The sequence below is a fragment of the Pygocentrus nattereri genome, chromosome 5, assembly GCF_015220715.1.
Source record: "Pygocentrus nattereri isolate fPygNat1 chromosome 5, fPygNat1.pri, whole genome shotgun sequence".
Taxonomy (NCBI): Eukaryota; Metazoa; Chordata; class Actinopteri; order Characiformes; family Serrasalmidae; genus Pygocentrus; species Pygocentrus nattereri.
Genome location: NC_051215.1, coordinates 17,769,739 through 18,305,100, shown reverse-complemented (window position 1 = coordinate 18,305,100; position 535,362 = coordinate 17,769,739). Strand labels below are relative to the sequence as shown.

Here is a 535,362-nt window from a genome sequence, read left to right as displayed (position 1 = left end):
AATGTCTCACAAGCTCCCAGCCTAATGCTCAACAGTATCAGCACACATAATGATTCTGTTAAGGTGGTACTGCGTTTAAGTTGGAATTACACTTGAGTAGCACTGAAGGTGGAACTTCAATTAACATAACACTAAATTTAAGATGGCACAGAATTTAAAGTGGAATTTCAATTAACCTAGCATTAAAATGAATGTGGAACTACTATTAACGTAGCTCTTAATTTAAGGTGAAACTTCAATTAACATAACATTAAATTTAAGGTGGAACTGCTATTAACATATTACTAAACTTAAAGTGGAACGGAATTTAAGGTGGACCTTTAATTAACATAGCACTAAATTTAAGATGGCACAGAATTTAAGGTGGAATTTCAGTTAACACTGCATTAAATTTAAGGTGGAACTGCTACTAACATATCACTAAATTTAAGGTAGAACAGAATTTAAGGTGGAACTTCAATTAACATAGCACTAAACTTAAGATGGCGCAAAATGTAAGGTGGAATTTCAATTAACATAGCATTAAATTTAAGGTGGAACTTCCTTTAACATATCACAAAATCTAAGGTGGAACTTCAATTAACATAGCACTAAACTTAAGATGGCACAAAATTTAAGGTGGAATTTCAATTAACATAGCATTAAATTTAAGGTGGAACTTCCTTTAACATTTCACAAAATCTAAGGTAGAACTTCAATGAAAGTAGCACTAAATTTAACATGGCACAGAATTTAAGGTGGAATGTCAGTTAACATAGCATTAAATTTAAGGTGGAACTACTATTTACATAATACAAAATTTAAGGTGGAACTTCAATTAACATAGCACTAAATTTAAGGTGGAACTGCTATTAACATATCACTAAGTTTAAGGTGGAACCTTAATTGACATAGCATTAAATTTAAGGTGGAACTGCTGTCGTGGGCTGGAGGTTAGGGTCCTGTGACCGGAAGGTTGCCAGTTTGATCCCCAGCACCAACAGTCTATTTTTTTTTTTTTTTTGCCTGTCTTGTCTGGCAGATTTGCAATCAGAATTATGGTCAGACTGCGTTACTGTGCCAAACAAATGTACTTTTCCAAAATGAGCACTATAGATTATAGGCTCATCTTGTTAGTGTTTCTTTCTTTATTTATTTATTTTTTAGTTATTTAATTTCATTTTGTTTATACATTTGATATTTTAATGAAATGTGTCAACATCATGCCAGACTTGATAGGCCAGGGGAATCTGTAAAGAAGGGAGAAGAGATAAGGGGGGGGGGGGGGGGGGGGGGGGGGGGGAGTAAAAAAGGGAAATAACAAAAGGGCAGAAAAAAAACACAGAACAAATGCCACGGCGATGGTTCACCAACTGCTGCTCCTGAGAAAAGAGAAGAAAGTGTACCTGAGACGTACAGCACTTGGAAATACTGCACAAATGACTGTGATGTATGTGGGTGAGGGTGTGGGTGTGTGTGTTTGTGAGTGCAGTACAGTATAAATCTGTCACAAGATGCACTCAATAGCGAGGACAGAAAGCTGCGACAACATCTCCCCGGAGGCCAGAGGAAGGCAGAGAAAGACCAGGGAATCCCGCCCGCCGCGGCCCCCCCAGTAGCAGTGGAGACCCTGGGCCATCCTCGACCATATATACACCTACATACTTTCACTCCCATATATTCATCCACCCCTATATATACACCTACGCACACATACCTCCACACCTATACACACTCCTACATACATACATACACACACATATATACATACACATATCACCCCAATATGTACACACACACACCCATATATACACCCCCCCGGTCCCCCTAGATGAGGTGGGGGCGAATGGAAAGCACACCCAGTACCGGTTTGTATATGGATGCATACATGGGACGAACGTGCACATGTGCGGGAGGGCGCACACACGGGAAGAACATGCACGGCTGCACACGAGTCCGAGGGCGCACACCAGGGAAGAATGCGCGCGGGCACACAGACGCCCACACCCACCCAACCATACAATGCCACATGACCGGCACCGCCGTATAGGCCACCCTCCGCGGTGGGGGTGGATGGACGGGGGGGGATATGTAGGTCCAGAGGCAATGGTCCTCTGGAAGAGGAGAGCCAGCTGACTAGCTGGCTCATGAGGCTCCACGTTTCACTGTCCCTCCGCTCGAGGCAGGATGAGGTCGGCCCGGGGCCGCCACCCCGCCCAAGCCCCCACCTCCCCCATCGCAGAAAGCAGCCCACCCAGCAGCACCAACCACACAACACCACATGCCCGTGCGAACGTGGACGTCCACACATCCACACAGCCCCCCCCTCCCGCACACACACACCCCCACACATATACACACCCATCCCACATATACATCCACCCTCATGTGTACCCACACATTCACCTAAAATTATATGTATACCTAGACACATTCACCCTCTATATACACCCACACATATATGCACCACCACATCCACCTGCTCTCATATATACACCTACACATAGACCCACACACCTATATACACCTGCACCGAACCATTCCAGTCAAACAACAACAGACATCAACGAGACAAAAGACAAGCTGGCCTGAGTCAGGAACCCATTGCCCCAGTCCACCCCACACACCCCCCAATGGTCACCGCCCCACCCCCGCACCAACAGTCCATGACTGAGGTGTCCTTGAGCAAGACACCTAACCCCCAATTGCTCCCCGGGTGCCGTGGATAGGGCTCCCCACCGCTCCAGGCAACTGTGCTCACTGCCCCCTAGTGTGTGTGTACTCAGTAGTGTGTATGTGGTGTTTCACTTCACGGATGGATTAAATGCGGAGGTGAAATTTCCCTGTTTGTGGGATTAAAAAGTGTCAATTAACATATCACTAAATTTAAGGTGGAACTTCAATTAAAATAACATTAAATTTAAGGTGGAACTGCTATTAACATAGCACTAACTTTAAGGAGGCACAGAATTTAAGGTGAAACTCTCTTTAAAGTAGCACTAAAATTAACATGGCGCAGAATTTAAGGTGTTACTTCAAATAACATTGCCATAAAATTAAAACTGAAATTAAGGTGGAACTGCATTTATGTTAGCACTGAATTTAAGGTGGAACTTTACCATAGCAATAAACCTAAGGTGGCACAGAATTTAAGGTGGAATTTCTTTTAGGGTGGCAGCGAATTTAAAATGGAACTCTTTTTAAGGTGGCACTAAATTTAAGGTGGAACGGCAATTACCATAGCACTAAATTTAAGGTGGCACAGAATTGAAGGTGGAACCTTTTTAAGGTGGGACTAAACTTAAGGTGGAACTTCAATCGCCATAGCACTGAATTAAAGGTGGCAAAAAATTTAATGTGGAACTTCAATCAACATAGCACTAAAATTAAGGTGGCATGGAATTTCTGATTTCTTCCCAGAAGGAAATATGTCAAGCCTTTAACTCACATTTTGCTGCAGCCGGCCACATCTTTGATAAGAATAGCACAAACCTATTGAAGAAAACTGATCTCAGCTCTACTATTTCTAAAACGCATGGTCTTTTCTCACTCCAGCCATTTTCTCCATATTTAGTTGCTAATGCCCTGGCTAAAATTAATCCACGAAAAGCCACTGGAGAAGATGGGCTGGACCCCTTTTTATTGCGTCTCGCAGCCCCGATTATTTTAGAATACATTTTATACATTTTTAATCTTTCAGTTTTATCTTGCAGAATTCCCAGGGTCTGGAAAACAGCTCATGTAATTCCTCTGCATGAAGGTGGTGAGACAACAGATCTGAATAATTATAGGCCAATCTCAAAACTGTCGTGTTTCGCAAAAATATTAGAATCTCTAGTAAACCAGCAACTGAAATCATTTCTTCATGAAAATTCTGTTTTATCTAAATATCAGTCTGGTTTCAGAGAAGGTCACAGCAGTATCTCTGCTACGACACTGGTTTTAAACAATCTTTATTCAGACATAGACAAGAAGAAATTGCTACCTCTGCTTCAACCTCAGACTGCAAAATTCACCTTTATGCAGATGACACGATTTTATATCGCTCAACTGATTCTATTCATACTGCAACAAGAAAATTACAGAGCTTTAAATGTGTTTTAAATGCCACAAAAACTAAGTTCATGCTGTTTTCCACATCTTTTAATACTGATTTTAGTACTGTAAATATTACTACCCTGGCAGGATCCACTATTGAGACACATGAGTCACAGAATATAAATACCTTGGCATATGGCTGGATGATAAACTCAGTTTTAAACCACACATAAATAAACTAGTCAGTAAATGCAGACAGAAGCTGGGTTATTTTTATAGACATACGTCCTGTTTCCCCATGCACGCCAGAAAAAGACTAGTTGAAGCAACTTTACTATCAGTGCTGGACTATGGTGACGTTATCTATAAATATGCTCCCTCCAGCTCTCTCAAATTACTGGACCCAGTGTATCACTCTGCCCTGAGGTTCATCACTGGAGATCTGTATAGAACTCACCACTGTGAGCTGTATGTGAAAGTTGGGTGGCCCTCTTTAACGGTACGAAGGGAAACACACTGTTCACTGTTCACTGTTATTTTACATTTTCTTTTAATTTAAAATGATTAAATGTAGTTATTATTTTCTTTGTCATGTCAATCCCTGTTTTTGTAAATGCTCGGCTACATTGAAAATGAGGGTTGCCCTCAATGTACTTCCGAGTCAAAATAAAGGTTGATTGATTGATTGATTGATTGATTGATTTCAATTGGAACTCTCTTTAAGGTAGCACCAAAATTAAGGTGGCACAGAATTTAAGGTGGAACTTAGTTTAAGGTTTAAGGATTTTACTGTTACCTTTACACCTGATCAGTTATTAAAGTTACATGCATAAATGCTCTATATCTGCCTCGAAAAGCTGAACAACTGTATTATTATGGAAGAAAATGACAGGGAAACAGTATAAAAAATGTAATGGCTACAATAAGTGAAATTTTATTGCTATAGCATTTCAGAGTCAAGCCCTTTGCCAAACTTGATTAAAGGACTGAAAAAACTTTCACAAATCAGAAAAGTAAATTTGTGGGTGTTCTGTGTGGAGGAGGGGGTGGATTTATGAAGTCCTACTCCCATTGTTATGGGTAGCACATGACAATAGGAGTAGAACTACAATAATCACTTAAATGTACTTCAATCAAGCGATAACCAACATTTCATTATCATCATATATGTATTAAATTGTATTCCAAGGGTAAAAGCACATAATTTAAATAATTCTAGCCTGTTTTCATCTCCTTATATGTATATGACTGTGTCTATGTTCGGGTAAATAATAGAAATGTCCAAATTTCTATGCATGGTAAAGGAAATAGACCTGTATAAAACAATAAAATATAAAATCTGTTTGTGAAAATGTTCACAAATCAGGTAATATGTACAACAGGTGAATTTGCAAAGTTACTGATGTTTGTGTGTGGAATTAAACTCCAAAGTCAGACAGTCTTATTCCTGAGGAGACGCAGCTGTATGGAGAAATCAAACATGTAGACATCAGTGCTATAAGAACTATAAAAATGTTTCACAAATCTGCCTGGTCATTTTGAACCTGTTTCATTCATCTGAGAGCTCAACCTTTGAGGTTATATGCTTTAGAAAATAAAACCCTGACATGTAATATTGGCAGATTTTGGCATGGAAAATTACATCCATCCATCCATCCATCCATCCATCCATTTTCTAAGCCGCTTCTCCGTCAGGGTCGCGGGGGGGAGCTGGAGCCCATCCCAGCAGTCTTCGGGCGGAAGGCAGGATACACCCTGGACAGGTCGCCAGTCCATCGCAGGGCATCGCATGGAAAATTACATCATCTGAATTCAAAAATATGGACTAACAAAACGCACCAGGGTTTGCAGATGCATGTTACTCCATTATGGAGTTATAGCTGATAGAAGTCTGAATCCCTAACCTCACCACATTGTGCCCCACCAAAATGTGGTATATCAAGCTTATAGAATAGGAACAAACTAAGTAAGTGGTTTAAAAATACTTATGGCGAAGAACATAATTATTTCTGTCTATAATAAAGCAACAATGGTCAGATGGAATCCCTACATATCAATGCATGTGATATTCACTGTAGACAAAGTTAATGCAAGCTGGTGAAAACTGCACTGGGGAAGAGGGGGAGGTTGTGACAGAAGTCACAAGATGACTATTCTATTAGTTTATTATTAATTTAGTTTATTAGTTAATTACTCTATTACTGTACTATTGGGCCACACCTCTTAATTGTTGTTGATTGGTGTTTCATTCGGTCCCATTGCCATAGGTTTATAAAATAAAGCTCCTGGCCATGCAGTCTGCCTTTTCGAACATTTGTGAAAGAATGGCTCATTCTGAGCTCACTATATTCAAGCAGGGCACTGTGATAGGATGCCACCATTGCAACAAGTCAGTTTGCGAAACTTCTTCCCTCCTAGACTTTCCACAACCAACTGTGAGTGGTATTATTGAGAGGTGGAAGCGGTTATGAACCACACCATGTCGTCCATGGCACACCATGTAAAGGCACAGGAGTTAACATCAGCACACAGCAACTGTGTGCTGGGAGTTTTTACACAGAGCCATGACCTGAACCTCAATGAAAACCTTTGGGCTGGTCCAGTTCACTACAGACTTGAGAACAGTCATGTAACTCAAGCGCTCCCCGACAATTTGAAAATACAACCATAATGGCATTGAATTTCAACATGAAAAGAGTGACTTTTGAACTATGAATAAAGGAATTGTCACTGAAGCAGTTCTCCAGAACTCGAACATGGCGACGAAGGGTCCATCTCGGCTTTTGGCCTTGAGAAGTACACAAGTTCGCTCGCTCCCTATAAAGTGTCTGTCTGTTCTCTTACGCCCTACTGAGGAAGCTTGTTTTAGGGCACTTGCTCCAATGTTCTAGGCCTTTATTTATGATTTATCCTGCATAATACATGGCATTTTAATTTTGAGAATCTTTAATTTACATCATTCCCCCCTTTGGGAATGGGAATGGGAACCCTACATCTTCTGTGTTTCTATATGCTTATAGTAGCTCTCAAGTGATTATTGGATAAATGTTTCTGTTTGTGTTTATTGGATAAATGTTTCTGTTTCTAAATACTGTTTACTACTGCTTACATGATTCCTCCCAAATACATCTACCTTCCCAAGTCTGCTAAAAAGGAAAAAAGATCAATATATTGTATGATATTACAGGAAGCTAGTAGTAATATGTCAGTACACAATCCAAATAGGATAGCAATAATAAATTTGAATAGCTGGTAATGGACATCCTGTACTGGGTGACTTAAAGAGTCAGTCAGGAGCGTGGCCGGCACAGCATGTGCTTTAGCCAAACACTCGTTCCACCCTAGTCCTCACAAGGATAGCATACACAGAACTCAATCCCCATTCTCAGGGGCAGATGGCATGCTTCAGCTGAATTGTCAGTCACCCGAGCCCACACGCTCATGTCAAACTGCTCAGGCCTGTAGCCTTTTCTTCACACCCGAAACCAGTCTTTTAGCGTTAAACAACAATACGTCAATTAAACCAAAATAGAGCTTCCTATCATCTATCATACAACACAGATCTCTATGAGTACATATGTATAAGGTGTAAATATTGCAGCAAAGCTTAACAACCCTTGTTTCTAAAAAAACAAAAGTGGTACTTGCAATGGCAGCATATACATGGATGAAAATGAGTACATATGGATAACATATTGAAAACATGAAAATGAATACATGTGGATAACATATGAATAACATGAGAGTAAAATAGGGTCAAGATTAAATTATTGTCCATAAATCATTGTCCAGGCGTTGTCCTCTTCTGCCCATTGCGATATTACACCACGTAGATGGGCACGTCGCTGGCACAAGGGAGAGGTTACTAGCACATCATTTTGGTCAGTTAAGGCTGGTCGCCTTAATTGGATGACAGGTCGAACACAACAAGTCAAAAGAACAGTCTCAGGTAGTTCAAGAGGCAGTTCGGCACGGAGCATAGTGTACTGTCCAGTAAGGTTGGAAAAGATTTTTTCCACCATGCTGCGAACGAATGGTACCACATAACAACACAACACACACAAAATCACAAGGAAAATCAACAATACCATCCCTAGCCTAATTAAAATAGCTTTCCATTGACCTGAAAATATCCAATTAAACCATCCCTCCCCAGGGGCCTGTCCTTTTATTTTGGATACATGCTCATCTCTTAAAACTTTTAGTTGTCTCATAATTTTTGTGAAATTACCCTCTTCTGCTGTATGCATTGGAATGTATGTGCAACACTCATTGTGGACGACATTATATTTCTAATGCGTTATTTATTGAACACACACACGACACGCTGACATGACTTGTACAGACTTGTAGACTGACTGACTTACATTTCTCGCGCTGCGTGCACATGGAACTCAGGGCTGCGTCACACATGCGCAGTATGCAATATTATGCACTTGAACATTTACTCTACATGACATCTCCCCCTCTTTTCAAGTATAGTAGGCGTACACTATACTTCTAACTATATGTTTACTCTTGTACACCCACTTATCTCAGTTATCACTTGTAAACAAAATCTTCCATATACCCAACAAAACACATTCTTACAAAGTTTCTCCTTTTTTTTTTTCTTACAACAGTAACTAAGGGTGTGGGTAGACTACCACAGTCCCTTGAGATGAGGAGGGATTTATTCTGCCCTTTTTGTCCATCATCTCAACTAACTTGCATACCTGGGGTTTGGTTTAACAGTCCGACCAAACCTGGTGACAACTGGAGTTGGGTGTTCAGGGGAACCAGGGGTATCAGCAGGAGCACTGGCGGTGGTTAAGCCCTGCTCAGCTGGCTCACGCTGTCCATCTTGATCCGTCGGCTGAGGAACATCCATCTTTCGCGGTGATGACAGGTCTTGGTTGGCCAGCCGGATGTGGCGCCGGTTCCGTCGCGGTATGTCGCCTCGCTCCATCTCCAGTGTAAAGGAATGCGGCGCAGCCTCCTGGCGCTGCACAGTCGCTGGTGTTGTCCAAGCCTTTTCTCCGTCGATCTTCAATCTGACTTTATCGCGGATGGAGAGTGATGGTAGAGGCTTGGCAGAGTACCTGCACTTGTAGTACTTCTCATAGGACTGTTTTGCTTTCGCGTCATTTTTCTTGACGGTCTCTAGATTTGGCCACATAGCCGTAGGCTCTCTTTGAGTACAGGGAGTGTTGTACGGATTTCTCGACTGTGATGGTGCAGTGCATGCCCATCACTGAGATTAATAGGAATGTTGTTGTTCTGTAAAGCGGAATAGTGTAAGGCACAGCAGAGAGTTGTAGCACGGACTATGTTATGTGTAACAGACGGCCTGTTCTGGAGGGAAATAAATCACCCGTGAGTTACTAAACTGCTAACCCGAGTACTGGTCTCCTTCATGCTCACTCACAGTCGGCCATTAACATAACATGGTGTCAGAAGTAAAAAGAAGTAACAAAGAAGAAGTAAAGACGAACTAAAGGCAAATAAATGGCGGAAAATGGATGCAAACAGAGACAGAGGAGTGACGCTACCGCAGTTAGCACCACCGGGCAAGTTCGACTTTACCAATGCTAATGAATGGCTGAGATGGCTAAAACGCTATGAGCGCTATAGAATAGCGACTGAATTGGACAAGAAATCAGACGAATTTCAAGTGAATGCTTTCATGTATGCTGTCGGTGATGAGGCCGAGGACATTTTAAACGTGCTGCCGCTAACAGAGGAACAGAAAAAGTCATATAAGGCAGTCACGGATGCGTTCACAGTGCATTGTGTGAGCAAGAGGAATGTGATTTTCGAAAGAGCACGCTTCAACCGGAGGAGCCAAGAGCCAGGTGAGAGTGTGGAATCTTTTATCACAGCGGTGCACACGCTGGCAGAGCACTGTGAGTTCGGGCCTCTGAGAGACCAGCTTATCAGAGACCGAATAGTAGTCGGCATAAGAGATGCTAAGCTGTCGGAAAGTTTACAGCTGGACAGTGAGTTGACTTTAGAGAAAGCTATGACGAGAGTGAGACAGAGTGCAGCAGTGAAAAGGCAACAGCCGGTGTTACGGGGGACAGAGCAGCAGCCGGGGCGAGTTGAAACAGTGTTTAAGAAGAGCAGTGAACGGCCGAAAGCAGAAAAGGGGAAAAGTGACACACAGCCATTTGGATGCAGCAGGTGTGGACACACGAAAAAGCACCTTTGGAAGGACTGTCCTGCTCGTGAAGCTGAGTGTAGAAAATGCCATAAAAAAGGACACTTCGCCAAGAAATGTAGGTCAAGTGGGCGTGTCCATAATATCACAGGGGCAGCACAAGAGAGCAGTGAGGAGGATTTTTCTTTCCTGGGAGAAATGTGCTCTGACGGGGAGGAGGAGTGGTGCGAAACGGTGCAACTAAACAGTGGAAAAGTTGTGTTCAAGCTGCATACAGGAGCTACTGTCACAGCAATTCCAAGCAGCTCCTACTCTGCCAAAAGTCACGGTACACTGCAGTCGTCCAGAAAAGTGCTGTATGGTCCTGGAAACCACAAGCTAGAAGTTGAAGGACTGTTTAAAGGCAAGTTGAGCTTTGATAATAAAGTGACTGAACAGGACATTTATGTTGTTGGAGGTCTAGCCAAACCATTACTGGTTTACATACTAGGCACCAGCATTAAAAGCTCTAGCCTTGATAAAGCGGGTCCATGCAGTGCAGGGCCAGCAAGAAGATTTTAAGGCACTGTACCCCACAGTGTTTTCTGGCTTGGGGAAATTAAAGGAGCCCTACAAAATAGAGTTGGAGCCAGGGGCGGTTCCATACGCTCTGTCAACACCACGCCGAGTACCACTGCCCTTGCGAGACAAAGTGAGAGCTGAACTGAATCGCATGGAGAGCATGGGGGTGATTTCGAAGGTGACGAAACCTACACCATGGTGCGCAGGACTAGTTGTTGCACCAAAAGCAGAGCCAGGAAAGTTAAGACTCTGTGTTGACCTCACACACCTGAACAAGTGGGTGCGGAGAGAGAGACACATTCTTCCTGCAGCTGACCATACATTTGCCATGTTGGCGGGGGCAAAAGTTTTCACGAAGCTGGATGCCACATCTGGTTTCTGGCAAATCCCATTGTCTGAGGAGAGCTCACTTCTCACAGCGTTTATTACACCCTTCGGAAGATATTCGTTTAATCGTCTTCCTTTTGGGATTTCCTCAGCCCCAGAGCACTTCCAGCGTCGGATGTCACAGATGCTGGAGGGTTGTGAAGGTGCCGTATGTCATGCAGATGACATTGTCGTGTATGGTGAGGACATGCAGCAACACAATGCAAGACTGCACAAGGTCCTACAGCGACTACGAGAAGAGGGACTCACTCTGAACGAAAAATGCGAGTTTGCAAAAAACAGCATTATGTTTGTGGGCCACAGAGTCACAGCAGACGGGGTGACACCAGATCCGGACAAAATCAGAGCCATCATGGAGATGCCAGAACCACAAAACATAGAAGGGGTGAGGAGAGTGATGGGTATGGCCAACTACCTGGGGAAGTTTTTACCTAACTTGGCATCCTACACACGCCCAATTAAAGAGCTACTCAACGAGAAGAATGAGTGGAGCTGGGAAAAGCCACAGATAGAGGCATTCCAGAGGTTGAAAAATGAATTGAGTTCACCACGTGTGCTGGCGCAATACTCACCAACGGCAGAAACGTGTGTATCAGCAGATGCATCTTCCTTTGGCTTAAGTGGCGTCTTGAGTCAGCAGCAGGAAGATGGAACGTGGAGACTGACCGTGTTCATCTCTAGGGGTCTCACCGAGGCTGAGAAACACTACGCCCAAATTGAAAAGGAAGCTTTGGCAGTGACGTGGGCATGTGAACGTCTGTCACCTTACCTGCTGGGTCTACAGTTCAAGATAGAGACTGATCATAAGCCGCTAGTGCCGCTACTGAGCTCCAAGGCACTAGACGAGCTCCCACCCAGAGTGCTGAGATTTCGGCTGAGACTGTTAAAATTCACTTTTGACATTGTCCATGTGCCGGGAAAGTGTTTGATAACAGCAGATGCACTGTCGAGAGCTCCTGTGAAGCACACTCTCACACGAGAGGAGAAAGACAATGAGGCAGATGTTAAAGTGTTCGTGGATGCAGTTGTCCAGAGCCTTCCTGCTACAGAAGCAAGACTGAAGGTGATCCAAGAGAAGCAGAAAACAGACCCCAACTGTGCAAAGCTAATCCAGTACTGTCAAACAGCGTGGCCAGAAAGACATGCACTCCATCCAGATCTGGGTCCATACTGGCCAGAGAGAGAGAACCTGTCTATGGCGGGAGAGCTGCTACTGAGAGGTCAGAGAATTGTGATTCCTCAAAGCATGAGAAAAGACATTCTCCGGAACCTTCATAGCGGCCACCAGGGGATAGTCAAGTGCAGAGCGAGAGCCAGACAGTCGGTCTGGTGGCCAGGTTTGTCTGTCCATATAAGTCAGCTGGTGGACAATTGTAGTATCTGCTCACAACACCGGGCAGAACACAGAGAGCCGCTGATTCCTACACCGGTCCAAGATAGACCTTGGCAAAGAGTGGGTACAGATCTATTCTTCTGGGAGAAGAAGACATACCTCCTGCTAGTGGACTATTTTTCACGCTACATTGAAGTAGCCCACCTCAGTGTTGCCACAGCTGGGACAGTTATAGCAGCGTTGAAGGATGTGTTCAGCCGGCATGGCATACCCGAGACGGTAATATCAGACAACGGGCCACAATACAGTTGCGAACTTTTCAGGGACTTTGCTGAAGAGTATGGGTTCACACACTGCACCAGCAGCCCGAGATATCCGCAGGCGAACGGAGAGGCTGAACGTGCTGTAGCAACTGTGAAAGGCTTGTGGAAAGGAGGAGAGGAGAAACAGAAAGCGTTGATGACTTATCAAGCAACACCTCTGGAGTGTGGTTACTCCCCTGCACAACTCCTCATGGGGAGACAGCTGCGCACCACCATACCACAGCTGCTTGCAAATCTTCATCCACGCTGGCCAAACATCCGAGGACTCCGAAAGGCTGAGACGCGAGCTAAGGAGAAACAGCAGCGCAACTACAACCTGAGACACAGGGCACGAAATCTACCACCACTTCAGGCTGGCCAAAACGTGTGGCTGGCAAAGGAGAGGAAATCAGGGACTGTAGTGCAACAGGCAACAACACCTAGATCTTACATTATTGACACTGATGAAGGTCAGGTTAGAAGAAACCGCACACATGTTCGCATAGTTGATCCGCCACAACAGCCAACACCACCAGTTACACTTAGCACACCTATTAATCCAGGTAACACAGTCACAACACATACAGACAACCGAGAACATACATGTGGGACTGATGTGCCATACGTGACAAGAGTGGGACGCGTGTCACGTCCTCCCGACAGGCTGGACTTGTAACAGAAAACAAAAGAAAAGAAATTGTTATCTGTAAATAAGAGTAATTGAAAGGTTAGAATGCCTTTAAGCTGTTAAAGTTCAGCAGAGTTCTAAGTTGAGTTATTGTGAAGAATGAGAGGGGGGTCTTACTAAAAGGGGGAGGTGTTCTGTAAAGCGGAATAGTGTAAGGCACAGCAGAGAGTTGTAGCACGGACTATGTTATGTGTAACAGACGGCCTGTTCTGGAGGGAAATAAATCACCCGTGAGTTACTAAACTGCTAACCCGAGTACTGGTCTCCTTCATGCTCACTCACAGTCGGCCATTAACATAACAGTTGTATGTACCTACCTTGATGTCCTGTGTAGAAGGGGATGAGGGCAAATGGGAGGTAAAGTGGACCGAGGCTTCTTGTCCCTGTTGGTCAGATCCACCTTCAGGGAGGGAAAGGGGCCTCAGTGTTCTAAAGGGAGGAAAACCTGCAAAGGAATTAATTAGTTAATTAATGAATACTTACCGGTAATATCTATATAGTAGTCACGACTAGTCAGTAGCTGTATAGATGGGTGTGTATATATGTTTGTGTGTGTATGTAAATTAGAGCCCTGGGACATCGTCCCTTCAAGCAAGTTATTAGTTTAGTCGGGGCGGGGCTTCGACGATAAGAACGCTCGGTGTTCTTTCAGCCAGGGCTTCTCAGCTACCTGTGGGAGGAGTGGTTTAATCCTGGTGTGAGGCTGTTAGCTGCTTGTAACAGCTTGGGAATAACCTGTGTGATGAGGATTATCCTTGCAGTGAAGCCTCAAGTTTATCTTTCGTTTTATTTCTGTTTGATTCAGTTTTTCTTTTGTTTTTGTGTGTAATAAAATAAGCACGTGTGCACTTGAACTTGGAGTCTCGCCTCCTCGTATCCACACCCACGCCCATAGCGCCAACTTGGCCGTGCGTAAATCCCGGTGGCTCTTCTTTTGGAGGTTGCACCGTTACATCGACCCATTAGCAACTTGGCGGGACTTTGCCTAGTTGGCTCTTTTGGTGTTGAGCGGTAGCTCAGAAGAGCTAGATGAGGGTTGTCTTGCTTGAGAATCCACTTTGCCGTCTTCACAGCTCGTTCAGCCATGCCGTTGGATTGTGGGAAATGAGGGCTTGAAGTAACGTGCTGGAAGTCGTACTCAGCTGTAAAGTTTCTGAACTGTTTGGCTGAGAACTGAGGGCCGTTATCTGTCATGAGCTCCTCTGGAATCCCGTAGCGTGTGAAGATGCTTTTCAACTTCTGTATGATGGTTTCTGAGTTTGTTTTTGGTAAGTGTAGGATCTTGAGCCATCTGGAGAAGTAGTCGATCACGATTAAGTAGTGACGACCTTTGAACTCACACAGGTCAGCTGCGAGCTTTTGCCATGGTAGAACTGGCAATGGTGTGGAGATCAACGGTTCTCTGCTTTGGCTCGGTCTGTAGATGTTGCAATGTTTACATGACGTCACAAGCTTCTTCACGTCACTGGCGATGCCTGGCCACCACACAGCGCCATTGTACCGTTCTCGGCACTTGGTAAGGCCTTGGTGGCCCTCGTGAATCTTCTGCAACAAGTCTCTCATACTGCTAGGAATCACGATCTGCTTGCCGCGTCGCAGCAATCCATTGGTCTCACTGAGTAAGCCACGCTCTTTGAAGTAGGCGCTTGCTCTGACAGCTACGCTCTTCATGTATTCCGGCCACCCCTTTTGGACATACTTGAGGACACCCTGGAGCTCAGCATCTGTTCTTGTCTGGTCTTTTATCTGCTCAACGATCGGCTTCCTCACTCTCAGGTTGTCCTCCACTGAGTCCTCCACTGAGTCCACTGAGGGTTGTCTTGCTTGAGAATCCACTTTGCCGTCTTCACAGCTCGTTCGGCCATGCCGTTGGATTGTGGGAAATGAGGGCTTGAAGTAACGTGCTGGAAGTCGTACTCAGCTGTAAAGTTTCTGAACTGTTTGGCTGAGAACTGAGGGCCGTTATCTGTCATGAGCTCCTCTGGAATCCCGTAGCGTGTGAAGATGCTTTTCAACTTCTGTATGATGGTTTCTGAGTTTGTTTTTGGTAAGTGTAGGATCTCGAGCCATCTGGAGAAGTAGTCGATCACGATTAAGTAGTGACGACCTTTGAACTCACACAGGTCAGCTGCGAGCTTTTGCCATGGTAGAACTGGCAATGGTGTGGAGATCAACGGTTCTCTGCTTTGGCTCGGTCTGTAGATGTTGCAATGTTTACATGACGTCACAAGCTTCTTCACGTCACTGGCGATGCCCGGCCACCACACAGCGCCATTGTACCGTTCTCGGCACTTGGTAAGGCCTTGGTGGCCCTCGTGAATCTTCTGCAACAAGTCTCTCATACTGCTAGGAATCACGATCTGCTTGCCGCGTCGCAGCAATCCATTGGTCTCACTGAGTAAGCCACGCTCTTTGAAGTAGGCGCTTGCTCTGACAGCTACGCTCTTCATGTATTCCGGCCACCCCTTTTGGACATACTTGAGGACACCCTGGAGCTCAGCATCTGTTCTTGTCTGGTCTTTTATCTGCTCAACGATCGGCTTCCTCACTCTCAGGTTGTCCTCCACTGAGTCCTCCACTGAGTCCACTGAGGGTTGTCTTGCTTGAGAATCCACTTTGCCGTCTTCACAGCTCGTTCGGCCATGCCGTTGGATTGTGGGAAATGAGGGCTTGAAGTAACGTGCTGGAAGTCGTACTCAGCTGTAAAGTTTCTGAACTGTTTGGCTGAGAACTGAGGGCCGTTATCTGTCATGAGCTCCTCTGGAATCCCGTAGCGTGTGAAGATGCTTTTCAACTTCTGTATGATGGTTTCTGAGTTTGTTTTTGGTAAGTGTAGGATCTCGAGCCATCTGGAGAAGTAGTCGATCACGATTAAGTAGTGACGACCTTTGAACTCACACAGGTCAGCTGCGAGCTTTTGCCATGGTAGAACTGGCAATGGTGTGGAGATCAACGGTTCTCTGCTTTGGCTCGGTCTGTAGATGTTGCAATGTTTACATGACGTCACAAGCTTCTTCACGTCACTGGCGATGCCCGGCCACCACACAGCGCCATTGTACCGTTCTCGGCACTTGGTAAGGCCTTGGTGGCCCTCGTGAATCTTCTGCAACAAGTCTCTCATACTGCTAGGAATCACGATCTGCTTGCCGCGTCGCAGCAATCCATTGGTCTCACTGAGTAAGCCACGCTCTTTGAAGTAGGCGCTTGCTCTGACAGCTACGCTCTTCATGTATTCCGGCCACCCCTTTTGGACATACTTGAGGACACCCTGGAGCTCAGCATCTGTTCTTGTCTGGTCTTTTATCTGCTCAACGATCGGCTTCCTCACTCTCAGGTTGTCCTCCACTGAGTCCTCCACTGAGTCCACTGAGGGTTGTCTTGCTTGAGAATCCACTTTGCCGTCTTCACAGCTTGTTCGGCCATGCCGTTGGATTGTGGGAAATGAGGGCTTGAAGTAACGTGCTGGAAGTCGTACTCAGCTGTAAAGTTTCTGAACTGTTTGGCTGAGAACTGAGGGCCGTTATCTGTCATGAGCTCCTCTGGAATCCCGTAGCGTGTGAAGATGCTTGCTGAAAGATCTCGGGCGCCGATGTTAGCCCAAACGGTAGCCGCTTAAAACAGTATTTGCCTAGGGGCGTGATGAAGGTGGTCAGACGTGCACTGTTCTCTTCTAGAGGAATTTGCCAGAATCCGCTCTCGGCGTCTAGGCTGGAGAACACAGTACTCTTCGCTAGCTTGGGCATGATGTCATCCAAGGTAGGTAAGATAAACTTTTCACGTTTTACATTTTCATTAAGTTTTTTCAGATCCACACAAATTCTTATTTTTCCATTCTTTTTCATGACAGGTACCATGGGCGCACACCATTCGGTCGGGTCAGTCACTTTTTCTATTATGCCCATCGACTTCATTCTCTTTAACTCCTCTTCGACCCTGGGGAGTAGTGGAATTGGTACTCGCCGTGGCGTAGCGATGCTGTATGGCTCTGCGCCTTCTTTGAGTGTGATTTTCACTGGTTCTCCTTTCAATGTGCCTGTGCCACTGAATGTGCTGATCTCATCGATGCGCTTAATTAGGCCCAGTCTGGTTGCCACTGTTCTGCTCAGGAGATTTTCCCCATTGGTTTTAACTACAACTACTCTGAAGCAGCAATTTCGTAGTTGCCCACTGATATTAGCTTTTAATTTAGCTAAGAACTGCCCCCTTGTGGCCACAGTGCCACCTGGACTCTGAAGGGTGTTTTTCACTTCACTGAGTTTAGGTTTGCTCCGTAGTGTTTTGTATGTGGCTTCAGACATGATTGAGGTATCTGCACCTGAGTCGATCTTAAATGACACTGGCGTATCTGCTACATCTAGAGTGGTGCGCCATGGTGGCTCATCCTCTGCTAGTCGTACATCTTTTTGTTTTAGCTCTACTGAGCCTGGGAACACTGTGTCATCTTCGCCAGCTTCAGTTACCTCTTGAACAACTTTTGAATAGCACACAGCCGCAAAGTGCCCAATTTTGTTACACTTCATGCATTTTTTTCCTTTCGCATTGCACTGCTCGGCCTCCGTATGATTACGCCCGCATCTTGTGCACACTCCTTTTTTCGTCTTTTTGTTTATCTTTGCCATGTTGCCGTATCTCTTATGTTCACTTGACTTTACATTGTCCACGTGCTCTGCGCCGTGCCCTGTCTCTGTATTCTGTGACTTGATCAACTCACAATGCCTGGCTGTTTCAATGGCAGTCTTCAATGTTAAATCACTTTTCATTTGCAGTCTCTGCGACACTTGTTTATCTCGATTTCCGATCACTATGCGATCCCGCATTTGTTCCTCTTTTAGTGCCCCAAAATCACAGTTTTCAGCTAGTTCATACAGTTGCCTGACGAATGCTTCCACACTCTCGCCTGGTTGTTGAACTCTTGAGTGGAACTTAGCACGCTCATAGATCACGTTTCGTTTCGGAATGAAATGTTCATTGAATTTAGCCATTACAACATTGTACTCATCTGCATCCGTTGCATTAGTAAATGTGAAAGCCTTGAAAATGTGCTCAGCCTCCGCTCCCATGGAATAAATCAATGCATTCACCTGCACTGTTTCCTCTTCCTCCGTAAGCAGTGAAGCTATGCGATACCTGCCGAATCTTAGCTTCCAGTCATGCCATTCTTCGGGCTTTGAGAAATCAAACTGCTCCGGTGGGGTAAACTTTGCCATGCCGATGCACACTCCGGTTCTTCTCACTCACGTCCGACGTTTTTCATCCAGTTTTCTTCTGACACCATGTGCCATTTACATCTTCAAGTAACGCGAGGTGGACAACATTATATTTCTAATGCGTTGTTTATTGAACACACACACGACACGCTGACATGACTTGTACAGACTTGTAGACTGACTGACTTACATATCTCGCGCTGCGTGCACATGGAACTCAGAGCTGCGTCACACATGCGCAGTATGCAATATTATGCACTTGAACATTTACTCTACATGACACTCAACACCAAACAAAACACACACACCATCATCTGGGGCTCTCATGGAATCAATAGCAAACCTGTTTTGCATTGCCATCCTGGATGTAGCATCTAGTTGTTGTCCCAATGCTTCCATGGCAGCAATTGTGTAATTCATAAATCTTTGCTGGTTGTACCAAATGTAGTTGATCCACTGAGCATTCTTATCATTTTGAAACCATGGAAAGAATACAACCCAGTTCTCAATACTACTATGAGACATTGCCAAATGTTCAACTGGAATATCGGTTGGAACACTGGAATATTTTTTGTCTTCTGTACGACAAGGGATCTGGTTCTGTGGCTCTGCCTGTGTCAAGTATTGCTGTCTCCTGTGTTGTGGATGTGTCGGTGCAGTTTATTATCTCTTTTAGATTGTCAGTTTGTGAAAGAGTTGCAGACAAAATTATTGACACAATGATGACAGACAACAACATTAGCACACATGTGGTTCCTCTCATTCCACAGAGGCCTGGATGTCTGAATGGGTGCCAAGCCGCCATTTTGTCAGTTTGTTCGGTGTTAGGTCAAAGTCACTTGTTCAATCTGTAATTGTATCCAATAGTGTCAATACCTGCTCTGTAGAGGTGGCGCTAGGCTCACACCTCAATTGTGAGACAGGAAAATAGTTGGTCTGGAGGGCTGTTTACCAACCGTAGGCCAGACTCTCAACTTACGTTACTCAGAGACATCATCATCTGGTGGTATTGCTCTGGTGATGCTCCTTGTGATCGGCCGTGAAACACCACTCGGTCCTGCTTCGGCCTGGTCCCCTGCTCCCGAGTCTTCAGTGATGTGTGGCTGTTGCTGATCTGGTCCCGCTGATGTCACAGGTCTCAGCAGATCTGGAGCTCTGGAACAGTGGTTAAGATGTATCCAAACCTTACGACCTTTTACCTTGACAGCTGGGGGCGTAGCTAGGATTACCTCAAACGGTCCTTCACGTCTTGGTTCACTCCAGCCTCTCTCAAAGGTCTTCACGTACACATAGTCGCCAGGAAGCACTTCCTTCAGATGTTCGTCGTCGATGGTGGAGGTTCTCCCCTCGATGGCACCTTTCACCTCTGGTGAAGATTTCTTTGTGGATTTTTGTCAGACATTTGACATACTCCTGCAGTACATTTTGCAATTGTTCAAGGTTTGGACCACGGGTAGGTCTACGCAAGTAAGTTACTGGCATGGTACGACCCGTTAACATTTCTTGAGGAGTCAGGTGAGTGGTCCTGTTGGTTGACATTCTCATGCTCATTAGGACTAACGGTAGTGCATCTAGCCAATTTATTTTTTGGCCGCTGTCAGCCATGATTTTTGCACGTATCATCCCATGACAAAATTTGTTTTATTTCCCTCACTATTTTAGTTTATGACTTGGCTGTACCATGACTGCTCTATGGGTGTGAATGTGTTTCTATGATCAGTGTAGCCTGTGTGTGTGAGAGCAGCCAAAGACACTTCCCTCAGTCTGCTTCTTGTGACCCCTCCCCTCTCTCATTCTCCTGTGTCTGTGTGCTGGTGTCGTGCTCCTTGTCTCCCAAGGGAGGCGTCCAGGAGGCATCCTAAACAGATGCCCGAACCACCTCAGCTGGCTCCTCTCGACGTGAAGAAGCAGCGGCTCTACTCCGAGTCCCTCCCGGATGACTGAACTTCTCACCCTATCTCTAAGGGCGAGTCCAGACACCCTGCGGAGGAAACTTATTTTGGCCGCTTGTATTTGCGATCTTATTCTTTCGGTCATTACCCAAAGCTCAAAAGCTGACCATAGGTGAGGGTGAGAACGTAGATCGACCGGTAAATTGAGAGCCTTGCCTTATGGCTCAGCTCTTTCTTTGCCACAACAGACCGGTAAAGAGCCCGCATCACTGTTGACCCAGCACCAATCCACCTGTCAATCTCCGGCTCACTTGCACCATCACTCGTGAACAAGACCCCGAGATACTTGAACTCCTCCACTTGAGGCAAGAGCCTATCCCCGATCCAGAGAGGGCTCTCCGCCCTTTTCCGCCTGAGAACCATGGTCTCGAATTTAGAGGTACTGATTCTCATCCCGGCCGCTTCACACTTGGCTGCAAACCGATCCAGCGAAAGCTGAAGTTCGCGGCCTGATGTCCCCAATAGGACCACATCATCTGCAAACAGCAGCGATGTGACCCTGAGGTCACCAAACCGGACACCCTCCATCCCCTGACTGCGCCTAGAAATTCTATCCATAAAAATTATGAATAGAATCGATGACAAAGGGCAGCCCTGACGGAGTCCAACTCTCACTGGGAATGAGTCTGACTTACTGCCGGCTATGCGAACCAAACTCCAGCTTTGTTTGTACAGGGCCTGAATGGCTCGTAGCAAAGAGCCATGTACCCCGTACTCCCAAAGCACCTCCCACAGAATACCCCGGGGAACACAGTCAAATGCCTTCTCCAATAGAATAGAATAGAATAGAATAGATCCACAAAGCACATGTGGATTGGTTGGGCAAACTCCCATGAACCCTCCAGAATCCTGGAGAGGGTGAAGAGTTGGTCCAGTGTTCCACGACCAGGGCGGAACCCGCACTGCTCCTCCTGGATCCGAGGTTCGACTATAAGCCGGACTCTCTTCTCCAGTACCCCTGCATAGACCTTACCAGGGAGGCTGAGGAATGTGATTCCCCTGTAGTTGGAACACACCCTCCGGTCCCCTTTTTTAAAAACAGGCACCACCAGCCCAGTCTGCCAATCCAGTGGCACTGCCCCCGATGTCCATGCAATGTTGAAAAGGCGTGTCAGCCAAGGCAGCCCCACAACATCGAGATCCTTGAGGAACTCAGGGCGGATCTCATCCACCCCTGGAGCCTTGCCACCAAGGAGCTTCTTAACTACCTTAGTGACTTCGGCCTCAGTAATGGACAAGCCTATTCCCATGTCCCCAGAGTCTGCCTCCTCACTGGAGAATGTGTCGGTGGGATTGAGAAGGTCCTCAAAGTATTCCTTCCACCGCCCAATGACGTCTTCAGTCGAAGTCAGCAGCACACCATCTCCACTATATACAGTGCTAGTGGTACACTGCTTTCCCCTTCTGAGTTGCCTGACGGTTTGCCAGAATCTTTTCGGACCCGACTTCAAGTCACTTTCCAAGGCCTCACCAAACTCCTCCCGCACACAGGTTTTTGCCTTGGCGACGACTGAAGACGCAGATTGCTTGCCTGTCGATACTGGTGTCCCACAGGCCAACCATGCCCGGTAGGACTCCTTCTTCAGCTTGACGGCATCTCTCACCTGGGGTGTCCACCACCGGGTTCAAGGATTGGGTGCCCCGACAGGCACCAACTACCTTACGGTCACAGCTACAGTCAGCCGCTTCAACAATGGAGGAGCGGAACATGGCCCATTCTGAATCAATGTCCCCCACCTCCCCCGATATCTGGTCAAAGTTCTGACAGGACTTCTAAGCAGCAGAGGGCGCCCACGAGTGAGTCCTCAAAAAATGGGAGTAAATGGAGCTCAAAGGCTAAAAACGAAAAGTTAAAATAATTTCTAATCACTTTGCTAGAACGTTTCTTTCATTTTAGAAAGTAGAAGGATGTATTTCACTAAAAAAGCAAAGAAAACTCACCTATACATTTCCCTTTGCTGACAGTAAATGGGTTTTGGGCAGCAGAAGGCGGGCTTTACTGCTAGAGAGTGATGATTGATTGGTGAGTGGAGCAGCTCATTGGCTGTTCACGCTCACTGACGTCATGGACATGCATGAGGTGCAGTTTTAATGTCCTATAGCTCGAGTTTAAAAGCTCTTAAAAATATAACAGCGGTGTTGAAATGATTTGTGATATTCATTGTTCATTAAACGCTTGCATTCTTTTACATTAAAAATGTTTAAACATTTATAAATGATATATATGATTTAGCTCAAATGCTCCATATCAACCCATTCATTTTGGACTCACTCCAGAGCGCCCTCTAGCGTTTGAGAAAACGGGAAGACTTTGCAGAATGGTAATTCTCCTTTCTACAGGTTCTCTGATGTGAGGCTATAAACAGCGGTCTGAGAAGAAAACAAATAAGAGGAAAGCCAAATGGCGTACTCTGAAAAGGGAAAAGGGGACAACGAAAACAGAGCTTTTAACCAACAATCGACAGAATCATACCTGTTTATTCTTCCCACGGGCAGTTCGAAACCAGCATGTCTCTCCAATATGTTCCGAGACCGTGGTGATTATTAAAAGCAGTGATGTGACAAAGCACAAATCGTTTGAGCAAACATACCCACTCAAGTCCGAACTGAGGTCAGGGAAAATAACTAATTTAATACCCCAATTTGATCGGTCCACCAGAATCCTAACAAATGTTCCCTTAAAAGTTGCTTGGGTTTTGGGTCAACATTTAAAACCATTTACTGACAGAGGGATTGTCAAGGAGTGCATGAGTGCGATAGCTGAACCCTTGAAGGAAAACAAAAAGAAGACTCGTGGAAAAAATCAAGCAAATACCACTGTCAGCATCATCAACCACAAAGAAAAGTGAAATATTAATACAAGCTGTGCTAGCACAGCTGGCTGAAGCAATTCATAAGGCACTATGACTCATCTACAGCTAAACTTACACATGGTACACAATGCTCAGCTGTTAGTTTATATAAGGTTCATCAACAAGAAAAGAGTCCTGTGAAGACATTTTAGGTGTTACCACCCTACAAACCAGTATATTCTATTGGAACAAAACTTTGTATCTTCATTTTTGACGTTTTTCATTTTTTGATATAATTTGAAAGTACCTTTTGTACTTTATATTGTCTGTAAATTTCATGATGAATGGACAAACAGCAATGGCTAAAAACGACTTGCATAAGATTCTGGTTCCACCGACTTACTTTAAAAGCAAAGTAGGTTTTTTCCTTCTCCTGTAAAGTTACCATTTTGGAGATACAAGGTTTTGTTCCGACAGCAATGATAAGAGGAGAGGACATCTCCCTGGCCATAAAGGAGATTTAGTTTTTCTAAAATTAAGCACTTTAAGCTGCACTTTTTTTTCATAAGCGTTGTGTTTTATTTTTTAGATGCAGCCCTTGTTTTTACTTGAACTGAGAAAAGAACATTTAGTTGGAGTATTTGTTTTTGTTCCAGTTCAGTGTGAAAATTGACAATAAATATTGTTGAAATATTAGTAAATTGTACTTTATTTGATTTGACATTCAGTTGCTAACTACTGACTTGCTATTGATATAAATACTAGGCTACTTCAATATACATTTTATGCCACTGAATCATAATTATGATATCCTGGACCTTTGCTTGCAGAAATTTTCTATAACTGGACTTAAACTGGAAGTTTAAGTAAGGACCTCTGGTTTAAGTTATAGCTGGGGTACACTCTTATATGTATATGGAGGGTTGTGTGAGATGGCCCTTTGGAGAGTTGCACAAGAGTGCCCTGTAAGGAGAGACCAGCAACTGGGTTTTTTAAAATCATACACATTTGGTTTTAAAGGTTACCAAAAAAGATGTAACGTTTGAATATAATGGTCACTAATGGTATGCAATTGTGTAAATGGGGTGGGGAGATTACCTCATCACCCCAGAGGGAGATAAAAAGGGATATTTTGAGATGTTATGTGCTTTTTGGTTGACTGGGAACCATCTTGCCATTTGATGCTTGATAAAGGGAAGGCCTTTATCAGGAAGAGAGAACTCAGTGGCTGAAGTCTTTTTCATTCCTTTTTATTCTTTTTCATTTTTGTTAATACTCTTTGATTCTTTTAATTCTTTTTGAAGATGTTGGATTATAGACAATTATTAGGACAAATAGTATAGATAGTAATAGAGTTACTTATAAATGTCCAGACCCTGGGCAAAAGCTCTTGCTCTGAGATAGGTGGTGATGACAACCCCTTGTCATCAGAAAACCTCTGCATTGTGGTGCTCCTGTGCTGCTGACTACAATCTCTAATGTACAGTCCTTCAGCATGACATACTGAGGTCTGCCAGGGATGTAGTCAGTAATCCAGGAGACCACTTGCATCCTCACCAGCTTATCTCTCAGTTGGAGGGGCAGAATGGTATAGTTTAGAATAGTATTAGTTTAGAATATCTATTCTCTATCAGAATAGAGTTTCAATTTTGACACACTTTTCCCAGAGGTGCTAAATTTTGATATAACAAGATCAGACAAATATTTATGGGACATTCTATTAATTGCAAGTAAAAAAGCTGTAATAAGGATGTGACTGTCTCCTGACCTCCCAAAGTGGATGACTGGATAAACCTAGTCAATGAAATATATGTAATGGAAAACATTACTTTTTCTATTAGATCATTTATAAAATTATGGTTAAAATTGGTCCACTATATGAAGTCCTTAAGGTCAGAGTTTGTAGAGATACAATGTGAGTGAGTACTTCCCTTTTTTCCAGACAGTTTATGTTATTTTACTTATTTATCTTTTATATATTTTTTACCCCAGGCATCTTCTCAGATTTTAATGTATATAGTTATTTGGTTTCACTTAAAGAATGGCAAAATGGTATAAAAGGAAAACTGGAAATTAACACGTATAGAATTGTGTGTTGTCATTGCATGCTTTTGAATGTGGATGAACTAGAACAGAGGTTGCAGGCTATATATATATATATATATATATATATATATATATATATATATATATACACACACACACACACACACACACACACACACACACACACCGGCCACTTTATTAGGTACAGCTTGCTAGTAAAAGGTTGGACCCCCTTTTGCCTTCAGAACTGCCTTAACTCTTCGTGGCATACCTTCAGCAACGTGTTGGAAACATTCCTCAGAGATTTTGGTCCATATTGACATGATAGCATCATGCAGTTCCTGCAGATTTATCAGCTGCACATCTATGATGCAAATCTCCCGTTCCACCACATCCCAAAGGTGCTCTATTGGATTTAGATCTGGTGACTGTGGAGGCCATTGGAGTACAGTGAAGTCATTGTCATGTTCAAGAAACCAGTTTGAGATGATATCAGCTTTGTGACATGGTGCATTATCCTGCTGGAAGTAGCCATCAGAAGATGGGTACACTGTGGTCATAAAGGGATGGAGGTGGTCAGCATCAATACTCATGTAGGCTGTGACAGTTCACAGTGGCAAGAAAATATCCCCCACACCATACACCACCACCACCAGCCTGAACCATTGATACAACGAAGGACGGATCCATGCTTTCATGTTGTTTACGCCAAATTCTGACTACCATCTGAATGTTGCAGCTAAAATTGAGACTCGTCAGACCAGGCAACATTTTTCCAATTTTCTATTGTCCAATTTCAGTGAGCCCGTGCAAACTGTAGTCTCAATTTCCTGTTCTTAGCTGACAGGAGTGGCGCTCTGCGTGATCTTCTGCTGCTGTAGCCCATCTTTTTCACGGTTTCATCTTTTTCAGTAGGTTTTTTTTGTCTCATTTATTATACTCCACTCAGACTATGACTTGAGCGAGACCCCTCCCCTCCCCAACATCAATCAATAATATGTACAATATTTACAGGCAAAAAGAATATATGCTTGCTGTAAAAAAAAAATGGAATTCTGGACCTGGACAGCGCCAAAGGAAAGAAATGATCAAAACAAACAAGCAAAAACTACCCTAGCTCCTTGATTGGATTCCTCACCTAGCAGCACAACGAAAAGAAGAAGAAAAAAAACTAACTACACTAGTCTTCCCTATCGCATAAGCTCAGTTTGCACTTGTTGACCAAGTTGTCTTGACCACCTCTGCATGACTCTACATGAGTTGCAGCCATGTGACTGGCTGATTAGCTATTTGTGTTAACAATCAATTGAGTAGGTCTACCTAATAATCATAAAGCAAAGTGGTTCATCTTCAGGACTGCAGTGGACACTTCTCTGTCTGAAACAATTCACGATACACAATTTCTTTCAAGATCTAACGCTAATATGTAGTCATCTTAATTCAGTACAGACAGTTTAATATTACTCATTACATCCTGATGGTGATTTAAACAGTTTGTGTTAAAAGCACCCCAAAATGTGTTATCCATAGCTTGGTATATAACATATTTTGTTTTAAAGTGACAAAAAATTGTCATCACTAATTGAACACAAGTTGGAGAAAGTGTTTTTTAAAACACATTTTAAGAGTGTAATTTTGGTACAAAATCAAAACAACATGGCTAACATAGCTAAATGTTTCAGGTGCAGTGTCGGATGCTAAAAACGTTGCTGGTAAATTGGTGGTGGAGTAACACTGAAGTGGCAGTTGCTAATAAACAGCTGCCACTTCTACCAGTCACCCGGGATGCAGAGATCTAACTGGCATTTTTGTTTATAGCAATGGTGGATCATGAACCCCTTTCAATATTTCCCAGAAAAACTAGCAGTGAAGTGGCAGCAGAATAGATCATTTAAAGAATCAGATTATATATCAGCACATGAGTCAAATTAAGGTAATTTGACAGACCCAATCAGGCACTCACAATAAAAAAACACAAAAACAAACAAGAAATGAGGGTTTAATTGAAAAGGGCTTAACCAAAATCATAGTTGGTGACCATGTGTGGATCAAATCCAAATAGGCAAAAAGACAAAAGAACACAAACATAACGAACACCAAAAGAGCAATAACAATAACACTCAAGAAACACTTAGTAGCTCTATAAAGAAAAGCAATACCTCGCAACTAGGCTAAGCTAAGGCCTGTGCACTTTTTTAAACTAAACAGGTCATATGACACAGAAAACGGGTGCAATATATCAGTACTCTGGTGATTGTAAATGGTGATAGGAGGATGAGTCATGTGATCTCTGACAGGTTTTGGGGAAATGGAGTCTGAGCCAGAGAGCTACATGACAATTAACATGCACATTCACATGTTAGTGAATTATTCCCCACTAAATTAGTAGATCCAGGTAATGTTAACAGGTAATAGATTAGGTTAGGATACTGAATAAAGTTAGCAACAGATAACATTAAACAAAATCATCAATTGTAAAAACCCTCCTCCTAATGCCAATTCATCCAACATTGTTGAATTAGAGTAAAAGGCTTTTAAGCATGATTTTTCATACGGTGGGGTGGAAGTTAAATACTAGCAGTATTGAGGTAGCTACTAAAAAAGTAAACCATTGCCAATTACTCATTACTTAACTAAAATTGCAGTGGGATTACTTTACTCATTACCTTCTGGAAAATGTAATCTGAAACCGCATTAATTTACTTTTAAGTTACATTCTAAAACCCATACAAAATATACTGGAATCAATCAATCATCTACAAACATATCTGGAAAGTAAAAACCTGATAGACAATAGTCCTTTTCATAGTTTAATAAGGAACAAAATGTAGCAGTAATAGAATTAACATTAAACATGTACAAAATATATTTCACTACTATTCTCTCTGAACAAGTCCGTATGTATTTAAGCAATACAAAAATATAGTGCAATAAAAGCTTCTTCAGTGGTCCAACAAAACAAAATCCACATTTTAAGTATGTGGACAGGCAAGAATAAAAATTGAATTAACAAACAAAACAAAATAATGGTCATAAATTAAAGTTACAAAATCTTCAAGGGGCCTTTTTTAAATCTCTTTACATGGAACTGCCTAAATCTTTACTCAGAAGCCATTGCTGAGGAATACGTTTTTGTTCACTCATTTCTAAAATAGTGGTTATATCTCAGTAACAAAAGCTTGTCAAATCGTTTGGAGGACTATTTCTTATTGGGGTCAGCACAAGACTGCATAGACTGAAAAGTCTTTCCACATGTGCACTATGGTGTTGTATTTCAATAAGATTTTCTTTACTCTGGATTAGTGGCTTAAGAACATCCATCTCTGCTCCACTTGATTTCAAGTACTCCATTACTTCATTGTCTTCACAGTAAAAAAATAGCTTCCTCTTCATATAAAAAAAGTCATCCTGACTCGAGATGAAAGGAGTTCTGCAGGCCTCACCATGGGCTCATGAGAAGACTTGTCACAACACTCTCCTCTCATCATCTTCTAAGCCAGTGCAGCTTGAACTTGGGCAAAGTAACAGCTGCCAGAAGGGCATCTGTGCCTCCCTCTGATATAATGATGACAGCACAACTGTTCTTAACATCACTGATTAGGATTTATTCCTAAACGTGAGAACTGTAATACAGAATTACACAAGCAAAAACCAATAAGATAAAAACAAATGTACAATTGTGCATAAATGGCTTATTTAAACTCCAATATAATACCCTTTAACTATAAAATAAATGTAAACTTATACAAAGAAATATTTCTTGTGTTGTAGAACTAACAATGGTTATTTATTCATTATGAATTAGCTCTTTGTCCTTGTCAATGTTTGTCCTTGTTCAATATGAACCTTTAACTTCGTTTTAAACCACATTAATATATCCTTAGTTCAACATATATGACGAAATTGCATACAAATATCCATTTGTATTAGAAACGGTTTAACTTAAGGTTTACATGAAGGTTTAGCTATGTGCCTATTAGCAACATTAGCAGCAATGCAATATTTCAACTTCACTTATACCAAATAACATATAGAAACAGAACACAAACCTCATTGGCTGCATTAAATAACACAGGGAGGGAATAGCTTCCTTTGGAGTGTTTCTTGAACAGATTAAACACCTTTTAACACTTGGCCATAACTTCAGAAAGCTGTGACAACCGAACTTTCTACTACTTGTATATATCCGTGCATATAATGGGTCCCCCCGGAAACCTTTGCAGACATATAGTTCCGCCTACATTCTTAATGTCCTTGGCGGTATGAACTAAAATGAAAGGTGTACTACATGAAAATATGCACTGCTATTGTAGGCAGTTACAGCATCTTTACTGTCAAGTACAGAGGAGAAAAACACTTTGATAGACTGTCAAAAGGAAATGCAAAAATATGCTTAACAAAGTTCTTAATAAAAAGGTGGATTTGTCGTACGCCATGTCCTTACCTGTACAATCGCGTCAGGTAGTCCCACTGTCGTCCTGAAAAGTTTATTATTATATTATATTATATTATTATACTATATTATAGTATTCCCTTAGTAACTGATATTCCTTTTCTGTGATGCATTTTACCCCCATTAGAGAGAAAATAAGAGTTCACAATAATGTGGGACAGGGTATTATAGAATGAGTTCCATTTTGTTGCAGTGGGTACAATGAGCTTTCTTTTGGCCACTTCCTCAACTAGATCTGAGGCTACAGATTAGTGGCTGGTTTTTGTCCAAAGAGCTGAGCATTTCCCAATGACACTTCTGAAGACAACAAACAAATCAAGTCTCTCATGCAAAGCCCAAACAACCAAAATTAAGTTCTCTTATTTTATTGCAATAAGATGAACAATAAGATTGCATTCCAATTCATTGCAAAGAGAGCAATAAAATGGATATATATAATCTGAGGAATCATTAACAAATACTCTAGAGAAGGACAATCTCCAGTAGTTGAGACTGACTTGTTGGCACTTAATAAAGGAGGCGTCATTAATAATAATAATAATAATAACAATAATAAAACACTTGTAATGGTGATATGGTTTTCTTATATCTAAAGCATAAGCATACTGTACTTCACAAACAGCTCTGGGCTACTGTTGATGAAGCCTTCATACATGCTACATTCATAGCGTGCAGTCTGTAATAAAGGTATGACAAAGAACATTCAAGGATCTTTGCTATAGCCTTGACCTTGAACACCTGCCCAGCTGACAGCTGAAGTTGCTCTCTTAAGATGTCAATTCAAGGTCTATCTCTTATTCCTAAAATGTCCATCAAAACAAGAAAAATATATAAAAGTATGCATCATTCCAAAAATATCAAAAACCCCATTTATTTATTTGTTTGTGATCTACATGAGCCACACATTCCAATAAGTCTTGTAACATTTAATGTTGGCATGTGTAGCCATAATAATACTGATTTTTATATTAAATTATCATAATTACTGAGTTTTATCAATTTTATTTTATTTGAATATTATTTTGCACAGTTACTGTGAACTTCACTAAAGCTTTACTAAAAGTTTTTGTGGAGTGATAAGTGAATATTACTGTGAATTATCTGAGTTTCCAACTCATGTCAATTTGTATGGTCTTATATGGTTCCCCCCTTGTTGGTTGTAGGTTGAGCATTAACTAGTGCAACACAGTGCTTGTGTACTGTTTTCCCTGAAAATCTCCAAAAGCATTGTGAATGCTGAATGGGCAAGAGAGAGACAGAGAGAGAGTGCGTCTGCACATGTGCACTAATCCTACCCCACGTCTCATGTGTTCAGAAATAACCTACACAGAACTCTGTTGTTTGAACTGTCCTGATTTACCTTTCTGGCCTTGTTGATATCTGCTACACAAAACTGGTGCTGTGACAAACTCAGATCTCTCTGGTCATCTGCCACCAATTGCCGGGGTCAAGCAGTGAGTTTGTGATGCCAGAGGCATTGTTTCCGAGATCAGAAGATCCAAGCAGCAGACATTAGAGTGACAGTTGTTGGACAGTTTCTCATTTAACTTTACATTTTATGGAGAACTTATTGTGTGTGTGTTTTTTCAACAGCTTTATTTTATGTTTGATTTCATTCTGTCACAACTATGGCTGGTAGACGGGAGGATACATTTGATTATCTCCATTAATCGGAAGGGGTAGAGCACTACGTAGAGTAGACAGCGGTTTGGGGGCCAAACCAAAAATGCTTCCCTTATTTCAAGGAAGCTCATTAGGCCAAGAAAACAGCCCTTATAATGTGTCAGTGAAGTCTATGTGTTCAACCCCTGCTGAGGGTAGCGACAACATCACACTGCAGTTATGTGAGTTGATAGGGGAACTTGGAAGCCAGATCAGTGAGACTATTGTGAGCCGAATACTATCCAGTCAAAGCCCAATTACCCCTACATCTATAGAATCATCAAGTAAGGATGGCACTGAAACTCCCAACACAACTCCTTTCTAAAGTCAATTTAATAGGTCAGATATTAAACAGCCACCCATGTTCAGGGGAGATGAGAATGTCAAGTATACTGTCCAGGAGTGTATGGATGCTATGGAGTAAGAGTAGCTGCCCTGACACAGAAAAGGCAAATACAAATCTAAGTCACATGTTGGGTAGAGCTAATGTGACGTTCATTACAAAAGGGATAATGCACACTAAAATAGGGTTATATAAAATTACCCTTTAATCATCGACTACGCCACCCAAGGAATTTCACCTCGGGAAATAATTAGTAATTCTAGCCACAAGAAAAACTCAGGTTCCTTTGTTTAAGACAGAGACATGTTTTCCACAAGTCAGTTTTTCTTTTCAGAAAATACTTTTATTTCATGTCAACATTCATTTCAAAAACTCAAATAACTATCTAAAACTATAAAAATACTTAGCTGCAGCTGTTAAATTAAATCAACGCTTGTCTAAAAGAGCATGGAAAATGATCCCATATTAGGGACTGGAAACTAGAAAGTTAGCTACCACCGCAATTTATTGAAAAAGAAAAAGCATAGAGAGATTCCTAAACAAAAAAAAACAAAACCAATTAGAGTCACAAGAAAACAGAATAACTAAATAAACAAACCCAAAACTGAAAACATACCCAAATAAACCACTCACATAAAAATAAAATTAAATAGTAGGAAAAACGATACAAATAAGAGCTACAAGCCAAACCAAAATAAGGCCTGCGCTTCAAAAAAAATAAAGAATAATTAAACTAATAAAAAAATACACACATAAATAAAGAAATAATTAACTAAACTAAGCCCAAAATATTAACAAAAATATAATCTAACGAATTTCGAAAAATAGAAACAAAAAAAAAACCCAACACAAGAGTCAAAAAAATAAATAAATAACCTTAACACAAAAAAAACCCGGAAATCTCCAAAGGAGATAACCCGCGTCTGGGCAAAAAAAATACAAAAAAAAAATAGTAAACAAACAACTACCCAAAAACAAATAAATAACCAAGGGAATAGCAAATTAACAACTAGTCTTCAAGTAGCAGCTTAAAAAGATATACCGCTTCCCCAAAATATGGAGCAGAGGAGAAAAAAAACGAAACCAAAAACATAAGAAAAACAGCAGCACCACAGAAGAAGGAGCAGCAGAGGGACATTAACCTCCCTTACCCGAGATTTACTCGGCCCACATCAATGATATGAAGCGCGACATCGATCAAAGAATAGGAGCAGCAGCTGCGGGACAATTCTGAGGTAAAGCCGTGAAACAGCAAAATAGTGGAGATGTAAGGCAACAAAGCAATGAAGAGGCAGAGTAAAAACTAAATGGAGGCCTTGGACCACAGCACCACACCAACACTGCAATCACTGACTTGAATAAAACATGCCAATTGTTGCAGTTGTGCCTCACTGCACCACGTCAAACCACGCAGCAACCCACGGGCCAAACCGACCGGAAGGTCAAATTCACCGGCAAAAAGAGGGGGGGAGGGGCAAGCAGGGCAGAGGACTCCCTAAGCCCTCCTTTTTATAGGGTCACAGTGACGTCCCAATATTAACCCATACCAGTAGTATTAAATGAGAATAAGTGAACAAGAAACCATCTGCCACACTAAGGACATTGTCCAGTGTGTTCAAGTGTAAGCCCATGACTTAGTGGTCATTTGAAGATGTTCACAAGGCCATAGATGAACATAAAAGGGAAAGTCAGTCGCACAAAGCTCCTTGCATGTTGAGACCCCACACGATGCCTGTCATGTTTGCAGTGACACATTACATTCCACCTGCCCTCATAGCATGAGAGAGAAACGATATCTGATATGTTTTGATTTGTGACATCAGTGCAGGGACAGCTTCACCTATTCCCCAGCCAAATGCCACTCCACACAATCAGGGAAACTAGATCATTCACATTCAAGAGGGGACAGTGTGAGTAATAAAGTTCAAACCCTCTGTAATGAAGATCACTCTTCAAGTGCATCACTCTATGAAGAGTGCATCTGACAGAAGTGAGGTTTTGTTTCAAAATGTGATGAAGCTAGAAAAAGCTGACAGTTTATTTTACACTGATGTTTGGGGAAAAGGGGTCCTCCTGTGAGCCTTGTTTAATAGTCCATGAACGAAGAAGTAGAACAAAAGCTCAAGAGCTCAGGTGTTGGACTTTCAGTCATGTGTCATTCAGTGACACATGTTCAGACATCATGATTGGAGGCTGTGGTGGAGTTCAGTTTCGAAAATGCATCTACCAAATAGAAATGGAAGTGTATGGCCTGAAGGAATTTATTGTTGTATGTGCTGTATCTGTGTGCATGTGCTGAAGTTGTATTTTAGGCTGCCTATTTCATGTTTACCCATATATGGTTATGTTTGTCACACATGTTACTTGTGTTGTATAAGCTGGGTCTAATATTGGCATCAGTCCAGCTTTATAACTGTGTTAGCCCAATGTCTTATGGGCTAGCTGGATGTCTAAGACCTGCCCGCACAACAAATAAACTTCACTTGTCCAAACAACAGACTGAGTCCCCTGGATCAAGAGGGTTTGATTTCTTCAAGCCATACAGTCAGTATGCCTACGTTTGTTGTTCCTGGTCAGCATGATCAGGTTATTCTGGGCACTAATTGTCACGGAGCAGCCGTGACGCTTACGCCAATCACACACACACTCTCATACACCCAGTCATTCACGCAAGCGCACAGGCGCAGAGGCAGCTATCTGCCGGCATTTTTAAAACTCCAGCTGACTTACTGCGACAGTAGCACTGTATTTTTAATCCCGTTTGCTGTCTTGGTTTACCCGGTTTAAGCATTTCATATTTCACCCTTCGCCATAGCATCTCGTTCGCATTTGTTACAGTGGGCAGGGAGGCCTACCGCCACTTCGTAGCATTTGTTTGTTTTCATTTCACCATTCGCATTTTCAACACGCGCCCAACACTTTCTTTTCCCCGGACGAAACCGAGGGACTGGTCCATTCTATAATTATTGTGGGGGAGTCAGTGCGCTCCGGGTGGCGCAGACTATTTTAGCGGGGGTGTTTTACTGAGTTTGGGGAAAATGTATTTGATAATGTGTAGTGGGGATTTTTGTTTAGTGAAAATTATTTTGGGTGTTTATGTATTTTGTGTTTAGTCTTTTCTGTTGTTATTTTGCATTTAGAATGTTGTTATTTAGTTGATTGATTTACTTGTGCAATTGGGCTCATCTGTGGGGAGGGGCTACGGGTATAAAAGCCCAGTAGAGGCTCCAGAGCAGGGGTTCTTTTTGATGTAGATGCTTTGGGAGAAGGTACTGTGTCTTGGCTGTTTTAAGTAGTTGTGTTCAGGGTCATTTATTTGACTTAGCCTGGCAAACTTGAAGCCTGTTGCACTGTATTTGCTTTGTTTGATGAAAAGTTTTAGAAAAGAGAAAAAAAATAAATAAATAAAACGGGAAAGAAGCTTCACTACATCTCTCTGTCCACTCCACCGCCGTTCATCCTTGCAACATGTGGTGTCAGAAGTGGGATATGGAGTGGCAGAGATGAAGACAAAGATGGCGACCAGGAAGGCAAACAGCAAAACCAATGTAGAGGCAGCGGCGTCAGCAGCAGTCGGGGGTGGTGTAGAGGCGATAGCCGCAGCAGGAGCCACAGCCAATGCAGAGCTGAGAGATGAGTCTTCCCTGGACCGGCTGGCAAGACTGTTTGAGTCCTTCATGACGGTGCAACGAGCCAGAGACGAGAAACTGGAGAAAGAGTCTGCACGGCAAGCCCAGCAGTATTCCGTCCTTACTCACCAGGTGACACAGCTCCAGCTGGATGTGGAGACCGTGAGAGAGAGGGGGAGTTCTCCTGCCCCTTCTCGCAGTGCAACACCTGAACCGGCTGCAGACACCACCAGAGGGGGTAGGACGTCATACCAGCTAAAGATGCTGGAAAGCTGGAAGAGGCCGACAACATCGACCATTACCTGATGACATTCGAGAAGCTGGCAGTAGCCTGTAAGTGGCCCAAGGAGGACTGGGCAATCCACTTGATACCACTTTTAACAGGCAAAGCCAGGAGCGCCTTCATTGCGATGGACCCTGGAAATAACATGGATTTTGAAAAACTGAAGGAAGCCTTTCTGAAAAAATATGAAATAAACGCAGACACTTACCGCTCACAATTCAGAGCAATGGACACCAGCCAAGATGAAACGCCACAAGAATTGTACATCAGCCTAAAAGACCTGTTTTGTAAATGGGTGAAGTATGACACCAGTAGCAAAGACGCCCTCATGGAAACCATGGTGCTGGAACAATACATGCGTGTTCTCTATCCGGAGGTGAGGACCTGGGTCAAAGAACACAATCCGATGACAGCAGCAGAGGCCGCCACCCTAGTGGAGAACTTCGTCGCCGCACACAAAGGCTCCAAGAGGTACCGCTACGCTGGAGTGCTGGACCGTCAACCCTGGGGTAAGTCTGATGGTGTTGGTAGTGGACGTGGTTCTGGTGCGCCCCCTAACTACAGTAGGAACACCCCACCCCCTCCCCAAAGCAAAGTGCCGCTCCAAGGGGTATCATGCTTTAACTGTGGTAGGGAAGGTCACAAGAGCCCCGCTTGCCCCCTCAGAAAGCCCAAGCATTCCCACCTATGCTATGTTTCCAACCCTAGCCCATCTGTTAAGACCCAGCAGAGCAGAGATCCTGTTGTTGTCATAGAGCTTAATGGGAAGTCCACCACGGCCCTAGTTGACACAGGATGTGCGCAGACATTGGTTCAGGCAGATTTAGTGCCCCTTGAGTTCAGAAATGACAATGATAGGTTGACTATCTGTTGTGTTCATGGTGATACAAGTGAGCATAGTACAGCAGATGTGTATGTCAGAGTATGTGGTCAGACGTATTTACTCAAGGTGGGGCTGGTCCCCAAACTGCCATACCCAATGCTGTTAGGTCGAGACCTCCCAGTATTGTCAGATCTGGTAGGGAAAACTGCTTTAAGCTGTGTAGTGACAAGAGCTATGGCTAAGGCTGAAACCATTGACATGGCTGATTTTCCGTTTTATGGTGAGGATGTCCTAGGTGAGACAGCATGCACCCGTGAGCAGAGATGTGCCAAGCGTAGACAGACAGTGCTAGACATTGTAGACCAGTCAAGCCTACAGAATGAGTCTGATGTTGATCCCCCTAGCCTATCTGAGGCTGATGTGCACTTTTCTGGTGATGTTGCTGTATTGCAGCGTACAGACCCAACACTAGCCAGACTGTTTAAGAAGGCAGAAGAAGGTTCTTGTTTTGTCCCATCTCTTGGTAAGGAAGTTTTTATCCTGCAGAATAACATCTTGTGCAGACAGAGTGAAGATGGTTTGCAGCTTGTTGTGCCAGAGCAGTACAGACAGCAAGTTTTGGAGCTAGGCCACACAATCCCATGGGCAGGTCATCTAGCTCACATGAAAACACTGCAACGTATTAGTAGACACTTTTATTGGCCCGGAATGTTTTCACAAGTGAAAGATTACTGCAGATCATGTCCCCAATGTCAACTAGCGGGAGGGAAAGGTTTTGCACGTGCCCCATTAGTGCCACTCCCTGTTGTTGACACTCCATTTGAGAGGATAGGGGTAGATGTCATTGGTCCCCTGGAAAAGAGTAGGTCAGGGAACCGCTTCATTTTAGTAATCTGTGACTACGCTACCAGGTACCCCGAGGCCTTTCCTCTAAAGGTGGTCACTGCCAAACAAGTTGCTTCTTGCCTACTCCAGCTATTTTCTAGAGTAGGGATTCCCCGTGAGGTGTTAACTGACCAGGGCCCCAACTTCATGAGTAGAATACTGAAGCAAGTTTATGACCTGTTAGGGATAAAGCGCATTAGAACCACCCCCTATCACCCACAGACGGATGGACTCGTTGAGCGGTTCAATCAGACCCTACTGAACATGCTCAGACGGTTTGTGGATGACAGTGGAAAAGAGTGGGACCAGTGGCTACCCTACCTGTTGTTCGCGTACAGAGAGGTCCCGCAAGAGTCAACAGGGTTCTCTCCTTTCAAACTGCTGTACGGACACCAGGTGCGGGGCCCACTGGATGTGCTGAAGGAGACCTGGGCAGGTGAGACATCAGAGCAGACGGACATCATCTCCTACGTCTTGAAGATGAGGGAGAAGCTGACTGCTGTGACTGTCATGGCTCAAGAAAATCTCCGCAAGTCCCAAGATCGACAGAAGGCATGGTATGACCGGTCTGCCCGCACGCGCAGCTTCCAGCCTGGTGACTGGGTCCTGCTGTTGTTGCCCAGCTCAGGTAATAAGCTGTTGGCGAAATGGCAGGGGCCCTACACCGTGACGCGCAAGATGGGAAAGGTGACCTATGAGATCAACATGCCCGATCGTCGAAAGAAACATCAAGTCTTCCATGTCAACATGTTGAAGCGGTGGACAGAGTGGGTGGAGCCAGAACTACAGTCAGAGCCACAGCAGGAGGCATCAGCGCTGTTCATTCGAGCAGTCAAAGAGGAGGAAGAGTACAGCGAACAGTATCTGCCTGGCCAAGAGGAGGAGAGCCAGCTGGATGTCAGCCACCTGCCAGGGGAGCGTCAGCGTGACCTCTACAATATCTTGCCAGAGGGCCTCTTCACTCAGCGACCAGGGTGGACTGAGCTGGTGGAGCACCGGGTGGTGCTCAAGAATGATAATCCCGTGCGGCAGCCTTGTTACAGGGTGCCGGAGCAACTGCTGCCGGTCATGAAAGAGGAGCTGGATATGATGCTTCAGCTGGGGGTCATCGAGCCGTCCTTCAGTGAGTGGAGCAGCCCAGTCATCCTGATCCCCAAGAAAGATGGCAGCCTGAGATTCTGCTTGGACTTTCGCAAGGTCAACCTGCAGGCAAAGTTTGACCCGTACCCCATGCCAAGGGTTGACGACCTCATTGAGCGCCTGGGCAAGGCCAGATACCTAAGCACGCTTGACTTGTGCAAGGGTTATTGGCAGGTGCCACTGGCGGAGGGTAGCAAAGAGCTTACTGCATTTAGAACACCATTCGGGCATTTCCAGTTCACTGTTCTTCCCTTTGGCTTGCATGGGGCGCCAGCGAGCTTCCAGCGACTGATGGATAGAATTCTCAGGGGGGCAGAGTGTTTTGCCGCCGCCTACCTTGATGACATCGTGATTTACAGCGCCACCTGGGAGGAGCACCTTCAACATCTGCGGCAGGTCCTCTCCGTGATTAAGGATGCGGGCCTCACCATCCACCCAGATAAGTGTGCTTTGGCCAGGGAGGAGATCTCCTACCTGGGCTACATTTTGGGCAGAGGTGTTATCCGTCCTCAGGTGGGGAAGGTGGAAGCAATCATGTCAGCTGAGCGACCAACTACCAAGAAGCAGGTGCGGTCGTTCTTGGGTCTGGTGGGATGGTACAGGCGCTTCATACCGAACTTTTCAGAGAAGGCGTCTGTGCTGACGGAGCTGACCCGCAAGAACCAACCCAACAAGGTTCAGTGGTCTGAGGAGTGCGAGAGGGCATTCCAGGACTTGAAGGATACTTTATGCCAAGAGCCTGTGCTCCTCAGTCCAGACTTTGAAAGACCATTCACTGTTCAGACAGATGCGTCGGAGCGAGGCTTGGGTGCGGTCCTCCTGCAGGGGGACAACGAACACCTGCGGCCAGTGGCTTACATTAGCCGTAAGCTGCTACCCCGGGAGCAGAATTACTCGACTGTGGAAAAGGAGTGCCTTGCTATTAAATGGGCACTGGACTCTTTCAAGTACTATTTGTTGGGGCGTAAATTTGTGCTTGAAACTGACCACAGAGCTTTGTCTTGGTTGGGGAGTATGCGGGACACTAATGCCAGGATCACCAGGTGGTTCTTGGCGATACAGCCTTTTGACTTTGATGTTTTGTACAGAGCAGGGAAGATGAACTGTACTGCGGACTTTCTGTCTAGGATGCCACGGGGGGGCATTTTCAGAAGGGGGGGTGATGTCACGGAGCAGCCGTGACGCTTACGCCAATCACACACACACTCTCATACACCCAGTCATTCACGCAAGCGCACAGGCGCAGAGGCAGCTATCTGCCGGCATTTTTAAAACTCCAGCTGACTTACTGCGACAGTAGCACTGTATTTTTAATCCCGTTTGCTGTCTTGGTTTACCCGGTTTAAGCATTTCATATTTCACCCTTCGCCATAGCATCTCGTTCGCATTTGTTACAGTGGGCAGGGAGGCCTACCGCCACTTCGTAGCATTTGTTTGTTTTCATTTCACCATTCGCATTTTCAACACGCGCCCAACACTTTCTTTTCCCCGGACGAAACCGAGGGACTGGTCCATTCTATAATTATTGTGGGGGAGTCAGTGCGCTCCGGGTGGCGCAGACTATTTTAGCGGGGGTGTTTTACTGAGTTTGGGGAAAATGTATTTGATAATGTGTAGTGGGGATTTTTGTTTAGTGAAAATTATTTTGGGTGTTTATGTATTTTGTGTTTAGTCTTTTCTGTTGTTATTTTGCATTTAGAATGTTGTTATTTAGTTGATTGATTTACTTGTGCAATTGGGCTCATCTGTGGGGAGGGGCTACGGGTATAAAAGCCCAGTAGAGGCTCCAGAGCAGGGGTTCTTTTTGATGTAGATGCTTTGGGAGAAGGTACTGTGTCTTGGCTGTTTTAAGTAGTTGTGTTCAGGGTCATTTATTTGACTTAGCCTGGCAAACTTGAAGCCTGTTGCACTGTATTTGCTTTGTTTGATGAAAAGTTTTAGAAAAGAGAAAAAAAATAAATAAATAAAACGGGAAAGAAGCTTCACTACATCTCTCTGTCCACTCCACCGCCGTTCATCCTTGCAACACTAATGTTATTAAGTACATCCTCAGCCATCTTAAGAAAATTCCAACTTACTGGCATGTTCTCAACCAGGCTGGAAGTTCAGGAGAGCCAGAAATTGAACAGTGTTTAAACATGCTATCCGGCCTGCATAGGTGGAAGGGCAAATAGATTCCCAGTATGGGTGGAACTGCAAAACTTATTCAGGCCATCACACTTTTACCCCAGCAGGAACACACTGTGTGGGCCAAGCTACCCATAACTACACCAGTTTCTGAGGGAAGTGCCGTCCTCGTCAAGCTTCCCAGAGCACAAACATGCAAAAAAAGCATCATGGCTGGAAGGGTAGTAACCAGTAATCAGTGAATGCTGATAGATGGGTGCCAGTCAAGATCTTAAACCCATGTGATAAGCCAGTCACCCTATGGAGGAATTCAAAAGTGGCTGATGTGTTCCCATGTTTGGCTCTTGAGGATCTTGTTGTTAAGCCTCAGCAGTCTACTTGTAACAAAGTAACAGAAGCCAGAAACTGAATGTTTCCACAGTTGCTAATACACATCCTGCTCCTAGTTTCCATGAGAGATTGACCCAGCTTGGCCTAGGTGACCTCGCTGTTAACTCATGTGAGGTATCAGCATATTGGAAGGAACAGTTAGTGCAACTGATATGCAAGCATGAAAGTGTATTTTCAAAAAACAAATTAGATTGTGGCAAGGCCAAAAACCTTTTCCATAGCATACACTTGTCTGATGATCGGCAATTCAGACTCCCATATCATCGTGTGCCACCTGGGCATTACCAGAAGCTCAGACAGGTTCTGTCAGAAATGCAGGAATGCAAAATAAGCCGAAAAGCTTCTAGTGAATGGGCTTCACCACTAGTGCATGTGGGGAAGAAAAGCGGGGACCTACGCATTTGCGTACATTACCAGTGGCTGAACATTCACACCATGAAAGATGCCCATCCTCTACCGCACTAAGCAGAGTGTTTAGCTGCTCAGGGAGGCAACACAATATTCAGTGCCATGACTGAGGAAAATAAGAAGCTCACTGACTTCACGACTCCCATTGGGCTCTATGAGTTTAACAGGTTGCCACAGGGTTTGTGTAACAGCCCGGCAAGCTTCAAGTCCCTCATGATGGGAGTATTTTCCTCACCCTTCTCTGTTATTTGGACAATGAAGATTAAGCTTTGAATGATCTTGAGCTGGTCTTCACTAGGTTAAGCACCCATGGATTAAAGTTAGCTCCCAAGAAGTGTCATTTGTTGCAGTGGAGTGTAAGGTTCTTAGGGCATATTGTCAATGACAACAGAGTGGCAACTGATTCTGACAAAGTTAGAGCTATTACTGCTACGACAGAGGCCAACTTTATGATGAAAGATGGAGTCAGTCCATCACAGAGAGCATTCCTAGGCATGATAATATATTGTCAGTGGTTCATACCAAATTGCTTTAACATAGCTAAACCCCTATTCAGTCTGACTGCCATGCTGAAGGGGAAGGAAATCAATGGAGAGGGATCTGCAGCCTTCAGGAAGTTGAGTCCTGGTGACTGGAGGACAGAGCATAGCAAGTCTTTTGAACAGCTGAAATCAGCACTCCTGGAATCCATAGTCCTCGCACATCCTGACTTTCATCAGTCATTCGTCCTGTCCACAGATGCTTCATTGTATGGTCTGGGTGTTGTGTTATCTCAGGCCCCAGAGGGTGAGAAAAAGGCCTGGCTCATTGTCTTTGCTAGCAAAGCCCTCACTTGCACCCAAAGCAACTTCCTTGCTCATCATTTAGAGTTTTTGGCTCTTCACTGTTTGGATGAATAACAATCCATTAACCTACATCTTATCAAAGCCAAAACATGATGCATGTGAACAGAGGTGGGTTGCTAGGTTGACTCTATACAACTTCAGCATCCAGTGTATTCCTAGCAGCAAGAACATGGTGGCAGATGCCTTGAGTAGGCCACCCTTCATCCGTGGCCATGTCAGTCAGAGACTGGTGTCTGAGGCACACTTTCTGTGTCAGTGCACAATACAAGTTAGTAGTACCTGTCTTCCTGTCAAGAGCTGACATGTTGCTCATTTTCCTGTGATGAGGTGTCAGCGATCTTGGATGGTCAAACAGAGTGGAACACAGAGCTTAAGGAGAGAGTAGGGTTGTGGCTGTCCCAGGATGTGAGCAACGTCTTACCACCTGGTCAAAGTACATTGCCAGTTTTGTCACTGAAGGAGCTTCAGGATTAACAGCAAAAGGATCCTTTTTGTCTCAAGTTCTTTCCTATGTCATGCATGGCAAGAGGCCATCAAGAGAGAGGGTGAAAAGACCTTCAGGATGCTGAAAACCTTGAAGCAGTGCGACAAATTAAAGATGTTAGTTTGTATACTGTATCGTGTCTGTAAAGACCCTTTTTTGCAGGGTGTCCATGATGATGCTGGTCACCAAGGCAGGCAGAGATTTTTTTGGGTTCACATGGAACAAGACATACAGGGGCATTGTTAACCTCTGCAAGCAATATATAGTAAGTCTCCTGAACCAGAGAGATGAGCTCTACTTGAAATTGTGAAAACCACAAGATCTTCTGTTTGTATGGTTTCCTGGAGCTGATGTATGCGGACCAAGACTCAAACTTCGAAAGTCACTTGATCCAAGAGTTACTACAGATTGCTGGCATAAAAAAAATCAAGGACTATGGTGTATCATCCTATGGGTAACGGCCATGCTGAGCAATTTGATTGTATGCTGGGCACCATGATCAGGGCCTTTTCCCCAAGAGCTAAACAGAAGTGGCCACAAATGCTACAGAGCCTGACCTTTGTGTTTAATTGCACAGCTCATGAATCCACTGGCTATACGCCATTGAGCACTCCTGAGTATGAAGAGCTAGAGCAGCAACACAAGTTCATGGACAAAGATGACACTCAGGATTCAGGCTCTGTTGATGTTGTAACATCCAGCATTAAGGAGGAACCAGAAAGAACCAGCACAGTGTCCATAGGTAATGCAGCTCCACCTGCTACTAAGATAGTGACTCAGGTTTGGACACAGGCTGTGTTCAGAAATAAACTACACAGAGCTCCATATTTCTGTGTGTGGTTGTTTGAAATGTCCTGATCTACTTTTCTGGCCTTGTTGATGTCTGCTACACATGGTTATTTCAGGTTTGGACACAGGCTGGCAGGCTAATAAGACCTGTAATAGGCTGATTCAAAACATGACACAGAAAGCAGCACACAGTTCAGCCAGAAATTTTGCAAAATCTTTATTGTTATAGAGGGCTTAGGAATAGAAGCATGAATACACCTTTTGGTATTGAAGAGAAACAGCCATCCAGGTTATACTAGTGGGTGGTGTATAAGACACCCCCTTAGCAAGAACGCATTAACGAGCCTGATCAACTCTTTTTTTTTGACACCTTCCTGTGTTGGGTAATGTCTATCAGTCTATTGTAGGGCAAGCTTTGTGAAGTTCGGGGGGGGGAGTATGTAGCCATAATAAGAAATTTTATTTTATTTGAATATTATTTTGCACAGTTATTATGAACTTCAGTAAAGCTTTACTAAGAGTTTTTGTGCAGGGATAAGTGAATATTACCATGAAATATCTGAGTTTCCACCTAATTTCAAAGTGTATGGTTCTTATGTGTGACCCCCCTGCTGGTTGTAGATGGGGCATTAATTGGTGCAGCACAGTACATGTGTACTGTGTGTTTTCCTAGAAAATCTCCAAAAGCATTTTGAATGCTGAACACGCGCGTGCGAGAGAGAGAGGGGGAGTGTCTGCACATGTGCGCTAATCCTGCCCCATGTCTCATGTGTTCAGAAATAAACTACACAGAGCTCCATATCCCTGTGTGTGGTTGTTTGAAATGTCATGACCTACTTTTCTGGCCTTGTTGATGTCTGCTACACATGGTTATTTCAGGTTATAAGTTTTTCTAACATTTATCAATGCAGGGAGAGGGGTTGTTTGGTAAAGAGCAGCATTTGGAGCCACCATGTTGTGCATGTGGAACAGACTGGGCTGAGCCAGTTGGAGCATTTGAGAAGTTCAAATGTCACCCAGAACTTCTCCCCACCTCCCTCCCTCGCTGTTTGGTTTTCATTTTCATTTACATTTCAGAAGGTGCTTTTTCACTCTATGCAGAACATAATTGTTCTGAGTGTGTTTCCAGTAGTTTTTAACAAAGAATGAAGATAGTCAGCAATATTAGTGAGTAGATGAGAAATTAAAGTTGTACTGTGTTACCTACACATAACATACTACAGCCAGCATGAGAAAGTTATTGTTAACCAATATATTGATGGTATAGCATTATTTAGCTAACATTACAAAGATATAAAGACATCAGCAGGTATTTAGGCTTTATTTTGTCTCCTTAAATATATGATAGGCTGCCATTTCTATTAGCTGGGGTTTGGTACAGACAGCCTTTTATAACGTATGTTTACTGTGTGCTTTTACTGTAATGCGTGAGCACAGAGATGCCAGAGAGAGAGTTTGGGGTGTAAATGAAATTAATTAAAAATTTTGATCACTTTGTTTAGTGTAGCTTTCAACATGTCATTTCACAGCTAACTTTTCTAAATAAACATAAAAAATCATTTACAGATGGTCACAATTAAATAAATAGGATAACTGGAGTCAAATCAGTTATGAAAAAATAATAGCAATTTAGAATAATTGAGGGATGCGGAAGGAACAAATGAAAGTAAAAGGTGCAAAACAGTCAGGGCTGTAAATATGATCACAATTTTAGTGAGGTGCATTTTGCAGAAACGTGACCCTCATATCATAATGAATAAACTAACTGCCAAATATTATTATTACACCAACCTTAAGTTTTTCCTTTAGAGTTTATTTTTTCTTTTTTTTTTTATAATTTTTTTATTGGAAAAATACAATACTTCCAATCACACAAATACAATTCACCAATTCCCATTTTTCGCTTTTTGAATCAAATCAAACAACAACAACAAAACTAACCCAATCCCCCCCCCCCCCCAAAAAAAAAAACCTTGATAACAATGAAGGATAAAATAATTGAACTAATTATTAACTACCGTGTATTAAACAATAACCACCCCTCCCCCAACACCCCCACCTCAGCTCTACATGACCAACTCACATATTGCCAATTTTTTTCAAACAATATAAAATGCAACACAAAAACAAGCACACACTCAATCGGGTAGTGTCTCCATATTAGTGAAATAAGAAATAAAGGGTTGCCATTTATGGAAAAATTTGACCGTACATCCTCTCAATGTATATTTAATTTTCTCAATTTTTTAAAAAAAAATGACGTCCTTGAGCCAATGGGAGATGTTTAACAGACTTCCAATGCAACAATAAGGTGCGTCTTGCTAGTAAGGATGTGAAAGCTATAATATCCTTCTGTGTAGAGCTAAGTGCTAATGAGGGGTCGGGAATCCCAAATATAGCGATCAGAGGGCAAGGTTGGAGATTCACCCCAAGAACAGTGGACATAGTCGTAAAATAACCCTCCCAGAAGCCTTTCAGATCAGGACAAAGAAAAAACATGTGGCTAAGATGACAAGGAGAGCCATGGCATTTATCACATCTGTCTTCCATTTCCGGATACAGTACAGATAGCCTAGCCTTAGAGAAATGCACCCTGTATAAGACCTTAAATTGAATAAGTCCGAGATGGGCACAAGAGGTGGTAGATCGAATCCTTTCTATGGCCTGTTCCCAGGATTCCCCATGAATTTGTATTCCCAATTCACTCTCCCATATGCCTTTAAATTTACCAGTTGAGTGGCTACTAAAGGCCAAGATAATGTCATATAGCTTCGAAATAATTCCTCTGTGATGGGGAACAAATGAAAGCATGGTTTCCCACCGCTGTTCTAGAGGTAAAGAGGGGAAATTAGGAAAACACTTAGCCACAAAATTGCGAATTTGAAAATAGCGAAACAAATGAGTAACAGGGAGGCATCGAGATGACAAATTGGCAAAACTATCAAAAACACCATCTACATATAAATATTTGAATTGTGTAATACCACACTGAAAATGTTGTGTCCACAAGTGATGGAGGAAATAAATGATTATTATGTAAAGGACCCAAGGAAGAAGCAGCTACAAATTTAAAATGCCGTCTAAACTGATACCAGATCTTGAGCGTATTAAGAACCACTTGATTATCAGTGTACAGAGAGGGTATCGTAGGTAAAGAGGAGTAAAGTAGAGCAGATATTGAAGATCCCTTACAGCATGATAGCTCCAATTTGCACCAAGAGGATCCAGGAGATTTTAACCAGTAACAAAGTTTATGAATGTGAGCAGCCCAATAGTAAGTTAGAAAGTTAGGTAACGCAAGTCCTCCACTAAGTCTGCATCTCTGCAGTAAAGTTTTACGAACCCTAGGTGATTTCCCACCCCAAACAAAAGAACAAATTATCTTATGCAGTGAGTCAAAAAAATGTTTTGGCAGAAAAAGAGGTATTGTCTGAAATAAAAATAAAAATTTAGGTAAAATATTCATTTTAACAACATTGATCTTGCCAATTAATGAAAGGGGGAGATTACCCCATCTTTGAATATCGGAAGTAATCTTTAAGATGAGGGGAGTGAAATTAGCAGATGCAAGGCTAGATAAAGAACGAGTCACATTGATACCCAGGTATTTAAACCCCGATGGAATATACTGAAAAGGTAAATCTGACTGTTGAAGATGACAAGCTGCGATATTCACGGGAAAACACTCACTTTTCCCCAAATTTAATTTGTAACCTGAAAAGGTGCTGAAGTTCTCCAAAATACTTAAAACAGCAGGGATTGAAAGTGTGGGATCTGTTATATATAATAACAAATCGTCCGCAAACAACGATAATTTATATTCAAGTCCGTTACGGGTGATTCCTTTGAATAAGGCGGAGGATCTTAACGTAATAGACAGAGGCTCGATAGCAATGGCAAAAAGCAAAGGTGACAGAGGGCAACCTTGGCGACATCCACAACCAAGGGCAAAATAATCAGAATAAACATCATTAGTGTGGACACTAGCTTTAGGGGATGAATAAAGGAGGCGAATCCAAGAAATAAATTTATCACCAAATCCGAATTTCCTCAAGACCGCAAACAAGTACTCCCACTCTACCCTGTAAGGAAATTACCAGTTCAGGAAGTTCAGCCGAGTTTTTTGAGTAAATTATATTAAAAAGTGTGCGGGTGTTAAAAAACAGTTGACGTCCCTTTATAAATTTTGCTCTTCGGATATAATATGAGGAAGCACATTTTCTAGACGGGATGTGATTACCTTAGCTAACACCTTTACATCAGCATTGAGCAAAGATAATGGTCTGTAGGACCCACAAGAGGTAGGATCTTTGTCCCTCTTGAGAAGGAGAGCAATAGTGGCTTGTGTCAGAGTTGGTGGCAGTGAACCACTTTCTAAGGATTCATTGAATACGGATAAAAGTAGTGGAGCCAATTTACCAATAAATGTTTTGAAAAATTCAATTGGAAACCCATCAGGGCCTGGGGCTTTGTTAGATTGCATAGCTTTAATTGCAGTTGAAACTTCTTCAAGGGAAAGTGGAGAGTCTAGTTGCCTAGCAGTGTCAGTATCAATGACAGGGTTTGAAAGGTTTAGAAGAAATTCGTTCATTTTAGTGTCGTCTGCAGGGAATTCAGATTTATATAATGAAGAGTAAAACGATTTGAAAGTAGCATTAATTTCCAAGGGATCTGTAGTAATAATATCATGAATGTTTTTAATACTAGGTATCAAACGGGAAGTGGCCTGCCGTCGTAACTGATGTGCCAGTAAACGACTTGCCTTGTCACCATGTTCGTAATATGAGCCACGACTGTGTAATAATAAGCGCTCTGCCTCTTTAGTTGAAGTGAGATCAAATTCTGCTTGCAAATCAAAACGCTGCTTAAGCAGTTCCGGAGAAGGGTTCAGTGCATATCTTTGATCAAGGTTGCTAATCGCAGATGAAAGTTCATTAAGCCGAGCATTAATCATTTTATTAGAAAAGGCAGAGTAAGAAATAATTTGACCTCTCAGGTAACATTTAAGTGTCTCCCAAAGCAATGAATATGAAGAAGAGTCATTTTGATTGAAAGACAAGAACTCATCAACGGAGCTTGAAATGAGTTCACAAAATTCCTTGTCTGCCAAAAGAAGAGAGTTAAACTTCCAGAGTGGTGGGCTACGTTGATGGGTAGAAAATAGAATGTCTAGTAATAAAGGTGAGTGGTCAGAAATTACAATACCCGAATAGTCTGAAGAATTAACACAAGAATTAAGCATACTATTGATAAAAAAATAATCAATCCTAGAATATGAGTGGTGCACCTGGGAAAAGAAAGAAAATTTTTTGACAGAGGGGTTACGAAACCTCCATGGATCAACAAGACTGTTCCGTTTAATAAAATCAGAAAATACGTTGGACATGGCAGATTGAGTCAGATTACGAGGATTAGAGCGGTCCAAGAACGGGTCAAATACACAATTAAAATCCCCTCCGAAGATCAGCAGGTGAGTATTCAAGAAGGGGATGCTACTCAACAATCTGTTAGCGTCATCGAAATTCGGGGCATATACAATTACCAACAAAACTTTTTTTTGCATTAAGGTACCAGCAACTATGAGGTATCTGCCATTCCGATCAGCAATAACATCTGTGAATGAGAACTGAACTTTTTTGTTAATTAAAATAGCGACTCCTCTAGCTTTTGGATTAAAGTTTGAGTGGAAGACTTGACTTACCCATGGGCAATGTAACCTATGATGATTTTTAATACGAAGATGAGTCTCCTGTAAGAATACTAAATCAGAGTTTAAACGTTTCAAGTGTGTAAAAACTTTGGATCTCTTAACAGGATTTCCCATACCTCTAATATTCCAACTAATAAATCTAAGAGGTGTGCCTGGCCCAGCAATGCTGGGATCTATATTGGCATTAACCATTTAAAAAAAAAAAAAAAAAAATGCAAATGGCCATAGAGAGCCGAGGTGGGGCACCCTCCCCCCAAAATACCCTTAAACAAAAGTAGACCCAAAGTCCCCTCGCAAACCCAGAACAAAGGGGACAGCAGTGTTTCCCACATTAACCTAAAGTTGTAGTCCACACTAATGTTGAACTACCCGGAGACTACGTGGAGCAAAATAAGCAAGAAGAAGAGACAGAAGGAAAAAAGAAGAAAAAGAAAAAACCTCCCGCCGATTTCAACATCATTTAATGGTATGCGCACAATGCAAAACGGGATATTAAAAAAACTCACATCGCAAAATATTGTTTCATCTAAAGGTGAACATTCCAACAGAACAATAAAAGGATGACTGCCCTAAGAACACATCAAATTTTCACACAGATCGGGATACCATAAAGCACATGAAAACACAGATTAACAGCAGGCCCACACAAACAGATGCAGAAAGCATAAAATGAGGTAGTGCTGATCCAATCAGACGTGCAACAACATAAAACATGGTATATCCTTTTTACATGTCAGTGTCCATTGAAAGACAGACCAAAACAAGATAGTGCCTGCTATCAACAAACAATAGTAACACCGACCTAATTAGTGCAACAAACCAGTAAACCACCTAAGACTGTACCGGTGGGGAATTAAGGCTAGTGAGACCATAAACTCTAAGCAATAACAGAGCACAGAGCTGAAAAGTTGTTAGAGTTCACTCAGACATCAAGGTTTTGACATAGCAGCTGGCTTCCTCCGCTGAAACGAAGTCCTTCTCGACACCGTTGTATGTTATGCGAAGTCGCGCTGGGTGAATCAGACCATACCGAGCACCGTCAATGCCACGAAGTTGGCGCCTGACCTCGTTGAACGCAGCTCGAGCCCGCGCTACCTTGGCAGTGTAGTCAGGGAAGATCGAGATGATCTGGTCTCTGACTTTAATCTGTCGGAGCTCTCTAGCGCGGCGTAGAATGTCAACACAGTCACTGTGATAATGAAATCTGCACACGATAACTCGCGGACGATCACCGGGCTTGGGTTTGGGTTGGAGGGTGTGGAATTATTAGCCTTAGTATTGTTCATATTACTTTTTAAGATGTATTATGTCTTGCATTGAAAGCTTAATGGTCATATTGTACAATTCTAAGAGCTAAGAGTCAGCACATAAGGCTGTGTGCTGACTAATGGTGGAATACACAAGGACGTTAGATAACAGGAAATACCTCGAAGCTAATAGTAGTAGACCCTGGGATTAGCACACCACAGATGTGGTTCATCTGGTCAGATAAGCAGAGCCATTGTCTGGAAAACGGGGGAGTTGGTAAACACAGGGAATACCTTAAGCTGACCTTGCAGACGCACTCACGTCTCGAGCGCATCCTTAAACTTTTATGATGTGGATTAGTGAGATGGCCTAACGCACACATTGGAGGCTGGGGTAAGGAAGGAGCGGTCATGCGACTATAAAAAGGGAGTCAGATGAGAAGAGGTCAGAGCTTACTTGGGAGATACATGATGCATGTTCTCTGTTTGTAACCTCTCCAGAATTCTGTAATAAAACCGTTTGTTTCACTTCAGTCTGATCTACTCGTCTCATTTATTTTGCATCAACGAACACGCAGGACTGGTTTCGTCCACAAGGGTCCGGTGGGACCGGTCCAAAAGCGGCTCCTTTACCAGACCGAACGCTTCCTTCAGTATGGCAGCTACAGCAGCGGTGGTACAGGTGTCAGGACCCTCCGGTACTCCCAGTATCCTAATGTTATTATGCCGAGATCTGGACTCCAAGTCTTCACATTTATTTTCCAGCTTGGCTACGTTAGCTGTGAGGGACTCAATAGTAGCTTTCATCGCGGCGATATCATCAAAGCACTCGGTGAGTGCGTGCTCCATCTCTCCGACCGTACCTTTTAGCTTGGACATGGTAGCATCATTAGCAGCTTTATCCTGTGCCAGCTGGGTCTTTACCGCTTGCAGGTCGAGCTGGATAGTAGACAAAACATCGCTGAGAGTATCTTGGAGTTGCTTTTTGAAGATCTCAGCAATATCGTTCCTCAACGAGGCCAGCAACTCGAGCTTGAGAGCAGCGGTGTCGGGGTTACCGTGCGTCGAGGCAGCCTCAGCAGGAGCCGATGGCGCACACGGGGATGCGGTCGCAGTTTGTGAACCAGGCCGCAGTTGTGTCTGCATAGTATTGCGAGTTTTAGAGTTTTTACCAGACATGTTATGCAGTCCAAAGCTAGACTTCCCAACTGAAAGTAGAGCGGAGTAAGGTATGACTATATATAGGACCAAAAAGCGCAGATAAATTACAATTTTAAATGAAATCGGCAGGAGCTTTCAAACTAACGTCCTACTCCATTGCAGCTCAGCTACTCCCCCTAGAGTTTATTTTTTCAATGAAATCATTGCTTCTTTTTGACCCATCTATAACTGCTATGCATCTTTTCCTTTCATTTGTTCCTTCCACTTTCCTCTATTCTTCGATAAACTGCTATAACTCTTCTATAAACTGATTTGACTCCTGTTGTCTTGTTTGTTTATTTAATCATTTAACTCTTCATTCATGCTTATTTTTAGCTTAAAAAAACTGTTAAAACCTAAAATAAATTAAGTAGTTTCAAATTGATAGTTTCACTTTGATTTGATTTCATCTCTCTCTCTCTCTCTCTCTCTCTCTCTCTCTCTCTCTCTCTCTCGCTCTCTCACTCTCTCTAATTTTGCTTGTTTCCTTTGCATCTCTGTCCTCACTGATTACTGAAAAGGCACATATAAGGTTACAAATAGGTTAGAGAGAAAGCTAGTCCTGAGCTTAGATATTGCTAGAAACAAAAAGCCCATGTTGATACCTAGAGAAAAAGCAACAAATATAGCACAATACAGTACATTAAAATAAATGCAGTACAATACATTTCAATAAGTACTTAAATTGCTGACTTAAGCTAACAGGAAAGATAGTTCCTCACAAAGTTAATGAAACAAAATACAGCCTAACGTACCTGCTGATTACTTAATAAAGTTAGCTACATGATGCGATTCCATCAACATGCCTCTTAACAGTGATCTTTCTCATGCTGGTTGTAGTGTTATGAGTGTAACATTAGTTTTTATCTAATCACTAAGATTGAGCAATTACTGGAGCTATCAGTTCATCTTAAATGAACTTGGGCTCAAAAAAGCGGTGGTATTTCTGGATCCAGTTTATATAAACAGTTTATTCTTTGCATGGTTAAGTTTTAACATTTGCATTTGTGGTGCAGCGATGGTTTGTGGTACTGTTCCTGATCCTATGCAGTGATTTCCTCCGTGTCGTGAAAAACTACAAAAACAATCAGCAAATCCATCAATGTGTGAATCACTTCTAATCTTAATACACAGAAGGAAGAAGCTAAATGCTGGCTTCCTATTAGCTAGCTTCTTGGTCAAATTTTCCCATTCCACCTTAAATGGTGCAGCCGTCACTTTCTGGTGCCTGAAGCTGCACCATTTAAGGTGGAATGGGTAAATTCGAACAAGAAGCTGGCCAATAGAAGGTAACTTCAGGTTTGTGTAAGAAGATGCTAATATTAATCTATTATGAATATCTACATGGATTAAGTAATGCAATAACTACAATGCAGTAACCATCACTGTAAATAAATTACTACTACATGAAGTTAAGATCCCCTGAATAGACTATTAAATGAAATAAGCTTAATATAAAATGAAATAAACTTACTATTACATCAAAAGGTTCTTTGTGCCTTACCAACCACACAGCCATATCTACATTTAAACATCACACAAACAATAAGCATTATACAAACATGAGTGTGGATCACTGCATTTCCTCTGTTATACAGTCCTATCCTGCTTTATGAGGGCAGTATTCTTGAAATAGTCATTTTGGACAGTATCTTTCTTAAACTGCAGCTCTGTAATGGTACTCAATGCAGTCCAGCAGCAATGTTGACCGCCCTAAAATGGCAGCGCCATTGATGATTTGGATCCAATGCGGCGGCACCTAGGTATGTATATCTATTGTTTTTAGGGCAGTGCTGCTTGATTTTAGAAGAGTAGCTGCAGAGCCGCAATTCTGCGCTTTCAGAACTGCACCAGAGAACTTGTAGAGAGGAGAATTACCAATGTCTGCAATGTCTTCCGGTTTTCCCAAACGCTGGAGGGCGCTCCCTAGTGAGTCCAAAATGAATGGGTAGATATGGAGCCTCTGAGAAAAATCATAGTTTATAAGTGCTTAAACATTTTTAGTGTAAAAGAACACAATCCTGAACAAAGAACATCATTAAAAATTTTAACACTGCTGTTATATTTTTAAGAACTTTTAAACTCAAGTTATAAGAGTTTAAAATGGTGCGTCATGTACGTTCATGACATCAGTGAGCACAAACAGCCAATGAGCTGCTCGGCTCGCCAATCGTCACCCTCTAGCAGTAAAGCATCCCTTCTGCTGCCCAAAACTCATTTGCTGTAGTAAAAAGGAAATATATATGTGAGTTTTCTTAGTTTTTTTTAGTGAAATACATCTTTCTACTTTCTAAATTAAAGAAATGTTCTGGGTAAGTGATTAGAAACTTTTCATTTTTAGACATTGAGCTCTATTTACTCCCATTCATTGAGGACTCACTTGTGAGTGCCTTCTGCTGTTTAGTAGTCCTGTTTTTTGATATAATGGTGGGGAATAGAAGAGGCCAGGCTCCTCATATACTGGCTCTGGTCCTTAGTTTTTCTCTCTTTCTTTTCCAGAGTAAGTGCGAGTCCCTCCTGTCTTTTGTTGTCCCTTGAGGTAAGTTGGTGACATTGCCTCCGTTGGGTACTCAGCTTTCCCCTGTAGAGAAGCTCTGCTTCATGCACGCTGGGCTCAGTGAGTGTCTCCGCCTGCTGGACTAAGCCATTAAACATGAAGAAGCTGAATTTCCCCCTGAAGAAGATGAATGATTTTGTAGATCTATTTAGAACAATGTTTACTGTGTTGTGATTCTCCAGAAACAGGACAGGGAAATACTGCTCCAAATTACCTGACTGGATGTATACAGCACTGTGGTGTCATTGTTCCTCTTCCTGAGAGTGGGGGAGAGATAAAGGCCCAATCCCATTTCACCCTTTGCCCCTAACACTTAGCCCTACCCCTCCGTTTTGCGGGTTCACGTCTAGGGGTAGAGTTGTCCCGATTGTTGTTGAGATGGAGGGGTATGGTGAAGTGTTCAGGCTATTTGACCCTTCAAATGGAGATTTTTCAGAGGCACACTTCAAATGGAGTATTATGAGAAAATTCCCAGAATACTATGCAAATCATGGGCAAAATGGCTGCACAAGTGGACAAAGAGTCACATAAATGTAAATATTTCTCTGTTAAGAAGCCATTGTATTGTAAGAGAACCATTGTAATAGCGCTTTATGGTTATTTCCTTCATAACACACATAAAAATCGCTAGTAATACGCTGATGTCTTGGTCACTACCGGGCGAAATTTTCCGTCCTACCTTAAATGGTGCAGCAGTTATGTTCTGGTACGTGAGGCTGCCTCAACATTTTAGATGGAATGGGAAATCGATCATGAAGCTGGCGATTAAAAAGTTAAGTTCAGCTTCATATCACCAAAGAATTATAAATAATTGCCCTCTCTTTGAAGGCACATGATGCCCTAGGTGTATTTAAGTAGTGAGGAGCTGAATGTTCCCCTCCTCTGCTGTCACTGCAGGGTCGCCTAAAGAGCAGCGCTCGTAGCTGTTAATGAGAGTGATGTAGTTTTTGTTTGTGCTCTTTTTTATTCAGTGACTCATTAACTAGATTGATTGATGCATAAAACTGAAGTTGTGAATGAATAGCGAGTGCCCATGCTTTCCAGTGTCCTTCGGATAAAAGGCAAATGTCAGTGTGATATACCATTATTGCTATTTTATGGAGACAAAGCAGGAAAGTCCTGATTATTTTTTCAGGCTATTTTAAATATAATTCATCTGTCCTGTCATGTGACACACAAGTGAGATCACCACAGCTGGAGGCAGCATGACCAGAATACATTGTCTCATCTGTTTACATGAAAGTCGCAGATGACAACTGATGACGTATCCGGTTCTTGTATGGTTGTCCTATTTCATAGGGGGAAGATTTCAAACACTACCCATTATAACTCAGTTTCAAGGGGAAGGGTTACACTCAAAAGCAAGGGTTGGGGCAAAAATAAGAAATGGGATAGGGCCAAAGTGTCCCGTCAGCTGAATGGCAAATCTTGTATTCCATGGTACCATACACATTGTACCCGAGTAGTAGAGGGATAGAAGGGGGAGAGCAGGAACGGGAAAAAAAAAGAGTTCTGGGCAGCTTCTGCCTGTAGTTAGAAGGCTAGACCTCCTCATAGCTGTCGTAGGACTTATGTAAGACTGAGGAACAGGAAGGAGATGGAGTCGCGGTGGGGATTGCAAACCCTTCATTGTGGGAAAAGAAGGTGAGGATGTGAATTTATAGAGTGTTAGATTAGAAGAAGGAGGGGTTTCATCCATGTTTCCTCCCCCTCAAACTTCAGTTATAACACAATTACATTTAGTGTTTTCGTGATGTGTTGATATCACAGTTTTAAGTCAAGTCAAGAGGCTTTTATTGTAATTACATCTATGTAAACAGTGGGGTGAAATTACGTTTCTCCAGGAACAACATGGTGCAACATGGAACAAAAAGTACAAAGTGTGAATGTGCAGACATAGTGTGCAAACAAAAAATTAATCTAGAAACAATATAATACATACAATAAATTAAACAGGCATTAGAGCGCATCAGAGCGAGCGACCGAGAGAGCATGTCAGAGCGAGCGACCGAGAGAGCACGTCAGAGCGAGCGACCAAGAGAGCACGAGTCTGATTAGCCTGTTAAGTTTTAATCACATTTTATTTATTTTAACATTAGTTATTTATCTTTATTTTGTTATTTATTTTTTTTTAACCTACCGGCCTGTCTAAAGACATGGCCCCACTCAGCTCTCCAGCTGGTTGTAGTAGCTGTCTGTGGCTGAGCCAGAAGGTTCGCGGAACTCGAGGGAAGAAGAAAAATCAGAGACAGATCAAGTTCCTGGTTTACGGGTGAAGTTTCCTCATTGTTTAGATTCAGATTCCTTTATTGATCCCAGGGGGAAATTGCAGTAATGCCAGAAATAAAGCTTGGTCAACTGCTAGACGCTCCACTAGAGACCATTGGCTTACCTTTAGACAGCTGAGAAATAAATGTACTTCTGCTGTTAGAAAAGCTAAATCAGAATATTACTTCAGCTTAATCACCAGCACTAGAAACCCTCAAAACTTCTGGAAAATAGTAAATTCTCTAAAAAATAATTCCCCCCTTTTTCCAACAAGCGTTTTAGTTGACGATCATCTGATTTCTGCCCAGAAGGAAATATGTCAAGCCTTTAACTCACATTTTGCTGCAGCCAGCCACATCTTTGATAAGAATAGCACAAACCCATTGAATAAAACTGATCTCAGCTCTACTGTTTCTAAAACGCATGGTCTTTTCTCACTCCAGCCATTTTCTCCATATTTAGTTGCTAATGCTCTGGCTAAAATTAATCCACGAAAAGCCACTGGAGAAGATGGGCTGGACCCCTTTTTATTGCGTCTCGCAGCCCCGATTATTTTAGAATACATTTTATAAATTTTTAATCTTTCAGTTCAACAGCTCATGTAATTCCTCTGCATAAAGGTGGTGAGACAACAGATCTGAATAATTATAGGCCAATCTCAAAACTGTCGTGTTTAGCAAAAATGTTAGAATCTCTAGTAAACCAGCAATTGAAATCATTTCTTCATGAAAATTCTGTTTTATCTAAATATCAGTCTGGTTTCAGAGAAGGTCACAGCACTCTCTCTGCTACGACACTGGTTTTAAACAATCTTTATTCAGACATAGACAAGAAGAAACATTGTGCAGCTGTTTTTATTGACTTAACAAAAGCATACGACACAGTTGATCACACTCTTCTTTTACGGAACTTAGAAAAGATTGGCTTTGATGCAACTGCACTGGACTGGACCCAAAACTACCTCACTGACAGAAATCAATGCATGACATTGAATAATTATAAATCAGAGTTGGTATCTGTATCTAAAGGTGTACCACAAGGTTCAATTTTGGGTCCAGTCTTATTTAATATCTACATAAATGATATTGCTACCTCTGCTTCAACCTCAGACTGCAAAATTCACCTTTATGCAGATGATACGATTTTATATTGCTCAGCTGATTCTATTCATGCTGCAACAAGAAAATTACAGAGCTCATTTAATGCTCTGCAGGTGGCGTTATATAAGCACAAACTAGTTTTAAATGCCAAGAAAACTAAGTTCATGCTCTTTTCCAGATCTTTTAATACTGATTTTAGAACTGTAAATATTACTACCCTGGCAGGATCCACTATTGAGAGCGTCACAGAATATAAATACCTTAGCTTATGGCTGGATGATAAACTCTTTTTTAAACCACACATAAATAAACTAGTCAGTAAATGCAGACAGAAGCTGGGTTATTTTTATAGACATAAGTCCTGTTTCCCCATGCACGCCAGAAAAAGTCTAGTTGAAGCAACTTTACTATCAGTGCTGGAGTACGGTGACGTTATCTATAAATATGCTCCCTCCAGCTCTCTCAAATTACTGGATCCAGTGTATCACTCTGCCCTGAGGTTCATCACTGGAGATCCGTACAGAACTCAGCACTGTGAGCTGTATGCGAAAGTTGGGTGGCCCTCTTTAACGGTACGAAGGGAAACACATTGGTTGATTTTTATTTATAAGACACTCTCCGGTCATTTGCCAGAATATATCACTTCATTGATGAATACAAATAACAGTAATTATCAGACTCGCTCTAGCAATTGGATCAGCTGCCAGGTACCAAGAGTTTTTACTGAACTGGTAAAATCTGCTTTTAGTCACAGTGCACCAGTGAGCTGGAATTCACTACAGGAAACATTAAAACTCAGCTCACTGGTGTCACTCAGTCATTTTAAACTTTTAATATCAAACCACCTACAGACAGCCTGTACCTGTTTTACTTAATCTTATTTATTCGTAACTTTTATTTTTGTGTTAGTTCTCCTTAGTTCTTTATCTCTTTTTTTTTATTTATTTATTTCCTCTCATTTTATTTTAAGTTTTTTTTTATCATTACTTTTTTAATTTGTGCTATTGTACTATTACCTTACTAATTTCTTATCTACTTTTGATCTTAATTTCTTACCATTTAAATCTCAAGTTCTATTTTTTATCTACTTTTATCTTTTATTCACTGTTATTTTAAATTTTCTTTTAATTTAAAATGATTAATTGTAGTTATTATTTTCTTTGTCATGTCAATCCCTGTTTCTGTAAATGCTCGGCTACATTGAAAATGAGGGTTGCCCTCAATGTACTTTCGAGTCAAAATAAAGGTTGATTGATTGATTGATTGATTGATAGATACAGTAAACAGACAGGACAGTGCAGCACCGACAGAGCACACATTTCTGGACATGAGGTAGTGAGAAAAAGATGCAGAGATATTTAACATGCTTTAATCTGTGAGTCATGCAGTCAGATAACATACATCAACACAGAAGTTACTGAGGTAGTAAAACTTGAGTAAACAGTGTAAACACAGTGATAGCAACAATGTTCCAGATAGTGCAAGTAGAGCATCAAAAGAGGTGTGTGTGTGAGTGTAGAGTATGTGTGTGAGGGGGGCTTTCAGATCAGTCCTTGTGAGTTTAAAAACCTGATTGCTTGCAGAACAAAGCTGTTGCAGAGTCTGGCAGTGATGGCACTGATGCTCCGGTACCTTCTGCCACATGGCAGCAGTGAAAAAAGTCTGTGTGAGGGATTGAAGGGGTTGTCCTCAATGCTGGTGGCTTTGTGGATGCAGCATGTGGTGTAGATGTCCATGATGGAGGGAATGATCTTCTCAGCTGTCCTCACTATATACTGTAGGTTCTTGTGGCCAGAGTCAATGCAATTCCCAAATCAGGTGATGATGCAGCTGCTCAGGATGCTCTCCACAGTCCCCCTGTCGAACATGGTGAGGATGGGATGAGGGAGATGAGCCTTCTTCAGTCTCTGCAGGAAGTAGAGGCACTGCTGGGGGCTCTTGGCTATGGAGTTGGTGTTGAGGGACCAGATGAGGTTCTCTGTGATGTGGACACTGAGGAACCTGGTGCTCCTGACAATTTCCACAGCTGGGCCAGTGATGTTAAGTGCAGGATGGTCACCTCACAATCTTCAGAAGTCAACAACCATCTCTTTAGTTTTGTCCACATTCAGAGACAGGTTGTTTGTTATGTACCAGTCTATTAGCTGCTGCACTTCCTCTACTGGACGCTACTGGTTTAACAGGTGTTTAAGGACTGACTCCAGATGTATTTGAAGGCTTACTAATTGGATCTAAAGGTGTCCTACCAGTGGTGGACAGTAACTAAGTAAATGTAATTAGTTACTGTACTTAAGCAGTTTTTTCCTGTATCTATACTTTACTGAAGTTTTTCCATTTTACTTTCTCTCCACTACATTTCAACATGAAATATCTTACTTTTTACTCCACTAAATTATGAGAAATCTGTCGTTCCTTCTGGTTTATGTGTGTATAAAAATGTAATGTCAAAACGAAAGAAGCGCAAAGCAAGGACACCAATCAGGACACAGTGTGCACTCTGTTTTGAGCTTGTTTTGACCTGTTGGACACACAGACCCAGTGCAAGCACACAGTTCAACGTCAGGGCAGCAGCATAAAATTTTGGGAGAGTCTATTCAACATAAATGATGGAACTAACCTAACTTTATGTAAATAGACCACAATATAGAAATACTGTCACAATACAATATTGTTACTGTCACGATTGGCCCCTCCCAATCCTGTCCATGTGTTCGTGTTTTGGTTTAGCCCATGTGTTTGTTTTGGTTTTTCTATTCCTGCCACCTTGTTTCGTGACTCTGCCCCTGATTGTTTTCACCTGTCCCTCGTTTTCCCTTTGTTACTTAAGCCCTGTGTTTGCACTTTGTCTTTGCCCTGTTTGAGTGTATCCATCTTTGTTTGATGTATTGGTCTGTATTTGTTTGCTTTGTTTCTCTGTGTTATTTATTGTATTCTGGTTTTGTCATGTCTACCCCACGTTACAGTTACAAAAATGGCAATAGTACATTAGAGCCATAATTAATCTTTTAGTACTTTTACTTTCGATACTTAAGTACATTTGAAAGCAAATACATTAGTACTTTTACTCGAGGTGTAAAGGTAGGAACTTCTACTTTTAATGGAGTAATATTTTACCTTGGGTATCTCTACTTTAACTCATGTAACATGGTTTGTGTACTTCGACCACCACTGTGTCCTACAGAAAACTTGTGGCCTCTAATGATAACCATTAAGCTAACTCCCATTAGAAAACAAAACCTTCAGGTTTTAATCCTTCATCAGTGAAGAGACAGATGCAGAAAACATAACATCTGGTATCTTAAATTTCAAAAACGTAACTTTGTTTAGAGTCTATTAAAATATTCTGAAAAAGAGAGAAAACTGCCCTTATCTGCCAGGGGCCATCTCAGAAGATGGTGAGTGTGTCATATATTAGGTCTTATATTCTGTATAGGGAGTTGTAATACATTGGCAGTCCATTATGAGGCACCAGCACACTTTGGGAAATAGCGTAGATCATTTTTAGATTTGCAGCCTTAAAACGGTATTGAGACAGGTGAAATCCTGCCACTATTACAAATACATACATTTCTCCTGCACATGATAAAAAAGCTGTACAGGTGTCAAAATGTTTCGTCTGTATATGATCATGTCTGTCCTCTGCACATGGAAATATTTTGCATGTACACATGTCATTTCCGTCTGTACAAGTATTTCTTTTTTGTCTGTATGATGATGATATTGCCATCTGTAGGTGAAAAATTTTGAGGCGTTTTGGCACTATTGGCTTTCCATACCCACAAGCTGTGTGAGCTGAGAGATGGTTTAGTGATTACAGAGCTTAATCCTCATTGGCTAGAAGCTCCACTGACACCCTTGGCATTTGTTTTTCGTAAAATGTAAATCTCTACTGCAGCTCTTAAAGATCTTACATTTATGCTAATACAACCATGCTCTCTAGTAGCATGAAAGTTTATTTTCATGCATCATTTAACATATTTCATTTGAAAATTGGCATTTCATGTTGTGAAAAGACTGGAGTGCCAGACATTTCTTTAATCTAACATATCTATCTTTTTATCTTGACATTTTTTCCAGAAATTGTAATGGTCTTAATCTTCTTATATTTTTATGAAGCATTCTGAATTGCTTTTATGATTTATAACTTAACTGCTTTTTAAAAGCACTACATTACTATTGCCATATATTTTTCTTTCTACTCTATAAAATTTGTAAATGTTTTAAAATATAATAAAAATTTAAAAACATGATAAAAACAAATAAAGTTCTGTGAATAAACATGGTGTTATGTTTCTTTACAAAAACCAACACCAGGAGGTAAGCTGTCCTGGAATATAAGAATGAAACAATGTGGTGTTATGAAGGTGACTATGTTAAGGAATTCAGCTTCAACTGACCACAGTCACTATTCATCTTCAATGCCTGAATAATTGCTCTGTCTGTGCCTGAAGAAGCACAGACCTCTACACAATCATACAATGTACATATTAACGCCATTATTCAATAGTGACTCATATTGGGCACATCCTTTGTTGGTGTGTCTACAGAAGTACTGTTACACAATACATCCATAAAATAACATCCAGTATTGCATGTTAAATGATCAGTTATAATAGGCTTGTTTTATCTCCCAAAATTTAATCACACTGTCATCACTGATGCTGATGAGTCTTGGATATGCACATTACAAACTGCAGTTTTATACACACCACTTAGGAGTAGGATCTAAATGGCATTCACTGCTAATTGAAGTGTGTTAAATTAAAATAGGCTAAAAGACCACTCACGAAAACTAAAAGGCAATCCTTGCTCAATGTGTTTTGAGTGGCAGTTTGGCACACTGTAACAAATTAAGAATAACAAACTAGACATTTGAAACAGATACATTCTGGTATATAACGCTTCGTGCCATAACATCACATGAACACCATCCTTATCAGTTTGAAGGACAGCCAAATATTACCTTATATGTACCAAAAACTGTTGCAGAAAAAGGGAAGAATGGTGAGTTAACAATGAAAGCATGATGCGACTGCAATGGTTTTGGGAATTACTTTATTCATTTTGATGTACTTTTCCATATACTGAATGCATTTTGTAGTAATTTAATAAAGTGCCTCAGTTGACTGCCTCTACAGCCTTTACTACAGGAATCAATCTTCACCCAGAGCTACACTCCTGCAACCAGACCCCCTCCATCCCTTTTTCCTTCAGTTGTGGTCAAATCCCCAGCAACCTTCACCCAGTCCTCCACTCCTGCAACCAGGCCCCTTCCATTCCTTATACCCATAGTAGTGGTCAAATCCCTCAGCAACCTTCACCCAGTCCTCCACCGGGGGACACCTTCCAGCCATCACCTCCAGCCAGACTAGGCTCAGAGCAGCTGTTATCCTCATCTAACCTGTTGGTAAGCCAAGAGTCTCAACAAGGTACAGTATCTGATTATAATCATTATTTAAAAAAAAAACAAAAAACAGAACAAAGTTTCCATGAGGAGTTCCAGGGGATTGTGGCAGTGTGACTTCTGAATACGAATCTGGCATCCATCTACTGCATAGATAGTGTTTGGAAATGCAGCTGCTTGAAAACCTAACACAGAATTATGTAGGGTTTGTCCTACTGCCCAATAAATGTGGAATGACCTCAACATTCTGAGAGACTATAGAGAGGGGTGACAATCACTATAAAATTTTTGGAACAATAGTTAGTCTTGAAAAACAGACTACTTAGTTTAGGTCTATTAATTTAAATTCTTATTGACAAATAATGAGGCTATTTATTAACAGTTTTTAAAAACTTTTTTTCCCCCAGTCTACAAGACAAATGAATGATGAATAAAACCATTTGTATTTACAGATGTTACAGAAACTTAGTTTGACATGTCACATAGCCTGTGGATTTACAAACAGACTTGCAAACACACTGTGTTTAATCTGGAACGATAATTAAGAATATTTTGTTTAGCTTAGCTTAGACGATTAAATGAACGGTTCACTTTCGGTGTTCATCATACTCGATTTCATGCAACAGCAAAGGGATTTCTAATGCATCTACTTCATCAGCTACGAAGAACAAACGCCGCAAAATTTGCCACCAATCACATGGGTCTCATGTGCAGACTTTTCAACTTGACGGCTCTTTTCCACCCTCCTCCCATAACTGCAACCGGCAGCTCTCGCTGACCAATGAGGTGGGCTGCAGGTCATCTCAAATAAACCTTATATCGTAGTGACCTGGCCTGCTAAAGCGAATGTGCCGTCTCCCTCGAGGGACTCGAGTGACTCAGGTGACCCTTGCCTTCAGTGGTTAGCTCCACTGAAATTGTGGCCTTAAGAAGTGACCAACTGTCATCATTGAGTGCTGATTTTGCTACCATTTTCAAGGATGAGGTGCGGGTGGTGCTTGAAAATGAAATGTCTGCAATCAAACTAGAGATATGGGCCACCAGGACAGGACTTTCTAATGGTTTCTAGTGCTGGACAGCAACATGGAGCAGATGGAAAAGGGGCTTTCTAGATGTTCAGATGACGTCACAGTTTTACAGTGTACAGTATACCAACTTTCAAACCAGGTGACTGTCTTAGAGGACAAATGTGAGGACTTGGAAGGGAGATCCAGGTGTAATAATACCTGGAAAAAGAAGGCTTAGGCAGCTGCAGTACAAGCACAGTTTCCTTCCTCCAGCTCGAAAAGGCCCTCTGCTGGATATCTGCTGGATAGAGTGCACCGCACCTTAGAACCACCATGAAAACAAGTGCTCCCTAGAGCTATAGTGGCTTGTCTTCACTATTTTAGGACTGCTCTAACATTTTGCACTTTGGAGAATGGAGCGTGGTGGTGAATGATACACCAACTTGGTGTACCTGGACTACACAGCAAAAGTCGCCTGTGCACGAGCAGTTTACAATGACAGCATCAGACATCAGACAGCAGCTATGTGGGATTAAGGGACTTTGTTTTGGAATATGTCAACCGGCATGACACATGTCTCTCACACACACACACACACACACACACACACACACAAACAACAATCATCTAAACCGCTTATCCTTCTGGGTCGTATTACATACAAAGGAGTGAAAAAGATCTTCACCTCACTCGATGATGCTCAGAAATACATCACACAAGATATTACAAAACAGACCACTGTTGCTCGTTATGTCTATCTCTTATATGAGGAGGAGGTTCATTTTGACTGTTTTTTTCCAAATGACTAAGTCTAAATCAGCCTGGCTGTGTAAGTGCTATGGTGATGTCAAATTACTATAAAGTCAGTATAGTCTTTAGTTACATATGCAATCTCAGATCATGGCACAGAATGTCATTGTAGGAGGGAAGACTGTATACCCTCTCAGTTGTGAGTTGGAAGGAATCACCCTGTGAAACATAAGAGAATCCTAACTGAATACAGCAATTAAAGGTTCACCTTGCTTTCCTTCACGAAAAAACATCTAAATATATCTGATCATGGATGTGTACATACTAGATGGGTTGATGAAATTCATATCAAGGGGTCAGCACTTCTTATTTTTAAATATTTACCTTTTATTACCTTCTCAAATTGATGCAGACCCCATGGGCAGACCTGCAAATTATATGACACCCCAATTATTTTGGCCAGTGTTTATACCTCTAGCTGGGACGATGCTTCATTTTTCACAAATTTAATTTCCCAATTACCATATTTAAATGAACACCATTTAATAAAGGTGGAGTGTTGAACTGTGTGTTGGACTCTAGACTTGTCCATAGCTCTGATAAAACGGTGCCAGTCTCAATTGAGCTGTTTCTCAATACTTATGGTATCATTGATGTTTGGTGTACCCTTAACCCCACTGCTTGTAAGTACTCCTTCTACTTGGCTGTTTACAAAACATTCTCACGTATTGATTATATCTTAATGGATAAATGTCTGCATCCTCTGGTTCAGGAATGTGACTATCATTTGATTGTAATCTCTGATCATGCTCCCCAAAACTGAAGCTTTATCTACAAATCACAAAACCGGATTATAGATCTTGGTGGCTCAATCCATTCTTACTTTCAGATGAAGAAAAAAAAAATTTCTCTCATCACAGATTGCTTTCTTTCTATAAATTAATCAGACACCAAACATGTCACCATCAATAGTATGGAAAGTATTTAAGATTAATTTAAGAGGCCAGATTATTTCTTACATTCCATAGTTTAAAAGAATCACAAATAATTGTTATAATGAATAAAATCTTGATTGACAACTACACAAAAGGCAGAGAATCTTTTAATTAGATCCCATTATGGGTACTATGAGCATGGTGAGAAAATGGGGAAGATTCTTTCACACCAACTTTGTGGAAAAGCAGTAACTCAGACAATTCCTGATATCCAGGAGGAATCAGGTATGATTTGTAAAGATCACTTGGCCATTAACTCACGCTTTATGAGGCTTTACTGTAATTTGTATATATTTGGATCATTGAAAGATGACCACCTAATTAAATCTTCTTCTTTCGGCTGCTCCCTTTAGGGGTCGCCACAGCGGATCATCTGCCTCCATCTTGTCCTATCCACTGCCTCCTCTACTTTTACACCAACCATCTCCATGTCCACCTTCACTACATCCATAAACCTTCTCTGAGGTTTACCTCTTCTCCTTCTACCTGGCAGCTCCATCTCCAATATTTTTTGACCAATATATCCACTATTCCTCCTCAACACATGTCCAAATCATCTCAACCTGGCCTCTCTGGGTTTATTTCCAAACTGCTCTACCTTCACTGTCCCTCTGATATGCTCATTTCTAATCTTGTCCATCCTTGTCACTCCCAACAAAAATCTCAGCATCTTCATCTCTGGAACCTCCAGCTCAGCCTCCTGTCTTTTAGACAGAGCCACAGTCTTCAAACCATACATCATAGCAGGATGCATTACTGTCTTGTAAACCTTCCCTTTCACTCTTGCTGCTATCCTTCTGTCACACATCAGCCCTGACATCCATCTCCACCCACTCCATCCTGCCTGCACCCTCTTCCTCACCTCTTTTTTGCACTGTCCATTGCTCTGGATGGTTGACCCAAGATATTTGAAGTCATCCACCTTTACGACCTCTACTCCTTGCATCTTCACCTTTCCACCTGCCTCCCTCTCATTCACACACATGTATTTGTCTTGTCTCTACTGAACTTCATTCCTCTCCTCTCCAGTGCAAACCTCCACCTCTCCAGATTCTCTTCCACCTGCTCTCTACTCTCACCACAAATTACAATGTCATCTGCAAACATCATGGTCCATGGAGCCTCCTGCCTGACCTCATCTGTCAACCTGTCCATCACCATTGCAAATAAGAAGGGGCTCAAAGCTGATCCCTGATGTAACCTTGAAACCATTTGTCACTCCAACTGCACACCTCACCACTGTCTCACTATCCTCATACATGTCCTGCACCATCCTAACATACTTTTCAGCTACACCTGACTTCCTCATACAGTACCACAGTTCCTCTCTTGGCACCCTATCATATGCCTTCTCTAGATCCACAAAGATACAATGTAGCTCCTTCTGACCTTCTCTGTACTTATCTACCAACACTCTCAATGCAAAAATTGCATCCGTGGTACTCTTTCTGGGCATGAAACCAAACTGCTGCTCACTGATCTGAACCTCTCACCTTAGCCTTGCTTCAACAACTCTTTCCCATACCTTCATGGTGTGGCTCATCAACTTCATACCTCTGTAGTTACTGCAGCTCTGCACATCACCCTTGTTCTTAAAACTGGGGACCAGTACACTACTTCTCCACTGCCTTCTGTCCTAAACATCTCCATACCTCCACAGGTATGTCATCTGGACCAACTGCCTTTCCATTCTTCATCCCTCACTTCCACTTTACTAAATTCTCTGTACTTCCTGATCCACTATCTCTCTCCCTGTTGTCCTCCACTCTCTCTCGTTTTCCTCATTCATTAGTTCCTCAAAGGACTCCTTCCATCTACTCAACACTCTCTGTTCGCTCACTAGTACATTTCCCTCTCTATCCTTTATCAGCCTAACCTGCTGTACATCCTTTCCAGCTCTATCTCTCTGTTTAGCCAAACGATACAAGTCCTTTACTCCTTCTTTACTGTCCAGCCTCTCATACAGCTCATCATAGGCCTGAGCCTTTGCCTTTGCCACCATTCTTTTCGCTATGCGACTAGCCTCACAGTACTCCTGCTTACTTCCTTCATCTCTCTAGTTATTCCACCTTTTCTTAGCTACCTTCTTCTTCTGAATAGTCTCCTGGACTTCCTCATTCCACCACCAACATTCCTTGTCTTCTTTCCTCTGACCAGATGAAACAGCCAACACATTTTTGCCAGTTTCTCTTACCACCTTAGCTGTAGTTTCCCAGTCCTCAGGTAGCTCCTCACTGCCCCCAAGGGCCTGTTGCAATTTTTCCCTGAACTGCCTGCAACCATCCTCCTCCTTCAGCTTCCACCATCTAATCTTTGGTTCTGTCTTCACTCTCTTCCTCTTCTCTGTTTCTAATCTCATTCTACAGACAACCACCCTATGCTGCCTTGATACACTTTCCCCTGGTACCACTTTACAATCTCCAATCTCCTTTACGTGGCATCTCCTGCATCCACCTGTGTGCACCTCCCTCCACTCTTGTATGTCACCCTGTGTTCTTCCCTCTTCTGAAAATACGTGTTCACCACACCCATTTCCATTCTCTTTGCAATGACCACCTAATTAAATAATTTTTCCAAAGTATTGAGATCCCTCTCATACGATAACAGCAGAGCTGGAGTCTCCATGTTCAGTCACAGAAATTGAAGCAGCCATTAGAAGTATGGAGAGCGGTAAATCACCTGGCTCAGATGGGTTTCAAATAGAATTCTTCAAGATGTTCTCAAAACAATTGGCTCCTATTTTAATTGCTGCACATAATAACTCTGTCAGTTGGTTCACTGCCTGAAGCAATGCGACAAGCTACCATATCACTTATTTTGAAAAAAGTAGACAAAAAAAATGATCGCTCATTGTTTTGAAACTATATCTCCAGACCAGGCTGGCTTCATTAAAAATTTCCATTCCAGCTTCATACAGGCACCTGTATAACATCATTTACAATCCCTCTCCACCCAACAAGCAGAGATTTCCCTTGATGCTGAAATGGCCCTTGATTGGGTGGAGTGGGACTTAAATCCCTTAAATTATTTGGATTTGGGAGAATGTTTTTATTCATGGATAAAAATCTTATATAGATCGACAATCGCAGCAGTATGTACTCATAACAACATATCACCCTTTTTTGCACTAACACAAGGGATGAGATAGGGGTCACCTTTGTCTCCCCTCTTTTTTGTGATTTTAATTTAACTGTTAGCTATAGCTTTACGCAGTAATAAAGACATCCTGGAAGGATTGGATGAATGTCACCATGGAGTCCTCACTGCTTGGAGAGATAGCGTAAGCATTCTCCCTCGTGCAGCTGACTCAGCATCAAGCTCTCCTGGATGTCCAGCAGGAAAACCACTTTCCCACTTGCTTCCACATCTGTCTGTGACCGCTCCTGAGTGAGGGGGGATGGGAGATAGTTCCACCAGGGTCGGGGCTGAACAACTTGGCCATGCCTCCGGGGGGTTACCTGAAACTCCTCCAGGTGTGGTTATACACAGTAGGCCTTATCGCTTGCCTGAGCACAAAAAAGGTGGTTCAGGATGAAATTAAGGCTATGCTCGATATAAGGGTAATAAAAGTCCCAAAGTGAAATGGTCAATGCCTTGTCTAAATTTGATGCCTATCCAATGCCAAACATTGATGAACTGCTTGATCGGTTAGGTGCTGCTCGTTTTTATTCTAAACTGAATTTGACCAAGGGCTACTGGCAGATCCTTTTGACACCAGTATCATGAGAAAAACTGGCCGTTTGGGTTACACCAATTCATCACCCACCCTTTCAGGTTATTTGGAGCACCGCCCCCACTGTGTTTATGCCCCTGCCTATTTAGATGACATTATCATACCCAGCCCAAAGAAGTGTGTGGGGTGGAGGAACAATATCTGGACTCCCACTTGGATCACATACAGGTGCATCCCCAAATTGATAAGACGGAGGCAATTGCACCCTGTCCAAGACCCAAGACCAAAATACTTAATTCTTCGGATGTCACCAGCACGCTTGTCTGATCTCACTACAAAGGGAGCGCCGAATCTGGTCCAATAGATTGAGCAGTGTCACCTGACTTTGCCCTCCCTTTTGTCTTGCAGACTGACACATCAGACAGAGGGGGGGTGCCATTTTGTCACAGGTGGTGGAGGGGCAGGATCGCCCTGTGCTGTACATAAGTCCGAAATCATTACCTCGGGATATACCTGTGCAGCAGACGCTGAAGTGTATAGTGCGCAGAGGTCGCCAACTTTCTGCAGTCAATCGCTACAGACCACCAAACTTCATGTGGCCTTCAGAATAGCTCAAGAACAGTGCGTAGAATGAATTTCCATGGACAAGCAGCTGCATCCAAGCCTTACATCACCAAGCCTTACATCACCAAGCGCAAAGCAAAGCGTCAAATGCAGTGGTGTAAATCACTCTCTCTAGAGCAGTGGAAACGTGTTCTCTGAAATGACGAATCATGCTTCTCCATCTGGCAATCCGACGGATGAGTCTGGGTTTGGTGGTTGCCAGGAGAACAGTACTTGTCTCACTGAACTGTGCCAAGTATAAAGTTTGGTGGAGGGGGGATTATGGTGTGGTGGCGTTTTTCTAGGAGTTGGGCTCGGCGCCTTAGTTCCAATGAAAGGAACTCAATACTTCAGCAGACTAAGAAATATTGGACAATTTCATGCTCCCAACTTTGTGGGAACAGCTCAGGGATGGCCCCTTCCTGTTCCAACATGACTGCGCACCAGCACATAAAGCAAGGTTCATAAAGACATGGATAAGTGAGTTTGGTGTGGAACAACTTGACTGGCCTGCACAGAGTCCTGACCTCAACCAGACAGCATACCTTTGGCATGAATTAGAGCGGAGACTGCGAGCAAGGCCTTTTTGTCCAAAATCTCACAAACGCACTTCTGGAAGAACGTTCAAAAATTTCCATAAACACGCTCCTAAAGCCTTGTGGATAGCCTTTCCCAGAAGAGTTGAAGCTGTTATTGTTGCAAAGAGTAGGTTGACATCATATTAAACCCCATGGCAATATAGTGTATATACATACATACATACATACATACATACAGCGACTTGCATTCAATATGTACATTAAAATATACGAAGTTCACTCCATATATATATGAAAGTTCAGTTTTGATGAGACAGAAAAAAGGCAATGAAGCAGCCCATAAGCTGCACGACTAACATTTAGATCATTAGTGTGCAAAAGCCATAATTTCCTAACCTATGCAGACCACGAGATGTAAGGAGATTAGGGAGCCATTTGAGATCCAGCCATTGTAAGGGTTTTGTAAAATGTTGTGCGCCATCTTCCATGCAAAAAACAATAGCTACTTGGCCTCTCAACCACTATATGTTTTTTATATATATATATATATATATATATATATATATATATATATATATATATATATATATATATATATATATATATATATATATGCATTTCATTCCTCTGCTTATTCACAATCACAGCAGTCAAAAAAACACCCACAGAACCAAAGAACATGACAAACCACATATATAGGAAGTGGAGATGGGATGTGGAGACAAAACTTACGTATTACTTATTTGTCAGTTGTTGGGCACATTTATATATATATAACTCTCCCCTCACATTCTTCTAAATAACCCCTTCACTTAGATTTAAAGTCTCTGGTGACATAGTAATAAACACAGCCATTTATAATGAACATTCCATTGACTACAGGTGTTTGTATTTTTCTTGATTTAACTCACCTGCGTTAGCCCATGAATGGCTTGATACAGAGCACTTTACCTTTCGCTGAAATGGACAAACTGCAATTTTGTCCTCTAATGGACAAACTATGTAATAACAACGCTCACAACTTTGTTTAAGGATCTAGTGTTGGTTTCCTTTTAATTGTCCTTTATCGTCAGTTATAAAGGCAGATAACGATTTATCTGCAATTAGCTCAAACGAGCCACTGATTTATCGGTTGGGCTCTGTTACACTTTACATTTCCAACAAGAAATTAACAACCAAAGTAATAAACAGCTCTTCAGTAATATGCATGTAAAACAAAGGTGGCGATTAAATTAATGTTGATAAGCTATAAGAGGAATCAATAATAAATAATTATATTGAATAAAAGTATGCACTTTTTGGTAATAAATTTAGTTTTAATTTAAATGTGTTATTTTCACATGTAAAGACACATTTAAAAGACTTACTTGTACTTTTCATAAATATTCCACTCCTGTTCCAGTTAGTGTATTTGGTGAACTTTTAAAATAATTCTGTATTTGTATCTAAATGCAAGATTTCATGATGTACTTAATCAACTCATGTCAGAGATTTACACCATTACTCAGTAATTAATTAAAACTTTATTCAAAGGATTAGTCAAGCTATGAAGAAATATCTATGTTCTCCAGAGACTTAAATAACTTCAAACATTCAGAATTAAAATGTACAACAAGAATCAAAATGGTTTTGGAGGTCTGTCCAACAGGGTCCTAACATGCGCTTCTGAGGCCTTCTGGAAAATTGAATCTTGCGCCTCCAACTACACCCTCCTCATAACATTTGTGATCATGGAGCTTCAGTGTGGAATAGTGAAGCAGTTAACAGTGGTTTCACCAAGGTACAAGCACTGCTAATTTTTGTTTCAGGGAGAAAGGCCATGTCCCCCTGAAATTAAGTCTGTACAAAGTGTTACACTGAGCAAGTGGAAGAAGCAGCAGAAACAAGGGTTTCTGATTTGGGATTGGTTTTTGTACAGCATATACAGCTTGAACCAGTTTGACTTCTTATAAGAGCTATACATTGTTCAGTCAAGTTATCCTTTATAGTGGCACCTTCATCCAGAAAGACAGAACACAGTGTTGGGAAGTCAGCATGTACTCCAAGGAGTTTGTGAAAGGGGTGGATAGGATTCAAAGTAAAAGAGCGCTCACAGTACAGTAAATGTTAAATTTAACTTTAGTATTCTTTTTTAACTTCTACTGTCTCAATTTCTTTCCTTAAAAAAATTTACATTTTTCATATACATATATATTCTCTCACATATATATTTCGTTAGAGAGTCTGTAAGAGCTTGAAGCTCATCCACCACGGTAGAGCTCGTTTAGTCTGTCCAGTTCTTTGCAGTTCTCCATGGTCATTAGCTCAGCCTTCTTGCGTAGCCTGTCATCCCTGTACACTTTAGCGGCATAGAGCAGGTCTGTTTCTGAGAGAGAAACACACACCAAAATCAGGTATTTTTAAGTCCAGTAAACTCATATCAGGCTGTACAATTAAGTTATAGATCAGCTCAATGAGTGTGTTATGGCAAATACTTTGTGTTCCAAGGATTTTATGAAACAGTTTCATAGTCTAAAGAAAAAGTAAAGCAAAGAAGTCCCAAAAACCAATATATTTCCAATATATTTCTAATATTGTCAATTTCTACAAAAAAAGTAGTTCCAACAAAGAGTAAGCTGACCATTACTGTTGCAAAGCAATTAATGGTCAGCTTAATGTCACAAGTAACACAGTCTTCACACTAGATTGTGTGGTTGGACCTGACTGTTGAAGTAAGGACCCAAGATCACTAAACTTATACGACAATAATACAACATTGTATCATGGTATCAAATGGCAGTTCTCAGTAAAGTTGCACTATGCCAAAATTGAGGATTAGGAAACCTCCCTGGTAGAAAACATAATTGCACCAAATGTGCAAAACATTGCGCTGTAACATCAGTTGTGTCCCTCCAATCAAAACTGGGTGAACAAAATGTCTTCCAAGGATTTAAATGAATAATATACTGTTATCATATACTTATTAGTATAATGTTATTTTTGCAGGAGTCCTTCTACTCATGAGGTGTGTTGTCTTGCGCAGACATCTTTAACAAAAATGTGCTTTCTTTTGCTCTGTTCAAGTCAGAGAAACTTACCTTAAGAAAACAAAAGATGAAAGAGAAAGCAGAAGCATAACCTAGCAAGCATTTTCCCTAATACTATAATAAGACAAAACTGTTCATTTACAATGGCATTTTTCTGGCATGCTTTCACAAACCCATTTTTACTACGAAATATGAGAGAAATATGCTCTACACCAAACCACAGCCTTATTCAAAAGTCTTATGCAGGCATGTGAAGCCATACATAATGGAAGTGAAGAATGAGGTGAGGAAATAAAGCATACTTGTCTGTCTTTCCTTCCAGCAGTTGTTGCGCACATTGGACACGTAATCCTCCTCCACATTCTTCTCAATCTTCTGCAGTGCAGAGCCCTTATACTCAGATTTGAAGTCTCTGGTGACATAGTAATCAACATGCAGGTTCTCTGTCTGTCTCTTCACCGTCTGACCCGTTGACCTGCTCAACAGACATACCACAACCTGCATGAAAACTCAGGCAATCTGGGTAAAGCTGAATTCTTGAAACATTTATGCATACATGGTTGTTATGCCAGTGTAAATTTACAATGTTTTATGTGCAGTATCCAAAGAAAAATGTTATGAGTTCTTAGCCCTCCAGGTTTCACTTGGAAAAAATAACTCTTTTGCTTTAATTGGGAAATATAGGCCTCCCTCTGCGCCACACTCTGCAGTCGAGGAATGGGGGATCTTTTATCCAAATTTAGTGCTTCTGAATTGCTGGTCCTTGGTGATTTTAACCTCAACTGGCTTTCTAATGCATCCGATCACTTAAAGGAAATATGTGGCAATCTTAACCTAACACAGTTAATCAATGAACCGACTCGCCCAAATCTGAAAGAACCCACAAGAAAGTACAACCTGATAGATCTAATACTCTCCAATAAAGCTGACAAAATTACTGCCTCAGGAGTTTTTGAACTTGGCATAAGTGATCATTGTCCCATCGGATGTATTAGAAACAGTTGCACAAACAAAACAGGCTCTCTGTTGGTGGTTAGAAGAAATTTTAATAATTTTAATGAGCAAGCTTTCCTTTCTGACTTAGCAATGAGTGAAATCCACCTTACACTAGAAATCTCAGATGTTGATGGGGCACTAAACCACTTCAGTAAAACTTTCCTAACGGTGGTAAACAAACATGTCCCATTCAAAAAGTCAAAAATCAGAGACAGATCAAGTTCCTGGTTTACGGGTGAAGTTTCCTCATTGTTTAGATTCAGATTCCTTTATTGATCCCAGGGGGAAATTGCAGTAATGCCAGAAATAAAGCTTGGTCAACTGCTAGACGCTCAGGGGAGAGAGACCATTGGCTTACCTTTAGACAGCTGAGAAATAAATGTACCTCTGCTGTTAGAAAAGCTAAATCAGAATATTACTTTAGCTTAATCACCAGCACTAGAAACCCTCAAAACTTCTGGAAAATAGTAAATTCTCTAAAAAATAATTCCCCCCCTTTTCCAACAAGCGATTTAGTTGACGATCAGCTGATTTCTGCCCAGAAGGAAATATGTCAAGCTTTTAACTCACATTTTGCTGCAGCTGGCCACATCTTGGATAAGAATAGCACAAACCTATTAAATAAAACTCAGCTCTACTATTTCTAAAACGCATGGTCTTTTCTCACTCCAGCCATTTTCTCCATATTTAGTTGCTAGTGCCCTGGCTAAAATTAATCCACGAAAAGCCACTGGAGAAGATGGGCTGGACCCCTTTTTATTGCGTCTCGCAGCCCCGATTATTTTAGAATACATTTTATTCATTTTTAATCTTTCAGTTTTATATTGCTGAATTCCCAGGGTCTGGAAAACAGCTCATGTAATTCCTCTGCATAAAGGTGGTGAGACAACAGATCTGAATAATTATAGGCCAATCTCAAAACTGTCGTGTTTAGCAAAAATGTTAGAATCTCTAGTAAACCAGCAATCTCTGCTACGACACTGGTTTTAAACAATCGTTATTCAGACACAGACAAGAAGAAACATTGTGCAGCTGTTTTTAGTGACTTAACAAAAGCATTCGACACAGTTGATCACACACTTCTTTTACGGAACTTAGAAAAGATTGGCTTTGATGCAACTGCGCTGGACTGGACCCAAAACTACCTCACTGACAGAAATCAATGCATGACATTGAATAATTATAAATCAGAGTTGGTATCTGTATCTAAAGGTGTACCACAAGGTTCAATTTTGGGTCCAGTCTTATTTAATATCTACATAAATGATATTGCTACCTCTGCTTCAACCTCAGACTGCAAAATTCACCTTTATGCAGATGATACGATTTTATATTGCTCAGCTGATTCTATTCATGCTGCAACAAGAAAATTACAGAGCTCATTTAATGCTCTGCAGGTGGCGTTATATAAGCACAAACTAGTTTTAAATGCCACGAAAACTAAGTTCATGCTGTTTTCCAGATCTTTTAATACTGATTTTAGTACTGTAAATATTACTACCCTGGCAGGATCCACTATTGAGAGAGTCACAGAATATAAATACCTTAGCATATGGCTGGATGATAAACTCTGTTTTAAACCACACATAAATAAACTAGTCAGTAAATGCAGACAGAAGCTGGGTTATTTTTATAGACATAAGTCCTGTTTCCCCATGCACGGCCAGAAAAAGACTAGTTGAAGCAACTTTACTATCAGTGCTGGACTATGGTGACGTTATCTATAAATATGCTCCCTCCAGCTCTCTCAAATTACTGGACCCAGTGTATCACTCTGCCCTGAGGTTCATCACTGGAGATCCGTACAGAACTCACCACTGTGAGCTGTATGCGAAAGTTGGGTGGCCCTCTTTAACGGTACGAAGGGAAACACACTGGTTGATTTTTATTTATAAGACACTCTTCGGTCATTTGCCAGAATACATCACTTCATTGATGAATACAAATAACAGTAATTATCAGACTCGCTCTAGCAATTGGATCAGCTGCCAGGTACCAAGAGTTTTTACTGAACTGGGAAAATCTGCTTTTAGTCACAGTGCACCAGTGAGCTGGAATTCACTACAGGAAACACTAAAACTCAGCTCACTGGTGTCACTCAGTCATTTTAAACTTTTAATATCAAACCACCTACAGACAGCCTGTACCTGTTTTACTTAATCATATTTATTCGTTTATTTATACTTTTATTTTTGTGTTAGTTCTCCTTAGTTCTTTATCTCTTTTTATTTACTTATTTCCTCTCATTTTATTTTTGTTTTTTAACATTACTTTTTTTAAATTTGTGATATTGTATTATTACCTTATTAATTTCTTATCTACTTTTGATCTTAATTCCTTACCATTTAAATCTAAAGTTCCATTTTTATCTACTTTTATCTTTTATTCACTGTTATTTTAAATTTTCTTTTAAATTAAAATGATTAATTGTAGTTATTATTTTCTTTGTCATGTCAATCCCTGTTTCTGTAAATGCTTGGCTACATTGAAAATGAGGGTTGCCTTCAATGTACTTCCGAGTCAAAATAAAGGTTGATTGATTGATTGATGCCCTTTCATTTCATGACTTGAGTGTTTATGGCCTACGGCAGGATTTTGGTTTACACTAATTTTATGCATTACAAATTGCAGTTTCAAAATCACATGTTGCTGCCATATGGCAAGAAACTGCACAGTATCCCCCAATATATTTCTACAATTTTACAAGATATATCCTTTTCAATATGTAAAATATTAACATTTTCTTTCATGTATTTCATAATGTGGTAAAGTTTCAATCAAATATTACAAAACCTTTGAGATACAAAATAATTAAAATAAAAAAGGACATATGATAATGAGGCTAAGAGGCCACTAAATAAGAATATACTACCATGGTTTACACTCATACATTACAGGTCAGGGCCAGGGAGGACACTGCATGCTAAACATTACTTCAGAGGAATGAATTAATATTTATTTTTCTATTTGAGTGAACATGATGAGAAAATAAATTCATTTCAGAAATTCATCCTCTTGAGCAAAAGCAGTACACAGCCAAAGATTCACAGAAGACCATCTGTACTACAACAGGAGACCTAACAAAATTCTTCTCAGTGAACAATCTTTTGGATTACACTTGATGGCAATAAATATAATAGAAATGGAGAAGTCAACCAATAAGGGAAGACGTTGAGCAAGAGACAGTCAATGGAGCACCACGTTATTGCTCCTCCTGTGCTAAGCTTTCAGAGCTTATTAGCCTGACACAAAGAGGCAACATGAGCTTCTGCTGAGACAAATGGTCATGGTGTGCTCGGATTGATTCCTTGCAATAAATCTAATCCTGTTTAAGATACGCTGGTTTTAAATGGTCATAAACCCACATGTGAAGGAGGAAAAAATTCCAACCACCACACTTCCTTATTACCTTTTTGTGTATGTTCAGTTATTTTCCATGCCTAAAATAAGAACGATTGCATAGAAAATTTAAGGTATTAGAGCTGTTTACCTTTAAGATAAAATATCAGTTATATTAGTCTACTGTTTAGCTAAAAAGACTGCACAATATGGATAAAATATTACACTGTTATTCTGCACTAATAAATGTCTACACTTGAATGAATAGTATTAATAACTGGCTCTAAAATTCAAACACCCACCGAAACACATCTGTAATATCTGAAACTACTAAGATAACTAACTAACTAACTAAGATGCTCGGAGCAAACAAAACATTTATTGACTGGTTAGAAGGCTTATGTGCACACTGCAGCCGTCTATGCTATCAGTATTGCAAAACCCACAAACAAAAAAAAGAAATAAATCCACATACGGTCTGGAGTACAGGCTGTAAGGAGGAGTGGACACCAACAGCTGGCTGAGAACAGACACCAAGATCAACACAACTATTGGCATAAGCTGAATAAACATGGAAAAGCCTCCCTGAGGGACAGAAAGAGACAGAAAAGAAATCAGACAGACCTCAGCTAATGCATCAGCCACCATCAATCAGCAAGGTAAAAACTGTGTCACTGTAGTATTTATAATGCATACCAATATATTAAAAAAGCATCTATAATGTATTACATAGTGTGTGTGTGTGTGTGTGTGTGTGTGTGTGTGTGTTGCAGTGTGTCATTTTATGCTTTGTGACAAGCTTAAATACAGAGCTCAAGATCTTGGCATTAAAAATTTGACTGGATCAAATGTATGGTACTGTAAGTGTGCATTTTGGGTACTTGTTTATGTGGACTTTTTACATTTGTTTCTCATTTTCATTACAAAGCATGTTCTTTTTAGAGACAATAAAATTACTGAACTGAATTGAAACTGCACTGACAGCATATGAAAGAAAGCCTACCCTGACTACAAAATAACACTTTCTCAGGGAAGTACTAAACTAGCAGTTCTATAGTTTCTAAAGCTACTAGTTCATGCTCAGTGTCAGTGCCACCACAATACTAGCAGCTATTGGTGTGTTAATTGCATGGCATTTTAGATAAAGCAATGAGAAACAAATGACAGAAGATCAACATACATCTCCTCTTTCTTCTCTCTCTCTTCTGCCGTGTTCCGTCTGCTGAGCGTATCGAGCACGGCCATTAGTAAATGTTTGTGTAGTTGCTGATGAGACAGGAGGAGAGATATAAGGGGAGATACTGAGAATGATTTAAACTTTAGCCAGAGAAACACAAAGTTTTACCTTCTCAAATACTCCATATTTAACTTGTGAGCTAATTAGTAATCCTTTCTTAGTGTGATGGAGCTGAAAAACCAACAAATGTGCAGTGCTGAAAGAATTCTATTTTGCTGTGAACAGTTTAATAATTAAAAGTACATAGCAACAAAAAAATAATTAGGACAACCCCAAACAAAAAGTTTTATAAGTTGTATTGATTAGATTTTTATTAATCTATCTTCTTCTTTTGGCTGCTCCCTTTAGGGGTCGCCACAGCGGATCATCTGCATTTTTATTAAACTATAATAACACATTATATCACCTATAGGCTTGTTTGAACCAGCAGCAAACATGGCGTTTTCTGACAGAAGTCAACCAAATGCAAGTGGCCTTACAAGCGTGAAATGCAGCAGCACAATGTTAATTAGGCCAGAAAGATCAGAAGACCTCACAAGTTCCCAGCAAGTGATGAAGCAATAAATCAGAGTGCATTCACAGCAGCAAATCCACCACAGCACTGATATGTTGTGAAACATGTACAGATAAATATATTTCGAAAGTAACAACTAGGTTTGCTAAAATGCATCAATAATATAGCCATGCTGCAATATAAAGATGTTTCCTCTGCTCTGATCTTTTTTCTGTTATCAAAAAAATAAGGTGCAACCATGATGCATCAAATAGTTTCCTACAAGTTTCCTAATATAATCAAATCGTTCTTAACGTAACTGAAATTAATGTAACAAACAGATGGAGCAGATTATGTTCTGACATACTGACTTACAAGAGGGGAAACCACCTCCAAAGAACATGTTGAAGAGATCTTCGGGTGTGATATCAGCCTCAAAGCCTCGGTGGAAGTCAAAGCCTCCTTGGCCGCCATGTCCCTGGCTGCTCAGCTCCTCCCCTCCTGTGAGGTCATACTGCCTCCGCTTATCCGCATTACTGAGCACTGCGTATGCATTGCCGATTTCTGCAGACAACATGGAGGATGCAAAAACGAATACACTTAAACATTCAGTTTAAGCTTCAAGTTTATCTTCTACACTCTAAGGCACTACACACATTTAAAAAACAAATATATGCACTCAGCATTATTTTCTATTCTATTCATATAAAAATTGAAAATTCAATTAATCAATACCTCAACACCTAACACAATAGATATTTTAGAGGAAAAGCTTGATAAAAACTAGACATCAAGTATAACGAAGAAGCAAGAGTTACTTTTGAAGGCCTCCGTGGCTCCAGGTGCATGATTTTTGTCTGGATGGAACTTTAGTGCCAACTTCCTATATGCTTTCTTCAGCTCCTCCTCATTCGCTTCCTTACTGATGCCCAGCACCTCATAGTAGTCCTTACACCTCTTTATCCTAATCTCACACACACACACACACACACACACACACACACACACACACACACACACACACCAGTTTGAGCATTGACTTGTAGGAGCAACATGCAGGATGTTCTACTTATTAAGATTCTATAAGAGTCAACAAATTGAGAGTTCAGCCAAAAATTAGATTTACCCGGTCTGCTCAGCCCCACCCCATATGTAGCTGATCAACCAAGATATGTTTAACATAGTTAAACTGCCTCAAACCAACAGATGAGAACATTCACATTCTGTTTTTGTAACAAACATAATTGAGAAAGCTAACAAGTGGGTTTGAGTTGGTAGTGGTGTGAGTTTTTGCATGAATCCCTAAGCTTTACACTGGCTGATAAAGGACACACTGCAGCCTCTCTCCTCCTCTCTCTCTTACAGACACCATGATATCCATGGGAACCCCAGCGAGTTGGCAACAAACCCATTTTGATTATTTCATTAACATTTCATAACAGAAAAATAAAAATAAAAGCTAAATATAACCACAAGCAGCAATGAGCAGATTCAAGCACAACATAAGCCCAAGAAGCTCTCAAGCACTTTGAGCCAATTAGGCCTAATAAGGTCTAATGCAGTTTGGGCCTTCGAGGCAGAGAGGCTGAAAAGAAGTCAGAGTTCATCAACAGGCCTTCATTTTTCATGAATAATAAGCAGGGGGCTTTAAACCTAATGTTTACATTTCAATTTACTGATCTACAAAGGTTTGAAGTAATGGTATGAGTAATGGTAAACTTTTTGTCGTTGTTGCATTTGCAAAGTATTTTGTTTCTCTAAGTTAAAGGCTTTGATAATCATGACATAATGAGACCCAATGCACTCATAAATGCCCTTTCTGCAAAATGGACCTCAGTGAAAGTGGGTCAAAATTGGTCCAAAACGTCTCCACATGTTATGAAATTTGATCAGGGATCTCCATCAAAGATGTTCACAGAGTTTTATTCCTATCGACCTTTTGACCTTGGTATAATAAGCTGTAGTCTTTAAATGAAAAATCCAAAATATCAGAGAGGGAGTGCAATTTATGACATAACATGTAACTACAATGTTATTCAGATCAGTGAACTGAATCAAAGTACACCTCTTATTTTTCTGTAGACTTTGCAGTATCATTGTAATAACATTTTTAAAGATTAAGTGTTTCAGCACTAAAGCGCCCCCTATGGGCCAATCAGGATCAAATTTTGCAAGCCACATCACAAACTCAATTTATAGACATATTTAAAATTTTGAGATGATCGGACCAAAGACCCTTTGAGCAGCTATAGCAATTTAAGCTAGCAATGACATGGCCGCAATGATTAAGTGCTGGAGGAATTAGTAATGAGCAAAAGATTTAAAATGTGCTGGATAATTATTTACCTAGAGAGGCTACAGAGTATTCCTAAACCACTTTTGAGAAGTTAGCTTAAAAGTCCACGGATTAGTTCGAAAAGTGCTAATTTCAAACAATGACTGAAAAAAAACGATGCACTTTTTAAATACACTTATAATGACAAAATGATTGTAACGCTGCACTACATGAGGGCATCTAAGTTATTAGACCAAAAATGAAAATCTGTACAAGATGCTTGATTTTCTGCAATAGCGCCCCCTAGTGGCCAAATGTTTTGACACTTCACAGGTTGTTAGAAGGTGGCGAGATAAAGACAGCTGTCAAGTCTCATAAGGATTGGCCATTGTTAAGCCTGTCAAATGGCTGCTGAATGCTTAATGCATAAATTTCAATATATCAAAGTGTCCTTAAAGATTCACTTAGAGTCTTACTAGTAGATGGTAATTGCAAAGTTTCAACTTGATAGGAGGTACGGATTCTGAAAAACAGCTATTCAGGCATAATAAGCATTTACAACGCCCCCTAATGACTTATGTGCACAAAACTTGTTAGGCTACCTCAGCATCTACTTAGGAATAAGCCTGTCAAGTTTCAAATTTTTTGGTGAGGGATTCATGAGTTCTAGATTTTTCAATTAAATAAGAATTATTTAGATTTTTCCAGAAGGATTAATTTGCATATGGCAGGCATACTGTTTAAAAAATTGAAAATGTGCTGGGTAACAACAACAACAACAACAACAACAACAACAACAACAAGAAAAACGCTTGGATCCTAATTATACTTGCAAGTGGCAACGAGCGGCTCGAACAATGTCTGCACAAAAAGCTCTTATGCAGTTGTCTTTATTCATAGGCAAAGACAAAAACCTGAAAGAAAGCCAGAGATGATCAAAGTCCTTCATTTTATATAAAAAACCAAGAAGAGGTCTTTAAACATGCATATTTAAACAGGCATCCATATGCCCTGACCTACCACAGTTCGCAGAACATGCTAAATTTGTGTTCGTGCCATTTGCAAAGTGGTTTGGTTTTCCACATTTCACCTTCAGCAAAGATTCTCAGTTTTGTTTCCCACTGACCTTTTGACCTTTGTATAATAAGCTGTACTTCTTGAATAAATAATTAAAAAATAATTCAAAATACCAGGCAAAGAGTACAATTTGGGACATAATATGTAACAAAGTTGTAACAAGTTATGACAAATAAGCTATCCAGCACAGTGAACTAAATCACATAGCTCCAACTGTTTATCTGCAGACTTTGTAATAACATTATAAAAGCACATTTAAATGATTTTAGGCATTTAGAGTGCTAAAAAGACCCCTTGAATGCCAACCTGGATCAAATTTTACAAAAAACATCAGTCTCAGTATACACAAATCTTTACCACTTGAGTTGCTTTTGATGAGTTCTAGCAATTTAAGCAAGCAATGCAATGGCTGCAAAATTGATGAAGGAAGATAAAAGTAAAAAAGAATTTTTTTTTTTATAATTTAGGAGATTAACCCCACACAGTATTCCTGAATCAATCTGAAAAAGCTAACAAAAAATCCATGCACTAGTTAAAAAAGTGCTATTGTCCAACATTTAACAACTGAAAACAAAAAAAAATATATAGATAATTATTTAGTTTTAACACCTTCTGAATTTGACACCACTTACGTGAAGTTTCTGTTAAGCGCATAAAAATATACTGCCGTTGTCTGGTAACAGAAAATTTGTACTGGTGACCACTGTTGCCAAAAGGTCTGTGATTCAACTTGAAACTGCAGACCCAGTCATGAACATATGAATTGCTTCATTCCAGTTTCTTTTTTTTTTCTTTACCCAATTCTCTCCCCAATTTAGTCATTTCCAATTCCATCTGCTAGTTAGACAAACTGCCTCTCATGCAAAGTCATTGGACAGCTGAACACGCTCAGAGGAAAGCGGCTACTGACAGATCTGTTACGTCAGCTAACAGACACCTGCGCGGACTAGCATCACATTGAGTGATGGGGGGGGGGGGGGGGGGGGGGGGGTGATGGCTTAAAAAGCTTAAAAGTTCCAGAGTTGCTTACTGAAAAACTTACAAAATGTAAGGATTTAGAGCCACTGCAGCAAACCCTGGCTGAACAGTGCTGCAGTCTGCGACCTTGATGTCAAACTGAATGAAACAGTGTTCAATGAAATTCAGTTTATTTATTTGGAATTCAGTGCATCTAAGGAATCAGGACTTGGGTTATATCATATATGGACCTGCTGAACACACCATTAGATGGTATCCGTCACGGGTTTTAGGGAATATTCTACCGTTTCGTACTGTCTGTCATGTGCTGCTGATCATTTTCTGGCACCATGTTAAATTTTCGCCAGCATGAGTCAATGGCTTATACTGTTAAGGCTCACTGCATGATCAGAAACACCTCCCGATCTTCAAAGATGGGGATGTTAGTAGAGAAAAATCATCAACCTTGTAAAACCTCTCAGTTGCAAAAGTGCCATTTGATTCGATCACTCCGTATTTTCTGGTAGCTAATGTACGCTACCTTTAAAAACACAGCAGCCCAGCTAACCCAGTTTCCCTTGCTACCCCACATCCAAACCTGTAGATCAGTGCTGTGCCCCTCCCATGACCCGCCCATTTTTGAGCATATTTCAAAGTTGAGCCAGAAGTGGAACTGGCAGAAAATAGTAGGTTGTAGTTCACTAGCTGTGCGCTCAGAGCACAGCTGTCCTCTCAAACATTCTGGCACAAAATTAACTCCATACTCAGGTAAACTGCCAGCATGCTTAAAAGCTAGACTGTGATGCTGATAGTGCTAAGATGGTGGTGAAGAAAAATCATCAATCTCATGAGCATCAAACCAGTGAGCATGTTTCCAAGAATGCATTTATAAGGATGTCACTGACCAGGTAAATGTAGTGCAACTGTAACTAGGCTAACTACTCTAGCTGTCTTTGGTTAGAACGAAAAACTGATTTTATCAAATTTGATCAATATTACCTCAAAAAAATAACATGTCTACTCATAATCCACAGGCTCCATTTTTTCAACATCAGACCAAGCCATGTCACTTCAAAGTGTTTGTCACATATCCAAACAATTTGAACCTGCGGTGCAGACAAGATGCTTACAGCAAAAAACAACATAGAAAAAGGGGCCACAAGCAAACACATGAAAAGCCTTCTGTGATGTATTAGCTACTGTAGCACACCTCCACAGGGACACTGAGCAGCACAAATGCCTAGTCACTGTGCTCTGAGACTCCATGTGATGCAACATGGTGAAAGAGTGAAAGTCTATGACCTGCCACCAGAAAGTTAACCATGTCAAACATCTACACCAGGCTTCCCAATTTAAGCACCATCATAGCAACCTTTGGACAACTGTGCCCACATTTAAATGCTAAAGAGCAGAAAACTTTTGAACTGTTGAAAAAGAAAGCGTAGTGCTATGATAACTGGTTAATCTACAGATGCAACTTGCACTACTAAATGCAGTTTTTATTACCCCAAACTCTTAAGGTGATCTAGAGGTTGTGGGGAAATCTATAAATAGTGTAGGCATACTCTTACTACTCGGCTGTCATATTCCAGATTAACATGTGGAGAAAAAGAGCCATCTCCTGATGAAAAAAATAATTAGTTCCATCAGCACTAACTTTCTAGCTACACATTATAAGATGAATAGTGAAATGTGCCAATTCGGTGATTCAGTTAGCCAACATTAGATGGCATTAACCTTAACTAGGGATGCATCAATGCAACTTTTTTTCTCAGATAGAGTACATTTCACATGTAAAACTCGCTCACACCCATTCCAATACCACAACGAGTAGCCACCCAATTAAGGTGGTTGTTAGTGTAAATGAGGGCAACGTACCTTGATAATTTATTAAAACTGCTGCCTGCAAATTATTTGTATTAGCTAGTTATACTATATTAGTTATCGTGACTAAAGTAGCGTTGCAGTGGTGAAGAGTGGGTCTTGCTCCATATCAGAAAAGTACTTTTGTACAGCTATAAGTAAAACACAGTTTTTTTGTTTCACTGGTTTGATCCCTGGACCTTATCTGCCTCTTTCAACACAGTGACAGCTGGAATCACAACAGAGGCTAAAAAGAGTTTACACCCAAAAGAGTTTACTTGTGGAGTCTTGCTGGAGTTTTGTTTGGCTGGTTGAGCTATAGTTAATGTTCTCTAAAGCAAGGCATACACTGTGATTTTAGAAATCTTTAATTTGGTGACTCACACTGTAGATTAAAACAGACTGTCGTGTACAGAAAAAGCCTACGTGCAGGGTTGGGATAGCTACTGAAAAATTTGTATCTAGGTACAATTTAGCTACTTTCCCAGAAAGAATAGTGGCTACTTTTGCTCTACTTTTTAGCTACTTTCAAAGCGTGATTGTCAGAACGTTTGTAAATCTCCACCTGAAACAACAAACAGGCCCAACTGACAGTGTGAACAAGACACTGCATTTAATCCTGTGCCAGACAGAAAAATACAATTGAAAAACTGCAAATATACAAAAAGATCACCAAAAAGTGTAACAATCAAACGTACACACCCAAAGGCGTGATACTCAACAAAAATTAAGAGTAAATGCAAAGTCATATCATTACACATTTTTCCTAATAAAAATCAACAAAAATAACAATACAATATGAATAGAAACCAAAGAATTTTGTGTAAAGCATCGTCAACTGTTGAAATAAAACAGCTCAAATTTAAATATTTCTGTGTGATCAGGTATAACATCATGAACAACTCCTTGTTCTGATGCTCATTGTCCATTTTATCAGCTCCACTTACTATACAGGTGCACTTTGTAGTTCCACAATTACAGACTGTAGTCCATCTGCATACTTTGTTAGCCCCCTTTTACCCTGTTCTTTAGTAGTCAGGACCATCATGGAGAGCAGGTACTATCTGGGTGGTGGATCATTCTCAGCAGTGCAGTAACACTGATGTGGTGTGGTGTGTTGGCGTGTGTTGCGCTGGTCTGAGTGGATCAGACACAGCAGTGCTCATGGAGTTTTTAAACACCTCAGTGTCACTGCTGGCCTGAGAATAGTCCACCAACCAAAAATATCTAGCCAACAGCGTCCTGTGGGCAGCATCCTGTGACCACTGATGAAGGATTGTGACCACTGATGAAGGATGATGAAGATGATGATTAGCTCATACTGTACAGCAATAGATGAGATGTCATTTCTGGCTTTGCATCTACAAGGTGAACCGACAATACAGGTGTGTCTAATGGAGTGGACAGCGAGTTGACAGTGTTTAAAACTCCAGCAGCAGTGCTGTGTCTGATCCACTTGTACAAGCACAGCACACAAGAACACACCACCACCACGTCAGTGTTACTGCAGTGCTGAGAATGATCCCCCACCAAAATAGTACCTGCTCTGTGAGGGTCCATGGGGGTTCCTGACCACTGAAGAACAGAGTAAAAGGGGGCTAACAAAGTATGCATAGAAACAGATGGACTACAGTCTGTAATTGTAGAACTACAATGGGCACCTATATAGTAAGTGGAGCTGATAAAATGGACAATAAGCATAGAAACAAGGAGGTGGTCATGATGTTATGCCTGATAGTTGCATGTACAGACATGACATTAAGAGTCTTCATTAAACTTCAACACTTTAGCCTCAAAATCCTCATCATTGACTGATTCTGTTTAGGGTGATAATCAGGCCTGAATAATCTCTCCACTGCTGCAGAGCTGCTGCAGCTCCACAGCAGAACTAGATTTCTAGGTAAAGTAACAAAATAAACCTCCTTTGCTGTAAATTCGTTATAACACACATTTCTAACACAGTTTTCACAATAAACGCTGGACACACAGCAACATAGAAAGAAACGGGAAAGAGAAAGAAGACGAACAATAATTTGGAGATGAATAGACTTATTTACATTTAGAAATCACTCTGGTTTGCTGATACGTTTAATCTGCAGCAACTTGCGAAACTTAAGTCAGCTTCTCTTTCTCCTGCTTCTTGTTCAAATTCTCCCGTTCCACCTTCAAACGAGAAGCTGGAGGATAAGAAACGACTTCAACCTCAAAAAGTCAAACACTGAGAGACATTTTACTAGAAACTCACAGAGAAGTTTCCCAAGATGTAAGAAAAGAAGCTACAGCTAAATGTTAAAGCACAACAAAGTGAGTTTGCTTTTGTTTTCAGCCTTTACTGTCAGCGCATACTGTGATATACTTACAACTTACAGCCAAGACGTAAAACGGATGTAAAATGTGCCCCCCAATGTGGTTTGATTTTTGCTGAAAGGACAAAATGGCTCTTCTTAACATTTCGATTACGACCCCTGAGTTAAGCCTACTAGTAAAGGGTGATCAGTGCGTGGGGTGAGCGCGTGCATCTGCTTGAGCTGTCCATGGCTCAGTCAGGTTTGCATAGTCGCCACCAGCCTAGTGAACGACCGTGTTCTGTGGTTCATTTTTCCTGGATTGATTGAAGCCTGTAGCGAAAAATTTCGCTATAGCTACAGAAAAATGTACTACTCAAATTTTTTTATGAAAACGTAGCTACTAGCTACGTTCCATAAAACTGTAGCAGCTACAGCTACTAGCTACAGAAATTTGTAGCCAACTACAAAAAAAAAAAAAAAAAAAAGTAGTGCACTACTTTGCTACTCCCCCATCCCTGCCTACTTGTTATATCCACTGTACAAAAACGCTCGGTCTGATTGACAACACATGAGAAACAGCCTCTACAAAAAACATCACTGTATTAATGTTTATACCTCACAATTTTTAACTCCATCCTCTTAGCCTTGGTGTGTGTGTGTGTGTGTGTGTGTGTGTGTGTGTGTGTGTGTGTGTGTGTGTGTGTGTGTGTGTGTTTAAACTGGGCTAAAATCGAACAGTGTATGCCAAGGCAGATTCTTTTATGTGACTAACAACTTGGTGACCAATTGCCACAGTTCAGCAACACTTTACTGTGATAGCAGACCTTCCTTCACTGTCAACTTGAGTCCTTTGTGCAGTAGCATGGTGGTGTTCACTAGGCTTATGCCATATATCAGGTATCAGGTACTATTGGATGTTAGTATGAGTACATTTTTATGAGTATGAGTAAATAAGCACAGAATCGATCCAATAAAATATACCAGTATTTGGGTCTACATCCCTAACCTTAACTTTAGCTGTTGCTATACAGAAGTTCATTTGTTGCCCCAACAGTGAGCTACCTCCTATAACAAAAGTTAGATATTTAGCATCAATGGTAAAAATGTAAACAACAACAACATAATAAAACAGACACATGTCCAATATCTGAAATCAACCTCTCTTGTATTAACTCATTAACATACAGGTACATCAAGAAAGAAAAGGTGTTTGACATTTTGTATAGAGCCACTAAAATGATTTTTAGAGGATTTTCTATACACTGCTTTCAGTCTTGGCTGATTTCAACAGTGAGATGATCAATGAAATCAAAATCCAAGTCATAAAAAGGCTTATATGGTTTAGCATTTATAGGAGGTATAATCACCATTTTGCATTAGCTAAAATTACACAGATTACATACACCACACATCAGAAAAATATCTAACCATTTTGTGTTATTTGTGGTTGTAAGAAAACAACTGACTGGATTGATTTAGCTTGCACTGGAGCTACAAGGCTAGTGTTGCTAACAAATTACTGAGGCCAACACCCCACCATGATAACACTGTGCTAAATGCCTAACTGCATGACTAAAACACCACACACTTGGCTCAAATGGTGTTGAAACCCAGCTTCATAAAAAAAAAATAAATAAAATTAAAAAAAAAAACAGCTTTCTACAAATAAACGTTAAATATCAAGATTGGAATACTGGTGAAACTTTAACATCTTTCCAATGCAGTTAATTTGTTAAATATTAGCAATGCTTTATTAAGCATTTATGCCTGAAAACAAAACAGGTGGCAGACTGCTAACTGCTACATACACACCATATGAACAAAAGAATTAGAACATCTACATATTACACCTATAAGGGCTTTTATGATATTCCATTCTAAATCCATAGGCATTAATATGATGTTGATCCCTGCTTTGCAGCTGTAACAGCTTCCATTCTTCTGGAAAGGATTACTACAAGATTTTGGAGTGTCTCTGTGGGAATTTTTGCCTCTTTCTCTGGAAAAACAATTGTGAGGTCAGACACTGATGTTTGACAAAAACACTTGACAATCTCCATTCTAGTTTATCCCATGATAGATAACTCCCATGTATGGACCTTGCTTTGTACATTGGGGCACAGTCATGCTGGAACAAAAAAGGGACTTTCCCAAACTTTTTCCACAAAACTGGAAGTGCACGATTGTCCAAAATATCTGGGCACGTTAAACCACTAAGATTTTCCTTCAATGGAACTAAGCAACCCCATAGCATTATCCCTCCTCTACCAAACTTTTCACTTAACACATCACAGTGAGGCAAGTAATGTTCTCCTGACATTAGCCAAACCGAGACAAGTCCACTAGACCGCCAAATAGAGAAGCGTGATTTGTCAGTCCACACGTACATTTCCACTGGTCCAGAGTCTAGTGGCAGCGTGCACCACTGCTCTCCGACGCTTAGCATTGTGCATTTCACTATTAGGCTTGTGTGTAGCTGCTCAGCTGTGAAAACCCATTTTGTAATGTGCAGTTCCTCTTTTCATGGTGCTGCTTCCAGAGGGAATATGGAACTCTTTAGTGTGTGATTCAACAGAGGACAGGCGTTGTGAACTTCAGTACTCGCTGGCCCCACTCTGAGTTTGTGTGGTCCACCGCTTTGTGGCTAAGCTGTTGCTGCTCTTACATGCTTCTATTTCTCAATAATAGCTCCTACAGTTAACAGGGGCAGATCTAGCAAGGCAGAAAATGACTCAGACCTGACTTGTAGCAGAGGTGGCATCCTAAAAACCTACTTGTTTAGTGAAGCCTTTGGTAATTAGTTTTTACAATCATTGTGTTAATTGCACTCATAAATCCTAGCTAGCTACATTTTTACCTAGCAATGCAATATGTTAGCCTATACCCTGTGTGTTGTATAACAAAAAATTTTAAGAAGTTTGAATTTTATTCTGGTACTCAGGGGTGAGTAGCATGTCATAAAGAGATGAACAGAGTGGGACGTGAAGTCTAGGGTCGAGCCACAGCTGTTCTGAGGTCAGCTGAGAACCAATCACTGCTCATTGTGTAGTTACATTTCTTTTCCACATTGAATCTTATAAAAACCCTTCAGAAAATTCGGAAATCCTAATGCTAGTCACGAACATGCTGCCAATGTAAGATTGCTAAGCATTTATTGGAAAATTAGGTGGAATTTGGCAGATTTGACTGGCCATAATAATACAGGGACAGCGCTCACAGAAAAACAAAATCAGATTTCATTATCATAAAAAATGTGGCATTATAAATGCACTTGGGTAGGTCTGTATTATGATAATCGCAGTGTTTATGGTTAATCTCAAGAATGGAGAAAACTGGTGAAAAAAAATCCTCATGTAACTACCGAGATCCAAACTACGGTGACCTCATAGTTAGTTACGGCCATGCTCACACGTTCACTCAGGTTTGATGACAGTGAACCAGAGGGGTGCTGACATCTCAGGGAGCCCTCATGTTTCTGTTACCTTTCTGGATCTCTCTCCAAGTTAAGCTGTAATAGGTACACCTGCTGAAGTCTGTGCTGCATTCTGTTAACACTGTAAGCTGTGATCAGTCACTCTTTACAGAACTAACTCGCTGTGCATTTTCTTCTCTTTGTCGAGTTGAACAACTGCCCATGTGTCACCAGTGGCTTGCTCATGGGGGCTTGGATCCAGATTTTTCTGTAAAGCTGCTTTGTGACGACACCTGCTCTAAAAGCTAATAAACTTTGAGTTCACAGCGTTACAAGGTGCTTCCGACTTCAGAAAAGTGAAAGACACAACTCCACTGAATGTCATGTGACATGGCTACTGTTTATTTTGGAAAAGTGAACACAGCATGAGGTGCCAGAACGTAACTGCTGCTCCATTTAAGGTGGACTGGGAAAATCTTAACAAGAAGTTGGTGAATCTAAAGCTGACTTCAGCCTCATCATTTAGGCATAAGAAATTAAATGCTATGGTTTCAACGCTCATTAACATTATCTGTTCTCCACTGATAATTACCTAGCATGAACAGTGTTATAAGCCGTAAGTGATGTCACCACAGAATTTTTAGAAGTGACAAGGAGAAAAGGACTGTCTGATGTTCCAAATATGTATGCTGCCAACAGGGAAGTTGCAGAGTGCTCTCTGATGGACAAACTATGCAACGACAACACTCAGACACTAGATTAACATTTTAAGTATGTGTGGTTCAAGTTCACTATAGCACTTAAAAACACTATATAGCCTTGTTTATATATCTGTTGTTAAATTAGGCTCTGTCGCTATACAGAGAGTTTAAAACCATTTAAATACAACCCCACTTGCAAAAAAAATTGGGATGCTGTGCAAAATGTAAATAAAAACAAAATGCAATGATGTGCATATCAATTAAACCCTCCATTTCATTGAAAGTAGTACGAAGACAGAACATCAAATGCTGAAACTGAGAAATGCATTTTATACACTGCTAAAAAAAAATAAAGGGAACACTTAAACAACACAATATAATTAAAATAAATAAGTAAGTAAGTAAGTAAGTAAGTAAGTGATACTTTTTTGATCCCACAACTGGGGAAATTCCACCTCCGCATTTAAAACATCCGTGAAGTGAAACACCACATACACACTACTGAACACACACACTAGGGGGCAGTGAGCACACTTACCCGGAGCGGTGGGCAGCCCTATCCACAGCGCCCGGGGAGCAGTTAGGGGGTTAGGTGTCTTGCTCAAGGACACCTCAGTCATGGACTGTTGGCCCTGGGGATCGAACCGGCAACCTTCCGGTCACAGGGCCAGATCCCTAACCTCCAGCCCATGACTGCCCCTGTAAATTAAACTTCTGTGAAATCAAACTGTCCACTTAGGAAGCAACACTGAATCAATTTCACATGCTGGTGTGCAAATGGAACAGACAACAGATGGAAATCATTGGCGATTAGCAAGGCACACTCAATAAAGGAGTGGTTCTGCAGGTGGGGACCACAGACCACTTCTCAGTACCTATGCTTTCTGGCTGATGTTTTGGTCACTTTTGAATGATGGTGGTGCTTTCACACTCAGGGTAGCATGAGACGGACTCTACAACCCACATAAGTGGCTCAGGTAGCGCAGCTCATCCAGGATGGCACATCAATGCGAGCTGTGGCAAGAAGGTTTGCCGTATCTGTCAGCGTAGTGTCCAGAGCCTGGAGGTGCTACCAGGAGACAGGCCAGTACACCAGGAGACGTGGAGGAGGCCGTAGGAGAGCAACAACCCAGCAGCAGGACCGCTACCTCCGCCTTTGGGCAAGGAGGAACAGGAGGAGCACTGCCAGAGCCCTGCAAAATGACCTCCAGCTCCAGGCCACAAATGTGCATGTGTCTGCACAAACGGTTAGAAACCGACTCCATGAGGATGTTATGAGGGCCCGACGTCCACAGATGGGGGTTGTGCTCACAGCCCAACACCGTGCAGGACGCTTGGCATTTGCCAGAGAACACCAGGATTGGCAAATTCGCCACTGGCACCCTGTGCTCTTCACAGATGAAGGCAGGTTCGCACTGAGCACATGTGACAGACGTGACAGAGTCTGGAGACGCCGTGGAGAGCGATATGCTGCCTGCAACATCCTTCAGCATGACCGGTTTGGCAGTGGGTCAGTAATGGTGTGAGGTGCCATTTCTTTGGAGGGCCGCACAGCCCTCCATGTGCTCGCCAGAGGTAGCCTGACTGCCATTAGGTACCGAGATGAGCTCCTCAGACCCCTTGTGAGACCATATGCTGGTGCGGTTGGCCCTGGGTTCCTCCTAATGCAAGACAATGCTAGACGTCATGTGGTTGGAGTGTGTCAGCAGTTCCTGCAAGATGAAGGCATTGAAGCTATAGACTGGCCTGCCCGTTCCCCAGACCTGAACCCGATGGAATTGCTCCATCCACCAACGCCACGTTGCACCACAGACTGTCCAGGAGTTGGCGGATGCTTTAGTCCAGGTCTAAGAGGAGATCCCTCAGGAGAACATCTGCCACCTCATCAGGAGCATGCCCAGGCGTTGTAGGGAGGTCATACAGGCATGTGGAGGCCACACACAATACTGAGCCTCATTTTGACTTGTTTTAAGGACATTACATCAAAGTTGGATCAGTCTGTAGTGTGTTTTTCCACTTTAATTTTGTGTGGGACTCCAAATCCAGGCCTCTATTGGTTAATACATTTGATTTCCATTGATGATTTTTGTGTGATTTTGTCAGCACATTCAACTTTGTACAGAACAAAGTATTCAATGAGAATATTTCATTCATTTAGATCTAGGATGTGTTAAGTGTTCCCTTTATTTTTTTGAGCAATGTAATATTTTATATATATATATATATATATATATATATATATATATATATATATATATATATATATATATATATATATATTTATATATATATATATATATATATATATATATATATATATATATATATATATATATATATATATATATCACCAAAAGTTTCCAAGGTACAACATTAAATACATCTGTCCTACGCAAAAATGATATAATTCCTATATTATGGTACATCCCTAATATTTATATAACTTTATATCTAACATATAAATTTAAGCAAATTATGCTACCTCTGCACCCCATCCACTTGCTCTTGGGTGAAGCCCTTGGAGGAGTCTCCAGCCCCTGCTTCCTGATTCTGGGTCTGAAGATGAGGCGAAGGAGCCTTGGTTCCATTAGCTGGCTTTCTGCTGTACGCTCCTCCATAACCAGCTGAACTGCCATTCCTCAACAAGGCCTCCAACAATACTGTACAAAGACAGGAAAAACACACTCGCTTCATCAAATACCATATAATGCAGATGTGTAAAAATGTACTGTCTGGATACCAAGTACAGGAGGGACAAGTAAGTGGCTCTGTTATAAAACATTTTATTCCCTCATTTGAGGTTAATGATTTTATTTAAAAAAAAGACACCTAAAAAAGGGCATAAAGATTTGCAACAAAATTGGTAATTTGGTTTGATATGGTACAATGGTGTCTCAATTCAGTAAACTTTTTGGTACAGTTTAAAAACTGGGGGTTGCCTGAAAATACGTGTTATGTTCATATGTTACTGTTTTCGTTTTCATTTCATTGTACATTCAACATTATAAAAATACAACATCTAAATAATCCATTTGGACCGTTTTTTCAGCAGCATAAAAACACTAATAAGCTGTGCTTTTTGTGCCCCGATCTAGCAAACTAGCTACAAGCTAACACATTAGCTCAGAGCTAAACTACTAGCAACAAGCTTATACACATTGTGGATATCGTCTGCAATTGTATAACACTGATCACCTGCATGTAAGGAAAATTAGTCCAATTTAACTGAATTTAGTGCAACACAGTATGCCAAATATTGAATAAAATCATGGTTTTCGAGAGTATTTTTTAAATGTAGAAAAATTGGTTCATTTTTCTCTGTTACAAAATTTTACTAAACCTGATTCTGAATCAGTAAAAAAAAAAAAAAAAAAAAAAACACAGAACAAAGTATTTTTGGAACAGGTGAAAGATTACACAACAAGCGTACACCTCTGTATTATAGCTTCACAGCTGACTAATCAGTAGAGTCATGTTGTCTCTCAGCTGTGTTCAATTATGAAAATGTCAAACACATTCAACAGCTGTGTTCCAAAGCCTATCTGTCCTTCATGGTGGCATTTCAAAAACCAGGCTATGATGTTTCCCCTGAGTATGCTTTCAATGGTGCAGGAGTAAAAGTTCCATCATACTTTGGAGGGCAGTCTTTACTACCTAAGATACCTAAGAGACTAAAGATCTAAAAGATGCTGGTGGGCCTTCTTCATCAGAGAGTGAAGAATGTGGCCACACCATGACAGGTCCTGCAAGATGTGAACTCCAACGTGAACTGTCTACTCTTTCCACTGCAGCTCCATTTATCCATACAGGATGGTATCTCCTCCCGTGCCTCTTGCTGTAGTCCACCATCAGCTCCTTAGTCTTGCCTGATGTTAAGGAGGAGATTATCATCCTGACACCAGTTTTTCAGGTGCTTCATTTCTTCCAGGTAGGCCTTCTCATCATTGTCAAAGAGCAGACCTACTACAACAGTGTGGTCAGCGAACTAGACAATGGTGGCAGAGCTGGAAATGGCCACGCAGTCATGTGTGTACAGCCCCAGATCTCCCAACTTCGTTTGGAGTTTGGAGGGAATAATACTGTTAAATGCAGCATTTCAACATAATCCCTCCTAGTGCCCAGGTGGGACAGTGTTGTGTGGAGCAGATGCCGTTTGTATAGAAGTTGGGGTGGTATGCAAACCGTAGTGGATCCATGAAGACCAGCAGTGAGGAGGTGATCTGATCAGCTTTTCATCACGACTGATGTGAGGGCTACTGGGCGATAGACATTAAGGCAGGCAGGCTGGCTTGGGTTTCTTTGGGAAAGGGATGATAACTGACTGTTTAAGGCATGATGGGACTCCAAGTGTCAGGGACTCCAAGTGTCAGGGAGATGTAAAATATTTCAGAAAATACCATAGCAAGCTGAAAAGTACAGGCTTTGAGGATTTTACTGCCAATTCTGTCTGGTCCCGCTGCCTTCACTGTATTCACTCTCCTGAAAGCCTCCCGCCATGATGATCAGCCTGTGTCCTCTAACGGGATGCGTGCATGCTCCGCCACCAGCCGGATTGTTAGCCCTGCTAGCACTACTGCCGTTTGCTCCACTAGCGCTGCTGGCTGCAGCCTCGAAACGATTGTAGAAGGCATTCAGTCAGTTTAGTAGAGACATGTCCACACTTTCTGTCCCGGATGGCTGGTTTTTGAAGTCTGTTATCTTCCATAGCCCCTACCACAGCGCTCTAGAGCCACTTTGTTGGAACTGTGACTAGTTTCCTTCCGTAGCGCCTCTTTGCTTCATTCACCGTCTGCCGTACCCTGTAGTATGCTGCCTTGTATTCATCCATGCTGCCATTTCCCCACATTATAGACAGCAAGAGTACAGAATGTAACGAATGGTTTTATCAACCCACGGCTTCTGGTTGGGAAACAACCTTATGGTGATTTTTGGGACCGTATCGTCTACCAGTTTCCCAGCAAAACTCACAACCGCTTCTGTAAACATGTCTTCAGAGACTGCATCATCAAGAGCATCCTGCAGGACAGCCTATGATTGGTCCACTCAGTGCTAGACCTCCCCTTTTCAGCTTCGTTTATACACTATATAGCCAATGATATTCATTCACCCATCCAAATCATTGTATTCAGGTGTTCCAATCACTTCCATGGCCATAGGTGTATAAAACCAAGCACCTAGGCATGCAGACTGCTTCTACAAACATTTGTGAAAGAATGGGTCACTCTCAGGGGCTCATTGAATTCCAGTGTGGTACCGTCCAGTTGTGAAATTTCCTCGCTACTAAATACTCCACAGTCAACCGTCAGTGGGATTATAACAAAGTAGAAGTAATTGGGAACAACACCAACTCAGCCACAAAGATGTGGGTCACATAAAATGACAGACACAAATGCACAAATGCGCTGCTTGAAGAATGGTCAAAAATTCCCATAAACACACTCCTAAACCTTATGGAAAGCCTTCCCAGAAGAGTTAAAGCTGTTATAGCTGCAAAGGGTGGGCTGGCATCATATTAAACCCTATGGATTAAGAATGGGGTGTCATTCAAGTTGATGTGCGAGTGAAGGCAGACGAACAAATACTTGCTGGCAATATAGTGTTTTTTTTTGACATGAGGAAGATGGCAGCATGGTCCAACTTTCCAAATGCAGGGCGTAACTGTGCTTTTATAACTGCCTTTGAACAAAGTGTAGCAAGACACTGCAGAGTTCTGTCACCCCTGGTGAGACAGGTGATGTGCTGGTGAAAGTCTGGTACTGTTGAAATCCCCAACCACAAAGAGCACAGCTTCTCAGAGCTGTGCCTGAAGCTATGCGAGTGCTTCATGAAGTTCACACAGTGCAGTGTCTGTGCTCAATGTAAACGCCCGAGGAAGGTAGAAAGGGCACAGCTTTAGGACGAGCACCTGCAGTTTGGGTGGGCAGGAGTGTGTGAGACTAACAATGCCAGTATTGTCACACCAACTGTTGTTCACCCTAACACACTCCAATTCCGCTGTCCTGTCCATGCGGGAAACGGGAAACTGAGAAGAACTTGGCTGGCTGGACGACATGGTTTAGTAAGGTCATCAAGCTTGTTCTCCAGAGACTGAACAGTGGGAAGGAAGGAAGGAAGGAAGGAAGGAAGGAAGGAAGGAAGTTAGGGCTGTTTGATATTTATAAGAAAGGTATTTATACATTGCATACACGCCAACCTTGAGGCTACGTTAAATGGGTTACGTTAATATTGACAGGCATGGAAAAAAATTAAAACCAGGCCCATATTGTTTAAAAGCAATTTAAGGTTGTGAAGACATACTTAACCATCAGTGTATTAGGTTCACTTCCCCCACCAACTCTGACTGAATTCCTGCAAGTGACATGAATGTCACTTCTTACAACATGATCTTTCAGAACTATGAAGACATTGCCTTGTATAGAAAGGATTGCATGCCAGATGTTAAAGCAATAATAACAATGAAAAAACACAAAAACAAAAACGCAATATACAAACTACTATGGATGCATCTATATATCGATACTGGTATCATGTATCTGTCCAAACCCGTTCTCATTTACTTATAACAATGTGCAGATATCAACATTCCAATACCGGCAGTGACACAAGCACTGTAGCTGTAGTGTAGCTGCCGCACTAATGAACAAACGCAGTGAAGAAAGCTCTGATCACACAGAGAAGGGTTACTTACTGCGTGGCAGTTGGACACAAAGCCATCAGCCATTTTAAAAACAGTCTGCAATTGCAGATTCCCGCAAGACAAACTGTACCATTTTAGTCTGTTTTTAAACACACACACAGACAAAATCACAATCACTTGCCCCCTTATTTGAAACTTTCCGTAGTGTCTGTGATTTCTGCATAAATATTAGGATGTATACATTGGTCTATTCCAACATACAATGCAAGTCACCAAAGAACAAGACTTCTAAAATCACACAGTGCATGTCTTTAAAGGACAGTCAACTACAGCTTAACCAGCCACACAAAAACTCCCTCGAAACAAATGCTCATCAAATGCATTAGCCTCAAATTGTGAGTCCTGCTGTTGCTGTGCTACAGAGGCCATGCTCAGAATAACATCCCAAATTAGAATTTTTGTATATCCAGATTTATTATTCATAGTTTGCACATCAATCTGGTTGCTCTGGATTGGATTTCAAAGTTTTCAAATTGAAATGCAATAAACCACGATAATATAAAATCCAGACCGACATAAGATGCCGAGATTCAAGAAGTGGGCCAATGATTCATGCTTATATGCCGGATAATTTTGAAGAGTTTATAGGACAAGATAATGCAGTGCCATCTTTTCTGTATCTGCATTTGAAATGCACGACACAAGCGCAGCTATGTAGTTTCTGATGCCTTCGTCATCACCACATGAACCCATGCAGATGGGTTGGTGATGTCTGGACACACAAATCTGATCTGATCATTTCCAAAATAATAGCACTGACAGTGAAAGCAAAAACATTCAGTTTGAGAAACAAACCCAATTTGCCTGCAGTCTGAAAGTAGCCAGATACTGCTGTGCACAGAGACAGATGAGGTGCCTAACTACTTACAGCTGTACAGAAGCACATTTTGCCTGTTGCTCTCCACTGCAGCACTACTCAAGGCTACGCAACAAATGCAGCATAGCTAGCTAATGCAGGTCAGGTACACTGAACTCATTTATACCAACAACTATGTAATTCTAAGTGGGTTACTTAGTAGGACGTGGTATTGGTGAGTACTAAAAATATGTATTCATAATCAGTCTGGGAAAGCTAGCATCGATGCATCCCTACAAATTACATTAATTTTCATTAGTGATGCGCTTAAAAGCACATGAAAGCAAAAACATGTATTAATTGTTGTGATGCTGCCTGTCTTTACTACCATAAAACATTTAGCAAGGATTTTCTTTGTTTGAAAAAAAAAATAGTTGAATGTGTGTCAGAAGCAAATGTAATTTCTCTTGAAAACAATCCACATATCTACACTGCATTTCTTTAGGTACTGCTTTCAAAGTGGCAAAACTAAATGTAAATGTAGCCATCGGGTTGAGCATTTACCTTTTTTCAAAGCAAAGTAAGGAGCTCAAGTGTCAACTACATACTGAAAGTTTTGTTTTCAGTTTGGAACATTTTTCATGAACTGTCATGCCAGTTGTGCGTTACATTTTATGTTATTTCACTGTTACAGCCAAATCTACCACAGAATCCTCTACACAGTTTTGCTGTTGCAGCATTCCTGACCTTGGCTCAATCTCCCTGATTTAGGCAGAAGAGCTTGAAGCTGCAGAACTGTGCAGGATTTAAAACAGCACCTGAGGAGGCGGGTACTTGACATTATGGCAATGAAGCAATGACAGCTTGGAAAAATTACACTGGATGTTTTCTACTCTCCACCAAATTCAGTGCTTATTGTTGTGGTTGACAAATCACCTAGACACTGGCAGCCATCAGTAAATGACAATAATAATAATTATGAATGCATCAGAGTGATATTAGCATCTTTAGATAGTTGCTTTAAAATATATATACACAGGTATAGGACAGATGTTTAGATTTGACCAATATTTTACAACGATAATTGATGATGCAATTATTGTATTCTGACAGAGCAGAACAATTCAGCAATGCTGGGCTGCTATGCTAAAATATTTGGATATTAAACATTTTACCGCATTTGCAAACTTATAGAAATAAGTGTTTATTTTGCAACTAAGCTACTTGACATAGATTAATGTATCAGCAGATGTGTACATGAAAATATCAGATCTGCATTGGCCCACCATTACTCCATCCCTAATATTTCAAGTAACACGAATAGTAAACTGTAGATATACAGACGGCCATTTTCACCTTTCTTTATAATTAAGAAAAAAAATCACCTAAATTTAGACCCTGTCTAGATACAATTCAGCCAGCCGTGGACCTAAATGTGACGTTTAGCATTTTGATTTGATACAGTACAATCTGATTCATCGATTTTTGATGTATTGTTATAATAATTTCAACCTCACATACTACTTCTACTGCTAAAGAACAAAACCGCCACTGCAAAGCCAAAAAAGCATTTTTTAAATTTTATATAATAAGTCTGTTGTAGTCGAAATACAGTCCCTACAGTGGGGACCTGTCCTGCTAGCCATGGTGCATCAGAAAGAGCTGCTGGGGCTCCTTTAACTGGAGGACAATGGTTTGGTTTCTATGTTCATCCAGAGAGATGGAGTCGAATCGCACCGTTTAACTGCACACATGTTGCTAGTGATTAATTAATCCCCCGCAGTAGCAATGAGAAAAACATCTGATGCTGACTGATAAACTCGTCTATGCGAATTTAGAAACGTTCTTCGATTCGCTTTTTGGAATCAAATGACGATTAAATGGACATTTTAGCATTAAACACACATCAGCAATCTGTACCTGCGTCTTTGCAAAAGTGCAACGGCTTAGTGATCGACTTTAGCATGCGCCTGAAATGAGAAATAAGCAGAGGCACGTAGTTAGCTATTAGCTAACGCCAACTTGCTAGTAAACACGATGACATCTAGTGCTTGACAAAATTTTCGTCGTACGTTTATGTGCTGAACACTGTACGACCATTACTATCTATGTCGAATCGATTATGTACAAAAAACCCAAAATAACTAAAAAGGAGGACGTACGAAAGCTTCCATTCGATATTGATTCTGTTTGGCTTTGGTTACTAAGCTATCTTGCTCAAGCAGACGGTCCTTGCTGGTAAAAACTCGGGTTTTCTGTTACCTCTTGCTGTCTCAGTGGGATATAATTTTTCCGCTTTGTTAAGGAACTTGATGGCCTTCTCTTTGTCTCCTGCTTCAAGAGCTTTCGTAGCTATATTTATGCATTTTTCGGCTTCATCTCTGTTGCCTTCCATCGTTCTTTCCTCTTTAACCACCGGCTCAGCTGACAAACGCGCAGCATCATTTGTTCGCATTGAGTCTTAGCACTTTCGTTTTTGTAGCAAACATTTCAAAATCTGGAAAGTCATATTAACAATTACGTCAACAATTCATATCTTGTTTTAATGAGTACTCAGGTAAAAATAAACAAAGACGGAACATATCTTTATTTAACATTATTTCATATAATTTTGTGTTGAAAATCATTACACCAATCTAAAGATCAGGAAACGTGTAGGTCAGAGAACTCTGCAATGTCTTCCGGTTTTCTCAAACGCTAGAGGGCGCTCCGGAGTGATTCCAAAATGAATGGGTTGACATGGAGCATCTAAGCTAAATCATAGTTTATAAATGCTTAAACATTTTTATGTTATAGAATGCAATCATTTCCTGAACACTGAATATCATAAAACATTTTAACACCGCTGTTATATTTTAAGAGCTTTTAAACTCGAGTTATAGGAGTTTAAAACTGCATCTCATGTAGGTCCATGACGTCAGTGAGCGCGAACAGCCAACGAGCTGCTGAGCTCGCCAATCAATCATCACACTCTATCAGTAAAGCCCGCCTCCTGCTGCCCAAACCCGTTTACTGTCGGAAAAATGTTCATTTATAGGTTGGATATCTTTGTTTTTGTTTTTAGTGAAATACACACTTGTACTTTCTCAAATTAAAGAAACGTTCTTGGCGAGTGATTAGAAACTATTTTAACTTTTCCTTTTTAGCCATTGAGCTCCTACTTACTCGCTGGCGCCGTCTGCTGTTTAGTAGTCCCGTCTTTGATACAACGGGGATAATAGGAAGTGGCCAGACTCCTCATAAACCGGTTCTGGTCACACAATACAGTATGTTGCACATTGTGAATGCAGCAGCGAGAGAGCGTTTGGGTGAGCTGCAGTAAATAGTGATGTTCTGTTATCATTTTGTTTTATTGCATGGCTAAATACTCAGTATGTTATTCTCGATGAGAATGTGTGAGTAAATGAAGTTAATAAACTGCTTGATGCTGTTTATAAGTTGTGTTAATTGTGTGTGGTGTTAGGAGTCTATGTGTTAGGAGTGTATGTGGTGTGGGATATGTTGAGTGTACGATGCGTATTAATTGTGGTGTTGGGTGTGTTGAGTGTGTGTGCTCTGTTAATTGTGTGGACTGGGTTGAGTGGGTCAACATACACACATAAAGGGAACACTCAAATAACACATCCTAGGTCTGAATGAATGAAATATTCTCATTGAATACTTTGTTCTGTACAAAGTTGAATGTGCTGACAACAAAATCACACAAAAATCATCCATGGAAATCAAATTTATTAACCAATGGAGGCCTGGATTTGGAGTCACACACAAAATTAAAGTGGCAAAAACACACTACAGGCTGATCCAACTTTGATGTAATGTCCTTAAAACAAGTCAAAACTCCACGTGCCTGTATGACCTCCCTACAACGCCCGGGCATGCTCCTGATGAGGTGGCAGATGGTCTCCTGAGGGATCTCCTCCCAGACCTGGACTAAAGCATCCGCCAACTCCTGGACAGTCTGTGGTGGATGGAGCGAGACATTCAAGATTCAAGAGTTTTATTGTCATGTGCACAGCAGAAAAGGCAGTTGCACTGTACAATGAAATTCTTACTTTGCTGTTCCTCCATTCACCATACATACTCTTGAGAAAAGAAAATATAAGAATAACTCTAAAAAAACGTAGTAAAAGGTAAAAGCAAAAAGTGTACAGTATGTGCAAAGTTGAAATAAAATTAAAGTTACACATGCGTATGTGCAAATAAGTGTAGCAGCTGTTCATAAAGTGCATCAAGTGACACATGAAAACATGTAAACAGTAAAAAATATTACTCTGTGCAGCAATAGATGTAAACAGTATTGTTCTAACAGCAGCAGTACAGTGCAGGTAAGGTGCAGTTGTTGAGTGCAAGGTTAAATCAGTTCAGATTGGGAGGGGGAAGAGGTAGTTAGTGAGGTGTTCACCAGCCTGATGGCCTGTGTACAGAAGGGGGCTAAGCACACAGCCCTGTGGGACCCCTGTGCTGACTGTTCTTGTGCTGGATGTGTGGCTGCCGACTCTGACTGATAGAAAGCTCAGCACCGAGTTGCAGAGAGCAAGTGTCAGTCCGAAGGTGAGGAGCTTTTCTGAGAGTTTGTGTGGGATGACTGTTAAATGCTGAGCTGTAGTCAATGAAGAGCATCCTGACATAGGTGTCCTTGCCCTCCAGGTGTGTGAGCGCTGTGTGAAGGGCTGTGTTCACTGCGTCGTCTGTGAACCTGTTCCGTCGGTATGCAAACTGAAGAGGGTCTATAGTGTTTGGAATGGTCTCTTGGATGTGAGTCATGACTATTCTCTCGAAGCACTTCATCACGATTGGGGTGAGTGCAACAGGGCGATAGTCATTTAGGCTGGTCACAATGCTTTGGGAGGGGTACGATGGTGGTTGACTTGAAGCAGGATGGCACAACAGCTTGCGCAAGGGACAGATTGAATATGTCCACAAACACATCGGCCAGTTCTGATGAGCAAACCCTGAGTGCACGCCTGGGGATGTTGTCTGGGCTGGCTGCTCTCCGTGGGTTTATTCTCCTCAAGGTCCTGCACACATCTACTGATGTCACAGTGAGTGATGTGTTTCGTGTGGCCATAGTGTCTCTTGGTCGACCAGGGTTGAGGACCTCGAAGCGAGCATAAAACTCATTTAGCTCATCAGGTAGCGTGGTGTGGCTGTTTGTAACCGTCCTGCTCGTCTCCTGGTAGTGGGTGAGGTGCTGTAGTCCTTGCCACATGCGCCGGGAGTCCGTGGTGGTGTAGTAGCCCTCCAGCTTCAGCCTGTACTGTCTCTTGGCCTCTTTAATAGATCTACGCAGGTCATATCTGGACCTTTTGTAGTCTTCAGCATTGCCTGAGAGAAATGCAGCATGGCGGGCATGGACTAAACTTGGGTTTCTGGTTGGGGTATTTTCTGCAGCGCCTTGTAGGGACAACGCTTTCAACGCAGCTGCTGATGTAGCCCATTACCCCAGAAGCATAGTCCTCTAGATCAACAGTACATCATCAACATGATGTCCCAGATGTGCTCAATCGGATTCAGGTCTGGGGAACGGGCAGGCCAGTCCATAGCTTCAATGCCTTCATCTTGCAGGAACTGCTGACACACTCCAACCACATGAGGTCTAGCATTGTCCTGCATTAGGAGGAACCCAGGGCCAACCGCACCAGCATATGGTCTCACAAGGGGTCTGAGGATCTCATCTCGGTACCTAATGGCAGTCAGGCTATCTCTGGCGAGCACATGGAGGGCTGTGCGGCCCTCCAAAGAAATGCCACCCCACACCATAACTGACCCACTGCCAAACCGGTCATGCTGAAGGATGTTGCAGGCAGCAGATCGCTCTCCACGGCATCTCCAGACTCTGTCACGTGCTCAGTGTGAACCTGCCCTTATCTGTGAAGAGCACAGGGCGCCAGTGGTGAATTTGCCAATCCTGGTGTTCTCTGGCAAATGCCAAGCGTCCTGCATGGTGTTGGGCTTTGAGCACAACCCCCATCTGTACACGTCAGGCCCTCATACCATCCTCATGGAGTTTCTAAGAAGTGGTCTGTGAACCACTCCTTTATTGAGTGTGTCTTGCTGATTGCCAATAATTTCCACCTGTTGTCTATTCCATTTGCACAACAGCATGTGAAATTGATTGTCAATCAGTGTTGGTCCCAAGTGGACAGTTTGATTTCACAGAAGTTTGATTTACTTGGAGTTATATTGTGTTGTTTAAGTGTTCCCTTTATTTTGTATATGTATATGTACAGTGTATATACGTCCCCTCGTTATTCAACAAAGCGCTCAATAAAACCTTCTACCACCCTACAGTTTATAGAAAGTCTCCCAGAACTATCAAATCCAGTCTCCACTCCATCAGACACAATGGAACTAGATTTACTAACCGATTATTTAGAAAATACCTTACGATCCACTTTAGAAAATGTGGCCCGACTTAAAATAAAAAGAATAAGGCAGAAAAAGCTCGCTCTGTGGTACAACGATAAAACCCGGACCTTAAAACAAACAGTTCGGAAATTAGAGCGGAAATGGCGTCAAACCAAGCTGGAAGTGTTCCACTCTGCCTGGAAGGACGGCCTTATAGAGTATAGAAATGCCCTCACTGAAGCTCGCTTAGCATATCTTGGCTTGCTGATCGAGAATAATAAGTATAATCCTGGAATACTGTTTAATGTGATTTCCCAAATCACAAAAAATCAGGCAGGTACTGAACCAGAAATTCCAGCAACTCTCACTAGGGAAGTTTTTATGACTTCTTTAATAATAAAATTGAAAATATTAGACAACAAATTCAACCCACATATGTCATCTGACTTGGCTGATATAGAACAAAACATAGCTGTAGAAAAGAGCCTGGAAACTTTTTACCCACTCCCACAGCTAGAACTAGAGAAGATCATCTCTTCTGCAAATTGCACAACCTGCATACTTGATGCAATTCCATCAAAATTACTCAAAGAAGTACTGCCAGTTATTATAAACCCTATTTCAACTATAGTAAACTCCCTTAGTCTGGTCCATGTACCCAAAGCTATTAAACTAGCAGTTACCAAACCCCTGATCAAGAAACCAAATCTTGATGTCGCTGTTTTGTCTAATTACAGGCCTGTTTCTAACTTACCGTTTATATATAAGATCTTAGAAAAAGCTGTGGCCCAACAAATTAGTTCATATCTACACAAGAACCATATATATGAAAAATTTCAATCTGGATTCAGGCCACACCACAGCACTGAGACAGCTCTAGTTAAGATAACTAATGATCTTCTTGCCTCTGATCAAGGCTACATATCTCTCTTAGTGCTACTTGACCTTAGCGCGGCTTTCGATACAACAGACCACAATATTCTCTTAGAAAGGTTAGAAAACATGGTTGGAGTCACAGGGACAGCCCTATCATGGTTCAGATCTTACCTATCAGAGCGTTATCAGTTCGTTAGGGTAAACAATTTATCTTCCAATTATTCAAAAGTGAGATTTGGAATTCCGCAAGGCTCTATTTTAGGACCATTATTATTTACACTATACATGTTACCGTTAGGCACAGTTATAAGTAACCATGGCGTAAACATTCATTGTTATGCAGACGATACTCAACTGTACATATCAGCCAAGCCTGATGACAAATACAGGTTAAAGAAAATGGAGGACTGTGTAAAAGACGTGAAAGGCTGGATGTCACGTAACTTCTTCCTATTAAACAGTAACAACAGTCTCCTTCTGGGTCCAAAATTAGCAAGAAGTAAATTACCAGATTTAATCTTAAATCTCGCTGACTTTCCAGCCACACCTGGCTCAGCAGCAAAAATTTAAAATTTTTTATAATTGGATCAGATTTATCATTCGATCAACACATAGGCAGCATCACTAGGACAACTTTTCTACATCTTCGCAATATTGCCAAGATAAGAAATGCTCTATCCCTGCGTGATGCAGAAACACTAGTACACGCTTTTATTACTTCTAGGCTAGACTACTGTAACGCATTACTGTCAGGATGCACGAGCAGGAATTTAAACAAACTCCAAATAGTCCAAAACGCCGCAGCCAGGGTCCTCACTAAAACTAGAAAATTTTATCATATTAGTCCAGTGCTATCATCACTTCATTGGCTGCCTATTAAATTCTGTATTGATTATAAAATCCTTTTTATTGACTTATAAAGCCCTACATGGTCTTGCTCCCGAGTACTTACAAGACCTTGTTTCTCATTATGAGCCATCACGACCACTCAGATCACAGAGTACTGGCTTATTAGTAGTCCCCAGAATTCAGAAGGTTTCAGCTGGGGGAAGAGCTTTTTCTTATAAAGCCCCCAAACTCTGGAATGATCTTCCAGAGACTGTTTGGGTCTCAGACACAGTCTCAATCTTTAAGACTAGGCTGAAAACTCACTTGTTCAATTTAGCTTTTGGTAGGTAATGTTCCCCCCTAGATAAAGGCAGCAGATCCAGGGGTCCATGGACACAGGGAATTATAGTAAACTGAGACACTGGTGCTGTCGTCCCGCTGCTCACACGCGGTAACTCAAGTTTGTGGACGGTGGAGCGGAGGGATGCCAAACTGTTTCAGAGTGCTGCCGTGTCTGTGTGTCCTTCTGGTTCTCTCCTTTTAGCTAAGCTGTCATAGATCTGCCGGAGTCATTAGCCACACAATGTTTACATCCCCTGTTTATGTACAAATGGATAGAACAAAACTAATTCCATCTACCTGCTTTCTTTCCAAGTATACAATCACCCACATGTCCGGCCAGACACTGAAGGATGACCGACAACCGAGCCCTCCTGCTACCCACTTCAGACCAGCTTCCCACGCCCCAGCTGCCTTAGACTAGCTGCCCACGCTACACTGATATTCTCATGGACTCCTAGCTATTCCTAATACCAATATTACTGCTATTAATATTAGTAGTACAATCACTTGTAGGTAGTTTGACCAGAGGAGGATGGGTCCCCCCTGGTGAGCCTGATTCCTCACAAGGTTTCTTCCTCAGTTCTGAGGGAGTTTTTCCTTGCCACTGTTGCCCCTGGCTTGCCCACCGGGGGGGGATTTGTACATTTTTACACTCCTGTTAAAACTTTGTCTTTTCTGAAATTCTGTAACGCTGTTTTGTGACAACATCCGTTGTAAAAAAGCGCTGTACAAATAAATTTGATTTGATTTGATGTGTGCTTTGTGTAGTTGTGTCGTGTGTGCTGTGTATTAGTTGTCTTGTGTGTGCTGTGTGTTGATTGTCTCCTGTGTGTTAATTGTGTCGTGTGTGCTGTGTTGTGTGCTGTGTTAATTGTGTGTGCTGTGTGTTAATTGTGTCGTGTGCTGTGTGTTAATTGTGTGTGCTGTGTTAATTGTCTGTGTTGTGTTCATTTTGTCATGTGTGCTGTGTGTTAATTGTGTGCTGTGTGTGCTCTGTTAATTGTATGTCGTGTGTGCTGTGTGTTAAATGTGTCGTGTGTGCTTTGTTTTAATTGTGTCATGTGTGCTGTGTGTTGATTGTGTCGTGTGTGTGCTGTGTGTTAATTGTGTCGTGTGTGTGCTGTGTGTTAATTGTGTGTGCTGTTATTTGTCTGGTGTGGTCTGTTAATTTTGTCGTGTGTGCTGTGTGTTAATTGTGTGTGTTGTGTTAATTGTCTGGTGTGTTCATTTTGTCGTGTTTGCTGTGTTAATTGACTGGTGTGTTGAGTGTGTGCTGTGTTAATTGTCAGTGGTGTGTTAATTGTGTCGTGTGTGCTGTGTGTTAATTGTCTGTGGTGTGTGCTGTGTGGAGTTGGGTCTGTTGAGTGTGTGTGTGTGTGTGTGTGTGTGTGTGGTGTGTTAATTGTATGTGGTGTGTTGAGTCTATTAATTGTGTGTCGTTTTTTCGGGGTGTTGGGTATGTTGAGTGTGCTGTGTGTTAATTGAGTGTGTGGTTTGTTAATTGTGTGTAGTGTGGGGAGTGTTGACAGAACTGCAAAGCTGCTAACAGTTTGATTCAGATGGCTGTGTGAATCGGTTCGACTTATTAATTGAAAAGAATCCGTTTAAAAAAAAGGATTTGTCGCTCACGAGACGCGTCTGCCGCTGCTTTCTGTTGTAGGTTAAGTTACAACTGGCTTCTGTATGGCCTTAACTTCATTTTACGAAATACATGGACATAAACCACATTTCATTTGATGTCTAGGATGTAATTGGCTGTATTTTGATATCATTTGTAGTATTACTAGTGGTAGTTTGTTGTAAAGCTGCTTAACTTTCATTAAAGCTAACCGAGTGGCTGTTAGCGTTAGGTAGTCAACCTAGCTGACTCCTGACTGCACTTCCTGGTGGACAATCTGCAGAAGCTGTATGAAGCAACCACTTGTTTAAAGTTTAAAACAACACGGAGAGTTTTAGTTGTTCTTGTTTTGCTTTGTAACCACATTCATTGTAACCTGTAAACAGTATAACTAGCTAACATTATCATACATTTGCCACTCACTCTAACCTTACACACTAGTTAACCTTAGCCAAGTTTAAGAGCGCAAACAAACTCTTCAGTACTGTTAACTTTGGTGCATAAAATTTACCAGCAGCAGGTTTAATTCCATTAACACAAACTGTGAGATCAGATATTCCATATGTTTTATTTGATGTTCTGTCTGTGCTTCTATGCATTTAACAGGAGATTTTGTCATTGACTACTTAATTGATCTTAGACAAATCACCATGTTAATGTGTCCTTAGCCCATAGGTTTCTCACTTATTCAATTATTAATGTTCAGACTTATGTAGTAAATATTAAAACTTTATTTTTTATTATATAAGTTTATTTTTTAAACTCATATGTACATCACATAGCTAGTTATGACCGTAAGTAACTTAAAGGGGAATTGCACTGTTTTTTCAAAATTTCTGCCTAATTCAGTCACTGTGATGTAAACAAAATCACTTAGAATAGTTAGAGGTAAAACATTTTTGGTAAGTTGTACCAAGGAAAAAAAAAAGAACTCGGATTTGTTTACAGTGGTGGTGACAGTAACCAGAAGTTGGGAGGTGTACAATACAAATATAATAATTTTACAGCTATTTTACATTTTGTAAACAACAGTAAACCTACATGTGCCTTCTGAGAATATATGATGGTAAAGTAGTGGAAAATCTGAAATCATAAGTTTTCTTTTGGGTCTTTTATGCCTCACAGCGCCCTGCATGTATCCCTCCACCATGAACGGACTGTTGAAGCAAATTTAGAGGCATTTAACTCTTCAGAAGTCTGGTTCCTGTCACCATCACTGTTAACAGTTTGGACTCAGTATGTTTCTCTAGGATGGAGCATCTCGCACCAAACCACTCTGAATGACTCTGTCTACATCTCAAAGATGTACCAAAATGCCTGATCCAGCTCATGAAGGGCTCTATAATCTGTTGATGGGCTGGATCAGGTGAAATGAAATATAAAGGTAGTATTTATTGCTGTACACTGCTGTGGGTCTCCATGAGCAGGATTGAAAAAACATGGTCTTAGACAGTTTATTAGGTGTACTGTTTGTTTTTGTTTGCTTATCTTTATAGGAGAGCTACGATACTACTAGTTCTGAAAATTTGTCTTGGACATCTCACTGTGTACTTACATAAAACACACATGCATACTAAATTTACTGTTTTTTGTAGTCAAATCACATTGCTCCTCATTTACAATAACACTGACATGTACATGCATTTGCACAATTTTATTCTGTAATTAATTGTCTTTTGGTTTCTGTGTGTTTTTCTTTACAGGATGTCTTTAAGTCAAACAGTGCTATTCTGCGTAAGTTGTGAATATTGTTTTGCTTATTAGTTTAACAAAGTTGCTCTTTATTCACAAAACACAAGCATCTCTGCATGAATAGACAAAAGCATGTCATCATATGTATGTGTGATGTTTTAATTACCTTAATCAAGAGGGAGTGCTCCAGTGTTTTAAAAAGCAAGCTTAGTTTGTTTTGGACAGTATGTTATATAAGCTTTTATGATTAATTGTCTTCTTTCTATTTCAGTGGCTTTGTTTTCATAGATCTTCACAGACAGTAAATGTATAAAACCTCTATCAGACGATTCTTTGAGATACTAGGTGAGAGAAAATATTCTCAATATATGTTGTTTCCCCTTATGTTATTTTCTTAAGGTCTAAACCATGTTGTAGAGTTTAAGCAAATGGCAGAAAGGTGGTCGCACTCTCACCTTGCCAGATCACTTTTGTTTGTATTGAAATGACCCTTTGTCTCATGACCTTAAGGTGATAACAATCACCCCCCCCTTATCTCTACCCCCTACATCTCTACTCGTATTCTCCTTCTACAACCCCTCCTTACCCCTCCTCAAGCTCCTTGTCCCCAACCTTCCTCACCCTTAGTTTTCAATGTATATAAGGTCCTTACAAAATATTCTTGTCAGACTGGACTGCACACTGGACTGCTGACCAGACTAGAATGGACTGCTGACCAGACTAGACTAGTGACACACTGATGACCAAGCTGTGCCTGTGCATGATCATCTGCATGCATGTGAATAAGACTAGAATCCTGATCCTGCTAATTGACTGTTGATTGACCACGCTGTACCCATACTCTGTATGTGGAAATAAACTCCAGTCAACGCTGAAGCTCCAGTCTCCTGACTCTTCTTGTTGAATTTCTAACATAGCTAAGCCTACCACACATGCCATGCTAAAATGTGCATTTCAACAATTAACACCTCAGAAAGCAAAAGAAAAACACAACTTTTTTCAAGGCACATCATTAAAAACAGCAATGCATACCTAAGTTACTGATTTGTGTAGAACCAAAACTACATTCTTCTGTTTTACTATAATTCTTGCATCATATGACGGATTATGGAGAATGAACTTGATTCTCCCAATTCAGTATTCAGTTTCATCAAATATTGGTGAATGGTCATGTGTAATGGTTTCTGTGTATTTTTCTTTATAGACCTTCATAACAGACAGTGCTGCCCTGTGTAATTGTTATCTTTTTCTCTCAGTTATGATTCTAAGCTCTCACTTAAGTCAGTAATACATTCTAAAAGTTACTGTTGCTCCCCATTCTCAAAACCTCATATATTGGCATTTGAAGCTAATATCATGCTACTGTGTTACATATATGTTAATGCCATCAATCCAGTAGTGATAAAAGTGCTAGAAAGCCAGCTTTCCTTTACTTTAGACCATTTGTGTGTTTCTTCCTTCTCCCTGTTCATGGAACTTCATTTTTTTACAGGAGTCTTCACAAACCTTGCTGCTGTGTATAAGTAGTGAAAAACTTTCTTAAAGGGGAATTGCACAGATTTTTAAAAATTTTCTACATAATGTCAAGAAAAGAGACACTAGCTGACTTAAATTTCTTTAGTCATGGTGATGGGGCCCAGTGTAAATATGCTTAATTTATTTACTATCAAAAACTGAATTTTCATATGTGATGTGAACCTGAAATAAGCCAGTTCCTTTGGGGAAATATTTTATTTGAAATGCCCAGCAAGTACATCTCCATCCTGAATAGATTTTAAAAATACATTTTGATCTCAAGTTTTTTTGCAAAACTATCTTTGTTTTTAGAATAAGTTATTATTAATAGTGCAGTACTAAAACATAAACTCAAATGTCTTATTTTTTAGGTGAGCATTGTTGTAGGCTGATGTGTCTTTTTGTTGTTGTTTTTGTGACTATTACAGGTGCCTTCATTGATCTCTGAGGGGGGGGTACAGGGCATTCATTTAAGCTGACCAGCTTACTTGGTGAGTTTCTAGTTACTGAGATTGTAATAAACTAATATAAGTATAAGGCATACAGTGCAGTACTAACATGACTTGGAGATAGATATGGCACCTACTTGCTTCACTTATTCATAAGACTTTAGTTTGCTTGTACAGTTGTTTGCAAAAATTGAGCACCTCAAGTTTCTAGAGATTCTTAACATGTTAGTGGAAAAAATAAAACAAAATATGAAAAGTACTCAAACTTTTGCTGAGGCTACAAATCAAAAGGGGAAAAAACAGACTTAAAGAGCATGTCTTCATAATCAAACCACTCTTAATGATGTCCCAGTAATATAAAGAAATTTTGAAAAATAAGTGTAATTCCCCTTTAGGTATAGTAGTGCAGTGTTAATGCATAAGCTTCAGTGTTTTTCAGGAACCATTTGACCAGTAATTTTTGCCATTCTTATGGTGACTTGTTTAACACTTTACAGTCTGTACTTGTTCGAAGTATTTTGTTTGTAGACTTTTTCAGGACATTATTTTTCTATGATTGCTATGTATCACAAATGAGGACGACAGAGAGTACAGAGAACTGATTCAGGACTTTGTGGACTGGTGTCTGCGGAATCACCTACAGATCAATGCAGGGAAGACCAAAGAACTGGTGGTGGATTTCCGCAGGCGCACACATCCCCCTCCAGCAGTGAACATCCAGGGAACGGACATTGAAAGAGTAGACTCCTATAAGTACCTGGGTGTGCACCTTAACTGTAAACTGGACTGGTCAGACAACACAGCTGCACTTTACAGGAAGGGACAGAGCAGACTCTACCTGCTCAGGAGACTGAGGTCATTTGGAGTGCAGGGGCCACTCCTGAGGACCTTTTTCGACACAGTGGTGGCATCAGCCATCTTCTATGGAGTGGTCTGCTGGGGCGGCAGCATCTCCACTGCAGACAGGAAGAAACTGGACAAACTGATCCGGAGGGCCGGCTCGGTCCTAGGGACTCCTCTAGACCCAGTGCAGGCGGTGGGAGAAAGGAGGATGCTGAACAAGCTAGCATCCATGCTGGAGAACGACTCCCACCCCATGCGTGAGACTCTGGCAGCACTGGGCAGTTCCTTCAGTGACCGGCTCCTTCACCCCAAGTGTGTGAAGGAGCGCTATCGCAGGTCCTTCCTTCCTGCTGCTGTGAGACTGTACAACCAGCACTGCTCCCAGTAGACCACATACAATACAATATACACTTACATTCAGAATGCGAACATTTTTCATTGTGCAATAGGCTAAGTGCAATACAGATTTATATGCAACTCTTATTTTATTTTATTTTATTTTATTATTCTTATTTTGTTGTAAATAGTCTAGAGATTTAGCTTTAATTTTTATTATTTATAATGTTGATAATGTTTATACTGTTTCCTGTTTCTACTACTGAGTGCCTTACTCCTGTTACTCTGCTGCTGTAATACTGTGAATTTCCCCGCTGTGGGACTAATAAAGGATTATCTTATCTTATCTTATTTGTATTTATTTTTGGCTGTTACAGGGTGCATGTAGGCTATACTGCACATCCTTAAGCTGGTCAGCTTACTTGGTGAGTTAATAACCAGGTACTGTGATGGTCTTGTAGTCTATTAGTCCATCTTATACAGTGCAGTATTAACAAGACTTTAATTTGCTTGTACTGTTGTTTGCAAACATTTTAAAAGCCCATGGGCAAGTGATGTTTTGTTGATTTTCTAAAGTGAAAATAGTTAACACATTCCATACTGGGAACACACTTAAATATGGCATTTTTCTAAACATTTTAGTGCACATTTTATATTTATTTGCTGTGTTTAACATATTATAAAGAAAAAACAACACAAAATATAAAGTGTGCCATTACCTTTGCACAAGCCCCATTTAATGTTTTATTTGTTATTTCAATATGTTAAATTCAGTAAATTTAGTCTGTATGGCTTATGTTAATTATTTTAAGTTAGAAAATCATCAAAAAAATAATATGACCATGAGGGCAAGACTATTGATTTAGTTGATCATCACATTGCTCAGCCCCAAATACCAACAAGTTAATTTATAAAGTCCCACCGATAAATGTTTTTCAGAAACATTTTGTCATTATACGGTCATAAAAACAGTAAAGGTCAGGACAGCCCTTCTGTATGTATTTGTGTCCAGGCCATTTTTGTTGTTGTCGTTTTCATAGGTCCTGAGGAAAACTCCTGTCTTCCTCTGTCCACTTGCACCTGCAAGTACAACAAACCACAATGAACAAAAACACCAAACAAACCACAACTAACCATAGCAAAATATCATTTCTGCCAAAGCGACAAACCCATGGCTGAAGAAGTGGATTGTCAACATCTGCAGCTGAAGACCGTCACCACATGAACCATCTGCAGCTGAAGACCGTCACACACTATTGCTCCACAATTCACTGCATACCTGATTACTATATACCTCACAGCAGTACATTTCAACAGATCATAATATTTTTCTCTGAACTGTAAAGCATAAATCTTCATTTAAGTCACATACTACTCGACTGCAAAGTGTGAACACAGAGTTTTTAAATATTGTGTTATTATTCCATAGATAGAGATTTTTGTATTTACAGTTTAGTAGACTTGTTCGTATTCATAATATTGCAGTACTACAACTTGCCTTTGGGTTTGGTTATTTAGTTTTAACATAAGCATTTAACATTTTATATTTGAGTAATAATTAATAACACGTCATGCAGGCCTATTCCAAAAACAGAGCGGTAAGCAAGCAAGCAAGCAAAATTTATTTATATAGCGCTTTTTACAACAGGTGTTGTCACAAAGCAGCTTTACAAAACAATCAGTATTACAGAGAGAAGAGAAAAGAAAAGAAAGAAAATCCGGGTCCGAGCCCCCATGAGCAAGCCAGCGGCGACGGTGGCAAGGAAAACCTCCCTAAAAGAGGAAGAAACCTTGAGAGATAAGTGCTCTTATCTGCAGTTTGAAACTGAAGTCATCATCTCGTGCTGTGATTTTAATACCCACAGATGACAATGCTGTATGGATTCTGCCTATGAAGTGCTTACAGGACAAAGACCCTGATAATGAGAATGTGTGGATAAGTGGATTAGCAGAAAAGTACATGGCCAGGCTGAGATAAGATAAGATCAGATAAGATAAGATAGGACTTTATTGTCATTCACATCACATGTGGTACATGAGGTGGAACGAAACATTGTACTCACAGTCCAGTTAACTCCCAAAGTGACAAACAATAAACAATAAATAGAAGGTGCATAAAGGGGAGGACAGATAACAGCAGCATGGACCACAGCAGTATGAGTATGAGGTAGGTGTAAATCTTAATACTGGTAATGTATAAAGTGACATGTGTAGGCATGATATAGTGGAGACATTGATTCAGTACAGCAGCAATAAATAAGTGGACATGAAGTGCCATTGCAGTGATTGTTCAGTTGGAATTTGAGAGTCTTACAGCTTCAGGGAAGAAGCTGTTCCTCAGTCTAGTAGTTTTGCTCTTAGTGCTCCGCAACCTCCTCCCTGAGGGGAGCGGAACAAAAAGTGTGTGTGCTGGATGGGTGGGGTCCTTCATGATGCCAGTTGCCCTTTTCCTGTAAATGTCTAAGGTGGTGGGAAGGCTGACTCCAACAGTCCTCTGTGCTGCCTTCATCACCCTCTGCAGAGCTTTCCTCTCTGCCACAGAGCAGCTTCTGTGCCACACAGTGATGCTGGAGCACAGAATGCTCTCCACCACACATCTGTAGAATGAGGTAAGGACTGAGCTCCCGAGTCCAGCATGCCTCAGCCTTCTGAGGAAGTAAAGGCGCTGATGTGCCTTCCTGATCAGGCTGGAAGTGTTATTACTCCAGGTGAATATTGTTACTTAGGTGTACGCACAAGTACCTATAACTGGAGACCACTTCCACTTCAGAACCTCCGATGTGTAGGGGGAGGGGAGGGATGGTATTGCTCCTTCTGAAATCCACAATCATCTCCTTTGTCTTCTTCACGTTGATGCAGAGATTGTTCTCATTACACCAACTCTCCAGGTGTTCCACCTCCTGCCTATAACCAGACTCATCACTATTTGTGATGCATCCAACCACTGCCGTATCGTCCGAAAACTTTACAATATGACAGCCTGGATGGATGGCTGAACAGTCATATGTAAGCAGTGTAAACAGGAGGGGGCTCAGCACACAGCCCTGAGGGGAGTCCGTGCTGAGGATGATGGTGGAGGAGGAGATGTTGTGGATCCTCACAGATTGCGGCCTGTTAGTCAGGAAGTCCAGGACCCAATTACAGAGAGAGGTGCTCAGTCCAAGTGTGTGGAGTTTGTAAGCCAGGGTCTGGGGAATCATCGTGTTAAAGGCAGATGTGAAGTCCACAAAGAGCATACGGACGTAAGAATCCTTATTCTCCAGGTGGGTGAGGGCAGTGTGGACCACAGAGGAGATGGCATTCTCTGAGGATCGGTTTTTCTGGTACGCGTACTGATGTGGATCCCCAGTGACGTCGATGTTGGGTCATAACCAGTCTTTCAAAGCACTTTGACTATCGGGGTGAGGGCTACTGGCCGATAGTCATTCAGTTCTGTCACTGTGGAGTTCTTGGGGACTGGGATGATGGTAGCAGTCTTCAGGCAGGTGGGGACAACTGCCTGGATTAAAGAGGAGTTGAAGATGTCTGTCAGCACCTCAGAGAGTTGGTCTGCACAACACTCCAGCACACACCCCGGGATATTATCCGGGCCAGCAGCTTTACGGGGATTAATCTTTGTAAGGATCCTCTTCACCTCAGTTTGGGTCACGCTGAGGGGCTGTTCTCCGGGTGCTGGAGTGAGTCTTGTGCTGGGGGGTGTGTTTGGGTTCTCAAAGCGGGCATAGAACTTATTGAGAGCATCAGGCAGAGAGGGGTCCCTAGTGCATTGTGCATCTCTGGTGTTGTAGTCCGTGATGCACTTGATGCCCTTCCACATGCTCCGTGGATCCTGGGAGGAAAAATGACCCTGGATCTTCCGAGCATATGCAGCTTTGGCCCTCTTTACGCCTGCTGTCAGCTCTCATCTAGCTCTCCTGAGTCTCTGTGAATCGCCCGACCTCTGCATTCAGCCAGGGTTTCTGGTTCAGGTAGCACGTCACAGTCCTGGTGCTGGTGACATCCTCAGCACACTTGCTGATGTATTCAAGGACAGCAGATGTATAATCCTCTAGATCAAGCTCCCCATCCTGCACAGCAGCATCCCTGAACACCTGCCAGTTTATGCACTCATCACTGTCGCTGGGCCACACAGTAATGGTCTTCTGTGTGGGTCTGGAGCGTCTCAGCGGGGGATGGTAGGCAGGGACCAGCATGATGGAGATGTGGTCGGAGAGGCCAAGGTGGGGGGGGGGCACGGCTCTGTATGTGTCACGTATGTTTGTATACACGCGGTCCAGTGTGTTATTTCCCCGTGTTGGTTTGGTGACGTGCTGATAAAACTTCGGCAGAGTGTTTGTCAGGTCTATGTGGTTAAAATACCCACCCACCACGTAAAATGACTACATGTGATCATGTAGCTCCTTCAGCACGTCATTAGCTTTAGCACCAGGCGGGATGTAGACCGTAATGATGAACAGTGCTGTGAACCAACGAATTAAATAATGAGGCCGACACTTCACAGTCAGGTATTCTATTGCCTCGGAGCAGAGGCTGTTAACCATAACACAGTTTGTGTACCAACCTTTGTTTATATACACTTTTGTTTATATGAGCACACCAGAGTTTGAGAGCATGTGTATGGCTGAATTTGCTAGTGAATATCGAATTCATTAATTTTGCAATATAACATGGGACACATAAAAAAAGCACACCAGAGGGAAACCTGCCATCATTTGTTTTGCATGTTTCTCACAGCAAAAACACCCTGAAAAATTTTTACAGAACCCTGCTGAAACTGTACCTGCCACACCGAAGCAGCCTACAGCTTAAAACAGCTAATTTCAACGAATTCTTACAAATCCTTTTACGCCTTTGTTTCTGTAAAACTGCCAGGAATAGAGACACTTCAGCATGTTTACACTATCCTAAATGAAACCAGATTAAAGTATGAAAAGCATTGAGGGGTGCTGGTGAGCAGGCAATGGAGTAGGTTGGGGTTTCTTGATCTCCGCTGGGAACTTTTAATAAAATATAGCTTCTGGCGTTTTTTTAAAAAAACAAAGCCATAGGTTAGTTGCCCGATTGTATATTTAATTCACCCGTTTGCTATTCATGTGAATTATGCGAATAAATGGCCAAGAATCTACGTCAGTTCACGTACACGGGCAGAAACGTTGCTAACAGGCCAAGCGCCTCAGGTGATACCCAAGCGACACCCCGCGAGAAAACTCTGGTGATGGCGGAGATGATAGCCAAGATTCTTTCTTCTTTGAAGGAGGACATCACCACTTTACTAAGGTCTGAGCTGAAAAGTGTACTTGCTGACGAGTTTGCAGGAATGAAGTCTGAGCTTCGTGCCATTAAGGAAGAAGTGATAGGCAGTGTGGCCATGCTATGCGCAGACGTGGACAGTGTGAAACAAACCGTGGCTGGAATGGAGCACAGCCTCTCCACATGCTCAGATGATATCACCACTCTGCAAACAACCGTGCACAAGCTTAGCAAAGATGTAGCTGATTTGCAGGAGAAATGCGTCGACCTGGAAGGGCGAATGAGGAGATCGAACATCCGAATTGTCAATGTGACTGAGGGTCCTGGCTCGAGCTCGCGTGCCACGGTTTCAAAGTTACTAAAAGAGGCCCTGTGTCTGTAAAAGGAGGTTGTAGTAGACAGGTTGCATCGTGGTCTGCAATCGAGGCAGCAAGGTGGCAAGCCCCGTGCTATTGTGGTCCAACTTCACTACTGTCAGGACTGTGTGGACATTCTTCGTCGAGCCAGGGAGGCTGGTTCTCTGCAGTATAATGGCACTAAGATTTTCATCTTCCCTGATTATCCACTCAGCGTAGCCAACGTCAGATCAGCATTCAACGAAGTTAAGAACGTCCTCCGTGGGCAGAAAGGTACGTGTTTCGGCATGTTTTAAGTAAGTGATACTTTTTTGATTCCTCAACTGGCGAAATTCCACCACCGCATTTAACCCATCCGTGAAGTGAAACACCACATACACACTAGTGAACACACACACTAGGGGGCAGTGAGCACACTTGCCCGGAGCGGTGGGCAGCCCTATCCACGGCACCCGGGGAGCAGTTGGGGATTAGGTGTCTTGCTCAAGGACACCTCAGTCATGGACTGTCGGCCCTGGGGATTGAACCGGCAACCTTCCGGTCACAGGGCCAGGTCCCTAACCTCCAGCCCACGACTTTACCCAGCTAGGCTCCGCGTTACACATAATGGGACTGAGAAAGAGTTCCAAGATCCAGCGAAGGCAATGGCACATGTCAGGGCCAACATGACACAGACTGGGTAGATAGCTAGCCACGGCTGAATCTTGACACTCCATTGGTGAGTAACCAAAGGCAAAGGCACACATTGTGGAACTGACTACTCGGACACTACAAATTTCACTGAAGTAAAAAAACGAGTGGATTAATGTTGGAGTTGCTCATAACTGAGTGCTTTGCATAATAAGTTTATTTGATCTATAGGCCACTTTATTGTTATTGTTATTACTATTATTTTCCTGAAGTACTCAGCGGAGCTGCTTGTATCACTAGTTCTCTCCCGTAAGCACAGTGTGCTTTTCTTGTTGCATAGTGCTTTTAGAGCACCTTGTTATGTTAGGTGACATGGGTTGGGTTTCTACTGCACCATTGATTATTATTTCTGTTTGTTTAAGGTGTGCTGTGTTATTAGAGATATTAGCGGTTTATTTTCTTTGGTATTGCACTGCACTTATAACTAATATATGACTAGCACATGTCTAACGAGTAAAAAGACAGGTTGCCAGGTAAAATTCACAAGCTAGAATGTGAAATATTTGAATCATCCGGTAAAGCGTAGCAAAGTATTGTCACATTTGAAGCAGATTGGGACAGGAATTGCTTTTTTACAAGAAACTCACCTATGGTTGTGTTAACATTCTAGGCTGGGGGGGGGGGGGGGGGGGGGTTTACTCCTCCTTCTCACAGGTTAAAACATATAAATAAATAAAACATACTCCTGAATACATTATTTTTTTCTAGACAAGCATCTTTTACACCTAGTTACTGGTTGTGAATATCAGGCCATAGTGATATCAGACCATGCCCCAATGGTGATTAATCTAAAAATACCCACAACACACAATGAGTACTGTCCCTGGTGGCTAAATACACTACTACTGGCTGACATTTTGACATTGAAATTTATTTCAAATGAAATTATTTTTTTCGTACTACATAATACAACTCCAGGAATGTCTCCTTCATTGATTTGGGGAGCAATGAAGGCATACTTAAGAGGACAAATAATATCGTACACATCTTTTGTAAGGAAGAATCAAATGAGACGTCTGGAGGAATTAACAAAAGAGATTTTGAAAGTAGATGCTATAATGGTCCGGTGTCCATCCCCTGATGTGTATAAAAGGAGATTGTTGACACAAACAGAATATAATCTTCTTTCCACAAAACATGCTGAAAATATGATCAATAAATTACATTGTAGGACATATGAGCATGTTGCGAAGACAGGGAGGAGCCTTGCACAGCAGTTACATCAAAAAATAGCAAATCATAGTAACATACATATAGATCATTCACAGATTAATAATTGCTTTTTCAAGTTTTATTTAAAATGATATGCTTCCGAATCACCTGGAGATGAGCCCTTGTTGAAATTGTTTTTTGATAAAAATTAATACACCTATGATTGATGCGGTAGCTTTAAATCAGCTTGATGAGCCACTGACTAAGGAGGAGTTCTTGGCAGCAGTAAAATCATTGCAGAATGGGAAGAGTCCGGGTCCTGATGGGTTCCCCAGCAAATTTTTTAGGATGTTTGCTGGGGAGCTGGCTCCGCTTTTGCTGTCTGTATATGAAGAATCATATATCTCTGGCTTGTTGCCTCTTACCATGCGTCAGGCAGTTATATCGCTAATTCTTAACAGAGGTAAAAATCCTGTGGAATTTAGTTCTTAACATCCAATTTCGTTTCTTAATGTAGATTGTAAGTTATTAGCCAAGATTCTTGCTCAAAGATTAGAAAAAATCTTGCCTTCTGTAATATCAGATGATCAAACTGGATTTATTACCATGGACAATAATTTTTTAATACATGCAGGTTATTTGATATTCTTTATACTCCCACCCCACCAGGAGATACAGAAATATTATTATCATTAGGGGCAGTCGTGGGCTGGAGGTTAGGGATCTGGCCCTGTGATTGGAAGGTTGCCGGTTCAATCCCCAGGGCCGACAGTCCATGACTGAGGTGTCCTTGAGCAAGACACCTAACCCCCAACTGCTCCCCGGGTGCCATGGATAGGGCTGCCCACCGCTGCAGGCAAGTGTGTGCTCACTGCCCCCTAGTGTGTGTGTTCACTAGTGTGTATGTGGTGTTTCACTTCACAGATGGGTTAAATGCAGAGGTGGAATTTCCCCGGTTGTGGGATGAAAAAAGTATCACTTAACTTATTAGACGCTGAGAAAGCATTTGATGTCCTTTACGCAATGAAAAAATTTGGTTTTAGTCAAAAATTTATCAGATGGATTGTGGTTCTTTATGCCTCACCTCTGGCAGCAATTCGTACAAATAATACTTTATCCTCCTTTTTTAAGTTAGAGCAAGGTACTAGACAGGGATGTCCCCTCTCGCCCATCCTCTTCTCACTGGTCATAGAACCATTATCTATATTACTACGCAGTGAGGATATGATTAAGGGGATACATAGAGGAGGTTTAGAGCATAAGGTTTCTTTATACACGGACGATATGCTTTTATATATATCTGATCCAATGTCTAGCTTACCAGAATTACTTAATGCATTAAATAGTTTCAGTAAAAGATCAGGATATAAAATAAATTTTGAAAAGAGTGAACTCATGCCCATAAATAATGTTTGTATAGCGCTTTTTACAACGGATGTTGTCACAAAGCAGCTTTACAGAATTTCGGAAAAGCCAAAGTTTTAACAGGACTGTAAGAATGTACAAAAACCCCCCCGGTGAGCAAGCCAGGGGCAATAGTGGCAAGGAAAAACTCCCTCAGAACTGAGGAAGAAACCTTGGGAGGAACCAGGCTCACCAGGGGGGACCCATCCTCCTCTGGTCAAACTACCTACAAGTGATTGTACTACTAATATTAGTAGCAGTAATATTGGTATTAGGAATAGCTAGGAGTCCATGAGAATATCAGTGTAGGGTGGGCAGCTAGTGCAAGGCAGGTGGTGGCAGCTGGGGCATGGGCAGCTGGTCTGAAGTGGGAAGCAGGAGGGCTCGGCAGTTGGTCGTCCTTCAGTGTCCAGCCGGACATATGGGTGATTGTATACTGGAATTACTGTAGATGGAATTAGTTTTATTCTATCCGTTTGTACATAAACAGGGGATGTAAACATTTACAGAGTGTGGCTAATGACTCCGGCAGATCTGACTATGACAGCTTAGCTAAAAGAGGAGAAACCAGAAGGACACACAGACACGGCAGCACTTTGAAACAGTTTGGCATCCCTCCGCTCCACCGTCCACAAACCTGAGTGACCACGTGCGAGCAGCGGGACAACAGCGCCAGCGTCTCAGTTTACTATAATTCCCTGTGTCCATGGACCCCTGGATCTGCTGCCTTTGTCTAAGGGGGAACATTAGCTACCAAAAGCTAAACTGAACAAGTGAGTTTTCAGCCTAGTCTTAAAGATTGAGACTGTGTCTGAGTACTGAACAGTTTCTGGAAGATCATTCCAGAGTTTGGGGGCTTTATAACAGAAAGCTCTTCCCCCAGCTGAAACCTTCTGAATTCTGGGCACATATTAATAAGCCAGCACTCTGTGATCTGAGGTCTTGTAAGTCCTCGGGAGCAAGACCATGTAGGGCTTTATAAGTCAATAAAAGGATTTTATAATCAATACAGAATTTAATAGGCAGCCAATCAGTTCCCATTTAAAATAAACACTAATAAGTTTAAATATTTAGGAATATGATTTTATTTCAAAATATTCCAATATTTTTAACAAAATCTTTTTTAGACACATCAATAAGTTGGTTGTCGAGTTTATCTGGCACAATAAACGACCCAGAGCACGCTTGAGTATTCTACAAAAAACATCGTACACAAGGGGGTTTATCTTAAATTTTTTGTATTACTATTGGGCCTGTAATGCACGGATAATATTATATTGAATTAGTACCACAAATGAACAGAGTGATCCTAAGTAGGTGAATTTGGAAAGGAATTCATGTAGTCCTATCTCACTGCAGACATTGATTTGCTCAGTTATCCCGATGCCTGAGCCACTATCCAACTATACATCTAATCCGATTGTGAATGATTCTATAAAAATCTGGATACAGTTTAGAAATACATCCTCACTTAAAAATCCCTCCAGTTCAGCTCCTATAATTGGTAATAATATGTTTACTCCCTCAGTAACTGACACAGCTTTCATTAAATGGAGGGACATGGGCTTTCATAGAATAAAAGATCTTTTTATTGCTAACAGTTTTGAAACATTTGAACAGCTGAGTAGAATTGGGAATATCCCACATTCACATTTTTTAGGTATTTACAACTTCGTAGTTTTATTTCATCACATTACCCTGAATTCCCCACCTTGCCATCAAAAAATCTTCTAGATATCATTTTAGAATCTGCAAACTCATCAAGAATTGGTACAGTATATGCTTTAATTAATTCAGAAGAATCTGAATCTCTACTTTCACTGAAACAACAATGGGAAGAGGAGTTAGATGTACAAATCTGAAAAAATATGGGAGGATGCTTTGAATAGAATTCACTCTTCATCGATATGTTTGAGACACACTGTGATGCAGTTCAAGGTTGTTCATCGTTTACATTGGTCTAAAATAAAACTGAAAAAAATCATACCAGATATTGACCCTATGTGTGAAAAATGTAAGACGGATCTAGCCAACCTTTCACATATGTATTGGTCTTGTTCTGAACTAATGACAATTTGGCATTCAATATTTTCCTTCCTTTCAAATGTTTTAGAAGCTTTTATTCCACCTTCACCATTCGGGGCTATATTTGGGGTGATACTTAAGATATTTGTATAGGCAATCCAACAAAAACCATGATAGCTTTCACAACCTTGTTAGCAAGACGATTGATAATGCTGAAATGGAAAGACACACACCGCCTACTTTTAACCAGTGGATTAGGGATTTAATGTTTTTCTTGAATCTCGAAAAAATCCGTTGCACAACAAGAGGGGATAGTTCAAAATTTTATGCTATCTGGCAACCTGTCATTACATATGTGGAACAAATGGACTCTGTGGATATTGATCCATGAGATTGTACTACCACTGTTTGTTACTACCGCTACTTTATTTCTTTTTTTTCTCTCTTTTTGACTGTTACAGCCTCCTTTTACTATTTTGTATTTATATATGTCGTTTATTTTTAAAGAAGAGAATTTATAGGTGCAGTAGGGAGTGGGAGGGTTTGGGGTTATTTTATTTTATTTCTATAATGTAATTCTTTAATGTAACAGAGGAGTAGAGGTCAGTTAGGATGGGGCCAACAAGCTAAATCTGTTCTTTAACAGATTTGACACGGCAGGCTCTGCCACCCCCAGCCTGACTCCTCTGCTGCCAGTCCTCAGCAGACCATACCACTCATCCCCCCTCCCCCTCCTGATAGCCTGCCCCCCTCTTGTGACAGCCCATCTCACACCTCCATCCCTCCCCCACCCACCACCTCTACAGTGTGTCTCACTGCTGACCAGGTGAGAAGACAACTGAAGAGACTCCACACAAACAAAGCTGCAGGCCCTGATGGGGTTCCACCCAGGGTGCTTAAAGCCTGTGCCACCCAACTTTGTGAAGTACTTCAACATGTCTTCAACTTGAGCCTGAGTCTCCAGAGGGTCCCCATGATGTGGAAGACATCCTGCATTGTTCCTGTCCCAAAGACGCCACGACCCAGTGACGCCAAGGACTACAGGCCAGTGGCACTGACGTCACATGTCATGAAGACCATGGAGAGGCTCGTCTTGGATCAGCTCCGACCCATAGTCCAGCCTTTTATAGATCCCCTCCAGTTTGCCTATCAGCCCCGCCTGGGAGTTGAAGACGCCATCATCTACCTGCTCAACCGAGTTTATGCTCACCTGGATAAGCCAGCCAGCTCTGTGAGGGTCATGTTTTTTGACATCTCCAGCGCATTTAACACCGTCTGGCGCGCTCTTCTGGGTGATAAGCTCACAGTGATGCAGGTAGATGCCCCCCTTGTGGCCTGGATTGTTGACTACCTGACTGGCAGACCACAGTACGTACGCCTGCAGCACTGTGTGTCGGACAGAGTGGTCAGCAACCCTGGAGTCCCACAAGGTACTGTCCTCTCTCCCTTCCTCTTCACCCTCTACACCACAGACTTCAGCTACTGCGCAGAGACTTGCCACCTTCAGAAGTTTTCTGATGACTCTGCAATAGTTGGATGTATCAACAAGGGTGAAGAGGATGAGTACAGGGCGACAGTGAAGGACTTTGTCGCATGGTGCGAGCGGAACCACCTGCAGCTCAATGTGACAAACACAAAGGAATTGGTGGTGGACCTGAGGAGGGACAAGGCATCGGTGACCCCTGCGTCCATCAGTGGGGTCAGTGAGGACACTGTGGATGATTACAAATATCTGGGTGTGTATATTGACAATAAACTGGACTGGGCTAAGAACACTGACGCCCTCTACAGGAAGGGCCAAAGTCGTCTCTATTTTCTGAGGCGCCTGAGGTCCTTTAACATCTGCCAGACTATGCTCAGGATCTTCTTTGAGTCTGTGGTGGCGAGTGCTATCCTGTATGCTGTTGCATGCTGGGGAAGCAGGCTGATGGTGGCACATGCTAAGAGACTCAACAAAGTGATCCGCAAGGCCGGCGATGTTGGTGTGGAGCTGGACTCGCTGAAGGCAGTGTCGGAGAGGAGGACGCTGTCTAAACTGCAGGTCATTATGAACAATGGCTCCCACCCACTCTACGACACAGTGATGAGACACAAGAGCTCATTCAGCTCAAGACTCACTCTACCAAAATGCACCACAGAGCGCCACAAGAAGTCATTCTTACCTGTGGCCATCAAACTCTATAACTCCTCCCTCAGTGTGTGATTCACAAAACTCAATACGAAACGTTTCATATATGCAATAATAACAATTGTGTGTGCAATAACTCAGAGGGACACTAACTTAATTTAAATAATTGTAACTGCTTTATACCTGACGTTTCATATTACTAGCACAATCACCGCCACCTTGCTATATTCTTAAGTACTTAAATCTGGTGTACATACTGTAAATTCTCTATATTGTCTTAAATTATTAGTGAAGTGTTTTTATTTTTACATAAATGGCTGCAACTGTAACAACTGCAATTTCCCCCTGGGATCAATAAAGGAATCTGAATCTGAATCTGAATCTAATAACTCATTCAAAATAATAAAAAGACCTTTGACAAAAAAAAAAGTATGAAAAGCATAGTGAAGCTATTGAACAGGCCATTCAAAAATTTGGACAAAATGGTCTGATTGAAGATGCCTGGACTAATGTAGCACCAACAAACGAACTGATGCATTTGGAATGCATGATAGAGCAGGAACCAACAGACCCCACTGATTTAACTGAACAGGATCTTGTTCCAGATTATGCTACATCCACATCTCAAAACAGAACAGCCATGCCTGTAATGGAAGTTCCACAGATGTGTTCTGCAGAAAAATGTATCAGAGTAAGAAGCACAACACACAGCTAGGAAAGATATAGGAAAGGGAGAGAGAATCAATTTTTTGTCATGTTCGCTTTTTAATAAACCTGTTACTTACTTTGATAAAGACTCAGAGGCTCAAATTCATTTTTTGTCACGATTTCCACCACAATTTGGCGTCACGAACAGGATGAGCAGCGGACTGCGGCGAAGGGAGGAGAAGTGAAACACCCACCGAGGATGCTCTCTGGCTGAAGCCGGACCCAACAGCAAGGGAAAATCCCACAGAATAAGGGAGAAGTACCGTGGGGGCTGGTGTGACAAATCATCCCTCCGCACGCAGTCCAAGCCTCATCAACGAACGAATAGGTGGTGAGTGACAAGTTTAAGATTATTTGAATGTTGTTGAATTTTATACCCCTCCACCTCGCCTAAAGCACTCCGCCCTGGACAAAGTTTAGTTGCATGATGTTGTAACACATTGCGTGGCAGTTGGGGCAGGACGCTCGACGGCGCAATAAGAGAAGACTAGCCTGGTCAGAGCGAGGCCTCTATTGATAGATGTATCTTCAGAGCAATAGGTCCGGACCGTGGGGAGGAGTGCATAAGTAATATCAATAGTACAGGGTGCTGATTGAGTATTAAGTAGGGATAAAGGGAGGTGAGACTTGGTTGTTGGAGCCAAATTTCTCTGAGTCACCAAATCAATTGAGAGAACAAAATGGGATCCCAATTAGCTGTTAGTTTAATTGTTTTAATTTAGTTTCATTAATTCCCAATTAGTTAAGGAGTTAAAGTTAAAGTAACCCTAAAGTCCATACTGCAGCTCTTTTTAGCAAATGAGCCAGGATTATGGTACTGACAGTGTAATGCATGTTCCCCTTTGGATCAAATATTTCGGATTTCCAGCAAATGAACTCTCCCTCAGCAAAAAAAAAAAAAAACAGCAAATGGTTTTTTAGTGTGAAATATTAGAATAAATTTAAAGAAAGAGTAATATCACCGCCCGTGGGATGTCCACGGGCAGTAATCAAACACTGTAAAAAGCATAAAAAGAATATGGTTAGAGCAGCAGGGTTTTGGCTGGAAGAGGCCGAACGGAGGCAGAAAGAGAGGGAGGGGAACTAACCCTGTGTCTCAGTGTGTCTCAGTCACGCTTGATCCTGACCTCGATGCCGCCCCACCGAGACGACCCCGACCAGGAGAACCAGCAGCACCAGAACCAGAAGAAGAGCTCCCACCACCACCACCGGAGATGCTACAAGCACTTCCACCGCCATACAACCCACCACCGCCACCACCTGCAACGCCTAGCCCATACGCACCAGTGAGGGCAGGCCTGGATGAGATCCAACAGAGCGCATCAGCGGCTCCGCAGACCAGTCAATCCCCAACCGCCCCTGGACAGCAGCAGCCTCCTCCCGTGTGGTCACCCGTGGCTGCACACACCAGGAGCCGTAATGAGAACAACATAGAGGGGAGTGAGACATTCACTGGTATGCCCACCTCCCCGGGAGTCCGACATCACCATGGGAATGTTCTTACAGCAGTTCAGGCTCCGAGTGGATGTTTTCCAATGGTGGAAGTTGCAGGACCCGTTGTTAGTCCACCGATACTGGACTGAAAAGGATATAATGGAAGCTGCCTCTGGTTTATCTGACCCTCGACAAGTAGGAGGACAAAAGTTTGGAGAGGAATTTGAGGACTTTGTCATGTCTTGTCACCCAACCGCGAATGAGATAAAACGCATCTTGTTCAAGAAGCTGGGGTCCGGTTACTGCAAGATCGACCGTAACTGGCCAGATGGAGACATTCGCCTGGCAGCCACCAGCTGACCAACCGGACCCCAACTCTCCCTATCGGAATATGATAAGGGGTCTGAGAACTCGCCTAGAGGCAGCATGTAAGCAGGAAGATGGAGAGACTGTCCAAGATTATCTAGTCCGCTTGACAAGAGTGCATACAGATTACAGCGGGCTGGAAGCACCTGCTCAAAGAGCGAATGATGCAGAGCACGTGGGCCCATGGGAAGCACACTTGCGTAACAGTTTCTTATTAGGACTGAAGCCAGAACTGTCTGGCGCCATAAAAAAGCATTGTATGGGATTTGCCAGACAGCCTCTCAGCATCATTGAGGACCATGCCAAACACCATGAAGGTCTCCTCAACTCAGAAACAAAGAAGAGAGAAAAAAAACGAGCAGACAAGATGGATCAAGCCATGTTGACGATGGTGCAGCAAGTTGCAGCCCTCCCCACCAGAGCTCCACGCCAAGGAGGCCGAGGGAGAGGGCAGGGGAAGGGTCGAGGACGAGGCAGAGGAAGAGGATTCGCTGGCAATGGGCCAACCTTCCAACCAAGTGTGGATCAGATGGGTGAATTGGAGAATCGGTGCTATAACTGCAGCCAACTTGGACATTTCGCCAGAGACTGTCCAGGACAGTCCACTCAAGAGAAATGACAGGCGGCGGAGGGGCAGGATGGCGAGGCGGGATCCACTGACACACCAAAAAGGGAAGTGCCATCTTCTTCTCCCTATTTTTCATTAGTGCAGCAGCTGACAACATGCCCTTTAAGCATGCCAAAAATAACGTTAACGGTACAAGGGAAGGATTTGGAATTTTTGGTAGATAGTGGGGCAGGCCATTCGGTGATTAGAACGAATGACCTTCACTGTGACACACAGCAGGGAAAATCTCAAGCATTAATAGGTGTGGGGGGAGAAGTAGTTAGAGAGAAAGTGTCTGTGCCTCTCCAGTGCTCTCTAAATGGCAAAATGTTTTTGCATTGTTTCTTAATATCTTTTGTTTGCCCGGTAAATCTGTTAGCTAGGGATCTAATGTGTAAATTGGGATGCACTTTGATTAGCTCACCAGAGGGACTACCCATAGAATTTCTAGAACAACCATGCATGGTTCAATTAGCATCAGGTGTCCCTGGATACGCTTACATATGGCGCTGTGTTGATGAACAAGGGGAAACTGTTAAACATTTTCTGTCAAAAGCCCAACAAACAGTTTTAGGATCTTTGCAATGAAAACTCAAGATGTGCATTGCACCTCACATATCAGTCAAGGCCCAGATCATGATTATGAGATTTTTAAAGTTTTTTAAACCAATGACAGAATCCCTTGCCACTACAGCACTCATATGGAGCGACAAAATGGCGGCCGCCCTAGTTTCACTGACAAAAGCTCAGAGCGAACTGTTCACAGTAGGTAATTTGTACCCACACATCTCCCTAGCCAGATTTAAACACACCCTCCCATGGCGAGGCTTTGGACCATGGGCTTTGAGGGTGGCCAAGGCTAACGACTGGATTGACACAGAGCGCCCTAATGTACAGTACAGCGCCTCCACGAAAACGTGGAAGTGCCCTTTTCAATGCAGATTGAGAACGGAGCGTACTGTGGAGCTATTTGGCCCCCCTCCATTGGTGCAGGCTGCCACGCTCACAGAGGAACTAGAACTGGCTTCACTTCCTCCTCAACTGTGGGCATCCAGTAAATATGATGTGGGACTAATTAGGGACTGTGAACCAGTTGTGATCACTCACAAATCAGCATACAGACCCAGGCAGGCCCAGTATCCTTTGAAGCCTGAGGCAGTTGAGGGCATTAAGCCTGTATTTCAAGCACTGCTCCAGACAGGGGTAATAGTTCCATGTCCAGACTCACCAGTAAGAACACCAATCTTCCCAGTAAAGAAACCCGGCTGGGATGAGTGGAGGTTTGTTCAAGGTCTGCAAGCAGTAAATGCAGCAGTCCAAGCCAGAGCCCCAGAGGTTCCAAACCCCCACACCATTTTGTCCCAAATACCCACTGACCACACCCACTACACAGTAGTGGACCTGGCCAATGCATTTTTCAGTGTGCCAGTGCACCCTGACAGCAGATTCTGGTTTGCATTCTGTGGACGAAACCAGTCCTGCGTGTTCGTTGATGCAAAATAAATGAGACGAGTAGATCAGACTGAAGTGAAACAAACGGTTTTATTACAGAATTCTGGAGAGGTTACAAACAGAGAACATGCATCATGTATCTCCCAAGTAAGCTCTGACCCCTTCTCATCTGACTCCCTTTTTATAGTCGCATGACCGCTCCTTCCTTACCCCAGATATCAGTAGATTCCATCAAGCCTCCAAATGTGTGTGTTAGGCATCTCACTAATCCACATCATAAAAGTTTAAGGATGCGCTCGAGACATGAGTGCATCTGCAAGGTCAGCTTAAGGTATTCCCGGTGTTTACCAACTCCCCCCGTTTTCCAGACAATGGCTCTGCTTATCTGACCAGATGAACCACATGTGTGGTGTGCTAATCCCAGTGTCTACTACTATTAGCTTCGAGGTATTTCCTGTTATCTGACGTCCTTGTGTATTCCACCGTTAGTCAGCACACAGCCTTATGTGCTGACTCTTAGCTCTTAGAATTGTACAATATAACCATTAAGCTTTCAATGCTAAACATAATACATCTTAAAAAGTAATATGAACAATACTAAGGCTAATAATTCCACAATTCTCATTTGAAGGCAAGGCATACACATTTACACGTCTTTGTCAGGGGTATTGCGAATCACCTACCATCTATAATGCAGCCTTGAGAGATAGCCTGGCTTCACTAACACTACCCGAAGAGGTGGTGCTGGTTCAGTATGTGGATGATTTGCTCCTGAGCGCCCCCTCACGGGAGCTCTACAAACAGGCCACCCAGCAGTTGCTGCAGCATCTAGCCAACAATGGGCACAAAGCCAGCAAAAACAAATTGCAATATTGCAAGCCAGAGGTCACCTTTCTGGGCCACATTATTAGCGCAGGCCAAAAGCAAATGACAGCAGACAGAATACAGGCGATTTGCCAAACTCCCAAACCAATGACTAAGAAACAACTGTTGTCTTTCCTTGGTATGTGCTCATACTGTCGCACTTTCAGTCCATCTTATGCTGAGAAAGAGGGGCCCCTTAGGGAAATCATTCCAACAAAAAGCACGAATACCACACGCCTGCAGTGGACTGAGCAGGCTGAGGAAGCTTTCACACAGCTCAAGATAGCTTTGCAAAACATGCCTGCTTTGGGTATACCTGATCCAACAAAACCCTTTGTACAAATGGTGGATGCGAAAGGCATCTATATGACGTCAGTCCTCACACAAAAACATGGGGTTAAGTTACGCCCAGTGGCGTATTTCTCCTGCAAATTGGACCCTGTAGCTCAGGGCCTACCAGTTTGCCTTAGAGCAGTGGCAGCAGCAGAAAAGGCTCTAGTAGCCTCTAGAGACATAGTTGCGTACGCCCCCCTCACTCTCAAGGTTCCACACTTAGTGCATAACATCTTGCAAGACCAAAGGGTTGCACACTTCTCCGCACAAATATGGTTGTGTTACCATACAGCTTTGCTAGACCTGCCCAATGTTACGGTGCACCATTGCACCACTCTAAACCCAGCCTCACTTCTGCCTACTCCAGAAGATGGAGAGCCACATGATTGCCAGCTACTGCTGCTACATGTATGCACACCCAGAGTAGATCTCAAAGACGAGCCACTGCCAAACGCAGAGTTAGAACTATTTGTTGATGGTTCAGCCATCAAAGATGAAATGGGAATAAATTGGGTTGCATATGCTGTGGTCTCTGCTACGGATATTTTGCACACACAGAGCCTTCCTAGCTCATATTCAGCACAAGCTGCAGAGCTTATTGCGTTAACTAAAGCCTGTGAACTCGCAGAAGGCAAAACGCTCACGGTCTGGACAGACACCATATATGCGTGGGGCGTGGCACATGACTTCGGTTACATGTGGAAACAAAGGAACTTTCTGACAAGCTTTGGCACTAAAATAAAACATCACAAATTCATTAATGAATTACTTTCTGCCTTATTGCTACCATCACAAATTGCAGTAGTCAAATGTGCAGCACACAGTTCAGCAGATGACCCTGTCAGTAAGGGAAATGCTTTTTTAGACCATGTGGCAAAACATACTGCCTGCACAGATCCGATCACCGCCACATAGCTTCCTGTAACAGACCAAGAGAAACCTACACTGCAAGACATCCAGTCCTCTGCTACTCCGGCAGAGCGGGCTCAATGGTCCAAATCAGGGTGTGTTAAACAAAATAAGGTATGGGTACACAATGCTACAGACATACCATGTCTCCCTAGAGCATACATGAAAGGGTTAATTGCTATTGCTCATGAGAGGAGTCACATGAGCTAAGGGGGGATAATGGATATGATAGCAAGACACTGGTATGCACCTGGACTCTCCACACTCACCCAAAATTTTTGTTCAGCATGCTTAGTATGTGCACAAAACACACACAGACACACACAACCTCTGTCACAACAGTCTGTGGGTCACCCCCCAGCGACAGAACTGTTCCAACATTGGCAAATTGATTTTGTTGAATTAACTCCAGCAGAAGGGAAAAGGTTCCTCCTGGTCTGTTTATGCATGTTCAGCAAATGGGTTGAGGCTTTTCCAACAGGTAACCAGGATGGCGAAGCAGTGGCCAAAGCATTCCTCAAGGAAATAATTCCCAGATGGGGCCTGCCACAACATGTTTCAAGTGATAACCCTTTGTATACACAGGCTTGAATAGCCTGACCAAGTATCTAGGAATAGATATGAGAAAACATTGCAACTACCACCCCGCCAGCGCCAGGGCAGTAGAGAGGGCTAATGGGACCATCAAAAATGGTCTTCAAAAAATGACACAACAAACAGGCCATAATTGGGTCAAATGTCTCCCTCTGGTCCTTTGGCAGAGTAGGACCAGACCACAAACGAGAACAGCCTAAGTGCATTTGAGATAGTGTTTAGCAGGCCTCCTAACACGGGAATAGGTCCACCCCCACTTGATAACCAGTTGCTTGACCATTCTCTCACAACCTACTGCGTCTCACTTTATGAGACGCTTCTGTCTGTGTCTAAGCAGGTGAAAGCAGTACTACCTCAAGCAGCTGACCAGCCCTTCCATGACTACAAGCCGGGTGATTGGGTACTGATCCGGGACCTGAGGAGGCGGAGGTGGAACCAGCCCAAGTGGAGGGGACCTCACCAAGTGCTTCTGGTCACCCACACTGCAGTCAAGGTGGAAGGACGAGGAACGTGGGTACATCACACTCACTGTAAGAGGGCTCCAACGACACCTGAGGAAACGACTTCAACATGATGTACATCACACTGTTGCTTTGCCTCGTCTCCCTGGCAGGAGCCTGGGAGACCACTGAGAAACAGTGTGGAGGTAACAGAGCCTGCATGATGTCTGTTGTGGCAGCTAATGCTGTGGACCCCGACAGACATTGTTTAGTATGCCACAAGTTTACTGTCCCATGGGTTCCCACACGGCTGCTCCACTGATCCAGAACATGTCAGACTGTGCACTGAACACAGGGGTGGGCTTCATGTTGAATGTTTCCCAAGAATATTTATTGACTGGGTGGATGCCTGTATGGGCCACGAATGGCACCCAAGCTATCGCAATGATTGTGAAACTAATGGTCCCAGTTATTCACCTCAGTTTCAAAACATATCTTTTTCTGCAATACCCACTTATAATGCTACCATGTGCTTGTGTTCAATAGGTGTCCCAGATGGCCCCATCTTAGGTCACACCTGGTGCCGGGTCAATTTTACTGCCCTAAATCCAGAAAATACTAATTGTTCTGTCTCTACTGGTAACATCACCCATTATTTCCAGTCTACTAACTGCACCCTACTCATGTACACCCAAACCTCAGCCTGGTAAGCTGGGTCTGTGGTCAATTGCATCGCGGTATAAATGGAGAGGGTGCTGTACTCCCACCATAGTAGTTCCCAAATTAGCCATGTTCCATAAGCCCGTTAGGACTAGGCGAGGTGCCCCAACTTACAATGGATACACCCTCGCTGACCCCTGGACCTCTCCAGGGACAGCTGTGTTCTTGGGGGAGGCACAGCAGCAGCCTTGAACAAGATAAATTGCCTGGCATGGCAGATACTAGTCTTGGCCAATGAAACAGAGAAAGCTCTCACCTTAGTGAATACTGAGATGGCTGCAATTAGACAAGCCGTGTTGCAGAACAGAATGGCTCTTGACCTCTTACTGGCTAAGGAAGGATGGGTCTGTAAGGTATTGAACACCTCATGTTGTTTCTCACTCCCAGATTATTATAGAAATATGTCTGATCTCATTGCTCACATGCGAGCTAGCATTCAGCCTCCACCAATTGCAGATGACTCCTGGTTTAGCTGGCAGACATCTCTGATGGGCCCATGGGGACACTGGATTGTTACTATGTTAATACCATTTATATGTGTGTTACGTCTTGTGATATGTATTGCTCCCTGCATCTCTAATTGCACTTCTGCCATGATTGCCCGCTCCTTTACTGCTCAATATCACATGTTACAGATGGACTTTGAGGATGATGAAAATCACCCTTCTTCTGATTCTTTGAACTTGCAACAATTGTTTAATGAGGGAAAGTAAAGTTTAGAGGTTGATTTAGAATCAAAGGGGGGAAATGTCATGGAAATGTATTTAATAGTGTTGAAATATGCCTTTTGAGCTATTATGCTTAAGGATGATTCTAAATGTCACAGTGGCCGAGAGGTAGCGGGATTGTTTTGTGTCTCAGGAGATAAGTGGAAGTGACCTCGCTATGAGAACAGAAGCGTGAAGATAGAGGCGGCAAGGCAGTGGCGCCTAGCCACAAGGCTACGGGTCGGATCTGGATGTTTTGCTTGGCTGCTCGCTGTAAACAGGTCGTAAAAGATAAACATGTAAGAGAATGGTGTACAATTGAGAATTATGCTGACTAATGCTTACTGCCATGAAAGGAACGTAAGGGCGGGGGAATGACAGAAGGGTATAAGAAGCACAACACACAGCTAGGAAAGATATAGGAAAGGGAGAGAGAATCCATTTTTTGTCATGTTCGCTTTTTAATAAACCTGTTACTCACTTTGATAAAGACTCAGAGGCTCAAATTCATTTTTTTTCACGATTTCCACCACACTAGTCTCTCTGACTGAAACTTTTTAATTATGCACTGTCTAATTTGTAAATATTTCCAGAAATCTTTTTTTTTATTTCAAGTTGTACTGTTGGGCAAGTTCAGTAAATGACATGAATGATCATTTACCGTGTGTATACCCTTGTCCAACCATCTTTTGCAAAACACTTTCTGCTTCCCAATCTTCACCTCTGGGTTAAGCCAGAGTGAAGCATAAGATTGTTTGTAATGTGAAATCTTATGCAATTTATGAACCTTTGCCCAGACCTCTTGAGAATGCTTAGTGATTGGGTTTACGTCTTTCCCTTTACTTTTTAAATATTGGGATAGCACATTAATTGGATGGAATGGTGCTGCCAGGTTTTTCTCTATACTAGCCAACACTAAACCAGACACCGTGCCCCTCCAGTGGTTGATCATCTTAGCCATCTCAAATGACAAACTATACAGCCTAACATCTGGAAGACCAAGTCCTCCCTTCTCTTTGGGTGCACACATTTTACTCCATTTAAATCTGGGCTTCCTCTCTGCTCATAGAAATTCTCTGATTATATTTTCATATTGTTTAAAAACGTGATCAGGTTTACTAAGTGGCAACATCATAGATATATAGTTAAATTGTGGTGCTATTACCATTTAAATAACATTTATCTTCCCCCAAAGGTTTAACTTTCCCCATTTACCCAAATTTGTTTTAATATTTTGAAGGAGAGGCTCAAAGTTCAGTGTTGCCATTTCACCTAGCTCTGAGGTTAATTTAATGCCCAGATAAATCATGCCTTTAGGAATCCATCTAAAATTATACTGTTTTGATACTTGTGGGTGACAATGCCTAGATATAGGCATTGCCTCTGATTTGGTCCAATTAATTTGGTAGCCAGACAGCTTAGAATATGTATCAATAGTGTCCATTAGTGCAGGTAAAGAACTTTGGGGATCACTAGTCAGGAAAAGAATATCATCAGCATAAAGCATTAGTTTATGTTCACTCCCACCACCATCCACTCCTCTGATGGCAGGATTTGCTCTTATGGCCACCGCTAGGGGTTCCAGCACAATTGTAAACAAGAGAGGCGACAAGGGGCATCCCTGTCGCGTTCCTCTAGAAAGATCAAAAAGAGGTGAAGTAAGTCCATTTGTCAAAACTGACGCTTTACGGTTTCTGTATATTATTTTTATTCATTTTGCAAAACCAGAACCAAAACCAAACCTCACCAGGGCCGAGTGTAAAAAACCCCACTCAACCCTATCGAAAGCCTTCTCAGCATCAAGCGAGACAGCAGCTACTGGCTCTGCGCTAGAGGCATTTAACCACATTAAGTGCATGAGTCTTCTCAAATTATCAGTAGAAGACCTACCCTTTATAAAGCCTACTTGGTCTATATGTATAATATATGGTAAGATTGTTTCCAATCTTAGGGCCAGAACCTTAGCCAATATCTTACTATCTGCATTGATGAGGCTGATTGGTCTAAAATTAGCCGGATCTGTATGATCTCTTCCTTTCTTAGGTATCAGAGAGATGAGTGCTTCATTAAAAGATGGTGGAAGGGAACCTCTTTGAAAAGCCTCCTGAAACACAATTATCAGTATTGGAGTAATTATATCAATATATTCTTTATAGTACTCCACAGGAAACCCATCCATTCCTGGTGATTCCTGGTATTCATGGCTAAGATGGCAGCTTTAACCTCTTCTTTGGTTATTGGTGCATCAAGAAGAGCCGACTGATCAAAAGATACATTTGGAAGAAAAATCTCGAACTGATAACTCATTTAAAGCACCAGATGATCTATACAGGTTCTCATAGAATTCTTTAAAGACGTAATTTAAAGACATTAATACCTTTAGAGGATGTTATAAGAGAACCTCCTGCCCTTATTGCTGGAATTATGTGGACAGAGCTCTGTTCTTTTAGCAGTCTGGACAAAAGTCTGCCAGTCTTTTCTCCTGACTCATAAAATCATGTTTTAAGTCTAAACATAGCATATTCTGCTTTTTTATAAAACATGTCATGAATTCGAAACTTACATTTACAAATGTTTTTAAATAAGCTGTCAGAGTAATGTCTGGCCAAATCTTTTTCCATGCTATTTATTTCTGCTTCCAATTTTTTAATACTGTCCTTGTGATCTTTTTTCCTTTTTGAAGTCTGTGCAATCATTTTACCCCTAATGTACGCTTTAGATGCCTCCCAAACCATTGCTACGCTGTCTGTGCTACCCAAATTAATTTAAAAAAATGAGGATAAGTCCTCTGCAAGTTCTTTAGAAAACACTGTATCCTGTAGCAGAGATGTGCTCATTCTCCATCTGCCTCGTCTAAGCCTGTCTGAATGTATATTTATACAGAGCTCAACAGGTGCATGGTCTGACAGGGAAATAGCACTGATAGTGCTATCAATGATGGCACTGGTTAGACTCTGGGAGATCAAAATAAAATCAATTCTTGAGTAGGATTTATGGCAATGGGAGTAGAATGTATATTCCCGGTTTCTAGGGTTGACCAATCGAACAAACATCAATCAGGCCATTGTCCTCCATCAGCATGTGAATGGCAGCTCTATTCCTAGGTGTTGCAATACCGGAGTATTTACTTTTATCTAATATCCCATCTAAGACCTGATTAAAATCTCCTGCTAAAATTATTTGTCCTTGGGCATTTCCCAACATACTATTATGTCCATGAAAGAAAGATGGATCCTCCTTGTTTGGAGCATAGACATTACATGACATTATTTCCTCCCCATTTATATTGGCTTCTATACGAATAACTCTGCCATTACTATCCTTATACTCCTTCAACATAGAAAAGTTCAACCTCTTATGGACCAAAATAAGAACTCCATTATGCTTGCTGGAGAAAGAACTATAGTAAATGTCCAACCCAGTCTCTTTTAAGTTTTTTAGCTTCATCATGCTGTAGATGTGTTTCTTGAATGAATGCTATATCAGCTTGTTTATGCTTAAGATATAAAAATATCTTTTTTCTTTTCACAGGATTCCCACAACCATTAATATTCCAGGAAACTACCTTAACATAAACACTATTTGCCATTCACATGATAAGAAAATAAAATTGAAATAAAATATTGGCATAGAGATTGCCCCATATCGTCTGACCTTCCTGATCCAAGAACATAGGTTATGACTTTTGTACCACTGAGCATTATTAGGATACCTGTAATTTAAAGATGAACCAACATGACCAAACAGGTCAACAAAAATTTTTCCTCCACAGCAGAGGAGAAGACACGAACAGAACATGAATCTCTCCTGAAACCAGCTGAAGAGTCTCTTCTAGTTAAATCCGTGTCCGTATAACAGACAAAAAAAAAAAGAAAAAAAGAATTCAACTTAGGTCAGTGGAATGTCAGACACACCAGCTAGGTTATAGCCTAAAAAGCTACACAAAGTTATCCAGCCCCATCATACCTCTCTCACTCTCCTTATGCTAATGGATGTTTCTTAGTTTATTCTCCATCGGTAACTTGCTGCTCAATGAACTTGACAGCCTCTGTTGCGACGTCAAACTTTCTGTTCCTTCCCTTCCACGCAAAACGGAGCGTTGCAGGAAAGGCTAATCGGAACCTCACGTTCTTGTCACGCAATAGCTGTTTCGCCGCCGTAAAGGTTTTTCTCCTCTCAGCCAGCTCCTTCGACATGTCTGGAGACAGGGAAATGTTGCATCCATTCCACACCGCACCTCCATTCTCTCTCGCAGCTTTTAAGACTTTATCTCTCCCGGTTGAATGCAGAAATCTTATCATAATCAGTCGCGGAGGCTGGTTTTCATCCGGACGAAATCCGGGAGAGCGGTGCGCTCTTTCAATTTCGAATTCGTTGTCAATTTGCATGTGCAGGCCCTCTGACAGTATCTTTTCAATGCATACATTCAGGTTATCCCCTTCAATGCCCTCCTTCAAACCCAACAGTCTGACATTATTGCGGCGGCTCCTATTTTACAGATCTTCCACGTGGCTCCACAGAGCATCTATGCGCTTGCTATGCAGCTCGCGGCCATTTACCAGTTGCTGAGTGGAGTCCTCCAGGTCGGAGATTCGTCCTTCCGCCTCTGTTAGCCGTGCTTGCATGGCGTTCACTGCATTTTTCAATTCCTCTGTAGCCTCCTTAATCGTTGACACATCACACACCACTGTTTTGAGTGTCGAGCTCATTTTACTCACTTCAGCAAAGATGTTTCCCAAGTTAGCATTCTGTACAGAGTCCCGTTTCGGGCTGGCATCACCAGGTTCGGTAGCAGCTGCCCCCTTTCCTCGTGAAGGCTTAAAATATTTCGAAGATGTAGACATGTTCTTATGGATGAACGGTTTCGTACAATAGAAAGGCTGATAGAGAAATACTTAACAGACAAATATTTGAAAAGAAGAGAAATGCACGGATTGGTTAGGATTTAAAATAATAGGGCTTAGGACAACTTCTACTAAGCAGCCATCTTGCTCGTCGCTCCCACGTGATTCGCCTGTACAATACTTAATCTAGTGTGTAATTATTAAAATGTCATTAAATTCTTCTATGAATGAAATACAGAAAAGACAATGGTTTCAAATTACATTAATTACTTATTAAGATCTAAAAGTTATATGTATGTTCCAAAATTGTAAGGAAATGTGGAAATTTCACTTAAATCCAGGATGGCCACATAATTAATAAGGGTAATATTTTTTCTGCCCAGCAGAGGGAGCATCAGCATTAAATGCAAATTATGACTTCAAACATACTTATGGTCATAATCTTTGCAACATCTATCTTGCGGCATAGTAACTTTCTGAAATTTATGTATTCCACTGAGCCAAGCAACTTTGCTTATACAAGTCTTTTAAAAACTACTGTTTTTCTGTAAATCATCAGAGTTTGAAAACTGCTGTTTTCACACTGCTTGCTGAAATTTTTTTTGCAATGTCTCAAACTTGGTCTCTAAACAACCGTCAAAGTCTCAAGAAAATTAATTATTTAAAAAAACTTTAAATCTTTAAAAAATCACAGTTTTATTGCAAGTTAAAGATCAAACAGTTTGGTCAAATTTGTCACTTATGCTCTGGTTGTGACCAAAAATTATGCTCAATTAGATTGCCAACAATCTAAAATGTAAATATTCCTGTCTAAGTTTAAAATAAAGACATGACTATTGTTTCAAATTATTCTTAATAAGAATTAACACTTTTGCAAATATGTGTAGGTTGCTTAGCTGTACTGCAAATTATATAATTTGATTTAAAAAATTTTTAATTGGCACAAAAGGTGTTTTATATTTCTGTGGCCACCAGAGGGAGCCAAATTAGTAACGGTTTTACTAATTAATAAAAATAGACAATTAATGGAAAGCTTTACTGTATGTCTTTAGGTCAAGACCATGTTTATATTTTATGTATTCGACCTTTCCTGACAATTTTGCAAATACAAGTCTTTTAAAAAAATCTATATTTTTCAGTTTTTCTTCTGTTTCAAGCTTGGTTTCAAAACAACCGTTGAAGTTTCAAAATCAATAATTGTTTAAAAAATCCTGCCATTTAAGCACAATGTTATTGCAAGTTATGGAATAATGAGTTCGGTCCAGCCTATTCAGAAACAAGGGACCACAAATCTGTCACTTATGCTCTGATTGTGACCAAAATCGATTTGTATATTGATAATAATCAGTTGAGGAAATGTATGACATTTGGCTTGATTCTGCTTATTCTGCTGTTCAATTTACTGCCAAAAATCTAAAATGTAATTATTCCTGTATAAGAATGAAAAAAAAACATGACAATTGTTTCAAATGATGCATCTTAATGAGAATTGTCACTTTGCAAATATGTGTAGGTTGTCTTGTAAAGGAAATCCTATTATTTGATTTCAGCAAATTTTATTCAGAGCAACCGTTTTTCTCTGGCCACCAGAGGGAGCCAAATCAGTAACTGCACATGTCATTGTTGACATATACATGGAAAGCTTTACTGTATGTCTTTAAGGGAAGAGCATTTCTGAATGTTATGTTTTCCACTCCTAACAATTTTGCAAATACAAGTCTTAAAACACTTTCACTAATATCATAGTTGAAAAAAGATGGAGAATAGACATTTCTTACTAATTGAGTTTAAATCAAATTTCATTTTTCTTAAAAGAATCATATTGAAAATATGACTTTAAAGGACAGTGTGGCTGAAGATTGAATAAATTAGTGTGAATTGGCTTATTCTGCCATAAAATGGTAAAAATACACCAATAATTGTCTGAATATAACCAAATTTAATAAGATAAGATGGCTTTATTGTCCGTGCACAGTGTACAACAAAATTGAGCAGCAATCCAACAGCACTTTCTACACACAAAATAATTAAACATAAGGCTAAAATATATAAAGTGCAGATTTAAGAAAAATAGTATAAAAACCTTAAAATATAAAGAAAAAGGACTATAAAACTGTATATTTTAATATAGACAATAGATAAGTGAGGTAGCAGTTAGTTATTGCACATTATAGAGTTATATAATATTGCACATCTTAAGAATTATTACACAGAAAGAATATAGATTGCACAGTCAAGAGCAAAAAAAAAATTAATAGAACAGAGGTGGAGTGGAACACTGGAACAGTGTACAGTGTCCTATGAAGTGAGGGCCAGTAAAGAGTTGTAGTGGTGTTCAGTTCACTTCTACTGAGCACAGTGTTCTATAAAAAGTCCTTGTTAGTGTGTGTGTTTGGAAGTGTTCAGTTCCCGTACAGCTCTGGGGTAAAAACTGTTTTTAAGTCTGTTTGTCTGGGATGGGATAGACCTAAAGCGTTTCCCAGAGGGCAGCAGGTCGAACAGATGAGAAATGTGTTTATGCTGGCAGGAGCTGAATAGGTCCTCTAGGCCGGGCAGTGTGCAGCCGATGATCTTCTGGGCCGTGTTTATGACTCCCTGCAGTGTTTTCCTTTCTGCCACTGAGCACATTTGACACAAATATATATATATAAATATATAAATATAAATATAAAAAATTACAAACTGACAGCGTATTATGATTTCATTTGGAATTATACTCCTTAATAATTGCAAGGTGGAAACTAATTCCCAAAATAGTGCTTGGTTCCTTATTGCTCCTTACCAATAAATTCTCTTAAAAAAAAAAAAAAAACAGGTCTGCTATGAGCCACTTATAGCTCAACATGAAAACCTCTGCCTTTGAGGATTAAGGTTGTGGGTTTGATTCCCTATCACAGATATCAGGTGGTGCTGTAACCGTTGTTGTGAATACACACTTAATTATCTTAATCTTAAGGAAGAATCCAATGATTTGCTGCCTTCTATGTCCAGAGCATAACCTGTCAGATTGATCTTCAACTCACACCTCCGTCAGAACTTTGACCAGATATCGGGGGAGGTGGGGGACATTGACTCAGAATGGGCCATGTTCCGTTCCTCCATTGTTGAAGCGGCTGACTGTAGCTGTGGCCGTAAGGTAGTTGGTGCCTGTCGGGGCGGTAATCCTCGAACCCGGTGGTGGACACCCCAGGTGAGAGATGCCGTCAAGCTGACGAAGGAGTCCTACCGGGCATGGTTGGCCTGTGGGACACCAGAGGCAGGTGGCAGGTATCGACAGGCCAAGAGATCTGCGGCTTCAGTCGTCGCCAAGGCAAAAACCCGTGTATGGGAGGAGTTTGGTGAGGCCTTGGAAAGTGACTTTAAGTCAGCTCCGAAAAGATTCTGGCAAACCGTCAGGCGACTCAGAAGGGGAAAGCAGTGTGCCACTAGCTCTGTATATAGTGGAGATGGTGTGCTGCTGACTTCAACTGAAGACATCATTGGGCGGTGTAAGGAATACTTTGAGGACCTTCTCAATCCCACCAACACGTTCTCCAGTGAGGAGGCAGAGTCTGGGGACATGGGAATAGGCTTGTCCATTACTGAGGACGAAGTCTAAGGTAGTTAAGAAGCTCCTTGGTGGCAAGGCTCCAGGGGTGGATGAGATCCGCCCTGAGTTCCTCAAGGCTCTGGATGTTGTGGGGCTGTCTTGGCTGACACGCCTTTTCAACATTGCGTGGACATCGGGGGCGGTGCCACTGGATTGGCAGACTGGGGTGGTGGTGCCTCTTTTTAAAAAAGGGGACCGGAGGGTGTATTCCAACTACAGGGGAATCACACTCCTCAGCCTCCCTGGTAAGGTCTATGCAGCGGTACTGGAGAAGAGAGTCCGGCTTATAGTCGAACCTCGGATCCAGGAGGAGCAGTGCGGGTTCCGCCCTGGTCGTGAAACACTGGACCAATTCTTCACCCTCTCCAGGATTCTGGAGGGTTCATGGGAGTTTGCCCAACCAGTCCACATGTGCTTTGTGGTTCTACAGAAGGCATTCGACTGTGTTCCGTGGGGTATTCTGTGGGAGGTGCTTCGGGAGTACGGGGTACATGGCTCTTTGCTACGAGGAAACAGAGCAGGAGTTTGGTTCGCATAGCCGGGAGTAAGTCAGACTCGTTCCCAGTGAGAGTTGGACTCCGTCAGGGCTGCCCTTTGTCACCGATTCTATTCATAATTTTTATGGATAGAATTTCTAGGCGCAGTCAGGGGATGGAGGGTGTCTGGTTTGGTGACCTCAGGGTTACATCGCTGCTGTTTGCAGATGATTGGGCACATCAGGTCACGAACTTCAGCTTTTGCTGGATTGGTTTGCAGCCGAGTGTGAAGCAGCCGGGATGAGAATCGGTACCTCTATATCCGAGACCATGGTTCTCAGGCGGAAAAGGGTGGAGAGCCCTCTCTGGGTCGAAGTGGAGGAGTTCAAGTATCTCGAGGTCTTGTTCACGAGTGATGGTACAAGGGAGCGGGAGATTGACAGGTGGATTGGTGCTGGGTCAGCAGTGATGCGGGCTCTTTACCGGTCTGTTGTGGTAAAGAAAGAGCTGAAACATAAGGCAAGGCTCTCGATTTACCGGTCGATCTACGTTTCCACCCTCACCTATGGTCATGAGCTTTGGGTAATGACCGAAAGAATAAGATCGTGAATACAAGCACCCGAAATGAGTTTCCTCCGCAGGGTGTCTGGACTCTCCCTTAGAGATAGGGTGAGAAGTTCGGTCATCCGGGAGGGACTCGGAGTAGAGCCGCTGCTTCTTCACGTCGAGAGGAGCCAGCTGAGGTGGTTCGGGCATCTGGTTAGGATGCCTCCTGGACGCCTCCCTCGGGAGGTGTCACAGGCAAGTCTACCTGGGAGGAGACCCCGGGGAAGACCCAGGACACGCTGGCGTGACTATATCGCCCAGCTGGCCTGGGAGCACCTTGGAATCCCCCTTGGAGAGCTAGTGGAAGTGGCTGGGGAAAGGGAGGTCTGGGCCTCATTGCTTACGATGCTGCCACTGCGACCCGGACCCCGGAGAAGCGGAAGATAATGGATGGATGGATGGATGTCCAGAGCAAAATTTGTTTATGCTACTACTTTGTCCTAAAAATGGTGCATGGTTCCAAAACTGCAGTTGTGCCATAGATGTCTTGTGGTTCACCATGAGAGCATTTGCCTCTGAACTTTAGGGTTGTGGGTTTGAATCCCTGTCATGGATGTTAAACTGAGTTGTTTAGATTGTGGCGGATGTATCACCTAGTGGTCTTAATCATAGGAACAGGAGATCTTGCTTAAAGATCTGCTACATTCTATGACCAGGGGCCACGACTTTACTCTTCTATGTATTCTGGTGCTTGGACAGCCCAAATTGCCACTTGCAGCTATATTTATTATTATTATTATTATTATTTTTAATCCTGCTTCTGGGGTCCCCTGTTCTGTACAGTTTTTGCTGCATCAACAAATCTGATCTAGCTGTTTATGTTTATTTTCATTAGGTTGAATGTTTGCCTTATTAGATACTATGTTTTTATAGTAGTATTTATATCTGGTTAATATTTCAGCTTATTTATTCTGTAAGCATTCAAACTTGGTACATTTAGATCCTAGCAGGCCAAATTTGAATAATTAATTAATTTAAAATGATTAATTGGTGCACTGCATTGAAATTGTCTGTGGTTACATGGGCTAATTTGAAATGAATTTTTTTCATAGAAACGTATGAAGTGAGAGGACATGCTCTAGGTGAGCTGTCATGGAATGACCTCTGTCAAATATCAAGGAAATTAAGAGTCCAGATATTTTTGATTGAGCTTCAGTTATTTACATGTAGATGGAGGATACCTGTGATTGAAAAACAGTTACAGGCCAAGTCATATGATGTCTATCAAGGCAGCATACCTAATTTGAAGCTACTGTGCAGTTTTAGTTTGTCATGAATTTCTTTGTTTTTATCGCAAGCGAATCAGTTTTGCATAAGGACTCCAAACACTCAGGTCTCAGATGACCTTACAGAAGATTTCCAGTAAGCTTCACTCATAGTGGTGCCTCTTTCTGTCGTAGTAATATGCCACCAACATGTCAGATGGACCATTTCAGCTGAGCTGGAGGAAAAAGTGGATGTATAAGTATTACCCCAGAGAAGTGACTGTCACTGAGACAGAGGGCCAAATGTGAATAACTCCTCAAATTAATAAAACAATGAAATGTGCAATTGTCTTTTAAAATTAATAGAATTTCAGAATGAATTGTCCTGTGATTTTGTACAGGTTGGACTAATTTATATACTAAATGTTTAGTTGAATACAATTATTTGATTTCTCTTTCCTGTTTTTTTTTATATAAATGTGTTCTCTGAATGTATTTTGCAATGTGGTATCTTGTGTAAATGTGATTGCAATTATTAATTAATAATTAATAATAATAATAATAATAAGTTGAACTTATATAGCGCCTTTACACAAAACCCAAGGTCGCTTTACAAAATGCATATCACATTACACAAGGGTTAGGGTTAGGGTTAGGGAAGGTGGAAAAATGCTGACCTAGACAGAGACTTGATGTGCGGTTCAAAAGACAAAGAAGGGTCAAAAAGAACACCTAGGTTTCGGACAGTGACAGATGGCATGATTGTAATATCATTTACAGTGAGAACAAGATTTTTGAGAGCGTTAACAGTGGACTTGGAGCCAGTAACTATAAACTCGGTTTTATGTGCATTTAAAGAAAGAAAATTTGCCCTAAGCCAGGAGTTCAGGTCAATAAGACATCTATTTAACTGGGGTGGGGGAAACAGTGCTGCTGGTTTGAAGCTGAGATAGATCTGAGTATCATCAGCATAGCAATGAAAATGTAAATTGTGACTACGAAAAATATGACCGAGGGGGAGAATATAGATTATAAAAGGGAGGGGACCAAGGACGGAACCCTGAGGGACACCATATTCAATGGGCACTGTGTCAGACGTATGGTTCCCAATTGAAATAAACTGAAGCCTGTTAGTCAGATACGAGTGGAACAAGGATAGTACGGTTCCAGAGAGACCAATCTCAGTGAGCCTAGTTTTAGAACATTGTGATTTACTGTGTCGAAAGCAGCAGTGAGATCAAGAAGCAAAAGAATGGAGATGCAACCTGTATCCGCGGAAAGGAGAAGGTCATTTAGGACACAGAGAAGAGCAGTCTCGGTGCTATGATGCAAATGAACACCAGATTGAAATTTTTCAAATAAATCATTAGTGTTCAAAAAATCAAGCAGCTGGGAAGCCACGACCTTTTCTAGAACTTTAGAGATGAATGGGAGATTTGAAATAGGCCTGTAATTGTTCAAAATTGTTATATCTGAGTCAGGTTTCTTAATAATAGGTGTGACAGCTGCTGTTTTTAAAGACACAGGAACATATGCAGAAGTGAGTGAAAGATTAACCAAGTGGCATATTGGTTCGGAAAAGATAGAGACACAGCATTGAAGAAGATGGGTAGGAACAGGGTCCAGTAGAGAGGATGAAGTCTTAGAGTTAGCTATAATATTGACAATAGAAGTTGAGTCAGTCAGAGAGAAATTTGAAAAAGAAAGTGACAGAGTTGGAGAGAAAACGATAGGCCCATGGCAGTCACCGTAGAATTTCAGAAAGGCATTACATAGCTCAGTTGAGGCAGTATTTGGAGCTTATTTACCACTGAAAACAGAAGCTTGGGATTCTGACCAGCAGCACTGAAACATCCGCGTAGTATGATGCACGAGCATTGTTTAGTGCTACTTTGTATGAGGCCATAAATTAAGTTATGTGTAATAATGAGAAAAGTATTAAACACGCTTACTGAAATTTATTTAATACTTTGTACAAAAGCCTTTGCTGGTGATGACACCTTCAAGATGCCTTCTGTATGGATAAACTAGTCGCATGCATTGCTCAGGTGGGAGTTTGGCTCATTCCTTCACACAAACACTCTTCAAATCCTCAAGGTTCCGAAAGGGCTCCTTCTATGAACTCTGAGCTTTAGTTTCTTCCATAGATTTTCAATTGGATTCAGGTCAGGTGCTTGGCTGGGCCATTCTAGCAGCTCTATTTTCTATCTCTGAAACCAATTGAGTGTTTCCTTGGCTCTGTGTTTGGGATCATTGTCTTGCTGAAATGTCCACCCTTGTTTCATCTTCATCAACCTAGTAGATGGCAGCAGATTTTTAACAAGAATGTCACAGTACATTCATCCTTCCTTCAATTATATGAAGCATGCCAGTGCCGTATGCTGAAAAACAGCCCCATGCCATGATGTTCCCACTTCCAAACTTCACTGTTGGCATCATGTTTTGGGGTGATATGCAGTGCCTTTTGACCTCCAAACATGGTGTGTATTATGGCATCTAAAGAGTTGAATTTTGGTCTCATCTGACCTGATTATATTGTCCCAGTATTTCACAGGCTAGTCTAAATGTTGGTGAGCAAACTTTAAACATGCTTCAACATGCTTTTTCTTCAGCAAAGGAGTCTTGCGTGGTGAGTGTTCATAAAGGCCATGGCGGAGTGCATTACTTTTTGTTTTCTTTGAAACAATTGTTTCATTTTGTTATGTTTCATTTTAGCCATACTTTGATGAGAAGACGAGATACGAAACCCCATGGAAAGCTTGTGGAGCAGACTGGCAAGATCCTGTATGGAATGGAAGCAGTTTTGTGACTAGCGACGTCCACAAGATGTCTGATGGACTGGTCGGTTAAGTGGAAACAATTGTACCTGCTGATTCCAGGTCTTTCTGTAGCTCTCCATAAATGGTCCTTGGCTCTTGGACAACTCTTCTGATAATTCTTTTCACTCCTCTGAAATCTTGCGGGGAGCACCTGGTCATGGCCGGTTTATGGTGAAATGATGTTTTTCCACTTCCGGATTATGGCCCAAACAGTGCTCACTGAAACCTTCAGAAGTTTACAAAATCTTCTGTACCCAATGCTATCAGTTAATTTTGCAACAATAAGGTTGCGAAGGTCTCACTTGTTTTATCCATCATGAGATGTTTCTTGTGTGGCATCTTGGTAATGAGACACCTTTTTATAGGCCATCAGTTGAACCAGCTAATATTAATTTGCACTAAGTGGCAGAATTGCTTTCTAATTACTGATAGATTTCAACTAGTGTCATGACTTTCCATGGCTTTTTGCACCTCTTTTTCTTCATGTGTTCAATACTCTTTCCCTGTGTCTTTTCTCATTATTACACATATCTTAATTTATGGACATCTATGGTTTGATTTCTTTGCATGTGTGGATTGGATGGGTTGTTACCAACATCTGGTGAGAATTTCATGTCAATAGCACCTTTAGAAATATATTTACTTAGAAAAGTGGTGATATGTTCAATATGGCTAATGGAAGCTATATATTAGGCTTCAAAAGTTGGATAAGCTTGATTTCCTCAACCACCTCCCTACAGCAAATGTTCATAAAAGTTTAGAGCATTGTACAGTGCCCACAAGAATCTGCAATAGCTTGATATTACAACCCTAATTCCAATGAAGTTGGGACATTGTGTAAAACATAAATAAAAACAGAATACAATGATTTGCAAATCCTTTTCAATTGAATACACTACAAAGACAAGACATTCAATGCTCAAACAGATAAACTTTATTGTTTTTTGCAAATTTTCACTCATTTTGAATTTGATGCCTGCAACACGTTCCAAAGAAGTTGAGACAGGGGCATGTTTACCACTGTGTTACATCACCTCTCCTTTTAACAACACTCAATAAGCGTTTCGGAACTGAGGACACTAGTTGTTGAAACTTTGTAGGTGGAATTCTTTCCCATTCTTGCTTGATGTACAACTTCAGTTGCTCAGCAGTCCGGGGTCTCCATTGTCGTATTTTTCAATGGGAGACAGGTCTGGACTGCAGGCAGGCCAGTCTAGTAATCGCACTCTTTTACTACAAAGCCACGTTGTTGTAACACGTGCAGAATATGGCTTGGCATTGTCTTGCTGAAATAAGCAGGATGTCCCTGAAAAAGATGTTGCTTGGATGGCAGCATATGTTGCTCCAAAACCTGTATGTACCTTTCAGCATTAATGGTGCCTTCACAGATGTGCAAGGTACCCATGCCATGGGCACTAACACACCCCCATACCATCAGAGATGCTGGCTTTTGAACTTTGCGCTGATAACAATCTGGACAGTCCTTTTCCTCTTTGGCCAGGAAGACACGACGTCCATGATTTCCAAAAACAATTTGAAATGTGGACTCATCAGACCACAGGACACTTTTCCACTTTGCGTCAGTCCATCTCAGATCAGCTTGGGCCCAGAGAAGCCAGCGGCGTTTCTGGGTGTTGTTGATATATATGGCTTTCGCTTTGCATGGCAGAGTTTTAACTTGCACTTGTAGATGGAGCGATGAACTGTGTTCACTGACAGTGGTTTTCTGAAATGTTCCTGAGCCCATGTAGTAATATCCGTTATAGAATGATGTCGGTTTTTAATGCAGTGCCGTCTGAGGGATCAAAGGTCACACTCACGGGCATTCAATGATGGTTTTCTGCCTTGCCGCTTACTTGCAGAGATTTCTCCAAATTCTCTGAATCTTTTGATAATATTATGGACTGTAAATGATGAAATCCCTAAATTCCTTGCAATTGCAGGTTGAGAAACATGGTTCTTAAACTGTTGGACTATTTGCTCACGTAGGTGTTCACAAAGTGGTGAACCTCGCCCCATCCTTGCTTGTGAATGACTGAGCCTTTCAGGGATGCTCCTTTTATGACACTCACCTGTTTCCAATTAACCTGTTCACCTATGGAATATTTCAAACATTGATTTGCAAATCATTGTATTCTGTTTTTATTTATGTTTTACACAACGTCCCAACTTCATTGGAATTGGGGTTGTAAAATTACTGAAACTTTACACTTTAATTTAAAAGCCACTTTATATAGAATCCAATACATCTAAGAAATCAGGACAGGTGTTTTATTGAATGTGTATCTTGCTAAATAGATCATTAGAAGATAGGCATCATGGTTTTTATTGAATTTCCTACCATTCTGGCACCTCTCTCACTTGCTGCTAATCATTTTCTGATGCAAACTCTTTGGCGGCTTGAGTCAATGAGTGCATTCACTAATGCTATAAGCATAATTGGATTTCTGCAGTTATACGATTATTCAAATGGTCACTTAAACGCCATTCTCCAATCTAGTAATCCAATTAAATCCAATAAAGAGAGCTGGATTTTAGCTCAGTAATCAGATTTCTCAGTGCGTGTATACTTGAATTCTGATTTCTATTGGATTTTGATGGCTGTCGTAAGATGGCAGCAAAGCACTTTTGGAATGAAGGAGTGAAATATTCTTCTTCTTCTAGATGATTTATGTTAATATTTTCAGGTAAAGTGACGTGATGTTTAAAAAAAAATGCAGCAAGTTTGAGTTTTAAGTTATGTTTATGTCACGTCTTTTTCTGTGAGTTTATTGGCTGGTTGTAAAACAGAAATCTGATTACTGACTGTCTTATGTAGACCTGGAGTTTTCCATATCTGATTACTCAAGAGCATGTAAACGTGTTGATTGGATTACTGACAAAATCTGACTTTCTGCAGTTATCAGGTTATTATGCACATCTAAATGCACTAAGACACCCTGCCTAATGAGAAACACTTTCCATTTTTCAAAGATGAGCTAGGAGTGGAGTTGAAAGTAGTTTAACAGAAAGCATTAATTAAAATGAACATACTGTATTTTTTACTCTCACATCTGATACATCTAATATAATTTAAAAGCAAGTACTCAAACATAAATGTTGACTGAATACCTCTACACAAGTAATATTTAACAAAGACTATTTCTGGTTTAATTCAAGTTTGTAACACACAACAATTAAGAAGCTGTGTACTTTGTTCACCTTGCTCGTCTCTGACCATCTAAGCCTAGAAGAGGTCAGGGCCAATAAAATATTTGTATTTTTCACCTTTCATGGATTTGAGTGGCATGAATGCTTGTACAAGTTTAGTTAGTCAACAGAAATATTACGAAATATGAGATACAGTGAAATATTGCCAATATTATGAATTTTAAGACCTATTTGGATCTATGTCTCACATACTTTACTTTTTTCTTTGTATGGTGTTGTGAAAAACACTACATTGTTATTCACAATAATGTGCTCCTTCTTATATTCTACTGCATATGGCTCTTCTTTTTCTTGTTGTTGATTTGTAAATTTATTGTTCAAACTATTTTTGGATTATTCTTATCCTTATGTTTTGTCTGGTGAGTGTTTATTACTAATTTTACTTAAGTCATGAAGAGTTCACCTTCACAAGCTACGAGTAACAAAGACATTGTACAACCTCTTCTGTTTCTTTATACATTCACAGTTTTACTGTAGAGCTTGACATTATCCGTGTTCTTTAAGTTTAATGACACAAGCATCAGGGGAGGTGCACCCCCCTGGCCCCAGGTGTTTCTAACATATCCTTGAGGCAGGGCTGCTGTTGTGGCGGTCACCTGGCCCACTGTGGTTTCCTGTTCACAGGGTCAGTACGGGGCTAGTCTGACTCTATAAACCACAACAGTCCACCAGCCCACCTGAACCCAATACACCACCTTGCCCAGACGCTATTTTCCTGTCTGTGTGGTTCATGTGCAGGCTGTGTAAGACAGTATTGGGTGTGGTCCATGGGGCGGCTGGTGTTCAAGACATGGTCCAATGGCAGCTCCTCCTGCACTGCTCTTTTGAATGCTGGATAAGCCTGCTGGACCATCATGCTCAGCTGTGCTGCCAGTATGCTTATGTGTATTTAGCTTTTTCCTTCTTTATCCAGAAGCAGCTTCGTGACAGATAGCACCAGCATCTGCCCAAACTAACGATACAGAGCTGTGGTCAGCGTTGTAAAGCCATCTCTTTTGCCATCTCCTTCGCTGCCTCCTTTGTGGAAGAGTCAGGGATGGCCATAATCTCTGCTCAAAAATGTTCTTTTATTTATAACAAGGTTCTATAAATACAGCATCACCAACAAGGGATGTTGCCAAAAGCCATATGCTCCCTCCTTGTGGTAACCTTCCTCCTTGACACCAAACCACTGACTCCCCAAATTCCACATAACACACAGAACACATGCACACACAGCTCACTGAACAGAATCAATAACAACAACACAAAAACTAAAATTTTAAATGGCCATTTAGCTGAGCCTGGGTGTGGGGGGACCATGATTGCATTTAGAATACATTTATGTATAGCAGCAGACAGGCTACAGTCTGTAAATTGTACACCTATGTAATGGGCCTATAAAGTAGGTGGAGGTGGAGTGACTACTGTGTAGAAGATACAAGTTGTTTCTACTGAAGTGAATGTACATAAGCAGTAGCTGAGGAGATGTACTGCTGCATGCAGATGGCAGCAAAGTCTTTTTCTCAGTAGGAACTTTATATCACTTATCAGAGCTCCAAAGATCACACTAAATATCCATCTTTCATCTCACTCAGCATGTCCTCAATGACATGTCTGAAGTTAAAGCAACTACACTAGAAAAGTCACATTTATTACTCTTACCCCAGATGTCACTGATTAGCCAAGACATGTTTAGTGTCTGAAAGTGTGCTTCTTTAATTTTAGCACTAGAGCTACAAGGACAGTGTAGCTAACAAGTAAAGGAAGCGCTAATTCCATTCATTAGTATCAGTCTAACTGCATACATACACAGGGTGTACAGAGCACTGAAAATCCCTACTCATGTAAAAGTACTGTTACTGTAATGATAATTTACTATAGTATAAGTAAAAGTATTAGTAAATAAATTTACTCAAGTAAGAGTAAATAAGTAGTGTGTTGAAAAACTACTTAAGAACTGAGTTACTTAGTTCTTCTTCTTCTTTCGGCTGCTCCATTTAGGGGTCGCCACAGCGGATCATCTGCCTCCATCTTGCCCTATCCACTGCCTCCTCTACTTTTACACCAATCATCTCCATGTCCACCTTCACTACATCCATAAACCTTCTCTGAGGTCTACCTCTTCTCCTTCTACCCGGCAGCTCCATCTCCAACATTCTTTGACCAATATATCCACTATTCCTCCTCAACACATTTCCAAACTGCTCCAACTTCACTGTCCCTCTGATTTGCTCATTTCTAATCTTGTCCATCCTTGTCACTCCCAATGAAAATCTCAGCATCTTCATCTCCGCCACCTCCAGCTCAGTCTTCAAACCATACATCATAGCAGGATGCACTACTGTCTTGTAAACCTTCCCTTTAACTCTTGCTGCTATCCTTCTGTCACACAGAAGATGACACCCGTCTCCACCCACTCCATCCTTTTTTTTTTTTTTTTTTGCCTGTCTTGTCTGGCAGATTTGCAATCAGAATTATGGTCAGACTGCGTTACTGTGCCAAACAGATTTACTTTTCCAAAATGAGCACTATAGATTATAGGCTCATCTTGTCAGTGTTTCTTTTTCTTTATTTATTTTTTAATTATTTGATTTCATTTTGTTTATACATTTGATATTTTAATGAAAATGTGTTAGCATCATGCCAGACTTGACAGGCCAGGGGAATCTGTAAAGAAGGGAGAGGAGAGATAAGCAGGGGGGGGGAGGGAGGGAGGGAAATAAAATAAGGGCAGAAAAAAAGAAAAACACAGCGCAAATGCCACGGCGATGGTTTACCAACTGCTGCTCCTGAGAAAAGAGAAGAAAGTGTACCTGAGACGTACAGCACTTGGAGATACTACACAAATGACTGTGATGTATGTGTATGTGAGTGTGTGTGTTTGTGAGTGCAGTACAGTATAAATTTGTCACAAGATGCACTCAATATCGAGGGCAGAAAGCTGCGACAACATCCCCCCAGAGGCCAGAGGAAGGCAGAGAAAGACCAGGGAATCCCGCCCGCCGCGGCCCCCCCAGGAGCAGTGGAGACCCTTGGCCGTATCTCCCAGTGACCCCTGCATGCCCACCCCAGCGGAAGGGAGAGGGGGACTCCGGACAGCACCCCCACCAGCCATGGAGCGCAGGTCCAGGGGAACCAGAGGAACCAGAGCCGCCCCCAGGATGCCCCTCCCCATCACGAGGCAGCAGCAAAGACCCAGCGCCTCATACGCCCGAGAGCCAACCACCACCCAGCAGGGTCCCATCCCCGCCGAGGGGCCCTGAGCCACCCCGGAGCCCAACCACCCAGGGGAGCGGGCCAACCGTCACGCCGGAGTACCAGGCCAGGCCCTGAAGCCCCAAGGCGCCTCACATACACTCAACCTCATATATACACCTACATACCTTCACTCCCTTATATTCCTCCACCCCTATATATACACCTACGCACACATACCTCCACACCTATATACATTCCTACATACATACATACACCCACATATATACATACACATCACCCCAATATGTACAAACACACACCCATATATACACCCCCCCCGTCCCCCTAGATGAGGTGGGGGCGAATGGAAAGGCCAGCCAGTAACAGTTTGTATATGGATGCATACATGGGACGAACGTGCACACGTGCGGGAGGGCGCACACACGGGAGGAACATACACGACTGCACACGAGTCCGAGGGCGCATGCCAGGGAAGAATGCGCGCGGGCGCACAGACGCCCACACCCACCCAACCATACAATGCCACATGACTGGCACCGCCATACAGGCCACCCTCCGTGACGGGGGCGGCGGGGGCCCGGGCAGCAACCCCAGGACGCCAGGAATGCCCCCGGCCCAGCCCCTGTTCCGGCGTTCACCCACTCCATCCTGCCTGCACCCCCTTCTTCTCCTCTTTTCTAACCTGTCCATTGCTCTGGATGGCTGACCCAAGATATTTGAAGTCATCCACCTTTACGACCTCTACTCCTTGCATCTTCACCTTTCCACCTGCCTCCCTCTCATTCACACACATGTATTCTGTCTTGTCTCTACTGACCTTCATTCCTCTCCTCTCCAGTGCAAACCTCCACCTCTCCAGATTCTCTTCCACCTGCTCTCTATTCTCACCACAAATTACAATGTCATCTGAAAACATCATGGTCCATGGAGCCTCCTGCCTGACCTCATCTGTCAACCTGTCCATCACCATTGCAAACAAGAAGGGGCACAAAGCTGATCCCTGATGTAACCCTACCTTCTACTTGAAACCATTTGTCACTCCAACTGCACACCTCACCACTGTCTCACTATCCTCATACATGACCTGCACCATCCTAACATACTTTTCAGCTACACCTGACTTCCTAATACAGTACCACAGTTCCTCTCTTGGCCTCATATTGCCTCATCATATGCCTTCTCTAGATCCACAAAGACACAATGTAGCTCCTTCTGACCTTCTCTGTACTTCTCTACCAACACTCTCAACGCAAAAATTGCATCTGTGGTACACTTTCTGGGCATGAAACCAAACTGCTGCTCACTGATCTGAACCTCTCGCCCGAGCCTTGCTTCAACAACTCTTTCCCATACCATCATGGTGTGGCTCATCAACTTTATACCTCTGTAGTTACTGCAGCTCTGCACATCAGAGTACACTACTTCTCCAGTCATCAGTCATCCTCTCACTCTCCAGGATTTCGTTAAACAACCTGGTTAAAAAGTCCACTGCCTTTTCTCCTAAACATCTCCATACCTCCACAGGTATGTCATCTGGACCAACTGCCTCTCCATTCTTCATCCTTTTTAAAACTGCCCTCACTTCCACCTTACTAATTCTCTGCATTTCCTGATCCACTATCTTGTCCTCCTCTCTCTCTCATTTTCCTCATTCATTAGTTCTTCAAAGTACTCCTTCCATCTACTCAACACGCTTTGTTCAATCACTAGTACATTTCCCTCTCTATCCTTTATCAGCCTAACCTGCTGTACATCCTTTCCAGCTCTATCTCTCTGTTTAGCCAAATGATACAAGTCCTTTACTCCTTCTTTACTGTCCAGCCTCTCATACAGCTCATCATAGGCCTGAGCCTTTGCCTTTGCCACCATTCTTTTTGCTATGCGACTAGCCTCACAGTACTCCTGCCTACTTCCTTCATCTCTCTGGTTATCCCACTTTTTCTTAGCTGCCTTCTGCTGAATACTCTCCTGGACTTCCTCATTCCACCACCAACTTTCCTTGTCTTCTTTCCTCTGACCAGACGAAACAGCCAACACATTTTTGCCAGTTTCTCTCACCACCTTAGCTGTAGTTTCCTAGTCCTCAGGTAGCTCCTCACTGCCCCCAAGGGCCTGTTGCAATGTTTCCCTGAACTGCCTGCAACCATCCTCCTCCTTCAGCTTCCACCATCTAATCTTTGGCTCTGTCTTCACTCTCTTCCTCTTCTCTGTTTCTAATCTCATTCTACAGACAACCACCCTATGCTGCCTTGCTACACTTTCCCCTGGCACCACTTTACAATCTCCAATCTCCTTTAGGTGGCATCTCCTGCTAAGGATATAATCCACCTGTGTGCACCTCCCTCCACTCTTGTATGTCACCCTGTGTTCTTCCCTCTTCTGAAAATACGTGTTCACCACAGCCATTTCCATTCTCTTTGCAAAATCTACAACCATCTGACCTTCCGCATTTCTGTCTTTCACACCATACATACCCAGCACCTCTTCATCCCCTCTGTTCCCTTCACCAACATGTCCATTGAAGTCTGCACCAATCACCAATCTCTCCTCTCTAGGGACACCATCTACCACTTCATCCATCTTACTCCAAAATTCCTCTTTCTCCTCTAACTGACAACCAACCTGTGGTGCATATAACTGACCACATTCAAAATTACACCATCAACCTCCAACTTCAGGCTCATGATCCTGTATGACACTCTCTTTACATCCAGAACACTTTTCACAAGCTGTTCCTTTAGGATTATCCCTACTCCATTTCTCTTCCTCTCTGCACCATGATAGAACAGTTTGAATCCACCTCCAATGTTCCTGGCCTTGCTTCCTTTCCATCTGGTCACCTGTTAACTAAAGTAGCTGACATACACTTGTAATAAAATATACGCAACAGATTTCCAGTGTAATAGAAGAATCATTATAAAAGAAAAAAGAAAGCCATAAACACGGTACCTGTTTAGCTCAGATCAGCTGCCTCAGGCTGGGGTCTAGTTGTGAAAGCGGATCTCAGCAGGTTCATGTGAAAATAAACACAGATGACTGTTTGGACGCAGTCTGCTCCTCATGCCTGCTGGGTCAGTTCTATTCTCTCCCTCTCCACTAAACTGGACATCTCTGTAATGTTTTTCAGTGGTGAATCTGTTATATTTAACCACGCTATGTTCGTATTGTTGTCTGAAACGCTCATCATTAATTTTACTCTTTAACATTATGAAAATTAAAGTAGCAAAGTAAAAGTATTTCATTAAAAATTAACTCATGTAAGAATGAAAATACTATGAGGAGCTCTGCCTTAACTATGAAAACTATGAAAAGAGGAAGAAACCTTGAGAGGAACCAAGACTTGGAAGGGGAACCCATCCACCTCTGGTTAACACCAGATAGCAAAACAATAACAAAAGACCAATATGAACAGAGAACAAGGTTTTAACATGAATGTAAAATATTAAAATGCAGAAAAGGGGGGAAAGCAGTTGAAGGAATGGGTATGATAAAATCATTTGAGTCTGTACAGCAGCAATACCATTAAGAGGATCAGTGGCATGCAAGTGAGGTTTGCACAGCGTTGTATAGCAGGAAGCTCCATGGTTGTCAAACTGGCCCAGAAGGCAAGCTAGCAGTGGACAACTAATCAAGGCAGATGAAGCATCAGCATTAGACACATTTTACTTCTTTCACTCTGTAAAGGTCTTTTACTGTCGATTATTTCTCCTTCTAATGAGCAACTTAATCTAAACTCACCTTTTCTCGTGCTAATCAGTGTGATTAGAACAAGGCACGTTAGGCTGCTGGCTATAAAAGGGTAGTATGAAAACGTTTCAAATGGTCTTATTAGAAAGAATGAAAGAAAGAAAAAAAAGCCAGTTGGAATTGTGATTGTACTCTGTTTTGGTTTTGTAAATGATTTCAGATTGATGTTTTTATAAGAATTCTTTGGAAAGCAATATGCTAGTGCTCGGTTTTGTTAAGAGCTAAATACATAGTTAAATTTTCCTGTACTGTAATTTGACACCTAATGTATGAATTTACTACAAGAATTTAATATTTTCAGAGGTCTTTAGAATTGATGTTGAAGGCATTCGTTGAAGGAAGATGTACATAGTAGAATGTTCAATAAGTAAAGCATATTTTCATTGTATAGAAGCTTAATGTTTACCATTCCAATCAGATCAAATTTATTTGTATAGCGCTTTTTACAACTGACGTTGTCACAATGCAGCTACACAGAATTCCAGTAAAGATAAAGTTTTAACATGAAATGTAAAACCCACAGGTGAGCAAGCCAGGGGTGACAGTGGCAAGGAAAAACTCCCTCAGAGCTGAGGAAGAAACCTTGGGAGGAACCAAGGCTCACCTATCCTCATCTGGTCAAACTAAGTACACATTATTGACAAAGAAAAAAAAAGAGGACCCTAAACATCACATAGGTTTGCTGTTATGCTCATATGTACTTACACTGTGTGCACAATATTATCATATTTAGGCATATTTTCTAACTCCAAGCTGGATAAGCTTGAATGCTTAATGGATTTAAGCATAGCAGGTGATGTGTAACTGTGTAATGAGGGAGGGTGTGGCCTAAGGAGGTCAGCACCCTATATCAAGGTGTGCATAATTATTAGGCAGCTTTTTTCTTTAGGCAAAATGGGCCAAAAAAGAGATTGAACTGACTCTGAAAAGTTAAAAATTACCAAAAGTCTCTCAGAGGGATGCAGAACTAGGGACTAGGAAATATAACGGAGGTCACACAACACAATATAAATACCAGCAAACTAACAGGGGAAAATACAGGCTTAAATACAGGAACAACGAGGGTAAATAAGACACAGGTGAGAACAATCAAGGGCAGGGTCTGGACATGGACAAGACCAAAAGGTAAACACAAGCACATGGAGGACTGGGGGGGGGATTGTGACATCACCAAATAAATGGCAGTTTTTGATTAAGTCAGTCAAGTACTTGGGACACATTGTCACTGAAGATGGAGTAAAAATTGACCCAGAGAAAATCTCTGCACTGACAACCTGGCCAAAACCAACAAATTTCAATGAGCTGAAGTCCTTTTTGGGATTTACAGGATATTACAGGAGGTTTGTCAGAGATTATTCTAAAATTGCAAAGCGTCTCAATGCCATGACTAAGTCTAGGCTAAAAAACCTACTTGTTTAGTTATATTCCACCTCGGGAAAAAGTCACAAGCCTCCTTCCTCCTTCCACTGCTGATCTCAAGAAGCTTTTTGATGAAAAGTGGACACACCAATGTGATGTTGCTTTTCACATGCTCATTGCGAAATTAACTACTGCCCCTGTGTTAGGGTTTGCCAACCTTCAGCTACCCTACATTCTGCATACTGACACATACATACATACAGTCCTATACCAAGAGCAAGATGGTCACATATGCAAACAGAGGATTGTCTATACAGAATACAGTTCTATATAGAAAGCATATGATTTGAGGCAAACCTTCTTATCAGCTTGTTCTCCCTTGTAAATACAGGGAAAGTCTTCATGATCGCTTTGGAAAGTCTTCATGATCTGGTTAGGTCATATGGGGTTGGAACGGACATTAGATTTAGTCCCCAGTCATGCTTTTATTGACCAAGAATGTCCATGGATATGGATCAGAAAATAAAGACATGTGAGAGATGTGTCAGACGAAAGTCCAGGATTGAGAAAACATCTCCCTTGGTGAACATAAAGACCACCAGACCATTAGAATTAGTCTGTATAGACTGTCTTTAGAGCCTGATGGTAAAGGCACTAAAAACATTTTGGTCATCAATGACCATTTCACGAAATACGCCATTGCAGTTCCATTAGCTGATCAGAAAGTTGCCAAAGTATTGTATAATAATTTCTTTGTGCATTATAGTATACCTGAGTGTCTTCATAGCGACCAAGGTTGTGAATTTGAGTCTCCTGTAATCAAGGACCTTTGTCTCTTGTGTCAGAGTGTCCATTCTGGAAGATGAAGAGGAAAGCACAAAATAGCAGAGTGATGGAATAAGACCATTTATGAAGTTATTAAGAAAATTGATGATTTTCCAAATTATGTGATGAAGGCTTTTTCTTCAGATGGACCAGAAAGAACACTCCATTGTGAACTGCTCCTACCTTGTGGATTCCTGGTCTCAAAAGCCTCCACTGAAGAAAATGACAAAGTCAAAGTTACATCTTGTCCATTCAGAACTCTAGGCTAAAAAACCTACTTGTTTAGTCAAGCTTTCGGTAATTAGTTTTTCCCATCAGATGAAAGGTGCATACCTGGGGGTTCATGGACATGAAGTATTATGGTAAACTGGGAGTGTTGGTGCTGTTGTTACACTGCTGTCATGCACTCACTCAAATTTGTTAATGGAACAGAGCAGTGATCTCAGGGAGCCCTTGTGTCTGTGTTATCTTTTGGCTTTCCCTTTTACTGAGGCAGTAAAAGCTAGACATGCCAGAGTCACTATTGCAGTCTGTTGCACTGTATACTGTAATCAGACACTCTTAACAGAACTGTCTTTGTGTTTCTTTGCCATGCTGAACAGCTGCCCATCCTTTGTGATCTGATGCTGTTGCTTCCTCGGCCTCGATTGGGTGCCCATTTCTTGCCTGTCTTGTGAAACAGTTTGACCACTGTGGAGCTTCCTGTTGTACAGCACTGGTCAAACCTCACCTGCATGCCTGTTTAATCAAAGCCATTGTTTAACCTGTGTTTCCCTTATTCTGTATTTTAATATTTTATGCTAATGTTAAAACCTTATTTTCTGTTCACGTTGCTCTCTTTTCTTATCGTTTGCTATCTGATGTTGACCAGAAAAGGTTGGGTTCCTCTATTGAGTCTTGGTTCCTCTAAAGGTTTATTCCTTTTGCTCTTAGGGAGTTTTTTGCCACAGGGTTTTTGCCTTGCTCGTGGGGACTTGGACCTGGATTTTTCTGTAAAGCTGCTTTGCGACAACACCCGTTGTGCTATATTGACTGATTGACTAACTGAAACTTGTTAAGGCTTTTGCTGCAACATCCAGACAGCGGGGCAATATAGTGGTCCAGCCTTGAGAGAACAAATGTATGAGCTAGCTTTTCTGCATTGTGTAGAAATAACATTTCTTAATTTGCCAATATTGTGAAGAAGTAGGAAAGTTATTCTATTGGTTGTATGTGCATCGAAGAACAGATTGGGATCTATTGTAAAAACTTTTTACAGATATACCTGATGCAACTGGGGAAACTATTAAGCATTAAATTAGACAGTTTCTAATGTTTCTAACTGCTTTTGGACCAAGAAGAAGAACCTTTGAGTTGAGAAGGAGGAAGTTATTCATCATTCAGCGTTTTACACAGTAATCAATCTTATTAAGTTGAAGCTTATGTTCTGGTTTGGTCATTATATACCAATATATATATATATATATATATATCAGCTACCCCAGGAGGAGAAAGGATGCTGGCAGCAGGGTTGAGGGTTGCAGCAAGCATTTAAACTTTAATTTACACTCGCAAATAAATCAAAACCAAACCAAAACTGACCACCTATGTGGCTTCTAAACTAGACTTCCTAGTGCTTTTTCTCTCAGATATGGGCTTCCCAGCTCACATGTCCTTTTCTTCTTCTACTGCTTGTCTCTCTCCTCCCTCTCTGTTGTCTCTCTGCTCCATTTAAGGCGCCCATGCGGTCAACTCTAGATTAGCATCAACTGGCTGTCATTTAGGGCAGCATGAGCACCTGAGCCAAAAGGGAGACTTCACTGGCCTCGCTCCTACTCTGCACCATCCACCAAGCCCTTGTGGTTATCACCCTCCCACTGCTGTCAGCACAGGCTGTTGTATGTGCATGGAGTCCGGACCCTGCCCCACAGCAGACACAGACAGGGTTGCACCAACATCCTCAGTGTATGTGGGGAAAGAAGGAGAGCTCCAGGCCTTCATGTAGCAGGGAGGGGAGGACTGAAAGAGAAAGATCTGGCAGGGCTGAAGGGATTGGGGGGATGGGAGGGGAGCTCCTGCCCCCAGTCACAGAGGAATGTAATTTGTCCAGCAGACTCCTGACTATCAGGTGGTTTGCCACCTGCTGTTTGTCAAGTTGCTTCCAGGGCTTTGCAGCTCACACCTACAGGCCAGGTGCAGGTGGATAAAGACCCTGATGGCTTCTTCCTGCAAAGTCTACTGCTGTGTGTCTATGTCCTTGTCCTGGGTTTCGACAGTAATATAGCACGACCTGTACTACCCCAGGTAGAGAAAGGATGGGAGAGGCAGTTGTAGCAAGCATTTTACCTTTATTTTACACTCACAAACAACACAAAATGAAATCAAAACTGGCCACCTCTCTGTGGCTTCTAAACTAGACTTTTCAGTCCTTTTTTCCCTCATATGCAAGCTAGTACTTCCAGTTACAGAGTGTATGTACTGGGGAGTGAATAGAACTTTTCTTTAAAAAAAAAATTATTAAAAACATTGCTTGAGATGCATCTTTGTGTAATTGCCAGTTAGCAAAAGCCTACAACATTAAATCTTACATATGCCACAAAGCTGAAATCAGCTTTTTATTTAAAATGTCCTGTTCTACCTTAAATTGTGCAGCAGTTATTATTATACTTCTGGTGCCAGAATGTAACTGCTGCACCATTTAAGGTGGACAAGGAAAATTCAAACAAGCAACTGACCTCAGCCTCAGCACAAATCTATATTCTAATAATCAGAATATACACAAGTTGTATTTTTTGTGCTTGGATAGATTCGAAATTGTGTTCACAGCAGTGGATAGTGGTTTCTATCACATTCTTGTCCTTTGCTGCAAATAATTACAAAGTAATACGCATATCTCCACTCTTCAAAAGTTGTAGACCACTCTACTGCATGAACTCCAAAGTCAAAATAGTTGCCAAAGTTATGTTACGAGCCACATAATGAGAGGTCAGCCACATACTATTAGTAACTGTGATGTGATTACTGGATTTTGACACATTACTGTGTTACAGGCAAGTGATGTGATTACAGTAACATAATACTTTGTAATGCATTACCCCAATGTTGATTACCAGCTATTTAATGTTAGTCACTTTTTTTTGCAGGGGTAAATTAAACAATTAAACTTAATAATTTTGCTTTCTAATGGGAATTGGCTTAATGACTTCCAATGGAGACCACTCGTTTCATGTAGAATAACTTTAGATCCCATTAGGACACCATCTATTGCATTTAGAATAAGCCACTGGTCAGCTGTTAAATCATTATGATCCTTTACATTGTGATATAAACCCATTTTTAAAAAAGTCAAAATATATTACAAAACCATTAATAACCATCAGAAACACTTAATGGTTTCTATGGATTTTTTCAGCAGGAAGCTCTTTAAATTGAATGCCAAATTCATGAGAAGAGAGAGAAGAATTTCTGATTCCTGCTCTGACTGCCTTTGAGAGAGAGAGAACAGAGCAGGTTATCATCTGTATACACCAATATTCAGAAGCCTGCTTTTCGTAAGGGGGCGAGAGGTGTTTCCACACACTTAAAACCGGTGTGGCGAGACTGAATCTGATACAAATCTTAGACAATTTCTGTGAGCAGGATAAACTGACAGTAGTGAAGCAATCTCCAAGACAAATAGAACAACACAGAATCTTGGTAGTCAGCATTTGGAATGTGTACTTCCTCAAGAAACACTGTCTTTCTTGGGAATGAAGGAGTGAGAGTAGAAATCCCTCTGGCTTTCTTCCATCATGACTCTCTGCTCCTTTGCTGAGGAGGGAAGATATTTCTGCCTCCAGTACAGGAGTTGATCCCCTCTGCTAGTAAGGCCACTGAAGGGAGGGAGGTCAAACAGCAAACTGAAGCCTGTATGTCCTGTGTACTACACCACTGCATGAGCAGCGAAAGGGGGCCACCTGCCCAGACCCTGCAGTGAGAGACAGCCACCCACTGCAGGTCTGAGTGAGAATTGGCTTGTACTCGTTTTATTTAAAAGGACAGTATGCTCTGCTTCCTTGGGTGACTGCCTGGTTGCACTAGAGATGTTCTACGATCAGAGAATGTCTTAAATTTGACAACCTTTTGGGAAAAGGTGCTCGGCTGCTACTGTGAATCACACCTACTGTTTCTTTTCTCGGCTGAGCACCAAGACAGGGGGCGTGCTGTGTCTGAGGGCAGCCAGACCAGAAATCTGTGCTCCTTTTGCTCTGGGACATTGTGGGAATGCTGGGGTGTAGAGATCGCAAGACTGAACTATTTTACATGTAGTGTAATGGTGTAGAGACCATCGTGAAATGGTCCCCTCAAAAAGATCAGGCTGAACTCCAAAGTTCGACTTGCATGCACATGATATTTTATTTTACATACAAGCATGGGAAAAGTGAAAGAAAACACTGATAAAACATAAAATAAACAAGCTGCAGAGCAACTAAAATGGCTAAGACAAAACTGACCACTTCTAATCCCTTACACAGTCCCATGTGGATAATTCTGGCTAAAGGTCAGCCAGCTTGCGCCAGAGGTTGCAAGACATAGCCTACATTCCCTCTCCTCTTTTCCTGAATGAATTACCCCCTCCTTTTAACACCATAGCCCTACCCCATCTGGTTAAACTGGCTAATAAAACAAACAATAACAAAACAACTTCAGGACAATAAACACAATGCAGATAATACGCTTAATGAGAAGCTGCCTTTTACCGGTAAGTATGTTCATTTATATTGATTTACTTTTAACCCATTTCTGCCTTTTTCCCCACAGGTTCTCCACTCCTTCCCCCTTCTACACACAGCTGTGGGCTCTAATATAGTATAAGGGAAGCCCTGGAAGGCACGCACACTCCCCTGAGGATCCCCTGAGAACAAAGAAAGTATTTCTTCTATGTACATTTTACCATCACCTAGGCTTCAGTCCCCCAGTCATTGTCCCCTTTTTATGTCCCTGTGTTCTTTCCCAGTCCTGGTGGTGGGACAGACTTACTGACCCCATCACAGGCACATCCACTAGGTCCCCCTCCTTTGTTGGAGTTGGGGCGGTTAGTGGGCCTGTGTTTGGCCACAGTATATGACATTTCATTGTCATCATCATCTGTCATCATCAGGGGTCCTCCTTAAAGCAAGCAGCAACGTGCAAATGGAACAGTGAGGCAGTGAGTGCAACTATCCGTGATTCCTAAAGAGGCTGAGCATGCTTGACACCCATACATGCAATGCACATGGGGTGAAAGTCCCTCAATGATACCATGGACTCCCAGGACACTGGACAATAGTCCTTTTGGGTAAGGGAAGTCATTGGACCATTAGGCTGCAGCCTCACTGCGTGTTAGCTGGGCTGTGGATGGTAGTGATGGAGTCAACAGTGAGTAGGTTTGCTCCAAAGGGCTAGCTCACTTTAATGTGTCAGATATTTGCTTTGAAAGGCACTCCCAGCAGCAGGCAAGAAAGCTGATTCCCACGCTGACCATCAAAACATTAAATGGGCTTGTCTAGACCAGGGGATCTCAACACTTTTCACCCCAAGGCCAACCTGTTTATAACTATAAAGCAAAGTGGGCCACAGGAAAACTAAATTCAGCTTTGTTAAAAATAGTTTGCTTTTTTTAACTTAATTTCTCATGTTGAATACCTGTGAATTTGGGCCTGGAAAAGATCAGCTCATTCATTTCACTTCAATCACAGAAACCAAAATTTGTAGTTATGTTAAAAAACATAACGTAAAAAAAAAAAAAAAAAAAAGTGTCAAAAAAAGAGCTGCAGTCCATCATGTTTTCACAGCAAACAGTCTTGTGGCTCCCTCAGTAATCAGTGTTTGGTCTGGATTCTCTTAAGGTTTCAAGGTTTTAGCATCCAATTTAAAGTAAACCTCACCCCACTCAGTGGGCTTTTGTATTAGTGCCACCACAATACAATAATAATAAACCTTACTTGATATCTGCTTCTCTGTCTTTAGTTTATGAAGCTGAGTTTAACTGCTCAGGTCACTGATGCCCGGCCAGAAATCAAACAGATCTTTGTTATTATTTTATGGCTACAAGAACAATATGAAAGCAATAAGTCAGACAAACCAGGCAGATTGTAGTGACAGTAAAGCACTGACATGCTGGTAGAAGAAGAGAAAAGCCAGCTCTACTGATTAATTACCTCGTTTGATAATAAAATGCGTTCCCACCAGCAGTGAACCGAACAGGGTTCGGTTGGAAGCAGATGAGACCCACGGGTTTCTGCTGTTTGTTTCAGACCCGAATACAGCTGGAGTGTTCCCACATGTCAGGCCTGTGGACCACTAGAGTTCACGGCCCACTGGTTCAGAAACCATGGTCTAGACAACAGATAAGTGGTAATCGAGTTGAGGATAGCTAGAGGTCTATTCTAGAGAATGAGAATGGATGGACACAGGTTGAGGGCATTTCAAGTAGAGAGATATCAAATAAAGAGAACAGCTGTTAATATCATCCTTCTAGGCATATAGAGCTACATTTTTAAAATAACATAAAATTGTGTGGAATTTATTCATATAGTCATACTTAGCTCAGCAGTAAATTATTATTATAATTATTATTAATGATGTCACGATTGGCCCCTCCCAGTCCTGTCCATGTGCGTTTTGGTTTTGTAACTCCGCCCCTGATTGTCTTTGTCTTTTCTGTCTGCTTCTTAATAATCCTAGAGGTATATGAATTGATGATCATTAACCAAAGTCATTTTTGACTTCATGGCAATATAAGCAACCCATAGCAGCAGACTCTTTTCGTTTTTTAGTTCCGGTTTTAATGTTTAATATTCCAGCACATCAGACTTTGATTGCTTCTTCTTTCCCAGCTGATTCAGAAAAGTTTCTGTAGTTTATTTTTCATGCTCCCTGATTAAAGTTATAAATTCACAAGAACTCCTGACTGCTCTTAATTTTTACTAGTTACTGAATGGCTTACCCTGAGCACAGTGTGCGAAGAAGACAAGGATATTATGTTTAAAGAATAATATTGCACAAAGGTATTAGGTGAATCCCAAAATTATGCCCCACCTTTCCTGTGTGGAGACCATGATCTTGAGACACGTCTAGTAGAGTGCACTTTTAGACCCTCTGAAGGAACCTTTGCTGCAGAGGCCTTAACTATCCAGCAAGATAGCCAATCTCGGGAAACGGCATTTCCAATACTTTCTTGCCAAAGCACACAGTTGATCACAACTCACGTTTCACCAGGTGTGGGTCCTTTCTACATAAGTATGGAGTATTTGGACCAGGCATAGTTTGTACAAGTGCTCCTCCTCCACTGAATGATGAGGGTGAAGGAAAAGGCAGTCAAATCAATCACTTAAAATTTAAATGTAATAATCTTGGGGAGATAAACTGGATTGGGATGTACTATGACGCATCTCATGTCAGCAGAAATTCTAGGCATAATTCATGGGCAGACAAAGCAGATCTTTTTGTGGAAAGGAGAGCTAATAGCAAAGAAGGATTAAGTAAAAATTGCTTTGTGTCAATTGTATCTATAGGTTTGAAGGGCAGACAGATAGAATGTCCAAAACTAAACCTAGATCCCATCTAAGGATAAAACACTGGTTTAGAGAACGTAAATGGCAGGCAAACTTCAAGAACCGAGCAGACAAGGGGTGACTTCCTGCACATTAGCCCTCAATATTGAAATGGCACACAGAGATTGCAGCCAAGTATACTTTTAAAGTGAATGATGTTAGCCCTTTGTCAAGAATGCTCAGCAAAAAGCACAAAATATGCCAGACTTCACTGGATCCTCATTAGAGTACTTGCACCAGTGCTCAAGGTCTTTTCATCTGTATGCGTAAAGTGCTCTCATTGTAGGAGCTCTGGCACTCTATCAATGATGAAGGAAGCCAATCCTTTAGATAACAATGCCATTCAGGTACTAAGCTACCAGCTCCCATCAGTTTCTATCTCTCATGTGTAATAAGCCCAGAGGCACTACCGCTGATGTTGCTGCCATCATGGAACAAGGCAACTCCTTTCCCAATTTATTAGAAAATCCAACAAGCATAGATGCTTGAATACTATTTGTGTATGCACTGTGGCCAATTGCTGTGACTATACTAATATAAGAAATTTAAGGTATCATAGTGTAAGAGTTGAATTTGGACTGATGGATTGAGTGGTAGTTTTGGATGTTTTCTTTCTATTGGCATGTTTGAACGTTTAAATTCTAGCAGTGTAAGAGTGTAAAACACTTTTTAGAAAAGTATTCTTCGTTTATTGTCACAAATATCTGTTCTGTCTTGTGATTGGTTTGGGGAAATCACGTGATGGGGGGAAAAACAGGAAGTTGTGTAAAAAAAGAAAAAAAGAGAAGAGTGAACAACGACCGTGAGGCTCGAGTAATAATAAACGGACGCTGCTAGAGAGAAATCCGTCTCCATCCTCCTTCCTTTTCAAACTAAGAGCGATCCAACCACCTTATATCGGACCCTCACGCTTACATTTGGTGGCAGCGGTGGGATATTTTGGTGGTTTTTGTGTGTTTTCGTGATTTTTTTCTGGAGAGACTGTGGATGCTCTCCCTACCTAAATTTCGCCTTCCACACGGATTTTCACTCTGCAGGAAGCTGGTGAGCTAATATTTTTGCTTTTTGCTGGAGATACTAAGGATTTTTGCAGTTTTGCCTCAGTTACATTTTGCAGTCCTTGCTGTTTTTGCCAATTTTTTTTTTTGTGATTTTTCCCCACCCACTATTAACTCAACATGTCTGAGGCTGATAATGCATCTGAACAATTACCTGAGTCTGAGCACCGACAGAGAACAGTAGATGTCGCTGTTGGGCAGGAGACAGCCCCAAACTTTTTATCTGGAAAATTAAGAATTGATCTTCCACCTGCTTTTAAGGGGGATGGCACTGAATCCTTCACTAGTTGGTCTCGCCGCTTTGAGGTGGCAGTGCAGTCTATGAATCCTCCACCTACTGACTTATCTAGAGTGTTAGCTTCAGCTCTACCAACCCGCCTGGCCGACGCAGCATTTTTGTATTGGGATAGCTTATCTCCCTCAGTACAGCAGAGCTATAACCTAGTAAAAGAAAAACTCAAGAATGTTTTTGGCTCTAAATCCACTCTACCATTTTTTCAGACTCATGTGAATGCTCGCCCTCGTAAGCCTGGTGAGAGTTTGGATGTGTACAGTGCAGATATCACTCGCCTTGTGCTGGAAGCCTTCCCTAATTATGACCTTAATGCTCAGGAAGGGGAGAAATTTCGCCGCTTTGTGGCTGGTTTAGACCCAACCTTACAGTCAAAAATTCATGAGATGGGTGCATCCAGCATGGAGGAAGCAGTCATTATTGCCAGCCACTGTGAGAGAGCACGTACTGCACTACAATTCGATTCCGCTTGTTCGCCTCTTCCTCTGGCCCCAGATCAGGTAGCTATGGTTCGCTCTAAGTCTTCTGATGACAAGTTTATCCAGGTAATTGTGCAGCTCACTCTCACTGTGAACAGCTTAAAAACTGATGTTCAACAATTACGAGAACAGAATGCTCACCTTACCCAGCGCTTAGATTCTTGGTCTGTTCAAGCGTTTCTCACAGGAGGGTGCATGTTCCCATGCTCGCAGCCCTTCTCCTTCTCACCGCCACTCATACCCTTCACGGCATGTCTGTTCACCTGATCAAGATTATGCTCGTGACCCTGAACCCCACTATGAGCGTCGTCCTGTATCTCCTGCTTACTCCAACCAATGTGGACGGTATAGAGATGAGAGACATAGCCAACACCGTTCTCCAGAGCGCCATCCATACCAGTATGTCAGATACAGTTCATATTCTGAGGATGACTGTGAACGCAGACACAGTTCTAGCCCTACTCCAAGAAGTGAAAACAAACAAATGGTTTGGTTTCAGCTAACATTCTTGCTATTGTGGAAGGCATTGAAATATCTGCTTTGTTTGATACTGGTTGTACTATTTCTATTGTGGGTGAAGATTTCAGAACTTCTCATCCTGCACTGAAAAGACGCCCCATGAAAGCCTCCTTCGTACTCGCTCGCTCAGTGAATGGACAGTGCTTAGACACTTTAGGCACTTTGACTCTAGGCGTTAGGCTGGGGAAAGAGTTGTTGCAGCATGACTTCCAAGTTGTCAGAGGAGCTCATTACACAGTTATACTTGGGTGGGACTTCCTGGAAAAACATCATGCTCTTCTTGATATCAGTAACAAAACACTGCTGTTGTGGAACATGCGTCTCCCTCTGTTGCCAAAAGGGCATGAAGTTGCTGCTTGCTGTAATGTGTCTGTTCTCGGACCTGTTAAACTTCCAGCTATGAGCGAAACAATCATAACAGCTTGTGTCTCAGGAGCCACAGCTGTTTCTCCTGTGCCAACTGACTATGTGGGTATTCTTGTACCTAATCCAACTTGTGATGTTGTTGTAGCCCACTCTCTCAGTGAAGTTCAGAATGGCCTGACTGTTGTTCGTGTGCTAAATACTACTGAAAATGACATTGAACTGCTGCCTGGTCAACATCTTGGTGAGTTCCATTCCACTTCATCCAATGACGCCACAGTAGTTGAAGAGATGTGTTGCACAACCTCCACTGTATATAGTGATGCTGTACCACCTGTGCAGATAGATGAAGAAAATCTATCACATTCTCAAGCACAGTCACTAAAGATGCTACTTAAGAAGTACTCCACGGTGTTCAGTATGCACTCAGAAGACAGAGGTCGTACAGGCATAATCAAACACCGCATACGCACAGGCAGTGCTACTCCAGTTAAGCAGAGAGCCTATAGAGTAACACCAGAGCAGAGAACAGAAATACAGAAGCAGGTAGATGAGCTGTTGAAGGCAGATATCATTGAAGAAAGCTATAGTCCTTGGGCTGCACCAGTCGTTTTAGTTCGCAAAAAAGATGGCACCTGGTGATTCTGCCTAGACTATAGAAAGCTTAATGCTGTGACTGTCAAGGATTCTCATCCATTACCAAGAGTTGATGATACACTTGATGCGTTATCAGGCTCTGCTTGGTTCTCAACCATGGATCTTCAGCATGGTTACTGGCAAGTTGAAGTAGAGGAACAAGATCGGGAAAAAACTGCATTCACTCCTGCTCTGGGCTTTACCATTTCAAAGTTTTACCAATGGGTCTTACTAATGCCCCAGCAACATTCCAGCGTTTAATGGAAATGGTGCTTCGTGGCCTCCCATGGAAGACGTGCCTAGTGTACTTGGATGATGTTCTGATTTTCAGCCGCTCCTTCAGTGAGCATCTTCAATGTTTGGAAGAGGTTTTCTCCAGATTTCGAGCTACAGGCCTCAAGCTAAACCCTGCAAAGTGTTGTCTGGCCAAAGACCATGTCAAGTTCCTAGGTCATATTGTTTCAAAAGATGGCATTCAGCCAGATCCACGAAATGTACAATGTGTTACAGATTGGCCTACTCCACACACTCCAACTGAAGTCAGAGCATTCTTGGGACTTTGTTCCTACTATCGCAAGTTCATCAGAAATTTTGCACACCATGCAGTTCCTCTCCATGCAATTACGGAGAAGAATGTGCCATTTCAATGGACCTCGCAATGTCAAGATGCATTTACCTACCTGAAACATGTCCTGTCAAACCCTCCAGTGGTTGCCTTCCCAGATTTCTCATTGCCGTTCTTCCTTTATACTGATGCTTCTTGCTTTGCTATTGGGGCTGTACTGGCTCAGAAACATAGAAATCATGAGACTGTGGTTGCATATGCTAGTCATGTTCTCACAAAAGCTGAAAGAAAATGGTCAACCTATGATAGGGAACTCTGGGCCATTGTCTGGGCAGTAAGGCATTTCCGTCATTATCTTTACAAGCAACCATTTGTGATAGTCACTGACCACAAACCCCTTGTGGGCCTTCTGTAAATCCCTATTGACAATGACAGAACTGGGCGACGTGCACGCTGGGCTCTGGAACTTGATTCCTTTGAGTGGACTGTTCTTTACAGAGAAGGACCAAGCCACAGTGATGCTGATGCTTTATCACGCCACCCAGATGTGAGCAGACTCACAGATCATATCACCTCCACGCAGGCAGTTGGTTCAAAAATGACTGTAGGAGAGTCTGCCCCTGTTACTCAGTCAAGTCCTGTCCGTACGCCACAACATAATTGTCACAGTACCGAGTCCAAGCCAGTTGACGATGCCATCGCTCTGAACACACCACAACTGCTTAGGCCCGCCTCACAGTGTTCCTCTGAGGTTACCTCATCTACATTTGTACTTCAGCTCACAGAAGATGAGTTAAAAGAAAAACAACAACAGGACCCTTTCCTATCAGAGGTCATGAGCTGGAAAGCTAGAGGTCAAAGGCCACTCTACTGGCGTATGAAAAAGCGCTCACCTGTAGAGAGAGCATTTTGGCAAGAATATCACAGGCTGACTTTTAACAATGGTGTACTCTGCCGCAAAGTCTACAGCCCATCCTCTGGGTCAGTGCAGTTTCAAGTAATTATACCTGATGTCTTGCAGGAAAATGTCCTCAAGCTGCTACATGGAAATCCAGTTGCTGGTCATCTTTCTGCAGAAAAAGTCTTGAAGCGTGCACAACAGATTTGCTACTGGCCATTTATGTCACGTGACATCCGCGAATGGTGTAAGAGGTGTGCTCCGTGTGATGCTAGACGCTGTCCTACACCTCATCATAGGGCACCTATGAGAACGATTGTTGCTACTGCACCATTTCAAAAGGTTGCTGCTGACATACTTGAACTCCCTACCTCGAGCCGTGGTAACAGATACGTACTTGTTGTTCAAGATTATTTTTCCAAGTTTGTAAATCTTTATGCAATTCCAGATCAGCGCTCTACAACAGTAGCCAAGTGTCTTTTTGAAAACTACATCCGGGAACATGGCATTCCAGAGATGTTACACACTGATCAAGGCCGTCAATTCGAGTCTGACCTCATCAGTCATCTGTGTAAGTTGCTTGGTGTTCAGAAAACCCGAACAAGCCCATATCATCCTCAATGTGATGGCATGGTCGAGCGTTTCAATAGAACTCTTATTGATCAGCTGGCCAAGTCACTTCTCCAACAGCCTGGTGAGTGGGAAGTTGCTTTGGCCTATAACACCTGCCCTCATACAACAACAGGCTTCAGCCCCTTCTTCCTCACTCATGGACGAGAAGCGAGAATGCCTGCTAACCTGCTGTTACCTAACAATATACCATCTGCTTCTACACCAGGATCCCCTACAGATTATGCAGCCCAGTTGACCAGCAAACTCCAATTAGCCTTCCAGTCGGCTGCACAAAACAGAGACTATGCGCACAGCCAGCAAAAACAATACTACGACAAGCTTGTTAAACACATTCCTTATAATCCAGGAGACCTTGTATGGTTAAATGACCCCACCACAATTAAACATAAGCTTGCTCCTCACTGGAAAGGTCCCTTTGAAATACTGGAGTGCCTTGGATCTGATGATGACAATCCTGGGGTGACTTACAGGATCCGTTACCTGCTAAACCAGCCTGATAGGTCCCAAATTGTCCATTACAATCGACTGAAGCCTTACCTCTCCCCTGTACCTGCCAAGGGATGTGACATGGCTGCATTTGACTGGAATAAACAACCTCAACTCCCACGCTTGACTGCTCTGTCAGGTGCCCTGCCCTTCACTCATTCAAAGTCTCCGAGCACCAGGAACCTCAATGTACCTGCTGACAGCCAAATTTCTTTGTCTTCGCGCACTTGCCCACCTCAAGTTCAAATGCCTCAGCCCCAAACTTCAGCTGTTGACCCCCAGGAATATCTGTTGACTGATCAGTAGGCACCTACCTCCCCCCCTGCTGCTATGGGCCACAGTTCTGATTTTTCAGTGCGCCCAGGCCGACGTCAAGTTAAGTTGCCCAGTTACTTGATGGACTATGTTCTGACGTGAGACTTTTCCTACTCACACATGCACACACAGACCACAGGACTTTGTTTTTGTTTTGGGTTTTTCTTTCCCTCCTTTGCTGTTTATCTTGTACTGCGATTTTATATGTAGAGAAACGAGGATGTTTCTAATGTGAGACGGGGAAGAAATGTAAGAGTTGAATTTGGACTGATGGATTGAGTGGTAGTTTTGGATGTTTTCTGTTGGCATGTTTGAACGTTTAAATTCTAGCAGTGTAAGAGTGTAAAACACTTTTTAGAAAAGTATTCTTCGTTTATTGTCACAAATATCTGTTCTGTCTTGTGATTGGTTTGGGGAAATCACGTGATGTGGGGAAAAACAGGAAGTTGTGTAAAAAAAAGGAAAAAAAGAGAAGAGTGAACAACGAGACCGTGAGGCTCGAGTAATAATAAACGGACGCTGCTAGAGAGAAATCCGTCTCCATCCTCCTTCCTTTTCAAACTAAGAGCGATCCAACCACCTTATATCAGACCCTCACGCTTACAATAGTATGCGAATTCCACTCTCTCAAAAGGGTGCTAGAGCTGCATTCAAACACTGTAAAAGTGTGAAGGTTTAATTCAAGGCTAAATGGAAAAACATAAAATTCATAAGCTTTTCCCTGAAAAGCAAACTTGAGCTGTGCTGCTTTACTATGGTTATGTCCTGACTGTGGTCTGTGCTTATGCACCAAACAGCAGTTCAGAGTACCCAGCCTTCTTAGAGTCCTTGGGAAGGACGCTTGAAAGTGCTCCTCCTGGAGACTCTATTGTCCTACTGGGGGACTTCAATGCTCACGTGGGCAATGACAGTGTGACCTGGAGGGGTGTGATTGGGAGGAATGGCCTCTCTGATCTGAACCCGAGTGGTGTTCAGTTTTTGGACTTCTGTGCAAACCACAGTTTGTCCATCACAAACACCATGTTTGAACACAAGGATCTCCATAAGTGCACATGGCACCAGGACACCCTAGGCCAGATATCGGGGGAGGTGATATACCCTAGGCTTTGACCAGATATCGGTGGAGGTGGGGGACTTTGACTCAGAATGGGCCATGTTCCGCTCCTCCATTGTTGAAGCGGCTGACTGTAGCTGTGGCTGCATGGTAGTAGGTGCCTGTCGGGGCGGTAATCCTCGAACCCGGTGGTGGACACCCCAGGTGAGAGATGCTGTCAAGCTGAAGAAGGAGTCCTACCAGGCATGGTTGGCCTGTGGGACACCAGAGGCAGCTGGCAGGTATCGACAGGCCAAGGGATCTGCAGCTTCACTCGTCGCCAAGGCAAAAATTCAGGTGTGGGAGGAGCTTGGTGAGGCCTTGGAAAGTGACTTTAAGTCGGCTCCGAAAAGATTCTGGCAAACCGTCAGGTGACTCAGAAGGGGAAAGCAGTGTGCCGCTAGCACTGTATATAGTGGAGATGGTGTGCTGCTGACTTCGACTGAAGACGTCATTGGGCGGTGGAAGGAATACTTTGAGGACCTTCTCAATCCCATCGACACGTTCTCCAGTGAGGAGGCAGAGTCTGGAGACATGAGAATTGGAGTGCAGTGGATTACTATATCCGGCATGAGGTTTGCGCTTTTCCCTGATTATACCGCCAAAGTTGTGAGGACGCGTGCAGTATTCATTGAGGCATTCAAGCTGCTGCGGGATGTGGAAGGGGTTCACTACAGCCTCTTATTTCCCGCCCAGCTTCGGATCACCTATAACGGCACACACCACATTTTCACTTCTGCAGACGAAGTCAAAGGCTTCATCTTCTCTTTAGCTAAGTAAAGTGTGGACCGGGTATGTTCGTTTCACCCTTTCCATAACACAATCTTTTCACCCTTATAAGTCACCCGTTTGGGTGATAGTAGGGAAAACTGTTAATTTTCTTGGTATGTTTCGATGTGTGGAGCAATGTTTCTGATCTGTACTTTTTATGTTGGACTATTTTTCTAAAGCGAACTTGTAAATTCCACCTGTATTCAGGTCTGTATCCCGTCACCAAGCTAATCTGGACTTTTTTTCCTTTCTCTTTCTTTTCCTCTGTTTTTTTGGACTTGCTCCTGTGCCCCCACATGACATTTTGATGAACACCTTGGTCGGGCTGCATCAATCTGACTTTATAGGCATTTTTTGCAAAGATATATCCCAGTAATGGTGGTTCACTTTTGTTAGGTATCCTATGATCTGTGTTATTTTTATTATAGTCAAGGGTATGTTTTAAGTTCACTCTTTATTCTAAGATATTTTCTTTACATTGTTTGACTTTATATGTATTTCTCTATACAGTAGCATATGTGGGGACACATTTACAGGTATGGGTGTGCAGAGGCATAATCATCTGGAGGTGGAAGTGGTTTCACATGGACTTTTATAGTCGCTGTTACAGTTGATCTGCTCTGCAGGGGCTCTTTCTGGCTCTCATGCTGTGCTATCGGGGGTATGGTCTGTTCATAATCAGCTCAGACTTGAGCTACTACATTAGCCCTCATGTTGGGTTTAGAGGGCAGTGTTGGGGTTATAGTTGGGTGGGTTTAAGTCTGGGTATGTTCCTATTTTATTATTTATTTATTTTTATCTTTCCCCTCCCTCTTTCCCTTCAGTCATCTGGTACATCTCTTTACTTTCACATTACAACTTTACTGTTAATAAGCACTATGTCTAACTCTAATCAAGATATGACTAGTATGAGATTTCTGAGCTGGAATGTGAAGGGGTTAAACAATCTGTTCAAACAGTCTAGGGTACTAACCCACATTTAAATTCAGATGTAATTTTCTTACAAGAAACACATCTCAGAAATAGTGATCATGCTAAGCTAAAATGCCACTGGGTCACGGATGTTTTTCATTCAACATTCAACTCCAAGACTAGAGGTGTAGCAGTGTTCATTAGGAGAGGGATCCAATTTATCCCTGATAAAACGATTATAGATGGGAACGGCAGATACCTGATTGTTCGCGGCACCTTATGTAATACCCCCGTTTTGTTGGTAAACATTTATGCTCCTAACTTTGATGATCCAAATTTTATGCAAAAGTTATTTAGCTCTATTCCTTCTTTAAACACTCATCTTTTAATTATGGGCGGAGACCTCAACTGCACAATTGACCCACTCTTAGACAGATCGCACTTGCACTTTGTCACGTTCTTTGACTTCTCAAGCAGTATAAGACTTCATGTCCAATAATGGGTTTGTTGACCCTTGGAGATTTTATAACCCGGCTTCCAAGGTATTTTCCTTTTACTCTCATCCTCACCAAGTGTATTCCTGTATTGACTATTTTATTATTGACGGTTCTCTCATTGGTAACATTGTTTCTTCAGATTATCACCCTATATTTATTTCAGATCATGCTCCGGTGACAGTAAATATAACATTCTCAAATTATCATTGTTTCCCAACTCTTTGGAGGCTTAACTCACTGTTGCTGTCTGACAATGCTTTTAATAATTATATCTTGTTTTCAATTGACAAGTTTTTTTGCTATTAACAAGAATGACTCCATTACTTCTTCTGTTTTATGGGAATCTCTTACAGCCTACCTACGTGGACAAATCATATCATACACAGCATATCAGAACAGATCACATAAACTTAAATTGCAAATTTTGATGACAGAAATAACTGAGGTTGATAAACTCAATTCAACAAATCCAACACCTGCGTTATTGAAACAGCGCCTTGAGTTACAAACTGAATTTGATCTCACCACAACAACTGACGCTAAGCAACTGCTATTGCGTAGTAGTTATTATGAACATGGGGAAAAACCCTCGAGACTTTTGGCCCACCAGCTTAAAAGACAAACTTCATCTCAATCAATTTCCCAAATTAAAGATTCAATTGGTGCATTATGCTCTGATTCACCATCTATAAATGCTGTCTTTAAGTGCCTTTATTCTACTCTCTACCAATCTGAATCCCTCTCCGATGATACCGAGTTGCTTTCATTCTTCGACAGTGTTGTATCCCACTTTGATGACTCAGAAGAACCACGCAGTACGAGAACCAGTTAACTTTTAATGTAACGTAAAATGCAGTACAGTCGTTTCCTTTCGCGCACACTTGCCTAGCCCTACTTCACTCTACTTCTAGCACAACTCTGAACTCTCTCATACCACTGGCTCCCCCTAGCAGTTATCCCCAGACACCACATATCCCTTTCTCTTTAAAGATTTAGCAGTCTGTAGAAATAAGCACTTCTAAATATAACACCACCGTACTAAATGAATAACAATACAATATTCAGAAAAATAAGTAGAAGAAATGATCACATAGTTAACAATATGACTGAAATGTAAAACACTCATTCAACACTTAACTGCACTGTAATAAACATACAATAGTGGAACAACCAACTACTCACAATTAGCTATTGTGTATCAGTTAAGACATACACATATTCTGCATTTCTTCCCCTTTTTCCTTTTTTTTCTATTTACATCCTATAGTCTTTAGCCCATACGGGTGCCTTTCTAGACCTCGACGAGGCCCTGACCTGTGTGTTTTGTGTAGGGTGTGTAATGTCAAAGTTCATCAGTGACAGATCACTTGAATCTTGTGTTTCCATTTGCGGAAGTGCAGGTGCCAGGTGAGATGCATTCCAGCACCGTCCATCTGACAGTTCATACGAATACGGTCCCCTCCGTGCCATCACCTTGAGGGGTTTTCCGAACTTAGACTGACTCTTTGGAAGGATTCCAGGTTTCTTCACTCGGACATAGGATCCGCTCTGAAAAGAGACATGTCTTGCACCCCGCCTCTTGTCTTTATTCTTTGCTTTTGGCTTGTTGTGTCTTAACCCTTTCTGAGGCCTCCAGTGGGGATGACGTAGTGCAGGGAACTGGCACCTTGAGACCTGAAACATGGAGCTTCGTGCGCATTAGTCTCCCATGTAACATTTCAGCAGGTGAGCACTGAGTGGTAGCATGCGGAGTTGCACGGTATGCTTGCAAAAAGTCTTTGGTGAACTCTTTCCAGTCCTTGTGTTCTAATGACGCAGTCTGCAAGCAGTCCTTCAAACTATGTTTGAAGCGTTCAACCTCACCATTCGCACGAGGATAGTAAACAGATGATGTTCTGTGCAAAATCCCTCTTCCCTGCAGAAAGGATGCAAACTCACGAGAAGTGAACTGTGGTCCATTGTCGGATACCAGTTCTTTTGGATTGCCCTCTCTACTGAACACTGAAGACAGAAACTGGATGATCACATGTGTCGTAGCATATGACACAAAAGCAACTTCAGTCCATTTGCTGAAGTAATCTATGAGTGTGATCACAAAGCGAGAGTTTAGGGGCGCGTTGTCAAATGGCCCCATGATGTCAATTGCCAGCTTTTCCCAGGCACTGGTAGGGTATGGCACAGGCTGCATTGGTGTTGGGTGTGTGACAGCTGACTTATCATGTACTTGGCAAGTAACACATGCTTTGATGAATGCCTCCACTTGAGTATCCATCCCCGGCCACCAGTACAGCTCTCTCAGTCGTTTTTTCGTTCGGACAATACCTTGGTGTGTATCATGTGCCAGAGAAATAAGCCTAGATTGAAGGCTTCCTGGTACCACAAGGCGATTTGTACCCCGTACCACACAATGGTCTTGGAGGGACAGTTCATTCTGTAGCTTGAAGTACAGCTGCAGAGCTGGGTCCAGAGCTTTCGCAGACTTAGGCCATCTAGATGTGAGTAACTCACGCAGTTTCGTTTGCACTGGGCATGAGGCGCATGCAGCTTTAAACTCTTCACCTGCAACCGCAGTCAGTATAGAAGTAAGTGCAACAACCTCAATCATTATCCAGACAAGGCTCTTCACAACGCAGTGGCAAGCGGGACAAACAATCAGCTGTAACATTTTCCCGTCCTGGTTTATACTGAATGTCATAAGTATATGTCATAAGCCTAGCTGACCACCTAGCTATGAGCATGCCAGCTCTTCCATGGCCTTTTGAGGACAACAGTGTGGTAAGTGGACTGTGGTCCGTTCGTAATGTAAAATGCCTTCCCCACAGGTAGGTTCTCCACTTTTCTGTTGCCCACACACACGCTAGTGCTTCTTTTTCAATGGTGGAGTACTTTCTCTCTGCCTGGGTGAGTGTGCGTGATGCGAAGGCTACTGTTTTTTCAGTACTCTCAGGATGCAGCTGGGTAAGCACTGCTCCGATACCATAGTCTGATGCGTCTGTGGTAACTATGGTGGGTAACTCTGGGTTAAACAATGCAAGAGCAGGGCTGTTAACTATGAGTTCCTTGACCCTCTCAAAACTTTGCTGGGCTTCTTCTGTCCAGACAATTGAAACAGCACCACGAAGCAAGGCACGTAATGGCTCCACTATGGCTGCATAATTTGGTATGAATTTTGCATACCAGGATGTAAGCCCCAAAAATGACCGGAGGCTGACTGTGTCTGTAGGTGGAGGAGCTTGTGACACTGCAGCCACATGTGATGCATCAGGCTGCAGTCCTTTTGCTGACACAGTGTGTCCCAGGAAGGACAGTTCAGGTTGCCTGAAACGAAACTTCTCAAAATTCAGTCTGAGTCCTGCCTTGTTTATGCGCTGCAGCACAGACTTCAGATTCTTGTCATGATCCTCAGCTGTTGCCCCTGAGACAATTATGTCATCCAGGTAACATTGGACTCCTACTTGACCCTTCAAGATGATGGACATCATACGCTGGAAACAGCTAGGAGCTGATGCTAGTCCATAAGGGATACGCTTGAAACGAAAAAGACCATCATGCGTGATGAAGGCAGTGAGATTGCAGCTGTCCTCATGCAACATAACTTGGTGGTAAGCACTCTGAAGGTCTAATGTAGAGAAAAGCGTTGCTCCCCGCAATTCTGTGAACATTTCTTCCATATGTGGCAGAGGAAAACTGTCCACTACCACGCCCTTGTTTGGCTCTCTTAAATCCACACACAGTCTAACTCCACCATTTTTCTTTCTGGTGACCACTATGGGAGAGACCCATTCAGATGCTTCAATTGGCTCTATTACATCTTGTTCAACAAGCTTCCTTAACTCTGCTGAAACTGCTTCACGCACTGAAAACGGCAGGCGTCGTAGTTTCTGCTGGACAGGCTGGACATCTGACCGGGTTTTCACTTGATGGAGAAAACCTTTTGCACAGCCAAGAACGTTCTGTTGTGTAGCTACCACCGCGGACACTGAGCGGTTGCACGCAGCGGGGCTGACAGTTCCATTGAGTATCTGCAACTGCAAAGCTGAAAATAAGTCCCTGCCAAGCACTGCAGATCCCCGCTGCACAATATATAGCTCAGCCATAACACTGCGGTCATGAAATGTTATGTCGGCTTTCAAACAACCATTGACACTTATGGCATTACCCCCAAAGCTAACCAGGCTTAACTTTGGTGCGGAAAGAGCAGCATGTGAGAAAACCTGCTTATACACTGCCATTGGTAAAATGGAGACAGCTGAGCCTGTATCTACCATTAGTTCAAGTTTCTGTGACTGAGCATTGCCCACCTGAATCTGCACTGCACATGTGATTTTGCCTGTGTCACGTGCATTATGCTCAATGTGCAAAACTGTCACTTCAGGAGCAGTTACCTCAGAAACTTTTTGTTCCTCGACACACTTTGGCAAAATGTCCTTTCTTATTACAGCTCCTGCACATTGCATCTTTAGCAGGACATCCAGGAAAAGTAGCAGCATGCTGTCCTGAGCCACATCTGTAACATGTAATTCCTTGAGCATTGTTCCATACACCACGAGGCCGCTGTAATGACGTACCTTTGCCATGGCCTCGACGCAGCTTGCCACTGTGCTGTACAGCGTGGACTGCACCGTCCGCCGCTCCCATCATGACCTTAGCTTCTGCCACAGCAGTTTCAATTTGTCGTGCTATTGTCATTGCTTTCTTTAGGTCGAGTGGCACTTCTAAGAGCAGTCGTTCCCTAATGCGGGTGGAGCTGGTCTTTTCCACTAGCTGGTCCCGAATCATTTCCTCCTCCATAGCGCCGAATTCACAAGTAGCCGCGAGCTCTCTCAGGGCTGCGATATACTGATCAGTGGATTCACCTGTATGCTGACTGCGTTGGCGGAACCGATAGCGCTCCGCAACTACGTTGACTTTTGGCACAAAGAAATCCTGAATAGCGGTTAACGCTGTTGCATACTTATCGTCCGCAACTGTCAGCGTGTAGAATATTCGTTGACCTTCTGCTCCTAAACAATGGATAAGAAGTGCACGCTTCCTAGCATCAGAGAGCTCTTCACCCATGGCTAGTACATAGTTGTCGAACACTCTAATCCATGACTTGAACGGAACGAGTGGTTCACCAGCTGACTGGAGAAACGGTGCGGGTTGGCTTAAGTTCAACATCCTCGTCGCCATATGTTGTATCCCACTTTGATGACTCAGAAGAACCACGCAGTACGAGAACCAGTTAACTTTTAATGTAACGTAAAATGCAGTACAGTCGTTTCCTTTCGCGCACACATGCCTAGCCCTACTTCACTCTACTTCTAGCACAACTCTGAACTCTCTCATACCACTGGCTCCCCCTAGCGGTTATCCCCAGACACCACAGACAGTCTGGAGTTTCCCTCTGTGAATACTACAGCTATACACATTCTTGATTCGCCCTTAGACTTCGAAGAGATTTCTCTCTCGATCAATTCTATGCAAACTAATAAAGCACCTGGTCCTGACGGCTTTAACGTTGAATTTTTTAAAAGATTCAGTGATAGGTTATCTCCTCTTCTTCTCGATGTGTACAATGAATACTTGCCATCTGGATCTGTCCCTCCTACTTTTATGGAAGCATCCATATCTCTCCTTCTGAAGAAGGATAAGGATCCCACCTCCTGTGCTTCATATAGACCTTTGTCACTCCTAAATGTGGACTTGAAAATCCTGGTGAATTTTTTGGCTTTATGTTAGGAGAAGGTTCTTCCTGAAATAATTTCTTATGACCAGAATGACTTTAAAAAAGAGGTGGCGACCTTTAATAATGTCCACACCCTTTTAAATACGATTTTTATTCCTCTTTTCCAGAAGTGATCATTTCCTTAGGTGCAGAGAAAGCATTTGATCGGGTTGAGTGGGGTTACCTATTTGAACTTTTGCATAGATTCAGCTTTGGAGAGACATTCATTTCTTGGATTAAATTGTTGTATTCTTCCCCCATGGCTAGTGTTCACACTAACTGTGTCCGTTCTACATACTTTTCACTTTCACGCGGGACAAGGCAGGGGTGCCCACTATCCCCCTTGTTTGCCCTCGCTATTGAACCCTTGTAGATCGCACTGAAATCTCTTTTCATCTTTTCGTGGAATTTTTCGTTCTAGAATCAAACTGAAATTATCTTTGAATGCCGATGACTTTATACGTGACTGATCCAATAATTTCTCTTCCTCCTATTATGACACTCTTGAAGAGGTTTGGATCAATCTCAGGCTATAAAGTAAATTTACAGAAAAGCGAGTGTTACCCCTGCTTGGTTTAGGTATTTAGGGATCCATAATTCTCGAACTTTGCCCTCTCTTTTCCATAACAATTTCGCTCCTTTGATTGATAAATTGAAACTGGACTTACAAAGATGGAAGTCTCCTCCCTTATCACTTATTGGGAGAATTAATGCTGTAAAAATTTAATGTTATGCCTAAGTTTCTTTTTCTATTTCAAACTATTCAGCTACCTCTCCCTAAATCTTTTTTTAAAACTGGATCAGCTCATCATTTCTTTTATATGGGATGGAAAGATTCCCAAAGTGAGGAAATCCTTGTTGCAGAGATTCAAATTTGATGGGGGGCTTCCCCTTCCTAATTTTCTATTCTATTACTGGGCAGCTCATATTCAAAAAATCTTGTGTTTGCTCCATTCCCCAAATTTGCTGTGGGTTAAAATTGAAACTCGCTCCCTTTCTTCATCTTCAGTATCTGCACTTGTAGCTTCCTCCTTACCTCTCAGGCTTACAGATTTTACCATCAACCCCATAGTCCTCTCTACCCTTCGGATTTGGATTCAGTTTAGGCACCACTTTAAACTTCATCATCTTTGCCTATAGAAAACCATTTATTCCCACCCGCCCTGAATGACACTGCTTTTATTACTTGGCACAGCAAGGGTATTAAATCCCTTCATGATCTTTATAAAGATGGTATTTTTTGTAGCTTTGCTCAGTTATCAGCTCAATTCAACCTGCCCCCTTCCTACTTGTTTAGATACTTGCAAATTAGACACTGTGTCTCTTCTCTTTTTTTGGATTACATCCACTTACCTGTTGGATATCCCTTGGATGACTTTTTGTCTTTAGATCCCGTTCAAAAATGTTGTATATCCAACATCTATTCGAAGCTTGTTCATCTGGACCCATGTTCCATGAAAAAAATTAAAAGATCTTGGGAAAACGAGCTGGGCATTGCCCTAACAGACCAATGGTGGGATAAGGCTATTGCCAAGGTGTGGGTAAGTGTACCTTGTGCAAGATTACAATTGATTCAATTTAAAGTATTTCACAGAGTTCACCAATCAAAATTTTATCCGAACACCACCAACGACCAATGTGATAAATGTCATATCTCACCATGTAATCTGAGCCATATGTATTTTTTCTGCCCCACTTTACGCAAGTTTTGGCTAGCTTACTTTAAAACTATGTCAAAAGTTCTAGGCGTGGACATCGAAATGAACTTTTCTTTAGCAATATTTGGCTTTTCTACAGATTTACCCCTGCTCACCAGTGGACAATTGGACATTTTAGCTTTTACATCCTTATTAGTGAGGCACTGCATTTTGTTGTTATGGAAATCTCCAAAACCCCCTTAATTTCAAGGTGGCTTTGCGATGTCATGCACTTTCTTAGACTTGATAGGTTTACTCTGAGAGGCAATACTGCTGCATTTTACTTGAAGTGGAACCTCCTCCTTTCTTATTTCAATTCTCTTTAGACCATGCCAGATTACTGACCCCCCCCCCTTTTTTTATTATTAATTTATTTTTTATTATGTAATTTTTTTGTATATATTTATTTATTTATGTATTTTTATTTAGATATTTCCCCCACTTTATCCCAATTCTCTAATCATATATTCTCATATTCATTTATTGGGTTAATTGGGCTGTTTGTTTAGGGGTTATTAGGTGGGTGCCACTAGGGGTAAGGGTAAGGTGAAAGGGAAAACTTAATGGAGGGAGGGTAGAGAGGGAGTGGAAGGGTGTGTGGGAGGGGGGAAGAGAAAAAGGCAAAAGAATGGGAAGAGTTAAGAAAAAGGATAACATTATAATCCAAATTGGTCCTTTAATTCATTCATTTATTTGTGTTTTTATATTTGTGACCAAATACCAGATACTGTTCAGGCCTTTTCTTTTCCTTCATTGGATTTGTCCTGTTTTGCTTTTGCTGTTGCTTTTGGAAGCCCACCAATGGCTTGTGGTCTGTGATGGTAAATGGATGAAAGGCCAGGTAATGACGAAAATGGTGAACAGACCAGACAATTAGGTACAGCTCACGATCAAATGTTGACCACTTCCTTTCTGAAACTGAGAGTGTATGACTGGCATATGCAATGATAAGTTCCTTACCAGCCATCTTTGGAGACAGTACACCTTCGATGGCACGAAGGGAGGCACCCATGTAGAGTAGGAAAGGAGCAGACAGATTGGGAAAGGCCAAAATGGGTGGCAAGATCAAAGCATGTTTCAGTATCTTGAAGACATCTGCAGCAGCTGGAGACCATTCAAAGGGCACTCCTTTATGAGTGAGGTGATGCATAGGTTCAGCAATGTGAGAGAACCGCTTAATAAATCTCCTACAATAGGAGCAAAGACCCAAAAAGGCACTCACTTCTGTAGCTGAGTGAGGTATGGGTCATGATACAACCTTTTCAGTGTTAGAGGGGTCGGTCATGGAGGCGCCCAGCGCCAGCTGAGAATGCTGTTTTTTCTTTGTCCTGAGGGTGGAATGGAATTTGGCAATATCCAGCAATGAAATCAATGATGTTGAATACACAAGCACCAGCTAGCCTATCTACAGTGTCATCCACACAAGGGAGTGGATGCGAGTCCTTAAATGTAACCCCATTAAGTCGGCAGTAACCCACACAAAACCGGTGGGTGCCATCTTTTTTCCGGACCAGTACCACAGGAGCTGACCAAGGACTATGTGATTCTTCTGTGATACCATGCTCCAAGAGCTGGGTAAGCATGGGTAAGATCAGTGCGGCCATAGTCATAGAGGTGGGAGCTGAAAACATAAGCAAAATCTTTCAAAAGGTTCTCAATTTGTGGTATTTCACTTGCAGTGAGACACACATGTAATAGATCTACCACAAGAGTGGGGCAATCGGAGGTACTGAGACCAATGTGTATTCCTCTTGTGGGTGGCCTGATCTCCATGTGGAAAACACATGGCCTAATGCCTATGTAAGATTCAGCACATGCCACATTGGTATTGCCACTGTTAATGGAGACAACAGTCACTATTATAGACAGAGGGGGAACAGTAACAGGGGATGCAGCAATAGCTGCACATTGTAATGGAGCAAGGTGTTGTGGGGAGGTGAAATGCATAACAGTGTCATGTATCTGTAAATGTGCATGAGGTACAGACAGGGTGATACTATTTTGTTTAAGAAAGTCTCATCCTAAAATCACAGGGTGGTTGGAGGAGCGCACGATGTGAAAAATAAGGGATAAGTTAACATCACCAATATGCACAAGGACTGTAATACACTCTATTACATCCAATAAATGTCCCATCACTGAGGAAGCCAGGACAAAAGACTTACTGATGGGTTGAGAGGCCAGAGCAAGGACAGCTTTACAACACTGCTCAGTGATGAGGGAGAGGCTGGAACCAGTGTCTATTAAGGCATACTGTTCAGAGCCTAAGAGCGTAAGTCTTATGACAGGAGCAGGGAATGTGTCAACATTAGGGTCAACAGATTGAGGAGGGGCCGACTGGGCTGGTCAAGCTGACATGTGGCCTGCAATGCCAGCTTCTAGTAGTTTCCCTGATGCTGGGAGGAAGGGGCTACAGTATAATGTAGTGTGGAAAAATGGACAAGGCTTAGAAGTATTGGCTGTGTGAGAGGGGTGATGAACTGGGTATGAGTGAAGTTCCTGGGAAGGGGAACGAGTAGAGTTCCTGTCAATGCCTGGAAGGAGAGGAATACTCCCAGTACTCTGAATGCTGGTGATGTGTGTGATAATGATAAGGAAGAGGGTGGCGTGGTCTTCAAAGTTGGGCAGAACTGTTGTCATCGAAGGTGTAACGCTGATCAGCAGGATGGCCAGTCCACCCAGTTGATGGAGATTGATGATGAGGTGATGAGAAGTCATCACGAAAAGGTTTACTTTCCCTGGAGGAAGCATATGAAGAGGTGACGCAGCAGTCGATGCAGCTGTGCTGTTGTCTCACTCTGGATGTCCAACTGGGCTGCCATGGGTATTTGCAGAACATGGCAGGACCACAGGGTGAGTACAGTCTCACAGCCTCTGCTGGAAGTCCGCATGAGTCGGTTCAGTCTACGGTCAGTGTGTTTCAGATGTGTCTGCCATATTGGTGAAAAGCCTCAGCCACTAAGTTTAAGCATTTAAGTGTTCACCCTAAAACAGTGCTCAAGCAAGCTTTAGCTTGGTCATAGTCTGTTTCACTCGTAGGGGTAAACAAAGAAGCTGATGTGCGCTGTGGCAAGCAGCAGGTTGTATATCTTCGTCCGCCGTTTCACAATGCAGAAAACAAGCAGATTACAAGCAGCTCGTAGTATAAAGGTTTAAGCAGATGTGGGAAAAAAAACTGAGAGTCCACCTACTAGCTCTACAGTCCAACTTTCCACCAAAAACACTCAAAATGTCCAATGCAGTTATCGCTGGTCACCACTGCCACCAGTGTAAAACTTAAATTTCTTTTCTTCACAATCTTACTGAGACCTGGGCCTGTGGGTTAGTGCGGTCAGTGATAGGTAGTGAGGACAAGGAAACAAAGAAGAGTGAAGGACTCATTACCCCATTACAGTTCGGTGGAGCCACTTTAAACGTAGAGAGCACAACTGTTTCGGCTACTCGTCGCTACACATCAGAGAGAAACCATAAGGCTACATGTACACAGCAGGTAAAAATGGCCCAAATCTGTTTTTCTCACCAAATCTGATTTTTTGTTTGGCTGTTCACGTAATATTTTAAATGTGACCTGTATGTGACATCAGTCTGAACAGATCAGCTCCTAAATCGATCCACATGAGCAAAATAACAATAACTACTTCACAAGGCTCATCCAGAGGTAAACAAACATGACGACTAGTGAACACTAGTCGCTCCCGGTTTCGTCTTCGCCAGCATCGAAGCATGAACTTCCAGTGGTTGACAGCTGGACTCATCACCCCCAATGTGTTCCAGTTCGCCGTAAAAAGGGCGTGTTATTCGGCCAGGTCCACTTCTTTGGTTTGTGTCCTCTGTTTCTTTAAAATGTTCTCTGGCACTGCAGCCTCGGGCTCCTCCAGCCACTCGGCCGCTTTGTTCGAAACCTCTTCAAACTGCGATGAGTCTCATCTAAATTTTTGGTACTGAAACATCAGCCTAAATGTTTATGAGTCTCAGCAGTACAAAATGATGACGAATGTCGAGTTGGACTGATGCAAAAGTCGCATGAATCTGGCTGTTCAGACTGAGTCGCATTGCCGCAGATTGCATACAGATCGGATTTTAGAATAGAATTAACAACCATTTGTTACTGTGTAATTAGACCTCTGCATTTAACCCATCTATGCAGTGAAACACCCACATATACACGCACACTAATACACACACACACATACACACACACACACACACACACACATTTGCCCAGAGCAGTGGGCAGCCCTATCCACAGCACCTGGGGAGCAACTGGGGGTTAGGTGTCTTGCTCAAGGGCACTACAATTATGGACTGTCAGCCAAGGGGATCAAACCGGCAACCTTCTGGTCACAAGGCTGGTTCCCTAACCTCCAGCCCACAACTGCCCCCACATATGAAAACGTCTCAAATCAGAATTGAAAATGTTCACACAGCCACACAAATGACACATCTGTGTCACATATGATTTGGGCTACTTTTACTTGCTGTGTAAACGTTGCCTAACTCTCTGCTGCTTCTTCTACACACAAGCTTTCTCCCTTTTAACTCCACTTCCTGCATATACGTCACACTGATAGCTTTCATTTAACAGCAGCTAGTGACTAGAACATTCACAACTTATTTAAACTAACGGTTATAGTTGTAAATTATTGCTCTTACATTAGGCAATACAGGGTTTGTTATAGACTTCAAAGGGGTGAAGCCTGTGCCACTACCAAACTTTAGGCTCTTTTTTGTTAGTAAATCCTCTGTCCACCTTAGCAGATTGGTTGTTAAGATAAAACACATTTACTTGGCTTTTGATAATAAAAGAGAACAGTTTTGTCAGAGTTGGTTTGTTACCACAGTGTTAACTTCCAAGTCAACTGGGGAAATTCTCACATGACTGTAACATAAAAATGACAGCCCTCTTGACCAACGTTCATCCATTTTGTTGCAATCTTTTAAAGAGGAATTCCATTGATTTTTCAAACTTTCAGCACGATTCAGTGACTGACTTGTAAACCATGTCAATCAGAGATGTTTGATCTGAATGGTTAATTTTAGAGAAATTTAGACTTAGATTTCTTTACAAAGGAGGTGATAGTAACCAGGGGTCGCAATGCCTGAAACATACATATTTTATTCACAACCTTGTTTTCAAAATGGCTGGGACATTATGCAAATGGTAAATAAAAACAGAATACTATAATGTGCAAATCATTTGAACCCTGTGTTTAATAACTAAAATATTACAAAGACAACATATCAAATGTTGAAACTAAGAAATTCTGTTCTTTGAAAATAGTATGTCCATTTTGATGCCAGCAACACTATACTGTTCTTCCTGTGTGCATATAAGTACACAATTTAACAGCCAAACTTTTAAAAGCCAAACTCCATTCAAACGAATACATGGGAGTCAGGATATAGCCTCCAAGCTCCAGTGCTTTATTAAGCTGCACAGTCATGTACTGAATAAATAGGAGTGAAAGTATAGGAAAAAATATGAATAACAATGTACAGCATGAGTAATGCTTTAGAGCTGTAGTATGTTCAGTATTACACAACAGTACAGGATGACTGGAGAAGGCTACTGAATACAATGCTCTGCTAATTATGAAACTTATGTACTACCAGCTTAACATTTAATAAAAATAAGCATTTCAAATCTATGCAAACTGCACTGACAAATTATAAATCTTGTGTATAAATGGGTTTAAGCTCTGGTATGGTTTAACACATAGAGCAACAAGGAATAGAAGCTAAGATAACAATGGGATGACATAGGAATGAGGCTACATAGCACTTTTCAACAAAAAATATTTAAAAGTCTGAAAGACTTACAAATGATGCTTCCTACAGGGTAAACAGGATTGCAACAGATATTTCACAGGAAACAGTGGCAGCTGGAGTATCAGACCAAGCTATTTCCTGGTTTGCCCTAGCCGGGGGGAAAATAAAGGCTGCCAAACTAAAAGTCTTCAGCAGGGGGTGCTATTTAACATGAAATACAGACAGAACAACCACATTTCACAAAAGTTGGGACTTGATCATGTAATGCCAAAAAACACCTAGTGGAGCATCTCATAATTAACTAGGTTAATTGGCAACAGGTCAGTAACATGACTGGATATTAAAATAGCATCCCAGAGAAGTCTTTCAGAAGTAAATATGGGGAGTGTTCACGATTCTGTGAAAGACTACACAGGCAAATATTCAAGAATAACATATCACAATGTACAATAGCATAGGGGGTGCATTAGTGCACATGGTATTGGTGACTTGCACATCTGTGAAGGCTATGATATATACAGGTTTGAAGCAACATACACTGCTCAAAAAAATAAAGGGAACACTCAAATAACACATCCTAGATTTGAATGAATGAAATTTTGTTACTCTGTTCTGTACAAAGTTGAATGTGCTGACAACAAAATCATACAAAAATCATCCATGGAAATCAAATTTATTAACCAATGGAGGCCTGGATTTGGAGTCACACACAAAATTAAAGTGGAAAAACACACTACAGGCTGATCCAACTTTGACGTAATGTCCTTAAAACAAGTCAAAATGAGGCTCAGTATTGCGTATGGCCTCCACGTGCCTGTATGACCTCCCTACAACGCCTGGGCATGCTCCTGATGAGGTGGTGGATGGTCTCCTGAGGGATCTCCTCCCAGAACGGGACTAAAGCATCCACCAACTCCTGGACAGTCTGTGGTGCAACGTGACGTTGGTGGAGCAGATCACTTTCCACGGCATCTCCAGACTCTGTCACATCTGTCACATGTGCTCAGTGTGAACCTGCTTTCTTCTGCGAAGAGCACAGGGTGCCAGTGGCGAATTTGCCAATCCTGGTGTTCTCTGGCAAATGCCAAGCCTCCTGCACGGTGTTGGGCTGTAAGCACAACCCCCATCTGTGGACGTCGGGCACTCATACCATCCTCATGGAGTCAGTCTAACCGTTTGTGCAGACACATGCACATTTGTGGCCTGCTGGAGGTCATTTTGCAGGGCTCTGGCAGTGCTCCTCCTGTTCCACCTTGCACAAAGGCGGAGGTAGCGGTCCTGGTGCTGGGTTGTTGCCCTCCTACGGCCTCCTCCACGTCTCCTGGTGTACTGGCCTGTCTCCTGGTAGCGCCTCTAGCCTCTGGACACTACGCTGACAGACACAGCAAACCTTCTTGCCACAGCTCGCATTGATGTGCCATCCTGGATGAGCTGCACTACCTGAGCCTGGGTTGTAGAGTCCGTCTCATGCTACCACGAGTGTGAAAGCACCACCAACATTCAAAAGTGACCAAAACATCAGCCAGAAATCATAGGTACTGAGAAGTGGTCTGTGGTCCCCACCTGCAGAACCACTCCTTTATTGAGTGTGTCTTTCTAATTGCCAATAATTTCCACCTGTTGTCTATTCCATTTGCACAACAGCATGTGAAATTGATTGTCAACCAGTGTTGCTTCCTAAGTGGACAGTTTGATTTCACAGAAGTTTGATTTACTTGGAGTTATATTGTGTTATTTAAGTGTTCCCTTTATTTTTTTGAGCAGTGTATATTGCCATCCACACAACCTCTTTATCAGGGAAGGCCTTGCTTATTTCAGCAAGACAATGCCAAACCGTAATTATAGTATCAAACCAATAATAGGGTTTAAATTTGAGTTATAGAGTTTAAATGCATTCTGTTTTTAATCACATTTTGCAACAACACTTGTATTATGCAAACAGTTGTATTATGCGTAGTCCAAAGACAACATATCTACGGAGCCCTGCTGGTGACATCCTATATAAATAAAAATAATTATTAGCTTTATTATTATATTATATTATTATTATAACTTTATAATTATTAATATGCTTATTAACACATGGAAATGAGATCCGTGGCCATGATTTAGTAAGGCGCAGGAATGAGATCACGGCTTACTAAGCCACGAATTAGGATATCATTCCCAGGCTTTACTAAGTTGTGGCCACGCATTATTGTTATTTATGCAGGATGTGACCAGTGGGGCTCTGTACATATCAAATGTTGAAACTGAGAAATTTTATTGTTTCTTGAAAAATATTTCCCCATTTTTACATTTATGGCAGCAACACATTGCAAACACGTTTTAACTGAGGCAACAAAAGGCTGGTAAATTTGTGTAATGCTAATACAAACACCTGAAAGTTGATTTGTAACAGGTCAGTAACATCACTGGGTAGAAAAAGAGCATCCCAGAGAGGTTGAGTGTTTCAGAAGTAAAGAATATTATTTCTCAACGTAAAATAGCAAAGAACTCGAGGATTTCATGTTCTACAGTACATAATGTCATTAAAAGATACAGAGAATCTGGAGCAATCTCCAGAGGTATGCAAGGGACAGGGCTAAAGGTTATATTGGCTACAAAGAACATTGGTTTACAAAAAACATGGCTCTGTAATGTAAATCACTGCCTGGGCTCAGAACACTGTCTGTGAACAGTTCATCACTGCATCTGCAAATACAAGTTAAACCTCTACTGTGCATTTTCTAAGCCACTTCTCCCTCAGGGTCGTGGGGAACACAGTTTATATATATATATATATATATATATATATATATATATATATATATATATATATATATATATATATATATATATATATATATATATATAGAAAGAGGACACAGAAATGCCGCCACCTTCTCTGGGCACAAGCTCATTTAAAATGGACTGAGGCAAAGTGGAAATGTCCTGTGGTCCAACGAATCAAAAGTCTTTTTAGAAATCATGGACATTGCATCCTTCGGGCTAAACACCCTCAGGCTTGTTATCAGTACACAGTTCAAAAGCTAGTGTTCATGATGGTGTCAGAGGGCATCAGTGCATATAGCATGGGTGACTGGCACATCTGTGAAAGCACTATTAATGCACAATGATATATACATGTTTTGGCAACTCAAACGACGTCTTTTTCAGGAATTATTTATTTCATATTTAAAACCACATTCTGCATGTATTACCACAGCATGGCTCTATAGTAAGAATAGTTAGGGTGCTAAATTGTCCTGCCTGGAGTACAGACCTGCCACCCACTGAAAACATTTGTCACTTTATGAAACGAGAAATATGGCAGAAGACAGCCTAAAATGTTGAGCAGCTAAAATATCAAACAAGAACAGGAAAATATTTCACTTTCAAAAGTGCAGCAGTCAGTCTCTTCAGTTCCCGAACGCTTACAGAGTGTTGTTAACAGAAGAGGTGATGAAACACAGTGGTAAACATGCCCCCTATCCAAACTTTTTTGAAAGGTGTTGCTGGCATCAAATTCAAAATGGGCACATATTTCTCCAAAAACTTCTCAGTTTCAGTATTTGTTACCTTGTCTTTGTACTATTTTTAAATAAATATAGGGTTTAAATGATGTGCACATAATTGCACAGCGTCACAACTTTTATGGAAACTGCAGCATTTGTCAGCCCCCCAGACCTCCCATTCAATGTTGACCACAGGACTGCTGCTCTTTTGACCAGATGGTATATCACTGGGTGGTATATCACTCTCAGTACAACAGTAACACTGACATGGTAGTGTCTACGGTATTGGCACTAGTGAACTGCTAGAGTTTTTACACTCTTCAATGGCACTGCAGACCAAGAGCAGCTCTGAGGTCAGAAACGATGACCACCGATGTAGAGCTAGAAGACATAAGACAACAAAGGATCAACAGATGAGCTGCAGTCTTTACTGTACACCAGCAAGGTGGGGTAAGAAGGTGGGGATTTCTAATTAAGTGGCCATGATATTACAGTCCAATGACATTTCCATGGCAACTGATTTTTTAAGACAGACCAATAAGGTAATTGGGAGGAATATTGGGAGAGGAGTCAACCGGGCTTAGGGAAAAGAACTGTGACAACAATATGACGCAGCTGAGGGATATGTGGTATAGCAGCAACAATCAGATTTAGACACTTTTTATTCAAATTTCTTCATAACTGCACTAAATTGAAAATAAAACCAATTTTAATCAAACACACAGAATGTGACTGACTGAGCAGGTTTGAGGCTTGAACACAGGAGTCTTTCTCGCTTACACACTCTCACACGCTCTACAACACTGATTCAAGCTTCTCTGGCGTTTGGGTTTCTCACCCAGTATGGAGCGAGCAGCCAATCCCGGTGCAGTGGGCGGGGCTCGTCGAAAAACGGGTGGGTAAAAACCCTCCCTCTCCCAAACCTACTGGATTGAGGTGTACCGTGACCGGACGCTGACCAGTGTTCTACTCGCGTTAAAAACACCGTTTGATTTTCATTTGTTCTTTTTGCATGAGTATCATCGCCACCATTTGTCACACGGATCCCGTGTGGGGAGAATGGCAGGGAGAGGCGCAGGGCTGAAAAAGGACGGGCGCGTGAGGATTCATTGCTGAGCTGAGACGCGGCCGATCCGCGCGGAGACCGATAAATGCAGCCAGAGTGACCGGGCACGGCGCCGTGGCTGCTGCTTTTTACCGCCATGGGTCGAGCTCCTATAAGGTCGCCTGCATTCTGTAACGCTAGTCTTTTGCGTGCCTGCGTGCTAGAAGGCTGATTTAAAATGCTTGGTTTCGTTTTAGAACGCTTCACTACTGCGTCCCTGCGCTCTAGTACGCCTAGCTGGTGCGTGCTGCTTGGTTTATGTGTAACGTTACTTGCGTTCTAGAATGCGTAGCTGGTGTTACGTTGTAGAACGGTTAAGCTGGTGCATACCTGTACTCTAGAATGTAGGACTATTCCGCACCTGTGCTCTAGAAAGCCTGGCTCGTGCGTAATTCAGAATGCTTAGCTAGTACTTCCGATAGAACACGATCAGCTGGTGCGTACTTCCATTCTAGAACGTTCAGATAATGTGTAGTTATATTCATACTTATGTACTGAAACACTTAGCTAGTGCGTATTTGCGTTCTAAAATGCTAATCTAATTCTTAGAAGTTTAAGAATAAGTGTATACTTGGAAGATATCAACATTTTAAGATGAAACAGATTTTTCTGTTTACAGAATTCCTGTTTACTGAATTCAGAAGTACATTTGTTTAGAAGTGTAAAGTTCTATGAGCTTGCAAAATGTTGAATACTGTGGTGATGTTTGAAAAAAATGTGCAAACCTGTTTGTTTATGTTAGCTAGAAGTGAACCAGTGCACTAAATTGGTCTAATAGTGAACGAATTTGCGAGCCACGTGTAGCTGAAAGGAAAACAGTGATGTTGAAGTGCCTATGATTGCAGCGGATTGGACTGGTAGGTTACATTAGCCGATGTTCTTGCTTAACTGTACTAGCTAGCTTGCCAGTATACAGGGCCATTTTAATCGTTCTAGCCAGTGTTCTTAATAGAGTGCGCTAGAATCTATAACGTAAGTGTGCCAGCTGAGTCACACCATGCGGTGGAAGAGGAGTGTGAGAAGGTGAAGGTGGACTAGAGCCGAAGAAGGGGCTGGTGGTGGTGTGATGGAGAGGTGGTAAAGATTCCCACGTGTGTATACGTATGTGTGCACCTTTGTGAGTATACACAATGGAGCGGTTCCTGCAAATCGCGCCGCACTCACTGGCCATTGTGCTGCGGCGTGTAGGGACGGAGCAAGCAGCCGCTGTGACCGACGAGATCCAGCACCGGCACACGGGCTACGAGATCTTCGCCGACTTCAAGGCAGAGAACATGCAGCACTTCTGGAACAAGAAAGTGACAGAAGCCGTGCAGGAGACATTCTTTCTTGGTTGGATCGATGAGCATGTGCTGCTTATCCAGGGCAAAGAGGAGCATCTGGAGGTGCTGAGGGAGGGCTGGACACGTAGGGCACTCAAAGCACCCCGTGGCTTCGAGATCCAGTGCATAGGTGAGTGTGACAACACTGCAACAGCTTCCATTCACCACTAGGGGCGCTATAAGTGATTGGAATCCTTGAGTGCTTGAAATATATTAAGTCAACAAGGTTGTCTTTCTTAGACGATAACAATATTGATGTAATATATTTTAATTATGTGGAAATGTACACGTTTGAATCAAGTAATGCACTGACCCCTGTCTATGTCCACATAGACAGGGGTCCTGGAACGTTCCAGTGATCACAGAGGCCATCCATTTTTAACTAATTATTTGGTTTGCAAGCTTTTCTTAGGGTTCCTTGCACTTGTTGACCACTATTGCAGTCTTGATACTGTGGGAAATCAAATGGCTTTCTGTTTTTGGCTGCTTTAGACTGCTTTAGGCTAGGAGACATTCAGCTAGATGACTGATGAACTGTGCTTGCATGCTTTGAATGTGTTTTTTTTCCTCATGATATGTTTGAAGCGTGTATTATGTTGCAGGTTTTTGTATGTTGTTGGGTGATTGAGCAGCTGAATTTTAATGTTAATGGTTACAGCTCTCTTAACGGGAGGCTCTCTTAAATATAAAGATTTGTAAATTGTTTTTGGCATGTACTTACGGTTTTAGGGAAATCTTAATTGGTATAGAACTTACTTAGATTCTTAAAACTTGCACATCTTATACACATCTTTTGGAGGGTTCTTTAGGAAACAACAACAGCTGTTCTTTATTTTTGGATCCTAACTTATTGAGGACTAGGACTTGACTAAAATGGATGCATGGGCTTTGAAGTGTAGTGCACAGCAAGCCCGAGTGTTGAATTAACACCTGCAGTGATTTTTATACGGTTTAAGTATTCTTGTACATTTAATAAGAAATCCCAACCTTGTTTCTTCTACTCACTGGCCACTGTACGTGCTTCACCTACCCTATGGTGTACAATTAGCCTACATGTTGCTTTACACTTTCACCATTCACCACTGGTCAGTTTTTGGCCACAGGAACACTGTTGAACAGATACAGTTTGGGTAGTAGACCATTCTTAGTACAGCAGTGGGACAGGGGAGTGACTATTAGGTTGAAGGTGGTCCACCACCCAAAAATATCCAGCCAGGAGTACCTCTGTGGATAGAAACTGACAACTAACGAGGAGCTAGAAAATGACTGATTTAATCTGTGCATCACCAGATGGGCTATAGTCTATAACCGTACACCAGCTAGGTTGATCTAGAAGAGATGGGTTTCTAATTAGATGGTCTATGAAATCAAATGTGTTTTAATGCTGTAGATGTTATTTGAACACTGGGGATTTGTGAATACTACTGGCATCAGAGTCTATAGAGAATCAACAATAAATTTGAATCTCTAAATTTTAAAAAATTTAGTGTTGTAAAATTTATGTTCTAGACAGAGGTTTTACTGCTTTCATGTTCACTTGTGTGGACACTGCATACCACATACTAGGGCTGAATGGTTTTGGGAAAAAATGTCGGCCAAGAGCCACCTTTTTCTGGTTTGAGGTTTGAAGACTGAACTCACTGATCTAGACTGCCAGTGAGTTGTGGTTGTCATGTACACAGAACATGGGTGTTTAGTTGTTTCTGAGTGGCTGTGTCTACTGGCTGTTCACAAGCTCTGTGTTATTAAGTTCTCTTTACACTTAAAACTTGTTAAAGCAATGTTGTTGATAATGTAGGCGATAAGTAAAACTGCATCAACAGATGTGTCTTTTAAACAGCGGCATCCTCAAAGGTGATTCTGATTCCCAGCAAATGTGTCAACTGGACATGAACAGTCTTCTTATTGGAGCAAGTTTGTAGAATTCTAAATGGCTGACATTGAGACCAAACATAAAGGCTCACTAAATGATAAATCCACACAGAGAGATGGATAGTGTTCTTGCTGTGTTAAGGTTGAATAGATGGATCTAAAAAGACAAAGAAGATTACTACTTTTCTGTTCCTGAAGCCAAAGATAGTTTTAGTGACTGAGGTCATTTTGGTTCATTCAAATTTAAGTTAAATCAACGTTAAATCTGCAGCAGCCACTTGGCAATATTGTAAAAAATATATATCACAACACTTGATATTTTCTTGTTTCATTTTCAATACTTCAACACGTGTAGAGGGTTTTCTTCCCCCTTTGATAATTCAGTGTTTCATGATCCACCGATCATCCAGTTAAGCATGGCCAGCCTGGATCTCTTGCCAAGTAAATACGTGTAGGGGTACTTCAGATCTCAGTCAACCTTTCCAATTGCCAGTATTCAAATACTGAAATGAGTAACACAAGTGCCTTGATATGAGAGCATTTCCAGGGATGTGTCCCTAAGGATGTGAATAAAGAGTCACTGGATATGTGGCTGTATCACTACTCAACCAAAAACAGTGAAAAGATATTTTGCTTCTGTAAGTGATATCTCAACAAACATGTTGACACATCAGTCACTAAGGAGGAAAACCCATGGACATCACTATCTATCATTGCTATTAGCTCTAGTGTTGACCAAACATTTCCTCTTGACTATTTTTGAATGAACAAAAAAACAAAAAAAATTTTTACACGTGAACTTGTCTCTTTACTGCAGAATTTTGTGCTACTTATTGTTATTAGCTTGCTGGCACTTGTGCCCTGGTTTACCCTTTTTGTGTAATAAGAGTAAAAACTATGATTCAAATCAGAAGAAGTGCCTTTATTTCTTGTAGTTGACTGAATAGCTGTTCCGTATTTCTTATGGGTATTCAAATATCAAAATGATATACATATATATTACATATCCCTACATGAGAGCCTCTTCTAAATCTCTTTGTAATGGAAATTGGCCAGTGTTCTAGAAATACTGAGGATATGCTCAGGAAAGCTTATGATGCTGTAATTTATCATAACAATATGACAGTTTTATCACTTAAACCTTCCTTCCGCTCCCTGACATCCAGATGTAAATTGTGGTTTCCTTTTCCAAAGAGGAAACAGACTCTCTAGAACATTCTGCTAGATCTTCTGTCCTCTGTCCAAAGAAGAGGAGTGATAGGTGCAGTTCTCCTGCGTTTTCCAAATCACTGAAATGCTTAAAATGTAACGGGTGATATTCTATTTTGATAAGACAATTTATAAGAATCACATGTGCATATTTAAAGGAATTGCATAAAAACCTAATGTATATCAGGGTAATGAAAATAAAAAGTGCACTAAAGAATACAAAGTATAAATGTTTGTATTCTTCAAGAGGCCAAAATACAATCTAGTCTCCAAGTGTTGCCTGAAGTTAGAGGATCTGTTCTTTAATAATTTTGTTGAGTGAAGCATTCCTGACTTGTTCAAAGTTAAGACTCAATGCCATTCTTACCATATGGAAAGTACAATGTCTTCATTGAATGGCGTTAGTTTTTTGGATTAGCTTTTTGAGGCTTTTCACAAAGGGAGAGTTGTAGGGGAGGTTGGTAATAAGTAGAGTGAAATTCAGGTGTGTATACACACATAAATAGAGGAATAATAATAGTTAAAAACTGTAAAGGTGGAGATTATATAAGTAGACAAAAACTACTCTAAATCACAGTTGAAAAATCTTCTTTCAAAGTCTTGAATCGTTCATCTTGTAATGAATCGTATAAGATCTTCAATTTGCAAATAACTGACTAGTTTGTATCATTAAGCCTAGCTCTGAACTATTCTTTACAAATTTTATTTGTAAGCTAGATAACCAGAACCTTTTAACTGGAAATTTTCAGGTGATCCAAAATAGAGGTTGGCAATATGACAGTATTTGTTGGTATCATGATTAGGTTTATCACATTACATCACAATGTGTTTTTCTGAGGATATTGTGAGTGCTTGGAGTGTTCTCCAACTGATGGTGTATAATTAGTCCTGTTTAATTTGATCTTGTTTAGTGCTGGTTGTGAATCATTGAATAAAAATCACTGTATAGTTAACTGACCATAAATGCACTCACATTCTCTCAGTCATTTTGGCTTGTCACCCAAAACAATGAATTCATTTATTTTTAGTTTTACTTTACACTTTGGCTCTGTGGTTTGTGAATTTTTCCCCTCACTTCATAAACAGACTGCAACATTGTACTAGCAGGGACTTTCTAATTATTGTGACATCACATTTTTACCGTATTACCTACACCTATTTGAAAGTTGGCAAAGTTGGCTTTTGCCATGATTAGCTTGCTGGAATTTTGTTAGGTAGGGGAGGAATCGACAGACAGTTTTGTGTTTAAACGTATGTATTGTACTACAAATTTTTGTATTATGTTTTTCATGGGTTTACATAATTTCTTTGCATAATTTTCTATTGCAAACATACATTTCACAAACATGCTTTGCCAAAATCCATATTCTGTGTAGTGGTGCACAGCGCCATTCATACTCAATGGAATGCACATTGTAATATGAGTTTTTTTGGGGGGATTTAATGGACTTTTTTCCTGACACAATAGCATAGAGCTAAAATGTAGATAGCATAGCTAGAAGGTCTCCCCTTTTTTTTGGGGGGGGGGGGGTTAGGTTAAACAACCCAATGTCCCTATTCACTAATATACTATATACACACACACATGCATTGCGTTCCTCTTCCAGGAACCTGCACGAACTCGCGTATGGGAACCTGACCATTCTCCTCTCCTCTGGAATGTGGCAAATGCTGCTTTTGGGGGTCAGTTGAGGTTGTCTGCATTCAATAAGCCAGGAATTTCAAAAGAAGCACTGATTAACTGTTCAGTGCTTAATAGGGAAATATTCATGCCATGTTTTAGAGACTTCTCTTCAACATTAATGAAAATGTCAGGAGCATAGCATACAGCCATCAATGATAGTTTAAAGAAATCATTCATTATAATTGTTATTATAATATACTTAAATACTGATGGTTACAAACAGCTGTATAGTCCCACACACAATGTATTTACACCACAGAAGAGTGTTTATAGCACTTTGCTAACCTTAATAGCATTCTACAAAGCCACTGTAAATTTTTTTTGTTTATTGCCTCTGCTGTTGTCTGTTACAAGCAGTGTACGAAAAAGAGCATGTCCGTTTCAAACAATGTAACAGTCACCTGTGCCTATGCCCAATGTGCCCACATACTTCTGTGCATATTTTACATTGGCATTTGTATTAAGCAATACCTCCACTAAAGGACCGTCCAGAATGAATGTTTGTGCTGATGGTGGAGGTAATAATGTACCAAGTACAAAAGAGACCAAAGAGGCACCATTGTAGACTGTGCTGATCTGTGAGGCCATTAAATATTTTGTGACATGGGGGGGATTCTTTTTACTTCTATTAATAATGAGAGAAACTGACATTGTGTCTTATGTGAAATATTGGTACAGACCACCCAAACTTCATGTGGCCTTCAGATTAGCTCAAGAACAGTGTAGAGAGCTGCCTGATCAGCTGCATCCAAGCCTTACATCAGCAAGCACAATGCAAAGCGTCAAATGCAGTAGTGTAATGCGCCACCACTAGACTCTAGAGAGGTGGAGACGTGTTCTCTGTAGTGGCAAGTAACGCTTCTCTGTCTGGCAATCTGATGGACGAGTCTGGGTTTGGCGGTTGCCAGGAGAACAGTACTTGTCTGACTGCATTGTGCCAAATGTAAAATTTGGTGGAGGGGGGATTATGGTGTGGGGTTGTTTTTCAGGAGTTGGGCTCAGCCCCTTAGCTCCAGTGAAAGGACCTCCTAATGCTTCAGCAGACCAAGAGATTTTGGACAATTTTGTGCTCCCAACTTTGTGGGAACAGTTTGAGGATGGCCTCTTCCTGTTCCAACATGACTGCGCACCAGTGCACAAAGCAAGGTCCATAAAGACATGGATCAGCGAGTTTGGTATGGAAGAACCGACAGAGTCCTGACCTCAACCTGATAGAATTGAAGACTGATTAATTAAAGCAGATACTGCGAGCCAGGCCTTCTTATCCAACATCGGTGTCTGACCTCACAAATGCGTTTCTGGAAGAATAGTCAAAAATTCCCATAAACACACTCCTAAACCCTTGTGGAAAGCCTTGCCAAAGGAGTTGAAGCTGTATTTTTCATTTATAGATATAATATGTATATACACTGCTCAAAAAAATAAAGGGAACACTTAAACAACACAATATAACTCCAAGTAAATCAAACTTCTGTGAAATCAAACTGTCCACTTAGGAAGCAACACTGATTGACAATCAATTTCACATGCTGTTGTGCAAATGGAATAGACAACAGGTGGAAATTATTGGCAATTAGCAAGACACACTCAATAAAGTAGTGGTTCTGCAGGTGGGGACCACATACCACTACTTCTCAGTACCTATGCTTTCTGGCTGATGTTTTGGTCACTTTTGAATGTGGTAGCACGAGACGGACTCTACAACCCACACAAGTGGCTCAGGTAGGGCAGCTCATCCAGGATGGCACATCAATGCAAGCTGTGGCAAGAAGGTTTGTTGTGTCTGTCAGCGTAGTGTCCAGAGGCTAGAGGCGCTACCAGGAGACAGGCCAGTACACCAGGAGACGTGGAGGAGGCCGTAGGAGGGCAACAACCCAGCAGCAGGGCCGCTACCTCCGCCTTTGTGCAAGGAGGAACAGGAGGAGCACTGCCAGAGCCCTGCAATATGACCTCCAGCAGGCCACAAATGTGCATTTGTCTGCACAAACGGTTAGAAACTGACTCCATGAGGATGGTATGAGGGCCCGACATCCACAGATGGGGGTTGTGCTCACAGCCCAACACCGGGCAGGACGCTTGGCATTTGCCAGAGAACACCAGGATTGGCAAATTCGCCACTGGCATCCTGTGCTCTTCACAGATGAAAGCAGATTCACACTGAGCACATGTGACAGATGTGACAGAGTCTGGAGATGCCGTGGAGAGCGATCTGCTGCCTGCAACATCCTTCAGCATGACCGGTTTGGCAGTGGATCAGTAATGGTGTGGGGTGGCAATATCTTTGGACGGCCGCACAGCCCTCCATGTGCTCGCCAGAGGTAGCCTGACTGTCAATAGTTACCAAGACGAGATCCTCAGACCCCTTGTGAGACCATATGCTGGTGCGGTTGGCCCTGGGTTCCTCCTAATGCGGGACAATGCTAGACCTCATGTGGCTGGAGTGTGTCAGCAGTTCCTGCAAGATGAAGGCATTGAAGCTATGGACTGGCCCACCCGTTCCCCAGACCTGAATCTGATTGAGCACATCTGGGACATCATGTCTCGCTCCATCCACAAACGCCACGTTGCACCACAGACTCTCCAGGAGTTGGAGGCTTTAGTCCAGGTCTGGGAGGAGATCCCTCAGGAGACCATCCGCCACCTCATCAGGAGCATGCCCAGGCATTGTAGGGAGGGCATACAGGCACGTGTAGGCCACACACAATACTGAGCCTCATTTTGACTTGTTTTAAGGACATTACATCAAAGTTAGATCAGCCTGTAGTGTGTTTTTACACTTAAATTTTGTGTGTGACTCCAAATCCAGGCCTCCATTGGTTAATAAATTTGATTTCCATTGATGATTTTTGTGTGATTTTGTTGTCAGCACATTCCAATTTGTACAGAAGTATTCAATGAGAATATTTCATTCATTCAGATGTAGGATGTGTTATTTGAGTGTTCTCTTTATTTTTTTGAGCAGTATATATATATATATATATATATATATATATATATATATATATATATATATATATATATATATATATATGTATGTATGTATGCATGTGTGTGTATATATATTTATATACATATAATACAGACTGGATGTCAGCTTACTATCAGCTGCTAGTTTGTGAATGTTCAGCATTGATTTTGGCCCACTCTTCTTGCAGCCTCTTCCACAGTTCAGTGACTGTTGTGGGTTTCTTGGCCATAACTTTGTTTCCAAGGATTTTCTAGAGGTTTTGTATTGCGTTCAGATCAGGACTCTGGGCCGGCCATTTCATTGTTTCAATGTGTTCAGTTTCAAGGAACTGTTTTACCCGTTTTGCTGTGTGACAGGGGCCATTGTCCTGCATGAAAATTGCTGACTGATTGAGTGATGAACGCAAGGAAGGAACCAAGTGTTGTTGAAGAAGGTTTTGATACACTCTTATATTCACTCTGCCATGTAGCTGTATAAGAAGACCAACTCTGGCTGCCGAAAACGTCCCCCAAACCATGACACTTCCTCCTCCACCTTTCACCGACTTCTTTACATCACCTTGGGTTCAGTCTTTCCTAATGTTCCCCATCAGACCCAAATAAATGAAACTTGCTTTCATCAGTAAAGTGAACTCTGGACCACTTCTCCTCTGACCACACAACATGCTCCTCAGCAAAGGTTAGTCTAGCCTTTTGATTCTTTCTGCTAATGAGAGGTTTGGTCACTGCAGAGTGGGCTTTCAGTCCAAATGTTCTTAATTGTCAAGACACCATATGACGAGACAGTTCCTTAACCTGTTCAGTGCTGAATTGGCGAGTAATTCCAGCTGCAACATTGAACCGATTACCCATGGAGATTCTCTGCATTATCCTGTCCTCTCTTGCATTTGTCTTTTGTGGGCGACCAGCCTTCTTGGGGGAGTTTGTGATGCTGTAAAGATGCAATACTCTAGAAATCACAGACTTGGAACGACCAACTTCTCTTGCTGTGGCTAATGGGGTCACCCCTTTGGCCTTCATCTGGACAACCTGCTGCCGGAGGGTTTCAGTCACTTTGGAACGGCTCATCATCTTGCAAAGTCAGTGAAAACTGGAAAGTTAGGCTGCCAGTTAAATAGGATTTGTCAGATAATTAAGGAAATTAGCACCGGTTGCCAGATTAACACCAATTTTACAGTTACAGTTTCAGATCTTATTGACTGTCTAAGACTGTGAGGCTCCGTCAGAAATCAGTGAGGTTTCTTGCTTGATATTTAATATTGTATTTCACGTCCCACTTTTATCGCCCCCCACATGTCATGGAAGAGAACGCAAAGCTAGCTCAGAGACCCTCCCTTATATTTTGGAAATACGTCACAGTAATGCATACACAACAACACTTGTTCTTATAATTATTCTGAAGAGAAAATAATAACAAATAGGAAAATTCTAAAAACATTTTTTTAATAACAATTTATGGAAAAACTACACTGTAGATTTGGGGGATTTGGAGATCTGTTTGGTAGAAATATTATTTAATGCAAAGTGAGGAAGGATATTTTATAATGTTGTTTGTGCTTTAGTGTAAGTGAATTATCTCCTATTGCCATCATAACTTAATAATGGTTTTGCATTTGACACCTGAACAATAAGAAAGGCCATTGTTTCGAGCCTGTGTGTGATGTTAATATGTAAGGGCATGTGCTGCAACAGCACGGCTGCAACGAACGACTAATTTGGCAGTTGAATAATTTGTTGAATAATTATATTTGAAACGTATAATCGAGTTTTCGGATTATGAATCATTAAACTACCACATAACTATTATATAGCTATTTGTTTTTAAATTTAGCTTGAGGCTGTTTAATGAACTGTTTTAATAAACTTTCCTACAAACAGATACAAAAGCAGACATTTCAGACTGCAGAGGAGATGCACTCTGAGGGAAAGTGGCGAATGTTTGTGGCAAACTTGTCTTCTAAGCATTTAAATTTGAATGATTTTCTGTAAGCATTTCATTTCAACAGTAACCCTTCATCCAGCTGCCCTGTATGTTCGTGGAGAACTATCTCCTATAACTGTTTGAGTGATAGCGAACATTGACAGAAAACAGAAAACTGTTTGTGACTGTTTGCGAACGTTCTCCTATGTATGCCGAATTAGAACGTACTGATGGCCTTGATGTTAAGACACCAATGTAATGCTTATAATTGTAAAGTGAACAAAGTCACTGTGAATAATAGTTACTTGCTTCTTTGTTCCAACTCCATTAACGATTCTAGAGAACTTGCATTTAAAAATAGAAAATGTTACAGCTCATAATATAAAGTAGGACAGCTTTTAACATTAACTTTAGCTAACTAAGTAGCACAACATGTCTTCCCATGCCAGAAAGGCTATCTTTACAAGTAGCAAAACTGACAACCATTTTTTTAATTTAATGTGAAATGCTCCACACCTTTGAGGATTTTGTTCTTGAGGCTGCCATTGCGCTTTTGTAGACTTTCCAGTAAGCAGCAATGTGAAAACATTCCTAGTTAGCGCAAGAAGCATGCGTGATGATGTCACTAACAAATCGACTATTAAATTAGTCGCCAACTAGTTTGGTTGTCAGTTTTAGTCAATGGTATTGTTAAGACACTTTCCAGCCCCAGTTCTATTTATTTAGGGATGCAACTCATATGCTGGACTCCTAACTCTTAAACCTTTTAACTTCTGCTTTATTTATAGTTTAACTTCTGCTTTCTTTATAGAGTCATTTAGGTATGTGGGTTACTAACCTTCCCCAAATCTCATGCTACTTTGTGAGCATGCAGGTGCTGTGAAAACTCTTGTAATATTGAGGTTAGAGAATTTCTGGTATTAACACCAAATTTCTTGCTACCCCTGGGTAATAATCTCAATTTTAAAATGCTATACCATGTGTATATCATGTGTATATCATGTGTATATATATCAGTGTGTGTTTGTGTAGGGACATGAGTAGATACTTCACTGTCTCTGCCCTCCGGTGGGTGCCCAGCTCTGTTTCCTGGCTAAACAAGGGACAGAGGTTATCCCAAAGTAAGGGTGAGTGTTTTGATTGGTCAGAAGGAGAGCAAGCATGGTTAATAAGTACTCACACTAACACAGCCAGGCACATAGTGAGTACTCTATATTGAGGTTATATTTTTGAATATGATGAAAACACGACTCATTACTTTTTCAAATTACATACATCACACACATGCTGTTTGAAACCCATGTTTATTCAACAGACTGCTAATGTTAATAGCATGCATGGTTATTGGCTAGTTATGCTTATTAAAGCATATGCTTTAATAAGCATGCTTATTAAAATTAGCTTTTGAATGAACATCAGTACCATAAAAATATATATCGATACACAGCCATGCTCAGTAGTGTATGTGCTATTTCTCAGAACATTTTAGTAATGGAGGTGTGTACAGTTGCTGTATGTAACTATGAAGAGTGGGAATCTCTAGGCACTTCACAATATGATTGGATTATGATTCCGAGGGCTTCAATGTAGTTGTAAAATGATTATCAAAGTAAGCCTGCAATTTTGTTTATATTTTTAGCATGAGACATATTGGACATTAAATAATGTGGCTCCCAAGGTGGTTTGATTTTTGATGAAAGGACAAAATGGCTCTTCTTAACATTTGGGTTGTCGACTCCTGACCTAACCTAGGAGGATGCAGAGGGTGCCGGTCAGATTTCTCGCTCATCCAGTTGCTTTTTTGTTATGTGCACATCACAGAGTTTCCAGGTGCTGCACTTCTGCACTTCCAAGTCCCACCTTTTGCCTTCTATCAACATTATGTTATAAATTAAATAGTTAAATAGTAAAATTTCACATTTGTGAATCGATTCAGAATTGTTGACGTCCGCATCACGATGCATCTAAGAATACATTTTTTCCCCCACCCCTAGTAGATATAGTTGAATTTTCATGTTATGAGTAAGAACATAGGCGGCATTCTAACTCTTACATGGTCTTTCAGGTTGAGAGTATTTCACTTTTTCTCTCTTTGTAGTCTTTGTGCTATTGAGACATTATTCAAAAACTGGTTTGGAGGTTTGAGGTTTCATGTTCAGTTGCTGTCATTCCCAATCGCTTCCACTTTGTTATAATACCACTGACAGTTGACTGTGGAATATTTAGTAGTGAGGAAATTTCCCGACTGGACACATGGCATCCTATCACTTTACCATGCTGGAATTAATTGAACTCCTGAGAGCGACCCATTTTTTCATAAATGTTTGTAGAAGCATAGGTGCTTGGTTTTATACACCTGTGGCCATGGAAGTGACTGGAACACCTGAATTCAATTATTTGGATGGGTGAGTGAATACTTTTGGAAATGCATGTTGAAACTGAGGAATTTTATTTATTTATTTTGTGTTTATTTGTGTTTACAGCTGTGTTTCATCACCTATTCTTTTAACAACAGTCTGTAAGAGTTTGCGAACTGAGGAGACCAACTGCTGTAGTTTAGAAAGTGAAATGTTTTCCCATTTTTGTTTGATACAGAGTTTCAGCTGCTCAACAGTTTGGAGTCTCCTTTGTCGTATTTTCCATTTCATAACCCTCCAAATATTACCAGTGCTGACAGGTCTGGACTGCAGGCAGGCTAGTTTAACACCTGGACTCTTTTACTAGGGAGAAATGCTGTCGTAATACATGCAGAATGTGGTTTGGCATTGTCTTGCTGACATAAGCAAGGCCTTTCCTGGAAAAAAAATGTAATGTGGATGGTAGCATTTTTTGCCCTAGCATGTATATGTCGTTTAGCATTAATGGTGCCTTCACAGATGTACATGTCACCCATGCCATGTGCATTAATGCATGCCATACCATCATAAAAATATTGGCTTTTGAACTGCGCACTGAAAACAAGCTGAGTGATCATTAGCTCGGAGGACACAGCATCCATGATTTCAAAAAAGAATTTCAAATTGAAATTTTAACCACAGGACACTTTCCTGCTTCACCTCAATCTATTTTAAAGGAGCTTGGGCCCAGAGAAAGTGGTAGCGTTTCTGGATCTTGTTTATATATGGTTTCTTCTTTATGTTTTAGAGTTTTAACTTGCATTTGTGGATGCAGCAACAAACTGTTTTCACAGACAGTGGATTTCAGAAGTGTTTCTGAGCCCATGCAGTGATTTCCACTGCAGAATCATGTCCTTTTTTAATGCATTGCCACCTGAAGGACCAAAGATCATGACAAGCAAATACTGTTTTTTGGCCTTGAGATTTGCATACAGAGATTTTTTTGGTATTATATGCATAGATGATGTAAGGCAAAATGATTTGCTATTTTATGTTGAGAAACATTATTCTTGAATTGTTGCACTATTTGCCTGTGCAGTCTTTCACAGAGTTGTTAACCTTACCCATCTTAACTTACCCAGTTACTGACCTGTTACCAATTAATCACCAGGTGTTCTTAGCATTCTTAGCATTACACAATTTTATCAGCCTTTTGTTGCCATTCAAAATGGCAATATATTTTTCAATAAACAATAAAATTCCTCAGCTTTAACATTTGATATGTTATCTTTGTACTATTTTCAATTAAATATGGGGTTTAAATGATTTGCACATCATTGCATTTTGTTTTTATTTAGATTTTGCACAGCATCCCAATTTTACAATGGGGTTGTAATACATGAAAGACACTGCAAGGAAAGAACACTGTTTTGCCATTATAAACATTACAGATAAATATCAGAAGCCGGGTTGGGGACAGACGTTGGGGAGTAGGAAGGAAGGCTGTGGGGTGGGCAGGAAAAGGAACTGAACTGGCCCAAATGGAGCAATGGAGCTGCAGCATCAATAGCAGGAAAGGGAGGAGAATTCAGAGAAGAGAATAGAAGGAAACAAATTGAGGAACAGCAAATCAGCACCATGGAGAGTAGTGCTGGGTGATCTACTGTACCATGTTTGGTGTGAACCAACAATATTAAGTTTCAGTTTTGTTAGATAACTGGAATGTCTAACTGTAATGGATGTAATTGTTGGAGGCTTTAGATTGTTTTGAGAAAAAACAGTTCAAAATGCATGTAAAACTAAATAAATATTGAGGTTTTGTCTACCATCTAGTTAATTTTCAGGTTTTTTAAACATGCTTTTAGCAAAAGCAGCAACTCTCAAATTATGAGCTCATTAACCTTAACCCTTTAAGGGATGTAAAATTTGGCTATATTTACAATTTAATATATTCTGCTCCTTTAATAACTTGATTCCTCAGTGCTTTTGTTGTATTTATTTGATATGTACAGAATATATAGGAAAAATGAACTGAATGAAATGAATTCAGTAAATGAACAGTAATTGTGAATTAAAATGCAAGGTTAGTAGTCGAATTGATTAACATCCATGGTATGCGCCTTAATAGCCACTGTCTTGTTGTGCTTTTTGTTGTCATATTGCATTGCTCAACATATCAACATAACCCTTTTCTTACATGGATCATTCTACTGAATTATTTTTATGTCAGAGTTGGAAGGACTTTTAACTGAATTGGATTTTAGACTAAAATCATTTTGCTTTGTGTGACCCTATACCTTAATTATGTTTATTTTGTTAAAATGAATAATTGAACATTCACTACCAAAACAATCATAACACTACCAAAACTTTACAAAATATTGTGTCTGTGATTGTTTCAGTAGTGAAAATTTTAACTCATTTTGAATATTACTCAAAAATGCCAGCCAGTACATGGCAAACACAACTTTGAACAGTATTTAATTGCTGAAATGTGTTTTAGTGGAAACAGTTCTTAAGGTTACACAGATTCTCAGACTTGAAAACAGTGGAATCTAATTGCTCACCATATGGAAAATTTTCAAATATTTCAAAAGTGATTATTCTGTAAATTTGTTATTATTCTGTAGGCAATCTAGTAGCATGTTAAACCATATGTGTGTAAACATATAGATGAGTCACTTAATCAGACTAAAACACAAAGATAATTAGAATCACAATCACAAGGATGGGTTGCCATTTAGACTTGTGTTCCTCTCAAGGTTTCTTCCTCTTGCTCTTAGGGAGGTTTTCTTGCCATTGTAGTCATTGGCTTACTCATGGAGGCTTGGACCTGGATTTTTCTGGAAAGCTGTTTTGAAACGCCTGTTGTTAAAATCACTATAAAAACTTTTTGTGGATTAACTTTTAAATTGGCTTGAAAAACCCAGCTAATTATGTTAATATGTAAAATGGTGGAAGACTGCTGATGGTTGCTAAAGTGTTGCTTATATGTTGCTATTTGGTTGCTCTGATGCCCCATGATGTTGCTAAGGTGTTGCTAGGTGGTTCCTATGCTATTAGATACTCTAGTCTTAAATCCACTGCTTCCTTAAATCTACTGTGACCTTCAATGTACTGATACATTAAGTTTGTTTCCACCTTAAATGTGTTGATGCCTTGAATTCAGTGCCACCTTAAATTCAGTGCTACCTTAAATTCACTGCCAACTTAAATCTCATGCTACCTTAAATTTGTTGCTACTTTAATTACACTGCTGCCTTAAAACTGCTGCTCCTTCAAAGCAACTGATATTTTAAATCTAATGCCTCCTTAAATTTTGTTGCTACCTTACATGCACTGCCAACTTAAACTCGTTGCTACCTAAATTTTATTGCCACCTTAAATTAATTCCCACTGTAAATGTAGTGCTACCTTAAATCTGCTGCCACCTTAAATTTGTTGCTATCTTAAATACACCGCTACCTTAAAACCACTGCTACCTTAATGCCACTTATTCCTTGCATCCATTACCTCCTTAAATTCATTGCCTCCTTAAATGCACTGCCACCTTAAAGTCTGTGCTACCTTGAATGCAGTGCCACCTAAATACATTTTTTGTTGTTATTGCTTTGTATTAGCCTGTAAGTATGTAAGTCTTTGTGTACTGTGTATGAGTATCTATGTGATATGTGCATTGTGACATCACTTGTGGCAGTTAGACTTGAATGTGCCAAACATTCCGCCATTATTCAACATTCCTAGGGGAAAAAAAAATTTTTTTTAACGATAATTTTATGAAAACTGTATGATGGATCTGAAGAATTCCAAACCCTCTTGATCCAGGGGACTCAGTCTGTTGTCTGGAGACGTGAAGTTTATTCATTGCATGTGCAGGTCTCAGACATCCAGCTTGCTCATAAGACAGGGCTAACACAGTTATATAGCTGGACTGATGCCAAGATTAGACCCAGCTTATACAGGACAAGTAACAGGTGTCACAAACATTACAATACAGGGGTAAACACAAAAATTAGCAGCCTAAAATACAACTTCAGCACATGCGCACAGATACGGAATGTATGTAATTGGAGAAATTAAGTGGTTCCATGTTTATAAGGAACACCTATGCCAATGGAGTTTAGTCATTAAGCACCAGAGTAATTTGAGGCAAACACAGATCACAATAGCAGCTATTACTGGTGCCACAAATGGAAGTATGTAATGGAGCAGTAGCTGTAAAATCCCAGAAAACATACCTCCAAAAATTTTGCCAACCCAGTTAAAGATCTTATCGAGAGCTCCTTCTGGAGCAGGATTTGGAATGAGTCTATGAAGATCTGCTACATATTTATCAATATTTTCATAGTTATCTGGGACATAGATGCAGCAGAAGGTATTGAGAATGTGACATATCCCTCCTTTTTTCTAAGGTCAGAAGGTCTAAAAACCTTCCTATTTTCCAGGCCTACTTCTCATAAAGCACAGAGTTCATCATTTACTAAGCCAGACGGCTCTATTTGACCTCAGACATCTAACAATAATGGAAGTGTGAGCGCTTCCATTAGGTCTGCCACCTGCTGCGCATGTTTCACTGGAGTTCCATTTGTTGGCAGAAAATGTGTTTGCTTCCATAAGGAGCCAAAATCGTGGCATATGCCATGAGTTTGAGTTAAACAGCTAGACACAAATCCTAGTGATTCTGAAACATACAAAGTGAATGGTAGTGCCATGTTCACTAGGCCTAGTGCTGGGGCCTTGCATGGAGCAGTTTTAAGAGAATGGAACGCATTCAACTGATCATTTAGCTAAAACTCAGGCTTCAGATTTTCTGTTTTAGTTAGATCATAAAGTGGTTGAGCAGTTTGTGAATAATCTTCAATCCAAGTAATTGCACAGTTCCAGAAAAGAGCATAGCTGTGCTAGAGTGACAGGTGGTGAGATGGTATGTACCGCTGCACACTGGTCAGGCAAAATTGACCTCTGAACCTGTCAAACCAGCTGTCCCAAATACTCAACAGAGGATTGGTTAAGCTTTTTCTTATAATGCTTTGTGTTCTAACAATTGTAGGTATTCTAACAAGGAAAACCCAGTCAAGTTGACATGTTCAACCTTAAGTTAGCCACAATCTCCTAGAGATTTGGTCCTTGCCTCATGAGCTGATTGATGACACCTAATGCCACCATGACAACACAGGACAACCATAAAACTTGCACAGACCCCAATACAGGGTAGAGGTCAGCGCTACCTTGGCCTTTTAAACACAGCTTCAGTTGCTGAACTTTCCAGGGAGTTAGTCCCAGTCACTGTATCAGACAAGGTCGTTCTAGACTTATTTTAAAGCATTAACTATTCCTTAAATTTATACATCCACAGGCCTATTTTGCCTGGGAGGCAGCATGCATTAAGACATGCTCTGTGAGTTTGCTCTCTACTTGTTTGCCAGAATTACATATTTAGCTTCTCATCTAGAGACCACATTTTATCTGAATGAACAGGCACTTTCTTTTGATAGTATTTGGCCAAACTAGACAAGTCTATATGTTTATATAACTGTTCATCTGCTCTGACAATGAAAACATTATCAGACCAAACAGGTGCCACCCTACCACCCCTCTGTGAGGTAGCTTCCTCTCCTGCCATGGGTTTACGGTAACACTACCACGGTCTTCTCCTCTGTTGCGTCAATGAGAAGAAAACCTACTGATATCAGGGCACTCACCTACAGCTTAGAGATGAGATGTCCAATCCGGGTCATGGCACCACCGAAGAATTCCAAACCCTCTTGATCCAGGGGACTCTGTAGTCTGGACAAGTAAAATGTATTCATTGCGTGCGCAGTTCTCAGAAATCCAGCTAGCCTGTAAGACATTGGGCTAACACAGTTATATAGCTGGACTGATGCCAAGATTAGACCCATCTTATACAGCACAAGAAACAGGTGTGACAAACACGACCATATAGTGGTAAACACAAAAATAGGCAGCCTAAAATACAACTTCGGCCCATCTGCACAGATACAGAATGTATAGCACAGATACAATACACTTCACAACAATAAATTCCTTCAGATTGCTTAAAAAAAGCATAAGCAACCTAATTGCGTATAGGTCCTACTTTCCTGCAAGGTTTTGTGGTTCTACCTCAAAAACTATGGGGCAATAAACATTTTATTTTTTGAGCGTATAATAATATTAATAGTAGTAGTAATAATAATAATAATAAGAAGAAGAAGAAGAACAGTAGCTTGGCTTGAAAAAGGAAAATAATCTTTAACTTGACTGGAAGGTAATTCCAAAGCTTGGGGGTTTTGTATGAAAAGGCTATACCTTTTGTAACTATTAATTTTAGGTACTATTTGTGAGCCAGCACTTTGTGATCTAAATAGGTTCATTATAAGAGATCAGTTCACTCTGAGGGACAAGGCCATTTAGAGCTCTTTATGTCAGTAGAAGAATTTTGTACTCAATGTGGAACTGGCAAACAGTGTAAGGTTGATAAAACTGGGGAGATATGGTCAAACTTCCAGGACTAAGTGAAGTTTGTTAAGGCTTTTATTGGAACTTACAGACAATGGGGCAGCCTTGGTCTAATGAGCTAACTTTTCCACATCCTGTAGAGACAATGCATATCTTAATTTGACAACATTCCAAAGATGAAAGATAACTATTCTAGTCATTTTAGTTTGTATATGCATCGAAGAACCAATCAGAGTTAATTGTGACACCTAGGCTTTGTTCAGAGGTACCTGATGTACCTAAAATTCTGTCATAAATATAGCAGTGCAAATGTAATAAAAATGTATTTAATACTAATTGTTCCTTCAAGAATTACATGAAGTAACACTAAGCAGTAACACTACTGCTAAGTAGTAACATTGAGGAGCAGTGTGCATTAAGTAAAAATTAAGTAAAAAAAAATTAAATGTCTGCATCCTGTTCTTGGACCTTTAGCCTGAGGTAGTAAAGTTTACGAGGTGCCTCATCAAGGTAAGGCAACTTACATGCCAGCACCAGCCAGTGGGTGTGCTAAATAGAGGTCAGTTATAAATCATATTTGTGTTGCAGAAAAGAGAAAGAAGTATTCCTCGTCCTTCCCACCATGTTGGAATGTATGATGCATGTTTGGCTCATGATGTGGCTCAAAGAATAGGAGGCTTTCTGTGACTGGCCATATATCTACAGCTTGCACACACACAAAGGCACCCACTTCTTCTCATAGTTACTGAAGCAGCAGCAGGTTGGGTTACAGGGGGTCCATTGTTCTGAGCTTTTTGAACAAGTACAAATTGGACACATTCTGCCACAAGTTCTACCATTTGCTGGCTACAGTTTTACAGCTAAAGTAGTGCATCACCATAAGTCACAAGCACGATAAATACTCCCACACAAAACTCCTCTCAGGTGAGTTCTTTTATCTGCCAAGACGATTCCGTTTAGTGGAGAGAAGAGCGCAGCCAAACATCAGCATTGTCCCCATTGGTCCATTGCACACTTATACAGTGGTCTGGTTGGGTGAAAGGGGAGAGAGAGAGAGAGAGAGAGAGAGAGAGAGGGAGAGAGAGAGAGAGAGAGAGAATAAGAAAAAGAAAAACAAAACGTGCATCACAGGCATGTTACTGTGATGTTTTAAGTGTAACTGTCATTAAATGCCAATATATGTCAATATATTTAAGTATATGTACAGACTAAATATATGAAATAGTGTATGTACAATATCTGCATCTCTACATTAATCTTTATTTCTTTTTTTTCCCAGGCTTGTATCACTGCATATTTTAAACCCTTATGAGCAGCTAGTTAGTAGTCTGTGGTTTGTTTGATTAGTCACAACCTTAGTAAGTCGATCATTAATTAATGAATTAATAGATACACTGTGCATACATATTGCAGTCGCAGTTAGATGCATTTTGCAATGTATTCTACAAAGGTTAGAGACCAGTCTATCATTTGTAGCAAACACAGTTTAACTGTTTTGCAAGATCACATTTGCATCTAAAATGGAAAAAGGAAGTATTTGAGATACAATCCATCTGCATAAGTGTAACCCGTGTCACTGTCATTCAAAACATTATAACACCAAGAGCATGCTGTTCTACTGTCCCCTTAAACAAACACAAGATGTTTAATGTTCTAACAGCACATGCACAGGGTTGTACTGTTTAAATACAAACTTTAGAATGTTGGTAAAAAAAAGTAAATTGGTGTTGTTTTCTTTTAAATTGTAGCTTCTTCATTAGCAGAGCAGATAGCAGAGCAAGCCTCCAAATAATTTTGATCTTTTTGACCTAGAAAATAAAAAAGACACAGATTCTTAAACACAACTATCCACACATGTACATACACATACTTTGACTGCCGACAGAACACTTTGTTGTCACTTCGTACATGATACACAGACAGATCCTGGTGAGTAGGTTAGTTAGCATAGGATTTGATACAGACATTGATATTAGACATTATTTGCAACAGTGCTTCAAATTAAAAAGAGTCAGGATAATTTTTTTTCTTCTAATGTAAGACCCTGTGAGGGTCCTGACCTTTGAAGGGGGTTTACAAAGTATGCAGAGAAACAGATGGACCATAAAATGGACAAAATGTAGACAAGAGTATGTTACTGTGTTGTGTCTTGTGCATTTTCAATGCCCTGTTCAACTGTACATCATGTAATTCACAGGCCAATGAAATGGGGTGATTTCTCCCAGCATTTCTCAAGGTTTTTTTTTCTGAGGCTGGTACTCTGTACCAGCAGGCAACATGATCCCTGATGATGGTTGCCAGTCCCACTCCTGTATGGTGGAGACTTCAGCTCCTAAGTTAAATGCAGACTGGTAATCTAATTTCAGTTTGCTTTCTTCTGCTTAGCTGGATTATATTTAAGCAATTTTTAAATAATTTGAATTATCATTGAAATACACTCAAATGTTTAAAATTTATAAATCCTGAAGCTTTCAATTTATGTACTAATCTACTATTAATCTTTAGCTCTGTCATGGAACTTACCTTTATTTTTCAGGTTGTGTCACCTTTTCCTGTAGCCCCAATTCCAAAGGATAGTCCAAACAAACAAAATCAAGCTAGGGCTTTTAGCTTTTAACCAACATTTAAATAATAGAATGTAATGATCGCCTAAATCAGCTTATCAGGGGGTAAGCAGTAATATTAAGCTTAGTCTGTACTGAATTAGCCTGAGTGCAGGTAAGTTTGTAGAGCTTTTCAAATAAAGCTATGAAGAGAACAGAAAGATATATCGTGTTTCAGTGAGTATCAGATGAAGAAAAGATAACTGCAGGGAAAGCTGCTTATTTTGTTCCGACCTCTTTTCATCTGCCCTCAGTCTGCACATAGAAACATGCTACCATACTGACCAAAACGTGTTTAAGGAGGCTCCCAGTCTGATTTCATGAATTGAGTGCGCAGTAGCATTAATTTACATGTAGCGCTATTCATATTTCAACTCTATTTCAAGGATCCAGCAATATTCAAGAGAAGAATGTTCATAGAACAAAATGTATTGGGTTCTGAACATTTTTATCTACCACAGGGTGCGACAGAGGCTTTTTTTCCCAAAAAAACGTATTTATTCTGGCCATAGAGAAACCAAGCTTAGACCCGAAGTGCGTAATGTGGGCATAAGAGCCCACTACAAAATAATAACACGAATACAATAGTCTATACAAGCCTTTTATGAAGGCTTCAACCCCTGATCTGGTCCCTGAAAGAGCAGAAATAACTTGAGTATGCAAACACAGTGGTTGGTATAGTGTAGTGGGTAACACTCCTACCTTGTACACTGGGGTTCAATCCCTGCCTGGTTTAGCACCCTACACTTTACCATTAAGTGTCCTTGGGCAAGACTCTTAACTCTACCTTTGACTTCCTGTGTAAAATGATTAAACTGTAAGTCACTCTGGATAAGAGTGTCTGCCAAAATGCCATAAAAAACATGGAGAACTAAATAGCTAGCTAACTGTCTAGCTAGAAAGTTACAGAGCAGCACCATATAACCCTCATTATTCTACCTAATTTTCAAAACACACACAAATGGATTAACAATTAGATCATGCTACCTTGTTATTAGTTAATGTTTGACAAAACATTTGCTAGTTAAGGTACTTGGTTATTCGCAAACAAGTTTGTTAGCCAGCTGGATATTCAAAACAATAGCTAGAGGCTTCAAAATCTGTTAATGGATTAGTGTTCCGAAAACTGTAAAATGGCTACTGATGGACCTAAACTATTTGTGCTCCTCTGTGATGAGAAAACAAATAAAACTCCACAGAAAATCAGAATAACTTATATTTGAAGGCTTTGCTGCTTGCTGGGCTGCTTGTCACACCACTTCCGTCCATCATCTTCAAACAAAAGTTGTGCCACGTTGCATCGCTGGACTGCCTTAGAGGCTGAGGAAACATATGATGTTCTCTCGATGTTCTGCCAAAATACTTTAATTGCCAGCATATTTGAGGTATCTAAGAATTGAGCCTTTTTGTCAGAAGAGCGCATATTGTGACGTAAAGTGCTCTTTTGGTAGGGAACTCACTAGGTTTTGAGAGACACCCGTGGTATGTATGGCATTCCACTTGAACCTGTAGAAACAGATGTCTCTGAATCCAAAAAGAAAACTGATGAAACTCATCATCTCATGAAAGAACTACCTGTCAGACTGTCAGTGTGACAACTTCAGAAGTAACATCTACTTTTATTAGAACATGGCTCTACTTCAAATGTGATGAGGATGGCCATATTGCTTCTAATTGCTCTAACAGTCCTAAAACTACTCTTGTCAGTGAGAAAAATTCAGAGCTGAAAAAGAAGCATGCAAAACAAAGAGCTAAGTATAGAGTCCTTCACATGTCTTTAAGCAACTAGCAGCTTCTGCTGAGGGATGCTCAGGAGCTGAAGACACTGATCAAACAAGTCCCCAAGTCATGGCTCACAACTTTACAGCCCAATATAGAGAGAAACAGTCAATCAAACTTGCACAGTTCCAAGAAAAAACAGCTCTTTCTTCATGGATTTGGTGGTCCATGCTGCAGTGATTATTATTTATATAAGTGCTGATTGAGTGATACTTGTATATTTGTGTGCAGACTGTTTATTTTTATAATTTGTGAACTACTATTTAAGCTGACCTGCTCTAGCTCCCTTACTAGGCCACATCATTATGTCTGCATCATCCATTCCTCATAACAATGCACCTACTGCTTTCTGTTATCTACTGTCTCTAGGACCAGGTGATAGAGACTTTATGCACTCAGGGAAAGTTTTGATAAATATTAGTGTAATTTCAGTCATTTGTTTGGGCCCAGTAGATTTTATTAGTTTTGTTCATGGCATAGAAAACAACACACACACATCATATTATTAATAATTGTTTTCTTTTGTCATCTTTGGGGTGAAAATATTTTTATTGTTAGCAAGGTTGAACTAAATCAACCTTTCTCCTTAAATAACCAAGACTAGAGATAATAGATTCACCTGGTGTCCTGTGTTCGTTAAGAGTATGTTGGTACATTAAAGGGAGGTCAAAAGAAGTTTTAAAACAGTTTAAAAAGGTAATAAAACAAAACACACACTCAAAACAAGTTATTCAAATATAGAGAAAATGGGTGTCCTGACAACCATGCAAAACAATCAGATAAACAGTACTTAAAGCTTTCACTTTTGGGAAAGACTAAAAAATTAAGCTCCAATCTTACTCCAAAAATGAAAAAATCCACAGGTATTTCTGCCCATCCTGCCCATGCATGGTAGTGTAGCTATGGAAAAATGGTATGGAAAAATGTCCCTGCAGATTTCACAGAAAAACTGAAAGCAAATATCCTGAAAAGAATGGTAGCTGTAATGAAGGGGAAAGTGACATTTGAAATACTGAAAAAAGTAGCATATGAGTTTCAAGTTCAAGTTTCAAGTTTATTTGTCATTTGCACAACATATCAGGACATGTATGCATTGAAATGCCTGTGGTGAGGCTCAGATAATCAGTAATAATAAATAAAAGTAAATAGGGTTATTAAATATACTAAATATATTAAATATACACAAAATCTAGAGACAATATACATTTTAAAGTGGCTTAAGTGACTCGGTATTATTGTTATTTAAAGTGACTTAGTTTTAAGGTTAGAAAATGGATGGATAGTTTTAAGGTGTTATTGTCCATAGCAATGATGATATGTTACAATAATGCTGACAAAATAACTGCGTGAAAATGCGTGAAGCCTGACAGCCTGTGGGTAGAATCTTTTCATTAACAGATTAAATAAGTGAAGAGGTGGTCTCTGTTACAGTACTGTATGCATATATGGCTCTAGCTCAATCAAGCTGACCTGCAGATGCTGCTGTTGTCTTTGGCTTCAGCACAGTTTGCAATATCAACCACATAATTTTCTCACGCCGTCACAGACACTGAACTGCTGGAATTTGTAGAAGTTCCTCTGCCTGTAAGTCAGTACAGATATTTACTTGTTACTTGATATGACATTACACACACTGCTAATGGATGTACTTTGTAATTTGGCTGTGTAAGTCTCCTTGTAGGCTCTGCCTACAAACATTCACTCTTGAAAAAGATGATTCTTCAAGGGCTTTTTTAGTAAAGACAGTGGTTCTGTATAAAGCTAAAAACACTCAAAGAACCATTTGCATGCTTAAAGTGTTCTTTGCATGGTGAAATCTTTCTCCAGATTTACTCCAGTCTCATGTCTCATGTCAGTATCGAAACACATCGAGTTTAATGCTTCGGTGCAGCCATGTTTTAGCCTCACCCCTTCCCCTGCATTTTAGAGCAGGAAGTGAAACCGCATCCCAGTCCCTCATGGCCACATGGTGAGCAGTTAGATCCAATTGTTTTGAAGTAAATGTGTCCCAAAGTCTAAAAATTGGTGCGTAACTTTAAGAACTGTCACAATTTCTGCACTTAAGTATACTTTTTTGTGTTTTGATTAAAAATATTATAATTTTATGGATTTACAACAAGGCTGAAATATAATAATGATTAGCACAGTATTTTCTAGTTAATCCTGATCATCGATTATATCATGCCCTCCCAACAATGCACACAGTCCACTACAGCTTTGACCTACTTTGTTTTGTTTTTACTTTGCATGCTTTTTTGAACTTTATCTCCTTTAATTAAGTTTTTAATAAAACTCACATTTTACATTTTAAATGATATACACAGTAACCCAAGATCTTTTGAGAACTACTTTGTTCTTTTAATACTATTATTGCAAATGCGCGTTCTGATGTAGATTCATGGTGACCTCTAATATTGCTCATAGTGCTGCAGCAGAAGCTTCAGACTAGAGACTTGTTTTTTTCACTGCAGCAAGTAACACCTGAAACAAGATGAAGTTCCAAAGCATGACATTTATTTTCAGTTCCATGCTCTCCAGCTACGCTTAACATTAAGTAAAATAAGTAACATAACATAAGGGTAGGAGCTGTATGGTAGGTTAAGCTAGCATTATAGTGCATAGCAAAGAGAAATAAGTCAGCTTCTCACCAAATCTCTCTCACTCACACACACGCATACAGGGTATACAGACACACACTCACACTAGTAAACAGACAAAAGCTGATTATTGTGGCATTTGCCCACACAATTCTTAAAGGAACTTGAACCCCAATTTAAATTAGATCACAGTTCTTTGTCAGTTCTTTTCTGAAAATGGTGATTGTTGCCTTTTACAAATTTCCATCAGGTTACTTGTCAGTCATCAACTATATGCAATTACAGTGCCCTTCACCCAGACCTATGTACGGCTGTTCAAAGCTGTGACTGCTATTCATGTACTGGCTAATGGTTTTGAGTTATGCTCAAAATTAGCCAAAATTGTCACAACCAAACTACCTTTTTGTAAAGTTTTGGTAGTGTTATGATTGTTTCGGCGACAATCATTTGAGTGTTCAATCAGTTATTTTAAAAATTAAACATAGTTAAGGTAGAGAATTACTCAAAGCAAAAGTATTTTAGTCTAAAGTCCAAGTCATTTAAAAGTCCAAAATGGGTTTTGAACATTATACCGAACTAATTCAGTATAATGATCCTTATACTTACAGAATGTTGCACAAAAACCCTTAGGGTATTGGATATTAATTATGGATTTCCTGAAGGGAAATTGTCATGCACACTTGCATTTTCCCTCAGCAATTGACCTTCCCTTTAATAATCCTGGACGCATTGCCTACAGTTTCTTAATTGTTATTTCCTCTAGGATAGTTTAAGGTTAGGTACCTGCTCCCTTATAGTTAATTAGGCAATGTAAAAAGCACAGTGGTGCATGAAAATTTTTGAACCCTTTAGAATTTTCTAGATTTCTGCATAACGTAAATAAAGAGAACCAATGTAAACAAATGAGACAAAAATATTAGACTTGGTCATTTATTTATTGAGAGAAATGATCCGATATTACTTAACTGTGAGTGGCAAAGGTATGTGAATCTTTAGGCATAGCAGATCATTTGAAGGTGGAATTAGTCAATTGTTTTCCAGTTGGAGGGTCTTGAAGGTCCCAGACTGACTGAATGTATTGCTCAATTGCTGCAAGAGCTTCTCTGATTAGAGAGGAGGCCTCTATTGGACTGAGCGCAGATACTTGCGAGCAAAAAACCTGATGAACACCGGAGGCCTTTTGAAATCCGTGCACCACTGTCAGACCCACAAATGTATTCTGCGCTGAGCAAGAGAATCTTCATCTCTCATGTACCAGGTGAAAAGACTCCATTTTTCCAGACTACACCAGCTCCATCGCCAAGAGACACACAGAATACAACAACATCAAGCAATAGTTTCGAGCCTATCCAGACATCAAATTTGGACTTCCCAGCAGAAATCAGAGTTCCTATGTGGATTCTAGGGTGGTGTATGGAATTTGCCTACTGCCAGCTAAAGACCTGCAGACCAGAGCTAAATGGATGATGCCTCAATCAAGCTGATAATATATTGACTCTCTCTCTGACTGCTGGGACGCAGTTTGTACAGGTTTGCCAGTAACTGTTTTTGCCTCAAAGCATGTTAATCTGCTAACTTATTGAACATTGAAGTAAACCATATACTGTACCAAGTTCTAACTTTACTTTCAATCTGACTTCTTCTTCTTTTTTCGGCTGCTCCCTTTAGGGGTCGCCACAGCGGATCATTTGCCTCCATCTTGCCCTATCCACTGCCTCTTCTATTTTACACCAACCATCTCCATGTCCACCTTCAGTACATCCATAAACCATCTAACATTCTTTGACCAATATATCCACTATTCCTCCTCAACACATGTCCAAACCATCTCAACCTGGCTTTATCTCCAACTTCACTGTCCCTCTGATCTGCTCAATTTTAATCTTGTCCATCCTTGTTACTCCCAACGAAAATCTCAGCATCTTCATCTCCGCCACCTCCAGCTCAGCCTCTTGTCTTTTAGACAGAGCCACAGTCTCCAAACCAGACATCATAGCAGGACGCACTACTGTCTTATAAACCTTCCCTTTCACTCTTGCTATCCTTCTGTCACACATCAGCCCTGACACCCGTCTCCACCCACTCCATCCTGCCTGCACCCTCTTCTTCACCCTCTTCTTCACCTCCTCTCCAGTGCAAACCTCCACCTCTCCAGATTCTCTTCCACCTGCTCTCTACTCTCACCACAAATTACAATGTCATCTGCAAACATCATGGTCCATGGAGCCTCCTGCCTGACCTCATCTGTCAACCTTTCCATCACCATTGCAAACAAGAAGGGTCTCAAAGCTGATCCCTGATGTAACCCTACCTTCACCTTGAAACCATTTGTCACTCCAACTGCACACATCACCACTGTCTCACTATCCTCATACATGTCCTGCACCACCCTAACATACTTTTCAGCTACACCTGACTTCCTCATACAGAACCACAGTTCCTCTCTTGGCACCCTATCATATGCCTTCTCTAGATCCACAAAGACACAATGTAGCTCCTTCTGACCTTCTTTGTACTTCTCTACAAACACTCTCAATGCAAAAAATGCATCTGTGGTACTCTTTCTGGGCATGAAACCAAACTGCTGCTCACTGATCTGAACCTCTTGCCTTAGCCTTGCTTCAACAACTCTTTCCCATACCTTCATGGTGTGGCTCATCAACTTCATACCTCTGTAGTTACTGCAGCTCTGCACATCACCCTTGTTCTTAAAAATGGGGACCAGTACACTGCTTCTCCATTCATCAGGCATCCTCTCACTCTCCAGGATTTTGTTAAACAACCTGGTTAAAAAGTCCACTGCCTTCTCTCCTAAACATCTCCATACCTCCACAGGTATGTCATCTGGACCAACTGCTTTTCCATTCTTCATCCTTTTTAAAGCTGCCCTCACTTCCACCTTACTAATTCTCTGCACTTCCTGATCCACTATCTCTCCCCCCATTGTCCTCCTCTCTCTCTCGTTTTCTTCATTCATTAGTTCTTCAAAGTACTCCTTCCATCTACTCAACACGCTTTGTTCAATCACTAGTACATTTTCCTCTCTGTCTTTTATCAGCCTAACCTGCTGTACATCCTTTCCAGCTCTATCTCTCTGTTTAACCAAACGATACAAGTCCGTTACTCTCTTTACTGTCCAGCCTCTCATACAGCTCATCATAGGCCTGAGCCTTTGCCTTTGCCACCATTCTTTTCGCTATGCGACTAGCCTCACAGTACTCCTGCCTACTTCCTTCATCTCTCTGGTTATCCCACGTTTTCTTAGCTGCTTTCTTCTTCTGAATACTCTCCTGGACTTCCTCATTCCTCCACCAACTTTCCTTGTCTTCTTTCCTCTGACCAGACGAAACACCCAACACATTTTTGCCTGTTTCTCTCACCACCTTAGCTGTAGTTTCCCAGTCCTCAGGTAGCTCCTCACTGCCCCCAAGGGCCTGTTTCAATGTTTCCCTGAACTGCCTGCAACCATCCTCCTCCTTCAGCTTCCACCATCTAATCTTTGACTCTGTCTTCACTCTCTTCCTCTTCTCTGTTTCTAATCTCATTCTACAGACAACCACCCTATGCTGCCTTGCTACACTTTCCCCTGGCACCACTTTACAATCTCCAATCTCCTTTAGGTGGCATCTCCTGCTAAGGATATAATCCACCTGTGTGCACCTCAATCCACTCTTGTATGTCACCCTGTGTTCTTCCCTCTTCTGAAAATACGTGTTCACCACAGCCATTTCCATTCTCTTTGCAAAATCTACAACCATCTGACCTTCCGCATTTCTGTCTTTCACACCATACATACCCAGCACCTCTTCATCCCCTCTGTTCCCTTCACCAACATGTCCATTGAAGTCTGCACCAATCACTAATCTCTCCTCTCTAGGGACACCATCTACCACTTCATCCATCTTACTCCAAAATTCCTCTTTCTCCTCTAACTGACAACCAACCTGTGGTGCATATGAACTGACCACATTCAAAATTACACCATCAACCTCCAACTTCAGGCACTTGATCCTGTCTGACACTCTCTTTACATACAGAACACTTTTTACAAGCTGTTCCTTTAGGATTATGCCTACTCCATTTCTCTTCCTCTCTACACCATGATAGAACAGTTTGAATCCACCACCAATGTTCCTGGTCTTGCTTCCTTTCCATCTGGTCTCCTGGACACACAGAATATCTACCTTGCTTCTCTCCATCATGCCTGCAAGCTCTCTGCCTTTACCAGTCATTGTCCCTATGTTCAGTGTCTTCTCTCTCGCTGCAGAAAAACATGTTACTGATTGTTTACAATTGAATCTATGTTGATTTAACAGAGTAAATATTGTATATCATGCTTAATTGAATAATTCAACCATCATTAATGTGTGGTACAGTGGATATAACACTGCTGCACAGAAATACAGATAATGATGAGGGTGTTTGTTGCACGTATCTTGTTTGGGAAGATACTTCTGTAAAGGGGTTGGATAATGGATCGGATGTTCTGTTCTGTAGGATCTGGAAAACCAGATACCAGTGTTGCATATATCACTGTTTTTTGTTGGTAATCACCAAGCTTCTCTTTTAGCCATAAGAAATACTATTAGAACAATTAGGTCAGCATGGTCTATAAACTCTATGATAATGATAGTAGTCTATGTCTGGAACTAATGTGAAAAAGTAGTGGTCTTAGATACATTAGTTGGAATGTTAGGGAACTTAACCCAAACAATCAGTAAAATCCTGCATCATCTTAAACATTTGGATGATCAAATAGCTTTATTGCAAGAGACTCATTTAAAGATATTTGATCATACCAAGCTGAGAAAGGGATGGGCTGGACAAATTTAGCATAGTACCTTTAATGCTAAATCTAGAGGGGTGGCAATATATAAAACGGTCTCATTCATGGCTTCTTATATTATTGCCAGCCCTGACAGTCAATATATTGTTGTGAATGGAAGACTAAATAGGAATGCTAAATAGGTAATGTCTCAGACCACAGAAGCTCTCAAGCTCTCAAATCTTTCAAAATGTTAAGGACCAAATTTGCACTTACAGACCCGTGATGCCTTCTAATCCCAAACATTAAGCAATTCTCTTTCTTTTTGAATGTTCATTGTATGTTCACTAGGATAGACTACTTCTTAATAGATGATAAACTCCTCCCTTTTTTTCACAGATGTAATTACCATTCAGTGGTCTTGTCAAACCACACTCCCTTAGCATTAGAACTGTCCATAGGTGAAGGGGAGAAAGCAACTAAACATTAGCGCTTAGTGTATGTTATCAAATTTTTGTAAAGTATATACCAGAGCAAATTTATTTCTTTGTCAAGACTCCAGAAGTTAAGCCTTCTATTCTGTGGGAAGCACTAAAGGCATACATTAAGCGTAAATAATCTCATACTAGTCATTAAAATTATATTAGAAGAAAGATCTAATTTAGCCTAAAAAAATCCCATTTGGAAAGTGTCTAAAAAATTCTCCTACCCAAGTCTACAGACAGAATATGAGCATAATTCAAGGCCACATATTATGAACACACTGATAAAGCAAGTTCCTAGCACATCAGCTCTGCCAGTCAGCAGCATTTCGGCAGATAACCCAGATTCAAACGTCATCGGGCATCACATCTGAACCCACTCTGATTAATGCACAAATAAAAAAAAAATATTTAAATCTTTATATATGTTTTAGAATGACTATGCAATATGGTAAGCATCTTTGGCCAGATAGGTTACCAACAGAATTTTATTTTAAAAAAATATCTATCTATCTATCTATCTATCTATCTATCTATCTATCTATCTCTCTATCTGTCTTGCTTTATTGCTCTGCACTTGTTTGTTATTTGTACTTTGTACTTGGTTGCAAGTGTATTAAAAACAATAATAAGAAACTTCCTGGTGAGAATAGGGTTTTCAGTGAACTATTCAGTCAGGACTTTGTGTCTCATCAGTTAGCCTTCCTTCTCTGTTTTAGAAACCAAAAACCTTCTTTCTTGTTCCCTTGTTTTTCTTTTTAATTAAGTAGTAGCCTAATGGCGCAGTGGACCTCAGCCTGGTGTACTGGTTTGTCCTGTCTGAGGCTGAGCAGAGCGAGGCAGTGGAAATAAAGACCTGTGAGCACAATGTTTCTTTTCAGGCCTCTTTTAATATGCCTCTGCTGAATGGGGACACACTCAGCTAAGAGAATTCCTGCTTGGATTAGAGAGCTTTTTGATGCAACCAGCAGGGTCCTGACCATGTGCCTATACTCACTCTGACTCTGGCTGTGTTGACATTTTTGTCAGTCCGATTTAATATATTCCAATTGCATCAGACATTATCAGATTGAGGGGCTTCTTTGCACATTCTATTCAACAAAACGGAAAATCTTCGTTTACATCTCAAAATATAACAGCGGTGTTAAACATGTTTTGTGGTGTTGTTCAAGAAATCATTGTATTCTGTTACACTAAAAATGTTTAAGCATTTACAAACTGATTTTGCCCAAATGCTCCATATCAACCCATTAATTTTGGACTCACTCGTGAGCGCCCTATAGCATTTGAGAAAAAACGGAAGACATTGCAGAGTGGGAATTCTCCTCTCTACATAATTCTCCTTCTCTGCATAAACTTCATCTCCTGTGCAGACCGGTTTCTGCTTCCGCCATGTTGAACATTATAAACTTTCGCTATGACACGGCGCACATGCGCAAAGCGTATTTACATGTTCTAATTTGAAATGTAATTGGATACAGGCGTTTACATGATTATTAATCTTCTATTTAACAGATTATTTACAGGATTAGCCACCTCGTTCAATCAGATAGAAATTATATTCCGAATAGCCAACGGTAGTGAAAGTAACATCTGAAAAATTGAATGCACGTTTATTGCATGAAATGGAGCATGAATATGCTGCCTTGTGTATGTCTATTTATTTGCTGTCTATTTTTGTAGATAGTTTGGAGATCAGATTTTGGCCTAAAACACATGTTAAAAATCAGTTTATGTTAGAGAGGTATGTGTTTTCTTTAGCCTTGCCACTATTTTACTATTTTCAACACTATATATAAAAATTCAGAATACAGTGAACTGGTTGGTTAGTACTAGCTGGATAGTAAAAACTTTTGTTGTAGACATCACAGCCCCTGGTTATCACCACCACTGTAAATAAATCAGAGAAACCAGTGGGATTCTGTTTTAAAGTTTACCACAAATTACAGTGGGGCAAAAAAGTATTTAGTCAGCCGCTGATTGTGCAAGTTCTTCTACTTAGAAAGATGAGAGAGGTCTGTAATTTTCATCATAGGTACACTTCAACTATCAGAGACAAAATGAGAAAAATAAAATCTAGAAAATCACATTGTAGGATTTTTAAATAATTTATTTGTAAATTATGGTGGAGAATAAGTATTTGGTCAATAACAAAAGTTCAACTCAATACTTTGTAACATAACCTTTGTTGGCAATGACAGAGGTCAAACATTTCCTGTAAGTTTTCACAAGGTTTGCACACACTGTAGCTGGTATTTTGGCCCATTCCTCCATGCAGATCTCCTCTAGAGCAGTGATGTTTTGGGGCTGTCGCTGGGCAACACGGACTTTCAACTCCCTCCACAAATTTTCTATGGGGTTGAGGTCTGGAGACTGGCTAGGCCACTCCAGGACCTTGAAATGCTTTTTATGGAGCCACTCCTTCATTGCCCGAGCGGTGTGTTTGGGATCATTGTCATGCTGAAGGCCCTGTTCATTCTTCCCTTAACACGGATCAGTCGTCCTGTCCCCTTTGCAGAAAAACAGCCCCAAAGCCTGATGTTTCCACCCCCATGCTTCACAGTAGGTATGGTGTTCTTGGGATGCAACTCAGCATTCTTCTTCCTCCAAACACAATGAGTTGAGTTTTTACCAAAAAGTTCTATTTTGGTTTCATCTGACCACATGATATCATCCGTATGCTCTCTGGCAAACATCAGACAGGCCTGGACATGTACTGGCTTAAGCAGGGGGACACGCCTGGCACTGCAGGATTTGAGTCCCTCTCGGCGTAGTGTGTTACTGATGGTAGCCTTTGTTACTTTGGTCCCAGCTCTCTGCAGGTCATTCATTAGGTCCCTCCATGTAGTTCTGGGATCATCTTCCATTTTCTTACAATTGCTCCCACAGTTGATTTATTCACACCAACCTGCTTGCCTATTGTAGATTCATTCTTCCCAGCCTGGTGCAGGGCTACAATTTTCTTCCTGGTGTCCTTCGACAGCTCTTTGGTCTTGGCCATGGTTGAGTTTGGAGTCTGACTGTTTGAGGCTGTGGACAGGTGTCTTTTTTCTTAAAGAAGAATCTACAGGTCTGTGAGAGCCAGAAATCTTGCTTGTTTGTGGGTGACCAAATACTTATTTTCCACCATAATTTACAAATATATTCTTTACATATCCTACAATGTGATTTTGTAGATTTTATTTTTCTCATTTTGTCTCTGATAGTTGAAGTGTACCTATGATGAAAATTACAGACCTCTCTCATCTTTCTAAGTAGAAGAACTTGCACTTTTGGTGAGCTGTATACAGGCTCTGGACTGTTTTTCAGCTATAGGTGATGGATTAAGCAAAACCTGGTTTAAAGAAATATCCAATAACACATAGTTTTCTGTGTGAAATTGTAGAGCTTGAAACATCACTGGTTTGCATCATTCTGGGTAGATGGATACACTGCTGCCACCCAGAGGCTTGGAAGATAACACAAGCTCCAGTTAGCATCATCTTTATTATCATCTTATTTCAGATGGATGGTTTTTATTTCCTTCCTTATGTCCAAGACTTTTGTATACAACCTCTGAAATAACTTTGAGCGCACAATTACAGTATAGTATTCCATGATTTTGATTATTTTAATTGTGAGCAAGGATTGTTTGCTCTTGGTTTATTTGCAAGATACACTTTTGTAGGTTTCTGTTGCTGGATCATCTACCAGAGCCCCTATACCCCCTTTCATCACTGGAAAAGGACCAACAAAAGAACCACCCCTGACCAAATATTATTTGGCACAGCTATAGCACTGACGTGGTTGTGGTCAGTGGTACCGCTGGGTTGAGAGTGGTCCACTACTCAGAAATATCCATCTAAGAGCAGTTCTGTGGTCAGACACTCACTGTTGATGGAGGACTGGACGATGATTTATACAATACTTATAATTTTTTTTCAAGATTTCTTTATAGTTTAGTAGTTAAAGAAAGTAATTTCTATAAATCAGTAGAATTTTCCTTAAAATATTCTTTCTTTAGGTATTAGTTATCACAGAAAATGTAATATCAGTGTTATGTTGCTCTCGTCCCTCGTTTTTGGATATTAAGGCAAGACCATCGCTTGGCCGTCCATGTGTCTAAATTGTCTGAATGGTTTGCTGTGTATGTGGTTTGTAGGAACCACACACATACATGTGTGTTTGGCTGTTCTGCCTCAATTCACCTTTCTCTAATGCTCCATGGCAGAGCCAGTGAGCTCATTGGTCTACATTGCCATGGTTTCGGCTGCTGTTGCGGCTCAGAAAGAAGATGGCTGCCGTCTTTTTTTCACCACCCTTTTAATTTTTGTATGAATGAACCCAAGGAGCTTGACTACACACACTCTCTGTCACTTCTTCTTCTCTCTCTCTCTCTCTCACTCCATTTAGTGGACAGATGCAGTAGAAGCAACACCTGCTTTCTTTATTGCACATAGTAGGAATTGTAACCTAGTTGTTTTTATTGTACATACTACAATTTTTATATTGTACATATACATAGGAATTGTAGCCTAGTCCACATCCTGGACTCAATAATAATAATAATATTATTTATTTATTTATTTATTTAGCATACCAATGGCAGCTCAAAGTGTTTCATAAACAGGTAATAAAACTTAACAATCCTAGAAGAATTTATGATTATTACATTAAACTCATATAAGGCAGTGCCTTAAATGTAAAAAAGTGTTTCTTGCAGAATGCAGCTTAAGAACTAAGATTAAGCGTTGGAAGATAAACACATGGACATTCTGTGATGTAAGTGAGTGCTTGGTCATTTAGAGCCTTAAAAACTTGTAACAAATTTTTTAATCTCTCCTTTTAGGTATAGGTAGCCAGTGCAGTTCTTTTAAAACTGGAGTGGCATTGGCTGTTTTATAAGGATTCACACTGCTACAATTTGTATGGGTTGTAGAGGATGTTTTATATTGGAAGCCCAGTATCAATTCTACTTGTAACAAATGTAGCACTCACAGAAAAAAAATGAATCATACCCTACCCTTCTACTGATTGAATTCACAGTGAAATAATATATGCACAATTTTCTACTAAACTCAGATGCTCCATCGCTAACATTGCTAGCAAAGTTTTGTAAATTTTTTTGTTCACAGAAAGCCACACTGTGTTCTTTACAAACTTTGACAACTCTGTGTGACCTTTATGAAGACTTGGATGTGGTTTGAATGAGCTCAAAGAAGTTTTGGATGTGTATTTGCACAAAAGGTTTAGGTGATTATCGACTTCTAATGACAGCAATGTTAGTCTCATAGTCCCAGTGTTAAATTAAAGAAGCAAAATCTGGGCATCAAGCATGGTTGATCAACATCATGTTTAAGGATAAAATTGTGTTAGATTTTTTGGCAAACCATTTCTTTATGGTTTATTTTGTGCACAAACAGTTTATGTAATCTCTATAGAAAAAATAGAATAAGGTACTCCAGAGCAGCCATGGGCCAGAGGTCACCATCTCCGAGCCAAGCGTAAGTCCTAGCATTTGGTTGTGGAGCAGAAGTGGAACTGCATTGTCTGAAGTGATGGAGCTCCATCCATGACAAATGATCTTTAACAAAAGCTTTAATAAAAGCAGCAATCTCATCTGTTGCCAGTGTGTGTGTGCATCCTTGCCTGGTTGCATTGACTCACTGGTTTTTGTATTTTTGCTGAAATTGTGCACCACTAGAGGGTGTGGTAGGGCTACCTTCATCCAGGTAAGCTGACAGTCGAGAGCTATCTAAACAGAGCTAAGCAGAGGATTCATAAGCTGTTTCTGGTCTGTGTTGTCTTAAATTAGGAATTCAGCCGATAAAAGAATAGTGATTAATTCAGTCCGTCTTGGAAAACTGACTTCACCTTTACTGAAATGTATATTTTTTAAATCCTGAAAGCTGAATATCAGGTCAAGGATCATTGTAGATTATAAAGGCTTGTGTCTGGTATAGAATCAAAACACCGTTGAGGTTTGTTTTGGAAAACAGTGTACTATCCTGTTTCAATGCCAGTGTGGCCCAGAGGAGGTTGGGTTCCCCTTTTGAGTCTTGGATCCTCTGTCGTTCTTTGTTCATGCTCTAAGGAGTCTGTCCTGATACTGCCCCCTAGTGTTGCAGTACTGAAGAAGAGTTTAGGGTATTATTATGCAGATATATTTAATGTTCTGTTTTACAAAAGAAATCTTAAAATGAAATGAATGTGTTGATGTATATAATGTATGATGAATGCATAATTAACTGCAAACACATTTTTTTCTCATTTTGTTCTTTTTATTTTTACATTCTGAAAAATAAAATTTTAATCTAGTTTGGATCTTGTTTCAGTCCTGCTGCTTGTGGTCTTGGTTTCAGGCTTAACTCTGACTTGCCTTTAATGGTTTGAGTAATACTGGCCTCTTTAGCGATACTAATTAGAGGACTAGACCTGCATTTTGAGAAAGATTTTCTATCAGAATATCAGCATCAGCATTAACTGATTGCTGTGGTCATAATTGCCTAATATCCTGTTTTTCTGCATATCTTACACGCTACGGACAGACTGCAAATGTTGTCTGTTTCAAAGTAAATATAAACGTGTTTATATCCTAGGCTTTGGTATCCTAAGCTTATCTTTACTACAGACAGAAAATGTGTGATATTGTTATCATCCAGCAATACATAGTCCCACAATAAATTTGGAAATGAAACTCAAGGTAGCTGCAGCTAGTTTTTTGTTTAGTTTTTTTTGTGTGTGTTTTTTTTAATGCTATGTAAATAAAACTGAGCTGAGCTGAACTGAACTGAATATGCAGCTCCTAGGCACGTTATAGGAAAGTTCCTCAATAGGAACTTCTGACTTGTTTTATTTTCAGTGTTCTTTCTTTTATTTGCAGAATGCCCCAAACTTTGGTCTCTGGGATGTGCTTTAGGTCAGATCCAAAGAATGTTAATAAGAATTTGTCTTCCCATGTGGCTGAATTAAAATTTAATTAATCCCCAGATTGGCTGATTGTTGATGAGTTTTTTAAATTCTCCACTCCTAAGAACAACAACAAATAAAAACACACCTCTCTGCAATTTGAAGTCAAGGCATTTCAAGATGTTTCTACAACCCCAAATATGTATGAGGAAAAAGTTTTTAAGAGAACGCAAAAGTATTTTTAATAGAACAGTGGAATATCACTTTATCTAAAGCATAAAATCAAATAGTATTTGATTCATAGTGAAAAAAGTGTTCAGAAAAATTTACAATATAAAGAAATCATGTTATTACAATAAGTAGTGATGAACTTCGCTATCTGGCAGTCAGCATTGCAGTTTCATTAGCTTTCTACAGGGCATTAGTTCAGCTTTTTGTCATTATTAAATATATAAATATAAGTCTTTACCTTCATACAGCTTAATGTCCTGAGACATTCTCTCAAGTAGACAAGATTATAATTAAAGACACCATCAGGGATTAATAGGACCATTGTTCTTTTTTTTTTTTTTTTTTTATATATATATATATGTTATGTGTTATTTCCATTGATTCACTCATTGTTTATTTTCCATGGACTGCTATTCTGTCACATCATAATGTGAATGATTCTGATTGTACTATTTTTAAACAATGCAGATATTAAATGTTAAATAGGAATTCTATGAGGTCTTAGTATGTTATGTCTGAATGCCCGTTCGTGTTTCTTGTGCTGCTTGGACACTGTTAGATACTTTATAATTCTGGTACACTGTCATTTCTTAATAGTTTGAAGTAATAATGGGAGCTGCACTTGTATAAAAATACATGGGAAGTATTGCATGTGCACAGTAATTGAAGGTATTCTTATCAGTTGTCTGTCTCACTGTGTTGATTGTTGATTAACTTTTGAAAGTATTTAAATACTATTTGATTTTACTTGAATAATAATCCAAATAATAATACTCTTTACAACGTACGTATTAGTGAATAAGAAGAAGAAGCAAGGAGAATCATATTTTTTGTATAGCATCATAGGATCATTATTGTCCACATAGTGGAATCAGTTTTGTGATATAAATTTAATTTTAGGTCAGTTCTTCAGATTGCAGGTTTTGGTTGTGCCTAAAATGCATTAAGCACTCTGTGTGAGTTTTCTCTGAAGTTTGCATAACAGTAGTTTCATGTAAGCCCTATGGAGAGTGTATGAAAACGAAAACTGTATGGCCGTATGGCTTATGGAAACCTCTGTGATTCACTAGGCATCTGGATGCAGCTCATCAAAACAAAGTGGGCACGGAGAGGGTGGGATTTATGCTAAGGACACAACCACACTCGCTTTATTTCTAGGTTTATACATTGTGTGGGTTTTAGGGGTAATGTTTTTAGAGGGCAGAATGGCAGGCACTGAAATACTTCTGCTGGAAATCTTTTATTTATATTGTGACATCATCGTTAAGAAGAATCAGGCCATAATTTCTGCTCAGAAATGCTCTTCCATTTTGACACTTTCAACATGGCAGAAAAGCCGTCTGAAATTCAACTGAAAGGGCAAAAGGGCCACTGAAAGCCACAGTCTTCCACTCTAAGGTTAGCACAAAATCCCACTCAACTAAACCCACACTCCAGCACAGAATAACACATCTTAATTAACAAATGACTACAGTAGTCCTTCTTTTAAGGAGCGCATATGTCTCCATGAGCCTCTTCTAATGGACTCTTTTTCATGCACATTTGCGTGCTCCGCTGATGGTGCACCCAGTGGCGGAATGCCCCATAGCCCCCCTTAAAGGTCAGCTGTCCCAGTGACCCACATGGCGTGAACAAAGTCCATTAAGTGCTTCAGAATGCCTCACCCTAGTCTTTCTGCAGCAGGGGCCTTAGCATGTCCACTGTCCTAAAGCGATGATTCCATCTGGTCCAGTGTGATCTTCTGTTCAAGGGGTCAGTACGGACCTAGAAACTAACCATTTACTAACGGGTAGTCCCCTACCATCTTCTGTCCTTTTTCTTGATAGGCCTACCAGGGCCACCCATGGGATCCTTGGAGGCTCAATAACCCCCCCGCTGCTGCCAGCTCTTCTCTTTTCTGTTCAGTGGCCTCTTTCTTTACTAACGGGATCTAGTTAGGGCACAACCAAATCGGAGCAGCTGTGACGGTGTGAGTGCTATACTGCACCAAATAGGACTGTATACATTCTCCCTGTGTAGCCACGGAGATGTCACTGTAATGGCCCAAAAGCTCCCACTATTGCTATTTCTGCTTTTCAGCTAACCCTGACCCACTCCACTGCCATAATGCACACACAGCTTCTACTTTTGCAAAGCTCCACTGTACTCACTGCTGCCACTCTCCATTTGTTGTCTGTTGTGGCATAAAATAGGTGGAAGTGCTGTACATGTTCACTGCCCTTGGGATCCAACCAAAAGCTCTACCCCTCATGTTCGGCTCTTCTAGTCCTAGAGGCCTCACCCACGAAAGTCATGGTTCCCTCGAACTGACAGCAGGCCTTAATTCAGTAGTTTTATACAAAAGCTCTAGTAGATGGTTGTAGCCTCGCCAAATGTGTGTTCTGTTCATTAGGGGAAAAATAGATGCTCAAATACAAATTCAGGGAAAAGTCATTGTTTATCCCATTCATTGAGAAGCACTGGTCTGCCTCAGGCGCTGAAGCAAATTAGTTCACACTATTGGTTCTTCATAGCCTAACAGCTGTAACTACGCTCTAAAATACCTGTGAAAAAAAACGTACAATCTGCTTTAGCGTATTTGTAAATCTGAAAACACTCCCAATTTCACAAAAGACTGGTGGAAATAGTGAGTTAAATTACCAAACCAGAAAAAAAGCCTTTCCAGAAGAAAAGTTGTTGAACTACTGATTAGGGATGGTGGGAAAAATTATTCTTAGACACGGACATGGGCGATTCTGAATCGTTTTCTAAATTTCAGTTAATAACTATGTTGACAGAACACAAAAGGTGGAACTTGGAAGTGCGGAGGTGCAGCGCCCGGACAGTCTGTAGCATGCACATAACAAAAACGGATGACTGAGCAAGAAATCCGATCAACACCTTCTGCATTCAAAGCTAGGTCAGGGTTCGGCAACCCAAATGTTAAGAAGAGCCATTTTATCCTTTCAGAAAAAATCAAACCACCTTGGGAGCCACAACATTTTATGCCCAGTACATCTTAGCATGTGCTATTGTTGACTTTGCTCTGCTTTAAGCTTTTGCTCAGCTTTAACCGCTGTCCTCCCATCTCTGGCAGGACACTTTTCTTTAAGAGGTAAAAGGTATCTTGTGATACGTCTTTCAACATTCGACTTTTTATGAGGCTGAAGTCAATTTCTCATTCGCCAGTTTGTTGTTTGACTTTTCTTGTTCCACCTTAAATTGTGCTTGAGGCACCACAATGTAACCGCTGTACCATCAAAGTTGGAACTGGAAAATTCGAAAGACAAGCTGACTTCAGTTTGTTAGTTTGTGTTGCATATTAAAAGTACCAGGAAACCAGCTGCAGTGTTTATAAAAGTCAGTTTGTCTCCAAATGTTCATCTTAAATCTTTCTCTTTGCATTTTCGTTAGCTACTGGCTAGGTGAAATTGTCTGAATTGCTACGTGACCTGCAGTCTGCACATCAACCTTTAGAGTTGTAGGGAGGAAACAGTTTTAGAACAATCAGCAGAGCTCAATGGTGGTCAGAGTGGTCCAGAAGACTGGCAAGGAGTGGGCACCCAGTCAAGGCAGAAGAAAGTGGGCTTTCTTCTTCAGCAGTTGTGGGCTTGAGGTTAGGGAACCACCCCTATGACTGGAAGATTGTCGGTTCGATTCCCTTGGCTGACAGTCCATGACTGAAGTGTCCTTGAGCAAGACGCCTAACCCCCAGTTGCTCACTGGGTGCCGTGGATAGGGCTGCCCACCGCTCCGGGCAAGTGTGCTCACTACCACCTAGTGTGTGTGTTCATGAGTGTGCATGTATCTGGGTGTTTCACGGCACGGATGGGTTAAATGCGGTCTAATTCCACAGTGTGCAAAACACAGTTGGCTGATGGTTCTGAATTCAGTCAGACTGCACAGGATGGGGAGTTGTTCAACTGTAACGAGTGACATGACAGATTACAGGTCTAGTTACTACAGCCATACAGATTCTCTGAATCTTTTTTTAGTACCGTAGATGATGAAAAGCAAAAATTCTTAGCTATTTTACATTGAGAAATGTTATTCTTGAACTGTTGCAATATTTGATCGTGCAGTCTTTCACAGAGTGGTAAACCCCTCCCCATCTTTACTTCTGAAAGACTCAGCCTCTCTGAGATGCTCATTTTAAACCCAGTGATGTTATTGACATATCGCCAATTACCTACCAGGTGTTTTTTAGCATTACGCAATTTTACCAGCCTTTTGTTTCCCCCGTGCCAACTTTTTTGGAACATGCTAGCATTAAATTCAAAATGAGCATATTTCTCAGTTTCAATTTTCAAAGTATGGACCACATGAATCTGTCTGTACAGTATCTTATCAGAAATATTTAAATTCTTTCTCTTTGGAAAAAAAAATTGTATTTTTATATTTATGAGAATAAATACAAGAAATTGTTGCAAAGCACTTCTAACTACTCGCATATGAAGGCAGTTTGACTGGGTCCACAATTGTAACCTAGCTGGGGCCCACAACATTAACTCAAGTGGGCCCGTTACTGTAGCCTGACTGGGGACTACAGTTACAACCCAACTGGGGCCTACATACAGCACATCAGAAAGATCACAGCAAGCGCATACCCAGGTAAAACCCATGCAGCCCACTTAAAACCCACATGGGGCCCACATGGACATGTTAACTGGGAAGTGGCACTTGTCAGCCATACATAATGTATTAAAAATTTAATTCAATCATGACTTCAAAATGGAAAATTGTATCACACATGAAAATATGTGTATTTTTTTTTAGCTCTATTTGATGTTTTACAAACAGGTAGTAAAGAGGTCTGGCACACAAAAGCATATTACTTTATAGTATGTTCCTATAAACATTTCTCTGTTCAAGCTGACAAAGAAATTGACAGGAAGTGTATTATTCTCTCTCTCAGCTTTGTGTGGGGAAAGAAAATACTGGCAGAACTCCTATAGGCTTAGCCTGGGGCCAGTGTGTGAGTGCTGTTTTACAGTTATCTCACATGCGAGTGATTAGTCTTACAAGACCACTGTGCTGCAATTAGCCTGTGATAGTACTGTCAGATTACAGAAGGAGAGAGAACTAGAGTTATTACTCCTAAAGTAATAGTCTCAGTTATAAAAAAAATCCCATTTACACAGTCCACCCTCCACCCAAATGTGGTCAATCAAAGTTTATTTAGATAGTGCTTTTTACAACAGCCACTGTCACAAAGCAGCTTTACAAAAAAATCTGGGCCCAAGCCCCCATGAGCAAGCCAGTGGCAACAGTGGCAGAAATAACTTCTTAAGAACAATAGGAAGAAACCTTGAGAGGAACCATGACTTAAAAGGGGAACCCATCTTCCTCTGGTCGACACTGGATCGCAAAACAATGACAGAGCAGGATAAACAGAAAATTAGATTTTACCATTCATATACAATATTAAAATAGAGAATAGCGACTTTCCGGTACTTTTTTAGGTATGCGTTCCGAACAGACATGCGTTAGCACCGCTCCCGTAGCTACACACTAATATACTTGTTGCTTTTGCGACAACAGAGGTACTACCTTGTTGAGAACTCCCTGATGCCTTTCATACCTGGACCAGGATTAGTCCCACAACACAGTGGTACCCTTAGCGAGGCCTAGCTCCCCGGCAGCTAACATCATGGCTGACTCGGCTGACACTCCGCCTTGGTTCTTGTCAGCGCTCAAAAACATGAAAAGTTCTTTGCTCTCAGAGAATACTGTGGCTCTGTCCAGTGCTCTACAGCCCATTGCTGACCCTCTGGACTCAATCAAGCAAACGCTCGAATCTCATTCAGGGAGTATCAAAGCCCTGGAAGCCTCTACTTCAGATCACAGCAATAGGATAGCTCAACTGGAAAATCAATGCAGATCTCTCACTACGGAAAACTCCGCACTGCTTGACAAGCTAGATGACCTGGAGAACCGCTCCCGTCGCTTAAATTTGAGAGCCATCGGAATCCCGGAGAAGATGGAGGGCACCGATTCTGATATTCTGATGTCTTGAGGAGTAAAGCAACTTTATGTTGCTTAACACCAGTGACTCAATTTAGTTTCCAGATTTTATGCTCTGTTAACCAGTAAGAGTTCACTTACACTTGACTGTGATCAAAGTTCTCTCAACGCATAAGCTGCAGTGTAGACACAATTAAGGTACATTTCTTAAATTTTTGCAATTACCGTTACTTTCAGATTGATTATGCACATACAGATCCTTCTAGGTTATCTAAGTTATAATCTTCACTTGTTGTGGTTTCTTCTTACATATTCTATGTATATAGTATGTAGGCTCGGCCTATCTGATAACTTGGTGTCTAGGGAGCAATAGAAAATGCACAATTATAAAGGTTAACGCACATAAATACTTAGTTTGTGCAGTCAGTAAATATGTGTGGGTACTGGATTTTTATTTTATTTTATTTTTTTATTTTTTCCCATTCATTTTCTGTTGTGGCTGGGTACACTTTCCCATTGTATAGGAATGTGGTAGCGTTTGCAGGGGTCATGGCGCATTTAATAAGTAAACATGTGCTTGACATGTTTCAGGCTAGTCTGTTTGAGACATGTTCACCGGAAGTACTTTCACAGTGGGTTTGATTGTTCAGAGGGCTGTAGTTCCCTCTTTGGGATGGGGTGTGTTGTTGTGTTTGTCTGGTGCTGTGGATGGTTTTCTTTCTTTCTTTCTTTTTTTTTGTGTTCACTCCCCAAAGTCACTTTCTTTTCCTTCTCCAGGTCGCTATGCTTTCAGCCTTTGTCTTTGCTACACCTATGCTCTCTACCGCATCATCTATTTGTCTCTTCTTCTCATTTAAACAATGGCTTCCGGTTAGATTTATTTCCTGGAATATCAGGGGCCTGCAATCTCGAATTAAAGCTGTAAAGGTTTTTAATCATATTAGATCCATGAAGGCGGATATAATATTTCTCCAAGAAACCCACCTCTCCAGATTTGAGCATACCAAACTGCGTAAGCCCTGGGTTACCAAGTATTTCACTCTAACTGTAGTAGTAGATCTAGGGGAGTAGCAATATTGATTAATAAAAGAATCCATTTTACGCCTTCCAATATCATATCTGACCAGTATGGTAGATATATTATTGTAGTAGGCTCACCTTTTCAAACTCTAGTGGTGTTAGTTAATACACTGCTCAAAAAAATAAAGGGAACACTCAAATAACACATCCTAGATCTGAATCAATGAAATATTCTCATTGAATATTTTGTTCTGTACAAAGTTGAATGTGCTGACAACAACATCACACAAAAATCATCAATGGAAATCAAATTTATTAACCAATGGAGGCCTCAATTTGGAATCACACACAAAATTAAAGTGGAAAAACACACTACAGGCTGATCCCACTTTGATGTAATATCCTTAAAAGAAGTCAAAATGAGGCTCAGTATTGTGTGTGGCCTCCGCGTGCCTGTATGACCTCCCTACAACACCTGGGCATGCTCCTGATGAGGTGGCAGATGGTCTCCTGAGGGATCTCCTCCCAGACCTGGACTAAAGCATCTCCTGGACAGTCTGGTGCAACGTGACGTTGGTGGATGGAGCGAGACATGATGTCCCAGATGTGCTCAATCGGATTAGGGTCTGGGGAACGGGCAGGCAAGTCCATAGCTTCAATGCCTTCATCTTGCAGGAACTGCTGACACACTCCAGCCACATGAGGTCTAGCATTGTCCTGCATTAGGAGGAACCCAGGGCCAACCGCACCATTATATGGTCTCACAAGGGGTCAGGATCTCATCTCGGTACCTAATGGCAGTCAGTCTACCTCTTGCGAGCACATGGACGGCTGGCGGCCCTCCCCACACCATTACTGACCCACTGCCAAACCGGTCATGCTGAAGGATGTTGCAGGCAGCAGATCGCTCTCCACGGCATCTCCAGACTCTGTCACATCTGTCACATGTGCTCAGTGTGAACCTGCTTTCATCTGTGAAGAGCACAGGGCGCCACTGGCGAATTTGCCAATCCTGGTGTTCTCTGGCAAATGCCAAGCCTCCTGCACGGTGTTGGGCTGTAAGCACAACCCCAATCTGTGGACGTCGGGCCCTCATACCATCCTCATGGAGTCAGTTTCTAACCGTTTGTGCAGATGCATGCACATTTGTGGCCTGCTGGAGGTCATTTTGCAGGGCTCTGGCAGTGCTCCTCCTGTTCCTCCTTGCACAAAGGCGGAGGTAGCAGTCCTGCTGCTGGGTTGTTGCCCTCCTATGGCCTCCTCCACGTTTCCTGGTGTACTGGCCTGTCTCCTGGTAGTGCCTCCAGGCTCTGGACACTACGCTGACAGACACAGCAAATCTTCTTGCCACAGCTCGCATTGATGTGCCATCCTGGATGAGCTGCACTACCTGAGCCACTTGTGTGGGTTGTAGAGTCCGTCTCATGCTACCACGAGTGTGAAAGCACCACCAACATTCAAATGGACCAAAACATCAGCCAGAAAGCATAGGTACTGAGAAGTGGTCTGTGGTCCCCACCTGCAGAACCACTCCTTTATTGAGTGTGTCTTGCTAATTGCCAATAATTTCTACCTGTTGTCTATTCCATTTGCACAACAGCATGTGAAATGTTTGATTTCAAAGAAGTTTGATTTACTTGGAGTTATATTGGGTTGTTTAAGTGTTCCCTTTATTTTTTTGAGCAGTGTATATATGCACCAAATTGGGATGATATCGATTTTATGGATAGGTTGCTGTCCATAATTCCTGATCTAAATTAGCATAAATTAATTAGACATTAACAGTGTTACGAACCCCACACTAGATTGATCAAAACTGACGTCAACAGTAACCTCAAAAATGGCATCATCGTTGTCCTGCTTGAAAAATGGCTTAGTTGACCCATGGCGCGAACTTCACCCTCAGTCAAGATCTTTCTCTTTCTACTCTCCTGTACATTCTTCCTTTTCTCGAATTGACTATTTTTTTGTCAATCGCGAGCTCGTGCAGTTTATTACCCAAGTTCAGTATTTGCTGATAGTTATTTCAGACCATGCTCCACTGCAGCTGGATTTTACCTTCAGTTATTATCAGAGAGACCGCCCTCAACAGTGTTTTAATCCAACACTACCCTCAGAGGAGAATTTCTTTACAATGATCTCGGATTCCATTTGTTTTTTTTAACCACTAACAAAACTGATTCTATTTCGAATTCAGTGCTCTGGGAGTCGTTCAAAGCTGTTATTCTTGGTGAAATTATCTCCTATGCCTCGTATATTAAGAACACCAACAAGAAAAAGGTGGACGAGCTTTCTAGTTGGATATTATCTTTAGACAGTCACATTTCTTCCTGTCCAACTCCAGAATTAATTAAAAAGCGGCTTGACCTACAAGCAGAATTCAATTTGTTTTCCACAAAATATGCTGAAGCCTTTATTTTACGTTCTCAAGGTTTTTTTTATGAATATGGTGAAAAAATATTTTTTTATGAATATGGTTAACTAGCGCATCAGTTAAGGAGACAGGCTGCGTCCAGACTAATACACCAAGTTAGGGACACTCATGGAAATGTATTGACTCATCCTAAAGACATCAACAAGGCTTTTAAAAATTACTACTCTTCATTATATACCTCAGATAGCCCGACTGATACTATTGCTATGCACTCATTTATAGACAAACTAGCACTCCCAGTTCTTGATCCTATACTCCCATGGGAGGACTTTTTTACTGCAAAAAACTGAGGGAAAGATGCCAAGACTAAATGGGAAGCGGAGTTAGGACTTGAGTTGGACGAGAGATGGTGGACTGAAGCTTTGGCTAGAGTTAACTCTTCATCCTCTTGTGCAAGACTAAACATCTATGCAATGCTAAATTAGCACAAATTTATCTGGAAGTTAAGCCAACCTGTCCCTGCTGCGACGAGGACCCGGCGACCCTCTCTCATATGTTTTGGTCTTGTCGCAAACTGGGGAGATTCTGGGATTTTGTATATTCTACTCTTTCAACAGTCTTTAATAAACATCTGAGTCCCTGCCCTCTACTAGCTATTTTTAGTATTTACATCGGCAGTACTCGGTTGAATTCCCGAGAATTGGAATCTATAGCTTTTGCTCTGTTATTGAGAAGGCAGGGGATTCTTATAAGCTGGAAGTCTTGCTCTCCTCCCTCTCATTCCCTCTGGTGTTGATGTTGTTTTCTTCTTGCACCTCGAGAAGATCAAGTTTAGTTTGAGGGGTTCGGTGGACAACTGGTCACCTTTCATCACCTTTTTCAGGTCCGTCCCACAGCTTCCTGCGGAGAACTTTGATACTCCCCCCTCTTGAACGCACAATAGTCCCAAGCACGCCCCCCCCCCCCCCCCGCCCCCCCGCACCCCCACACACACACACACCTTTTTTTGTTTTTTTCCTTTTCCCCTTTATTTATATATTTATTTATTTTTTTATATGAATGTTTTGATTTTTCATTGTTTTCATTTCTCCATTTTCCTTTCATATTATTTTATTTGCATATTGATTCACGATTATAAGCCTGTACTTTGTAGTTGTTGCTTTAGTACTTTTGTTTTGGAATGTTTTTTTTTTGTATTCGTGTTGTATGACCTGTAAAAAGCAAAAAAAATAAATAGAGAATAGGGCAGTTGTCTAGTTGGCCTACCTGCATGTCTTACAGTTGTTTGTTTTCCCAGGGATTTTATTATTTTATCTTGAGCCAGGAGCAGTACATTTAATAATTATTAGAAGCCAAGTTCTGTAATTGATTTATTAGCTTTAACGTCATATTAAGCTCGCCTGCAAATTTACAGTCCCAGGAACATCACCTAGTCTAGTTCTGGGTATATCATACAGTTATGTTGACCAGGGATTTTATTTTGGTACATTTAATAATAACAGCAGTAGCAAAGTTCTAAAACTGATGGGTTTTTCACCACTATAAGCTAGCTATTATATTATGCAGTACCAGGAACATCATCCAGTCTTGATATGGGGACATCATACAGTTGTGTTGATTTCATTATTTTTTATTATCCCAGGAGCAGTATATTTAACATCACTAGGAAAGTTCTAAAACTGCTTTCTCACCACTGTAAACTACCTGAGATATTATGCAGTCCCAGGAACATCATCCAGTCTTGACTTACAGTACTTTCATCTTGCAAATAAAACTTACCTTCATTGGCATTCTGAATGATCAATGAATAAAATTGGGCATAACATTAAGTACATGTGATAAATAAATAAGCTTGACCTACTATGAGTATTGGCTAATAGCTTTTTCTAAAATTTGTGTTCTTCATTTCTTACTCTTGATCTACACTGAGATAACCGTGGTGGCTGTTGATAGAATGAAAACTGGTGAAAGCTTTTATGTTAAATGTGACAGTCAATATGTTATGAAGTAATGCTTGATAAGTAAGTTAAGGCATGTATTTCTCACTGCCCACTTTCTTGGATATGTCCTCTTCCTCCTTCAGTAGCTTTTTCATTCTTGTGTTGTGTCAGTCAGTAGCCGATTTGGAATGCTGATCTCTCAAGGCTGATGTTAATTATAATATATTCATTTCTGTTGTTAATTAAGTTTTTTGCTGATTGCTGAATAATGTCACAATTACATACTAGTCTGAATGTTACTCCTACATCATTTAAGGTGGAACAGTAAGTCAGAATAGTAGTTTTCATCTAATCTCTATCCCTTGTACAAGTTACAATCAACAAACCTTAGCTGTTCCACGTGAGGTGGGGAAGGAGGGCTGGTTTAACTACTACACATGAACCCATGAATCTGACTTTTGTGCTTATATGTGTGAATTTATTTGTAAGCTCACGTTAACCCACCCATGAGGAATTTTACCCACTTTCCCAATAGGAGAGGGGAAAAAGACCCCTAAAGTTGACATAACCCTACCTAAAGTAGAACAAAGCACAAACATGTTTGTATATAACATTGTATACTATTGTATGCAATAATCTTACTGCAAAAGTTGTGCAATTCATTCATATTTGGATGCTGCCTAAAATGGGTAAATATGCCAATTTAGACCTGGCTTAAAGAGTGTCTGCACTATTCCTTATATTTCAGAGAGTAAAAATCTGAATGTGGCCATCTTTAGAATGACTGTTCACCAACATATTACTGTATCAACTATATCATGTAGAAAAGATAACACCAATATATTTGTCTCTGTATTTTTTTATTTAGGACGTAAAACATATGTGTGCCATTGGCAGAAACTTAAAAAATATATTTCCAAAATAAAATGCATTCTTTTGTGCCATTAATATAATGATGATGCCAGACAGCAAATAATATTATTATTTTGTACTACACCTTTTTTTCTGATCATAACAACAAATTTGTATTGAATTTTTTTGGATTATAAATCTTCATATATTATCAGTTCTTAATTCCATCTTTGAACACAATCTGCACTAACCCAAAAAATACTATAGGGCTGTATTGGTTGAAATGTCCGATGCAATATCTAGATTAATTACATCCTTAATTCAGAGATTTAGAACTACATATAATGATGGTTCTGTATCATTTTATATAATCTTTGATCATCCATCCATCCATCCATCCATCTACCGCTTCTCCGGGGTTTGGGTCGCGGGGGCAGCATCCTAAGCAATGAGGCCCAGACCTCACTTTCCCCAGCCACTTCCACTAGCTCCCTGGGCGAGATTCCGAGGCGCTCCCAGGCCAGCTGGGCGATATAGTCACGCCAGCGTGTCCTGGGTCCTCCCCGGGTTCTCCTCCTGGGTGGAGACGTCCAGGAGGCATCCTAACAAGATGCCCAAACAACCTCAACTGGCTCCTCTCAACGTGGAGAAGCAGCGGCTCTACTCCGAGTCCCTCCCGGATGACGAACTTCTCACCCTATCTCTAAGGGAGAGTCCAGACACCCTGCGGAGGAAACTCATTTCGGCCGCTTGTATTCGCGATCTCGTTCTTTCGGTCATTACCCAAAGCTCATGACCATAGGTGAGGGTGGGAACATAGATCGACCAGTAAATCGAGAGCCTTGCCTTATGGCTCAGCTCTTTCTTTACCACAACAGACCGGTAAAGAGCCCGCATCACTGCTGACCCAGCACCAATCCACCTGTTAATCTCCCGCTCCCTTGTACCATCCTTGTATCATCTGCAAACAGCAGCGATGTGACCTTGAGGTCACCAAACCGGACACCGTCCACCCCCTGACTGTGCCTAGAAATTCTATCCATGAAAATTATGAATAGAATCAGTGACAAAGAGCAGCCCTGAGTCCAACTCTCACTGGGAACAAGTCTGACTTACTGCCGGCCATGCGAACCAAACTCCTGCTTTGGTTGTACAGGGCCTGAATGGCTCGTAGCAAAGAGCCATGTACCCCATACTCCCGAAGCACCTCCCACAGAACACCCTGGGGAACACAGTCAAATGCCTTCTCCAAATCCACAAAGCACATGTGAACTGGTTGGGCAAACTCCCATGAACCCTCTAGAATCCTGGAGAGGGTAAAGAGTTGGTCCAGTGTTCCACGACCAGGGCGGAACCCGCACTGCTCCTCCTGGATCCGAGGTTCGACTATAAGCCGGACTCTCTTCTCCAGTACCCCTGCATAGACCTTACCAGGGAGGCTGAGGAGTGTGATTCCCCTGTAGTTGGAACAAACCCTCCTGTCCCCCTTTTTAAAAAGAGGCACCTCCACCCCAGTCTGCCAATCCAGTGGCACCGCCCCCGGTGTCCACGCAATGTTGAAAAGGCGTGTCAGCCAAGACAGCCCCACAACATCCAGAGCCTTGAGGAACTCGGGACGGATCTCATCCACCCCTGGAGCCCTGCCGCCAAGGAGCTTCTTAACTACCTTAGCGACTTCGGCCTCAGTAATGGACAAGCCTATTCCCGTACTGATACAGTATTTATATATTTATTACAATAATTTAATAAATATGCTTTGGTAAATAATAAAAGTATTTATTACAATATCGGTTTATTTATTGAAACATGTATGCACTGTAAATGCTTGATGCAGACACACCCTCCAGTTTGATTTACCAAATTCACTACTTCATAACTCCACATGGTGGCATTAAGGTGCTAATCAAATGAATAGGGTAAACTTACAATGAAGAAAAAGGAACTTCCAGGAGAGAAATGGTAGACATTAGGGGAAACTAATCAGACAGGCACCACTCTCTTTCAGGTCAAAGGTCTGGGCCCACTTCAGCTCATACAGCACTGAAGGGACGAATGAAATACACAAAGACTGCAATTTGCTGGACAGGTCTTGCTAAACTCAGGTACACAGGCAACACAACGAAGAGGCATAGACTCCGTCTTTGTCATCTTCTCAATCTGTTTGTTGAGAAAACTATAAGGTGCACTTATATATTATATTGTATTGTATTGCACTGTGTATTGTAGTTTATTATATTGTATTTTATTGTAACGTATTGCATCGAATGGCACAGAGTGTGTTCAACTCTGTTCCTTTTTCTCTCGGTATCTACAGTGACTTTTTGTTTCTAGCAGTATCTGAGCTCTGAGATCTTTTCTCTAAGCTATTGGTAACTAGAAAAGACACTTTCTCTAGATAGACAAAGCACTTCTTGTAAGTCGCTCTGGATGAGAGCGTCTGCTAAATGCTATAAATGTAAATGTAAGAAAACAGCTAATGTTGCCGCAACTGGAAGTCAGCCTACAATTAACACAGTTTTCAAAAGCACAACTTCCACTTATATTCCTGAGGGCTGCCAATATTTAGACAGAGAAATGTGTATTTTTGCCTGGAACAATATTTTTTGTATATATTTATTTTTGTTTACACAGTTAGAAAAGATTTCAATGATTTCAATGAACCTTTAGACATTTTAACCCCAGAACTGTTTTGCTTTCTGAGAGTTTATGGCTATTTTACATTGGAGTGATGACACAGTCAGTGAATGTGTGTTAAAGAGGCATAAAGCTTAGTTCTACATTGTGTCAATTCAATGAAACCGACACTAATAAATATATGATTCCTGCTATTTGCTGATTTAGGGATATTTTATTTTTTTTAGTTACACTGATATTGTGATATATCGTAGAGGATTGTCCTGCAGTGTATAGAGTAACACAGAATTGCAGTATTGTGAGATCATCGCTACCATGGGCAATATATCTTGATAATTTGCAACATATCGTGATAATATTGATGATATTGCATATCAAAATATCTTGATATAGAAGTGTATGTGTTAGGTGCTACATATCTAAATGCTGTTGTGGGCCAGGTTCCCCCTTTAATTCTGATGGTATTCCTAGATGGCAGTTGCCTTTTTCAGCAGGATAATTTGCCCTGCTACACTGCACCCATTGTTCAGGAATAGTTTGAGGGGCATGATGAAGAGTTTAAACTGTTTGCTTGGCCATCAGATTTCCCAAATTTGTCATTTTGGAGGTACAGCTAAGCACATTGCTGAGTGTGGGTCTCCCATACGCTCTTTTTCTTGGATGATTTTACTGAGTGCAATGCATTCAATTTGCTCACAGATGTTTAATAATATAAATTAACCTTTCTAACTGTTGACTTTATATAGTACATATGCTGATCTGACTTATGGGCTGAGCAGACTATAATGTAGTACTGTAGGGCTTGAGGGGCTCTGTGCATGTGACTTATGTTCTTCCACACCAAATCAATTTCTTTATAAAGTTTGCTTTGTGCATGTGGTTGCTGTCCTGCCAAAACAAGAAAAAGTGTTTCCCAAAGCAGGAAGCAATCCGTTTCTCTAGAATTAGATTTTATGCTACATAATTAAAATTTCCCCTCACAATAACAAAGAAGCTGAAACCATGAAAAAACTTCTATACCATTATTCCTCCTTCACCAAACTTTAAAGTTCGCACTTTACATTCTGGGAAGGCCTATTCTCATGCATCCACCAAACTGAAATTAATCTGTCAACGTGCCATATGTTGAAGTGTGATTCATTACTCCAGAAAATGAGTGCTGCTCCAGAGTCCAGCAGTGGCAGGCTTTACATTACTCCAGCTGATGCTCTGCATTGCACACAGTGATCTTAGGATTCAAGGATTCAAGGAGATTTTATTGTCATTCGCATCACATGGTACATGAGGTGGAACGAAATTAAGATCTCATGGTCCAGTTTACACCCAAGAGCTGTTATTAAAATAGATAAATAAATAGAAGTACACAAGAGAGGGAGAGTAGGAAGTTAGCAGCAATATGAAGTCCAGAGTGCAAGTTTGCTATAGCAGCATGATATTGACTTAGAGCAGTGGATAAAGTGTCTAGATAAAGTGTCTCAGTGCGGTTTAAAGTGACAGTGCCTGTAACAGTACTTGTTCTTGTAAGTGTCAGTTGGAATTTAGGAGCCTTACAGCTTCTGGTATGAAGCTGTTTCTGAGTCTGGTTGTTTTGCACTTGATGCTCCGCAGCCTCCTGCCTGAGGGGAGCGGGACAAAAAGTGCATGTGCTGGGTGGGTGGGATCCTTCCTGATGCAGGTAGCCCTTTTCCTGCATCTGGAGGTGTAAATGTCTGTGGTGCTGGCGAGGCTGACTCCAGCAATCCTCTGTGCAGCCTTCACCACCCTCTGCAGTGCTTTCCTATCTGCACCAGAGCAGCTTCCATGCCACACGTTGATGCTGGAGCACACGACGCTCTCCACCACACATCTGTAGAAGGAGGTGAGGACTGCCCTCCCGAGTCCAGCTCGTCTCAGCCTCCTGAGGAAGTAGAGCCGCTGATGTGCCTTCCTGACCAGAGTGGAAGTGTTGTTGCTCCAGGTGAGGTTGCTGCTCAGGTGCACACCCAAGTACCTGTAGCTGTCGACCACTTCCACCTCAGAACCTCCAATGTGCAGAAGGAGGTGGTCATGATGGCCCCTTCTGAAGTCCACAATCATCTCCTTCGTCTTCTTTACGTTGATGCAGAGGTTGTTTTCTCTGCACCAACCCTCCAGGTGTTCCACCTCCTGCCTGTAGTTGGACTCATCTCTGTTTGTGATGCATCCAACCACTGCTGTGTCGTCCGTAAACTTCACCATATGACAGCCTGGATGGATAGGTGAGCAGTCATATGTAAGCAGTGTAAACAGGAGGGGGCTCAACACACAGCCCTGAGGGGAGCCAGTGCTGAGGGTTATGGTGGGGGAGGAGATGTTGTGGATCCTCACAGACTGCGGCCTGTTGGTCAGGAAGTCTAGGACCCAGTTGCACATGGAAGAGCTCAGTCCAAGTGAGGAGAGTTTTGTTATCAGGGTCTGAGGAATCATGGTGTTGAAAGCAGATGTGAAGTCCACAAAGAGCATACGAACATAGGAATCCTTCTGCTCCAGGTGGGTGAGGGCAGTGTGGACCACAGAGGAGATGGCATCCTCTGTGGATCGATTCCTCCTGTACGCATACTGGTGTGGATCCACAGTGACGTTGATGGTGGCTTTGATGTGGGTCTGAACCAGTCTTTCAAAGCACTTTGTTACTATCGGCGTGAGGGCCACTGGCCGGTAGTCATTTAGACCCGTCACTGCAGAGCTCTTGGGGACCGGGATGATGGTGGCAGTCTTCATGCAAGAGGGGACTGCTGCCTGGATGAGGGAGGCGTTAAAGATGTCCGCCAGGACGTCCGAGAGCTGGTCGGCGCAGTCTCTTAGCACCCTTCCGGGGATGTTGTCCGGGCCAGCAGCTTTCCGGGGGTTGATCAACCTCAGCGTCCTTCTTACTTCTGCTGGTGTCACGCTGAGGGGCTCCTCTCCTGGTGAGTGTGTGAGTTTGGTGCTGGGGGGGGTGTCAGGATTCTCAAAGCGGGCGTAGAACTTGTTGAGGGCCTCAGGCAGGGATGGGTCTTTGGAGCTTTGTGCAACGTTGGATTTGTAGTCCGTGATGCACTTGATGCCCCTCCACATACTCTGTGGATCCTGGGAGGAAAAGTGTCCCTGGATTTTCAGAGCATATGCTGCTTTTGCCCTCTTGACTCCAACAGTCAGCTCTCTTCTAGCCCTCCTGAGTTCACCTGAGTCCCCAGACCTGAAGGCAGCATCCCTGGCTTTCAGCAGAGAACGCACCTCTGCGTTCAGCCAGGGTTTCTGGTTCGGGTAGCAAGTCACAGTCTTGGTGGTAGTGACATCCTCCGTGCACTTGCTGATGTACCCGAGAACAGCAGATGTGTACTCCTCCAGGTCCAGCTCCCCCTCACACTCAGCAGCCTCCCTGAAGACCTGCCAGTCTGTGCAGCCGAAGCAGTCCTGCAGCACAGCGTCGCCGTCACTGGGCCACACAGTGATGGTCTTCTGTGTGGGTTTGGAGCGACGCAGTGGGGAGTGGTATGCAGGGGCCAGCATGATTGAGATTAGGCTTGTGTTTTGCTGCTCAGCCACTGTAGTAAGCATAGAAACCATCTGTGAAGTTCCCAACTAAGAGTTATTGTGCAGATATTGCTTATGGTGTCTTTTGGAACTCTATAGTGAGTACTGTAATTTTATCACAGAATATCTTAAATAATCAAGAACTATTGTTTAGTGCTGTACTCTATGAACTAATAATTTCTATTAATCTACATTGTGTATAAAATTGTATGTATTACAATAATTGTACAAAAGCATGCATTACAGTTTAGACATAGAATTGTTAAGTTACTTTGTTCCTATGGTACACAGATGTTGTATGCCGTGAATTTAAAAAAGGACAAAATGTTGCGTGTTTTCTTTATGACAGAGTATATGTTTGTGCAAGGCCATTCTAATGTTGGCCAGATTCTTATTTTTGTTCTCTAAAGTATAAACCAGGCCTTTCTGCTATGCATTAATTTGGCCTAATAAACTTTAAATGATGCATATTAAGGCCTAATAAACTTTAGGCAGAAGTTAAACACTTCCCATTCCACCTTAAATGATGCAGGAGTTACATACAGGCATCTGTTATGTAACTACTACACTACTAAGGTGGAACAGAAATTTGACAAAGAAGTTAATTAACAAAGGAAATTAATTGACATCATTTTGAGAGCTTGGCTTACTGACTGACACAAGAGGCAGAGTTTATTACTGTTTTTTTCCATTACTGATATAGTGGTTTTCATACGTGAATCATGTGAAGACAGCCAGCAGCAGCAAACACTGCAAAAAAAACAGTGGCCCTAAGAACACAACAAAAGGAGGAGGAAGAGGACATATTTGAGAAAGTGGGCATTGTGACATACTGACCTTAACTTACTTAACTAGCATTAGTTCATAACATATTGACTGTTGTGATTATGTCACATTTAAGTTAAAAGCTTTTGCCAGTTTTCATTCTATATCTAGCCATTGCAGTTACCTCAGTGTAGATCAAGAGTAAGGAATGAACAACATGAAAAAGCTATCCTGGAAGAAGGTCCTATTACAATTTTGGTAACGGGACTCTTGCTTCATGAAATCAATTTAGGTGAAAATACTCCAGTGTCTCTCTTGGCAAACCAGTCTTTTAATAGAATATCAATTAGTCTGAGGCTGATGTCTATTAAAATTATCATTAGCACAAAACACTGAAGGCAAACAATTTAGTCAGAACCGAGTGGCTCTGAAATAACTTTATTCGCAACTTAGTTACAAGTTTAATAAAAACGTTATTCACAGGATCACAAATTATTTTTTCTTTACTATATTACAACTGTAGATCTCTGTTCATAAACATAAACTAGCAAAAACAAATTTGAAGTGGTGTTTGTATAAATTCTGAAAAAAGAAACAGTCACAACTACATATGTGTACATATTTCTATATTGTGGTCTATTTACACAGAGTTAGGTTAGTTCCATCATTTATGTTGGACAGTCCCAAAATTTTACACTGCTGCACTGACATAGAACCATGTGCTTGCACTGGGTCTGTATGTCCAACACTTCAAAACAAGCTCAAAACAGAGTGCACACTGTGCCCTCATTGGTGTTCTTGCTTTGCTCTTCTTTCTTTTGATGTTACATTTTTATACATACATAAACCCAAAGGAATGACATATTTCTCAAAAAGTAAAAAGTAAGATATTAGATGTCGAAATGTGGTGGAGTTAAAGTAAAAAGTCACCCAAAATGGAAATACTTCAGTAAAGTATATTTACTGAAGGAACATGAAAAAAGTACTTAAGTACAGTAATGAATTACATTTACTTAGTTACTGTCCACCACAGCCAGTTTTATTCATTTATCATTCAGAATGGCAATGAAGGTCAGTTGTATTTGCAAGATAAAATATCCACTATTATGATTAAATGCCCTCCATTCCTCCTATCGAATAGTGAGATTCATTATTTATTTATGTATGCATGTATCTATATCTATGTATCTAGGGGCATGGGAGGTCCCAGGATGATGTTCTCAGAATAACAAAGTCTAAACTATTCAAACAAAAATAACAAAGAAAAAACTATTCACTATTCGGTCAATATACCAAAGCTAAAGCTACATAAATGTACAGTTATTATTATTAAATGAACTGCTCTTAGGTTAAAATAAAAGAATAAAATACCTGGATCACCACAACTGTATGATGTTCTGAGGTCAGGACTGGATGATGCTCCTTGGATATTCTTATGAAACTTTGCTAATGCTGTTTTTATTAATAGTACTGCACCTGTTAACATAAAATAATGAGATCACAGGGTTAACGCAACTACAACGCCACAAGGTAAAAAGTGGATGATGTTCCTGGGACTACATAATATGGTAGTTTACTGTGGTGAGACAGCTAATAGATAAATTTTAGAAATTTTCTACTACTGTTATTATGAAATGTACTGCTCTTGGGATAATAAAAAATAATACACTAAAAAGCCATTAGCATCGGTGCTTTGATGGGCATGAATCTCTTCTCAGAGGGAAGTGGATGAAGAGGTGATGTCCAGAATGAGAGGGCTCAGTTGTAATTTTGCCAGTGCGCTTCATCACTCTGCTGTTTTAGATGTCCTGAAGCATTGGCAGTCTACACCCAATGTCGCTCTCCATTGTCCTGATAATGCGCTGGAGTTTGGCTTGTTCTTATGAAGTGGACCAACCGAATCATATGGTTATGGATGATGTGAGGATGGACTTCATAAATGCTGTGTAGAACTGGATCATCACACTCTGCAGCAGGTTCAATATCTTGAGATGTCTCAGGAACAACATTCTTTGTTGTGCTTGGCAATGAAGACCATGTTCATCACCTACTTCAGATCCCAGGATATGGTGGTGCACCGTGGATGTACTGAGTACTGAGGGTACTGAGGGTCCAGGGTCTGACATGTTTTCCTAGCTGCACCTGCTGTCTCCTGTTTGTCAGGAAATCCATGATCCACCAGACAGGATCTGGCACCGACAGCTGGGACAATTTGGCCTGCAGCAGCTCTGGCACTATGGTGTTGAATGCCAAGCTGAATTCCTCAAACAGAACTCTAGCATAGGTTCCAAGACTGTCGAGATGTTGTAGAATGATGTGCCGGGCCAAGTTGACTGTTTTCGCATACAAAGCTAACCTGTTAGCTCTGTATGCAAACTGCAGAGGATCCAGCAGAGGGTTGGTAATGGTCTTCAGGTGGGCTACGAGCAAGCGTTTAAAGATGAACTTAATCACTGCAGAGATCAGAGCAACTGGCCTACTGTATGCATTTAGACCAGTGATGGTGCGGGGGGGGGTGAAATAATGGTAGATGTTTGACAGCACAACTGTCTGATGTTCCCAGACTGGATGATGTTTCTGGGTCTGTATAATATGCTTACTAGCTGATTGTGGTGAGAAAACTAAAAAAAATAGTTCTAGAACTTTGCCTCTGCTGTTTTATGTAAGGTACTGCTCTTTGGTTAACACAAATTAATGAAATCCCTGGGTCAGTATAACTTTGTGGCGTCAGATTAAGAGATTAAGAGCCTGTACAATATACTGAATTAGCTTATTGTGTTAAGAAAGCTAAAAGATCTCTTAGATAGCTTTGTTATTGCTGTAAAAAAATGCACTGCTTTTGAGTTAACACTGCTGTCCTATATAATGTTTCATGCATCATTGCTTTAACAGCAACCGTTTTTCTATGATAAAATATTGGAAGAAGTTGTTCCAGGCTAAATTTTAACAGTGAAAATAAGAGTATTAGCTAAATGAGTACTCTGGCATATTAGACTAGTCAGATAGCTTAACCACCTAGCACTACAATACCACAGTACATCACCTAGCACTACAGTAGCTGATGCAGTAGTATCAGTAGCTGATGCAGTAGATACAGTAGTATCAGGCATTGACTAACAAAATTAAGGTTACCTACAGTAAATATTTAATTGTGTAAGTAAAATCAGTACCATATTACGGGTGGAGGTTGTAAAAGAAGGAACTTCTAAAAGACATCTTTTACCTTCACCAGGGGATTCAGATTAGCTGAAGCTTCACTCTGTTAAAAAAAACAACAACAAAAAAAAAAGACACACCCAGTCACATATTGTGATGTCATAGCATCAAGTTTGTAATTGGTTGAACAAGTTAAAGTGAAGCACCCCCCTCTGTGGACCATATCTCATCTTTGCAATATCAGGACGTGAATCTATTTTGAATTATTCAGCATTCACTACGAACTATTCAGCAACTACTATGAGTTATTATGTATTCATTATGAATTGTTCAATAATCACTATAAATTATGTAGTAGCCACTATAAATTGTACTGTAGCTGCATCTACTGTGAATTATTCAGTACCTATTATGATTCATACTGTGACTACAATGAATAATTCTGTTTCTACTATGAATTATTCAGTAAATACAATCAGTCCACCAATATCCACAATGAATTAATAAATATATCTACTATGAAACTAGTATGCAAGTTCTGTAGTTCTGAGAGTGAGGAGTTGCGAGGGCCTTTATAATTTAAGGGGTTCAGAAAAATGTCCGTCCTTCCGGTCCAGTCATATTTTCCTTCTCTCTCTTTGATTATTTCCTTTCTTCTCACTCACGCTCTCTCTTTCTCTCTCTCTCTCTCTCTCTCTCTCTCTCTCTCTCTCTCTCTCTCTCTCTATCTCTCTCTCTCTCTCTCTCTCTCTCTCTCTCTCTCTCTCTCTCTCTCTCTCTCTCTCTCTCTTTCTCGGCAGTCAGATGTGCGCACACTCATTCGCTTGCTCTCCCCCCTCCTCCCTCGCCATCTTTATACACTCGCGCACACTCTCTCGCTCTGTGTCTCTCTCTCTCTCTCTCTCTCTCTCTCTCTCTCTCTCTCTCTCTCTCACTCACACACACACTCACACACACACACACACACACACACACACACACTCACACACACCCTATCGGAAGGTGCTGGCAGCAACAGAGGCGACAGCAGCAGCAGAGGAGATGCAGCCGTGTGAATGAACGAATGAATGCAGGAACAAACGTGTGGATTTACCAAACAAAAGAGGAGCCTCTCGTCTCTCTCCATCTTTTACGGCATCACTCTCCTCCACCCTTCCCCTGGCTAGTGCTGTCGGTTTTTTTCACAGTAGTGCCGGAGCTGGAGAGCCTCTCACTCGGATCTCCAGCGTTTCGAGGTCACCTCAAAGGCCGCTTTCCTTTTTCCTCTCACTCATTTATTTTTTTCTTTTCCGCTTCTTTGCCCTTTGTCTGTTCCCAGCAGAGGCTTTTTGTCTTGTTTTCGTCCAAGAATCTGCTGCCGCTGCGCTGAAGGGGAGCTATTGTTGGACACGGAGGCCTTTTCTCTCTCCCTCTGCAGTATCCTACCCTCCCTCATTCTTTCCCTCCCTCCCCTCTCCCTCTCTCCTCTCCCCTCCGCTTCATCCTTCCATTCGGAGGCACCCTGCCTGAATCCGGTTTGTGCATTACTTCATCCGCCTGTCTGTCCATCGCATCCTGTTCTGTCCATCCTCACTGTTTCCTCTGGCTCCATCTTACATTTTGCCATCCTGCTGCCCCCCCCCCCCCCCTTTCCTTTCCCTTATCCCTCCATCCCTTCCTCTCCCATGCTGGATAAGGTTCTCTCCCAGACTGGATAAGGCTGCCTAATGTTCCTTCAACATTGTGTAAATCCGGATGTTTGCCATAGAGTTAGCAACATGCCATGAAAGACAATCCTGGCCAGCCAAAAAGCTCCGGGTAGTGCATCTCACCCCTAGTGTGCGTTTGAGTGCGAGTGTGTGTGCATGCATGTACGAGGAAAAACCATGAATTTAGCCTGATCCCAGGGCCTGGGTGTCCCCTGCCAATGTGGGAAAAGGACTAAAGGTCAGGTCCCTTTCCTCCCCCTTCCCCCTTTCCCCCATCCCCTTACCCCCAATCCCCCATTCCCTGGGTAACTGCCCCCAGCATGAAGAAGACCCACAGCACCAACTTGCGGCGGGCCTGGCCTGGTCCGGATATGCCGGAGTGGGGGTCAGAGCGCTCCCGGTCTCGCAGTGAGAAGGACTACCGGCTGCACAAGCACTTCCCTCCACCCCCCCCTCCGCCCCACATGGGCTACATCACGGCTACAGGTGGGTTACGACTCTGTACCTCTGGCCTGTAGACACCTTTGCGATGCTTTACGTCAGCTTAGGGTGCTTTATTCTGCTTCGTATGTGAGGACTCTACAACTCTATCTATGGAGTGAATTATGGTTTTCATAACTGGCAAGGTGCAGGCTAATAGGCTAATACCTGAGAGTATGCTTCAGTATTAGGCCAATTGCTTATGCTGTACCCCTTTGCTGTTGCAGCATTTTTCATCAGAAGATCTCCACACCTAGTCCAATAAACTATGTTCAAGTTAAATTGCTCAGCAATACTGGATATCTAATGGCAGAAATTGAGGCTTGTCAAGTATGACTTTTTTCCTTCCTTCATCCCCTTTTTGGACATGAAGTTTTGCTTTGGTTGTCTGGCTGTGTTATACCCCCCAAGAAATTACTGATTTGCTGGATCAAGTGTGTGAGGTTTGGGTTGGAAATGGAACGTCCAGCAAGGTGTCTCCAGTTGGTCACCACTGTTCTTGTTTTCTAAGTGACACACAGAAGTGCCATGCACTGTGAAATATACATGAAAAGTAATTGATTACCTGGAAAAGGTGTGTGAGGTTTGGGTCGGAGGAACCTTCAAGATGGTGAGTCTAAAGTTGGTCAACATAGCTCTAGCTTGCTAAGCCAGTGTAAAGCATTGCACTGCAGTTTCCTTAGCCCAGCACAACAATACAGCTAATGAAGAGCTTGATAGGTAAGTGTTGAAATTAAATGAGTTATCTTAGACTTTTAAAACAGCCGGCACCAATCTTTTTCTGGAGTTTCAACTTCTTGCTTTCACTTCCAAAATTTCACGTATTTGATCCATCCACCATTTTTTGGATCAGATTTGGTGGAATAGGGTAGGAGGTAAAAGATGCAGGAAGGTAGATCTCAAGAAGCAGGCCTTGTGCTATTTGCTAGCAATTTAGCAATGTCACCCTTACACTAACTTAATGTTTTAAAACATTTTAATGTTTCATGCACATTTTAATGGCATAAAGAGCCAGAGGCCTGGGAACTACTGCCTGGCATTATTGTACAGAAGCATTTTAGCATCCTGTATCTTGGGCCATTTAGCTGAAGTGGGTGTGTGAATTCTATGCCTGCTGACGTCTTCAATGACATAATGACAAATGCTTGGGCAACGTGGTGTACTGATGGAATAATGGCAATAATAGAGGGAGACAGATAGAGAGAGGGAAGAAAACTAGCCTTCAACCACCATTTTGCTCTTTGGCAAGGGTACTGAGTTTGCTGTGCTGTGAATAAAATTCTGGCAGCAGGTCTCCATGTTTTAGTGTTCATGACCAGGATAAAAATGAGAGGAGGGAAAGAGAAAGGAGCAGAGATATGGAGGAACGGGGGACCAGACTTTTTACTCTCTGTTTCACTCCATTTTGGTGATGGTTGCGTTGTCCTGGTGTGCAGGAGAACAGGATGGTTCAGTAGACATTCAGTCAATGAGCACTGGGGTGACAAGCCTCCGTGGCAAACATCACTTTGGTCTGTGTGAGAGAGGGAGGGAGGAAGAGAAGGAGGCTAGGAAGGGGAAGGAGTCTGTGCTAATCTTTGTGGTGTTGCTAAACCCCTGACAATAAAAGCCCCAGTTTGTCATTAGGAGTGTGGGAGACTTTGTTATAGTGTGTGAAAGGATATGTGGTATTGTGCGGTAGTGTGTGCATGTGGTGAGAGGAGGTGGGTGGAGAGAGTTAGCTTAGCTGACGTTGTTAGCTCAGAGGCTAACCTCTGCGCACTTGTTCTAAGCATGGTCGACACAAAGCCATTGTTTGAGTGCAGTACATCAAGGTGAATGTAATCCTGGGTAATTTCATAATTACATTTTCCCAGTGTTTCCATCATAATCATATCAGTTTAATAGGCAGGATAGTTTAGACACTGTGGAGAGAGGATTGTATTGTATATGTGGTAATGCTAAATGTTTTGGGTCCATATAGCTTTGTGTGTAGCTAAGGTAAATTGTGAGACAAGCCAAAAGCCTCGTTTTGAATGTTATGTATAGAATTAATGCCAGTACTCTTTCAAAAGCCATAATCTGACAATGCAATATAAAGAGCAGGAGCCTTTTTCATTTATTTTTTGTGCCGTTGCAGTCTTTGAGGTGAAAAAAATAACACCGTGAGCAATGTTTAATAAGACTGTGATCTAAAGTGTGTGAATTCAGTTTTTTAAAGATCAAGCTGAAAAAATCCTGTATGGATCATTCTTTTTTATAACCACAACATCATAATGTATTTTTTTGTCATGTACCTTTGTGGCTGATTGTGAAGGAATTGCTGATCCTGCTGATAAAGGTTAGATTCTAATTCCACTTGCTAATATTTACTGCTATAACCCTGTTGAAAAAAAACATCCTTATTGATCCTTAATAATACTTTTGTTACTTACATAAAAATCTAACATTGCTGTATTTAGAATTAATAACATTTTTAAAGAAGAAAATTATACAAAACATGCTCTATTTGTCTTAAACAAATAGATCACAACTAAATCTGTTCCTAAAGTTCCAGTCACAGCGTGGAATCCTGCAGCATGTGGTTTTGAAGGCTGTGTAGTGGCAGCGCTGCTGTTTGTGTGTGTTTTTGTTCAACAAACTGCTTAACATTAACACAATGTTAAAGAGCCCATATCATAAATTTTTCTTGAAGTTCACTTATGTCGTGTGTAGTGTTATGTATCCAGAATAGTCGTAACTCATGTTTACTTTTCCAATCTCTCTTTATCTCTTAGAATTAATCAGACTGTGCCTTTAAGACTGATATATTGAAATGATCTCTGTTCTGATTGGCTTACCTGTAAGCCATTCAGAATTGTTCTGCATTCAGAAAGCAGTCCAGGTTAAATATTCTATATAACTGCAGTGTGAATGTTGGCTGAATATATGTGTTAGTACTTGTGACATCACAAAAACAATGAGATATTTTTACAGATTCTATTCCATATTTGACCATATATAGTAGAGAGTGAATGGTACAGTTTGAAACTTGGGCAATTATTTTTTTATTTCAAAAAAGTGAGAAAGAAAGGATTTTCCACAATTTGGGCCCTTTAATAAAATGCATACTTATTGGCTTATTAAGGCTGATGGGACTATTTATGTTTTGAAATTACATATTGAACCACATAGGATGTTTGCAATACTTCAGTCAAAAATCTGACGTATTATAAAAAATGAATGTCAATTCCTCTAAGCCACTCTAGTGATGATTAGTGGTGTTTAGCAGTAACCCCTTATCAGAATTTATGAATAACTAGGATGCTGCAGTAATTGTATTCTGAATGGCTGCTGTATTGCAATAAGCAACATGCTTAAATTAGTGATATTTACTGAGTAAGATTACCAGCATGTTTAAGAAACCACACAACTGTCCACCAGCTGTGTCTTCTTTAGTGTATCCTTTAACTTATTTTATATAGTAATTTGCTTTCAGAAGTTAGTGCTGTTTCATCTTTAAAAAAAGAGGATTTGTACCTGAATTCCATGACGCAAAATAACTGTCCCACTCTTCCTGTATCTCACTCTCACATACATACACATGCTGTCCCAGCTGTGTCAGAGCCCCTGATTTAGGCATAGGTGAAAAATGAGGCCATGCTGGTGCATTAATAGCCAAGCCTCTGTAGTAAAGTGCATACAACAGTGAGGGAGGGAAAGAGTGACAGAGAGAGATATAAAGAGGGGGAGAGAGAGAGAGTGAGAGAGAGAGGAGTGTGAGAGAGAGCGTTTGTGTGTGTAAAATCGCAGTCATCGCTTCCAGTCAGCTGTTAGATTTGTACAAATCACTGAACTGCCATCATGAAACCTGTAAACTGGTAGAATCTCCTGATTTTCAGTCAGATGATGTCAGTATGTTCAAGGGGTGTAAATGCCAAAGTAATTAACTGACAAATAAATTATTGTTTGACAATTGACAGTAAAAAAGACATTAATTTAAAGCTGCAAGATTTTTTGTTAAAATTGAAAAAAGTAGCATGACTGAGTCAGGAGAAATAAATTTACTTAAAATTGGTGTGTGTGCACTGCTGAAAGTCACTCTGTAAATTTTGAAATAGTTATTTTAAAGTCAGAGGTGTCTGGTCTATGGAAGCATATCAGTGTCAAAATGAAAATGAAAATTGCAGTGTATTTATATGTTTGCATTTTCCTATTCATATATGCAATGCTGAGCTCAAAATGAAAATTCCAGTTTAATTTGCCCTTTGGTATACTAGTAGTAGTTTTTAAAGCTCTTTTTAAGCTCTTCTGTCATGCTACTAACTACATAGGGTAAATGTAACTTTAATGAGTACAATTCAAATACATTCTTTAACTTGAATATGATAAACATGCCTATTAAAATAGGAACTGTTGTTTATTGGAATAAGAAGAGAGAAACTGTATAACACTATGTAAGGTTTGGGGATTTGGAGACTACTCTCGTAATGTGTAATTGCGTGCAACATGCGGAAGAATATTTTGTAATGTCAGTTGAGTTTCACCCCGAGCGGGTGAATCTGATGATTCTGAGTGTGTTGAAAGAGTCATCATATTTTCAACAGTGTTGATTTTGCATCTAAACATAGAGCCAGACATTCTCTTTGACTCTGTGCATGTGATGTTAATTTGTAAACACCTATTACGAGTTCTAAAAAATCTCCTGCAAAGTCCGACCTGATAGGAAAGCATATCAATATCAAAATTAAAATGAAAATTTAATATGCAAAATGGCAATATATTTGTATGTTTGTATTTAAATTTTCCACTTTGGCTTCATCCTTGGAAGACCAGGTTTTGACTGAGTTCTCTTTGAATGCTCTTTCATCACACTTAGAATAATCAAATTCACCTGTTTAGGGAAGGGTGAATTACAAAATGTTCTTCTGCATGGTGCATGCAATTAACACATTTCTAGTAAAGAGGTCTCCAAATATCCCAAACCTTATATAGTGTTACATAAGTTATCTTTTCCAATAAACAACAGTTCTTATTTGAGTGTGTTGATTGTTGTTTAAACTATGCATGTCAACTTTAAGCTAGCCCCAGTTTGGCCATATATGTTCATTAACTTATGCTAATAATATGTGTTAAGTATAAGTAAGTAGACTATTACATGTTGGGCTGTGTTTTTTCATTCAGTAGAAACTAAAGCTTTGTATAAATGGGTTGTGTCTGTGGCCTCAATAATGACTAGTCACTAAGTAATAACAGCCAGTTATCAGTCAAAATATTTACCAAAGTTCCTAGTAGTCTGTACATGTCCTTTAAAACACATGCACCATTTTGCAAGCTTGCATTTGGAAATCTCTCTCTTCTCTTCTGGAAATCTATCTCTGTCTCGGTCTCTCTACACACATGCATTTACTACACCATGCTAAAAATATACTCCACATTCCGGGCATTCCAGATGCTGAATTCACTAACATCCCTCTATACAGAATTTTTTTGGGGGTGATTAGAGTGAGTAAGCAAGTTGAAAAAGGAGAGAGAAAGGAATGGAGAGAGAGATAGAGTAGGATGGAGATTGCATGAATGGAGCAAAAACGGGTTAGAATTGGGTCTGCAGTTTACTCACAGTAGGACACTGCTGTTTCCTTGTGACGCTTAACTACAAGATGATGAATAATGCAGTTCTCTCCTCTGACCTGCAGTCAATATTCATGTTGTCCAAATATTCCTGCCATATACCAGTTACCTTTGTATTTGGTATAGCTGGATATTGAAATTACTTTAGCACCACTGAGCATTGAAACATTCTATGCTGTTCAATAGGAGGCATAACCTCATGCGGATAAACTGTAACTGAAAATATAATTCAAATTAATTCATAATTTAAAATGGGTTCAATTAGGATATGCTTTTGGTCATTTGCCATAGCAGCTTTGTAATTGAAAATTCTATTTTGGATTACTGACTTGTGTTTATAAGTAACAAAATTGACACCATCACATATTCACATATGATTTTATTCACCCTCACGGTGACTGTAATACAGCACCGTTTTACAGCATATCAACAACTCACAGTGAGAGCTAGCCTGGCTAAAGCATACCCTCCAGCTGCTGTTAGGTTGGGGTTAGGTTTAACTTGCTGTTACAAACAAAGTAAACAACAAGAGAACTATATAAACTCAAAACAGTTATTTTTATTGACATATTCAGCAGAAGCATAATATACAGTTGTATGCAGACGTTTGGCCAACCTGGTCAAATTATGATTTTGTAAATTAAGGTGCACATCCTCTACAGAAAACTCACATCTGCACATTTAATCCACAGTCAGTTAATTGCTGAATTTAACACACTGTAGGAAAAAAGACCATAAAATGTGGCCTATGCAAAAGTTATGATGCATTTTATATTTTCTGTGTCAATATGTTAAACTTTGCAGAAAAATACTAAATTTAAGTTTATTTTCTATGTTGCCTTATTCTCTTTTAGGAAAGCAACACACCAGTGTTCTACAGGGGTGTTCAGAGACTTTTTTATAATCGGGGGTGTTCAGAGAATTTTCATAATACATTTTTGTCAACAATAATGACCCTGATGCAAAAGATGTAATGTGCTGTCAATTCGTTGAGCGCTCTTGGCGACCAAGTTAATGAATAGTTGCCCTGAACTGTGCTCTGGATTTTGTTGAACTTGAGCCTAATCTCATTTCTTATTTTTACCCATACCCTTTGTTATCAAGTGTCACTGTGCCCCTGAAAACTGAGTAGCAAGGTGTAGTGGTTGAAATCTTCACTATGAAATGGGACAACCCTAAGTAGAAAAGATCATAACTTCATTAATAGGCTACAAGTGGTGCTCCACAGGCAAACAGCAGAGGAGCGCTAAAGTTCAGCAAGCTCACCGCTGGTCTTTAGTTAAACTTAGGAAATCATATGCCTTCAAAGGGATGGGAGTGGTGTGGTGTGACTGTTCTTATTTCTTGGCCATATAAAGCTGCTTCTTTATATATACCTGTGGAATGTGTCTCTGAAAAACCTCAGTTTAAAGGGCCATGTAGCCCTAACACTTTGCCCTACCCCTCCATCTCAACAAAAATTAGAACATTCTACCCCTAGACGTGAACATGCAAAATGGAGGGGTACGGGCCAAGTGATAGGGGCAAGTGGTAAAATGGGATTCGGCCGTACTCTAAGGCAAACAATGTCTACAAGACCACATTAATTTAGTAATTATGGTCATGGAGCATTTGATGTACTCAGGTGTTTGGTGTTTAATGTTGATTGAAGAGAGGGGTGTATTATTTATTTACTCACACAACATAAGCTTAGGTTCTGTCTTGGTCCACCTTCTGAAGAGATTTGAACAATTGGTTTTAAATCTGCTTCTTGAATGCTTCTTGTTTAAATGCTTTGTATAAATGGATTTAATCAGATTTACCAGATTTAATCCTTATACTTAAGCACATAAAACACCCAGATGTAATTAGAGTCAGTAATAACTGATAATGAGCACCTTGTTGTCGCTGATACTGGTATCAGTAATTTATCATTTTACTGTACAGTGAGGGCAAGACAGATTAAAATTGCGTGGATCATTGGATCTTTACATGTATTCCAAGACAGCAAAATCAAACATGACAACTGACTGTTTGCAAAATATCTGACAGGTATATCAACCGATCAGAATCATTTCTAAATGTTCCTTCCTACATCAAGGAAAGGAAGTAGATAAAAAAAAGAGAGAACAGAATGACAGGATGGTTGCCAGGAGACATTTTTAATTTATCTTGGCCTACATTCATATTGTCAGTGCTCAAACTTGCATGTCTGTACTGAATATCTTGTAAACGCAGTTTACTGGTTGAAAAATAAAATGTTTTGAAATGTACTCCTCTGTGTACCATGGCACCATATTTAAGAGTGTAGAGTGACTTACGGTGAACGTTTAAGGGGTCTAGCCCCATCACTCTTATTGGTATAGTAAGGAACTGGAAGAGGAATCGAACCTTCAGTTTCCCATGTGTGCAGCTGTGGTATTATCCACTGTGCTCCATTCTGGTGAGGCTGTCATACTTACTGGGTGTAATTCCAATATCTGACTGATAATAATAATAATAAATGTATCCATGATCCCCTAAAAGCAAATGCGCCTACAAGGAGAATACATGTCAAGACATGTATGGTTGTCTTCTACTTAAAAAATATAATAACATTACAGTGATTCAGATGCCACTCAGGTACCAGAGTTAAAGCATGGCCAGACATCATTGAACATATACACACACACAGATCACACAAGATAAACAACTACAATATGGACAAAAGTATTGGAACACCTACACATTACACCCACAGGAGCTTTTATAAAATCCCATTTTAAATCCATAGGCATTAATATGGAGTTGGTCCCCCCTTTGCAGCTACAACTTCCCCTCTTCTGGGAAGGCTTTTTACAAGATTTTGGAGTGTGTGTGGGAATTTTCGCCCATTCATCCAAAAGGGCATTTATGAGGTCAGACACTGATGTTGGATGGGAGGGCATGGCTCCCAATGTTCTAATTCATCCCAAAGGTGTTCGATAGGGTTGAGGTAAATTGCTTCCAGAGGCAATTTGGAGCGCATTACTGAATGCTTCAACAGAGGATAGGCACTGTTTGCCACGACTTTGTGGATAAACTGTTGTTGCTCCTTGGTGCTTTCATTTCATCAATATTTACATTTACGGCATTTGGCAGACGCTCTTATCCAGATCCAGGTAGGCCAAGGTGGTGTTAGGAGTCTTGCACAAGGACCCTTATTGGTATAGTGTAGGGTGCTTACCCTGGTGGGGGATTGAACCCCAGTCTACAGCGTAGAAGGCAAAGGTGTTAACCACTACACTAACCAACCACCTTACAGTTTACCATCTTGGCAGATCTAGCAGGACAGAAATGTCACAACTCTCTTGTGGCATCTTATGACAGGGCCATGTTCAAATCACTTAGCTCATCAATATGACCTATTCTACTGTCAGTGTTTGTCTATTGAGATGGCAATGGGTGTGGCTGAAACACCTGAACTCAATTATTAGGGATGTGCTCCAGTACTTTTGTCTGTATCGTAAAGCTAACTTGCTTACACCTACAGCTTAGCTAACATTAGTGTTGGACTAATACATAAAGTAGCTACACAAGCAGCTAGCTACATTTGCTACATAATTCAGAAAAATAACAAATTCCCCCATAAACAAAGCAAAGCAGATAATTATAACCCCAGTTCCAAAAAAGTTGGGACTCTGTGTAAAATGTAAATAAATGTAAATAAAAGTAGACTGCAATGATTTGCACATCTCACAGACCCATATTTTATTTCACAGTAGAACATACAACACATATCAGATGTTGAAAGTGAGACATTTTACCATTTTATAATTTTTGATGGTTGGTGGGGCAGGGGGTTGGAATTAAGGTTTGGAATTGCTTCTGCAAGGGAAGAATTCCAAATCGTGCTGTTCGCAGCATTTTCAAAACCTCTTGAAATTAAAAAAAAAAAAAAAAGAACAATAACTGTATAGTGATGGACAAGACCAGAGCATATGAGAGACTGGAGCTGAATAGACAGCAGTCACAGAGTGGGCCTATTTCTAGTTTGAGATATGTGTTTTCTTTTGGAGAGTGAAGATATTCAGAAAAGAGGCTTGTAGTGTTTTAGCTTTGTCCTGTGTGAAATGCTGAATACAGCCCAGAGTTTGGCTGGAGTTCCTGGGATCCTGGTCTATTCTGGTCAAAATCTCCTTCCAGTATTCCCCAGTGATCTCCTAGTCCCTTTTCCAAAACGATCAGAGCTGTAAATACTGTTTTAATATTCACTAATGCTGTGTAATATTCACTAATTTCTTAATAGTTTTTCAATCAGAAAATTCTTTGGACTAAACAGCCTTTCTTAAATGCAATGAGAGCAGATTAATATGGTAGACAGATGCAAGTTTACAGACGTCTGATGTATATGTGAAAGATCTCATCAAGTTCCAAAAAAGTAAAAAAACTTTTTTTGAAATGGAAAGCAGCTTGCTTGATATAACAGTTTGCTAACAATTTGTCTATTATTAATGCTCTGCAAATAAATAAATCAGATAAATTGTGTTATGTCTGGTGTGTATAGTTTAGATGCAAAAAAAATATGATGCAACTATTTAGTATTCAATAGTCACAGGACACCGTTTTATTGTATTTTATTTTTTATGCTGTCACAAGCCTCCACGATGCGGTGCTGAAGGTGGTGCTTGTTGCGGATTTTCTCAGCATACATAATTTGTTTGAGATGACCCTAGAGAAAAAAAGTTGATAATAAAATAAAAAATAAAACAAAACCTGTCCTGTGACTTTTGACTCACCCTGTACAGTGTGGTGAAAAGGTATTTGCCCCTGAAATTTTCTGCATTTTTGACACAGTGGTCTACTGTTTCTAGGTGTTCAAAAATGTAGTATTAGAGAACATTTCCGAATACAAAATGTTTTTGAAATCATTATTAATTTATTTAAGGAGCTAAGCTATCCAACATGTGAATCTCTGGTGTGAAAAAGTATTTGCCGCTTAGTGTCTCTGACTTATTTGAGGACTCCATTTCCCAGGATACACAAGGGACTCATGTGACCTATGACTCTGCTAAAGGCTCCTATCCCTGGAATACTAACACGCAACACCTGTACCAAGTCCTATTTAGATAGTACACTGCTCAAAAAAATAAAGGGAACGCTCAAATAACACATCCTAGATCTGAATGAATGAAATATTCTCATTGAATATTTTGTTCTGTACAAAGTTGAATGTGCTGACAACAAAATCACACAAAAATCATCAATGGAAATCAAATGTATTAACCAATGGAGGCCTGAATTTGGAGTCACACACAAAATTAAAGTGGAAAAACACACTACAGGCTGATCCAACTTTGATGTAATGTCCTTAAAACAATCAAAATGAGGCTCAGTATTGTGTGTGGCCTCCACATGCCTGTATGACGGTCATGATGTTGCAGGCAGCAGATCGCCCTCCACGGCATCTCCAGACTTTGTCACGTCTGTCACATGTGCTCAGTGTGAACCTGCTTTCATCTGTGAAGAGCACAGGGCGCCAGTGGGGAATTTGCTAATCCTGGTGTTCTCTGGCAAATGCCAAGCGTCCTGCACGGTGTTGGGCTGTGAGCACAACCCCCATCTGTGGACGTCGGGCCCTCATACCATCCTCATGGAGTCGGTTTCTAACCGTTTGTGCAGACACAGGCACATTTGTGGCCTGCTGGAGGTCATTTTGCAGGGCTCTGGCAGTGCTCCTCCTGTTCCTCCTTGCACAAAGGCAGAGGTAGCAGTCCTGCTGCTGGGTTGTTGCCATCCTATGGCCTCCTCCACGTCTCCTGGTGTACTGGCCTGTCTCTTGGTAGTGCCTCCAGCCTCTGGACACTACGCTGATAGACACAGCAAACCTTCTTGCCACAGCTCGCATTGATGTGCCATCCTGGATGAGCTGCACTACCTGAGCCACCTGTGTGGGTTGTAGAGTCCATCTCATGCTACCACGAGTGTGAAAGCACCACCAACATTCAAAAAACCAAAACATCAGTCAGAAAGCATAGGTACTGAGAAGTGGTCTGTGGTCCCCACTTGCAGAACCACTGCACCATTGCTATTTGCCAATAATTTCCACCTGTTGTCTATTCCATGTGCACAACAGCATGTGAAATTGATTGTCAATCAGTGTTGCTTCCTAAGTGGACAGTTTGATTTCACAGAAGTTTGATTTACTTGGAGTTATATTGTGTTGTTTAAGTGTTCCCTTTATTTTTGTGAGCAGTGTATATAAGCCCGGGTTTTGAATAGGATTGTTGCAAAGTATTGTTTCCTGGTAAACTACTGAGCGATTGTTAATGATTGTCTTCTTGTGTATCTGTCTTTGCCCTTTTGCTACATTGCCTGTCTGGTTGGATGTGTGTTTTGACTTTTTGGACTGCATTATGACTCTGATTCTGGATTTTCCTCCACTTGAGATTAAATCTCTTTTTTTCAGTATCTGCAAGTCAGGTTGAATGCAGCCACTCCTGCTGAATGTAAACCTCACTCATTGAAGTTTACATCAGGGTGATGTAGTCTTATTTTTACAATCACACTAGGCCATGATTAAAAGAATAGCTGCTGAAATATATTAACCTGGAAAGGGCATCAGCAAATCACAATGAAGGCCCTTAACTACAAGCTAAAGTGAAAGGAATATCTCTTTTTGTTTTTATTTGTGTCTAGCCGAGAGTAGTGGGACCCCTGGTGGAGGTGCTTTTGGACGTAGAGCTGCAGCATCTCCAGGCCCTCTCATATAGGCTAAATTTGGAAGCAGCTGCTATTGCATCTGCTTCAGAGGCACAGCTTAGAATAGAAGGATGTCAGAGTTTTTCTCTTTCCTTTTTGTGTATGTGTTTCAGTATTGTGGATATGCGATGAGGTGGGGGTGTTTCTGTAGTGGAAGGTTTTCACTGAATTGTTTTAACCTGAGTGAATGTGCAGCGGATATGTTTTATTAATGGCGTTATCTGGCTTGCTTTTCTTCATTATGGAGTGTGTGTGTGTGTGTGTGTGTGTGTGTGTGTGTGTGTGTGTGTGTGTGTGTGTGTGTGTGTTTGTGGAAGTACACAGCTTAATGCAGACAGAGAAGTTTCTTGTGTTAGCGTGCAAGTGTGTTTTTTTCACATCTATGTTTGTTTAAGTGTAAATGTCTCAGAAGATGCATCCCTTTTAAGTATGCATGGAATCAGTGCGACAGACTATAGGACTGAATCTTAGGGCTGTTGGACTACATAGAGCCGGAGCAGAAAGGAGCTCCTACACTGAACCACAGTGATGACAAGCCAAAGAAGCAGCTATATCTACCTTTTAAATCGAGTCTTTACTATTTAAGAATATGAATTTCTTAATATTGTTGCCACATTAATTTTGGTATGTAACGAACATGATCTAGCAAAGCCAAAAATGTATAGAATTTAATGCAATACCTTACTGTAAGAATTTATATAAGGCTACCTGACAATTGCTTAAGTCTTTAAAGACAACAGAATCTACATCTACATAAACATTTATATAGGCTTATTCCCATAAACAGCAGGTGTCAGAAAGGTCGCTTTTGGCAATTGCATTTTTTGCTAAGATTAGGTGTTGTCACCTAATGTTGGCCTTACACTAAACGACTTTTGTCGGAATAAAATCACGAGTCTTGTTAGAGTCGCGTCGCCCTCGCATCATCTCAATCGGTTAGTGTAACGTGGTCAAGACGGCGGTCTTAAGTCACTTTTTTTTCTCGTCTTGACGCTGTGACAAAATCAAGTGTGTTAATATTATCATAAGTTAAGTGTTGGCTCATGTAATGTTGACGTGCCCAGACCTCCCTTTCCCCAGCCACTTCCACTAGCTCTCCAAGGGGGATTCCGAGGCGCTCCCAGGCCAGCTGGGTGATATAGTCATGCCAGCGTGTCCTGGGTCTTCCCCAGGGCCTCCTCCCAGGTGGACTTGCCTGTGACACCTCCCGAGGGAGGCGTCCAGAAGGCATCCTAACCAGATGCCCGAACCACCTCAGCTGGCTCCTCTCGACGTGAAGAAGCAGTGGCTCTACTCCGAGTCCCTCCCGGATGACCGAACTTCTCACCCTATCTCTAAGGGAGAGTCCAGACAGCTTGCGGAGGAAACTCATTTCGGCCGCTTGTATTCGCGATCTTATTCTTTCGGTCATTACCCAAAGCTCATGACCATAGGTGAGGGTGGGAATGTACGTAGATCGACCGGTAAATCGAGAGCCTTGCCTTATTGCTCAGCTCTTTCTCTTTCAACAGACCGGTAAAGAGCCTGCATCACTGCTGACCCAGCACCAATCCGCCTGTCAATCTCCCGCTCCCTTGTACCATCACTCGTGAACAAGACCCCGAGATACTTGAACTCCTCCACTTGAGGCAAGAGCCTCTCCCCGACCCAGAGAGGGCTCTCCACCCTTTTCCGCCTGAGAACCATGGTCTCGGATTTAGAGGTACTGATTCTCACCCCGGCCGCAAACCGATCCAGCGAAAGCCAGTGAAGTTTGCAGTCTGATGTCCCCAATAGGACCACATCATCTGCAAACAGCAGCGATGTGACCACGAGGTCACCAAACCGGACACCCTCCATCCCCTGCCTGCACCTAGAAATTCTATCCATTAAAATTATGAATATAATCGGTGACAAGGGGCAGCCCTGACGGTGTCCAACTCTCACTGGGAACGAGTCTGACTTACTGCCGGCTATGCGAACCAAACTCCAGCTTTGTTTGTACAGGGCCTGAATGGCTCGTAGCAAAGAGCCATGTACCCCGTACTCCCGAAGCACCTCCCACAGAACACCCTGGGGAACACAGTCGAATGCCTTCTCCAAATCCACAAAGCACATGTTGACTAGTTGGGCAAACTCCCATGAATCCTCCAGAATCCTGGAGAGGGTGAAGAGTTGGTCCAGTGTTCCACGACCAGGGCGGAACCCGCACTGCTCCTCCTGGATCCGAGGTTCGACTATAAGCCGGACTCTCTTCTCCAGTACCCCTGCATAGACCTTACCAGGGAGGCTGAGGAGTGTGATTCCCCTGTAGTTGGAACACACCCTCCGGTCCCCTTTTTTAAAAAGAGGCACCACCACCCCAGTCTGCCAGTACAGTGGCACCGCCCCCGATGTCCACGCAAAAAGGCGTGTCAGCCAAGACAGCCCCACAACATCCAGAGCCTTGAGGAACTCGGGGCGGATCTCATCCACCCCTGGAGCCTTGCCACCAAGGAGCTTCTTAACTACCTTAGCGGCTTCGGCCTCAGTAATGGACAAGCCTATTCCCATGTCCCCAGACTCTGCCTCCTCACTGGAGAACATGTCAGTGGGATTGAGAAGGTCCTCAAAGTATTCCTTCCACTGCCCAATGACGTCTTCAGTCGAAGTCAGCAGCACACCATCTCCACTATATACAGTGCTAGTGCTGGCACTGCTAGTACCTGACGGTTTGCCAGAATCTTTTCGGAGCCGACTTAAAGTCACTTTCCAAGGCCTCACCAAACTCCTCCCACACACGGGTTTTTGCTTTGGCGACGACTGAAGCCGCAGATCGCTTGGCCTGTCGATACCTGCCAGCTGCCTCTGGTGTCCCACAGGTCAACCATGCCCGGTAGGACTCCTTCTTCAGCTTGACGGCATCTCTCACCTGGGGTGTCCACCACCGGGTTCGAGGATTACCGCCCCGACAGGCACCAACTACCTTACGGCCACAGTTACAGCCAGCCGCTTCAACAATGGAGGAACGGAACATGGCCCATTCTGAGTCAATGTCACCCACCTCCCCCGATATCTGGTCAAAGTTCTGATGGAGGTGTGAGTTGAAGATCAATCTGACAGGTTCTTCTGCCAGACGTTCCCAGCAAACCCTCACTATACGTTTGGGCTTGCCTGGTCTGACCGGCATCTTCCCCCACCACCTGATCCAACTCACCACCAGGTGGTGATCAGTTGACGGCTCAGCTCCTCTCTTCACCCTAGTGTCCAAAACACATGGCCGCAAGTCCGATGACACGACTACAAAGTCAATCATTGAACTGCGGCCTAGGGTGTCCTGGTGCCATGTGCACTTAAGGACATCCTTGTGTTCAAACATGGTGTTCGTGATGGTGTGTGGAAGTCCAAAAAATTTCCACCAGGTGCATGATGGGGAATAATCTCAAATCTAGTTGCAGTCTAGTAAATATTGACACTGCAATATTCCTAGTCTTTGCAAAATCATAGTCTGTAACTAAAAACTGTGACACTCTCTTTAGATGTGAGATGGTGTCAGAATTTAGTCTTTCAAAAGTCTCTTCAAATTTTTTTCTATGTCTTCTAGTGTATGGTTAGCATAATGTAACATACTTTCAAATTGGTAAGCCAATCATAATGAAGCAGATATCATGTAAGTTTTATTATTTTTTGACTGTGACACACACATGGCATTTTTGGCTCAAATGGTGGTAAATACGAGAGTAACAGTGCTTGAATCCCTGCAAAATATCTGACAAACATATTCTTTAAATCATGTTAACAGGGAAGTCTTTTAGCCATTACAGGTTAAATCAACAAGTTTTATGTCAGATGAGCCTTGAGTGATGCTCTTTCAAAATAACTAGTTAATATTCATAACACTAATTCTCAGGGTGACTTGCGTTTTTCATGAGATTTTTTTGGCAAAACTCAGTGATACCAATGCAAAGGGTGTCGCATGTGAGAGTATATTAAAGTTTATTTATTAAGAAATGTGAGCTTTATCATTCTTTCCACGTGTTCTTATTTCTGATATTTCTGAGTTTTACCTTTGTGTCTGCTCCTGTTGGTAGATTTTTGGACGCTTTCGGCCAGGGTTTCTCAACCACTTGGCCATTGTTTTCAAATGAAAAACAATATTACTACAAGCCCTGCAACAAAGTGCACAAAAGCAGCTTTGCAAATATTCTGAAACAAAATACACTCTGACATTTTAGTTGACACTTGAGCAACTGGTTAAAAAAATGTGTTATAGAAACATTCTACTTAATTTGATATGGTGCCTGTTTTCTGGTATAAAGCAATCTTACATTAGCCTAATTTGATAATATTTTTACTGGTGTTTTGATGTCACATATTGCCAGGTAGACACCTAAACATAGCTTTTTTTTAACTATTCTGTCCATCTTTAATGTGATTGGAAATACCTGAAAAAATGCAATTCTGTGCTGGCTGTAATTCCCGAACATTCCCATGTACCTTCTCTCAGCAGAGGTAGACGCAGACACGTATGATGGTGATGCGATTACTAGGGCAACATAAGTCTGTCATGGTACAGACAGGCTACAATAGTCAATAGCCAAATGCAGACAGCCATTGATTTTAGCTCATGGTGACCTTGGCTGCTGATGGAAAAAAAACAAACCTTCTAAGCTGTTGAACTTGATCTGTTGAGCTTACATTGACAAACTGAAGAATCTAGTGTTTTTCTGGCAATGCAGAGGAAATAATGTGAAATTGTTTTTATTTATAACAGTCTTATTTTGTTTTGAAAGCATGTTCAGCATGAGGAAGCGTGATATGTGTGCACGTCAGTGTGTTATTTAACTAATTTTTGGTTACATGTTAGTCTCGTGCCTGTGGCTGATGACGCAGACTGGCTGCATTAAAGTGTGTCAGTGCAACTGGATGTGAAATCCTGTAGCCTGTATGCTATGTACTGAAGCAAGGTTAAATCTTTTGGCAGAGAAAGACAGATATGCATGAAGAGAGCTTGTGTCAGCAATGGGTGCACCATAAAGTGGCTAAACTCTCTAATTAGAAGGGCTGCCTGGAGATATGTTTGGACATATGATGTAGGTTTTAGGTGTTAGATTTTACTCATGTACTTGAGTTAAAGTAGAGATACCAAAGGTAAAATATTACTCCAGTAAAAGTAGAAGTCCTTACTCTAGACCTCAACTTGAGTAAAAGTACAAAAGTATTTGCCTTCAAATGTACTTATGTTTCAAAAGTAAAAGTACTAAAAGATTAATTGTGACTAATGTCCTGTTATCATTTTTGTAACAAGACTCGCTTCATGAACTCATTTTAGGTGAAAATACTCCAGTGTCTCTCTTGGACAACCAGGCTTTTAATAGAACATCATTAATTAGTGACGCTGACGTCTATTAAAATGATCATAAGCCAAAACACTGAAGGCAAACAGTTTTCATCAGGGAGAACCGAGTGGCTCTGAAATCACTTTTACAAACAAGCAAAGTTTCAGTTTAAGTTTACTTTGTAAATTAGTTACAAGCTGAAAGAAAACCTTGCTTTAAAATCAGGGTAAAAACATAAACTAACCAAAAATAATTTACTATAAAATGAAAGTGTTTGTATGAATTCAGAAAAAAAGAAACATGCCAGTCACAACTGCATATGTGTACATATTTCTATATTGTGGTCTATTTACACAAAGTTAGGTTAGTTCCATCATTTAGGTAGTCGTATGTGCTTCCAAATTTTTACACTGCTGCATTGACGTTGAACTGTGTGCTTGCACTGGGTTAGTATGACCAACAGGTCAAAACAAGCTCGGAACAAAGTGACCGCTGTGCCCTGATTGGTGTACTTGCTTTGCACTTCTTTTGTTTTGACATGTTATGTTTTTATACACACAAAAACCAAAAGGAACGACAGATTTCTCAAAATGTAGTGGAGTAAAAAGTAAGATATTTGACTTTGAAATGTAGTGGAGTTAAAGTAAAAAGTCGCTCAAAATGGAAATACTTAAGTAAAGTACACATACATGAAAAAACTACTTAAGTACAGTAACACAGTAACTAATTACATTTACTTAGTTACTGTCCACCACTGATAGTTTTAGACTGATTCATGGCTTTTGTTTTACTTTTACTGAATTCCACATGACTGAAGAACGCAGTAAATGCTGTCTTGTTACACTTCTGATTACTTGGATTGTTAAAAGAAATGACTGAACTCAATACTCAAAATAGCCTGCATTTTTGCAAGATAACATGGAAATGTTACCATCTGACTGTCATTTGGCTTCTGGTGACCGTATGGATATGTTCAGGTAATGTGGTCACCTATAAATCTAAGCCCAAGGCTAAGTTGGGCAACATACACTATATTTCTAAAAGTATTTGCTTCTCTGCCTTCACATACATATGAACTTCAGTGATATCCCATTCTTTATCTATAGGGTTTACTACGATGTATGCCCACCCTTTAGAGCTCTAACAGCTTCAATTCTTCTGGGAAGACTTTCCACAAGGTTTAGGAATGTATTTGTGGGAATTTGATCATTCTTACAGAAGTATATTTGTGAGGTCAGACACTGATGTTGGACAAAAAGGCCTGGCTCGCAGTCTCCACTCTAATTCATCCTGAAGGTGTTCTGTTGGGTTGAGGTCAGGACTCTGTGCAGGCCAGTCAAGTTCTTCCACACCAAACCTGCTCATCCATGTCTTTATGGACCTTACTTTGTGTACTGGTGCACAGTCATGTTGAAACAGGAAGGGGCCGTCCCCAAACTGTTCCCACAAAGTTGGGAGCATGAAATTGTCCAAAATCTTTCCTTTCACTGGAAATCTGTCATTTTGCATGGCCTACCCCTTTATGGCTGATTTGCTGTCATTCCCAGTCTCTTCCACTTTGTTATAATTCGACTGACAGTTGACTGTGCAATATTTAGTAGCGAGGAAATTTCACGACTGGACTTGTTGCACAGGTGGCATCCTATCACGGTACCAGGCTGGAATTCACTGAGCCCCTGAGAGTGACCCATTCTTTCACAAATGTTTGTAGAAGCAGTCTGCATGCCTAGGTGCTTGGTTTTATACACCTGTGGCCATGGAAATGATTGGAACACCTGAATTCAATGATTTGGATGGTTGAGTGAATATTTTAGCAATATAGTGTATGCACTTACCTCAACGTCTTGTCCATTACCAGCTATACAAAGTATGCTACAGATTATTATCTCATTTTTGGCAATCATTGTTAATCTGTCACCCTTTATGTTATTACTTTCATTTAAAATGATGTAACAAAAAAAAGTCATGTGGTACATTATCAAGATTTTGTTTTTATGAGCATAAAGCAGTTATAACTGCTGCAACTGAGTTTAAAACAAGTTGCAAAGCAGTTGCAGGATACTTTACATTATTGTAAAATAGAGTAAAATTTAGTGTCATGTAAGTGTCAAGCAACTAAAGTTGCATTGAATAATAGTGGCAAAAATCATGTTATAGCAATTATGAAATTGAAGCACACAATTACATTTAAGAGAAAATAGTATTGGGTTTTTATTTTGTACATATTGATATACATCAGGTCATAGCATTGGGTTAACATTAGCATGGTAGCAAATTAATGTAATTTCCTACTTTTCCTCCTAATGTCCATTTCCTAGTTTTGATAAACTGCAACAACATAGCCCATTTTGCAGCCATCTGCAGCCAGTTCGTATACGGACAGAAACTGCATTGCCCAGAATCCTTTGCAGACTCACGAGGAGGAGCTATTCCCTTCGCTGTTGTTTCCGGACTCAAACTCCATTTCCCAGACTCCTCAGCAAAGTCACCTGACTTTGGACATCTCATCATCATCATCCTATCACCTGAATACTAACTATCCTCAGCTGTGTATTTGTCACATGACTATAGTTTAGTATATAAGCCCGGGCTTTAGAATAGGTTAGTTGCGAAGTATTGCTTTCACTTGTGAAACTACAGAGCATTATTCTGTTCTGATTGTGATTGTATTTTGACTTCCTGCCTGTTTTTCTGTTGACCCTGATTTTTGGACTTTCCCTTTTGTACTGCTGCCTGGTTTGGTGGATTCATGGTTTTGACTCATTGCCTTGTCTTGCCCTTGTCTGTTATGGTCGCCTTTCTTGTTCTGCTGTGTTTCCTGGATTTGACCCATGCCTGTTTCCTGACTACAATTCCACAAGTAAAGCTTCACTTTTGTTTTTTAACCGCGAGTGTCTGCTTTCTGCTTGCACGTCACACCGTGGGAATTCAGTCTTATGTAGCAACTCTAACTCCAACTTAAATTCTTTTGACTGAATGGGAATTTTTTTTACATCCCATAAAGCTTGTTTTGCTTGACAACAATTGCTATGACAGTTGTGGACAGAGCTTGTGTGGGTTGACTTTAACCAATCCCAGGTGATTTTTTTTTATTTTATATTAACAGAATGTTTTTTGCATGTAGTAAAAAGGCATTTTGTATTTGCTTTCAGGTGGTCTATAAGACCACTCAATGTGATGACTGGCTGATATGAATGAAACATTCTAACCTTGATCTGCTGTAACCCTGCAACTGGGATATAGGACCCTAATATGTGACAATTCTCAGCAATATTAATGTCCATAATGTAACTTCAATAATGTAATATAATGTAATAAAGTATTGTAATAACATTGTGATTTGATTCATGTTGAGTTTAACATTTTTAGAACTGATTAATCTATGATGATTGTTTGATTCATCCACTAATCAAGCCATTATGCCTTCTGCAGTTTTCTCTAACCTTGCGCCATCACAAGCCTGCTATTCAAAATTATTTCTGTTTAGAAGGAATGTGCATGGTCCTTCAGTATTTGCCAGTATTTGTATACTGCAATCTCTGTTCAGGTACTTGTTCACTTTAACACAGGAAATAGGAGAAACTTTAAAGCCCCCATTTTATGTTTTAAAAAGACAATAAAAGACAGTTTTGCTTACATGTTAGTATTTGTTACACTTTGCCATTCCAAAGCAACTGAGTCTGAACCTGAGCATGTTGCCATCTGTTCGTTGTTAAGGGCATGACTGGGTAGGTAGCTGTAGCAAGGTTTTATCGCTAACTAGGTTAACTACTCTAGCTGATGTTTGCTAGGTCCAGAAACAGTGGAGATTTTTTCTGCTGACAAACAAACATGTTGACTAATCTTCACTTTCAGTATACAGTGTTGTGCAACTTAGCAGTAGTCTTAGCACAGCTGAAGAGGCAGCCTTGTTAATCATCCAAGACAAATACCACATATTGCCTTGGCTATTTTTGAATAATAAAACTTGGTTTCAAATTTATTTTGTTGCTTGCTTTATTGATTTTTTTTTTAAATTCTCATTCTATACATACAAAAAACATTTAAATCACAAAGCAACAACATACATAATTACAAAACACTAGTACTCAGAAAAAATTATAGAGATGGGGAAAAACAAATAGTTTATAAAATAGTCTTGAGCTGTCATTAAAAAAATCTAGTATGTGAAGTGTGTTCGGATGTTTTTGGTTGTTTGGTTGTTTTGTTTTGGTTATTGTGTAATCAAGCTAACATCTATATAGTGGCAAATATGGCTGCAGAAGCATATATTTTGATATTCAATTATCCATGATTGATTGTCTAAAATGTCGTCTGTTAATGCGCAGAATTGAAACAGTATAATGTAAGGCAATGTTCTTTCAAACTAAAGTACTGTTTACTGTGAGCTAAATAACCACTATAATAAAAAATTACTTTGTTTAAAGCCTGTCCAAAATTTTGAGCCAAAGTAAACAATAAGCAGTAGCTAAAATTAAAGAGAAAGTTTGTGAAGTTGGCCTGAAAAAGCCAGCTAATTAAAACATAAAAATGTTGGGAGACTAGTTGCTAGGCAGTTGCTGTGGTGTCCAAGGTTGTTGCTAAGGTATTGCTAGGTAGTTACTGTACTAATAAATATTTGAGTACCTCAAATCCACTGCTTTCTTAAACTTCACTGTTACTTTAAATCAACTGGTACCTGAAATCTATATGGTACCTTAAATTTGCGTAAACCTTAAATTTACTGCTATTTCAAATCTCCTGCTACCTTAAACCCACTGCAGTTTTTAATCCACTGTTCCCTCAAATTTTCTGCTACCTTAAATCTGCTGCTAACTTAAATTCTCTGACACCTTATGTTCACTGCGACCTTAAACTTCCTGCTACATTATATTTACTGATACCTTACATTCACTGCCACCTTAAATGTACTGATACCTTAAGTTTACTTTTATCTAAAGTTACTGCCACCTAATTACTGCATACCCTAATGCCTCTGCCACCTTACATTCACTGCCACCTTAAATCTGTTGCTACCTTAATTCCACTGCTACCTTAATTCCATTGCCAACTTCAATTCTCTGCCACCACAATTTGCTGATACCTTACATCCACTGCCTCCTTAAATTAACTGATACCTCAAATCCATCTTACCATCCTAAATACACTACTTATAGTGTGTTGAATGTGTAGTATGTAGAGTGGGTGTGGTATGGAGTGTTTGTGTTCAGTCTGTGTGGAGTGCGAGTGGTTTTTGTGTTCAGTGTGTATTAAATATGTATGTGTTGTGTGTGTGTGTGTGTGTGTGTGTCTGTGTGTGTGTGTGTGGTCTGGTGTGCTTTTGTTTCGTGTTGAGAGTATGGTGTGCATGAATGTGTGTTGTGTTGAGTTTGTGTGGTTTGAATGGTGTGTGTGTGTGTGTGTGTGTGTGTGTGTGTGGTTTGTGTGTTATTGAGTATGTGGTGTGTGTGTGTTATTCTTGGGCATTAAGCTGGAAATGTGTGAGTCTGTGTGTGCTCTGTATGACAGATGTGCATTGTGATATCACTTCTGGTAGTAAGATTAAATGTTCTGAACATTCTGCCACACAATTTAATGGGAAAAATTGCATCTTTGAACAGTTAGACATCAATTCAGTCTAAAAGCACAAGCATGCTAATCGGGTATAGGGTCTATGATCCTGTTCTGTGCTTCTATGTCAAAAACTGTAGAAGGAGAAGCTATTTAAAGTTTGAGCATGGACTGATAATATGATACTAGGTCATATGATGCTAGGTCTCTAGAGGATATATGTAACACTACGTCTCTAGGGAAAATGGATGACTTTATGTGAAATCACATTTACAAAATAAGTTGTATTCTAAGATAATTAATCAGTTGTATGTTATCGAATGGATAATGTATGTAACGACAGGATGACAGGATGAGCTGCTGAATGTTCAGTAGTTTTTGAAGTAGGTGTTAAATACTTTTAATTAAGACACTGATGCAGCTTAGAATATTCCACTTATAAACATTAGTAATGTCACACAATAAGCCTCACTGTTTTTTTTAAAGGTAATGTTAGCTCATTCTGACAAGTCACTCTGCATCCTCAAGGAGTAGTCAGAAAACCAGCAGGCAGGAAAAGCAACTGTTCACTGACCGCTGTTTCAGAATCAACACAACGCTGGTTTTCTTCTCTGGTGGTAGATTGTAAGTTTGTGCTTCCATGGAAAGCTAAGTCATACTTGCATATCTTTGCTATAGCCCAAAAACCATGGATCTCCAATTGTATTGTTTTTTAACTTTTTGCATAATTTGAAAACTCCAGTTATTCTTTGCATTGTGTTAAAATATAATGATCAGACAAACAGAAATGGTCCAAAAATACACACAACGCTATAAGTGATGTATGACCCCCTTCAGGTTAAATCATTAACTTTCTAAGTTGGACATCAGTTGGTGGAAATGAAAAATCTACAATAGAAGCATTTGTTGACTTTTTTTTTTTTTGGTGAAATACTTGTTGCAGCCTGTTGGCAAATATTTTGTTGTCATTTGAAACATGCCTGTTTTTGATTAGCTACACTAACACAGTGCAGCTCTGTAGCATGCCGTTTAAAACTGGAAACTCAACATTATGACCCATATCAAAAAACAGCTACAGTTTATCATTAGGTACGATAAAGCTCAGTATTCTGTCTAACCTCAGAACAGTAGCAGAAAGAACACACATGTGGCTAGAGCATGAAAAGGTCAATGGTTGCAGCCCCAAACCTACTTTTATAAATACAACAGGATTATGATGAAAATAATCACCTTCAGACCTGATGCTTGGCCAGCCGCTGCAGATCCCTCAGGACCCATCTGAAACTCTCTGGTGCTGAACTTGGCTTGGCCTTCTGACCACTCAAATGTGCACCATACGGCAGAGTCTGAGACTGGCTTGTAAGTGTGGCCCATATAATGGGGCTCCTTGGGCAGCGCTAACCATAATCGATGTGTACAAGCAAACACTTTGCCTGGTTTTGTTGTCATGGAGACCGATCCTTTGTGTCCTCTCTCTCAAAAAAGGAGGTCACCTCTCTTTTCAGTGGCCAACTGTGAGGCTTTAGGGACAGGGTCTCTCTCTCTCTCTCTCTCTCTCTCTCTCTCCCCCTTCTTTTTTTGTGCCTTTTATGTTAATGGTAGTACACAGGGCGAGTTCATGCACTCTCATTTTTAAATGAAAACTTAATATGATAATTTGAGGAACTTTTGCAGAGTTTTGTTATCTAGTTCTAACAGCATCAATAGGCCCTTAGCACTTAAACTCAAGTCTTACTTGAGAAACTTACCAGGCAAGCTGACCATTTTCCTTATAGTAGCAGGGCAAAAGGACAAAACAGACACAGCTCTCTCTATTTGACTGATTTTAACAGCTTCTGCAGGTAAAACAATTGGCACATTCACCACGAAGCTGAAGTTGACTTTTTATTCGCCAGCATCATATTGGTATTTGTCTTTCTACCTTGAATGTTCCAGTAGTTAGGCACCAGAGTGTAACCTCTGCACCATTTAAGGTGGAACAGAAAGTTCGACTTAGAAGCTGCTGGTGAAAAAATGTTACCTTCAGCTTTGGATAATCAACAGGATTTTGCTGTCTTTTCTGTAAAGTTTGGTCTTTTTGGTTTCTGTTATTTCAATTCAATTCAAACTAGCAATTGTCTTTAGTTGGCTGAGTTAGGTTTAGTGCTGATCTAGTGTTTTAATCCTATGTGCCCAATCTTCAAATATATATATTTTTTATTTAATTAATACTTAAATTATGTACTTTTAAAATTATTTTCATTTGTAGTGCTTTACTCTTTCTGTATACCAGTAAGTCTGTCATGCACTCTTAAAAAGGATGGTTCTTCAAAGGTTCTTTGGCAAAGAAAATAGTTTTAAAAAGAACCATGAACATGCAGAGAACCCTGTTGCATGATTAAAGTGTTCTTTGCATCATGAACTGGTTCTTGCATATATTCTTGTGTTTAGCGTAAAGTATTTCAGATTTATTACTTTCCTTAACAACATAACTACTATTATTAATATGACTTCAAACTTTAAAACAGTACTAAATATTAGCTATAAAGTAATCTAATCATCATTTTGATGAGAAATTAATCACTGTTTACATACCCCAAATGAAAAATAGGGAAAAACAGTTTTTTCTTCGTTTTAAGGGACTTTTAACTGAACACGTTTCCTTTCCACTTTCTGGGCATGAAGTGAATGTCCTGCGTGCAGAAATTTGGCTGTGTGTTCTTAAGTGTGCAGAGAAAGCATTTTTTTATTATTCAAAGTTGTTCAGTGTTTGAGTGGGCAACATGAAATGTTGGAAACAAAAACATACTTTCATCCTCAGATTCATTGTTATTTTCTTCTATTTTCCTGAATTTTCTTCTATTTTCTTCTATTTTCCTAAGCATTTCTAAGGCCTACTAAAATTTGGGGTTGCATCTCACAGAACAGCATATTTAATGATATTATCATTTAATTATATTATTCATGTTTTAAGTAGAACACAAATGTCTGCAGCCATATTCCACGAGAATGAGATGCATCAGTTTTTAAAGAAAATTAAGATAAAATGTGGAGTAAATTCTATTTTTAAAAAAGATATGTAAATGGCATTTACCAGTCTTTGCCCTCCATTACACTCCTGTGTAAAAAGTAGCTAGATTAAAGTTCAGGTTAGCTGTGATTTATAGCATCAGGAACAACTGTTAGACTAACAACTTTTTTAATGTTGTTTACAAAGAGAATGAAATACAATCATAACATCATAAACATGTGCCAGCTACAATATTAATTACATAACCTTACATATTTTGTGCAGAAACATTTTAATTCATTTTGTAAATATCCTTTGTTCATCCATTTGTCACTGCTGGTATCATGTTCATTTCTAGCTTTCCTATGTGACTTTCAACAATATGTCAATGTATGTTAGTAGTAAATGAACATTGCGAGGTAGCCTTAGATTAGATGGGAAGACAGACATTTGCTACTCTTCACAGACATTCCAGTAAAAGCATTTTTTTTGCTTTATATGTCTTTGTATGCACAGTCAGTCCTTCAGGAAAGATAACCTTAACATCTTCTTAGTATAGAACTTAATATCTTTGCTTTGAAAGGCAAAAGCAGGCAAGAGAGTGCATTTAATAAAATGTATATAGTTGGCAATGGATATCGGTGGTGTTTATAAATTTCAGAACCGATATTTATTGAAAAATCTATATTTCTCACACCACAACAGTGTAGTGAAGTTTGAAAAAGGCAATTTTATGACTTTACATCCCTGTGTGGTCTTACTAGTTTGTCCTGGATCATAATCCTCATAATCTGTCTGATTTAACTCACACAAAGACGATCTTCTGTGCTTCTGTAATCAGTATTTGTGTGTCTATCAATAATAGGAAAATCAGCCAGGTGCTTACATGATAATGTTGCAAAAAATTCATTTGATTCTTTAATTCTTCTTACTGAAATATTGGTACCACATAACTGTTGTGTTACTGCCAGGTCAAGTCAAGAGGCTTTTATTGTCATTCCATCTATGTATAAGTACACAGTGGAGTGAAATTATGTTTCTCCAGGAACACCATGGTGCAACAAGGAACAAAAAGTACAGAGTGCAAACATGCAGACATAGTGTGCAAACAAAAAAATTTACTAGAAACAATAAATATGATAAATTAAACAGACATTAGACACAGTAAACGGACAGGACAGTACAGCACCGACACAGCACTCATTCTGGACATGAGGTAGTGAAATAAGGTGCAGAGGTATTAACATGCTGTGGTTTGTGAGTCACACAGTCAGATGACATACATATATATAGATGACATACAGATGACAACACAGCAGTTGCTGAGGTAGAAAAAACCTGAGTAAAACAGTGAAAACACATTGTAGCAGCAATGTCCCAGATAGTGCAAGTAGAGCATCAAAAAAGTTGTGTATGTGGAGTATGTGTGTGATGGGGGGGCGGGGGTTAGCTCAGTCCTTGTGAGTTTAAAAACCTGATTGCTTGAGGAATAAAGCTGTTGCGGAGTCTGGCAGTGTTGGCAGTGTGAGGAATGGATGGGGGCGTCCACAATGCTAGTGGCTTTCTGGATACAACATGTGGTGTAGATGTCCACAATGGAGGGGAGAGAGACCCCGATGATCTTCTCAGCCTTCCTCACTATACACTGTAGGGTCTTGTGGTCTGAGGCAGTGCAATTCCCCAACCAAGCAATGATGCAGCTGCTCAGGATGCTCTCCACAGTCCCCCTGTAGAACATGGTGAGGATGGAAGGGGGGAGATGAGCCTTCTTCAGTCTCTGCAGGAAGTAGAGGTGCTGCTGGTCTCTCTTGGCTATGGAGTTGGTGTTGAGGGACCAGGTGAGGTTATCTGTGATGAGGAACTTGGTGCTCCTGATGATTTCCACAGCAGAGCCAGTGATGTTCAGTGGGGGGGGTCACCTCGCACTCTTCGGAAGTCAACAACCTTCTCCTTAGTTTTGTCTACATTCAGAGACAGGTTGTTGGCTCCGCACCAGTCTGTTAGCCGCTGCACCTCCTCTCTGTATGCTGACTCGTTCTTGCTGATCAGACCCACCACCATCATGTCATCAGCAAACTTGATGGTGTGATTTGTGCTGTACTTTGCAGTGCAGTCCTGAGTCAGTAGAATGAACAACAGTGGAATGAGTACACAGCCCTGAGGGGCACCGGTGCTCAGTGATGTGGCGCTGGAGATGTTATTTCCTATCCTGACTAACTGAGGTCTCTCAGTTAGGAAATCCAGGATCCAGTTACAGAGGGAAGTGTTCAGGCCTAGGCTCAGTTTTCCAATAAGCTGCTGAGGAATTATGGTGTTGAACGCTGAACTGAATTCTATGAACAGCATTCTGACGTAGGTGTCTTTATTGTCTAGGTTGGAGAGAGCCAGGTGGAGTGTGGTGGAGATGGCGTCATCTGTTGAGCGGTTGGGCCAATATGCAAATTGCAGTGAGACCAGTGAAGGAGGAAGCTGGTCTTTAATGTGCCTCATGACAAGCCTCTCGAAGCACTTAATGATGATGGGAGTGAGTGCAATGGGACTGTAGTCATTGAGGCAGGACACGGGAGACTTCTTCGGCACAGGGATGATGATGGTGGACTTAAAGGACGTTGGAACGCATGCAGTGCTCAGAGAGATGTTGAATATGTGAGACATCAGCCAGCTGTTCGGCGCATTCTCTGAGCACTCTGCCTGGTATGCTGTCGGATCCTGGTGCTTTTCGTGGGTTGACTGTGCAGAGTTCTCCACACATCAGCAGTGGACAGACACAGCACCTGTTCACTTGGAGGAGGTGTGGTTTTCCTCAACGTTGTGCCATTCTGTGCCTCAAACTGAGTTTATAAGTTGTTAAGCATGTCTGGAAGGTAGGCATCACTGTCACAAGCAGGTGGAGGTGACTTGTAGTTGGTGATGGCCTGGATGCCCTGCCACATGTGCCATGTGTCAGCAGGGTTTTGAAATTGATCATGGATTTTCTTTGAGTAGGCACGATTAGCCTCTTTTTTGGCCCGGGAGCACTTGGCTCTTGCCACCCTGAGGCTTGCGTTTTTCCCTTGACTTGAAAGCCTTGTCGCGGTTTCTCAGCAGCATGCGCACCTCTGCAGTCATCCATGGTTTCTGGTTGGAGTGAGTTGTGACAGGTTTGGAGAGAGTAACATAATCAATGCACTTGCTGATGTAGCCAGTCACTGATTCTGTGTACTCCTCCAGGTTGATGGAGTCATTGGTAGTTGCTGCTACTCTGAACATCTCCCAGTCAGTGTGCTCAAAACAGTCCTGAAGAGCAGAGATATCTCTTGGCAGCCAGGTTCTCATTTGCTTCTGGTCTGGCACATCTGATGAGCAGTCTGTATGCTGGAATGAGCATCACAGAGATGTGGTCGGAGTAGCCGTAGTGGGGGCGGGGCTCGGCCCTGTACGTGCCGGAATGTTTGTGTAAACAAGATCCAGCACGTTAGTTCCACGGGTTGCAAAGTCCACATACTGATGAAATTTGGGGAGTACTGACTTCTGATTGGCATGGTTGAAATCACCAGCAGCAATACAGTCCGTCTGGGTTTGTGTTCTGGAGGTCGCCGATAGCGCTGTACAGCTCGTTCAGTGCGGCGTTAGCATTAGTACTGGGAGCTATGTACACTGCTATTATGTACAGCGAACTTAGCTCTCTAGGCAAATAAAATGGCCTGGCTCTGACAAACGCAAACTCCACTAGCGGTGAGCGGTGACTGGAGACTAGCTGCACGTTTTTACACCATTCAGTGTTGATGTAAACACACAGGCCTCCACCTCGAGTCTTACCGCACAGCTCAGCGTTTCTGTACGCACGGAAGCACAACAGGCCGTCAAGCTGAACGGCTAAGTCCGGAGTGGAGCTCGTCGTGTGCGTCTCCATAAAAACGAAAACACAGCAGTCTCTGAACTCACGCTGCGTAGCCCACTGAATCGAAATGGAGGTAGTCCAGTTTATTCTCCAAGGAACAAAAGTTAGAGAGAAGCAGCGATGGAATGGCTGGTCCTGTGGGGCTAGCCATTAGCCTAGCACGCATGCTGGCTCACTTGTCTCGCTTCTGCCTCCTCATGCATTGCTTTCAGCCAGCAGGATCACGCAGCACCCGGGACCATAGCAGCCCTAGCTTGCGCAGCTCTTCCCGCAGCTTGCTTGGAAGCAGAGATTGTGGTTGGTTTCTCAGCTGTAGCAGGCTCTGGCGATGGTAGATGATGGTGTTGGTAGAAACAGTCGTGATATCTAGTTTTGGTCGGGTTACACGACAGACAGTAAACAAAAATAGCAAAAAAGCACTGTTTTCCTATTCCTGAACTCGCCGCTGCAGCTACTTGCCGCGCCGCCAGAAGTATGTTCGTATTAATGCATCACTAATTACTTGTGTGTTTCATGATTCAGACACACAGAATTTTAGATCATTGTCTTGTTCAGGTGTGTTTTCTTTTGCACCCTGGTTAATAGTTATGTGGTGACTGGGGGCAGTCATGGGCTGGTGGTTAGGGAACCAGCCTTGTGAACCTAGGTTGCCAGTTCAAACTCCTGAGTTGACAGTACCTGACTCAAGTGCCCTTGAGCAAGGCACCTAACTCCCAACTGCTCCCCGGGTGCCATGGATAGGGCTGCCCACCGCTGAGCAAATGTGCTCACGGCCCCCTAGCATGTGTGCTTTCACTAGTGTCTATGTGGTGTTTCACTGCATGGATGGGTCAAAAAGCAGAGGTGAAATTTCCCCACTGTGGGACTAATAAGGGTCACTTGATTTTAAATTCAGTTTGACTTAAGTGTGTGAATTGTAACAAATTTTATGGTGGATGGTAGGTTCAAATCATTGGGTGTTGATGGAGTACTACTTAATAAATACTCACTTCCATACTTTATTTTTAGTGCAAGAAAAATCTTCATATATAAAGTTATACAATGATTAAAATGGCCATTCATTTGTACAGAAACGAAGTAAAAGCAAATTTTAGTTCTTCAGACTTATTTTCTGATATAAGCAATATTAATTACTCTTGCATACCCCCTCAAATCGAGTCATGTTGATATGTAGACTTGACTTACATGAATGTTAAGTGTCAGATGTGTAGATATGACTTCCGTTTGACTAGTGTCACATGTCTGAGGTTAATTTGACTTTCATTTGATCATGTGATACCTACGGATTTATTTTTAATTTACCAAGATGTTAAATTTTCATATGTAGATTGCACTACAGTTTGACTTGTCTATGATGTGTACATCTGATTTTCATTTGACTTCTTTATTAAACATCTGATCTATAGAATTAACTTAAATTTGACTTCTTTATTAAATGTCTGTATAGATTTGACTCATGCAGTAAGAGTCATTGTGGGGGATGATACAATGTCATGTTATTGATGTTAATGATCAATGTCACAATACGCATTTCTGAAAATATCATGGACTACTTAAGGAAAACTGACTAACTGCATGTATCATTGCATAGTGAGCATAATTAGGCCTCTTTAATTGGATTTAGTACAGAGCAGTGTGGAAAAATTGACAAAAAGTCATTTCTAGTATGTATAATCACATTTAGTTCTGTGTTTATTATTATCGTATTTTTGCCATGTTTCCCACCTCTATGTGTGACTTGATTTGACTGATATATTAAATGTTTAATATACAGATTTGACATGCATTTGCATCATGTGTTGAAGAGACACATGACCAGAACCAAAATGTAACCTTTTATATATCTGTAAATATGTTTTGGAGCCTCTTACAGAGAAGTGTTTAGAGAAAAATTCCCTGATTAAAATACTAGAAAACACCCTTTCTGATATTTTGTAGGTGGTAGTAAATTCTGAAGGTACACAAACACGTTGGGGTAGATTCTTGGGTCAGCTAGTTTTACTGCCCCCTAGCTTAGCAGCCGATCTACCATAGGGCTCATGCAGATAGTTAATGCCAAATTTATTATTGTTTGACTTACCTCACTGTCTTAAAATCATAATTACAGTAGAAGTATGAATTACACAAGTTACAAAAATTACTTGTCAGATGACGTAGCTAGCTAGCTATATTGATAGCTAATATGCAAATTAGTTACCTTGCTAGACACCTTTCCTGAGTTTGGCTCCTTTTCTCTGGTTTAGAAGGCAGGTATTTGTTTAATGTTATAAAGAACAACGGAATCAGCATTACAGATATCCTAGTCATTTGGCTTTCAAATCCCTTTCAAATTCATTTGGTGTGAAGTGTTGACTGCACATTAGTAAATAAAATATAGAATTTTTTTTTCTGCAGCGTATTAATATATTTTCCTGTAGCACCTATTGTATTGCCCAGCCCTAATAATATTTATAAGCTGTTTGGGCATATTTATTGATACCTAAATCATAAAAACATATTGAAGGATTGTGCATTTCTGGATCCTAGCCCAGCTCTAGCCGCTGACTACTTTTTGACATCTTTTGTGTGGAGAAAACTGTATTTTGCAGACACTCTCACACAGAGTGTTTTACAATAGTAGTACAATTCTCATTGGTGAAGCATTGGTACTCCTGCACAGATGGGGACTTGAACTCTGGTCTCGAGTGCATAAGACAATGGTTTGTTTTTTCACACCTGGGTACACCACGCAGGCATTCAGCATGAAGGCATTCAGCCCAATTTTTTCTTATTCCCTGGCTGTTTCAGGAAAAGATAAACTACTAGGCTTTATGCTAGCTAGCAGCAGGGATGTTTTTTTGGAACACTTGTTGTTATTAAAAGAAAAATACATTTGGGGAATACACACAGTTCATCACACACACACACACACAAAAATAGTCATGATTTACCAACAATAATATTCAGTATGTTGTGAGTTTTAACAGCTCTGTTCAAAGGCTTTGACATGTTGTCTGTAGATGTGTAGGAGCAGTCTATATCAAAACAAAAAAAGTCCAACCGTGGGCTGGAGGTTAGGGAACCAGTGTTGCAACCGGAAGGGCGCCTGTTCGATGCCCTCAGCTGACAGGGTGACTGAGGTGCCCTTGAGCAAGGCACCTAACCTCCAACTGCTCCCCGCTCTGGGCAAGTGTGCTCACTGCCCCCTAGCATGTGTCTTCACTAGTGTGTATGTGATGTTTCACTGCATGGATGTGTTAGATTGTGGAGATGAAATTTCCCTGTTATGGGACTAATAAGGGTCACTTAATCTTAATAACTTTGGCTTCATGAAATTGAAAATTTCCTAGAATGTATTTTCTTAATCTGTATCTGTAGTCATTGGTTGTATGATGCCTCCTGGGTACTGTAGTTAAACAGTATTGATAGATGAAAACTCAATCATTTATTCTGCTAAAATGCTGAGGTTGAGAAATATAATGCTGAGCTACTGAATGTTATAACATGAAAAATATTAATAGCTTTTTTACTTTTTAATTTTTAATTTTCTTAGTTTGAGCCTTCAGCCACAGTAGTGTAGAGGCTGAACCGCAGTTGCTCATTCCCTGTTTGAGTGGAATGATCAGTTATCTGCTCTTCTGTGACCAAGGGATAGTGAGGAGAGTGGTGTTATTATTAATTCACTGCCCTGGCATTAAATCATGACCTCCCCTCACAACTACAGCACTGTTACAGTGCTCAAACAGTCATATTTTAGTATTAGTGCATTCCTCTGCAACAAAAGTGAAAGACCACTACACTGATTCAAACGAAAGTAGATGATGTTGTTTGTGTGGCACTGGAGAGTGTGAGAATGTTAGCTTCCCAGGCTAGCTGTTTGTAGCAGCTGGCTAACTTGAAGCAGCGCTCTGTCACTCACACAGCACAGTGAATTGATGTTACTGTGGATCAAACAACATGGTGTGGACGAAACCAGTCCTGCGTGTTCGTTGATGCAAAATAAATGAGACGAGTAGATCAGACTGAAGTGAAACAAACGGTTTTATTACAGAATTCTGGAGAGGTTACAAACAGAGAACATGCATCATGTATCTCCCAAGTAAGCTCTGACCCCTTCTCATCTGACTCCCTTTTTATAGTCGCATGACCGCTCCTTCCTTACCCCAGATATCAGTAGATTCCATCAAGCCTCCAAATGTGTGTGTTAGGCATCTCACTAATCCACATCATAAAAGTTTAAGGATGCGCTCGAGACATGAGTGCATCTGCAAGGTCAGCTTAAGGTATTCCCGGTGTTTACCAACTCCCCCCGTTTTCCAGACAATGGCTCTGCTTATCTGACCAGATGAACCACATGTGTGGTGTGCTAATCCCAGTGTCTACTACTATTAGCTTCGAGGTATTTCCTGTTATCTGACGTCCTTGTGTATTCCAACATTAGTCAGCACACAGCCTTATGTGCTGACTCTTAGCTCTTAGAATTGTACAATATAACCATTAAGCGTTCAATGCTAAACATAATACATCTTAAAAAGTAATATGAACAATACTAAGGCTAATAATTCCACAATGGAAAAAGCACTGATTTCGGTTTAAACATAGCTGAAAGGAGGACTATCTGGTGCAAGAAAATCACACTGCAGCAAATGCTTTTACACAGCAAGCGTCAGATATATTGCAGTTCTTCCATCCCTTAAACTTCTATCATAGAATAGAGAAATCCAGACTGCTAGCTTGTGTTTGAATACTGTGATATGCTCTGACATGGATGTGGTAGGAGTGATGGCAGAAAGGCAGTGTGATCCATCATTGATGTACCAAGCCAGCTAATGTTTGCTGTTTGTATTAAGCTGATGTTGCTGAGAAACAAAACAGTTTAGCACTGGTAACCAGATAGCCTAGCATTTGTCACCAGACAGCTAAAAAAAATTTTTCTTTCTTAAATTATGAATATTTTAAAAATTGCAGCCATACATTTCCAGCTGGTAAAAACAGCTAACCAGAAACTTTCTTCCACTCTCCCATGACAGATTTGTAAAATGTTCCATTGCTTGGCAAGTGTTTGTCATGTGCTGACCACAAAGGATAGTTGAACAGCAATTAACTACTCAAGAGCAAAGATCAGCAATCGAACTCGTAAGAAATAATGATTTGATATTTATCGCGATATGTATTAATATCAAATGAAAAGAAGATAACATTTTTTGGCCATTTTGCCAGTCCTAAGGGTAACTTTTTGGAAGACTTGGGTCCTGTCTGTATTCTGGCATATATCTAACTCTGCCATAACCATAAGAACATCATATCAGCAGTCAAATATTTTGGTAGTAGCATGATAGTCTGGGGCTCCATTGTTTCTGCAGAACCTGGATCACTGTTGATGGAACCATGACCTCTGCTGACCTCACCCATCAGTTTGTGACCTAATCATCAAGCGCAGTTGGTTCACATAGCAGAAGAGTGATCCAAAGCACACAAGCAAGTCCACCTCCAAGTCCAAAAGAAACAAAATTAAGGTTCTGGAGTGGCTGAGTCAAAGCCAATTACTTTTTCACATGGGTGGTGTAGGTTTTGAATAAAAATAAGCATTTATCTTAAAAATGGAACACTCATTTAAAAGCTGCATTTTGTGTTTACTTGGGTTGTCTTTATCTTATTAAAATTAGCTGGATGATCTGAAACATTTAAATGGGACAATCTTTTTACTAGAATCTTTTTACTAATATAACTGTAAGAAAATGAAAGAGCTGTCTTCAGATTTGGGGAAATGGGGACAAATGCAATTAACACAAAGCAACGTAATTATGTAATTAACCCATAAATTACATGTTGGACACTACTTTTATGCCATAATTCTCTTCTAAATATCAGGTGAAGATTTGACTTCCATTCAGCTTGTATGTTGTGTGTATGTTATGTAGATTTGACCTCCATTTGACTTGAATGATAAGTGTCTGATGTGTATATTTCACTTGCATTTGACTGGTGCGAGCCTTAAGGCTGAGTCTGGATGGAGGACTGCGCAAGGAAGTTCAAACACTCATCAGACACAGTCTGCTCTGCGTAAGCTGCTTCGCCGACACTGTGAACCAGAGATGAACTCGGGCTTGAGCAGACAAGGAGGGGTAAATCTCAGACAGATGAGAGAGAGTGAATGCAAAAACCAGACAGATGGAGATGGAGAAAAAGAGAAAAAAGGGAATATTTTGAAGGAATGGCAAGATCTGTCTGTGTGAAGTGCCTGACATTGAAAGAGACCTAGATTCATGAGCATAGATCATGAGCATAGGTCCAATTTTTGTATTATTTGTTTACAAGCCCAGTTCCAAAAGGCCTTAACATAAGGTAAAATTCAAATAAAATTTGAAAGCAGTGATTTGTAAACAGTGTTTTAGAGGCACTTCATTGAAAACAGCACAGAGAAGAGATGTATTATTTTACCTTATCATATATTTTGTACATACATGATAATTACAAATTTGATGCCTCTAACACATTCCAAAAATCAAGACTAGGGCGTTGTTAGTGTGTGACTGGGAGGTTTGTGGAATAATCAAATCACCTGAACTTTTCACAGGGAAACAGGTGAATAGACAACAGTATTAAAGGAACACTCACAAAAGGCTCAATTACCACTTTGTGACAGTGTAAGCAAATGGTCCAGTAGTTTTAAACACGTTTCTCAATGCATGATTGCAAGGAATTTAGAGATTTTACCATCTACAGTCTGTGACATTATTAAAGACTCTCGAGAAATCTCAAAATGGGAAAAGCCAAAAACCAATATTGAATGCCCACGACCTTCAATTCCTCAATAGGCAAGGAAACTGTCATGCTTCTGTAATAAATATGACCACATGGGCTAAAGACATTTTCTACAAATCCATCTACAAATGCAAGACTCTACTACACAAAGTGGAAACCATAAATCAAAATCAGAAACGTCCAGAAATGCCACCAACTTCTCTGTAGTAAAACTTCATTTGAGATGGACTGACGAAAATTGGAAATGTATGTTGTGGTCTGCTGAGTCCTTGCTTGTTATATCAAGCAAGAATGAGAAAAAATGCCACTTTCACAGCTGCAACATTTGGTGTTATCAGTTCCCTATTGAGCATTGTTAAAAGGTGATGTAACACAGTGGTAAACATATCTCTGTGCTAACTTTTTTGGAACATATTGAGATTGAGATTCAGAATGAGCATATATAAACAAAAACAATAAATTTAAAGTTGAAGCAGGAAATTTGTCTTTTCACTGTTTTCAATTAAATACAGATCAGAAAGTTCTGTCTGTTTTTACTTACATTTGTCCTACTGTCCCAATGTTTTTGGAACTGAATTTCTGTTTTATTATTAGTTTGTGTATTATTTCGTATGATGGTGGAGAAATCTATGTTACTCTGTTAAAAGCATCTGACTAAAAGACCTTGATGAAGTCTTAAGGATGTAGAAATGCACACATTTTCAGATTTGATATGATTTTCAGTACTGAGATAAAGGAAGAGAGTTCCATAGTTATTAAGCATTACACTTAGAGATCTGACCCCAAAACTGGAGTGTTTAAAGGCAGGGACCACCAAGAGGCCCACGTTAGAAGACCTCAGAGAACAAGCAGAGGTATAAGGGGAAATAAGAGGTCAGTTATATAAATTTATATTTATATTATATTATATTTATATTAATTTATATAAATCCACATAAATCTATGTAAATGTTATGAAGTCAGTAGAGGGTTAATAATGTTAAAATGTGTTGTTTTTACATGTTAAAATTTTGTTATCTGATTCTACAGAGCTTTATAGTGTGTGGCTCAGATTATAAAAGTCGTCCATTGTCAAAATAGAGCCCAAAAAATCACAACCCCAAGAATTACCTGAAGCTCTTCAGAAAAAAAGCTCAGTCATTTGAGCACAGATGAATCCATAGTGTAAGCCTTACTTCCTCACCTCCCACTTTACTCTAACAGGCTGCACCCAGATGCCTAGTTTTGATCATTGACAGTAGTTTCTGCAATAGAGACATAGAATTTCCAGTGAGAGTCGCTCAGAAGAGAGCGAGAGGCATATTAATCATGTTTTTTTAATATTTTTTTACACTATGCTAAAAAACATTATTACAAAGCTTATTATTAATGACCCCATGATTTCACTGAGGCCCTGATGCCAGCTTCAGGTAGTAGGTGGTGGTATGGCCAAAGATTTATATCATGGTACAATTAAAATTTTATTTTTTAGTTTTTTAGTTTTTGTTCCACCTTAAATGAAGTGGCATGCTGGCACCAGAACAGGCCTAAATGTAACTGCTACACCGTTAAAAGTGGAATACAAAACTCAAATTAGAGGCCAACTTCAGCGTTGTCAAAATTCTGAGGTTATTTTTTAAATGTGCATCGCATACACTTGTGCCTCTGAGCATTAGACAATGTTGAGATTTGTAAAACTGTTCATGAACTGCCCCACAGCTTGTTTTAGGCACAAGACCCAGAGACCACATTGTGATCTGCTTCAGATGCAACAGATTAGACAGTAGGAGGTGATCAAGGGTCAGCTGCATTTCCATTTAAAATCTGGCACATCACTGGCTCGGCCACTCAAGACTAATACCATAGTTTGCACTGTTTGTATGTTGCATTATCTGTGTTTATTTGTGGTATACCAGTAAAAAGGTTATGACAAAACTCATACCTGAGGAAGAATTACTTTTATCTACTATACACTACTATCATTGCTTACTTTACAGGAGAAGGAAGAGCTCTCTTAATGTTCAATGGAAGTTAATGGAAGAATTTTTTTATCAAAGTAATTCTGGAACATTTCTGTTCATTCATTTATTGTGAACTATGTATACATTGTAAAACAGAGCTGGATATACAAGGTTTTCTTCTAACAAAACTTGCATTGGTTTGCAAAGGTTTGCATTGGAGGGAGGATCTGAAAAATGTGGAAGGATCACACAAAATTTGATGGAACTTTTAAAGTGCAGCTGATTACACACACAAACATGCCACTCTATTAAGTACACCTAGTATCTACGCTCATTGTCCATTTAATCAGCTCCACTTACCATACAGGTGCACTTAGTTCTGCAGTAATAGACTTTAGTCCAGTGCTGATGTATATTTTAAATACCTCAGTGTCACTGTTATACTGAAAATAGTCCACTAACCAAAGATATCCTGCCAACAGCATTCTGTTGGTAGCATCCTGTGAGCACTGATGGAGGACTACAGGATAACTGGCACAAACTGTGCAAAAACAGATGAACTACTGTCTTTACATCTCAAAGGTGGCCCAACAAGGCAGGATTGTCCAGTTGGACCATTGAAGAACAGGATAAAAGGGGGCTAACAAAGTATACAGAGAAACAGATGGACTACAATCTTTAGAATTACAAAGTGCACCAATGTGGTGAGTGGAGCTGATAAATGGACAATGAGTGTAGACACAAAGTACGTGTGTACCTATCGAAGTAGTTGGTGAGCGTATTCTACTCCATTTACCAAAGTTTAAACAGCCAGCAGTGGTGGTTAGATGAAGACTTAAGCCTCAAACACGAATTGTTTACCAACAGGATAAAGTTATAGAAACTGTATGTGCAATAAGATACAGCACAAAATATTATATGGTGTGACCACAATATGCACTTGAACTGCTGTTTTATTATCCATATGCTTTTTACCTGGAGTACAAGAACACTCCCGTAGAAAGTCCTGTAAAAGAATATCATTGTCTCTTCATCAATGCACTTTCATTAAGGTTGGGCACTATGATGATATGATTTTGTTACAAAAAACACACTAATCACTATACAATGTGTTTAAAGAACACAAAACTTTTGCTAAAAACATTTTTTTTTTAGGAAAGTGAGCTTTACACACACAAGAAACATCAGTGCTATATGATTAATACCACCATTTTAGAGAAAAAGTCATTTTTATTGTGTTAATGGGTTTTATTACTAAGTTTTTAAATGTGTCAATGTTGGTGCACTGTGTCTGTTCTAATGTATCAAACCTCAGAAAAACAAAATATTATTAGATGTATCATGTATTGTGAAAATCAGGCACCATGATTTCCAAAAAAGTTGTGACGCTGTGCAAAATGTAAATAAAAATACAATGCAATGATTTGCAAATCATGTAAACCATATTTTTAAAGGAAAATGCTATTAAGACAACATCAAATGTTGAAACTGACAAATTTGATTGTTTTTTGGAAAAATAAGTGCCTATTTTGAATTTGATGCCAGAAACACATTCCAAAAAAGATGGGACAGGGGCATGTTTGCTACTGTGTTTCATCACCTCTTCTTTTAAGAACACTGTAAGCATTCGGGAAATGAGGATATCAATGACTGTAGTTTTGAAAGTGAAATGTTTTCATGTTCTTGATTTCAGCTATTCATCAGTTTGGGGTTTCCTTTGTCATATTGTTGATTTTATAATGCGCCAAATGTTCTCAGTGGTGACTGGTCTTGACTGCAGGCAAGTCAGTTCAGCACCCAGACTATTTTAATGTGGATAAATGCTTTTGTAATTCATGCAGAATGTGGTTTGACATTGCTGAAATAAACAAGGCCTTCCCTGAAAAAGACATCATCTGGACAGCAGCATATGTTACCAAAATGATTGTATCATTCAGCATTAACGGTGTCTTCACAGATGTGCATGTCACCCATACCATATGCACTAATGCACCCCTATACCATCATGAATACTGGCTTTTGAACTGTGCACTGATAACAAGCTGAGTGGTCTTTAGCCTGGAGGACACAGTGTTGATTTGTCGAACCACAGGACACTTTTCCACTTCTCCTCAGTCCATTTTAAATGAACTCTGGCCCAGAGAAGGTGGCAGCATTTCTCAATCCAGCATGTACAATTTCTGCTTCACATTTAAGAGTTTTAACTTGCATTTGTGGATCCAGCAATGAACTGTTTTCATAGACAGTGGTTTCTGGACGTGTTCCTGAGCCGCAGTGATTTCCTAAAGAGAATCATGTCAGTTTTAAATGCAGTGCTACCTGCGGGCCCAAAGATCATGGCCAGCCAATACTGGTTTTAGGCCTTGTCCATTGCATACAGAAATTCTTTCAGATATAATGTCCCATAGATGATGAAAAGAAGAAGTTCTTTGCTCTTGTATGTTGAGAAATGTGAAATTGTGAAATGAGAAATTTGCTCGTGCAGTCTTTCACATAGTGGTGAACCCCTCCCCATCTTTCCCCATCTTTTAGTCTTTTGTTGTCCCTCTCTCAACTTCTTTGGAATGTGTTGGCATCAAATTCAAAATAGTAAATATTTTTCAAACAATAACATTCCTGTTTCAACATTTGTTATGTTGTCTTTATACTATTTTCATTTAAATATAGGGTTTACATGATTTGGACATCATTGTATTTAGTTTTTATTTCCATCACGTTATATGTCTAATATCAATTTAGCTTGTATTAAACTATATAGCATTCTAGTATATGCAGTAATTTGCCATTTTTTATAATTTACAAAACATAGCTGACAGAGGACTTTTCTTTTGCTACATTACGTACAACCTCTATGCACTACATTGCATAAATGTGTAAGTATGTGTGGGTTTTTATTTTGTCAAAAGCCAAAGTGATGACTCATTCATGTTCAACAGCTTAATCAGCAAACTTCAGAGCAGGAGACCTACATTTTCATATCTCTCTCTCTCTTCCTCTCTCCTTCTCTCTTCTGCTAGCTCTGACTCTTCCCCCTTCTTCTATATTGAAATGACATCATCTCAGAGGTGCTACCAACTGGCTAGTTGGCCTATAAGCAGTCAGGAGTGACAGAGAGGACAAATAAAACACACATGGAACATGCTTAAACATGCATTATAGATTACATTTTGTGAATTAGATATTTTAATTTAATAATTAACTTTTCATTTTAAATCACTTTGTATTCTGTAGCTACATACACAGTATCTGTCCTGCTTCAACACAACCCATAAAACTCCTTAACATCTACCGCAACAGCTAGCAGTGTGTGTGATATTTGTCTCATGTTTGGTCATAATGATGTTTTTAAATAATAGATGTGTGTGAGAAGAGAAGGAGAAAGAGAGGAAAAATGAGAGCAAAGAAGACAGACAGAAGGAGAAACAGGAAAGAGAAGAAGAGAGACAAACAGAAGGAGAAAGTGAGGTGAGAAGAAAAGAGACAGAACGTGAGAATGAGAAAGAGACAATAGAAGAAGAATGAAGGAGAGTGAGGAATTAAGAAAGAAACAGACTGAGAAAGAATAAGAAAGAGAGAAAAGGAAGAGAAGAAGAATACAGAGATAGATATACAAAAGAGCATGAGGGAGAAAAATAAAAGGAAGAGACTAAGAAAGAGATGATGCCTATATTGGATAACCATTTATTCCCACCCGCCCTGAATGACACTGCTTTTATTACCTGGCACAGCAGAGGTATTAAATCCCTTCATGATCTTTATAAAGATGGTATTTTTTGTAGCTTTGCTCAGTTATCAGCTGAATTCAACCTGCCCCCTTCCCACTTGTTTCGATACTTGCAAATTAGACACTGTGTCTCTTTTCTTTTTTTGGATTACATCCACCTACCTGTTGGATATCCCTTGCATGACTTTCTGTCTTTAGATCCCTTTCAAAAATGTATATCCAACATCTATTTGAAGCTTGTTAATCTGGACTCATGTTCCACGAATAAAATTAAAAGATCTTGGGAATACGAGCTGGGCATTGCCCTAACAGACCAATGGTGGGATAAGGTTATCGCCAAGGTGCAGGTAAGTGTACCTTGTGCAAGATTACATTTGATTCAATTCAAAGTATTGCCCAGAGTTCATGGAGTTCTCAGCTATCTAAATTTTATCCGAACACCACCAACGACCAATGTGATAAGCACTCTGAGAGGCAACACTGCTGTTTTACTTGAAGTGGAACCTCTTCCTTTCTTATTTCAATTCTCTTCAGACCATGCCTGATGACTTACCACCCCCCCATCTTTTTTTAATAGATTTTTTATTGTCATTTTTTAATGTATTTATTTATTTATTTTTCTCCTCTCTATCCCAATCATCCTAATCATGTATTCTCAAATTCATTTATTGGGTTAATTGTAAAATTTACTTTGGGGACTGAGGTTATTAGGTGGGTGCCACTAGTGGTAAGGGTAAGGTAAAAGGGAAAACTTAATGGAGGGAGGATAGAGAGGGAGTGGAAGGGTGTGTGGGAGGGGGGAAGAGAAAAAGGGAAAAAAGGGGAGGAGTTAGGAAAAAGGAAAACACTATAATCCAAATTAGTCCTATTATTCATTCATTTATTTGTGTTTTTTTTTCTTTTTTTCTCGTCATATTTGTGACCAAACAATAGATACTGTTTAGGCCTTTTTTCCCTTCATTGGATTTGTCCTGTTTCTTTGTTTTCCTGATGTCTTGACTCATTCCCTCAATTAAAAAAAATGAAGAAAGAGGATGAGAGCAGAAGAAGAGAGACAAAAGAAGGAGAAATGGAGAGAAGAACAAGAGCAATTGAAAAAGAGTAAAATAAATGCAACTCTTGCTCAGGTCTTTAGGATGTGCATGTACTGTCTTCATTGACTGAATCTCACCAATGACAAAGTGTTCAATTTTGTTTCTGGGTCCAATTTACTGGATGTGTAATTTACATATAATCTGCAAAAAGCTATAAATGCTTTGACCAGCTCTAAGGTGTCTTCTCCATCTAATACAGAGTTGAGAAAGAGAGAGATAGAGAAGGATAGCAAGAGAGAGTGGAGGAAGAGAGAGCAGAGTGTTAGAGAGGGGTGGAGAGAAATCCTGAAGTCGCTGCTGAGGAACATCAGGGAGCAACTGGGATGGGTTGCTATGACTACCAATCCGGCAGGCGGCTCACCAAACAGTTAGAGTGAGAGAGAGAGAGAGGCAGAGAATATGTGGCACTGAGGTGCACTGAAGGAGAGTGTTAAAAAAAAAAAGTGAGCTTGGCTGTGATTGGTCACACCTCTTCTGTCTTTGTGTGGGGTGGAGCATTCTGGGTAAATTGTCACAGCCTGAGGGGAGGAGCATGTCTGTCCTCTCTTTTCTCTTTCTCTCTTTTTTGCTTTTTCATTTTCACCATTCACTCTCTCCTTTTCCTCTTTCTCTTTTCTTCCTCTAATCTCTTTTCCTTTCCTTCTTTCTTTTTCACCCTTTCCTCTCTTTTTCCTTTTCTTCTCTATCTCCCTCATCTCTCTCTTTTCCCCTTTCCCCATCTTGTTTTCCTCTTTCTCCATTTCTTTCTGTCCTCTTTCTCCCTACGTTATCTCTCTCCTTTTCCTCTTTCTCTCTATCCTTTCTCTTCCCATTGTCCTCATTCTCCTTTTCCTCACTCTTACTTTCTCACCCTCCTCTCTCTCTCTGTCTCTCTCTCTCTCTCTATCTCTCTCTCTCTCTGTCCCCCCCTCCCCTACCCTCTTACTAAAGTAAAAGCAATAAAACCAGTGATGCTGAATTGTGCGGCTGCTGCGCTGTAATTCTGCAGATGCACCACAGACTCAGCTGTAGGTATAATCTGTACCTACGGTTGCTGCAGGATTACTACACACTCACCTTTTACACTGTACACATATGCATGCATGGTATGTATTACAGAACCAATGCTAAGCTCACACACACACACACACTCAGCGGCTCCAAGTGGATGATGTCATCCTGCATCCTGCAGTGCTAGCAGCACACCCTCCTCCATGCTTCTTTGAGGTCAGTTTTGTAGTTTCTCGGTTAAATGCTCAGCATTGATGCTAGTTGAAAAGGTAGACTGGTAGTAAAGCTTACTTGGCAATATGACAGTATGTTATTGCTATTACAGTAAATTACATTATAATATTTATGCATATTGTGGATATCATCAGTGCATACAGAACACTGAAGAACTGCATGTTTCATTACAGATAGTTTTAACACAAGCTACCAAGTGGTACAGTTCTATTGCACGTTTGAAGCTAATGATATTATCCATGAGTCCATGAGAGTATAATTGGTCATGTTTACTAGACCTTATGACATAAACCATGTCATTAGATTGCAGTTGGCAGCATACCCATATATTGAACTATAAAGTTAAAGGTTTTTTTTCTTATGGGAAAATAGCACTAAAAAGTTCTAAAGTCACTGGGCCAGTTTCATAAAGCACAGCGCTGGACTGCTCATGGCATTAAGTGCAAATAACATGACAGTAAAACCCTTGCTTAATCATAAATGAGGAACAGGCAAAGATTACCGCACATGGCCGCCTATTTCCTTATATGGTGGTATCGATTCATAACATGACAATGGTTGCAAACATGTTTGGGCCCACATGCAACAAATAGCACATACACACACACATTAAGCTGATAAACTAATATATTTAAATGACATTTTGATTTGTTTGGATGGAGCACCACGGCACACCTTGAAGCTGCTAATAAAGAAACTTATTATTTTATTTAAAGGTAAAAGCGCTATTATTTGCCAAGTCCTTTCCTTGAAATGTGTAGCTATGTTTCTAAGTAGTTTGGTTTTCTTTGTTTCTTTGTTATTGTTTCTTTCCTTTGTGCATTTTAGCACAAAACTCGAGCTTCACTTGGTCTTTAATATGTATGATCTCATTTGCATGTGGATTTTGATTGACTCTCGCCTAGGGAACAAGTAAAAATACTGCCATGGTAAAAAAGACTCATGGTGCATTTCACTGCCATGGTGAATTTATGAATAGCTCTCATTTACCATGCCGCACATTTTGCATGGCATAGTGCTGTTACTGCCTAGTTTTGTAAATCTGGCCCAATACGTTTTGTCCTTTTTCCTCGTAATGCCACTAGATCCTCTAAATTGTGAGATCATTAAGCAATCAAAATGTAAATATCGCCACTGGCAAGCTAACACCGCTATACACTGAATTCACATTATAAGACTGGCAGCCTCACTATAATACCCCACAAAGACCAACAAGCCTTGTACGGTGTGGCAGTTTTTTTTCTGGCAGTAGTAGATACAGATGAAGTATCTGGTGTACAGTACAGTATTTGTACAGTATTAGCTTTACTTTCATACAACACCATTTTACCTATTTCCACCAATTTTTAAAGTGTTTCTGCATAATTTAGTTGTTGAGATGTAACAAAGTCATTTAGAGTAGTTTGATGTGAAATGGTTCATTGCTGGGAAACTTACCAACAAAGATTTTATTGCAGTAGTGGTGATAGGAACCAGGGGTCATAATGTCTTCATTTCATTTTATTTTATTTTGTTGTATAGCCATTTTATTTATTATCCAAAAACATTAGTTCACCTACACTTGAGTTTTTTAATGTAATATTAACAGTGTTGAATTGGTTTAATATTAAAAATATATTTCTTTGGGGAAAGCTATTCTTAAAACTGTTGCAAAACAATCTCTCAGGAATCAGGCAACATATTCCCATATATAAGCCCGTACAGGCTTCACTGACACATAGTAGTAATGTATTATTGCAGTTTTTGCTGATGGGGAGGGCATCTCTGCAAACATCCTCTAAATTTAGCCACTCTTCTGTGAGCCAGAGTTCATAGTTGTTGGAGTTATAATTTTCAGGTGCTGTGTTCTATGCATATAAACTCTTGTTTTTCTATGCTGTCTTATACTATTTGCATGGGAAGTGTTAAAAATATCATAAGGAACATATGTTACAGTTGTATAATGTGTTGCTTGTTTATTGTTATTGTCATGGTAGTTTTTTTGTAATGTTGATATAGCAATAAACATACAAGCCCTCTGATCAGGCACTGTTTTTGACTGTGTTTTTGTCCTCAACAAATCCCAGGTGAGTGTTTCTGTGGCAGTGTTGGGCAGTAGCACTGCTACATGTAGCAAAACTACTAGTTTAACTACATTTCCCAGGAGTGTGGAGGTTACATCAGAGCCAGTTACTTCCTGTTTCTGCTATTGTATCAAAATAGGACTGCAGAAGTCTAAAGGGAGACCCATGAGCAAGTCCTAGATGAGTGAACTGAACTAAATGGCTAAATAAAAACTGAACTTTAATATGTTTCTAGTAATTTATGATGGAGCGTAGAAGGATGCATTCTGTTCAAAGACAACATATCAGTATATTTCTGCTTTTCTATAGCAAGTGGGTTTTGGGTAGTAGGATGCAAGTGTGACTGCTAGTGAGTGCTGACTGGTGGATAAACTGATCAGTGCATTGACAGAGTAAAACTGTTAACGCGCACTGACACCATGAGTGTTGCTATTAGAATGTCCTATAACTGGAGTATTTAAAAATACAACGGCAGTGTTGGAATATTGGATGATAATGTGTATTATGAAAACAAGTGCACAAGTGCAAAATGATATAGCACTTGCAAACCATGATTTTGCACAAAAGTTCCATATGAACCCATTCATTTTGGACTCTCTCGAGAACACCCTGTTACGTCTTACAAACTGAGAAGACATCATTGAGTGGCATTTCACTTTGCTAGAAATTCTCTGGTTATGTTTCTATGTTCCAAATCAAGTAACTTTTCAGTGAAGCTATTTTCTTTTTTGGAGGTAGCATTGACTGACTCTACATCATTGACTAAAATGTATATTTCTTTATAAATCAAGTTGTATATTCTGTGTTGTTTAGTTGAAACTGATGTTTCACTAAGTGTTGCCGCCTTGGCTACTGTTGTTACATTTGATAAGCTTATAACCCAGCATAGAGTTTTCAAAGGCAAGTGTAGACAATTTTCCCAGGGTCAGTATCATTATAATTTTAATTAGCCTCACAGACATCAGTCATGAAGCAACTTCTCTGTAGCAAGCTAAATTTAGCTAGCAGCATTTCTCTAAAGGCTAGCTTTAATGTAGCTATGAATTTTTTATGTTAAATAGCTGGTAGCTTAGCTTGTTACAACACTGTCTGTACTGTTTTGATGCAGTCCAACAAAAGTAAAATGTTTTGGTCAAAATAATGCAGGCCTATCTTTAACCAAGTCATATTATTTATATTGTTCCCCATGGTATTTTTAATATATTGCAATTCATATCACATTTGAAATATGTAGCAATATTATCAGAAATCCTAGCATTTTGTCTATATCACCCCATGTTTATCCTTCTGTATATGATAGCTTAAGTATTGCTGTGGCTGCATTTTAGTTGACAGTTTATAGTTTTAACAGGGACGAACAAGCAAGTCAAAAGTAAAACTAACATTAGACATGGGTCCAGTCTCATCCAGGCACTGTTATCATGCTGGCATCAGCAGAAAATGCAGAATGGGTTATCAAAGGGAGAATAAGAACGAATCCAGTCTAATGTCAATGTTGTTAGCTGTGCAGTTTTTCCCGTGGGATAGCGAAGTATTTGAGTAGTTTGAATACAATGCAGAAATGCATTTCTGTGAAATGCTTCAGTTAAAAATAGCTCAGGTTTAGTAGTTTTTAAAGAAAAATGTCAGCTAAAGATCATCTGATATCTGAGATCTCAAGATCAGTATCAGAGAAAAAAGGTTGTTATGTATTACAGTGATATTACAGTAATTTGTAACGATATAAGGATGTGACAAAATATAATCTTCCCTGACATATGATTTAATATAAGTGGATTGAAGTTTACTGCAATCTGCGTTTCTTTATAAATCAAATGTGAGTGTTTGTGTATGTGTTTCTCTGGATCGATATTGTCATGTGCACTATAGTTGAGGGTCTTTCTGCCTGTGCAGGAATAGGGAGCTGAATGCTGAATCGTCAGTCTAAGGTCACATCTGAACACACACTCAACATGCACCCTTGTTGACCTTCATACTGCTCTTGTTTTTTCATAATGTGAGAGATATCTGATTGGGGGGAGTGCTAAAGGAGCCACAGAAAAATCTCAACCAACTACAATTCATGGCTGTTCCTCACCTATTAAGAATAAATGATCTTTTCAGGGTTTTTCCATCCCGTTTCTAGTTATCTAAAGTTATCTTTCACTTTAACAAGATGCAGTGTTTTGTAGGACTGTTGAGTCCATAAGTTTGTTTTGTGCTTTGATCTATTTTGTCATATATATTATTTATTCTTTTGTAATATATTGCAATGGTTTTACTTTGGTGAGGTGAGAATTATGTACCTTTCAGTGTTTATGTCCTTGCGTACAGCCTTATGAGAAGTGCAGTCTAAGCATTGGCTCTATCATAGAGAAATTGAGAGTTGGAACCTTGGTGATGCCACAGCCACCCAGGAGACCAAGACAGCATAACTGGTCTTGCTGTCTCTTGGTGGGTAGAATGGATCTCCCTCTCTACCCTATCAGTCAGCATGAGATCTAGCAAACACAGGTGTCCGTTAGCTGAACAGAATTGGCAGTTAGTGTTCTCCTTCAAGCATGTTGAGCTGTTCCATGGTGTTGCTTTAGAGGCAAATTGATACCACCTAAAGATGAGGTGGCGTTAAATGTGTCTTGGAGTAAGCATGTGCTAGCCTTCACTCTCACAGCTTGGTTGTAAGGGAGAGCTATTGAGGAGGAAAACTAGGTAAAAATGAAAAAAAAATATGCACCAATCCAATTTTTCTCTCATGATACTGATTTCAATGTTTGAACTCAAGTTATTGTTCCATACTGAATGCCAGTGCATTTATATTTCGTTGTTGCAAAGTATATACACAGAAATTACCATTTTTTAATTATGCAAAATTTTAAATATTGTTTTCTTAAAAAAATGTATTAAAATTACATTACAGACATCATTAAGAAACAGCACAGAATATGCTCACATACCACAGATGTTTGATTTATTTAATAACATCAGAATTTATTCTGATACCAATCCAGATTATCACATTGTTGCATTACTTCATTCATCATGAAATGAATAAAGGCTAGCTGGTGTTTTCAAATGATGTGAAAAAATGGTAAAAGCTAAACAAACAAAAATTAAGTAAAAAGGAGTTAGAAGGTTTTCTTGTACAGTAGTGACAATGTATAGCTTCTGCTGGGAGTATTTCTTGGATTAACAGTACAATAGAGTTTTAGTGTGCACATTAATAAACATTTCTGTAAATCTGCCAGTTTAGCCAGCTTGGCTTGTTTTCAACAGTAGTCTCTGGACAGGTACAGACACAAAAATAAGACTCAAAGTTGCCTAAAACATAAATGATGAATGAGTTAACCAGGGGAAAAAAGAGTGAAAGGAAAAAAGCCAGTTTCTTGGGGTAAGCTGTTAGCCATTAGCCCGCAGAGTAAGCTGGCTTTCTGTTTGAACTATCTAAGGTGCTTTTTGCACAGCCAGCTGTTTCAGGTGATGCTGCAGTCTTGGGCTACAAGGTGAGAGACTTCTTTCATCTAAAATTGATAGAATGAACAGCTTGTAATACATTTTCTAAATTCCAGAAGCATCATCTGTTAGTTGTGAATTAAAACTTGAAGGTAAGAGATGCAGATATGAGACAAGTTACTTTTGGATGCAAAGTAACATTTTGCATTATTTTTGCCAAGCTCAGAGAAGCCTGTGCTGTGCCCAGTGCTGTGAACTTTACATTCACTGACTTTTATCTTGTTGGGGTTAAGAAGCAATATTAACACCTGTCTACATATTATTAACTTATCTTTTCACCATTTTACTAGTTTTTACTATATCTCAATAAAATATTTAAGATTTATTCAGTTATTAAATACTGATCTTATTAAAAGTGAAGGGACATCCAGAACAATACATTGTTTATCTACAAAAAGGGTTTACTTATTTGGAAATAAAAAGCGTTAAAACATTAACTGTGATTTTTTCCCAAAACTGTCAGTAAATTTGATAATATTGTGGTATGAATTATTGCCCATACAGCCCACTGTCACGATAGGCTCCTCACACTCCTCCATGTGCTTTTCTGTTTACAACCCCAATTTCAACGAAGTTGGGACGTTGTGTAAAGCATAAATAAAAACAGAATACAATGATTTGCAAGTCCTTTTCAACCAATACACTACAAAGACAAGAAATTTAATGTTCAAACTGATAAACTTCGTTGTTTTTTGCAAATATTCACTCATTTTGAATTTGATGCCTGCAACACGTTCCAAAGAAGTTGGGACAGGGGCAATAAAAGACTGGAAAAGTTGATGTTAATGCTCAAAAAACACCTGTTTGGAACATTCCACAGGTGAACAGGTTAATTGGAAACAAGTGAGTGTCATGATTGGGTATAAAGGGAGCATCCTTGAAAGGCTTAGTCATTCACAAGCAAGGATGGGGTGAGGTTCACCACTTTGTGAACAACTGCGTGAGCAAATAGTCCAACAGTTTAAGAACAACGTTTCTCAATGTGCAATTGCAAGGAATTTTGGGATTTCATCATCTGGAGAAATCTCTGCAAGTAAGCGGCAAGGCAGAAAACCAACATTGAAAGCCCGTGACCTTCGATCCCTCGGGTGGCACTGCATTAAAAAATGACATCATTCTGCAATGGATATTACCACATGGGCTCAGGAACACTTCAGAAAACCATTGTCAGTGAACACAGTTCGTTGCTCCATCTACAAGTGCAAGTTAAAACTCTGCCATGCAAAGCGAAAGCCATATATCAACAACACCCAGAAACGCCGCCAGCTTCTCTGGGCCCGAGCTCATCTAAGACGGACTGACGCAAAGTGGAAAAGTATCCTGTGGTCTGACGAGTCCACATTTCAAATTGTTTTTGGAAATCATGGATGTCGTGTCCTCTGGGCTATAGAGGAAAAGGACTGTCTGGATTGTTATCAGCGCAAAGTTCAAAAGCCAGCATCTCTGATGGTATGGCTAACTTGCACATCTGTGAAGGCACCATTAATGCTGAAAGGTACATACAGGTTTTGGAACAACATATGCTGCCATCCAAGCAACGTCTTTTTCAGGGACGTACCTGCTTGTTTCAGTAAGACAATGCCAAGCCACATTCTGCATGTGTTACAACAGCGTGGCTTCATACTAAAAGAGTACAGGTACTAGACTGGCCTACTTCCTGTGGTCCAGGAATGGGTCCTCCCATTGAAAATGTGTGGTGCATTATGAAGCGCAAAATACGACAACAGAGACCCCAGACTGTTGAGCAACTGAAATTGTACATCAAGCAAGAATGGGAAAGAATTCCACCTACAAAGCTTCAACCATTAGTGTCCTACGTTCCCAAACGCTTATTGAGTGTTGTTAAACTGAAAGGTGAGGTAACACAGTGGTAAACATGCCCCTGTCCCAACTTCTTTGGAATGTGTTGCAGGCATCAAATTCAAAATGAGTGAATATTTGCAAAAAACAACGAAGTTTATCAGTTTGAACATTAAATATCTTGTCTTTGTAGTGTATTCAATTGAATATAGGTTGAAAAGGATTTGCAAATCATTGTATTCTGTCTTTATTTATGTTTGACACAGCGTCCCAACTTCATTGGAATTGGGGTTGTACTTTCTGGTCGTCTACGTGCCTGTTTGTTTTGATTCTTCTATGTCCTGCCCCCTTGTTTCCGCATCTCCGCTCCTGATTGTTTCCACCTGTTTCCCACCTGTCCCTGTGACATTAACAACCCTGGATTTGCCCTCAATAAATCTCGCTTTTCTAAGCGCAATGCGTCCGCCTCATCGCTCCAAGTTACACCCACTACTAATAGAAAACATAAAATAATTTGTGTCTGTAACAGCTAATATAAATGTATATAATAAATCTCTCTCTCTCTCTCTCTCTCTCTCTCTCTCTCTCTCCCTTCACCTCCTCCTGTAGGTGATGTGTCTCCCATTAGTATGTCCCCGATCAGCCAGTCTCAGTTTATTCCGCTGGGAGAGATTCTCTGTTTGGCAATTTCAGCCATGAACTCTGCCCGCAAGCCCGTCACACAGGACGCCCTGATGGAGCACCTCACCACCTGCTTCCCAGGTACAGACACACACAAATGTGTACGCATACAGTGTCAGGATAAGGAGCCACACAAATGTCCCTTACGCATTATATATACAGTACTGTACAAAGGTACACCAAAACAGACCTCCCTTTCATTTGTTTAATTCCCACCATTTAGAACAAGTTATTCATTTTTCAGCATCAGAAAACAGCAGAAAACAGGCATTCAACAGACAATTATACAGAAACTCCAACAATGAATTACAACATAAAATGTTTAGTGTGGTTTCTTACAATCTCAAACACATTCAGCCCATTGTTCTCAGAACACCAGCAAAGTTTCTGTTTCATTTCTTTTTCAAGAGTGTATGTTTAGCTTACAGCTAATAATTTAAACCATAAACTACTAAATTACTAAAGCAATAAAATTAATATAGGAGCATCTCTAAAGCTTAACACTCATTGGGAATGCAAAGATATATATATTTGCACAGTTATTTAATTTGTAAACGCCCCTTATTTGAGGAGGGTCTAATTGCAGCACCATATGAGGGCGTTTCTGTGATGTAGACACACCTATAGTATAGTATACTTCATATACTAATAAAAGTCTGGTGCTGATGTGCAGGAAAGACGGGGAGACTGAGTAATTCTTATTGGTGAATTCCATATTAAAGCATAACTCCACCAACCCTCACCGCCCCTCATTTAATACAAGGAGGTGCCTTCCCTTTGCAAAGCCTTTGGCCATAATATTGCGACCCTTCCTGGTATTATTGCCATGTTAATTTTGTAATTCTACGATATTATCATCAAAATATTATGACTTTATTAAAATTTTATTCTTAAAAATACGACTTTTTTCTCAAAGTCTACTATTTTTATTTTTAATAATAGTGGCCCTAAAACTCATACAGAACAATGTGAAAAAATGGGAAAGATGAATAAGGTTGAGATCAACAAGTACTTTACAGATTATGATGTTGGTAAGTTTACTGTTACATTAACATTTTAGTACGACCTTAAAACTTGTGGAAAATAGGCACATTAGGGGCAGTCGTGGGCTGGAGGTTAGAGAACTGGCCCTGTGACTGAAAGGTTGCCGGTTCGATCCCCAGTGCTGACAGTCCATGACTGAGGTGTCCTTGAGCAAGACACCTAACCCCCAACTGCTCCCCAGGCGCCATGGGTAGGGCTGCCCACCGCTCTGGGCAAGTGTGCTCACTGCCCCTTAGTGTGTGTGTATTCACTAGTATGTATTTGGTGTTTCACTTCACAGATGGGTTAAATGCAGAGGTGGGATTAAAAAAGTATCACTTCACATGGTTGCTTGATATTCAACAATACTTAACTTTGCCAGAGTTATATTGTGCAAGTTGGCAGCACTATGGCAGCCCCTGCTGAATAGACTAAAGACTATTAGGATTAAAATCGAATGGTTTTTGCCTCCTAATGGCTAAAGTTTCCAAGTGGAATTAGAAACGTATCTGGAATCAGTCACTAGGTCGCCTGCTAAACTATTCCCTTACATTATCAACCCATCAAGAAAAGCCAAAATGCAAGAACCCCCAAGAACCAACAGAAACTCTTAATGGTTTCTATGTTTTGTTCTCATTAGGGATGCTAATATTATAATCCATTATCATACATTCATTTAAGTGACGGTTGGTATGGAGATGATTGTGTAGTACTGATGAAAACACTGCTGATTGCCAGAGGTGGATGAAGTACACAAATCATGTACTTGAGTTAAAGTAGAGATACCCAAAATATTACTCCAGTAAAAGTAGAAGTCCTTACTCTAGACCTCAACTTGAGTAAAAGTACTAAAGTATTTGCCTTCAAATGTACTTAAGTACTAAAAGATTAATTATGGCTCTGATGTCCTGTTATCATTTTTGTAACAAGATTCATTTCATGAACTCATTTTACGTGAAAATCCTCCAATGTCTCTCTTCGTAAACCAGTCTTTTAATAGAACATCATTAATTAGTCACGCTGACATCTATTAAAATGATCATAAGCACAAAACACAGAAGGCAAACAGTTTTCATCAGGTAGAACCGAGTGGTTCTGAAATCACTTTTACAAACAAGCAAAGTTTCAGATTACTTTGTAAATTAGTTACAAGTTGAATAAAAACTTGCTTTAAACTCAGGTTCACAAAGACGTTTTTCCGTTACTATATTGATCTGTAGGTCTCTGCTCATAAACGTAAACTAACCGTAACTAATTTACTATAAAATGAAAATGTTTGTATGAATTAAAAAAAAAGAAACATGCCAGTCACAACTGCATATGTGTACATATTTCTATATTGTGGTCTATTTACACAAAGTTAGGTTAGTTCCATCATTTAGGTAGACGTATGTGCACCCAAATTTTTACACTGCTGCATTGACGTTGAACCGTGTGCTTGCACTGGGTTGGTATGACCAACAGGTCAAAACAAGCTCAAAGTGACCGCTGTGCCCTGATTGGTGTTCTTGCTTTGCACTTCGTTTGTTTTGACATGTTACGTTTTTATACACACAAAAACCAAAAAGAACGACAGATTTCTCAAAATGTAGTGGAGTAAAAAGTAAGATATTTGACTTTGAAATGTAGTGGAGTGAAAGTAAAAAGTCACCCAAAAAGGAAATATTTAAGTAAAGTACAGATACACAAAAAACTACTACAGTAACGAATTCCATTTCCTTACTGTCCACCACTGAGTGTAGTGAACAAGAGTAGTAGCTCAACACACTAAAACATTCACTGCCTCTTATTTTAGTCCTTATCCTCAAAAGTTGCATCTGTGAGACATTGTGACCTGGAATTGAATTTGTGTTGTGTGCGTGCAGTTGTTTTAGCCTAAACTAACATTTAGCCTCTGACCCTTACAAGAACAATATTCAGCTAAAGTCATGTGCCATTCTGTAGTTAGCATCATGCCCATATTAGGAACTCCAGGTCTAAGCTGGTTTTAACAGAAAGCATTAACGTATTTAAAACTCCTGTGGCAAAGAAAAATTGTCCGAAAGCTCAAAAATGTTGTCCTATGAAAAATACTCCCTGAGAGTCACTGGATCTTCTGAGTTACGAGGTTGTTCAGCAGACAAAATACAAATATTGCTACAAGCAAGCTAACACATGATGGTGCGTAACAGTAAGTGTAATATTAAACCTTGGCACTGTTGTAGACCAACACCAGCTATTCACCAACTATTTAAACCATCACATTATAAAAAAGATTTTTGGTTTGTGAGAGATATTTTAGTGAGGTTTAGTTTGTACTAAAATATGTTTTTCTTTTTAATGTGCTTGTTAAGATGCTGCGACAAATGCTGTACAGTTTTTTTGACACATTGAACTTTGATCCACAGTCACTGAACTTGAAACACGCAGCCAGGGAATGTAGGCTTTCTTATCATTCTATCGCAGAATATAAAAAACATGAAGAATTCAGTTTTTCTTGAATTGTAAAATTTGTTAAAAACATGTGTTTGAGATGTTTGTTTAATTTTCTCTGATGGATGGTTTGCGTCACATCAATCAAATGTTGCCACCTGGTGCTGTGCAATGCTGGTTTGCCACAATAGTGTAAACACACTACTTGTAGTTGTAGGCTTGCTGTTCTTGTGTGAACCATGTTAAACTACTTCTACCTGCTACGAGGACAGCTCTACACCATATTTGACCATTTTTACATAGATGTGCAATTTAAATATGACAGCCATAATGTCATAATTTTAAAAACCAACATTATTTATTGTATCTAGCTGTTTCTAATTTCACAGTCCAAACATTAGCTTGATTACCTCATCATGTTTAATTACGTAGGACCAGGAAGTTCAAGCTTATTCATGACATACAAAACTAAGTTATGTAGCACCCTATGAATTGATTTTTTACTGATCTTCTGAGAAAGCCTGTGTTTTGAATGGAAAATATGAACTCGATACTGTGGAAACCTGTTAAATACAGATATCAATCTACATAATCATATGTCATTCAAGAGGAGATAACTTTTAAAAAAAAACTTATTTTGAGTGGACGGTTTTACGATATTTAAAGCTTTTTTCAGATGCGTTTAGTGGGGTACATGTAGCTGTGCTACAGTATTTCATTAAACTAACCAAAGCTGCTGTGGATTTTCAGGAATAACAACCCCAGCACAAATAAATAATCACTATTTTGCTGACGAGGCCTGGATGATTCTGGTGCTGTCCATCATGGTTCACATTGAGAAGTGCGGACTTGGCTGAGTTCTGGATGCTTGGCAAGCTGGGAAGTTACATCAGTGCTTTTTTACCTGTTTTCATACCCACACAGGGGGGAATTGATGTAATGGCTGTAACGACTTGTATTTAATCCCTACTGGTTCAAAAAATGAAGAATGACTTTATTGAAATTGTACACACACACACACACACTACTGTGGAGAAAGAAGGAATATTGGTATTTATGATATTAAATCGTTTAAAACCAGATCTGCTTGGCTATTAAAACAGATCTAAAATTAAGGCAGACTTTATCAGACAGTGAAAGATCTATGTTGTCTTATGTCATAAACAAGTTGAAATCCTCTCTGCATCCACAGTGTAACAAAATTCAGACTGGAAGTTTTATATTTACAGTTGGAAAGGAGTTTGTAGTTTTATTTTAAAGGACAATACACACAACTTTTGTACAAAGACAAAACATTGATTTGTTTCAAAATCTCAGAGGGTCATTTATCTTCAAGTCTAACTAAAACAACCACTTTTTCTGCATTTCGCTGCAGTGGCAGGCAGCAAAAATAAACTGAAACTTAATTTTGTGCATGCTAGTGTTTTTTGTTGCGTGTATATGCAGTACCAGCCACCCAGAACCACCCCACTCCTGTCTCCCCTGCGGATCTGTGTTGAGTTGTTCAGTAATTTCGAGAAGACTTGTGAATGTGACACATTGTCATCTGTAAACAAAAGCATGGTCAAAATTCAGGCTTCAAGATTTACACTACTACTGTTTTGAACTTGTACAAGTTGCAGTTGTGCAGAGGTACCTGATTAACAGGGGTGTTATAACTTTTTTTTAACATTTCTGCATCATAAAGTAGGGTATTATGGTGGTGCAGTGCGTAGTGCTGGGTCTCGGTTCCTGGCCTGGGTTCGATTTCCAGCTGGGCAACCAGGGTTCTTTCTGTGTGGAGTTCTGTGTGGAGTTCTGTGTGCATGTTCTCTCCATGTCTGTGTGGGTTTCCTCCAGGTGCTCCGGTTTCCTCCCACAGTCCCAAAACATGCACTCAGGCAATTAGATATGTTAAATTGCCCCTAGATGTGTGTGTGTGTGTGTGTGTGTGTGTGTGTGTGTGTGTGTGTGTGTGTGTGAATATATATGTGTGCCTTGCAATGTACTGGTGACCTGTCCAGAGTGTTTCCTGCCTTCTGTCCAGGGAGCACTGGGATAGGCTCCAGCTCCCCACAAAGTGACACAAAGTGGCTTAGAAAATGTGGGTGTTTGTTTTTGGACCTGTGACAGAATTCATTCATTTTGGAGGGCAGTACATTCTGTTTTGGAGGACATTTTTGATATTCAGTTTACTATGTCTACCTTGTTGTATCTGTTGAACGATCAGCTTGATGAGAAATTTCACTATTGGATGAGACAGGCTTTTTTTTTTTTTTTTTGCTGGTTTTTGTGTCAAAGAGGTGTATTTTGCTGCTTTGGTCTTCTCTTCAGGCCCCTTCAGTAAGGATGTGGGTTTCTCAGCTTTTGTCTTTGCTCCCTCTAGAGAAGCTGACTTTTGACATGCGTCAACAAACAGCAAAGTTCTGGCAAATCTGGTCCTCTGTCTGGGAATATCTTAAGAAGTTTGGTTAATGCCCTTCTCCTTTCTTCTTACATTTTTTTTTTTGTTAATTTTTTTTTTTTTCTCTTCTCGTCTTTGTCAATCATTCTGGTTTGTGACTGCTATGTGTTTAACAGTGCAACATTATTGAAAATAAAAAAGAAAAAAAAGAAAGTGTGTGTGTGTGTGCGCGCATCATGAACTGGTTAAGTTGTACAAAATCATTCAGAGTGGATTCATTTTAGCTAAGGTTACTTGAAATGGTTATAAATACTCTCATGTCTCATGCCTGGGACATTGTTTTAATGCTAATTGTTTTCATGAAAATTGGTGTTGTATAAGCTTTCTTTACTTGTTATCTACACTTGTATCATAGTTCCAGTGCATTAACATGCACCCGGTAATCCCATCATACGTGGATGTCTGCAGTTATCTGACTATTCAAATGGTCATGTTAACAGCATACACTGATTTCTTAGATCTGAGTAAAGTCTTAAAATCAGATTGAGAAAACTGATAATGCCACCAGGGTTTTAGCTCAGTTATTAGATTCCTCAGTATAAACTAATTTTCCAGTCCGCGCATGTGCAAAAACAACAGTACCGTAAATAAGCAAGTAGCATCATAGCGAGACATAAATATTCTTCATCTTCTAGATGATGTTTGTTAATTATTTCATGTAAAATTACTTGATATTTTTAAAAAAGCTGTGGCATGACATTTGAGTTTTACATCACATCGTCTTCTGTGAATTCATTGGCTATTTGCAAGGCAGAAAAAAATGATTATTACCTGACTCATGTAAACCTGGAGTTTTCACATTATCTGATTGCCAAGTGCATGTAAACACATTGATCAAATTACTGGAAATATTAGATTTTCTACAGTTATCAAATTTTTAAGTGAATGTAAATGCACATGTAGACCAGTAATGGAGATCTCTTATCCGCTTTTGTCTGAATGCTTAGAAGATTTTCAGCATCTGATTTGAGAAGCACAAAAAAAGACATCACTTGTAACGTGGAGCAAGGAGGCGGACGCACGTGCTGAGATAAGCGAGATTTATTATGGGCAAATCCAAAATCAGGGTTGAGACAGTCCAGGGTCATAGAGCCAACACGGATAGATCGGGGGCAGACATGACATAAACCAGAATACAACAGAACAAGCAGAACAGAACAAACAGAACATCCAACACAGAAGATAAAGACCAACACAAAGACCAGACAAAACAAAGGGCAAACACAGGGCTTAAATACAACACCGGAAAATGGGGGACAGGTGAAAACAATCAGGGGCAGAATCACAAAACAAGGGGCAGGACTACGGATACCAAAACAAAGAAGCACGTGGACTATACCAAAACACAAACACGTACAGGACTGGGAGGGGCCAATCGTTGCGTCACTATGTTTCGCAAAATGGCTTATTTATGCTTAAAGTCACTGTCTACCCATGGTCATGGTTTTCTTCTAAATAATGTCTATAGTTTTTTGATGTATTGACAGTGAACTAGGAGAGAACAAATGATGAGATGAGATTCTGTTAAGAGATTTTTAAAATAATTTTTCCATCAATTTCTTTAGTTCGATTTGGAAACATCAGGTCTGCCAAAGTAGCAGAGTTAATGATATGTATACATCATTGCATTCTCCTCTTCTCTGCTCTCCTGCTGCCCCACGTCCCAGCCAAAACTCCCAGCAAGTAGGTTATTTAAGGTTTTTTAAATGTGTTAACCATGCTTGGAATTAAGGTTTATTTATGTTGTCTGTAGCATTGATAGATGCTGCTTCCCACTTGCGTTAGCCACCTGTTGCAAGATCCTACTACAAGTGAATAAATTAATTTATGAGAGCGAGGTAGCTTGATTTATTTTAACTGTTGGAATAAAATGATACATTAGCTTGGTATTACGTAGCTACACCTCTAACAGTGTTAGAAAACCATTCCTGGCCATTCCCCATCAGGGTTCACAGTGTTTTCCTGCAGTTGTACTTTACAGGCACACAATAAGTCACACAAGACATTTCTCTACAGTGTCCGCAAATATGACCATCCAGACTCATAAAGTTTTACACCCAGCTGGACTGGGTGTTCAGATATCAGACACGATATGTCCATGATATTCTTGTCATGAGATGAGAATGCTGCAAAATGTACTTGGATTTCTGAATTAGACAGCTTATACTTTGTTTTGTAGTTATTAATCATCATTCAGCGATCGGTTGAGAAGAGCAGTCAAAAAGTGTTCAAATGTGTAGGACTGAACCACTGACACTGGAACCAGGTTGTTTACATGGCCTGAGAGATTGCTTTTTGACATACCCACACAGTTCTGAGCAGGCAGTAGCACATAATATTCGGACTATTTATCTACTGTTAAAAAAAATCTACTGTTACAAAGTCAAGCAGAGGCCACAATCACCTGCTGTTATCAGCTGATCTCAATTCGTTGACGGTTAAGGTGATCGCCGTCAGCACACTTACTTAAGCTGCTTTAGCCTGCCCATTTTTGTGGCTTCCTTCACAGCCACTTTGCAACCGCCTCCACCCCATCTTCTCCCCATTTTATCTGACTTGTTCAGTTTTATGTTTGTTGTCATTGATGCATGCTTTGTTCTGTGCCCTAAGGAGGGGTCTTTCTGCTGCTCTCCCTGCTTTAGACTTTCCATGTATGCACATAGATGGTGGGGAGGTCCCAGAACAGAGAAATAATGCCAAATATAATGGCTGCAAATGGGAATAGAATATTTATTTTGACGAAGTGGTCCTGGCTGAACACTGGTAAAACCTTATTCCACAGCATATTTTTTAAAAAGTTGTTGGTAAATTTGCACAAACTTATGATGTGAACACATGTTGGCCTTAGATTAGTTGTAGTTGACTGTTTTATGTTCATAAGTGCGTCTTTCTTTCTCTGTACTTGTATAAGTCAGGAGGAGACAACTGAAGGTGATTGAAGGACATTTTCTACAATTTAATGTTGGTCGGAAGTGGCCAGTGGTAGAGTGAGAAGTTAATGTCTCTCCTGTATCACCTTGTACAGTGTTTTTTGTGAGAACTGTGAGCTGAAGATTTTGATGAGGAAGAGAAACAGTGTGTGATGACTACATCACAGGAGCTTCACAGCCCTGTCGATATCCTATTAGACTGAGAAGAACACACTAGCTGACAGAACACACACGTACATTTCTCAGTAGTCATTGAACTGAAGCCCATAAACTTTAGTCAGAGCAAAAGTTCTCTGACCTACTGATCCTCATACGGGAACATTCGAGCTATGAAATATTAATCAGTTGCACCGATCCGATTCAATGTTTCGTAACCCAGGTTTCACACAGGACCTGGCTTCATGTCAGCTGATCAGGAATCTATATATTCAGGGAGAGCTAGCCACTTGGTTAAAAACAAAATACATTCACTCTTACTCCTGAATATTACATACATATGCAGTACGTTTGATGCATGTGGATGTATAAAATAATCATAAAACGATCAATTCAAGTCAATTCCCAGTCTATTAGCTCCAGCACCCTATTAGCTCAAGCAGAAGCCACCCAGAGCTCCAGCCCATCATTCTCTCTCTTCTTTTGGTCATACTGTCTCTTCTTATACTTCAATTATATGTTGACGGCATGTTCCGTATTAGCAAACAGCTAGCCTTCTCACTTAGAAAGGCACTCTCCTTAGGGGTTCACATCTACCCTCTTTTTTGTATAATGTTTCTCTTTTACACGACAAGACAAAGTTTAGACACCCCTGTTTTAATTTATGTTGTTAAAACTCTCCATTCAAGTTTCATTGTGCTGTACATTAAGTTTCTACTGTAGTTTCTAAGTTTCTACAAACAGGTGACAAGTTAAAAGAAAAAAACATCATATAATGTCTTTAATTTGTTGGGCCACCATGAGCCACCAGAACAAATTCAGTGCTTCTTAGCTTCTACAAGATTCAACAGATTTTACAAGTCTCTAGAAATCTTCTAAAAAAAGATGGCATACTGTCCTTCCAAAAGATATAGCTTTAACTAGTGTTTTGAGAATGATGGTGGAGAGCATTGTTTAACATGTCAGTCCAAAATCTACCCAAAAGTGTTCAATGGGTTTAGATCTGGTGACTATGAAGGCCACAGCAAATGATTTACATAATTTTCATACTCATTAAACCATTCTGACTCATTTGAACCCTCAAACTATGTGGATGGGGCAAATTTACTGAACCAATGCCAGTGGACTACCTCACTGTAGGGGTCAGCCATTCAAGCCTGAATGACACATTACTTTAGTCACTGGTCCTATTGAGACAATAGCCAATTGAGCAGTTTTTTGGGTTGGAAGTTCCTGCCAGCCATTCCCCAATAATGAACCCTAATTTAAAATGTGTAAACTGATTAATTTACTTCTCTATGGATTTTGTATATTTTATGTCACCATCTGCTGGCTATATAGAAACATGCCTCAGTCACAGCACATAGCAAGTCCATGGAATCAAAACCTATTATCTTAACTTACACAGACCAGAATTTGAACAAGTTGTCTGTAAACCCTTGCCTGTCTGTCATTTGGCCAGTTATGAATAAGGCGTTTAATATTTCTTGAACCATGTCAGTTAAAGGAGCTCAATTACCCTGTTACCAGTCAGTTTTGTGCAGAAACGTGTAACATGGAGTGAGGAGGCGGATGCATACGCTGAGATAAGCAACACGGTCCAGGTTCAACAAGCCAACACGGAGAGATTGGGGTTCAGACATGACAAACAGCAGAATGCAACAGAACTAGCAACACAGCATATAACAAACAAAGCTAACAACAGAGACCAATACAATCAAACAGACAGCACAATCAAACAAAGACCAGCGAAAACAAAGGGCAAACACAGGGCTTAAATACACAGGGAAAATGAGGGACAGGTGGAGACAATCGGGTGGAGTCATGAAACGAGGGGGCTAAACCAAAAAAAAAACATGAACACATGGACAGGTCTGGGAGGGGCCAATCGTGACAAAAATGCTAAATTCAGAACAATTTGTTAATATTAACAGATTATTAACAGTGTTAATAATCCTAGGGCAATAGTCCTAGTGTTTGAGTGGTGTAGTAAGTCTATTAGTTTATTCGGTTAATTATTAGTCTCTTTGCCCTCTGGATAGTAGCATGGTAGTCCATGTGTGAAAAACGATTTGAGCCAATGAGAATAAAGAATGTTAAAATCCGAAGCTTAGCTCTTAGAAATTGACCAATCAAAGAGTAGAGTGTGCAAACTTGACTGCAATGAACACCGTGCTTCCTCTTTTCAAAGAGAGACGCGACAAAAAAGAGAAAAAGAGCCGAGTCTCTATGGTTGCGTCATGTTGTTATGGCAACTACCAGGGTATGATGTAATGGCAGGCAACACTTAACCCAGACTAGTTACAGCTTATCTTCTACTTTATCCCGCTTGTTTCAATGGTGTGCGTGCATGTGTGTGGACGTGTGTGTGGTAAAGCTGATTGAGGTAATATGAGGACTGGAGTGAAGGGAGGACACTGTTTGCCCTGTAGCACTCAGTCTAGTCTGTTGAAGTCCTGTGCCTGCAAGACTTTATGCCTTGTTTGATTGCTGTGAAGGCTGCACAAAAGTAAGATATAGAGTCATCCACAGCACTAACAAGTATAAGAACAGCTGTGATTTTTTTTTCTACTCCACAGCCTGTCAGACTCAGCTTTTGATTAAACTGCCACAATTGAATCATGTTTTCAGATTCCATCTGAAATGTCAAACTCAAACAATTTTGTTGTTATTACATATATTTAAAGCATTTAAATATATAACTGCATTAATGCAGATACTAATTAAAATGGGTCAATTTAAAGCCTTATAATTTAATGTATTTGATACCACAAAAGCAGAAACTGAAATATTGAGAAGGAGGCTTTGCAGAAGCTCATTGTCACTCGTGAAAGCTTATGAGAGAGGACCAATTTGGTCAGACTAGCAGTGCCAGTTTTAGAGCCATTATCAGGTTGAGGGGCTTACAGACACAGTGATGAAAGATGAGGTAATGCCTGGTCTTCTGTGATTGGTGAATATTCTAGTGGTTGTAATCTTAAGTGCTGCTTCTGATTGGCTTTTGGCAGCTGTTTGTTTAATCACACCTACTTCTGGTTAATCTTACTTCTGGCAACTCAAAGACATGAGAACTTACACTGCATAATGCTACATGAAGTATCTAATCCATTTTTGTCCATTTTTATTATTTCTCTCAGTAATTGTTTTATGGTTTTTACAACTTCAATTTGATGTTTGACTTAACATACTCACTAACAGATGAGCTTTGTTGCAACGTTCACATGCGAGGAGTGTAGCTAGCCCTCAGTAGGTGGCGCTAATGCACACTAGGGTAACCTGTCCACTGCCATTCATCCAGTAGAAGAAGACTTGGACATTACCACGCTGTAATAGACCACTGTAATCGTGCATCATTTTGTAGTCCTCATTATGCCCATATTAGGAACTCTGGGTCTAAGCCCCATTTCTCTCTGGCTAGAATGAAAAAAAAATTGTTTCTATCAAAAAAATAGCTTCTATCACACCCTGTGTTATATAAAAATATTCAGAACCTGATACGTTTTGTCCTGTGCACATTTTTCTCCTGAGTACCACTGGATCCTCTGAATTATGAGGTCTTTAAAGAGCTACGAAACTAAGGCGGGCCAGGTCGGTGCTTTGATGAGTTGTGCTATCTTATCGAAATCTTTAGTGTATACTTTTACAGGTATACCTTTTTTTCTCTCTTTTTTTTTTTAAACCACTGGCCATTATCCACTGGCCACACCACCACCCCCATACTGGGGACTCTGAACTTGTTATATACATCTTTTTCATTATGCATATATATATGTACATTCTTGTATATAACTTTACAAACATTCATGAATAAACATACTTATACAGATACTTAATATATATGTGTATATATATATATATATATATATATATATATATATATATATATATATATATATATAAAACATCTTTTCATTCTGTTATCATCATCCAGTTTGTACTCCATTGTAGTACAGATGTCATATGAATGCCATCATGGTGAGGCATCGCCCTTAAATCCCCCGTAATTTCCAACCCACTACTCACCACCCCGAGCTAATATTTGGTGAAACAACGTGAGAGGAAAAAAAGAACAAAATTTGGCTGAGCAGACATAGAAAAAATAGACAAATATACAACCAACATACACAAGACAGACAGCTATACAACCAACATGGACAAGACAGACAGACAGACAGACATACAACAGTCATAGATGCACATTAATACATGCACCTAAGTAAGTTAAAAAGAGTTTTGCACGCTATAACAACGCATTATTTTTTATTCATGTAACTATTTTAAATTATCTCTTATCTATTTTGATTATTTATTTATTTATTTATTTATTTGTAATAAATTAGACATAGGTTGGTGTTCCTTTTAATAAGGATGTGGAAGAGAGGACAGCTGTTGTTAATTCTCAATATAATGTGTAAAGTATGATGAGGTTTCTTTGTATGCTTTTTTAAATTTTTTAATCTTGCAGTCATTTGTTCTATATTACAGTGATCTGTAAGGAGGTTGAGCCAGTGATTTATGGAGATTTGGGATATATCTTTCAAATTAAGTAGAATAATTGTTTTGGCGATGGCGAGAGATATTATTATTATTCCATTCAACCCTCTATGAAGCTGAAGTCAGCTTATTTTTCGTTGGCTGCTTGTTAAAATTTCCCTGTTCCACCTTAAATGGCACAGCAGTTCAGAATGTGACTGTTGTGGCATTTAAGGTGGAATGGAAAAAGTCAAACAAAAAGCTAGTGAATATCCTGAGAAAATGTCCTCAGGAAAATGTTACCAGCATTAAAATAAAAATTTGGATATTCTGCGAGCCTAAATCTGTTTATCAGGGGGGTGAAAACTTACTTAAGGAGGCTGCCAGGCTAATGACATGAATTCAGTGCACAGTAGCTTTAGCTCACAGCAATATTCATATTTTAACTCTTTAACAACTTCATAGTTCAGTGGATCCAGTGGTATACGAGAGAGGAATGTTCACAAGACAAAAAGTATTGGGTTCTGATCTCATTTTTATATAACACAGAGTGAGGCAATTTTTCAAAAAACCCTATTCATTCTGCCCATAGAGAAATGAAGCTTAGACCCCGAGTTCCTAATATGGGCAAAAGAACATGGCGCCGACTACAAAATGGTGACACGACTACAGTGGTCTATGTCTTTTGGATTTCTTAAATGCTCTGAATGAATGAATCCAAAATGAATAGGGCATTTGAGCAAAAACATAGTTTAATGTTTAAACATTTTTCATATAAAACAATACATTCTTTTCCTAAACACAGAAAAGCATAAAACATTATTAACACCAATGTTATATTTTTGAGTGCTTTTGAACTCGTTATAGGAGTTTAAAATATTTGTTTTAGCCATTCAATAGCTCCATTTACCTCCACTCATTAAGGACTCACTCATGGGTGCTCTTTGGCATTTTTGCAGTCTTGTTTTTTCATATAACGGGGAAATAGACCCCACTACACTAGACACAAGAAATGGAAGTGCATAATCACTGGGTCAAACAAGTTCTGCTGTTGCCTCATGGACCGTTGCTAACCTCAGGAATACAGACGTTCATATCACTTCAGCTCACCCCAGAAAGGTGTGTCACTTTATCTTTGTCATAGTTGCCAAGACTACTCATGGTCAGCAGACAAACCACTGAAACTGAGATAAGTTTGTTCAAGCTCGAACACTTAAGTAAACTGTACACACTCTACTCATTATTGTTATTGCGGTTGCTTTTTGGGAAACAGGGTTACCCTGCAAGGAGTACCACCAGATGAAATGTGAAAAGGGCTTATAGGAAGAGCCCAGGTTCCTCACAAACCAGCTCTGGTTTCTCCTACTAAAAAGTGTTAAGCCAGGTCATGTGTCTTGTTCTTTGGTGACAACTTACACTGTATGTTTGAATCACCCATCTTGTATGGACAAAGCCTGTGAATTATGTGCTCACAGTCGATCCAACTGACATGACAAAACGTGTCTCATACCTCATATGAAACACACCCTACAGACAGCTCTGACTCCACACAATTTTCAATAATCCAGTTTTATTCAAAAGAACTCACCTCTTCTTTCAAAAGTTGCCTTTCAAAAGAACTCAAAAATACTGGCTGAATCTCAAATGGCTCCGTGTTCCAATCAATTCCATGGCCACAGGTGTATAAAACCAAGCACCTAGGCCTGCAGACTGCTTCTACAAACATTTGTGAAAGAATGGATCGTTCTCAGGAGCTCAGTGAATTCCAGTGTGGTACTGTGATAGCTGTTTGCTGTAAAATGTCTGAGCGCCAATCAGCCAGTCAGAGCTGTCGAGGGGCCATTCCTGTTAGTGCACCAGTCGTGGCATCTTTTCTTACGCGGCTTTATGCCAGTTGGTCAAAGTATGTTCGAGGCTGTAGTATTGAGTGAGCTAATGTGCTTGTAGCCTTGACATTAACTAGTCTGATTTCTATTTCTATATAGCTATTTTCTAGCTTTCTAACATCAAATTGACATAAATGATTTATCAGGAATACTCTGCCATAAATAAAAATGTGTTAATCTAACAAACATTGGTAGCTGGGCCATTTGTTTCCTACCAGAGGCCTAATGTTAGCTAACTTCAAGTTTCTTTGAATGAAGTTAACAGTGTCTAACAGTGTTCTGTTGAAAAGTCTTAACTCTTATAGCACTTGATTTCATAGGCTAATCTTGTTAATCCTGTTAATCATCTTGTATAATGTCATGATCAAAAAATACTGATGCCATGCAGTTTCATGTGGACAAAAAACCTCTTTTCAGTGAATAATACAGTTCATCCTATTATGTTTACTAGACATAATACTGTACTTCTTTTCTAAGGCCCATACATAACATTTTTTCCTCTGTTTGATGTTCACAGATCGGTTACTGTAAATCATTGATTAAAATGATCAAGCACACAAACTATAAATATAAGTGATATTTCTTCTCATTCTCAGCAATCCCTTTGAATAAGCAGTATACTCTAAAACCCTAACATAAAAACAAGATGATTCTGAAACTTACCGATCATCTATTGTCAGCATTTCAATGTATTAATGCAATTAATATCCTGGACACTAAGTTTGTTATCAAAACACACAGATGTTTGGTTTCAAACCAACCTACTGTTGATGGCTGCTAAATAACCACAATTAAATCTGAAATATTTTCAATCATTCTGTCTTAGAGGTTTCAAGCTAGATAGCTAGGTAGCTAGATAACCTACAGCTTTCACCACTGAAGAAGTTAACTAAAACATGTGTTCCTGCAGTATGTCTGTTCCACATAAATGTTTTTTTTTTTACTGTATCTGACAGCCTTGCATGATGTTAAGTTTACAGTTTTGTTAACTGACTGAATTGAGTAGTTGTTAGTGTAAATGAGTGCAGTGTACTTTAGCTGATTTTAAATAATATGCATTAACTAGCTATGCTACATTTGTTACCTTTGATCAAGTAGCACTGCAGTGGTGAAGAGAAGGTTTTGTTCCTCGTCAGAAAAGTGCTTCTGTATAGCTGTAAGTAATGTATGTTTCATAGGTTTGAACCCCAATCTGTCTCTTTCTACAACAGTCACTGTGGCACAGTGACAGTAGGAGTCACATCTGAAGATCTCACTAGTGGAGTTTTGTATCTGAAAGTTTTTTGTTAAACTGCTGGTTAAACTGTAGGTGAATGTCCTCTAAATCCAAACATACAATGTGTGATTTTAGAAATCGTGTTTTTAGTTGATTCACACAGTACTTTTGAAGAGAACATCATGTAAGAACAAAGTCTAGCCTTCATATACTCACACTGTATGAAAACACTCGGTCCGGTAGAGTTTCAATTAAAGCTATATCATTCAAAATAACACACATAGTACTGAGTACTGAGCACAGAGAGACTGAGCAGTGCTGCTAGCACAGTGCACTAAAGCTGAAAGCAGGCATGATGTACAGGGTAGGACAATACAGTCTCTCTACAGCCTATTTTACAATTTTTCACTTTCAACGCTTATACCTTGCCATTCTGTTCAGTCAAATAGAAGTCGGTATGCATGGTAAGGAATATTTCCACCTATGTTTAGCTGGTGTATGTGTTTCCACCCATATTGAGTAGAGGTTTTGATTGCGTGTTTAAAAAAAGCAGGAATATGCCAAGGCGTAGTTTAAAGTGACCAGCAACTTTGTGTATGACTGTCAAAAAGTTAATAACACTTCTCTGTGAGAGTCTCCATCACTGCGATTAATCTGGCAGTGTAAACTCAACTTATCTCACATGGTGTCAGTGGGTATTGGAATATTGGTATCAGAAAATTTTTTTGAGTAAATGAGTATGATATCAGCAAAATACCTGATACTAGTATCAGTATCAGTGCATCCATAGGTTGTATAAAGTGAAAGTGGGCATTGGTGGCATTCACTGAGAGCTGGCATTGAATGCAAAGAAACTTCAAATCAAATCAAATTTATTTGTATAGCGCTTTTTACAATGGATGTTGTCACGAAGCAGCTTCACAGAATTCCAGAAAAGACAGAGTTTTAACAAGAATGTAAAAACCCCCCGGTGGGCAAGCCAGGGGCAACAGTGGCAAGGAAAAACTCCCTCCGAACTGAGGAAGAAACCTTGGGAGGAACCACGCTCACCAGGGGGGACCCATCCTCCTCTGGTCAAACTACCTACAAGTGATTATACTACTAATATTAATAGCAGTAGTATTAGTAGTAGTAATAGCTAGGAGTATGAAAACCTCAGTGTAGGGTGGGCAGCTAGTCCAAGTTAGGTGATGGTAGCTGGGGCATGGGCAGCTGGTCTGAAGTGGGTGGCAGGAGGGCTCGACAGTCAGTCGTCCTTCAGTGTCTGGCCAGTCATGTATACTCAGAAAAAAGGCAGGGAGAGGTAGTTAGTTTTATTCTGTCTGTTTGTACGTAAAACAGGGAATGTGAACATTTACAGAGTGTAATGACTCCGGCAGATCTGACTATGACAGCTTAACTAAAAAGAGAGAACCAGAAGGACACACAGACATGAGAGCACTATAAAACAGTTTGACATCCCTCCGCTCCACTGTCCACAAACCTGAGTGACCATGTGCAAGCAGCGGGGACGGCAGCATCAGCGTTTCAGTTTACTATAATTCCATGTGTCCATGGACCCCTGGATCTGCTGCCTATCTAAGGGGGAACAATTAACTACCAAAAGCTAAACTGAACAAGTGAGTTTTCAGCCTAGTTTTAAAGATTGAGACTGTGTCTTGAGTCCCGAACATTTTCTGGAAGATCATTCCAGAGTTTGGGGGCTTTATAAGAAAAAGCTCTTCCCCCCATCTGCAGCCTTATGAATTCTAGGAACTATTAATAAGCCAACACTCTGAGATCTGAGTAGTCGTGATGGCTCGTAATAGGAAATAAGGTGTTGCAGGTACTCAGGAGCGGGCCCATGTAGGGCTTTATACATCAATAAAAGAATTTTATAATCAATACGGAATTTAACTGGCAGCCAATGAAGTAATGATAGCACTGGACTGATTTGATCAAATTTTCGAGTTTTAGTGAGGATCCTGGCTGCAGCATTTTGGACTAGTTGAAGTTTGCTTAGATTCCTGCTCGTACATCCTGACAGTAGTGCGTTACAATAGTTTAGCCTGGAAGTCATAAAGGCATGTACTAGTGTTTCTGCATCACGCAGAAATAGGGCGTTTCTTATCTTGGCAATGTTGCGAAGATGTAAAAAAGCTGTTCTAGTGATGCTGCCTATGTGTTGATCAAATGATAAATCTGAATCAACTATGAGGCCAAGATTTTTTGCTGCTGAGCCAGGTATAACTGGAAAGTCAGCAAGATTTAAAATTAAATCTAGTAGTTTATTTCTTGCCAATTTTGGACCCAGAATGAGAACCTCTATTTTCTTACTGTTTAGTAGGAGGAAGTTCCCTAACATCCAGCATTTCACGTCTATTACACAGTCCTCTATTTTCTTTAATCTGTATTTGTCATTAGGCTTGGCTGATATGTACAGTTGCGTATTGTCTGCATAACAATGAAAGTTAATGCCATGATTACTTATAACTGTGCCTAACGGTAACATGTATAGCATAAATAATAATGGTCTTAAAATAGAGCCTTGCGGAATTCCAAATCTTACTTTTGAATAATTGGAAGATAAATTGTTTACACTGACAAACTGATAATGTTCTGTTAGGTAAGATTGGAGCCATGATAGGGCTGTCCCTGTGATTTCTAACCTTTCTAGGAGAATATTGAACCATACATGAGCTGGTTAACATCCCTGTGGGATATGTTAATATAGTGCCACCCCAAGCACTTAAACTGGCTTGATGATAAAAATGTACATACTGCTACAGGTTTTATAATAGTACTGAACCTACAAGTGTGGGGTTTGTGAGTTGTTATGTACTGACAACTGTGTCCTCCTCACTTTTAAAATGGTTTCTGCACCCCTTGAGTTATTTAGCAAAAGTGGCAAAGGAGAGAACGATTCACCTGGTGGTCCGGCAAAATTAGGATTGCCTAATCTTGTTTGGAATTAAGTAGCTGTCATGGGAATATTTCCAGAGGATTTGTGTAGTTGATTTTTAGACAAAATGATTTTCCACAGTGATGATTTTTCTCTGCCTTTCTCCCCTCAGGTGTACCCACACCAAGTCCAGAGATCCTGCGACACACGCTCAACATGTTGGTTCGGGAGCGGAAGATCTACCCCACGCCTGAGGGCTACTGCATTGTTACACCCCAGACCTACTTCATCACCCCCTCCCTCATCCGCACCAACAGCAAATGGTACCACCTGGATGATCGGCATCCAGACCGACAGCAGCAGCCACAACAACAACAACAGCAGCAGCAACAACAACAGCAACAACAGCAGCAACAACAACAACAGCAGCAACAACAACAGCAACAGTCACAGCAGCAGCAGTGTACATCACCCCAGTCTGGCACAATCACACCTTCTACATCTGGATGTGTGCGGGAAAGGCTAAACCACAAGAACCACTGCGACTCATACAACTCATACAACCGGGATGAGGTGCCAAGCAATCACACCACACTTCAGAGGAAGTCCCCCAAGGAACCTAAAGGAGATCCCCCCTCATATCCTCAGCCCCCACCTCCTCCACCAACCACACAACACCCACCTGATCCAGATAAGAGCAGGAGTAACCCTTCCTTCTCTTACAAAACAGACACTCTGACCAAGAAAAAGGAGGGGAGTGCCGGGGGCAGCAGCGAGAGGCAATCTAAGAAATTTGGGCTAAAGCTTTTCCGACTGAGCTTTAGGAAGGACAAGACAAAGCAGCTGGCAACCTTCTCTGCCCAGTTTCCACCAGAAGAATGGCCTCTTCGGGACGAGGACATGCCCTCTTCAGTGGCCATTCCTCGCGAGGTGGAGATGGAAATCATCCGGCGGATAAACCCAGATCTGACAGTGGAGAATGTGGCACGGCACACGGCTGTGATGAAGCGCTTGGAAGAAGAACGTGCTCAACGCTGCAAGGCAAGTTCGTCTGCTCAGCACAGTAGTGCCCGCAGCCGGCGCAGCCGGGGCCATCGCCGGGTCCCACATGGGAAATCACGATCCCACAGCAAAACCCGCCAAACCTCTCGTGGAGACCCGTCTGAGAGCTCCAACATGGACCTGGCCACCGCAGTGGGCCTGGAGAGGGACTACCGCTTCTTCAGCCACTCTCTTGTACGCTCTCCCAGGGAGGGAATGTACACAGTGGAGCGCAGGAGTGGTGCTGCTTACCTTGTCCATAGCAACCCCAATATTGCAGAGTCATATTTCCCAGTTACACCTGAATGGGACGTGTCAGGGGAGCTTGCAAAGAGACGGACAGAGATGCCTTTCCCAGAGCCTTCACGTGGTACCTCGCATTCTAGAGTGCATCGGAGCCACAGCCACACGCAAGACCGCAAGTCACGCACTGAGCGGCCAGATAAGGCTAAAGAAAGGTCGAGATCCATGGACAACTCCAAGGGTCCATTGGGAGGTGGGAGCTCCACTCTAGGCACTCCAGAAGAGTATGACCGCAGTCCAGACCATCGGAGTCGATACTATACTGATGACGGGACACTCAGAGCCTCTTCACAGAAAGCATCTCACTATTCGCGCATTATGTTCTCTGCTGCTAAGTTCAATTCGGAGATGTCTGTGCCTGATATGGGTAAGATGAGCCTAGACACCCCTCTGGAGCGAAACAAGAGCAGGGACAGCTTGCCGGCCTACTGCGATCTGAAGGCTCTGTCGCCCAAGCCACTTGCGGACGACTACTTCCAGTGCAATACGTCGAACGAAACAATCTTAACCGCCCCATTGCCGCTGGGCAAAGCTGACCACGACACTTTAACGCCATCAGATGGGATCCGTAAGGGATCACCAGCAGATCGGCAGACACCACATCTCACCTCTCCACATCCCATGGATTACAAAGAGGACACTTCCACCAAGGGCCACAATGGCTCGGGTAAACCCACACCTAGCCAGACTCCAGAGCCCATGTCCAATGGACGTTTGATACAGCACCAACACAATGCTGACCCAGGGGGTGGGGGAGGGGGCTGTGTGGGTGGCAGCAGCAGTGGGTTGGTGATGGATAAGAGGAAAGAGATTTTCAGTAAGGATACTCTGTTTAAGCCACCACACAATGTTTTGACAATGAGCTATGTGGACAGTGGCTACTCAAAATCAGGCACATTGCGAAAGACCCCTCACATGAAATCATCTGAGGTGCTGGACACCCTTGAGCCCCAACCTCCATCAGCTAACTCCGCCCCATCACCTGCATCAGCCCCACCCACTACAGGTTCAGAGCAGGGTGCCCCCTCTGCCTCGGAGGCCACATTCGACTACTACAATGTGTCAGATGATGATGACGAGGAAGAAGTGGAAGATTCTTCTCATAAAGAGGCAGCGCCGGCTGAGGGAAAGGGGCGAGGGGGTTCTGGAGAGGGTGGTGGCGGGGTTGGGGGTGGAACCATGCAGTGGCTGCTTGAACGGGAGAAAGAGCGTGATCTACAGAGGAAATTCGAGACCAACCTGACTCTGCTGAGCCCTAAGGAGAACGAGAATACCAGCAGTCAGAAGTCAGCGCACTCCGCACGGCTGGACAGCATGGACAGCAGCAGTGTGACTGTAGACAGCGGCTTTAATTCCCCTCGGTAAGCTTACTCATTGCAGGCAAGGTGGACATAGAGCATAAAGGAACGTCCACTGTTGTTTGTTTTTTTTATTTCGGGTAATTTTTGCTTTTGCTGTAGCATAAAGTAACTGTTAGCATAACGTTATCTTAACAAAATTATATTGATTTAAATCATTTTTATTTACATGCATTATATGGCCGTATAATCAACAAAAACACAAAGGTTAGATGTGGACCCTGAGATTTTCAATTTTTCAAAACAGATTTTCAATATTATTGAACTCTGTTTGGTATGGGAGCAAATTAACTTGACTGAGACATCTTTAGAAAATTTTTTTTTATTATAAAATACAAGTAACATTTTTTGGTACAGTTTTGGAACACAAAGGGGTGTAAGTTTCTTTCCTAAACCTTTTGGTCAGTCCCAAGTGTCTGTGCTCTATCTATTATAAAGAGCAGGATATATTCATGTGTTCCAGAGCACAATGTGAATAAATAGAGAGCAATAACTAGCCATGAGGTCTTGAAGTAAGTGCAAAACATTATCATAAAAGTACTGTTGATTCAGGTTGTTATATGTGGGGAAATGGTGTGAAGAAGGGCAGTTGTGGGCTGGAGGTTAGGGAACCAACCCTGTGAGCGGAAGGTTGCTGGTTCGGTCCCCTTGGTTGACAGTCCATGACTGAAGTGCCCTTGAGCAAGGCACCTAATCCCCAATTGCTACACGGGCGCCATGGATAGGGCTGCCGACTGTTCCTGGCAAGTGTGCTCACTGCCCCTAATGTGTGTGCTCACTAGCATGCATGCATGTATGTGAGTGTTCACCGCACAGATGCAGTGTGCAAAACACAGTGACAAATAGTTGTAAATTGAATTACCTTTTGAAAAACAAACCACAGTGATAAACCCAGGTTAAATCAATTCCATGTGAATTGCCATGTGAATATCCCATTATTTTCTGGGGGAAATTTTCTTGAAGCTACACTATGTATATTTTTGAGGATTGGAGACCTCTCTCTTTTAGAAGTATGTTATTGCATGCAATATACAGAAGAACACTTTTTAACATCAGTTGTGCTTCAGACCTCTTGCCCGACCGGATGAATCTAATGACGGTGAGTGTGTTGAAAAAGTATTCAAAGAGAAGTCAGTCAAAACTTGATGAAGGACAGGTCCTCCTAAGATGTAAGTGAATTATCTACTATTGGCATCTTATCTTCATCAATATATAGTTGATTTTGCATTTGAGACCAGTACTTTGCACCAGGCTTTTTTTATGAAGTCATAGTAGTAGCAAAATTAAAATATAAATGTACTATGCAAAATGACAATGTAGTTGTTTGTTTACATTTAAAATTCACACTCATATAGGTAATGTTGGGCTCAAACTAAAAAATTTCAAATACCGCCATTTTAATTTCCCATTTTTTATGCTAAGATTTAGGCTCTAAATCTTATTTCCAGAATTATCTAGTTATGCTTAGTGTGATTATACAATAATGGTGTCAGAATGATGATTAAAGTGTTCTTTTCCTTCATGCGTTTGCCCTCTCTAATGATGCATTATCAAAGAGAACACCAAACTAGAAAGATTATAAAATTCAGATTGCTCTTTTTTTTTCATCTGTCAGCCCATCCCATCAAGGTGGGGCATGGCAGTTGAAGAATTTTTGTCTGCCTCTTACCATGTGTAGTTGGTGGATACATATGTCCATCTGCATTTTGTGTAAAAATGACTAGGGGTGTAATTGTACATGTATTAGTCCTGAACCGCCATGGTATAGATCTTATGGTTTGGGGCATGCAGTCATATGCATAATAGATGGCATATGTGAGGTAAATAAAATTTAAGAGGATTTAAGAAAAAATAAAAACACAATCTGAAATTAAGCCAATGAAATGAGATACAGCTTGCAGTATTTCTGTGCCTGTGAAGAGATTCAGCACAAAGCTTTACAAGTTTTTTTTTGTATTTTCTCTGCTCGTAACTACATAATCACAACTGAAGCTGAACCATCACTGCATACTTGTTAAGATTAGTGACTTTCCCCATTGAGTGCAAATGAAACACTCTACAGGCTGTAGAGGCTGCATCTCAGTATTTTAGAGGGGATAATACAACACTAGGTGGAGCAAACTATAACCTGCACTACTGTCTGTTCATAATATTTTATATTATGAACAGATATTATTCATAATATTAATATGGGTGGTGTGCTGGGTAGCGCTGTCGCCTCACAGCAAGGAGGGCCTGGGTTCAATTCCCCGGCTGGGTGACCAGGGTCCTCGCTGTGTGGAGTTTGCATGTTCTCCCCGTGTCTGCGTGGGTTTCCTCCGGGTTCTCCGGTTTCCTCCCACAGTCCAAAGACATGCAGTTAGGCCAGTTGGACATGCTACATTGCCCCTGGGTGTGAGTGACTGTCTGTGTCTGTCTGTCTGCCCTGCGATGGACTGGGGACCTGTCCAGGGTGTATCCTGCCTTCCGCCCGAAGACTGCTGGGATAGGATTCATATATATATATATGAATCCCAATGAAGTTGGGATGTTGTGTAAAACAGAATACGATGAATTGTAAATACTTTTCAACCTAGATTCAGTTGAATACACTACAAAGACAAGATATTTAATGTTCAAACAGCTAAACTTTTTTGTTTTTTGCAAATATTCACTCATTTTGAATTTGATGCCTGCAACACGTTCCAAAGAAGTTGGGACAGGGGCAACAAAAGACTGGGAAAGTTGAGGAATGCTCAAAAAACACCTGTTTTGAACATTCCACAGGTGAACAGGTTAATTGGAAACAGATGAGTGTCATGATTAGATAAAGGGAGCATCCCTGAAAGGCTCAGTCGTTCACAAACAAGTATGGGACGAGGTTCACCACTTTGTGAAAAACTGCGTGAGCAAATAGTCCAACAGTTTAAGAACAACGTTTCTCGACGTTCCATTGCAGGAATTTAGGTATTTCATCATCTACAGTCCATAATATCATCAAAAGATTCAGAGAATCTGGAGAAATCTCTGCAAGTAAGCAGCAAGGCAGAAAACCAACATTGAATGCCCATGACCTTCGATCCCTCAGGTGGCACTGCATTAAAAACCGACATCATTCTGTAACAGATATTACCACATGGGCTCAGGAACACTTCAGAAAACCATTGTCAGTGAACACAGTTCATTGCTCCGTCTACAAGTGCAAGTTAAAACCCTGCCATGCAAAGTGAAATCCATACATCAACAACACCTAGAAACGCCACCGCCTTCTCTGGGCCCGAGCTCATCTCAAATGGACTGACGCAAAGTGGAAAAGTGTCCTGTGGTCTGACGAGTCCATATTTCAAATTGTTTTTGGAAGTCATGGACGTCGTGTCCTCTGGGCCAAAGAGGAAAAGTACTGTCTGGATTGTTATCAGCGCAAAGTTCAAAAGCCAGCATCTCTGATGGTATGGGGGTGTTTTAGTGCCCATGGCATGGGTAACTTGCACATCTGTGAAGGCACCGTTAATGCTGAAAGGTACATACAGGTTTTGGAGCAACATATGCTGCCATCCAAGCAATGTCTTTTTCAGGGACATCCCAGCTTATTTCAGCAAACAAAGCCAAGCCACATTCTGCATGTGTGGCTTTGTAGTAAAAGAGTGTGGGTACTAGACTGGCCTGCCTTCAATACAGACCTGTCTCCCATTGAAAATGTGTGGTGCATTATGAAGTGCAAAATACGACAGCGGAGACCCTGGACTATTGAGCAACTGAAGTTGAACATCAAGCAAGAATGGGAAAGAAACAAAGCTTCAAAAATTTGTGTCCTCAGTTCCCAAACGCTTATTGAGTGTTGTTAAATTGAAAGGTGATGTAACACAGTGGTGAACATGCCCCTGTCCCAACTTTGGAACGTGTTGCAGGCATCAAATTCAAAATGAGTGAATTTTTGCAAAAAACAATAAAGTTTATCCGTTTGAACATTAAATATCTTGTCTTTGTAGTGGATTCAATTGAATATATGTTGCAAAGGATTTGCAAATCATCTTATGCTCTTATGCTGGGGTTGTGTGTGTGTGTGTGTGTGTGTGTGTGTGTGTGTGTGTGTGTGTGTGTATAATATATATTGGACATCATGGTTTGATACAAGTTCTGAACAACAGGAAAAAAGTAACAATCAAATGCATAAGCTCGTTTATATATACATACATATATATATATATATATATATATATATATATATATACACACACACATATAAAACTGCCATGCAATTCATCTTTCCCTCAATTAACCCAGCTCCCCAGTGCCGGCCCCACTCATGCCCATGATGCTACCACCACCATGCTTGACTGTAGGCAAGAGACAGTTGTCTTGGTACTCCTCACCAGGGCACCACCACACATGCTGGACACCATCTGAGCCAAATAAGTTTATCTTGGTCTTGTCAGACCACAGGACATGGTTCCAGTAATCCATGTTCTTCGACTGCTTGTTTCCAGCAAACTGTTTGTGAGCTTTCTTGTGCGTCAGCTTCAGAAGAGGCTTCCTTCAGGGACGATGGCCACACAGACCCCACACAGTTCATGCATTGTGCGGCATATGATCTGAGCACAGGCTGACCTCCCTCTTCTTCAACCTCTGCGGAAATGCTGGCAGCACTCATGTGCATTTTTTTAATCCAACCTCTGGATATGTCACTGAACACATGGACTCAACTTCTTTGGTCGACCCTGGTGAGGCCTGTTCCAAGTGGAACCAGTCCTGGTGCTATAGCTCTGTTTCAGGGTTTTCAATCTTCTTATAGCCTACGCAATCTTTGTGGAGCGAAACAATTCTATTTCTATCATCCTCATAGAGTTCTTTGCCATGAGGTGCCATGTTGAACATCCAGTGGCCAGTATAAGGGAACTGTACCCAAAACACCAAATTGAACAGCCCTGTTCCCCATTCACACCTGAAACCTTATAACTCTAGTGAGTCACATGACACCAGGGAGGGACATCAACACAATTGGGCACAATTTGGACATGTTCACTGTGAGGTGTGCTCACTTGTGTTCCCAACTATTTAGACATTAATGGCTGTGTACCGTAACACCCCTAAGACTGAATAATTAACATCACTAAGGACTTATCTGTTACATCATAAACCCTACATTCTTCCTTTAGTCAACATCAGAGATTCATGTGAAATGTGCAAAAAGTTTTGACAAAGTAGTAGAGAATGTGGGTTTATGAGAATATGAAACATAAGGGTATCATGTTGCGTGCAAGTGCTTTTAAAGGTGAATGCAAGAAGAGGCAAAAAATACCTAGGGTTCCAGAATTCAGCTAGCTATCAACGTTAATGTTAGCTAACATTAGATTCCCAAACAAGGCCTCTATTTTTACTAGCTGCCATACATAAACCAGCTCACTGTCATATACACCAGTGATTTTTTAAATGTTCATTTTTTAAAGGAAAGCAGAACTTTTAGTGAATTTGACCAGAGTTTATTTTTAGCTAAGTAGTAGCTATGCAAATCACATATGTATCCAACTGGTGCATCATTCACAGCTCTGTAATGACTACTGCTGAACACAAAAAAGGAATGAAATCTTCTTTCAGGTTTCAGTGACCGTTTATATAGTCACTGGCCACGTTTGAGCACCTACCATATATCTTCATTCATTGTCCTTGTCAGGGTCCTGACCATTGATAAACAAGGTAAAAATATGCAGAGAAAAAGATGGACTAATCTGTGATTGTTGAACTATGAATTACACATATGTAGTAAATAGAGCTGATAAAATGGACCATGAGTGTAGATACAAGGTAGGTGCATCTGATAAAGTGATCAATTGATGCATTTTGGCCTGAGTGAGTCATGCCAGCAGCTTTTGAGTAACCATAGTCTGCTTATAACAGGATTATGTCTTAAAATAAGTAGCTGAACTGTTACTGTTACAAATAAATAAACTACAAAAAAATAAATATAAATAAATAAATGAGAAGACCGTAATCAGATTACAGATCTTCTTCTTCTTTCGGTTGCTCCCTTTAGGGGTCGCTACAGCCTGCATCTGCCTCCATCTTGCCCTATCCACTGCCTCCTCTACTTTTACACCAACCGTCTCAATGTCCACCTTCACTACATCCATAAACCTTCTCTGAGGTCTACCTCTTCTCCTTCTACCCGGCAGCTCCATCACCAACATTCTTTGACCAATATATCCACTATTCCTCCTCAACACATGTCCAAACCATCTCAACCTGGCCTCTTTGGCTTTATCTCCAAACTACTCCACCTTAACTGTCCCTCTGATCTGCTCATTTCTAATCTTGTCCATCTTTATCACTCTAACAAAAATCTCAGCATCTTCATCTCCGCTACCTCCAGCTCAGCCTCCTGTCTTTTAGACAGAGCCACAGTCTCCAAACCACACATCATAGCAGGACGCACTACTGTCTTGTAAACCTTCCCTTTCACTCTTGCTTCTATCCTTCTGTCACACATCAGCCCTGATACCCGTCTCCACCCACTCCATCCTGCCTGCACCCTCTTCTTCACCTCTTTTCTACACAGATACTTTGGCAAAATGAGATGATTATGGGATTCTTGTCATAAGCTTCAAGTAGAACATGGAATGTCTCTTAGAAGTTTAAAAAGTTAGTTAACATTATCATGTTTAATCTAGAATGGCGAAACATTGTTGTGAATATTGTTGTTAGCGTAGTGCTACCAGAATCTCATAGAGATGCCAGCAGAAGATGTTTTTACTCGTATTTTGATGAATTGAATGGATTTTATTGAATTGAAGACTCTAATGACTCTGAAGACTCAAGCTCTAATCACAGTTTACCACTGCTACTTCATCCAGTTTGAGGCTAGTGGGTGATAATTTAGGCAAACAGTTTGCACAATGTGAATTGTTCAGGTATAAGCTTCCACTCCGTAACATCTGGGCTGATATTTTGGATTGGTGCAGGAAATTTGTGGGCGGGCTGAACATGTCTACATTTGAGTATGCTTAACTATAACTTTTAACTGTAGTTTAAGAAGCATGCAAAGCACATCAGTCCATAAGCCTAAATGGGGAATGTCTAGTATGGATTCTCCTCTTTCCATAGACAAGGTCATATGGTGTAGACTGCCTGTGACTGGGTTTTCCTCTGTGTGTGTGTGTGTGTGTGTGTGTGTGTGTGTGTGTGTGTGTGTGTGTGTGTGTGTGTGTGTGTGTGTGTGTGTGTGTGTGTGTGTGTGTGTTGAAAGTTCTTTATGAGAGAGGCTGAGGACTTGCCACAGCTTCTATAAATAGCCTCTTTGGGTGTGTATGACTCATTCTGAGTGAGACTATGTAGGATTCAGCAGCTCCCAGGACATCTTTTGCTCAGGAAATAATAACAAGCAATTACCCTTAAGCTTCACTATCTTCAGACTGGGGAATCTGCAAGCATTTAAGTCACCACAGGTTCAGATCAGTCTTCGGACTGCTGTTTTCAAGTTGCGACAGTGATTTTTAAACACTGATCTTGGACTGAATCAAATGCTGAAAATCTAACCAGGGCATCGACTCTGTAAGCAAGTCACCTGCATAAAGGTATTTCAACACTTGAGCTTCATTGCTGAAACCCAAGTGTTTTCAGTATCAGTGTTCCCCCAGTAAAGTGGGTAGAGAAATTTTATATTGGAAGAAGGTGTATACTGTCCCTTATCTGTGCACTCTGGCAGTTCACCTGTATTCATGGTTAATGTTTTGAGGTTGGACAGCCACCACAGACCACTGGTAAAAATCTCCATTCAACTCAGTTATTGTCAATTACTAAAATTTAGATTGTGTCAGTTGTTCATTCCTTCTTTCCTTCCTCCCTCCTTTTTTTTGTTCTTTCTCTTTTCTTTCTTCTTCTGCTCTTCTTCTTTTTATGTGTTTCATTCGGTTCAGGAAATTTGCAAGTTACAGATTATAATGGCTTGAATCGTTGCATACTAGATGATATCACCTTGTTCCATGTGTGTGGACAATTTTAGTTAAACACAGGAAATGTTAAATTCCTTGTGCTCTTGGTAGGGGACTTCCCACAAACTTCTTAATGTCAGATGCAATACCCATACCTTGCAACCTGTCTTGAGCATAACACAACAGGGTGTGCTATGACCATGACACCGGTACTTAACAATACTATCAACAACAACAAAGGTGCCTTTGTGAGCATTTCACAGGGGTTGTCAACTAATATAATGTAATATAATGCCCATTAAACCTCCCGAAGGTGCAACAGCAGTGTCTGTTGTCCAAGTTCCTTATAATATAATAGTATTTTAAACCAGACATTATGTAACAACTAAGTCCAATGTAAGCACATCAGGTTGAATGTTTTGTATGCTTTTTATGTTTTTTTAACCAATATTCTGTAAAGTTCATCCAGTGTTGCATCAGCAGCTATGAAAGAACATATTTGTAAGTGGATTGCCAAAAAGGCAGTTTAGCAGTTAGCTGTCTCTCTAAGTGAGCTGGGCATGGGCAAAAACAGAACAAGAAATCATTACTCACTGAATGTCTGTGTGCTAATAAAACTAAGTAAGTGCTGCTTTATGGTTAAATTTAGGATCTTTTAATATTATGTGAAGTCTTTTGGGGGGGGGGGCTATCCATAGCACATTTATTGTCTATACTATTTTGTACTAAGCAACTTTCTTTGTTTTGTGAATTCAATATTCTGTTCAGCTGCTTTTTGTTTTTATTTAGGGAGTACTCTAAATAATTTGGTTACATGAACTGTCTTAGAACCCTTGTTTTTTTTTGTTTTTTTACTTCACATGAATCCATACATCTCCTTTACTATCAATTTTTTTATAAACCCACTAAAAAATATTGCTCTATATAAAATAATATTGTAGTGTTGGGAGTTTCTTCAAAACACACAAGAGAGTCAGGGACTTGGTCCATAATGCAGCTTTTTACTGATGACTCAGTTCAGAGAATCAGTTTACAATGGAGAGGCACTGAGCTTAGCTTAGCAGCTGCATGCTCAAAATGAGCCTAGCCTAGCCTTAGAGCTCCTTTGTTTTTCCAGCAGGATATGTGAACTTTCCTTCAACAACTCCCCAAAGCAAAAGTAAATCCACAAAACTAGCCGCGCTACAATTTACCGTCCTACAAAGGAACACTAATACAGGGGGAGCATTAGGATCTTTCTGAATAGAAAATATCAGTCTTTGGAACTAAATAAAAAACCCAGGCATTTACTGATGCCACAAAAAACAAACAAAATAAATAAATAAATAAATTGTCATAAATTGTCTTTGCTGATCAATATAAATATAAAAATAGAATATCATATTTAGTTATGATACTGCAATGTAAACCCTCACTTGGTATGTAGTTATTTATTCAGAAACTATTACTATTGATTTGTTGACTACTAAAACTGAAATGTAAATTAAACAGTAATTAGTGTAAGGAATTGAAATGTAGGTCTTTGCAGTTTAGGGGTTAAAACTGCAGACGTTTCTTCTCAAATTCATCAAGTCTTAATTTAGTCTTTGCATCTACTCTGTGTGGGTTTGTGTTAATTAATGCTCTCAGTGTGTTTATGAGAGGCTCATATATGCTTCCACATGCTTACACATACACGCAGTTTTTCACTGCGCTGGATGACTCATCAAATTAGCAATGATGTCATTCCATAATGCTTCTACTCTGGTAAAGGTTGGGCAGGATTGATTTCAGGAAGTGCAGACAGAAGAACAAAACCCTGCCTGCCTCAGCATCTCTCTTCTGTTCATGTATTATTGTGCAAAAAAGTGTCCATCATTTTTGTTCTTAGAATTTGATTATCTCTTCAATTAGGTAGGATCAAAATATTCCTTGTCTCGCATTGTCAGCTGTTCTGTTTTACCTTGACATGTTTATTTTGTGTTATAGATATCTAGACGTATGTGCTCACTGGCTACTCCTCCCTTATATAGCGATGTGCAGTTTATGTTAGCCAACCTCTAGTCCTTCTTCAGTGGTCAGTTTCTGACCACAGAGCCTCTTGTCTTGCAGTAACTTTGACATGTGTTGACCATCACAGTGTCTGATACACTCATACCCAGACAACACACTACCGTGTCAGTGTCACTGCTGATCCACCACCCTAACAGAATCTGGACAGCAGTGTTCCTGTAGTTTGAAACTGGCCAGTGGAGTAGATGAATGAAGTAGCAGCAATAGCAGCAATAGATGAGCTGCCGTCTGTAATTGTACACCTACATAGTGAAAGTACCAGGTTGGTGTTTCTAATAAAGTGTCCAGTGAGTGGAAATATAAATTGGGGCTCTCTAATGAATTCAGTGAGTGGAAGTTCAAGGTAGAGGTTTCTGATAAAGTGGCCTGTAAGTAGAAGTACAAAGATTCCTCATATGTGTATTACATTTGGTGAAACATCACTAATTCTAATTCTTAAGGAGACATTGACACTAAGAAGGAAAGTTAACCCCAGACATGCTCCTCATCTCCTTCTCTTTCTCCTCTATTAGCACACGGGAGAGCCTGGCATCCAACACCTCAAGCATTGTGGAGAGTAACCGGCGGCAGAACCCCGCTCTGAGTCCAGGTCACATGGGCAGCACCAGCATCGGCCCACCCTTCACCTTCCGCACCATCCCCGAGCCCCCCACCACACAGGCTGAGAAACTGCAGAAATCTCCCAACTGCCTCGCCTCCATCACCAGCGTCTGACACGGGCTTCAGCTGGGCGGGCGCAGAGTTGGGCAAATCTGCAGAAAAAAAACATAAAAATGGGGGTCTATGTCAGTACCGGGGAGTGGGTGGTCTGGTGGTGAACCTGCCCTGAGACAAGCACCTCAAACCACATGGGGACTGTTAAAACCCACAGGTAATGGCTTCCACAGACTGTTCTTACAGCATAAACAAGTCACTGCAAAAAAAGAGGAAAAAAAGAAAGAAAAGAACGACAAAAAAACAGAAAAAAAGTCAAAAAAGGAAATTATTCACGACATGATTTATGTTTACTAGCGATTAATCAGGAAATTCTCCACTTTGAATCAAGTTATTTTCTTAACCCAGGATAGTCTTAAAGTATCTGGTCATTTTTTGTTATCATTTTTAAATAATTTTTTTCAATCATGGATAAAAAAGAAATTCTCCCACCAGTGGATTAGGATTGCACTCTGACATAAGGATGCGCATCGCTGCTTTAAGAAAGCGATTGAAAAGAAATCGAGAATAATGACATGGAAGAAACCTGGTATTAAAAAAAAACTCATTTGAACAACATTAAATTCATGATTCATAATGTTGTATAATAAACCCAAAAATAAAAGTCATTCTTCACAACAGCATTAGCTCTGTTGATAAAGTAATAAGAACTGGAGTCATACTTTCATGCTTATAAAAATAAATAGTACTACTTAGATTGACTTACATAAAAAAGAAAAAAGAAAAACGTATTCTGAAATTAAAGGATTAATTTAGGGAAATCAAGGACTGTTGTTTTTTGTTTGTTTGTTTGCTTTTATTTTTCTTAAAACCCAGATAAGGCGAAGCAGATACAAGTGTAATGTGTGTGACTGTGCATCACTTAATGAATTTACTTATTTCATTAAAGTTTCTATCTGACATTTAATCTCAGGTCATGAATAGTTACTCTATTAGGAGGAAAAAACATCATTCAACCTGGAGCCATGCTGCTCAGGACCCACTTCACCATGTATGCTTTCTGAAGATTTAAAAAAGCAAGTTTGTGGGTAAAAAATTGTACGTTAGTCATCTTTATTTATACGTATGCCTAAGATCTGGATTCAGCTGGTTCATATTCTATTACTCTGTAATGAAATGGTGAATGGGATTCCTGGCTGCATGTGCTGGCTGTTTGTGGATGTCGCTGTCAGTTTTGAAAACACGCTTGTGTGTTTTGTGGCTCTGAAGCTCTGTGTGTCTCTGGAAGGAGAGAATGCGAGTGTCAGATGGCAGGAATGTGGGTGTTGTGTTGCTCTGTTTAAAAGAAAAAGAACATCATCTCTCTTTCGTGAGCCAGTGGGATGCCCTCTTGCTGCTGAGATAGAACTTTTATTTTGAAATGTGTTTTTACTTGAGGTGAATCCTCCTTTACATTGTATATATATATATATATATATATATATATATATATATATATATATATATATATATATATATATATATATTACACATACATACATACATACATACATACATACAGTGGGTTGCAAAAGTATTCATACCCCTTGAACTTTTCCATATTTTGTCACATTACAACCACAAACATAAATATATTTCACTGGAATTTAATGTGAAAGACCAACACAAAGTGGTATACAATTGTGAAGTGGAAAGAAAATTATACATGAATCAAAACATTTTTTACAAATAAAAAACTAATAAGTGCGACGTGCAAAAGTATTCAGCCCCCTTTTCCCTGAGTGCAACCAATTGCATTCAGAAGTTGCCTGATGACTGCTAATGACTCAAAAGGGTCCACCTGTGTGTAATCTAATCTCAGTACAAATACAGCTGCTCCGTGACGGCCTCAGATGTTGGTTAAGAGAATATTGGGGAGCAAACAGCATCATGAAGTCCAAAGAACACACCAGACAGGTTAGGAATATGGTTTTGGAGAAGTTTAAAGCAGGCTTAGGTTATAAAAAGATTTCCCAAGCTTTGAACATCTCACGGAGCACTGTTCAATCCATCATCCGGAAATGAAAAGAGTATGGCACCACAGTAAACCTGCCAAGACAAGGCCGTCCACCTAAACTTACAGGCCGAACAAGGAGATCACTGATCAGAGAGGCAGCCAAGAGGCCCATGGTGACTCTGGATGAAATGCAGAGAGCCACAGCTCAGGTGGGGGAAACTGTCCACAGGACAACAATTAGTCGTGCACTACACAAATGTGGTCTTTATGGAAGAGTGGCAAGGAGAAAGCCATTGTTAAAAGAAAACCATAAGAAGTCCCGATTGCAGTTTGCCAGAAGCCATGTTGAGGACACAGCAAACATGTGGAAGAAGGTGCTTTGGTCAGACGAGACCAAAATAGAACTTTTTGGCCACAATGCAAAACGCTATGCGTGGCGGAGAAATAACACTGCACATCACTCTGAAAACACCATCCCCACTGTCAAATATGGTGGTGGCAGCATCATGCTCTGGGGGTGCTTCTCTTCAGCAGGGACCGGGAAGTTGGTCAAAGTTGATGGGAAGATGGATGGAGCCAAATACAGGGCAATCTTGGAAGAAAACCTGTTGGAGTCAGCAAAAGATTTGAGACTGGGGCGGAGGTTCACCTTCCAGCAGGACAACGACCCTAAACATAAAGCCAGAGCTACAATGGAGTGGTTTAAAAAAAAGAATATTCATGTGTTAGAATGGCCCAGTCAGAGTCCAGACCTAAACCCAATTGAGAATTTGTGGCAAGATCTCAAAACTGCTGTTCACAAACGCTCTCCATCCAATCTGACTGAGCTTGAGCTGTTTTGCAAGGAGGAATGGGCAAGAATTTCAGTCACTAGATGTGCAAAGCTGGTGGAGACATACCCTAAAAGACTTGCAGCTGTAATTGCAGCAAAAGGTGGCTCCACAAAGTATTGACTCAGGGGGGCTGAATACTTTTGCACGTCGCACTTATTAGTTTTTTATTTGTAAAAAATGTTTTGATTCATGTATAATTTTCTTTCCACTTCACAATTGTATACCACTTTGTGTTGGTCTTTCACATTAAATTCCAGTGAAATATATTTATGTTTGTGGTTGTAATGTGACAAAATATGGAAAAGTTCAAGGGGTATGAATACTTTTGCAACCCACTGTACATACATACACATATATGTTTTGGCACCCCTGTTTTGGCACTCCTGGTCAAATGACACGTTTTGGTAATCTTCTACAGAGAACACACTTCTGCACATTTGAATGCACAGTTACTGTTTATTAGCTGAATTTAACATATTGGGGAAAAAGTAAAACATAGAATGTGGCATCTGCAAAAGTTTGGGCATGTTTTGTTTTTTTCCACTAGTCATTTAAATGCATGTGAAAATGAAAAATGAATAGTAATTACATTGACTTACTAAAAAAGTAAGTACTGTTGCTTTTTGTTTGTTCTTTTTATATTACAACCCAGACGAGGCAGAGCAGGTTCAAGTGTGGTGTGTGAAATTTAAATAAAATTCTATTGTGTGTTAAACTCAGCAAATAAATAGAAATTGTGCATTGAAATTCTAGATCCTAATTGTATTGTAATTCCATATATTAACTTTTTTACAATATTGCACACATACACACAAACATATCATATATATACATATATATATATATATATATATATACACACACACACACACACACTACTTTTAATGTAAGTTAATGGAACCAAATTTTTTTTGGTCCATTCCTCATGAAATGTACACACAATTTAAAGTCCATATATATGTGTGTGTGTGTGTGTGTGTGTGTGTGTGTGTGTGTGTGTGTGTGTGTGTGTGTGTGTGTGTGTGTGTGTGTGTGTGTGTGTGTGAGTGGATGTACACATTCCTTCCCCCTCGATTAGTACTGGCACCCCTGGTTAACACGAGCAACACACGTTGTGAAAAATATTCTTTATTCTTTTTCATTCCAAATATTAACAAAATCTAACCTTTTTATTGAAGTACAATGATTAAAACAACAATCTAATCATGAAATAAATATTTTTCTCAAATTTTCTGTATTTTTGCCACAATTATTGGCTCCCTTTCATTTAATACTTTGTGCAGCTTCCCTTTGCAAATATAACAGCTGTGAGTCCTGTAATGCTTAATGAGACTGGAGAACACATGGCAATGGATTTGAGAACATTCCTCCATACAGATTATTTCCAGATTCCTGTCAGAGACTTAGGGTGGCCATGGCAAAACCTTAATTCTCTGGTCAGTGAACCATTTTTGTGTTAATTTTGAGATGTGCTGTGGATCATTATCCTGCGGAAAGATCCAAACTATGGTACAGTTTCAGACTTCTGATGGAGGCAGTCAGGTTTTAATTTTATTTCTGCTGGTACTTGATAGAGTGCATCATACCAAGTATCTGAATAAATTGTCCAGGGCATTTGGAAGTAAAACAGTCCCACAGAATCACAGCTCCAGGAGGATCCACCACCATACTAAGATCCACTACAGTGGGGTTGTGGTTCTTTCCTACATGGCCATCTTTGTTTCTGTACCAAATTGACTTCTGGTGTTTGTTGCCTGAAATCTCTATTTTGGTCTCATCTGACTATAAACCATGGTCCCACTGAAATTTTCAGTAGTGTTTGGCAAACTGCAGGCGCTGTTTGTTGGTCTTCAACAGCAGAGGTCTCCTTTTGGCAACCCCTCTCCAAAAAACTGTTAACAACAATGGTTATAAAAGTGTTGTTTGTGGTTTGAGAAATGTTCTGACCCCAAGACCTAACTGATTTCAGCAATTCCCCATCTGTGATCCTGATTCTTTGTCCACTCAAACCATCATTCTTAGTGTTAGTGGGGTCAGTATAGACATGCATCTTCTTTCCAGCAGATTCTTAACATCTCCAGTTGTTTTAAGCTTCTTAATTATTGCCTTGCTAGTGGACATGGGCATTTTCAACTTTTTAGATGTTTTCTTGTAGCTATTTCCTGATCTGTGCAGCTCAACAGCCTTTTGTTGTACATCATCATTGATGTATTCTCTGTTCTTTCTCATAGTGATGGATGAGGGAATTTGACCCATGTTTCATCTCATATGTATTTCCTGGTAAATTAGGAAGTAATGGCTGAATGTTTTAGTGTTTCTAATAACTCAGATGAATGTTAAAACATAAAATATATGTGATTTCACACTTAAGAAATATATGTATTTTATGATGTTTTTCTTTGAGTCATTGTACCTTAAATGAAGGTTAGATTTTTGTTAATAATGTTTTTAAATGCAAAATTAAAAGGATAAGTAATACATATATATATATATATATATATATATATATATATATATATATATATATATATATACACACACACACACACACACACACACATATATATATATATATATATATATATATATATATATATGTGTGTGTGTGTGTGTGTGTGTGTGTGTGTGTGTGTGTACATCATTGCAAATAAGTTAAGACATTCTTTTTTGCCATTTTTCTGATTGAAGGCATGTTTCTTAAAGAGTAATTCCACCTCTTTTAAAAAAATATATGCGTGATTACATCATTGGTACATAAGCCATTTAGAGGGGTTTGACTTGAAGCACTATGTTCCAAAGAAACTTATCGACTCAGATTTCTTTACAGTGGCGGTAATAGGAGCCAGGGGTCACAATGTTTACAACACAAAATTAGCCCATTCATTTACCATCCAAAATGACCAGGCAACTGAGTTTTTATATGCAATTTTGATGATGTTAAAATAAATTGTCTTTGCGTGATATTATAAAACAATTTTGTCAGGCATTAAACTCTTCAGCCGTCTGGTTCCTTTTTTCACTGCTTTGAACAATTCTCACTTTCTTTAGGATCTGGGCACTTCACATTAAACCACCCTGAATGACTTTATTTACATCTTTAACCAGAAGTCTTGAAAAAATTGGTGGAATTCCCATTTAAGGAACTTGAAAGAACTTGGTCTAAAGCAGGTATTGTTCTCAGCCTATTTTTGCCTAAAGAACAAACTTCTAAATGAGTTGACACAGAAGATGTAGCTGATATGTATTTGTCCTTAAAAAGAAAGAAGTCATCTTTTGTCATATTCTAAATTTCTACACTGCAAATTAAGACCTTTAGACCTTTTTTGATGCGTATTTAAAGCACTTTCATCTCTATGAATCCTGAAAACTCCACATTTAAATTACTTTACACCAGTTTCCTGCTTTTTGGCTGCATGGACTGTTACTTCACTCTCTGTGGGGGTCAGATGTTATACTCAAAGCCGATAACAGTCCCCTGGGATGCAGTGGACAGTCCCGAGGAAGAAAGTAGCACCGGTGTGACATTGCTCCTGTGTTTCATGCATTTTGTGTTTTTCGGTTGTTTTCATTATTTACTATTACCAGGCAGATGTTCTACAATGAGACTTCTCATACTGTTTTCATTTAACATTATCCATGGCAGCACACTCCCTGACAACAAATGCACACACACACACACACACACACACACACACACATGGTCGAAAACCCCACATACATGCACATAACTAGCTACCTCCACCACCTGTGAATAAGGCAAGGTCGAGCGTGGATGCTTTGTCTGTGGACCACAGTGCTATCAGCCTCCTCTCTGAATGTTTCCATGGAGTGGCGGACGTTGTAACTAAGCAGACTTTGCTGGAAAATAATCAGTACTAAGTGCTGTATTTCAATCTCAGTTTACTTTCTTTTGTTCACTTTTTTTTTGGACAGAAGTGATTTCTTCCTAATTGCCAGGTGTCTATAAACCTGTCCAGCACCACCTTATTAAACACTGGGACTTTAATTCTCTTCTTTTTTTTTACTTTTATTTGGAATTATTTTGTAGCCATTTTCCTCTCTCTGCAGTTGTCTGTGTGTAAGTACTCACTATGAGACCAGCTCATGACTTGCAGTGATTTACCATGAAACCACACACATTGTTAAAATGCATTGAGACTGAGACCCTTTTCATACCCCACCATCAAAAATTAAATAAAAGAAAGTTGTAGAATCCTAAACTACTCTAATATGCATATAGATTCAGCTGTCTCGCATATAAAGTGACTTGTAAATTTCAGTGATATAAGAGTAACTGATAATAGCAAAGACTTTCAAGGATTACAATCTGTTTGGCAATACTGAATGTAATATTGAAAATATTGATATTCTACACTGTATGTTAAACAATTGGCATTGAAGCCACAGCCTTTATGTTTTTGGTGTCAAATCAATTTTTTTTTGGCTGCAGACATATACCTACAGTCATATGTTAAACTTTGAGCACCCCTGGTCAAATGACATGAATTGTTCTTTCCTAAGTGAAAACAAGTTAACAAATTCACTAAAGGGAACCAACTCAAATATCACATTTCTCTGCAATTTTAGTGCACAATTTCAAGTTTAATGAACTGCAAAAAATTAAACATTAAATATAATTTGTGCCAGGATACGTTTTTTTTAATGGTAATTTAAATTCAGCAAATAATTAGTACTCTTTGTAGAGGATGTGTACATATTTTCAATCAACAAATCAACAAAACTATATATATATATATATATATATATATATATATATATATATATATATATATATATATATTATGATAAGTATCATATTTCATTATTAATTAATAGTAATTCCTTGATAAATTATCTGTCTGTGATTTGGTCACCACTTTATAAATAAAATTATAATATTAATCGTATTGTAATTTTTGACAGGATCTTCAGTCATTACAGAATCTTCTACAGCTCTGCTCATCATTCTGGACACATTTAATATTTATTCTTTTTTTATTTACATATAAATTATTTGAAGCCTGTGAAGTTATAACATATTCATAAAATAATGAATGAATCTTCAACAAAGTTGGTTTAATATAAACTAATATAAACTTTTAAATGGTAGTGTATCTACACATAGTGCTGTGCAAAATCTTACTCAATCTGAGAAAATGATATTTAAAGCCATTTAGGTGAGCATCAAGCATTTATTTGTCTTAAAGCACTAGCCTAACTTTTGATATCTCTCCTTGAGGAAGTTCAGTATTTTCCAATATATTTATTTAATCTTTCTTTTATTTTTGCAGTGCAAAGACAAGAGAACCTGTGTTCCTCTCTCTGTATTCTACCATACTATCAACTTTACTTAAAAACACAACATTTAGTTACATTTAGTTTTTTTGTTTGTTTGTTCTAATATGTTATATAGCGGTTTTACTGGAAAAATCACACATACTAACAATTTTCTTGAATGCCTGTAACTTTTTCACAGAACTGTATACATGTACACCATCATATGCAAAGGTTTTGGTGCCCCAAGTTAAATGGCAAGTTTTAGTGATTTTCTAAGTGAAAATAAGTCGGCACATCCTCTACAGATAATACAGTACTTTAATGTACAATTAGGGTTTATTTGCTGAATGTAACGTAAAGGAGAAAAATCAAACAATTTGCAAAAATTGTGGCACATTTTATATGTTATGATTTTTTAGATGTTAAAAGCAGCAAATAAATAGAAATTGTGTTCTAAAATCTGTAGAAAAATGCTATAGTTAGTTTGTTCTCTGTAGAGGATGTGTTAACTTATTTTCGCTTAAAAAATCAACAAAACATGTCATTTCACCAGACGTGTTCAAATTTGTGCATACAACAGTAATATCTATGTGATATTTACATTAACATATAAGCAAAAACATACAGCAGTATGCAGAGTGCAGCTTAAATTTTTTTGTATTAAGCTATTATGGGCTTAACATCCAGCCCATAGTCATTCATTCCATTCATCAAAAGAAGGAGAAGTCCATTAGCATAATTCAGTCAGCAATGTATGCATAGAGAAGCTACCTGCAGACTCGGCCTTCGATAGTGACCGTTTTTGACAAATTTGAGGTTTGAGGTCCACAGTGACTCAAACACAGACTCTGTCCAAGGATTCTTTTTAGGATTCTCGTTGCATTTTGTGGAATTTAGTTTGACCTTATTATTATTATTATTATTATTATTATTATTAATTTCCTCATCTTAGCTTTTGATAGACAAAAGGGAGTATTGCAGCCAAGACTGCCTTGTACAAAATGTTTGCACTGAAATGCCTGGTCTCTGGTTGCTGTAAAGTCCATCCAAGAAGGATGCTTTGTTTATATTGTAAACTATTTCATATGAAATAAAAATGACAAGTCCATGAAATGTCTTCCCTTAACATTATGGATTTTAGAACAGCGTCAGACAACATTGTTTCTAAATGGTGACAGTGTACAGTGTCATGCTGTTAAACGAAGTTGATCTGCCATGCTTAGTATAATAACTTCAAAAAGAAAACCGAAAGATACAAGGGATCTTTTGTAATGTCTATAATATTTGAACAAAGTCCCTATTTGTGTAGTAATGGTGTTTAATTGTTGTTGTAGTGTATGTGATATACCCAGTTGGGAGATTGTGTTACTTTTTAAGACAATAAAATAACATGTTTGGTTATATGTTTTAAATGTGGTGTATCATTTGTAACCTTTCAGTTAAAAAAGAAGATCTATGTAAAGTTAGTGAAATCCTCTTAAAAAGAAATTTGTGAGGAATCTGCTCTCTCTAAAGAATTAAGACGTTTGTTTCAAAACAGTAACTGCAAGGTAAGGTTCATAAGTTTTGTTCCTCAAAATTGCATTCATATCAGGGAGTTTCAATGTTGAAATGCCCAAACATTCAGCTGTGTGCAAAAGTTTGAACACTCCTGGTCAAATTACATGCTTTTTTGATTTTCTAACTAAAAATAAGTCAATACATCCGTGACATGGAACATACTTAAATATGGCAATTTTGAAGATTTTTTTGCATAGGAAAAAACAATATAAATACCAAATGTGGCATACATTTTGCACAGTCCATGTGTTTATTATTTCTTCTAATATGTCAAATTCAACAAATAAACAGGAAGTGGGCATTAAAATAATCTGAAGTCTGTGTTCACTTATTTTCACTTGGAAAATCAACAAAACGTCATTTGACCTGGGGTGCCCAAACTTTTGCAGGCAACTGTAACTGTAAAGAACAGCCTTTCCCTGAATTTGTCTTTGAGTGTATGTTTTTCACTTACGGACAGCATAAAGCCATAACATGTTTACTTTAAGGGACCCTCCAGAATTTTGATTTAAAGACATTCAAGAGGTTTATGACACCCCAGGACCTCCTATATTTCACTCCTTGGTAACAGGCAAAAGTATACATTTGGTAGACCAACAATCACCATCAGATAAACAGTGCTTAGTCTTTTACCTTTGAGAAAGAGGAGAAAAAAACCACTCTTGCTTCAAAAAAAATCCACAGGTGTTTCTGTCGATCATTCAACTGTGAGAAGACAATTAAATATTGTGGGTGTGAAAGGATGTGGGGCTGTAAAGAAGCTGTTAATGGGATAAAGAAAAATGGCTGCTGCAACTACTTTTAGCAGTTTTTAGCTATGCTAATGTAGTTTTGTCCACTATTTATATTTTCAGTGCTTTAAGAAACAACATGGCTATTACTCAAAGAAATGTTTATATCAGATCTAGACTAAAGGTTCTTTAAAATAAAAAATTAATTGTTAGTTCAGTGTTATCCAAAATCCTAAAATTAATTGAGCCACTTCTCGGAAATGTAATGCTGCCCTCTAGTGACAAGACTGAGAAGCACAGAGTAAAGACCCATTAACATTCGTCAATTTTAGTTCTTATGTATGATTGTGCTAAGACTTGGTGCAAGTTTAAAACATCTTTGTTCAACTCTTTAGACTCTAGAGTTTGATAAATTTCTCTGCGAAAATGACTATATGGACAAAAATATGTGTGCACCCAACCTAGTTCAAGTCTTTCTGCCATAGCAGAATATACTTAAGAGCTTGGTAACTTTAAACTGGGTACTGTCACAGGATACCACCTCAGGGACGTAACTAGAGCTTTTAGAATGGAGTGGCCAGGTAAATCCTAGAGATTTTATTGGGGGGGCAACACACAAAGCTAAATAAAATAGCATTACTGTATTAATAAGATTAATGTATTAAAAGGATACATCTGCCCACACGATGCATTGTTATGTCCACATGAACTAAATATTACATCAATACAACTCATCAAAAATAGACTGAAAGAAACCTGTGTTTGATGTATTTAGTTTATCATGTGGAAATTACACTTCTTTCAGTGCACAATGCTAACTTTAAGACAAACAATTAATATAGATAGACCACACAAGTTATTAATTTAGGCTACCCTTGCTACTGGTATGGGAATACATATTGCAAAATTAGCAAAATATGAGTAAATAAGAAGCCCAAATCCCCAAGAACTCCACCCAGAAAATCAAAGAAATGAATCAGCCTAGAACACAAAAAAATGTGATTTATTCAATTTTCCATTTATTCATTCATTATCAAAACAGCCATTAAGTACAAGTTATACATTTTTAGGTGATATTTAAAAGATTACATATAAAATAATCAATTTGTATAAGGAATATAAGACATTTTATTCATATTAAACACATTTCTCAAATCCAGTGTCACTCTTCAAAAGTGCACCATAAATAAAAAGGACAGTAAGCAAACAAGAGGGAATAAATGTCCTTGCTGTTATAATTTCTACTCTTGGTGTCTTTTTGAATAAATATCAGTCCACAACAGAGGCAATTATCCACAATGCAGGTTGTTCTACCTTTGCGCTGACTATGAAGACAATGAGTCTCTGGGCTCAAAATAAGAATAAAATACAGAACAGAGCTAATATCTGCATATTCTTTGTTCTGTTCATAAATTAACCAAGACAACCTTTGATAATTCTTCTATTTGAATTATTATTTTAGTGATTTTCACATAGTCACATTGTGCATGAAAAACAGTATACAGCATTGACTTCACAGATGCAGAAGTATTTTATGTAAAACAATGTTGATGCCTGATTTTCAGTTCAAATGGTAAAATATATATTGTCTGTTCCATGTTAAAATAATGAAAAATATATGAATGTTATTTTCAAAAGAAATCTTGTCCCAAGATTTTTTTCAGTAGTGCTACAGAAACAGAAAAAAGGTCATTTGGGGGAAAGAATGGAAGGTCATTTCAGAAGTCCACGGTTCATAAAATCACTTTTTATATTTCTGATAAATTTGGCTAAACCCCTGATGAGTTCATATGTTGCAAACATATTGTCTTGGTAGTGTGACTCATAAAACACGTTTGAGAAAACCGGAAGACGTTGCAGAGTGGTAAGAGAAGTTGTTGAGAGGAGAATTACCACTCTGCAGTGTCTTAAGGTTTCCTCAAACGATAGAGGGCACTCCAGAGTGAGTCCAAAATGAATGGGTTGATATGGAGCACTTGAGCTAAATCATAATTTAGAAATTCTTAAACATTTTAATAAAAAAGAATGCAATCATTTCCCGAACACTGAATATCATAAAACATTTTAACGCCTCTGTTACATTTTATGAGCTTTTAAACTCGAGTTATAGGGGTTTAAAACTGCACCTTATGCATGTTCATGACGTCAGTGAGCGCGAACAGCCAATGAGCTGCTCCTCTCGCCAATCAATCATCACACTCTAGCAGTAAAGCCCGCCTCCTGCTGCCCAAAACCCGTTTACTGTCTGAAAAGGGAAATGCATAGGTGAGTTTTCTTTGTTCTTTTTTAGTGAAATACATTCTTCTACTTTCTAAAATTAAAGAAACGTTCTGGGGGAGTGATTAGGAACTATTTTAACTTCGTTTTAAGCCTTTGAGCTCCATTTACTCCCATTCATTGAGGACTCACTCGCGGGCGCCCTCTGCTGTTTAGCAGTCCAGTTTTTGATATAACGGGGAAATGGAAAGGCCAGAAATCAAACGGAGTCAAAGGTAGCACTAGCAAGAAAGCCCACGTAGTGTTTGAGCATTAAAACATCTGCCAACAGCACATTTTATGTTTAATTACAAGTCCATTTACCAACAACGTGATAATGAAGACGTCATGATTTCGACATGCGCAATGAGGGGGGAACAGGGGGAGCTGTGCTCTTTTCCGTGGATGAATTTCTCTGTGCTCTTCCAGTCCGCTGAGGGCGACAAAGAGCTCTGTGTTGCTGTAGGTGGCGGAGGGAAGCGCTGAGAGAGAGAGAGAGAGAGAGAGAGAGAGAGAGAAAAAACTGTTTTATCAAAGTTTCTCCTGCAGTTTGGAGTTATTTAAATATATATGTTATTTTCTACATTTTACTTATGAAGTTAGTTTATAGCGTTATGGGGAAAGCTATGGCGTAAACCTCAGTATCTGCCTGATTAAGACGAAGAAACATCGACAAGTAAGTTTGAAGATTCGATTAGACTTCGAGACACTAAACGGCAGTATTAGTTAAATATTAACTAGATATTGTGCGTCGTTTTAGCTCTAACTTTGTTTAGTTGTGTGCTTTCATTGTACTTCTAACGTTAATTTCAGTTTGTAGATGTTCTTTTACTGTGGTGTTAATTGTTCGTTCAGAGGTCTTCTTTTCGCTTAACGGGAAATAACTTTTGTAAAACCAGGTTGGCAGTAACCAACAACGCATTAGGTAAAAGCTTTTAAAACGATCAGAATCGTGATTACTTGAATACGTTTTTAAGACTGGAGTTTTACGTGTGGTTCCCGGTGATATTGGATATAGGATCATTCCATACCAACTTACCTAGCCCCCAGTTGATGTCATGGATTTTCTTGAAACCGAATCATGTGAAACTGAATGGAGATGTTTATTGTTGTGATTTAATTACACTGAAACATTCAGCCACAACCATTCACACGAATACATGTTGTAAATTATCCTTGGGGTTTCTGATGGGTCAGTACAAATTTTAACCCAGTCCAGCGGAAAAGGAAGAGTGGTGAGTCTTCGCACATAGAAAGAATCGCAAACATGATTAAAAGAGGCAGATTAAAAAAAAATCATAGCTTAAAAAGTACTTGGAGAAGAGCTCAAGGATTTGCAAGGTCCTATAAATTTAATGGAGGTTTTCACTTAAGGGTTTTTTTTTCTTTTCCAAAAAATCTGACATGAACTGGGAGGGCTCGGTAAATCGGTATGGATTGACCATATTGGTAGATAAGATAACTAAGCTACGTAACTTCCTCATGAGTAGCATTACATTCGTTTAATTTGAACATATAGACATTACTTACTTTTTACTATAGGCCTACATCTTGTTTCACAATCTAATACATTTGTAGGTAGTTTGACCAGAGGAGGATGGGTCCCCCCTGGTGAGCCTGGTTCCTCCCAAGGTTTCCTCCTCAGTTCTGAGGGAGTTTTTCCTTGCCACTGTTGCCCCTGGCTTTCTGTACATTCTTACAGTCCTGTTGAAACTTTGTCTTTTCCGAAATTCTGTAAAGCTGCTTTGTGACAACATCCGTTGTAAAAAGCGCTATACAAATAAATTTGATTTGATTTAATTTGAATACATTTAAAAAGTTACATAAAAAGATAAAACTAAATTAACTTCAAATTAACTGTCACTCTGTTAATATGCAGCTCTTAGTGGAGAAGCCTTGTTTGAGTCCGATTTGCACCCTGTGAACAAACAGTCATAACTCGGGAAATGTTTACTCTATTGCTTAACCGGATAGATAGTGTGAGAAGACCCCTTGAGGATTATTTTGGTGTAATGTGTGTATTGAGAAGAACATGTCTGAGTTAGGACAAGTTAAAAACAGAAAATCTTGAAATAAGCAGATTCTAATTTTGAGAAATTTACATGGGAGTGAATGTGGCAGTTTTCTGTGCCTAGTGCCAAACAAATGCTCATAACTCTAAAGCTAATTGATTTATTTTTAGAGAGATTTTGGAGATTTTAGAGACATTGATTTGGTTTTAGAGAGGACAAGTTTCTCTACCATTTAAAGCTGAAATGGAGTTTCTAGGTGAAAGTTTAAGAATTTTAAAGCAGATTCCCTGCATGACAGCTGTGTCTGTGAGACTGAGTGGCCTGCTGTGATCATCGATGTCAGTTAGAATTTGAAGTTCTGAACATTCCGCCATTCATTCTTATGGGAGGTTTTTAATTTTTAAACTTAATTTTATTAAAAACTCCTAATCCGATTGACTCCAGAAATGCATAGCACAAGTCACAGGGCCGAGACCTTCGAAACGCAGTTTGAACGGAGTCTGTACGTTAAGCGGTTCAGGCTGTATTAATTGCAGCTAACTACTCTAACTACTCTAAACTGAGTGACTTGTAGAAGTGCAATGAAACTTCTCAGTACATCCAGCATTGATCAGAAACTGAAGTTTCTTTGGTGCTCTTTTTCTCCATTTGGATCTTTTTGTTATAAAATGATTAAAATTAAACCCCAAAAAGCATAAAATGAGAGTGACCTATAACAAAATTGTGCTATCATTTGAAAGGTTCAAATTCAGTATGTGCAATATTACAGTCATATTAGTGTCATATCGGTATCTGCAGCTAATTGCTTAAAATATATATTTTGGGGAAAAGTATTAATTGATGTTTTGGTTATTACTTTTATTTTATTTGATTTGTTGCTGATCGTGTAGTGTAGTGTGGTTTTGTATTCGCCAGCTTTCATGATTGGTTGTATGTTTAAGGCACCTCACTGTAACTGCAACACCATTTAAGTTGGAACGGAAAATTCAAAAGAGAAGCTGGCAAATAAGAAGTTAATTTCAATTTTGCATGTGTGTATGAATTTAAGAGCTTTGGTAGCCACTTTTATTAGTTTTTTGTAAAATCGGAATTGTTGTAAAATTGGAACATTCCAAACTTTGGATATGCAGGCTATATGGATCCAATCCACCAATTTAGCTAACCTTCTCCTTATAGCATTTTCTAGAAACTGCATCTAAAGTCTCCACCACCTTTTCATGTTTTTTGGGTTCATTTATGGTCTATTTTTTCCTGTTTTGCTTTTGGTCTTCAGCCATCTTCAGGGTTGTAACTGCAGTAATGGTAATGAGATGAGTGCTATCAGAGCACAGAGTTACACATATCACAGTTAAAGCTCACCTTCCAGTGTGGCAACCTGGTCTTCTTAACGACGCAATCCAGACGAAATGTTACATTTCACTGTAATGCTAATCCAGGTTGTTCTAGTGCTAATTTCTACATGCTACAAATGATTCAGCATTAGTATTGGCATCAACAGATATACATATGGAAAAATATTGGTTATTGGCATTGCTCCACCAATACAAATGTCAATTTATGTGGAGCAAATAAAAGTGAGAGAAGGCAGTCAGTACCTACGTCTGTGGCCTGCTAAATAGAATTGACTTAAATTATTCCTAAATCCAGGCAAATCTTTTGTTAATTTAAGTCATAGCCAAGACATGCAATTATAGCCTTTGCTGAAATTTAGAGTTTGCAAGTTTAGAGATTAAAGATTCAAATCTTTAGTGGATAAACACAGAATCTTTCTGGTTATTGAAAGTTACAGTGGGTGTTTAGTCTGTTTTAGGCCTGTTAAGATTGTGGAGATTAGTTGTTGATTAAGGAAAAACCTCTCATATCGTATGAAATGCATGAAGTGCTTTCTTTTATTCACATTTTTTTGCTTTAGCTTCCTTTTAATTTACATTTGACTTGTTGCATAATATCATTGCAAAATCCAACGACTGTACAATTATTGCAGTAATCTCAACTAATTGTGATTAGGTGATTTATGTAACAGTTGTGACAGGCCTAATCTGTGCATTCCTGATCACAGTAAACCTTAGAACTTGCATCATGTCTAAGATTTGAGTTAATATGTTGTTGTGATATTGTTTAGGAAAAACAGTGTCACTTATGTTGTATGTTTGTTCATGTACCAGCATAAAAGTCTATACTGGTATGATGTCTTTTGATGTGGATTTTGCTACACTATGTATACTGTGAGAATCCTAGAAAACACTAAAGCACAAACAGCACTGTCCCCAAATCAAACTAAACATGGACTTGAACTGCTTAAATAGTTCTTTGAAACTTAGCAAAATGACGAGAAAAGGAAACTGCACAGCTGTTTCCCTTTTGCAGTGGAAATCAGCTGAGCACAATTTTTTTGTTTCCCCCCTCCCCCACCCCATTAGAAAGAGCGGTTGTGAAGGCAAAAGCTTCACAATGTAACATCAGATTTGCCAGCCAAGCACAGATTATTCCTTTATGATTTATTTATTTTTGTAGTCTTTTTTGCGCTCTGCTAGACAGAGCAAATATAATGTTATCTGTTGAGCCAAACAAGGAAGCACATATCCACTCATAAAAGCCACCCAACTAGTGGGGCAGAGAAATAAAAGTGGAATAGCAAACTGTCTTTGTTAAACATAAAAAACACACATTTTCTAAGCCACTTGTCCTTCTGGGTTGTGGGGGGAGCTGGAGCCTATCCCAGCAGTCATTGGGCTGCAACAATTAGATATTATTTTTAGAGACCAGTTAAATAAGAGTGAAATAGAATTGAGTATGTGCATATAAATCACACAGGAGGAGAGGTTGCAGCAGAGAACAACAAAAAGCTGATTTCAGTAAAGGGATCTGAAAAAGCTACTTGACAAAGGTTAAATTTTTGTTGATATTTTGAATGAAAGATAAAAGTATAAATAATTAAAATGTTTGGCAGATAAGTGTTAATTGTGGACTTAATGTGGACTATGAAACATCTCAAAATTAAACTAACTGGACTTCCGGTTCGGCAAGATTTAAAATGGCAGCCTAAAGGGAGAGCTTCCCAGTTTTCCCCCTGAAATTCGAGTCTTTCATATATTTAAGTGATACAACTGCACAGGCAATGTCAGGGGGAAACCCAGGAAAGAGTTCTGCGAAGCAAAATCTTAAAATGGTGAATGAGGACAGTAACTTACGACCGGACTTGGAAACTCCGGTAGGAGCTAGCACAATGCAGCTAACAGGTGAACCTTCCCTTCGAGAAATGATGAAGGAGGTGATTAGCAGCAAACTGCATGAAGCACTCTCCGTTTTTCGAGATGAAATCAAAAAAGATGTATGGGCAGAACTGCTGGAAATGCAGAAGGACATGTGCCAAAAGCTGAAGGATGTCATGGAAGAACTCCACGACATTGCAGGTGCTCCTCCAAGATCCATAGTAGTGGGTTTCCTCCAGTTTGCGGTGAAAGAAAAGGTGCTGAGAGCGGCGTGGAAAGAACCCATCTATTGTCAGAACAAGCGCATATTCTTCAACCACGATTATGCTAAGGAGGTTTTGAAGAAAAGACAGGAGTACGCCCCTAGGAGTGTTTCTCCTATCTAGCCACGCTTGTAGGGGATCCTATTTTCGGTTTTCCCCCAGTAAGGCAAAAGGGCAAAACGGCCACTCGACATTGGAAATCCCACTTTTCTATTCAATGTTTTTGTTTTTGCCCTGTTCTTGGTACATTACGCAATCTTTCAATTGGTTTGCATCGCCATATTAACATAATATCCCTTAATGTTAATGGTTTAAATAGTCCCATTAAAAGAGCAAAGATATTGTCCAAAATGAGGAAAGAGAAGATAGATGTAGTTATGTTGCAGGAGACACACCTAGATAATGACAAACATGAAAAACTTAAAGTTTGGATATAGAAATACCTTTTTTTCATCCTTCAAACAAGGCAGATGAGGTGTTGCAATTCTGTTTTCTAACTCTGTTTTCTAACTCTGTTTGAGTGCACCTCAGAAATTAAGGATAAAGAAGAACGGTATATTTTTGTTAAAGGTAAAATTGACAACAATGAGGTTACTTTTTATAATGTATATGCTCCATCTGGAGAGTGGTGGACCCTGTTTGACAAAATATTCAACTTAGTTGCTACTGAGACATCAGGAATATTTGTATGTGCTGGGGATTTTAATTTAATATTAAATCCAAAACTCGACAGTACCAACCAACAGAGGAGAAGCCCATTTAAGATGAAGATCAGGAAAGTTATGCAGGAGCTGGGATTAATAGACACATGGCGAAATTTTAACCCTTCACAGAGAGACTATACTTTCTATTCAGCACGACACCTTGAATACTCTAGATTGGATTATTTTTTTATATTTGGCTCTGATAGATGGAGGGTTAAGGATTGTACTATAGGTCAGAAGGACTTATCAGATCACTGTGCAATTTACCTTACCCTCTCCCTGGATAGCCTACTTAAAAAGCATTTATGGAGACTCAATGTAGGGATATTAATCGAACCATCATTTATAGTATTTATTATAAATGGGTTGGGGGCGTACCTGGAGCAGAACGATACAGACATTTCTCCCTCAATACTATGGGATGCTGTAAAAGCAGTGCTCTGAGGTCAAATAATATCAAGAATGTCATCAATAAAAAAAATGAGATTGGCAAAAATAAATGAATTACAAACTACACTAAAGGACATAGAAAAGGAACATAGCCTAACTAAAGATTCAAAATTATTGCCCAATTTACATAAAATAAGACAAGAAATTAATGGAATTTATGATGGGGAGATTGAGAAAAAACATAGATTCCAAAAGCAGAGATATTACAAGCAGGAACCAAAAGCTACTACATTATTAGCCTGGAGACTTAGAAAACAACAATCAGTAAATAATATATCAAAGATAAAGGATCCAATAACTAAGAAAGTAACCTCTAAACCTGAAGAGATCTTAAAGGCGTTTGAGACCCATTATCAGAAGTTATACACACAACCTGAAAATGCAGGCATGGTGTTGATAAAAAATTTCCTTGATTCATTGAATCTCCCCACTATTGGTCAAGAACAGAATTTTTAAAATTCAAAAATCGTTAGAACTTAATTCAGCTATAGGCAGACTGAAAGGGAACAAATCTCCCGGTACAGACGGCTACCCCTCAGACTGGTATAAAATTATTTAAAGAACAGGTAACCCCTCTTTTACTTCGTTGTTTTAATTGGGTTTTAGCAAAAGGAGAGGTCCCCCCTTCATGGAATGAAGCGATTATCAGTAATACCGAAGGAAGGTAAAGACAAAATGGATGCAAGTAATTATAGGCCAATTGCAGTCCTGAATAAAGATTATAAATTATATGCTTCTATATTAGCTAAAAGACTATAAAAGATAATACCAGATTTAATAGATAACGACCAATCAGGCTTTATACAAAATAGACAAGCGCAAGACAACATCAGAAGGACGTTACACATTCTAGATCATATCAACCAGAGGAACTTAAAAGCGGTAGTAATTAGTCTTGATGCTGAAAAGGCTTTTGACTTTTGGTTGGGTGGGGTTACTTTTATGAAATATTGAGGAAATTTGGATTTAATGAATCAAGTATAAATTCCATTCGGACCTTGTATTCCTCACCTACTGAGATAGTTAAGATAAATGGTTCCCTATCAGATCGAATTAAACTAGAAAGAGGAACACGCCAAGGGTGTGTGTTATCTCCCTCCTTATTTGCACTGTATATTGAGCTTCTGGCTTAGGGTATAAGGCAGAATACAGGCTCGAGAGGTATACAAATAGGGGGAGTAGAACATAAAATATGTTTGTATGCAGATGATGTGCTATTGTTTCTACAAGATCTAGAAGTAGGCATACCAGTATTGATGGATTTTCTTAAAATGTTTGGGTCTTGCTCCGGATATGTCCTCAACACACACAAAACACAAATCCTATTATATAATTGTAACCTTACACAAGAATTTCAAACCAAATTTAATTTTAGACGGTCTTCCTTACAGATTAAGTATCTCGGGATTAATTTACCAAAAGACTTAAGAAATCTATACTAATTGAATTATTCCCCCATCAATGGAAAAATGAAGAAAGGTTTGAACAGATGGTCCCTGCTGCTGGTAGACTTTAGCAACAGAATAGAAGCCATTAAAATGATTATCCTACCAAGGTTACTCTATTTATTCCAGTCCCTGCCTGTAGAAACAACAGTTTAGAAGCTGGGATAAACTAATCTCTAGATCTATATGGAGTGCGAAACGTCCCAGGGTAAAATTCACAACATTACAGCTTTCTAAGAAAAAGGGAGGTATGGCACTACCTACATTGAAGAATTATTTCATTGCTGCCCATTTGAACCCAATATTATGTTGGTGTAATCCTATCCAAATGGAATACCAATCCAAATGGAAAAATATTGAAAGCAATTTGCTCAGCTTTCCCCTCCAAGCAGCCTTAAGTAGTGTAGAAATGATTAAATCTGCGGGAGTACAGCAGTGTTAGTGGGTTTGTGTGCCATTGAAGATCTGGTCAGATATAATAGATAAATTTGACTTACATAGAGACGTTAAGCTTCTTTCATGGCCAGGATATGACATTCACTTTGAGCCTGCCCATTATGATGGTAGATTTAAACATTGGGCTGCTAAAGGTATCTCCCCACGCTGTGTTATGTTGCAGAATAACAACCTAAAATCATTTGAAAATTTTAAATTGGAATTTAATCTGGAGAATCAAGATTTTTATAGGTACCTCCAGATTAGAAATTACTTTAGAGCAGAAGTTCTAAACTTGGATATTTCATTTTGTAGATGCCTATAAAAAAGGAATAGTTAATAGAACAGTTTCTAAATTATACGAATCTCTCTCATTTTCTATGAAGATCTCAACCAGCTATATTAAAAATAGATGGGAAAAGGAACTTGAAGCCACTATCACAGATGAGGAATGGGATAGAATCTGCAGCTCCCAACCAAGAACCACATTAGCCAGATCTTGGAGGGAATTTTGCTGGAAGTCAATTAGTCGCTTCTTTGTCTCCCCCAAACAAAGTGTAAAGCATCTAAAACAAAGCAGCTGCTGTTGGAGAAATTGTGGTGAAAAGGTTGCAGATCATACTCATAACCCTGTCTTTGAGGCTACAGAAGGAAAGGTCTTCTAAACTTTGGAGTAAATGGGACAAAGACTCAACATAAGGACTAATCCCTGACCAGATGTAGAACCACCGCCCACCCCCCCGCCCCACTTTATTATTATTATTATTATTATAGATTTCTTTTAAAGATTTTTTTTTTCCTCTTCTCCCCCTCCCCCCATTTTTGCTATATTTATAATTTGTGCCTGCCTGTTCCCTCGATGTACCAATAAAAATAAAGTGTAAAAAAAAAAATTAAACTAACTGACATTTACAATATAATTTTGTCTCTGTACATAAGTGGCTCTTACCTTCTGGCTGAAATGAGCATGACAGGATTTTTGTGGCTCAATCATTCCCAGCCGACAATGGAATCCAGGACTCTCTACCACTGAGTAGAGACACAAATCAAAAGCCATAAAAATAACTAGTTATATGACTATACTACAGCTAATATGTAGTTATACAAAACTGTAGTTTATATGAAAACTGGATTATAACTATATAACTATGTAGTTACATAAAACTAGTTATATGAAAACTACAGCTAACATGAATATTTTCAAAATTTGAATATTTTGTCAAATTTATTGAATTTTACCGAATATATGTTGTTGCCCTGGTGTGGTGTTGTGATATGTTGCACACAGAAGGCTTTTATCAATTTCTTGGCTCTTGAAGACACAGTTTCTTTTATAAATATTTCTGCAAATTTAAATTTTTGTTTGGGGTTATTTATTGAAATATAATTTTCAATCTTTATGCATTTGTATAGAAATACATGCAATATATTCTTTGGTCCAGTCGTACTTAAATTCTAACTGTAAATAAAACTGTAAATAAAAAATAAATCAATCATGATTACCCTTCTTGAACATAATGGTGTAGAGAGAGAGAGAGAGAGTGTATGTGTGTGTGTGATATATATATATATATATATATATATATATATATATATATATATATATATATATATATATATATATATATATATATATATTGCTGTTGTCGGAACAAAAAACTTGTTTTGACGTTTTTCAGTTTTTGACCTAATTTGAAAATACATGTTGCCCTTTGCATTGTAGGTAAATTTCATGATGAATGGACTAAAAGAAATTACCTAAAATGACTTGGAAAAAATTCTGGTTCCAGTGACTTACATTAAAAGTAAAGTATGTTATTGTCATCTCCTGTGAAGTTACTATTTTGGAGATATGAGGTTTTGATCCGACAACAGCGATACACACACATACACATATACATATATACTTGCAAATGTAAAGATTACAGTTAAGCATGTCCTGATCAGTATCATTTTAGTATCTGCTGATACCAAGATGCTATTTTTGACCTCATAGATAGTACAGTTGCAGTGTACATGTCATACATTAAAGTTAAGAAAGTAATAAGAGGTGGATGACTAACCCACATTTACAGTGGACTTGAGGAGCTCTGAGTACAATTTATTTATTTCCAATATAAATGTATCTTTTTTTTTTTATTTGTAATACCAGCAATACCAGCCATATTTACTAACAGAATCTAAATGAAAACTTAAGGCAAGTAAAAGTACAGAAACACATGCAATCTTCCTCACAGACATTTTATCACTGAAACACAAGAATTTTTTTTTTTCAGATTAATTTGACACAATACAGGTTTTCTAACTTTGAAGTACAAATAGGGAGTTTGGTAATTGTTTTCTAGTTTGCTGCTGTTCAGTTGGACCCAAATTACTGATTGATTAGTATTGATTGATTAATATCGCTGAGATGATGTACTTTTGAATGTTCCCACAATAAAGGTTCCAGAGTACAAAAAATAAATAAAATTCTAAAATATCAAATGTATTCCAAACTGCTTTTGATCTTGTCGGGGACATTGAGCAAGTACTTGCTTTCTTACTTAGTTACTACAGTGTCTCAAAATAACTTTTGAGCACTGTAGTAACTAAATTAAAAAAATCACTGTAAACAAATTCATAGTAGTAAGTATATAAATGCGCAAGTAGTTGTTCACTTTTCTCAGCTTCAAGTATTAAGTCATTAAGAGCATTTGAACATTGAAGCGAACATTTGACCGGTTGCCAAATATCCCTGATTTCTGGAGATGGTCTTTGTTTTTGGATACCTGTCCTGGGAATTGTCTCCATTTTTAACTGCTTTTTTGGCCAACAGAGTGGTCTGGCACTGCTATCTACTAACAACTTCTAACATTTTCTTGCCTAGTTGTAGAGAATACTGCTGTGTAAAATTCATCCAGAAGCTAGTAACTGTCAAGTCGAGTCCACATCACCACATACATTTTCAAGACAGGAGGTAACCCAGAGAATAAAAGCCAGAATGGGGTTACAGGACTTGAATTAACAGTTTGTTACAGTACAACAGTTAACATGGTCAAAATATAAGAAAGTGCAACTGTCCTCCTTTTCATGTCATGATAGAGACATTGGATATTTTAATGATGTATTTACTGCTGTGCTGGAAATGTCTCTGGTGCGATTAACAATTAAATTGTCTTTTTATGGTTCACAGTAACTATTCAATTATAAGCTTAAAGTGGACAGTCTGACTGAGTAGCTATCTTTCTTGCTGTCTTGCAACTAACATCAGAAGTGGCAAAAGCTGAATTAAAGAAACATTATTCACTGCTGCAGTTTTAAGTGCTACAACGTCAAATGAAATGTAGACTTTGGTAACTTCTGAAAACACAGGTCACTGCTAAAGAGTGTGAAGTGTTTACCTTCCCTCTACAACAGTGGCATAAATGGAACATGATGGAGAAAAAAAGATGATACGCATTCTGTAAAATATTTCTGGATTGACACTACAGTAGAAAAAAATTCAAGCTCATCAAAACTAACAAAAAATGTCAGTATCTTTGATGATGCCTTCATGTTTAATCTAAAATAGATAACCAAAAAAGATGCACCTCTATATGTACAGTAAAAATAATTCAGATTTCTAAAAAAATTAATGACATGGCAAGCTCAGATTTTAAAGCCTTCAGTGCGGATAAAGATTTTAATACTGATACTGCTGAGGACCTGAAGTTTGGTATTAAATGACATTGAATGTGTTAATATTCTGTGGCTCTTTGATCAATACAATAAAAACATTGCTTTTTGATATGGGGCTAAATGGGTCTAACTGTCACTCCCATATTTGAGGCAGCAGAAAACGTAGGGAAAACATTATAGCACTTATTGCACTACAAATTATTTCCTGATTTAATGAAGGTTAAAAGCTGTCTGGGTTTTGGAGCGAGAATGCGACAATACCTATAAATATGCAAAAAAAATTGTACTTTGGTTATTTAACATTAGGTAGATGAGTCTGTGAACCATCTGGACTTTATGTAGGGTTCAGTGTGTGCCGGTTGTGTTGATCTGTATGTTTTGACATTTTCCTACAGTAAACAGCATTAGTGACATTGCTGCTTGTTCACTGTAGTAATTAAATATTGTCATGTCAAGTAGCTTACATTGGATCACTGATTACTGTCTTCTGACTTCTGACCATTTACAACATTGAACACTGGACGAAAGCGTGAAAATGTGACTGTCTACATTAACTCCCAGTTTGCACATTGACTACATTCTAGTAAACATTAGACAGCTAACTTTAGCTGACTTTGTTGTGTAACCTGTCATGAGATCCTTCCCTTTGTATTTATGCAGGTAATTATGGAAGATAATTTTGTAGGCCTTGTGAGAAGCTTTGCTCCACTAAACTTTCTTTGTTAAAAAAAAAAAAGTAAATTCCTTAATAAGGACATAAAAATAAGTGTGTCCTCTTCATCAGAGACAATACAAAGGAGTATTTTCTGCATTCTTATTCATAAATGCAGTCACTGCTGTAGCATTTTCCCTACTATTTACCACTTGTCCTGTGTCAAATATGAAAAGAATCCATTGGGGTAGGCTGCTTTCTTACCATGTGAGTGTTGATCAATAAGATTTCTTTTGTTTAAAGTTTGTATTGTATACTAAGACTGGTTTTATTCATTACTGGAACTGATTTGTTCTTCAAACCCACAGTGATCGTCGGTGGTTGCCCAGAGAGCGCCTAAGGGTCTGAGAGTAGCTATGGCAGCCCAGTTCAACATTGACGACGCATTCTCACTGGAGGGAGATGAGGAGGGGGTGGGGCCAGAGGGAGGTCTGGACGGTTGGAAGGGTCGAGAGAAAGAGCGAGATGGAGAAATGACGTTTGGTCCACTCTCCTTCACCAAACCGCAGAGTCTACCTTCCGCTTCGGCCAGCTCCACCGAACACAGCAACCTGAAGTACCAGGTATAGGCCAGACGTAAAAAGTCCAAATTCTATGCGTGTTCTGTTGTAATTTTTATTATTTTCTTTCCACAGGAAAAAGGTTACATTTACATGATTCTAATGTGTATATTAGTTCCACAAAAAAGAAATGTTACCTTATCTTAAATTAAGTTAATTTATACATCAGCAATTATGTTGAATTACATTTTTGCTGAGGTGAATGTACACATTGCAATTGTCAATTAAAAGCATGCTTTAAACTTTTTTAATGCACTTCTGATGTATATTCTGATTTATATACCAAAAACAGTAATTCATTTTCCGTCTTTATCTTGTATAATTAAACAGACTGTTTTTTGAGTACTGTTTCCCCTAAAATGGAGATATGTAAATGACCTCTGATCTGATTGGCTTTCCTATATTGTGCCTCATTTTAAAAATGTTGGTAAGTGATACGAAACCTTTAATGCTAGAGTATGTTCTCCAGTTTGACTGGTTCAGCTTTTTTGTTGGTGTTTTTGTGTAGTGTTTGCATGTTGTTAGAGCAAAACTAAGCCTTTTGGTGCTGTTGCCTCCCAAGGACAAAAGAGTTTTATATATAACTGCTTTTATGTGCAGATGGTGATTTTTTTTTTTTTTTTTTTTTTTTTTTTTTTTTTTTTGTTTGTTTGTTTGTTTGTTTTTTCCTGTCTCACAGAACCTGGAAAATGAAGAAGCCCTGGGCAGCCCTGTTAACTCCACCTTCAACAACTTTTTTAAAATCAGGTCTGATATACTTTTTGTGTGTGTGGGGTAGTATTTGTTTTGTTTACATCTTAATGATTTAATTATTCAATTTATTCTGCAAAAATTCACTTTAAAACTACTTTGAGGCATGTTGCTGATGTATTGTGTTTTAATGCACTACTTGTTGCTCTGTGTTGCAGTGATCCGGCCACGCTGTCATACTGCAGCTCCCAGTGGTCCTTCAGCACCCTCAGCTCTGTCACACAACTGTCTGCACACTGTTGCGGGTACACGCACACTAAATCTTTTTATCTTTCAAAAAAAAAAAAAAATTAGTCAAAATCAACTTTCTGATTAGGCACCTCCAACATCTATATGTAAAAAATAATTTAATGCAATGGGAGTTTCAGCATTTATTGCATGCCTAAATCACCACCTGCCTCAAATCTGTTCTGTCATCTACAAAATGGAAACAGACAGCTGTAACAATAGTAGCATCCATCTGAACCTGGGAAGTACTAATTTAGTTTTTTTTTTTTTTTTTTTTTTAGATAACATTGACATACAGTGTTAGAAACCACATAAACATTTATTTAGCATTACTTTAACAGCTCAACCATTTAGCCTAGTTGTTAATTATTTAGGCATGCAGTTTGCACTATGCTAATTGTTTGCTACAGATGTAAGTAATGTTTGAGCATCCATGGCCAAGCTACATACACTATAGGTCCAAAGATATGTGGACTGCTAACCTAATAATGGAATTCAGGTGTTTCAGCCACACATTGCTACCAGATGTATAAAATCAATCACACAGCCATGCAGTCTCTGTAGAGCTTGGTGACTTTAAATGTGCCTCTGTCACAGAATGTCACCTTTGCCACAAGTCAGTTTATGGCATGTCTGCCTGGTCAACTGTAAATGCATCTATGAGCAAAACAGTTCAGCTACAAAGTGGTAGACCACACAAACTCACAGTGTGGAGTTGCCAAGTGCTAAAGTCAAGTCAAAGTTTATTTATATTCAGATTCAGATTCCTTTATTGATCCCAGGGGGAAATTGCAGATAGCACATTTTACAAAAATCTGGGTCCAAGCCCCCATGAGCAAGCCAGTGGCGATATTGACAAGTAAAAACTCCCTAAGAGCAAGGGGAAGAAACCTTGAGAGGAACCAAGCCTCAAGAGGGGAATCCTCCTCTGGTTGACACGGGATAGCAAACAGCATTAGTGTAAAATATTATAATACAAAACGCAGAAAACAGGCAGAGCAATGGTTAATTAGATTAGTTTTAGTTTAAGCAGCAGCATCAAAAGGGTCAGTTCATGAAGGTAAGGTTTGCACAGTATTGTACAGTATGAAGTTCAATGGTTGTGGGGGAGGTTTGTTAGTGGGCTGGAGGTTAGGGAACTGGCCCTGTGACCGGAAGGTTGCCGGTTCAATCCCCAGCGCCGACAGTCCATGACTGAGGTATCCTTGAGCAAGACACCTAACCCCCAATTGCTCCCCGGGCGCCGTGGATAGGGCTGCCCACCGCTCCGGGCAAGTGTGCTCACTGCCCCCTAGTGTGTGTGTGGTGTTTCACTTGCATGGATGGGTTAAATGCGGAGATGGAATTTCCCCGGTTGTGGGATCAAAACAGTATCACTTACTTACTTACTTAATTCTCTAATCCCACCTTAGGGCCTGTTTCCGTTTACTCATAAGTGGACATCAAACTGGGAAGGCCTATTAGAGCCTAGGAAAAACGCAGCAATCAGTGTGAACTAAGTTGTGCATTACTGAACGATAGCAGATCATCCATATCTCTCATGCTTTTTAATGCAGTCTTGTATTCTCTTAAGCTGACTCATGGAACTGGCAGCAAAGCATACATCCGAATGTAGCTTGATGTTAGTCGCTAGGCTGATATAAAGCTGATATGAGCTGGTATGATGACTTGAAATGATATGAAACTGATATGGTCTACAGAAACAAACAGAAGAGAAAAACGATCATGAATTTCTACATAAACTTGCACTAAAACAGCTGAACAACTTCAGCGAACATATAAAATGGTGTACCCAAGGCACATAACCACTGTTCTGCTAAGCATTACCTCACTCCGTATAACAATGAACTCTCTCACATGATTATAACTTAAGCTACATAACGACCGTAACTGCTAACTCGCCATGAGTTCATGCACGCATATCAGTGCAAATAAATTCCTTCAGCTCACTACTTCTGCGGCTCACTCTGGCAGGTCTTAGCTATTACAGTCTAACTGAAAAGGAGAAGCCAGAAAGGTAACAGAGACATCAGGGCTCCCTGAGACTTCAGTGCCCCTCCGCTTCAGAGGGACTACTTTATGTCCATGAACTCCCAGACCTGCACCTTTTAATAAAAAATCATCTGTTGCATCACTCACTGCAAAGTTCCAAATTGCCTCTGAAAGCAACATCAATGCAAGAGCTGTGTATCAGGAACTACATGAAATGAGTTTCCATGCTTCACTTTTTAGCAGCCTGATGGATGAATGGAGGTTTTGTGGATGCAAGGAGGAGGCTAAAGTTTGGTGGAGCAGGAATAATGATCTAGGGCTGTTTATCAGGGTTTGGGCTCAGCCTCAACCTCTCAACATATTTAGGATGATTTGGAATGTCAGTTGTGAGCCTGACGTTGTCATCCAACTTTAGTGCCTTAGCTCACAAAGGCTTTTATGAGCACAAATTTCCATAGACCTACTCCAAAATCTTTTAGAAAGCCTTACTAGACAATTACATCTATTACAGCTGCAAAGAGAGCCAAATCCTTATTAATGCCCATGGTTTTAAAATTTGATATCTAGCAAGCTCACATGGGTGTGATGGTTAAATATCCATGTAGCTTTGGCCATAATAGTGTATTTAGTTGTGTTTTTTTTTTTTTTTAAGTGAAAACAAGAAAACCCATCCTCTGCAGCAAACTTAAAAAAAAAATCTAGAAATGTTAATGCACAGTCAATTTATTTTTTGGAAAAAATGTAAAAAAACATTTTGGAAAATGTAAAATTGTGCATGAAAATGTAATTGTGGCAGAAGTTTTGACACCCTACCAGTTGTAAATTTCCCGATTACAAAAGGTATATTTGGAGGAAAAAAGAACAGCATTTGATAGACACCTGGCGAACTGTTAAGTTTGGCAGTGGATTGAATTATACTTTGATTAAGCATTATGTAGGGAAAAGTGGATGAATTTTATTTCTGTAACTGACATTTTAATATAACACAATATAAGTTTGTTAAATGCTTTATTCAGGTGGACATCTCATCCTTTAATAAAGAAGAACAGGAGAGTGGTGCTGGCCTCATTTCTCCTCCTAATCACTGGAGTTGGTAAGATTTTGGAGCACTAACAGACTATTTCTAGGACCTGAACTATGTGAAAATTTTGTCACCGATTTGAATAAAGCCAGGCAAACGATACTGGTTTTGTAGCCCAATTGTAATCTCTTTTCCCCTTCCTGCAAGTCCACACAGTCTGAAGCAGTTTTTCATTCAGGAGCTCAATCAGAAGTGATTGACAGTGCTGATGATCTGATAGAGCAAGAGGGAAAATAAGTTAATCTCTAGCATTGAGTTCAAGCTCTGGAGTGATCAGAAGCCCCACAGTATGTTCACGTTTAGTTTTTACAACTGTGAAGTCCTGGAGTGTCGAAGCCTAGCCACTACTCCCAGAGACATCATAAAACAAAACATAAGGTCTTCATAACACACAAGGGTCAGAGATCAGTTTAGAGATCTATGAGTCGGGCAGAAATAAACTCCTCCACTCTAGCCTCTGTTACTCTTTGTCTTTGATTTGTAAATTTAATATGAAAATTTAATTTGATGGTTGGGGAAAAAAAAACATGTTACCTTTCAGATGAGACCAGCTTTGTGTCTATAGCCCAAAGTGTGTGGGAACAGTGCAGATACTTTGGGTATGCTATTTCAGGCAACAATGATTGATTTGAAATCAACGGTTTACAGGTTGAAATAGGTCATTAAAATTTCTGATTGCTGAACTGTCAAAGAGCATACTTAAAGTTCCACTTTAACTTGGCTTATAAGTGAAATGTTCACACTAAAGAAAGATTGTGGTATAATGGAGGTGGTTGTTCAAAAGATCATCACATTCCTGAATGTGGAATTCTTGTATTACATAAAAAGGGAGAAATGTTTTGTCTGCAGAAGTTCTGCTGGTACCAATAAATCTGTAGAACCCATACATTGGCCAAAAACGTATATTGACTGGGCTCTAATACCTCCCTGCTTATGTGGAGGTTTTAGTAACCCAGCAGGAGTTCAGAAAGTGTTCTGTATTACTGACTTGGTGCTTTTCTTTTATTGCCTTTAACTTTGACCCTAAATTCAGGTGACTCTTGCCTAGCATACCTTACACTAGCTGTCTGATTAAAATGTAATCTAATCATCTCTCTCCTTCCCACTTCATCCTCCTCGTTCCCTCTGCCCCCCCCCCCCCAGCTCTGATTTTTACAGGCATCGTTGTAGAGTTGAACACGAAGGCAGGTAAGCATATGCTTTATTAAAAGTGGATGAGATTATAAATAGTTGGCAGATGCTGAATGTGCTGTTTAAATGCGACCCCTGTATGTGAGTCCCAGTGGTTTTCAGTCTTGGTCTTGGGGGCTGCGTTATTTGTCTTTTTCTAATCTTAACACCCCGATTCAGTTCATCGGTTAATTATCAAGCCCTTTATAGTTTAACACACTTGTTGAGAGTAAAAACCTTCTCATTAGGAGATCTCAGGTTTGATCCTTGCCAACAGAATTGGAAAGATGAGGTATGAAAAGATGAATTGGCGCTTCACATGTCTCAGGGGAAGTGCATACTAGCCTTCACTCTCTTAACTTGCATCATGTGACAAATGGAGACCCAGCTAACAGATGGAGTTGGACACAGCTAAAGTGGGGAGAAAAGGTAAAAAAGTAAATAAAGAAAAAGAATAAACAACTGGGACTAGAAAAAATCACAAAATATGAGTCACCTGATTAAAAGTATGAAAACTGCAAATATTGGTGAGAGAGTGTATGTGTGTTTCACTCTGTGTGTTTGTGTGTGTTGATCTATGTGGCAGTGGATTCGACATTAACTCACGTGTTGTTTTTCTTAACAGAAGTGTCAAGTGCAATTTTCTTTGTCTCTGGATTTCTTCTCTTTATTCCTGGTGGTATGTTCTTTTTTAAATCTGTGTAAAACTAAAAAAAAAACAAAAGATAAAAAATTAACCAAGATAAAATGAGATAAAAATGAAAGACGTTATAGAATTTATGAACAAAGAACAAAAAAGCCATGAACAAGTTTTAAAGTATTCTGTAAAAATTAATGCTGTAGATAGAAGTCTCAGCATACAAGAAGTTTTTGCACACATTTATATGTGCAAAATACACAGCTCAAAAAAAGGGAACACTCAAATAACACATCCTAGATCTGAATGAATGAAATATTTTCATTGAATACTTTGTTCTGTACAAAGTTGAATGTGCTGACAGCAAAATCACACAAAAATCATCAATGGAAATCAAATTTATTAATCATTGGAGGCCTGGATTTTGAGTCCCACACAAAATTAAAGTGGAAAAACACTACAGGCTGATCCAACTTTGATGTAATGTCCTTAAAACAATTCAAAATGAGGCTCAGTATTGTGTGTGGCCTCCATGTGCCTGTATGACCTCCCTACAACGCCTGGGCATGCTCCTGATGAGGTGGCAGATGGTCTCCTGAAGGATCTCCTCCCAGACCTGGACTAAAGCATCCGCCAACTCCTGGACAGTTTGTGGTGCAACGTGGCGTTGGTGGATGGAGCGAGACATGATGTCCCAGATGGGCTCAATCGGATTCAGGTCTGGGGAACGGGCAGGCAAGTCCATAGCTTCAATGCCTTCATCTTGCAGGAACTGCTGACACACTCCAGCCACATGAGCCGCATTGTCCTGCATTAGGAGGAATCCAGGGTCAACCGCACCAGGATATGGTCTCACAAGGGGTCTGAGGATCATCCTCATAGAGTCGGCCCATCCTCCTGAGGGTCCAGAGTCAGTTTCTAACCGTTTGTGCAGACACATGCACATTTGTGGCCTGCTGGAGGTCATTTTGCAGGGCTCTGGCAGTGCTCCTCCTGTTCCTCCTTGCACAAAGGCAGAGTTAGCGGTCCTGCTGCTGGGTTGTTGCCCTCCTACGGGCTCCTCCACGTCTCCTGGTGTACTGGCCTGTCTCCTGGTAGCGCCTCCAGCCTCTGGACAATACGCTGACAGACACAGCAAGCCTTCTTGCCACAGCTCGCATTGATGTGCCATCCTGGATGAGCTGCACTACCTGAGCCACTTGTGTGGGTTGTAGAGCCCGTCTCATGCTACTACGAGTGTGAAAGCACCACCAACATTTAAAAGTGACCAAAACATCAGCCAGAAATCATAGGTACTGAGAAGTGGTATGTGGTCCCCACCTGCAGAACCACTCCTTTATTGAGTGTGTCTTGCGAATTGCCAATAATTTCCACCTGTTGTCTATTCCATTTGCACAACAGCATGTGAAATTGATTGTCAATCAGTGTTGCTTCCTAAGTGGACAGTTTGATTTCACAGAAGTTTAATTTACTTGGAGTTATATTGTGTTGTTTACGTGTTCCCTTTATTTTTTTGAGCAGTATATATGCGCATTACAATATTAGGAATATTTTCACGTGGTAATCGAGAGATGTTGCATGTATAGATTAAGTTGAAAAATACTCCTGTTTGTTTTTTTTTTTTTGTTTTTTTTTTTTAATTAATAAAAATGTTCCCCCTTCCCCTCTTTCTTCCTCTATCTATCTATCTATCTATCTATCTATCTATCTATCTATCTATCTTCCAGTTTACCATGTGATCTATATAAGCTGTGCTGTCAGGGGACGGAGAGGATTCAAGTTCTTTTATTTGCCTTATTTTGAGAAGTAATGTGTCTTCATTTTTAATCAGGGAGAAAGGTTGTTTGACCTTTGTTTTTGGTTGAGAAATGCAGAAATGATATGAAGTGTGGAAAGCTTTATTTGTACAGTCTCAAAGTTGAGTGAGTTTTGTAGCCTTTATGGGTTGGGAAATGTTGTGAGAGCAAGTTCTATTGAACTTATCAACGATGAACGTCCATGAATTTCAGGATAGAATTGTGTGTCCTTTCAGCTTTACTTTGCACGCCAAAGGATCATAAGTTTGTAGGACAGTGTTGAGGACAATTTGTTTGTTTTAGTTCATTCACTCTCCTGTCAGCCATGCAGCGGAGGGTTTTTTTTTTTTCTTTCTTTCTTTTTTTTCTTTTAATTAATTTTAAGCTGATTTTTTTCACCTTTTTCACCAATATGTTTTTTTAACTTAATTGATTCTCAAGAAAAAGTCATGTCAGAAAAATAACATGAAAAGATGGGGAAGAAATCTGTTTTGAAATCACACAATTGTGTAAATTTGAAGTTACCAGTCTTGTGCATGTGTGCATACATGTGGTAAGAACTTTGACAGTGTCATTATTCTTGATGCCAAGTCATAGATGAAGTGTGAACCAAAATAACTTTTCCCTGCACTGTTTTCTTTAATTAACTAATACCACTACTAACACATTAAACCACTGTAAAACTGTGTACTTCCAGCCAGTCAGTATGGAAGAAATATTTTGTGTATGTTTTGTATTTCTTTTAATCATTGTGACACTACAATAAAACTTTTTATATTTTGCTTTTAATTTGCTGCCATCGTTTTATGATGTTCATTCAAAACAGTGCCATGAATTGGTTAATGCCCTTATTCCATCACTGAGTCATGTGACCTTTTTAGCTTACCATTCATTACTCACTACCCAGTCCATATATGGAAACAAAGCTGCAAAAATAGCCTGTTTTGAATGGTTTCTGAGATGTCATGACAACCCAATCATTTACATAATCCACCTATTCAACCTATAGCAGTTTAGCTCTGCCCATTCATCTCTGCGTGCTTTTTGGCACAATGCAGGGCAGCCAATTTGAAATGTTATTTATCTTAGATCATTCAAGAGAGGTTGGAAAAGTTAATATAGAAATTAATTATGGGCATTTGTGGTCTGTAAAACCACACAAATTTTATAAGTGGAGCAAGACATGGGTGTGGGCCCTTTAAGGGTATTTTTAAATAATTTTTATGCTGGTCTAAACTGGCTTATGCTGGGCTAATGCTGGGCTAATGCTGATTTATGCAGTCACCCAGCAGGGTCGTGTTGATTGACTGCCATACCAACATCTAAAATATAACTAGTAAAATGCTGGTTCTGGTGTTCATCAGCACATCAGCTTCCTTTGCTGCTGGCAAGTATTCCGGCATTCAAAACGCAGTCAGCCTAGCTTCTATTGCTGCTGACCAGCATACAAAGTGGATTTTGGTGATGACCAGCTATGTTGGTGCTGTTTTTCTTGCAGGGTTGATGGATTAAAATAATTATGAAATGTACATTTTGTACCCTATTATAGAAAAGGATGTTTCAAGCATAAGATGTAAAATATATGCAAATATTAGTTCACACTGTGTCACGGTGTGGTTATCTGCATTCAACTTAGTTTTATGAAGTGTCAGAAGACAATTTTTGATACTTCTGGAGTTAAAAGTGAGTAATTGTACAGTAAGTTTTACTGCTTATGTCTTAAAGGGATACTTCAGCATTTTCCGACCTAATCTCCATCTACAACCCCAATTCCAATGAAGTTGGGATGTTGTGTAAAACATAAATAAAACAGAATACGATGATTTGCAAATCCTTTTCAACCTTACTCAATTGAATACACTACAAAGACAAGATATTTAATGTTCAAACTTTATTGTTTTTGCAAATATTCACTCATTTTGAATTTGATGCCTGCAACACATTCCAAAAAAGTTGGGACGGGGCAACAAAAGACTGGGAAAGTTGAGGAATGCTGAAAAAAACACCTGTTTGGAACATTCCACAGGTGAACAGGTTAATTGGAAATCATGAGTGTCATGATTGTGTATAAAGGGAACATCCCAGGCTCAGTCGTTCAACAAGCAAGGATGGGGCGAGGTTCACCACTTTGTGAACAACTGCGTGAGCAAATAGTCCAACAGTTTAAGAACTTTTCTCAAAGTGCAATTGCAGGAATTTAGGGATTTCATCATCTACAGTCCATAATATCGTCAAAAGATTCAGAGAATCTGGAGAAATCTCTACAAGTAAGGGGCAAGGCAGAAAACCAACATTGAATGCCCGTGACCTTCAGTCCCTCAGGCGGCACTGCATTAAAAACCAACATCATTCTATAACCAATATTACCGGACAGGCTCAGGAACACTTCAGAAAACCATTGTCAGTGAACACAGTTCGTTGCTCCATCTACAAGTGCAAGTTAAAATTCTGCCATGCAAAGCGAAAGCCATATATCAACACCACCCAGAAACGCTGCTGGCTTCTCTGGGCCCGAGCTCATCTGAGATGGACTGACACAAAGTGGAAAAGTGTCCTGTGGTCCACATTTGTCCACAAATTGTTTTTGGAAATCAAGGATGTTGTGTCCTCCGGGCCAAAGAGGAAAAGGACTGTCCGAATTGTTATCAGGCAAAGTTCAAAAGCCAGCATCTCTGACGGTATGGGGGTGTGTTAGTGCACCATGGCATTGGTAACTTGCACATCTGTGAAGGCACCATTAATGCTGAAAGGTACATACAGGTTTTGGAGCAACATATGCTGCCATCCAAGCAACGTCTTTTTCAGGGACATCCCTACTTATTTTAGCAAGACAATGCCAAGCCACATTCTGCACATGTTACAACAGCGTGGCTTCGTAGTAAAAGAGTGCGGGTACTAGACTGGCCTGCCTGCAGTCCAGACCCGTCTCCCATTGAAAATGGGTGGCGCATTATGAAGCGCAAAATACGACAATGGAGACCCCGGACTGTTGAGCAACTGAAGTTGGACATAAAGCAAGAATGGGAAAGAATTCCACCTACAAAGCTTCAACAATTAGTGTCCTCAGTTCCCAAACGCTTATTGAGTGTTGTTAAAAGGAAAGGTGATGTAACACAGTGGTAAACATGCCCCTGTCCCAACTACTTTGGAACATATGGCATGCATCAAATTCAAAATGAGTAAATATTTGCAAAAAACTAAAGTTTATGCATTTGAACATTACATATCTTGTCTTTGTAGTGTATTCAATTGAATAAATGTTGAAAAGGATTTAAAGTGAACTCACACATCATCAATGCATAAAATAATATGGTAATCTTTTACCTTTACATACATATGCCTATTTGTAATGTAATGTCAGTAAAACCCAAATGACATTCTTAACTATGGAATTACTTCATTACAAGGCTACGATGCCCACTACAGAATGACTGCAGACCATGGAATCCAGACCAGCTGGAATCAATTTCAAACTAACATTTTTCTTTAAACTTGTTTTAAATGTTTTACTATATTTGTATTTGTTATATATTGTATTTTACAAACAAAATCATACTTACTGGCCAGCTAAAGTTCTAAAAAAGCCTAAGACTCATAAAAAGCCTAAGGCCCATTTGAGAGCTCCATTCCACATTTTATTGTTTTATGACCAGTCAAATGATTGTTGTGGATTATCTGAAATAACTGTAGGACTGCAAATTCCAACATAAAAAAAAACCTAACATACACTCACTAGCCACTTTATTAGGTAGTAAAATTAAGTAAAAATTAAAAATTAATTAAAATTAATTCTTCGTGGCAAATTTTCAACAAGGTATTGGAAACATTCCTCAGAGATTTTGGTTGGTTATTTGAGTTACTGTTGCCTTTCTATCATCTCGAACCAGTCTGCCCATTCTCCTCTGACCTCTCACATCAACAAGGCATTTTCGTCCTAACAACTGCCGCTCACTGGATATTTTCTTTTTCTGACCATTCTCTGTAAACCCTAGAGATGGTTGTGCGTGAAAATCTCAGTAGATCAGCAGTTTCTGAAATACTCAGACCAGCCTATCTGGTACCAACAACCTTACCATGTTCAAAGTCACTTAAATCACCTTTCTTCCCCATTCTGATGCTCGGTTTGCACTTCCGCAAGTTGTCTTGACCACCTCTATATGCCTAAATGCATTGAGGTGCGGCCATGTGATTGGCTGATTAGTGATTTGTGTTAACACACAACTGAACAGGTGTACCTAATGAAGTGAGTGTAGAGTGAGTGTAGAGTGAGTGTAGCCAGTGAGTGTAGATCTCCATAAAAATGCATAAGGTACTTGTAACAAGTTTATAAGCTTCTAATAATTCTAAAAGATGTCAAAATACAATTTCTTGCACTGAAAAGCTGCTACTTTCATTTTGTTCTGCTTTCATCCCAGCTTTAAAATGAAATATTTTTAATTGAAGCACTTAAGATGATCATCTATAATTGGGCTGATCAAGCTCCTCAAATAATGCCTTAACTCACAGGAAGAACATAATTTGGATCAGATTTGTTACAGGATTGGATCAGATTCATTCTTCTCTCCCCTCCGATATCGCATTCAGCATTTTCTACTATTGGATCGGTGCCACTTCTTCAAGCTTGTGTGGTTTCTAACACTGTACAACAGGTGATGGACAAAATTCTAGCTTCATCACTGATAGCCATCACTGATTTCAACTATGCTGGTGTACATTTGTCCTTTTTAAAGATAACATTGTGTCATTCGGTGTCAGAAATCAAACTATTCCTTTACAAACACAAGGACATCTAAACAATTTAGACTAGATTTTAATTTTTCAATGTTAGAAGTTACATTTGCATTTAACAATGTTACAAGCTTGCTTTTTTGCTTGTTTCTGTCAAAAAGTATTCAAAGTCATATGTACATGCAGCAAAGCATATACATATACACACATCCCTTAAAACAGGCCCATTTAAATATGTGTACATATACACCCAGGTACAACCTTAGAAAAAACATCCTTTTATCTTGTGTGAAAAAGTGTGGTAGAGGGCAAATAAACCTGAGCACACATGAACACATACCCAGCTTATTCTGGTCAATTTCCCTAAACTCAATGGTTACAGTTTTTTGGATCTACTGCGTTTATCAAAAACCAAAAGAAGCCTAAAACTAACAGGCATCTCGGGTCCTGAGTGGCCACAGCATTGCTCAGATGTTACGTCATTGATCTGAACAAGCAAAGCTACTTGACATAATGAAGTTCTGTTTGAACATTGCACTGTTTTTTTTCCATCAAATAAAACTAAAACTAAACCAAAGATACTCAGCTTAGTTCTCCAAGACTTTTGTTTGTTAATCATTATTGCAATGGCCCTTGCAATACTGATTGGCTGGAAAATGCAGATAAGCCCTCTAACCAATCACAGTGTTTTTTATTGAAAGCATCCTGACAAATCAGTTCCAGAAAAAGTTTCTGTGCATGTCTGAATGTTGTATAAATCAAGGTCTTCATGGTATCCAATAAATGTAAATACTGCACATCAGTATTTAACCATTATTGCTTCACCAATGTGTTATAATACATGCAGTGCATGTCAATATTTCATATAACAATGGCTATATATGGCAGTGTAATCGCTATAGTAGTCACTATAGTAGTATTTCACCCTCATTCACCCAAGCAGCACTGCAGCCCTCCAGGAGCAGAGCCTGATACCTATTGCATATTGCCACTGTTTGATCTCATTACAAATGCTCAGGATTGCCCATACATAAAATTCATTCAATAATAATAATAATAATAATTCAATCCCAAACACAGGGACTACTGTACAAAACCAGTTAGTTTTCATCTTCAGGTCTGTGTAGAGTCTTAGACCACCCGTGAAAATTATGTAAAGCCATTTGTCAGGGTAGTAAACATATCATCGCTATTAGAAACAAAACCCTCTATCTTCAAAATAATAAAGAAAAAGCATTCCTAAGTTCTAATGGAAGCTGATGTATCAAGATTTGTTTCTATGTCATTGTGGACCATTTCTATGGGTCTATTCATCATCAAATTGTAACACAATGCAAAAGATAACTAGAGTTCTCAAAAAAAAAGACAAAATGGAGACATCAGGTTTTTACATAATAGCAATAATATATGTTTTTTAAAAAAGTCAGTAATCAGTAAGTGATTATATGACACATTGTGATTCAATGTTAACCATTTCCTGATGCTCCTTGAGGAAGCTCAGTATTTATGGTTACCATCCAACACTGTTTTTTCAGAACCAATTCTTCATTACATTAACCAAGATATCAATAACTTATAAGGCATTGTTATGTTTTACTATATTTGCAAATACTCTTATATATTGCATATACTACATACTACCCAGATAAAGTTTTGAAAATTTTCACAGCTGCCTAAAACTCCTCCACAGTACAGTATCTGTGGTATGAATCAGATGCAGTGAGGCCCCCCCCCTTTTTTTTTTTTTTTTTGAGAACTCCACATTTTCTTCTCTACTGGAAGGTTTTTTTCCCCCATCTCTAATACACTTGATTCAACTCAGTCAGCCATTTCTCAGGCTTTTTTTGAGCTTAAATAGAACTCATACTCAAATAACTGTAGAACTATAAATTCTAACAATTCTAAGGAATTGAAGATATCTCTGTAAAAATGCATGATGTACCTATAATAAGGTTATAAGCTTCTAACAAGTTTTCATAATACCATTTCTAGCACTGAAAAGCTAACTGATTGTCTGGTACAGACCATTCTGAATCTTGCGAGCGTTCACTTTGTTCTGCTTTATGTACTCACTCCCCTAATGATGAACCATGTAAGATCACTTCGGCCTTTGTTAAGACTGTGACTGGAATTTGCACATTTACTCCTTTAAATAAGGAGCGTTAGTAATAATTCTGAGAGTTTTCACTTTTCTGGGTTAGCAAACGTGTGGTTTTGTTCTACTATCTGCAATTATAACAGTTTGTGTATCAATCACAGCTTGTAGTAATTTCATAAAGAGCCCATATCTTGCTTTTTTGTGTGTAGATTGCAAATCCTTTTCAATCTATATTCAATTGAATACACTACAAAGACATTTAGATATTTAAATGTTCAAACGGATAAACTATTGTTTTTTGCAAATATTCACTCATTTTGAATTTGATGTCTGCAACACGTTCCAAAGAAGCTGGGACAGGGGCATGTTTACCACTGTGTTACATCACCTTTCCTTTTAACAACACTCAATAAGCATTTGGGAACTGATGACATTAATTGTTGAAGCTTTGTACGTGGAGTTCTTTCCCATTCTTGCTTTATGTACAACTTCATTTGCTCAACAGTCCGGGGTCTCCGTTGTCATATTTTACGTTTCATAATGCACCACACATTTTCAATGGGAGAGAGGTCTGGACTGCAGGCAGGCCAGTCTAGTACCCGCACTCTTTTACTACGAAGCCACGCTGTTGTAACGTGCAGAATGTGGCTTGGCATTGTCTTGCTGAAATAAGCAGGGACGTGCCTGTAAAAGCCATTGCTTGGATGGCAGCATATGTTGCTCCAACATGTTGCTATGTACCTTTCAGCATTAATGGTGCTTTCACAGATGTGCAAGTTACCCATGCCATGGGCACTAACACACCCGCATACCATCAGAAAAGCTGGCTTTTAAACTTTTTGTGCCGATAGCAATCCAGGCAGTCCTTTTCCTCTTTGGCCTGGAGGACACGACATCCACGATTTTCAAAAACTATTTGAAACGTGGACTCATCAGACCACAGAACACTTTTCCACTTTGCGTCAGTCCACCTCAGATGAGCTCGGGCCCAGAGAAGCCGGCAGCGTTTCTGGGTGGTGTTGATATATGGCGTTTGTTTTGCATAGCAGAATTTTAACTTGCACTTGTAGATGGAGCGATGAACTGTCTTCACTGACAGTGGTTTTCTTAAGTGTTCCTGAGCCCATGTGGTAATATCTGTTACAGAATGATGTCGGTTTTTAACGCAGTGCTGCCTGAGGGATCGAAGATCACGGGCATTCAATGTTGGTTTTCTGCTTTGCCCCTTACTTGCAGATATTTCTCCAGATTCTCTGAATCTTTTGATGATATTATGGACTGTAGATGATGAAATCCCTAAATTCCTCGCAACTGCACGTTGAGAAACATGGTTCTCAAACTGTTGGACTATTTGCTCACGCAGTTGTTCACAAAGTGGTGAACCTCACCCCATCCTTGCTTGTGAATGACTGAGCCTTTCAGGGATGCTCCCTTTATACCCAATCATGACACTCTCCTGTTTCCAATTAACCTGTTCACCTGTGGAATGTTACAAACAGGTGTTTTTTGAGCATTCCTCTACTTTCCCAGTCTTTTGTTGCCCCTGTCCCAACTTCTTTGGAACGTGTTACAGGCAACAAACTCTAAATTAGTGAATATTTGCAAAAAAACAAAGTTTATCCGTTTGAACATTAAATATCTTGTCTGTGTAGTGTATTCAATTGAATATAGGTTGAAAAGAATTTGCAAATCATCATATTCTGTTTTTATTTGTTTTATACTTTGTCCCAATTTCATTGGAATTGAGGTTGTATGTTTTAGTGCATAATTCTTATATATTTTCTAAGTCTAACATACTGGGGGAAAAAAAAATAAACAATACAAAATGCGCAATATCTATTGCACAGGCCGCATTTTATGTTTTTTCCTAATGTATTTATCAAATTAACAGTAATTATGCATTTCTGTGTAAAGGATGTGTACATATTTTCACTTCAAAAACCAATAAAATCATGCAATTTCACCAGGACCATCCAAACTATGCATATGACTATACATGATTGAGCTCTGTTAAGATTGGATTATTTTATAAAACCAGCCCAGGCTGAAACGCCCCATATAACTTCAATGTGAGTGGGTGGGGTTAAAATAGGCTGATTAGGGAGATATGTAAATAAATCGATTTTCATGACATTATTAAACTCAAAACAGGCTGGTTTGCCCCTTAGTTTCCATGTACAGACTATGGACTGAGAAAAGAAAAGTATATTTTTAAGGTGTATTGATATTAACATTTTAAAATTAATGTAATTAAAGGGGCCCTTTAATTAGGCCTAGAAACACAGCTTCCCATTTAGCTAAAGCCAGAGTGAATCCATCAAGCAAAACAAAACCAAAGCTGGAAAGATTTAGGATGTTTTTCCTTCCCCACGCTCAATTTAATGTTGAACATTTATGAGTGACTGTTTTGCTGCGATACCATAAACTGCACCGTAAGCGGTAGTGTTATCCACCACCAATGCACAAGTCAGTTCACTGTGAAAGAAATGTGCATTACAGATAAAGAACTTAGGCAGTTAAGCAGTGGGTGGATGTTTCTGTCCTGTACTGGTAATTAATGCAAATGTGAAGTGCAATGATAAGGATCAGTGTCTGAGGTAACTTCACACATTTCTAAAAAATGTTCTGATAATGAGGTATTTTTTCTGCTCAGGCAGAAATATATTCCAGCTTAATTTGACCCCCACCAAAAAAGACAAAAAAAAAAAAAAAAAAAAGTAATCGAACACAATAATAGCCCATTTCTGTATCATGTTAACAGATGAAATGCTTCCAATATTTATATGATTAAAAAAAAAAAAATCTCCCAAATAAATCAGCTATTCTGAACCATGATTTCAGTTGCTAGGAACAGCTTTCTGCAGCTGCTAACTTTGTTAAAAACAAACAAAAACAAAAAACAAACAAAAAAATGTCAAGTATTCAACTCTGCATGGCCTTAAAGCAACAGTTCTGCAAAAAAATCAAAATGTGCTCTATTCTCCCTTGCCCTTAATGTACTTGATTAGCCAAGATGTTTGACATAATTTTTGCTTTGCACTGAAGCTATGTTTAGCAATTTGATTAGCTTCATAGCTCCACTGCAAAACTAAAGAAATAAATTTCAAACACCAACCATGTCTTGGCTGAACGACTACATTTGGGGTATTGAGGGAAAGTATTTCATTTTTTCGCATAACAATTTCTTTAAACCTGTACTTTGTTACATTCATTTGAAAGTGTACTCTCTACAAGCAGGACTGAGCATTAAAAGAGCTCAGCTCAGGATAGAACACCTTTAAATTCTCCTCCAGGCTGGTGGTGGTGGTAATGGGGAGCATGGTTGGGAAGGAAATCATCCATGCTGATGGGTAGCATTAGGGCTCTAAGGAATTCCTCTATTGTCTCTTTCCTGCTGTGGAGGACAGGTCCATAGCCTGCATGATCACACTATCACGCGAAGGCATGCTGCTGCTTAAATCTATCGCTGGTGCTGGCTTGAAAGGGAAAGAGGAGAGGAAAGGACGCCACGGTGGCTCATTATAAGCAATGAGCGGAGACTCCTCTCTGCAGCTTGTCACCCAAAAATTTGTCTTTCCAGATATGATAAAAGACTCTGTTCTGTCTGGTTGGCTGGAGGGAATCCTCAACACGGACAAAGATGACCTTGCAGAGGAGGAGCTTGTGGACAAATCCTGAACAGGGACAATCTGCAGAAAACATTAGAAAGAATGTGATTTCTCCTAAGAGTGAAGTAATATGTACATTTCCTGTAAATTTCCTGAAATTCTTAAGCATTATTCAGTGTATTAAAAAAAAAAAAAAAAAAAAAAAAAAAAAAACAAAAAAAAAAACACACACCACAGAGATGCTTAACCCCTGAAATGGCCAGGACATACTGGCAGGTCCAGGCTTGTATTCCTCACTCCTACAATTTTAGGCTGTTTGCACTGTTTTATGATAATCAACTTCAGGGTGCAGTAAACCTGGGCATTTAAAGGGTTAAAAACTGATACATGTTAAAATCAACATACAAAATGAATGCTAGATGTATGCAATTTATGAAGCATGTCAAAATGTCATGCATTTTTCAATCACATTAAAGATTTCCAAAGTAGAAACTGCAAAGCAGAAATGTTACATTTTAAAAATATTTTTGTTCATTATTCATTCATATAATTTGTTTTTAGATAAATATGTCTACCCGACATTTGTGTGTTCTCACATCATCACTGACAAAATGGCCAAAAATAACATATTTACCATGTTGTCTTGGTGTATTTTTCTGGAACCACAGACCCACTTTTTTATAGAAATATTAATTGTATACAATTAGAAGAATTGAAATTTGAAATCAGTATCATCACTAGGTTTCAAACCACAGTACATAATTAAAGTCAACATGAAGTCAGTGAACTCTCATCATACTAACTGGATTCTGTGGTAACCAAAAAAATGTTCCAAAGCTGATGCGCTTTGTCCTACGAACATTCTTCTTTCTAATATTACTGGAGCCTAAATATGAATATTACTACATGCAAGACAACGCTACTGCGCATGTCATTATACCTCTTTTTTTAAAGATGCTTTGCCAGTGTCGTAGCCCAACAAGCTGACTTGCACTACACTGCTCAACATGATCAGACTGAAGCCATTTAATCTCTTAAATAGGCTCACAAACCACAAAGTGATATGACAGTAGCTTGTACTTTATCAGTTTTTCCTACCCTTTGGGGGTCCACCAGAGCACGCACATATTGATTTTTCCTGTTCCACCCTAAATTATGCAGTAGTTACATTTTGGCACCCAAGATGTTATAATAGACTATGTTCATAATACAAACCTCATTCCTCAAATTAAATTTTTTCTTCAGATCTGATCTCGCCCAACATAATGGTTCACCACTGTGTGGGTGACTCAAATTTGTCACTGGCTGTGTTCGTTTTCAACTTGGCCTGAGTTTGGCTGACAACATAAACTGCCAATGACTTCAGGTGTAGGGTATAAAAACACTGCCATCATATCTGACACATTTACCTTCCTCCAGCATGAGCCCACAACAATGGCTGATCTTGTGGCATTTGACTTTTTTTATTTGCAAACAAAATGGAAGCATTCTAGACTTTTGGTACAACGTCAAAATCTAAGTATTTTATTATGAAAACATCTAGAGAGGTCACTAATAGGCAGACCGTGTTCCGAGACTGGACCCATACAATGTCCTGTGTGGACCTGGACCTCGACAGGCCGCTCCTGTTTTGATTGGCGTAGCTTTTCTAGCCTTAGCGGTACCGCTTTAGTGGACAGGGAAACTCATAGACCAATCACATGTACATACACGTGACTACTCAGCCAATAAGATCTGTGCATTACAATATGAGAACTGAGACTGGAGTGAGTGACGCACACATGGGAAGAACGAGGCAAGAAACAGCAGTCGGAATAGAAAGTGAGCCAGAGTTACTTCACATGGCGTGCTCTAAAAAGAGAAAACTGAGCACGTATGTTGTTGAAATATGGCTGAATTGTACTTTATTTGATTTGACATTCAGTTGTTGACTATATCAGATACACTAGATTGCCAAAAGTATTCGCTCGTCTGCCTTCACATGTATATGAACTTGACTGACATCCCATTCTTCATCCATAGGATTTAGAAAGATGTCGGCCTCCCTTTGCAGCTACAACAGCTTCAACTCTTCTGGGATGGCTTTCCACAAGGTTTAGGGAATGTTTAGGTGTGTTTATGGGAATTTTTGACCATTTTTCCAGAAATGTATTTGTGACATCAAACCACTGATGTTGGTAGAGAAGGCCTGGCTCGCGGTCTCCGCTCTAATTCATTCCAAAGGTGTTCTATTGGGTTGAGGTCAGGTCAGTGAAGTTCTTTCACACCAAACTCGCTCATCCATGTCTTTATGGACATTGCTTTGTGCATTGGTGTGCAATCATGTTGGAACAGGAAGGGGCTATCTGCAAACTGTTCCCACAAAGTTGGGAGCATTAACCTGTCCAAAATCTTTTGGTCTGCTGAAGCATTAAGAGTTCCTTTCACTGGAACTAAGGGGCCAGTCCAACTCCTGAAAAAACAACCCCACACCATAATCCCCCCACTCCACCAAACTTTACACTTGGCACAATGCAAGTACCGTTCTCCTGGCAACCGCCAAACCCAGACTCGTCCATTGGTTTTGCCAGACAGAGAAGGGTGATTTGTCACTCCAGGGAACATGTCTCCACTGTTCTAGAGTAGAGTGTCGCCACTTTACACCAGTGCATTTGGCGCTCTGCATTGCGCTTGGTGATGTACGGCTGGATGCAGCTGTTCTTGAGCTAATCTGAAGGCCACATGAAGTTTGGAGGTCTGTAGCGATCGACTCTTATTGTACCCCGCTGTTATTTTATGTGGCCTGCCAATTTGTGGCAGAGTTGCTGTCGTTCCCAGTTGCTTCCACTTTGTTATAATACCACTGATAGTTGACTGAGGAATATTTAGTAGTGAGGAAATTTCACAACTGGACTTCACAGGTGGCATCCTATCACGGTACCACGCTGGAATTCCTGAGAGTGACCCATTCTTTCACAAATGTTTGTAGAAGCAGTCTGTGTGCCTAGGTGCTTGGTTTTATGCTTCTGTGGCCATGGAAGTGATTGGAGCACCTGAATTCAAGGAATTCAATGAATTCAATGATTTGGATGGGTAAATGAATACTTTTGCCAATATAGTGTATAACTACAAGGCTACTTCAGTATACAGTATATGGCACTGAATCATAATACAAGTTAGAGATTATGATGTTCTGGACATTTGCTTGAGGAAATTTTCTGTAACTGGATCTTACTGAATTTTAACTAAAGACCCCTGATCTAGAGTGACTGGGTTAAGGTGTATGGGTGAAAAAGTCAAACATGGAATACCTGCTAGAATTAAACTTCAGGTGTTTTAAGTAACCGGGCAAAGATACTTTAGTATTGAGCATACCCACCTCCATACAATCTTCTTCACTGTGTGTGCTCTCATCACCACTTTCTGCTGAAAAAGAGCACAGAATTCAGTTTGAAATGTTTATTTATACTAAATTAATTTGTAACAGTGTGTCATACAATGTAAAAAAAAAAAAAAAAAAAATCACATAAGCCAGTCAATTTGAGATTAGTGAACACCGTTTGAGGTGAGAGTGTGATGATTTAGGCATGCGGTTACCATTATGCTCACTGGTGGGGTATAAACTTGTTTGCTATATTAGCCTCATATCTCTAGTGCAAAACTAAAGAAGCAAACGTGTTGACTGATCAACTACATTTGGAGTAATAAATATAAAGTATTTTGGCATGACTATCATTTTAACCACCTGGGGCTGATGTAGATAATCTTTGAATAGAAGACATGAAGTGAGAGTGTATAAATGGAACATACCATTACATGCGGAGGTGGGAGAGACCTGTAGGGGAAACGAGAACTGAGTGGAGCTGACCGCAGACTCCTCATTCTCTGTAGTGATCTCAACAACAGCACACACGTCTGGGGGATCACTGCCCACCAGCTTATTAAGTGTACTGGAATTACGGGGTTGATCAGTTTCTGCTGTGGAGAAGCAAATACACCACATACACAATGATCATTACAGTCACTAATGACTAAGTAATTTCGTTTTCGCCAGCATCACAGGAGTGATTATGAAGCTCCAGTGGTTGACAGCTGGACTCATCGCCCAGAATGTGTTCGAGTTCGCCGTGAAAAGGGCACGTTATTTGGCCATGGGCACTACTTTGGTTTGTGTCCTCAGACTCTTTAAACGCTGCAGCCTCGGGCTCCTCCGGCTACGCTCTGCCGTTTTGTTGGAAACCTCTTAAATCGCGGAGCGGCTGTGATGAGTTTCTTCTATTTTCTTGGTACAGAAACATCAATCGAAATGTTTGAGTCTCAGCAGCGCAAAATGATGACTAACGTCGAGTTTCAACTGATGTAAAAGTCGCATGAATTCCGATCTGGCTGTTCAGACTGAGTCGCATTGCCGCAGATCGGATTTCGCAAAAAACTTTAAAGAATCAGAGAACACGAACCAAAGAAGTGGCTGTGGCCGAATAACATGCAAATTTGAACACATTCTGGACGATGAGTCCAGCTGTCGACCACTGGAACTTCATAATCGCTCATGTGATGCTGGCGAAGACGAAACTGAAGCTCCGGTAGTGACAGTCGTTCGCTGGCCGTCATGACCATTTACATTTACATTAATGGCATTTGGCTGACTCTCTTATCCATAGCGACTTACAATTTGGTCATTTTACACAGGTAGGCCAAGGTGGTGTTAGGAGTCTTGCCCAAGGACTCTTATTGGTATAGTGTAGGGTGCTTGCCCTGGTGGGGGATTGAACCCCAGTCTACAGTGTAGAAGGCAGAGGTGTAGAAGGCAACCCATTCATTCATCATCTCAAACTCCTTGATCCAGATATGGTTTACTGCTGAGGTTTGTGAAGACCTTTAGAGGGCAGTGCTGAGTAAAATTAACACCTGTTAACACAAAGGTGTTACCTTTTAACACCTTTGGCGGGTGGTATTGTTTATTTTTTGGATGTTTGCCAATTACACCTTTAAACCACAGCAGTGAGTAAGGCTTATTTGAAGTTTGCTAACACCTTTAGAAGGCTGAGTAGTACTTGTTCATTTGTTAACACCTGTAGAGGGCAGCAGAGAGTAATGTTTGTATTTAGGAACAAAAGCAATAAAGGCTGACCTTTTAATGGTGTGACTGTGATATAACCCAAAACCTCACCAGTCAGTAAAACTGTGCTGTCTGGTAGCGTGTCTTCCTTCAACTGCGCTGGATCAGACTCTGGCTCAGCATTCTTACTTTTCCGTCTCTGACGATAATCGTTTCAAATGAAAAGCAAGAAGTAAGTGCACAGAACCTTTCAAATCATCTATAATCTGTAATGTTATAGTAGAGTTAGGTTTCCTTACTCTCATTTTTGGCTCCCGTTCCATCTTCTTCTTCACTGAGAGATCAGCAGCATTATTAAAAAATTATAATAATAATAATAATAATTATTATTAAATGGTGATGGTAAATTAATATAAGATAAATGCAAGATGCCAATCAGCTCCTTATTATTACACATTTTATGCAGTTACTCTCAGGGATACATCGATTCCAGCACTGATATCAGCTATCCGACCGATGCAGTATTTGTTACTTATTGTATTATATTACTACTCCTGCTCATACTCCAAAAAAAAAAAAAACAAAAAAAAAACACAGATACCATTCCAATACCACCTGATACTGAGTGACATAAGCAGAGTGAATCCCTCTATGCCAACCTTACCCTGACTGTACACAATATTCATTCATTCATTCATTCATTCATTCATTCATTCATTCATTCATCCATCATCTCAAACTCCTTGATCCAGATAGGGTGCAATAGGGAAAGCCCAAATGACCTTGTCCCCCACAATTTCTTTTGACTTGGAGATGTAAGTCCTCCAGCGGGTCCTACAACAGGGTCTTGTACCAGTCGGCTGTGCCTGGTGAACCAACAACGGGAGACGGACAGGTGGCATCCTAATGAGATCCCCATACCACCTCAACTGGCTCCTCTCAACAGGAAAGGGTAGTGGCTCTGCTTTGAGCTCCTCAACCCATCAAGTAGAGTGCAGCCTGCAAACACCCTGCAAAGAAAACTAATTTCCACTGCTAAAACTAATTTCCACTGTTTGCAGTCTCACTCTTTCAGTCATTACCCAAAGCTCAAGAGCACAGGTGAAGGTGGGGATGCAGACCAACTGCTAACCAGAGAGCTTTGCCTTATGGCTCAGCTCCCTCTTCACCACTACAGTCCGGTACAGCAACTGCATTACTGCCAGAATCCTCTCACGATCCCTCTTCCCATCACTCATGACCAAGAACCCAAGATACTTAACCTCTTCCATACTCAAACCTCTTCCCTTAAAGGGGGCATGTCATCCTTTTCTGGACAAGGAACTTGGGGGTGCTGATGCACATGCCAACTATTTCAAACTCAGCTTTAAACTGCTCCAGTGCATGCTGGAGGCATCCATGTGATGAAACCAAAAGGACAAAATCATCTCCAAAAAGCAGAGACATCACTTTCCGGCTTCCACACATAATGCCCTCCTGACCTTGCTATGCCTTGACACTCTGTGCTTGAATATCGCAAACAGGAATGGAGTCAAGGCACACCTTTGGCACCAAACACTCAGACTGAACGAGCTTGACCACACAGTGCTGTGAAAAAGTATTTCTTGTTTCTTCTATTTTTTGCATGTGTCACAATTGAACATATCAGATCATCAAACTCATTTTAATATTGGATATTAAAACCCAAGTAAACATTAAATGGTGTTTTTAAATTATATAATTTATTGAAGGAAAATGCAATTTAACCCTACCTGGCCCAAAGTAGCTGCCCTCTTCTGCTAAATCAACCAGTAAACTAAATTCAGTTTACTATTAGGTTTAATTTTGCTAGCCACAACCAAGCATGATTACTGCCAGAGCTGTTTAATTTAAACATCACTTTAACAGAACCTGTCTGGCAAAGTGAAGCAGGACAGAATGTCTCAAAAACCAGCACATGATGTCATGTTCTAAAGTAGGGGTGTAATGAATCACAAATATCACATCGGATCATTCATGGTTTTTGAGTCACGGATCGGACTAGTTTAAAAAAAAAAGAAAAAAAAGAAACAAATTTCACTTTGCCTTCTGTTTATTAAAACAAAAAGAACTTTAAGAAAAAGTATGTGACTTTTGCTCATGGTCTTAAATGAAAAAACATGTTTAATCTTAAAATCATCAAAATAAAATAATCAATACTCATTTGTTAAACTGAAGTGCAGTATGAGGCCTGATGATAACTTTTTTCCAATAGTGAATGAAAAAAAATGAACATGACATAAAAGCTATAACATCCTTTTGTGTAGAGTTAAGTGCTAATGAGGGGGACGGGAATCCCAAATAAGACGATCAAAGGGCAAGGTTGTAGATTCACCCCAAACAGTGGACATAGTCGTAAAATAACCGTCCCAGAAGCCTTTCAGATCAGGACAAAAAACAAAAAACAAAAAAAAAACAAAAAAAAAAACCACACAACATGTGGCTATGGTGACAAGGAGAGCCATGGCATTTATCACATTGGTCTTCCATTTCTGGATACAGTTCAGATAGTCGAGCCTTAGAGAAATGCACCCTGTATAAGACCTTAAATTAGATAACTCTGAGACAGGCACAAGAGGTGGTAGATCGAATCCTGTCTATGGCCTGTTTCCAGGATTCTGCACAAATTTGTATTCCAAATTCACTCTCTCATATGCATTTAAATTTACCAGTTGAGTGGCTACTAAAAGCCAAGATAATGTCATACAGCTTTGAAATAATTCCTCTGTGATGGGGAACAAATGAAAGCATTGTTTCCCACCGCTGTTCTAGAGGTAAAGAGGGGAAAGCCTCTGCACAATTTCTACTAACAATAGTGGTGTGTTAATCTACTTTGTCAGTCCACCTTGTAGATGTAAAGTCAGAGATAATAGCTCATCTGCTGCTGCACGGTTTGTGTTGGTCATCCTCTATTCCTTTATCAGTGCTGTCACAGTCACAGGATGCTGCCCACAGGATGCTGTAGGCTGGATATTTTTGGTTGGTGGACTATTCCTCAGTCCAGCACTGACATTGAGGTGTTTAAAAACTCCAACAGCACTGCTCTGTGTGTGATCTGAGGTGGTCAAAATGTTATGCCTGATCGGTGTACACGCACACACATACACCATAATTTTGTAGTATAACTAGGTCTAAAAACAACTATAATTTAAAAAAAAGTGTATTGAAGGAAAGGAAAGCGTAGTTCTAGTTTTGTGCTCCGTTTTAAAAACGGTTTATTTGGTATTTGTTTCTACATTTTTTAATGACTTTTTTTTTGGAAATTGATTTGCAGTTCATATGCATAACGAACCACTACTCTAAAAGACATTCAAACATTCAAAAACAGCTGCAAAACAAAATAACATATCTACCACTCTGGAAAAGGTTACAAAGCCATTGCTAAGGCTTTAGGACTTCAGCAAACCACAGTAAGAGCTATAAAAAAAATTTATTCAGATTCATCATTCAATCAACACATAGGCAGCATCACAGCTTTTGTACATCTTCGCAACATTGCCAAGATAAGAAATGCCTTATGCCTGCGTGATGCAGAAACATTAGTACATGCCTTTAATACTTCAAGGCTCGACTATTGTAACGCACTACTGTCAGGATGCACTAGCAGGAATTTAGGCAAACTTCAACTAGTTCAAAATGCTGCATCAAGGGTCCTCACTAAAACTAGAAAATTTGATCATATCAGTCCAATGCTATCATTTCATTGGCTACCGGTTAATTTCCGTATTGATTATAAAATTCTTTTATTGACGTATAAAGCCCTACATGGGCTCGCTCCTGAGTACCTGCAAGACCTTATTTCCTATTATGAGCCATCACGATTACTCAGATCACAGAGTGCTGGGTTATTAATAGTTACTAGAATTCATAAGGCTGCCTAAGAGAGCCTATTCTTATAAAGCCCCCAAAAACTCTAGAATGAACCTCCAAAAAATGTTTGGGACTCAGACACAGTCGCAATCTTCAAATCTAGGCTGAAAACTCACTTGTTCAGTTTAGCTTTTGGTAGTTAATTGTTCCCCCTTAGATAAAGGCAGCAGATCTAGGGGTCAATGGACACGTGGAATTATAGTAAACTGAGATGCTGGTGCTGCAGTCCCACTGCTTGCACATGGTCACTCAGATTTGTGGATGGTGAAAAGGAGGGACGCCAAACTGTTTGAGCCCTCCTGTGTCTGTGTGTCCTTCTGTTTCTAGCTGAATTGTTATAGTCAGATCTGCTGGAGTCATTAGCCACACTCTGTAAATGTTCACACTTTCTGTTTTACATACACCCAAACGAAACAAAACTAATTCCATCTCCCTGCCTTTTTCTGAGTATACGACCACCCACCTGACAGGCCAGACACCGAAGGACTGTTGACTGACTGTTGAGCTCTCCTGCTACTCGCTTCAGACCAGCTGCCCACGCCCCTGCTACCGCCACCTGCCTTGGACTAGCTGCCCATCCTACACTGATGTTTTCATGGACTCCTAGCTATTACAACTACTAATGCTACTACTATTAACATTAGTAGTATAATAACTTTGTAGGTAGCTTGACCAGACTATAATAGGTCCCCCTTGTGAGCCTTGGTTCCTCCCAAGGTTTCTTCCTCAGCTCTGAGGGAGATTTTCCTTGCCACTGTTGCCCCTGGCTTGCTTGCTTGGGGGTTTTTACATTCATGTTAAAATTTTATCTTTACTAAAATTCTGTGAAGCTGCTTGGTGACAACATCAGTTGTAAAAAGCGCTATACAAATAAATTTGACTTGACTATTATCTACAAACGGAGAAAACTTGGAACAGTGGCTGGCCTAGCAATATTTCACCAAGGGCAAATCAACAACTCATCCAGGAAGTCATGAAAGAACCCAGAAAAATATCTAAAGAACTACAGGTGTCACTTGCCACAGTTAAGATCAATGTACATAATTCCACAATAAGAAAGACACTGACATGGGAGATACAGGAAAAGGTACAAACCTCTGCTGACCAAAAAAAACCAAATATGCCAAAAAACATCTAGATGACCACCAAAACGTTTGATATAATATTCTGTGAACTGACGAATCAAAGGCTAAACAATGTGGAAGACATGTTTCCTGTTACATTGGACATGAGGATAACACCGCAATCCAACATAAAAGTATCATACCAACAGTTAAACATGGTGGTGGTAGTGTGGTGGTCTGGGGCTGCTATGCTTCTGCAGGACCTGAATGACTTGTCATAGGTGTTGGAACTATGAATTCTGCTCTCCATCAGAAATTCCTGAGGGAAAACGTACACCTGTCAGTTCATGACCAAAAGCTCAAGTGCAGTTGGGTTAAGCAGCAGGACATTGATCCAATGCATACACACAAAAGTCCACCTCTGAATGGCTCAAAAGAAACAAAATTAAGCTTTTGGAGAGGCAAAAGTCAAATCCTGACTTGAATACAAATAAGATGCTGTGGAAAGACCTTAATCAGGCAGTACATGCTTGAAAACTCTCAAATGTAGCCAAATTAAAGCAATTCTACAAAGAAGAGCAAAGAGGTTCCTCCACAGCACTATAAAAGACTCAAGGGCAAGTTATCACAAACGTTTGATGGTAGCTGTTACTGGCACAAACAGTTATTAGGATTACGCGACCAATTATTTTTTCACATGGGTGATATAGATTTTGAATAAATCTTTATCTTAAATAAATGGAATGGTCATTTAAAAACTTCACTTTGAGTTTACCTGTGTGGTCTTTATCTTATATTAATATTAGCTGGATGATCTGAAACATTTAAAATGTGACAAATAAGAAAAAAAAAAGAAGAAATTGGGTAAGGGGCACTGGTCCTCCCTACCATCTGATCCAACTCACCAAAAGATAGTGATCGACTGACAACTTAGCACCTCTCTTCATGCGAGCATCCAGAACATATTATCCTCAGTCAGATGAAACAACAAAAAAGTCAATCATTGCCCTTTCACCCAAGGAGCCCTACACTAATGAACATCCTTGTGTTCGAAATTGGTGATCATTATGTACAGTCCATGTCTAGCACAGAAGTCCAATAACAATTTAGTGTTTAGTTTGGGTAGGCCATTCTTCCCATTAACCCCCCTCCAGTTTTCCCAGTTACTGACATAAGTATTGGACATAACTATTGAAACCTCCCAGCAAGGCTATGGAGGCTGTAGGTGGGGCGCTTTCCAGTACTTCACCCAGTGAATACTCCAAACTAGTGCATGCTTATGCACCAAACAAAAGTCAGTTGTCCTCCCTGTGATTTTAATTCGCATTGAGACAATCTTCTCATCCACCAGCACAAACTCCAACAGCACAGCAGACTTCCAAGTAGGAGTGGGACTACCCCCTATCAAGAAGTTTGGTTCCAGAGTTCCAACTAGTTAACTAGTTCCAGATTAACTGTTCAGGTACAATGCACTCATTTACACCAACAACTAATTAATTCCAAGTAGGTTACTCAGTATGGCATTGGACTCAATGCATCCTTAATTACTATACACCAGTTGCTCTACAAAGTTGTTCAGTGTTCTAGGAGTACTGATTATTCTCCTCATATATATTGTTAATTATATCATTATAACAACATCGTCCTATCATCCAGCTCCCTTCTGTCTGATAACTGTGATTTAGAAATAAGTAGTCATATTCCCATAACTGATGATTTAATTCACTAGAATGAAAAGACTCACTGTTACTCTACATGTTTTATTTACTTTATGAAACACAGCAGAAACAGTTGTAAGGTTGACTTTACCTTTCTTAGCAGCTTTTTCTGCAGAAGAAAGCATGCGGTACACTCTGAAGGCATTGCTTCCTCTTTTCATGCTCTTATCTTTTACTTCTTCTATGTCTGGCAAAGAGTTCATGGCACAGCGAAAGTTTGCCTTCCATGTCTTGGGGTCAGGTTTGTCTACTCCAGGATGATATTTTCCTGCAAGAAGAACAACAATTCAGGGTGAGAAAACCTTTACCAGACAAATTTGTAATTCACTGTAAAAACAAGTCATTCAGAGTGGTCTGATATGAAATGACTCAGATTTCTTCACAGTGATTGGTGATAGATCAGCAAGCCTACATGTGTCTTTCTACACATTTTATGTTATTTTGATGACGACAAAATAGTGGAAAATCTGAAAAAATAAGTTTTCTTTGGGGATTTTTGTCTACCAAGCAGAAGCTCAAAACCTTCTTAAAATATATTGTAAACAAAATGTCAGACATGACACGCATGAAATGCATTTGAATCCATTTTATATAACAACTGTCTTTGTGGTACATTTTAGTGTTTTTTTTTTCCCCCCTCTCAAATTTCATCGTATCCACCCACAAGTTAGGACTCTCTGAATCACACAATACAGGGCTGTTTTCTTAACATTTTTAGATTTTCCAAGTAGTTTTTACATATTACTTGCAATAAAGTACAAAAAAACAACTTTTTTGGAGGTCACCCTTTTCTCTCATCGGATTCGCAAGAGACCTGGAAAGGACTCACATCAGCTGATGAAGCAATATAAGTAACAGTATGGCAGAACTGTGAGCTGTTGCTGTGCTCCAAGTGCCACATGTTCAGCTCCGTTCCTTTCTCCATCACTAGTGACAGCAGCATTACTAGCTTAGTTTGTAAGAAGTGTAAGTTAATCTCTTGCTTGATGGAGATGATCATACAGTTACAGCTGTGCATCTAAAAATTACAAAAGAGCAGACTTGCTGTTAGAAGCTCTGGATGCCGTCATAGCAGGGCAAATGGCTGGAGCCTCAGCAGCCTAGCAAAGCTAAGGCTACCCAACCTGAGTACCACTCCTCTCCTATTCATGTGTCAAACAGGTTTGCCCCACTCAGTGAGACATATTATATAGGTGATTCTTTTTTATGGCACATGAAAATAATTTCTCTTTTAGGGGCACCAGTAGCAGTTTGTGGTATACTGGGAGCCAGGGCACTGGACATTAGAGGGAACCCGAATGTCCTTTGGTCTAAAACTAGGACTGTTTAAGTTCTCTTGCATCCAAGGTAAATGAATTCATTGCTGATCATGATATTTACTCTCTGCGCCTCACAGAAACATGGATCAGACTTGATAAATAATTTGCTACCCCAACAAGCTGCAATTACGTATATAACCCTTGTTTAAGGGGTTAACCCACTCTTTACTACAAACACACACTTCCTTAATTTTGATCTTTGATGTAAACATAAATCATTTAGCCATTCTACCCAGGGGCACGGCTGTCTCAGATCATTACCTAATCTCACATGAAATTCACTTAGGTCGTAAATGTATGTTACCGCCATGATATCGGGTTAAGTGGACTACAACATCCTCCACAGCGAGTAGCTTTATCAGACACTTCCCAGATCCATCAGCTTCTATTAGCTGTCTGTCTGAACCTAGATATTATGACCAAATAATCTCTAGATAAGGTGGTTCTGTGAAAAAGCCATATATTAAGGCAATAAAGCTTGTCCCATGGTACAATGATCATACTCGCACTTTAAAAAAAGACTGTCAAAACAATGAGACTGAAAAACTGCACTTGACTAAACTACAAATATTCCAGTCCACATGGAGGGATAGCTTTACAGACTAGAGAAGAGCACTTACTACAGCACGGTCAACCCATATCTCATCTCTGATTGAAAATAATAAGAATAATTCTGGATTATTATTTAACACAATTTTTAAATTGATTAAGAACCATACAGCTACAGAACCCTAGATTATCACCCTACAGTAGATTGTAGTAGACAATGATTTTATTAATTTCTTCAATAATAAAATTGAAACAAATCAGGCAAAAGATTAACCTCTACAAACCTAATCCAGATCTTGAGTATTTTGTAACTACTGCAGAAAGGCTGGAATTGCTTACCTTCCAGCCTTACTTCAACAAATTGAGCTAGTTAAAATTACTTTCTATTCAAAACTTTCTACTTGCACATTAGATCCAATTTACTCAAAGAAATTTAGACAGAAATAACCATGACTTCATGACCAAAATCTCCTGAACTAGCATTAATTAAAGCTCTAATTAAGAAACCTAATCTTGATCCCTGCAAGCTGTCAAATTATATACCTTTCTCAAACTTCCTTTTATATCAATGATTTTGGAAAAAGCTGTGGCACAAAAACTAAATTCTTATTTGCATAGGAATCACATACATAACAATTTTTACTCTGGATTTAGGTCTCATCATAGTACAGAGACAGAACTAGAGAAAACTGTAAACGATCTTTTATTATTCACTGACCACCGACTTATTGCGGCATTCGATACAACAGAGCACTATCTTACTCTAACCTATTCACAAACTTATTGCTATCTTACTATCTAACTTCCTTTCTTTTCCCAAACTGAACACTATCAGTTTGTAAATGTAAATGGTAAATCATCTGTTCTTACAAAGGTAAAGTAAGGCGTTACACAAGGCTCTGTTTTATGATCTCTACTATTCACATTATATATGCTACCACTGGATACCAATTACCACTTCTACACAGATGAAACACAGTTGTTTATACTGGCCAAACCAGATGATAAACTTCAACTTAATAAGATTGAGGACTGTATAAAAAAAACTGGATGTCAAGTAACTTTCTCCTACTCAGACAAATGTTCAGACAAAACAAAAATTCTTCTTTTCAGTCTAAAAGCTGCTAGAAAAACAAATTTATTGCTCAAACTTAATAGTTTCCCCCTTGTATCAGGTACATCTCTAAAAAACCTTGCTGTCATGATCCATCCCGATCGGTCCTTCGATGCACATATAACCAATATTACTGGAAGAGCTTTCCTCGATTTTCTCAATATTGCCAAATTAAGAAATGCACTCTCTCTACAGGATGTAGAAAAGCTAGTTCATGCATTATTAATTTAAGCTTGGATTACTGTAATGCCCTGCTGAAAGAATATTCCAGCAAAAGCCTTAGTAAGTTTCAGTTAGTCCAGAACACTGCAGCCAGAGTCCTTACAAGAACTAGAGAGTTTGACCATATTAGCCCATTTTTTTTTAAAATCAAACCTACACTTGCTGCCAGTTAAATTCTGCATTAGGTATAAGACCTTTTACTGACATATAAAGCTCTAAACAGCCTCACACCTCAGTACCAGAGAAAACTTAGCTTTACGAACCATCACACCTACTTAGATCATAAGGTGCCAGCTTACTATCAGTACCTAGAATTAATAAAGTTACATCAGCAGTAGAGAGCACCAGATTTGGAATAATCTTCCAGTCAGTGTTCAGCACTCAGACAAAGTTTAGACTAAACCCTAAATGTTTAGTCAAACTTCTGGTAATTATTTTTTCCTGTTAGTTAAAGTATCATGGGAAACTGGGAATACTGGTGCTATTGTCCATCTCCTCGCATATATTCACTCAAGTTTGTTGATGGTGGTTCAGAGGGGCACCGACATCATAGGGAGCCCTTATGTATTTGTTACCTTCTGGCTGTACCTTTTAATCAGGCTGTATTAGCTAGACCTGCCGGAGTCACTGCTGCATTCTGTTAACACTGCACGTTGTAATCAGTCTCTCTTAACAGAACTACCTGTGTTTCTTTGCCACGGTGAACAACTGCCCATCCTGCGCAGGCTGATGCTGTTGCTTCATCTGTCTTAGTCGGCTGCCCACTGCTCACCAACCCTCTGGACAAGTTTAACCACTAAGGAGCTTCCTGTTGTACAAAGCTGTGCAAACCTAACCTGCATGCCACTGACCCTCCTAATGATACTGCCTCATGCACAGACTTGAACCATTTCATATAGCCATTACGTCACCTGCTACTTCAACCAGAGGAGGATGGGTTCCCTTTTTGAGTCTTGGTTCCTCTCAACGTTTCTTCCTCTTGCTCTTAGGGAGTTTTTCCTGATCATTGCCACCATTGGCTTGCTCATGGGGGCTTGGACCCAGATTTTTCATTAAAGCTGCTTTCTGACAATGCTTGTTGTAAAAGATGCTACATAAATAAACTTTGACTTGACAATCTTAGGAGGGCATTCTGTGGGGTACCATTTAAGTCCACTAAATATTTTGTATGTATGATTATTACCACCACCACTGTGAACAATTCTCACTGGTAGGTTTCTCTCTCGCATCAAACCATTCTAAATGACTTAACATCTTAAGCATTTAATTACACTGATGTTTTTTTTAAAAAATGGAATTCACCTTTAAAAGCAAACGCTCCCACAGACAAAAGGCAAAAAAAAAATGTTGATACCTGTGTGAACTGCCCAGTTCATAAAAAGTGGAGCATCTTTATCCAGATCCCAGCCGTGTCTGGCTGCATGCATCCATGGAATCTGGAATATCTTTTCCTCCTGTTTAATGAAGTGAAAGTTTAATTAAGCTCAATATCTTGTATTAAATCAGCTTTAGATGTGCTTGAAATGTTGATAAAATAAAAATGTTAAAAAAAAAAAAAAAAACAGGAACAATGACAGTATTATTCATCACTTCATGACCCTGAATTAGAGCTGCATGGTTTGTTTTTCTATTTTTTTCCCCATCAAATGAAAACTCCAACTGTCCTTTATTATGTTGACCACAATTACTTGTTTATTTAATCACATTTCAATCCTATCCCTGAGAAACTGACTAGAACCATCTAATGCACATTCCGTATTGATTATAAAATCCTTTTATTGACTTATAAAGCCCTACATGGTCTTGCTCCTGAATACCTGCAAGACATTATTTCTCATTATGAGCCATCACGACCACTCAGATCCCAGAGCGCTGGCTTATTAATAGTCCCCAGAATTCAGAAGGTTTCAGCTGGGGGAAGAGCTTTTTCTTATAAAGCCCCCAAACTCTGGAAAGATCTTCCAGAAACTGTTCAGGACTCAGACACAGTCTCAATCTTTAAGACTAGGCTGAAAACTCACTTGTTCAGTTTAGCTTTTGGTAGCTAATGTTCCCCCTTAGATAAAGGCAGCAGATCCAGGGGTCCATGGACACAGGGAATTATAGTAAACTGAGACACTGGTGCTGTCGTCCCGCTGCTCGCACGCGGTCACTCAAGTTTGTGGACGGTGGAGCGGAGGGATGCCGAACTGTTTCAGAGTGCTGCCGTGTCTGTGTGTCCTTCTGGTTCTCTCCTTTTAGTTAAGCGGTCATAGTCAGATCTGCCGGAGTCGTTAGCCACACTCTGTAAATGTTTACATTCCCTGTTTATGTACAAACGGATAGAACAAAACTAATTCCATTTACCTGCTTTCTTTCTGAGTATACAATCACCCATATGTCCGGCTGGACACTGAAGGACGACTGACTGCCAAGCCCTCCTGCTACCCACTTCAGACCAGCTGCCCACGCCCCAACCACCTACCTTGGATGAGCTGCCCACCCTACGCTGATGTTCTCATAGACTCCTAGTTATTCCTAATACCAATATTACTGCTGTTAATATTAGTAATATAATCACTTGTAGGTAGTTTGACCAGAGGAGGATGGGTCCCCCCTGGTGAGCCTGGTTCCTCCCAAGGTTTCTTCCTCAGTTTTTCCTTGCCACTGTTGCCCCTGGCTTGCCCACTGGGGGGTTTCTGTACATTCTTACAGTTCTCTTGAAACTTTTTCTTTTCTGAAATTCCGTAAAGCTGCTTTGTGACAACATCTGTTGTAAAAAGCGCTATACAAATAAATTTGATTTGATTAATGTTGTTTAAGATGCTCACAGCACACAATAAAAGTGGTTGTGATTTGTTAAAGGGTTAAGTTGCATATTGCAGTTTCTTGAAATAAAAAGCCAACGTGTGAATAATGACTGACAATTTAATGTGCGTCCCTACTCTAAATACAAACTTTAGTTATGAAAGAAATGCTCACCTTATTAACCCATTGTAGGCCCTGAATTTTTGCACTGTTGATCTGCTCCTCCAGCCATGGCCTCATTCGCTGCCTGTCCACTGGCATCTTCACCCTGTTTACAAATAGAAGAAAATACAGTTCTTAGCCTCACTTCAAACATTGCTGTCATACTTTTCGAACTCTAATTATAGAACATTCTAACTGTGTCTTATGTCCATTCATGATGTCAGCGTACCAGTTTATCAACCAGTCAGCACTCACTGTCAGTAACGATAGCATTATACTACTGGTCAAGATATGCCTGAAGTTTCTTTGTTTGTTTAGTTTAGTACTGGAGCTATAAGGTACTTTAACTAACAAGTAATAATTTTTTTGTGACCTCTATTAAAAGGGCCTATATCAATAAATTCCACTTTGCTTCACAAATAAAATAGATGTACTGCATAACCGTTTTTGAAGTCTCAAAACATATTCACTCCTCCTCGGTTTACACAGTTGAAAAACAGACAGTATTGAATTCATTTTTGCCCATTAAAGCTACACAAGTTTATCACTAATGTTGAAGTTATTCTATGAATCCTCAATATTGCTGTCTATAATCTACATAACATTATTACCACCAAACCACACTGAGGTGATGCAGTAATCCAAATCTGAGAGCATTAACTCAATGTGATTTCCCTTCTGCACGTTCTGTTTTCTGTGGTGAAACTGAAATACTACAAGTACATAATTTAGCCACAAGACTTCAACCTGTGAACACCACAGGGTGCTGATATGAGAAGAACATCAGATTTGACAACAGTACAGCTCTGTTTGTGGGTTTCGCTGTGTTGTGTTTAGAATGTGTTTGCGGTAGTTAACGTTACCTAAACGAGTTCGGCTGTGCTGATCAGACGACGTTGTGTACTAGTACAGGCCGTCAGAGAAGCAAACAGAAGATGCTGCCATCGTTACGTTCCGTTTAAAGCTGGTTAAAGCGAGAAGAGTCGAGCGTGTCTGTAAGATAACTACAGGAGTGTTTTCCAGTAAAGGGCTGAATGATAAAACGGAAATAGGTGGTATATGAGCTGTACTGATTCCCCGCAGTGTTTCTATTGGTCCATTTGCGTTTCGAAACCTCCGGTATGTTCACGCACATCCGCCTTTTCTTATTGCTGCGCAGAGTTCCCTCTGAGGCCGCGTTCATACATCCCATTAAGGGCTACATTCACGAGGACATTTGTGTGTCTGTAAAAGACTGATTTTTCCTTTATTTCATTAAGAATGACACATGGATTGAGAGCAGAGACCAGCTCCGTTATCCGTCCAAAAATTTCACCAGAGCTGAGTATTTGAATTTGAATCAATGCATTTTTTGCACTGATACGGTTTGTCCTATGTATATTTTTCCATAGGAGTGTAAGGATCTTCTGAATTATGAGGTCCTTTATCAGTCAAAACGCCTGCGCATTGAAATAACACTGCATGAAAGTAAGTCTACTATGAAACTAATAAACACTATTATATACAAACTCAGCTTGTCGAACTACAGCCTTCAATTGCCAAAGCCTCTAAGTTACATTTTACAAAGCTTACTGCTTTGTCAGATGCTAGAAGGTGTTCCCCCTATTTTCTTAACACAGAATTTCAACTTTGCTGTCATACTTTTCGAACTCTAATTATAGAACATTCTAACTGTGTCTTATGTCCATTCATGATGTCAGCGTACCAGTTTATCAACCAGTCAGCACTCACTGTCAGTAACGATAGCATTATACTGCCCAAAATGTCTTGCTGTAGAAAAACTACTGATAAGAAGAAAAAAGATACTAGTAAGTTTTAATTGTTTTTTTTCGATGAAATGCATCCTTCTACTTTCCACAATTTTTTCATTTTTAGCCATTTAACCCCATTCATTGAAGGAGAAAGTTACACTGAAAAAGATTGTATTTTGGCAAGTGAAATTATTTTAAATTTAGTCAACATATCTAACATTTCTCATGTTGAAATTGTTGCAAGCTTATTATATGACCGCTTATACTGTCTCACTATTTTGACAGATAATTTTGCTTGTGGTAAGAAATATAATTGAAACAAGCCAAATCATGATGCAGCAGATGCAGACAGGTCTACAGCAATTAACAACTCATCTCCTCTCCTAAATGTCAGGAGTTCAGTCACAAAGAATGCTCACCTGGCTGGAAATTGTGGTCAAAGTGCGCATTCAAAGAGTGTGGTGATGCTCACTCACTCACTTATCTAAACCTCTTATGTCAGGTGTCTTTAATTAAAATTCAATAAGATCCAGTTAAAGAAAATTTCCTCTAGCAAAGGTTCAGAACATCATAAAGTCTAACTTGTGATTCAGTGACATATACTGTATACTGTATAAACAATTAAATCAAATACAGTAACATTTCAACAATATTTGTCAGTTTTCTCTTTCTAGAGTACACCATGTAAAATAATCTGGCTCACTTTCTTTTCCACCTGCTATACCTGGCCTCGTCCTTCCCCTGTGTGAGCCACTCACTGGAGTCTTAGTGCTCTCCTTAGTTTATCGGTTATAGGCTAACCTCCGCACAGGACAGCGACTGGATCCGGACTCGGACCTCTGTCCTAAGGCATGGGGATGCATGTACATTAGTGTGAAAAGAAAAATAGAAGAACAACTGTTTCTCTGGTGACTGAGAATGTCAGTGCAGCACGTGAGCAATGTACATATAGAGTGTTGTCTATGATATACCCTGCACATTTGCAAGTTCAGTGATGTAAAAACCACAGGCACTGACCTACAGAAATTTGGGGGAAAACAGTGACATGATCAGATGAGTCATCCTTTACCACATTCTCCACAAGTGCGTGAGTGCAAGTGTGCCGTACACCGAGAGAACAGTACAGGCCTAAATGCTTGACCTCTACATTAGCTGTTTCCATAGCAAATCACAAGTGATACATATTTGTTTCTGCCCAGCAGGTTATTTACATAAAACTAACGAGTAATAAAAACACTTCACATCATTTCCTGCAAAGTTTTAATCACTTAAAAAAAGTTGTATTTAACATGTTTCCATCTGTAATTTCATGTATGTCAAAACATGTACCTCTGTCTTCCCTGCTTATCACGTAACCTGCTGATAATTGTTTTAATTTACTTTCTTTTAATACTGAGGTGTCTTTTAGGGAAGGTTAAAGAACAGAGTGAAAAGATGAGACTTCAGCTCAGTGTGAAGAGGATAAAGGTTATTTCAACAGGAAAGCCTGCTAACTTTGCTAACTCTGCTAACTAAACGGTGGACAGCTTTGCCTACTCATATCAATTATTAACATCAACAAAGGATCCAGCACTGCAGAAATACAACACAGATTAGCACTCTGCAAAACAAGGATAAAGGAGCTTGAAAATAACCTTATACACAAGGGTTTGTTTCTATAGACAACAATCAGAATTGTCCAGGCTTCTCTTTGGTTCCAAATGCACTGTAAAAACTATATCTTAGTCAGTGAAAACATCCTAAATGTTTTATATCTAAATATAATGCTTAATATTTCAAATTATTTCTATTTCTTGTTTTGAGTAATTTTATCTAGTGAAAATTTCTTATTCCATTGGCAGATCTTTTCACATGCACACACTACAACAATCTGCCAAAGGAGCAAGACACTTTAATAAGATTAAATGGCTTTAAACAAGCAAAAATACATCTGGTAATAAGTTAAATAATCTTTTGTGTTTTCTGTATTTACAGTGCATTTGTAAATGTAAGTGGTGGTGTAATCATTTTGCTGAAAGCGTTTTCTGTGTTTTATTTTTTATTTTTTTTGTTTTTTCTGTGTTCTTTTTTTTTTTAGTATTTTGCAGTGTGGTAAGTCTTGTTAGCCACTGTAGACTTGCCGTTTTTGTGAAGGCAACATCACAGTAAACAGACAGGCTAAATAAATTAGCACTTATTATGCTCCAATTGAAGGAGAATGAGGGGGGAGAAAAAGTCCATAATATTTTTTTTACTAAGCCCACCTCAGTGAACAATAACAATATTAGTGCCTTACAACAACCTCAACAAAGTGACACTAAAGTAAACTACTTTCCAAGCTATGGTGGTACTCATCTGCACTTCAGTGTTTTTTCTTCTGAATTCATTACTAATACGAAGCAATTCACCAAAAATAATGCCCAAAAGCAATTAAGTCATCTGTGTTGCTAATGCAGTCAGGAATAACAGGATGTCAGCTTCAGTGTTACCACATACTGACAGAACATGCTGTTTGAGGTTTGATTGAGACCACAGATAACAGGAAGCTACAAAAACCACCACAGTTTAAAAATGAACTGTGCTTGACAGCAAAAGGAATGCCAATGCCAGTCAATGATTAATCAGCTCTGCACGTCAACCCGCTTACCATCAGTGTACTGGAGCCGCAATGCTAGCACCCTAAACATAATTGTATAAATAGATAATCTATACTATATGGCCAGAAGTATATTGACACCTGACCATCACACCTATATGAGCTTGTCAGACATCCCATTCCAAAATCATTGGTATTAATATTGAGTTGCCTCCCCCCTTTACAGCTGTAACATTCCACAATTTTCCACAAGATCTTGTAATGTGTTTGTGGGAATTTATGCCAATTAGACCAAAAGAGAATTTGTGAGGTCAGGCATTGGTGTTGGAAGAGAAGGCCTGGCTCACAATCGATGTTCCAATTCATCCCAGAGGTATTCAGTTGAGTTGAGGGCAAAACTCTGTGCAGGCCACTGGAGTTCCTCCACAACAAAGTCAAACCATGTCTTTATGGACCTCGCCGTATGCACAGGGGTGCAGCTTCCATAAATTGTTGCCACAAAGTTGGAAGCATACAACTGTCTAAAATGTCTTTATATGCTGCATCATTAGAATTACCCTTCACTGGAACTAAGTGGATTAGCCCAAACCCTTATACCACTCCAGCTAACGCTTGCCATTGCACCTAGTAATCTTGTGCTTGAGCGCAGTCGCTCAGCCATGGAAACCTATTTAATGAAAGCCCTGACACACGTTTTGTGCTGATATTTCTTCAGGAAGAAGTTTGGAACTCCATGGAAAATGCAACAGAGGATTTTACATGTAGGGCGCTTCAGCACTTGGCTGTGAGTTTATATGGTCTACTGCTTTGTGGTCGAGCTGTTGTAGTTCCTAGACAGAGGCAGCAGAAAAAAATCCAGAACAGTATCTTTCCAGGTAAATATTGTTACAAACAAGCTCACATCAATGATTAGCATTGAAGTCTGGTAAAAATTAGTTGTAGTATCTGCAGTTTAAAAAGCATGATGGTATTTTTTCTTTGTTCTTATGACAGCCAATTTCAAAACAATCAATTAGAGACAGACCATAGTATATCAGATTCCCTGTGGGACCTAAGCGGGGTGAGGGTAATCGACAGGAGTCCAGGCAATTGTATTTTGCTTTCTTGTTGTCTGTGCTCACACCGATAACTAGCAGTGCTCATTTCTTGCGCACTGTTGATCAACTTCAGTTTTTCCATTGTTTACAATCGCTGGAATCCGAGTTTTGCTGTTACCCATCTAAGCATAGTGGTTCATGAATACTTTAGAATTCTTTGAATTTCTACTTAAACGTGATCAGATCATCATAATAATAAATAAACAGAACCCAAAACAACAAATGATGCAAACAATTATACCATTTATTGAACAAAGTGATCTGATATTAAATGTCTTTGTTGGAAAAAGTATGTGAACCTCTACTTACAGTAACTGGTGTGACCCTCTTGATCAGCAGTGACTTCAACCACATAGTTCATTCCTCCTTATAAAACTGCGTAGTAGACCTCTGCTATGTTGGTGTGCTGTACTGCATGCATGCCAAATCTTAGGTCCTGACACAGCATTTTATATGTCTAAGTCCTTGTGCTTCAACCATTCTTTGTTGACTAACTGGTATGCATCTGTTCAGTTCACAGCTGAATGCCTTAACGTTCTCCTTTTTTGACACAGTACAGAATTCATAACTGCACCAAATGATGGCAAGCTGTCCTGGTCCAACAGCAGCAAAACAAACCATGATATTTCGTTCACTGTTAGCGTGAGGTTCTTACGCTGTAATGCAGTGTCTGGTTCTTGCCAAACACAACATTCTTATTTAAGCCTGATCTGTCCACATAGCATTATTTTAGTAGTCTGGTGGTGTCTAGGAAACTTTAAGAAGGCAGCAATGTTATTGCCACATATCACTCTGGCTTCACCGCTTACACCGTTGCGAACTCCAACTCCCAGAATCCTCTAGGATGTCACCTGAATCCGGACTCCATACAATCCACCTATCAACGTTTAGCTTCGCCTGATTATTGACTCTTGGCACCTGTTACTCGATAAGGCTTTTAGCTTAGATACTTGGCGGAGTATTGCATAAGTGTTCACTACAGTGCGTTTTCGTTTATTGTTCTCCTGGTTTGTGACCATTGGTTTCTTGTTTTCACCTTTTGCCTGACCCCTTTGGACTTCCTTTTTTGCCACATTCATGACCTTCTGCCTGCCTTTCGACCTTGTGAATGTCTCGCCTACGTATGTCTGTTTGCTTCTGTATGACCCCAGCCTGTTTTTGGATTCTGCCTCTGGTTTGTTCCCTATTAAACTCACATGACTGGTTATAAAAAGGGCATTTTAGGTGGCAGAGGTTCACCAAACTGAAAAACTGCTTCAAAAAAATGTGAAACAATTTATAAAAAGTTGTAAAGACTTTGGATAACATGCAGAGCTGGACAACATATAGAAGTTTTAGAACAACATATGCTCCCATCCAGATGTCTCTTTCAGGAAAGGCCTTGCGTATTTCAGCAAGACAATGTTAAACCACATACTGCATCCATCACAATAGCATGGCTTCACAGAAGAAGAGTCCAGGTGCTGAACTGAGGGGTATTCCAGAAAGCGGGTTCAACAAACTCCAAACCTAACCATGAACTCCGAGTTGATTTACCTCACCGCATCATACTCAGAGTTTTCACTTCCACAGCAGCTGATCAGAGTTAGGTTACTCAACTCTGAGTAGGTTGAACCCAGCTGAAGCGTGTTCACGGTTACCTATAAACAGGCATTCTCAATGGAGCGCTGAAACAGGGATTGACCATGAAAATGAATGAGGGAAAGCACAAGGCATCATATTTCATCCCCATTGAGCAGGAAATATTAATGTCATCGTATGCAGAGTATGAAATCATATTCAGGCATAAAAGTAATTCAGCAGCAAAGCAAAGGGAGTCAGCTTGGGCAAAAATTGCTGACAGAGTCAATGCGTGAGGTAAAATAAAAATTAAAAACTCACAACAATACACATAGTGAAAGGACATATAAAAATATTTGAATTGTTTAATTATTATTATTATTATTTAAACATTTTTATTTGTCTTGATTTATGCACTTTTTTTTTAATTTACCTATGTGTAATCCAAGTGGGATCAAACGCACATGGCAGCAAGTGAAGATGAAATATAAAAACATAGTCTGAAGTGGTATGACTTGTACAGAACTACCTAATGTTCTTCCTTTTATCAAGCTATGTTTGCCCTACAGTTGATTATGGTTTTGTAGCTAATAGGAAAAAGGCTGAGGTAAGAAAAACAGGAGGGGGGCCACCACCACCACCTTTTACCCAGGCAGAGGAGCTGGCACTTTCACAGAACAGTGGGAGGCCCATCACTCATGGAATCACTGGAGGGAGCTCATCTGAGCCATCAACCCCCCAGGACACACCTCATTATGTTAAAGGCATGTTCATTACATTAATTAGTTCATAGTTCATAAACTGTGAACTGCATTGATATTCTTAACATGTTTTATGCCTTCTCCCCAGTAATTGGTGGTGTGGTGCAACTAAATGAGCCTCCTGCAGTTGTAAGTTATCTTAATGTTCCCAAATCTTACTTGATGTGTATAAATATCTGTGTTTAACAAAAAATCTAAATTCCTGTTGCAGGATGATGATGAAACAATCTCTGCTGCATTCCTGGGAGGCCTATGGAGGTATATGTTGAATATGTTGATCATAGTATTTCATTTGATTAAACATGGTAATGTGTGAGACTGTCCTTTAACAGAATGTGACTGGTGATCAGGAATCTGATGAGGAACCATCCACCTCCAAAGCTCAGCTTGGAACAGTAAGAATCCTTATGTCTCAACAAATATCAAAACTATTCAGAACACAAAGCGATTTATTTGAGCATAACATGGTATTTTTGTCTCCTTCTTTCAAGATGGCTGTTAAAGATTTATACAAGGTTCACCTAAAAAAAACAAATTGAGAAGTGTGATCTTCAAAAGGAACACCATAAAACTGCAAATAAAACAGACAAGACTGGAAATTGAGTTGCTGGAATATAAATTAAAGGTGAGTGTATATCTGTTTTTACCAAGTATAAGGACAAGAAAATTCACTTGTTGTCATTTTTTTTCTTCAATATATAAAGAAATCATAAACACAATTTAAATTGTCCTCAGTTTATATTGTAAAGGGCAGATGGGGAAGGAATATGAGATGAAATAATCAATCAGAGAAATGGTGATTGCAGATTGCATTTCTGACAATTCGACCATTTCTGTGTTCGGGTAAAGCCACATGAGGTTCCTCCTCATCATTTACTTGGGGTATGGCAGGATGTTGCTCCCTTCTTATGGTGGCAATGTTGTGCAATACCACACATGCCACTATGTCACATGCCGTCTCTGGGGTGACCCTGAGCCCCCACAGGCACTGAAACCTGGCCTTGAGGATCCCGATCGTCATTTCAACCCTTGCTCTTGTTCTGCAGAGGGCCACGTTGTAGCATGACTGGGGTCCAGGCTCAGGGTCAGGGTATGGTGTCATCACATACGGCATGCAGGGATACCCTCTGTCTGCAAGGAGGATGCCGTTGTGTTGTCCTGTAAGCACACAGGGGGTGCAGTGGTTTAAAACTGAAACAATGTAACAATACACTAAATGTGAACCACACCCATAGCTAAAGTGCCACAGGCTTACCCTGATCAAATTTACTGTATAGTGCAGATTCTCAAAATCCTAGCATCATGTACAGAGCCTGGCCATTTGGCTTCAACATTAGTAATAATGTTGGATAAGATCACATCACATGTTGGATAAGATCACATATGATCTTAATGGAGGAGAAAATAAGTTTATGTAATGTATTAAATATTAATCCTTTATTTTTTAAAAAGTAGTAAATGTATGATCAGTACTTGTATATTAATGCTGTGGAAGGATTTTCTGTTTACATAATCCCCTTCATTTTTGGCAGGTGCTTTAATTGGAATGTGGGTTCCATCCATGCATCCAATGACTCTTGGAAATCCTAAAATATTACATTTTGCAGAGCTATTTATCTTTCACTTCCCATTTGTCTGATAACTTTGTAATCTTTGTTAAAGACAAACCTGCAATTCTGTGGAATTCCTCTTTAATGTTCATTAAAGGCTTATGCCCAGGGAACATCACAAAACTGTACAACAGTTTTAAAGCTAGGCATACTTTGCGGACTGCATGCAGTTGCCTTGCCTCTGTGCTCTTGCTCCTACATTGTACAAAAAAGACCCATTGGCAAAGAAACGGAGAGCAATGCATAAAGTCTGCAAAGACGTGAGGGCTGATCCACGATGTGTGATATTTGAAATGTGTGGCTTTAAAATGTTGTTTAGGTATAAAATTGACTGCGAGGAAAAACGGTAACGTTCGAGGAGAAACTCATCGGGAAATGAAAGCACGTCTAAGCACGTTCAGAGCATAAGTTGCTGTAGTAACTGACTCAGGTTCTCTCTAAGCTCGGTTTCTGGAACGGAAAACCCTGAGTTTTCGTTAACTCGGAGTTTACTTCCCGGTTTGGTCACTTAACTTTCTGGAATACCCCTCTGGTCTGCCTGCAGCATGACATGGCCCCGTCACAAATTTTTTGAGATGCGTTGCTGTCAAGTTCTAAATGGGTTAATGTTTTTCATGAAATGGTAAAATGTCTCACTTTCAATGTCTGTTATGTGTTCTCTATTCTATTGTGAATAAAATGTGGGTCTATGAGATTTGTAAATCATTGCATTCTGTTTTTATTTACAATTCCAATGAAGTTGGGACGTTGTGTAAAACATAAAAACAGAATACGATGATTTGCATATCCGCTTCAACCTATATTCAATGGAATACACTACAAAGACAAGATATTTAATGTTCAAACACACAAACTTTATTGTTTTTTGCAAATATTCACTCATTTTGAATTTGATGCCTGCAACACATTCCAAAGAAGTTCGGACAGGGGCAACAAAAGACTGGGAAAGTTGAGGAATGCTCAAAAAACACCTATTTGGAACATTCCACAGGTGAACAGGTTAATTAGAAACAGGTGAGTGTCATGACTGGGTATAAAGGGAGTATCCCTGAAAGGGAACATCCACTTTGTGAGCAACTGCATGAGCAAATAGTCCAACAGTTTAAGAACAACGTTTCTCAATGCGCAATTGCAAGGAATTTAGGGATTTCATCATCTACAGTCCATAATATCATCAAAAGATTCAGAGAATCTGGAGAAATCTCTGCAAGTAAGCAGCAAGGCAGAAAACCAACATTGAATGCCCGTGACCTTCGATCCTTCAGGCGGCACTGCATTAAAAACTGACATCATTCTGTAACGGATATTCCCACATGGGCTCAGGAACACTTCAGAAAACCATTGTCAGTGAACACAGTTCATTGCTCCATCTACAAGTGCAAGTTAAAACTCTGCCATGCAAAGCAAAAGCCATATATCAACAACACCCAGAAACAGCGCCGGCTTCTCTGGGCCGAGCTCATCTGAGATGGACTGATGCAAAGTGGAAAAGTGTCCTGTGGTCTGACGAGTCCACATTTCAAATTGTTTTTGGAAATCATGGATGTCGTGTCCTCCGGGCCAAATAGGAAAAGGACTGCCAAAAGGAAAAGCCAGCATCTTTGATGGTATGGGGTGTGTTAGTGCCCATGGCCTAGGTAACTTGCATATCTGTGAAGGCACCATTAATGCTGAAAGGTACATACAGGTTTTGGAGCAACATATGCTGCCATCCAAATAATGTCTTTTTCAGGGACGTCTCTGCTTATTTCAGCAAGACAATGCCAAGCCACATTCTGCACGTGTTACAACAGCGTGGCTTTGTAGTAAAAGAGTGCGGGTACTAGACTGGCCTGCCTGCAGTCCAGACCTGTCTCTCATTGAAAATGTGTGGCGCATTATGAAGTGCAAAATACGACACCAGAGACCTCGGACTGTTGAGCAAATGAAGTTGTACATAAAGCAAGAATGGGAAAGAACTCCACGTACAAAGCTTCAACAATTACTGTCCTCAGTTCCCAAACGCTTATTGAGTGTTGTTAAATGGAAAGGTGATGTAACACAGTGGTAAACATGCCCCTGTCCCAACTTCTTTGGAACATGTTGCAGGCATCAAATTCAAAATGAGTGAATATTTGCAAAAAACAATAAAATTTATCTGTTTGAACATTAAATATCTTGTCTTTGTAATTGCCAATGTTCTTTTATATGGAGTTCTCTTTGTGTATTGTTAGGACCTAAATGAAGATCTGATCTCAGGGTTCTAAATTTTCAGGCAGTACTAAACTTTAAACTCTTTGAACAATCTGGATGATTACAGATATTGATGTGATGACTTTTAGAATAATTTTTAAGATAACAACAAAGGAACTGGTAAAGAAGTTGGAGCATTGAGGTACTAAAGTGTTTATATCCACAATTAAGAGAGTCCATCACCATGGCCTGAAAGACTGTCACACAAAGATAGTATTTTACCCCATAAAAATCATACTGTTAAATTCAAACCCAATAAATGATGAATATGAATGAGCTGATTTCCAAAATGTCAAGACCTAATCGCAGGGGTGAAAAAAGTTCAGAGTTATAAAGTTATACTTTATCCAAAAGTTTGAATACCCCTGGTCAAATGACATGTTTTGTTGATTTTCAAAGTAAAGATAAGTTATCACATGCTTTGCTAGGAACATATTAAATATGACACTTTTCTGCTAATTTTAGTGCATAAGTTCTGTTTATTTTATGGGGCAAAATATTAAACACAGATATGTCATAAATTTTACACCGGCCTAATTTTATGTTTTCTTTCCACAATCTGTTACAGTTAGCAAATAAACAGTTACGCAGATATTGTTATCACCTAACAGCTTAGCTAAATGTAAGATGTTATATAAGATATTATGCAAACAGATCAACAGTGAACTTGAAAACTAATACTGATGTCTGGTGTCTATATGAACTAATAAAAAGGGATAAGAGAGAAAAGTGCAAAAGAGTGCATGCTGATCTGGAACGGAAGCCTGTGAGTGGGTAATTTAACATAATAGATTTTATTTTTATCCATTTTGTTTTCTTATTAACTGGAGCAAAAGAAACTCAGCATTAAACACTGCAATGAAGCAAAGAAGTGCAAATAATATTTAGAAATATGAACAGTGCATTCTCTGCTGGTAATACCTCTGACACACCAGTCAAATGAGAGAAAACGTATCTCAAATGTTTCTATGAAGCATGTCCCGGAACCCGGAAGCCTTAGCAAACGGTGCACAACGTTTTGAGATTGAATGTACGCCTATTATGTTTTATAGCCTTGCAAGCCAACCTTGACCAATAGTTTATTAGAATTATGTTATTGTTACTAACCTTATTGGCATGGACAGGAGGAAGAAATACAGAAATAAATAAATGGTGAAATAAAAAAAGAAATAAATAGAATATGAATGTATTTATTACAGTGTTTCTACTAATATGTGTATATTCACTATTTATGTCTCATGATTATTTAATTATTAATTTTGCTGTTCTGATTTATATGTTACTTGACTAATTAATTAATGTTCTAAATGTATTTTTTACCTTCCTGCTTTTAATTAATTCATGTATGTATGTATGTATGTATGCATGTATGTATGTATTTATTCATTCCTTTATTTTTGGCACGTTGTGTCATTTGCTGCTGCTTATAGACCCCCTTTTTTCTTACTGTGCCTTTTAAGATATGAAAATTGTCCCTGTATTGACTGGCTATTCTGTATTGATTGACTGTCTTGTACTTGAGCCTCACTTTTAAAACAGTCCAGCTTGAAACACTCCATTTGAGTAAACTGCTTTAAACTGAATATGAGGATGTGTTGGTCTTTGCGACATAAACATAAAATAATAAAAATTATTAAAAAATGAAAAAAAAAAAATCAGGACATTCGCCAACTTCTTTTCCCGTTCTACCTTAAATGGTGCAGCTGTTACATTTTGAACTACAACGCCATTTAAGATGGAATAGGAAAATTCAAACAAGCAGCTGGGGAAAATGAAGACTTAATGAAGAAGGCTTAAGTTGAAAGGCGTCATATGAGCAGGCCTATTCCTCACCCTGTGAGAAATTGCGCAATTCATGCGCAATGTGGGCGTGCGCAAGGTCTTTGGAACGGTGACGTAAATTTCGCGGGCGTTTTTACCAGAGAATTTGTGGCGTGGAGAATTCTCACTCTGCAGTGTCTTCCGGTTTTCTCAAACGCTAGAGGGCGCTCCCGAGTGAATCGAAAATGAATGGGTTGATATAGCGCATTTGAGCTAAATCATAATTTATAAATGCTTAAACATTTTTAATGTAAAAGAATGCAATCATTTCCCGAACACTGAATATCATAAAACATTTTATATAGTTATATTTTAAGAGCTTTTAAACTCGAGTTATAGGAGTTTAAAACGGCATCTCATGCATGTCCATGACGTCAGTGAGCGCGAACAGCCAATGAACTACTGAGCTCGCCAATCAATCATCACGCTCTATCAGTAAAGCCCGCCTCCTGCTGCCCACAACCGTTTGCTGTTGAAAGAGAGAAATGTATATCTTTTTTTTTGTTTTCTTTGCTTTTTTAGTGAAATACAACTTTCTACTTTCTAAAATTAAAGATACGTTCTGGGCGAGGGATTAGAAACTATTTTAACTTTTCGTTTTTAGCTGTTGAGCTCCATTTACTCCCATTCATTGAGGACTCTCTCGCGAGCGCCCTCTGCTGTTTAGTAGTCCTGTCTTTGCTCTAACGGGGGGAGCAGGAAGTGGCCAGGCTCCTCATAAACCGGCTCTGGTTTTTGCTACTTCATCTCACGTGTTCTGCTGGAAAGACGCAAATCTAGTCTAAAGTAAAGGTTGTTGCAGTTTTTCTTGGGGGATAAAAGGGATGAATAAAGAAGAAAACCAAGAAACTCCTTCGTGTAACGTGTGAGTTAACCAGCTAACCTAATGGAGTTTTCTCAGTGCGGCCTGCAGAGAATTGTACAGACGCTTTTGCTAGACTAGCTCTGTTATCCACACTATTACTGAAATATACATTATAAATACAACGTGAACAGTAAGAGCTTAGCTAGTTGGAAAGCTATATGTGAGTTCTGTGTTGGTAATACAGCTAACGCTACACTGACAGAAACGTACTACTAACAGAAATATACCACAACAGAATTAATGTATCAGCTAAATAAAAAAACAAGGTAACGATTCTTTAACAAACTACGATTAAATGCGACTTACAGTGCTGGGGCGCTGTCTACGCATTATTTGGTAGTAACAGAAGTAGACTGTGAATTAACATATTTCTTTGCAACACTATTAAAACGCCGGAGAAGCGGAAGATGATGGATGGATGGACTATTAAAACGGAACGTCTTGCATAGTCAAGCCTTGAATGTGGGTTATTGTAAGCGTAGGGTGAAATGATCGCCTAGATAGAAAAATTTTGGAAGTTTCGTGCTGTCGTCGTTCGCTTGGAGTGTGTCAGTAAAAATATTAACTTGTTATACTCGTTTTGTGCAACAGGACCCCATTCACTTTTTGTACTAACGTGAGCGCCATCTAGCGGAAATTAAAACTCAAAGCAATTCAGAGAATGCTCTGCACTAAGGCTATATATTTTTCTTGTTTTTCTTGTATTTTTTTCTTTTTTGTAGTTATATGCAATACAGACAGTCATTATTCATGTTACTTGCACTTTTTCCAGCCTCTCTTTATGTCTTAGAATCAGACTTGTGTTGAGTCAAGTTGTGTTACTGTGCCTTTAAGATTGATCTATGAAAATGATCCCTGTATTGGCTGTTCTGCATTAATTGACTGTCCTTTATTGGGCCTCACTCTAGAAGCAGACCAAGATGAAACACTCCATTTGATTTCAGCTGAACTGCTGTACAGGTGTATAGGTGCAGATGTGTTGGTCTTTTTGAATTTTGGTGTCTTTACACAGACTGGATATACTGTGTGGAGAATGCTACATTTTGCAATTTTAACAATGATTACTTACATTGCAGTATTGGTCTGCGTTGATTCACAATCTGACGTTCAGTTTCTATCCGTCACACACGCCACAAGGAGAAGCTAATGAATGTAGCGGGGAGTCCATGTATTAGTCATATTTTAATTAAAGATTGTCGGTGTAAAGAATTAAAGGTATTGAAGTGTTAAAGGGTGAGATGTAGATCTATTCATCATCACAACCGCACACATATGTGCAAGGTGTATTTGGCTGATAACACTTGTCTGTGTGTTCTACAGCCCAGTGGAGGCTTGTGGGGTGGCTGTGCTGGAGCGGAGATTCTCTATGGAGGAGTTGTAGCTGTGCTCTCAGAGGAAGACCTGAGAAGCATTGAATTATTCTTGCTTTTTTGCCCTCCCCCTATATATATATATATATATATATATATATATATATATATATATATATATATATATATATATATATATATATATATATATATTTGTTTTAGTTTTTGTGTCTCGTTTTCTTCCCTTTCCTTTCTTTCCCTCTCTTCCTTTTTTGTTCTTTGTTTGCTTTTTTTATTAATTTCTTTCCCTTTCTGCTCTCACACGTTTATACCTCTTTCTTTCTTTCTTTCTTTCTTACTTTCTTTCCTGTTCTCTCTCTCTCTCTCTCTCTCTCTCTCTCTCTCTCTCTCTCTCTCTCTCTCTCTCTCTCTGGAACACATTGCTTTCTGACAGTTGTATTTTGCTCTGCTGTACACTCAGTGGAGGTTAGAGATGTTTGAGTGACAGCTGTTTCTGAATGTTCTCTGTCTAATAATGACTGCTTTACCTCACCTCTCTCCCTTTCGCTTTCTCTCTGCCTGCAGGAAGCACAGTGACGGCCAGATGAAGAAGAGACAGGACTACCTAGAGTGGCCTGAATATTTTATGGCTGTTGCCTTCCTGTCTGCTCAAAGAAGCAAGGATCCGAGCTCTCAGGTACCAGAGCTGGCTGTGAAAGCCTAGACACCTCCCAGGTCCATCACTTTTTTCCTTTTCTTTCCTGTCCTGACCACTAACTGACACACTGTACAGGATCAGTGTGTGCAAGATATCTTGGCACAGGTGGCTGGGGTGCTGTATCACGAATTTTGTGTAAGAATTTTTTTTTGCGCTCTTCCAAAAACTAAAGCCGCTATTTGGTCATAAATCAAATGTACACAATTTAACCCCTTCCTCAATATATACTTTAGTTGTAGAACGGACCTGTGAGCTTAAGGTAGCTAACATGAATGAAAATTAATAGCTGCTATGATTTAACCTTTTTTTTTTTTTTTTTTAAAGGAAATTCTACATTCATTTGATGTTCTGTCTTATTGTTTTTTTATAAATACAGTGGGGCAAAAAAGTATTTAGTCAGTCACTGATTGTGCAAGTTCTCCTACTTAGAAAGATGAGAGAGGTCTGTAATTTTCGTTATAGGTACACTTCAACTATGAGAGACAAAATGAGGAAAAAAAATCCAGGAAATCACATTGTAGGATTTTTAAAGAATTTATTTGTAAATTATGGTGGAAAATAAGTATTTGGTCACCCACAAACAAGCAAGATTTCTAGCTCTCACACACCTGTAACTTCTTCTTTAAGAAGCTCTTCTGTCCTCCAATCGTTACCTGTATTAATTGCACCTGTTTGACATTGTTATCTGTATAAAAGTCACCTGTCCACAGCCTATAACAGCCAGACTCTAAACTCAACCATGGCCAAGACCAAAGAGCTGTCGAAGGACACCAGGAAGAAAATTGTAGACCTGCACCAGGCTGGGAAGAGTGAATCTACAATAGGCAAGCAGGTTGGTGTGAACCAACTGTGGGAGCAATTGTAAGAAAATTGAAGACATACAAGACCATTGATAATCTCCCTCGATCTGGCGCCCCAAGAAGATCTCATCCTGCGGGGTTATGATCCCAGAACTACACAGAGGGACCTAATGAATGACCTGCAGAGAGCTGAGACCAAAGTAACAAAGGCTACCATCAGTAACACACTACGCCGAGAGGGACTCAAATCCTGCAGTGCCAGGCGTGTCCCCCTGCTTAAGCCAGTACATGTCCAGGCCCATCTGAAGTTTGCCAGAGAGCATGGATGATCCAGAAGAGGATTGGGAAAATATCATGTGGTCAGATGAAACCAAAATAGAACTTTTTGGTAAAAACTCAACTCGTTGTGTTTGGAGGAAGAAGAATGCCGAGTTGCATCCCAAGAACACCATACCTACTGTGAAGCATGGGGGTGCAAACATCATGCTTTGGGGCTGTTTTTCTGCAAAGGGGACAGGATGACTGATCCGTGTTAAGGGAAGAATGAATGGGGCCGTGTATCATGAGATCTTAAGCCAAAACCTCCTTCCATCAGTGTGAGCATTGAAGATCGAACATAGCTGGGTCTTCCAGCATGACAATGATCCCAAATACACCCCTTGGGCAACAAAGGAGTGGCTCCATAAAAAGCATTTCAAGGTCCTGGAATGGCATAGCCAGTCTCCAGACCTCAGTCCCGTAGAAAATTTGTGGAGGGAGTTGAAAGTCCGTGTTGCCCAGCGACAGCCCCAAAACATCACTGCTCTAGAGGAGATCTGCATGGAGGAATGGGCCAAAATGCCAGCTACAGTGTGTGTAAACCTGGTGAAGACTTACAGGAAATGTTTGACCTCTGTCATTGCCAACAAAGGTTATGTTACAAAGTATTGAGTTGAACTTTTGTTATTGACCAAATACTTATTTTCCACCATAATTTACAAATAAATTCTTAAAAAATCCTACAATGTGATTTCCTGGATTTTTTTTTTCTCATTTTTTCCTCTCATTGTTGAAGTGTACCTATGATGAAAATTACAGACCTCTCTCATCTTTCTAAGTAGGAGAACTTGCACAATCAGTGGCTGAGTAAATACTTTTTTGCCCCACTGTATATACTCCTTCCAAATATGTTGCCTGCAGTGGAGCATGTATACTGCCGTGTTACATCACTGTTTCTTTTAACAGCACTTAATGAATGTTTGGGCACTAACGACACCAAGTCAAGTTAAGTTTATTTGTATAGTGCTTTTTACAACAATGTTGTCACAAAGCAGCTTTACAGAAGTTTGAAAACACACTATTGTGTGTGGCCTCCACGTGCCTGTATGACCTCCCTACAATGCCTGGGCATGCTCCTGATGAGCTGGCCGATGGTCTTCTGAGGGATCTCCTCCCAGACCTGGACTAAAGCATCCGCCAACTCCAGGACAGTCTGTCGTGCAACGTGATGTTGGTGGATGGAGCGAGACATGATATCCCAGATATGCTCAATCGGATTCATGTCTGGGGAACGGGCAGGCCAGTCCATAGCTTCAATGCCTTCATCTTGCAGGAACTGCTGACACACTCCAGCCACATGGGGTCTCGCATTGTCCTGCATTAGGAGGAGTCTAGGGCCAACGCCCTCCAAAGAAATGCCACCCCACACCATTACTGACCCACTGCCAAACCGGTCATGCTGAAGGATGTTGCAGGCAGCAGATCTCTCTCTACGGCATCTCCAGACTCTGTCACGTCTGTCACGTGCTCAGTGTGAACCTGCTTTCATCTGTGAAGAGCACAGGGTGCCAGTGCAAATTTGACAATCCTAGTGTTCTCTGGCAAATACCAAGCGTCCTGCAGGGTGTTGGGCTGTGAGCACAACCCCCATCTGTGGATGTCGGGCCCTCATACCATCCTCATGGAGTCGGTTTCTAACCGTTTGTGCAGACACATGCACATTTGTGGCCTGCTGGAGGTCATTTTGCAGGGCTCTGGCAGTGCTCCTCCTGTTCTTCCTTGCACAAAGGTGGAGGTAGCGGTCCTGCTGCTGGGTTGTTGCCCTCCTATGGCCTCCTCCACGTCTCCTGGTGTACTGGCCTGTCTCCTGGTAGCGCCTCCAGGCTCTGGACAATACGCTGACAGACACAGCAAACCTTCTTGCCACAGCTGCACTACCTGAGCCACTTGTGTGGGTTGTAGAGTCCATCTCATGCTACCACGAGTGTGAAAGCACCACCAACATTCAAAAGTGACCAAAACATCAGCAAGAAAGCATAGGTACTGAGAAGTGGTCTGTGGTCCCCACCTGCAGAACCATTCCTTTATTGAGTGTGTCTTGCTAATTGCCAATAATTTCCACCTGTTGTCTATTCCAAATTCCAGCACAACAGCATGTGAAATTGATTGTCAATCAGTGTTGCTTCCTAAGTTGACAGTTTGATTTCACAGAAGTTTGATTTACTTTATATTGTGTTGTTAAGTGTTTAACAGTGTATATCCCGAGCAAGCCAGAGGTGACGGTGGCATGGAAAAACTCCCTCAGATTGATCCACTTATGAAAGCAGATTTTTTTTCAGTAGGAGAAAGGCCGAGCAGTCTAGCACCTGTGCACACTGATTACGCAGACATGTTGTTGTAACCGGATTATGTAGAATATGGATTGCCATTGTCACATTGGCCAACCCTTGGTCAAAAAGATGGTATTTAAAAGGCAGAAGGGTACCTTCTGCGACCCAGAGTGTATGACATCCATTGTTTCCATTATCAATCTAAGAGGTTGACTCATCTGAAGATTATATACGTTTCCACATCAGACAATTTCAAATGAGTCCAGAGAGGTCGGCAGAGTTTCTGGACATTATTGACGTGGCATAGTACTTTCTTAATTTGCGTTTGAATATAACATCCATCCATCCATCCATAACAAGTTTTTGAAAAAAAAAAAACATTTGACACGTGATGTAAAAATATTTTAGTATTCATAGTACTGGCCCAGTTGCATTTTTTTTTTTTTTTTTTTTTTTTTCCCCCCAGAAGTAATTGATTTTTAAGATGAACTAATGTAAATTCTGCTGTGTAGGTTGGTGCCTGTATTGTGAACCAAGAGAATAAGATTGTGGGTATCGGCTACAATGGAATGCCCAATGGCTGTGATGATGACCTCCTGCCCTGGTCTCGCTCTGCTGATGACAAACTAGACACCAAATACCCATACGGTGAGTGACACCTTAACATTATGTGTGTGATCTGATTTAGTTTAGTTTAGCTGTCGCCTCACAGCAAGTTGGGCCTGGGTTTGATGGCCTGAGTTTGATTCCCTGGGTGGGCAGCTGGAGTCCTTTCTGTGTGGAGTTTTCATGTTCTTCATGTGTCCGTGTGGGTTTCCTTTGGAGGCCCCAGTTTCCTCCCACAGTCCAAAGGCATGCAGTCAGGCCAGCTGGAGATATAATGTGCATGTGTGTGTGAGAATGTGTATGTCTGTATGTTTGCCCTGTGACGGACTGGTGTCCTGTCCAGGGCGTTTCCTGCTTTCCACCCAGTGAGCGCTGGCATAGGTTCCAGCACCCCTGCAAACCAGAAGGTTACATAGCTTTGATGATGATGATGATGATGATGATGATGATGATGATGATGATGGGTGAGTGAGTGGTGTAAGTATTATTTGTAGCGCTTTGCTGTTGGTAAATATGGGTGTGATTACTGCTTCTCTCATCTTGAGCTTTGGTATTGCTCAGTTCTACCTTTTGCTCATATGGACAAGAAAAATAGCTCAGTGCCTGTTTTGTCATATTTTGTTTATTGTTGTGTTTCTTTAATGAATATGAGCTATGACTTGATCCATTTTTATGACATATTTATTTGGCTCTCTATTAACCCTGATTCCCTAAGCATCTTTGAGATGGGTGCAAGAGTTTTTGGAGGCACTTCTCCAATAATGTTTAAAAAAAAAAAAAAAAAAGCTAATAGTGATATTTTGTGTCTGTGCCCACTTTAAGCAACACTGGAAATCTGTTTAGTGTTTATGAACAAAATTAGCCCTAATAATGTGAAGTATCCTAATGTGTTTACATCATAATGTGTTTCGTGTGAGTTGAATCAAGATGTTTTCTATAACAAGTTATAGGAATCAGTCCTATACACATGGAGGGGTGAATGCTAACCATTTGAGGGTTATTTCTGACATGGCAGAAATATTGGTTACTTGTCTTGCAGTTTGAGCAATCTCACAAACTGATTTTTTTGAAGGTACATGCAAAACACACAAACATGCAAAAACATTTCCCTCAAGTTGGAAAAAAGTTGACATTTTATGCAATAAGTTCAGCTTATTGTGAAAACTTTATACATTGATTATTTTGTTTTTCCCCACTTAAGTTTTTCTGCTTTTGCTGTGACCATTATTGCACATATTAGCAGAGCCGCTGTATTGCTCAGTATTCTTGCATTCAGTGTCATTTGTTGTTTTGTTTCAAACAGCTTTATTGGAAATTGTCCATTATGGCTGCAACAAATAACCTATTTCATAGTCGAATAATCTGTTGATTACTGAAACGAATAATTGATTATTCAGATTATGAATCACTAAATTACCAATTAACTTTTAAAAGCTAAAAACTACATCAATTTATCTTATTTTATAAATTTGCTAACAATGAAGACAATAAAGATAAATACCATAGAATTCACTGTTTTAATCAACTTTCCAGCTAATACAAAATATAAATAAAACTCCAATGTATTTTTCCTGTCAAAATTCATAACCAAGACACGATACAGTGTTTAAAGTTAAATCCGGAAATTAAACAGGGTCACTGTGAATCAGTTACTTGCTCCTCTGATCCAACTCCGTTAACGATAACAGAGAAAATGCATTTGGAAATAGAAAAGGTTCCAGCACGGCTCACAACATGAAGCAGGATGAAATTTAACATTAACAGTAGCTAACAAAAAACACACTTCAGTATTACAAACGCTATGCTAATCAGTGCACTTCTAATGGCATATGTGTGATTTTTACACATTTAGCGAGTTGGTATGCGATTTGGGACACGGCGTATCTTGCCAAAATTAGTCTTCTTCACCCAGTGAGTTGATAAGTTTCCTCTTCAGATGATCCAACATGGAGGATATGCTCTCTTAAGGTTTGCTTTACAAACAGCACAACTGACAACTTTTTAGATGGATGGATAGATAGATAGATAGATACTTTATTGTTCCCGAAGGAAATTTAGCAAATTTCTAGCATTCAGTGTTTTTTTTTTTTTTTTTTTCTTTTCAAAATTAGCTCCCGCAATTTTGAGCATTTTGTTTTTGAGGCAGCCATCGCACTGTTGTTAAATCTCCAGTGAGTGGTAATGGCAAAACGTTCCTAGTTCCTAGCGCGAGAAAGACGTCACCTAATCCACTATTAAATTAGTTGCCAACTAATTTGGTCGTTGATTTTAGTCGACCAAGTCGAATAATCGCTGTCTACAGACAGAGCTGTCTGTCGGGGCTGCATTTTACGTGCAGTGTGAGCATCCGTGTTGCAACGTGTCAGTTGAACTGAGCATTTTTAATATATGTGAGAACATGAATCATAAGCACTGGCCTGCATGGCCATTCTACCAAATTAGTTAAAACCACAGTCCCACAGCATTTCAAAAATATGTTCAGACTTTAGGTTTTTAAAAGGTTTATTTGTTTAAACCCAAGGGAATAATTCCGATAGTAAACACCTAAATACATACAAAATCATCTATAAGGTGTATGAAGGTGGTTGTTCCTAACTGTCTCTAAGTTTGCTGTTTTGTTGGGGGTTTTTTTTTTAAAGATTTTTTTTCTTTTAAAGTGAAGTTGAATGATTTTCGTGACCTGTACTGAAAATTTTCTTGTCTATAAGCAGAGCTTTATTTTAGCCACATCCCTGCATTTTAAAGCAGGAAGTGACACTGCATTCCAGTCCCTAATGGCCACATGGTGAATCTTAATCATTATGTAACCTTAAGAATTTCCATTACAGTTATGCATTTTCTGTAATTTATCAACTTTTTTTTTTGTTTAAACAAGAACCATTATAATTATACGTCTGAGCTGTTCTAATATAATGCTCTAAATTAGCTAATTATTCTGCTAAAACAATAACTACCACTATTTGGCAAGGTTTTGGTGGTGTTATGATTGAACAATTTATTGTATTAAAAAATAGGATTAATGTATTGAGTCATTGAGAGCAAAATTGTTTCAGTCCAAGCCAGTTAAGTCACTCTGACTTTGAATCGTTTTGGTCGAGTGTTCATTATATGGTGGTCATGGAATTTATGGAGGTAAGGAAGCTTATAACCGACCAATTAACTTGCGTGACTAATCACACCCTTGAAATAATCTCAAATGGACTTGCTTTTGTGGTTTCTGACACTGTATGACATAAAAATAACATATTTGAGGCAAGTATCTGTAATTTTGCTACACGCAGTTTGCACAGTGCTAACTGACAAATTAGAATGTTCAATCATTTTAATAAAATAAGAATAGTAATAAGGTATAATTCAAAGCAAAATCATAGTAATCTAAGGCTAAGTCAGTTAAAGTCCAAACTCTGACGTTGAACCAGTTCAGTACAATGGCCACTCTTCAGAGAACAGAGAATTTATTTTATTTATTTATTTTTTTACGTTGTGTATTGTGTGCCTAGCTTAAGGTTTCATGCTGCTTAGAGGAGAACATGGAGTGTATCAGCCGTACAGTTTTACATTTCCTTAATTACAGATTTTTTTAATACATGCTTTGTGTGAGCGCCACGATCCGTTTTTGAACTGTGAAAAAGGCCATTCTAAGCATAGAGGTCGTTCTCCTTCAGCACCTCTATAAAGCTTCTTTCATTAAGAAAAGAGAGCAATCAAGTGCCTGACTGCTGCTACTGGGAAGAATTTTCTTAAAAGCTAAAATAACTGGTTTGTTGTGTTTTAAAACTTCTAACTATGTTTACATACTACATCAATCACAGCCAACTCATTTAGCTGTAGTTTAGCCAAACAAATGCAGGCCCTCCCTTCAGTGTTTCCACCTACACCCTGCTGATGTTAACACAAACGCATTGCCTTTGTTGACTACTGTTCCTGCTTTGTTAGCTTTAATGCACTACTGATTTCTTGTCAGGAGAGAAAGTCAGGATGGTATTGTCAAATTTGAGTTTTAAATCCCATGAGTTCAGGGCCACAACACAATCCTATCCGGCCTGCAGAAGTGTTTTAGTTTTCTGTTAGTGTTGGCTCGTTTCACAGCGGGCTGCACTACAGTCCCCACTATGCTCTGCAATGTAATGAGAGCTCTGACTCTCCTACCCCAACAGCAGTCTATGGGACAGCAGATACACCTGAATTCTACACAGTTCTACACCAGTCTTATCAATAAAATGCAGTTCAACCAAAATGTACTTAATATCAGCTCAGCCACTCAGAAATTGAGCCCAAGTAGCAAAGGAAGGATACCTATATAATATTTCAAGGTCTATTACAAGTGCCTGTACTTTACTGTTGACGTTTTTGCGCATTTTGTATAAACAGTGGTCAGTTGATTTATAGCGAAATGTTTATTCCAAAGTAAATAAAACGTGGGTGTTTTCTGGTCCACATATTTGTTTAGATTTTTTAATATGGCCCTTTTTAGTGGTTGAGTTTAATATCGCAGTTTTAAATATTTGCTTTATATCAGTCAACAGAAACAGTTGGTCAAATCTTTAACACTGACCATAAAGTGGTCTGTTCTGAGTAGGTAAATACATTGTGAACAGTAAAGTTAATGCTTAAATCTTTAATGACTTAGATAGCTTATTGCTTATGTATTTTCATTGAGGTGTCCATTTTTTTGTCTTGCTTTTCAGCTTGAATGCACAGAGGTTGAAAATGACTGTCAAACTTTGTTTTCATTCTTTTGTGTCAAGTCGAGTGCAGCATTAGCTAGCGGCGTAGTTCAATTGAATGTGCTGTGCTGATTAGATGTCTTGCATTTTTGTGCAAACTGGACTTACTCTTCATGTTTTTAACTCCATTAGCTATCTCTAGCATTGGAGAGGTACGCAGATGTTTGATTGATTGTGTTCACTGGTCAGAATTTTCTTTTCTTTGTTTGCTCTTTCATCTTATTCTTCTTCTTTTGTTTGGCAGCGAAAGCTGCCGTGTGCAGTAGAGAGTATGGTAACTGAATGGATGGTTTTGTGAAAAACATTTATATAACTTTCTTACCCCAGATGTAATTAGCCAAGATATTTTAGGTGACATTTTGTGTGGTAGGGCTACGGGGTAAACATTGCTAAGAAGTACAATACATCACGTCACCCAAATCTTTTAAATAACTACAAATAGTACTTGAACATAACATAAGTTTGTAGTATGAAGATTCTATACAAAGATTACAGATTAAAAAAAATAAAATCCATGTGTTCTTAATATCCTGCCTTGGTTACACTAGAGAACACACAACTTTATAAATAATTTATAATTAGACCAAATTATTACTATTATCCATTACTAAAATATTTTGACTTGAATATTTTGAGTTAAACATGGTGGGTGAAACAAACCCCAGAAGGGTGTAGTATTAGATACTCTTTTTGTACAGAATATGAATTGATATGTGTAGAAACCAAATGAATATTCCATTGCATTTTTTACATCTAACCAAAACGAAGGCTTCTGTTACTGCTTCAAGTGGAGTGGGACGGAAGAGGATGTTCACAGAAAAATCTCTGCAAAAAAGAAGTTGAAGTGTACCTGAAAAATAAGAGAGCTTGAAATTCAGAACATTTAAAATTTAAGAAAATAATAGTAATTTTAATATACAAATTTTATATAACCTTTTAAATGAGGCTTTATTCCTGACAGTTACATAGTTGTGTTTACAAAAGCAATAGTACCAAATATTTTGGAGTTGTATAAACCTCTGATTTAAATCACCTATTCAGTTTGACATTTTATATCTTTTCTGTTAAGTTAGTAACCTATTGCTTGTTTATGTTTGGCTTTTTAATCATATACTATTTTTAAAAAAGTAATTATATCCCTAATGTCAAATGTTATTAGGCCCCACATCATATTCATTGAAACATTAAATATAGTATTTTCTGTATGCAGCAGTATATTGGATGGTGTTTGGGTGGAACGTTGTTCTAGAGTCAGAATTGGTCTTTACCAGGCAAGCCCACGATATCAAACAGTTTGTCCCGTAGAATTGATCAAGCTATACCTGCCATCAGTTTAGCCTGGTACAGAGCAGCTTTGCCTAAAAGCATGTGCTGTCATAGTAACTGAGTAGAGCTGAAGATTAGCTTCTTTCATGGAACCGAAATAGATGAAAGTTAGCCAGGTTTATTGAGTTAGCTTTGTGGAATAAAGCTTGTCCTGATGGGCTGGATGTTGGTGGTCCACATCATTTATTTCTCCTGTTACAAAGCCCCTGGCAACTACAGAGTAGATTTGTCCTCTGAGCATTTTTTTGACAGCTGCCAGAGTTTGTGTAATATTTCTCCAATTATCACAGAAAGTCTTCTGACTTAAAATCAATGACCCCAACTTAAGTCTTAGTGTGTTGGTGCAGTTGTCTTATTTGATGTCTCCTGGAATTATCAAATGTGTGTTTTTGGGTTTTCAGCAGGCTGGTGTTATTCAGTGTTTAGCCACTAGATGGTGACAGATTACCTTTTTTTGGCGTCCAAGTTTTCTAGAGTTCTTCTCTAAGGTGGTATACAATTTACCACTTTTCATGCACCAGACATGCTTTTATTAAACAAACTCTTGAGCCAGCCCTTAGATCACTTAACTGTGTAAAGGAACAATTAATAGGGGGGGGGGGTTCTATAAAAGCAGCATCTGTTATCACTAATATTATAAATTTAAATGTAGTTATTTAACATAATAGAATATGGACAAACATTTAATAATGTCTTGCATCTGATGTCTTGTCATCAGGCTTTTCAAATCCCAGTCTTCCAAAGTCTTCTTTTCCCATATTCAAGTAAAAGAATGTTTAACAAGGAAAGTTTGTAAAAGTAGCTGTGTTCATTATAATAAACTTGCTGTATAATTTAGTAGCAGTCATGATTAGAAATAAATATTTTGTCTTAACTATGTAAGATTGTAGTATCAGAAGATGGAAATAAGTCTGATTCATTATCTAAGGATATGGTATGAGTATATAGTACAAGTTAAGTTTATGGAGGTGATGAGAGAGATTTTTATGAGATATTTTATCATGAGTCTTTCAGGTGAACTCTACTCCACAGTCCACCCAGCAGCTTTTCCGTCAACTGCCAATGCTGAAGTCTTCTAGACCGCCATGCTCTCCCTGTACAGCTTGTGGTGTAAATTATTGATGACTCTGCGAAATCCACCCTTCATTCTATACACTCGTCTGTTTCTGCAATCCTCGCTTCATTCTACACTCTCATCTGCTCTCTCCCTCTTGCTGTTGCGCTCTCGCTTGCTCACTTTCTATTTCTCTGTGCCTCTCTCTGTCTCTCTTATCTCTCGGGCTCTGTCTTTGTATTTCTCTGTCGCTTTCTCGTGGGATGTGTGCTGATGTTCAGGCACTAATGAGACTTTTCAGTAATTAACATGGGGAGAGTGAAATGATTAGCGTGGGAAGTAAAGCCTGATGTTATGGAATGCAGACATCTGTTCAGGTGCATGTGTTGTTTTTTTTTTTTTGTTTTTTAAAAAAAAAAACATTATTACAAGAGAGGAATTGATGGGAATGACATGCATAAAATATGGCTTATGTTATCCCTGCTCTCAACAAACCTGATCAAGCACACAAGCAGCTTGTAAAAGAGTTAATCATTTAAGTCAGGTGTGCTAAATGAGTCCACACATGATGATTTGCATAGTATATGCTCTCCAGGACTGGGATACACCAAAATGTAACTTTTTATGTAGGCAAGATGATATGTGTAAGACTGCCTGTGTGTATTTAACATTCAAAGAACTTGTTACAAGGCCAGGAGATTTCATTCTTTCTCCCACTAATTAGTCAAGTTCCTGTCTGTTCCTTGACACAGTATCCAGATTTTCAAACCTAGAATATCTCTTTACCTTTTCCACCTCAGTTTGAAACTATGGCACTGTGTTTTAGGGACTTAAAAGGAGTTGGGCACACTCTCAATTATAAATTAAACTGTCAGTTTTAATAGTGTGGTTTAAATCCTATGTTTTGAATCCAATGACTGCCTGAAGCCTGGAACCCCTAGATGTCACCAGACCCCTAGTGATGTTCTCACATGCCTTTACTGCAGCTGTCTTTAGTTCTTGCTTATTCTTGCGGTCGTTTACTTGCCTTCAGTAAGTAAAATGTATGCTCATTTATACTGAGGTCAGGTGACTGACTTGGTCATTGCAGAACATTCTATTAGGTAATTTCTATATAGGTAATTTTGCCTTTGCCCTAGGAAGCATCATCCAATATGTTTTTAAGCTTCTAGCTTAAAAATCAGAGCAACTAATAGTTTTTCTAAACTTCATAATTCATCATGCCATTTTTTATTTCCGTCACTTCAACAAATACAAGGTAATACAATGTTGAATATGTTTTTCTACACCAGGGAAAGAATTCTTCTGTTACCCATCACAGTTTTCTTGGACATCCAGGCCTTTTGTTGTTTCTTAGTTCTTAGTGCATTTTTTTCTGTTTAGCTATGTACCAAATAGTTAATTTTGACACATTTAACATTATTGCTGTCTATCTGATGGGTTTGTTTTGAATGCTTGCTTCACTGGCAGTGAAGTTCTTTGGACTTCATATTGAGAGTTAATAGCAGCAGATTCCAAGTGTAAATAACACAAACTTTAAATCAGCTCTAAACATTGGATCTGCTTACTTGTAAGTAAAATAAAGAGGGAATAACAGGCATCACACCACCACCATGTCAGTGTTACTGCAGTGCTGAGAATGATCCACCACCCAAATAGTACTTGCTCTGTGAGGGTCCATGGGGGTCATGGCCACTGTAGAGCAAGGTAAATGGGGGCTAACAAAGTATGCAGAGAAACAGCTGGACTACAGTCTGTAACTGTAGAACTGCAAAATGCACCTGTATAGTAAGTGGAGCTGATAAAATGGACAATGAGCATAGAGACACAGAGATGGTCAAATGTTATGCCTGATTGGTGTATGTTTTAAATTTAAATGAGTTGAATGCACTGTAACTTAATGTGCTCAACCAATGAAGTTGCTTTAAATTGAATTGTGATGTCTGCTTTCTGTTAAGTTATATTTAATATTTTCCTGCTCCTCTCTCCTTTTGCAGTGTGCCATGCAGAGTTGAACGCCATCATGAATAAGAATTCTGCAGATGTGAAAGGCTGCTCCATGTACGTGGCTCTCTTCCCCTGTAATGAGTGTGCAAAGCTAATCATCCAGGCAGGTAAGAGAACCCACCCACGGTGTGCCTTGTAGAGTCCCTGTCATGTACTGCTTACTGTAGTGGTGAAAATAATCGGGTGACGAAGTCTACAACCATGGGCACCAATTTAGATTACATATTGGGTCAACCTTTGTGCTGTGATTTACTTTTGTAGAGCAAAAAATTCAATGCTCAGCATAATTGATGCCTATGACTACAGCAAACATAGCCATTTTACGTATTGTCCTAAACCCCCAGTGAACCTAAGTGTGTGTTTTTTTGGTTTTTTATATATATATACATATATATATATACATATATAAAATGTATATGTGTGTGTGTGTGTGTGTGTGTGTTATGTCAATAATACTAAAATGGTGATACATCTCAAAAACTATGCTTCTCTCAAAATTATTGTAAGTTTTGACAGAGTCTCGGGCATCAGGTAGCATATTCATAACCATTTCATATAATAATTTTCTGTGAGGGAGCTTTTAGAGGCATTAATCACTTCAGATGACTAACTTGTAAGGGGCCAGATTCCACATGTCTACATGTTGTTTACAGTCTTAAATGTTCATGGTTGTGACATCTCAACTGTGTTAATTCATTCAAAACTGTATGTTTTTGCAGCTGAGTTTCCAAATAGGGACTGTATGGGCTGAGGATTACATTTTGAAACTTTTGATATTTACATAGACACCAAACACAATTCAGAAATGCGAACAAGCTTTGTCTTTTTGTGATATATGCCCTCTATAGTAATACCAAACCATTTCTACTACTACTGTTAGTAGTGTAAGGACCTTTATACTGTAGCAGCTTGTTCTCACAGCAAGTGAGATTCAAACGTAGTATCACATCACAAAGACTTCTGGATGTCTACACTGGAAACATCAAGCCAAAACAATAAGTCGACTGCTGCTGTGATAGCATCGCATAGGTTTTTATGGCCAAGACCCACCTATACTGACTGGAAAATAAAAAAGAGCACTTTTATCATGACATTTAGTGGTAGATGAATTTTAAAAGAATGTCACAAGAAAAAAAGCTGTTCTGTTACTTTATTAGCTCAACTGAAGTTTATTAGATAAGCCCTTGGAGGAATGCGGGCCTGTGTGAACACAGGCAACAACTTTGGTAGCGTAACCTGCCCAGAAATCATTGAGACATGGCTTGTTTCCTTTTTTCAAACCTAAAAACAATGGTAGACAAAGCTCTTTATAGTAAAATACTTCAAACACGCATGTATCAGTTACCTTTTTGGTGACTAAGAATAACAGGCTACACCCAAACAGGCTCAGCAAACTGGCAAATAGAAGCAGTGCAGCACGAAATGCATGTGTTAGGCTGTTGTAAACATAAAAATACACAGTGTCTTCAACACCAGTGATAAAGTAGCTGACTGTGTCCATGTTCTCCAAGAGAAAGTATGATTCATGACAGTGTGAGGTGTGCAGCATTATCGAGAAGGATGTGATGAATGGCGCTTGGCTTTCAAGTGCTAGTGAGGTACACTGAGCCACAGTCATGGCATTTATGTTCATTGTAACTTGGGCGTGTAATAAATGATAAATATAACTTTAGAATATGGAACTTTCAGTAGCCCCTTGTTATGTACTGACTGGCTACTTCATTAAGTACACCTCCTACACTCATTGTTCATTTTGTCATTTATTTATGTCATTTTGCCGTTTACCATATAGGCTATATAGTACTACAGTTACAGACTGTGGTCCAGTGCAGCTGGAGATTTTCAACAGAGAGAGTAGTCCATTAATCAAAAATACAGTATTTAGCCTACAGCATCCCATGACCACTGACGGGTTCAAGTGGATGTTTAACACAAACTGTGCAGCAATAGATTAACTGGTATCTCTGACTTTACATCTACACAGTGAACCAAGAAGGTAGGTATGTCTAATATAGTGTGTCTGAACTGATCATACTAGCACAACACACACTAACACAGCACCACCACGTCAGTGTCACTGCAGTGCTGAGAATGATCCACCGCCCAAATAATACCTGCTCTGTTGTCCTGCTGAGGATCCTGACCATTGAAGAAAAGGGTAAAAGTGGGCTAAGAAGTCATGTACAAAAACAGATTAACTACAGTGTGTGTTTGTAGAACTACAAAGTGCACCAATATAGTAAGTGGACCTGATGAAATGAAGAGTGTAGATAAAAGGAGGTGTATTTGATAAAGTGGCTGATCTTTGTAAATTCCAATCATTTCATCAGCTTTTTAATTTCTGGTATCATCGTCATGAACGTTTCAGCCCATCAGTTTTAAACAAAACTGGGGTCTTACATAGGGTATATTTAATACGGTTTCGAGCTGTTTGTTTCAGAGACGTCTTTAGCCCAGCTAATCAGATTTCAGAACTGGGGGCACATCCTTGATTTTACACTTGCCAGTTAACAATCAATCCATCCATCCATCCATCCATCCATCCATCCATCCATCATCGTCCGCTTCTCCGGGGGTTCGGGTCGCAGGGGCAGCATCCTAAGCAATGAGGCCCAAACCTCCCTTTCCCCAGCCACTTCTACTAGCTCTCCAAGGGGGATTCCGAGGCGCTCCCAGGCCAGCTGGGCAATATGGTCACGGCAGAGTGTCCCCGGGGTCTCCTCCCAGGTGGACTTGCCTGTGACACCTCCCAAGTGAGGCGTCCAGGAGGCATCCAAACCAGATGCCCGAACCACCTCAGCTGGCTCCTCTCGATGTGAAGAAGCAGCGGCTCTACTCGGAGTCCCTCCCGGATGACCGAACTTCTCACCCTATCTCTAAGGGAGAGTCCAGACACCCTGCGGAGGAAACTCATTTCGGTCGCTTGTATTCGCGATCTTATTCTTTCGGTCATTATCCAAAGCTCATGACCATAGGTGGGAACGTAGATCAACCAGTAAATCGAGAGCCTTGCCTTATGGCTCAGCTCTTTCTTTACCACAACAGACCGGTAAAGAGCCCGCATCACTGCTGACCCAGCACCAATCCACCTGTCATCCCGGCCACTTCACACTCGGCTGCAAACCGATCCAGCGAAAGCTGAAGTTCGCGGCCCGATGTCCCCAATAGGACCACATCATCTGCAAACAGCAGCGATGTAACCCTGAGGTCACCAAACCAGACACCCTCCATCCCCTGACTGCACCTAGAAATTCTATCCATAAAAATTCTGAATAGAATCGGTGACAAAGGGCAGCTCTGATGGAGTCCAACTCTCACTGGGAACGAGTCTGACTTACTGCCGGCTATGCGAACCAAACTCATGCTTTGATGGTACAGGGCCTGAATGGCTCGTAGCAAAGAGCCTTGTACCTCGTAGTCCCGAAGCACCTCCCACAGAATACCCCGGGGAACACAGTCGAATGCCTTCTCCAGGTCCACAAAGCACATGTGGACTGGTTGGGCAAACTCCCATGAACCCACCAGAATCCTGGAGAGGGTGAAGAGTTGGTCCAGTGTTCCACAACCAGGGCAGAACCCGCACTGCTCCTCCTGGATCCGAGGTTCAACTGCAAGCCGGACTCTCTTCTCCAGTACCCCAGCATAGACCTTACCAGGGAGGCTGAGGAGTGTGATTCCTCTGTAGTTGGAACACATCCTCCGGTCCCCTTTTTTTTTAAAAAGAGCTACCACCACCTCAGTCTACCAATCCAGTTACACCGCCCCCGATGTCCACGCAATGTTGAAAAGGCGTGTCAGCCAAAACAGCCCCACAACATCCAGAGCCTTGAGGAACTCAGGGCGGATCTCATCCACCCCTGGAGCCTTGCCACCAAGGAGCTTCTTAACTACCTTAGCAACTTCAGCATCAGTAATGGACAAGCCTATTCCCATGTCCCCAGACTCTGCCTCCTGACTGGAGAACGTGTCGGTGGGATTGAGAAAGTATCAAAGTATTCCTTCCACCGCCCAATGACGTCTTCAGTCGAAGTCAGCAGCACACCATCTCCACTATATACAGTGCTAGTGGCACACTGCTTTTCCCCTTCTGAGTCGCCTGACGGTTTGCCAGAATCTTTACGGAGCCGACTTGGTCACCTGCCTGCCGCCTCTCACCATGGGCAACTCCAGAAAAGAATAAAGTCCAGCCCCTCTCAAGGAGATTGGACCCAGAGCCCAAGCTGTGTATTGAGGTGAGCCTGACTATATCTAGCCGGTATCTCTCAACCTCGCGCACCAACTCAGGCTCCTTTCCCCGCCAGTGAGGTAACGTTCCAAGTTCCAAATGTTCCAAAAGCCAGTTTCAGCAACCGAGGATCAGAATGCCAAGGCCCACGCCTTCGGACACTGCCCGATCCACAAAGCACCGAACCCCTACTACTGCCCCTCCCATTGGTGGTGGGTCGATGGGAAGGGGGACTCATGTAACTCCTTCGGACTGGGCCCGGCCGGGCAACCATGAGTAAATGCCCGGCCACCAGACGCTCGCTGGCGAGCCCCTCCCCCAGGCCTGGCTCCAAGGTGGGGCCCCGGTAACCCTGTTCCGGGCAGGGTACACAAGTCCTGTTTTCGTCTTTTCATAGGGGTTATTATGGGGTTAACAATTAATCACCCAATAATGACAGTCAATCATAGTTCAGATGAATTTGCCTAACTTACGTTCTTACTGTACACTTATGAACGTGTATAATGAAGAACCTGGAATACAGGAATACAGTTTAACTTAAATACATCAGCCACACTATATATTGGTGAGGCCCTAGGTGTAGATTCAAGACATTCAAGATTCAAGTTTTATTGTCATATGCACAGCAGAACAGGCAGTTACACTGTACAATGAAATACTTTGCTGTTCCTCCATTCACCAAATATAATCTTAAGAGAATAAAAAAAAGAAAATAGAATAACTCAAACAGTAGTAAAAAATAAAAGTAAAAATGTACAGTATGAAAATTTAAATAAAATGAGTTACACGTGCATATGTGCAATATGTAGAGCTTGCAAATGTGCAAATATGTAGAGCAGTTGTTCATAAAGTGCATCAAGTAACAGATGTAAACAGTAAACAGTATTGTTCTCTGCAAGTAATAGATGTAAACAGTAAACAATATTGTTCTGTGCAGCTAATGGATGTAAACAGTATTGATCTAACAGCAGCAGTACAGTGTAGGTAAGGTGCAGTTATTGAGTCCAAGGTTAAGCCAGTTCAGAGTGGGAGGGGGGAAGAGGTAGTAAGTGAGGTATTCACCAGCCCGATGGCCTGTGAATAGAAACTGTTGGTCAGTCTTGTAGTCCTGGACTTCACACTCCTGTAACGTCTGCCTTAAGGTAGGAGTGTGAAGAGTCTGTGCTGGGGGTGTGTATCAAATCAAATCAAATCAAATTTATTTGTATAGCGCTTTTTACAATGGATGTTGTCACAAAGCAGCTTTACAGGATTTCAGAAAAGACAAAGTTTCCACAGGACTGAAAGAATGTACAGAATGTTCAGAAACCCCCCAGTGGGCAAGCCAGGGGCAACAGTGGCAAGGAAAAACTCCCTCAGAACTGAGGAAGAAACCTTGGGAGGAACCAGGCTCACCAGGGGGGACCCATCCTCCTCTGGTCAAACTACCTACAAGTGATTATACTACTAATATTAACAGCAGTAATATTGATATTAGGAATATCTAGGAGTCTATGAGAACATCAGGGTAGGGTGGGCAGCTCATCCAAGGTGGATGGTGGTAGGCGTGGGCAGCTGGTCTGAAGTGGGTAGCAGGGGGGCTCGGCAGTCAGTCGTCCTTCAGTGTCCAGCCGGACATGTGGGCAGTTGTATACTCGGAAAAAAAAGCAGGTAAATGGGATTAGTTTTGTTCTATCCGTTTGTATATAAACAGGGAATGTAAACATTTACAGAGTGTGGCTAATGACTCCGGCAGATCTGACTATGACAGCTTAACTAAAAGGAGAGAACCGGAAGGACACACAGACACGGCAGCACTCTGAAACAGTTCGGCATCCCTCCACTCCACCGTCCACAAACATGAGTGACCGCGTGCGAGCAGCGGGACGACAGCACCAGCGTCTCAGTTTACTATAATTCCCTGTGTCCATGGACCCCTGGATCTGCTGCCTTTATCTAGGGGGGAACATTACCTACCAAAAGCTAAACTGAACAAGTGTGTTTTCAGCCTAGTCTTAAAGATTGAGACTGTGTCTGAGTCCCGAACAGTTTCTGGAAGATCATTCCAGAGTTTGGGGGCTTTATAAGAAAAAGCTCTTCCCCCAGCTGAAACCTTCTGAATTCTAGGAACTATTAATAAGCCAGCGCTCTGGGATCTGAGTGGTCGTGATGGCTCATAATGAGAAATAAGGTCTTGCAGGTATTCAGGAGCAAGACCATGTAGGGCTTTATAAGTCAGTAAAAGGATTTTATAATCAATACGGAATTTAATAGGTAGCCAATGAAGTGATGATAGCGCTGGACTAATATGCTCAAATTTTCTAGTTTTAGTGAGGACCCTGGCTCGGCGTTTTGGACTAGTTGGAGTTTGTTTAAATTCCTGCTCGTACATCCTGAGAGTAGCGCGTTACAGTAGTCTAGCCTGGAAGTAATAAAGGCGTGTACTAGTGTTTCTGCATCACGCAGGGACAGGGCATTTCTGATCTTGGCGATGTTGCGAAGATGTAGAAAAGCTGTCCTAGTGATGCTGCCTATGTGTTGATCGAATGATAAATCTGAATCTATTATAACGCCGAGATTTTTTGCTGCTGAGCCAGGTGTGGCTGGAAAGTCGGCGAGATTTAAGATTAAATCTGGTGATTTACTTCTTGCTAATTTTGGACCCAGAAGGAGAACCTCCGTTTTGTTACTGTTTAATAGGAGGAAGTTGCGTGACATCCAGCCTTTCACGTCTTTTACACAGTCCTCCATTTTCTTTAACCTGTGTTGGTCATCAGGCTTGGCTGATATGTACAGTTGAGTATCGTCTGCATAACAATGAAAGTTTACGCCATGATTACTTATAACTGTGCATAACGGTAACATGTATAGTGTAAATAGTAATGGTCCTAATATAGACCCCTGCGGAATTCCAAATCTCACTTTTGAATAATTGGAAGATAAATTGTTTACCCTAACAAACTGATAACGTTCTGATAGGTAAGATCTGAACCATGATAGGGCTGTCCCTGTGTCTCCAACCATGTTTTCTAACCTTTCTAAGAGAATATTGTGGTCTATTGTATCGAAAGCCGCGCTAAGGTCAAGTAGCACTAAGAGAGATATGTAACCTTGATCAGAGGCAAGAAGAAGATCATTAGTTATCTTAACTAGAGCCGTCTCAGTGCTATGGTGTGGCCTGAATCCAGACTGGAATTTTTCATATATATGGTTCTTGTGTAGATATGAACTAAGTTGTTGGGCCACAGCTTTTTCTAAGATCTTAGATATAAACGGTAAATTAGAAACAGGCCTGTAATTGGACAAAACGGCGACATCAAGATTTGGTTTCTTGATCAGGGGTTTGATAACTGCTAGTTTAAAAGCTTTGGGTACATGGCCCAGACTAAGGGATGAGTTTACAATAGTTGAGATAGGGTTTATAATAACTGGCAGTACTTCTTTGAGTAATTTTGATGGAAATGCATCGAGTGTGCAGGTTGTGCAATTTGCAGAAGAGATAATCTTCTCTAGCTCTAGCTGTGGGAGGGGGTGAAAGGTTTCCAGACTCTTTTCTACAGCTGTGTTTTGTTCTATATCAGCCAAGTCAGATGGCAGCAAAGCTGCATTTGAATTTGATACTGTGGGTTGAATTTGTTGTCTAATATTATCAATTTTATTATTAAAGAAGTCCATAAAAACTTCACTGGTGAGAGTTGCTGGGATTTCTGGTTCATTACCTGCCTGATTTTGTGTGATTTGGGAAATCACATTAAACAGAACTCTAGGATTATACTTATTATTCTCGATCAGCAAGGCCAGATATGCTGAGCGAGCTTCAGTGAGAGCATTTCTATACTCTATAAGGCTGTCCTTCCAGGCAGTGTGGAACACTTCTAGTTTGGTATGACGCCATTTCCGCTCTAATTTCCGAGCTGTTTGTTTTAAGGTCCGGGTTTTATCGTTGTACCACGGGGCGAACTTTTTCTGCCTTATTCTTTTTATTTTAAGTGGGGCCACATTTTCTAAGGTGGATCGTAAGGTATTTTCTAAATAATCGGTTAGTAAATCTAGTTCAATTGGATCTGATGGAGTGGAGACTGGGGTTGATAACTCTGGGAGATTTTCTATAAATTGTAGGGCGGTAGATGGTTTTATTGTGCGCTTTGTTGAATAACGAGGGGACGTATATATATTATGGCTAAATCGTAGCTCATATGAAATTAAGTAATGGTCGGAGATCGCTGTGGTTTGCGGTAAGATATTAAGCTTGTCTATGTTAAGACCTCGTGTCAAAACTAAATCTAACGTATGACTACAGTAGTGTGTTGGCCCTGTTACATTTTGGGTAAAACCAACAGAGTCTAGGATTGAGGTAAATGCCCTTTTTAATGGGTCGTCTACCTTCTCAAAGTGAATATTAAAATCTCCTACAATTATTACTTTATCATTACACACAGCCAGGTTTGCAGCGAAGTCACTAAATTCTTTTATAAATTCAGAGTATGGCCCTGGTGGTCTGTAAATGTTAAATAATGAAAACGCCTTCTTTTTTGTGACCGGATTTGTGACGTGAATAGAGAGGACCTCAAAGGAAGTAAAAGTGTCGCATTGTTTCTGACTAATATCGAGAGTATTTTGGTATATTACACAGACTCCACCTCCCTTGCCTGTTAGTCTTGGCCTATGTGCATAATTATAGCCTACAGGCGTGGCTTCATTTAACGCTAAATATTCATCTGGTCTAACCCACGTTTCAGTAAGACAAAAAAAGTCAAATTTATGATCGCTTATAATTTCATTTACGACGACTGCTTTAGAGTTTAATGATCTTATATTAAGTAGTCCAAGTTTTAGATTGAAGGTCTTAGTGCCATCATCATAACATGGATATATGTTGATAAGGTTATTTAAGCGGACTAACTGAGTTTTTCTGTGATTAAATTTAGTTTTAATTCGGGGCAAAGACACAATAAGGTTAATCTTGGGTGACGCCTCAAGGCGGATCGCAGACGGTCGGTTTAGCCTGTCTGTCTGCGGCCTGGTCCCGGCTCTGGATTGTCAGCAGCGGTTTACACTACTCTGCCGACTAACTAAAAGACTATGTGCTATGCTGCACGAAAGTAAGGCAGCACCCTCCCGCGTGGGGTGGACACCATCCCTACCTATAAGACCAGGCTTGCCCTCAAATCGTAACCAATTATCTATAAAGCCCACTTGATTTTCGGAACACCACTTGGACATCCAGCGGTTTAACGCCGTAAGCCTGCTGTAGGCCTCAGCGCCGCGCCGCATTGGGATGGGGCCAGAGCAGATTACGGCATCGGACATCATCTGGGCCTGTTTAACCACCTCTCTAATATTAGCCTTAGTTACCTCAGACTGCCGCAGACGGATATCATTGGCCCCTACATGAATAACTATCCTCGAATATCTCCTATCAGCTAATCTAAGGTTGCCACTAATGTCCGGCGCTCTGGCTCCCGATAAGCATCTAACTGTAACCGCTGGCGCCCCTAACGGAGTAGCTAACTTCACGTGTCGAACAATCGAGTCTCCTATGACCAGAGTGCTTTTAACAGGCTTCACAGAGGGTGCTTCACTGAGCGGGGCAAACCTGTTTGACACGCGAATGGGAGGAGCGTGGTGTTCCGGTGGGCTAGCTTTGGCCTCAGCGTTAGCGTTAGCCTTAGCTTTCCGGCTAGACCGCCGAGTCGTCACCCATTCGCCCCGCTGTGAGGGCTCTGACGCCGGAGTCGAAGGGGTGCTAACTCTCCCTAGGGTACCGGGGGCTGCTAACGCTGCCTCTGGCTGCCTATCCCTTAATAATCCCCGGATACGCACTTCTAACTGGTCGACCTTCTCCACCAAACAGCTAACTAGCTGGCACTTAGTACAAACGCTATCGCTATCACTAGAGGCGGAAAAGGGCGTTAAGCTAAACATGCCACACTCTGAGCAGACACTGAGCAGTGTGTACTGTCCCTGATGATGATGTGGGCCCTCCTGATGACCCTGGCATGATAAATGTCCTGTAGTGAGGGGAAGGCTGCTCCTGAAATGGACTGTGCAGTTTTGATCACATGCTGGAGATCCTTCCAGGCCTGAGCAGTGCAGTTTCCATACCAGACCATGATGGAGCTGGTGAAAACACTCTCGATCTTACTCCTGTAGAAGGTGCATGCCAAATTTCCTCAGTCTTCTCAGAAAGTACAGTCGCTGCTAGGACTTCCTGATGACGAGGTGTGTGTTGTGAGACCAGGTGAGATCCTCACTGATGTGGATGCTGAGGAATTTGAATGTTTTCACCCTATCCATCTCAGTCTCACCAATGTACAAGGGTGTGTGCAGCTCCTGCTTCCTCCTTGGATCAACAACCATTTTTTTGGTCTTGTCTAGATTCAAGGGAAGATCTACAAAGATTATAGGCCATGGTCCACAAAATGAAATGTCTTTTGAGTCGCCGATAACTGAGAATCAAAGGGAAGTGTTTTGTCACTATTCTCTGACGCTGAACATTTGCTGTGCTGCTTTCTGTTGTTTTGAGTGGCATTGTTGGCAGCTGCTGAGCCTTACATGCATGTATATACATGCACATGAATGATGAGAGGGAGAGAGAGGAGATGAAAGAGAGAATTTCCATGGTGAGAGGAGCCCTGCTGTGGGGCGAGCTTAGCAGGGGTCCTATGCCCGCCCACCCACCCCACTATGCGCGCACACACACACACACACACACACACACACACACACACACACACACACACCCCACTATATACACACACACACAGAGTCTCTGTCTGTTTTGAGTGTTCTTGCTTGCTTCTCTCCCACCCTCCCCGCCTTCTGCTGTTATACATGGTGACATGTTTTCCTCTTCTGTTCTACTGTTATTCTCGCTCTGTCTTACTTCTCTCTGTTTTTCCTGCAAAGTCTCTCACAAACAAACTCTTCTCACAAATTCTCTGTTCTCTTCACTGGCTTCTCTCCTTTTCTTTTCACTTGTTACTACGCTCCAGTATAATGCTCTGACTGACTCTGTGTTTTACTCATGTTCTCCCTGTCTCTCTCTTGTACCTTCTCTCTTCCCCCGTCTTTACTTTTTTTCACTTTCTTTCATTACTCTTTTCCTGCTATTTTCTCTCTTCCCTTTTTTGCTTTATTTCTTTTGTTCACTTCCTGGCTTCTCTTGGATTCTCTCTCCCCTTTTCTTTCTGCATCTTGATTCTCTCCTTTATTTTCTCTTGCTCATTCCCTCTTCCTTTCTGTTTTTTAATTTTTCTGTTATTTCTCTCTTTCCTTTTTCTATTATTCTGTCTTTTTGTACTATTTCTTTTGTCATTTGTTCTGTCTCTTCTCTTGCTCTCATATATTTTACTTTCTTTTTTATTCCCCCTGCCAGTTTTTCCTCAAAAAATCAAGTTATGTCTCTGTTTTTGATGCAAAAATTAGTTCACATTGTAGATTTTCATGTGTTTTTGTATTTGCATCATTGACGCCCCAGTGAGGTAAATTATAGATATTATTATTTGTATCAGCTGCATCACGCACAAATATAAAGTACTATTATACTGTGGCTTGGTTGAATACTTGATGGTTATTATTTATTGAGAGATGTGCATCTATATTTCCCAGTATGCCCAGCTAATCAACATTTTAATATTTAATCCATAGTTGATTTCAATATTGCTTCCCATTTCTCATTAGCTGAATCTTCAATTGCTCGCTACTACCTAAATAGTTGGCTATGGATGTTTTAAAAATTCTAGCCTCAGCGGTCAAATAGTACATTGTTTGTTGAGTATGGATGTGGCAGTTTCTCAAATGGTTGTTTTGATAATATTTTGCACTGTTTGTGTGCAGTAGACAGTATTTAAATTCCTACGTAGTGCGCTATTTGGGGAGCAGGGAACGTTTCGAGATTCAAGGTCTTCTGGTCAAACTGAGGTATGTAGATTTAAGTGTTGTTGGCATCAAATTCAAAATGGGTGCATATTTTTTCAAAAAACAATAAAATTTCTCAGTTTCAAAATTTGATTAGTTTTTGCAATATTTTCCTTTAAAAATATGGTTTACATGATTTGCATATCATTGCATCATATTTTTATCTACATTCTGTGCCATCCTAACGTTTTTGGAAATGGGGTTGTGGTTATACGCTTAGAATTTATACCTTTTATTGAATTCTATGAGTCTGTGGTGGAAATTTTTATGGCTTCAAAAGGAGCAGTAATTTTCTAATTCACTCCTAATGGCCCTTCCTACCACCTGTGAGTCTGAGCCTGGGGTCATCTTGTGTTTTAGTTCCCAGTGAAGCGGTTTTGATTGCAGGTGTATACCCTGTTAAAGCTCAAAAATGGAATTCTAATATCAGTTAATTAGCACCTCAGGGAACTAATAAGATGGCTGCTTTCCTTTTGGCCAGCTCCTCTGAATCATTCCTGTTGTCACAATGGCTCCATTCTATTGGCTTGGTTTCTATGTTTACATATTATATATTCTGCAATTGAAATGTGCCTTGCAATGTCCTAAAACATCTTGTGTTTAAACACTAATGTGTTTAAAGATGGCCCTGCATTACCTTGTATCAAAATGATTTACGGTTGTTAAATTGTGTGAAGATCTTCATTTATCCAAAATTGGTCAGTATGCTTGCAGCACGCAATGAAACATTAAACACAGTTTTCTGACTTTTTACTCTAGCACACCTGATTCAACTCATCAGGTAATTACTTGCTTTGGTTAGTGTGCCACAGGAGGGAAATTATTAAACTGTTCGACTTTGGCCCCCACTCTCCTTGAGGTTCAATGCTCCTATGTTGTTTGTATGTTGCAGCCTTCTGTGATAGGCTGTCAAGGGCTGGATTGGGGCCTAAATTAAGTGAATATTGTCAATGATAATGATGAACATTTCCAATGTTTTTTTTTTTGTTTTGATCAAAAATTAATCATACCCTTACTCTTCCTTGTAATGTTATAACATTTACAACATTATGTTGTGATATGTGATGCATCTGCAGAGTGTAACGATGTATCGGTCAAGTCCTGACCTGTGTTTCTGGAAAGCTGCTTTGGGACAAAGCATGTTTGAAAAGGCGCTACATAAACAAAGCTGAACTCAATACTTCAGCTTTAGATTACTTAGCTGTACAGCAGTGAATTCTGTTCCAACTTAGTGAGGTTTTAGTTACACGCTTTTCTTCATCTTTGTCCCTGAGCAAAATGGCATGAAATCTTCTCCCTTCTGGCAGATTCTATCTGTGCTGTTAGCGTGGAAGGCTCTATGCTTCTGCTACACGGTTCTCAGGCTTGCTGGAGGGTTTCTTCCCTCCCTCAGGAATTAACTGCACCATGTTTTTTTTCCTACTCACTGCCATCTTGTCACTTCCACTGGCTGTTATCTGAGGGACTGAGGAGGAGTGTCACCACCATGTCTCTGGAGATTGTTCTGGGAACGAAAAAAATGCCATCTCCAGTTTTTTGTTCCAAAGTCCCTACTGACCTGTGATGAGTGTCACTTCTTCTTTTGTGCTTTTTCAGTGTAGTGGAGTTTAGATACATAAATGGAAAAATGTAATGTGTTATAGAAAGAATAAAAGAATTAAACTAATTCAGTAGTAAAGGCTAGACTAGAAATCACCCAGTACAGTGTTGCCAGATTGGGTGAAAATCCATCAAACAGAGTGGTTTTTGGTTAGCTTGAAAAGGGGGTGGGGTTATGGTGAATTATGACACACATGGTATTCAGATGTGTTGATAGGAGGCTGTTGCCCCGCCCATCCACATCATTTGTATTTCTTTGTTTATGTATTTATTTCAGTGCTTACAAAGCAAAACACTGTATTGATCTTTCTATCGGTCATACCACTATCTGTTATCTCTCTATCCTTCTACAGCTGTCTGTCTAGCTACCTATTTCTTTATCCCTCTGTCTGTCTGTTGTCCTACCACTCTGTCCATCTATCTATACCTCTACTACAGTCTGTCTACCTATCTTTCCCTCCATCTATGTCTCTCTGTCTGTGTCTGCGTATCAGTCTCTTTGTATATGTCTACCTTTACAACTCTTTATCCATTCATCTGTCCATCCATTCATCTGTCCATCCATCCATTGCATTCAGGTTGACTCATTTTTGAAGTACAATAAAATACAAAAAATTAGGTCAGCCAATTTACTTGCTTTTAAACATTTGCATCAGTTTTTACAGTGCACATCAAAAATTGCTCGTTTGAGAGCCCAAAGTATGTGTATTATACCTGAATTTACAAAATGGTGCCTTCTGCCCAATGACTGCTGGCATAGGCTCCAGCTCCCTCCAGAAAGATAAGCAGCTTAGAGTGCATGTGTGTGTGCACAAAATAGTGTAGAACCTTGCAGACCTCTAACATTGTTTATCAGGACATAAATGACCAAGATGGAATGCTGTATTGTTATCATTGAGATGTAAATGTTTGTTTCATTTTTTGGTTTTAAGCAAAAAGAGTTTCACTGAATGACTGATCTTTATCTTTTAAAACATAAAAACTCTAGCTATAACATTTCTGTTTCAGCAGGACATTTGGGGGAGATTAAGACTTTTGTTTTTAACCTTTTTTTCAGTTTCTATTACTTTTTATTACTATGTTTATAAGTCATGGCAATTAACATACTGTAGCTGAATTGCTGAGAGGTTTCATTGATGTGTAAAACCTCACATAAAATAAAGTAGTAAATGCACACAGGCTAATTTACATAATGTTCTGGAGGAACGATATCCCAAAACAATTCTGCTTTGAACTGGGCTCTGCTCCGGATCTTCACATACCCAGCAAATGCATGGGGATTTTAGCATCTTATACCACCACCGCATCTCTAATATCTTCCATTTGTGTTTTGTTTGAGCACATACATTTTTTGAGCTTTGGACCGTTTTGTTAATAAACATGTTTATATTCAGTTAATTCATTTCTAAAGAGAAGTTACACTCAAAAAATCAGTGACAAAATATAAATGAAAGCACATTTGCTGAATAAATTACATAAAAGCGAATAAATTACATAAAAGTGAATAAAGTCAAGAGGTTGCTTAAGTATTTAATTTTTTGAGATTGTAGCTGGAAAACATGATGGAAAACAGTTGGTCTGAGTGAAATGATGATTAAATATTAAATCGTATCATTATCTTAATAAAGTGAAAATGTGGTCTTGGAGAAGATGGGTTCTGCAGCTGGATTAATAGCTAGTGTGTTCTGTCTGCACTTAAAATTAATATTACTTATAAGTGTTTGAGTATGTTATGAGCATGTAGACTTTTATTCTCTTTTAGAGGTCTGATAGAAACTTGGAAGAAGCCTTGGATAAATTAAGCAAGATTTTAATAGATAAAGGTAATTGCTGTAACCAGAAAACGTTCTCTGGAAGACCTTCTTTTATTCTATTCACGATTTAGGGATTTGGAGACGATCTTGCAAAAGTGTAATTACATCTTTTTTTTGGACACAGAGCTGTCACCTCAACCCCATCAGACACTTTTGGGGTGAACTGGAATGGAGATTACGAGCCAGGCCCACTAGTCTAGACCTCACAAATGCTCTTCTGAATAAGTGGGCAAAATTTCCTAGACACACTCCAAAATCTTGTAGAAAGATTCCCAGAAGAGTGGAGGCTGTTAAAGCTGTTATAACTCCATATTAATGCCTGTGAATTTAGAATGGGGTGTCCTAATACTTTTGTTCATATAATGCGTGTGCGTGTGTTTGTGTGAGTGCGTGCATATTCGGAAACCTTTTCCTTTTTTCATGTTTTCTAATATTGCGGCCTTGTGCTAAGATGAGCAAAAAATTGTTTTTTATTCTGCCCTCAATACACCATAATGGCAAAGTGAAAACAGAATGTTAGACATTTTTTTGCAAATTTATTGAAAAGGAAAAACTAAAATATTGCATTGATGCAAGTATTCAGACCCTTTACTCAGTATTTAGTTGAAGCACCTTTGGCAGCGATTACAGCCTCCAGTTTTCTTAAGATGCCACAAGGTTAGCACACACATGGATTTTGGGATTTTGGTCCGTTCTTCTCTGCATATCCCATCATCTCAGGCTCTGCCAGGTTGGATGGGGACTGTCGGTGGCAGCCATTTTCAGGTCTCTCCAGAGATGTTTGATTGGGTTCAAGTCTGGACATTTTATAGAGTTGTCCCTAGCCAGTTCTGTGATGTGTTGGCTGTGTGGCTTTGGGTCATTGTCTTGTTGTGCAGTCCAGCCTGAGGTCCCAAGTGCACTGGAGCAGGTTTTCATTTAGAATATCTCTGTACTTTGCTCCATTCAGGTTTCCCTCAACCCTGATCAGTCTCCCTGTCTGACCTGCTGAAAAGCAACCCCACAGCATGATTCTGCCACTACTGTGCTTCACTGTAGGGGATGGTATAGGGTAGGTGATGAGCAGTGCCTGGTTTCCTCCAGACACGACACTTACAATTGAGGCCAAAAAATTAAAGAGTGTCATGTTTCTCACAGTCTGGGAGTCCTTTAGGTGCAAACTCCAGGCAGGCTTTCATGTGTCTTTTACTGAGGAGAGGCTTCTGTCTGGCCACTCTGTCATAAAGCCCAGATTGGCAGAGTGCTGCAGTGATGGTTGACTTTCTGGAAGTTTCTCCCATCTGCACACAGCATCGTTGCAGCTCAGCCAGAGTAACCTTTGGGTTCTTTGTCACCTTGCTTACCAAAACCATCTCCCCCGATTTCTTAGTTTGGTGGGGCGGCCAGCTCTAGGAAGAGTCCTGGTTGTTCCAAACTTCTTCCATTTAAGAATTATGTGCCCTCAATGTGCTTTTGGGAACTTTCAGAGCAGCAGAACTTTTTTTTAGCCTTCTCCAGATCTGTGTCTTCACACAGTCCTGTCTCTGAACTCTACAGGCAGTTTTTTCCTCCTCATGGTTTTTGCTCTGATATCCATTGGCAACTGTGAGACCTCATATAGAGAGGTGTGTGCCTTTCAAAATCATGTCCAATCAAAGATGATTAAGAGAAATATGAGGCCCCCAGAGCAAAAGTTAAAGTAAAATTTCTAGAAAGGCACATTTTGCACCAAAACACTCTTGATTTTCTTTACATCAAAACGGTTGAATGATTAAATAATTTGCCTGGTATCTTCTATTGTATGTTTCTTTTTGTCAGTGGGCTTCAGTTCAGAAAATGTGTGTGTGTGTGTGTGTGTGTGTGTGTGTGTGTGTGTGTGTATAAATTAAGTTCTGAAGGCAACCTTTTACTAGCAAGTACCTAATAAAGTGGCAGGTGAGTGTAGATACATAGATTATTCAGGGTTTTTTTTTATTTTTTATTAAAAAAAACATGCCACAAGTTGTCTCTCCTTTTGCAACAAACACACACTTGCGTACTTTGTTTGTACCTGTAGGAGCTTTTCTCTTTTTTTGGTGTGGGTGTGTATCCCTCTAACTTCCGTTGTTCTTCATCTCTGTCCTCTACAGGTATAAAGGAGGTCATTTACCTGTCAGATAAATATCACGACACTCCAGAGATGACCGCCTCCAGAAGACTGCTGAAGCTGGCAGGAGTCCAATATAGGTAGGTGTTCAAAGAGGGGGTTAACGAGCCTTTCATTTTCGTCCTTTTTATTTGAGCTTTACTGGTTTCAACTGCCAAACCGGTACTGCCAACCGGCAGTATAGTGAAAATACATAGTTGTCTGGAAACCATCTTTGGAGTCTTTTTTCTAATAATAATAAAAATTGGGTGATAACAAAGAGGATGTGTTAACTAATATATGTAGACACACACACACAATAACAAATGCTATAGAATGAGCGTGTGTGTGTGAGAGAAATAGTTACAATAATGACCTGTTCAGGGAGCTGTGGGTGATCAGTAGCAGGAGAAAAACAGAACACAAAACAGCCTTAAACTAGAGAAAGAGAAAGGCAGTCACAATCTTTACAAAATATATATGATTATGTTTTGCACCTTGGGAAAAGACATCAAATTCATATTTTATTGTAAAATGTCCCTGCACATTTGACTGACTTCATAAACCTGGTTATATTTCCTCTCTGTTGTCCCCAAGCAGCTATAAAAAGGCATTGAGCTGTGGATAGATTGCAATGTATATTAACCAGTCAGGCAAAAAAGTAAAGTCTGATGCATTGAAAATACATTGAAAATACAATCAAAGAATGCATCTTACCCTTGTTTTATTTATTTATTTAGTCTAAAAATTGCCTTGTTCTGTTAAAGGTTTTATGTACAAAATCAGCCTTCAAGGTTGATGTATGTAAATGACTCCTTTTTTGATTAACTGATCTGTACTGTATACCCTTAAAAAAGCAATCTGGGTCGAAACTCTCCTTAAAACTTTAGTCTGAGTTAAACTGCTGTCCTTTGACTAGGCCGATGTATGTAAATGTATTGATTTTTGTGACATCACAAAAACAGTTTAGAATGGGGTGTTTTTGTTGCTTATTTTTGCACATACTGTATGCATTGTTCATGTTGCAGTCTGCAGAAACATTGTGTTTACATTTAATATTTATTTCAAAGTAGCGAGGAAATATCCATGATATTTAGCCATTTGATAGCTGCATGGCTAGATTTGATTTAAGTCTGGAACTGAATGTGTCTGACACAGTTCAGTTTTTTTTTTTTTTTTGTTTGTTTTGTTAATGTTCATCTGGGTAGAGCATGGTGTCCAAATTTGCTGATTTGTTGGCAGAACACTGTCCCCTGTTTCAGCTATTCTGTTTTTTCCCCCCCTCTATTTCTGTCTGTGTCTTGCTGCCTAGATGACAATCTGAGGCAATCCTGTCTGTTGAAGGCTGCTCGCTGAAAATCTTCAGTCAGTTTGTTCTGTTGCTCGGGCAAGAGAGTGCGCAGTTTATGGCGTCAGCTCACAAATTAAAGAGGGAAAGCCCAGACAGGAGGATGTGATGGATGCCAGGAGCCTTTTTAGATACAGAAAGTTTAGCAGAGTTTATTGCACCAACCTAGTCCATAGACTTAATGATTAGGGCAGACAGCAGTTAACTATCTCGGCGGAGTGTTGTACCCCTGCAGCAGAGGGTTCGTTAAGATACAGACTATTTCCTCCGTCTTTTACTATATCAGAGAGATTGTGAGGGAATTTTGGTCTTGAATTAAGTACACATGGGACCAGTTCAGTACCATCTGCTAAATCTAAAGAGTAAGGGTACTGTGCCTATGCTCTGAAGACTGACTGTGCGTCAGAAACGCAGTCCCCCAGTGTGTATCAGTTAGGACGCTGTGTCAGCTCAGCCGGACTAGAAATTTAGAAATTTAGAATAGAGATTTTTCCCCAACAGGTAGAGATTATAAGCACTATTCCAATCCACATGCAGTCTATTCAAGAATCGATTATTTCCTTATTTTTGAGAAAGACAGGCACAGAGTTAAAGACTGTGAGAGAGGTTCTATAGATATTTCCGATCATGCACCAGTGTCTCTGACATTGCGCTTGAACTGCAAGTCAAAAACAACTCTGTGGAAACTAAATAGTAGCATTCTTAATAATCAAAATATCAAGGACCAAATAATAAAATAAATAAAACAGTATTACGAACAAAATGATAATGGGGAGGTGTCACCAGCTATATTGTGGGATGCAAGTAAAGCAGTTCTTAGGGGGAAAATCATAGCCATTACTTCAAACCTAAAGAAATGCAGACAAGAGAGCTTAGCCAAATTACAGGATGAATTAAAATAATTAGAAATTGCTCATAAGAATATTGCAAATAAATTGATATATGAAGAAATTAAGAAGATTAGAACAGAAATAGACTCTCTGTATTCTCACGAGATAGCAAAGAAACTTATGTTTTTGAAACAGTGATACTATGAAACTGGAACTAAATCTATGAAACTACTAGCTTGGAAATTACGTAAACAGCAGGCAGATTCAACAATCTATAAAATACGAGACCCAGCAACAAAGGTAATTTGCCATAAATTAAATGAAATCCAAAAAGTTTTTGAATGTTACTATAAGAAATTATATACTCAGCCAAAAACGGAGATAATCCCAAAATAGACTCTTTCTTATCATCTCTAGAACTTACATCTGTCAACGAAATCCAGAATGAGCTATTGACAGCAGAAATTACTGAGGAAGAGCTACATAAGGCCATTAGTAGACTTAAGGTTAATAAATCACCGGGGGCAGATGGATTTGGTTCAGAATGGTACAAAACATTTAAAGAACAGCTTACTCCAAGCTTACTGTTGGCATGCAATCATGCACTAAAACACAGAGAAATCCCACCATCGTGGCAGAAGCAATTATTTCAGTGATACCAAAGGAAGGAAAAGATTGATTGTGCCTCATACAGACCAATTTCGGTACTGAATATAGATTATAAATTGTACACCTCAATTTTGGCACAAAGAATCAAAAATGTTCTTCCAGACCTTATTGGAGGCCTTTGATTCTGTGAATTGGGCTTACCTATATAAAGTGCTTCATAAATTTGGGTTCCACAAGAAGTTTATTAAAGCTATCCAAACCATCTACGACAAACCTTCAGCAAGAATTAAAATAAACGGAGACTTGTCAAAAACATTTATACTAGGGTGAGGTACAAGGCAAGGGTGTGCTCTTTCACCCCTCTTTTTCACACTCTTTATTGAACCTCTAAGTCAATGGATTCGATAGAACAAAGACATTAAAGGGATTAACATTAGAGGGGATGAGCACAAAATTTGCAGACGAGTGCTATTTGCAGACGATCTGCTTTTGTACTTATCGTACCCGACAGCCGCTTTCCCTGAGTTAATAAGATCACTTACATTTTTTGGATCTTTTTCAGGTTTCAAATTGCACATGCATAAAACACAAGTTATTTCTTATAACTATAATCCACCACAAATGATTAGGACAGAATATAATCTAGATTGGCAAGCAAAATCTATAAGATACCTAGGAATTAATTTACCTAAAAATATTGAAGACCTACTGTTGGTTAACTATGATCCAATAAATATTAAAATCAAGGCAGATATAAGAAGATGAAATTTGATCTCCTCCCTGGACGTGGGCTCTAGAATAGAATCAATTAAACAAAACATACTACCACAGCTACTCTACCTGTTTCTGTCCATACCAGTGGAATTGCCTACAAAACAATTTATGGAATGGGATAAACTTATCTCAAGATACATATGGGGAGGCAGAAAACCAAGGATAAAATTTAAAACACTATTTTTATGCAGCTCAGATAAGACCTTTGATATGCTTGTGTGACTCACAGTATAAGGCAAGATGGAAGGATATAGAGAATACGCTGTCAGGTGATGTTCCAATACAAGCAATGGTGGCAGATAAAAGATTACTAACTAAATAGATAATTGAAAATCCATGGGTAAAACTATCATTGAAAATTTGGAATATTATTATTAAGGAATACAATTTACAGGATATGGGAAAAGTACTAAGATGGTGCTCAGTTGATCTGGATTTTACTCCTAATACATTAGATAATCGTTTCAAAATGTGCACTAGTAAAGGTCTCTCTGCTTACTGTACTATGCTGGATAAGGGGAATTTCCAGAGTTTTCAAGCCTTAAAAGACCAATATGGTCTAGAAACAACAGACTTCTTTAGATATCTTCAAGTGAGACAATACTTTCACCAGAAAATAAAATCAGCAACAATTATGGAACCTCATAATAATAGTAGTATTAAAATATTTACATCAGCATATAATTCACAGACACTCAAGAAGATTATCTCAAAGCTGTATAAAGGATTTATAGATTTAGACACTGACTCTCCATTATATATTGAAGAAAAATGGGAAAATGAGTGTGGCAACCATATTGCCAAGGCGGACTGGGAGAGTATTTGCGCACTACAATGGAAATCCACTTACTCTGCAACTTGGAGGGAATTCTGTTGGAGAAACGTTATCTGTTTTTTTTTTAACCCCAAGGCAGAAGAGCCACTACACAGGCAAGTCTATTTGTTGGAGGCATTGTGGTTCGCAAAAGGCTAATCACTACCATATCTTTTGGGAATGCCCTGTTATTGAAAAATACTGGAGAGATATACACAGCGCATTACAGGCAATTTTGGAAATCCCCCTTGACTTCAGATTTGATGTTTTATATTTGGGTAACACCCCCATGGATACATGGGGTGCTTCAAGGGAATTTCTATTTAGAGTACTCCTGGCAACAAGTAAAAAGGCATTAACTAGAAAGTGGTATCAACCATATCCACCAAAAATTAGAGATTGGATTAATGTTGTGCAAGATGTTTTTATAATGGAAAAAATAACTTTTCGTCTAAAAATCCAAAAGGATAGATTTAACATATATTGGGGAAAATTATATTTGTCCTTTTCAATAAACATTTAAATAAAAAAAAGAAGAAAATCCAAGAAGATGGAGGAGACTAGCAATGCGGTGTAATCTTTTCCTGTTCAGTATGAGTTCTTTGCCTTCGTGTTCTCTGCTTGACTCTGTATATGGCCATCACCAAAATTTTCTTTCGATAGCCAGTATTCTTAATGTATATACAGTATATATGTATATGCCCACACCAACACCCACACAGCCAAACACTATGACCACCTTCTTGGTGATTATATGCTGTTTGTCCTCCTAGTGTGGACGCCCTGTGCTATCTGCCACTACTGTTGGCAGCAGATCCTTTAAGTCCTGTAAGTTGTGAGGGGGAGCTGGCATGCATTGGACTCTTGACTGGATTGAGATCTAAGGAATTTGGTTCCTCAGACCATGTAGGCATTGTGACAGGGTGCATTGTTTTACTGAAAGAGGCCACTGCCATTTTGCCACATTGTTGAGATGGCTGGCATGTCAGAAATTGACATCCAAATGAATGTTTTTTAGCAAATCATTGGCAAGAGCATCACACACAGTACATTCTGGTGCCATCATTTCCCCAAGTAAATGGCGCACACATACTTGGCCATCCACATGATGTAAAATGAAAATCATCAGCCCAGGCAACCTTCTTCTATTGCCCCAAAATCCAGTTTTGATGCCTGCAAGCCCATTTTAGGCACTTTTGGTGTGACAGTGGACGTGGGTGAAGGGCAGACTGAGAATTATGTGGCTGTGCATCCTCAGACATAGCAGGTTTCACAAAACCCCTGGTTCTCAGCGGAGTACAGCTCCTTGACAAATCCTTGTCAGTAAAAATTGCTATAGAGTTTTAGTAGTAGAGTAATTCACTTCACCCTTTGAGTTAGGTGGAAGCTTTGACATTGCTTGCCCGATAATCCTCTGGTTGGCAGCAACTAAAACTGGGTGTTTTTCTTCCTCCTCTAGGTGGAAACGTGTGTTTCTTATGTTTGTCGTGTCTATAAAATATTTTAGTTTTGTGTGACACAACTTGCATGTAATGGCTGTGGTCCTTTTTTTTTTTACCCTTCAACTTTCTGAAAGCCAGTTGGGTTTCTCATTCATCTGTCTTTGGTCTTTGTGTGTGCTCCACAGACTGTCTGGATGCTGCACTTCCACACTTCCAAGTTAGACATTTTGCATTCTGTCACCTTGCTGTTTTTTTACATTTGTGAATTGATTCAGAATAATCCACATCGTGATGCATCGTAATGCACACACACTGTACTTAAAAAGGCAACATTTCTTAATCAGTTTTAAAAATAGCTTTTCCTGCTGTAGACCCCCTGATGTCTCCCTGTACATAAAGTGGTGATTGATTGTAGGCTCATTTGCATATTGCAGCCTTCGGTGATGTCAGTATTGCAAAGGCTAACGATATGTTGTGCAGCCCAAACGGGTATTAAGAAAGTTGTCAGTGAACAAAAATGATAGATCCCACAGTCCTTGAAAGTGCTTAATCATGGCACAAAATGTAATTAAGGTCTAGAAAGGTCAGAGAATTAGCCTTGGGCAGTAGACCTCATTCTTTGGTTGAAAGATGATCTTGAAAGTTTGCACACCACAAATTATAACTTTGTCATCACCTAATCTTCAAAATGCAGCCTTCAGGCAGAGCATACAATGTACTAGCATATGCAGATAAATAGTTTTGATGATAAACTCAGTAGAGTCTTGTGCAGTACCATGGGTAAATAATGGAAGCTTAGACTCCACCAATTAGCTTTCTGCAGCCTACATGCCTAAATCATCACATGTGAGAGGAGACCGCACACTGTTGCTCTGCTGAAGGACATGGCACAAAGTGACGAAAGGTAAACTCACAAAAAGGGGGGAAAAATGGAAAAAAAGTCTTACAGCACACAGCATGCTTATGTTGGCAATAATTTTAATTAAGATAGAAGTTAAGCTAAAATTGGCTAATTTTAAAAAGTGACTTTTACTTCACAGTTTGTGTAGTAGAGGAATCTTGCAGTAATAAGAGTGAAGCAAGCATGTTGTTGGAACTTGTGAATTAGACATAATTTTGTGCTGGAAAGCTTTCCACACCGCACAGTAAATGAACCAGACTGAGAAAAGGAACACGCAACAATGTCTTTGACTGAAAGATATAAACAGTATGCAGAGTTATAAAATTCACATCTTTTTTTTTTTGGTGCAGTTTGAAGGGAAGGTCACCTTGCACGACAAAATAGGAGCATAAAGCTGAGGGGGTTACAATAGTTGTTTGTTTGTTTGTTCGTTTATTTATTTATTACTTACTCTAAACTTTCAATGCCCTGCTTGAATACCTAAATAACTTCACCAAAAGTTTTTCAACTGGATGTACATAAAGTACAGACTATTAAGTGTCGCCTGTATTGTTTTTTGTGCATTGCTGTTTTGTTTGTCTCAGAAGTCTGTCCTGATGAAATAGTTTTTCTTTGGGATTCATTTAATTATCACGTTAAAAAGAAAATCAGACAGTGATGGAAAGTATTCAGATCCTGCTACTTTATTATGCAAACCCAGTCCAAGAAAGTTGGGACAGTATTTGAAATGCCAGTAAAAACAGACAGCAATGATTAGTAAATTCTGTCTTACCTGTATTAAATGATATATTTTAATATATAAATAATAAGTAAAATTTTATACAATCTTTGATGTTCTACCTTATGAACTTTTGGCTTTTTGGTAAATATATGCTCCTTCCTGTAACATGATCCAAAAGTTTAGGACAAGAACATGCTACTGACCTTTCCAACATTCATTAATCATTTGGGGATTGAAAACACCAATTGATCCAGTTTTGAAAGCAATTTTTCCCCAGTTATACTAGTCTTAAGCGATGTGACTGTACAGGATTTTTGTTATTTTGTACTTTAAAATGCATTTACAGTAGGAGATGGGCAGGCCAGTCTAGCACCTGCTCTCTGATTACACAGCCATGTTGTAACATCAGCAGAATACTTTTTGATGTTATGTTAAATTAGTTAGTTTAATCCTTAATTTATATAATCCCTAATTCATCCTTGCTCATTAAAGACTAGGCTTTCCTGAATGATCTTTTTATACCCAAACATAATTGTCACCTCTTTTTTAAAAAAAAAAGTTTTCTAAACATTTAACAAACTTTCAGGTGTTCTTGCACCTGTCTTAACTTTTTTTTGGAACTTTTTGGGAACATTTGTAGGTATCAGCTTCAGAATGACTATATTTACAAAGTACAATGAAATTGACTGGGTAAAGCATAAATAATCTTGTTTTTATAGTGTTTTTATTTAAATACTGGTTGTGGTTTCATGAATCACTGCTTTCTGTTTTTGTTTTTTCATTTTATCTACTATCCTGGCTCTTTTGGAATTGGGTTTGTGGTAATCCTTTGAGTTAGGTTACAGTTCTTTAACTGGTTATGAGTAATCTGTACCGGTGCAAGCATGTGAACCAACATTTCCGCCCCTGCTGCCAGCATACTAATTTGAAGATGTGTAATATGGTGCAGTGTCCAAACCAGAATATACTGAAAGCAAGCAACGAAGATGGTTTTGCATTGTATTATAGAGAATGGAAATCGTAAAAGAAAAGTACTGGATGTGTTTCTTCTTCTTCTTCTTCTTCTTCTTCTTCTTCTTCTTCTTCTTCTTCTTCTTCTTCTTCTTCTTCTTCTTCTTCTTCTTCTTCTTCTTCTTCTTCTTCTTCTTCTTCTTCTTCTTCTTCTTCTTATTACTATTATTACTACTACTACTACTACTACTACTACTATTTTTGAGTGGTCCTTTTTAGATGAAACAAATACTCAAAAGACTCTCACTAATGTCAAAAACATGAGGGTTAGGATTAGATTTTTGATTAGGGTTAGGATTGGGACATGGTTAGGTTTTGTGTAATGGAAATAACATTATCAACAGATCTACTTAATATAAGTAATGTATCAACAGTACACTACTACAAAAAGATAGAATGGATCATCTTAAAATCCTGGCTGCACAGTCTGATCCTGATGTAATCGTCAGAGACATTGTACCAATGAAGATATAGCTTTAAATAATTTTAATCTCCATAGAAAAGACAAGAGTTTCAAAGGGAGGGGGAGTTGCTATTTATACCAGTGTAAATTTACAAGCTAATGTTTTATGTGCAGTATCCAAAGAAAAATGTTATGAGTTCTTAGCCCTCCAGGTTTCACTCGGAAAAAATAACTCTTTTGTTTTAATTGGGATATACAGGCCTCCCTCTGCCCCACACTCTGCAGTCGAGGAATTAGCGGATCTTTTATCCAAATTTAGTGCTTCTGAATTGCTGGTCCTTGGTGATTTTAACCTCAACTGGCTTTCTGATGCATCCGATCACTTTAAAGGAAATATGTGGCAATCTTAACCTAACACAGTTAATCAATGAACCGACTTGCCCAAATCTGAAAGAACCCACCAAGTCAACCCTGATAGATCTAATACTCTCCAATAAAGCTGACAAAATTACTGCCTCAGGAGTTTTGCATAAGTGATCATTGAAATTTTTATAATTTTAATGAGCAAGCTTTCCTTTCTTTATGAGTGAAATCCACCTTACACTAGAAATCTCAGATGTTGATGGGGCACTAAACCACTTCAGTAAAACTTTCCTAACGGTGGTAAACAAACATGCCCCATTCAAAAAGTCAAAAATCAGAGACAGATCAAGTCACTGGTTTACAGGTGAAGTTTCCTCATTGTTTAAGGCCAGAAATAAAGCTTGGTCAACTGCTAGATGCTCAGGGGATAGAGACCATTGGCTTACCTTTAGACAGCTGAGAAATAAATGTACTTCTGCTGTTACAAAAGCTAAATCAGAATATTACTTTAGCTTAATCACCAGCACTAGAAACCCTCAAAACTTCTGGAAAATAGTAAATTCTCTAAAAAATAATTCCCCCCTTTTTCTAACAAGCGTTTTAGGTGGCGATCAGCTGATTTCTGCCCAGAAGGAAATATGTCAAGCCTGTAACTCACATTTTGCTGCAGCTGGCCACATCTTTGATAAGAATAGCACAAACCTATTGAATAAAACTAATCTCAGCTCTACTGTTTCTAAAACACATGGTCTTTTCTCACTCCAGCCATTTTCTCCATATTTAGTTGCTAATGCCCTGGCTAAAATTAATCCATGAAAAGCCACTGGAGAAGATGGGCTGGACCCCTTTTTATTGCGTCTCGCAGCCCCGATTATTTTAGAATACATTTTATACATTTTTAATCTTTCAGTTTTATCTTGCAGAATTCCCAGGGTCTGGAAAACAGCTCATGTAATTCCTCTGCATAAAGGTGGTGAGACAACAGATCTGAATAATTATGGGCCCATCTCAAAACTGTCGTGTTTAGCAAAAATGTTAGAATTTCTAGTGAACCAGCAATTGAAATCATTTCTTCATGAAAATTCTGTTTTATTTAAATATCAGTCTTGTTTCAGAGAAGGTCACAGCACTATCTCTGCTACGACACTGGTTTTAAACAATTTTTATTCAGACATAGACGAGAAGAAACATTGTGCAGCTGTTTTTATTGACTTAACAAAAGCATTCGACACAACTGATCACACTCTTCTTTTACGGAACTTAGAAAAGATTGGCTTTGATGCAACTGCGCTGGACTGGACCCAAAACTACCTCACTGACAGAAATCAATGCATGACATTGAATAATTATAAATCAGAGTTGGTATCTGTATCTAAAGGTGTACCACAAGGTTCAATTTTGGGTCCATTCTTATTTAATATCTACATAAATGATATTGCTACCTCTGCTTCAACCTCAGACTGCAAAATTCACCTTTATGCAGATGACACGATTTTATATTGCTCAGCTGATTCTATTCATGCTGCAACAAGAAAATTACAGAGCTCATTTTTAATGCTCTACTTGTGGCGTTATATGAGCACAAATTAGTTTTAAATGCCACGAAAACATGCTGTTTTCCAGATCTTTTAATACTGATTTTAGTACTGTAAATATTACTACCCTGGCAGGATCCACTATTGAGAGAGTCACAGAATATAAATACCTTGGCATATGGCTAGACGATAAACTCAGTTTTATCGCCACACATAAATAAACTAGTCAGTAAATGCCGACAGAAGCTGGGTTATTTTTATAGACATAAGTCCTGTTTCCCCATGCACGCCAGAAAACGACTAGTTGAAGCAACTTTACTATCAGTGCTGGACTATGGTGACGTTATCTATAAATATGCTCCCTCCAGCTCTCTCAAATTACGGGACCCAGTGTATCACTCTGCACTGAGGTTCATTACTGGAGATCCGTACAGAACTCATCGCTGTGAGCTGTATGCAAAAGTTGGGTGGCCCTCTTTAACGGTACGAAGGGAGACACATTGGGTGATTTTTATTTATAAGACATTCTCCAGTCATTTGCCAGAATACATCACTTCATTGATGAATACAAATAACAGTAATTATCAGACTCGCTCTAGTAATTGGATCAGCTGCCAGGTACCAATAGTTTTTACTGAACTGGGAAAATCTGCTTTTAGTCACAGTGCACCAGTGAGTTGGAATTCAAATCAAATTTATTTGTATAGCGCTTTTTACAACGGATGTTGTCACAAAGCAGCTTTACAGAATTTCGGAAAAGACAAAGTTGCAACAGGACTGGAAGAATATACAGAAACCCCCTGGTGGGCAAGCCAGGGGCAACAGTGGCAAGGAAAGCTCCCTCAGAACTGAGGAAGAAACCTTGGGAGGAACCAGGCTCACCAGGGGGGACCCATCCTCCTCTGGTCAAACTACCCACAAGTGATTAATATTACTAATATTATTAGCAGTAATATTGGTATTAGGAATAATGGTAGGTAGGCAGGTGGTGGCAGCTGGTCTGAAGTGGGTAGCAGGAGGGCTCAGCAGTCGATCGTCCTTCAGTGTCCAGCCGGACATATGGTTGATTGTATACTCTGAAAGAAAGCAGGTAAATGGAATTAGTTTTATTCTATCCGTTTGTACACTACAGGACACACTAAAACTCAGCTCACTGGTGTCACTCAGTCATTTTAAACTTTTAATATCAAACCACCTACAGAGAGCCTGTACCCGTTTTACTTAATCATATTAATTCATAACTTTTATTTTTGTGTTAGTTATCCTTAGTTCTTTATTTATTTTTAATTAATTAATTTATTTCCTCTAATTTTATTTTTAATAGTTTTTTATCATTACGTTTTTCATTTGTGATGGTCTTCGACCTACAGTAGTCCAATTTCCGCCGGCACCCTGCTGGTCAACAGCACCGGAGGTGGTCGTTGTTAACCCGGGCCTCGACCGGTATGGCAATCATATTTTACGCCGGATGCCCTTCCTGACGCAACCCTCACCATTTATCCGTGCTTGGGACCGGCACCAGAAGTACACAAAGTACAAACCTAATGGCTAGTAGGTCGAAGACCATCAAAGAGGAGAGGAGGAAGGCGGGTTAGAAGGCAGCGAGAGAGAAGGAAAGGCAGGAGTGTGACATGATGGAGAGAAGGAAGGTAGATATTCTGTGTGTCCAGGAGACCAGATGGAAAGGAAGCAAGGCCAGGAACATTGGAGGTGGATTCAAACTGTTCTATCATGGTGTAGAGAGGAAGAGAAATGGAGTAGGGATAATGTTAAAGGAACAGTTTGGGAAAAGTGTTCTGGATGTAAAGAGAGTATGAGACAGGATCATGAGCCTGAAGTTGGAGGTTGATGGTGTAATTTTGAATGTGGTCAGTTCATATGCACCACAGGTTGGTTGGCAGTTAGAGGAGAAAGGAATTTTGGAGTAAGATGGATGAAGTGGTAGATGGTGTCCCTAGAGAGGAGAGATTATTGATTGGTGCAGACTTCAATGGACATGTTGGTGAAGGGAACAGAGGGGAGGAAGAGGTGCTGGGTATGTATGGTGTGAAAGACAGAAATGCGGAAGGTCAGATGGTTGTAGATTTTGCAAAGAGAATGGAAATGGCTGTGGTGAACATTTTCAGAAGAGGGAAGAACACAGGGTGACATACAAGAGTGGAGGGAGGTGCACACAGGTGGATTATATCCTTAGCAGGAGATGCCACCTAAAGGAGATTGGAGATTGTAAAGTGGTGCCAGGGGAAAGTGTAGCAAGGCAGCATAGGGTGGTTGTCTGTAGAATGAGATTAGAAACAGAGAAGAGGAAGAGAGTGAAGACCGAGCCAAAGATTAGATGGTGGAAGCTGAAGGAGGAGGATGGTTGCCGGCAGTTCAGGGAAAAATTGCAACAGGCCCTTGGGGGCAGTGAGGTGCTACCTGAGGACTGGGAAACTAGCGAAAAGAATGGTGGAAAAGGCAAAGGCTCAGGCCTATGATGAGCTGTATGAGAGGCTGGACAGTAAAGAAGGAATAAAGGACTTGTATCGTTTGGCTAAACAGAGAGATAGAGCTGGAAAGGATGTACAGCAGGTTAGGCTGATAAAGGATAGAGAGGGAAATGTACTAGTGAGTGAACAGAGAGTGTTGAGTAGATGGAAGGAGTACTTTGAAGAACTAATGAATGAGGAAAATGAGAGAGAGAGGAGGACAACGGGGAGAGAGATAGTGGATCAGGAAGTGCAGAGAATTAGTAAGGTGGAAGTGAGGGCAGCTTTAAAAAGGATGAAGAATGGAAAGGCAGTTGGTCCAGATGACATACCTGTGGAGGTATGGAGATGTTTAGGAGAGAAGGCAGTGGACTTTTTAACCAGGTTGTTTAACAAAATCCTGGAGAGTGAGAAGGTACATGATGAGTGGAGAAGCAGTGTACTGGTCCCCATTTTTAAGAACAAGGGTGATGTCCAGAGCTGCAGTAACTACAGAGGTATAAAGTTGATGAGCCACACCATGAAGGTATGGGAAAGAGTTGTTGAAGCAAGGCTAAGGCGAGAGGTTCAGATCAGTGAGCAGCAGTTTGGTTTCATGCCCAGAAAGAGTACCACAGATGCAATTTTTTTGTTGAGAGTGTTGGTAGAGAAGTACAGAGAAGGTCAGAAGGAGCTACATTGTGTCTTTTTGGATCTAGGGAAGCCATATGATAGGGTGCCAAGAGAGGAACTGTGGTACTGTATGAGGAAGTCGGGTGTAGCTGAAAAGTATGTTAGGGTGGGGCAGGACATATATGAGGATAGTGAGACAGTGGTGAGGTGTGCAGTTGGAGTGACAAATGGTTTCAAGGTGAAGGTAGGGTTACATCAGGGATCAGCTTTGTGCCCCTTCTTGTTTGCAATGGTGATGGAAAGGTTGACAGATGAGGTCAGGCAGGAGGCTCCATGGACCATGATGTTTGCAGATGACATTGTAATCTGTGGTGAGAGTAGAGAGCAGGTGGAAGAGAATCTGGAGAGGTGGAGGTTTGCACTGGAGAGGAGAGGAATGAAGGTCAGTAGAGACAAGACGGAATACATGTGTGTGAATGAGAGGGAGGCAGGTGGAAAGGTGAAGATGCAAGGAGTAGAGGTCGTAAAGGTGGATGATTTCAAATATCTTGGGTCAACCATCCAGAGCAATGGACAGGTTAGAAAAGAGGTGAAGAAGAGGGTGCAGGCAGGATGGAGTGGGTGGAGATGGGTGTCAGGGCTGATGTGTGACAGAAGGATAGAAGCAAGAGTGAAAGGGAAGGTTTACAAGACAGTAGTGCATCCTGCTATGATGTATGGTTTGGAGACTGTGGCTCTGTCTAAAAGACAGGAGGCTGAGCTGGAGGTGGCGGAGATGAAGATGCTGAGATTTTTGTTGGGAGTGACAAGGATGGACAAGATTAGAAATGAGCAGATCAGAGGGACAGTGAAGGTTTGAAGCAGTTTGGAGATAAAGCCAGAGAGGCCAGGTTGAGATGGTTTGGACATGTGTTGGGAGGAATAGTGGATATATTGGTCAAAGAATGTTGGAGCTGCCGGGTAGAAGGAGAAGAGGTAGACCTCAGAGAAGGTTTATGGATGTAGTGAAGGTGGACATGGAGATGGTTGGTGTGAAAGTAGAGGAGGCAGTGGATAGGGCAAGATGGAGGCAGATGATCCGCTTTGGCGACCCCTAAAGGGAGCAGCTGAAAGAAGAAGACTTTTAATTTGTGATATTGTATTATTACCTTACTAATTTCTTATCATTTAAATCTCAAGTTCTATTTTTATATACTTTTATCTTTTATTCGCTGTTATTTTAAATTTTATTTTAATTTAAAATGATTAAATGTAGTTATTATTTTCTTTGTCATGTCAATCCCTGTTTTTGTAAATGCTCGGCTACATTGAAAATGAGGGTTGCCCTCAATGTACTTCCAAGTCAGAATAAAGGTTGATTGATTGATTTATCATCTTTTGCTCAGGTTGAGTGTTTGAGTATTGAGCATTGGGTTGACACAGCTCTGCATATTTGTGTAGTTGTGTTTTCTGTAGCTTCTGTAGTTTCAATCAACTGCAACCTACTACCATGGCTGAAGTGAAGTTTGACCATTAGTCTGAAATGTAAAGCTGACCACAAGGCCTTGGGGTTTAATTTGTGTGTTACAGTTTCAGGTAATTCATCTGCTACTCATATGGGATGAAACTCCTCACCAATGCTAATCTAATGTAGACGTTGCGGTCCTCTTAACAACCTATGGGAGAAAACGCATTAAAATTTCAGTAGCCCGCTTTTTAATTACTTCTATTTTAATATTTAATATTTTAATGACACATTTTAATATATATCCACAGGATGGTACATGCCTTCACTTTTATTTCTTTGATGAGATCCAGAGGAAGTGGTCGTTGGAGCTCAAAGTCTCACATGTTTGAGTTAAAGCATTAGGAGCTACAGTGTGAGAGAAATCAATCCACTAATAATTCACCCAAGCCGTATAGAGTTTGACTGTAAATATATTAAGATTTTCATCAACGCTGAATCAGATGCAACTGTGGGCAGATGAGCCTGAGGAGATAAAAGAAACTACTCTTGTGAGGAAGAAAATGGGGGAAATCCTTGAAGACATGTTCCTGCTGGCTCGTTGGCTGCAGGAGCAGAGGTCAGCTCCCTTGCTGCTTCTTTTTGAAGCTTGTCCTCTACCTGTGCAAATGCTTCTTGCATGACGGCAATTATTACTGGCTCTGCCACCACTTCTGTCTCTCTGGCTCTGTCTCAGTCTGTGGTTTTGGCTCCAGAGCTTTATTGTGCACACTGAAGGGATCTGGCATCAGAAATAACCAGGGGCAAAGGGCAAAAACACAAGGAGAGGACCAAAAAGCACCCCTAACTGTTAATTTCAATGAATCTTTAAATGTGATAAAAGTGTTTAAATGTAATAAATCAAAGTGAACGGGTATAACTATGGAATTTGTACATCATGTCTATGGGCAGTTTAATACTTCATTCAGGTATTATTGAAAACAAATACTTGCATTTATAAAGAGAATTCCCCTGTGACTGTTTTTTATTATTATTATTTAAAATGAAAGTTAAAATGTAGATGAAGTTAAAATATGTTGTGTATTTTTCATCATATATTCAATGCCCCCGAATTCCAATGAAAAAGGTGCAGAAATTGCCTTTTAAAACGAAACACCCTGAATGGTTACCACATCTGTCTGATGATTAGAAGGAACCCTCATTTCTTGACCTTTTGGCTCCATGACCACAGATGACAAGACAAACAAGTGGCCCAGTACAGTAGATACTGGGCTGAAATGAGCTCTTGTCTGTCTGCATTGTGGCCAGATCCGTGAATAAAGTGTGTGAAACTTCTCTTCTGAGCTGATGTTTAGAAGACAGAGATGATGTGTGGGAGTCTGCAGATGACTTTTTTGAACCCTTTTTGTTACTTTACTGTTTTTCCTGAAATTGGTCTCATTGTTGATTGAAACAAACCTGGAATGTGTCACAGCGAATAAGAGAAAATGAGAAACCAAAAGCAGATTAACCCTTCTATAGAGTTAATCTGTTTTCCCTACATTCAGTTGATATTACATCATTGTTTGCAATTATACAGTTGCTTGAAAGGATGGAAAAGCCTGTGGATTTTGTGGAGTGGAGTTTGATTTTTCTCCTGTCTCTCAAAGATCTAAAGAAAAGCACTAAAGAAAGCACTAGTTGATGGTGACAGATTTGGTGGTCTACCAGATTTTGCATGACTGTTAGGAGTCCCATTTTCACTGTATATATTGATTTATTTCTATGTATATTAATTTGATTACGCCAATTATGCCAGTTTTGGAGCCACATGCATAACTTAATGTTTTGACTTCAAATGAAATGAAGAAAGGTTGGACTTTTGCAAGGTGCTGTACTTGGTTGTAATTTCGTCATGAATTACATTTTAGGTTTTTTTTTTTTCCATTTGTTTTAATGTAAAAAAATGGCAGAAATGTAACTGTTTTTCATTCAAGACTGTACACACAATAATAAGTCAAATCATATCTTCTACTTTCAAACAGACGTTAATTGAAAATTTAGTATCCACAGAATTTCTCATTTTCTTTCAATGAGCTTTGCATGAGGAAATGTAAGGGGAGTTTTATGTCTTAAGTCTTTTTAGGTACATGCCAGGAGGATCTAGGTTAAAAAAAAAAAAAAAGAGAGCGAGACAAGAAAGTTTAGAAACATGACTGTAAAAGCTACTGTAAACAGGACTGTAAAAGCTAAGAGGAAATGTTCTGATGCCTGAAACAGAAAAAGAGAATTGGTGAAGTCAAGAAAGGAATAAATAGGCTGAATTTGAGGTGTGAAAAATGCTTGGCCCCCTGCTGTCTTGGCAGGTGGTCTGGGACCTGAACAGCACCTGCAATTAGAGCCAGTACCCTCACACTTCCCAGAGGAGGATTCTGGGTAATTGGCTGCTTCAAAGCTCCTGCATGCTGAAGTGGATTGAGGTGATAGCGTGTGAATGTGCAAGCAAGATTTATCACTGTTTCCCCACTCTAATTTCTTACTACTCTTTTCTCCATTCTCTGTTTAAAAAAAAAAAAACACACACACACTTTGAGCTCCAACTATGTTCTATGTCCTTTGCTGTGTGTGTATATAGGGGTACGTTTATTACAGATTGTAGTACATCTGTTGCTGCACATGGCTGTCCAGATATTATTGGTATTGGATCATGTCCAGATATTATTGGTATTGGATCATTCATAGTCCTGACATTGCACTGTGTGTGTGGTGCTGGTACAAGTGTACTAGACATAGCAGCACTGCTTGTGTTTATTTATTTTTTACATTGTATACTAGGCACTTTATTAGAAACCCCTCTATCAGAAACCTGGCCTTATAGCTCCACCTTGCTGACATACAGCTAGAGACTGGCAATTGCTGTTTTCGCATCAATGTTGTTTACAACTAAACATCATAAAAACGTGGGTTAACTGTGCATGTATACATTCACTTTACTATTACCAATTAATGTTATAAAACAATATATTTGTATATTTTAGCTGATCCTTTGTTTGATTGTTCTGTTCTGTCCTCCACCATGATGAAAATGATGTTGATGTCAGAACTCACCAAATTATACTGCATTTAAAAATATCTCCTGGTGGGGAAACTTGTATTTCTGATAAAACCAAGGCCACCACAGCATGACATCTGTTTCAGTTTGTGCTGGCTATCATCTATCCCTTGATCAATAGTCAGTTTCTGACCACAGAGCCACTCTTTGCTGGATATTTTTGGGCTTCATATTTTGGGATCTCTTTTAATCTGTCACACTGACAGTGTGTGTTTTTAACTCCAGTCACACTGCTGTCTAATGCACTCATAATAGCACCACACATACTACCATGTTGGGTTTGCTGCTGTGCTGAGAATATTATCAATGATCCTGTGGTATTCTCTTTCCATAGTGTGAAATAATAAATGCATTTTTGTTGGTTCTTTTTTCTATTTTTTATCATGACTTCTGTTTTTGTGTTTTTCAGGCAGTTTACGCCAAAACGAGGCCAGATCATTATTGACTTTAACTCCATCAATCACTCTGGAATGGACAGTGTGACTATGACTGAGAAGGTGCACTCCCAGTAACAGCCAGCCTTTACTGAACAACTGAACTATCGAACATTACTAAAATACCAAACATTACTAAAATACTAACCGTTACTGAAATAAATGCCACAATAATGAAAATTTGTGAAATAGTTCTTCGTTGCTTTGACTGTGTTATTAGTGTTAGTATTTTTCTGTGTGTTATGTATATGTTGTCACTGTCCAAGGAAAAACAATTATCTCCAAAATAGTAACTTTACAGGGGAGGGCAAAAACATTATCTACCTTCAACACAAGTTAAGGCTAATAACTTTCATTCACAGCAATTTTGGAGCCCATCTAGTGGTCATCATGACATTTTCATATAAAGTAAAGGCTAGCTGCTGAACTTAAATTATGCAGGAAACTAAAAAGTGCAAGAAATGGGAATACTTTTAATACTTTTTTTTTTTTTTTTAGTTTGATGACTTTGTAGTTTGATGTTCACTACATGTACAGAAACCTCTAAGAGCTTTTTTCTTTTTAGAAGTACTGATCTAGGTCAATCAAAACGTTGGTACTTTATTTAGTGTCTCGGGAATAAGTTTAAGGGTTGTTATGTTAAACTTTTATGAAACCTTGAAGAATCAAAGGGATTGTTGTGTTTTTAAATACTGTACCTGAAAGGCTGATTGAAATTAAATTTAGTTGAATGCTGTTATTGTATTTTCTTATTTTGAGCTTTTGCTGAATGTCTTTGCCAATTGCTTAGTTAAAATATTAAAAAGAACAAGTTAGAATTTTAACCGAACTGGTGACCAAATCATTATTCCTCCTTCCTATGAACCAAATGTAAGTTTACCAAATGTATACATTTTATTTAATTTAAAAAATCCATGTTTATGGTTTTCTTGGTTTTTTTTTTGTTTGTTTTTTTCTGACTGCACATAACATCCTTAATTCTTTGTGTGTGTGTGTGTGTGTGTGTGTGTGTGTGTGTGTGTGTGTGTGTGTATGGCAGGTTGTTGAAGTTAGGTTGATGTGTGCTAGGTAAGAATGTGCTACCTGGGTGTGTGTGACCTTGAGGACAGATCCAGCTGGCAGCAAATTTTAATCCTCAGTCAATCTGGCAACATTTCTCCATAAAACTGTTGCAGCCTTACCTGTCATGACAAAATGAAGCTGGTAATGGATGACTTACATTCTGCCAGAACATTTTCCTGGCACACACACCAACAAAGTCTGCTCAGGGATTTTTTTGTTTCTTCTTTTTTATGGGGTTAGAGGAATGGTTCGGTGTAAAATCAGATTTATACATTTTCCTTATTTACCTCAGATGTAGTTGATCAATCAAGACTTTTGGTGTCTGAAGTTAGCTTCTTTAGTTTTGCACTGGAGATACGATGAAAATGTAAAATGGACAACAGTACATCACAGCTAAAAAAAAAAATAAAAAAATAGAGCTGGACTAATACATTTTCTGATTCCAATTATTTATATCCAAATTGACTAATGTGTGGGTTTTTTGTTTGTTTTTTGCCATTTCTATTAGCCTTAATATGCTCTTAGCAAAAATTGTATTTATTTTTTTTATTTTTCCTAGTGCTTTCTTTTAACTAAAGTCACAATCTAAATATGATCCAGTCTTTAAAGGGCCAAACTGCCATTATGAATGCTTAAATGCAAGTTGTATATTTAGTAACATGGATCAAATAAAATGCTACATTGAAAGTAAGTGGCGACTAGCCGTTTATGCATTTAGCATAATTATGTTACAACATTTTGCTGTAGGTGTAACAGCGGCATTCAGCTTTCAGGGTACAAAGACAATCACTAGGATGGTACCCTTAAGAGCATGTCTTTAGTACCATGTTCCATTTCAAGTTTATAAACCCCGTCTTTCACTTCAAGATTTTTATTATATTTTTCTACTTGAAAATGAAGTTATGAAAAGGTACATATATGCCCTCTTGCTCTGTAAAGGGGAATATACACCAATCAGGCATAACATTATGACCACCCCTTTGTTTCTAGGTTTATAGGTTCATTTTATCCGCTCCACTTACTATAAAGGTGCACTTTATAGTTCTACAATTACAGATTGTGGTCCATCTGTTTCTCTGCATACTTTGTTAGCCACCTTTACCCTGCTCTTTGGTGGTCAGGACCCTCACAGAGCAGGTACTGTTTGGGCAGTGGATCATTCTCAGCACTGCAGTAAAACTGATGTGGTGGTGCGTTAGTGTGTGTTGTGCTGGTATGAGTGGATCAGATACAGCAGTGCTGCTGGAGCTGCTGGAACACTTCTACCTTGTCAGTCCACCTTGTAGATGTAAAGTCAGAGACGATAGCTCATCTGCTGCTGCAGTTTGTGTTGGTCATGCTCTAGTTCTTCAGTGGTCACAGGATGCTGCCCACAGGATGCTGTTGGCTGGATATTTTGGTTGGTGAACTACTCTCAGTGCACCTATATAGTAAGGGGAGCTGATAAAATGGACAATGAGTGTAGAAACAAGGATAATAATGTTATGCCTAATTGGTGTGTCTTTAAGGGTACATATACTATTATTTGTTTCTTTGGGAGACTAAAAAGAACCCTGTTTTTGACAGTGTAGGGCATGCCAAAAGTTTACTTTTTCAGTTTTCTACTGGGGTGACCAGTAGCTTAGTGAAAGGTGAAGTGAGTCAGCAACTGGTCACAGAGTTATATCCTAGGATATGCTTGGCTGTGGCCAAAGCACTTAATCCGCTCCCCGCAGTACCTCAGATGGCGCTGCGCCGAAATTGGCCATAGTTGCCTGCAAAATGACAAATTTGCCTCATAGGATCAATATTGTAGAACACGTAGCTAATGTTTTTTTGTTTAGAATTTAACTTTTATTAGCCATGTAGCCCCGTGGCAAAGTCAAAACACAACCAAACATGTCTTGACTGATCAACTGCCTTTGAGGTAAAAGGATTTTTCACAGAACCTGTGAAAAAGAACCTCTTGGCTTCACATTAACCTCAGTGCTCAGTGTATAATCTGAACCCATAGCCTGAGTATGACTTATTGAAGCAGGTATGACTTTGCCTTAATTGGTGATGTTATGGTGAAGGACCACTGGGTGGCAGCTTTGCACTTACAGGAACTTCTGACCCTTTTTGCTTTAGATCAGAGACATTATCAGAGGAGGAGACAGTTCACTGATTGAAATGTCCCAAATAGCAAACCCTGCAGTGCATACATGTGGAGTGGACTTGAAAGGTGTTATGCATGTTGTGTACCTGGTAAAATTATTTATGTAATTTATACTGTAAAGCTTACAGCTTCATATATACTTGTAATGGCCGATGGCAAGTAATTAAACAGATGTACGATGGATGACTTCAAATCCTTTTTAATGATCAGCAACGACCAGGAAAAGCAGGTTAACAACAGCTCTACCTCACTTCCTGTCTGTTTTTTAGCAATCTTTTGACTCTGCTGGCAATTCTGAGGTATTGCGCAATATTGCACTGAACACAATGATTTCCCCTTTCGTACAAGATTTTTTTCTTTTGCACAATAACCCAACAGATATACAATAACAGGCAACTGGTAAATATGAAGGTGTGAACAGGAATGTTTGGTTACAACACAAGGAATTATCTAACCTTTAGTCCAACTTTCAGCCTAGAGGTGGTATAATATCTCACAGTTCAAATATGACTATGTTAACTGGCTTACACTTACTTATTAGGCATTATGCCTTTGATATGCACTCAGCTTCCACTTAAGTAACATAGTCTTTCATCCAGTCAAGTGGATGTGTGACTCATTTGAGTTTGTGAGTATGTGAGCCAGTTCTTGATGTTTTCCTGTTCTGGTGTAGCCACAGTTGGAAACTGGATCAGATGGGAAGCATTCCAAGTTCTTCCATCATTCAGAGTGTAGGTATTTGGACCAACTCTCTTATCAATTGTCATGGAGTCACTGAATTTCAGGAACATGCAAAGGATTTCTGACCCACATGCTGTCTCCTTGAAATTGAGGAACCCAGGCACCCCGTTTGTGATCTGTGTATGCCTTTATTCTTTGCTGGTGGTGAGACACCTTGTGGCGCATGGCAGAGTCAGTTTGCAGAGCAGAAGAAGAGGGTGGTAACACAGTCAATCTAATGCGCAGGTGTTGCCCATAAAGAAGCTCAAAGGGTGCAGCACCAGTTGTGGCATGAGGTGTAGCCCTATAGACATGCAAAAAGTCAGTGACTGCAGTTTTCCAAGGTTGGTTCTGCTGGATAGCCAGCTGGATTGTGTGGTTAAGCACACAGTTGAACCATTCAACAGCTCCATTGGCCGCAGGGTAGTAAAGTGATGGCGTATTTGCCCTTCTTCCAGAAAAGTAGCAAAGGCAGCTGATGTAAACTGAACGCCGTTGTCAATGAAGATACTCAGAAGGTTGCCATGTCTACTGAAAATGCTTGCCAAGAATGTTACTACATTGGAGGTAGTCATAGTGGGAGTAAAGGCCACCTCAGGCCACTTCCTGTAATAGTCCGTTAAAGTCATTGCATATCCAAAGTCCCAAGCATCAGTCTTGGACCTGCGTTGTCCATAGCAACTTTTTGCTGTGGGCCATCTGGAAGTGGCACAGGCTGAAGAGGAGCAGGGTGTGGCTTAACCACATTCTTTTGTCATTCAGCTGGCATGTTTGACGAGAACTGACGCTGTTTGCTGCATACAACACCTTGATGACTCTTATGTGCAAAGGAAAAAATGGAGGAACGAAGGGCAATAGGCACAATCAAGCAAGAGCCACAGAATACGAAGTTCTAGACGAAGCCTGTAGTAAGGCAACAAATCAGAGTCCAGACCTTTGGGTGAAGGAGGCCAACCCTGTGTTATTTGTGCCTGCATCTTGCTCACTTCAGAGCATTCAGCAGAAGCAAAATCCAAGTCAGTAGCTGACAGGGACCTGGACACAGTGGAGAGTAGAGCAACCACTTCTTGTTCCACATCATCCGCAGATGTAGGAATGTCAGGCAAGGGCAGGCAAGATAGGCAGTCAGCTGGAGTATTCTGGAAGCCTGGACGATAAACCACATCATAATTAAATGACATGAGACGAGCAGACCATCTAGCATTGCGCATACCAATACCCTTAGTAGTTAGCAGGGTTGTCCGTGTTTGGTGGTTAGTTCTTAAGGTGAAGCGATGCCCCCACAGGTAAGTACGCCACCTCTCTACTGCCCACATGCAGGCAAGAGCTTCTTTTTCTTAATTTATTACAGAATTATGTGTAAAATGAATTACTAATGTAATAACATACATATATCAAATATTTATTATTTTTATGGCTTTGTTTATATACTCAGCATGGAATAGATTAGCAATATGCATACCAGTACGGCCAATACCCTTAGTAGTCAGCAGGGTTGTCAGTGCTTGGTGGATAGTTAAGGTGAAGCGATGCCCCCACAGGTAAGTACGCCACCTCTCTACTGCCCACACGCAGACAAGGGCTTCTTTTTCTACTACAAAGTATTTTCGCTCAGCAGCAGAGAGTGTTCAAGAGGCGAAAGCCACAGTCCTTTCAACATTTGTCTGAGTCTATTTGTGAAAGTATGGCTCCAAGGCCATAGTCTGAGGCATTCGTGGAGACAATAGTATGCAGCGTGGGATCAAACAGAACCAGTGAAGGACTATTGACAATCAACTTTTTCACCTGCTCGAAGCTTTCCTGTGCAGCAGTTGTCCATTTGAAAGCACTATCAGGTTGCCTTAAGCATGAACGCATAGGCTCAACAATCATAGCATAGTTGGGTAGGAATTTTGAGTACCAGGACAGTAGCTCAAGAAAAGAACAGAGCATTGCAGCATCCATATGTTTCGGTGCATTTGTGATGGCTTGTATAAGTGTGTCATCTGGCAAAATTTGCAGACACTGTGTGTCCCAGAAAAGGCAAGCTGGATTGACGAAACTGGCACTTATCATGATTCAGTTGCAGGCCAGCAGATTCTAGCCGGTGCACAGTTTGCAATGTCATTTCATGGGCTGACAAGTCCGTTCCATGAATGAAGACATCATCTATGTAATGCTCTATCCCTGGCAGATCAGCAAGGATGATGTACATCATTTTCTGGAAGGCAACAGGAGTGGACGCTAGACAATAAGGTACCCGACATAACCTGAATAAACCCTCATGGGTGATTAAGGATGTTAGATGATTGTCCTCATGTAAGGAAGCAGTTCATCCATATGGGGCAAAGGACATTTACAGCCTTCTTGGGCTCACGCAGGTCTACACATATACAGATTCTGCCTGATTTCCTCTATGTGACCAAAATAGGAGACACCCAGGCAATGACATTGATCCATTCAATGACACCAGCAGCCAATATATGGTTCAGCTCCTCTGTTACAGTGTTCGTAACAGAGAAGGGTAGTCACTGCAGATTTTGCCTCACAGGATTTACCGTCTCATCAATTTTAATGCTGTGAACCAAGTTCTTAGCACAACCCATTGGAGAAGACATAGCAGTACACTCCAAAACTGGTTCAGGGGCAGGTGGAGCATGGCATTTGTCAAGAGGCAGCACTCTATTACCTGCTATTTGCACCTGTAGTAGTGACATCAGACCTCTGCCCATGAGCGGAGCTCCATCGTCCACAATAAAGAACTCAGCTGCAGCCATGAGACCATGTAGAGACACATTCGCAGACAAGCACCCCAATACAGTAATTTGAGATTTGAAGTATGTCACAAGCCTGGCTGTGGGTTGTGTCAGCGGAATATTGTTAAATTGATGCTGGTAGATTCTATTTGGCAGAATTGACACAGATGATTCAGTGTCAACAACTAAGTTGACCAAGCAAGGTGGTGCACACAATGCTAAGACTTCCATTGTAACCTCTGGTAATTCAACTTCATGCACCTCTCGAGTACCCGTTGGTGCAGCAGGACAGTCCTGAGGCAGTATTAGCTTGCTTCCACCCCTGTCTGTAACTGTACACTTTGCACAGATGTAATGTGCACATCAGAAGAAATGGTTTAACATGGCTTATAACTCCTTTTTAATGATGAGCAACCACCAGGAAAAGCAGGGAACAACAACTCTAAATCACTTCCTGTTTTTTTCTAGCAACCTCTTGACTCACCCTGCTGGCAATTCTGAGGTATTGCACAATATTGCACTGAACACAACAATACTGCATGACAAACTTATTAGACAGCCTTTCTAATCCCTGAATTCAACTACTTCAATGTGTCCCTATTGCTTAAACAGCCATTCAATTGTGCATAAACCATTTGCACAAAATCCATAGAAAAGCATTTCCAATAGAATGGGACAGTCTGGAGCTCTGGAGCATCTGCACAAGCCTGAAGTCATCATGTCCAGTAACTAGGGTTGGCTACAAAGCCCCCAGCATTGGGCTGTTAAGCACTGTTCTCTGGAGTGATGGAGCTCCATCTAATATCTTTGGGATGAGTTGTAGTGATGGGATTTTTAAAGAGATAAGAGATAAGAGAGCTGTTTCTTTTAGCTTGGCTCACTAAAAAGAGCCAGGTCTTTTGGCCCCCAAGTGGGTCCTCAGCTATTTTGTTGCTGAAATTAATTTATGGGAGCCGGCTCCCATCGTTCACTTCAAAGAGCGGGTTCTTAGAGCCAGATTGTTTACGACCGACCCATCACTAATTAGTTGGTGTGACATTTGTGATCCAAAATTATTCACCCAACATCAGTACCTTGCCTCAGTAATGCTCTTGTGGCAGACTGCAATCAAATCCTCACAGCCCACAGTTCTAACATCTAGCTTTTCTAGAAGAGTAGAGGCTGTTACTTCAGTAAAGAGGGGATGAGAAATGCTGGATAAGCAGGTATCTACAAGCTTTTGGACACAGTGTAGATTATAAGCGCAGTTCAATGAGAAGATAATTCACTAAAGCAATGCAGTTTTTTTTACATTTTAATATTATCTCTGCAGTTCAGGCATCTGTAACAAACTTATGTGTTATGAGTGTTCCTATCCCTAGTTAAGGGAGGAACAAAAGCCAGGAATATTCTTATAGAGTTCTGATTTCGATCACTGCTGCCTTAAAAGGCCATTCCACCCAGCAAATAGATTTTAATATATTGTTACGTTTTGTAGAATATACTTTTACTTTTTAGATTGATTACCTTTTAGATGATTTTAATCTGTTGATATTACACTTTTTGGGTCATTTGGGTCATGGGACCATTTACATTAAATCTACGCACACACCACAAGTCACGAGTCAGCCCGATAAATATCCATAAATATCCAAAAAGCATCATCATCTTCTCATCCTCTCATTGGAATACCTGACCAATTTTAACAAGGTCTTAGCTGAGGATTAAATTTGGTTAAGTTTGCACATTTTATGAAGAATTGATAGAACAAAACGTAAGTAAAACCAAGACATTTTCAGAAAAGTGTCTTAGAGTATTGTCAGTGGGTTTGTGCAGATAGTGTAGTATAGCTCAAATGGTCATCTGGTCATTAAACTATTTTATTTGTTAAAGCAATAATTATGTTAAAGACTTTTGAACAGCCAAATCGCAAGTATCCACCACTTGTTGCTTTTTAAATTTTAAAAGACCTCTGCAGGGGGTTTTCATGTCAATGTAAGGAATACTTTGGCATTACTGTTTGCAACAGATGATGTATCGATGGTTAGTCCTGACCGGTTTCTGATAGATGTGCTCCGACAAGTGGGGGGGGGGGGGTGGTTTGTACTGTAGTTATATAATATTCACATTATACTGATACAAATAAAAGATAGTGAAGTTGGTGCATTTTGCTACTTGCTCACTAAGCACTGCTGCACCCTGACAGAAACTCTTTTTGGCACAACTTTGTGTGTGCATGGTGCTTTATGTAGTCATACTGTATTTGTATTGACAATGCAAATTGATTGTTGTGGGAGTTAATGAAACACGTATGTCATTTTTTGACAAACATCCTGCTGAACTGAAGTAGACAAATTTTGCATTATTTGAGCCACAGATGACAATTGATTTACAGGCTTGAGGCTAAATGTTTACACTTAGATAAAAAAAAATATATATTTTCATAATTCCTTACATTTCATGTTACCATACATGCCCTCTGTTAAGTCAATAAGATATGTACTTTATTTCCATAAGAGGTCTTTTCAAAATAAAAGCTAAGGGACTTATTTGAAGATTCAGTAGGTCAAATGTTTACATACACTTTGTCAGTATTTGGTGGTATTGCCTTTTAATTAACTCAAATGTTTACAGTAGCTTTCCACAAGCTTCTCACAATGCTTTGCTGGAATTGTTGCCCATTCATCCAGACAGAACAACTATATCTCAGTCAGGCTTGTGGGCCTGCTTTCCTGGGCACACTTTCTCAGTTCAGTCCGCAAATTTTCTTTGAGACTCAGATCGAGGCTTTGTGATGGCCTTCTAGTACTTTCACTTGTTGTTTTTAAGCCATTTTCTCTCAGGTTCAGAGAAATGATTATGGTCATTGTCCTGCTGGAAGACCCAGTTGTGACCAAGTTTTATCTTTCTGGTTGATGTCTTAAGCTTCAGTATGTCTAGATAATGCTCCTTCCTCATGATGTTATTTATTGTCTGAAGTGCACCAATCCCTTTTCCAGCAAAACACACACAAATACAACATGATGCTTTCACCCCATGCTTCACAGTTGGGATAATGTTCTTTGGATTAAAGCCTCAACCTTTTTCTATTACTGATCATTAAAGCCAAACAGTTCAATTTTAATTTCATCTGACCTGAGAACTCTTCTCCAGAAGGCTAGATGTTTGTCCTGGACAGCTACAGTTCTACCTCTGAAGCCACATAAGTGGAAGGAGGATTATCTAGACTTAGGGCCCTGTGGCCAATAGGTGGACCACACAACTACTGTCTGAAGGATTTGAGTGACTCAGGAGGAGGACGATGTCGGACACTCTACGTAGGATGCAAGTCTCGAACTCTGCCACCCAGACCCTGCCCCCTGTTCCGCTTCACTACACCTCACATTTGATCCACGCAGACAAGGTATACAGCAGGGGCGGTGACTGGGAGGCGGAGCAATGAGTTCTCTTTCCCTCTGGGCTCAGTTGCTCGTGCTGCCCTTACTGAGAGCCAGCTGAGGCTGATTCAGCTGGCAGCGTGAGCGCCTTTTAAAAAGAGCAAAGAGGAAACAGAGAGAGAGATACAGTGAGAGAGAGAGGGATGAGCAGCAACAGGGATGACAACAGCGTGAAGCGCTGAAAAGCTTGAGTGAGAAAAGTCTAGTCGAAGCGGCTAAAAAGTGGGCAGTTTAGGCTTGTGCTTATTTAGTGTTTGAATGGTGAGAAATAAAGTTAAATGGCTGTTGCAACATTGAACCCTGCCTCCAGTGTCTGAGAGCCTAGGGTTAACATAACAATGAGAGGAGGCGCTATGGAGCTTTGATGACATTACTATGATAGGCTGCACCCAGATGCCTAGTTTTGAACATGGTCATTTCCATTGTGACAGTTTCCACAAAACTGTAAATGAAAGATACTCAGTACTGCCTTTTTCAATAATGTACAGAAATCATTACAGTATATACAGTGCCTTGCAAAAGTATTCACCCCCCCCCCCCCCGGCTTTTTACCTATTTTGTTACATTACAACCTGTATTTAAATGTTTTTTTAATCTGAATTGTATGTGATGGATCTGCAGAAAATAGTCTAAGCTGGTGAAGTGAAATGAGAATTATATATATATTATTTTGGAAATAAAAAACTAAATGTTGGCTTGTGCATATGCATTCACCGCCTTTGCAATGAAGCCCCTAAAAAGTTCTGGTGAAACCGATTACCTTCAGAAGTCACATGCAAGAAGCACCACTAACCAAACCACACCATGATGACCAAGGAGATCTCCAAACAAGTCAGGGACAAAGTTGTTAATAGTACAAGTACAAGTCAGGGTTGGATGATCCCCCGGAGCACCATCAAATGCATTATCATCAAATGGAAAGAACATGACACCACAACAAACCGAGGGCCGCGCACCAAAATCTCAGACTGGGCAAGGAGGGCATTAATCAGAGAGGCAGCACAGAGACCAAAAGTAACCCTGAAGGAGCAGCAGAGCTCACAAACAGAGACTGGAGTATCTGTCCATCTGTCCATATGACCACAATAAGCCGTACATTCCATAGAGCTGGGCTTTATGGAAGAGTGGCCAGAAAAAAATCCTTTACTTAGAGACAAACATAGGAAGGCTCTTTTTTTTATTTTTTTTATATACTTTATTTATAAGGAAACACAGAAAAACACAACCCGTGGTAATCATGACAATGAGCAATCAGAAATAGTATCTAGCACCAAAGCATCAAGAACAAAAAATGGAAAGATAAAAAGGAAAAGGAAAAGAAAATAAATAAAAATAAATAAATAAATAAATAAAGAAAAATAAAATACAGGCTGTCAAGTAAAAGCATTACAAAGACTAAATGACAATAGATCAAACTGGAATATATCCAATATCAGACTGGGACTGGTATCAGACTAGGACCCTTCCAGACTATTCAAAACCACTCCCCAAACACTCTGGAAGCGTTTATATGATTTAGCGTCATTGCAATGTAACCAATCCATTTGTATAATGAATAACATCTCATTTAACCACCTCTTACAGCATGGTGCCACTGGAGATTTCCAAGATAAAAGTATGACTTTTTTAGCTGCCACCATACCCGCCAAAAGAGCTTGCTTTTGTGCAAATGAAAAAGAAACAGAACTGTCAAAATAACCAAAAATAGCAAGTTTGTAATCTGGGACAATGTCCACTTTGAATGCTTCAGAGAACCAATGAAAGATATGAACCCAATAGTCATGCAACACAGGGCAGGACCAGATTAAGTGAGACAAGGAACCTTCGAAGGTTTGACAACGATCACACATATGAGAGACAGAGGAGTAGATGTTGTTCAATCTGGTTTTAGAAAAGTAAAACCTGTGTAGTACTTTAAACTGTATGAGTCTATACCTGGAGTTTACTGAGCAACGATGAATACTGGACAAACTTTCCTCCCACATATCATCAGAAATTGCAGCACCCAACTCATTGGCCCACCCTACCTTTAGGGGGGTAGTATTGTCTGAATGCGATAATGCAACAATAAATTTGGACACCAAGTGTCTAGCGTCAGGCGGAGAGAGTAGCAAGACGTATAAAACAGGTTCTTTTGGTTTAACTGAAAAAGAGGGTATATTTTTTTGAACATAGTGTCTGACCTGCAAGTATCGAAAGAAGTGAGAAGAAGGAAGACTATATTTAATTTTAAGCTGAGTAAAGGAAGCAAAGCTATTGTCAAAATAAAAATCTTTGATGCACTGTAAAGCCTTCTCTCTCCATGTAAGAAACACATTATCTAACTGGCCTGGAACAAAAAAATGGTTATGAGCTATAGGAGTATAGCTGGAGACAGAGAAAGAAACCTCTTAATTTGATTCAGAATCCTTAAGGAGTTTTTAATTATAAAATTATTACCAATTATTCTCTTGAGAAATTTCATCATAGAAAACAGTAAAACTGGTAAAGAGGTATTAGTTAAGGACTGTGCCTCTATACTTAACCACAGTGGAGCCCCATCAGGTAGTGAGTGATCTATGATTCCCTTCTGCCAATAGGTAAAAACCCTAGCGTTGGCTGCCCAGTAATACTGCTTAAACACAGGCAGGCCTAGCTCAGTGAAGCACCCGCTGAGGAGCCTGTTAAAGGTACTCTGGTGATAGGAGATTCTATCGTCCGGCACGTGAAATTAGCTACTCCTTTAGGGGCACCAGCGGCTAGAGTTATCTGCTTACCGGGAGCCAGAGCACCGGACATTAGTGGCAACCTTAGGCTGTTAGCAAATAGGAGATATTCGAGGGTAGTTATTCATGTAGGGGCCAATGATATTCGTCTGCGGCAGTCTGAAGTAACTAAGGCTAATATTAAAGAGGTGGTTAAACAGGCCCAGACGCTGTCCGAGGAGGTAATCTGTTCTGGCCCCATCCCAATGAGGCGTGGCGATGAAGCTTACAGCAGGCTTTCTTCGCTGAACCGCTGGATGTCCAAGTGGTGTACGCACAATCATGTGGGCTTTATAGACAACTGGCTAATGTTTGAGGGCAAGCCTGGTCTTTTAGGTAGGGATGGTGTCCACCCCACGCGGGATGGTGCTGCCTTACTTTCGTGCAGCATAGCACATAGTCTCTTAGTTAGTCGGCAGAGTAGCAGTAGCCTTAGAAGCTGCTGACAAACCAGAGCCGGGACCAGGCCGCAGACAGAGAGGCTTAACCGACCGTCTGTGAGCTGCAAAGAGACATTACCTAGATACCAATGTATTCAGACTGTGTCTGTCCCCCGAGTCAAACATAAATGTCAAAAAACTCAAACAGTAAATCTAAATAACCTAACGTATATTAAACAATCATATCCAGACTGTAGCACTAGCACTTCAAAACTAAAGATTGGTTTACTTAACATAAGATCTCTAAATTCAAAAGCAGTAATAGTGAATGAAATCATAACTGATCAGAAATTTGATGTGTTGTGCCTCACTGAAACCTGGATTAGACCCGATGAATATTTAGCATTAAACGAAGCCACCCCTGCAGGCTATAATTATATACACAACCCCAGATCGTCCGGTAGAGGAGGCGGGGTCTGCATCATTTTTAGAAATTCCCTAGCTGTCAATCAGAAACACTATGATAATTTCACTTCTTTTGAGCTTCTTTACATCAATATAATTAATCCAATTACAAAACAGAATGCATTTTCTTTAATTAATATTTACAGACCACCAGGACCCTATGTAGAATTTTTAAAAGAATTTAGTGATTTTGCTGCAGATTTAGCAGTTTGTAGTGATAAAGTAATTATAGTAGGAGACTTCAACATTCATTTTGAAAAAGTTGATGACTCATTAAAAAAGGCTTTTGCATCAATTCTAGACTCAGTTGGTATTGCTCAAAATGTAACAGGACCTACGCATTACTGTAATCATACTCTGGATCTGGTTTTGACCCTGGGTGTTAGCATAGATAACCTAGATATTCTTTCTCAAACCTCAGTAATCTCAGATCATTATCTTATTTCTTTTAAACTTCATCTTAGTCATAATATACGTACATCCCCCAGCTACTCTATGAAACGTTCAATAACGCCCTTTACCGCTCAACAATTTACTGATAACCTTCCTGATTTATCAACCATAGTGTACTCTCCAGGTAACCCAGCAGAACTAGACAAACTAACTGATTGTTTAGAAAATACCTTCCGGTCTACTTTAGATGGTGTAGCACCACTTAAACACAAAAAAGAGAGACAGAAAAAACTTGCGCCGTGGTATAACGACCAAACTCGTACTTTAAAGCAATTAGTACGAAATTTTGAGCGAAAATGGCGATCAACCAAACTGGAAGTATTCCACTCTGCTTGGAAAGACAGTATTGTTGAATATAGAAGAGAAATTAATAAAGCCCGCTCAGAGTATCTGGCCTCTCAGATCGAGATTAATAAAAACAACCCTAGAGTTCTCTTTAGTGTTATTTCTAAACTGACTGAAAATCAGGCAGGTACTGATCCTCAGATTCCAGCAATCCACACTAGCAATGCTTTTATGGACTATTTTGATAATAAAATCGAAAATATTCGGGACAAAATTCAACAGATAAATAGCACATCTTGTCTGTCATCTGGTGTGGCTGATATAGAACAAAATCCAGCTACCGAAGTCAGGTTGGAAGTTTTTAACCCACTACATCAGTTAGAACTGGAGAAAATTATCTCCTCATCAAACTGCACAACCTGTACACTTGATGCAGTTCCCACAAAACTATTAAAACAGGTATTACCAGACATAATTAAACCACTATTAACAATAGTAAACTCATCATTAAACCTGGGGCATGTTCCCAAAGCCTTTAAACTAGCAGTAATTAAACCTTTGATCAAGAAACCAAATCTTGATCCTAGTGTACTATCTAACTATAGACCTATTTCAAATTTACCATTTATTTCTAAGATTTTAGAAAAGGCCGTGGCCCAACAACTTGGCTCTTATCTGCAAAGAAACCAGATCTATGAAAAATTCCAATCTGGATTTAGGCCTCATCATAGCACTGAGACAGCTCTAGTTAAGATAACAAATGATCTGCTTCTTGCCGCTGACCAAGGCTGCGTTTCTTTACTGGTACTTCTTGATCTGAGCGCAGCTTTTGATACAATAGATCATAATATCCTCCTAGAAAGATTAGAGAAAATGGTCGGTATAACTGGAACTGCCTTATCGTGGTTCAAATCATACTTGACCGATCGTTTTCAGTTTGTGAGGGTAAATAATATACCCTCCAATTATACAAAGGTTAGATATGGAGTTCCACAAGGCTCTATCTTAGGACCGTTATTATTTACGTTATACATGCTCCCCCTGGGCAAAGTTATTAGAAAACATAATGTTAATTTTCATTGTTATGCAGACGACACGCAGCTCTTCATATCAGCCAAACCTGATGACAAACAGAGAATAAAGAAAATGGAGGATTGCGTAAAAGATGTGAAATCATGGATGTCACACAACTTTCTTCTATTAAATAGTGATAAAACAGAAGTTCTTCTATTAGGCCCTAAAGCTGCTAGAAATAAATTATCACACTTAATGTTGAATCTGGCCGACTTCTCAGTCACACCTGGTTCAACAGCTAAAAATCTTGGCGTTATCATAGATTCAGATCTAGCATTTGATAAACACATATCTAATGTTACTAAAACAGCTTTTCTACATCTCCGTAACATCGCCAAGCTAAGAAATGCTTTATCCTTACATGACGCAGAAGAATTAGTACATGCCTTCATTACGTCAAGGCTAGACTACTGTAATGCGCTACTGTCAGGATGTTCTAGCAGTAACTTAAATAAACTTCAGCTAGTTCAAAATGCTGCAGCCAGGGTCCTTACTAAAACTAGAAAATTTGACCATATTAGTCCAGTCCTATCAGCTCTTCACTGGCTTCCAGTCAAATTCCGCATAGACTATAAAATTCTCCTGTTAACGTATAAAGCCCTACATGGGCTCGCTCCTGAGTATCTGAGAGACCTTATCTCCTATTATGAACCACCACGATTACTTAGATCACAGGGTGCTGGCTTCCTAGTAGTTCCCAAAATTCCCCAACTCTGGAATAATCTCCCCGATAATGTTCGGGACTCAGACACAGTCTCAATCTTTAAGTCTAGACTAAAAACTTACTTGTTTAGTTTAGCTTTTGGTAGTTAATGTTAATTCCCTTTAGATAAGGCTGCAGATCCAGGGGTTCATGGACATAGTGAATTGTGGGTAAACTGAGATGCTGGTGCTGCTGTCACTCACTACATGCAGTCACTCAGGTTTGTGGACGGTGGAGTGGGTGAATGCCAGTGTCTCAGGGAGCCTCCGTGTCTATGTTACCTTCTGGCTCTCTCCCTTTAGTTAGGCTGTTATATTCAGACCTGCCGGAGTCATTAGTCACACTCTGATAATTTTTTACATTTTCTGTTCTTCATAAATCCAGTCTAAACTAATTCCTAAATCTTTCCTTCCTCCGAGTTACTGACTGTCCACCGGTCCGGCCCAATACTGATGGATGTCCCACCCTCAAGTCCCCCTGTCCCCCTGATTGACCAGACTGATGGAAGTTTCTGGAACGCAGCTTCTCCACTACAGATCACATCCAAATCTATATGAACTCTAATTGTTTCCACTGTTGATTATACACACCTGAATATATTAGAACTGCGTGGATGTAAAATTGACTTTTCAATGTTTAACTTATAAGTTGTCTGACCAGTGGTAGGATGGTCCCCCCTTTAGATGTGAGTCTTGGTCCTCCCGAGGTTTCTTCCTCCTCCAGCTCTGAGGGAGTTTTTCCTTGCCTCAGCGCTCACGGGGGTTCTGTATATTCTGTATATTCTGTATATTATGTTCAGTGTTTTGTCTGATTCTCTGTGCTGTGATTCCCATTTTTGTAAAGCTGCTTTGTGACAACATCAGTTGTAAAAAGCGCTATATAAATAAATTTGATTTGATTTGATTTGATTTGATGATTCCTGATCCCTATTGCCAGAGGTTCAAGAGCTAAATCAAAAAGAAGAGGGGACAAATGGTCCCCTTGCCGGACCCCATGGTGTAGTTCAAATGAACTAGAGCGCTCCCTGTTAGTAGATATAGTTGACATAGGACAAAGATAAAGCATCTTGACCAGTGAAATAAAAAAGTCACCAAATCCAAATCTTTTGAGCACCTCAAACATATAGGGCCACTCTAACTGATCGAAAGCCTTCTGAGCATCCAATGATATAATTGCAGCCTCTTTATCTTTGATTTTGTCAGAGTATAAAATGTTGAGGAGGAGACGTGTATTCGCAAATGAGAATCTACCTGGTATGAACCCAGTCTGATCTGCGTGAATTATCTTAGAGATATGCTTTCCAAGTCTAATCGACATGACCTTAGTTAGAACTTTTTGGTCGAAGTTTAAGAGTGCTATTGGTCTATAAGAAGCAGGGTCTGAGTCTTCTTTTCCTTTTTTCAACAATAAGATAATATTTGCTTCGTACAGGGAGCTGGGCAACTTTTTATTCCTAACCGAATCATTTATCATCCTTAACATATAGGGGGCAAGTTGTTTACTAAAAGCCTTGTAAAATTCAGACCCAAATCCATCCGGACCGGGACTTTTGCCTGATGGGAAAGTCTGAATAGCTTCCATCAGTTCAGTTTCTAATATTGGAGCATCCAATTCAATTTTGCAGATCTCAGGTAACTGTGGTATTACAAGCTTATCGAAAAAAAGGTTAAAATCTTCCTCATTTACCTCCAAAGAAGAAGAATATAGATTAGAGTAAAACTCCCTGAAACAACTGTTTATTTGCTTTGGATCTGTAAGTAAGTCACCAGACTTCGCTTTGATTCTATGAATAGCTTGTTTGGATTGTATTCCTTTTAATTGTCTGGCCAATAATCTCTCAGGCTTATCTCCCAGTTCAAAATATTTATGTTTCATTTTAAGTAAAGAAGTTTCCACACGTTTACTAAGAATTTAATTATATTCATATTTTAGTTTTAAAATTTTATTGTAGTCTGACTGTGCAAGAGATGATCTATATACCTGTTCGATTAATGTAATTCAGTAGGTTTTTTAACACATTAACTGACAATAGCACAGGTGGTGGCCTTTGAGAAAGTCTGTCCATATAAGGATCCAGAAAGCAATTAAAACCACCGCCCATTACAATGTTAGTAAAATTATCCTCTGGAACAGCATCAAACAATTTACAAAAAAAATCAGGTGCATCGAAATTTGGGCCATAAACATTAACCAAAGTCAAAGGAAAAGAGTTAATGTGTTCCGAGACTATAACATATCTACCCTGAGGATCAGAAACCATAGCTTCTAGATGAAATGGGATATTTTTACGGAAGAGAATAGCAACACCTCTAGCTTTGGAAGTGAATGTTGCTTGATAGACCTGGGACACCCAACTAACTCTGAATCTACTTTGTTGTGTCTTAGCAATATGGGTTTCCTGGAGGAAGATGATATCAGCCTTAAGGGATTTCAAATGTGAGAAAACCCTACCTCTTTTAATTGGGTGACCCAGCCCCTTCACATTCCAAGAGGCAATAGTGACCCCAGCCCCAGCATTGTTAATTACAGACATCTAAGTCTAAAGGATAAAAAAAAAGAAAAAATAGGGCGACAGCCTGAAAAAAAAAAAAAAACAGAACGAAAGGGGAAAAATAACATAACCTAACGTTATCACCCAGTAAAACATCCCACCCCAACTCAGTAAGCTCCTGTAGAGAAGGAGCACTGTATTAACCCTTGAAGACAGGAACACTAAGTGCACAGAGACCTAAACAAATCTCTGATGAAGCTACAACTAAGTTACACTACCTCCTTAGCTCCTCTGCGCCTTAAGTATGTAAAGAAAATAAAATAGCACCATCTATAATGAACCCCGAAAAGCGTTATTAAACGGCATTACCGCTGAAACCAGCCAATGACTATAGTATTACAGTCCTTGTTCAGACTTGTTTAAGGTCAGATTCCACAAATCTAGCCGCTTCAGCGGGGGAAGTGAAGCTCTTGAGCTGACCGTTATGCTGGACACAGAGTTTTGCGGGAAAACGGAGCGTGTGAGTCACCTGTAGAGGTCGAAGCGCTTGCATGACATCCCTGAAGCTCCTCCGCTGGCTCAGCACCTCCGCCGTATAGTCCGGAAAGATGTATACTTTGTGACCGTTGTAGTCGAGGTTGCGCCCGCCCCTAAGTCGCAAAATCCGCTCCTTCTCAGTGTAGAAATGAACACGAGGATGATCGTGCGGGGTTTTGCTCCTTCTGGGGGTTTGAGCTGGAGCACACGATGGGCCCGGTCAACGATGAGTGGCTCCGCGAAGTGCGTAGCTCCAAGCAACTTGGGGAGTAGACCGGCGACAAACTCCGTTGGCTTTCCCTTTTCCTCTCCTTCTGGCACTCCAACTATTTTGATGTTATTACGGCGTGACCGACCCTCCAAGTCATCAAGTTTTAACCTGAGAAGTTTGTTCTTCCTCTGGGTCTCCGTCAGTGCCGTTTCAAGCGAGCTAATGCGAGCCTCGTATTCTTGAATTTGCTTCTCAGCGACGTTCATCTTCTCCGTGACTGTCTGTAACGTGGTTTGCAAAGTCTGGAAGGACAGTTCAAGCTTATCAAACCTCTCATTTATTGTCTTCAAGATCTTGTTAGACACTTTTTCCCAGACCAGAGGCAGAGCCTCGTCGCTAATTGCTTGGCTAGCTTCGCGGCTAATGGAGTCCTCCATGCCTGTAGCCGACTGCAGAGATTCTTTCGGTTGTTTCGAAGCTTTTGGTGGCATTTTAGTTCCAAAAAGCAAAAAAGTAAAGCAGCAGAAGTTCACTTTCAACGTGAGCTAAACAAATACTGATAATTTATTGACAGATGGCGCAAAAAAAGAATTTTAAAGGTTTGGCGCAGAGGAGCTCCCTCAAACACGTCTACTCCATACGCTGCTCACTACGCCCCCCCAGGAAGGCTCATTTTGAGTTTGTCAAAAGGCATGTGGAGACTCCCCAAATGTATGGAGGAAGGTGCTCTGGTCAGATGAGACCAAAATTGAACTTTTCGGCCACCAAGGAAAATGCTGTCTGGCGCAAAACCAACACATCTCATCACCACATCCCCAAAGTGAAACATGGTGGTGGCAGTATCATGCTGTGGGGATGTTTTTCAGCAACAGGGACTAGGAAACTGGTCCGAGTCGAAAGGAAGATGGATGGTGCTACATACAGGGATATTCTTGAGCAAAACCTGTTGCGGTCTGTCAGTGATTTGAGACTGGGACGTAGGTTCACCTTCCAACAGGACAATGACCGAAAACATACTGCTAAAGCAACACTCGAGTGATTTAAGGGGAAACGTGTAAATGTATTAGAATGGCCTAGTCAAAGCCCAGACCTTAATCCAATCGAGAATCTGTGGTCAGACTTGAAGATTGCTGTTCACCAGCAGAAACTATCTAACTTGAAGAAGCTGGAGCAGTTTTGCCTTGAGGAATGGGCAAAAATCCCAGTGGCAAGACATGGCAAGCTCATAGAAACTTATCCAAAGTGACTTAGCACCTGTAATTTCTGTAAAAGGTAGCACTACAAAGTACTGACTTTAGGGGGGGTGAATAGTTATGCACACTGAAGTTTTGTTATTTTTTCCTATTTGTTGTTTGCTTTATAATAAAAAAATCAAATGTTCAAAGTTGTAGGCATGATGATGTAGAAATGATGCAAACCTTCAAATAATCCAGTTTAATTCCAGGTTGTGAGGTAGCAAAACACAAAAAATGCCAAGGGAGGTGAAAACTTTCACAGGCACTGTAGGTGTTTCACCATTCAAGTGTATTAGAGCCTGGTCATGTTTCTTGAAGGACAGACTAGCCCAGAAGACTTTGGGTTCATTAAGGAACAAATACAACAGAGTTAATACTGAATGTTTCAAGAGAGGTAGCATCCACCTTTCACCTCCAGAAACAGATTAGCAAGACATACATATTCATAAATGCAAAGCAAGGACATGCACAAGGCTGGGCTAATGTTGCCCAAGCAACAGCCCATTTGCCCCCTTTGGTGGAGTTGCCCCTCTGTAGGTCATAATAATTTTTAGCTTTTTTTTTTTTTTCCTGTTGTAGCTGCATAAATATGAGCAGCACATAATTGCTAAAGTTAGACCAAATTAAATCCTATTTTTGATAGGCACAAAGAAGTGGTGACCAAAAGTCACAAAAAAAACCTAATGCAAATTGATGCCCTGTGTCCCCTGTCTTGTGACACAGAATCATTCAAACTTATTGTAGGCATTATGTGAAGGTTCAGAGTGGGTGTTTTGAATATGTGGAAATGATTATTGATGAATGGTATAACTAATGGAATTCCCTGTGATTAAAGATCTTCAAGTATGCTTCCAAACTGTGCAAACCTTGTCACATTTGTATCACGCTATGTTATATTGCTTTCTATTTTGCTATCACATGCACCAATCTTAGCTAGCTAGCTAGCCAGCTGGCTAACATATAGGCAGCTATATGAAAGAAGCTAATGTTAGCTATTGCAAGCTAATGTGGAACATTAGCTTAAAAGATGTTCATGTCCACTTTAGCTTGCAAGATAAAAATAAGTAATAATATTTTTTAAATAATTAATGTGAATTAAATTTTTAAATAAATATTTTGTGAAGTAGGCCTATTCAGTATTTTGTCAATTGGAAGTAGGCCAATAATCAACTGCAAACATAAATTTTAATCAATAATCAACACAATGTTTTATATTTGTGCTTTGTAGTATTGTGAATTGTGCATTTCTTTTTTTTTTTTTTTTACAGGTCTTACAACACAAATACACAAAAAAAAGAAAAAACAACATAAAAAAAAAGTACTAAGGCAACAATTAGAAAGTACAGCCTTATAATCGTGAATCAATATGCAAATAAAATAATATGAAGGGAAAATAGAGAATTGAAAACAGTGAAACATTAATGTAAAATAAATAAATAAATAAAAAAATTGGGGGGGGGGGGGGGGCTTGGGACTATTGCATGTTCAAGAGGGGGGAGTACCAAAGTCCTCCGCAGGAAGCTGCGGGAGGGACCTGAAAAAGGAGATGAAAGGTGACCAGCACCTATAAAAGTTGTCAAGCTAAACTTGATCTTCTCGAGGCGCAAAAAGAAAACATCTTTTAGCCAGAGGGAATGGTGAATTGTGCATTTCTATAGTATTTCTTGCTATTGTGAAATATGTGATGGTAAGGCCAGAAAATATGTTCATGAAATCTTGTATGACGTTTTGTAGTTTTACATACAACACTAGATATAACCTACTCAATTCTAATTCCAGGGCTTCACCTGGAATCACTGGGTCATTTTGTATTGAAAAATAATCCAAACAAACAACTTTAATTGCACCTCAGCCTTAAAATAACATTTTAATCTTTGGTGTCAGAAATAACGAGTCCCACAGCCAAGGGACATTGAAGGGCTCCAGCCCAACCCTCAGGAGATACACGTCACAAAGTCAACAGTTTAAATGAGTAATGATTATGTCCAGCTTATGACAGCCTCATTTATAGACACTCAACTGGGCAGTAGCCAAAATAACCAAGGCCATTTTAAAGCTAGACACTACTTAGTAATTATGCATGAAGATGCCATCTTTAGGCAATGCTCAATATAATGATCCTCAGTATCATAGGACAATTAGGGTCTGGAATAGATATATAGACATTAAATGCAGTGATACAAAGAACGTAGCTTGGATTCAGGGCACATGCTAGATACACATACTGGCCATAAGAAACCTCTCCCTTGTAATTTCACCTTTCTAGTGTAGAAGTGTTGATGCACAGTTTGTGGTAGCCATCCTGAAGCCCTTCATCAATGGTATTCAGAGCTGCTCTTGGCTGTATACTTTTGTGTGGTGGAGCACTCTCAACCTAGTAGTCATGCCATAATACCTCATACACTGAGAATTGTCTACCACTCAAATAGTACCTGGTCAGTAGTTGTCCTATGGTGGCCCTTTTTCCAGTGATAAATGGGGTAGAGGGGGCACTGATAAATTGTGAAGCAATGGTTATCCCAAACCTATAGTCAATAGTTCAAGGTTTCCTTAAATACAATGAAAAGCTTACTTTGCTCGTCGCTAAGAATGCCAAATATAACATTAAAAATACAAAAAAATATATATACAAGCATATATATTAATCAAGAAATAACACACTAAATATAGGCTACTAATAGAGGTTTTTAAATTTACAACAGGTTAGGTTACAATGTATAAATTACAGTGGTATGGATAGTGCTGTGCCTTGCCAGGAACATGGTTATCTGCAGCAGAAATGAGTGGTAAAGTGCAATAGTGCAATTGTAAACAATAGACCAAACATAGTGTTGTGAAAAAATATCTGATGATTTCTCCTATTTTTGCATATCTGTTCTCCTATTTTTGCATATCTGTTGCACTACATTTCAGATCTTCAAAGAATTTTGTTATCTAACACCTGCTGGCCACATACATTTGCCCCCTTAGTTACTCAATTAAGCAATGAACCTATTGTAGTTGAAAACTGTGATTGATGGCTGCATCCAGGCTTATTTACCTCCTGGATCTAAACATTACTAAAATAGATCATTTCCAGAAATTTGAAGAGATTAAAATGTCTCAACAAGAAGCACACTCTCCCCCAAAAGAATTCCCAGAAGAGATTATAAAGGCAGTTTTTAAAAAAAAATATATCAGTCTGAAAAGGGGTACAAAGCTATTTCTTAGGCTCTGTGACTCGAGAAAACCTCAGTGAGAGCCATTACCACAAAGTGAAGAAAACTTTGAACAGTGGTGAAGTGGCCAGCTTAGTAAAATTCCTCCAAGAGCACAGCAACAATTCATCAAATATAAATGTTAACAACAATACGTTTTTGATTCCGTGAACATTCTTCTCTCAAATATCACTTGATCCTCTGAATTACGAGGTTGTTAAAGAGTTGAAATATGAATATAGCTACATGTAAGCTAAAGCTACAGCACACTGAATTGATATTAGACTGTCAGCCTCCTTAAAACCACGGAAACTGAGCCGGTTTTCTCTACAAGTTGCTCACCCCTCATAAGCTGCTTTAGGCTAAATATTAATTACTACTAATTATTATTTTAATGATACATTTTCTCAGGACATTCACCAGCTTCTTGTTGAAAATTTCACAGAGTTCTTTATATGGGCATACACTATGGACTACAGAATGACACACGACTATTGTGGTCTATTTCTATCACCCCAGAAGAGAAGGGAATGAAGAGGAAGTTAATTACACCCAATATGTTTTAAATATTACAAATGATTGTGCATTTTAAACACACCCATATAGCAAAATTATTCTGGCCCAGATCTGGCCCACTTGCTGCATAGACTGACGGCACTTGGGTGGACCATTCCTTGTTGCTAGATGTGGTCCGCAAATCAGCCAAAAGTGATCCACACAACTGTGTCTAATATGGGTCAGAAGCTGGCCACAAGATGTGGACCATATCTGGAACAGATTCACACCATACTCAATGCAGATGGCAAAATTATTATGGCCCAGATCCGGCCCACTTCCCACCTCCCAATTTCATCCATCCCATTGCCAAATGGATTGATGACACTTGGGCAGATCACACTCGCCTGCTAGATGTGGGCCATGCCTGTACCAGATTCTTGCCACAAATCAGACAAAAAGGTGAAGCACACTACAGTGCCTAATCTGAGCTAGAAGCTGACCACAAGATGTATATTGTATCAGTAACAGGTCAGCACCAGAGTTTTTTCAGATAGCACATCACCTTCGCAATTTTCTCTGGTTCACAAATCAGCAAAAAATTAAATGCACTAAATTAAAAAATGGCAAAAAATTATAGCAACAATTGACACGTAATATAATTGTGTAGATTTTACTTACCTAAACTCTGATTAAAATGCATTAAATAAGTGAACTAAATTTAAGCAAACAAATTAAGTAAATGATAATAAAAGCAACAGTTAAAATGTGTTGTATTTAGTAATAGTGTGCCACATTATGAGGTAGCCCACAAATAAAATACAAGTTAAATTTAAATACAAGTTAAATACAAGGAATTTAGCAATAATCTAACGAATGTCTGAGCAAAATTGTTTTATATTTACCCAGTGTCTAGAGAAAATGTATTTACATTTACTAAATATCTGGGCGAAAACTGGTTTATATTTACTACAGCTGTGATTGCCAGATCATCACAATAAACATAAAGTTGAAAAGTATAAGATATTAGAGCATGCTTTTTTGCCAACCATAAATTTCTCTGTTGAGAACTGTTAATTACTGTGAAAAAAGCATATATTGTAAATCTATATACAGTAAATTATTTTGAAAATAATAGATAACTATTAACATAATTACAGTCTATCAGTGATAAACACAGTACAACTGTATAACACATTACAGTATTTTATTGCAAAGTTCAACTTTACAGTCAAATACCGGTATCTGTGGTTTCCAGAATTTCATTGCAAAAAATACAGTACAACCCATAAGGAATGACAGTTAAATAGCATAGCAGTCAACAACTGTTTATAATAAATTACAAAGGAAACAACAAATAACACTCATTACAATGCAAGGTGCTATATACTATACTAATGAACAATAAAATGTCCAGGATGCTTAGAAAGCTATGTTGAGATAATAAAAACATGCCCATATAAAGGCTGATCAAGAATAATAAGTCACTGAGTCCAGACTTGACCGAAGATGGTGCTCAACATAGGATAGAGTCCCACACGGACATGATGTTGGATGATTGCTGAAACTTGAAGTGTGTACTGCCACCAATTATGCATGAGAACTCACATATTGTCCATCAGGTGTTCACTAAGGACCTGCACAACCCTCTCTGTAGCCAGAAAACAAAAACAAAGTAAAAGTTAGATTGATGCTTTGCTTGAGCATGATGCCTACACAAAGATAAACACAAGGCCTTCTGCTGTTAAACTGAGCTCAAATGTAGTAAATATATGAGAAACCAGCATTCAGCAAATTCCCCAATCTTAATCTTGTTTGGTCATTTGGTAAAAGGTTTAAAAGACCAGCTTCAACAACTGAAACAGACATAGGCACATTTATGTTGGCTAACTGCATTTATATAAACATTCAAGCCTCTTGAATCCACTAAGACATACTGCTTTTATAGCTTAGAGATATTTTTCTGGCTTATTCTGGAGTTGGCAATCAGTGAGAAGCAGTGTGTCTAAAATACACAGCTTCTTAGTTGTTGTGTACCAGGTGTTGCTAATTTGAGTAAAACCAGAAATAGTCTTGGTTAAATATTACTTGTGAAAAGGTATTCAGTCAACGTCTGTAGTTCAGTCAATATACACCCTCCATGAGAAAACATTTAAAAACAGTCACAAAACTCTTCTTTCCCAAAGGTTACTACAGTTAGGCAACAGTCAGTCGTGAGAAACACAGACATACTGATAACTATTAAGTTTAAAACACTGACTTGAATTATAGACAGACATATTCATCTTAGACGATTACAAATGTAGAAAAATGAGCATAAACAAACCAGCAACATGCCAAAGAAAGAGTGGTAAAAAGCTGCTCCCATACCTGAAAAATGCTGGTGGTAGATGTAGGAAATGTGTATGTAACTGCAAGAAGACAAGATATGGTTAAGCATGAAAATAAGGACATAAGGAGAAGAAAGAACAGATTTCACAAACTTTAGTGTGATATAGGATTGTTAGCATGTAAAATCACTTGGCAGCTAGTTACCAAATAAAAGCTCATTTGACCTTATTAGACTAATGCGTTAACTGTACCAGTCACCCGACATCTCTCCCTCAGATTTCTGTGTTTAAGCTCGAAGCTCCTGTGAGAGAAGCATACTCTCTGTGGTGTGTGAGCCCATTAGCCTGTTGGCCACCAAGCTAACAGCCCCATGCACCACAGACCGCAATTAGCTAACTAGGTAAGCTAGCTTAGCTAGTTTCTCCTTTATTTTTGAACTAAGTTTATTTATTAGTTTTTAATTACAAATACGTTAATACAATTGTAACAATTGCTAAAGCTTCCAAGAACCCCCACCCCCTCCCTTTCCCTGAAAAAATATAACCTAACAGACAATAAATAAATAACAAAAAAACAGCAATAATAATAATATTAATAATAATAATAACTTATACATTTAAAATAATCAACTAACAGATAAAATACATAAATATACATAGTATCTGTGTGCACGGTATTTGTGCCTTACAAATAAAATTTGACAATCCCAGCAGAACATACTTGTTTATACCTATAGTTACATTAAAATTTATCTGCATACAATCACACCAACACTATACACACACGGACAGAGAAACAAAACACACAAAACAATAAAAATAATAATGACAAAGTAAACAATGATAAAATGATAGGGGCCAAAACCAGTATATTTTAGTACATTTCCTATAAACTAACAGTACAGGAGGGAAGGCACCCCTAAAGTTCTCCCAACAATTTGTTTCCAAAATTCCTAGTAACATAACCTGATCATTCTACTGGAGCTTAAAACTTCCAGAACTCAGAGACTCAACATGACTAAGGAAAGATTGCCATATCAATAAAAATCTCTCTATTGACCCCTTAACTGTATACCTAATCTTTTCCAAATGAAGAAAATACACCATGTCCCTTATCCACTGCACAAATGTTGGGGGGTTGCAGTCTTTCCATTTAACCAAAATTTGTCTTCTATCTACTAATGTGGCAAAAGATAAAAGGTTTAATTTGTTATTGTTTAAATTTTAATAATATTGTTTACACCAAATAAAGCAAGGGGGGCTGACAATTCTAGTTACTTATCAATTACAATGGAAAGCATACCAAATATTAATTGCCAGAAAATTAAAAGTTTAGGGCAGTCCCAGAGTGTGTGGGAATGTGAATTAGAGTGGCTTGGTTCTGCTTACAATGGTCAGACGTTGTATAAATATTGGTATTAATATGGGACAACTTAACTTTGGTCCAGTGCAGTCGATGAAAGATTTTAAACTGCATAACTTTGTCTCATACATATCAAAGATTAATGTATCCCCTTCATCATCCTTGACCAAATGGACTCTAACATTTCTATAGTTAGATCTTTCTCCCATTGATCCTTAAGGGGATTAAGACTTGTCATGCTTTCTGTCATTAATAAAGAATATATGTCCCTTAATTTAATCTAGAAGTGTATCTTGGGGCTTTGGGGAATTGACTTATATTCGAATATACAAAGCTACGGACATGTAAATATCTGAAAAAATTTGTCCTGGAAATATTGAATGTCTGAACAATCTGTTCGAAAGATGCGAATGAATCATTTATGAACATATCTTTAAATGAACGGATCCCATGACTAAACCAAATACTGTATGCAGCATCAATCTGGCATGGCAGAAAAACATGATTCTTTACAATGGGGGCGAGCAATGAGAACTTATTAATCTTAAAACACTGTCTGAATTGTTTCCAAATTTTTAATGAGTGAATAACCACTGGGTTTGAAGTATATTTTGTCACAGGCTCTGAACATGGCAAACTAGAATACAATAAGGCACACAGTGAAGTGTTCTCACAGGACCCTCTTTCCAGTTTTAGCCAATCAGGTGCAGAAACTGTTTCACTTTGTTCCATCCAATACGAAATCATTTTGATATTTACTGCCCAAAAATAAAGCTGAATATTTGGCAGTCCCATTCCACCCCGCTCACAAGGTCCCTGTAATATAGAGGTACGTATACGTGGGTTCTTTTTATTCTAAATAAATGAGGAAAGCTTTTTATCTAGGGAAATGAAAAAAGTTTTTGTTAAAAAAACTGGTACGCACTGAAACATATAGAGATATTTAGGCAATACGCTCATCTTTATTGTATTTATTCTGCCTGCTAAAGACAAGGGTAGTAAATCCCAGCGATCAAGATCTTCCTTAAGAGAGGATAAAAGGGGGGGGGGAGTTTGCTGAAAAAAGTTCTTTAAATTTATGAGTGACTCAAACACCAAGGTATTTTATTTTTTCCATACACACTTTAAATGGCAGAGTGTAAACAAATGAGCACTCTCTTGCTGCTAAGTCTATGGGCATCAACTCACTTTTTTGTGTGTTTACTCTGTACCCTGAGATTTTGCCAAAGTCAGATAGGCGATTAAGCACTACAGGAAGAGATGTGGAAGCGTCAGACAAATAAAGTATTATGTCATCTGCATACAATGAGACTTTGTGTTCCCCTTCTGCCCTTGCAATACCCTTAATGTCTTTATTAGTATGTAAAGCTATGGCTAACGGTTCAATTATGATCACAAAAAGGAGGAAGGACAATAGTGACCCCTGCCTCGTCCCTCGTGATAGTGCAAAATAGGGTGATATATTGTTATTAGTCTGAACTGCTGCCATTTGCGATTTGTAAAGGATCTTTATCCATGATATAATATTTGGCCCAAATCCAAATGCTTCAAGAGTGTAAAATAAATAATCCCACTCCACCCGATCAAAAGCCTTCTCTGCATCTAGAGATATGACCACTTCTGGTTTGTCAAGTGGAGAGGAACTATAAATTATATTATACAATCGCCTATTGTTGAAGGTGGAATATCGATTTTTTATGAAACCTGTCTGATCTGGTGAAATTATTGTTGGAAGAACAGTTTCAAGGTGACGGGCAATCATTTTTGCAAATATTTTATTATCTACATTAAGAAGGGAAATAGGATGATAAGAGCTACACTCCTGCTTGTTTTTGCCTTTTTTGTGAATAAGTGATATAGTAGCTTGTCGCATTGTTTCAGGCATTAAACCAATGGATAGAGAGTCATTATACACAGCAGTTAAAAGAGGGGCCAGCTGATTGGAGAATTTCTTAAAGAATTCTGCCGAGTATATATCTGGGCCAGGGGATTTACCCCCTTGCAAAGTTCTAATGGCATCCTCGATTTCTCTAATAGTAACCGGAGACTCCAGCTCTGTCTTTGTTAAAAGATCTATGCGTGGAATCTCTATACCTTGAAAAAATGAATTAATTAGGTGTTCAACCTTTAATGACTCAGATGTGTATAGGTTACAGTAATACCTCATAAAACGAGAATTTATTGCAGAGTGATCTATACAGACTGACCCAGACCCATCCTTAATCTCTGAAATAATGTGACTTGCTGCTTTCCTACGAAGCTGATGTGCAGTGCTTTGCAAAAGTATTTGGCCCCCTTGAACTTTTCAACCTTTTTCCACATTTCAGGCTTCAAACAAAGATATGAAATTGTAATTTTTTGTGTAGAATCAACAAGTGGGACACAATCGTGAAGTGGAACGAAATGTATTGGATATTTTAAATTTTTTTTAGAAATAAAAAACTCAAAAGTGGGGCGTGCAATATTATTCGGCCCCCTTGTGTTAATTCTTTGTAGCGCCACATTTTGCTGTGATTACAGCTGCTTGTCGCTTGGGGTATGTCTCAGTTTTGCACATCGAGAGACTGAAATTTTTGCCCATTCTTCCTTGCAAAACAGCTCGAACTCAGTGAAGTTGGATGGAGAGCGTTTGTGAACAGCAGTTTTCAGCTCTTTCCACAGATTCTCGATTGGATTCAGGTCTGGACTTTGACTTGGCCATTCTAACACCTGAATACGTTTATTTGTGAAGCATTCCATTGTAGAATTTGCTTTATGTTTTGGATCATTGTCTTGTTGGAAGATAAATCTCCATCCCAGTCTCAGGTCTTTTGCAGACTCTAACAGGTTTTCTTCCAGAATGGTCCTGTATTTGGTTCCATCCATCTTCCCATCAATTTTAACCATCTTCCCTGTCTCTGCTGAAGAAAAGCAGGCCCAAACCATGATGCTGCCACCACCATGTTTGACAGTGGGGATGTGTTTTCAGGGTGATGAGCTCTATTGCTTTTACGCCAAACATAACGTTTTGCATTGTGGCCAAAAAGTTCGATTTTGGTTTCATCTAACCAGAGCACCTTCTTCCACATGTTTGGTGTGTCTCCCAGGTGGCTTGTGGCAAACTTTAAATGAGACTTTTTATGGATATCTTTGAGAAATGGCTTTCTTCTTGCCACTCTTCCATAAAGGCCAGATTTGTGCAATGTACGATTGATCGATACGTTGTCCTATGGAAGTCTCTCACCTCAGCTGTAGATCTCTGCAGTTCATCCAAAGTGATCATGGGCCTCTTGGCTGCGTGTCTGATCAGTCTTCTCCTTGTTTGAGCTGAAAGTTTAGAGGCACGGCCGGGTCTTGGTAGATTTGCAGTGGTCTGATACTCCTTCCATTTCAATATGATTGCTTGCACAGTGCTCCTTGAGATGTTTAAAGCTTGGGAAATGTTTTTGTATCCAAATCTGGCTTTAAACTTCTCCACAATAGTATCTCGTACCTGCCTGGTGTGTTCCTTGGCCTTCATGATGCTCTCTGCGTTTTAAACAGAATTCTGAGACTATCACAGAGCAGGTGCATTGATACGGAGACTTGATTACACACAGGTGGATTCCATTTATCATCACCAGTCATTTAGGTCAACATTGGATCATTCAGAGATCCTCACTGAACTTCTGGAGTGAGTTTCCTGCACTGAAAGTAAAGCGGCTGAATAATATTGCACGCCCCACTTTTCAGTTTTTTATTTCTAAAAGAAATTTAAAATATCCAATAAATTTCGTTCCACTTCACAATTGTGTCCCACTTGTTGTTGATTCTTCACAAAAATTACAATTTCATATCTTTATATTTGAAGCCTGTAATGTGGCAAAAGGTTGAAAAGTTCAAGGGGGCCAAATACTTTTGCAAGGCACTGTAGGTGTGTTAAAACCCTCTTACGTTTCACAAGATGATTCATCCCTTAATTATTCCAGGTTACACATGAAATTGGGCATACCGTCTTCCCTCCTACTTTTACATTCTGTGCCATGATCTGAAATAATACAGATCACTTCTTAACCCCTTATCATTGTAGAAATAAAAAATATATATATATATATATATATATATATATATAAAATATAGAAAAAAATACGTATAAACACTGAAACCCTTGTAACCCCATCATTCCCACTTCCTTCTTACCCATCCTAACAGGGTCGAACCTTCCCCCACTATATGGTATCCACACAGCGTGCTTGTACTAGGGAAACTATTAAGCCAGAAGCTAAACTCTCCAAAACATATGAACTTTTTAGACGTATATCTCAAGTCAAAAATAGATTTACTTCATCTCATGAAATATTAACAAACTTTTTCCAAACTATTATGGTTTATAAATTAACTCTGAAGGATCAATATTTTTGCAAATGTTTCAAACCAACAACAAGCCATGTCCAACACCAAAATATACATTACACATATTACACACACCTCATAATTCAGCCGTATCTCTGCTTTTGTATCAATCATATTATTACTAATCCCGCTCTCATCCCAAACTTACCCCAGCTCGAAAGGTCAAACCATCAAAATAGGCTGGTTAAGAACCATGTCACGTTAATTAAAGTAGACACAGTCAGGCTCTGTATCCCCTTTACATGAGAGGAAACTCTCAACGTGCGGCGGGTGTTTATTTTATAATATCTTGTGCAATGTACTTCTGGGCATCATCTGGCGAGGTGAAAGTCTTCTCCACACCTTTGTAGGTGATGCGAAGCTTTGCCGGATGAAGTATGCCAAAATGAAGTCCCTCAATGCCATGCAAATGCTGTCTGATGTCATTGAAGGCTGCTTGCGCCCAGGCGACTTTCGCTGTGTAGTCCGGATACACTGAGATAGTTAAATCGTTCACAGCCACATGTTTCCTTTCTCTGGCAAGTCGCAAGATGTGTGATGAGTGCAGTCATGAAAATAATGAAGACGGGCCACTATGGTTCTAGGAGTTGCTCCTTGCTTCGGGGGTGGCTGTAAGGTGCTGTGCACTCTATCCAGTAGAGGGGCCTTTTCTAGCTGAAAGGCGTCCTTCAAGAGTGCAGAGACTGCCGATGTGCTGCAGCTGCCTACGCCCTCTGGTACCCTTATTATCCGAATGTTATTATGTCTAGACCTTCCTTCCAGATCCTCACATTTGTCCTCTTTCACCTGGTTTGAAAGTTGTTGTACAATGCGTTGTAATGCCACAACGTCATCTGAACATCCAGAAAGCCCCCTTTCCATCTGCTCCATGGTGTTTTCCATCGCTGCGACATCCTTCCTTATATCAGTCTTAAAGTTAGAAATTTCCGTTTTGGCAGCTTGCATCTCCTGTTTAATAGCATATATTTCACTTTCAAACATCACTCGGATCTCATCCTTGAAAATGCTTGCAAAATCCGCTCGCAATGCTGCCACTAGGTCGTCTGCCACTAGGTCTAGGAGTCCCTTGGGGGTGACAGTGCGTTAGCTTTAGCAGGCCCAGTCAAAGAAATGGCCACAGCACGCACTTTAGTGGTCCTGCTGGCCATGATTTGCCTTCCCTTTCGTAAGGTATGCAAGCTAGCTTAACTGTTAGCAAGTGATGCTTATTGTTGTTTTGACATATGAAGAGTTCAGAATTCACATATTACAGATGCCTAGGCCACCAAGGTCCTCCCTACAATCTCCCACTGCCTATATGGCACTGCACTGCTCCCCCCATGCTGGATCTTGGTCTCCCCACACTGCCTCTTCGAGCTGAGCCCGGCCAGGTTAAGTGGGCTGCCCAGCCACCAGGCGCTCGCTGAGGGATGCTACCCCCAGGACTGGCTCCAGTTTTAGGTCCCGTTGATCCTCTCCTGGGCAGGGTACACCATGATTTGTGTCCATTTATCATGAAGGGTTTTTGAATCGAGTTAGTATGGGTCTTCACTCCAGACCTGTTCACGACCCTAGCAGAAGCATATTGCTCCCGATGACTTAGCTCTGAAGATCCCTAGACCACACAAGCCTTTCCACCACAAAAAGGCCCCGATGCAGGAAGGAATAGCCTGCCCGATATGCTAAATGTACATGGTACCAGAGCTCCTTGGGTCAAAGGTCAACGATCGACTTTGTTGTCATTTCATCTGACTTGGGACCATATGTTCTGGACGCTCGAGTGAAGAGAGGTGCTGAGCTGTCAACTGATCACCATCTGGTGGTGATTTGGATCAGATGGCAGGGAAGACTGATGGTCAGACCCGGTAGGACCAAGTGAATAGTGAGGGTGTGCTTGGAATGACTGTTGGAGGCCCCTGAAATCAACTCCCACCTCCAGGAGAGCTTTTCTCATGTCCTGGAGGAGGTAGCAGACATGGAGTCTGAATGGACCCTGTTTAACCTCCATTGTGGAAGCTGCCAGGTGTAGCTGTGGCCAAAAGCTTGTTGGTGTCTGTCAGGGCAATAACCCAAGAACCCAGGTGGACACTGGTGGTGAGGGAGGCTGTCAAGCTGAAGAAAGAGGCCTGGATGGCCTGAAGGACTCCTGACTCAGCAGATAAGAACTGACAGGCAAAAAAGGTGGCAGCTGCAACTGTGGCAGAAGCAAAATCCAGGGCATGGGAGGAGTTTGGTGAAGCCATGGAAAAAGATTTTTGGTCAGCCTCAAGGAGGTTCTGGACATCTGTCTGGAGGCTCAGGAATGGTCGGGGTGGCTGTGCCCAAGCTGTATTCGGCAAGGATGGAGAAACTGACTTTAAATGAGGATATTGTCGATCGTTGGAAGGAGCACTTTTAGCAACTCCTTAATCCAGGAGACATGCCTCCTTCGTGGGAGTCAGGACCAGAGGCTTTTGGTATGTCAAGCTCTCTGGTGCAGGTCACTTAGGTAGTGGCAAGGCACTGGGGGTGGATGAGATTCATCCAGTGATGCTTAAGGCTCTGGATATTGTGGGGCTGTCATGGCTAACACACCTCTGCAATATTGCTTGGACCTTGGAAACAGTACCCTTGGACTGGTAGACCAGGGTGGTGGTACCTATTTTTAAAAAAAGTGGACCGGAGGGTCCTCCCTGCTCAGCCTCCCTGGGAAAGTCTATGCCAAGGTGCTGGAAAGGAGACTTCGACCGATAGTTTAACCTCAGATTGAGGAGGAACAATACGGATTCCATCCCAGCCATAAACAGCGGACCAGCTATTCACCCTCTCATGGATTGTTGATGGGGCATGTGAGTTTGCCAATCCAGTCTACATGTGTTTTGTGGATTTGGAGAAGGCTTATGACTGTGTTGCCCGAGATATTTTGTGGGAAGTCCTCCGGGAATTTTAGGGTGCCAGGGCTACTACTCCGGGCCATTCAATCTCTGTACTCCTGGAATGAGAGATGTGTCTGTATACTCAGCATTAAGTCAGACTTTTTCAGTGTTTGCGTTGGACTCTGCCAGGGTTGTGCCCTGTCTCCACTCCTGTTCATGATATTCATGGACAGAGTGTCAAGGCGTAGCCGGGGTCAGGAGGACATTATACGCGGAGGCCGGAGGGTGGCATCTCTGCTATTTGCAGATGATGTTGTTCTTTTGGCCGGATCACATGGATGCCTCCGGCACTCACTGGAGTGGTTTAAATACTTGACCTCAGTGCAGCTTTTGATACAATAGACCACAATATTCCCCTAGAAAGGCTAGAATACATGATTGGATCACAGGGACAGCCCTATCATGGTTCAAATCTTACTTAGAATGTTATCAATTCATCAGTGTAAACAATCCATTATCTTCCGCTTCTCCGGGGTTCGGGTCGTGGGGGCAGCATACTAAGCAATGAGGCCCAGACCTCCCTTTCCCCAGCCACTTCCACTAGTTCTTCAAGGGGGATTCCAAGGCGCTCCCAGGCCAGCTGGGGTCTCCTGACAGGTGGACTTGCCTGTGACACCTACCAAAGGAGGCGTCCAGGAGGCATCCTAACCAGATGCCCGAACCACCTCAGCTCGAGAGCCTTGCCTTATGGCTCAGCTCTTTCTTTACCACAACAGACCGGTAAAGAGCCTGCATCACTGCTGACCCAGCACCAATCCGCCTGTCAATCTCCCGCTCCCTTGTACCATCACTTGTGAACAAGACCCTGAGAAACTTGAAATCCACTTGAGGCAAGAGCCCCCGATGTCCACGCAATGTTGAAAAGGCGTGTCAGCCAAGACAGCCCCACAACATCCAGAGCCTTGTGGAACTCAGGGCGGATCTCATCCACCCCTGGAGCCTTGCCACCAAGGAGCTTCTTAACTACCTTAGCGACTTCAGCCTCAGTAATGGACAAGCCTATTCCCATGTCCCCAGACTCTGCCTCTTCACTGGAGAACGTGTCAGTAGGATTGAGAAGGTCCTCAAAGTATTCCTTCCACCGCCCAATGACGTCTTCAGTCGAAGTCAGCAGCACACCATCTCCACTATATACAGTGCTAGTGGCACACTGCTTTCCCCTTCTGAGTCGCCTGACGGTTTGCCAGAATCTTTTTGGAGCTGACTTAAAGTCACTTTCCAAGGCCTCACCAAACTCCTCCCACACCCAAGTTTTTGCCTTGGCGACGACTGAAGCCACAGATCGCTTGGCCTGTCGATACCTGCCAGCTGCTTCTGATGTCCCACAGGCCAACCATGCCTGGTAGGACTCCTACTTCAGCTTGACGGCATCTCTCACCTAGGGTGTCCACCACCGGGTTCGAGGATTACTGCCCCGAAAGGCACCAACTACCTTTTGGTTGCTACAGTCAGCCACTTCAACAATGGAGGAAAGGAACATGGCCCATTCTGAGTCAATGTCCCCCACCTCCCCCGATATCTGGTCAAAGTTCTGACGGAGGTGTGAGATCAATCTGACAGGTTCTTCTGCCAGACATTCCCAGCAAACCCTCACTATACGTTTGGGCTTGCCTGGTCTGACTGGCATCTTCCCCCACCACCTGATCCAACTCACCACCAGGTGGTGATCAGTTGACAGCTCAGCTCCTCTCTTTACCCGAGTGTCAAAAACACATGGCCGCCAGTCCGATGACACGACTACAAAGTCAATCATTGAACTGCGGCCTAGGGTGTCCTGGTGCCATGTGCACTTATGGACATCCTTGTGTTCAAACATGGTGTTCGTGATGGACAAACTGTGGTTTGCACAGAAGTCAAAAAACGGAACACCACTCGGGTTCAGATCAGAGAGGCCATTCCTTTCAATCACACCCCTCCAGGTCTCACTGTCATTGCCCACGTGAGCGTTAAAGTCCCCCAGTAGGACAATAGAGTCTCCAGGAGGAGCACTTTCAAGCACCCTTCCCAAGGACTCTAAGAAGGCTGGGTACTCTGAACTGCTGTTCGGTGCATAAGCACAGACAGCAGTCAGGACCCGTTCCCCAACCCGAAGGCGTAGGGAAGCTACCCTCTCATCCACCGGAGAAAACCCCAACATACAGGCACAGAGTCGAGGGGCTATGAGAAAGCCCACACCTGCCCGCCACCTCTCACCATGAGCAACTCCAGAAAAGAATAAAGTCCAGCCCCTCTCAAGGAGATTGGACCCAGAGCCCAAGCTGTGTGTTGAGGTGAGCCCGAATATATCTAGCCGGTATCTCTCAACCTCGCGCACCAACTCAGGCTCCTTCCCCGCGAGTGAGGTAACGTTCCAAGTTCCAAAAGCCAGTTTCAGCAGCCGAGGATCAGAACGCCAAGGCCCACGCCTTCGGACACTGCCCGATCCACAATGCACCGAACCCCTACTGCTGCCCCTCCCATTGGTGGTGGATCGATGGGAGGGTGATGACAAATACAGAATAAAGAAAATAGAGGACTGCGTAAAAGACGTGAAATGCTGGATGTTACGTAACTTCCTCCAACTAAACAGTAACAAAACAGAGGTTCTCCTTATGGGTCCAAAATTGGCACAAAATAAATGATCAGATTTAATTTCAAAATCTTGCTGACTTTCCAGTTACACCTGGTTCAGCAGCAAAAAATCTTGGCATCATAATTGATTCAGATTTATCATTCGATCAACACATAGGCAGCATCAGGACAGCTTTTTAAGAAATGCCTGATCCCTGCATGACGCATACATTAGTACATGCTTTTATTACTTCTAGGCTAGACTATTGTATGCACTACTGTCAGGATGTACGAGCAGGAATCTAAGCAAACTTCAACTAGTCCTAAATTCTGCAGCTAGGGCCCTTACTAAAACTAGAAAATTTGATCATATCGGTCCAGTGCTATCATCACTTCATTGGCTGCCTGTTAAATTCCATATTAATTATAAAATTATCAGATAACAGGGTGCTGGCTTATTAATAGTTGCTAGAATTCAGAAGGTTTCAGCTGGGAGAAGAGACTTTTCCTATAAAGCCCCCAAACTCTGGAATGGTCTTCCAGAAAATGTTCGGGATTCAGACACAGTCACAATCTTCAAATCTAGGCTGAAAACTCACTTGTTCAGTTTACTTTTTGGTAGTTAATTATAGTTAGGGAATTATAGTTAACTGAGACGCTGTTCCTGTCATCCTGCTGCTCGCACTCGGTCACTCAGGTTTGCGGACAGTGGAGCAGAGGGATGCCGAACTGTTTTAGAGTGTTCTCATGTCTGTGTGTCCTTCTGGATCTCTCCTTTTAGTTAAGCTGTCATAGTCAGATCTGCCAGAGACATTAGCCACACTCTGGAAATGTTCACATTCCCTGTTTTATGTACAAACAAACAGAATAAAACTAATTCCATCTCCCTGCCTTTTTCTAAGTATACGACTGCCCACATGTCTGACCCGGACACTGAAGGATGACTGACTGTAGAGCTCTCCTGCTACCCGCTTCAGACCAGCTGCCCACGCCCCCGCTGCCCACGCCCCAGCTACCGCCACCTGCCTTGGACTAGCTGCCCACCCTACATTGAAGTTTTCATAGACTCCTAGCTATTACAAATACTAATACTACTAATATTAATATTAGTAGTATAATCATTTGTAGGTAGCTTGACCACAGGAGGATAGGTACCCCCTTGTGAGCCTTGGTTCCTCCCAAGGTTTCTTCCTCAGCTTTGAAGGAGTTTTTCCTTGCCACTCTCGCCCCTGGCTTGCTCACCTGGGGGTTTTTACATTCATGTTAAAACTTTGTCTTTACTGGAATTTTGTGATTCTGTTTTGTGACAACATCAGTTGTAAAAAGCGCTATACAAATAAATTTGATTTGATGGGAAGAGGGATCGTGAGATTGGCCTATGACTACGACAGGCAGCAGCATTATTGCAGTTGCTGTACCGGACTGTAGTTGTGAAGAGTGAGCTGAGCCATAAGGTGAAGCTCTTTGTTTAGAGGTTGGTCTATATCCCAACCCTCACCTATGGTCATGAGCTGTGGGTAATATCCAAAAGAATAAAATTGCCAATACAAGCGGTGGAAATGAGCTTTCATCACAGGGTGGTGGGCTACACTCTATTTGACAGGGCGAGGAGCTCCGTCATCCGGGAGGAGCTCAGAGTAGAGCTGCTACTTCTCTGCATTGAGAGGAGATGTATGGAGCCCCAGTGGTGACATCCTGTAGAAATAAAAATAATGCCTGGCCACGACTTAATCACCTCATTCCCTCGCCTTACTGAGTTATGGCCACTCATTAGGATCTTGTTCCCACGCGTTAATAAGGTGTGGCCATGCATTATTTTTATTTAAACAGGATGTCAGCAGGGGCTCCATAGGAAAATATATAGGTAGCTTTTCTTTGTTTGTTTAGTGAAATATATCCTTCTACTTTCTAAAATTAAAGAAACGCTGTGGGAAAGTGATTAGAAACTATTTTAACTTTCGTTTTTATCTGTTGAGCTCCATTTACTTCCATTCATTTAGGCACCCTCTGCTGTTTAGTTGTGGTTCTGGATCAACCATCTAAAAAGGGAACCTGTAGACTCTACTATTAAATCAATTTAACCTGATTTTCACTTAGAGACTTACATCAGTCCATTGTAAATAATATATTTTAGGCGAAAAGGCTCTTGTATTTTTAGTCAGTTGAACACAGTTCAGGTAACTGAACTTAAGAATGTCAGTTTTGTTTTTTGCTCCCAATTGGTAAGTAAAGAAGTAAAGAAGAACTTAAGCTGGTCCAATAAAAAAAGAACTGAGGAACAGTTCTATTAGACACCCATCATTTTGAGCTCATCTGGCTAACCGAGAAATCCTGCTTTGAGAAATACCTCCTGTCCAGGTTTTGTCTGCCCTATTCATGCAGTGTCTGAAAATGTTTCTTTTACCCAGATATCCTCATGTACATGCCAGCAAAACAAACCCATGTTACAATTACAGAGACATGTAACAAATAAAAACATTGCAGGTGCATACTGGATGAAATCATTTACATTATGTGGCCCCGAACTGTTCTGTAATGCGCAGGGCATGTTATGTGGGCCACCTTTGGTTTACATGCTGCTTGCCAGTAGGCAGCACTGCAGATATGTGCCAGAGGTGGACCAGATCTGTTTTGAGACATGTGGGCCATATGAATTTTCTTATATGTGGGCCACTTTTCGCTTACGTACTGTTTGCCAGTAGACAGCAGTGCCATATCTGTGCCAGAAGTGGACCAGATCCATTTTGTTACAAATACAGAGACGTAAAAACTAAAGACATCACTTACATTGTGTGGCCCAGAACTGTTCTGTAATGTGCAGGGCATATTAGCATTTTATACGTGGGCCACTTTTGATTTATATGCTGTTTGCCAGTAGGCAGCACTGCCATATCTGTGCCAGAAGTAAAACAAATCTGTTGTGGGACATGTACACCATATGATTTTCTTTTTATATATGGGCCATGTTTGGCTCACATGCTGTTTGCCAGTAGGCAGCAGTGTTATATCTGTGCCAGACTTGTAGAGAGCAGAATTACCACTCTGCAATGTCTTCCGGTTTTCTCAAACGCTAGAGGGCGCTCCCGAGTGAGTCCAAAATGAATGAGTTGATATGGAGCATTTGAGCAAAATAGTAATCTTTAGTGTAAAAGAATACATTTTCTGAACAAAGAACTGCATCAAAGACAGTTCAAGACATTTCAGCTGCAAACGCAGTGTATCGATAGACTGAGTCCTATGGTGGGTCATATATCTACATTTTCTACAAAAATCTCTTTGAACACTTTGAACTTGAACTTGAACTTGATTGAAACCTGTTTAGATGAACTGCTTACACACAGTTACCCACAGGTGCACTTTGTACCTATATTTATTATCAATGGTCAGGACCCCAACAGGACCAGGTATTATTTGGGTGGTGGGTCATTCTCAGCATTGCAGTGACACTGACGTGATGGTGGTGTTTTAGTGTGTTGCTCTGGTATGAGTGAATCAGACACAGCACTTCACTGGAGTTCAGCTAGAATTCACTCTGTCCACTCACTGTTCACTCTGTTAGACACTCCTCCATTGTTGGTCAACCTTGTGGATGTAAAGTCAAGAACAGTAGCTCATCTTTTGCTGCACAGTTTGTGTTGGTCATTCTCTGTACTTTCATCTGTGATGACAGGACAGTACTGGCTGGATATTTTTGGTTGGTGGACTATTCTCAGTCCAGCTGTGACACTGAGGTGTTTCAAAACTCCAGCAGTGCTGCTGTGTCTGATCAACTTGGACCAGCACAACACTTACCAACACACCACCACCACCACATCAGTGTCATTGAAGTGCTGAGTATGATCCACTAACCAAATCATACCTGATCTGTGGTGGTCCTGTGAGGTTCCTGACCATTTAGGAACAGGGTGAAATGGGCTTAATAAAGTATGCAGAGAAATGGATTGCAGCCTATAACTGTAGAACTATAAAGTGCACCTATTTGGTAAATAAAGCTGATAAAATGGACAAAGAGTGTAAATACAAGGTGGTGGACTTAATGAAGGAGCTGGTCAGAGTAGATAGAGAGACTGTTATTTTTAGTAAATTGCATTTCCTTCGTATTATTTAATTCCATTGCATTATGTTATTAATGTGATCACTACTAACATTTACTTAATAGACAACATTGGCATTTAAAGTGTGTGTGTAGATTTATGCATTATCAATATGTTCATCCTAAACACCTCTAAACATCTCTGTTCAATCTCTTTTAGTGCAAATATGGAGAGCGAAAGATTGAAAGACAGGCAGAGGAACCTCAAGTCCAGCATCAGCAACAAATTTCAGGATCCAGAGAGTGAGCTGCTGAAGAGGATTGAGGACGATTCTTCATCTGTCAGGAGATGAGCGTCCAGAATGAGATATTCTACAGTCTACTCCTTATGGAACCAGAAAGAAGGCTTATGGTCATTGACATTCTCCAAATAATGAGCTCCTCTGTGGAAGATGAAAGAAGCTTCATGAAGAACACTAAAGCTAAATGGAATCAGAAAGCAAATAAGAGGAAGGAGCAAAAGAGGACTGCAGAAGGGAATCAAGGCACAGTCTGTAGAAAAAATATAAGGATCCTTTAAGGAAGACCACCTACTAGAGAAGAGAAGGAGTGTGAAGGAACAGAGAAATGAGGAAAAATGCAATGAGATTGGGAGACGGAAAAGAGATGCCATTTCAGAGAAGAAGAACCACAGAGAGGAGGAGATGCTGAAGGAGCTGGAGACCACAGAGACTGAAAAGCTGAGGAAAGCTTTCAGAAAAGATAAAGATGGAAGGCTGAGAGCTGCAGTATGTTTGAGAAAAATCAGAGTGAGAGAGCAGAGGTTGGAGAAGGAGGAGAAGATAAGACTAGAAAAGAAAAAGAAAAGAAAAGGAAAGACGATGAGCAGAGAACAAAAGAGGAACAAATGCATGACACGTGGCTGGAAGAGAGTAAAAAAGCGCAGGAGAGAAAAAAGTGAGCGGAGGAGAAAGAGAAGAAAATAAAGTTGGAAGGGGAGAAGAGAAAGCAGGAAGAGCAAGAGAGAGTGATGGAGGAGAAGCAGAAAAATGGGGAGAAAAAAACAAAGCCCATGGGGCTTAACCTCTGAGGACAAAAGTAATGCTTCGTATGGAAACAAAGTGGAGAGAAAGAATGAATAAAATAATAAAAGATAAAAAAAATAGAGGAGACGAAACAGCCAAGAGGAGAGGCTGAAGAACATCCAGAAGTACCAGAAACTGACCTGCCTAAAAAAGAAAACAAGGTGGTGAAGAGTCAGTCCCATCCAAATGGGAAGAATCAGATCTGGACACTCCATTGGACACTGAGACTGAAGAGGAGGAGAAGATAAGACTAGGGGAAAAGAAAGAGAGACAAAGGAGAGAGGAGGAAAGGAGGGAGCGAGAAAAGCAAAAAAAGAGGATGAGTAGAGAAGAAGAAAAAAACAGAGAGAAAGAAAGGAGGGAGTGAGAAAAGCAAAGAAAAGAGGAAGTGGAGAGGAGAAAAGAAAAAATGAGAGAAAGAAAGGATGGATCGAGAATAGCAAAAGAATAAGGATGAGCAGAAATGGAAAGATGAAGGAATGAGAGAGAAGGAAAGAAGAGAAAAAGAAAAGCAAAGGAAAAAGGAAGAAGAGAAGAAAAAAGGAAGAAATGAGAGAACAGCAAAGGAGGGAACAAGAGAAAAGAAGTAAAGTTGAAGAGCAGAGAAGAAATGCTAGAGAAATGGCTGGAAGAAAGTAGAAAAGAATAGGAGAGAAAAAAGCACCTTCACCATCTGGGGGAGTCTGACCACTAGGATAAACACAACCAAGTTCTGCAGAAGGTGATTGTGTAAAAGTGGTCCACAGGTGGTAAACAGGTTTTAGGCCCTAATATCTAATGATGATGATGATGATGATGATGATTATATTATTATTATTATTAATAAGAATACGAATAATAATAAGAATTGATTGGTTGATTGATACAATAATTTCTATATTTCTGTTTCTTTATTTTGTTGCCAAACGTGAAGTTTCACATATATATTTCATATATTGAAGCTATAAATGAATATATTAGGGTCTCAATATATTGAGGCTTTAAGTTAATATATTAAGGCTATAAGTTACTCATGGCCATGAATTAATATACTGAAGCCACAAATAATATTTAAGGCCACAAGTTAAAATAACGTACCATTTAATCGATATTTTGAAAAAATTAACATATTGAGGCCTCAAGTTAATGTATTGAGGTCATAAGCAATGTAACTCATGGCTTCAATATATTAGTTTTTGGCCTTGAGATGTTATTTGTTGCCATAAATTGGGAATTAGTTGCATGAACATATTAATAATATATTAAGGCCACAAGGGCTTTGTACCAACTACATTTGATTCATAGTGTATGTGTATATTGTCTCTTATTAATTAATATTAATATGTGTACTGTAGCACCTGTTGCAAGAAGCAGCTGAAGCAGCCAGATGGAAGGACACACACACACACACACACACACACACATATATATATATATATATATATATATATATATATATATATATATATATTAAGGTGTAAATAAACTGCAGAGTTAAAAAATAAACGCAGAGTGGTTTGATGGGAAATGCTCCATTTAGAGAAGCGTACCCATTCAGAATTGTTTACAGTGGTGGTGATGTGAATGTTTCAGTAACTCCTAAGGAGGATTTAAGAATTAACAGGTCTGGAGCAGATTGATTTTTCATCTTTATTCATAAGCTTAACTAAAAATTTCAGGAGTGTATGCATGGACATAGTGGCAGCTGGTGAAAGTTTTCTAGGTGGTGCTGTTTGACCATTTTCAGTCAGTTTCAGCAGCCATCCCAATACTATTCAGCACAAAATGCTGGATACCAGGTCTTTGTGAAATAGTAATTATTTAATTGTTGTTTTTTTCAAAATCAGCAGACCAATAGAAATTATCATTAGTTGCAGTGCTCAGATTGAGAGTACAGTATGATTACTAATTGAGTCTAGTTCAGAAACTTACATACAGTAAAATTAGCAAAAAAACACTTTAGACAAGATATTAGGAATTTCATGAGCCAAATAATGCATTTACAAGGCTGCATACAAGCTAGCCAAGCCTTTCTGCTGTACCAATTATGGAATAATGGGAGAAGCCTTGCACGTACGTTTTACCTTTTTCGCTAGCCTGTTATGTAGTTTTAATTTGGGGTGTGTCTGGGCCAAGCTCGTTCATGCGCAGTTTCTCCATCAAAGGTCTCCTTTCAAGTGGACAAGAGATTTTAGATAAGAGATCTTATTGAATTTGTTATTGAAATCCTGTGTCCTGAATCCTGAAGGTCAGGTGTTCCTACTCCACCACTGACTGATTCTGCTTGGGGTGATAAATGAAACCTTTAGTCGTCAGATTTGAGGACGCTGATTGGCTAAATTTATGTTGCTATGTGTCAGCAATGGTCAGTAATTGGCTGCGCTGCTGCTCTGAACAAACAATACTGAATTCTGTAGTCATGTCTTCATTTTGTAGTGGGCTCCATGCTCTTATGCCCATATAAGGAACTCTGGGTCTAAGCTCGATTTTTCTCTGGCCAGCATGAATTGGGATTTGAACTGTGCAAACTATAATTAAAGAACCCAGGACATTTAAGGAACTGTAGACCTCACTCACCTCAGATAAGATAATAAGATGATTCCACCATTAGACAGAGACTGGGCAAAACCAGTATCAACAGGACAGTTGCAAGGCAAAAAAAAAATAAAACAAGAGGAACATAAAGGTTTCTTACATTTACCAAAAAACATCTTGATGACCCCTGCGATGGACTGGCGACCTGTCCAGGGTATATCCTGCCTTCCGCCCGATGACCGCTGGGATAGGCTCCAGCACCCCCCCGCGACCCTGACGGAGAAGCGGCTTAGAAAATGGATGGATGGATGGATCTTGATGGCCCCCAAGCCTTTTGGAATTATGTCCTGTGGAGTATAAAGTGAAACTTTTTGGGAGACAGGGAACAGGGAACCTATTGCAGCTGGCGTTAAACAGCAATCCACAAAAATCATACCAGCAGTCAAAATGGTTTTTGTAGTGTGATGGTGTGAGGGTGCTTTGCTGCTTCAGGGCCTTGTCATAATTTGATTATAATTGATGGAACCATGAATTCTGCCAGAAAATCCTACAAAAGAGCCGATCATTAGTACAAGATCTGAAGTTCAAGGGCATTTGCATTATGCTTCCACCTCTGAATGGTTTAAAAGAAATAAAATTAAGAAGATGGAGTGGCCTTTTTAAAGTCCTGACTTTAACCCAATTGAGATACTGTGGCAGGACTGTAAACAGACAGTTCATGCTCGAAAGCTCTCCAGTGTGCCTGAACTGAAATTATTTTGTAAAGAAAAGTGGCCCATTCAGAGCAATGTGAAAGCTTGATCTCCTGGCAAATGTTTGGTTGTAGTTGTTGCTATTAAGGTGGCACAACCTCTTATTGTTACATGGTGTGATGCAAACTGTGCACTGTTCAGAAGCATACATAGAGATTTTTAATTATACCGAATTCCATTGGTTATAACTTTCATCACTGGTAAGTTCTTTTATTGAAGGTTTTTCTCAGGCTTGCTCTTGGAAAGCCCCTGCAAATCAACATGCACTAAAATACATGGCCCTAGTATTCAGAAGCTGTTGAAGAGTTGCTGGTTTATGTTTTATATTATGTTTGAAATGAAACTCTGCAGGCTTGGCATATGAATAAATTGTTGTATGCGAATGTTTGCCCACCCCAGCCCAATTTTGTTGATTTTTGTGAAAAGAAGTAAACATTTTCTCTGCCTTAAACCACTCTAAACATCTTACAAAGTTACTGCACTGTGATTAACTCAAAAAACTTTGCAAATGTTTGGGACATTCTACCAAGTTGATACTTATTAACACCCCCTTTGGCAGATAACACAGCCTGCAAAAGCCAAGAGTATTAAAATAAAGGCGTTGCGGAGGTATATATTTTGTTCAGCAAGGTTTTTACCAAGCAATCTAAATGTACTCTCAAAGTTCCAGCAATGTTTTTCAGTCCAACTGTGTACCTTAAATAAGCTTTTCCCAGAGGAAAGGTATTGTACAAAAATATATATATATATATATATATATATATATATATATATATATATATATATATATATATATATATAGTTTTAAAGGATAGTGAGAAGAATTGACTTTAATTCTAAGGGGTAAAGCGAGGTATTGGAAAATATAAAGGCATAGATTGATGAGCAATTAAATTTGTACAATTTTCCCCATAACATAAATGTAGTTAAACAGGCAAACATTGCACACATGTTTAGTGTCTATAGTATTTTCTTCTTTAGTTTTGCACCAGATACTGTTATCAACAAAACTGAACAAAAGCACAAAAAAAAATTCAATACAGCTTCTGTTACTGTTTTTAGCTATGCAACATACCTCAGTTTCGTAGATAACCAGTTTTGGCTGACTGACATTTTGGTTGAGGGTGGAAATTGAGTAAATTATTTAAACTTTTTGTCAAACAATTGACATTGAAATCAACATTGATACTCCATTTTTTGGTCTGTTTTAGTTTGAGGAACATGCATCTGAGCTTTTTCGAAAATAAAACTGTAATGAAAACGTATGAGCATATGTGTAATCATTGCTACCATGCCTACCTGCGCTGTAGAACAGCCATGTGATGTTACACAACCATGTAATGGTGCATTTGTGACATGGCTTTCATGGTTTCTGGCCGAGTTACAGCTGTATTTCACCCTGGCGGTGAGCCTGAGGGACACGTGGTGTAGACAGGTGTAGACATAGACGGGTCTGACCACTGTTTCCCATATCAGCTGATCTGCCCACCATGAGGCCATGCTTCCACTCGCCTCGTAAACACTGAACATGATGGATGTTCTGCCACGCTGAGTGCGACGCTGCTGCGCTGATGATGAAACGGAATCTTCTGGAAAAGCCATTTACACCAGCTCAGCTTTTTAATGAGTTTCCCCTCATCCTCAGGCCGGCTCGGGAGACCACATCTGGTGCAGTCTGGGGCGGAGAAAAGCCTTTTGGACAGCAGCCAAGATCCGAACCTTCAGGGGTTGTGACCAGCAGCATGGTGGGAGCACTTCAGCAATCTTCACATTACAAGCCTTACTGTTCAATTCTGACTGTATAAAACGTAGTTCAACTTAAACCATTAAGTATGTGTTATTGTAATCAACATCATGGCTGAGTTAATCAAAACAGTAATATTATTCACAATAAGGCACGCAAACTCTTTTTTTGTTTGTTTTATATAACACTGTTGTAAAGTAAATAAACTTAAAGCAGCAAAGCACTGAACATTATTTGAAATCTGTGTTTTACTATTGTCAATATCTTCCACTTTAGTAAGATAAGATATAATGGATTTTCAGGCTTATGCTTGGAGAAATAGTTTGGCAAAAAATCTAATTTACATGATTTTCTATTTACTCCAAATGCAGTTAATCAGCCAAGTTGTTTGGTGTTTTGCTTCTTTAATTTAGCAACTACAGCTGCTAGGCTGGTGCTGAGGGCTGAAAGTAAATTGCCACCAATACCATTTCCACTAGTAAATGTCAAAATCTTCAAACATCTGCTTCAAATTACAGCAGCAAACTATGTAAACTCCTTTAGTAAAATGGTACGGTCAGACCTTATTTACACATGTAAACTAAAATTGGCACTACATTATCATTAATGTAACAGTGTTTTCTGAAACTCTCGGATTCTGGAGTGCAGGGACGTTGTAAAACATGCAGAATCATGCATGTACTGAGAGTTCAAATGTTAATACCTAAGGATTTTTACTGTAGGGAATTAAAAGTTGTCAAGCTAGTTAGTTAACTACACTACAAGCTACTGAGAAAAAGTAGTTAACTACACCAAAACTATTTCAAGGGGCAACAATATTTAAATATAAAAAATATATATTTATATACTGTATGTGCTTTGCTCTTAAAGCAAATTTTGGATACAGTGTTTAATAGTGAAAAACTACTTATTTCTGCAGTGAAGTCAGATGAGAATAAATTAATTTTAGCACATATATACCTTGTGATATTCCTATTATTTATTTTGTGCTTCATCATGTGTGAAGCTGTATCACCAGTGGCTTAGACTCAGTTACAAAAATCTGAGTTATGAATGAAAGAGCTCATAAAGTTAGCTAACTTAAATTTGGTTTTTATCCTCTTGACAGAAATGTCAGCCCTGGCAATGGAAAATATATATATTTTTTTGCAATTTCAATATCAAGGCTTAAGAATGTAACCTTTTGCTGCTACTGTGCAAAAACAGAACAATGAAACATACGGGTGGTCTGATGCATTACCACCAATTACCACATGCAAATTGGCTTTTGTCAATAAACTTATTGGGCTAAATCTGTGTGTGTGTGTGAGGCCTCCAGCCGGAAATATTCTCATTCTCATTTTTAGAGAAGTTAATTCTTTACAGTGGTGGTGATAAAAAAAAAGCAAACAGTGGTCATAATGTCTACAATGCAAATATAGCCATTTTCTTTACTATCCAAAACCACCAGTTAAACTACATGCATCTTCTGAGTTTTTATATGTAATGTAATGTTGATATTGGTTTAATAATGTTAAGTGAAGTCAATGAGAAAAAAAAGGTATTATTTGGTGACTGTTTTGTCTTCGAACATCCCATCATGTATCCTTCCACCATGAATGGGTTAGGCTAATTTTAGGCTAAAATGTATTACAAAACTACCCTAAAACAATGTCTCAGACATCAGGCTAAAAATCTGATTTTATCAATAAGAAAATTGTGTTTTCTCTGTGATCTTGTAGTTTTTTTGTTTTGTATATTTAGTCAAAAGCATAAATAAACAGCAAAAAAAATATTTTCAGTTTTCAGACATGTCTTGATTTGATGTCCTGATTCAGCCAGGAATTTTCATCTCATTACAGAAAAAGAAATCAGTCTTATATATTTTCCTTATTACTCTAAAACGTATTAATGAATATAGCTTTACTCCTCATTGTTGTAGTACTGTAGAGGTTGGAGCAGCCTTTGTGCTATGTGTGATATTTGTGTGTGATGTATGGAGCGGTTGGTGGTTTGTACGCTGATCTAATGATGAAAGGTAGTTTCATTGGGGTTTTTTGTGTAAGTGTAGATGGCTGATGGATGGCTGTTTGGCGAGAGAGGCACAGCGGAGCGTGACTGAGAGGACAGGCCTGAATGCTTCAGCTGGTTAGGTATTTTTGATTGGTCTCACATGAATGGAATGGAAAGGTCGTTTGTCTCAGACCATGTTAGGACCTCAGAGGAACAATCACAACACACACACACACACTCACACACTCACTCACTCACTCGCACTCACTTGCTGAGTTCTAACATCATTCCCAAGTCAATCATATGATAAATGGACATTCTTTGAGCAGATGTCTTAGGCAGCAGCACTGAGTTTATTTCATCGGTGAAGTCAAGAGCCTTTAGCTTCTTTAGGCCTGAAGAACTCAGCATCCCTTTTTGAATCCCGTATTCACTATCTACATTGCTTTGAGCAATAGGCTTTAACTTCATGTCATATCATAGCAGCACACTGCATTTTTTAAATCTTTTGCTTTTTAATTCTTCATTGTCTTTATGAAACCAGTGCAATAAATGGTGAATAACTTTAAATGGTTAAAACAGTAAAAAAAAAAAAAATAATAAAAAATCCAAATCATTGAATCCAGGTGTTCACTTCCATGGCCAAAGGTGTATAACACCAAGCACCTAGGCATGCAGACTGCTTCTACAAACATTTGTGAAAGAATGGGTTGTTCTCAGGAGCTCAGTGAATTCTAGCATGGTATCGGACGCCACTTGTGCAACAAGTTCAGTCGTGAAATTTTTTCAATACTAAATATTCCACAGTTAACTGTCAGTGCAAAGTTTGGTGGAGGGGGGGTTATGGTGTGGGGTTGTGTTTCAGGAGTCGGGCTCAGCCCCTTAGTTCCAGTGAATGGAACTCTTAATGCTTCAGCAGACCAAGAGATTTTGGACAATTTCATGCTCCCAACTTTGTGGGAACAGTTTGGGGACGGCCCCTTTCTCTTCCAACATGACTACGCACCAGTGCACAAAGCAAGGTCTATAAAGACATGGATGAGCCAGTTTGGTTTTAGAAGAACTTGACTGGGCTGCACAGAGTCCTGACCTCAACCTGATACAACACATCTGGGATGAATTAGAGTGGAGCCAGACCTTCTTGTTCAACATCAGTGTGTGACCTCACAAATACACTTCTAGAAGAATGGTCAGTATTCCCATAAACACACTCCTAAATCCTGTGGGAAGCCTTCCAAGTAGAGCTGAAGCTGTTATAACTGTAAAGGGTGGGCAGACATCATATTAAACCCTTTGGATTAAGAGTGGAATCTCACTCAATTTCATATGTGTGTGAAGGAAGAGGAGTGAATACTTTTGGAAATATAGTATATATGCACATATACACATTATATATAAATAGATAGAGCAGATGTCCTTCGTGTTGGAAAAAAAGATTTTCTCTCTCAGATATTTAACATTTTCTGAATAATGAAACAATTTCTTGAAAAAATGAAAAATGTATGTTTTTGAAGAAACAGTCAACCATTTACTTGATCTGGGTGGTGAAATGTCATACACTACGTGGGATAAGTGAGATCCTGCACACTCATTAAAGGGGTGATTATACTGATGGCTACAGGTATAAATCATTACTTCATATTCACATATGCACAATATTGCCAATTTGTATAAGAAAGTTTTTTTTTGGAAAAAATTTTAGAAATCATGACCAGTTTTATCACTATAAGTTCTTAAAAGAGGTAAACTTATGATCAAACAAAATACAACGAAAAAAAAAAGAAAATCACTCTGACTTAAAGCAAAAAAGTCTGACAGGTGCAGTTGAATAGCAACACTCTTGCTGCACTACCTTTCATGCGTATTAGTATTAGCACTGTGATCACTGGATAACTGCACTACAGAGTATCCACATTTAGGGCTTTGGCTTGTCAATGTCTGATTTAAATAAATCAAAGACAAAAGCAAAAGCTGTTGTTGGTTTATTTATGATCAACAGTGGTTTATAAATTTCGTGCACTGCATTTTTTATTTCTTAATATTCATATTTCAAAAAGAGGTCACTTTTTCAAAATATCAATGGAGAACCCACAACATAGCAACTGTTTATGAGGAAAGTCACACCCTTCAATAAAATGAGCCAACTGGCTTGCTGGTAAAGTTGCAAGTGGGAAAAGCTCACCCTCTTTAAGAAAATGTTCATACGCATTAGCTAAGATGGCCCTGGAGTAGACTTTTCTACAATAACTTTGAAGAAAGCTTGTCCACTCCTCGGGACAACTCTGATCTCCAGTAATACAAGACAAGGCTACTGTCTCTTTGAAAAGGCAGAGACCAGTAAACCCAAAGTAAAAGCCATATTAGTGTTTCAAATGCATATTTGTGATGCATACAAAACAGCATAAACAGTTTCTAACTTTGTTCTGGTTACTGCGCATGTGTGTACCTCCACAAAAAGGGGGGGGGGGGCACAATGTTTTGGAATGATTTGAATTGCGCCCTTTAATTCATTCAATCATTTCAAATGATTTTTATTTTGTATGTGTGTGTAAGGTCACTTAGACATTGTGGAAGAGTATGAAAAGACGAGGCATTGCACACTCCCCTTTTTTTGCGAAACAAAGTGAGGAGAACTTCCTGTAATGCAGCTGCGAAAACTTAATGCTTTTACAAAACAGAGAAACCAAGGCACCTCAAAACAAGTAGAATTAAAAAAGCACAAAACAGCAAAGTTTGCATATTAGTGAAATAAAAACACCAGGCTAGTTTGAGTTCAGAAACTCTAAGTATTACGTTTTTATTTAAATGACTGGCTTTTTGTGGAGCATTAACATGTTGAAAAGGAAAACGTAATGAGTCCAGCATTTACCTGCTTTAAATGACACAATTGCACTTAAAGGCCTGGATACATTAAACTGGTTCATGTTTGAAATCGGGAAAAGTGCTCAGTACCTGAAACAAAATGATGGCGTGTTCTTGTAAGACATTTACTTCATCTGCGGCTAATAAATTAATAGGAACAATCCAATATTTCTTCTGCTCACTCTGGGAATAAAGCTTAATAATCAGATTAAAATTCAGATTTGAAACTATTGCCTTTACAGTGCTTAATTTATGCCGCATCACATGAACTGCTTTTACATTTATTAGCAGCTCAATTTGTTGCATCTGCTATGTGTATCCAGGCACTTAACTGCATTCCAGATGTTTGTGTCTTCCAAAAATCAAAGAAAAAACCCAAAAACCTGTTGATAGTGGCTTTAGAAACAAACAGAAGCGCATTCTAAGTCAATTCACAAAAGAGACTGTGAGACATCAACAATTAAATCACATCAGCTTCTAGCTCTGCTGCATTATCAGGAAAAAAATAACAAAACTTTTTAAAAAAAATTTCTGCAGCATTAAAAAAAACTCCAAATGCACATTAACAACTCTATCTGCACACAAAGTTTTCATATCCTTGACTTTTTCTTTGAATGATCACACAGGCCAACCAGCATGAGATACAGAATTACTGACAGGAGAGCGAGATGGACATTTTAAAGAAACAAAACAAAAGACTCTGAGTTTAGTACATCTTACAATTGAAGCAACATGTGCTAAGTTGCTTTTAATGTGGAAAATGACCTTATGACACAAAATAATCACTTTTTTACTTGAACAGAAGCAGATACAGTAAATAATCCATCAAAACAGTGTGTTATCAAACACGAAACAGCTGATTTCTGAGATGGACCTTTACAGCGGTTCACTGACATATGGGCTGGTTTCACATGGGCAGTTTACATCATATTCATGCAAACAGTGGAAAAACAAAGCTTGTTAAATTCCCTTTCAACCCATCTCCTCTCGCTTACCTCTCCACTGTAGAAATGCATGTACACTCTTCACAAAAAGAATGGATCTTGGCTTGTAGGAAATACCTTTGTTTGATTTAGAACCTTTGTTGGTATACATAAATGTAGGCACCCCTGGTCAAATTACATTTTCTTGATTTTCTAAGTAAAAATAAGTTGACATGTCCTCAACAGAGAATACACTTCTGCATATTTAAATGCACAAATACTGTTTATTTGTTGAATTTAACATTGGGGAAAAATAAAAAGCAAAAGACTGTACATTATGTGAAGAGTCTTTATACAAGGTTCTTCACACTACCGTAAGGTTCTTCAGAAAACAAAAAGTAATCAATGGCATTGCTTTGAAGATCCTTTTTTGGCACTCTTATTTTTATAGGTGTACAGTAATTCATAATTTTATTACCTATTGACTCAACTAGCTGTTATTCATTCTCATAATAGACCTGTTGTGAAGCATTGTGGTTCAGTTAGGTTAAAGAGGTGGACTAACAGGAGATTTCACTCTTAAAAATAAACGTGCCCAAGAAAGGGTTCTTGGGAGCAATGCCATTGAAGAACCACTTTTGGTTACCTAATGAACCTTACAACAGATGCTGCTTTAAAAAAACAATAAGTAGAAAGGTTCAGGTTTTGGCTTAGGGAACCAACAGTAACCAACAGCGGTTCTTTTAAGGTATCACTCCAAAGAACCTTTTTGGCACATTTATTTTTAAATGTGTAGGTCACATGGGGGTAGGGAGAGACCCACTTTCAATTACACTGGCCAAACGCACAGCGCTTGACCCAACGCAAGCAACAACAGTGAAGACAAAAAGTCTCACACAGGACACTGCAATAAAACTCCACTAGATCCAAAACCAAAAAGCTCACCCTTTAACACCCCTATTCATTCACATATGAGTAGAAAAATAGGCTCCACCATACAGTCAAATAACAAAATGTAATAGAGAAATAACAAATAAAAATGAAAAATGAAAATAGTACTTTCTTATGTCGAACTCATTATGCTTTGTATGTGCTCTAATCCTAAAAGGCCTGCACAAAAAATAATCATTCTGAAGTAGGCTTTGTGGCAGTCTATATGTATTCAATTGACTCAAGAAACATGTAAATGTTTCATAGTTTCACTGAAAAATTTATACTGTTCATAATGTCGAAGAACACTTGAGTTACCAAATATTTAAATATAAATGAAACCCACAATCGCCTTCCTTATCATCATAAGCTAGGTGCTATGTATTTTTCTAATTTCTTCACTCTTAGCATGAAAAAACAATTAGCAGCTCGAAAAAAGAAAAAAATTAAGTCCTCTTTGCAATTTAGGTCATATCAGAGATGTTTTGGCCAAATGAAATATTTTTGTCATTTATTCCTTTTGTCTTCTCAGGTTATAAGGCAACCCACATGCTCCTCTGCTTAAGGACCCATTTCATTCAGTTTTGGGTTGTTAACTCCCTGCAGTTGGAATTTTCTCCTTGTGTCACATCTGCTAATGGCAACCAGCTTTAATCCTGGTTAAAAAAATCCTTCATCTAAATTAAAAGGGTCATCAGAGTGTTACTATTGCCATTTCTGGATTTAGACTAGAGTTCAACTATGAATGGAATAACCAGAGAAAAGTATGACACCACTGAAACTATGCATCGGTAATTAGAAATCAGGTCCTTGATTAACGCCCACACTGAACTGGGGAGCCATCACCTTAAATGTAGTATATTACAAAGGAAAGGCAGCCAAGCTATGAAGCCAAATAACAGTCATGGCTAAAAAAATAAAACAAACAAAACAAACCCCCAAAAATAACAACAACCAAAAAAAAGTGCAAAAAGGAGAATGGAAAATAAAAAAATCAATGCACAGCTTAATGAGACAGTACAGCTGATTTTATTTTGATAAGCATTACCATAAATTTTGATAAGATCAAATATTAAAATTCATGGTGTAAACAGTAATGCATGACAAGACAAAAAAAAGTCTCAATATTTTTTAGATTTTATTTTTTTTATGTATAAACACTGTACATAAATTACTTTCTCTGAGACTAATATTCATGTACGGATAAGTGTAACTTTTTTTTAAGTTTAAAAAAAAATTCCATAAAGATACTCTCACATCTCGTCAAAAGACTGGTCAGATATGATATATATGTTTAGTTTTGTCTTTTTTGCTCTCTACTCTACGTCCGCCACCAATTGAGCTGGTTCAACAATGACATTGAACACTCAGACTTAACTTGAATACTCAAATCTTAACTGTGTCCTTTAAGAAAGCGAAGCAGGAAAGGATCATGGCCAGTTCACTCACAGCTGTACAGCTCTGTCCAAAACAGTCCACAAAACCAGTTTATTGATAGTAAGAACAGCTTTCAGAGTTGGCGAACCTCAGCCTGGACCACCGCAGTAGCCTTCAGTTAGCATCCTGAAGAAGAACAATCCAGTGGCTTTGTACAGGTTACTCCAGCTGAGCGCAGTGGTTTTGTGCATGTAAACACATCGTTCATTCTTTTTTTTTTAATCCATTAAGCATATCACCTTTAAGGTATTTCATACAAAAAAAGCACAAAAAAGATTCATGAACAGTTTTGATTTTTATTTTCAAAATTAAGAGTCTTCGCTCTGTTAGAAAGAGTTCATTCATCTACTTGACACTTCAAGCGTGAAGAAAACATGTCAGTTAGGGGTGTGTCTGGTGTGGCTTGTGACAAAGGAGGAGGTGGTCCCAGGTCTTTTTTTCTACATGGTAACAGAGAGAGGCAGCTAGGCACAGTTTCCCCAGCCCTACCCCTTGCAGTTTGCAATTTGGGGTGGGGAGTGGGGGGCTTTAAGTGAGTATATTGGGTGGTATAGAGTGGGGCAGTAGTGTATTATGAGGATACTGGAATGGTGCAGTCTGTTACCTTTTCCCAATCTCGCTCTGCCTCAGGAACTGGATGTTGTTAGCACTGTCGGCAAGCTCTGGGTATTGCTCCACGGAAAGTACATAGTAGCCATCATAGCCCAAAACTTTCCCAGAGCTCAGAAGCTGCCGTTTTTCACCTTCAGTCCAGAGCCGAATGCCTTCTTCCCCGTCCCGCACCCTCTGCTGTTCACGTGACCATGCGCTTGCTAATGCCCTCTGCCTAGCTTGCTCTAGAACACGTGCCTTTTCCTCATCTAATGTCATACCGTAGCGTACATGGAGCGCCAGCGATCCATACTGTAGCTCCACGTCTGCAAAACGCCGTGTGCGCCCGTTCACCACCGTAGTGGACTGCGACACAGTCACATTGACACCATTCTCCAGGCTCTTGCGGCCACTGGTGAGGCGCAGCGCCCCCAGGTCACTCTCAGGCAGGCTGGTTTTGATGAAGTAGTGTGTGTCACGGCCCTCAATGGTGAAGTGTAGGTCTTCCAGGTAGAAGGCATTATTGAGCACCGCTGCCACCTTGATGCAGTCCTCATTAGCAATGTTCAGGGCATTGGTGGCCACCTGGCCCTTGCTGGTAATGGCAAGCATCACACCTTTGCCAATCAAAGACTTGACAGTTGCGAACCACAGCCAGGGTTTGTCCCGTGTGGAGCGACGCCGGCTAAGCTGGATCTCCGGCATCCTCTCGAAGGACAGGAATGCGTTGGACTGACGCGTCACTTCTTGCTGGACACCTGAGATGGACTACAGGGGGACAAAATGAGAAAGCATTAGTAGAGGAAGCTCTTTTTTGTTATTATTTCGACTACTTTTTGAGTGGATAATTTGAATTGCCATTTGGATGTCATAAAGACCACAACAGAAGAAGTCCACTGGTTTTGTGGGGGACTAACAAAGCAAACAACAACAACAAAAGGTATCCAAAAAATGCTTAATTAGAAACAGGCTGTTTGGAACAATCTGTGGCCTGGCTGGCTAATTTAACAGGAAGATACAATCCTTGTGGAAGCATAATAAAGAAAAAAAGGGACTCATTTGCACATCAAATGCTTATAGTTGGTGATTATATTTCAAGGAAAGTGAGAATGATTCAACTATATATAATTGTCTCTGTCACTGCTGATGAACTGTGAAGCACCCTAAATTTTGTTTTTGTCTTAACAGATTCCAGCAGGGCTTGCTTGTAAAATATGTTTTTAATCTTAGTGTGACTCTATTGGATAAATAAAGCTTTAGTAAAAAAATAAATACAGAAAGTAACATTTTCTGGAAAGACAGGAGGAAGCTATGTATAAAGTGTATAACGCAGGTGCGTTGAATTCAGTTGCCAAGATGCCACAGTGTCTTTCTGATCTGATTCAAATCTTGACATGCTTGGTAATGAGCTGATGAGTTGAATCAAGTGTGTTAAATTACAGAAGAGGCTGTGTTGTGGCCCTTTCAGGGCTTATGTCATGTTACACATACCGGAAGATCATCCCACAGCTGGCTCTTCCTCATTTCCAGTGACGGTTGTGTCAAGTCAAATTTAGGAATAGGAAATCCAGGGATGGCATTATGAAGGTGAAAGCCAAATGTCACCAGCCAGATGTTGACATCTAAGGACACATATTTAACATAGATTAAGTACTTCAGTGTGTTTTTTTAAAAGTCCAGTCAAGAATTTACTTACTTACATTTCTGCTATTTACTGTGCCTGTCAGATCATAATTGGCAAACAAATTCTGAATGTACAATATAGAAGTAACAAGAACAACAGATGCACAGTGTCCACAAAATTTCCTTACCTGTGACATACTCTTTGACATCATGTACCTTACTAACAGGGTTATTACTGCGGAACATGTACAGGTTGAAAGGGGCAGGATCCTTTCCCACTCTAGTCCAAGTGCTAATGTCTGGTGTGGTCCAGCGGCCGGCTGGGATGTCATAATCTCTTTCTCCGAAGTGCAGCAACCTCGTCAGTGGATCATACAGTCCTCCATGGAAGCCAATCACCAGCTGGAAGTCAGGATTGGAATCAAAGTAGATCTCCCCATAAGCAGTGTACTGCACCTGCTTAAGAAGTAGCCCATTACTGCTAAAGACAGCCAGTGGAGTTCCAGTGTTGTCACAGGCAATATAGAACTCTTCTCCACTGCTGATTTCCATGGCAAACAGGTGGCCTTGCAGATCGTAGTACAGTGAGGTGATCTCAGAGCTGGAGTGGTTGTAGACGTGGGTGATGCGGGTGGGGTAATTCAAATCAGCATAGAAGAACTGCAGGTGTTGGCCCAGGCTGTTTCTGGAGGCCAGGCGTCTACCCAAGCCATCGTAGCGGTACTGGATGGTCCATCCACTAGCCTTGCTGTGGACTCGCACCAACAGACCCTTGGAATTGTATTCGAAGATCTCTGCGCCTCTCTGACGCAGAAATCCATCCTCATCCATTCTGTATTGGACATCTCCCAGACGAGTAATGCGGTCCCTTAGGTCGTAACGTAGCGGTGTGAGCCGGGCACTGTTGCCAGGGTTCAGCAAGTGCAGGTTGCCGTTCAAGTCATAACTGTAGCGCCACATCATCTTTTCATTCAGGTAGACGGTCTGCAACTGGCCATCTACATCATAGTCATAACCATATTTGGTTGTGTTGGCAAATGGTCCGATCTTGATTTCTCGCTTGGTGACACGACCCATATTGTCATATTGGATGGTGATCCAGTACATGAGGGACCGGAAGATCTCATATTGGATCTCCTTGATCCTGCCATGAACATCAAAATGCTTGGTGTAGGTCATGACTGCTGTGGAGATGATCTGATTTATGTCATAATAGATGACCCCAAACTTGCCGAACTGTTCCACCTTGCCGGAAATGTCATCAAACTGATAGAGGTCAATGGGTAGTGGAGTTTCATTGATGACGCCTTGCATGCTGGTCACTCGGAAACTGTTGTCATAAGAGTAGTCAAAGCGGGCATTGACCATACCATCCTCACTGAAACGGAATATCTGTCTATCCACTAGGGGGCCGATTTGCCGGTAGCGGATAGAGCAGATGAAACCCTCACTCTGCAAGTTCACTGTCTTCAAGACACCAGCTGTCTCGTCATAAGTGAAGCTGACACGAGTGCTGTCATAGAGGATTTCCGACAACTTATTCTGTCTTCTGTACTTGTAGAGGACGCGCCGGCCTGTACCTAGGTGTGCCACCCGGAGGAGTTGGCCATCCTCACTGTAGTCTACAGTGACTGAGGCATTGCTCTCAGGAGGATGGTAAATGTTTCTGTAGTAGCCGATAGAACGAATGGTCTCCATGGTGTGGCGTGCCACGCTAGGCATGGTAATGGCAGACAGCCGGTCTTGCAAGTCATAGTCAAAGATGTACTGCCGCTGGCTGTGGAGCAGGAGTACCATGGACTGGAAATGAAGAGAAAGGGGGGCAAACAATTAATTACTTTTAATACGTTTTTAAAATGCAAATGGTGTTCAAAAGCAGGTATTAACATTCCATATTGGCACCATTTCCTCATTTGACTTTTCCTCTGCCTCCTATTTTCTAAATGCAGGCCTGTTTAATATGCTTGGTTGCATAATTCTAAAGTGTTTGTAAATTACCAGCCTTTCTCCTAATGATGCGCCTGTATTTATCTCATAAGGTAGGGTTCAGGGAAAGTCACGATCACTTAGCAAACCAGCAGGTAATAACGCTCTAAACATCCCGCAGCAAATAAACTCATTGCTCCTGTGGTTGATAAATAAATAGCTAAATAAATAAATAAAGTTACTGTTTTCTGTTTCTTTGCTACCTCTACCATATCTTTAATACATAACTAATGCAAGCAACACTATGGCAGAAAAACACCTACTCAGCAAGTCGGCTGTGCTCTGCAATTTAGAATGGTCTCATGTTTATTCCAGGCCAGTTTATGAGGAACTTGAAGGACAGCATAAACCACATTGATAAATTAGTGAGTCTAGCTGTATGCCTTAACTACAAACAGGCCCTGCTAGCTCCCCACATGAAGCTGTGTGACACAAAAGTTACAGAGAAACCTTCTACATCATTTATCTTTTTTGTACATGTACTCCTCCTTCCATTCTGCCTCTTTCTTCACTTTCTTGCCTGGTGAAAAAAGCAACA

General features: G+C 40.2%; 6 protein-coding genes, 2 long non-coding RNA genes and 1 pseudogene across 27 annotated transcripts in view; 4 read left to right on the top strand and 5 right to left on the bottom strand.

Annotated features, from left to right (window-relative positions):
* Positions 1–27,407: 27,407 nt before the first annotated feature.
* LOC119263475 lies at positions 27,408–29,686 on the bottom strand. Its single transcript, XR_005130294.1, has 2 exons — positions 29,474–29,686; positions 27,408–29,047 (listed from the first exon to the last, which is right to left on the bottom strand). It is a non-coding gene; the product is annotated as an uncharacterized LOC119263475 (long non-coding RNA).
* Positions 29,687–72,238: 42,552 nt separating this feature from the next.
* On the bottom strand, positions 72,239–102,331 carry dnajb14 (DnaJ heat shock protein family (Hsp40) member B14). Its single transcript, XM_017709048.2, has 8 exons — positions 102,158–102,331; positions 94,885–95,062; positions 80,648–80,793; positions 80,205–80,393; positions 79,280–79,365; positions 78,575–78,684; positions 74,067–74,239; positions 72,239–73,103 (listed from the first exon to the last, which is right to left on the bottom strand). The coding sequence occupies exons 1-8, from the start codon at positions 102,288–102,290 to the stop codon at positions 72,979–72,981; spliced, it is 1,140 nt and encodes a 379-aa protein (XP_017564537.1). The 5' UTR covers positions 102,291–102,331; the 3' UTR covers positions 72,239–72,978.
* A 95,098-nt stretch (positions 102,332–197,429) lies between these two features.
* stox2a (storkhead box 2a) lies at positions 197,430–347,570 on the top strand. 2 transcript variants are annotated; one of them, XM_017709049.2, is made up of 4 exons: positions 197,430–199,059; positions 313,800–313,952; positions 333,464–335,996; positions 346,462–347,570. In XM_017709049.2, exons 1-4 carry the CDS (start codon positions 198,738–198,740, stop codon positions 346,661–346,663), a joined length of 3,210 nt encoding a protein of 1,069 aa, XP_017564538.1. In that variant the 5' UTR covers positions 197,430–198,737; the 3' UTR covers positions 346,664–347,570. The 2 variants fall into 2 exon arrangements, with proteins under 2 accessions (XP_017564538.1, XP_017564539.1); XM_017709050.2 differs by lacking the exon at positions 197,430–199,059 and adding an exon at positions 259,867–261,114.
* A 12,137-nt stretch (positions 347,571–359,707) lies between these two features.
* tmem134 (transmembrane protein 134) lies at positions 359,708–381,149 on the top strand. Its single transcript, XM_017709058.2, has 8 exons — positions 359,708–359,932; positions 372,455–372,709; positions 373,386–373,453; positions 373,615–373,701; positions 376,693–376,769; positions 377,901–377,945; positions 378,553–378,606; positions 380,292–381,149. The coding sequence occupies exons 2-8, from the start codon at positions 372,503–372,505 to the stop codon at positions 380,372–380,374; spliced, it is 621 nt and encodes a 206-aa protein (XP_017564547.1). The 5' UTR covers positions 359,708–359,932; positions 372,455–372,502; the 3' UTR covers positions 380,375–381,149.
* Positions 381,150–388,894: 7,745 nt separating this feature from the next.
* On the bottom strand, positions 388,895–414,459 carry irf2a (interferon regulatory factor 2a). 6 transcript variants are annotated; one of them, XM_017709052.2, is made up of 9 exons: positions 414,388–414,459; positions 408,668–408,761; positions 407,061–407,160; positions 402,594–402,770; positions 396,132–396,166; positions 395,944–396,031; positions 394,584–394,751; positions 394,153–394,199; positions 388,895–390,875 (listed from the first exon to the last, which is right to left on the bottom strand). In XM_017709052.2, the coding sequence occupies exons 2-9, from the start codon at positions 408,752–408,754 to the stop codon at positions 390,564–390,566; spliced, it is 1,014 nt and encodes a 337-aa protein (XP_017564541.1). In that variant the 5' UTR covers positions 408,755–408,761; positions 414,388–414,459; the 3' UTR covers positions 388,895–390,563. The 6 variants fall into 6 exon arrangements, with proteins under 6 accessions (XP_017564541.1, XP_017564540.1, XP_017564542.1 ...); XM_017709051.2 differs by lacking the exon at positions 414,388–414,459 and adding an exon at positions 409,519–409,748; XM_017709053.2 differs by lacking the exon at positions 414,388–414,459 and adding an exon at positions 409,519–409,748 and having other exon boundaries at positions 394,153–394,196.
* A 2,161-nt stretch (positions 414,460–416,620) lies between these two features.
* On the top strand, positions 416,621–417,003 carry LOC108434120. The gene is made up of 3 exons (XR_001858341.2): positions 416,621–416,657; positions 416,732–416,794; positions 416,891–417,003. It is a non-coding gene; the product is annotated as an uncharacterized LOC108434120 (long non-coding RNA).
* A 177-nt stretch (positions 417,004–417,180) lies between these two features.
* On the bottom strand, positions 417,181–418,556 carry LOC119263480 (annotated as a pseudogene).
* A 4,206-nt stretch (positions 418,557–422,762) lies between these two features.
* On the top strand, positions 422,763–475,243 carry dctd (dCMP deaminase). The gene is made up of 6 exons (XM_037538346.1): positions 422,763–422,927; positions 424,823–424,934; positions 428,856–428,991; positions 438,054–438,170; positions 455,709–455,805; positions 474,480–475,243. Exons 1-6 carry the CDS (start codon positions 422,887–422,889, stop codon positions 474,580–474,582), a joined length of 606 nt encoding a protein of 201 aa, XP_037394243.1. The 5' UTR covers positions 422,763–422,886; the 3' UTR covers positions 474,583–475,243.
* Positions 475,244–527,238: 51,995 nt separating this feature from the next.
* tenm3 (teneurin transmembrane protein 3) overlaps positions 527,239–535,362 on the bottom strand; it is a 628,014-nt gene continuing 619,890 nt past the window's right edge. For all 14 annotated transcript variants that reach the window (XM_037538774.1, XM_037538773.1, XM_037538778.1 and 11 more), the window contains 3 exons: positions 533,027–534,638; positions 532,707–532,837; positions 527,239–531,983 (listed from right to left, as the gene is read on the bottom strand). In XM_037538774.1, coding sequence (XP_037394671.1) covers positions 531,225–531,983; positions 532,707–532,837; positions 533,027–534,638 — 2,502 coding nt within the window. In that variant the 3' untranslated portion in view covers positions 527,239–531,224. The remainder of the gene's footprint in view (positions 531,984–532,706; positions 532,838–533,026; positions 534,639–535,362) is intronic.

Bases quoted from the DNA above. Each gene is read 5' to 3' on its own strand.
- dnajb14 (XM_017709048.2), bottom strand. From the start codon at position 102,290: ATGGAAGGCAACAGAGATGAAGCCGAAAAATGCATAAATATAGCTACG. The intron at 78,685-79,279 runs GTATGTTGATCT...TCTGTCCCTCAG, and splicing joins AGAGAGAAGAAAGAGGAGAT to GGAGGCTTTTCCATGTTTAT. The intron at 73,104-74,066 runs GTATGCTTTATT...TTTCTCTCTCAG, and splicing joins CTGGAAGGAAAGACAGACAA to AAACAGACCTGCTCTATGCC.
- stox2a (XM_017709049.2), top strand. From the start codon at position 198,738: ATGGAGCGGTTCCTGCAAATCGCGCCGCACTCACTGGCCATTGTGCTG. The intron at 199,060-313,799 runs GTGAGTGTGACA...CTCCTCCTGTAG, and splicing joins CTTCGAGATCCAGTGCATAG to GTGATGTGTCTCCCATTAGT. The intron at 313,953-333,463 runs GTACAGACACAC...TTCTCCCCTCAG, and splicing joins CCTCACCACCTGCTTCCCAG to GTGTACCCACACCAAGTCCA.
- tmem134 (XM_017709058.2), top strand. From the start codon at position 372,503: ATGGCAGCCCAGTTCAACATTGACGACGCATTCTCACTGGAGGGAGAT. The intron at 376,770-377,900 runs GTAAGATTTTGG...CCCCCCCCCCAG, and splicing joins CCTCCTAATCACTGGAGTTG to CTCTGATTTTTACAGGCATC. The intron at 378,607-380,291 runs GTATGTTCTTTT...TCTATCTTCCAG, and splicing joins TCTTCTCTTTATTCCTGGTG to TTTACCATGTGATCTATATA.
- irf2a (XM_017709052.2), bottom strand. From the start codon at position 408,754: ATGCCAGTGGACAGGCAGCGAATGAGGCCATGGCTGGAGGAGCAGATC. The intron at 407,161-408,667 runs GTGAGCATTTCT...TTCATTAAACAG, and splicing joins GCCTACAATGGGTTAATAAG to GAGGAAAAGATATTCCAGAT. The intron at 396,032-396,131 runs GTAAGGAAACCT...GATTATCGTCAG, and splicing joins AACGGGAGCCAAAAATGAGA to AGACGGAAAAGTAAGAATGC.
- dctd (XM_037538346.1), top strand. From the start codon at position 422,887: ATGAATAAAGAAGAAAACCAAGAAACTCCTTCGTGTAACGT. The intron at 424,935-428,855 runs GTACCAGAGCTG...TCTGCTGTGTAG, and splicing joins GCAAGGATCCGAGCTCTCAG to GTTGGTGCCTGTATTGTGAA. The intron at 455,806-474,479 runs GTAGGTGTTCAA...TGTGTTTTTCAG, and splicing joins CTGGCAGGAGTCCAATATAG to GCAGTTTACGCCAAAACGAG.